The 524,176-nt window shown below is 37.0% G+C and overlaps 32 protein-coding genes, 2 long non-coding RNA genes and 1 pseudogene across 73 annotated transcripts; 18 read left to right on the top strand and 17 right to left on the bottom strand.

Moving 5' to 3' along the window:
* Positions 1-8,311: 8,311 nt before the first annotated feature.
* syt7a (synaptotagmin VIIa) lies at positions 8,312-144,663 on the top strand. 5 transcript variants are annotated; one of them, XM_051883096.1, is made up of 11 exons: positions 8,312-8,523; positions 67,744-67,847; positions 83,945-84,024; positions 86,346-86,480; positions 110,208-110,324; positions 135,619-135,730; positions 137,110-137,377; positions 137,830-137,999; positions 140,066-140,180; positions 140,277-140,476; positions 141,026-144,663. In XM_051883096.1, the coding sequence occupies exons 1-11, from the start codon at positions 8,490-8,492 to the stop codon at positions 141,128-141,130; spliced, it is 1,440 nt and encodes a 479-aa protein (XP_051739056.1). In that variant the 5' UTR covers positions 8,312-8,489; the 3' UTR covers positions 141,131-144,663. The 5 variants fall into 5 exon arrangements, with proteins under 5 accessions (XP_051739056.1, XP_051739055.1, XP_051739054.1 ...); XM_051883095.1 differs by lacking the exons at positions 86,346-86,480; positions 110,208-110,324 and having other exon boundaries at positions 8,314-8,523; XM_051883094.1 differs by lacking the exons at positions 8,312-8,523; positions 67,744-67,847; positions 83,945-84,024; positions 86,346-86,480 and adding exons at positions 92,953-93,086; positions 100,163-100,552.
* A 55-nt stretch (positions 144,664-144,718) lies between these two features.
* On the bottom strand, positions 144,719-153,540 carry LOC127506533 (uncharacterized). Its single transcript, XR_007928007.1, has 3 exons — positions 145,795-153,540; positions 145,404-145,454; positions 144,719-145,061 (listed from the first exon to the last, which is right to left on the bottom strand). It is a non-coding gene; the product is annotated as an uncharacterized LOC127506533 (long non-coding RNA).
* A 1,211-nt stretch (positions 153,541-154,751) lies between these two features.
* Positions 154,752-169,670, top strand: ppp1r32 (protein phosphatase 1, regulatory subunit 32). Of its 3 annotated transcripts, none has more exons than XM_051883103.1 (12): positions 154,752-156,695; positions 163,098-163,221; positions 164,390-164,507; positions 164,645-164,789; positions 164,888-164,951; positions 165,060-165,139; positions 165,306-165,371; positions 165,498-165,584; positions 165,682-165,762; positions 169,037-169,131; positions 169,413-169,514; positions 169,606-169,670. In XM_051883103.1, the coding sequence occupies exons 2-12, from the start codon at positions 163,110-163,112 to the stop codon at positions 169,643-169,645; spliced, it is 990 nt and encodes a 329-aa protein (XP_051739063.1). In that variant the 5' UTR covers positions 154,752-156,695; positions 163,098-163,109; the 3' UTR covers positions 169,646-169,670. The 3 variants fall into 3 exon arrangements, with proteins under 3 accessions (XP_051739063.1, XP_051739065.1, XP_051739064.1); XM_051883104.1 differs by lacking the exon at positions 154,752-156,695 and adding an exon at positions 157,698-162,447; XM_051883105.1 differs by lacking the exon at positions 163,098-163,221 and having other exon boundaries at positions 156,031-156,695.
* Positions 169,671-180,528: 10,858 nt separating this feature from the next.
* On the bottom strand, positions 180,529-183,465 carry LOC127506531 (leucine-rich repeat-containing protein 10B). The gene has a single exon (XM_051883102.1). It carries the CDS (start codon positions 182,875-182,877, stop codon positions 181,657-181,659), a length of 1,221 nt encoding a protein of 406 aa, XP_051739062.1. The 5' UTR covers positions 182,878-183,465; the 3' UTR covers positions 180,529-181,656.
* A 3,685-nt stretch (positions 183,466-187,150) lies between these two features.
* Positions 187,151-199,087, top strand: fads2 (fatty acid desaturase 2). Its single transcript, XM_051883101.1, has 13 exons — positions 187,151-187,313; positions 189,432-189,672; positions 190,294-190,404; positions 192,540-192,737; positions 193,046-193,147; positions 193,879-194,004; positions 194,092-194,152; positions 195,449-195,525; positions 195,635-195,732; positions 196,174-196,270; positions 196,353-196,432; positions 196,515-196,640; positions 198,547-199,087. Exons 2-13 carry the CDS (start codon positions 189,466-189,468, stop codon positions 198,596-198,598), a joined length of 1,335 nt encoding a protein of 444 aa, XP_051739061.1. The 5' UTR covers positions 187,151-187,313; positions 189,432-189,465; the 3' UTR covers positions 198,599-199,087.
* Positions 198,942-245,906, bottom strand: eps8l2 (EPS8 like 2). 4 transcript variants are annotated; one of them, XM_051883098.1, is made up of 21 exons: positions 245,655-245,906; positions 231,729-231,779; positions 230,968-231,014; positions 221,005-221,069; positions 216,535-216,696; positions 215,558-215,707; positions 215,149-215,228; positions 207,587-207,696; positions 207,442-207,506; positions 207,177-207,303; positions 206,929-207,017; positions 206,545-206,619; positions 206,034-206,182; positions 205,090-205,246; positions 204,266-204,300; positions 203,656-203,761; positions 203,186-203,335; positions 203,049-203,097; positions 202,762-202,939; positions 201,381-201,513; positions 198,942-201,273 (listed from the first exon to the last, which is right to left on the bottom strand). In XM_051883098.1, the coding sequence occupies exons 2-21, from the start codon at positions 231,761-231,763 to the stop codon at positions 201,202-201,204; spliced, it is 2,034 nt and encodes a 677-aa protein (XP_051739058.1). In that variant the 5' UTR covers positions 231,764-231,779; positions 245,655-245,906; the 3' UTR covers positions 198,942-201,201. The 4 variants fall into 4 exon arrangements, with proteins under 4 accessions (XP_051739058.1, XP_051739059.1, XP_051739060.1 ...); XM_051883099.1 differs by lacking the exons at positions 230,968-231,014; positions 231,729-231,779; positions 245,655-245,906 and adding exons at positions 221,235-221,311; positions 221,455-221,607; XM_051883100.1 differs by lacking the exons at positions 230,968-231,014; positions 231,729-231,779; positions 245,655-245,906 and adding exons at positions 221,235-221,275; positions 221,455-221,555.
* A 4,486-nt stretch (positions 245,907-250,392) lies between these two features.
* LOC127507714 (serine/threonine-protein kinase pim-1-like) lies at positions 250,393-252,228 on the top strand (annotated as a pseudogene).
* Positions 252,229-254,264: 2,036 nt separating this feature from the next.
* On the bottom strand, positions 254,265-258,187 carry LOC127507615 (transmembrane protein 80-like). Its single transcript, XM_051884863.1, has 6 exons — positions 258,108-258,187; positions 257,746-257,759; positions 256,866-256,959; positions 256,613-256,705; positions 256,336-256,537; positions 254,265-255,414 (listed from the first exon to the last, which is right to left on the bottom strand). The coding sequence occupies exons 1-6, from the start codon at positions 258,124-258,126 to the stop codon at positions 255,402-255,404; spliced, it is 435 nt and encodes a 144-aa protein (XP_051740823.1). The 5' UTR covers positions 258,127-258,187; the 3' UTR covers positions 254,265-255,401.
* A 4,525-nt stretch (positions 258,188-262,712) lies between these two features.
* On the top strand, positions 262,713-295,492 carry myrf (myelin regulatory factor). 4 transcript variants are annotated; one of them, XM_051884634.1, is made up of 27 exons: positions 262,713-263,279; positions 277,058-277,148; positions 277,299-277,574; positions 279,922-279,983; positions 280,308-280,530; positions 281,280-281,380; positions 281,474-281,588; positions 282,637-282,832; positions 282,915-282,991; positions 283,095-283,205; positions 284,221-284,320; positions 285,510-285,710; positions 285,913-286,021; positions 286,155-286,264; positions 286,345-286,505; positions 286,590-286,662; positions 288,007-288,089; positions 288,185-288,253; positions 288,353-288,436; positions 289,045-289,121; positions 289,219-289,332; positions 289,853-290,080; positions 290,662-290,755; positions 290,861-290,923; positions 291,146-291,251; positions 291,357-291,431; positions 291,585-295,492. In XM_051884634.1, the coding sequence occupies exons 1-27, from the start codon at positions 263,231-263,233 to the stop codon at positions 291,666-291,668; spliced, it is 3,132 nt and encodes a 1,043-aa protein (XP_051740594.1). In that variant the 5' UTR covers positions 262,713-263,230; the 3' UTR covers positions 291,669-295,492. The 4 variants fall into 4 exon arrangements, with proteins under 4 accessions (XP_051740594.1, XP_051740592.1, XP_051740595.1 ...); XM_051884632.1 differs by having other exon boundaries at positions 288,341-288,436; XM_051884633.1 differs by having other exon boundaries at positions 262,714-263,279; positions 284,221-284,311; positions 288,341-288,436.
* Positions 295,493-295,572: 80 nt separating this feature from the next.
* Positions 295,573-298,553, top strand: tmem258 (transmembrane protein 258). Its single transcript, XM_051884771.1, has 4 exons — positions 295,573-295,704; positions 296,299-296,408; positions 298,086-298,214; positions 298,396-298,553. Exons 1-3 carry the CDS (start codon positions 295,603-295,605, stop codon positions 298,210-298,212), a joined length of 339 nt encoding a protein of 112 aa, XP_051740731.1. The 5' UTR covers positions 295,573-295,602; the 3' UTR covers positions 298,213-298,214; positions 298,396-298,553.
* Positions 298,554-300,389: 1,836 nt separating this feature from the next.
* tmem138 (transmembrane protein 138) lies at positions 300,390-307,240 on the bottom strand. 2 transcript variants are annotated; one of them, XM_051884768.1, is made up of 6 exons: positions 307,046-307,240; positions 306,360-306,489; positions 303,412-303,808; positions 303,036-303,207; positions 301,482-301,557; positions 300,390-301,205 (listed from the first exon to the last, which is right to left on the bottom strand). In XM_051884768.1, the coding sequence occupies exons 3-6, from the start codon at positions 303,537-303,539 to the stop codon at positions 301,093-301,095; spliced, it is 489 nt and encodes a 162-aa protein (XP_051740728.1). In that variant the 5' UTR covers positions 303,540-303,808; positions 306,360-306,489; positions 307,046-307,240; the 3' UTR covers positions 300,390-301,092. The 2 variants fall into 2 exon arrangements, with proteins under 2 accessions (XP_051740728.1, XP_051740729.1); XM_051884769.1 differs by having other exon boundaries at positions 306,360-306,583; positions 307,046-307,238.
* A 3,496-nt stretch (positions 307,241-310,736) lies between these two features.
* Positions 310,737-312,293, top strand: LOC127507349 (uncharacterized). Its single transcript, XR_007928325.1, has 3 exons — positions 310,737-311,284; positions 311,387-311,860; positions 311,946-312,293. It is a non-coding gene; the product is annotated as an uncharacterized LOC127507349 (long non-coding RNA).
* A 4,085-nt stretch (positions 312,294-316,378) lies between these two features.
* On the top strand, positions 316,379-335,321 carry cracr2b (calcium release activated channel regulator 2B). Of its 5 annotated transcripts, none has more exons than XM_051883971.1 (19): positions 316,448-316,524; positions 319,669-319,745; positions 321,629-321,861; positions 322,014-322,125; positions 322,796-322,934; positions 323,159-323,305; positions 323,806-323,896; positions 326,286-326,381; positions 326,468-326,655; positions 328,083-328,154; positions 328,440-328,494; positions 329,663-329,742; positions 331,504-331,633; positions 331,859-331,985; positions 332,075-332,156; positions 333,146-333,260; positions 334,528-334,635; positions 334,722-334,795; positions 334,951-335,321. In XM_051883971.1, exons 2-19 carry the CDS (start codon positions 319,706-319,708, stop codon positions 335,033-335,035), a joined length of 1,974 nt encoding a protein of 657 aa, XP_051739931.1. In that variant the 5' UTR covers positions 316,448-316,524; positions 319,669-319,705; the 3' UTR covers positions 335,036-335,321. The 5 variants fall into 5 exon arrangements, 4 of the variants coding, with proteins under 4 accessions (XP_051739932.1, XP_051739931.1, XP_051739930.1 ...); XM_051883970.1 differs by having other exon boundaries at positions 334,719-334,795; XM_051883972.1 differs by lacking the exon at positions 319,669-319,745 and having other exon boundaries at positions 316,379-316,524; positions 334,719-334,795.
* Positions 335,322-335,455: 134 nt separating this feature from the next.
* cd151 (CD151 molecule) lies at positions 335,456-345,433 on the top strand. Of its 6 annotated transcripts, none has more exons than XM_051883977.1 (10): positions 335,456-335,635; positions 336,578-336,695; positions 338,728-338,812; positions 339,031-339,222; positions 341,529-341,603; positions 341,938-341,958; positions 342,148-342,252; positions 342,572-342,727; positions 344,940-345,026; positions 345,127-345,433. In XM_051883977.1, exons 3-10 carry the CDS (start codon positions 338,729-338,731, stop codon positions 345,184-345,186), a joined length of 780 nt encoding a protein of 259 aa, XP_051739937.1. In that variant the 5' UTR covers positions 335,456-335,635; positions 336,578-336,695; position 338,728; the 3' UTR covers positions 345,187-345,433. The 6 variants fall into 6 exon arrangements, with proteins under 6 accessions (XP_051739937.1, XP_051739938.1, XP_051739939.1 ...); XM_051883978.1 differs by having other exon boundaries at positions 336,575-336,695; XM_051883979.1 differs by having other exon boundaries at positions 335,456-335,639.
* A 327-nt stretch (positions 345,434-345,760) lies between these two features.
* On the top strand, positions 345,761-351,505 carry gatd1 (glutamine amidotransferase class 1 domain containing 1). Its single transcript, XM_051883982.1, has 7 exons — positions 345,761-346,017; positions 347,077-347,153; positions 347,247-347,352; positions 347,430-347,537; positions 347,624-347,727; positions 347,817-347,910; positions 350,619-351,505. Exons 1-7 carry the CDS (start codon positions 345,969-345,971, stop codon positions 350,735-350,737), a joined length of 657 nt encoding a protein of 218 aa, XP_051739942.1. The 5' UTR covers positions 345,761-345,968; the 3' UTR covers positions 350,738-351,505.
* Positions 351,506-351,543: 38 nt separating this feature from the next.
* On the bottom strand, positions 351,544-357,416 carry chid1 (chitinase domain containing 1). Its single transcript, XM_051883975.1, has 13 exons — positions 357,260-357,416; positions 356,854-356,978; positions 356,588-356,737; positions 356,379-356,511; positions 356,255-356,299; positions 356,066-356,172; positions 355,738-355,799; positions 353,702-353,794; positions 353,525-353,626; positions 353,141-353,293; positions 352,098-352,178; positions 351,858-351,900; positions 351,544-351,765 (listed from the first exon to the last, which is right to left on the bottom strand). Exons 2-13 carry the CDS (start codon positions 356,959-356,961, stop codon positions 351,667-351,669), a joined length of 1,176 nt encoding a protein of 391 aa, XP_051739935.1. The 5' UTR covers positions 356,962-356,978; positions 357,260-357,416; the 3' UTR covers positions 351,544-351,666.
* An 828-nt stretch (positions 357,417-358,244) lies between these two features.
* thoc5 (THO complex 5) lies at positions 358,245-369,575 on the bottom strand. 4 transcript variants are annotated; one of them, XM_051883810.1, is made up of 22 exons: positions 369,410-369,575; positions 368,641-368,738; positions 368,491-368,547; positions 368,308-368,370; positions 366,896-367,039; positions 366,704-366,817; positions 366,433-366,530; positions 365,575-365,721; positions 365,371-365,485; positions 365,119-365,251; positions 364,956-365,033; positions 364,839-364,882; positions 364,659-364,758; positions 363,349-363,457; positions 363,138-363,239; positions 362,451-362,547; positions 362,102-362,213; positions 360,276-360,379; positions 360,070-360,157; positions 359,122-359,237; positions 358,830-359,023; positions 358,245-358,472 (listed from the first exon to the last, which is right to left on the bottom strand). In XM_051883810.1, exons 2-22 carry the CDS (start codon positions 368,734-368,736, stop codon positions 358,409-358,411), a joined length of 2,175 nt encoding a protein of 724 aa, XP_051739770.1. In that variant the 5' UTR covers positions 368,737-368,738; positions 369,410-369,575; the 3' UTR covers positions 358,245-358,408. The 4 variants fall into 4 exon arrangements, with proteins under 4 accessions (XP_051739770.1, XP_051739771.1, XP_051739772.1 ...); XM_051883811.1 differs by having other exon boundaries at positions 368,497-368,547; XM_051883812.1 differs by lacking the exon at positions 368,491-368,547.
* A 253-nt stretch (positions 369,576-369,828) lies between these two features.
* Positions 369,829-373,643, top strand: zgc:158398 (uncharacterized protein LOC568894 homolog). The gene is made up of 7 exons (XM_051883815.1): positions 369,829-369,985; positions 370,495-370,678; positions 370,755-370,989; positions 371,234-371,378; positions 371,461-371,611; positions 372,904-373,038; positions 373,196-373,643. Exons 2-7 carry the CDS (start codon positions 370,520-370,522, stop codon positions 373,214-373,216), a joined length of 846 nt encoding a protein of 281 aa, XP_051739775.1. The 5' UTR covers positions 369,829-369,985; positions 370,495-370,519; the 3' UTR covers positions 373,217-373,643.
* Positions 373,644-374,726: 1,083 nt separating this feature from the next.
* Positions 374,727-391,739, top strand: morc2 (MORC family CW-type zinc finger 2). The gene is made up of 27 exons (XM_051883809.1): positions 374,727-374,923; positions 376,568-376,740; positions 377,581-377,634; positions 378,398-378,432; positions 378,530-378,598; positions 378,687-378,777; positions 378,869-378,977; positions 379,065-379,224; positions 379,321-379,432; positions 380,270-380,395; positions 380,679-380,758; positions 382,797-382,879; positions 383,053-383,138; positions 383,721-383,861; positions 383,959-384,113; positions 385,425-385,553; positions 386,095-386,200; positions 386,289-386,421; positions 386,503-386,589; positions 386,993-387,280; positions 387,383-387,655; positions 387,733-387,793; positions 387,883-388,021; positions 390,189-390,365; positions 390,450-390,543; positions 390,638-390,826; positions 390,952-391,739. Exons 2-27 carry the CDS (start codon positions 376,673-376,675, stop codon positions 391,018-391,020), a joined length of 3,114 nt encoding a protein of 1,037 aa, XP_051739769.1. The 5' UTR covers positions 374,727-374,923; positions 376,568-376,672; the 3' UTR covers positions 391,021-391,739.
* A 131-nt stretch (positions 391,740-391,870) lies between these two features.
* On the bottom strand, positions 391,871-394,527 carry LOC127506993 (G-protein coupled receptor 15-like). Its single transcript, XM_051883814.1, has 2 exons — positions 393,665-394,527; positions 391,871-392,617 (listed from the first exon to the last, which is right to left on the bottom strand). Exons 1-2 carry the CDS (start codon positions 394,525-394,527, stop codon positions 392,539-392,541), a joined length of 942 nt encoding a protein of 313 aa, XP_051739774.1. The 3' UTR covers positions 391,871-392,538.
* Positions 394,528-398,023: 3,496 nt separating this feature from the next.
* On the top strand, positions 398,024-399,208 carry LOC127507712 (melanocortin receptor 4-like). The gene has a single exon (XM_051885011.1). The coding sequence runs from the start codon at positions 398,024-398,026 to the stop codon at positions 398,900-398,902; it is 879 nt and encodes a 292-aa protein (XP_051740971.1). The 3' UTR covers positions 398,903-399,208.
* Positions 399,209-403,367: 4,159 nt separating this feature from the next.
* LOC127507711 (melanocortin receptor 4-like) lies at positions 403,368-404,246 on the bottom strand. Its single transcript, XM_051885010.1, has one exon. The coding sequence runs from the start codon at positions 404,244-404,246 to the stop codon at positions 403,368-403,370; it is 879 nt and encodes a 292-aa protein (XP_051740970.1).
* A 1,455-nt stretch (positions 404,247-405,701) lies between these two features.
* Positions 405,702-406,580, top strand: LOC127507710 (melanocortin receptor 4-like). Its single transcript, XM_051885009.1, has one exon. It carries the CDS (start codon positions 405,702-405,704, stop codon positions 406,578-406,580), a length of 879 nt encoding a protein of 292 aa, XP_051740969.1.
* Positions 406,581-410,543: 3,963 nt separating this feature from the next.
* On the top strand, positions 410,544-411,422 carry LOC127507709 (melanocortin receptor 4-like). Its single transcript, XM_051885008.1, has one exon. The coding sequence runs from the start codon at positions 410,544-410,546 to the stop codon at positions 411,420-411,422; it is 879 nt and encodes a 292-aa protein (XP_051740968.1).
* A 1,636-nt stretch (positions 411,423-413,058) lies between these two features.
* Positions 413,059-414,764, top strand: LOC127507512 (melanocortin receptor 4-like). The gene is made up of 2 exons (XM_051884681.1): positions 413,059-413,959; positions 414,394-414,764. The coding sequence occupies exons 1-2, from the start codon at positions 413,085-413,087 to the stop codon at positions 414,446-414,448; spliced, it is 930 nt and encodes a 309-aa protein (XP_051740641.1). The 5' UTR covers positions 413,059-413,084; the 3' UTR covers positions 414,449-414,764.
* Positions 414,765-418,912: 4,148 nt separating this feature from the next.
* On the bottom strand, positions 418,913-420,537 carry LOC127507468 (beta-2 adrenergic receptor-like). The gene is made up of 2 exons (XM_051884596.1): positions 419,622-420,537; positions 418,913-419,188 (listed from the first exon to the last, which is right to left on the bottom strand). The coding sequence occupies exons 1-2, from the start codon at positions 420,494-420,496 to the stop codon at positions 419,167-419,169; spliced, it is 897 nt and encodes a 298-aa protein (XP_051740556.1). The 5' UTR covers positions 420,497-420,537; the 3' UTR covers positions 418,913-419,166.
* A 3,996-nt stretch (positions 420,538-424,533) lies between these two features.
* LOC127507708 (melanocortin receptor 4-like) lies at positions 424,534-425,412 on the bottom strand. The gene has a single exon (XM_051885007.1). The coding sequence runs from the start codon at positions 425,410-425,412 to the stop codon at positions 424,534-424,536; it is 879 nt and encodes a 292-aa protein (XP_051740967.1).
* Positions 425,413-429,300: 3,888 nt separating this feature from the next.
* Positions 429,301-431,871, bottom strand: LOC127507309 (melanocortin receptor 4-like). The gene is made up of 2 exons (XM_051884299.1): positions 430,216-431,871; positions 429,301-429,776 (listed from the first exon to the last, which is right to left on the bottom strand). Exons 1-2 carry the CDS (start codon positions 431,088-431,090, stop codon positions 429,716-429,718), a joined length of 936 nt encoding a protein of 311 aa, XP_051740259.1. The 5' UTR covers positions 431,091-431,871; the 3' UTR covers positions 429,301-429,715.
* A 2,041-nt stretch (positions 431,872-433,912) lies between these two features.
* prnprs3 (prion protein, related sequence 3) lies at positions 433,913-441,173 on the bottom strand. The gene is made up of 2 exons (XM_051883943.1): positions 441,023-441,173; positions 433,913-437,099 (listed from the first exon to the last, which is right to left on the bottom strand). Exon 2 carries the CDS (start codon positions 437,095-437,097, stop codon positions 435,442-435,444), a length of 1,656 nt encoding a protein of 551 aa, XP_051739903.1. The 5' UTR covers positions 437,098-437,099; positions 441,023-441,173; the 3' UTR covers positions 433,913-435,441.
* A 693-nt stretch (positions 441,174-441,866) lies between these two features.
* Positions 441,867-454,962, bottom strand: incenp (inner centromere protein). Its single transcript, XM_051883942.1, is given in 22 exon segments — positions 441,867-442,475; positions 443,827-443,974; positions 444,257-444,349; positions 444,466-444,546; positions 445,883-445,996; positions 446,794-446,893; positions 446,976-447,036; positions 447,039-447,168; positions 447,421-447,543; positions 447,686-447,809; positions 447,927-448,036; positions 448,453-448,470; positions 449,771-449,908; positions 450,146-450,245; positions 450,338-450,374; positions 450,463-450,595; positions 450,737-450,809; positions 450,937-450,988; positions 451,778-452,379; positions 453,646-453,753; positions 453,901-454,050; positions 454,795-454,962. Coding segments are annotated over 21 exon segments (2,670 nt in total). The 5' UTR covers positions 454,041-454,050; positions 454,795-454,962; the 3' UTR covers positions 441,867-442,290.
* Positions 454,963-455,193: 231 nt separating this feature from the next.
* si:ch211-272n13.3 (ankyrin repeat domain-containing protein 26) lies at positions 455,194-497,903 on the top strand. 10 transcript variants are annotated; one of them, XM_051884513.1, is made up of 46 exons: positions 455,194-455,557; positions 456,013-456,306; positions 458,945-459,059; positions 459,157-459,330; positions 459,620-459,726; positions 460,986-461,123; positions 461,344-461,501; positions 461,634-461,666; positions 462,285-462,321; positions 462,419-462,491; positions 462,596-462,653; positions 463,718-463,920; positions 466,255-466,402; positions 466,504-466,568; positions 466,643-466,699; positions 467,284-467,383; positions 467,638-467,727; positions 468,168-468,217; positions 468,521-468,596; positions 469,608-469,652; positions 471,001-471,300; positions 471,375-471,452; positions 471,546-471,610; positions 472,980-473,750; positions 476,276-476,493; positions 477,443-477,640; positions 478,076-478,106; positions 479,125-479,266; positions 479,366-479,579; positions 479,678-479,861; positions 479,965-480,111; positions 480,832-481,218; positions 482,438-483,019; positions 484,197-484,349; positions 484,578-484,753; positions 486,253-486,346; positions 486,605-486,631; positions 487,007-487,084; positions 487,184-487,318; positions 489,797-489,909; positions 491,122-491,263; positions 491,379-491,669; positions 492,488-492,723; positions 493,849-494,098; positions 496,568-496,613; positions 496,904-497,903. In XM_051884513.1, the coding sequence occupies exons 2-46, from the start codon at positions 456,110-456,112 to the stop codon at positions 497,050-497,052; spliced, it is 7,131 nt and encodes a 2,376-aa protein (XP_051740473.1). In that variant the 5' UTR covers positions 455,194-455,557; positions 456,013-456,109; the 3' UTR covers positions 497,053-497,903. The 10 variants fall into 10 exon arrangements, with proteins under 10 accessions (XP_051740473.1, XP_051740474.1, XP_051740476.1 ...); XM_051884514.1 differs by having other exon boundaries at positions 455,194-455,606; XM_051884516.1 differs by lacking the exon at positions 461,634-461,666.
* A 943-nt stretch (positions 497,904-498,846) lies between these two features.
* On the bottom strand, positions 498,847-505,511 carry ccdc77 (coiled-coil domain containing 77). 3 transcript variants are annotated; one of them, XM_051884114.1, is made up of 12 exons: positions 505,419-505,511; positions 504,805-504,854; positions 503,723-503,900; positions 503,502-503,644; positions 503,325-503,421; positions 503,138-503,219; positions 502,669-502,745; positions 501,018-501,166; positions 500,698-500,941; positions 499,906-500,034; positions 499,440-499,592; positions 498,847-499,256 (listed from the first exon to the last, which is right to left on the bottom strand). In XM_051884114.1, the coding sequence occupies exons 2-12, from the start codon at positions 504,837-504,839 to the stop codon at positions 499,110-499,112; spliced, it is 1,434 nt and encodes a 477-aa protein (XP_051740074.1). In that variant the 5' UTR covers positions 504,840-504,854; positions 505,419-505,511; the 3' UTR covers positions 498,847-499,109. The 3 variants fall into 3 exon arrangements, with proteins under 3 accessions (XP_051740074.1, XP_051740076.1, XP_051740075.1); XM_051884116.1 differs by having other exon boundaries at positions 499,906-500,031; XM_051884115.1 differs by lacking the exon at positions 505,419-505,511 and adding an exon at positions 504,969-504,991.
* A 123-nt stretch (positions 505,512-505,634) lies between these two features.
* hdhd5 (haloacid dehalogenase like hydrolase domain containing 5) lies at positions 505,635-514,101 on the top strand. The gene is made up of 8 exons (XM_051884117.1): positions 505,635-505,878; positions 507,594-507,812; positions 507,944-508,056; positions 508,478-508,571; positions 508,714-508,747; positions 508,822-508,996; positions 509,596-509,784; positions 511,400-514,101. The coding sequence occupies exons 1-8, from the start codon at positions 505,771-505,773 to the stop codon at positions 511,815-511,817; spliced, it is 1,350 nt and encodes a 449-aa protein (XP_051740077.1). The 5' UTR covers positions 505,635-505,770; the 3' UTR covers positions 511,818-514,101.
* Positions 513,952-518,402, bottom strand: LOC127507168 (ras-related protein Rab-19). 4 transcript variants are annotated; one of them, XM_051884121.1, is made up of 5 exons: positions 517,903-518,402; positions 517,427-517,505; positions 516,946-517,089; positions 515,103-515,286; positions 513,952-514,660 (listed from the first exon to the last, which is right to left on the bottom strand). In XM_051884121.1, the coding sequence occupies exons 2-5, from the start codon at positions 517,475-517,477 to the stop codon at positions 514,380-514,382; spliced, it is 660 nt and encodes a 219-aa protein (XP_051740081.1). In that variant the 5' UTR covers positions 517,478-517,505; positions 517,903-518,402; the 3' UTR covers positions 513,952-514,379. The 4 variants fall into 4 exon arrangements, with proteins under 4 accessions (XP_051740081.1, XP_051740079.1, XP_051740078.1 ...); XM_051884119.1 differs by having other exon boundaries at positions 516,946-517,134; positions 517,903-518,401; XM_051884118.1 differs by lacking the exon at positions 517,903-518,402 and having other exon boundaries at positions 516,946-517,134; positions 517,427-517,896.
* Positions 518,403-519,918: 1,516 nt separating this feature from the next.
* Positions 519,919-523,934, bottom strand: ccdc34 (coiled-coil domain containing 34). Its single transcript, XM_051884016.1, has 7 exons — positions 523,840-523,934; positions 522,854-523,121; positions 522,644-522,773; positions 521,519-521,626; positions 521,243-521,401; positions 521,012-521,141; positions 519,919-520,911 (listed from the first exon to the last, which is right to left on the bottom strand). Exons 2-7 carry the CDS (start codon positions 523,111-523,113, stop codon positions 520,709-520,711), a joined length of 990 nt encoding a protein of 329 aa, XP_051739976.1. The 5' UTR covers positions 523,114-523,121; positions 523,840-523,934; the 3' UTR covers positions 519,919-520,708.
* Positions 523,935-524,176: the final 242 nt, after the last annotated feature.

Genomic DNA, 524,176 nt, shown 5'->3' with positions numbered 1-524,176 from the left:
AGTTTGCTTCTCTACTCGCCTAATAGTGGTGGCTGAAAAAAACAGCTTTAATGCGATTTAGCCTATACGAGAATTCGATTTTCCTTTCCGTCTTAGTTTTCAAGGGGAAACCAGAAGGGAAATTTAATCAGACACACACACACAAACCCAAAAAGACAGTCTCTGTGTGTCTATACTATAGTGAAATTCAATGTAATTTAAGAGTTAGGTTTCTTATCGACCGCGGTGAATGAAGCGCCATTGTTTACTACAGATCTCATTCACTGCTGCTCGCTCCGCGGGTCACTATATACGTGACCTCAGAAAGCGAGTCACTGAACATTTACTATAAGTGCACTCTGGGTAAATACAAGAAGGAGAACATCACTGCTAAGTTTAGATGAATGCTTTAGGGTGAGCGGCTTTGATACCAGAGCCTAAAGTATGAAATAATATTACACATCCTGGCCGCGAGTTCGAGCTCTTAAAGGGAACGCGTACCTAAAAATAAAGTTTCTGTCAGTATTATTTTATTTGACTGATGTTGTACTAAACTCGTATGCTGTTATGTGTGAAACGTGAAAAGAAATTGAGCTCTTTGCGTAAATGACTTTTTATCGTATGGCTTGACTAAATTAAAAATATATACAGTTATTATTATGTCCATAGAGTGACCACGATTTTACCTTATTCCTTTAAGTGTCAAGAACGTGAGAGACTGTGAGCTTATATTAAACATAAACATATATTCTCTGATCTATTTTTAGCCCGTCTCACACTCACACACAGGGAGAAAGAGCAGTTAGCGTAAGTGAAGGCAGGAGAGAAGAGAGAGACAGAAGGATGACCATTGAAGCGAATGGAGGATGTGGAAAAAAAGAGAGACAGAGAGACTGGTAATGTGTATATAGGTCACTAAATCAATGGGAATCAGGTTTTCTGAGAGGAGAAGACAGGGATATTTATAGAGAGAGAGAGCTGAAGCAGATGCAACTGTGATGCACTGACTGAATAGATCACTAGAAAAACCAATACATGCACACACATTTTTTGGACCCTTACAGATAGACAGATAGATAGACAGATAGATAGATAGATAGATAGATAGATAGATAGATCAACAGACAGACAGATAGACAGACAGACAGATAGATAGATAGATAGATAGATAGATAGATAGATAGATAGATAGACAGATAGATAGATAGACACGGACAGATAGATAGTCAGATACAGATAGACAGATAGATCGACAGACAGACAGACAGACAGATAGATAGATAGATAGATAGATAGATAGACAGACAGAAAGATAGATAGATAGATAGATAGATGGATAGATAGACAGACAGATAGATAGACAGACAGACAGATAGATAGATAGATAGATAGATAGATAGATAGATAGACAGATAGATAGACAGACAGATAGACAGACAGACAGATAGATAGATAGATAGATAGACAGACAGACAGATAGATAAACAGACAGATAGATAGATAGATAGATAGATAGATAGACAGACATACAGACAGACAGACAGACAGACAGATAGATAGATAGATAGACATACAGACAGACAGACAGATAGATAGATAGATAGATAGATAAACAGACAGATAGATAGACATACAGACAGACAGATAGATAAACAGACAGATAGATAGACAGATAGATAGACAGACAGACAGACAGATAGATAGATAGATAGATAGATAAATAGATAGACATACAGACAGACAGACAGACAGATAGATAGATAGATAGATAGATAGATAGATAGATAGATAGACAGACAGACAGACAGATAGATAGATAGATAGATAGATAGATAGATAGATAGATAGATAGATAGATAGATAGACATACAGACAGACAGATAGATAAACAGACAGATAGATAGACAGATAGACAGACAAACAGACAGACAGACAGATAGATAGATAGATAGATAGATAGATAGATAAAGAGACAGATAGATAGAGAGAGAAAGATAGAGACAAAGCCACCCGACACCTTACAGCAGCTTGTGAGATTACAGTAATGAGGCTCATGCATCATCCTCAGAGTTATTAACAGCTCGCGGAGCATCACATACATGTGAAATTCTGGCATTTCACATTATTCAATAAGGTTATGGGAAATAACGTTAACTCAAATATCACAGCGCAGACAGCTCTGTCAGAGTGTGCAAACACATTCTCACTGTGTGCAATAAACCATTCATCTTCATATGGTGCTGGTTCTGACTTGAAAGTGTGTGTGTGAGTGCTGCATTTATAATTGACCTCATGTAAATGCTGATTGTTGCATGAGATGATCAGAATGAATTGTGGGTAATTACTGGGATGGGGTTTACCATGTCCTTTCTTTTTGGATCAACACACACACTGCTGGAAGATGCTGCGTTGACATTATGAATACATCTACATTACTGTACTTCTTAAATAGCAAACTTTAGTGTAGCGTGTAATGCAAATTATATGACTTCTAGGGGAGTCAACTGCATAAAACATACAGTGAATTGCCTCATGGCAGTCATATTTGTTTAAAACAAAAACAATCATTTTAATTTGTATTATTTTTTTTTGTAAATAATTCAAAATGAATTTCTAAATGTCTCAAAATAAACTCAAAAAAATGTATAAATACTAAATACTAATTCATTAATAGTAATAATACATAATACTAATTTAAAAACATAAATATGTACATTTTAGAAGACACACTGCAGGACTACAGCAAACACTGAACCAGACAATTTAAACGTTGAGCAAGCAATCTTATTGGCTGCAGGATCAGCAGAGGCAAATCAGCTCATGCCGACTCATGAATATGCAAATTAGCCCCGCCTCCATTTAATCACACCAGCTCACTCATCAGCTGAACACCGTTACTGACAATCCTCATTTTGGCTGCGTGAGATTCTCCAGCTTTGTTGTTGTTGAGCAACCGAAGTGTGAGGTGTTAAAGCTCCGCCCTCTTCTGGAAAGGGGGCCGGGAGCAGCAGCTCATTTGCATTTAAAGGGACACACACAAAAACGGCATGTTTTTGCTCACACCCAAATAGAAGCAAATTTCACAAGCTATAATAAATGATCTGTGGGGTATTTTGAGCTGAAACTTCACAGACACATTCTGGAGACACCAGAGACTTATATTACATCTTGTAAAAGGGCATTATAGGTCCCCTTTAAGCCTTGTGTGTGAAACCAGGAGATAATGTTTAAAAAAAACCCTTCAAAACTGTATAGATTTATAATACTGGGTGGGCTATTTTAAAATTGAAGAAGTTTTTCAGCAGGTTACACACACACACACACCTCTACATACACACTCAAGTGACAAGGTCACTGTAAGAGCAACACATGCCATCCGGACACACTTCATTGAGCATCAAGTCATCCTTACGGCAGTTTTATTAAAGACGTAACAGACGACCGTAAAGGTTATATAAGAGCATTATTATCTGTGCTCTGTTCACTGAGGGTCCTGAGGGTAAATTTTCTGGATTTATTCCTCATCCCGTGCAGTTAAATAAATCTCATTTGCTGTTAATGTTTCTAAATCGAAGCTCATGGATCACACGTGAGCCAAACAAAACCGCTTTAATCTGTCTTTCTCACTTCCTCACCTCAATCACTGACCTTTGCTCCGTCTCCCCAGTACATTATCTGTCTCAACAACCACCAAACTGCTGTCTAAATTAACTGAGCCGGTAGGGGGGCAGTTCTCAAAATCATTAGGTTAAAAAAAATGAACTAACCAGTGTTAAAGATGAATGAGTCCCTGCAGGACGTTCCGCTCCTGTGAGAGGAAGCCATCAGGCCTGCGTTATGTGTCAGCGAGGTCTGGAATTGACTAGAAATTCATTTCTACGGCCACTGATGATGTTCTCAGAAGGTCGCCTGCTGTTTTTCTCCACTGCATACTGCATAAATGATCCTCCGCATACTCCACACTGAGAGAAAGACGGAGAGAGAAATCAGTGCCATCTCTATTTCAGAAAGTCACTCGTTTAGAAGGACAGGACTTTCAGTACTAGACAATTAGTGTGATTCTTCACTGGGTGCCATTAATTACACTGCAGCCCTCAAGGTTACGACCAACAAATCTAAGATTTACACGCTCGTGTAGACGCGGCACTATTGACATTTTCTGAAATTGACATTTGAGAATATTTGGGCTGCGTTGGAATAAGCCTCCATGTGAAAATATGAATAAAAATACATGTAACAGTATGTGATAAAAATGAGTGTGATGTGGGACGTGATGGGTCTTTTTTTTTGTCCAAAGGCCTTAATAATAATAAAAAACAAAGATATGACATCCAAAGTATGTAAGGTAGTACAACTAGATCTCTTTTATTGAATCCAAAAGGTTTTAATTATATTTTGCTACATATAAAGGTATTTTAAAGATTTTGAAGTGTCAAAAGGTCATTCGGTTTAACCGTCCAAAGGTCAATACAGCCATTTCATTAGTGATTAAAATATCTTAAAATGTAATAAATGTATATATTTTTTTATTCTGGCATGATTTTATAACATCATATATCAACATAGTGCAAAATGGTATTAAAATTATGTGTAGAAGTCGTTGCTTTGTTATGAGAAAAAATGTCCGGAAAAATGAATTTCATTGATGTCATTCGGAGTAACCAATATAAAGGGACCATTTTGGATCAAGTCATGCGTTCAATATCATGTGACAGGATGTAACATCATTCAGACACCTGCAAAGGACCACATGCTCATGAAGCAAAGTAACTAACTCTCTTTTAACTATTTGAAAAATTCATGTTTTCACTTGTTCATACGCATGTCCTGAAACATCAGGTCATTCGGTACAACTGCTATAAAACATGGAAAATGTTGTAATATTTTAAAAACTTGTGCTAAATATAAAATGTTTGATTGTCCTTTTGTTAGCTAGCTAGATATCAGTCTGTTAGCACTGTTTGAAAATATCGTCATTCGGTATAACCAAAAGTGTCATTCGGTAAAACCGAAATTTTGGTTAAACCGAATGACTTTTTTGGTGACAAATTTTGTCCATCTTGTAAAAAATGACAAAATCAGTGTTAATTGATTATAAAAACCACATAATCTCATTGTTAACACTTAATAAAACTTCAAAATTAATTATATCTCAATTATGTTTTTTTACACTTTTAAAAACCTTATTCGTCAATGACCCAATTACATGCACAATGTTACACTGATTATGTTTAATGATCGTTTAACCAGGAAAACTTCATGTAAACACCTCAGAAACTATTTAAATCTCATATAAGCATTTTTTTTAGAGTGTCAGATTCATTTAATGTGCAGATTAATAAAAAAAATCGTAAATGCATCATGTTGCATAATGTGTAACCCTGCAAGCTCACTAATAGTACAGGAAAACTCATATTACAATGATTTCTGAAGGATCATGTGACACTGAAGACTGGAGTAATGATGCTGAAAATTCAGCTTTGATCACAGGAATAAATTACAGTTTAACATATATGTAAATATAAAGCAGATATTTAAAATTGTAATAATATTTCACAATATTACCATTTTTTCTGTATTTTAATCAAATAAATGCAGCCTTGGTATCAGAAGAGACTTCTTTCTCAAAGTTCAAAGTTTTAAATATGAATATATAAATTTGAATTCCACGGTAGAAAGACCATAATAAATGTTTGGAACAAAATGAGGGTGAGCAAAATGACAATTTTAAATTTTTTTGTGTAAACTATTCCTTTAACTGTAGGCGAGTTCTGCTTGTAATGGCACAATCCAACCGCTAGAAGACGCCACTTTGACGTGCAACTCCTCGGCTGTCTGAGAGGCGTGAATGGCGTGCTCAATGAGTGAACGCGCAGGGGTTTACTGCGGGACAGGACGGTCGCTCACCCGTCTATTCGTTCTTTCATTCTGTTCTTCTTCAAGGGCCCGCTGAGGCCGCTGCCTGTGCGTGCGAACCGGGATGATTAGGTGGAAGCCGCTGGGAACACGGGCTCCTTCCCCATCGGGATAGTAGCCGACCAGCCCTACCTGCGGAGCCTCATCTGCGCCACCGGTGCATAAATTGGATGTTATGCAACAACGGGTTAATAAAGCACAGCTTCAGTTAGTGTTTCACAGATTACTACGGTACCAGGTGCTTGCTCAATACTCAAAGGATAGAAACAGGGTTGCGTTACGCGTTTATCCAAACATCCCAGCGCGAGATAACGCGAATTGATTTAAAACAACGAGTAGGCCCATTTATTTATATTTCAAGTACTATTCCAAATATTACTAACAACATGTATATTCACAGTATAGTTAAAAATAGCGTTTTAACTTGTCATACAGTATGTAGTGAGTCAGATTTGCAACTTTACTAGTATATCCTATCTAAAAATGTTACTAGTAAGAAGTTTAGTCTTGTCTAATAAACAGGTACTGGAAAAACAGATTTAAATAGTAAATAATAAGTACTAGTATAGTTATTAAAACTGGAATAGGTAGGCTACCAATAACAACTGTAATACATACTAGTCGGAAATTAGTATTTGATTGATTTAAACTATAGATTACCAGAGTTTGGTGGCAAAAATCTGCAATTTATTATCAGTGGAATAGTTAGTTGTCACTATAACAGCAAAGAAATACTTGCTCTTATCAATAATACTAGTGACTTAATGATTAGATATTAGAATATGGTATATTGTGTATTGTCAAACTATTTATATTGTTTATATATTTTGCATTTACAAAAAATGTATTGTCTTGCCCCTCAAGGTACATTTTGTAATATATTTTAGCATTTAAATGTTTTTAAAGAAATATATTTTCATATACAACTTATTTGGGTCATTAACAAATAAAGTTTTTAAAAGTGTAATAAAACCTGAGATATAATTCTTTTTGAAGTTTTATTAAGTGTTAACAATGAGATTATGTGGTTTTTATAATCAATTAACACTGATTTTGTCATTTTTTACAAGATGGACAAAATTTGTCACCAAAAAAGTCATTCGGTTTAACCAAAATTTCAGTTTTTACCGAATGACGATATTTTTTAAACAACGCTATCTAGCTAGCAAAAGGACAATCAAACATTTTAGATTTAGCACAAGTTTTTAAAATATTACAACATTTTCCATGTTTTACAGCGGTTGTACCGAATGACCTGATGTTTCGGGACATGCGTATGAACAAGTGAAAATATGAATTTTTCAAATAGTTAAAAGAGAGTTAGTTACTTTGCTTCACAATCATGTGGTCCTTTGCAGGTGTCTGAATGATGTCACATCCTGTCACATGATATTGACAGCATGACTTGATCCAAAATGGTCTTTTTATATTGGTTACTCCAAATGACATCAATGAAATTCATTTTTCCGGACATTCTTTCTCATAACAAAGCAACGACTTCTACACATAATTTTAATACCATTTTGCACTATGTTGATATATGATGTTATAAAATCATGCCAGAGTAAAAAATATATACATTTATTACATTTTAAGATATTTTAATCACTAATGAAATGGCTGTATTGGCCTTTGGACGGTTAAACCGAATAACATCAACATCTTTAAAATACCTTTATATGTAGCAAAATATAATTAAAACCTTTTGGATTCAATAAAAGAGATCTAGTTGTACTAACTTACATACTTTGGATGTCATATCTTTGTTTTTTATTATCATTAAGGCCTTTGGACAAAAAAATTACCCGTCACATCATTGACCCATATACACTCTAAAAAATTATTTTCATGATTTGTTATCATAACATTTTTCTTTAGTCAAATCAACTTAATTAATATAGTTCAAAAAACATAATATCTTGAGTTTCTGTTGATTAAACCAATCGCCTTCGTTGTATGAACTTACATTTTTAATTTCAATGAACTCAAAAATGTAAGGCAACCAGGTAACTTACTTTTTTAAGTTAAGCCAACAATTCTTTTTACAGTGTACCAATGATATTGAAAAATATGTTGTATATTTTGACTTATAATAAAAAGATACTATTGGATTACTTACTAGTATTTAAGTACTGGTGCAATAAAAAATATAGATTATAGTTGGTTTTTAATGAATAAATCTCAAGCCAGCCTGGCACAGACATTTTGCACATGCTCAAACCATTCAGGCTGCGTGATCCGAGCTTGTAAAAACATTTTAAATTGTCAAAGCTTTGATAGATGTTATATATGGAAGCATATAGACACAATAACAGCTATGAAGCATCCTCTACCCCAGCCCACCCCACCCGCGGGGCAATGTCTCAAAGCACGTCACCGTGAGTGTGTGAGGAAGGAGAGAGAGAGAGAGAGAGAGAGAGAGAAAGTAGATGTGTGCAGACAACCTGCTCGCGCGTAATTCTGGGAGGACTCTCCGCCGAGCAACGACACAATAAACACTCACGGAACCGCAAGAGTTTCCCCCGGTGGAGTAACAATAAGCACTTAAATCACGTCACACCATCCAGCCAGGAGTCCATCATCAATCTACAGCCATGTATCTGAACAGGGAGGAGGAGTACAGCAAAGGTGAGTGCTTTTATTTCTGTTGCCATTAAACTTGTAGGAGTATCTTCTCACCTTGGACTGGCGCCTGTGGCGCGGACAGGTCTGGTGGGGTGGCACGAGGGGGTTTTGGGGGTGATGTAGCTGGCACGGTCGCATCGTAAGCACCTGTCACGGGGTCATCACTTCTTTGCCCCCTTGTTTTACATCATTGTCCAGGCGCACACACAAGCGCGCGCGCACACTAATGACTGTTTGACATTGTCGCGCGCTCTCAGGGCATTCGCGTTGACAGCGATTACTGTTGCATGCTGTATTTGATATATAACTTTGATTTGAGGTCCCATGTAGATCTGGTGTTGCATAATGATACGTGCACGCTCTCTTATCGAAGGATCAATCAGAGCTACTTGTTGTGCGCTTCGTCCTTGATAGATCCTCACATGAAGAGACTTGAGGAAGGACAAATGACTAAAACACAAGGTCAAAGCATCTCAAAGCAGGCTAGAAGGTGCCTCGTTATCCGCATCATTACACGCGAATCTTTGTGTTATTGTGAATCTTTTTGATGATTCCGTGGGCGTTTTGCTGGGGTATCGTGGGCTGTTATTTGTGTCAGCTCTCCCACGTGTTTCCGAAGCGTGATTCCCCGTGAATTCACTGGGTGTCCACTACAATTTTCCCCGGTGTCCCTCCCACGGTAAATGAATTCGCTTCGGGGCTCCGGAACGGAGGTGACTGGAATTAAGAGTGGAGGCGCGTTCGGGCTACGCCAGCAACACCTGCTGCTACCGAGAGCCAAAGACGGTGTTTGATATGCGGTAATGGCCGTGAGAAGATAATAACCGTAGCGTGAATTAAACTGTGTGGGTTTGGAAAGGAAAGGTGCTCAAATATCAGGCTAATGTGATGGACAAACCCGCAACTGAAAAGGTGTTTAATTTGATTTTTCCCACAGCACCTTCAAATTTACTTGTATTTCCCACAAACACGAATTTATATAGTTACACTTTATTTAATGAACATCTGTGTTCGTAATAAATCGAACGATGCTTGAACGTTGTTCCCTAAAATAACCAAACAGGATCACACAACATAGGCTACTGTAAAGGGAAATGTTCCATGTTTGCATGCAAGGTTATCATAATTACTGTTATGTAAATCTAATTAAGACATAATTTAGTCAATTTGTCAACAATCCCCATGAGAAGGTTCAGTCAGGTTTTGCTTTTTTTCCTCATCCCAAAAAGGTTAACAGAACATGTACCCACTAGATTCATCTCAGTGATTCGAATCTTTTAGAACTGAATTCAGTCAGTGACCTTTTCTAAGTCGTTACGCCTGTAGGTGGCGACACAACCGTATCTTTTGTCTGTTATGAGCGTCATTTTGAGTCATTCACTTGAGCGAGACAGTCTTGTTGTGTTTTAATTAACTGTGCTTGTTTGCAAATGTTCTCAGGGGCCGTTTACACGGCACCATTTTCAACTAAAAACAAACTTTTTATGTGTTTTGGCCGTTCATTTACATGACAACGGCGTTTTGGGGGCCTGAAAACGCAAACGTTTAAAAACAGGTTTCACCCATTGTTTACAATGCACGTGTCTGCGGCGCGTTACGGCTCCGGCGTGGTTTTGTTCCGTCCTCTACGCGGTGTCAACTCACACCAGAAGCATTTCAGAAGCGAAGCGGCTGGATTCGTGAGACCACTAGATTTGCCTGTCCGACATTTTTCATGTTTTTAATGGCTAAATGGTTATATTTTGTCCGGTTCAATTGTGTTTATTGCTATGCCATACTTTATTTTGCTGTAGCCTACAGACAAAGTTAATATACTTAAAAGTCCAGTTATGGACATCAAGGACAAAAATCTTTCAAGTTTTTCAACTTCGAATCTCTTGTCGTCAATTTCTGGCCTCCTAGTGCTGTGAAATATGAGCGGGAGTCTTCACAGGGTGATTATTTTGACTTTATTTTGTATTTGAGCTGCGCGGCTTGGACGCGGCATCCGTCAAAAATAGACTTGGCTTCTTTAGTGAAGCGGCGTGGCGAGCCGCTTCTGGGCTGCAGCCGTAACGTGCCGCGTCTCGGCGCCAAGTCTAAGTGTAAATAAGGGGTCAAAGTGCAAGTTTTTGAAAATGATACCGTTATTGTCTCCATGTAAACAACAAAAACACGAATTTGTGGAAACGGTGACTTCATGCGCATGCGTTTACAAAGTGACATCGCCAACTACTGGCCTGGCAGCAGAATACAGCGTTTTTAGTCGTTTTTTAGCGGATCCTTGTGAACGGAGATTGTTTTGAAAACGTTGTCATCTGTATGCGAAAAACGCAAAGGAAAAACCTTTCTGTTTTTAGTAAGTCGTTGTCGTGTAAACGTACCCCAAGGCTGTGTGTCCACCTAAGTGTTTTTAGCCAGCTGAAAATGCTAGGTGCTCTGCTGAAAATGCCTAGCTTGAGAGCGCTTCGGCAGCGCAGCGTTTTTTTCAGTTGAGACGCTTTGCTTGCTATGATATGGAATATCCGCGGAAGTGTTTCTAGTGTCTCATTTCACAGATAGTTTGTTTCTGTACTGTTTCTATGTAAAAATGCCAATACAATGTAAAGTATTTGCTCTGGCTCTTGGTGATTGGTCAGTGTTGTATTTGTCCCGCCCCTCCTCCACTGTGATTGGATGGCTGGGTACAAGTGAAAGATGAGCGCTGCGTTTTACTCAAAGTTGAACATTCTTCAACTCTTGGCGACCGGTGTTGTGCCGAATTTCGACTCCCTGCCAAATTATTACCCCCTCGTTGAAGTCGCTACCTGATTGCCTAATCCTAACCCCACCCCTAATCCTAACCCCACCCCTAATCCTAACCCCTCCCCCACACCTAATCCTAAATCTACCAATACAAGGGGGGTCATAATTTGGCGGGGGTCAGAATTCGGCACAACACCGGTAAAAAACGAAAAAGTCGCTCAGTGCCTCGTTACGCTCCTGGCATTTTAAAAATGCTGCGCTCCCATTGAAAACAATTGGAAAAATATGCAAGCCTCGGAAAAAACGCTTTGGTGGACACATGGCCTAAGAAACTCGGTAAACAGTGTCTAGTCATTATAAGGATTTTTCAAAATCACTTGTTTATTTTGTTCAATGTCACGTCCCAGTTTGTTCCGTTTCATTTACAAGAGATGTCTTATTCAGTGCTTCTCTTCAGATTAAAACACTGACTCGTTTACTAAATTCCTTCAGTATGTTCAACCAATGAAATGCTTCTTAAGAAAATGAGCTCGAATGCTGTTGGTTCGTGCTATGGTCAGGAAAGCAGTCACGTGCTTCCTGAAACCACAGCTTCGAATTGACTGAGAACGATTCATTCACTTAAAAGATTCATCAACACTGATTGGCTGCGTCCGAAATCACATACATTCTTGAGTAGGTACTTAATTTGAACAAGTAATTACTTCACAACCGCTAAAAAAGTATGGAATGTAATCTGGATGTACTACATCCGCCATGTTGTCATTATCATGTGACCAACCAGCGTTAGTTTCACTGCCATTCACAAATCCTCTCCTGTGGCCTCATGGGATAGTAAAGTGACCATAATATGCACACTTCAGAATCTCTCTGGAAGTAGTAGGTCATCCGGGTACTATTTTCCTACTCTTTTATGAGTACTGTGAATTCAGACATACTTCTTTTGTCTCATACTGTTTTTGGCCTACTATATAGTACGGAAGTATGCGATTTCGGATGCAGCCATTCTTTCACAAACAAACCACCTTTAGTACACAGTGGATCAGCAGGTGCACTCACTCAGTCGGGATTTACCTTCAGTCAGGTAACCGAAAGCCTTCGCATGTTGTTTGTTGATGGTTTAATTGATTTGGTTGTGATTGATGGAGATAACTGACGAAGTATTTTGCAGGCGATTTTGTGTAGCCGTGCGCTTTAATTCTACACACGTTTCAAAGTGGAACAAGCTTTATTACAGTTGACGTGTTTCTAGGTCATTTTTATGAGTTAGTTGATAAAGAGATGTTTTTGCAAACGTTATCACATGAATGATCACAACTGTGGGTTTATGACCTACTAATTGTGTTCGATTAAAAACGCCAATGAGATAATAAGATATTTGAGATAACTTGTTTAGAAGAACGAATATCACTAGCAGACTGTAAAGAAGTGTAAACACAATCTGGAGCCTCACCCCCTCTCCTACTGTTCCTATAAGACATATTTAACTTTCATGCTTGTTACTCTTCCTTTAATGACTCGTTTTTATGAAATACAGATGATAATGCAAATGTGATTTGATTGGAGCTTTAAACTAAGCAAACCTCTTGTGTGGAGTGCCTGACAGTCATTGATTGCATCTGTAGGGCTTTATCGATACAGTTTAGGGAATGAAGAAACAAAATCAGGTCCATTATTGATTATTGCATCCGTGTGTGTTTCTTCGATTGATGCCATTGATATATGGAGCCACTCACAAGGATGGACCAAATATTAAAGATTGGGTGACTAAATGTAAAAGTTCAAGAATTGGTTTTCATTTATCATGTCCAACTGGCCCCTCATGCTGGATAGGTTTGTGTGTGTGTGATTGTATTGAGTGAAGAAGTGGGCAGATTGCAGATGATAAGTGAGGGAATGGACCAAACGGTGAAAAAAAGTGTATGAGTGTAAATATGGATGTGTCACCGAGGCACAGAAGATGACAGGAGGGGTATAATGTGCTGAAATGATTGACAGTTCATGCATTATTCATGCAATCCTGTTGATCTGAAAAAGAGAGAGCGATGGAGAGACACAGACAAACAGAGAAAGAAATAAAAAGAGACAAACTGTCTGCGCCGCCATAGACTTTTCATGATGAACAGCTGTATTTAAATCTTGCGCGACTGCAGTGTCAAATCAACAGCGTTTGCTCGTTAATTGCCACCAATACAGATGTTAAATCCTTGGACTAAACGTATTTCACTAAACACTGTACAGCTATAGCCAAGACCTCGTTGTGAATGTTATACAATATGTATATGCTCCATATGTAGTTGTATTGTGGATTTTCATTGATTTTGGTTTGAGTCTTTTGGTTTGATTTCAGATGTTTCCAGTAGGTTGCATCAATTAGTTTGCGTTCACATTCAATTCAATGGCAGATTGATCTGGATGCTTACATCTTTGCTTTATGAGCACACATTTTTAATCCAATCAACTGAGCCATAAACATGGAAAAATCCATTTAAAACCCTCCAAAAAGATCTGGCACTAGTGAAACATCTAGTGTAATATAATGAATCTTTTGCAATATAAATGTTGCTTATACAGGGGTTGGACAATGAAACTGAAACACTGGCTAATATAGTGTTGGATGTTTCACGTCTGTGTAACCCCTTACCCAGGTCCTACTCGCCCCGCTCTGCGCAGGCCTCGAACCTTGGTCTCCGGCGTGGAAATCGGACGCTCTAACAGGGAGGCTAAGGGCTGCAACCTCTAGTGTCAGTCGCTAGAGCATCTCTTGAGATCAGAGGAGTGAGGTTTACTTGCACAGCAACTACTAGCTGGCCTCCGTTACACTCACCCCCCTAAACCTCACTCCCATCCGGGTCACGGCACCAATGTAACCCCTCACCCAGGTCCTACTCGCCCTGCTCTGCGCAGGCCTCGAACCTGGGTCTCTGGCGTTGAAGTCGGACTCTCTAACAAGGAGGCTAAAGACTTCAACCTCTAACGTCAATCGCTAGAGCATCTCTTGAGATCAGAGAAGTGAGGTTTACTTGCACAGCAACTACTAGCTGGCCTCCGTTACATCTATATATGTGTGGCCTGGTGGCCAATCTTCACTGATTTTACATTCCTTCAGTTAGAGCAGTGTGAAGGTTGAATTAGCAGAGCAATACATAAAATACTGCAATCCACACAACATAATGGGAGACATATCAGAGTTGAAAAGAGGACACATTGTTGCTGCGCGTCTCGCTGGCTCGTCTGTGACCAGGACAGCAAGTCTTTGTGTATCGAGAGCTATGGTATCCAGGGCAATGTTGGCATACCACCATGTAGGACGAATCACATCCAACAGGAGTAACTGTTGACGCAAGAGGAAGCTGTCTGAAAGGGATGTCCAGGTACTAACCCACATAAAACCACAGCTGCCCAACTCACTGCAGAATTAAATGCGCACCTCGACTCTCCTGTTTCCAACAAAACTGTTCGTCTGGAGCTCCAGAATCAGTATTCATGGTCGGGCTGCTATAGCCAAACCTTTTGTCACTCGTGCCAATGCTAAATATCAGTTTCATTGGTGCCAACAGTGCAAATCTTGGGCTGCGGACAATGTTAAACATGTATTGTTCTCTGATGAGTCCTTCACTGTTTTTCTCACATCCGTGGGAGTTACGGTGTGGAGAAGCTCCAAAGAGGCTCAACACCCGGACTGAATCACAGTGATGGTTTGGGCTGCAATATCATGGCATTCCCTAATGTGCTTGATGGGCATTACTGCCAAGGACTACCAAACCGTTCTGGAGGACCATGTGCACCTAATGGCCTGCACAGTCACCAGATCTGAATATTTCTGAGCCACTTTGGGGTATTTTGGAGAAGCAATTCAGAAAACATTTTCCTCCACCAGCATCACATTGACAATGTCAATTGAGAAACATGCTTTTTGACCGATTACAGGACTAGTTCAGTTCAGAATTAAAATTTCCTGATAATTTACTCACCCCCATGTCATCCAAGATGTTTATGTCTTTCTTTCTTCAGTTGAAAAGAAATGAAGGTTTTTTGAGGAAAACATTCCAGGATTATTCTCCATATAGTGGACTTCACTGGGGTTCAACGGGTTGAAGGTCCAAATGTCAGTTTCAGTGCAGCTTCAAAGAGCTCTACACGATCCCAGACGAGGAATAAGGGTCTTATCTAGAGAAACGATCTGTCATTTTCTAAAAAAAAATAATAAATGATATACTTTTTAACCACAAATGCTCATCTTGCACTGCTCTGTGATGCGCCACGCATTACGTAATCATGTTGGAAAGCTCATGCATGACGTAGACGGAAATGCCGCGGTAGTGCGAGAAACTCCATCTCATTTTTCTCCTCCAACATCAAAATCGTCCGACATCGTTGTTTTACCTTTCTTTGTAAAGGCTGTTTGACTTAGTCTTTGCACGTTTTCTTTGTAAACACTGGATCAGTACTTCCGCCTACGTCACGCGTGACCTTTCCAACATGATTACGTAATGCGTGGCGCATCGCAGAGCAGTGCAAGACGAGCATTTGTGGTTAAAAAGTATATAAATTTAAAGTGTTTTGCTAGATAAGGCCCTTATTCTTCGTCTGGGATCCTGTAGAGCCCTTTGAAGCTGTATTGAAACTGGACCATCAAACCGTTGAACCCCAGTGAAGTCCGCTATATGGAGAAAAATCTTGGAATGTTTTCCTCAAAAACCTTAATTTCTTTTGGACTGAAGAAAGAAAGACATAAACATCTTTGATGACAGGAGGGTGAGTAAATTATCAGGAAATTTGAATTCTGAACTGAACTAATCCTTTAATGGTGTAGTTATAGGATCTACTAGCAGGGGCTGACTGCTGAAGCCTACTCATTTATTCACAACCAACACGTCTTATTATAATATAAATGAGTAAAACTGCCATGTCTACAAATCTGCAAAGACAAATAGTGTCAATCTATTATTGTTTTAATCATTTATGGGACTGCTGAGCTTGGCTTTTTATCTATTCATAGAAAACAATAGACTGCTTAAATGAATTATGAGTTATATGATAATTGATAATTTAACAGTGTTGGGCAACCAGTTGTACGCCAAAGCAAAGCATTCCCAATTGGCTACTGGCAATTAGCTTCATTTTAATTGTGTATGCTCATCAGTCATTTTCACATGTTCAGAAATTGCTATTTGCATACCTTTTGAACTTGTTTTGGGCTGAACGAAAGACACACCCCGTTTAGTTCGATTTGATTTGATCATGGCGTTCAGTTTGTTCACGAACAATATATTTTCATTTAGCGCCTCTTAGAGTCTCATATTCTCCCTGATTCATTCACAAAAGAAGCATATTCGTTTAGTGGGTTTAACCAATGAAATCTGTGCACATTCTGTCGAAATTGCTAGTGCTACAGTTTTTGAAGTCAGGATAAAGTCACAAAGCAGTCACTCACTTTACAAAGGAAGGATGAGTTGAATGACTTAAAAAACTCAAAAACACAGAGTCATTGGAGATCGAAACACCCCTAGATAGTCATAATTATGTCTCAACTCCATCCAAAGAGCTACAGAGCCATTGTTCCCCCATAGATGTATTACTTCCAGCTTCAAGAGCTTTTAAAAACCTTTGAAAAGCCAGGTCGAAGATGGTCACAGAACCCTTTGAGAGTCTCTCCTCTGACCCGTCATTCCGTAGAATATTACTCACAGTACCTGAGCTCGGACGACAAGGGAGAGTAATTGGAAACCAGTACCGAGCTATTATATAGAGGATAAGTGAGAGGGAAGAGCATTGATTTTAAGCTCTGCTGGATCTTACCCTGTTCTTATGAGAAACAGGAAATTGATTGTGAATTTGAGCCTCTTCATCATAACGAATATTAGATGCCAAAATTGTCAGCTAATGAATATGTCCGTGTGCATCAAAGTTAAATGTGGCTGCTCACCATTCTTTAGAAATGATCTGTTGCGTTTTCTGTCACAGGCCGGTCACGCGATTGATTTTATCGGCAAATGGGAGTGTGTACATGACCTTGAATGAAGTGCGAAGGTTCATTTTCATGCATCCTTCAGCAGTAAAATTCAATTATTGTCACAGATGCTCGACACGAACAGAGAGAACTATGTGACCTTATGACTGAGCATGTTATATTTCAGATTTCCAAGTTTTACATTTTTTTTATTCCGGTTGTCGTGATGGCAACAGCATTCGCCATCACAAGTTGTCCATTGAAGGACACTGAGTCCAGAAGTTTTTAATTTGAGAAGTTTAAGTGCAGGTTTAATGGAATAATTGTTCATAATTTGTCCCCTTTAAAATGCCGGAAACCATCGCTATCAGATATGGCAGTCTGATGAGCGATTAAAGGTCTGTCTGTCTTATTGATTAATGCTAATTTCGACCCTGGGGTCGGACTGAATCAAAACAGTGGCCCGAACACTCCCAGTGCACGATGGCAAATATATCTTCCGTGAGAAAACATATCTTCTGAAGCAATATTTATTGTTTCACAAATCAGTGGCACCAGTGGCCATTAATGTAATTTGCAGCAATCTAGATTATGATGTAAGAGTCATCAAAGTGATTAGCAAGCAATGGAAACGAGAGCATGCGAGAGAGAAAGAGAGGTCTGACTTTGCAGAACAACATTGTTGCTTGATATCTATCTTCCACAAAAATATACCACAGAATATAATTGGTAATTGTTTGGTTTCATGGTTACAGGAAGGCACTTAGAATGAAAATTATCATTTAGACTTGCATTATACATGAATACAAAGGTTAGTCTCTCACATTAGTCTCAAGTTAGCAAGTTATATCCAAGTTATTTTACAATTATCTCATATTATGGACATGTGAAGCCTTTAATCCCTGTAATTTTCGCATGATACAGTTGTGCAAGAATACCAAAAGCAAACTGCAGAGGAATTACTGTACATTACCAGAAATTCATCTGCCTTGAACAGTAGTTAATTCGCAAAAAAGGATGATTTTTAGACAATGACATACAAGTGCTTTTTAAATGCTTTTAACAAGAATATGAGCTTCGCATATCTACTTTTAGACCCTCAAAGTGCTTTTCTCTGTGTACTTCAATTTTAAGTGCTTTACTGTAACTGTGACTTGTTTTTTAACTGAGGAAGGAGTCAAAATTATTTTCTGCAGCAATCAACATAAAACCATAAATGCTGTCAATAGATCAGCACTAAAAGCAGTTCTTGTCAAGCTGAATTAAAGGGATAGTTCACCCAAAAATTAAAATTCTGTCATCATTTACTCACCCTCAAGTTGTTCCAAAACTGTATGAATATCTTTCTTCTGCTGAACACAGAAGAAGATATTTTGAAGAATGTCAGTAACCAAACAGGTGATGGGCCCCATACTATGGAAGTCAATGGGAAGGCAACTGTTTGGTTGCCCATATTCTTCAAAATATCTTTTTTTTGTGTGTGTTCAGCAGAAGAAAGAAATTCATACAACAACATGAAAGCTAAACACCCTTTGGTTGGTTTGTGAATAACATCATCTCTGATTGAAAACATCAATCTTGCGTGGAAGGTACAAAGATTTTATTGTATCTCAAATGATGTACGATGCACTTACACTATAAACTCTGCCGTATAGTGTGTAAATTCTTAAATTTGACAATTGACGGAAGTGTTTTTTAAATGAATGCTTCATGCACATTACTCGCACCATTTATACTACAAAATGGTGTAGATTAGTGCAGAAGTATGCAAAATAGTATACACACATCTTTTCTGTTTTGTTTTTTTCACGCCCAATCAAATGGCTTTTATGTGGTCGAAAAACAACTTGGAGAACATCACGTTACAACTTTCCCTGAGCACTGAATCCAAAAAGTCTTATTATGTATGGGTAAATGGCATTTTATTTAGGTAATTTAATTTAATTTATTGGCTTTTATCACTTATCACTTATCAATATGAGGTGTATATTGTAATCGCGTCATTCAGATATGTAAATGCAAATTCTACATTTACATTTATGCATTTTGCTGACGCTTTTATCCAAGGCGACTTACATTGCATTCAAACTTTTATAAGTTCCTACATTCCCTTGGAATCGAACCTTGTTCAGACTGTCAGTCCAAATCTGATTTTTGTGCATATCCGATCAGATTTAGCAAGTGTGAACGGGAAAAAAAACACATGAAATGCGATCCGTTTTGAGCTATGTTCATATGTGGTTTGAAATCTTATTCAAATGGCATTTCTGGAAATCCATTTGCTCTGATCGGATTTTGCGTGGTTTACAGTCACCTACCAATGCAACATCATTGCCATAGAAACCAATGCAGATATTCCGGAAAACAAAAGAGCGACATGGGACACACAAATCGGATCTGAACAGTTGCGATACACAATGTGGACAGTCAAACATTTTAAATCAGATTCCAAGTGGATACACAAATAATCGGATTTGGACTGACAGTGTGAACGTAGTTTATGACCTTGGCGTTTCGAACATCATGTTCTAATGTTTGAGCTTCAGAAAGCTGAAGTAGTTGTGGGGATTTGCTCCTCAATATCACTTGTATTTAGTTTGAAGTCTTATTGCCAGCGTCTGGCCCGTCTTGCTGCCCTGGGTGTGTCCCACTTGTGTTTGGACGAGATGCAGTTGGCAGGATCGAGACAAAACGACTCCTGTGAGTCCACACTAATGCTCGAGTCTGTTTGGATGGGTGTAATTTAAATGGATAGCTGAGAGAGAGAGAGAGAGGGGAAAATGCTTGTGTGATCGTACTCCATTTTCATTAGCAGGAAAACCACCCCGGTAAAATGACATGAAGAATAGGCATTATGAGACGTCTGCTTTGTGATGCTAGCAGCTCTTTGTTTACGTGACCCATGTTGTTCGGCGTAAAGAGCTGGTGGTGAGATCTCGCACATACTACAACGAGAGCTAATTACAGCGATTGTGTGAGGGCACCTGAAATAGAGTCTGTGTGCTCCTCAAATAGCCTCACGTTCAGCTCTGTGGCATTGAATGAGAGGGAGGAGGAGATTTTAGGTCATATTCTTGTCAGAAGTCAGTACTGAAGCATGCAAAATGGAAACCTATAGACAAATGAATGCATCTAATGCATGTGCAATCAGATGATTGTCTTCTGGTCTTTATATAGCTGTTACGATGTAGATGTAATTTCTCCTGTGCAGAGTTATGGAGATGACCCTCTTAATTTTACTTCAGCTCTATAAGCATGGTTTGGGCTGAAATCCTTCATCTGACAAGAGCGAGTGTATTAATTCAGTCTAAAAGAGGGACCGCAGCACTCCAGCAGAGTGGACTTGGGTTTGGTCCAGACTCACTTGTCATTCAGAAAGAGGCGGAAGACGCTTCAGCCACAGTTTCTCTTCTGTTCTGTTCAGTTCCATTCTATTCAATTGTGTTCCATTATGTTCCATCCTGTTATGTTCCATGTTGTTCAGTTCATGTTCCATTCTGTCCTGCACTCGTCTCATCTTGTCTCGTCTCGTCTTCCTTATGTTTCTCGGTTGGTCTCAGTTATAACTTGACATTTTTTTTTACTTCTTTCTTCTCACTTACCTCTCATTTTGTCTCATTTCTTCTCTACTCGCCTCACCTCCCATTTTCTTGTCTCTTCTCATTTTGTTTTTCCTAAGCTATTGTTTGCTTGTTTCTTCTCTGCCTGTCTTTCTTCTCATCTTGTCTCAACACAACTCATTTTCTCTTTTTTTTCTCATCTTGTCTCATCTACTTTACTCCTTTCTTTACATTTCTTTTCTCATTTAGACTTTCCTGAACTATTGGTTGCTTCTTTCTTCTCTGCCTCACCTTTGTTCTTCTTTTCTCATCTTGTCTCCTCTCCTGTTTTCTTATCCTGTCTCCTCTCCTTTTTTCTTTTGTCCTCTGTTCTGTTTTCCCTTCTCCTTTTCTCATTTCATCTCACCTCAATTGTTTGCTCGTTTCTCTGTCATACAACTCACATTCTTGTCTTGTCTCAGCATGGCTCATTTTCTCTTCAGTTTCTTTGTCAAGTCTCCTTTTGTTTTCTCGCCATTTCTTATCATTTCTTTTCTCGCTTTTGTCTTTCCTCAACCATTGTTTGATTGTTTCTTCTCAGCCTCGTCTCATTTTCTCATCTTGTCTCATCTCATCACCATTTTCTCCTATCCTATCCTCTCTTCTTTTCTCTTTTCTGTTCTGTTTCTGTTTCTGACTCTCAGACAATTGAAAGTTTTTGAAGCAGGATTAATATGTCAAAATGTGCATGACAGAATGACGGAGAGAAGGAGAGCAAGCGAAGCCCCCTGGAGTGATACTTCAGTCAAGGTCATGTAGAGGAGAGCGGGCGAATGTGTGTCTGAGCGAGAGCGGACCGTCAGATTGAGCAGGTTTGCAAACTCAGAGGTGAGACAGAGGTGAGAGCAGGTTTACTGATGATGAGAGGAGCACAGGGAGTAACAGAGACATGAAAGGCTTACGTCATGCAGCTACATGTCTCCATATATGTGCCTGTGTGTGTGTGTGTGTGTGTGTGTGTGTGTGTGTGAACGCACAAGACGTGTGCTTTAACGCATGCAGTGTGTTATACAACCATCCCTTGGTTCAATACAAGCAGCATAAAAGAATCTCTTCTCCTCTCCTTGTTTCCTTTTCCTTTCTCATCTCGTCTCGTCTCCTTTTCTTTCCACTCCTTCACTCTAAAAAATCTTGGGTTCTTTTTTCTACCCAAGTCCTGGGTTGCACCTTTTGGGTAATTTTTTTGGGTTATTTTTCCAGTGTTTGGGTAGTTTTTGTGTTACCCAGCTCCTGGGTCAGACGTAACAACCCAGTGTTTGGGTAGTTTTGTGTTACCCAGACCCTGGGTCAGACGTAACAACTCAGTGTTTGGGTAGTTTTTGTGTTACCCAGATCCTGGGTCAGACGTAACAACTCAGTGTTTGGGTAGTTTTTGTGTTACCCAGATCCTGGGTCAGACGTAACAACCCAGTGTTTGGGTAGTTTTTGAGTTACCCAGCTCCTGGGTCAGACGTAACAACCCAGTGTTTGGGTAGTTTTTGAGTTACCCAGCTCCTGGGTCAGACGTAACAACCCAGTGTTTGGGTAGTTTTTGTGTTACCCAGCTCCTGGGTCAGACGTAACAACCCAGTGTTTGGGTAGTTTTTGAGTTACCCAGCTCCTGGGTCAGACGTAACAACCCAGTGTTTGGGTAGTTTTTGTGTTACCCAGACCCTGGGTCAGACGTAACAACCAGTGTTTGGGTAGTTTTTGTGTTACCCAGATCCTGGGTCAGACGTAACAACCCAGTGTTTGGGTAGTTTTTGAGTTACCCAGCTCCTGGGTCAGACGTAACAACCCAGCGTTTGGGTAGTTTTTGTGTTACCCAGATCCTGGGTCAGACGTAACAACCAGTGTTTGGGTAGTTTTTGTGTTACCCAGCTCCTGGGTCAGACGTAACAACCCAGTGTTTGGGTAGTTTTTGTGTTACCCAGACCCTGGGTCAGACGTAACAACCCAGCGTTTGGGTAGTTTTTGTGTTACCCAGATCCTGGGTCAGACGTAACAACCCAGTGTTTGGGTAGTTTTTGTGTTACCCAGATCCTGGGTCAGACGTAACAACCCAGTGTTTGGGTAGTTTTTGTGTTACCCAGACCCTGGGTCAGACGTAACAACCCAGCGTTTGGGTAGTTTTTGTGTTACCCAGATCCTGGGTCAGACGTAACAACCAGTGTTTGGGTAGTTTTTGTGTTACCCAGCTCCTGGGTCAGACGTAACAACCCAGTGTTTGGGTAGTTTTTGTGTTACCCAGACCCTGGGTCAGACGTAACAACCCAGCGTTTGGGTAGTTTTTGTGTTACCCAGATCCTGGGTCAGACGTAACAACCCAGTGTTTGGGTAGTTTTTGTGTTACCCAGATCCTGGGTCAGACGTAACAACCCAGTGTTTGGGTAGTTTTTGTGTTACCCAGACCCTGGGTCAGACGTAACAACCCAGCGTTTGGGTAGTTTTTGTGTTACCCAGATCCTGGGTCAGACGTAACAACCCAGTGTTTGGGTAGTTTTTGTGTTACCCAGCTCCTGGGTCAGACGTAACAACCCAGTGTTTGGGTAGTTTTTGTGTTACCCAGATCCTGGGTCAGACGTAACAACCCAGTGTTTGGGTAGTTTTTGTGTTACCCAGCTCCTGGGTCAGACGTAACAACCCAGTGTTTGGGTAGTTTTTGTGTTACCCAGACCCTGGGTCAGACGTAACAACCCAGCGTTTGGGTAGTTTTTGTGTTACCCAGCTCCTGGGTCAGACGTAACAACTCAGTGTTTGGGTAGTTTTTTGGTTGTTTTTAACCCATTTTTTTCTTCTCATTTTCTTCTCCTGTTTTGGATAACTCCAATTAAGAAAATGGAACTGCGGAAGAATAATGGGAAAAATGGAAGAATAATGGGAAGAGCGTGAAGGGAGACAAAATAATCAGCAAAGATTGAAAACCGGGTAGCGTTTAAAAAGATAACAAAAAACCAAGCACACAGCACAGTGACAACAACTAGATAATGATTGAGGTATGACATCACAAACCCACCACACACCCCACCGCACGTGTGTGTGTGTGTGTGTGTGTGTGTGTGTGTGTGTGTGTGTGTTAAGGCCTGTCATGTTTTGCGCTGTGCTTTTGAGGAGCTGTGAAAGGAAAAACAGGAAAAAATCTTTTAATCACTTGCCTCTCCGGAGAGCAGAGAGCCTCTCCAGAGGGCTGAAGACAGAACGGGAGAGAGCGTGTGTGTGTGACTCACTATTCATGTTTGATATTTTTGTGCTAAGTGGAAAGAGGGAGTGTGTGTGTGTGTTTCACTGAGCGAGAGAAAAGAAGCTGAATGTGTATGAGGTTGTGCTTTCTCTGTAAGTTGATGGAGGCATGCGTGTGTGTATATGTTTATTTATAGGACGTCATATATGTTATGCACAGGCTTTATATATATTGCATCATCCAGCTGTAGCTGCGGTTGAACTGTACAGTGTATCTCTGAATCTCTGAGTGTAGCTGAAGGCTAATGAACCGATAAACAAACACCCTCAACAAAATAATACAGTATTCAGCAATGCACAAAAGCAGCATATAGAATTATAAAGGCAGTAGACATCTATAAGAAATGATGCAGCAAACTGGAAATTCATCAGTTTCATTTGTTTAAACAAAATTGTTAGAAGAGATTTGTGTGTGTGTGTGTGTGTGTGTGTGTGTGTGTGTGTGTGTGTTAAAATCTGGCAATGTGTTGAGATGGACAGATTGTGCTGAACGAGTGCCATGTCTTCAGAGTCTGTTCATTCCTTCATTCCTCCATACATGTCCTTTTATCATTATAACTGGATCTATCTATCTATCTATCTATCGTTCTATCGTTCTATCGTTCTGTCGTTCTATCATTCTATCTATCATTCTCTCTGTCTTCTTGCCTGTCTGTCTGTCTCTCATTCTATCTACCAGTCTATCCGTATATCTGTCTGTCATCTATCCGTCTATCTGTCTATTGTCTATCCGTCTGTCTATCATCTATTCATCTGTATGTCTATCTGTCTATCCGTCTCTCTGTCTATCATCTATCCATCTGTCTGTCTGTCTATCATCAATCCATCTATTGTCAATCCGTCTCTCTGTCTATCATCTATCCATCTGTCTGTCTGTCTATCATCAATCCATCTATCGTCTATCTGTCTCTGTCTATCATCTATCCGTCTATCCGTCTGTCTGTCTAAAATCTATTTGTCTGTCTATCATCTATCTGTCTGTCTATCGTCTGTCTATCATCTATCCGTCTATCCTTGTCTATCGTCTGTCTATCGTCTATCCGTCTATCCGTCTGTCTGTCTATCATCTATCCGTCTGTCTGTCTATCATCTATTTGTCTGTCTACCGTCTATCTGTCTGTCTATCGTCTGTCTATCATCTATCCGTCTATCCGTCTATCGTCTGTCTATCATCTATCCGTCTATCCGTCTGTCTATCGTCTATCTGTCTGTCTATCATCTATCTGTCTATTGTCTATCTGTCTGTCTATCATCTATCTGTCAGTCGTCTATCTGTCTGTCTGTCGTCTATCTGTCTATCCGTCTATCGATCTGTTTATCGTCTATCCATCTGTCTGTCTATCTGTCTATTGTCTATCCATCTATTGATCTGTCTATCATCTATCCGTCTGTCTGTCTATCCATCTATCGATCTGTCTGTCATCTCTCCGTCTATCAGTCGTCTATCTGTCTATCCGTCTATCATATATCCGTCTATCGATCTGTCTATCGTCTATCTATCTGTCTGTCTATCGTCTATCTGTCTATTGTCTATCCGTCTATCGATCTGTCTATCATCTATCCGTCTGTCTGTCTATCCATCTATTGATCTGTCTATCGTCTATCCATCTGTCTGTCTATCCATCTATTGATCTGTCTATCGTCTATCCGTCTGTCTGTCTATCCATCTATCGATCTGTCTATTGTCTATCTGTCTGTCTATCTATCTATATATCTATCCGTCTGTCTATCTGTCTATCTGTTTGTCTCTCTATCTGTCTATCTGTCCATCTACTCACCCATCTGTCTATCGTCTATCTATCTGTCTGTCTATCGTCTATCTGTCTATTGTCTATCCGTCTATCTATCTGTCTATTGTCTATCCGTCTATCGATCTGTCTATCGTCTATCTGTCTATTGTCTATCCGTCTATCGATCTGTCTATCATCTATCCGTCTGTCTGTCTATCCATCTATTGATCTGTCTATCGTCTATCCGTCTGTCTGTCTATCTATCCATCTATCGATCTGTCTATTGTCTATCTGTCTGTCTATCTATCTATATATCTATCCGTCTGTCTATCTGTTTGTCTCTCTATCTGTCTATCTGTCCATCTACTCACCCATCTGTCTATCATGTCTGTCTTGCTTTCTATACATCTGGTAATAAACCAGCCACATAAAGAGCCTGAGACAGCGGGGTGGGATCAAAAGAAAAGCTCACCATTACACTCTTTAAACGACCTGACAGATTCATTTCTCATTGTCCTTTGTACTCGTCCCCAGCGATCACCTGTTAAATGTTTATCAATAAGAATCAATTGAGGGGATGGTTAAATATTCATGGTCTCTATGAATATTCGGAGGCGTCTGATGCATAATGAGCAGCAGGTGGATGATGGAACACAACCAACATTCCGAATTCCATCATGTCTGTTTACTGACTGCTGTCAACTGGCCGTCACTCTCAATTTCCCCTCTGGGTAGCTTGTTATAGTTTGATTTTCTCTGCGACGGCTGCCCTCAATGTCATTCCTTTCAAAAACTGCTACGGCCAAATATTCCAGCTCACGTGTGCTTGGTTCCAACAAGCCTGTCGTTCATACGATCTTGCGTTAAGTAATCTCACCTCTCACTTTCCCCACCGGCCCGCCGTTGGCTCACTCACGAGCCTCATACCTGCAGTTTGCTGGATAATTGCTTTCACAGGAGTCTATTTATAGATCTTCAGACGCAATAATGAGTCCTGACGCTAGAAATATGTTTCGTGAATAGATGCAGTTAGCAAGTGATAATGATTTTCAGCACCCCTGCTGAAAGAATGGGGTTTGCTTATTTGTTTATTTATTTAGTCAATTATTCCTGCTCATTAACAGAAGCAGTCCATCAAAGGGCAAAGTTTCAATGACATCCAGTAATTTGCGCTGGTCTAAGTCTTGGACTTATACTAACACTGATGCAACGTCACAGAAATGTTTACATTTATGCATCTGGCAGATGCTTTTACCAAATGCCATTAAATTGCATTACAGGTTTACATTATATTAGTTCATGGATACAGTTACACTACCATTGTCATTTGTAGAAATGTACTACTTACAGTAAGCCATGATTAAAGGGGTCCTTGATTATGATTTCACTTTTTTAACTTTAGTTAGTGTGTAAAAAGAGTGTCGTAAGCTCAAAGTTCAATGCAAAGGGAGATCTTTTCTTTTACAGAAATCGCTGTTTAAGGACTACAGCAAAGGCTGGTAGGGACTACAACGAGCTTATTCCCGGGTTAGTGACATCACTAACCCTAAAATTTACATAAACCCCGCCCCCGAGAACACACAACAAAGGGGGCGAGGCCATGTTGGGCTGCTTTAGAGAAGAGGAAGAGTTGTTGTAGTAGAGTGTTGTTGCCATGCCGTCATTTTACGCCGGACTGCTTCACAAACGAGGGTCAATTCAACACTGGATTTGAACAAAAGATTAACATGACGGCACATGCTAGTCGATGAGTTGAATCAACTCCACAGCAACTACATAAATTTATCCACTAACCATTTAGAAAAGTCCAGTTTCATTCTAAAAAGTCTTCCTGAGTCTCTCCATCAGTGTCGACTCCGGTTTGAACAATGTAAGGCTGAACACCGTTACTGACAATCCTCATTTTGGCTGCGTGAGATTCTCCAGTTTTGTTGTTGTTGAGCAACCGAAGCGTGAGCTGTTAAAGCTCCGCCCTCTTCTGGAAAGGGGGCCGGGAGCAGCAGCTCATTTGCATTTAAAGGGACACACACAAAAACGGCGTGTTTTTGCTCACACCCAAATAGGGGCAAATTTGACAAGCTATAATAAATGATCTGTGGGGTATTTTGATCTGAAACTTCACAGATACATTCTGGGGACAGCAGAGACTTATATTACATCTTGTAAAAGTGGCATTATAGGTCCACTTTAATATATTATATGTGAGCGAAAGTGTCTGATATTAGTCAGGTTGCTGAGATAAAGTGAACAATGTTCAGCTGGCCATGTGATCTCAAAATGGAGTCTCTCATGAGGCTACCGCTTCATGTAAAATAAACATTTTGTAGGCCTGGAGTCTTTATGTCATGTGAGGTGTATATACTTTTAAACGTTTTTCTGAAGTACTATTCGTTTCTTTACTGGGAAAAACTTTTTGAAGTGCACTTTTAAAAGGTCCAAGCTCAGGCTTTTCCCATAAATCCTTTGGTAAAGCATCCCAGATTAGAGAGATCAAGAAGGATGTCATGAACGTAATGGAAATCTGGTCTGAGAAAACCACCAGGTGCAGTTGAAATGATGTGAGCACTGCCACATGTTGTTTTGTTTTTAAGCGCTGTAGCCTTTATCTGCCATTGTTGTAAATGCAGCTAGTTATTGATTCTGAAGACACACTGACCCTAAAATGGACTCTGTTGCCCCCTGGTGGTCAGAACTAAAAGTATAGGAGGAAGAACAGTGGAGTGATGGTCGGACAGCTGACATGTGAAATGCCATTGTGAAGTGAAACACACGATGCATAACAACACATGCGAACAGACGACATATAAAGAGATTTCACCATCCTGAAAGCACTTGGCGGGAGTGTATGTGTTTGTGCACTGTTTGCACACACACTGCTGTTATCCTCCCTATAATTAAAGTGAAAGATAAATGAACACACACAGATGTGAACACAGATAGGAAAAACCAGAAGAACAGGCACAATATGGTTGAAACAGACCAAATCCAAGAGAGAACACGCATACACATTTGCATGTCAATGTTTGTTCCTTCTCTTGATCCGACACCAGTTGGGCAGCTCTGTTCTCAATCTCCTCTCATCCATGTTTGGCACCAAGGGGGTCTGTAATACCTGGAGGGAGCAATACATTAGCATTCCCATTCATGCAAATGGAAGCTGCTAGGCTGGTACATACTTTAGATCCACAGGAAATTACATCATGACAACACTAATGGCACCACAAAAACGTGCACAGTCATGAACCCTTCACTCTGAGCTGTGACATCAAAGACAGCAAACAGGTGTAAGTCAGATTTGATTTAATTCAGTTCAAATTGGATATTTTATTCATAACTGATTCCTGTTTCCTATCAAATTCAGATTAAATTCACATTCAGCTCAGATTAGATTCTAATTTAATTTATAATCAAATAAAATTCAGTACACATTTGATTCATATTCAATTCAGATTTTTTAATGCAGATTCAATTCAGATTTAATCTGAAATTGTAATTGAATCAAATCTGTACTGCATCTTATTCAAATTTAATTAGCATTAAATTCAGATTTATCTCACATTCAGTTTATATTTAACTCGCATTCAATTCGGATTCATCTCTGCATTATATAGTATTTTAACAGGTGGCTCGATACTGATCTGCTGTAGCAGATGTTATTTTAATGTTATTTTATTCATACATTTCCCGTTCAGCAGGGCACCTCATGTGATGGAAAAGGGGCGGGACACGTGTTCTCAACCAGGTACTCTTCCATGAAGCTCTTGTTGAGATTTCATCAGATAACACACCCTTATTGCTGAGTATATTTGCTTAAGCTATTGTTCTGCACACACTCATGAAGCTGACTACAAAAGGATATTTACTCTTGACCTAGAATTGTCGTCATACTGCACATACATACAGCCACGTGCACGCCTAGGAAAATCAGACAGATCTGATGCTAATGCAAAACATCAGCAATCACGTACAAACTCTCATTATTTCTCTTTTTGTCCTTCGTTGGCCATTAGTCCTCATTCTGTCTTTCAGTAATTACCACTGTGTGTATGTATGTTTGTAAATGGGTCAATGATGTGACGGGTCATTTTTTTTGTCCAAAGGCCTTAATAATAATAATAAACAAAGATATAACATCCAAAGTATGTAAGGTAGTACAACTAGATCTCTTTTATTGAATCCAAAAGGTTTTAATTATATTTTGCTACATATAAAGGTATTTTAAAGATGTCGAAGTGTCAAAAGGTCATTCGGTTTAACCGTCCAAAGGCCAATACAGCAATTTCATTAGTGATTAAAATATCTTAAAATGTAATAAATGTATATATTTTTTATTCTGGCATGATTTTATAACATCATATATCAACATAGTGCAAAATGGTATTAAAATTATGTGTAGAAGTCGTTGCTTTGTTATGAGAAAGAATGTCCGGAAAAATGAATTTCATTGATGTCATTCGGAGTAACCAATATAAAGGGACCATTTTGGATCACGTCATGCTGTCAATATCATGTGACAGGATGTGACATCATTCAGACTTCTGCAAAGGACCACATGATCGTGAAGCAAAGTAACTAACTCTCTTTTAACTATTTGAAAAATTCATGTTTTCACTTGCTCATACGCATGTCCCGAAACATCAGTTCATTCGGTACAACTGCTATAAAACATGGAAAATGTTGTAATATTTAAAAAACTTGTGCTAAATATAAAATGTTTGTCCTTTTGCTAGCTAGCTAGATATCAGCCTGTTAGCATTGTTTGAAAATATCGTCATTTGGTAAAACCAAAATTGTCTTTCGGTAAAACCGAAATTTCGGTTAAACTGAATGACTTTTTGGTGACAAATTTTGTCCATCTTGTAAAAATGACAAAAGCAGTGTTAATTGATTATAAAAACCACATAATCTCATTGTTAACACTTAATAAAACATAATTACATTAATTAATTAAAAAATTAATTATATCTCCATTATATTTTTTTTTACATTTTTATTCATCAATGACCCATATACATATTATTTTACTCTCTCTCTCTCTCTATATATAAATGTATATGTGTGTATATATACACATATGTATATACATATATTACATACATATACACACACACACATTAAATGTGGAATGGAATTAAATGTATCAACACTACAAAACACTATAACATAGCTAAAGCCCAAGTTACAAAGCAAAACAACATGAAATGTCATTTATAACCTATTTTACGTCTGTAATCAGTACTAATAGTGATGCTTGGCTTAGCAAACATTGTAAATGTACTTTCTAGTAGCTTCCTCTTCACACATTTGACTTAGCCATTCTCTCCTGCTTTAAGATTTATCCCTCGCGTCTTAACTCGGCCCGTATGTGTCACTTCTATCCCTGAAGTGCTCCATCCCTCCCGATTTTACTTTCTCTTTCTCTCTCTAAGCGGTTTTATGGCTCCGCATGAGCTGTGGGAAGAGCTTTAGATGTCAGTGAAGCTGTAAACAGCATGTTACGGAGAAACACCACTTCGGGAAGAAAGAAATATGAAGTGGAGTAGCCACCTGATAACTGCTAGCCTTCCAGGGATCATTCCCATCTTAAACTTAGTTAACCTTTGGTACCTTTTCCGTTCAGACCCTCCCTGTTTCTCTCTCACTCTCCACCAGGATTTAGAAAATTTCAGAAGCAGGATCAGATGTGGAGGAACTGATAGGAGCATTGTGAAATGCAAATAATAAAATGGATAGAATAGATAGATGTGATATTACAACGTGTAAATATTTTATGGGTGTGTACAGGTTGTGACGGCATTTGGTTTGACATCACAAGCATGAGCTGTCGTGTTAAAGGTGGACGTCAAAACGAAGTTTAACCCTCTGCTGCTGTTCGTGTGTTAGTCAATTTTTTTTTTTTAATGAACTGATTGTACTATATTTTAGTTTGATAATGTTTATTATTTAATATTTTGTATTCTTAGGGGATTTTATGGTACTTAATTATATTTATGCAGTAGTTATAATCTATTCATTCACTTTATGAGACCTGACAATGAAGTTTTCCAACTTAAACTGTAATAAATCTTGAAATCCGACTAAAGTTTAGTCTATATTAAAGAAGAAATTAAAAAATGAGCATTCAGTAAGATTTTGTTTGGGTGCAGTACCAAACGTTTCCACGAGATGAAATTCATCTCCCATTCGTTTCCAATGCGCTCATTTTTGACTGCGAACAATATACACGTGTGACTATTTTTTTCAGGACCATTTAACCTTTTCAAATCATGTCCGTGACTTTGTTTTCACGTAGCAAGTGCCAAAACCTGCAAGTTTTTTGGTCAAAAATGACCCAACGGCACCACAGGGTTTAGAATAATGTGTATTATTTTATCGTCCGCCAGACAAAAAGCTTAAAGGTCCCATGACATGCTACTTTTTGGATGCTTTTATATAGGCCTAAGTGGTCCCTAGTACTGTATCTGAAGTCTTTTTCCTGAATTTCAGCCTTGGTGCAGAATTTCAGCCACTATGAGACAGTCCCACAATGAGCTTTCCTCAGGACGTGCCGTTTCTGCGTCTGTAGCTTTAAATGCTAATGAGGAGGAGAGAGGCGGGGCAAGGTGGAGGGTGGGTGTGGTCTTAACCAGCTTGCAGCCACGGTACCATGTGCTAATGTTGACAGTGTATGTATCGCAATGGCTCATAGACCCGCAGTCGTTCAAGCGTTTCAGTTCGACCCAGAATCCGATCCGGCTGGAGAAGCACCGGATGAAGAAGTTGCAACTCAGCGGCTACAGCAGGACGTCTCAGAGTGGTTCGTTTAAAATTAATTATCAATAAATTTTAATTTAAAATGTATTATCATGTAGCTAATGCTAGCCTAAACAAACAAGCTTGATAAAAAAAAAATAATAAAACTCATTTTAGAAGACGATTTCAGACGACACTTAGAGGCTTTTGCATCTGAAGTCTTCAATTACATCAAGCTCTGCAATCTGTAAATGTGGATATCGCGTGCACCATAACACCAACAGCAGAACGGTTATCCAAACAAAAAAAAGAAATGTACAATACTCGCATTACAGTGTGTGTATTGACACACATACTTGATGCTATCTACCTTTACATTAGCGACAGTAACTGGGCTGTTAGCGGCAGAGCTAATGTTACAGCTACATTCTAAGGATAACAAGCTAGGTAACCATATACAGTAAAGCAAAAGAATTGTATAGTGTTACTTGACTTACTTGTCCGAGGTTTGTAGCCACGCCAAGAAGAGTTGGTACTGATCCAGACTTTATTTTCAGACGTTCAGAAAGGCCAGCAATGTATTGGCCCAAGTTGAGGAAACAGTCGTCCGTAAAATATTTGGCGCATACATACAAAACTCTGGGAAGTTGTGTCGGCGCATTGTTTTGATGGGCGATTTCAAAACACTGCTTCATGAAGCTTCGAAGCTTTACGAATCTTTTGTTTCGAATCAGTAGTTCAGATCGCATATCAAACTGCCAAAGTCACGTGATTTCAGTAAACGAGGCTTCGTTACGTCATAAGTGTTTCGAGATTTCAATGGTTCACCACTGGGGGGCGTGACTTTGGCAGTTTGATACCACTGATTCGAAACAAAAGATTCGTAAAGCTTCGAAGCTTCATGAAGCAGTGTTTTGAAATCGCCCATCACTAGATATTGTTGAATAAAGTCGTTATTTTGTTTTTTTGGCGCACAAAAAGTATTCTTGCTGCTTTATAACATTAAGGTTGAACCACTGTAGTCACATGAACTGTTTTAAATATGTCTTTAGTAGTTTTCTTGGCATCTGAAAGTGTTAATTATCTTGCTGCGAATGGAGGCCTCACTGAGCCATTGGATTTTATCAAAAATATCTTAATTTGTGTTCTGAAGATGAACGAAGGTCTTACGGGTGTGGAACGACATGAGGGTGAGTAATTATTGAGAGAATTTTCATTTTTGGGTGAACTAACCCTTTAACAAGAGAAATAAAATACCTGTCCTCAACAAAACACATGACTTGTGTTTATATAACAAACATAGGAGGATAAATTATGCACTGAAGATAAATACTAAGTACACCAACTATGAGCAAGAGTAGTTATGCTCGCCTTAGCAAACACCACTAACCATTGGTTCATAAATCGGAAGCTAATATGTTTGAACTCATGACCTTCCAGGGGTTGTGTTCATGAAGACTTGGATTGTCAATGCAGGTAATTACTAGCAGATTCACTGAAGTGTGTTGGGAGCGTGTGAAGTGTGTGTCTGTGTGTGTTTGTGGTTTTGATCTCAAGGGGGTTGTGAACCAGTCAGATCAGTGTCTCAGTGATGATCTCTGCGTGTAGCGTGTCCATGAATTAACACCATCTGTCCTGAAATATTCATGAGGTTTCACTGGTACATATGGATTCATCTGTCTTTGGATGTGATCATTTCTCTCCATTTATCCTGAGGTGTCCTCAAAGGAAAGAAAAATCACTAATGAGATCTCTTTAATGTCTCAATTGAGACAGCAATGCGATTAAATAGACAACAAATGACGAGAATATGCAGGACTTGTAGGTAATTTCTGTAATATTATGTTTAAAACTACCCAAACACAAAGGACTTCTATAGACTTAAAGCGCATATATGGCAAATTACAACGGTTGCTAAGACAGGATTGGTCAATAATGATTTAAGGCGGGGTTTTGGCCCAATTCATCAGAGAATTTCTGCTGGATCATTAAGGACAGATACTTTTTCACCTTTAACATCACACACATGAGAGATTCATGAAAACAAAGATCGAAAGAGATGCTAAAGCTCTACTAATATCACTCACACACACATTTATATCATGATGAGAACATTTCTGCATTTTTACATATTCATTAACATTATTTAGCATGTCTACTGAGCTGTTCTCCTCAAGGGGATTGTTGGCTGCTCTGCTCAGAGTCGGTGATTTCAGCTTTTACTATTCTGGTGGTGACATTTGGTCCCCAAAACCTAGTCAAACCTGACCCAAACAACACAGGTCCATTATGTGACACATGAGCTGTATCATGGCGAGTCCAGACAGCACAAACATCCCTCTTACACAGATAATATTCGCGGTGCAATTATACGCTGTGTGTGTGTGTGCTAACCAGTTATGTAATCTCTGTGTTCATTTTACGTTCTCACAAGTGTAGAACTCACACAGCTTTCTGCTTTCTCCATCTTTCTCATCTTCTGTTGTCTCTCACTCTATAAATACCTAAGCCAAAAACACACTCACTCCATCCCATCTGCACCTACAAGAGCCTTACAAATAATAAATAAAACAAAAAGAGAAGGCAGACAATGCATAGAAACAATTGTGCAAATTAATTATCAGTATCTTTTTATATATTTATCATTTTTAGAACACTAAAGAAATTAGGCAATTAGGCAACAGTGCAAACATGACCACAAAATCTGTGCAAGGTGATAATATAATTTGCATGTATATGTGTATATACATATATGGGTCAGTGGTGTGATGGGTCATTTTTTTTGTTTAAAGACCTTAATAATAATAATAATAAACAAAGATATGACATCCAAAGGTAGTTCAACTAGATCTCTTTTATTGAATCCAAAAGGTTTTAATTATATTTTGCTACATATAAAGGTATTTTAAAGATTTTAAAGTGTCAAAGGATAATTCGGTTTAACCGTCCAAAGGCCAATACAGCCATTTCTTTAGTGATTAAAATATCTTAAAATGTAATAAATGTATATATTTTTTACTCTGGCATAATTTTATAACATCATATATCAACATGGTATTAAAATTATGTGTAGAAGTCGTTGCTTTATTTTGCGAAAGAATGTCCGGAAAAATGAATTTCATTGATGTCATTCGGAGTAACCAATATAAAGGGACCTTTTTGGATCAAGTTATGCGGTCAGTATCATGTGACAGGATGTGACATCATTCAGAGGAACCTGCAAAGCACCACATGGTCATGAAACAAAGTAACTAACTCTCTCCTAACTGTTTGAAAAATATTGTATTTGCTCATACGCATGTCATTAAAATGATGTAATATTTAAAAAACTTGTACTAAATATAAAATGTTTGATTGTCCTTTTGCTAGCTAGCTAGATATCAGCCTGTTAGCATTGTTTGAAAATATCGTCATTCGGTAAAACCGAAATTTTGGTTAAACCGAATGACTTTTTTGGCGACAAATTTTGTCCATCTTGTAAAAATGACAAAAGCAGTGTTAATTGATTATAAAAACCACATAATGTCATTGTTAACACTTAATAAAACTTCAAAATGAATTATATCTCCATTATGTTTTTTTACAGTTTTAAAAACCTTATTTGTCAGTGACCCATATATAATATATATATATATATATATATATATATATATATATATACACACATATTTTTGATGTTTCAAATATTGGCTAAAGTCACTCTGAACACCTTCAGTAACCACAAAGCAACATCCAGTCAACCGTCCACAACACTTTAAGATTGTGAATTTTTGCAGCAATAAGCACCACTCCTATTTTCTTTAGAAAATCTAGTTGAAGCAGAAAATACCGGAATAAAAACCAGTAGTGGGAGGATAGTGAGAACAGATGGATGAATGGACGGATGGATGGAGCAGGGGTCTAACAGGGGTCTGGAAGCGTGGGCCATCCATCCAACTAGCTAGCACTGTTAATGTGAAACCAGCCAATCAGAGCACAGCTAACCTTAAGATTAGCCAATCACAGCTGCCGCCTGGAACGGTGTACAGGCAGAGCAGTTGGTTATAAAATATGCACTGCATGAAATATGAATGTAGCAGATGGAACAGAGAAGAAGAAATATAAATGTTTTGACTAGCGTGTCTATAATACGTGGAGCTTACTGCTGTAATATATGCTTAAAGGTGAAGTGTGTAATTTCTCGGACTTAAAATACTTATTTTCTCCCATTGCAGCTTAATGTGAAGAGACAACTTTAAGTAGTACCTGAGTTCCTGAAGAGTATAAACGCTCTCTAATGGAGTGCAATAGTGTTTGGGGCGATAGTGTTTGTCCAAACAATGGAAGACGAGGACAAAACCTGTTTGGAAACAGTCATTAGTTTTGTTTGCTAAGACGTAACTCGTCCTTCGTCCAATTTTGTGTGATGTATGATAAAACAAGCAAAAGAAATTCTCACATAAAAAAAAAAAGTACATTGTTCAAGTTTATTTATTTGTATAGCGCTTTTCACAATAGATTACTTCAAGGCAGCTTTACAGAAAATGCTTGTTTCAAAGATGAGTGTATCAAATTAATGTCCATGCAGCAGTGATATAGAGCTATATAGTATGTTATGCGTTTAGTTAACATAAAATATTTAGTTAAAGGGAGAATGACCATTCATTTAGTCCATAAACCTAAATTCCAGTATGCAAAAAACATATGTATTTTTCAGTGCCCTTGAGTGAGGATTTTTCCTCTGTTTTCCAGCACTGGTAACAGCCAGCATGTGCTACCAAGCATAACTAACGCATTGCATTGTTGTGTTGTGTGCCAGCCTCTCTCTCTGTTTGAGTTGGACTGGATTCGAGTCCAAGCGTAGCGCAGAACTGGGTTTATTCACGTCTGCTAGTGTGACCTTGTCATCCGATCTGAACACAGGAAGGAGAAATCTCCCATCATATGTGAAGCATCACTCCATCCAGGAATATTCCCAGAGCCACTGCTTAAACTCTGCTGAACCTGTGACGCCACCGGCAGCCAAAGAGCCTCGTTTCTTTCTTCTTTTGTTTCCTTTTCCGTTTGAAGCATCTCTCTTTCTCTGCCCTCCATTCACTGTCTTTTGTCTTCACTTCCTCTTTACATTCCTCTCTGCATCATTCTCGTCTCGCTCTTTATTTCATTACCACTCATAAATCACTTCAGAGTTGTTCAAAACAAATGTAAATTACCCTCATTACCTGACTGAACAATTAGACACAAGCATATGGAGTCATATTAGGATAAACACTCCTTGTTAGAAAGAAAAATCACAAATTAAATCTCTAAAGACCTCCTATTGAAACAGGAAGTTGGGGTGAGACTCTTCCTTTTTTTAGCCAACAGCCTTAAATTTAACATCACAGTTGTTAACCATGATTTCTTGTTTGCTGTTGGTACTAGTTAAATGATATGAGTCGGAGGGACACTCTCATTCTTGACTCATTACCTGACCGAACAATTAGACACATGCATTCATTTTAGGATAAACACTCTTTGTTGGAAAGAAAAATCACAAATGAAATCTCTAAAGACATTATTAACTTTCTTTTGAAACTGTGATCCTTTTTTTCACCAATTTTTGGGTCCTTTAATATCTCAATTGTTTCTCCTAGATAGCAGCAAGATGAAATTGAGATGTTCAAAGTCTCCTGCTGAAAAAAATCTCAAATGTGTCTCCGCTAGAGTTTCAGAAGAGAAACGTTTGTTTCAAATCTGTGGTTCGAAGCGTGTATCAAACTGGCAAAGTCACGTGATTTCAGTAAACTAGGCTTCGTTACGCCATAACTGTTTCGAAACTTCAATGGTTCACCGCTGGGGGGCGATGATCTCTGTAAATCCATGAATCATGTTGCTTCACTACTAACCATTGAACAAGTGTCTATTGGTTTTACCTGATCTTTGATCAGTTTTATACATTTGTAGACATTTTAATTAGACATTAGTATAATTTAAAGGAATAATACTGTTAATATTCTCTTATTGGCCTGTTTAGCTGAGCCATCCATGGAACAAACAAAACAAGCCCTGAAAATTGATAAAAGATTGAACACATTGTACAGACACTTGATATTTAATCTTACTAGATGATTAGTTAATTGCATTTGATAGATTTTACTTTCAATAAAACAAATGCAATGGGTTTGTAAAAGGTGTTTTTATGCATGTTTGGCCTGAATATTTGTTGCATTTACACTGTTCTGACCAGCAGGGGTCACCAACATGTGGCGTTTCGAACGCTTTGAAACAGTGAATCATTTTGTGAAGCAATTGGTTCGAAGCTTTGAAAAGCTTAGTTTCTCCCATCACTACAGGCAGAAGATCGAAACCATAACACGGGAACGAGGATAAAGTGCTCAGAAATGCAGTGTAACACATACAAGACTTCGCAAAGAATGTGTGAAAACACAGGGCTTAAATAGGCAGGCATTAAAGGGGTGGTTGATAATGATTTCACTTTTTTTTTAACTTTAGTTAGTGTGTAATGTTGCTGTTTGAGCATAAACAACATCTGCAAAGTTACGACGCTCAAAGTTAAATGCAAAGGGAGATATTTTCTTTTAAAGAATTCGCTCTTTGAGGACTACAACAAACGGCTGATAGGGACTACAATGAGCTTCTTCTTCTTCAAAATTTACATAAACCCCGTCCCCGAGAACACACAACAAAGGGGGTGAGGCCATGTTGGGCTGCTGTAGAGAAGAGGAAGAGTTGTTGTAGTAGAGTGTTGTTGTCATGCCGTCATTTTACGCCGGACTGCTTCACAAACGAGGGTCAATTCAACGCTGGATTTGCACAAAAGATTAACATGACGGCACATGCTAGTCGATGAGTTGAATCAACTCCACAGCAACTACATAAATTTATCCACTAACCATTCAGAAACGTCCAGTTTCATTCTAAAAGTTGTAACTTCTTCCTGAGTCTCTCCATCAGTGTCGACTCCGGTTTGAACAATGTAAGGCTGAACACCGTTACTGACAATCCTCATTTTGGCTGCGTGAGATTCTCCAGCTTTGTTGTTGTTGAGCAACCGAAGCGCGAGCTGTTAAAGCTCCGCCCTCTTCTGGAAAGGGGGCCGGGAGCAGCAGCTCATTTGCATTTAAAGGGACACACACAAAAACAGCGTGTTTTTGCTCACACCCAAATAGGGGCAAATTTGACAAGCTATAATAAATGATCTGTGGGAGATTTTGAGCTGAAACTTCACAGACACATTCTGGGGACACCAGAGACTTATATTACATCTTATGAAAGGGGCATAATAGGTCCCATTTAACAAGATAATCAGACAGCTGAACGTAATCAAATATATATCTCATCAATTCTTCCGATGTTATACTTCTATATTCTCACTGTATGACAACAATTAGCTCACCTGTGTCAGATTTTTTTTTTCGTAAGGAGTTTTAGGAGAAATACCTGAGACAAATGTAAAAGCCATGTAAGAGCGAAATCTGAGCTGTAACATTTCCCTCTGGGGTTCTTTAATGTGTCTGACAAATAACGTATGTATGTTTATGTAGTTAAAGCACCAGCAGGTTGCGTACGATCAATGCTTCTAGATTATCCACCAATACGACCAACATCTCTTGTTTTTCTCCTGCAGAAACAGGCAGAATGAGGATCTCATTACATTTGTCACTACCTGCATGCAACGCAACAGCTCAACATCCTTGTTTGCGTGTACGTCCTCTGTTCGCCTCTGTTTAGCGCACATAACATTATTTCACTCCCCGTCTGGCAGCAGTCCGTCTCTGCCCCCCGGCCGCGTCTTTCTCCCCAGGCTGTGCCGCCCTGAATACAGGGGAATCTTATCTGATCCAGATAGCAGCCAAACAGCTCTCCGCTGAGCTGCCGTGCCGCACAGATAGCCTTCTCTCTCTCTCTCTTGCTTTCTCTCTGTCGCTAAAAGAGCCCCTCTGAAGTGCTGGAAAGGTCAAGTCACCAACAAATCATTCTCAGCCTCACGTTTAGAGCCATTGTCTCGCTGTGACCAGGGCAAAGCCAGTAAGCTTGAAGGACAAGAGCCTCACAAAGCCGTCCACTCTTTCTCTGTCTGGGCCAAGGAGGTCTGTATTACCTGGAGAGAGCTATTCGTTAGCTACCAGTTGTAGTGCATCACCACCGGAAGTACACAGATGATACATGCATTTAACTAGCCAAACCTTCACACATTGGTTAGGGATAAATAAGTAGAATGTACAATATCAAGTTGAAATCAAGCGGGAATACAGCTAATTGGATTTCTAAAAGCACAATTAGACCGGTCTGTAATATTCTAGTTGGTCAACAGATACTACAAGTGTTTTGAAGCAAAAGAAAAAAACCTGTGGTCATATAATGCATTTCAATCCCTTGCGTTTTTCCTCTACATCCATTCTCTGAAGTCAGTGAATTCACGGCATAAACTTTAGTGTGTAGGCGGCCTCTCTGTCCATGTTTCCCCATGGAAAAACATTTAGGCATTAAAGCAGATTAGCTGTCCAAATTGTGGCTTTGAGGTGTCCAGTAACAGGAAAGGATTTAGCATTTAAAATGAAGTCCCAGTCGCCAAAGTTAACTCGGTTTCTCAAGCTTTGAAGTGGAATATTGCATGAACGTGTGAGGCTACAATGAAAATTGGTGACTTTTTTTTTTAAGCGTAAACAAACACCTTTAAATAATACTTAAAAGGGACAGTTTTAGTATTTTAGTCCATTGAGTCATATGTGAGCAAGTGACCTTTTATGTGTGAACAGTAAATATGATCCTCCCATAAAGCTGTGGATTTTACAGTGGACAGTAAAGCTGTTCTGCAGTTGACGGTCCTTCAAATATAATCTGAAGTGAATGGGTTTTAGGCAGGGTCTTTAAGCTACTCAGCTTGAAGGCTCTGACAAACCCAACATCCATGGATCCTTTGGATGTTTTGAAACCCTTTACTGGTTCATAATCGACCTTCACCTGTGAATTCATCATCATAAATGTTGACAGTAATGGAACATATTGAAGAGCTGCTCCATTTTCCCCAGCCAGGTGTAATTGCAAACAAGAGCCATATGGCCGTGTTTCATATTGATGTTCTAATCAAATGTGTCCTTACATTCTTTAAAAGTCACAAAATGCATCTATAGCCCCTTTCACATAGTAATCCCAGTAAATTACCATAAAATTACCAGAATGACTTTACCGGTAAATACACAAATATGCTGTTCACCAAAGCAACAGTGTTCTGGCTTTTTACCGTTAAGAGACCATTCACACATCCACACCAAAATAAAAGGAGCCGCTCAGATTTCACTCCACTTGTGATGTAGGAAGGGGATTTTATTATAATATTACCGCCCCTCAATCTACACGTTTCCACCCATGGCGCCGCCATTTTGTTTTCACAAGCAAAAATAGAGTACCAGTTCTAACACCATGGCAAAAGTTCAGGCAAAGCATGCTAACTATTTTGTCGTTGGCTGCACAGACGAGCACAGAACACTAAAGAGTCTCGTTAGCTTGGATAGCCTACAAGTTGACCTTGGCAAACTTGATTGCAAAAAAAAAGAGCTTTTCGGTCTGAGTGATATTTTGGAAAAAATATTAGACCATTCACAGCATTTGATAGCAATCATAAACATTAGCCTGGTGCGTATGGCTCTGTTTGGCAAACAGGCACGCTATGTACAGTGGGCGTCCATATGGGTTTTGCACAAAAGATTAACATGACGGCACATGCTAGTGGATGAGTTGAATTAACTCCACAGCAACTACATAAATTTATCCACTGACCATTCAGAAACGTCCAGTTTCATTCTAAAAGTTGTAACTTCTTCCTGAGTCTCTCCATCAGTGTTGACTCCGGTTTGAACAATGTAAGGCTGAACACCGTTACTGACAATCCTCATTTTGGCTGCGTGAGATTCTCCAGCTTTGTTCTTGTTGAGCGACTGAAGCGCGAGCTGTTAAAGCTCCACCCTCTTCTGGAAAGGGGGCCGGGAGCAGCAGCTCATTTGCATTTAAAGTGACACGGCGTGTTTTTGCTCACACCCAAATAGGGGTAAATTTGACAAGCTATAATAAATGATCTGTGGGGTATTTTGAGCTGAAACTTCACAGACACATTCTGGGGACACCAGAGACTTATATTACATCTTGTGAAAAGGGGCATAATAGGTTCCCCTTAATTTTACATTACTGTGGCAGAGAAAAGCTTTGAATAGCATTGAATATTTGAAAAAACAGTTTGGCAATCAGTTTTTTAAATTGTTAATATACGTGTCAGATGGACATTTTTGACTTTGGCATCTAGTAGGGTTAGTTCAACCAAAAATTAAAATTCTGTCATAAATTACTCACCTTCATGTTGTTCCAAACCTGTAAGACTTTCGTTCATCTTCAGAACACAAATTAAGATCTTTTTGATGAAATCTGAGAGCTTTCTGTCCCTCCATTGACTGCTGTCATTGCAACTGTCACTTTGTGGTTTGTTCTTGCGTGTCAAGCAGGTTCAGTTGAGCTTCTGTTTATATTTGCTGATCGATGTTTATTTGTGAATAAAAGCCTAAATTCAATCTGTTTGTCATATAAAGTGATCGAGTCTCTTCAGAAAATTTGGACTAAACTGCTTGATTCATATGGATTAGTTTTACGATCTCTTTATGAACTTTTTGAAGCAACAAAATGGTAGTTGCGTTACTGTCAATGGAGGGACAGAAATCTCTCAGATTGTATTATAAAATCTTCATTTGTGTTCTGAAGATGAACGAAAGTCTTGCAGTTTGTAACGACATGAATGTGAGTCACTGAACAAACTGTACTTCCATTCAGCCTCATTTGCATTGTGACATTAACGCTGTCTCTGAGAGAAACGGAGTTATCTTAATATTCCTGTCATTAACTCTCATCTGTTTAAGCACCATCAACAATCATCTTGTTTTATGAGCACTTGTAGTGTCTTAATGCATTATAAGCACTCTGGATATTCAGAGGGTGTTATTATAATTTGTCTTGTGGCCGGTCAGATGCACAAGAGCCGTAATTATTTTACAAGCTTCACAATCGCCTCCGTACCACTGAAGACCTAGGAAAATGATTTCTTTGCTGCTTTGGAACCATGACGCCTTTGTTTGTCTTTAAACATTTCCCATTATTACCTTCTATGAAGCGAGCCATTTAGACACCCGGAGGAGATGTTTATTGCTCTCTCGTTCAGAGACTTAATGGAGACACGTGTGAGATTACTGAGGGCTTTTCTGGTGGGAGAAAGTTTGGAGAAGCAGCAGATCTAAAACAAACATTTTGTTTCTTTAGAGTAACATGCACCAGTGAATCATGCACAATTAAACCATTAAGAAAGTAAATAGAGTCAGTTTCAAATGCTTGTTTGACTCTAGTGTGCAGTTTCTGCTCCATTTACGACACCAAATGGAATGGGCAAGTAATTATTGTTTCCAAACTCTCTTCCCGTCCTTTCTGCCTTCCATCTTCCATTGTTAGATCAAACATATTGTCCCGCCCAACTCACGCCATCAAGCCCAAAGTTGACATATCGAACTGCACGAATGTTTGCAAAGTGCCTGAGTCACAGTGTCAGGAAATGCATCACCTTGAAGCAAAAAGTCTCCATTTGCTCTCCATTTAATCTCATTGCTGTCTAGGAGAAACAATTGAGATCTCATTTGTGATTTTTCATTCCTGCAGGCGTGTGTGTTTTTAGCAGATAAACCAGAAACTCCAGGTTTTTCCCTCCTTCAGGCAGTCAGCTGAAATGAATCTTGATATGCCTCACTAAGACCTCTGTTCGTAAACATAGTGAGCTCCCTTGCTGTCTATCTACATAGGCAGCTGCCTTCCAAGTGAAGTGGAATGTAACTGTTACTGAGGGAACCTCATAAGTTCGGAATGCTTTACATAGAAAGAAACTCCACACTGACTCCTCACTCACAATTGATTAGAGTTTGATATTTGCATGTTGCTAAGCTAATAACATGGTACCCCAATAAACATATAGAAACATTACATGCATATATTTGGTAAACTTATGGAAGCTTGTTTCCGCCACTGAATAAAAAAATAAAAAAAGTAATCGCGACTTTTTATCTCTCAATTCTGACTTTTTTCTGAGAATTGAGTGATTTAAAGTTGCAATTGTGAGATATAAAGTCAGAATTGTGTTATAAAGTCAGAATTGCGAGATATAAAGTCAGAATTGCGAGATAAAGTCAGAATTGCGAGATATAAAGTCAGAATTGCGAGATATAAAGTTAGAATTGCGAGTTATAAATTCAGAATTGCGAGTTATAAAGTCAGAATTGCGAGATATAAAGTCAGAATTGCAAGATATAAAGTCAGAATTGCGAGATATAAAGTCAGAATTGCGAGATATAAAGTCAGAATTGTGAGATATAAAGTCAGAATTGCGAGATATAAAGTTGGAATTACAAGTTATAAATTCAGAATTGCGAGATATAAAGTCAGAATTGTGAGATATAAAGTCAGAATTGCGAGATATAAAGTCAGAATTGCGAGATATAAAGTTAGAATTGCGAGTTATAAATTCAGAATTGCGAGATATAAAGTCAGAATTGTGAGATATAAAGTCAGAATTGCGAGTTAAGTCAAAATTGTGAGTTAAGTCAAAATTGCGAGATATAAAGTCAGAATTGTGAGTTAAGTCAGAATTGCGAGATATAAATTCAGAATTGCGAGATATAAAATCAGAATTGCAGGATATAAGGTCAGAATTGCAAGATATAAAGTCAGAATTGCAAGTTAAGACTTTTACAGGATTGTGAGTTTATATATTGCAATTCTGACTTTATAACACGCAATTGCAACTTTATATCACGTAATTCTGACTTTATAACACACAATTGCAACTTTATATCAATGCTGACTTTATAACTCGCAATTGCGATTTTATATCACAATCTAAACCTGCTGTCTAGGTAGGGTGCTCATTAGGTTTTGGAACAAAGCAATTCCAGGTGAAGTTTCAGGAGACTTTTAGTTTATGGACTTTTTATGGGCAAACTTTTTCATTGGAGGCACAAACAAAAGTACCTGTTCTGTAGATCAATAAGCGCATTAAAAACCATCAGCCATGTCTCGAACACTCAGTAGATTCTTCAAGGACACTGTTGGGACACTCTGGTGTATTTTAAGAACTGGTTCCTCAAAGAGCCCTTTGCAGTGGAAATGCCTTGAGAAAAGTTTTTTTTGTTTTTTGACAAACACGTCTTAAGAGTCTGAGAGTGTGTTCTTGTTTGTGCAAGTGTGTGAGTGTGTGGTGATCTCTGGACATGAGACCTGCTCAGAATGGAGAGGGGGACGCAGACACACAGTCCACCAATTACTGCCAAATGTCAGGGTTAAAGAAAACCCAGCGCTGGAGAGAGAGAGCCTTCATTTGTTCTGGAGAAAATGTCATACTCTGCCTGCCGGCCCTCAGGCGTGCCCTCAACGAGAAAAAGAGTGAAGGAGAGAACCAGAGGAAGTGTGATAATATCTTGGTCTCATTCAGATTTTTTGGGACAATATCAGCATAAATCCTTAGCATTTCTGAGGACTTTGCATCGATAAGTAACCGTATTATGGAGCCCTGCACATGACGTGTGGACAAAAATATATATATCATGGTCACAAACTAAGAGTTAAACATTATAAATTAAACATTCTCCTGCTTTACTAAATGTTGCGCATGATATACTTCATTCCCTCTTTTTACTAAATAATAATTCAGTAATTTGGCATTCCAATTCCAATTCCCAAAATGGTGTCTGACTGTGTTATTTTAAAGCATGTACACCAATAAATGCTAAGGTTTATGCTGATATTGTCCAAAACATATATTTCCAAACATTTGGAGATCACTGTATCCCCAGGTGTTATAGACCTCCCTGTTTTAGCATAGAAAAAGATAGACAGCCAGACACTAAAAAACTATGAGAAAGAAACACACACACAGGCGACCCAAGATGGAGGATGGTAGTGTCTGCAGACGACCACTTTACGATGTGTTTTATGGACTCCCAGGCCGTCCACAGCTCTGCCCCAGTCGATGCTCTTGTGTCGGGGCCAGAGGTGCATGGATAACAGCTCGCTTCTGGAGCCCGACGTGCAAACTTATAATAAAACATGCTTTACAGGGCGCTTTAATTCAATGAACGGGCTGAGAGAGAGAGAGGAAGAGAAAGAGAGAGAGAGGACACCAGGTGCTCATTTATCTTCAGTAATTTGTTTATGGCAAGTGGAGTCTGGCTGGATTTGAGGGTGGGCCTTGTGAACACACATCGTTGAGTGTGTGTGTGACTGGAGGGAATCTAGGACGTGAACCTGGAAATGTCTCCGTTTTTGGAGCAGATGAGATTGGGCTGCTGTCCCTGCTGGAAAATCCAGCTAAAGCCAGATCAAGGTGGTAGGTGGTTTTACATGGTTTGTAGATGGTCATTAGCTGGTCTAAGCTAATTTAGGCGGTTAAAGGGATAGTTGAGTATATAATTTACTCAACCGTTGAGTCTTTTTTCTGTCATGGAAAACACCAAATGATACGTAGTGCCTCATAAAATTGTCCATATGATTTATGCACTATATTCTGAAATCTAGTGATGGCTTTGAGCGAAATTTGAGTCATTATTTACAGAAAATCTTGCTTGATAGTTTAGGTCAATCTTTGTTTTTGGATGAATTATTTATTTTTATAAGGATTACCAGATGGTGAACTTAGTTTTGACATGGTAGAGCTGGTTAGGGTTGGCAGACCATTAACAGATCAGCTTCCATGTTCAAAAAACCCACTTGAACATCTTAAGCTGGTAATTTATGGGATTCATTCCCATACCCATGGGATTCAAATCATTTAATTTCTTTGCTTTGTGTATGTGACCGCTGTGTCAATATCTTTAGGACATGAGTTTAATTAGTTCTGTATTTGTGCAAATACCTGACCAGCACATAATGAGCTTCTTACTTTTCATTAAATCTCAAATTCCTCAGTTAAACTTTCAGATGAGACCTCAACTTTTTAATTAAATCTGGCACGATTCTGTTGTCTTATTTAGTAAAATAAGGACAATATGGAGAGGGCTGGTTGTGAATGAGATGTTAGCCTAGATAATGATGTCAGAGACCAACTGTTTCCTGTTCTGAGCAGGATGACTACATCTGCCTGTGACTTGACTGAACGTGCGTGTTTTCAGGCGATATTTTCTCAGTTTGGGTTTCACAGCACCACATGAATCCTCTAAAGATAGACTAGAACTTTCTTTCAGAAAATCAGCCCCGTGGGGCGAGTCAAATAGGATATCCAACATGTTTATATCTTAAGGCCATGTCACACCAAGCCTATGTCAAAGGCTGTGACATACCTAAAAACTGTGTTGTCGCCTTGCGTTGGCTACGTTTGGCCCAAAAATCTGTGCTTGAACACACCAAAAGGACTACAGGCAACTGCTAACTACCATGTCCGTTCTGCGCTTGCATATAAGTGTAATGGAGGTCGCCGACCTCAAGAGGCACACTGGCGACTGATGCTAGAGACTGCAGTCTTTAGTGTCCTCCCTGTTAGCGCGCCCACCTCTCATGCCGGTTCAAGTCCCGCTTGGAGTGGGGCAAGTAGGACTGGAGGGGTTACATTGGTGCCGTGTCCCGGATGGGAGTGAGGTTTAGGGGGTGCGTGTAACGGAGGCCAGATAGTAAAAGCTAAGCAGGTAAAGCTCACTCCCCTGGTCTCAAGAGGCGCACTGGCAACTGACGCCAGAGACTGTGGTCTTTAGAGTTCTTGTTAGCACACCTTCACCTTCTTGTTCTTGTGAGGCCCATGCCAAAGATACCAGTTCAAGTCCAGTTCGGAGCAGTGTGAGTAGGATGGGAGTGAGGTTTAGGGGGGTGAGTGTAACGAAGGTCAGCTAGTAAGAGCTGTGTGGGTAAACCTCACTCCCTTGGCCTCAAGAGGCGCACTACCAACTGACGCCAGAGACTGTGGTCTTTAGCTTTCTTGTTAGCGCGCCTGCCTCCCATGCCAGAGACGCCAGTTCAAGTCCTGCTCGGAGCAGGGCGAGTAGGACCGGAGGGATTAAATTGGTGCCGTGACCCGGATGGGAGTGAGGTTTAGGGGGGTGATTGTAATGGACGCCTGCTAGTAAGAGCTGTGCGGGTAAACCTCACTCCCCTGGCCTCAAGAGGCGCACTGGCGACTGATGCTAGAGACTGCGGTCTTTAGTGTCCTTGTTAGCGTGCCTGCCTCTCATGCCGGAGACACCAATTCGAGTCCTGCTTGGAGCGGGGCGAGTTGGACCAGAGGAATTACATTGGTGCCGTGACCTGGATGGGAGTGTAACGGAGGCCAGACAGTAAAAGCTGAGCAGGTAAACCTGGCCTCAAGAGGTGCACTGGCGACTGACGCTAGAGACTGTGGTCTTTTGTGTTCTTGTTCGCTGTCCCATGCCAGAGATGCCAGTTCAAGTCCCGCTCGGAGCAGGGTGAGTAGGACTGGAGAGATTAAATTGGTGCAGTGACCCGGATGGGAGTGAGGTTTTTCAGCTGATTTCGCTGGTGTACCTAGGGTTGATTTTTCCTAAATTTAAATGAACAGATTTCAGACTTCTTTTTCTTTATGAAAGTCATGTTAAAACTGTTTTGGAAATGTTTTAGCATGCCTACATTTATTTTTGCTAGTTTTAAAATGCCTTTTATGGATTTTTTTAGTTTTACCGTTGTCCCAGACCTAGACTTTCAGTCTTAAATTATGAAAATCCATCATAAAAATATTGTCATATTTTTAGTACTTGAAACAAAGAGTGAAATATAAACAAAATATTTTCATATTTTTTGTGTGAATAACAAATATATTTTTTTAATTTTTACACAAATTAAGAGGTCATTGTGGTGTCATTTCCGTTACAACCATAATTTTTTTGTACCTCTAATATATATATTATGCAAAAAACATCAATGTATTATTTGTTTTATTTAGTATACGTAAAACGCCACTGTAGCTATGAGCTTCTTAATCACAAATAAATGGCACTGAAGTGGAAATGCTCATGTTTTAAAATATTTAAAAAAAACAAGTGCTCCTGTGTTGCATGTATATGCATTGTTAGTGAACAAAATAAATGAGAGTGTGCAGTTTAGTTTCTAAAAGTGCCCTTAAGCTGAATAATCATGTGTGTATGTTTTCCTGCTCAACAGATCATTCCTAAATAGCATTACCGGCAGCTTCTTCTTCCCGCTGAACTTCCGTATCTCTCCTTCCATGGTTATCGCTTTTCTCCCTCTGCGCCGTCGTTCCACTCATCCCCACAGGGCAGGAGAGTAGGCCGGCAGTTGTTTATCTGTTGTCCTTCATCTTTATGGCTTTATCAGGGAACAACAGAGTGAGACAGTGAGAGATAGAGAGAGAAATTACAGGAGTAGATTATGGCAAATTGGTAAATGAATAGAGTATTGCGCTGAGAGGAAGAGTGAAGGGACGGATAAAAAGATGGACACAGGGAACGAGCAAACATACGGAGAAATGAATGATACAGAGCAGGGAGAGAGTGAGTCTACAGTAGATGACCATGAGCCGAACCCAAGCGTTTATGAAGATGACAGAAGAGAGGCCGTCTGACCTTTAAGCCTTCATTAATCACAGCGCTAATGGGCAAACTGATTACGAAAGGACCGTTCACACTCGCAGCGATTTACAGAGACAAAATGACCAGAAGTCACCCATTTTCAATGAGAGCTGGACAATTTCAGTGACATAAGCAACACTGGCAATGTGACAAAGATCTGTAAAGTATCTGTCTATCTGTCTTATTCCAGAAAGTCTGCACACATTTTGTTATTGTTGTTATAAACTAGGTTGCATACAGCTGTCTATCCATCATGTTTTTGGTTGGATGATATACTGTAAATTAGGGTGTAGCTGACTACTTAAGAAAAGCCTGACTGTAGTTTGACTGTAGTTTATCCACTTTAAATTATGAGTAGCTTGTGCCGTGACGAGTAGCTTCCCCAACACTGATCAGCAGAAGCACAAAAGCACATAATGAAAGCTTTTCAAAAGAGTGACATAATAGAGAAGATATGACACAGAGAGTTAGCGCCTTTTGTGTGTGATGACGGGTGCGATTGTTTCCATTTAATAGTCTGATCATCTCACGAATGAGTTTTAAGCCTCGGTTGACATTTTCACTGAGTCGTCTGGGAAGTAGAGAGAGAGAGACTGAGGTTTTCAGTTTCTCAGGTCATGCAATATAAATCTCTCTTTAGGCCGAGGCTAAAGCTTTTTTATCTACACCAAAGCACACTGTGTGTATGTGTGAAGCTGTCCGCTCTGTTTGCCTGCTACTGGACATTTGATCCCATATTACTGGATGAGGAAAATGGCAGAAAGAACCACTGACCCACACCCACTTGTGACCCATATACCGCTGTTCTCACACCGACAGATGGAAGAAATGTGTAGAGAGACACTGAGATCATTCGGGTGAGCTGATCTAGGAACGGTTAAAAGGCTTGTATCATAAGGAATCAAATTTTCCTTGATCTTTTGAGAACTCAAAACTTTTTTCCTAGTCCAAAAAGAGACCAACTTATCACACAAACAGCATTTCTGCTGCACAGTAACTCATCTTTTTACAGAATATAAGGTGATTTATCGGTTACGTCGCTCAGTTTTCCTTTGATAACAGTCATAAATTATAGAATAGTTTTCAGGAGTGAGTTATCGAGAATTATTACAAACTTTATCATCATGAAATCTAATTTACACGAGGAGGAGAATCACATTTACATCCAAATGATACTTAATCCACACAAAATGGAATCCAAATACCAAACTGTTGCGATGAACTGCTGAAATCATCTGGATTATCTGAGAAAACAGGAAGTGCCGCTTGTGTGCCTGTCACAGAATAAAAGTCTTTGTAAGTTTCTAGTTATGCTTTGCTCTAAGTTATTTCACAAGCTAAATCAATGTTATTTTACTATTATTTATATACTATTATAGTATTAATATATATTTAACTGGTTTTTATTTTTATATTTTTAGTTTTCATTTCAGTTTTAGTAATTTTTATTAGTATTTTTTTATATTTTTATTTAGCTTTAATTTATTTTTATTTCAGTTTTGATCATTTTAGTACTTCAGCTTTAACTTATTCTATTTCTGTTGATGTCAAATTTTAGCTCAAGTTTTTAAAAGTAAAATTGCATTCATGGAAATGATTAAAATCTTGAAAATTGTGCTTTGCTCTAAATTATTTCATAAGCTAAATCAATGTTATTTTACTATTATTTATTTTTTATATTTTCAGTTTTCATTTCAGTTTTAGTAATTTTTTATGGACTTTTGTCATTTTTATTAGTATTTAAAAAAAATATTTCTAGCTTTAATTTATTTTTTATTTCAGTTTTAATAATTGTAGTACTTCAACTTCAACTTATTTTATTTCTGTTATGTCAATTTTTCACTTAAGTTTTTCTGCTTGTATAATTAATTTCAGAATTATGGTAAAAAAAAATTTGGAAGGCTTGCAAGAAAGAAAGTTACAGCATGTTTTCATAGGACAATGAGATGAAGACGTTACACAGAAACGGTTTCTCTTTTGGATCAAGTCTATTTAATAACTGCCCTGAATGGAGGATGTTTAGCAGGAAGTGGCGGATCTCTTGGTGTGTTTTTGTTATAGTACATCAGCCGTTTCATTTATTGCCGCCCAGCGCTGCTGTAGTTCCATAGTTCCGTGTGCTTCTTCCCGTATCGCTCCCACACACACACACACACACACACACCCGGCATTAAAGCTGTCCATCAAGCGCTGGTACGATCACACATGGGATGTTAGAGTCACGTGACTAGCCGGGGAACAGATTAAATTACCGTATCCATGACAACCAGCCAATAGAACCAAGCAGGCGCATCACGTTCCAGAACGGCCACAAGAGGAAACAAGTTTTAAAGGGCCAAATTAAAAAAATAGAGATATTCAGACCCCTTCTGTTAAAGCAGCCGTCTTGGAATTAATTAATATTCCTGTGAGCCCGCAGCACGGGTCTAATTATTTCATTTAGGTGTTTTAATTTAAGATTATACTCTTTTAATAACCACCACAGTGGTCAGAGATGCGGCGTACGGTTACGTAACTCTCTGGATCTGTCAGTTCTGTCACATGAATTGCGTTTGTTTTTGTCCTGAAGCAAAACTCTGTGGCCGCTCACGGTCCAGTGTTCCGGTTCAGCGATTTGTGCATCAGATGGTCCTATTAAACTTGATAAAAGAGGGACAATGGGCACACGTACACAATGAATGCACGTTGTTGAACAGGTCAAAGCAGTGGCCTATTTGTCTGTTTCTGTTCTTGATGTTGTGCGAAGGTGTCGAAATGCATTAGGGGTGATGTAAATAACATGAATGTTTTCTTTTGCTTGGTAAGCATTATGATTAGTTTAGCTCATACTTAATGTTAGGGATTGAAACAAAACCTGTAAAACTAGTATCGCCAGATCATTTAGATCTGAATACACTACTGTTCAAAAGTTTGGGGTTGGTACGAACAGTTTGCATAAATTTTTCTGAGTTGTGACAACTTTGAGTGAATTTACGTTCTACCAACAAGCTACATTGAGTTAAAGGAACTTAATAATTTGCTGCATAAACACAAATTTTTAAGTTGATTACTCAACAAAAAGTAAGTCACTCCAACTACCAGAGTTGTAGCCCTGAAGCCAATTAATCTTATCTATTTCAGTTCAAATCAACAGCTATCATAGCACATGCTAACATAACTTATTTAACATACATTTAATGAACAAGTAAGATATTTCTTGTCACTGGCATTAGCGCAGTCATTGCTATAGAGTCAATGTAGCGTTTACCTTCAAGTATCTACTCTTCAGGAATGAATTAGTAAATCGTGCGCACGATTTAGCAAATCGAGGGAACGAAATCGTAAATCGTGTGCACAATTTAGCAAATCGAGGGAACGAATTAGTAAATCTGGTGCACGATTTAGCAAATCGAGGGAACAAAATCGTAAATCATGCATACGATTTAGCAAATCGAGGGAACAAAATCGTAAATCGTGCGCACAATTTAGCAAATCGAGGGAACAAAATCATAAATCGTGCGCACGATTTAGCAAATCGAGGGAGCGAAATAGTAATTCGTGCGCATGATTTACGACTACGATCGAGGGAACGTATTAGTAAATCGTGCGCACGATTTAGCAAATCGAGGGAGCGAAATAGTAATTCGTGCGCATGATTTACGATTACGATCGAGGGAACGAATTAGTAAATCGTGTGCACGATTTAGCAAAACTAGGGAACAAAATAGTAAATTGTGCGCATGATTTCCTTTTTTCCCCTGCATGTCATGGGGCTTTGTATAAAATAACACTTAATTTCAACATTTATTCTCCTTATCCAGTCCTAATGCAAAGCATGCTGGGAACTAGAAATTCACTGCCTAATTTCCAAAGTTACCAAGACAATTTCATTATGTTATTCAACTTAATTAAAAAAAAAAAAAGCCAATTAACACAGAAATTTGGGTTTAAATTACAGACAATATTAAGTTGATGTAATGATCAACATTATTGTGTCAACTGAACTCAACAAAATAATATTTTATTAAAACAAAAAATTCAAATTTTTTAACTTGCAACCATGCATTTATTTAAGTTGTGGTAACACGTCCCCTGATTTCTTTTTAGAGTATGCTCATTTATTTGATCAAACATCAGTAATATTGTGAAATATTATTACAATTTAAATTAATAGTTTTCTATTTGATTATAATTAGAATTTTTTTTTTTTTTTTTCCTGTGATGACAAAGCTAAATTTTCAGCAGGTTTTTATTATTATAAATGCTGAAAACAGTTGTGCTGTTTAATATTTTTGTGGAAAAAAAAATTCAGGATTTTTAAAAACTCCATTTCAAAATTTTCAAAAATTATTATAAATGTATTTTACTGTCACTTTTGATCAATTTAATGCGTCTTTGCTGAATATAAGAATTATTTTCTTTAAAAAAAAAAGAAGAAGAAAAAAAAAAAAAAGGCACTAACCCCAAAAGGGGTTTGAAAGGTATGTGTATATTAAAATAAGCAAAAACATTATATATCTGATATCAACCAATGCGCATTTCTAGTGTTATAGACTTAAATCAAATATTGCAGTTTGTAGCTATTAGTTTACTAAGTCATTAGACTTGCTATTTTTGGCTGGTAGACGATAAAATAGGATAAAAATCCAATAATATTGATGGAGGGATGCTTATAAACTCACATTTAGAGACTTGAGCCAGCAAACACCGCCTAGAACCTTTTGCATAGATGAGCACCTCTCACATTTGGAACAAAATGTAGTTTATTATTGTTTTATTTTTGGCCTTTTTATGCTTAAGTGCCACAAGTGCCTCAATAAGTTGGAGCGTGTGCACTAAGCGCTTTGAATATTTAAGAGGAACAAGCAGATTACATAAGAGCGTCAGTGCTAAGTGCTCTGGATGCTTAGCAGAGAGAAGAACATCTCGCAGAAGCAGGATGTTTTCAGCTCAAACTACAGATGGACTGTTTCACCTTCTTACACAGATCTCTCGCTCTCTTTCTCTCTGTAAGTGTAATTTGCTTCATTATCAAATCCTTTAGTCAGATAAAGTGAATCAGCACAGCAAATTGAAATATCATATGACCCACAAATGACAGAGAAAGAGAGAGAGAGGGATGGAGTTTCAACTCTGAAAGAAAGATTTTTAAGTGCTTATATCATACATTTATTTATTATTTTTATATTTTTTATTATTTATATCCACTTACAATGTTTGTTTAATTAGGCTGAAATGTAACAGTTTTTCATGACAATTTTTTGCTATAAGCATTTAGCCATAGCACTTAAACATTCAAGCAAATTGGGCCAATTTAAAAGCCAAAATGTAAAGTTTATAAGATTAATTCTTCCTCTCAAACTTGTGTATTATTTGTTTTCATTGTCTTGTTTTGTCCAGTGAAAAACTTAGTAGGCATTATAAAGGTATATAATGCACAGTATGCATTATAATGTACACAGCTTCTGAGTGTAAGATGCGCTGTACTATACAACGCCTGCTGACGCTGTTATTTCAGTGACACTAATTCAGTTACATGACATAAAACATGATGGTACGCAGCGACACACACATGACCATCAGAGTTCAAAACGACCGCTGTCAGATTTCCTCAACGGCAACATCTGCGCTCACATCAGATCCGCTCACCTCTCGCGCAGGAGTGCGGCGGACACCGTCGGGTCAGAGTCCAGTGACAAACTGCCTTCATGAAGCTGTAACATGTCACCATGGTTTAGAGTCGCCAGCTCGCTGCCTACCCACAATCCCCAGCGGCCATAATACTGATGCCGTTCAAGACTGTACAAAGTAACAAAGTATTTTGGCATTGCACATGCCAATATAACCATAGATATCTATGGGTAAAATATGCATCACGTGACTAAACGTGTCATCGTTTTCACAGTCCAAACTACAATGCGTTTTCAAAGGTATCCACTTAGAAGAGTGTCTTCAAAATGCTCAGTTTCGCAAGAAAAAAATGCTCCTCTGTGAACTATGGAAGCTTGTTTCCGTCACGGAATAAAAAAAAGAAATTCTCAGAATTGCAAGTTATAAAGTCAGAAGTGCGAGTTGTAAAGTCGTAATTGCAAGTTAAAAAGTCGTAATTGCAAGTTATAAACTCACAATTGCAAGAAAAAAGTCAGAATTGAGTGTTTATATCATGCACTTCTGACTTTTTAACTCGCACTTCTGACTTCATAACTCGCAATTCTGACTTTATAACTCACAATTTCGACTTTATAACTTGCAATTCTGACGTTATAACTTGCAATTTCGACTTTATAACTCGCACTTCTGACTTTTTAACTCACACTTTTGACTTTATGACTCACAATTTCGACTTTATAACTTGCAATTCTGACTTTATAACTTGCAATTTCGACTTTATAACTCGCACTTCTGACTTTTTAACTCACACTTTTGACTTTATGACTCGCACTTTTGACTTTTTAACTCGCACTTCTGACTTCATAACTCGCACTTTTGACTTTTTAACTCGCAATTCTGACTTTATAACTCACAATTTCGACTTTATAACTCGCAATTCTGACTTTATAACTTGCAATTTCGACTTTATAACTCGCACTTCTGACTTTTTAACTCACACTTTTGACTTTATGACTCGCACTTTTGACTTTTTAACTCGCAATTCTGACTTCATAACTCGCAATTCTGACTTTATAACTCGCACTTTTGACTTTTTAACTCGCAATTCTGACTTTATAACTCGCAATTTCGACTTTATAACTCGCACTTTTGACTTTTTAACTCGCAATTCTGACTTTATAACTCGCAATTTCGACTTTATAACTCGCACTTCTGACTTTTTAACTCGCAATTCTGACTTTATAACTCGCAAGTTTGACTTTACAACTCGCAATTCTGATTTTACATCACACAATTCTGACTTTATATCTTACAATTCTGACTTTATAACTCACAATTCTGATTTTACATCACACAATTCTGACTTTATATCTTGTAATTCTGACTTTTGAAGATAAAAAGTCAGAATTTTGAGATAAAAAGTCGCAATTATCCTTTTTTTTATTATTCTGTGAGTAAACAAGAGAAAAGAGAAAAAGATACTTTTTAAAAAATGTATCTGGATAAGTGTAGACGTAGCCTTACACTTTCATTGGAGCAAAAATTACTGTGGAGATCACTAAACTCCAGCTTACACGGTGTTTTCAGATCATCAGCGCTTTGGTTGCCAGGTTGGGAAGATTAAGTAAAACACAGCAGAAAATGTATCCATTTAAGAGAAAAGATCTGATCAGGGGATTTAAACTCTTGACATTTGGCAACCAAATGTCAAATGAAACGTTCTCAGGATAAATAACCAGTGGGAAAATATCTCAGACAATTAGGCTTAATTAATCAAGAAAAGCAGAAATCATGATCATGATTAAAATAGGATTTATCTTGGAGCCCTAATTTTGATGTATGAAAACGTACTGAACTTCCTCCCTAGTCTGATAATAAGACATACTGAAACTAAACTGCAATGTAGACTCATTTAAACATCAACAACAGCTATTTTTGACGTGTCCAGTCATGGTGAGGTAATAAGGAGGAAATAGAATAGATATTATTCCTAAAGAGCATAAAAGCAGTATGAAGCTGTTATCAGGAGCTTTAATGCAGAGCGCTGTGAGCTCAAACTATACTGCCAGTAAATCATTAAGAGTCAGTCAGGGGAATAGATGTTTATGTTTGTGTGTGTGTGTGTGTGTGTGTGTGTGTGTGTGTGTGTGTGTGTGCGACTCTAATGCACTTGAGCTCTAATCATCTTCTCATACCTCTGATAAGACTAATACACTCAAGATCTCATGCAGAGGCAGAAACACAAACACACACACACACACACACACACACACACACTGAGAACATTGTGGTGCTCAGAGTTGGATGTTCTCGTTCATGTTTCAACATTTCTGGGAGACATGCAAAGAGTCAATATAAAGAGCTATAAAATGAATGGACAGCAGCTCAGATCATTTCATCTTAGGAGATTTTGAAGACAAATGTTTGAGTTCATATTGAGATTGGGACTTTTTATCTTGGCAATTCTGACCACAGCGTTGGGGAAAAACATTAGCAGGAGACTCCATTTGTTTCATTTCATTGGGTGAGTCTCATGAAAACTGGTCCAGGTCACATTTTATGCCAAAATCAAAAGAAAAATGATAAGGAATTAAATTTTGCTTTAAGAAAATGAAGCCTTTTTAGGACCATTCATGCTTTGCCATTGTTACATTATTCATGATAATGAAATACATTTTCTTCCCAAAATTCTCATTATTTTTTACTTAGTTCTTTCCAGCGATTCATTTTTGAGCTTTTTTTTTTATTTATAATTTAATACAAATATTTTTTATAATTGACTATAATTGACTTTTTATAATTATATATATATTTCTCATTATCCTCATTGGTGATTTATTTTAATCAGCAGAATCTAAAACCTAAAATTATTACTTTAAATTATATTAGTGTTATTTTTACTACTACTACTAATAATATAATAATAATAATAATAATAATAAAACAATAAATATTCATATTAATAATAATACTATTTAAACAATTTACCTAAAATTACTTAAAGTATATTTAATTATTACATTAAATTATCATAATTTACTACTACTACTACTACTACTAATAATAATAATGATATAAAACAATAATTATTCATCTAATAATAATACTATTTAAATTATTGACCTATAAATGACTTAAATAATATGTAATTATTATATATTAAATTAATATTTTATTATTATTATTATTACTACTACTACTATGAATAATAACATTAAAAATGTTGTTTTATATTATTATTATTAGAATGATTCATAAAATAATAATAATAATATAAAACAATAATATTTATTTATTTATAGTAATATGAATTTGGAGGAAATGTGCTCAGTTGTTCTATCTTTAATATCTAAAATATCAGTATTCTTTTTTTCGTTTTTTTTTTTTTTTTTTTTTAGTGAAATATGACCTGGGTATATTTGTGAGATTGTTGCCTAAAAGAAACAATTGTGATATTAAAAAGATCTTGTTTGAGGTGTTTATTTCCCGTGGGTTTTCCTATTACGCTTTTACACTGTGAAGTTCGGCATTTCTTCGAAGAAGCTGTGAGATTTTGGTTATTTGTGGTCTTTAGAGGGTGGAGAGCGTGTTATTGTCTGTGATTGGTGCAGATTCAGTCTGTGAGGTTTCTGTAATATTACAGCTAGACTTCTTCTTAATGTATCACAGATCAGAATCGCACAAAGCGGCCAAAGGGGCAGGCGGTGGCCCTCTGAGAGAAGCGTTATCTTCAGACGGAAAACAATAACCAAACTTCTCCTTATCACCCTCCGTCTGTCTCGTTCTGCTAACTGCACACTATTTAGATGAACAAATACGGGGCTTCAGTTGTGTGTGTGTCCTTCACCGGGGAACATTTCTCTCGTTTAGATTTCATCACCCGTATTCCTCTCCTGGCCGGAGGCGAAGACGTACCTTCATCCTCCCGTTCCTCTCTTCGGTTCCCTGGGGTCAGCAGCGATTACACTGACACACACTCTGATAAAAGACCCAGATAATACTGTGTGTGTGTGTGTGTGTGTGTGTGTGTGTGACACAAACATAATCCACTGCTTATGCCTTTCTCAGATAAAGGTGAAGGTTGAATTTTGACGAAGACCAAGGCCACAGGTTTATAGCCTGACGCCAGACGCCAAACAACACAAAAACTGAATTTGTTCATGAAACCTGTGTTTCTGTAGCTCAACAGGCACCACGTCATGCATTCAATACCCAGGGACACACAATGATTATCTTTTTAAAAAAATATATTTTAGTAATTAAAACATTTTTTTTTAATAAATGAATATGTTTATAATAAATTATTTTTATTTAATCATTTAAAGGGCAGTAGTAAGTACAAAGATGCAATTTAAGTCTTAGGTGTCCCTCTGTGAAGTTTCAGCTTAAAATACCTCACAGATCATTTATAAATCCATGTTGTAAATACCCATTTCTGACACCAGTCAACTCAAGAACAGGCTGTTTTCATGCATGTGCCTTTAAATGCAAATGAGCTGCTGTGCCCCGCCCCCTCTCTACGATCACAGTTCCTGCCTCAATCGGATTCTCTGCCAAATACTAACAAGACATCCGCTTGGATTTGACTATCATCTGTATCGTTAACACTCTCACACATAGCATAGTTCCTCTTTCATCATTAAAGTGTATTATTTCCACGCGTTTTAAAGCTATATCAGTGTAAACTTCTAATGAATCGTTTTCTGAGCGCACTTATCTGAAGCACAGCTGGCTGTCAGACGTCAAGTCTCGTGAGTAACTTCTCTTTCACATTTTTTTGTTGTTTAAACTGTCAAATACACACAAGGTTCTGTCAAAAACACATAAACACAGTCAGTTATGTCTGTGAACGTTACAGAAATCGTATGTGTATATTAGATCTGTGCCGCTTTCCCTTCAAAAATAAAACTAATCCACTGCGTTCAGCGGCTCAGATGTCAGTAAATGAAGACTGTTATGTTCACTCTTACATTCAACAACAAAACATCTCAATTTAACTTACCAGACATTATTGTCGCTACAGCTGCTCGAGCGCGGAGAAAATGGCGGACAGGGTGGAAACCTAAATATGGTAATGCAGGAATGTCAGTCAGCGGCCGTGGGCGGGGTCTGAGCAGTGTGACGCCACAGTGCTCAGAGAATCAAAACAACATGTCTAATGAGACTACTTTTTATTTTTAATATATAATCTTTAATCTTTAGTTTTAATTATTTTTTATTTAGTTAGTTTTTTTTATATTTTATATATTTCTCTCTCTCTCTATATATATTTTATATTATATACTTACATTCATATTTTTGTGAAACATTTTTAATAAAATCAAGTAAATTCTTAATGTGAATGTTTGATCAAACAATAATTTTGTACCTAATTTTAGTTTGGTTAAAATTAATTTGGTTTGGTAATTTGGTTAAAATGGTTTATGTGCAAATCTATTTTCTATTTGTAAATCAATGTGCATTTATTCATGACTATTACAGCCATAAATCATTGAAAATGATTTGCTTTGTCACTGCAGTACGTTTTATTGCTTGACGCTTTACAGAGTCACATCTGCCGTTCTCTGATCCCAGACCTGCTCTTGTGTTGAACACTCGCTCATTTCGGGCTTGAGTACATGTGAATACAGGTTGTTTTCTGGAGTGTTTGTTTATCTGCTGTGGTCCTCATCAGCTGTTTGAGCAGAGGGAACTGTCTGTGTCTCTCTCGGCGCCCAGCGGTGCTCCTATCTGTTGAGTTTACTCAGTGAGCAGCAGGCGGTCGCTCCTGTCAGCAGTCCAGTGTGTCTGTGAGTCTCTGCTGTCTGTGAAACATGTTGCTAGTTTGTCCGAATACACCATTAGTTTTGAATGGCTGTCAGTGGAGAAAGATACTTGTTGTGTCCTCCAGAAAGGGTAGTTATGCTATCTACCAGGCGCTAAAAGGATCATGCTAACTTGCCAAACCTGGTTTGAGTTAAAAGCTCAGGCTATACTTTACGTAAAGCAAATAACTTTTAAATAATAGTATATCAAACAATATGAAACATGCAGTGTTAAATGTTTCAATCAGTAGCATGCTTGGAAATTAATATTATATATAATTATATATATATATATATATATATATATATATATATATAGTCAACAATAATATTAATAATATTATATAATAAATGATATAATATATATAATTATGTAGTAAAATATAAGAAAATAATAATAGTAATACACATTATGTTGTTGTAGGACTCGAAGGAAATGTTAAAAAAAATATAGCTTTAATTATTAAATAAATTATTAAAATTATATATATTTATTTATATATAATATATAATAATAATATATAATATATATTTATTTCAGTCATAGCTGGAAATTAATATTGTTTTGTATTAAATATATTACATTTTAATATTAACAATAATTAATATCATTTAATTATATATAAATATGTATTGTGTTAATAATAATAATAAATTACAAAATAATAATATATAATAAAAAAGTTATATAATATATATATAATAAACAATATTAATAATATTATATATAATTGTATAATAATTTATAATAAAATGTGCGTAAATAATATTTATAATATAATGTATTAAATAAAATAATAGTAATATATAATAAAATTATATATATATATGTAATTGTGTCAATAATAATATTAATATTATACAATATACAATAATATTATACAATATATGATATTATATATAACTGTAATAATATATAAAAAATAATAATAAATAATGTGATAATAAATATATATATATATATATAAAATCAACAACAATATTAATAATATGATGTATTAAATAAAATAATAGTAATATATAATAATATATATATATGTGTGTGTGTGTGTGTGTGTGTAATTGTGTCAATAATAATATTAATAATATACAATAAATTATATATAATTATGTAATAATATATATAAAAAAAGATAATACATATTATGTAATCATGTTGTAGGACATAAGAAAGAAATGTTAAAAAATTATGGTTGATGTCACTTCTGATTAATTTGGCACACTGCAACTGGAACATCAAGTTGAGTGCATTGCATTGTGGGATGTCTTTTTTTGTGCACTGCATTTTAACAAATGTAGCAGATCAACCATATTCCAAGCATGCAGAAAATTCACAGTCTGTGCACCGTAAACTGCATACTGTAAAAGGTGTGCCAGGATGTCATTCCAAACATTCCCCTTTGCAAAATTGATTATTTGGACGAATTTCCCAGTGGTATGTCAAGTGTTGATCTGTTTCAGAAACCGATTTCACTGCAGTTCATAAAGTCATCTGAGGTGTTTAAGTCAGCTGCCGTTTCATAATAGTGTTTTGCACTATTTGTATGTGTGAGAGTGTGTCTGTAAGAAAGAGATAGAGAAGACACAATCCTTTCCCAGAACAGCTTCTTCAATGTCTGATTATAACTGTGCCGAGGGAAACAACGAGAGAGAGAGAGATAAAGAGACATATATACAAATAAATGTCTCCATGTAGATAACAAATATAAACGCAAGTGACATTTATTTTGAAGAAAGATACCTTAAGAAAAAACATTTGACAAGAACATGTTTGTATGCTTTAATACAATAGATGTAGGTGCTGAAAATCATGATTGTTAGTGGAACATGTTCACTGTTAATGTAATGATATACACCTGAGGTTCCTCTGCTAGACACCTGTGTGAACATGAGGAAATAAAGCAAATATATGGAAAATAAAAAATAAATGAATGCATAAATAAATAAAATATTGAACAAATATCCTTTTTATTTGTATTTTAAATATTTTTTTAACATTTTGTTTTTTTAAATATTTTATTTATTCATGTATTCTTTTATTTATTTTATTTTTATTTACCAAAATCTTTTCTATTATTGAGACTATTTATGACAGAAGGGCATTGTTGATGTGGAACAGAAGCTCTTTCTGATGGTTTGGTTTCATTTCACAAGGTTGTGCTGGAACAGCAGATCAAAAGAGCCTGTGTAGTATATGGACACACACACACACACACACACACACACACACACTGACTGACTGCATGAGTGCATCACGTTTTGTCCCTTCAGTTCACAGGAGAGATCAATCTTAAACGTTTATCACTCTTTACTCCCGTCCCTCCCTCCCCTCAACCATCCATCCATCCCTCCATCTCCTCCCTACACCTCCATCAGCAGATGTGTCCATTCATCATATTTTGTCAGGTTCATTCCTGTCTCTCTCTGTCTTGTTCTGTCTGTCTCTCTGTGTGTCTCACATCTGCAGCCCCCAGAATTGATCTGAGCGCATGTTCTACCGAAACTCTACGCTACGGTTTCCTTTGTTATTATGTATGCTACCGCGGAAGCTTCTAACTCATCAAGCTCGATTTCATGTGTCATTGTCTTCTGAAACACAGTCTAGCAATCCTTTAGCAACCTCCCAGAATACCCTACTAACTGCACACTCTAGCAACTGCCAAGCAATGTTCTGAAAATCACTTAGAAAACCACATAACAACTGCATAGCAATGCACTAGCAACCGCGTACTGCAGTAACCACCAAGTAATGTACTGAAAACAACTTAGAATACCATCCCAATGGCATAGCAATGCCTTGACAACTACTCTGAACAGCAAAACTCTGGAAAAAAACTAAGAATATTTTAACTAGCACCCTATAGTGCACCCTTCCTAGAACACCCTAGTTAGTAACTGCATAGCAATGCCCTGGCAACCACATAGAAGATCGTAGCAACTGCATAGCAACACCCTGGCAACCACATAAAACATCCTAGCAATTGCATATAGCAGTATTGTGCATGCAAACACCACTCACAGTTTTTTTTTAAGGCATTTTCCTCAGTAAATGTAGCCTTTATGTTTACAGAATAAATATACAAATCTAGATTTGTTTTGGTTTTGATTCAGTAATTAGGCCTACTATTTATTATTACTATTATTATATAGATGCATTACACTGTTGAAGGAATAATTGAACATTTTAAATAAAGAAATATGAAATAAAAAGGAAAGGATACTTTTATATGAAACTGAAACCGCCAGTAGGTGGCGGCAAGTCTTAATAAGTGAGTCAAAGAATCATTCGTTCACTGATTCGTTCAAACCGTCTGATTCATTCATTAATGAAACACCACTTTGTGATGCAGGGAGAGGCGACAGTTTTGCTTTGTTTGGAACTATTTTCGTTCATGAAATAGAGCAAAAACAGTCAAAATTGACATTATCGATATCAACTTATTGTTCACTGAACTGTTGTGTTAAAATATGCTGTTGTATTAAAATGAAAATATTAAAATTACATTTGCAGTTGTGCTAATATTCGGGAAAACAGCACTTTTGTGTGATATTGCTTAACTATATCATATGATATAAACATAAAACACACAATCTCATAGGGAAATTTATATCTTGAATTTTGTGGGCATTTTTATTAATTTTGGTGGCTTTTTCAAACCCTGCACGACGCTATTTTAAGTTACCGCCAGACTCGTTTTTTCCTTTTTAAGCTTAAAGGTAGGGTAGGGCAATTTTTTTTTAATAAAAACACTTTTTGTTATACTGGTTAAAAATTGTCTTCATATCCTGATGATAACAGAAGTGGTCTAAATATTAAAACATGTACATATATCTTCTGTGGAAGTCTCAGTACCAAAATCGTCATCAGCACGTTCCTCCTGAACCAAAACAAGGAGCTTATGCTGCGTTCACTCCATTAACCATAATTACAAGGTGGCAACCCTTGACATTTTACGTGGAGTGGTTCACGTCCTCAGACTCGGATTTATGCATTTCTATGTCAACACTTTTAATGCTGAAATAAATCTGCGGCAGTCAGGTGGTACAACTAGAGTTCTTTAAGTTGTTTACGTTCATTATTATTGTCATGTTATGTGGTTTGAGATATGAGGTAGTTTAACACCGTCTCTCGTGACGCTTTGCAGACTCTGCTTTGTGCATTTATATGTTTTGAAGGAGGCGTGGCTTTGAGAGCGCTCTGAAGGGAGGGTGGGATCTCATGCTTTCAAAGCTAGCTTGCTATTGCTAGCCTCTCTGAAATTGCCTACCCTACCTTTAATGTAAGGCTATTGACTAGTTAGGCTGGCTCTATGTAGATATTACAATAGTGGTTTAATTTCAAAGTGTGGCTTTGGAGAGCGCTCTGAAGGGAGAGTGAGATCTCATGCTTTCAAAGCTAGCTTGCTATTGCTAGCCTCTCCGAAACTGCCTACCTTTAATGTAAGGCTACTGACTAGTTAGGCTGGCTCAATGTAGATATTACAATAGTGGTTTAATCTGAAAGTGTTTTGAAAGAGGCGTGGCTTTGGAGATGCTCTGAAGGGAGGGTGAGATCTCATGCTTTCAAAGCTAGCTTGCTATTGCTAGCCTCTCTGAAATTGCCTACCCTAACTGTAATGTAGGACTACTCACTAGTTAGGCTGGCTCTATGTAGATATTGCAATAGTGGTTTAATTTCAAAGTGTTTTGAAAGAGGCGTGGCTTTGGAGAGCGCTCTGAAGGGAGGGTGAGATCTCATGCTTTCAAAGCTAGCTTGCTATTGCTAGCCTCTCCGAAATTGCCTACCCTACCTTAAATGTAGGGCTACTGACTAGTTAGGCTGGCTCTATGTAGATATTGTAATAGTGGTTTAATTTGAAAGTGTTTTGAAAGAGGCGTGGCTTTGGAGTGCACTCTGAAGGGAGGGTGAGATCACATGCTTTCAAAGCTAGCTTGCTATTGCTAGCCTCTCTGAAATTGCCTACCCTACCTTTAATGTAGGGCTACTGATTAGTTAGGCTGGCTCTATGTAGATTAGACTGCAATAGTGGTTTAAGTTGACAGCAGTGACAAACAATGTGAAGCTTATTAGGGTAAACACTATCATTACCTGGCTGTCACCAGTGAATGCTGCTCCACTTGATTTGCATGGTGGCTGTGAGGAGGGACGTAGAAGAGGGGGAGGGGCAGCGGCTCATGCACTCTTGCAAAATTAGATCTTAATGCACTTTTTGGCCACAAACTTAATTGAGAATTTTAGATGCCTAAAATATATTAGAGTTTAGTGGCATATCTCTCACTCAAAAAAATGATACGTTGGATTTACTTAATTTTTTTATGTCAACAGGTTCCACGTAATTTGGTTATGTTGCATTTAATTAACATTACTTATTTCAGTTAACTTAAATTTATTACATAAGGTTAACTCAATGCTATTTAGTTGAATCAGATTAACATTCTTAATTTTGTCCAAAACCATTAAGTTTAATTATCCTAAAAATCCAGTTTAATTGGTTAGTTTATTTAGTGGATGCATTCAAGAACAATTTTCACAACTTTTACAAAATCTTTACTCTGTAAAGACTCTTATGGTTAGGTGTCAGCCAAAAGATGGCTTTACTCCATCTATGGCATGCCTAAAAGAGTTGTTTTTATTATTAAAACAACTTTAATTGTTGTTAGCAGGTCCTCAACCCAAGCACATGTTCTACACTTCTCTACAATGGTAACCCCAAAACTATTAACATAACAGAAACTTTTAAATACCAACATAATAGAACAGTAAACATTAAAAAGTCTCTCCATTTTCTCTGTTGCTAACTGCTTAAAATAACACTTTATTTCAACATTTACTCTCCCAGATCAGCCCCTTTGCAAAGCATGATGGGAAGTGAAAGTCCTGTTTGATTAAGTCCTGGTTGAGTTTACTTGATTGAAACATGTTATTTTAAAATGAAAACATCAAGTTAAGTCAAAAAGTAATCGTTTCAAGTCAATTTAACATGAAGCAATTAAATTTGAACCAGAAACCTAATACAATTGTGTTGAATCAAAATAAGTTGTTTAAATAAAGTGAACAGCATCAAAAAAATCATTTTTTGAGTGCTCCCTCTTTCCCTCTCCAAAATGTATTTTCCTCCCCTTTCTGATTTTGTTCTCCAGTCACATTTGCTCCCACCGTGAAAACTATTGATCCATCTTTAGGACTTCAGAGACTTCATAAACTCTTAGCGTTCTCGTCAGAGTAAATGTCAGACTGTTTCCCCTCCACTCAGATATTAACACCGTGTGTGTGTTTCACAGGCTCCTTCTCTTTGAGCGTGCTGCTGGTGTCGTTGGCGGTAACCGTGTGTGGCGTTTGGCTGGTGGCTCTCTGCGGCGTCTGCGGATGGTGTCAACGCAAGCTGGTGAGTTACACACACACACTTACTGGAAAACAACATTTTATGACGATCCTGTACATGCATTTTGTTTGTACAATGGGGCTGCACTCTTGTAATGCACTGACCAAACGTTTGGAAGTAAGTTTGTGTAACTTGAATGTTTCTGGCCTTTCTATTACAGGACAGATTGAATATTTTACTGCTTAAAAGTTGCTCTTTCATAGCCTGGGAGAATTAAAGAGGACCTAGTATGCTTTACATTTTCAGCTTTTCTTTTTAGTGTTTAATGTTGCTGTTTGAGCATCAAAAAGCTCTGCAAAGTTACAAAGCACAAAGTCCCTCCAGCGGGAGTTATTCTCTATATCAGTGTCACTGTTTCTGAACTCTCTGAAACATCAAATCACAAATCACAACACACTGATCCAGCCAACCAATCAGAGCACAATGTGCTTTTCAGAAGGAGGGGCTTCATAGAGACAGGAACTAAACAGAGCGTTACTGACTGACTGGGAAAAGAGGAGCTGCAACATTCAACAGAAGAACGAAACTCATACAGGTTTGGAATGACACGAGGGAGAGTAAAGACAGAATTTTCATTTTTTGGGTGAACTATCCCTTTAAGCTCTCTTGTAAGATGTGAGATTACTGGGTTGTTTTTCCTCAGAAACATCTGAGAACTCTAATGCTTTCCATTAGGTCTCATTGCTGTCTAGGAGAAATGATAAAATTCATGAAATAATAAGGAGCTGGTCTCCATACCGATTAATCAATGTAAAGACTGATTGATTAGGACGGTCCCGCAGCTCATTAGACAGATGGAGTGGAACCGCGCCGCGCGGCTCTTAACCGACTCATTTATTTGGCTCGCATTTGTGGGTCAAAGCTAATTGATTCCCGATATGTGCCATACATGTACGACGGTGTGTGTAAACCACAGAGATTGAGTCAGCCGTCTGCATGTGCTTGTTTTTAATGTGTTTGCATGTGTGTGCATGTGTTGTAGCGTGTGCAAGTTTTTATGAGTTTTTATCATTTGCATTTTAGTTGTTTGTTTATTAGTGGTATCTGTTATAATATCACCCTACCTAAAACACCCTAGTCACTGCATAGCAACACCCTGGCAACCACACAGAACATCCTAGCAAGTGCATAGCAACACCCAGGAAACCACACAGAACATCATACAGTAGCAGCTGCATAGCAACACCCTGGCAACCACCAGAACACACTAGCATTCTGCCAGCGGGTTTTGTGCAGGCAAACACCACTCACATTTTCTAAACGTAAGTTAGCTTATTGTACACTTTAAAAAATGCTGGGTTAAAAACAACCTAAGTTGGGTTGAAAATGGACAAACCAGTGTTTGGGTTGTTTTAACCCAGGGTTAAATGTTTGCCCAACATGCTGGGCAGTTTTATTTAACCCAACTATTGTTTAAAAATTACTATATGGCTGGCTTAAAATGAACCCAAAATAGGTTGGAAATTAAAATCAGACTAGAGGCAATAATAATAATCAATAGGTGAGCATTTATTAATAAGCAATTTAAAAAATGTTTATTGTTTAATTATTAATCATTTAACATATTAATTCATGTTAATTTTCAACATACTTTGGGTTCATTTTAGTCAAGCAATATAGTAATTTTTAAACAATAGTTGAATTAAATAAAACAGCAGGTTGGGCAAACATTCAGCCCAACCGTTGGGTTTAAACAACCCAATTGCTGGCTTCGTCTATTTTCAACCCAATGTGGGTATTTTTAACCCATTTGTATTTTTGACATGTTGGTCCTCCATTTGCTAGTGTTTAATATCACACATACTGTGAGTAGCCAAAAGGGTTTTCTCCAGGCTGAAAACATTGACCTATAATTTCAGCCTCACGACCACTGATCAGACTTTTAAATGGCAGCGCTGATTGGAACAACCTTGAGTGACCTGAATGGTGTTTCAGAGTAAAAGAAACATCTCCCTTTTATTCCACCAGAAGTGAAATACTTAATTGAACATGCCGGAAGATCTCACACGTACACATAAGCGTAAATTCAGTTGGATATCCTCAAGCACAACTGTATGAGATCTTTGACCTTATTCCTCCCAGAAGACTGACCACAGGCAATCACAGCTGGTGTCATGAGGTCATTGAGCTCATATATGCCCTCTGAACCTGTGCGTGCATGTGTGTGTTTTGGTTAGTGAGTATGTGCACATGCATACTAACAAGCATACTAACAAGTGTGTGTTATTGTGTGGGAGTAAGTCTGAGTGTGTGTGTGTGTGTGTGTGCTTGAGGGAGAGAATTTCTGTGTGTTTACTTCGCTATACTTTGGAGACCTTCTTTCGGGGTTGCTCTCAAAGGTAAAAAATGATTCATAAATGAAGTAAATAATAAATTGTTTATTCATTTAAATTCTATGCTTAGCCTGTATGAAGTCTATAATATGTCCTCTCCCTGCTGAAAGAAACATCTTAACTCTTTCCTCTACATTAACAGAATTTCCTGTCATTTTTGAGACAACGCTTCCCCGTCATTGACGGAATTTTCCATCATTTATGAGACAACACTTCCCCGCCATTGATGGAATTTAACGTTTTCCCGCCATTGACGTAATTTTCACAAACGCTTCCCCACCATTGATGGAATTTTCCATCATTTATGAGACAACGCTTACCTCGCCATGATGGGAATTTTCCATCATGTATGAGACAACGCTTCCCCGCCATTACTGAAATTTAAATTTCCCCACCATTGTCAGAATTTTCCATCATTTATGAGATAACGCTTCCTCGCCATTGATGGAATTTAACGTTTTCCCGCCATTGATGGAATTTTCCATCATTTATGAGACAATGCTTCCCCGCCATTGATGGAATTTAACACTTCCCTGCCATTGACGGAATTTTCACAAACACTTCCCCTCATTTATGAGACAATACTTCCCCACCATTGACGAAATTTTCCATCATTTATGAGACAACACTTCCCCACCATTGACGTAATTTTCCGTCATTTATAAGACAACACTTCCCCACCATTTATGAGACAACGCTTCCTCGCCATTGATGGAATTTAACGTTTTCCCGCCATTGATGGAATTTTCCATCATTTATTAGACAATGCTTCTCCGCCATTAATGGAATTTAACGCTTCCCTGCCATTGACGGAATTTTCACAAACACTTCCCCGGCATTGACGTAATTTTCCGTCATTTATGAGACAGCACTTGAACAAGTGCTTTTGTCATTTTTATTACAATTTAGGTTTACTTCATTTTGATTTCTTAGTTTGTTTTAGTTACATTTTAGATTTTATTTAATTCCAGTTATTAATTTTAGTGCTTCAGCTTAAACTTATTTCAGTTAGTTGCCAATGCAATATTTCTAATTTTCATTTAGTTTAGGTTTTTTAAATCTAATATTTATATTTTATTTATTTCAGCTTAAAAAATGTATTAATAGTTTTAGTTTTAGTTAACAACAATAACCCTGGCCAAAATGACAATGCCAAAAAGTCTGTGGGAAGTTCATTAAACAATTAAATAATGGTTCAATTGAAATGCATATGCATAAACCTATATTTTTGTGTTAAGAGTAAAAATAACTGGAAATGTGATTTGGTGTTTGAAGGTTTTGCTTGTGCAAAGGTTATTTGAGGGTGTCGCCATGCAGTTGCTAGGGTAAGAAAAAAAATTAGAGAATTGCCGTTTTTGGGTGTACTATCCTTTTAAGATTGTTTTTAGGTTCCCAACCACTGCTTTTTCCAGTGGAGAGAACAAGCATGTACAGAAATGTGAAAGCTTGGGTTCATCTGTACTGTAGGTCCACTGGGTGGATGAAGTTCCTGGTACGTATGGAGGGATCAGGTTGCGTCTTCTTCATGAAACAGGAAGACATGCAGACTTTCAGAGTGTAATGAGAGTGAGACGTAGATACATCATACTCTCTTCATTCAAGGACAAACGGGACAGAGGCTTTTTTTTTTTTGCGCTCTATATTTTCATATTCTGCTGTCTGTAGTTTTTCGATCTGTTTCAGGCAGGTCTGTTGCTTCATTTTACACCGGCTAGACATTCCCACAGGAGCATTTTATTACTCAAAGGATGCTCTTTAACAGCTGTTTCTACTAAAAATAGTTTAGAAATTCAATAGTTGTCATACATAAAGAGAATAGACGTATACATGTATATAGCATGTTGAGATCATATTGAGTTTCATATTGAGAACTTTGACTTTTGATTGAGGGCTTTGGAATTGGTGATTCTATAAAGTTATAGAATTATAGAATATTATATGCCTTTTATGTAAGTCTGCTGTACTGTTAAAAAAAACTTCCCATTGGTTTACATTATAAACTATTAGAATTTCATCTTTTTATAGCCATATAAATATCAGCAACTGCACCAAATTGCATATTTTTGCTAATTTTGAGCAGGTGTTTTTTGCCTCCTCAAGTATGACTTTCATATTCTCACTATATCATACTATATGAGCCGTATGTATCAAATATGATACTCAACAAAAAGACTTTTTGTATTTTTCAGAATATTTTTGTTTCTATGAACTGTTCTGTTAAATTGTTCTATTTATATGCTGTACTGCAGTGTCATGCAATTATGCAGCAATGAAGGCGTTTGTTAGAGATTTAACCCTTGACCAGCATGTGACCTGCTTTTAGACATCAGCAACACAACCCATTTACTCTTCCTCAAAGACTCGTTAAGAACCTCTATAGACTTACTAATCAGCACTGGCCGTTTAATTAGTACACGTGTGTCTGTTTCAGAGAGCCAGACAGAATCTAAAGACTTTTTTTGAGCTCTGATTTTTGAGCACTTGAAGGCTTGAAATCATCAGTAAGAATGTTAATTAAAATAATCAGCAATAGTTCATTTATTGAGTTGTATAATTTCCAGCCTCTTGTATTTTTTGTGTTGAAAAGAAAAAAGTTATTTTAATGAGCAATTTAAATTGTAAAAAGTAAAACTTTAAAACATTTTTAAATTTTATATATATATATATATATATATATATATATACACTGTAAAAAATGAATGTGATTTTAACAGTGAAATATTGTAAAAACGCTACGGAAAAAAAATGTAAATAGGTTAACAGTAAGTTCCAGTACATGCTGTAAATTTTACAATTTTTAGAAGTAAAAAAGAACAAATCAATGTATAATTTACAGTCAAAAACTGTAAACTGATATTCCCACAATTCCCTGTGTGACACTCCACATTTGAAAGTATTTTGTTTAAAAAAATCATGTTTCTTAATAGTTTTTGTTATCAGTTATGTACATTAGGGTTTTATGTTACATCTTCTGTTGTTTAATGAATGTTTATTGCATTATGTAAGTGTTGTGGGTTACCATGATGGTGTTTTGCGTTTGCGTGAATGACTCTTTGCACCCTCTTTACATTAGTATATACTTCAGCTCGTGGAAAAGCTACTTGTGATGAACTCTGATTCTTCATGTGGCTTTCTCTTTTACCACCTGCATTATTATGGTGGTTGTCAGTAGATGTTAAAAGTACAAAACAGATTTTAGTAGGAGTCTGTATTGTTGGACTTACTTGTTTACATTCAAATTTTCTTGTTTGTAAATTACAGTTTTATACTGTAAAATTGACAGTTTGTTCTGTAAATGTGTTTACAGTTTTTCTGTATTTTTTACAAAATTATTCTGACAACCACAGCTGCCAAAATTATTTTGTAAAAACTACGGAATATTTTTTACAGTGTATATATATTAGCTAATTTACTAGAGGTTCTGACAAAATGTTAATTGCTGTAGTCTATTTAAAAATATTTAATTAATTGGTTTTTGAATGAATGATTCAATGACTCACTCATAAAGACTTCACTTGTTTCATTACTCGCTGAATCAGCGTTTTTTAACGAATCTCTTGAATGAACGATTCAATGACAAATGCGTTTTTTTAAGTCACTTGTCGCCACCTTCTGGTGTAATGATGTAATTTATGCAATCTTTATTTGAAGCGTCAAGTTACTTTCAAAAGGTGATTTACTCTATTTTGATCGCCACCTTAGACATCAGTGTTTATATCTGTACTTAAACTATCCCGGTGATAATCTGAATTATTTTAAGACCGAAATAATGATACTGTGTGGTTGAAAAGACTGTTTGTGAAGCTGTTTCATACCTAAACTTGACAACTGCTCTCTCTGGTTTAGCAGCAGCGTGAAGTTGCGAACACCACCCGGAGCGGATGAGTGAAGTCAATCTGTTTCGCTCTCTTTGTGAGTCAGTTGGACTTCACGGTCCCCCTGCGTCATGACTAGGTGTCGTAGGGTCAAGCAGATTGGTATTAAATCCTTAATGAAGTCTGCTGAGGCTCAAATGCTGTATGGATGTGTGTGTGTGTGTGCAGTGCTGTGATAATTACATCCTGTCTTGGGGTTGAAGAAGACCTCTTGTTCTGTACGCCACTTTTTGATAAAACAGACTCTTCTCCTGGCGCTATTTCTCTAGTAATGAAGAGAAAGAGACGGCTGGTTTTGTGACTGACTGGAAATTATGTAATAAAAATAGAATTTTCCTTTAGAAGTTGAACTGTGTTCCAATTCACATCCAAAATCGCATACTCTATAGTACATACTACATTTGGTTTGAATCATACTTTGCGACCGTTAAAAAAGTGTGTTCTATGTAGTATAAATGCGTGTAGTATGAATGTAATCTGTATGTACTACTTTTGCCATGATGCCATTATCATGTGACCTACAAGCATCAGTTGCGTCGCTTCACTGCCATTCATAAATCCTCTCCCGCGGCCTCATGGGAAAGTGAAGTGTCCATTGAATGTGCACTTCAGAAGTAGTCGGTCATCCAGGTGCTTTTTGCTTGCTGTTTTATGAATACTGTGTATTCTGACAGCTCACATTGCCTACTATATAATATGGAAGTAAGCGTATTCGGATGCAGCGATACTGTCCACCCTAAGTAGTATGCAAGGCTAGATCCAATAGGGTTGAATCAGGTTTTTCTTCTGTGAGAGCCTATAATGTGTGACGTTATTGTTGTCAGACTGCAGATGAAGTGTAGTGAAGTGCACTTCATTTTGCTCTGTGATTGCGAATAAAAAAATGCATTTAAAAACTCGAGTGAGTAATAAGATGAATAGGAATGCTAATGGATCACTTTCTGTTGGTATTATAGTCCTCACTGACCTCAAAAAGTATCATATTTTTTAAAATAGTAAAGAGTATGCATTATTATAATATTTTTTTCTACTGTTTGAAATATCATACTTATAACTTAATGTATATTGTTTCATATATGCATAAGTATCACATAGAAGCTACAGTATGTTTGGATTATGCTAGCTTAGTATATACTGCACTACACTCAGTAAGTATTGTTTGTTTACTGCCTACTAGTTTTCAAAAAATAGTTTTTGAAACAATGCATGTGAATGATAAAGATTTAAAAAGTTAGTATGGAATATTAGCATACTGTCCAGTAGTGCTTAAAAATTGTTTGGGAAACAACAAGTTATGCAACAATAAACATTTCAAACAGTAGTATGCTACATTTTTGTCACATGAACTCATTATGTGCATATTTTATATTGCTATTTTGATTAATCGATGCATCACATGGGAAGTGAAAGGTCAAGTCAGATGCATTGCATTGTGGGATACTGTGTTTCACTTCCGAGTGTTCTGGTTGTGTTTTGTACATTGTGACAAAATGTTTTATGTCAAATTTTCATATAGCATACAGCACACTGTATACTATTGCCACAATAGTATGTAGTAGTTGATTGATAATATGCCCTAGGGTGGCCCTAGGGAGTTCTTCTAATGACGGCGGCTCCGCCTCTCTCCTCACAACACTCGTTAAGGCCTGATTGGTGCTTCGGTCTGATTGGCTGCGGTTTAATCAAGAGCTTCTTCCAGCAATTGATAGTAATTGTGTGTATGAAGTAGGGTGAGTGTTCGTGTGTGTGTGTGTGTGTGTGTGTGTGTGCGCGTGTGCGTTACTAGATGTTTATTATCGAGTGGATTTTTATAATTATCATTTATGTGCTATTAGGTTGACAGAAGGTGACATCAGTTCAAGCGAACACACCAAACTGTGGTTGTTAAATTCTCTCTCTCTCTAATCAAGTACATTAGTGCTCTATTTAAAACAGCATTATACTATTATTAACAGGGAGTGTTCCTCAAACCTCTGGCTTAATGTTATTTAAATGTTGTGTTCATGTTATAACAGTCTAATGATCTTAAAATAATGTTAATGGAACATCCTTATGATGTCATTTGCATTTGATAAACGTTCTCACAATGTTAGGAGAAAATCTTTTTAATCTGAACATCTTTTAAACTAAAGTTTAAGCTGAGCAAGATACAGTAACGCACAGATACCATGTTCACAATAGTTTTGTTGTCACGACTTTATTATATGCATCTCATTATGTTTTAAAGTCGGCATGAAATTGCAATAGTCTTTTCTTTCCTATTGTGGCGTATATCCGAGTGAAACAGCTTTTGGAACAAGAACAAATGTAGGGCGGGGCTTGATTTTGTCCATGGGGAATTGATTGGACACGCCCCTTACTGCTGATTGGCTACAAGTGTGTTTTGGTGCTCGGTCCAATCCACAGTCGCTGCAATATTTTTATATTTCTGTTTTTTATATTTAAAAAATTTTTGTATTATATACTGTATATATTTGTAATATACTGTTTTATTTTTTATTTAATTTATTGTATTTCTTTTTTATAATACATTTTTTTATGCTTTTTTATTTTTATAAAAATATTTTATATATCATATATTTTATAAAAATGTTTTATTGTATATAATTATTTTATTGTTTTATTTTTTAATTAAAAATATTTTATAGCTTAATTTAACTTAATTTTTGTCTTGTTTTACATCTTTTAAAAGCATATTTATTTTAAGCTCAATTGCATTAGATATTAAGGAATTTCAGAGAATTTTTTTAAATATTTTTTTATAATTTTATAAAAGGATTTTTAATATTATTAAATTTACATTTCAGATAAATATCTTAAAATATTAAAATATTCTTAAAATATTTTTTATATAATTTAAAATATTTTTATTACCAATATTGCATTCTTGTTTTAAGCATTAATTAATTTATAATTTTTTTTGCAATATATAAGCAACATGTATGTATTTGAATATTTATCTCACTGTTTTAAGAAATGTCGCTGCAATATTTATATATTTTGTTTTTTGTATTTTACTTTTTTATAAAATTTTTGTATTTTCTTTTTTTCTATAATACACTGTTTTATTTTTTAATTTAATTTTTTAATTTATTGTATTTCTTTTTTTATAATAAATTATTTTTTATGATTTATTTTATTTTTATAAAAATATTTTAAATACCATTATATATTTTTATAAAAATGTTTTATTGTATATAATTTATTTTATTGTTTTATTTTTTAATTAAAAAATTGTATAGCTTAATTTTATTTTTATATTTATTTTTATATTATATATATATATTATACTTTATTTTATTTTTATTAAGTTTTATATATATATATATATATATATATATTTTTTTTTTTTTTATGTTTTATTTTATTTTTGTTTAAAGGAGCAGTAAGCGATTTCTAAGAAATGCTGTTGATATTTGAAATCACCAAAACAAACACACCCCCACCCAAAAAAAAATCACACCCCTATCTTTATAGCTCCGCCCCCAAATTCATGAACACCCTATGCAACAGAGGCACCTCCCCCCTAATAATTGGACACGCCCCTTACCACTGATTGGCTACAAGTGTGTTTTGGTGCTTGGTCCGATCCACTTTTAACAGCATTTCTCAGAAATTGCTTACTGTACCTTTAATTGGTAAACATCTGGGAAATAATTTTTCTGTTACTGATTTTTTGTTTTTTGTTCAGTTTGTGGATTGGAAACACCGAGCGGTGTGTAGAACAATCTCTCCGATAAAGTACTTTGAAATTTGAGAGAGAAAGAGAGAAAAGGGCGCTTTTGAAGCCCAAGCTGGAGAGAGATGAATAAAGTTGGAGAAGACAAAGAAAAGATGAAAAGAAGTTGAGAATATATGAAGATATATGACAGCGCTGCCCTCTTGAGCTTTCCAGCCAAAGATAGAATGAGAGAGAGAGAGAAAAAGAGAGAGGGAGAAAAAGAGAGAGAGACATGTTTGTGTGTGTGGCCACAGTGTGTGTGTTGGGCCGAAGCTCTTTCTGATGTCTTTGCCTGTAGCCATGTGTGTGTAGCAGCGTTTGTACATGTGTGTCTTTGCTCAGAGCGAGTCATGGTACTGAATGCACATTTCTGACTCTCTCCTTCTCGATTCTTGACACACACTCACAACCAATGGCGTCTCTTTTTCCTCACAAACCCCCGGGGATCGCTGTCACTCATTCCCCCCCCGAGCCTCACAGTTGGCGAGCTGTCGCTTCCTCCGCTCGTCTCAATCATCGGCGGCGTCCTCTCCTCCCTCACTTTTCATCCCCACTTCTCTTTCAAACCCCTCCTCCTCCCACACTCTTCCTCTCTCATTTTGTTTCGCTCACATCTCTCTTTCTCTCTGTGAAAATTTCATGATACAGTTGATGACAGATGAGTTTCTTTTGATAGCTTGTTCTTGTCTGTCAAAAACTGCGACTACTTACCCAGAAACTGCAGCCTGTAAGTACTCTGTGTGTGTGTGTGTGTGTGTGTGTGAGAGGGTTTTCAATCTCAAATATTTACAAATCACACATTCTTCTCAGCCGAACGTAGTTGTGCATGCATGTGTGCACAAACGCATGCTTAGCTGCAAGAACATGCTATATATAGTGCAAAAAATCATGTTTTTCAGCTGGAATTTTGTTTTATTTTACATCTTTTAAAAGCATATTTTTTAAAGCTCAATTGCATTAGATATTAAGGAATATTTTTTTATATTTTTAAAGAATTTTTTAATATCATTAATTTTACATTTTGGAGAACTATATGCATCTTAAATTATTTTTATTTTTTATATAATTAAAAAATTTAATTATTTTTATTACCAATACTGCATTCTTGTTTTAAGCATTAATTTTTTTGCAATATATAAGCAAAATGTTTGTATTTGAATATTTAATGAGTCTTTGAGGGCATCTCACTGTTTTAATATGTTGTTTTATGGCTTTATGAATTTCTGTGTCACTTGCTTGGTGTTTCCAGGGTTTTTTTATTTGGTGTATTGATTTCAATGTGGTTTAAATTGCTAATTGAATTCGGTCTCAAGGTGAATTATGTTAACCTTACAGAGAAGTGCCATTGTATTACATGGTATATTGTACCAATTTAGACACTCCAATGATTGTAATACTATTGTATTCTTTCAAAATCCATTGGTATATGCCATGATACATATAAGAGTACCATGATTTTACATCATTTTGATATGGCACTACCACAATACTATTTTGTGAGGCTAAAAGTGGGGAATTTTAGCAGTCTTTAGTGATTTTTGTGTGAGTCAGTGTTTCTTTGTAACATTTCATTGAATATTAATTGGGACATGCTCCTTCTAAGCAATGACATGAGCGTATATGTATGTATTTGCATATGTAATCAGTCTTTGAGGGCATGTAGTTGAACATGCTTTACACTTTCACGGCTAATAACGCCTTTCCAAATGACTCTAAAACATGTCACTGTTTGTCTTATAATGGTCTGTTAAAAGTGTCGCTTTTAATTAGTTTATTGATCCATGTGCTCTAAATTGCTTATTGGATTCTGTTTCAAGGTGAACTAGTACTATGTGGTGTCAAGGTAATTGATAGCATGCTGGTTTTGGACACGGCTATTACTGTATGCTATCATTGTATTCTTTGGTATATAAATATGCTGGAAAATCCAGATAGTTGGTTTTTATTGAGCAAAGACAGACATACTATGAGCTACGAGGTTGTTAATTAGCTTCTGTTGAAGCCATCAGCCCACATTGTGGTGAAAACTACATTACCCATGATGCTATGCAGAAATTCCACCAATCAGAGAGTCGAAAAAAGCAATATGCACCAAAATTGCTCTTAAGCTCCACCCACTCCTATGAAACACGTCAAAAGACGTATAATCGAGTCAGTCTCTCTATTACGCTCTCAAAATACTTCAATATTTGTATATATATATATATATATATATATATATATAGGCTATATTTATAATATTAACATTTTTAAATGGGTAGTTTTATATTTCTCTGTCATTTTTAATTTCATTATGTTGTTCGCAATGCTTCATGGGATTGTAGTTCTTTCCCTCACTAAAGCCGTCAAGTTCACAGTCTTGTGTCTTTTGTATTTTTTGTCAGATTTTCAAATACTTTTTTACTTCAAATCAAAGTTTGTAATGTTGTGATTCAGCTCATAACTTGGTTCATGGCTTATAATGCTTTAATAAAGACTTTTTGTAAATCCCTATGGGAAAAATTAATAGAAAAAATCCTTTTGGAGCCAACACCGCTGGAAATAAGGATTGAAATTTCGCTTGACTTGCATTCCTTCAGCTGTATTTAGCATTACAATATTTTCCATTCATTTTTCTATGAGTATCCTGTCTTCTCCTCCTTATATTGTCTCTGGGGTTAGTCAGTAATAATTAGAATGTGTGTGTATGTGTGTGTGTGTGTGTGCATGTGGGCGTGTGTGTGTGTGCATGTGTGTGTGTGTGTTTCACTGATGTCCCCTCCGGCTGACTGACTCATGTGTGTGTGCTGTGCACATCTGGGTGATTCTTGGACTGTCCTTTTTCGTTTAAATCAGTGTGTCAGACTCTGGAGCCGTGATGATAGTGGACTGAGATGTCTGGAATATGAGCATCCTGCTGCAAAATACCAGCTTTTAATTATAGTTGGCTTTACATTCGCCGGTCAGATGGACTAACTTCTAGTTTTTGCATGGTAGACCAAGCTGATGTAGGTGGTTAGAGCTGGTAAACCACCTTAGACCAGTAACAAACCAGCCGACATGAAGTGGCATTCGCAACCCACACTATAAAATATTTATGTAATTAATAAATATATTTTTAATTATATATATATATATATATATATATATATATATATATAGTTTTATTTTATTTTACTGTATGATAAAATAATTATAAAAATTTAATTATAAAAAATATATAAATTTTTCAACAGTTTGGGGTCGGTATGATTTTTAAAATATCAATGAAAGACATATTTTCTGCTCACCAAGACTGCATTTATTTGATAAAAAATACAGTAAAATTGTGAAATATTATTACAATTTAAAATAACTGTTTTCTGTTTGAATATATGTTAAAGTGTAATTTATTCCTGTGATCAAAGCTGTATTTTCAGCATCATTACTCCAGTCTTCAGTGTCACATGATCCTTCAGAAATCATTCTAATATGATGATTTGATGCTCAAGAAGCATTTAAAAAGTTAAAAAGGACAGCATTTATTTGAAATAGAAATGTTGTGTAACTTTTTTACTGTTCATGTGAAAAATTTAGGATGGGACTTTTATTTGTTTGTTCCAGCAGTTCATGTACCTTTGCATGGGTACATCCAAAAAAAGACCAAACGTTCAGTGAATTCAGATTTTGTCCTTGCTCAGGGAGTTTCCTGTAGCCGCAGCAGCCCTTGGCCAATTGCTGAGCACATTTAGGCAGCGTGTCACAACTCCCGCCCCTTCACTGCACGTTCCTCCTGGCCAGCGCTAATGATACTCTTCACCTCTGACCTTTCTGATCTGCCCCGGCACCTCCAGCCACATCCTCAGAGAACAGCCGGGCAGAACTAGCCCAATGAGAGCCGGCTAGAATGACGGCCATCTCTGAGCCAACAGGCCTCCTCAGATGATGGGCAACAGGATAGCAGGGATGAGATGGGATGAGACAGCGAGCGCTGTGGGACAGATCGTGCTTTGAGGAGTTTTTAACTACGCTAAACCCGTCTACACAGTAACCACACAGATATGTCCTGGTGGATGAGAGGAAAATGATGGATTGCACCTGTGTTTGTTTTTGCTAGCAGTTTTTCAGTGTTGTAACTTTTTAGATTGTAACCTTTTACACCTAAAATAAGTAATTAATTATGTTACATCATTAGGGATGGAAATCATAAGGAATTTGTCATTATTGGTTTCCGATTTCACTAACGATTCCAGTTCCTTAACCCTCTGGTGCTGTCCTCAGATGCTGTCCTTTGTCAGTCAAAAAAGTTTTTTTTTATTATTATTTCAATGAAATGTTTGTACTATATTTTAGTTCGATAATGTTTTTTAATTAGTATTTGTATTTTTAGGGGATTTTATGGTACTAAATTATATTTATGCAGTAGTTATAATCCATTTATTCAGACCTGAAAATGAAATTTCCAACTTAAACTCATAAATCTTGTATGTTTTGGAGCACAGACTGAAGTTTGGTTTTATTTAAAGAAAACATTTGAGAGATTATTTCTGAAAAAGTAAAAAAAAAAAAAAAAAAATGAAGTAGAAATTTTGAAAAAATGAATAGAAGTTTAAGTTTAGTATTATGAAAAATGCATAAACGTACTATATTAAATATATATTTTCCAAAACATGTTTTACTCTAAAACTGTGAGAAAATCAAAGCCATAAATCTAAACAAGTTGTGTCCAAATTTGAGGTTGATATCTCAAAAAATGAGCTTTCAGTAAGATTTTGTTTGGGTGCAGTACCAAACGCTTCCACTAGATGAAATTCGTCTCCCATTCATTTCCAATTGTGTCAAACAATACAAGTGTGACTATTTTTTTCCGGACAATTTAACCTTTTTGAATCATGTCCATGATTTTTGTGTGTGTGTGTGTTCACATGGCAAGAACCAAAACCTTTACCAAGTTTCGTACTATTCGTACCATTTATGAAACAACAACAACATTTTTCGGTCAAAAATGACCGAACAGCACCAGATTTCTTTTTTCAATCAAGAACTATGAAATGGACTTGCATTTAAACAGATATATGGGTTTAGTGTAAAAAAAAAAAAAAAAAAAACTTCTCAAGAACTTAATAGAAATAACACTGAAATAAAATTAAATTAAATATAAATATTAGATGAAAAACTTAAATTTTAAAAACACTTTAAAGGGGACCTATTATGCCCCTTTCACAAGATGTAATATAAGTCTCTGGTGTCCCCAGAATGTGTCTGTGAAGTTTCAGCTCAAAATACCCCACAGATCATTTATTATAGCTTGTCAAATTTGCCCCTATTTGGGTGTGAGCAAAAACACCGTTTTTGTGTGTGTCCCTTTAAATGCAAATGAGCTGCTGCTCCCGACCCCCTTTCCAGAAGAGGGCAGAGCTTTAACAGCTCGCGCTTTGGTTGCTCAACAATAACAAAGCTGGAGAATCTCACGCAGCCAAAATGAGGATTGTCAGTAACGACCACATTTACACTGTAAAGATGGTGTCGTTTATTTATTGTCTTACACAGCCGACAGAAAACAAGAAACATGTTGCCTTGACATCAATAAAGCAACTCTGATGTGGCATTTTATTTACAAAAAACTAAAGTTCTAAAAGTTCTAAATTCTAAATTTAATGAATGCACATTACACACTTGAAAAACAAACGCAGGTATTGCGGTGTAGATTCAACAGTTGATTACATAACCTGCGTTACTTGGTCGGTGTCTCCTTAAATCTAACACTGAGTGTGGGTTGTGTCACAAACCCCTGTAACATGTTGTTCATGGAGCGGAGAGGCGGACAGCGGTGACGTCTATGAAGGGTTTCCACAATGCCACCTACTCCTCAGAAGACACTTTCTGTCACAAGTCTCTCCCACATGCTCTCTCTCTTCCTCTCCGGTGGCCTGTGACGCTGGCGAAAGCTAAATTGGCTGTTTCCATGTAAATATGAGGCTTGTGTGTGGTTTAATTACTATGGAGATGACTTAGGACGGACCATGTGATTTAGGCAATCAGAACGAAGCATCAGGGAGGAGAGCGGGAAGAAAGAGAGAGGCTGGGAGAGGGAAGAAGGAACGCTGGATAAATAGATGTACAGAAGTTGGAGGTGGAGAAGCTTGTGATCAATTAGGAGACTGGGAATAACCTTTTCCTCTCTCTCTCTCTCTGTCTCTGTCTGTCTTTCAGGGGAAGAGGAATAAACCAGGAGTGGAGTCCGTCGGGTCTCCCGATTCAGGAAGAGGAAGAGGAGAGAAAAAAGCCATCAAGTAGGTGCAGGGACATTCATTTAGTTCATTGGGGCTTTTTTTTTTAAGATCGTTGTGTTGGGGCAAAGATTGGCCATATGATATCAGCGCTGCGATCACAGGAAAACTTCTCTGTTTCTCCATAAACAACAAATATGTGTGTTTAAAATCTATGGAAATCATTTTAAAAGTTGTTAAAGCAGTGGCGGTCCTTCAGAGGAAGCAAGAGAGGCTCAAAAATGTGTTTAAAATAAACATAGCAACTAAAATGATAAAATTAACTGTTGTTTTAATTCATTTACTTACTGATAGGCCTCACTTAGATGCATATACAATGTAAAAAATATTATAAAAATATTGTAACAGCATGTTAGCCAATTGACCCCGACTGTTTGTTTATTTATTTATTTTTTTAAGGGAAAAATAAGCTTGAAAAAAGCACTGGGAGTTGATACATTTTGTTTTAATCTTTTACCATATTGAAAAGCACTGGGTTGTTGATTTGAATTATTATAACATGTCATTAATTATCAAAATAATTTTAGGATATCAAGGAAAGATCATTGTGTACAGGAGCATAAATACCAAATTTATATATATATATATATATATATATATATATATATACACACACAAACACAAATAATATATATATATAGTATTATTATTATAAAAATAATAAATAATAGCATATCAGCAAAAATATACATATTATTATTATATACACATAATACTATATATATAATTAAAATAATAAATAATAGCATATCAACAAAAATATAAAATGTTGTTTTAGTAATATTATTGAAATAATTTATATATGTGTATATACATGTGTATATATATATAAATAATATACACAAATAATAATAATATATAATAATATACATATATATATTATTAAAAATAATAAATAATAGCATATCTGCAAAAAAAAAAAATATATATATATATATATATATAATATTGTTGTGTTAATATTATTAAAATAATAAATAATAATATTAAAACAATTTAAAAATGGGAATAATATATATATATATATATATATACAGTATATATGTTTATATATAGTATTATTATTATTAAAAATAATAATACCATGTCAGCAAAAAAATAATGTTTTTTTATTAATATTATTGCAATAATAAATAATAATATTAAAATAATAAAAAAATGGGAATAATATATAAAAAATAATAAATACTACCATGTCAGCAAAACATTATATATAATCAGCAATATACACAAATAATGTTGTTTTATTACATTATTATTATGATTAAAATAATAAATAATAATATTAAAATAATAAAAAAAATACCTACTACAATTTTTTACTGGTTTGTTCAATGTTATTTTATGTATCAGAAAATTCCCACTGCCTAAAAGTCATGATTTCCTTTCCATTTCATTCACCGTGAAGTTTTTCAGTCTAGACTGGCTTTGAATAAAAAAAAAGAAAAGTACACAAATACAAGACCAATTAACTGCACTCATAATGAGCGTGCCGCTCGCATTCATTGGGGAAGCATCCTCTCCGAACGATTCCGGCTCTTTGACTGACGCTGACTCTGAATGCCACGGGTTTCGCTGAAGAGCGTCTGATGGAGGACGCGGGATCTTTGAGCTCAGCGGGACGCTGCGTTTCCATTGTTTTCCTCTTCGTATGATCCCATGCCTTCTTGTTTACCAGACGGTTATTCTCAGAGACGCGCGCCGGTAAAGGTTGTTGTGATGTGTGGCCTGTGTTGTGCCTCGTGACATTGCAGCTGCTGTTTTGGACTAATGAGTTCTCTGGATTTAAAGCTTGCAGGTGCTTGTGGAAATCTGTATTTTTTGCATTTCTTTTCCTGATGCTGTTGTTGAAATAATAACTTAACGTAAATGACCTTTTCCCCCAATACCAGGTTCATCTGACCCTTCTCACCTTTCACCTCTGTTTTCCAAATGCTTCTTTTCTTAGCAAAACATTAATGGTTTGTCACCAAGAAGATTGTGTTTAATAGTGTGTGATGCTTCACTGCTTTCTGTCTCTCTCTTTCTCTCTCTCCCTAACGCTTGTGATCTTTGATAAACTAATGAATGCTCAGGTATAATCTTGCTTATTTCTGCTTTGCTGCCTTATGGATGCATTGGGTCTGTCTTTATTTCCCTGTTTGATCATAAAACCCTTTATGCACCTCTCAGCTTCTTATAAATGGCGAATTCCTCTCCCTCTTCCTCTTTCAACCACCTCCTATCCCGAAGAAGCGGAGATGGCCGGAGATCGCCTGTGTATAGACTGATGGATGAAATGGATGGCTCATGTTCCACTGACGTGTATGTGTGTGTCTCTTCAGTGATTTAGACAGAGACTTTTGGAATAACAATGACAGCAGTTCAGTGCAGCAGCGCTGGAGCTCATACCCGCCCAAGGAGTTTGTACTAAACATTTCTCCTTATGCCCCTTACGGAGATCCACGCCTCTCACTCAAGTGAGTCTCTGTTCAGGCTGGTAAGAGACACCAACCCCTGACCCTCAACTCATACCACACCCAAACCTCCCCGAACCCGAACCCTTACCAACCGCACCCTAGATTTGTGCTGCAGCAGAAAGTCTGGTCCGCTTTCGTTCATTTGCTACTTTTTATTCAGGAAAAGACCGTCTGACTGGCACATGCTGTGAACTGACCAATCGCTGTTTGTTTTGTTGTTGTTGTTTTTGTTTTTTTTTTGCCAAAAAATGATTCTTATGGTCGATAAAATGCAAGTTGCTTTTCATTTTAACATTCAGAACAGAACGAGAAGCAAAACTGAAAGCATAAACTGCATGTTTTCTGACCACATTTGGATCATTTGGGTCTTTATTTCATTAATGATCGTTTCCCCTTTACGGTCCGTCAAAAATTTCTTGCTGATGCAGAAAAACATGCGTATTTTACAACACTAATTCAGCTGTGTAACTAATTTTAGTTACTGCATTTCAGTTCAGTATAATGATGAGTAGGCTGATACAAAACTGTTTAGTTAGCAGTTTTAGAGCTAGTCTATATGTATGTATGTATGAATATATATATATGGGTTGGAAATGGACAAACCCACCACTGGGTTAAATGTTTGACCCAGCCTGCTGGGTATTTTTATATAACTCAACTATTGTTTAAAAATTACTATACTGCTTGCTTAAAGGGGTCATGAACTGTGTTGTTTTATGTTTCCTGGGGTGCACTTATAATGCTAGTATGCTTTTTACATCAAAAATGTAGAAATAAAAGGCAATTTTCCTACCCTGATTTTATCCCTCTGATTTGAACGCTCTCTTTTAAGGGGCGTGTCTGCTGTGAGACTTCAGTGTAAACGCCCACTGCTGTGATTGGCTAACATCTTTCCATTTGAAATAGCCAAGTATTACTCTCTCTTTTAGCACGTTTTTTACTATTACAGCTCTCAAGGTTAACTAATCGTGAAAAGTGCTGCATTACATTTAGATCTATGGCATTATATTGAGATCGTGGCATGAAAGGTTGCAGTGATGAACATTGTAGCCAATCACAGACATGTTGTTGAGCGCATGAAAGCAGTGATCTCGTCATTGCAACTCAATTTCTGTTACTAACAAATGCTTTCATCGCCACTTACAGCGCAAACTCGAATGCAACGAAGAGATTCGTTGAATAAAACGGGAGTTTTGGTGCAAGTCCAGAACTCAGTCACTGATAAACTCGTGCTGTTTGATTGACAGCTCCAGCGATTGTAAAGTGAGCGTTCTTTGATCGCTTTCTATATATAATTTAATCACCATTTAAACAACAGATTATTTTCACTGGTTTGATTTACTGACACATAAACAAAGAACATCTGACTGCACATGAATCATTAATATCAGATCAGGCATTAGAATGAACACAGTTACTTACATGTTGTTGCATTACTGTCGAGTCCATATCATAATCGTCTGTTTGCAAAGCCTGCGCTGAAGTGCGATTGATTTACTAAAGAATCCACAGTGAAATGTACCGAATACAAATAAATAAAACCAAGACATCCACATTGTTGAAAATAAATAACCGTATTCCTAGCATTAGGATCCTTTGAAAGGTAATGTTATTTTAGTCCTGTATCACTGTTCTCTCCTCCTCATCTCACTAACATGCCAGTGGGCGGGGCTAACGTTGCAATGATGAAGTAGGCGTTGATTTCTTCTGCAGAGGCGGGGTTTCACCTATCTATAGGCACATTCCAGGATCAGTCGTTCGCTGGATCTGATGTCAATAAAAGCTTTTATTGGACTAGCAAGGAAGATTTCAGTTCTGAAACGTACAGGATATTTTTATAGTACGATGACCTCTTATATATCAAAAGCTCAAGGAGAAATTGATTTCTCGATTCATGACCCCTTTAAAAAGAACTCAAAATAGGTTATATAGTAATCATAACCATAGCCATATAGTAATTTTTAAACAATAGTTGAGTTAAATGAATCCACCTAGCAGGTTGGGTCAAACCTTTAACCCAACCGCTGGGTCAAAACAACCCAGTCGCTGGGTTTCTCCATTTTTAACCCAACATTTTTTTAAAGTGTATATATTAGGGGTGTATGTATATATGCAGTTTTGGGTGAATGATATCTTATAGATACAGTAAGATGAGCCTTGGATAGAACTAACTCTATATTGCGAATCTTATTTTTATATCGCGATATCTCGATATAATGCTGTATCGTTACACCCCTAATATATATATATATATTACAGTTTGTCAAACAGTTTTAGAAGTTGCATAAAGCAAACCAAACTTCAGATTTTCTGTTAGCATTGGTTGTTTTTTGGTGCAGTATGCGTCAGACGGTTAGTGAGCGGACTGTGGGCTTAGACTAACACAACCCATATTTTACTGTACCCCATCTCACCTGTTACCCAACAACACCCCATTAAACCCGATCCCTGGCAGGGCTGTAATGATGAGGAAGCATCCCATAAGCTAACACCCTTTTCCAAAAGGATATGGCAATGAACTCATAAAGCCAAACTCATAGTATCCTTCATCTGATTGTGATGTGGGCCATAGTATGGGATAGTACAGTACCATTACACCATCCAAAATGACAAGATAAAGCCAAAGTACGATAAAGATGAAGTGTGTAATTTCTGCTCCTAGGGATACGCACAATATATCCATACCATATCAGTTATATATATAATATTATATATCTTTTCCAATTTCTGCCTTTAATGATATTTTTCAGCTTATTTTAAGATTTAAATTACTTTTGCTATCATTTAGCACTAACCTATATTGATTATATTTTTTTATATATGATATATTTTCATGTTTTTTTGCAATTTTTTATTAGTTTTTTTTTTTTATATATTTCTATTTAGCTTTTATTTATTTTTTTAAGTTTTAGTTTTAGCAATTTTATTATTTAAACTGTTTTTCAAGTTTTCCATCTAATGTTTATATTTTAATTCATTTCAGCTTTATTTCAGTTAACAAAAAATGTTTCAATAGTTTCGGCACCAGACTGAATTATAATCTGTTTATTTGAGCAGCCATTCTGTGTGGTGTCGCTTGTGACACAAAAATTGCACACTTCACGTTTAAGCTTGTAATATGAATGAAAGTCATTATGCAGATTTTATTTCTCTTCTTTCAGCTTTGCAGGACTGCAGGGACATTATCAATGTATTGGACAGTTTGCTAATCATAGTAGCAACAGCCTGACATTCAAATCTGTTTTGTTTCGCCCCAAAATTGCAAAATTGGACCCTAAATGTCCCTCACTCCCTACAGCCCTGCTTGTCTCTTCTTAGCATATGACCTTTAACCTTTCACCCCCCCTTCCCCCCATGGGGTGTTACCATGGAGACGGACAACCCTCCTGCTTCAGCTATCCAGCGAACAGCAACAATAACAGTAAAGAAACAAACAAACAAACTAAAATGGTGTCCAACCCTCATTGCCGTAGGCTTCCATTGAGGGTTGACCGTTACAGTCTGATTGTGATGTGGTAACCCCCTTGTTATAAGATGGTGTTGTTATGCCTCTGTGCTTTCACCTTTCTTGGGCTTGTACTCGATGTATCCCTCTAGCCACTCCTGATTCTAACAGCCTCTGTTTCGCAGCGGCATCTGTACGGTAAACCCTCACCGGCCTAATCCAGACAGGTTTCGCTAAAGAGCCCCGATACGCCGGAGAAATGGTTTAAACATGCTTGTCCATCAAAACCAGCGGTGGTCGTACAGAGGGGTTCAGATGGGGTGGCCTGTCTAGAAAATGAAAAATTAAACAAACATGTTAGCCGCGGTGACTCAGGTGATTCAATTTTCCTTTCTCTGGACTGCGAGGCCGCTGGACCTGCTGGATTACAGCGGTGTGGGTGAATGCAGGCCGCTGCACTAAAGCTCTGCTGTTTGAGACGGAAGCCGCAGATTGAAGCAAAACCCACTTGAAACGGCCACTTTGTCAGACTTATAGTCTAGTTTGTCTTTAGTTTGTCACAATATTGTATAGATATTTTAGATGCTTGTATCTTGAGATGCAGAATATATCACATATTGGCTCTAAATATACTGTAGAGAGTTTTTTATTTATTTATTGGTAAATATTGGCTGATCTTGAATATTTAATTGCGCATGCTACTTTTTTTTTTTTACTTTTTTACATTTTGCCACCTTGGAATTATATTTTATAAAAAATGCTGGGTTAAAAACAATCCAAGTTGGGTTAAAAATGGACAAACCCAGCGATTGGGTTGCTTTAACCCAGCGATTGGGTTGTTTTAACCCAGTGGTTGGGTTAAATGTTTGCCCAACCTGCTGGGTAGTTTTATTTAACTCAACTATTGTTTAAAAATTACTGTATTGCTCGCTTAAAATGAACCCAAAATCTTACCCGAATCGAAGCACTGGCCGAGATTAAGCTGTTCTCGGCGGGTGCACGAGCACTGAATGGCCACTGACAGCCTGGAGCTCGCATCTCCGAAAAAGTCTAAACAAATTGTTAAATAGGCGCTATAATTAATTATGAGTCACATATTTCAGTTTTAAACAACTACATTCTCGCCTAAAAAACTCCAGTTTGGGGTAAAAAAAAGTGTAGTATTTATAAAAAATATGGTGGATTTGCTCGACCGCCATGACAGTCGCTTCAAGCAGAGTGATACAAACGGTGAAAAGGTAGGAGTGCTGTTATCACTCAAATATCGCACGGCTCTCAGCCAATCAGATCCGAGAACCAGAAAGAACTGTTGTATATGTATGTTGGAATATGTTGGAAATGAACATTTATTAATATGTAAAAGCCAGCCATATAGTAATTTTTAAACAATAGTTGAGTTAAATAAAACTACCCAGGAACAAGTAATAAATTAATAAGACCAAAGACTGCCAATTTTATGTACCCAAAAAGAATTATATCTCATGTTTAACCACGTTTAGACACAGTGGCAAATCGATGAAGCTGTTCTCGGCGGGTACACGAGCACTGAACGGCCTGCTGTGATTAAATATGAGTCACATATTTGATTAAATATGAGTCACTATGATTAAATATGAGTCACATATTTCAGGTCTAAACAACTACATTCTCGCTTAGAAAAACCTCTTAAGACCACAGTTCGTGGTAAAAAAAGGTGTAGTATTTGTAAAAAAAATACGGTGGATTTGCTCGCTTAAAGCAGACTGATACAAACGGTGAAAAGGCAGGAGTGCTGTTATAACTGATGTATATATACTGTATGTTGGAATATGTTGAAAATTTACATTTATCAGTATGTTTAATAAATGAACATTTATTAATAAGTTTAATGAATAATAATTAAACAATACACATTTATTAAATTGCTTATTTAGGAATGTTTACCTTTTGATTATTATTGTTGTCTCTAGTAGTTATGTGTCTGATTTTTAATTTCCAACCTATTTTGGGTTCATTTTAATCTTGCCATATAGTATTTTTTAATATAATATATAATAATGGTTGGATTGAATAATACTACCCAGGAACAAGTAATAGATTAATAAGAACAAAGGTTGCCCGTTTTATATACTTAAAATGAATTATATCTAATGTTTAACAACTATAAGAGCCAGTGGCAAATCCCCAAAGCACTGGCCGAGATGAAGCTGGGTACACGAGCACTGAACGGCCGCTGATGGCTCGCATTTCCGAAAACATCTAAACAAATTGTAAAATAGGTGCTATAATTAATTATGAGTCAGATATTTCAGTTCTAAACAACTACATTCTCGCCTAAAAAACTCGTGGTAAAAAAAAAGTGTAGTATTTGTAAAAAATATGGTGGATTTGCTCGGCCGCCATGACAGTCGCTTCAGGCGGAGTTTATATATATATATATATTAGTTTTAGTCTGAAATCAGATTCCTCAGCTGGTTTTGTGCCAATCTGCGGCTGTCAGCTTTGTCACTTAAAGCTCTTTTTGCTCTTACCCTGCCGTTTTTTTTATGTTGTTGTTGGTGTTGATGTTGTATTGTGAGTGTTTGAGTGATGCGGCAGTGTTACTTAAATCTGATAACTGCATGATGACTTTCACCAGGTCCACAAACTGGTGACCACGATTATGAAAAACTGATGACAAAAGTAACCCTTTGTCTATATGAAGTCTGCAACATTTATGGGTGTCATTAATGCAAAGCATGTCAAATGTGGTTATTTGAAGCATCGGGGTTGTTGTAAATCCATTTGTGTGGCTCTGCTACGCCCCCTAAAGGAGGAGCTGCACTTGGCACGGCATCTTTAAAAGCCCAGGGTGGCTTGTGTTAGTATGTAGTCATGTAGCTCGCTGTGAGGTCACACGCATGCAGCACTCTCATGGGATAAATTATTGTTATTTATCCAAACCTGTAACCGTTTCTTCTCTCCCAATGTTTGTCCTTTTCCTCCTTTTCCTCTCTTTCTGGCGGACCCCTCAGTGGGGCTGTGTCCGGGGGCCAGAAAGGGGCCATGGGGGGTGGATTGGGGGACGGAGGGGGGCCGTCGTGCAGCGACAGCGTGAGGAGCATGATGACGGGGGGCATTAAAGCCGGCAGGTGGCAGACGGTGCAAAGCCGCCTGCATTCCGGAGACTTCAAGAACGGCAAGTGAGTCGAGCCCGCAGGGGACAAGAAAGAGAGTGTGTGTATGAGATGTTTAAGAAAGTTAAAAATGCCTTTGTGTGGGTCTGCACTTTGCTGAGATTTCAGGCCGCCCTGCAGTCTAATAATAGCAGAATCCGTACGACTGACTCACACACACTTAGAAGCACTTAGAAGCGACGATCACTCATTTCAGTCCATTATAAAACACAACAGCACCCGCAATGACTCAAAAGACGGCGTAATTGGTGATATCATGCACCTGATTCAGCCTGCAAATATGAAATGTGAGGGATAATAAATATAAATGCGAAGCAGAGGGGTCTTGTGTTAGCCTGAAGGGGGTCATTTTGCAATAATACAGACTGGCTGAGTGTACATGATCTGGGTTGTTATATGGCTACTTAACGTACGAACAAATAAACGCACAGGAAATATCGATTTCACTGAGTTTAAAGTTGACATTGAGTCAGAATTTATCTAATGCACTTCTATATTGCAGTCTTATTGTGAACAATTCATCTGTGCATATATTATTTCAAGTAAAAAAAAAGGCCTATATTTCTATTTCAAATAAATGCTGTTCTTTTATCAAAGAAAGTATGTTTCACAGTTTTCACAAAAATATTTAAAGCAGCACAACTGTTTTCAACATTGAATAATCAGAAATGTTTCTTGAGCAGCAAATCATCATATTACAATGATTTCTGAAGGATCATGTGACACTGAAGACTGGAGTAATGATGCTGAAAATTCAGCTTTGATCACAGGAATAAATTACATTTTAACATATATCAAGATAGAAAATGGTTATTTTAAATTGTAATAATATTTCATGATATTACTGTTTTTACTGAAAAACCTTGGTGAGCAGAAGAGACTTCTAGTACTAGTGTACAAGAATGGGGAAGATACTATGAAAATGTTTAGCTTCTTTAGTTCAAATTGTGCAATAGAAAAGAAAAAGTCTTTCAGTCTTGCCCAAACTAAAGTGCAGAATCTCTTTAAAAAAAAAAAAAAAAAGTGATTGGCTCTTTTATCTGAAAAGACTTTCATTCCTGCAGCCGCCATTATGAGCATTTCGATTTTTTCCCCATGTATTTTTTTTTTTTTTTTTAAGTGGTCGATCGCTTTTTTCCTCTGGTGATTTGCACAGTTCACAATCCAATGAGCTCCTGATGGTGTATTTCTCTCTGAAATACAGCCCATTTTGAAGTAAAATTGGTTGCAAACAGCATTTAATGTAGATTTCATTGTATTTTGTGAGAACAAAGAATCTGCATTATGATACAAAAAGCTAACCATTATAAGTATGTTTGCCTTTAGAGGATTAGTTCACTTCAGAATTAAAATTTCCTGATAATTTACTCACCCCGATGTCATCCAAGATGTTTATGTCTTTCTTTCTTCAGTCGAACAGAAATTAAGGATTTTGAGGAAAACATTCCAGGATTTTTCTCCATATAGTGGACTTCACTGGGGTTCAACGGGTTGAAGGTCCAAATGTCAGTGCAGCTTCAAAGAGCTCTACATGATCCCAGACAAGGAATAAGGGTCTTATCTAGAGAAACAATCGGTTATTTTCTAAAAAAAATACAAATTATATACTTTTTAACCACAAATGCTCATCTTGCACCGCTCTGCGATGCGCCACGCATTACGTAATCATGTTGGAAAGGTGACGTAGGCGGAAGTACTGATCCAGTGTTTACAAAGAAAACGTGCAAAGACTAAGTCAAACAGCCTTTACAAAGAAAGGTAAAACAACGATGTCGGACGATTTTGATGTTGGAAGAGAAAAATGAGATGGAGTTTCTCGCCCTACCACGGCATTTCCGTCTACGTCACGCATGAGCTTTCCAACATGATTACGTAATGCGTGGCACATCACAGAGCAGTGCAAGATGAGCATTTGTGGTTAAAAAGTATATCAATTTTGATTTTTTTTTTTAGAAAAAGACAGATTGTTTCTCTAGATAAGACTCTTATTCCTCGTCTGGGATCGTGTAGAGCTCTTTGAAGCTGCACTGAAACTGACATTTGGACCTTCAACCCGTTGGTAACTGTTGAAGTCCACTATATGGAGAAAAATCCTGGAATGTTTTCCTCAAAAACCTTAATTTCTTTTCAACTGAAGAAAGAAAGACATGAACATCTTGGATGACATGGGGGTGAGTAAATTATCAGGAAATTTTAATTCTGAACTGAACTAATCCTTTAAGTATATTTGGCTGCAAAACGTTCCAACTAACCAGAATCAAGTACGCTTAAAAATAAAGGTTCTTTATTAGCTTTGTTGGTTCCATGAAGAATCTTTAATATCCATGGAACCTTTCCATTACACAAGGTCCTTTATAGTAAAAAAAAATTTGGATTATTAAAATGTTCTTCACACTAAGAAAACAAATGGTTCTTTTAAGAATGTTCTATGGCATCGCTGTGAAAACCTCCTTTAGTTTAAGAGTGTGAACAGACTCTAATCACAATCAGACGAGAAAATATGATTTGCTCCGATGACAAACTTCCATAATTTGTCTGATGACTTTCTGAACACCAGAACTGTCTGCACACAGTTAAAGTTTTATAGAAGCCGTTTCATTGACATGAGCGATGGCTGATGGATGTTAAACACGAATTTTCCATATTAATCGCCAGCTAGTGAAACTGTGTAGCACAAAATATTAATGCACTAAATGTCCTATAAATGTGCTTAATATTTCAGTGAATCTGTCAGCAGTGTGAAATGAATCTTGAGAGAGGAAATTTTATTACATTGTTAAGATAAAGTTTAGAGAACCCAAACAGATTAATTTCAATACAGCATGACAAACAAGCTCTATGGCACATACTGTCCCAAATTATGCACTTCATCAAACTTTTATATGTGTCCGTGAAGTCCATGAGACTGTAGCATGTGCCATTTGTCAGTGTAGATTCAGAAGGGCTCTCATTATGACTAGACATAAACTGAATCAAGAAATATTAAAGGTTCTGCACCTTTAAAGTCAAAGTGAAATGCTGCTTGCAGCCAGTTTTGAATTTACAAAAAATGTTTGTTTTTTTATGATTGGAAATGTATTTTCTTGCCCCTTGAAGTACATTTTGTAATATAATTAAGCATTTAAGTGTTTTTAAAGGAATATATTTTATATATTTGAAAAACATTTTACTAAGCTGCGCTGTTTACAACATATATAGCATATATTTAAAATATACTGTGGCCAGAAAAAAATGCCACATGGGTTATTTTATCCATCACGAACTGACTAGATTGTTAAAAACGGACGTAAAAAAACATTTCAGAGACGTACCACCAATGACGTGTGCGAAATAAGGCCAGGAACATGTGATGCGCAAGTAATTTTGGACAGTTTTGATTTCTTTCTGACTATGCACCAAGGGAATGAACAAATGAACAAGACAAGTAATGAATAAGGAACCAAACCTCACAAAAGATCTCCAAAACAAAACCTCGCCAAACCAAAACAAACCCAGAGCTGCTACAACGCTACTGTATCCGTGAGTGTAGACGTTCACACAGCGAGTGCTGCGCACACATACACACAGGGGGCTCGATTTAAGCTTTCTTCACACCCTTAGCTAACACCTCCTCTCCTCCAGCACCTCACATATTCTCTCTCTGTCTCACATCTCTCTTCTCACACTCCATCCATACCACCAGTCCTCGTTCTTCTCTCGTTCTCTCTCTCAACACGCCCTCCGTTTTTCTCCGTCAGTAATTGGATTCTATTTTCAGGCAGCTATATGTGTCTGTCTCTTGTGTTTGTGTCTCACATCCCCTTTTCCCTGTCTCTCTCTTTCTTGCCTACATCTTGTTCTCCACTACGGCTTGTTTTGCCCCCTGGTGTTTGTCCTGCAACTACCTGATGCCCTTTACTAGCTTAACCAGTTGAGCCGGTGCCATTCCAGCTCATTAATTAAATAAAATTTGACCATTTTTTACAATATTAATACATGTTCCTGGTCCTACAGTGCAGGATGAAAGAAAAATATTAATATAAGATAATGAATAAGAAGATAATATTAACTAACAGTCAAATCAGTCATTGTTTTAGGCTATAATGCAGCCTTTCTAGATGTCTTGCTAGAGGTTAATGAGTAATTTAATGCCGGTGAATGTGATAAAGGTTACAGAAATAATAACGAATTAGGATCGATTTGAAAAAGAAGCATAACCATTCGGATGCTCTGAATGGTGAACTTGACCTTCATTCTTCACATCCACGTCAAAAAAGACTCAAAAATTGGAGTATGCTGCCTTCAAGCCATGTGATTTTATTTCTTACATTTGCTTTTTGAAATCTAACTAACTAAAAACTTTTTTTCACTTGGTGTTTCACTCTAAAAAATGCTGGGTTAAAAGCAACCCAAGTTGGGTTGAAAATGGACAAACCCAGTGATCGGGTTGTTTTGACCCAGCAGTTGGGTTAAATGTTTGACCCAACCTGCTGGGCAGTTTTATTTAACCCAACTTTTGTTTAAAAATGACTGTATGGCTAGCTTAAAATGAACTCAACATACGTTGGAAATTAAAAATCAGACACATAATTACTAGAGGCAACAATAATAATCAAAATGTGAACATTTATTAATAAGCAATTTAATATATGTTTATTATTTAATTATTATTTATTAAACTTATTTATAAATGTTAATTTCCAACCTATTTTGGGTTCATTTTAAGCAAGCAATCTAGTAATTTTTCAACAATAGTTGAGTTAGATGAAACTACACAGCAGGTTGGGTCAAACATTTAACCCAACTGCTGGATTTGTCCATATATAACCCAACTTGGGTTATTTTTAACCCAGCATTTTAGTTAAGGTTTAGGTTTGACTGTTTCTATCATTTTCTTCCTGTTGTTTTCTAACTGATAAAACCAAAACATTAACTGTAATCAGTACAGTTTCATCCATGTTACCGCCCAGTATAGCATGTGTACCACCCACCCGGCCACACCTGCAATGTATCCTGATATTTCATCATGGTCATCTGATCACACTAATGAATGCCAACACAATTATCTTTAGCAGTGAGAAGTACTACTATTGTACTTTGTCTTGATTTTACCTTCAAGTTGGTGGCATGTAAAATCAAAATCTTGGCAGAAACAAATTATTGTTTACAGTAAGTTGTACTTGTATATGTTAAATGTACAATTTAGTTGGCAAAGGTCACAGGTTTGTGCATCTATTTCACACCTAACATGCATCCTTTGCTCTTAATTATGATGCAGAACCATTAAAAAGGTCTCCTGTGGTTGCTGGGAAATGAAAAGTGAGAAATGCATCTGTTTTGCACCCAAAATCACTTGCGTGTCACATTGTATTTGAAGGCAGTATCTCCTCATTAAATATACAGTTTCACATAAAAATATGTCACATTACTAAAATAAAATGGGATGCGAATTCCTTTTCATGCTGACTTCAGTATCAGGATGGTTTTCCTCTACTGGAGCAAGTTTGTGTTATGTCCCATAAACTTTTTATTGCATTCAGCTCTAAATCACTCTGAAAAGTTGTTCTTTTTAATGACTTTTTAAAAAATGTTCAATGACAGACACTGTCAGGGGGAAAAAAGTGCAAAATTTGTATCTTTAGGGAAACAGCAGCTTGACACTTGTCACTTATCTACCCTTAAAAGTAACTTAGAATAGCAACATGTACCCTTAAGGTACTACTATGAACCTTTTAGGGCTAAATAAGATGTCCCTTTAAGGCATGGGTGTCCAAACTTGCTTCTGGAGGGCCACGTCCTGCAGAGTTTAGCCCCAGTACACCTGCCTGGAAGTTTCTAGTATGCATAATATACTTTGATTAGCTGGTTCAGGTGTGTTTAATTGGGGCTGGAGCTAAACTCTGCAGGACAGTGGCCCTCGAGGAGCAGGTCTCCTTTAAAGGTGACAAGCTGTTGTACCCTAAAGGTAAAATTCTGCTGGGATTAGACAAGCTAAAACGAGGAAGAATAGCCAGGAAATGTTTACAGGAATCATGTGAGCAGCTCAGGTGAAACTCACTGTGAAGTTTCCGAGGTGAATTTGACACAGTTTTTAGATCAAAGTGAAACAGGGCTAATGAGAGAGAGAGAGGGATATAATTGCGAAAGGGAGGGGAGGAGAGGACAAAAGAATGACGGATGAGCTAGCGTAGTTGGTTGGCTGCTGAAGACACTCAGGGGGCCGTGGCGTTACTTAAAACGAGTGTCGCAAGAAACGACGGGCAAAGTTAAGAGAAGAAAGGGAGGAGAGGCATGTGCGAGGAGTAGACAGAGATGGGGGGCTCTCAACAGACCAAAAAGCAGTCTCCCGCAAGAACCGGTGGCAGCCGACTGACGCCACACACGCCGCGGCACGCACATGCGCACGGCCGTTCAGGGCAGACCCGACACACACCGCGATCCAGTCAGACACGCACGGGAGCGACACGAAAGCAGGCCGTACATGCCTCCCAGACGCACACGCACGCTCGCCGCCGCTCATCGTCGTCTCAAGGCAGTCTCGCTCGGGCCGGAAACGGACACGCGCACCTGCAGGTTCACGCAGACCAGGGCGGCTGTGGTCTCTTCTGCTACCTGTGTTACAGTGGCTACTGCCTCTGTCTGATGCTTCTCTCCTTCTTTCTCCTTCTCCTCCTTTCCCCACCTACATCTCGCACTCCTCCTCCTCCTCCTCCTTCTTCCTCTCCTCTACCGCCTTCTCCATCTGACGATACTATCTTTTCGTTGTCCTTTTCCTCTCTGGCCATTCCATTCTGTCCCCTGAACCTCTCGTCCTTCTCTGTGTCGCCATTCTCACCTCTTCTATCCTCAACCAACTCCCTGACTTTCCTTCATCCGGATTCGGAACTTATTCCCTTCAACTTGTCGTCTCCTCTTTCTCCATGCCCCTCTGCGTCCCCTGATCCTCCTCCGACCCCTTCCAAATCCTCCTCGGATCCTTCTCCTCGACCCCGCCCTTTTGTTCTTGTCCCACCTTCTCTCCTCGTCCTTCCTCGCCCCTCCCTCTGTCGCTCCCGCCCTTCCTCGTCTCGCTCCTTGCCCTCCCTCTTGCTCTGCCCGCACAGTTTGTCTGACCACACCCTCTCCTCGACCGAGACCTTGGACCACATACCCTCCATGGGGGCAACGCCTCGGCCCCGCACGTTGTTGCGTCAGCAGAGCCTCCAGCAACCCTTGATCCAGGCTCCGGCCCCAAATTTGGCCAGCAGGCCACCCATCTCCCAGAGTTTGGGTCAGCTGCACACCCAACCCGGTAGCGGAGGGGGCGGTGGGGCGGGGCCTGGAGGAGGGGGCGGGGCCGGCTCAAGGAACTCCAGGGGCGGCCCGGCAGGGGGCGGAGCTTCACGCTATAGGTCAGGAGGTGCCGGGGGGCGGGCCTCTCATGGGAACCCTGGCAGCGTGGATCACATGATGGGTCAGATAAAGAAACGAGGCCTGGATGTTAAATCCTTCCTGTAAGTCACTTCCTGTCCTGTGCATGCCTTTTTGTCCTGTATTTGCATGTTTTCCTAACTTTATCAGTCTTTTCTAAGTAATTTCCCAATTGTTTAAGTATAGTTCACCCAAAAATGAAAGTTCTGGGATCATTTACTCACCCTCATGTCATTCCAAACGTGTATTTCAGTAGAAAAGAAAAAGAGAAGTTTAGCAGAATGTTCACACTGCTCTTTTCCGTAAAAATCAACACATACTGCTACTACAGCCTGTAAAGCTACAAAAATGACAAAAAATTACTGTTTTGCAAGTCTTTTGAAGCCATATGATAGCTTTATATGAGGAGCAGACCAAAATTTAAGCCGTTATTTGCAATGAATGCTAGCCACAATTTTATCTGTGTTCTTGTATATTTAATTATACCATGGAAAGTCTCATAGATTTCATATCAATACTTGAATTTTTGTCTATTTCTTGTACAAAGACATCATGCGAGTTAGAGTATAGTTAGAATGTAATGGACTACTTTTATGGTGCTTTTTTGTCCTTTTTTAAGCTCAAAAGTGTCCTTCATCATTCATTTTCATTGTAAGGAAAAGAGCAGCGTCACCGTAAGTCACCATTCTCCAAAACATCTTTTTGTATTCCATGAAAATACATTTTTGGGTGAAACAAGAGCATTTAAATCTGTGCATTATTTGAGAAATATCTCAGACTACACCGGGCCAGTCCCCTTTCTCTGAGATGCTTTATTAATACTATCAATACTAGTCCTGCTTTAGTATGTGGTAATAAAAGAGCTTTTAAAACAGTGTAAATGTCCCAGAGTTCAGCTGAAAATGATTTGCGTGCCTTTTCTTGTCTCTGTTCTTGCACCTCTGTCTCTCTTTCTCTTCACCAGTCTGTCTCCAGACCCTGTCAGACAGTTGTTCATTCTGTCACACTATATTTCAGCCCCGCAGCAGGATATTATCCCCCTCCCTCAGCGTTCTGCACTGATCTGCTGTTTTGTGACGTTCTGTTTTATATGGCTGAATATTGCCTTGTGTGCAGTCTGCCTCAGCTGGTTTAAATACGTCACATTTTAGGACCTCAGGGGACCGCTGGAGATATGGTACCAGGACTAATATTATGTATGTATGTCAGCACATATATATATATATATATGTTTGGGCATGTGTTTGCCTGTGTGTGAGTGTGTTCATGAATGTTTAATGGTCTTTCTTTTGCGTTTAAAGGGATAGTTCACCCAAAAATGAAAATTATCCCATCATTTACTCACCCTTAAGCCATCCTAGGTGTATATGACTATCTTCTTTCAGCCGAACACAATTTGTGTTATATTAAATAATATCCTGGCATAGTGCCCGAGCTTTTGAAGCTTTGGAAGGGTGACCTCCGACCCGACGTATGACGTAGGCATAGCGTAAGCCTAGGTGAGAATTGACGAACCCGGAAGAGCAGAGCAAAACAAAACTCCAGTCACGAATTAGAAGTCTAAAACGAGAAGTTTTAAAGACAAATGTTGAAGTATTTTGATATAAAAGAAGAGGAGCAATGTCATATTTCGGGTCAGAGGTCAGAGGTCACCCTTCTGCCGGAACTCGACTCTCTTGTGAACGAGCGTATGGCCGTTACCGGAAGCCAGTGATTATAGTTTATAACGTTTTAAATATGGATGGGTCATTGACGAATAAGGTTTTTAAAAGTGTAAAAAAAACATAATGGAGATATAATTAATTTTGAAGTTTTATTAAGTGTTAACGATGAGATTATGAGGTTTTTATAATCAATTAACACTGCTTTTGTCATTTTTTACAAGATGGACAAAATTTGTCACCAAAATAGTCATTCGGTTTAACCAAAATTTCGGCTTTACTGAATGACACTTTTGGTTATACCGAATGACGATATTTAAAAAAAAATGCTAACAGACTGATATCTAGCTAGCTAGCTAGTTAGCTTGCTATCTAGCTAGCAAAAGAACAATCAAACATTTTATATTTAGGACAAGTTTTTAAAATATTACAACATTTTCCATGTTTTATAGCGGTTGTACCAAATGGCCTGATGTTTCGGGACATGCGCATGAGCAAGTGAAAACATGAATTTATCAAATAGTTAAAAAGGAGTTAGTTACTTTGCTTCACGACCATGTGGTCCTTTGCAGGTGTCTGAATGATGTCACATGTTGATATATGATATAAAATCATGCCAGAATAAAAAATACATACATTTATTACATGTTAAGATATTATAATCACTAATGAAATGGCTGTATTGGCCTTTGAACAGTTTTGAACCTTTTGGCACTTACCTTTATATGTAGCAATTTAATGCATATGTAAATGACATTTGAAAGCTGCAGCGGAGTAAAACATAACTTTAATTTAGTTTTTTTTAGTCTTTTTTCTTACATAAACTATATTATATACTATTGCTTCTAAAGACTTGAAATATTGTGCATGACTACTTTTTTTGTAGCTTTACAGTTCACGCTATGCCTTCATTCTAAGCAAAAGAAGTACCATGATTTATTTCCCCCCAAAATAACTTATTCTGTGTTTCGTGGATTAAAAAAAAAAAGTCATACAGAGGTTGGAACAAAATGAGGGTGAATAAATGATGGCAAAATACATTTTTTGAGGTGAACCATCCCTTTAATATCCCTTTTGTTTTCAAACAGGGTTGTTTATTCATTGGGAAAGTCTGAAACTTAATGCCCTAGAATAGCTGTGACTTATTGAGTGCACAGGACAGCAGACTATCAACTGACCGCAGAGCATAATGACCGCTTGACAGGGGCTACAGTTCTTCAATGGACGCTCTGGCTGGTTAATATAACAGCGTTTAACTCCGTCTCTGTAAATCTCTCCGGCTGCTACTGCGTGACCTGCGAAGGAAGGGAGGGCAGGTCTCCGCTTAAATGACAAACAATTAACGCGACTGAACATCATCTAATTTCCCAAGATTATCCACACGTGCACACACAGCAAATCGGCGTGATTGATGGATTTCATGGTTCTCAAGTGATGTAACATGGTTGAATTTGTAAGCCTGCCTCAGCTGTGTGCAAGCGACGTTTGGCTCTGTTGTGACGTATTTAATTGAATTATAATAGATGCTTTCCTGAATGGGGTCGGTGTGAGAAAAGGCCTGTAATTTTCACATTTAAACACAGTGATTCAGTGATAAATAGCTAGGTGTCTTCTCACTCTGCTAGGTCAACAGCTTGTTATGACAGGTTTGAAAAAGAATTTCTCCTGAAAAGCTGCAGAATAATTTCTACAAATGCCATTATGGCAGTCAAACCTGTGCCACATGATATTCATACAAATTTTCCAGATACACTTCCTGTATTTATTTGATCCATATTCTGCTCTTTATCATTCTCTCAGTTTGAAGGGGTATTTTTGATGTTATTTTATTATTATTTATATACTATTATAGAACTAATACTGTTTTGATTTAGCTTTTATTTTTATATTTTCAGTTTTAATTTTAGTTTAAGTATTAGTAATTTTAGTTTGTTTTAATTTATATTTAATATTATATTTTATATTTATTTAATTTATTTCAGCTTTATTTCAATTACTTTAAATTAACAATTTTTAATAGTTTTGGTTTTAATTAACAACACTTGGAGTACTGCATCCAAAAATGAATAAACTCGTTCCAAACCTGTATGATTTTAATGCTGCTTTTTGGACAAAAAAGTACTATAAAAGTAGTTCAAAAGTAGTTCAGATAGCTTCAGAAGGCTTGTATTATACTACACAAGTGGTATGGAAAATTTTTGTCATTTTTTGCCATTTTTGCATCTTGGCCGCCTCTCAAGACTTTTTTATATGATTTAGATGATTATTTAGAGCTGCACAATTCTGGATAAATTGAGAATCATGATTTTTTTTGTTTCAAATAGAGATCACGATTCTCCTACAATTCTGTACAGATAACTAAAAATAATAACGTGATTTTCTATAGGTTCTGACAAAATATTAATTACTGCAGTCTAATTAAAAATGTTTAATTAATAAGAATGAATTTTTTTTTAAATCTGTTGAATGAATTATTCAATGACTCCACTTGTTTCATTACTGGATGAATCAGTGTCATCTCTTGAATGAACAATTCAATGATAAATACATTTTTAACAGTCACTTGTCGCCACCTAGTGGTGTAACAATGTAATCGATACAGTCGTCAAGCGGCAAGTTACTCTATTTTGATCGCTACGGTAGACATCACTGTTTTTATGCGAAATATAAGCTTTTATCTCAGTATTTCTGTGATTCTTTAAATATTTGTAACAGAAATAATGAGACTGTGTGGTTGAAAAGACCTGTTTAATACCTAAACATGACAACTGCTCTGTCTGGATCAGCGGCAGCGTGAGCACAGATTTGAATGTTCCGGTATGATTTTGTTTAATGGAAGCTCATGAACATTAAGTGGGTGAGTAAATGTTTTTTGTGTGAACTATTCTGTCAAAATCTGTATGTTTGGTTATACATGTTTGTTTCCACGGTTTGTTCTATGTGCATTTGAAAGTGTTTGTACGCAGGCAGGTGTTGAGGTTAAAGTCTTTGCTACAGATTCACGTTAACCCTGAAGCATTGATTTTCTGTCCTCTGAATCATTAATCTCAAAATGGATTGTTACCCCAGGACAGAGAATGAAAAGAAGCAGAACGAAAGTGAGGAAATATGGGGTTTTGTCTGAGGTTCAGAATAGCATACTACCATACTATTGCTGCAGTTTGCTGTGCACAGTATGCACATTTTGTATGCATTTTTTATGCACACTGTATGCATTGAATAACGAATGACCTACTACATTTGTCCTTCCATTTCCAATATTGATAACTGTTAATACAGAACAGTATGCATTGTTAAATGTTTCAAACTGTAGTATACTACATTCTCATCACATGAAAGGACTACATTGCATATGATGTTCAGTGCTCACCCATAAATACACCAGATTATTTCACTTTTTTATTTTATGCCTCAAATTTTGGCAGTTTGATCAAATAATGAGCTAGAGAAAGAGACGAAATAGAGTCAGTAGCCAAAGTTGCGAATTTAACTTATGCGCAAAATTAGAATATTGCATTTAACATTTGCAAATGAAGCACCATTTCCGTCCTATGCGTCCAAAATCGTCACTTCCTGAGAAATTGGCGCAAAAAATGGAAGTTGCTGCAATCCCTGAAGCCACTGTGGCTCTTTTTTCATACATCATAAATGACTTGCAAATCAGAGCGCGCAGACGAAACATGGGGGTGGGTAAAATCCGTTTCAGGGGGGTAAAATCCGCATTTTTGACAGCGTTCCCCTGGTAAAATTCTCTTTCCAGGTGCTAAATATCATGTTATTTGGGGTCGCTTCAACCCGCAGACATGAAAAACAACCTGCGGCAACAGTGTTAAAGTAGCTCAATTTGGCAACACTGGGGAGGGAATTAAACCACATCATCCTGATGACAGATTTTAGCTCAGGCACAGGGTTGCCAGATTTTCACAACAAAACCCGTCCAGTTGCTACTCAAAACTAGCCCAAAACTAGTTCCGGGGGTAAAAGCTGTGTTTTTGGCGGGGTTCCCCATGTAAAATTCGCATTCCAGGGGCTAAATATCATGTTATTTGGGGTAGCTTCAACCCACGGACATAAAAAAACAACCCACGGCAACAGTGTTAAAGTAGCCCAGTTCCGCAATAAAAACCCAGACTTGGCAACACTGGTTAGGGAATTAAACCAATTCATTCTGGTGACAGACTTTGGCTCAGGTACAGGGTTGCCAGGTTTTCACGACAAAACCCGCCCAACTGCTACTCAAAACTAGTCCAAAACTAGCCCATTCGCGTTTCGGGGGGGTAAAATGTGCATATTTGGCAGGGTTCCCCTGGTAAAATTTGCATTCCAGGTGCTAAATATCATGTTATTTGGGGTCGCTTCAACCTGTGGACGTGAAAAACAACCTGCGGCAACAGTGTTAAAGTAGCCCAATTCCCGCGGACTTGGCAACACTGCTCACTCATTTCAGAATAACCAAACCAACGTTTGAGATGCTGTGCGATGCGGTTAGTCCAGTTATCCAATCACGTCCTCTGCTAAGGCAGTCACGTGAGTTTTTGTTGCGCATCAAGGGATTTATTCGGTAAATGTGTTTCCATTGTAATTTATGCGAATGTCTTCTTATCGGATAAAAAATAATGCACAAGATTTTCCTGTGCATTTTTAGAATTTATGCTCATCTTCGCATTTCCATCCAGCATCTATGCCATCCGATATCCTAAAATTTGCATAAAAATAGGTGGATTTAAACATAGCTAATGATATCGCTTTGGGTTCAAGTATAAAGTCAAGTTAAATGCAGTTTGCATACTTCACATTTTGCAAATGGTGTAGATCCTCTGGTAACTTCATACATACAGAATTCACACTGCGAACAATGTGCATACTGCAAAAATAGTATGAAAGTATGCCAATTAGAAAACATCCGTGTTCCGTTTATGCTGGGAAGACTAAATATTTCATCTCCGCTGGTTTAAGGGGGATGTCATTGACACACATACATGGCCTTGGGTCTGACATAGAGACAGAAAAGGAGAACAAGAATGGGAAGGCGAAAGAAAGAGCAAGAGGAAGGGGGAGGTGGGGTGTAATTGAGGGTTGTTGGTGTGTTATCAGTGGTCAGCGACAGTCCTGTTAACATCCCAGAACATTCGCCGTCCGGCTCTCACCGGAAAAGTGCCTCTTTTTATTGCTTTGACAATAATGATTCCTGTCTGTTGTGCGCCCATGAGTATGTGTTGTACGTGTGCGAGTGTGTAGTCGCACCAGCCAGGAGCTATTTTTTGCAGCCATTAAATTCTGAAAGGCAAAAATAGCCGGAGTGTGCCAAAATGGAGGGAAGCCCAGGAGAATATGAAGGAACGGATGGATTTACAGCAGGAGAGAGAGGGGAAAAAAATGGAAGATGGGGAAGTGGAGGGGGGTGGAAGAGTATTAAAACCACTTTAGATACGAGGAGAAGGAAAGGAAGTGGAGAACGAGAGATCATAATGCCATATGACGAGGATAGAATTTAAAGGAATAGTTCACCTGTAAATGAAAATACTGTCGCCGTTTACTCACTTTCATGTCGTTTCTGTGGAAAATAAAAGGATATTTCAAAGAATGTACGCCTTTGGAATGTAAAAAATTTGTCCCAAAATTAATGTAATAAATAAAGTATTTAATTAATCAAAAAATAACATTAAAAATTATTTAAGCATAATTTACAATATGAAAAATGGATATGAATTTTTTGAGATTTGCTAAAGATGACATTTATGATGACAGATGTGTGTATAATATATATAAAATATTATGGAGAAACATTGAACATTTAATTGTGCATAAGTTGTAAAATGTGCAAAATTTGCAATATGTATGTATTTATATATATATATATATGTATTGGTTTATAACTATTTGCGTTTATAAACCTGCAAATTTTCATGTGAACTGTTCCTTTAAGATCAGGAGGGACAGACGAAAGCTTTCAAAAGCTGTTTAAGAGGAGTTTAATAGCAGGATATTAGAGAAAGGTCCAGGCTCAGAGATGAGGGGGATTTGTAAGAAGAGAGAAAAATGAAGAATGTAAGAAAGAGGAGAGGAGATAGAGGCTGAGCAGTGACCCAGAAAGCAGCAGCTCAGTGCTGACACCTCACACACACTGCACTCTCAAATAGAAACAATTAGTCCAGATCTCTCTAACGGGCCTCAATTAAGGCTGAGGAGAGAGAGAGAGGAGGATGAAAACACCAGTGAAAGAGGGAGATGGTGAGACAGGTGCAGTGAGAGGATGTAAACGATGTGTTGAGTGAGGAGGACAGTAAATCGATGTGTGTGTGTGAGAGAATGTGAGTTTGAGTGTTTATGGGTCTGTTTACACCAAGAGTAGCTCTAAATGTGACGGGAATGACTGGAGAATTTGTATTTCAGAAAAATTTTCACACAGAGCGTGACATTTTCTTTGATTCGAATACTTGAATTTGCATTCTTGTGCTTTAATGCAAAGTATAACCAACTTTACATTAAATATCAATAATTAACGCAAACTTGTGATAATGATTTTTCTTTGTTTAACCCTTTTGTGTGTTCGCGTGTCAGTCAAAAATGACAGAATTTTTTTATTTCAATGAATTGATTTTACTATATTTTAGTTCGATAATGTTTTTTAATTAATATTTTGTATTTTTTGTGGATTTGATGGTACCAAATGATATTTATGCAGTAGTTATAATCCATTTATTCACTTTTTGAGCATAGACCTGAAAATTAAATTTCGTTAAAAAAAAAAAAAAACGCGTCCACATGAAAACGCAAAAACATGCTATGAAGCGCTGTCAAGAGTATGCCAAACCAACAGGTGGCAATATAACCCTAACCGTAAAGCCATGCTGGCCAATCAGAAGCCTGGAAAAAAGGTTATTACTAGTTCCCGTTCTGACGTCACAAGCCAAAATCTCTGGTTTCACCATCTACACGACAACACTGCAACCGGAGTTTATAAAAATCTTCACCCTGGCAGGAGTTTTTAAAAAGTTCGGTTTCAGTGACCGGATACTGTGTTTGCGTGTGGACAAAAGGCTGCGGTTTTTGAAAATACCTGTGTTCGTGTGGACAGGGCCTTAGTTTCTTTTAAAGACGCCACTTGGCAGATTATTGCTGACGTGAAAAAAATGTAAAAAAGTGAACATAAATTTTTTTTACATTTTATTGTTGTGAAATTTTTTTCAGTTTATTTCAAAATTTATATATTTTCCAAAACATGTTTTACTCTAAATCTGTGAGAAAATCAAAGCCATAAATCTAAACAAGTTGTGTTTCAAATTTGAGGTTGATATCTCAAAAAATGAGCTTTCAGTAAGATTTAGTTTGGGTGCAGTACCAAACGCTTCCACTAGATGAAATTCGCTTCACATTCGTTTCCAATGCGCTCATATTTCAATACAAGTGTGACAATTTTTTTCAGGACCATTTAACCTTTTCAAATCATGTCAATGATTTGTGTGTGTGTGTGTGTGTGTGTGTGTGTGTGTGTGTTCACATAGCAAGTGCCAAAACTTTTACCAAGTTTCGTACCATTCTGATTTTTCAAAAATGACCCACCAGAGGGTTAATGTGAAATACAACCCATCTGATTTTACTTGTTTTACTTGTTTCGTCTGACAGTAACATCTCTTGTTGTAACACAAAACACAACTAATCTATCAATCACTCATTTCAATGTTAAAAAAACACCTGTAAGACGCGCTGTTTTGTATCGATACTGAAAAGTAGGGAAGAAAAGGCGATCGCAGCTTCCATTTCATGCCGACTTTATTTAACTCTACTTGTATTGATAAGCGCAGTTTGCCATTGAGATACAACCAAAGTTAACATCCAAATAAGTGCATATTCATGAATCAGCTGCTGTAAAACAGAACATGTGCAGTATCTGTGCAGTGCAGACTGAGGAACGGGGCTGATACGCTCAACTCAACTCAACACTAATAAAATCTGCTGCCTAATAACAGTTTCTTGTTCTTGTCTGTTTCCCCTCGCTCTCGACTCTTCCTCTCTGCACTTTACTGCTCTCTCTTTCTGCTCTCTCTTTGTTTTGTGTGTTATTTTCTTGGTGAAGGGAAGGAAAAATGGTGGTTCTCTCTCTCGCGATCGGATTGGCTGAGCAGGACGACTTTGCCAATCTGCCAGACCTACAGGAAGTACCGCCCAGTCAAGAAACCCCCCCTGACAAGAGGTATCTGTCCGAATGTGTGCGCATGTGTGTGTGTGTGGAGAGATGTATTATATGTTTGACCAACCCACAGCAAGCGGTAGAGCACCTGCCAGAGAGCACGGCATTGTGGGTAATACCCAACATAGCGTGTATTTGCCACAGGCTCTGGGGCAGCAGATACAGACACAGCGGTGCGCTGCGCTCTTGTATACTCTCTCTTTCAAGTCATAATGAGATCCAGTCGTTCCTCTCAAGCTCTGTTCCAAAACGCCGTCATGCTATCAACTGCCAACATGAGCGGCCAAATCTCATAAGTGACTTATTTGTAGTGCACTTCATAGGCAGCAACTTCACATGGCAGGTGAATTAGACATGAGAACCGGCTGCAGTAAAGTTTGGCATTAGCATGTTGTTAATCGAATGCTATGATACTCGAAAAACAGAAAATACAAAGCGCAGATTTTTGGGTAAAACATTTTTTTCAGTAGTAGTAAGTGGCGCACAGGAGGTGTGATTCTCATTTCATTACAATAGTTTTATGTTAGCATGTTGCTAAATAATGATAATCATGAGAACTACCGGAGAAACGGCTCTTTGAGTTGATTTTATTATAGCATGACGTTAGCAGTTGCAGTATCAGTGCTAAACGGCACTATTTACAAGAATTGCTGGAATTATGCTACTTTCAATTGAACTGTACAGACAAGTTGTGATTAAAATAGAGCATTTTTAACTATTTACGTTCCAATAGTTGGATTCTAGCATTTGGCTAAATAGCGATGCTCATAAGAACTACAGGAGAAACATCACTTTCAGTGGATATCATTATAGCATGACGTTACCATGTTGTCATGTTTACATTGCGAAACTCTAATGTACTTTGTGATAACATACGAATGAAATTAAAAAAATCTAATTACATTTTAGTAATTTAACAATTCTTTTCAGTATCGATGCTAAACGCCCTATTTGCAAGAATTATACAACTTTCAGTTGATTCTGGAAGAGTTTGATGATAGCATGCTACTAAGCTAACAGCGCTAAGCTAACAATTCTGAATAAAATAGTGTATTTTTAACTGTTTATTTTAACAGTTTGATGTTAGCATATGGCTATAGCGATGCTCATGAGAACTACAGTAGAAACATCTTTCAGTGGATTTCATTATAGCATGACGTTAGAATGTAGTCATGTTTACCTTGCGATACTCTAATGTACGATAACTTTACGATAACTTACGAATGAATAAATTACATTGTAGTATTTTAACAATTCTTTTTCAGTATTGATGCTAAACGCACTATTTACGAGAACTGCAAGAATGACGCAACTTTCAGTTGATTCTGGAAGAGTTTGATGATAGCATGCTACTAAGCTAACAGCGCTAAGCTAACAGTTCTGAATAAAATAGTGTATTTTTAACTGTTTATATTTTAACAGTTTGATGTTAGCATATGGCTATAGCGATGCTCATGAGAACTACAGTAGAAACATCTTTCAGTGGATTTCATTATAGCATTACGTTAGAATGTTGTCATGTTTACCTTGCGATACTCTAATGTACGATAACTTACGAATTAATAAATTACATTGTAGTAGTTTAACAATTCTTTTTCCGTATCGATGCTAAACGCACTATTTACGAGAACTGCAAGAATGACGTTACTTTCAGTTGATTCTGGAAGAGTTTGATGATAGCATGCTACTAAGCTAACAGCGCTAAGCTAACAGTTCTGAATAAAATAGTGTATTTTTAACTGTTTATATTTTAACAGTTTGATGTTAGCATGTGGCTATAGCGATGCTCATGAGAGCTACAGGAGAAACTTCACTTTCAGTCTATTTCATTATAGCATGACGTTAGCATTTTGTCATGTTTACATTGCGATACTCTAACATAAGATAATATTGCGATACTGTACGAATGAATAAAATAGACAATTTTTAATTACATTGTAGTATTTTATCAAGTCTTTTCAGTATTGACGCTAAATGCACTATTTACGAGGACTGCAAGAATGATGCAACTTTCAGTTGATTCTGGAAGAGTTTGATGATAGCATGCTACTAAGCTAATTGCTACTAATTGCGATATTGCTATAAAAATATGTCGCATGTACAAATAATACAATTAAAACAGCCCATCTTTAATTTGATTGAACTATTTATCGATACTTTTTCAGTATTGATGCATAACATGGTACTAAACTAACAACATATTATTTAAATTAGCATAAATATACATAGTACAGGCAAATTTTGTGTAAAAGTGTGTTTTTGATTATTATTATAAATCATTTTTAATAAGTAATCACATATGGTCACAATCCACCATATTCTTTCTTAGCTTGTCACATGGCCTTCTCTGCAAAAGATGCAATGCTTTGTTTGAATTTTGTCAAAACAAGGTTTCTAAAATCTGCGTTATTTTTCACCTGTACCTTGTGGAACAGGAAACACGCCGGATGAATGCTGTCTAGGTAGGCGTCTCGCTAGGTTTTGGAAGAGAGCTTCAGAATGGCTGATACAAAGTAAATTAACAAGCTGTATGTTCGGCTGTATGCCGCTAATAAGTAATGAGCTCATTAATCATGCTAATGTGACTCACCTGAGGCTAACGGGGTGTTTGAAAGCCATTGGTGGCTGTGTGGGCCAGGGCTCAGCCAATGAGGTGTGAGATACTCTGACTTACTTCACGCTGAGACATGAACTGTTGCGATCTTTACCGCACATCTTGTGTTTGCCTTGTTTATTTCTGTTTTTGGCATTTTTATCCCTGTTTGTTCTTCTTTCATCCTCTGACTTTAGCGTCAGATCCTTTTATCCCTGCTCTCCTTGAACACATCTCCCAAGTTCACTCTTTTCCTCTTGTCTTTTATGCTTTTATGTTGTATATTTGTTCTCTCTCACTAGGTGTCTCATTAGCTTTACTTTTCCCGCTCTGGCTGTGTTCGGAATGGAAACTACTGTGCAGTATGCAGTATACACATATAGTATATGCAATATTTTTTATAAAGTTTAACATTAAAAAATTATATATACAATTATATATATAATATTAAAAATTAAATTTTTTATATATATATATATATATTTAAATAGTATATTTTATGTATTTTTATTTGTTATATATATATAACTTTGTATATATGTTAAATATAACATTTTATTAACTTTAAATGTAATGTAATTAATACATTTATTTTTTTATTTAAAATATTTTATTGTATTTTAATGGGAAAAGGTATACACACACACACATATATATGTTTATGTGTATATATACAGTATATATATATATGTATATATATATATATATATATATATACAGTATATATATATATATATATATATATATATATAATTTGTTTATTTGTGCATTATGATTGTAAATGAAAGATTATGTGCATTGCATTGTGGGGATATTGTATTCTGCACATTTTGGCAAATTACTACGTAGGTTTGCATTAGTAAAATTCACAGTATGCATATTGCCGAAATAAGATGAGTAGTATGGTATTTTGAACACAGCCAGCGTGTTGGTTTTCTCGTGTGTGTGTTAAGAGAATTGCTCTGCAAGGGGTTTTTATTATTTAGATTAATGCCTGTCACTTACATAAACATTCATTTATTTAAAAAAAATAAAACATTCCTCTATAGACACACAAGCACACACTCTGCCTACACCTCTCGAGGGAAATCCTCTCTGGCTAACCAGCGATCATCGGTGAATGTTTTTGCGCTGGATAATGGCAGTGAGTCAGAGGCTGAATTAGTTTTTGATCATTTGGAGGGCCGACGAGTGATCGCAGCTAAATTAGAGAACGCAGACGTGAGTGTCTCTCTCTCTGTCTCACAAACAGCCGCTGTATGGTATTAGGTTTATGATTTACTGTGTTTGGTGGCGTGCCAGTGAGAGGGAGAGTATTGACGCCATTGGTCGAGGCTAATTTACAGGCCTCTGACTGAAGTGGCGTAACTCTCCTGAGATTGGAGCTGACACACACTCGGATGCCTCTTTAAACACGAAGGAAAACATTAGGGGTCGCCCTGATCACCATTAATATTATACAGACTAATGCAAGACTTCATTATGATGGAAACACCTGTAGTTCCTGTGCTGCTAGCGCCTCCTCTGTCGAAGTGAAGTATTGTTGCTCTCGATTTGAAAAAGTACAGTACACCACAGTGTTGTTCAGTTTTAGGATTATGAGCAATTTATTACAAAGACATAAAAAATAAGAAACTATATATATTTTTAATAAAGTTTTGAATATAAACAGGATAAACTAAATGCTGGATTTTCAAAAGTATGTGAAGTTCGAAATAAACTTGCACAACGTTCTTGAATGAATAATTTATTAGAAGCACGCCGGTCTGTTATTGTAGGGACATCGACTTTAAATTTTCACGCCCCTGAACATGACACAGAACAAAACGAACTGTGATTGGTTGCGTTACATGTCAGTCAAACATCCTCTTGGGTGGTCCTTGGCCAATGAAAGCTGCGATAGAGTCCAGGCCTTCTGCCATCAGTCTGAAGGTCTGGCTACACGAGATTTAGGCTCTGTTGTGCAATGAATCCTCCGCCATGGTCTTGTTAGTCATCTCGCCACTTACTCTCGTCACGTGATCAGCGAACGGTTTGAACTGGAGGGTCTACATTGGTATGAGAGTGAGGTTTAGGGGGGTGAGTTTAACAGACATAGGCCGGTAAGAGCTGTGCATGTAAACCTCACCTCCCCCCCGATCTCAAGAGGCGCTCTAGCGACTGACGCTAGTTACTACGGTCTTTAGCCTCCTTGTTAGAGCACCCGACTCTCATGCCGGCAAGCCGGGGTTCGAGTCCCGCTTAGAGCGGGCGGTTCGAACAGGAGAGGTTACATTGGTGCCGTGACCCGGATGGGAGTGAGGTTTAGGGGGCTGAATGTAACGGACATAGGCCGGTGAGAGCTGTGCATGTAAACCTCACCTCTCTGATCTAAAGAGGCGCTCTATTGACTGACCCTAGAGAATGCGGTCTTTAGCCTCCTTGTTAGAGCGCCCGACTCCCATGCCGGCAGACCCGGGTTCGAGTGCCGCTTAGAGCGGGCGGTTCGAACAAGAGGGGTTACATTGGTGCCATGACCCGGATGGGAGTGAGGTTTAGGGGGGTGAATGTAACGGACATAGGCCGGTAAGAGCTGTGCGTGTAAACCTCACCCTTATGATCTAAAGAGGCGCTCTATTGACTGACCCTAGAGACTACGGTCTTTAGCCTCCTTGTTAGGGCGCCCAACTCCCATGCCAATGGACCCGGGTTCGAGTCCTGCTTAGAGTGGGCGGTTCAAACAGGAGGGGTTACACCAGTTAAATAATACTTTATTATATAATGCTCATTTTCATTAATAGCTTCTGTATAGCTAACTAGTTGTTTAAAAGAGTAGCTTAACAGTAGTGTAACTACTCTAGTAGCTTGACAAAGTAACGTTACCAACACTGCTATACAGTTCAATACCGTTTGGTGAACTTTCTCTTGAATTTTCACTTGACTCGTTCACTGTTTTTCAGAGGTTCTGGGTGATTTATTTGGTCTTTCTCTCTCTTTTTCGACTCAAACACATTTTTCTTTTCTCTCGTTCCCTGGTTAATTAGGGCTGGAGTAAAACTCAGGGCTCGCCAAACACACACACATGCAATTAACTCAGCCAGGAAGAGCTAGCAGACTAATAAGGAGAAAGCAGAGTGAAAGAGAGAGATTGTGTCTGAATGGCCAAGCCTTCTAGCTGTTGGCACATTCCTCTGGCCCATTTGCCGCTGCTCTGAAGGCTTGTGATTACCCAGAATGCCCAGTGAATGAGAGTCGAACAGGAAGCGCTCAGCACTGGAGAACCAACATCTCTGAGCTTGAATTCTAAAGCAGTGGCAGATATAATGTGGGAAGCAAATGATCTCAAAGACGGAGATAATGTACGCACACACAAACACACACACACACACACACACACACATGAAGTGCTTTGAAGTGCTATCTGATGGTTATATCTCTATGAAGTGCTTAAATCAGCATGAGCAAGATTACAGCTACTGGAACACTGAGACGCTGTAATGAATATGTGAGTGAATCTTATGATGCCCGGGTCATAATTCACCCCAACATCAAAACAACAAAAATAAGAAATCATTATGCCTGTGAATTTAATGCATTGAGTAAAATTAATAAAATGTGTATCTTTTAAAAGTTGAACTTTTTGTCTGTTCAATTATTTTCTTGTCTGCTACAATAATGTCTTAGAATTATCTATTTTTGGTGTCTTTTCACAGAATATATATGCAATTTATTATTAATTAATAATTACATTTTTAAACCAATTGTCAGTCCTAGAAACTATATCTTGCATAAGGAAAATGAAGCATATTTTTAAGACTGTTTATATAAATATTTTTTAAGTATTTATATGAGCATGAAAATATTAAATAATAATAATAAAAATAATATAGTAGCGATTATGATTATTAATATTTTTAAATAAGCATAAATTAAATATAATAAATATATTTTATGATACTATTATTTATATTACTTTTAAATGAATATAAATTAAATTCAGTTCAAAAAACTAGCATCACACATACACGCACACACACACACACTCACACACACGTGTGTGTGTATATATATATATATATATATATATATATACATATACTTACAATTTGTTTATTTGTTAATTTATTCACTTGAACATACATTATATACAAATACTCTTATCTTATATTGTTACAATTGGATTTGCAAATAGTAATTAAATGAATATTATTTATTTAATATAGTAGTTATGATTTTGAATATTTTGTACATTGCAATATGTTACTGAGAAATGGGGTTAACATGCTTAATATTCATGAATATAATATTACAATGCAGAAACTACTAATAGTCTTAAAATAGACTTTATTTTCCTCATGCACACTATAATTTCTTATTTATTTCAGTAGATTGTGGGCTGAGGTGTGACCCGGACGTGTTCCTGACAGGTTTCGTGACATTCACTCATGTGCCGTGTGCAGCGAGAGACAGAGATTCATATCACGTCCCCTTTGTCACGTAAAATCACGTCTCACATGCTAAAACACACACAGCTTTTCTCTGCCATTTTGCTGTTGATTCAAGCGTGCGGCACCTTTATAGGGAGGCTTTGCTGTGGATTGAGACTGAAGCTCCCACTGTGATCATGGCATTTAGATTGAATGGATTTAAAAGCACACACACACAGAGTATAAATGCTGTGAGACTCTGGAGTGTGTTGTGTCAGAGAGAGGATCTTTCTGATGTAAACCCAGCCGTAGGCTCTCTCAGACTCTTTATACACTGTTAGTTTGAGTCCATGAATGAAACTCATTCACATAGTGTGTTGTTCTACTGTATACGCTTGTGACATTTACACTATTCAGAACGGAATAATGCCTAATGCCCTCCTGGAAGAAAAAACTGCATATATATATATATAATTTGCACATTATATATAGGCCTACAGTAGTAAAAAGGGGTTTATTTTTTTATGTTTTTGAAAGGCGTCACCAAAGCTGCATTTGTTTGATCAAAAATACAGTAAAATTGTGAAATATTATTACAATTTAAAATAACTGTTTTCTATTGTAATATATTGTAAAATGCAATTTATTCTTGTTATCAAAGCTGAATTTTCAGCATCATTACTCTAGTCTTCAGTGTCACATGATCCTTCAGAAATCATTCTAATATGATGATTTGATGCTCAAGAAACGTCTGATTATTATCAATATTGAAATTTATGGAAGCTTGTTTCCGCCATGAAATAAACAATAAAAAAGGTAATTGTGAGTTTTTATCTCACAATTCTGACTTTTTTCTCTCACAATTGCGAGTTATAAAGTCAGAATTACGAGTTAAGTGAGAATTACAAGTTACAAAGTCAGAATTACGAGTTATAAAGTCAGAATTGCGAGTTTTAAAGTCAGAATTGCGAGATATAAAGTCAGAATTGCGAGTTTTAAAGTCAGAATTGCGAGTTTTAAAGTCAGAATTGCGAGTTATAAAGTCAGAATTGCGAGTTTTAAAGTCAGAATTGCAAGTTTTAAAGTCAGAATTGCGAGTTATAAAGTCAGAATTGCAAGTTTTAAAGTCAGAATTGCGAGTTATAAAGTCAGAATTGCGAGTTTTAAAGTCAGAATTGCAAGTTTTAAAGTCAGAATTGCGAGTTATAAAGTCAGAATTGCGAGATATAAAGTCAGAATTGCGAGTTTTAAAGTCAGAATTGCGAGTTATAAAGTCAGAATTGCGAGTTATAAAGTCAGAATTGCGAGTTTTAAAGTCAGAATTGCGAGTTTTAAAGTCAGAGTTGCGAGTTTTAAAGTCAGAATTGCGAGTTATAAAGTCAGAATTGCGAGTTTTAAAGTCATAATTGCGAAATATAAAGTCAGAATTGCGAGTTTTAAAGTCATAATTGCGAAATATAAAGTCAGAATTGCGAGTTTTAAAGTCATAATTGCGAGTTTTAAAGTCAGAATTGCGAGTTTTAAAGTCAGAATTGCGAGTTATAAAGTCAGAGTTGCGAGTTTTAAAGTCAGAATTGCGAAATATAAAGTCAGAATTGCGAAATATAAAGTCAGAATTGCGAGTTTTAAAGTCAGAATTGCGAGATATAAACTCGCAATTGCGAGGAAAAAAAAGTCAAAATTGCAACTTTATGTCTTTCAATTCTGACTTTATAACTTGCAATTGTGAGAAGAATGGTAAGAATTGTGAGATAAAAAGTCACAATTACCTTTTTTATGTTTTTTTTATTAGTGGCGGAAACAAGCTTCCATAGAAAAGTTCTGCTGCTTAATGTCCTAGTAAAATATTTTTCTCAGGATTCTTTGATGAATAGAAACATCAAAATAACAGCATTTATTTGTAATAGAATTATTTTGTAACATTATAAATATCTTTACTGTCTCTTTTGATCAATTTAATGCATCCTTTCTGAATAAAAGTATTAATTTATTAAAAAAAAAAAAAAAAAAAAAGCATTCGAAACACATCCGTACACACATACACTTCTGTGCTTCATGTATTTCGTGTTCTCAGTGGGTGAATCTGGATTATGGTATCAGGAGGAATTAAAACCCCAGTGACAAAAGCTTGTTTCTTTATTAACTGTGTTCAATCTTACACAATCGTGGCCTTAAACACACACACACACACTCAGCGTGTGGGTGGCTTGTGTTTAGACACGTCTAGTGTTATGCAGATAACGGGATGCTGTGGATTGTGGCTGTGAATGCGCATATTGTTGAGGGCATACATTTGCATAAAAATGCATATCGTTTGAATGATTATATAATGTAGTTCTTTATGCAATTCTGTCTGAACCTACACACAACACAGTTTAGAAAAAGCTACTTTCGCAGCAATGAAGAGCGGCTTACTGGTTTAAATTTCTGTGTTATAGCAGCATATATATGATTTGTATAGACATTCTTCCCTGAAGCCTGTTTATAAAGTTAGTAAAAGCTTTTTGGACAAAAAGCAGTTTTTCAAGACCATTTTCCACCCACTCTGATCCTTAGAATAAAACTGGCTGTTTTTGCTACTGTACCTTTAAGACGTCTGTGCAGTGTGCACATGATCTCTGTTGTGATTGGTTGACCTCTTCGTGTGTTAAACCTAATACTTATTATTAATATACAGTATATACACTTTTATCATTTTTACTTTAACTATATTTGCTACATATTATTTTATATGAATATTATATAACAAACGATACATGTATGTATGTATGTATATATATATATATATATATATATATATATATATATATATATATATACATACACACACACACATATATATATATATACATACACACACACACACATATATATATATATATATATATATCAGATTTTATTTATATATTATTTCTAATAATGTAATATTGTAACAAATATTATATATGTAACATATATCTAATGCTTATATATTAAATATATAAATATGTATTATAGCAAATAATATTATATAATATATAACAATGTTTATATTAATGTTTTATTATATATTTATATATAAATGTTTAACTAATAATATTATATATATATATATATTCATTAAATATAATAAAATATTAATATAAAATATAAATGATATATTAATAAAATAATAAAAAAATTCAGACTATATATATAATGTTATTAATATATTATTTATATTAATATTATGTTATATATTGATATATACATTTAAAACTGATAATATTATATATATAATATTCTTATGTAATATAATAAAATATTAATATAAATGATATATTAATAAAATAATAAAAATATTCAGACTATATATAATGTTATTAATATATTATTTATATTAATATTATATTATATATTTATATATACATTTGAACTGATTATATATATATATATATAATCATATATATATAAAATATAATAAAATATTAATATAAGTGATATATTAATAAAATAATAAAAATAATCAGACTATATATATATATAATGTTATTAATATATTATTTATATTAATATTCTATTATTTATTTATTTATAACTAATATATATTAATATATATATATATATATTACTATTTGATTATATTTTATAAGAGTATATATATAATAAAATATTATTAATATAAATGATATATTAATAAAATAATAATTATACTATATATTATAATATATAATATTTTATAATATTTTATAAATATATTAGTTCAAATGTATATATAAATATATAATAGAATATTAATATAAATAATATATTAATAACATTTTATATATATAAACTCAATATTTTCATCAATGTTAATTTTCGATTAATCATTATTTCTGTGTGTTATAGAACCTGAATGCAAAACCTTTCCATATAACCGTTATCTCTAGCATCAGCATGATGTATTATCAGTGGGAGTTCAGTAGGAACAACTACTGGTGACAAATAGCTGTCAGCGTGAGCTCTTGAGACGAGCCCCTGCGTCTGTAGAAGTAGCTGTGGGTCAAACTCCTGGAGAATAATGGAGCTGTCCGTGGTGCTGATGCTGTGTTTGTGTGTGTGTCGGCCTTCTAGCACTCCACTCGAGTGGATAATCTTCTGTAATTAGCTGTAGATAAAGAGAGAGCGCAGTGTGTGTTTAAAAGCAGGTGTATTAATGAGAGGGAGAGACGAAAGAGTGCATGAAGCGAAAGGAACAGGGTTTGTTTGGACGCAGCAAGTTTTAACAGCTGACTTTGCAAAAAAGTCTTGTAGCATTTCATGATTCACATGGCCTGCGGTCTTTCTGTCACGCTCTGTCCCTCTCAACCACCACAATGTTATTGTTAGCCTGATGACTTTCCCAGTATTTGCTAATACATTCTAGGGCGGTTTCTTTCTAGTCCAAGTCTCTAGATAGGGTCCTTCATCAGTGTAAGTTTTTTTTAAAATGTTTTAGTCTAAACATTTAGTAACGTCACACCTCAACAAAACACATAATTTGAGGAATCATTCATGTCTGGAGCACAAACTGAAGTTTAATATGTCCTGTTAGGGCTTTGTTTTCATCACTAACCCAAAGTATGACCAATAATAGTGATGCTTATCAGAGCAAACAACTAGTGGTTGGTGTTAAACAGAGCAGCTTTTTAACTTATGCTCATTTCTTTTAAGTGTCTTTGACTGAGATGATGTGTGTATTGTGTATATATTAATGTGTAGGTGTGAATTAAAGGGATAATCTTTACTTGGAATTCAATTTATATAAAATAACATGCTAATATTTGAGTGTATATAGTATGTTTATGTAAATATATGTGTGTAGTGGGAAGAAGTGTAATATATATATATATATATATATATATATATATATATAATATTAAATTAATTTAATATTAAATTGTTTTAATTTAATTGTTTTATATACATTTTAGTCTTGTTTTTAAGTGTTTATTGTCTGTGTAGTAGAAAAGTGTAATCTTAGATCTTATATATATATATATGTGTGTGTGTGTGTGTATATATGTTTTTTAACTGTAGTTTAATATTGAATTTTTTTAATATAATTACTATATTTAACAATTTTATAATTTAATATTGTTTAATATAGTAATTGTGTTGAAAAATAAGCTTGCATTATGAGATATGTTATCAGTTATATAATTTTTCTTTTTTATATATATTAGTTTTTACTTGATTTTTATTTATTACTCCTTTAAAAGAAAAATAAGACCAAAGAACAGATGAGATTTATATTAGAAGATACATTAAAGTAAAAAAAGAAATTAATATTCTGTCATTAATACAAAGTTATGTCATGAAACTCTAGGTGGCACAGGCTAATAATCAACCTGGTTGCGAACACATCATTCTCTATAGGGCACAGCTGATTGGTTCCTGCTGTATAAGTAGCCAATGAGCTCGCTGCTCAACTTTCAAATAGTTGGTCAGCATTTGCTGTAGCAGTTGCAGCGCGCTTTCAGAAACCCTTTACCTTCCCCAGCTCCACCTGTATAGATCTGCTACAGGTAATTCATGTATGATATATTGTACAGCAGCAGCATGTCTTACCTGCTCACAGCATCGTGTTGCTTATGTATTGGCAGTAGCAAGTCCCGAACTTGCTCTGCAGCAGCAGAAATAACAGCAGCAGCAATAATAGCAGCAGCAGCAATAACAGCAGCAGCAGCAATAATAACAGCAGCAGCAATAATAGCAGCAGCAGCAATAACCAACAGCAGCAATAATAGCAGCAGCAGCAATAATAACAGCAGCTATAACAACAGCAGCAGCAATAATAACAGCAGCAGCAGCAATAATAGCAGCAGCAATAACAGCAGCAGCAATAATAACAGCAGCAGCAGCAATAATAGCAGCAGCAATAACAGCAGCAGCAATAATAACAGCAGCAGCAATAACAGCAGCAGCAGCAATAATAGCAGCAGCAGCAATAACCAACAGCAGCAATAATAGCAGCAGCAGCAATAATAACAGCAGCAATAACAACAGCAGCAGCAATAACCAACAGCAGCAATAATAACAGCAGCAGCAATAATAGCAGCAGCAGCAATAATAACAGCAGCAGCAGCAATAACCAACAGCAGCAATAACAGCAGCAGCAGCAATAATAACAGCAGCAGCAGCAATAATAGCAGCAGCAGCAGCAGCAATAACAATAATCAACAGCAGCAGCAATAACCATCAGCAGCAATAATAACAGCAGCAGCAATAATAACAGCAGCAGCAGCAATAACAATAATCAACAGCAGCAGCAATAACCATCAGCAGCAATAATGACAGCAGCAGCAGCAATAACAGCAGCAGCAGCAATAATAGCAGCAGCAGCAATAACCAACAGCAGCAATAATGACAGCAGCAGCAGCAATAATAACAGCAGCAGCAGCAGCAGTGTAGCAGATCTATTTTGCCAAGGCCAAACATATCAACACTGTCATATCCATTACCATGTCAAACACTCAGAGAGTTTTCATGACAGAATTATTATTTTCTTCTGTGGAAATGCAAAGGAGAAGTTCAAAAGTGCAGCTTGGACATTGTGCTAAACATCTCCTTTTCAGTCCACAGCAGACAGAAAGGATGAGAGGATGATTTTTATTTGTGGCTAAACTATTCCTTTAGGGATTTTTTTATGGGAAACTTGGCCTGTCTTGCCCAGGAGCATCAGATTTTAATTGAGCTGTTCTGCTGTGCTCGAGCACATATTAGATCTGTGTGTGTGTGTGTGTGTATTTATAGTGTGGAGAGCTGCTGTCCAAGAAATTACGACACGCTTTGAATGAAGTGAATGAGCTAACAGCAGTGTGTGTGTGTGTGTACTGGACAGGCTTTGACTTTTGTCTGGAAAGGCCCGTTGCGTCTCACACATGCATGAAGTAATGAGTTACTGTGGACGCGCTCATGCCGCTGTGCATCGTGGGTTGGTTATGTAATCATCTCTAGTACGCTGTGTGGATGTGTGTGCATGCGATGGCATGATGTTGTGTTGTGTGTTTCCGACGGGAATCTGTATAGAGGGGAGCGCGGTCTCCCCCTCCAGCCTGGACACGTCGAGGTGCGTGCGTTGGTTCCCGGGGCAGGTAAACGCAGGATAGTATAACAGGTCACGGTGAACCCCAAAGCGGCCCGCCTCCAGCCCGCCTCTGAATGTGCGTGTGTGTTTGTCGTGTTTGTCAATGCGTGTGTGTTAGCGAGGCGCTCACCTGTACCTGTCATATATCCTTCTCCTCGTCTGCTGTTTGTGCACTATATGGTCTCCCGTTTGCTGCCCCTCCATCCCTCACGCACACACTCTCACCACCCCTCGGTTGCCATGCCAACAGCCCACTTTCGAGGTGAGAGCGCTTGGAAGAGCACATTCCAGATGTCAGGGGGGAATTTGGGCTCTGTGCGCCCCCTACTGGTGACGCCACACACCTGCAGGCTGCCGTCTGCATCTCATCAGCGCTGTTAGATACATTAATAATCATATATACATTACTCATAAATATAAAACATCTACTCCATGTGTGGGAGATGTTTATACACCTCAGTTCAAGAGAAATCATCTGTTTCTCTCTGTCTTATTTCTCCTTGGGCTGTCCTACATCCAGTTTACAAACAGAGCTTTAATCAAATACAGCGGTTTGCCATGTTACAGTGTTTTTACCATGGTAAATGAGTGTCGTTAGGTACAACACAAAGCATTAAACCTCCTTATGTGCAGAAAATAGTCAAGTATGCAGATTTGAGTGTTTGGCAAGTGCATCGCTACCTATTTTATTTCTGTAATTTAATGTATTTTCGAGTGAATCAGGATATATAAGCATCAAAAAATGTAGGGAAATTGTTGGGAAATTAGATTATTTTACTAAATAATTTTTTTAATTCATTATTAATTTAGTTATTATATTAATATTTAATTATTATTATTATTTAATATTAATTATTTGAAGTAATATTTATTTTAAAACTTTTTATTTTTTTATTATATTTAATTTTAGCAACTAAAATAATTATATTAGATTATTGCTTTTATAAAATGGCAACCTCAACATGATATTGATAAATAAACATGATAAATATTTTATTTTAATTATTTATTTATTTATTATATTATATTAATATTTAGTTATAAATATTAAATATTTTTTATAAATATTTTATTTTAATTCATTATTGATTTAGTTATTATATTAATATTGTATTATTATTATTATTTAATATTAAATTATTTAAGTAATATTTATTTTAAAACTTTTTATTTAATTTAATTTTAATAACTAAAATAATCATATTAGCTTATTGCTTTTATAAAATGGCAACCTCAACATGATGCAAGATAAGTGTTCAATACTTTTTGTGAATATTTTATTTTAATTAATTAATTAATTATTAATGTAGTTATTGTATTATATTAATCTTTAATCATTATTATTTTATTATTATTTAATATTATTTAAGTAATATTTATTTTAATATAAATATTTAATATGTATTTATTTTAATATACTTTTTGTGAATATTATATAAAATAAATATTTAATTCAGTAGTTAATTTAATTTGTATATAATTTTAATTGCTTAATTTTCAATTATTTAAAGATAAAAGTTTAACTTAAAATATATATTTTATATTTTTTTTAAATAAAATAATTAGTTTTAGCAACTAAAATACACAAATCTACTTATTGCTTTTATAAAATGGCAACAATATCAACATGATATAAGACAAAATTGTTCAATACTTTTAGAAAATATTAGTAAATATTATATAAAAAATACATATTTTATTTCATTTGTGTACATTTTAATTACTTAACATTCAATTATTTTAAAATATATATTTTTAATTTTAGCAACTATAATAAACATATCTGCTTTTTGCTTTCATAAAACGGCAACAATATCAGCATGACAAAAAACAAAAGTGTTCAATAAGTTTACATTTTTTATTATTAAATATTATATAAAATAAATACTTTTAATGAATTGTTTCATTTATTTGGTATACATTTTAATAACTTAATATTCAATTATTTAAAAATAAAATTAAAATATATATTTTTATAAAATATTTAATTTTAGCAACTAAAATAAACATCTGCATATTGCTTTTGTAAAACAGCAACAATATCTACATGATTTAAGGCAAAAGTGTTCAATACTTTCATGTACAGTATTAATAAAAAATGACACCTAACTATTCTATTTTAATATAGTCCATTAGTTCATTAGGTTGTAGCCATTAAAGGCTCATTAAAATAGAATTTAAATAATGTGCTGTCACAGGTGTGCGCATGTATGTTCTGCTATTTCACAACAACTTTAAAGCGGATCCTGTACTGTTAAAAGATTAATGAAGACGATATTTATGTTGACATGTACGATGACAGCTAAAGTTAAACAGGTTACTGAGCCAAACTTTTGAATAACCTGCAGGCGAGTCACACGTCTACAGTGAATGAATTATTCAGGCCTCAGAGAAGCGTCTACATGTCCTTTATCTGCCCTCGATCGATAGCGAAGGACAGACGGGGAGATACAGAAAGAGAGAGAGAGATAGTCATTGTGTTCTTTCTCTTTTCTCTGTCCTCATTTCACCTGTTCCCGCTCACCGCTGAGATCGCCCCGTTCTCATCCAGGGGTTTAACCAGGGGGCTTCGGAAAAGATCATGTAGACTGTTTTCAACATTGATAATAATCAGAAATGTTTCTTGAGCAGCAAATCAGCATATTAGAATGATTTCTGAAGGATCATGTGACACTGAAAACTGGAGTAATGATGCTGAAAATTCAGCTTTGATCACAGGAATAAATTACATTTTACAATATATTACAATAGAAATCAGTTAAATTGTAATAATATTTCACATTTTTAATGTAGTTTTAATCAAATAAATGTAGCTTTGGTGGTTCTTTTAGAGGTTTTACTTTTTTTACAGTTTTAAAACCTCATCTCGTGACACTGTTTTTGACCACAAGTTGCTGTCCGTAGTCAAAAACTTTTTTTAAAACGAGTCATTTAGGCCACTTTTCATGTGTATATCTATAGTAAAGTGATGAATAATGACTTTTAATATTAAAAAAATATATATTTTCATGGTTTGTTATAACATTTTTTCTTTTGTCAAATCAACTTAGATAATTAATGTAGTTCAGATAACATAATATTTTGAGTTTCTGTTGATTAAACCAATCGCCTTCATTGTATTAACTCAAATTTTTAATTTCAATGAACTCAAAATTTTAAGACAACCAGGTAACCAGTTAAACCAACAATTCTTTTTTACAGTGTAGTAATTTGTATGTTTAATTTGTAATATTTAAAGCACTTGTTTTTTACCTTCTGAAAATATGTGCTTTTATAGTCAAACATTTTGTGTTTGAAACTGCTGTTGAAATGTTTCTTATAAGATATGTTGAATTAAAGAGGTCATGTGATGCTAAATTTATTTTATTCATTGGGTGTATTAGAACAGGTTAACATGCTTTAATGTTCAAAAAACACATTATTTTTCAAATACATTATTGCAGCCCCTCTATTCTCAGTCTGTCTGAAACGCGCTGATTTCTACAAAGCCCCTCCTTCTGATAAGCTCAGAGTGCTCTGATTGGCCAGCAGACCCAGTGCATTGTGATTGGCCAAACACCTCAAGCGTGTGTCAGAAATCTAACGCCTCTTACCATAATCACAAGCTTCAGCTTCCAAGGAGTCAGATTCTGAAAATGTGGATGATCGAGCCGATTTAGGCAGGTATAGAGCCGTTAATCTTGTTGACGAATAATTTCCGTCAAAGACATTTTATTCACTGAGACGATAACTAAATAAAAACCAGTTTTGAATGACAAAAACTATGGCTATATATTCAACGAATAAAAACAAGACAAAAATGTTAGGGAGGGATGATTTGGGAAAAGATCCAGTCAGAACCGATGTCCTTCATGGTAGATGCGCACATCTACCTGGCGGGACATAAGTTGCCATACACTTGCTGCATGTCCTATAATATGTTAAAAAATGTAAACGTCTGGGAGAAAGAGAAGAGCAGACATATGGATAAATCTGAAAATGCGTGATGACACGAAGAGAGCTCAATTCAGTCCGGTTTTCTGTGCGCACACAGAAAGCCGCTTCTCAGACAGCGCTCGAGTACTGAATTGAGTTCTCTTTCGCATCTTTTCACGCTTAAATGGACAAAAACAGAAAATGATGTCAAAATATCCATTTTGGCGAGTATTCACATAAACACAGTCGGTTATATCTTAAAGCGTTAGATCACCCAAAAATGAAAATTCTGTCATTAATTACTCACCCTCATGTCGTTCCACATCCGTAAGACCTTTGTTCATCTTCAGAACACAAATTAAGATATTTTTGATAAAATCCGATGGCTCAGTGAGGCCTGCATTGCCAATTAACACTTTCAATGCCCAGAAAGCTACTAAAGACATATTTAAAACAGTTCATGTGACTACAGTGGTTCAACCTTAATGTTATGAAGCGACGAGAATACTTTTTGTGCGCCAAAAAAAAAGCAAAATAACGACTGAATAAAGTTGAATTGTTGAATAAAGTCATTATTTTGGGGTTTTTTGGCGCACAAAAAGTATTCTCGTCGCTTCATAACATTAAGGTTGAACCACTGTAGTCACATGAACTGTTTTAAATATGTCTTTAGTAGCTTTCTGGGCATCTGAAAGTGTTAATTGGCAATGCAGGCCTCACTGAGCCATCGGATTTTATCAAAAATATCTTAATTTGTGTTCTGAAGATGAACGAAGGTCTTACGGATGTAGAACGATATGAGGGTGAGTAATTAATGACAGAATTTTAACTTTTGGGTGAACTAACTCTTTAAATTAAACGTAAACAGTTGGGAGAATATCGGATGTGTATCAGTGTATTGGATCCGTGTATTCGGCCTTAAAGTGACAGCAGCCTAATAAACCTGCTGCTGTCCGTCATTAATGTTAATCAAACAACAAAAGAAAAAGAGAAAATCACTCAGTGTTCTCAACTGAATAACTTTAATAGCTTTAATAAGGATTAATACATATTTAATTTATACAAATAAATGTCTGCTAGAATGCTAGAATGAAGAATGTTGTATGCAAGTTGAATGCATCATTAATTAAAAAGTTTATTTTTGTGAAGTGTTTTTTATTTCATTTTAAGATAAATAAAGACATGTTATATGTCACAGCAGTTAAATCCATGTCTGTATTGCATGTTTAAACCTTAATATCATTCATATTAACAGGTTAATAGATGTTAAAAAATTTGGTAAATTTAGAGAAATGCTTAATTGATGTATTATTTAACTAAACCAGTTAGATTTTAGTCGACTACAATCATATGATATTTAGTCGTCTAGACTAAAACTAAAACAATTCAGATGACTAAAATATGACTAAAATTAAATGGCATTTTAGTCAAAAGACTGACTAAATCTAAATCAAGGAAAAGGAAAACATTAAAAAAGCATCATATGACATTTTTAAGACTTTCTAAAAGGGTTCAAACCTTTAATAGGCTTTCACACCCTGAAATTCGCTCCCTTCTTTCTGTCATTATCATTTCTCCATCTGTTTTTTTCACCGTTCACATCATTTTCATGGCAGCTGAATGTGTGTGGGTTCAATAAGACTGAACTAACAAGGACACTAACCCATTAACAGATTCAGCCAATCAGTGCTGCATTCAATTCACATTTAACCAATTACTGACACCGATCCTGAATATTCATGAGGATGTGTTTCTGAAGATTTGAAAGCCCTGCCTCTCTCCCCTCCCGAGCTAACCTCGTGTCTGTCTGTCTGTCTGTCTGTCTGTCGTGCTTTGCCTGCTCTGTGTGTTCTTGTCTCCTCTACGGCTACGTCTGTGTGTCTTCAACAACACGGCCATGATGTTTCCGCCATCGGCTTTTGAGTGAATTAACCAAGAACTAAAGTGACACCATTGAGAGGATGTTTTCCCGAAACAGATGTGTTGACAGACAGACGCTTCATGGTTTGTGCGTAAACCTCCCGCCCGAGTCAGATCCGTCCTCCCGGACCTCGGCAGCTCTCCTTAGACTGGTGCGGATCCAGCTGGGAATATGATTTATACATATGAAACATGATTGTCCTCGTCTACTCACCCTCGTGTTCTTTTGTGTGGGACACAGAGTTATTTAGCAGAATGTCCAAACTGCTCTTTTCTATACAGTGAAATGCTCCAAAAAAGAAAACACCAAACAACCATTTCAAAGCGGACCTAAACACTAGAGAAATGATGATAATGCCTCAAATCTGCTTTTAAGGTTATACAGTTCAAATCAAGAGGAAAAATGCCTAAACTTTCTATAGCTCAATTTTAATTTAATTTAGCTTTTCTTTAATTTTTCAGGTGCTTTTTATTTATTTATTTATTTATTTATTTATTACTTTTGTCTGTTTAATTGTCTTTGTTCTATGGCTTTTATGGTTTAACTCTATAAGTTACATTTGATCAATATTTGGTCACATGATGGAGCACTGCTGTTTACGGCCTTGTGATGCAGTATTTATTTAATTTTATTTTAATGCTGCACATCTGGCCTACATGCAAAATCATTTTCATTGAATAGCGATTTAAATTTTAGTGTTTTAAGTTATTTTATTTTTGTGGTCCACTTCTGGCTTTATGCGATAAGATTTCAGTGAATAGCAGTTTAAATTTCAGTTTTATTTTATTTTATTTTATTTTATTTTATTTTATTTTATTTTATTTTATTTTATTTTTATGGTCCACTTCTGGCTTTATGCGATAATTTCAGTGAAAAGCAGTTTTAATTTAAGTATTTTATTATTTTATTTTTGTGGTCCACTTCTAGCTTTATGTAATAAAATTTCAGTGAATAGCAGTTTAAATTTCAGTTTTATTTTATTTTATTTTATTTTATTTTATTTTTATGGTCCACTTCTGGCTTTATGCGATAAAAATTCAGTAAATAGCAGTTTAAATTTCAGTATTTTTTTATTTTATTTTATTTTATTTTATTTCATTATTTTATTTTATTTTATTTTTATGGTCCACTTCTGGCTTTATGCGATAATTTCAGTGAAAAGCAGTTTTAATTTAAGTATTTTATTATTTTATTTTTGTGGTCCACTTCTAGCTTTATGTAATAAAATTTCAGTGAATAGCAGTTTAAATTTCAGTTTTGTTTTATTTTATTTTATTTTATTTTATATTTTATTTTATTTTATTTTATTTTATTTTATTTTATTTTATTTTATTTTATTTTATTTTTATGGTCCACTTCTGGCTTTATGCGATAACATTTCAGTGAATAGCAGTTTTAATTTCAGTATTTTATTTTATTTTTGTGGTCCACTTCTGGCTTTATGCGATAATTTCAGTGAAAAGCAGTTTTAATTTAAGTATTTTATTATTTTATTTTTGTGGTCCACTTCTAGCTTTATGTAATAAAATTTCAGTGAATAGCAGTTTAAATTTCAGTTTTATTTTATTTTATTTTATTTTATTTTATTTTTATGGTCCACTTCTGGCTTTATGCGATAAAAATTCAGTAAATAGCAGTTTAAATTTCAGTATTTTTTTATTTTATTTTATTTTATTTTATTTCATTATTTTATTTTATTTTATTTTTGTGGTCCACTTCTAGCTTTATGCGATAAAAATTCAGTAAATAGTAGTTTAAATTTCAGTATTTTATTTTTTTATTTTATTTTATTTTATTTTATTTTATTTTATTTCATTATTTTATTTTATTTTATTTTATTTTTATGGGCCACTTCTGGCTTTATGTGATAACATTTCAGTGAATAGCAGTTTTACTTTCAATATTTTATTTTATTTTTGTGGTCCATTTCTAGCTTTATGCGATAACATTTCAGTGAATAGCAGCTTAAATTTCAGTATTTATTTTATTTTATTTTTATTTTTGTGGTCCACTTCTGGCTTTATGTGATAAAACTTCAGTGAATAGCAGTTCTAATTTCAATATTTTATTCTATTTATTTATTTATTTATTTTTTTATGGCCACTTCTGGCTTGCTTTTATGCGATAAAACCACAGTGATTAGCAGTTTTAATTTCAGTATTTTATTTTATTTCATTTTATTATTTTTTTTAATTTTTTATGGCCACTTCTGGCTTTATGCGATAAAACTTCAGTGAATTTTAATTTCAGTATTTTATTTTATTTTATTTATTTTAATTTTTAATTTTATTTTTAATTTTTAGTGTTTTATATTATTTTATTTTATTTTTATGGTGCATGTCTGGCTGTGTGCAAAAAAATTGTTTATGAATTTTTATTTAAATTTCATTGTTTTATTTTATTTTCCAATTCTGGATTTACATTTTAAATATATTTCAGGTAATAGCGATTTTAAATTTGAGTGTTTTTATTTAATTTTATTATTTGTTGTAATTTTCTGGTGCACTTTTGGCTGCATGTGAAGAATTTCAGCGAATAGTGATTTAAATTTCAGACTTTTCCCTCAAAAAAAAAAAAAAGATATTGTATGATTTCTTCAGAAATCATAGCGCATAAATCATATGCACTACATTTTGGTGTTTTTGTGTCTTTTTTGGAGCTTGACAGCCGTGTGGTCACCATCCACTTTCATTGAATTTACCATTAGATTATCAAATGGATTTGGAACATTTTTCAAAATATCTTCTCTCACGTCCCACAGAAGAAAGAAAGTCCTCCAGGTTTGGAGCGACACGAGGGCGAGTAAACGATGAAACAAAAGCGCATTCAAAGCGAGAAAGCGCATGACATTTCCCTGCCAGTCTAAAGACAGCGTGATCCTCCCGGATGTCTCTCTCTCCTCCTGCTCTCTGTGTTCGACTGTATGTGCCATTTGCTGTGTTCCTTTACACTATTTGTTTACTCCTCCTCTCTCTTTTGTCTTTCCAGCGCTCATTTTCTCTCTTTCTCTTCAAAGCTTCACCTCTCTCCGGAAACAAACCGCTTCCTTCCTGGTCTCTTTGTCTTTCTTTTCCTTCGTTTCTTTTGTGTAGAACTAATCTCGAGCATTTCTGGCTCTGTGTGTGCTTTCGTTTAACTCTCCTTTCTCTCTGACTGACTCCAGGGTTTCTTGTCTTCTCTCGCTCTCTCTCTCCTGCAGCTGTGCTGGTTTGGTTGACGTCTCTCTCATGGTTTTGTTTGACTCTCCAGTCATGCGAATAATCTTCTGCCTTTCCATCACAGAAAAGCGCCTCTTTTCCTCTTAAGCTGTCTTTTGTCTCTCTTTCTCCCTCCAGCTGTTACCGTGTCTCAGTTTCGTCTGTATCCGTGTGCCGCCCTCATCGCTTTTCTATGTTCATCCTGTAGCTGTCTTGTGTGTCTCTCTCAGTGTTTCTGTCTCTCGGTTTGTATCTGAACTGTATCTGATCACTCAGTTTCATTCAGATGTCAGCATTTGTCCTCTTCCACTTCTCTGTCTGTCTCTCTTTTTCTCTCTCTCTCTTTTGGCCCCTGCTCTGGTTTAGTTTTGTCCTGTCAACTAGTTGAGTAGTTAAGTCAAACATTCAAGGAATATTTTAGGGGTTTAGTACATGTTATGCTCGATCGACAGCATTTGTGGCATAATGTTACTTACCACAGAAATAATCATTTTAACTTCAATGTCGTGACCTCATGTTATCTGCCTAGAAACATTTTACTGGATAATTTAATACATGTAAGAGCTTTGACAAAATATGAGCTTGCTTTCTGCTTTTAAACCCTCCATTTTATTTAATTTTATTTTGTTTTATTCTTTATTCTTATTCTTTTTTACATGTTTTTTACATTTATTTTATTTTATTAAATGGACAGATGAGTGAAAAATATTTTCTGTAGCATTAAAACTATTTTATTTTATTTTATTTTATTATTTTTTTTATTTTATTAAATGGACAGATGAGTGAAAAATATTTTCTGTAGCATTAAACCTATTTTATTTTATTTTATTTTATTTTATTATTAATTTAAAAAAAAAAAAAAAACATTTTTTAAATGGACCAATGAGTCAAAAATATTTTCTGTAGCATTACACCTATTTAATTTTATTATTTTATTAATTAAAAAAAAAAACATTTTTTAAATGGACCAATGAGTTATTTTATTTTATTTTATTTTATTTTATTAATTTTATTTTATTTTATTTTATTTTTTTATTTATTTTATTAATTTAAAAAAAAAAAAAACATTTTTTAAATGGACCGATGAGTCAAGAATATTTTCTGTAGCATTACACCTATTTTATTTTATTTTATTTTATTTTATTTTATTTTATTTTATTTTATTTGTTTATTTATTTTATTTATTTTTTTATTATTTTATTAAATGGACAGATGAGTGAAGAATATTTTCTGTAGCATTAAACCTATTTTATTTTATTTTATTTTATTTTATTTTATTTATTAAATGGACAGATGAGTGCAAAATATTTTCTGTAACATTAAACTTATTTTATTGTATTAATTTTATTTTATTTTATTCATTTTATTTTATTTTATTCATTTTATTTTATTTTATTAAATGGACAGATGAGTGCAAAATATTTTCTGTAGCATTAAACCTATTTTATTTATTTTATTTTATTTTACTTTATTACTTTAACTGAGCAATGAGTCACAATTATTTTCTGTTGCAATACAGTTTAATTACAGTTTAATTAATTTTATTAAACGGAGTAATGTGTCAAAATTATTTTCTGTGGCTACAAACATTTTTTTAAGTCAAAATTATTGTCTGTGGTAATGAGCATTATACTACAAATGCCTATAAATCAGCTTTACTTGTACTTAACCCATATTATTCCCATATTAAGTCGATTTTCCAGTCCAGGCCAGCCGCCCAAATCCGACTTCGGACACCAACCCCTGGAAAACGAAACGGACCGCACCGTGGCGTGATGAATTGACAGCTTTATGTGTTTGCTGAGATATTTAATAACCCTGAATATTGGCAGTTTATGGTGTGTTATAAACTGAGGTAACACAATGTTTTTATGTTTTATAACAGGAAATGTGTCAAAGTTTGAACTATGTGCTTTTTCTTTTCTATTTCTCTGTTGTGGCTTTATTTTATTGTGTTCAAGTGATCGAAAGTAAAAATCATTCTCATGCTTGTTATTAATTTGTCTTCTTCATATTCTTGTCCGTTTCTAAAATGTGTGATGAAGCCGGTCAGAATAACACGAGTCGACGCTCATAGAGGTCAAAAGGTCATCTGGGTTTGATTCTGTGGCAAAGAGAAAGAAACGCAGGGCAAGTCACACATGACTGGTATTTTTAGTAACCTGTGTTTCTCTCTGTCTGTCTCTCACCCTGCAGTAGGAATATGGGGAATAAGCCGGCTAACAGTCCTAAGGGTCAGCCGCCAGATGCCGACGGCCATTCTTCAGTGTCTGACCTTGCCAACTCGCTCACTGGAGACATGGTGATGGTAGGACAGTGTGTTTGCATGTAGCATCCTGGTCCTGCATAGTCTGTCTGACTGAATCACATTGCAGCTCGTTCGGCCCCTTTAGACGGGAAGAGGAACGTCTGAACCACATGTAAAGTAACCAGGGGCGTTTTAAAGTGTTGCTCATGAATATTAATTGGTTGGAAACTGATTTGCTAAAAGGCTGACGTTGGTAAATAGGTGCTTTTTAGCCTTCAAATAGCTGCTGAGTGTCTCAAATAAAACTCGTAAAGTGCCCCATCATGTTATTTTAAAGGCTCCTAATTTTGTTTTGGAGTCTCCTACAATAGGTTTACATGCTTTCAATGTCAAAAAACACTTTAATTTTCTCAGAATATACCTTAAACATCACCTCAAAGAGTCTGAAACAGTTCAATCAAGGATCCTGTCTCCTTAAACCCCTCCTCTGCTCTGATTGGTCAGATGGCTCAGTCTGTAGTGATTGGTGTACTCTGCTCAGATTGGTCAGCTACAACTACAGCGTTTGAGGGAGGGGCAAAGTAGATGTTGTTCGCGGGCAGCCAATGAAGACCATAGACTGGCATTATGCAAATTTGTTATACACCTACATTTCAGGCAGTTCAGAATCAGTTCTTTCTTTTAGCGACAGTAACTTTATTTGTCGTGAACTTTGATCTTTAAAACTTTGCAGACCTTTTACATTCACAAACAGCTATATTACACACAACATGAAAGGTAATATTTGAAAAACCATAATGGGGCACTTTAAGGCAAGACACTACAGGCAAAAACATTGTTTTTTAATGCGCTGGTCAATTTTGAGATTTTGGGCTATTTCATAACGTGTTGTTTCAGACCAAAATACACTTTAAGTGTTTATTTTATTGCACTTTATCTATTTGCATCTGTAGATTTCAACTACAATACATATCTTTAAAGGCTGTTTTCTCAAAATACTTCAGAAAAGTCAGAAATCTCCACTTGCACCAAAATTTACGTTTTATTCCTGTCTGTTCTCAAGGTTTGTACTGATATTTGGTCATTCACCTGACATTTTATTCCTAAAACATGTATTTTTGTCTGGCTGTTGACAGTATTTTCTGATTTATGAAGTGATAAAAAGAGAAATCTCCTCTGTAAAAACCTTTAACTGTACTATGTCAACAGAATGAAACAAGAATTTTGAACCTAGCTTTATCCAGTGCTTAGATTTCTGCTGTCTTTAATATCTTAAGACATGCCTCTGTGTGTTTCTTGATCAATAATAACGTCAGGTGTTAAAACACTCCAGATTGCTTTATAGCAGATCTTTGGTTAGGCTGAAGTGTGTGTGCTTTTGTGTTTTTTGTCACAGCGCCGATCTTCACGTTCATCTTTCTCTCTCATGCTCTCTTTAGTTGTCTCCGGGGTCGGAAGACGACGACCACGAAGGTCCAGTGAGCGAGAAACTGGGCCGGATTCAGTTCAGCTTGGGCTACAGCTTCCAAGACACGACTCTGACGGTGAAGATACTCAAAGGTCAAGACCTGCCCGCTAAAGACTTCTCTGGGACCTCCGACCCCTTCGTCAAAATCTACCTGCTGCCCGACAGAAAGCACAAACTCGAGACCAAAGTCAAGAGGAAAAATCTCAACCCTCACTGGAATGAAACCTTCCTTTTTGAAGGTCAGTTGTGGATCACCCATGTTTCCTAACATCTTAGTTATAGATGAAATCTCTTGCTTAATAAAAATATGTCTCACAAAACCTGTGAAGTACATGTCTAGGTCATATTTCATCCCAAAATTAGAAGAAATTTTGAAGAAAAGGTCATGATGGGTTCAATTGTAATCGTTTACTGTAATACTGATGAAAAAACTGTATTTGAACAATTAAAATCTAATGAGAATCAGCATGAGAATAATGAAAATGACAAAAAAAAAGGCTGTAAAAGTAAACCGTCAGGTCTTGTTACAATAATGAGAGGGTTTTTGTTTGTTATTATAATTTTTACATGACAGTAATGAGAATTTGGAGGGAAATATGCTGAATCATCCGGAAAATACTGTCACAGTGAAAAAAATGGTAATGACACTGGTAAATCTGAATCTAATCTTCCCTTCATTACACCTCCTCAGGGTTCCCGTATGAGAAGGTGCGGGAACGAACGTTGTATCTCCAGGTGCTGGATTACGATCGGTTCAGTCGTAACGACCCGATCGGAGAGGTCTCCATCCCTCTGAATAAAGTGGAGCTCGGACAGCTGAAGTCCTTCTGGAAGGATCTTAAACCCTGCAGTGATGGAGCCGTGAGTGAACTTTTCCATACAATGGACAATGTGGACTCTTAAAGGGATAGTTCACCCAAAAAATGAAAATTTGCTGTTCATTTACTCACCCTCCAAGATGTAGGTGACTTTTTCTCTTCAGTAAAACAGTAAAGAAGATTTTTAGCTGAAACTGTGGTCCTCTGTGATTCATATAATGGAAGTTTTCCACCTTTCCAACGTGATTACGTGATGCGTGGTGCATTGCAGAGCAGTGCAAGATGAGCATTTGTGGTTTAAAAGTATATAATTTTAATTTTTTTTTAGAAAATGGCAGATCGTTTCTCTAGATAAGACCCTTATTCCTCGTCCAGAATCGTGTAGAGCCCTTTAAAGCTGCACTGAAACTGACATTTGGACCTTCAACCTGTTGAACCCCAGTGAAGTCCACTATATGGAGAAAAATATAATTTGAATAAAATGAAAACTAAAAGACTTTCAAATCACATGAACCAATATTTTAGTCACAATAGAACATAGATAACATAACAAATGTTTAAACTGAGAAATTTTTACAATTTTATGCACAAAATGAGCTCATTTCAAATTTGATGCCTGCTACAGGTCTCAAAAAAGTTGGGACGGGGGCATGTTTACCATGGTGTAGCATCTCCTCTTCTTTTCAAAACAGTGTGAAGACATCTGGACATCGAGGTTATGAGTTTCTGGAGTTTTGGTATTGATATGATATAGGTTTCCAGGTTTCCAGCTACTGAGGATTTTTCTCTATAGGTGAAAGATCTGGACTGCAGGCAGGCCAATTCAGCACCCGGACTCTTCTGCGACGAAGTCATGCTGTTGTAAAAGCTGCAGTATGTGGTTTTGCATTGTCCTGCTGAAATACACATATGTTGCTCTAAAACCTTTATATACCTTTCAGCATTCATAGTGCCTTCCAAAACATTCAAGCTGCCCATACGGTATGCACTTATGCACCCCCATACCATCAGAGATGCTGGCTTTTGAACTGAACACTGATAACACGCTGGAAGGTCTCCCTCCTCTTTAGCCCAGAGGACACGGCGTCCGTGATTTCCAACAAGAATGTCAAATTCGGACTCGTCTGACCATAGAACACTTTTCCACTTTGAAACAGTCCATTTTAAATGAGCCTTGGCCCACAGGACACGACGGCGCTTCTGGACCATGTTCACATACGCTTCCTTTTTGCACGATCGAGCTTTAGTTGGCATCTGCAGATGGCACGGCGGATTGTGTTTACCGACAGTGGTTTCTGGAAGTATTCCTGGGCCCATTTAGTAATGTCATTGACACAATCATGCCGATGAGTGATGCAGTGTCGTCTGAGGGCCCGAAGACCACGGGCATCCAACAAAGGTCTTCTGCCTTTTCCCTTACGCACAGAGATTTCTCCAGTTTCTCTGAATCTTTTGATGATGTTATGCACTGTAGATGATGAGATTTACAAAGCCTTTGCAATTTGACGTTGAGGAACATTGTTTTTAAAGTATTCCACAATCTTTTTACGCACTCTTTCACAGCTCTGCCTATCTTTACTTCTGAGAGACTCTGCCTCTCTAAGACATCCCTTTTATAGCTAATCATGTTACAGATCTGATTTCAATTAACTTAATTAGTTGCTAGATGTTCTCCCAGCTGAATCTTTTCAAAATGTCTTGCTTTTTGAGCCATTTGTTGCCCCCGTGCCAACTTTTTTGAGACCTGTAGCAGGCATCAAATTTGAAATGAGCTCATTTAGTGGATAAAAGTGTAAAATTTCTCCGTTTAAACATTTGTTATGTTATCTATGTTCTATTGTGAATAAAATGTTGGCTCATGTGATTTGAACGTCTTTTAGTTTTCATTTTATTCAAATTTTAAAAACGTCCCAACATTTCTGGAATTCAGGTTGTATTATGTGTAAAGAAACATCTTTTTTAGTCCATATATTGCACTATATTCCAAGCTTTGTGTGAGTAACAGACTGAACTTTATGGCATTATTTTCTGTAAATCGTCCCGCCGTAACTCTCAAACCTCTTTCAAGCTTGTGTCAAGACATGTGGTCTGTTTGTGTGTGTGTTGTAGGGAAGACGTGGCGATCTGCTGTTGTCTCTGTGTTATAACCCCACTGCCAACACCATCACTGTTAACATCATAAAAGCTCGCAACCTCAAAGCCATGGACATCGGGGGCACCTCAGGTACTCAGGCTCACGTATAATAACAAAAACACTGGTTGAATAGCTGCATGTGTCATTTGCATAACTCACGCCCTCTCGTTCTCTGATTGGCTGTAGACCCCTATGTCAAAGTATGGCTAATGCACAAAGACAAGCGAGTGGAGAAGAAGAAGACAGTGACCATCAAACGCTGCCTGAACCCCGTTTTTAACGAATCCTTTCCTTTTGACGTGCCCGCACATGTTCTCCGAGAGACCACCATCATCATCACCGTCATGGATAAGGATCGACTGAGCCGCAACGATGTCATTGGAAAGGTGACGATATGTGCATGCTGTGTATGCTATTGTATATATATATATAAAAACAGTACTGCGTAAATTACTTACAAATTATAATCCGCTACTGATTTCATATTACATGACATAAAGTGTAGTCATTGATTTTAGGTAATATAATTAGGTTACTTTTAGATTACTTCTGACCTAACTCGTTTATCAGTGATTTGAGATTTATCTATAAAAGCAGTATGCTTTAAAAAAGAAATTTGAAAATATTTTTAAAAATGTGTACAGATAGATAGATAGATAGATAGATAGATAATACATATATTAGGGGTGTAACGGTACACAAACGTGACAGTTCGGTACGTACCTCGAAGTCACGGCACGACAACTGAAGATAGGGTTGTTCAAAAGTACTAAAAGAATCGTTAATGGAATCATTTAGGAATTGGAGTCATTTAGTGGAATTGGAAACGAGTCGTTAAATTCTTTACGATTCCCTACCTGGAATGAGCGCTGCGGGAACCCTGCTGTGTTCTTCAATCTTGTTTACCATCATCTCTTTCTCGTTCTCTCTCTCAGATTTACTTGTCATGGAAGAGCGGTCCTGCTGAGGTCAAACACTGGAAGGACATGTTGAGCCGGCCACGTACAAACGTGGCGCAGTGGCACGCCCTCAAAGCCTGATTCGCCCTCTCCATCTCCCATTTTTCCCTCCGACCCCATTTGACCTTTGACCCGAAACCCCGTCCTTATGCACAAGACTAACTTGCTGCCAGACGGCACAACACGGGTACTTTTAGCCATCCACTCTTGTAACCTTTAACCTTTGAGCTTCTGAATCTCTCCTCCACTTTCGTCTCGATTTACTCTGGTAACATGTAGTATAAAGGCCTGCATATTTACCAGTTGCTAATTACACAAACGGTTCTTTGATATTTTGTGCATTAGCATCCGTTCGGGACTCTGGGATAGTCACGAAATCCAACAAAGCCATTTAAAGATGCTCTGAGAGCGCTTGTGCCGCAACTACACGTTACCAGGATGATGTTTTCTTCCTGTTTTGTTTTTTTTTTTAGCCGTCATTCCCCCGTGTTCCTCAGGCTGGAGAGGTCTGACATCTTTCTGATGTGTGAACGCGTCACCTCGGCCCCGTCCCTCGTCTCATTCAACCAACCCCACGTCTAGACCCGGAGGCTCATGGGAGCTCATTTGGCAGCCTTTAAATTGGCCACTGCTGAAACGGATCAAGTCGCAGGAGCTCTGGGAATTGTATTTTTCCAGGTCGCAGACATCCCGTGCGCGTCCGACGGCCCCGGAGGGCCGCTGTAATTAAAGCCATGAGGGGAAATGCGACGCCCTCTTGCCATTAACAGTCTCATTTTTTTCTCGTCACCATTTATAGTTGTTTTTCTCTAAATCCCTGACCTCTCCAAGCCTTTTCCTCATCTTTCCCACTTGAACTGACTTTCCGTATCTTTGTTCCTTCCATCTCTCTTTCTATCTATCCTCCCTTCTCTCTTTCTTCTTCTTCTTCTTCTTCTTAAGTAAACAGCTCCAATTGGTTCAGCTGAAAGCCGCAGACATTGAAATCTTACGCCATCTGGAGACTTACAGACAGCAAATGGACTCCACCATCCTTGTCTCTTTTGCTTTTTTTCTCTGTGGTTTCTCTTTATCGCTGGCACAATAGTAGTGAAGTCCCTCTTTTTCTCGGGATCCCTTGTTGTCCGTGTGCTGTGAGTGACGTGTCGTAGATCCAACCGAAATATCGTTAAAAACATTAACCACCGGGGCGGAGAAAAGAAAACAACTTCCTCGAAGGATCGTTCCAGGTCTTCTGGGACTTTTGGAAGAAAATCCAAATGGAAGGGGAAAAAAATACACACACATAGAAAAAAACTTGATGTCATCTTTTTTTTTTTCATGAAAAGGACATTTGAAGAAACCAATCAGAATTGTTCTTCCAGATTTTCTGTGAACTATAGAAGCAAAGAGTTTGTTGATTTCGCGCCGGATAGGTCTCGCCACACTTTGCTCTAGTGACGTGTTTCTTTGTGTGTGTGCACTGATAGGGGCTCATCTTTTACAGAAACCCCATCAAAAACCTGCCTTTACCCGCGTATGTGTGCGTATGAGACTGTGTCAGAGGTAGATGGGGATGAATCTCACGGAAACATGTCCTGGTCATGTTTTATCCCAAAATCAAGAGAGAAAAAAAGAAATAATTTTTTGCCAATTAGGACAATTATATATATATATATATATATATTTTTTTTTTTTATTGTGAGATTATATTCATGATAATTAAACATATTTTACCCCCAAATGCTCTTACCATAAATAACTAATACATTTAACTTCATAGATTTTTTTTGTAATACAGCATTTTTTATTTTAAACGTAAATAAGCATAAATTAAAATCTGTACAGCAAATAACTACCATGATGTTTAAATATTTTACAATTAAAATAATATTTTTATTTGGGTTATATACAGTGTATATATATATATATATATATAAGTGCTGTCAAATCAATTAATCACGATTAATCACATCTTACAAGCGATTAATCGCATCAACTATAAAAGATAAAAGTTTGTAAATACACACACACACACATATTTACAAACGGTTGTTAGATGTAATTAATCACAATTAATCGATTTGACATTACTTACACGCGCACACACACTCACATTTACAAACGGTTGTTAGATGCGATTAATCGCTTATGTTAGATGTGATTAATCACGATTAATCGATTTGACAGCACATATAATATATATATATTTGACAACACTAATTAAAAATTTTGTTTTAATTGTAAAATATATAAAATATAATGCTATATTAATTGTAATTTGGGTGGGGTTTTAAGCACATTTTCCCACAATTTTTCATTAATGTAATGCATCAAGGATTTCTTCTGTAATTCTTGTTTCTGTTTTTTTACCTAAAATAATGCATACATTAAAGCTGTGCAATTAATACTACCGCACACAATGCATGAATAATTAAACATTTAAATAATGCATCATTATTTTTTACATTTTGGTACCGAGAATTTGGGGGGCTTTATTTACAGGCTTTATTTTCTTTATGCAAAAAATAATTTCCCATTACTTTCTTTTGATTTTGGGGTGAAATACGACCCAGACGTGTTCTTGACAGGTTTTGTGAGATTCTCCTGTGTGTGTATTACAGCATTAATGTGTATCTTCATTGATGTTAAAAATAATCAAAGTGTGTGAATATGCTGCTCTATTTTCTCATGGCTTCCTTCCGTCTTATTATGAGACTCTTTTTCTCCTCTGAAAAGAGTTGGAGAAATGTGAGCTGCACTTTTTAATGGTGTAACACTGAGAAATATAATAGTAATTGTTAATACAATAATAGATAGTTTTTGTATTTTAAGGGAGGAGCATTTTAAAGAGCAAACGGCACGTTCGGGGAGGCTGGACTGGGCTGGACAGACAATCTTTCTGTTTCTCTCTCTCTCTCTGTCAAATCATTTGTGTTCTGTATATGTGATATGGGTGTGTGTGTTTGTCAAGAGTGTGTCATTTATGCAGGCCGAATGCTTGCGGCATGATGAGGCATGTGTTAGCATGTGGTGTGGCGTTTCCGTGGAGGGTGTCGTTGCCATGGGGTCACTATGGGGACGGAGTGAGTGTGCAGTTCGGTAGAGACGCTCAGCGTGACATCGAGACACAGAAGCAGAGGACGGCGGTCCAATCTCTCTCTCCCGCTCAAGAACAACTAGTTATTCTGGGCAGAGACCTTGAACAGGACAGACTATTTTCCACCTAAAAGACCTGAGCTATAAAAGTTTTTTAGTAACATAAGTAGTGCATAAACAAAATATCTGGCTGCCAAATTTGATGAGTAATCTCATGAGATTAATTAAATGTTTAACATTCGATTCATTTAGCACACTTCATGCATCTGGTTCATTTGACATTTTGGCCTGTGTGATTTCTAAAGACTACTCAGATTAGGAACTAATCTGTTAAATACAAAGTATTTCAAAAATCCGGCGGTGCGCGTACAGTATGCGTGTACTCTTCTGATGACGAAATTTGCGTCACGCGCACTGTACACTGACTCTCGCGTACGCATAAAAAGATAAGTGTACTTTGGGCTTAAGCCACAAAAAAGAGCTTAATTTGGTACTCGCGAGCTGTTTGAGAGGCGGCTTTGGACTTTATACTGACACCTATTAGTGTGGATGTAGCATTACAGAATATTCTATTCACAGGCGTCTTTGTCACCTATTATTAAATTATTCTGCAACCAGAATTGTTAGAGAATATTCAGACGACCTACTTAGCTAAAGCAAGTAGTATTCAGCTGGTCATGTGACCTCAACCTGGCGAATCATGTGTGAGGAGTATTGGAACCGTTTCAGATATTCCAGTATCGATACATATGGAAATATCGATATTTTTACAGCACTAATTCACACTTGCTAAATCTGATCCGATATGCACAAAAAACGGATTTAGACTGACAGTCTGAACGAGGCTTTGGACTTTATACTGACACCTATTGGTGTGGATGTAGCATTACAGATACCATTGTCAGAATATTCTATTCACAGGCGTCTTTGTCACCTATTATTAATTTATTCTGCAACCAAAATTGTTAGAGAATATTCAGACAACCTGCTAAGCTAAAGCAAGTAGTTTTCGGCTGGTCATGTGACCTCAACCTGGCGAATCTCATGTGAGGAGTATTGGAACCGTTTCAGATATTCCAATATCGATACATATCGAAATATTGATATTTTTGACAACACTAGTTCTAACTTACTAAATCTGATCGGATATGCACAAAAAATGGATTTAGACTGACAGTCTGAACGAGGCTTTGGACTTATACTGACACCTACTGGTGTGGATGTAGCATTACAGATACCATTGTCAGAATATTCTATTCACAGGCGTCTTTGTCACCTATTATTAATTTGTTCTGCAACCAAAATTGTTAGAGAATATTCAGACAACCTGCTAAGCTAAAGCAAGTAGTATTCAGATGGTCATGTGACCTCAACCTGGCGAATCTCATGTGAGGAATATTGGAACCGTTTCAGATATTCCAATATCGATACATAACGAAATATCGATATTTTTGACAACACTAATTCACACTTGCTAAATCTGATCGGATATGCACAAAAAACAGATTTAGACTGACAGTCTGAACGAGGCTTTGGACTTATACTGACACTTATTGGTGTGGACGTAGCATTACAGATATCATTGTCAGAATATTCTATTCACAGGTGTCTTTGTCACCTATTATTAATTTGCTCCGCAACCAATTGTTAGAGAATATTCAGACAACCTATTAAGCTAAAGCAAGTAGTTTTCGGCTGGTCATGTGACCTCAACATGGCGAATCTCATGTGAGGAATATTGGAACCATTTCAGATATTCCAGTATCGATACATATCAAAATATTTTTGACAACACTAGTTCTCACTTGCTAAATCTAATCGGATATGCATAAAAATCGGATTTGGACTGACAGTCTGAACGAGGCTTTGGACTTATACTGACACCTACTGGTGTGGATGTAGCATTACAGATACCATTGTCAAAATATTCTATTCACAGGCGTCTTTGTCACCTATTAGTAATTTGTTCTGCAACCAAATTTGTTAGAGAATATTCAGACAACCTGCTAAGCTAAAGCAAGTAGTATTCAGCTGGTCATGTGACCTCAACCTGGCGAATCACGTGTGAGGAGTATTGGAACCATTTCAGATATTCCAGTATCGATACATATGGAAATATCGATATTTTTACAGCACTAATTCACACTTAATAAATCTGATCAGATATGCACAAAAAACGGATTTAGACTGACAGTCTGAACGAGGCTTTGGACTTATACTGACACCTACTGGTGTGGATGTAGCATTACAAATACCATTGTCAAAATATTCTATTCACAGGCGTCTTTGTCACCTATTATTAATTTATTCTTTAGATGTTAGAGTTTTTTATCTGTGTTCAAGTAACACCAGTAAACTCAAGCTGAATAAAAACTCCAGAAGGCCTCGTAATGATTTTCGGCTGTTCGATTCTGCCGTCTTTAATAGACCCGGCCCGTGTGTGTGTCCGTGCTGAGGCAGATCTTTTGCAGATCGGAGGCAACGATGTAGCACATCTTCCAGACTGTATTTAAGGGTCCACAGTACATCTGCTTTCAGCCAGGAGCCATCTCAGATCAGTGGAGCGTTTAATAGAGCACTCTAATGCACCCGATGTAATCAGATAATAGTACAGCTTAAATTGCGTGCGTTTGTGTTCATTCTCCATATCTTACCCTTTAGCGTACACAAACGTTGTGCAAGATTCCACATCTGCTGAGTGTGAGCACATGCATGTGTTTGTTTAAGCAAAATTTGAGTACATTTTCAATGTGTACTGTATGTGTGTGCAGTCACGTGTGAGGTCACCTTATTTTTCGCCTCACCAATCGAAGCTAGTTGTACGTGTGCGTTTGTGCATGTACGCATGTGATGTACACAGCTGCTGACTGGAGAAAATAAATATTGAGTCAGTGAATCAGGGTCAGTGTTCCTGGACAGTTTAACTTCTGTAATGTGTGTCAGATCACAAACCCCATCCAGACACACTCTTTTACAATCATATGTTAACCTAAAGGTGGCATTTAATGTCAACTGTAAGTAAGCTATTGCTGGTTTGACTTCCTGTAGAGTGTAAACATTGTGAGTCTGTTGTTGGAGCAGCCCGACATGTCAACATCTCGCTCAACCAATGGAGTGAGATTGGGCAACTTGTTTTATTAACAATGGAAGAGGGTTCAAACCCTTAACCCTAGCAACGATCCAGAACATCCTAAAAAAATTAGCTATTTTTGCAGTTTTGTTTGGTGCTGCTTGCTGTGCAGAAATGACACACTTCATCGGTTGTAAAAATCATTGTTTGTTTAATAATCCCTGAATAAATGCTGCGGGACAGTTGAGCTTTATTTGGTTTTTATTCTCATGAGACTCAGTCAGCAGTCTGAAGTGTGTGTGATGGTCACTGACCCCTGTGCTGACCAGCACCTTTGGTCTGCACAGTATGTGTGTGTGCACGTGCGTTCACCTGTGTGTGTATTATAGAGCAGTATGATTGTTTTGGCAGTCAGTGTCACTGTGAATTATTTTCCGCTTGGTCCTTTTGGGTTGTTTTTTTAGGAAAACTGGGCTAAAGTTCTCTCGCACACACGCACATAACACACTCGTGCTTGTTTGAAGCATCACAAACACATGCGATTGTTTTTCAGCTCATTAACCAGCAACAATAATTTCAGTTCTTCATTTTACCAAATTACTGATTTAAAAAAACAATTTTTCCACATGCATGAGCACGTCACGCATCTCCCACACACACAGCAGCAGTTTCCGTGTTCGCTCCTACACACAAACATTATCAGAAAGACAAATTCACACGCCGTACATCAGTCACTCCTCCATCCAATTAGCTGCTCTTCAGAGATGAGAGCAAGAAAGAAAAAAATAATAAAAATGAGTTTAGCGGCAGCGGGTGTTTGCAGAGGGTTGCATCATGCAGGTCTCGACTGGAGACACTTACGGTCTGAGGTGTTCGGTTGAGCAGCTGATAAACTGCACATTTTATTGCTTAGCAGCTGCTTGTAGTTCAGTTTTATTTAAGCGTCAACTTCATCTCAAATCAATAAAAATAAACACAAATGAGGCTGTATGTAAGGGTATAGAGCTGTAAAATTAATGTGGACAGCAGGAACTCTTAGGAGAATGTGATGAGAATATTGAGATCTGTGACTTTTGTTAGAAGACTTCAGAGCACAGTTTGAGATGTCACTGAGATACTAAAACGCTAGAGGAGATGCATTCTAATTTGTGATTTGCAGAGTGCAAAATACAAAATGTAGGCTAGATACATGTGTGATTTCTTGGGTTTATTTTTAAGGAGAAAAATCAGCATGAATCTCCATTTAATCTCATTTCTGTCTCTGAGAAATAAGTGAGATAGTAAGGAGATCTAAACTGTAATTTGCCAAGTGCACACTATAAAATGTAAGATAGAAGGAGATACATGTGCAATTATTGGGGTCATTTTCTCAAGAAATAAATCAGCACAAATCTCCATTTAATCTCATTTATGTCTCTGAGAAATAATTGAGATAGTAAGGAGATCGAATCTGTAATTTGCCAAGCACAGACTACAAAATGTAAGCTTGATGAGATGCATGTGCGATTATTTGGGTCTTTTTCTAAGAAGAAAAATCAGCGTGAATCTCTATTTAATCTCATTTCTGTCTCTGAGAAATAATTGAGATAATAAGGAGATATAGTTTGTGATTTGCCAAGCACACACTACAAAATGTACACTGGAGGAGATGCATGTGCGATTACTTGGGTCTTTTTCTAAGTAGAAATATCAGTGCGAATCTCCATTTAATCTCATTTCTGTCTCTGAGAAATAAGTGAGATAGTCAGGAGATCTAATCTGTAATTTGCAGAGCACAGACTACAAAATGTAAGCTTTATGAGACGCATGTGCAATAACTTGGGACTATTTCTAAGGAGAAAAACCAGTGTGAATCTCCATTTAATCTCATTTCTGTCTCTCAGAGAGTAAGGAGATCTAATCTGTAATTTGCCAAGGACAGACTACAAAATGTAAGCTTGATGAGATGCATGTGCGATTTCTTGGGTCTTTTTCTAAAGAGGAAAATCAGCATGAATCTCCATTTAGTCTCATTTATGTCTCTGTGAAATAATTGAAATAATAAGGAAATATAGTTTGTGATTTGCCGAACGTACACTACAAAAGGTACACTAGAGGAGATGCATGTGTGATTACTTTGGTCTTTTTCTAAGGAGAAATCTCCATTTAATCTCATTTCTGTCTCTGAGAAATAAGTGAGTTAGTAAGGAGATCTAATCTGTAATTTGCCGGGCACAGACTACAAAATGTAAGATTGACGAGATGCATGTGTGATTAGTTGTGTCTTTTTCTAAGGGGATAAATCAGCGCAAATCTCCATTTAATCTAATTTCTGTCTCAGAGAAATAATTGAGGTAATAAAGAGATCTAGTTTGTGATTTGGAGAGCAACACTACAGGATGTAAGCTAGTTCCCCTTATATCATTTGTTAAATAATTTGCCACCAGAAGCCCGCTAACAAAGCATCAACAGGCATTTTTGTCTTTTTCTTGTTCTGTGCAAAGCCAGCTGCAATGTAGTTTGTTGACATGAACTTTTTTGCAATTGTAGCTCTGGAGCTACTTTATTAGAGATCTAAATGCCCTCATCTGACCTGTGGACGGGTAACTCTTCTCTCTCTGATGACAGGAAAGCTTTATTAGAGCGGATTTGGTTCTGTGGTGTGTGTGTGATGGTCAATCATAGTGCGTTTGTGACATATTCCAAATTGTGTCTGTCAGTTTCTTTATCTCTCTCTTTATCTGTCTCTCTCACTTCAGCTCTGTCATTCCAGCTCCAGCTCCCCGTTCACTTCTCTTTATTGGTTTGAAGAGCTGTCCGTCAGGAAGCGTGACTCCTCCCTGTCAGGGTTTTAGTGCGACTTCTTCTGAATGACGTTAAAAACGGCGTTACAAGTAATAATTCTTCTTCTCTTTCCGTTTCCGTTCGACTCTCTGTGCGTCTGTATGTGTGTGCGTGCTCTGTGTTTTTCTGTTATTCTTGATGATAAATGTTGATGATATATGGAAGAAGTCTCCTGATTTCATGTTTTGAAAAACTTTTTTGTAAATAACTGAGCAAAAATGGAAGAAAATTATTGTACATGTTTCTGTTTGTCACTTGTACTGAAAACAGATATTCCTGATGAACCGTCTGTTGATGACGAGCCCGATCGCCCTTCTTGAACGAGGGATTTTCACATCTGTCGTATTTTTGCTGAGGCTGAGGGGGAATGAAGGAGCAAGAAAGCAACTGCCAATCATCACACTGCCAAACCCAGCCCATAATTTTACCTACAGTTCCCCCAGACCTAATCAGGAGTGATTTTCCTGTCGTCATTAAAAACCAAAATGCTCCAAAATCACAGCCAATTAGAAGATACTTGATGTTTAATATCAAAACAAGTAGTGTTATTTTGTACCAATGAGATTTCACTGTGGGCGGGGCTAGCCAATGATAATAAATAATAGAAACCAGGCGGCCAACAAAATGTCTTATCACAGGTCACAAACCTCATATTAAAAGAGTGTTCTTGGCTAGATACCATGTCATTTACCACAAAAAAAGATTTCATCCCTCAGTTTGTAAACCCAAACAAAAATGTGTCTTGGCTCAGACAAATTTATGGATTTCTGTCATTGTGAATTTGCAAAGAAGCCAAAGTTATAGTCTGACTCTGTGGTAATCGACAACATGCAGTTTAAATGATCTTTTCATTTTAACACTGGTGAAAATCACCCCAGACAATCACTCGTGGGGAGAAGTTTAAAAATAGCTGTATAACACATATGCGCACATAGTCTGTGTTGAGTTTCATAATGGCTCCATGTTGTTTTAGTTTGATGCGGGTTGCATCTGTTTTCAAATATTAGTGTAGATAGCTCTCAGAACTGCATCAAAACTGCATGACGACGGCCAGCTGAGACAGATACACACTCGCTGCGGTCCGGCATATGCAGAACAAGCACATGCAGCCTGTCTGTGTCCCATATGCTGCTGCCTGGTGTGTTTGGCAGGGCTTAACGATATCATCCACCAGTCTCTCTCTACATGGAAATTTACAGCCAAAACCCTAAAAACCGAAGCCCTCTGGCCAAATTTCTATCAAATCCAAGTCCTGATGAGCTGGCTTGTACAGTACTTGTTAAGGCCAGCATCATCACTATTGCTTAAAAGTTAAGGCTAGTGATTTGAACAAACCTCTAAGCTTTTTTTTTCATGTTAACACATTGTCAAAGTTTATTTATATAGCACATTTCAAATCAAAAGATGTTGACCGAAGTGTTGCACAATTCAGACAAATAAATTGGTGAGAAAGTCGGTGCCGATAGCCTCGTGGGCAGCATCGACATATAGCGTCATTGCTTTTTTTGAGCATCCTGAGTTCGAATCCCAGCTCGTGGACCTGATCCTGTCCCCCTCTCTACCTCTACCACCTCATTTCCTGTTCGCTCTACACTGTCCAAAATGCCAAAAAATGTGACGTGTATGCGATTAAACAAGCTAAAATAGCCCAAAAATTCATGCAGTTGGCATCAGAACTCGCCAGATTGTATGATTTTCGCCATTTGGACAATAAAAAAATGTATGTTTAAACTCTAAATCCTTGAGGACCATATTTCGGCACCAGAATATCATGGAGACATGAGAAATCTGTAAAGTTGTCAGGCCAACACCAATTGCCCAGGCAAGTTTTTCACGAGCAAGAGAAATCGAGTTACAGCATGTTCTGATAATCTACAGGCAATAAAATCTGTTTCTCTCACGCTCAGCACTTTGAGTTTAATCCGCATTGCAGCCTTGAAGCCACTTCAGTGACACAAACACACATTTTAATTATAAAGTTTTACCGCATGTTCATTATGCTACATGGAGGAGTGCTGACCGATGAAAGACGACTCTAGTAATGAAACTTCAATAACACAATATTATTTTGCCCGTCTGGAGGGCTTACGTCCTTCTTGCTCGCTCTCGTTCCCCCTGATACACCTCTCCGGCGAAGAGCGCTCGAAGTCTCAACACACGCTTGATGTGTACAATCTGACTCTATGTATTTATTCATGTATTTTTTTGCCAACTTTGTACAGTGTAAAAAACAACCTATAAATCTATGAAGAATAACGGTACTGTATAGATTTAGCTGCCTGTGAGCGACTCACAGAATAGTGTCGATAGAGGTTAACAACAGCATAGATGCGATCTAAAGCCAGTTAAACATGCTTTCTGTAAATGCCGAGGGATGCCACACGTTTTTATATCCTCGCATTCTTTGCTCGTTGTCATTTGTTTCTTTCAATGTTTTTGTAAATGACTTAGTGGCATCATACGGCATGTGTTGTTTCCTTTCTATTGGTTGTATGTTTGTTCGTTTATTGTTTGTTGATGAACACAGCGAGGTTCAGGCGCCCAGGAGAGTGCTTGGGAACGCAGAGTGGTTGGCGAAGGATTTGCGTCTGTTTTCACAATTCATATGTTAGTATGTCAGAATTCACCTTTCTTATCTAACTCACCTGTTATTGTCTAAGTGTGCAACCTGTGTTAGATGTCTCTCTTCCCTCCCCTTCATTTCCATTTTCGTTCCTATTGTTGCTTGTCTTGAGTGTTTGTTTCTTCATGAGACGCTATGTACGTGTGTGCGATGAAGTGTTGAAGTTGGGCTAGTGTTTCAGACGCCTCGCTCTTCCTAAAGCTCTTCCGTTAATCTCATACTTGTCAAAAAACTTCGAACATTCCATGAACGGTTGGACAGAAAGCCACTGTAGAGTTTTAAAAAATGTACACTCTTATAACAATAAAGGTTTTTATCTGCATCTGTAGTTCCAGAAAGAACCTTGAAACATTTCCATTCCACAAAAGGTTCTTTATATTGAAAAAAAGGTTCTTTGGATTATTAAAATGTTCTTCACACTTGGTTCTTTTAGAACCTGTTCACTGCAAAGGTTCTTTAAGGAACCAAAAATGGTTCTACTATGGCGAAAACCCCCTTTTGGAACCTTTATTTTTAAGAGTGTATCATACGGGTGTACAACACGCACCCTTTACTCCACTTTCCGGAGCTGGTTTGAATGTTTGGGAAATCGTATAGTGGGCAGTAGAGAGTTTATTGTTTTTGGGGGGCCGTGGTTTGAGCTAGAGGCATCCGAGACATTCGTCCAGCAGTGTGACAGTAAAGCGTTCCCAATTTTGAGCCTCTCCTGTTTTTTTGGCCGAGCGGACTGTGATCTTATTGGTTGATTTTTTTTTTGTTTTGTTTTCCTGTCCCACCCAAACCCTTCCACTTGACTGGATGTGAGGGTGGGCGGAGCTAAGGAGCACAGTTCTTACTATGTTCCATAATAAAATAGACTAAATTATTTGTACATCATCTGGCGTGGAGTCTTTATTCGCTGTAATTTCGCTACTTTATCACTCCTTCAAGCTTTTTGCCAAAAATAAAATTGTGAGTGGTTTGCATATTCAACTATTCATTCATAGCTTGGTGGTAAATAATGGGTTTTTGTAATCTTAATAATGTAATTGTCTATAAATAGAAACAACAATGAATCATTTGCAAGTCAGTACGGCTGAATTTACCACCACACAAGGTAATGCATTTGAAATCATTTGTCATGCTCAAGTAATATTGAGATTGAGTGTCTTATTAATTTTAGGATGGCATATTCATTTGCCACAGTTTGATTGCACTCTGAGTGTGTGTCGTATATTTCTGTAATTGTAGTTTTACTAAGAATGGGAATCATTAAAAAAAAAAAGGTTCAGATTCCATTTAACGATTCCGGTTCTTGAAAGGAGCCCCTGGACATTATTCAGAAATGGACTTTCTCTGATACATGGAAGAAACTCGGGTTTGGAACGACATGAGGGTGAGTAAATGACACAATGTTCATTTGGGGTGAACTACCCCTTTAATGGTTCCGTTAATGGACAATGTTTGGAAAACAATTGCATTTACCACCCTCAAAAGCCTGTTGTCAGATAATTTTAAAGGGGTGGTTAATTATGATTTCACTTTTTTAACTTAAGTTAGTGTGTAATGTTGCTGTTTGAGCATAAACAACATCTGCAAAGTTACGACACTCAAAGTTCAATGCAAAGGGAGATATTTTCTTTTAAAGAATTATCTGTTTAAGGACTACAACAAACGGCTGGTAGGGACTACAATGAGCTTCTTCCCGGGGTTAGTGACATCACAAACCCCAAAATTTACATAAACCCCGTCCCCCGAGAACACACAACAAAGGGGGTGAGGCCATGTTGGGCTGCTTTAGAGAAGAGGAAGAGTTGTTGTAGTAGAGTGTTGTTGTCATGCCGTCATTTTACGCTGGACTGCTTCACAAACGAGGGTCAATTCAACGCTGGATTTGCACAAAAGATTAACATGACGGACACATGCTAGTCGATGAGTTGAATCAACTCCACAGCAACTACATAAATTTATACACTAACCGTTCAGAAACGTCCAGTTTCATTCTAAAAGTTGTAACTTCTTCCTGAGTCTCTCCATCAGTGTCGACTCCGGTTTGAACAATGTAAGGCTGAACACCGTTACTGACAATCCTCATTTTGGCTGCGTGAGATTTTCCAGCTTTGTTATTGGTGATCAACCAAAACTTCACAGACACATTCTGGGGACACTAGGGACTTATATTACATCCTGTAAAAGGGGCATTATAGGTCCCATTTAAGATAGTTTCAGAAGAACAATGATAGCATATGCAAAATAAATTGTAAAAAGTGCTTAGACAAATAAAACATTTTACTCATTCACATTTATTGTGTCTAGCAACTTCGCCATGTTTGTAATCTCTCCTAAACCCATACGGATTGGGTTTTGGCACACCAACAGTACACATTTTAGTCTTGTTTATCTGATTCATCCGTTTCAGGTCTTGGAGTCTCTACTAACGTGCTGATGAGTTGATTAGGAAGAGTTCAAAAACGTCTGCTGTTGGTGTGCCTCCAGGAACAAGGCCTCCAAATCCCAAGAACAAGCTCAAACAGCCAACAGAAAATGACACGGCTAATGATCCTATACTGTGTTCACGCTTTTCTAGTCAAACTATCATAATTATATTCCGACATCAGCATGAACACATCATTGGAAGGTTGCTGACAATCCATTAACTGTTGTCGGAAACCAAATACAATGAAACACGTTCCGAATAAGAATCAGTTCTTGGTTGAGTGATGTAAGGTGATGCACAGGCGAACAGTTGGTTGTGTAATTATCAAGCTGAGGCCTGTCAAAACAGCTGAATGATTGTCCGAGTGGGAAAAAACAGCAGAGGAAGAGCAGGCTGCAAGAAGAGGGGAAGGAGAGTCAGAGAAGGGTTTATAAATAGAACGGGAGGCTAAAGTACATCCTGGAGTGAATAAAGAAGCTGCACAGACACAGTGTTCCAGGATCATGCGGACTAGACGCTGAGCTCTCGACTCTCTTGAATCGCAGCACACATCCAAACCCACCCGGCACGGCTGGAGCTCCATTATGACATCACGGCGGACTAATATTAGACACACTCCATCCACACCTTTATCCCACACCTCTCTCATTCCGTCTGTCTCTCCACTTTCCGCTCTGCTGTTTCTAGACTGTTTTCTCTGGTTACGTTCACAAATCAGTGTTGTTTGGAGTGCTAAATATGGTTCGTACAGTTTTATTATGAGAGAGCGATAATCTCATTCTGACATTGTTTTTGTGACAGTTATGCACCCCCACCCCCCAAATACTCATTAGCATAATGCAAATAAATCTGATTTTATCCCTTTGAATTATTAAATACTGTATCATTATTCTCAAGTGAATCTGATTACTATAATAGAGAGATATTTGTATTGCTTACAAGTAAAATAATATTTTTTTGTATTACAGATTGTATTTTTTGTTCGATTTTATTTTTTATTGTTGAAACTTCATTATGTTAAACTCATGACTTTGTTGTCAGCTTATAAGTTCGATAACAGAACTTTCTGGTGTTATGAAAGTCACCATCTTTGAACATAAATATATGTTTTAGTACTTAAGTTATGTGCTTTTGTCAGTTTTTGTTTTTAATGTTTTTATTTAATTTTGTTTTTATTTCAGCTTTAGTTTTCATTTAGTAATTTCATTTCATTTAGTAAACTTGAACTTTATTTCAGTTACTTGCCTAGGCAATATTTTTAAATTTCCTCTTTTATCTTCCTGCTCTCTGTGGCTTCTGAATAAAGGCATCTTTTTGAATGCCACAGCCAAACCTCTCTGTGTTTCTCTCCGTCTTGCTTCCTCTCTCCATCTGTCTTATATTCTGGGAAGGACACAAGCATTATTTGCTCTGACATGATATTTCCTGGAAACAAGGAGTCCAGACACACTGAAAGTACCCACAGCCCCCAGGACAGATGGAAAGAGAGAGATATCTGACAGAGAAAGAAAGGGGGAGACAGGGTGAGAAAATAAAAGAAGCATGAGAAGTGAGTGTGAAAATGTAAAGCAATCGAGAGGAGAGAGGAGGTGCTGAAATACACTCCAGAGATGAAGAGAAAGGACTAAAGAAATGGGTGAGGAATTTTTTTTTTTATTTCAAACAAGGACATAAAATGAGCAGTTGTTGTATATTTTTAAATGTTCAACACTATTTTAAAGGGGTGGTTGATTATGATTTCACTTTTTTAACTTTAGTTAGTGTGTAATGTTTCTGTTTGAGCATAAACAACATTTGCAAAGTTACAACGCTCAAAGTTCAATGCAAAGGGAGATTTCTTTAAGGACTACAACAAATGGCTGGTAGGGACTACAACGAGCTTCTTCTCGGGTTAGTGACATCACTAACCCTAAAATTTACCTAAACCTTGTTGTAGTAGAGTGTTGTTGCCATGCCGTCATTTTACGCCGGGCTGCTTCACAATCGAGGCTCAATTCAACGCTGGATTTGCACAAAAGATTAACATGACGGCACATGCTAGTCGATGAGTTGAATCAACTCCACAGCAACTACATAAATTTATCCACTAACCATTCAGAAACGTCCAGTTTCATTCTAAAAGTTGTAACTTCTTCCTGAGTCTCTCCATCAGTGTCGACTCCGGTTTGAACACCGTTACTGACAATCCTCATTTTGGCTGCGTGAGATTCTCCAGCTTTGTTGTTGTTGAGCAACCAAAGCGTGAGCTGTTAAAGCTCCGCCCTCTTCTGGAAAGGGGGCCGGGAGCAGCAGCTCATTTGCATTTAAAGGGACACACACAAAAACGGCGTGTTTTCGCTCACACCCAAATAGGGGCAAATTTAACAAGCTATAATAAATGATCTGTGGGGTATTTTGAGCTGAAACTTCACAGACACATTCTGGGGACACCAGAGACTTATATTACTTATATTAAATAATATAGGTTATAGGACCTAGCCACTAGGATAGTTCCCCGGGAACTAATTTCTCCCCCGGTCTATATTCCTGGTTGCATTCGCACTGGGAATAGGAACTCAGGATCGCCCGACAGCGGCGTCTTTAAGTGCGGCATTTACAAACGCTAAAAACTGGTGGATGGAGGATGCCGTGATCTGAGCTGTGTTTGTTCTGTGTCGTGGGTTTCGTGATAATGGAGATGGAATGTAAACGCATAATCTACGCGACTGAAAGAGCAAAAAGTGGGGCTAATTTAGTTCCCCCAAAAGGAGTTCCTAGAACTAAAATCGTTTCTGCTGTGCGAACACAGCAAAATCCGGGAACTTCAGCCAATAGTTCTAGGAACTATGAAAAGGTTCCTCTGGTGCGAAAGCATGTATATTGACAACAACATGAAAAATTTTCAAAATGTCTCCTTTTGTGATCCACAAAAGAAAGAAGGTCATTGAGGTGTTGGAACGACATGAGGGTGAGTAAATGATGACACAATTGTCAAATTTGGGTGTAATCTTGTGGTTAAGTACAAATATATCCTCTTAACTAATACAAGGTCATGGAATTGTATACAATACATGCTAATAATTTCATGTCAACTGCTGAAAATGTTAAAAATGTTTAAGAAAGAGCTGTTGCAGGTGAAAAGCATATGAGAGAAAGAGAGAGGCTATAATCCAAGTTTCTGATGCACCCAGTATGATTGATCTACCATGACAGAGCTGCATAAAAACAAAGAACAAAAAAAGTACCCGAAATTAAGAGATCAGAGCACACATTTACTTCTAAAGGTACGAAAATATTACTTTTGAGCCCTGACGATAATTTGTTGCCATCAATTATTTTTTTCATCTTTAAAATGGTGTCATTTCATGCTCAAGGATCGCTCAGAAGGAATATACAGACTTTCTTCTATGCTGATTTTAGGGTGAAATCTGTGGAATGGGTTTTAACATGGTAAAAAAGCATTAAATGGACCTTGGAGTTAAACACAGCATATATTCAGCCAAAATATGAACACGTAAGGGCTGATGGATGTGAAGAATAATCCCAATTCTTTACTGCAGATTCCGGGGTTGCTTTGCAAAAGATGCCGATCACTTTTCCTTGAAGAAGAGCTACGTTTGACCTCATTTGGTGTTGCCGAAGGGATGCAGACAGAGATGTGTTGTTGGAAAGGGCATCTCTCTTCTAGGCCGCCAACTGCGAGATGAGTGGTGTCGGTTTCGGGGTTTTGTGAAAGACGGATCGGTGCCATTAGAGACGTAGCTTCTGGGTAAAAGTTTAGAGTCTACTGTCAGCTGTAATCACAAAACCAAACCTCTGTGGTTGCAGCTGGGAAATGATGAAATTCTGATGCAGTAGCTCTGATCCAAAACCTAGTGAGCTGCCTACATAGGCAGCTTCCTTCTAAGACAGCATCCAACTGGCATGAGTGATCCATTTGGAGCGCTCTACTTAGGCATCAACTCTGTACGTCACAAAATACAGTGCTCCACATGGGAGATTTGACAATTGATTACAGTAGTTTTTGCTAGGATAATGGCGAGTTTAAAAATACTTATAACTCTTTTTTTAATCAATACTATTCAGTATTGAATGCATCCTTGTATTGTCTTCTCCACAAAGGATACATGCAGTGCTGTCTTTGGCTAAAATTAGGCACCTTTGGAAAGGTCTTTGCGCACTTATGACGCCTTAAAATGCTGACTCCGTAGGCAGCTCAGTGGGTTTTGGAACAGAGCGAGCATGTTGGGACTGAGGAAGGAAAATAATCTTGCTGCTCCTGAGGTGCTGTTTTTATATCCCATCATTTTTCTTCTTAGTTGAAAATGTCAAAGATAGATAGTTGCAGTGGTCATTTGTGGCAGATGTCAATCACCCATGCCAGTCTTTACTAAAGAGTTCAGCTAAGCCATGTTAAAGGTAAATGGCTTCTGGGTCAGTGATTGGAACACAACGTTCCTGTCCAGGTCTGAGTGTGACATTCTGTCTGCACTCAACACTTTATCGGATATGACTGACTGATTAGCATGAGGCTGCAAATTCAAAACGCTGGCCTTGTCTGTAAATACAGCTGGGCAGTTGACAAATAACATGTACGGGGACATTTTAAGGTTAAAAGTAATCTGAATGTGTAAGGGAAAGCATATATTTTAGGTTTTATGTTTTGCAATTTTAATCACCTTTTAGCTTTTTGCACTTTCACATTCTTAAAAGTACATATATTTTATTTAGTGTCTAAAAATTATATTAGATCATATTAATTAGTATGCATGCATAATAATTGCACAATAATTAGACAAATGTTGTTTAAAGTCTACATGAAATCAAAATGTACCTCATCTGCTTTTCCTAATACTAGTCATGTTGTTGTTGTGCACTTTGTAATCCTTAATAAAAAAAACTTTTAGGCTGATGTAAATTAGGATGCGCAGGCCACTGGATAATGTTAACCAATAGCCAAGGCTAAAAATATCATTAAAAACCATGCTATGTATTCTAAGTAATATAATGATATATACTTAAAATAATTGTGTATGTAGTTGTAATATTTAATTGTGTAATTGGCTGTATTTGTAAATAAATGTAATTGTGTATTTGACGTCACAAACTATTACGTGAGTTTCACCCACAGCAGAGATTTGAAAGCTTTCACATAGCAGAAATGAACGCGACAACAGCCAAAGCATGTTGCTTACAAGTCTGCATGTTCTGCTGTCTCTGTGTGAATGAATGGCGTTGTTTCGTCTACTACACAAACTCAAACACGTGCAACGCTTGCTGTGTTACATGAACTTCAACTTCAGAGCTTTCTTCACCATTTCATTTGGAAAAACATGACAAACCACCAAAATAACAGTGATAAGCCTATGTGTGAACTGATATTATATTGTAGATCTACTGTTGTGTTGGGTTTTGCTCAGTATGATGTTAAATGGCAGATCCGTGGGCTTGCTGCAGTTTAATATAGTAAGAGACTTTCTTTTTCCCAGAGAAAACCTAAAATACTATGTGGAGGATGCAAGATAATAATTATATGATCACGTGGTGAACCTATGAACCTTGTATTTAAACAACTATCACCTTGTGTTGTTGGCCAGATAAAATGACAAAGAAAAGAAAAACTGACCTAAATTTTGGCTGTATTATTTGTCTCCCCTTCAAAAACTGCTCTTTAGAAAATGTATGTTTACCCCCCCAACTGTTAGATGAAATTTACGCCCATGCTTTCATGTTAAGTTTATATAGATTAGAAGTTTTGCATGGCATTTCATGCCAAGTACCCAACTCTGAGCTTGCAGGAGAAGTCACATTTATCCCTGACAGTCAGCAAATGTTTTCAAAGCTGTTTTTGAGGTGGTTACGCTGGTCACCACCCCGAGGGTGGACAAGTTTGTGGGTCAACTCAGAAATTCACTGCAGTTAAAAGGTGTAGATTAGGGCCAAAGATCACCTCCAGCTGGTAAACACTTACCTTGGCCCTGTAAAAAAGCTCTGTAACTTACCTGAACCGACCTCATCTCACCTGATAAAACCCAGCACTGGCCCCCAATGTAGCTCACCGTTCCATATCCTGTTGCATGCCACAAAGATTAATCCATGTGAGGAGATGACTGCAGAAAGGGGGAGAGTTTTTCGGTCACGGACACATCACAGTGCCGCTTGAGCAACCCCAATGGTGCCGTTATTCGCAAGGGCAGTCATGCCTACATGCGCCGCTCAATAAACGCCGGCTCCCGGGAGAGCGACAGGCCACCCTGCAGGAGCAATATTTTTGCATTCGTTCGCTGAGAGATAGGAGCGACAACGCCCTCTCAGTGAAGGTGAGACAGAATTAATGTGGGAGACAGGTAGACAGCGGGGACGTGCTGATAGCTGCTGTAATGATGGATTTGACTTTATCTTTCCAGAGCGGAGAGTAATGTTAATGCCATGACGTGTTACTGCTGTACTCACGGCGGAGGCCGTGGTGATTATGCAAATAACTTCAGCTGTGACACGGACAAGGCCACACAGACTGTACAGAGTTGTCATGTATGTCTGGGATCTGATAATAATATATAAGCACACTTTCAACAGAGTGAATATTTCATAAAGACATATGTTCATCATGGGACATAGAACACGATAATGTGAAACAAAGGGCGTGAAGTGGCAAGGCTGCAGACGCCGGTTCAATGCTTCATTTGAACAGCACAACAGCGCCACCCTGTGGTCACATACATCCACAGTCACCCAGATCACTTAAAGTGACATCTGTGACGCTGGATAAAATCTGATGATGTTCAACATCTCAGGAAAATTCTCAAGAGGCAAGAAAAAGATTAAAGCAGTTATTAAATATGTTGAGAGTTTTGCTTTTAATTTTTTTCAATTCACAGTAAAGTTTCTGAGATTATCGTTCTTATTAATATTTTTATTAATTTGTGAACTAAGCTCTATCTAACTTCTTTTCTTGAGCATAGTGAATTTAAAATACATTTTTGCACAATTTTTTAGCCATTTAAATTTAATTTATTATGGTTAAATGTCTGTCTGTCAACCTACCTCTATCTGGTAAAGCTTGTTTGCGATATTTATATCGTGACGATCATCAAGTCTGGTATTCAGTCTGAGCCTTTGAGGACATCGATTCGTAGGCCGTGAAAGTGTCCCTTTCCGCTTTCGAGTGTCTCTCTTACCTTCAATCTCCACCAGCTAAAGTTATGTGAATATTATTTAAACTTCTTGTTGTTGAACAGCAGTGCAATAGCCTACTGTAAAGCCGTTACCTCACCTTCCCGCGTCTTGTCACACACGTGTCACGTGACGAGCTCGTCTGCGATTGTCCTGGTAACGGTTACCCGGTAACGAGCGCGAGGATAAAAGAGCAACGGCACGCACAGGTGTATTACTTCGCGGAGGGGCGACAGGTAACGGACGAACCGTTTTTTTTACTAAAACTTAAGTATTATTAAGTTATTTAAATCATGGTAAAACAATAATAATATAAATATGTTGTTGTTTCATGATTCAAAGACCCATTAAGTGCGCATTTAAATGACGCTATTAAGATGAATAGGTAAATAAAAGGTAATGAAATCTTTAGCCTGACATTATACGTTAAATGTTTTATCTGCTGGTTAGTGTTAATGTGACTCCAGTCAGAGACTGTACTGGAAAATGTTTGTTTATATCAAACTGTAATCAAATAAAACATGTCAACAATACAGTGTGTTTGTGCAGTGGTATAGACCTTATTCACGGCAGCGCCATCTTTGATTTTTAACAGGAATGAAAGCGAGGCTGTGAGGGATAGACATCTTTTCAGTGGGTTGTATTTTTATTTGATGTGTTTTTGGGTTGTTCTGCTGACGAAACACTGCAAAAATCTCTGCAAAGAAATTTCATTAGACGTAAAACTCCAGACAGCATGAGCTGTGGAAAATAATAAGTGATCTAGGAGCTTTATACAGCGGATCGTCGGATGCCAGTGAAAACATGGCATGTCTATCCCTCACAGTCTCGCTTTCATACCCGTCATGGCGCTGCTCTGAATAAGGTCTATTGTGTTGGGTTATAGTCACAGTTACAGATGGTTGGACCCTTGGGTGGAGTCAAGCCTTCGCATGGAACGGGCAGACCAGGGGGGCGTCCGACTAACACTGGCCTCGACCAATACTGTACCACCTTCAGACAGTCTTATGGTGATAACACACATACACACAACACAGTAACCTTAGATTCAGTCTAACTTTTCATCAAACTGTACTTTGTGTTTTTATATATGATTATAGACATTGGTCTGTTTAGACTTGCTTCTGAAGCCACATAATATCAGGTCACATTTTTCCAATTTCAGACAATAGACTTTTTCTATGCCACATTTTGAAATATAAACAGCCATCCATCTTTTCTACCACACATTATAATGTTTTGAGTCCTTGTTTTGCTTGAAACATTTAAAACTCTAGATATTATTTTCCTCAGTTTTATGTTGTTTTAGACTTGTATGTTGTTTTTGTGAAATACAAAACGAGAATTTTTGAGGAATTTTTATGCAACTTGTAGATGCAAATTGAAGTTGTAAGCATCAAACCTGGGCCAAGTGAATAATTACAGTAGTCAACATTTGAAGTTGTCCATCAAACTTTGATTAAAGGTTTTGATCCACTTCAAATGTTGACTACTGTATATAAGTGAATATAACGTATGTCATACAGATTATTTTTATGATATGTATAAATATTCTGTAAGATTCTTCAAAATATCTACTTTTGTATTCTACAGAAAAAAATAACAACATACAGGTTTGGAATTACATGAGTGAGAAAATAAAAACAGAATTTTAAATTTTGGGCGACCTAAAGCAAAATGTCTATATTGGTGCATCCTTAGGGTACGTTTAAACGATAACGATGTACTAAAAACTGAGAAGTTTCGTGTTTTTTGCGTACAGACGACAACGTTGTCAAAATAATCCTCGTTCACACGGATCCGCGAAAACAACTAAAAACGTTGTGTTATGCTGCCAGGCCAGTAGTTGGCGATGTCAGTTTGTAAAGAAACACTACACGCATATAGATTGAACATGTAATGCGCATGATTTTTGCGCACCGTTTTCATAAATTAGCATTTTCAGTAATGATTTCCACGTTGAAACCCAATTTCAAAAGTTTGCGCTTTCAGGCCCCCAAAAACACCTTTGCCGTGTAAATGAACGACCAAAACGCATAAAAAGTTTTACGTTTTTTAGTTGAAAATGGTGTTGTGTAAACAGCCCCATAGTTCCACTGTAGATATCATTTAAGATTTATTTGTGCTGTAGAATATAAGATGTCAAATCTGTCGTGAGTCGTGTCCTCTTTCATCCAGGTAAGGAGTTATTCCAGCCAAGTGTAGGCCATCATTTTGGGACAGGTTACTCTGCCAACCACCGTCCTGTTCTGTACTACAGCTCCAACCTGGACCGCTATGATAATCCACAGTTTGGGTATGGCCCAGATTGTGTGTGTGTGTGTGTGTGTGTGTGTGTGTGTGTTCGAAATTGCACATACACTCCAAATCCTTTTTGCACCTCACTAAATCATTTTAGACACATACACTTTTCGCCTTTTTCTTCTCTCTTAGTCTCTCACTGTTGGACAGTTTTGAGTCTCAATCGAAGCGTCATTACCAGCGTCTGGCTCTGCCTGACGGGACGGCGCCTTTGGCCTGCTCGGGGTCCAGACACAGAGAGAGTGGATATTTGCAGCTCCAATCTCAGCCAAGACCCGTGAGAGCCAAAGACACACACATAGAAACGTGGCATCATGCCATGTCACTTCACCCTGGCCTCATTGTTCTTTTACTTTCTCTCTCTCTGTCTCTTAGAGAGCAGCGTCCCGTCAGACTGAATATAAAGGCACTTACATTCCTCACCACCTCAGAGTTTTAGGTAAGTATTGTGGTTTTAAAAATGGGCTTCTTAACTTGGTTCATTGTAGATTCAAAGGTTCTGGATGTTGCATTCTAGGTGTCTCAGATCACTGTGTTTGTGTTTTAGTTGGACCCATAGAAGAGAGTGGATACACTGAGGGAACCAATCTACAGCCAAACACCTTCCTTCCTCAACACATTAACATGGTGTGTATGTGTGTCAGTTCATCGTTCCGTTGGCAAAGTCATTGTCAAGACATTTTTTAGCTGCACACATCCATAAATCTTAATGTTGTATTCATGTCACAATATCAAATCCTTTTTCCATTGTTATACTGACTCTCTGCTCTGATTGGGTGATGATGGTTGTCAGGACGACGCTCGCAGGATACAGGAAAGTGTGACGAGGACTGACTTCCTGCCCGGATCTTTCCTACAGGTGGTCTCTCTGTTTCTCTCATTCTCTGCTGTTACTCTCTCCATCAACACCACCGCATTCATGTGATTTTTATAGAGTGCGTCAGCTGGATGAGGTTTGTATTAAATGTGTGTGTGTGTTTATCAGGGCAGTGAAGCATTACCAAAACTTGCCTCCCGTGCACTTCGAGAAACTGGATTTACAAGAGACACCCAAAGGCCTCTGACTGATTCAGTGAGTATATCTTTAACTCTTTAGATAAACTATACAATTAAGACAACATCAAGTTCTCTGACCAAGTATTAGGGTTTTTCGGATGTTCTGCCCACAGGCCTCTCTGCTGGATGGCTTTAGTGAGGACAGCAGACAGAAGACTAGACCTCCTGTAACTAGATGGTCCATTGGGCCAACGGTAAATAAAACTAATATATTTGACTGTTCAAATAGATTTAAATGAACAACCAATGTATATTTTAATGAAGAACCTTTAAGAGGAATATTTCACTCAAGAAATGTCAATTCTGTCATCATTTACTCACCCTTGTTGTTTCAATCCCATATTACTTTCTTTCAATTTTTTCCTCCTCCGCAGCTTTCAAATCATATCCATATTTGAGTACATTCAAATATACCACATCAGGTCATACAACGTCACCAAACAACTTGTATTATGCAGGGCTCTGGCAGTCATGGGAAACCTGGAAATATCAGGAAATCTCAAAATTGGGATCATGGAAAGTTTTTATAGGCAGTAAACATTTCTAGTTATGTTCATTTTGAATGACTGGAAATGTCATGGTGAAATCATGGAAATTCATTGGTTAAAGGGTTAGTTCACTTAAAAATGAAAATTCTGTCCACACCCGTAAGACCTTCGTTCATCTTCAGAACACAAATTAAGATATTTTTGATAAAAACCGAAGGCTCAGTGAGGCCTCTATTGACAGCAAGATAATTAACAATTTCAGATGCCCAGAAAGCTACTAAAGACATATTTAAAACAGTTCATGTGACTACACTGGCTCAACCTTAATGTTATGAAGCGACGAGAATACTTTTTGTGCGCCAGAAAAACAAAATAACGACTTTATTCAACAATATCTAGTGATGGGCGATTTCAAAACACTGCTTCATGAAGCTTCGAAGCTTTACGAATCTTTTGTTTCGAATCAGTGGTTCGGAGCGTGTATCAGACTGACAAAGTCTGCTTTGTTGCGTCACAAGTGTTTCGAAATTTCAATAGTTCACGTGACTTTGGCAGTTTGATACATGCTCCGAACTACTGATTCGAAACAAAAGATTCGTAAAGCTTCGAAGCTCCAGTGTATTGAAATCGCCCGTCACTAGATATTGTTCAATAAAGTCGCTGTTTTGTTTTTTGTTTTGTTTTACAATAACAATAAGGTTGAACCACTGTAGTCACATGAACTGTTTTAAATACATCTTTAGTAGCTTTCTGGACACTGAAAGTGTTAATTATCTTGCTGGCAATAGAGGCCTCACTGAGCCATCGGATTTTATCAAAAATATCTTAATTTGTGTTTTGAAGGTCTTCCGGGTTTGGAACGACATGAGGGTGTGTAATTAATGACAGAATTTTCATTTTTGGGTGAACTAACCCTTTAAAGGGTGTAAGACTGCTAAGCAGTGTTGGGGGTAACGCGTTACAAGTAACGTGAGTTACATAATCAGATTACTTTTTCAACTAGAAAAGTAACGCATTACTTTTAAATTTACAACAAAATATCTGAGTTACTTTTTTAAATAATGTTGCTTTGTTTTCCCATTTATTGACTGACACCTCTCCTGTCCCCATGTTGAGAGAAAATGGGAGTAAGTGCAGAGGTGTTGTGTGCGCTGTGTGAACATGATAGTTATTCTAGACTAGTTCTAGACTAAACGTGAATATACATTTAAGGCCCATTCACACCAAGAATGATAACTATAAAGACAACTATAACAATAACAGTCTGTTTATTCTAAGCTCACACGCTGCGGTTTCAAAGCGTGTACAACATGCTATGTTTTGAGTGAATAGCTAGTGTAATCGATCTAATCTAACAGTGAATTCAGCTGACGAAGTCAATATAGTGGAATAAAAACAACGCCTAGTCTTTTCACTGCAACTTCAAAGAAAGTAAGACAATGTTGCGCTGAATACCTGAGGTAATTTTATGTTACACTGTTTGCTAGCCTGGAATAATGATCTCATCGTTAATACTTCTCACCATTTATTCCGAGGGTATGAACGATTGTTTTCCATATATCCATTTTCTGGATCAAGTATCCTTGAAAAGGGGGTTTGACTTGTCAAACAGTGGTGGCTTTTTCTGGACCTCGGTGATTAACTTCTCCGCAATGTCGTCCGCCATTTTATATCATAGTTTTAAATGCGCGAGACCTTAAATTTGAATGGATTCTGATTGGCTGTCAGTGTTTTATCGTTCAACAGCTGGAAAAAAAATAATTCAGAAAGTGATCCCAACGATATCGTTCCTCATACCGTTATCATTATAGTTGTTTAGAATGATTTTTAGAACTTTTTCTTTATTGTTATCTTTATAGTTATTGTTCTTGGTGTGAATGGGCCTTTACTCATTTGATTCTTCTCCTGTGTCCTATTCTTCTGTATTTCAAAATGACAGCATAGCTGAAAGGCTTGTTTGTTTGAGCTGTGCCCTCGACTGTACAGGCATGAATTTGCATTCCCTTCAGCCTGAGGCTTATTCATTTCACTTTTGGTCTGAAAGGGCATATACATTTGCCAAAAATATAACTTTTTTGTTTTTATAAAAACAAACAAACAGCCCAGCCCAGATGAGAAAAAGTAATGCAAAAGTAATGTACTGCATTACTTTACATAAAAAGTAACTAAGTAATGCAATTAGTTACTCTTTTAGGGAGTAACGCAATATTGTAATGCATTACTTTTAAAAGTAACTTTCCTCAACACTGATGCAACATCTGGATCAACACGCACATTCACATTCTATAAATCCTAATTATTGTTAATATGTAATTCATTTTTCCAGGAGCTCTTTGCTTCTACCTCCAATTACATTGCTAACAGTGATTGTATGTTAATCGCCTAAATTATTACATTATTAGCTAACTGCAGTCTCCAAATTGTAATGTTGACATGCATTCTCTGTAAAGCTGCTTTGAAACGATATGTATCGTGAAAAGCGCTATACAAATAAATGTGAATTGAATTGAAATGTGAATGCTAAGCATGGTGCAGGAGTCATATGGGCCACTTTTATAATGCTGTTTGTCCTTTTGGGATCTTGACAGCCAGCCTGGACACTGTACCATTATATTAAAGAAGGTGAACATTCTGCATAACATATGAAGAAAGAAAGTCATATAGGTTTGGAATGACATAAGGGTGATGTAATTCTGTAAATGATGTTACGGGATGCACTGTTCCTTTATATTACACTGTCAAAAAAAAAAAGATGTGTTCTCCATAGAAAAGCTATTTGGAAGACAGTCCGTTCTGTGCCAGTTCCGATTTAATGTCACAAAAAGCACTCAAAGATAACACGTCTAACCTCAACAACAGTCATCCACTTGAAAGATGATTGGAAATCTGATATATTTTGGCGTGCTGCTACTGCTGCTGCTGCTGCTTTAAGAGGGATTTCTAGAATGGTTTTGTGTACTGTCTGTTCTGTATTCTACAGGGCTCATCAGGATTCGTCCTGAACGCCCCCAACATCACAAGCCTCTCACATACACCAGCCGACCCGCAACACTTCCTCACACACTACCAAAGCAAGTGAGTCATGTCTGTCTCTGTGTGTGTGCTCCTGGTACTTGACTGGCAAAACTGATTGCTCATTTATTTAAACTGACTGTCAGTGCCCTGTAGACATGGGCAACTACTGCATGACATGGTGAAGTATTCTTTCAAACCAGAGGGTTGCTCTGATTGGTTGCTGGGGGAATGAGTGTGTTGTGATTGGTTGCTTGGGAATGAGTGTGTTCTGACTGGTTGCTGTGGGGATGAGTGCATCCTGGTTGGTTTAAATAAGGTTTTCATCCTTAAAATTGTTGCAGGTTTTGTGACAAATCATCAGTGGAGCAGCAGAGATCAGACTGGGTGAGAGGAGGCATACAGAGACACAGAGAGAGCGGGTACAGTGGACGAGACACGGATAGGTACACACATAAACACATGTACATTTCTCATTCATGTACACCTGAACACTTGTTAATTACATCCTCTGTTTGTTTGTCTCTCTCCACACAGGTTTAATCTTAGTGGATATAATGTGCTGGCTTCACAATAAATATGAAATACTGGTTTATACGAAATACTGTCAATCTTAGCCTGATCATTTCTACTTGACATTTTCAGACAAAATGATAATGCTTATATTTAGAGGTGTTTGCTAGGCATCACTAGAACTATTATAGTATTAATCATACTTGGGGTTAGTGATTTGAACAAACTCTTAACACTAAGGGCCAGATCCAGCGCAAACCCTCTTTTGGCTTTAAAAAAACTACTGTCAAGACACTCAGAGAAAAATTAGCGCTGAAAAGGCGTGGACAGGGTTATTTTTGGGGCTGAACTTATTGCATATGCATTTTTAAGAGTTTCCCTTTCAGACGCAAATATTTATAGGAGCAGAGTATTTAAATGAATCACGCAAGGTGATTTACTAAGGTTTGAGCTAGTCAATTTACTGGTATTTGCGCCATTATTTAACCCCCCCAAAAAAAAGAATGTTTTAAACAAGATGCTAATTTGCGCTGCTTTTGGTAGATTGCATTGGTCACTCCCATCTGCGCTTTTTAGGAATTGCACTCTCATGCTAATTTGTCCTGTTTAGTAAAGTTGGCCCTTAGTATTACATGTAGTGACTGTCAAAACACTGAGGAGATTTTTTCCTTGGAAGACAGTAAAAGCAATGAATAAATCTCACAGACATTGAAAAGGGGCTCCATGTTTGATTGGACCTACAGTCAAAGCAAAATTAATCAGACATTTTTGATATATTTTTACTAGTGGGTGCAGGACACTAGTTCATTTATGTAAGTGAGAATAGCAAAATAAAGTAAACTGTGACATATTATACCCAAAAAATCTTCATACAGTGGACTACCAGTAAAATTGATAAAAAATTTGGGACCAAAAGTTATTCAGACACTTTGACCTGACCATGAGTGTTATCTGACATAATAGACCTTTATCACACTTCCTATTTCCAGTAAGCGAAGCAGTGTATCGCTACTTCCGGTCCCATCGCAACGCAATCAAAACTAATGGCTGAATTCTCTCGTCGGAGTTACTGCAGCGATCCGGCGACACCCTTACCTCAACAAGAATAGAGGAAAGCATTGGTGAGACTGACACAGTGGGATGAAGATCATTCTTTTAAAATAATACACGGCGCACATTCATGTGTAGTAGACCTATGCATTTCCAAACTGAGGACGTTTACATCTCATATCTTCAACCTGCTGAAATGTTCCTATAAATATATTTCTCTTAAATGTACATTCTGAATAATAATTAAATGTATTTCCCAACTAACCTGTCGCAGTCCAGTGCTTGTCTTTTTATTAAGTGTTTTTCTCTTACTGATCGTAATTAATACCTGTTGAATTTACATTTTTAAATGAATCTGACTGATGAGCTCTCTTATGAAAATTAACCATGGTTATATTGTATAAAAAAATGTAGTAACCATGTTTGTTTCGCAGGTTGATTACCATTTGTATTACCACAGTTTTACTACAAATACCATGGTTGATTTGTGGTTACCATGGTTTATAACCAGGTTTTTTTGTTTTACTTGTAGTAAAACCATGGTTAATTTTCGTAAGAGCAGTTTAAAAAGTTGACTAAAAAACTGCCTTAAAGAAATACAATGATGTGTAAAGGGATAGTTCACCCAAAAATGAAAATTTGATGTTTATCTGCTTACCCCCAGGGCATCCAAGGTGTAGGTGACTTTGTTTCTTCAGTAGAACACAAATGATGATTTTTAACTCCAACACGTTGCGTTCTGTCAGTCGGATAATGCTTGTCAATGGGAACTCCATCTATAAGAGTCAAAAAAACATGCACAGACAAATCCAAATTAAACCCTGCGTCTCGTGACGACACATTGATGTCCTAAGACACTAAACGATCGGTTTGTGCGAGAAACCGAACAGTATTTATATCATTTTTCACCTCTAATACACCACTATGTCCAACTGCCTTGAGCATCCGGTTGGTGAGGTCTGAACGCGCTCTGATGACGGAAGTGATCTCTCGCGCTTATACTTCAATGAGTGCGAGACATCACTTCCGTTGTCGGAGCGCGTTCAGACCTCACCAACCGGATGGACATAGTGGTGTATTAGAGGTAAAAAATGATATAAATACTGTTCGGTTTCTCACACAAAACGATAGTTTTGTGTCTTAGGACATCAATGTGTCGTCACGAGCCGCAGGGTTTCATTTGGATTTGTCTGTGCATGTTTTTTTTTTACTCTTATAGATTGTGTTCCCATTGACAAGCATTATACGACTGACAGACCGCAATGGTTGGAGTTAAAAATCATCATTTGTGTTCTACTGAATAAACAAAGTCACCTACACCTTGGATGCCCTGGGGGTAAGCAGATAAACATCAAATTTTCATTTTTGGGTGAACTATCCCTTTAAGTAATCTTAATCAGAAATGCGTTGACAGCGTGATTGCTTTGAATATTAATTATGAATTTTGACAAATGTTGTGAATACATACAGTGAAATTATTGTCAATGAAAAATGACGCAAAATAATGACCAAAATATTTAATTCAAATGAATAATATATATGTTGATTCTGATCTCATTCATCAAGTCTCACACACACTGCAGTGTCGCGATCATTATTTAGACAAGAACTGACACTGTGGTGAAATAATCCTGTATGTTTACGAGCCACGGCTTTCTCAGATAAATTCTGTACACAGCAATCATCAGAATATCTCTTCTCCTGTCTCTGAAAATGTCCAGATTTTGAAATTATCCCATGGTTTAACTCAGTTTAACTCTGAGATCTTGTCATATTTTATTAAACTATAGTGAATAAACTGTATTAATAAATGAAATGTTCAAGGTGTCTGAATAAATTTGGGTTTGACTGTATAAGCAACCACCTAGAACACTAGCAACCGCATAGAAACATTATAAAAACACTCTTAACCCTCAAAAGGGTTAGTTCAGCCAAAAATGAAAATTCTGTCATTAAGTACTCACCCTCATGTCGTTCCACACCCGTAAAATGTTCATCTTCGGAACACAAATTAAGATATTTTTTTGATGAAATCCGAGAGGTATACGACTCGTCCATAGACAGCAATATAATAAACACTTTCAAGGTCCAGAAAGGTACTAAAGACATCATTTAAACAGTCGACGTGACTGCAGTGGTTCAACCTTAATGTTATGAAGCGTCAAGAATACTTTTTGTGCGCGAAAACAAAACGAAACGACTTTATTCAACAATCTCTTGATCTCTTGAAGATGAACGAAGGTCTTACAGGGTGTGGAACGACATGAGGGTGAGTAATTAATGACAGAATTTTCATTTTCGGGTGAACTAACCCTTTAAGAACTGCATATCAACACATTGGCAACCTTTTGCTCAAAATGGTAACATTTTAATTGTATACACACTGTTGTAGAATGCATTGAGCTGTGAATAATTAACATCAGCAATAATTTTGACAGCAAGTCATTTAAAAAGTGATGAGCAACAAAATTATTTCTGTAAGACTGAATGCAAGACCAGGAATGTTTATATCATGTACATAAACCTGGTCAGCAGATTGAGATAGATACACACACATGTATGCACGACTTATGTACACAAGCCCCTAACCCTGCTGAGAAAGGAGTGGCACCAACTGAAAGCTCAGTTGGCTGGCATATGGGCACAGTTATGGTGCCCGCTCAGGTTGCTGTGTGCATGTGTGTAAGCTTCTCTCTCTCTCTCTCATCTCAGGGCCAATGTTCACTCTCCCACGCAGGCAGATCGTTCATTATCCTTAATAATCCTTATGAGAAAGAGAGAATAGGGACTGATTGAATGAAGGAACACTGGTCTTGTGCTTAATGTTAGCATTGAAAAGTCATTGTCTATTAGTGGTTTAACGGTTGCAGTAAATTGAGCAGTTCGAGCATTAGCAGTCAAGCGTCACCATTGTTATTATTGTTCATACTTCAGTTTAGTGACTACTAAATATTAGTATTAAACACTATTTGACATTTGCTACACTATATGGACATAAAGGACACCTCAGATTTGCATGGTAGAATATAAACTGGTTGAAAAAAAGACCAAAATATCATAGACTTCAAGGTGGTCCATTAAGCAACCACACCAGAGCACCTTAGCAATGCAGTAACGACCACATAGCAACCACCCAGAACACTCAGGCAATAAGCGCACACATTTTCTTAAGTAAATCTGAAAATCTAGTTCTCACATTGCAGTTTCCTAGCCTTGCAATTACACTTTTAATGGCTTGCAGTGTAAAACCGACCAACTGGCATATAGAACCTGCAAACATGCCCTACTTAGGAGCAAAATCATACTCGCTCGACCATGATGGCCCCTCCTCTCTTGTGCTGACACGCTGTCACAATGGCTCGGATTACATTTCAGACACCAGATGACTTCTGCTGAGATCTGGCAGTGACAGAGATATTACTGTGAGTGCCTGTAACAAGGGTATGAAGTTTCAAGCGCCGCAGAGGCAGTCCGGTGCTCATTCACGGCTTGCTATGCGGCTGACCTTGAGAGAATGGCGTTAACGTAAACTAGCAGTAAGCCGCTAAATGATTAAGCACAGAGACTATGTTCTCCTCCTCAGGCCTGGACTGTGTCAGAGCGCTCAGCCGCTCCACAGATACTCGATACTTGGCGCCTGAGAATCCAGGGCTAAGAGCTATGCCAAAATCTCTGAGCCAGACTTACAGTATGCCTTTAAAGATGTCGTATAATAAGAAATCAAATCTTTTGAGATGAGAGATTATTAGACATGTTCTGTGCTATTCTTAGTTGTCTCCTTTGTCATTTTTTGTTTTCATATTGTTTTTTTTGTCTGCCAAGCAAATTTGAGGTGTCATTCATGTCTGTAACACAAACGGGACGAGTTGAGGGCCATTCACACCAAGAACGATAACTATAATGATAATGATATAGTACTAAAAATTATTCTAAATATAAAAGGATAGCACTGTCCACACCCACAACTATAACGATATAGAGAAATAATATCGCTGGGATCACTTTCAGAACAATTTTTTTTCCAGCTGTTGAATGATAAAACACTGAGAGCCAATCAGAATCCGCTCTAATTTAAGGGCTCGCGCTTTTAAAATGGCGGACGACATTGCGGAGAAGTTTATCGCTGAGGTACAGAAAAAGCCACCACTGTTTGACAATTCAATCCCCCTTTTCAAGGATACTTTAAAGAAAATGGATATATGAAAAACAATCGGTCATACCCTCGGAATAAATGGTGAGAAGTATTAACGATAAGATCATTTTGACAGTGTAACATAAAATTACCTCAGGTATCCAGCGCTAGTTTCGACAACATCGTCTTGCTTCCTTTGAAGCTGCAGTGAAAAAGACTAGGTGTTGTTTTTATTCCACTATATTGACTTTGTCAGCTAAATTCACTGTTAGATTAGATCGATTACACTAGCTATTCACTCGAAACATAGCATGCTGAGGACATCTACTGGTTAAAGCTGTGTAAATGCAGTATGAACAGTAAAAACATGTTGTACACACTTTGAAACTGCAGCGCATGCGTTTAGAATAAACAGACTGTTATCGTTCGTTGGTGTGGACGCAAATATAGTTATCTTTATAGTTATCTTTCTTGGTTTAAACGAGCCTTAATAATTTTGGTTACGGGTTTGTTCGAATCACTAACCCGAAGTTTGAGCAACTGTAATCTGTTTCAGTCTGACATTGGATCTATTTCCGGGACCAAATGCTCTATCAACTGCCAAAATCAAACAACAAACAGTGCTAAGGTACATTCATTGTGTGCTTTAATACTACTGAAAAATAATGATCCTAACTTTTATCTCCATACTGAAATCTCATACAGTGATTCATCTTTTATGAATCATTAAAATATTGGTGTCTGGGATGCCGTGAGCCTGGGGACTGTAGCGTACAGTGTGAATTTCTTAGATGCTAAGCTTAAATGTGTGATATGAATACAAATGGTTGTTGAAATAGTATTCTCAATTGTTATAAGTAGAGGCTTGTACAAGGAAACAGTATTCCTTACGTCACAACTTAACAAGCGAATAGTCATTCTTGTTTTAGTAAATACCACAAATGGTAAGTTTTAAAGAAAGGCAGAGCCTGTTTACCTTAAAATACAAAACCTGCAACACTTCAGCAACCATCAAACCACTTTTTGATCAATTGTTCAATGTCTTTTATAGCTGAAAGAGATCGCAGATCTACCTGCCAGAGTCAACACAACCCATCCCGTCATATACGCAAATGGCTCAGATGTCTTTGAAACAGCCAAGTTTCACTTTGCAAAGACTTCCTTTATTTTCATCTGCCAGTCTTTTTGCCTTGCTCAAAGTATCTGAGATCTCACAATAAAATACTGTAGGTATTTGCACATTTGCAGATGAATAAAAAAGTTTTTGCGAATTGAAAACTGGCTGTTTTAAAGACACCTGAGCTGTGCACATTTGCGTGATGGGTTGTGTTGATTCTGGAGTGGAGATCTGGGCGGAGACACGCTTTTCTCCACTTCCTGTCACAGGTTGTGCCAAAACACTTGTTTTAGACTCTTCGCAGCAATAATGACAGACTCATAGCATTACGTAAATATTTTAACAGATGGGATTCGACACTCTCAGGGAGAGATGAGAAGTGACAGGAGATGGAGAGAAAATTTAAACAGCACAATGATTGATGAAGGAAGAAAACGGGAAGGAGGAGGAAAGGGCAATAAAAACACTTCTTGACTAGAATAAGAGAGTTGGCAGATGTGAATGGAATAGAAAAGTAGGTACATATAAGACTGATATCGGAGGGAAAGAATGAACAAATGAGGAAAATGCAAATTGGAGGGCAGTGATTTCTACAGATGACCTCTATAATTCAAAAGATTTATTTCTTCATTGTTTCACTTAAGTGTTTTGTAACAAATAGTTTTGAGAAAGTATGACTTTCTTCTGTAGAACACAAAAGGTGAATTAAAGGCAGTTTTGCATGTAAGCTTGTTTCTGCCTCTAAATAAAAAAATAAAAAACAGATTTGAAACTTTTTGCGACTTTTTTCTCACAATTGTGAGATTTAAACTTGCAATTGCGTGTTATAAAGTCAGAATTGGCACACAAAATTATCACGCAATTTTAACTGTAACTCGCAATTCTGACTTTATATCTCGCAATTCTGACTTTATAACTCACAATTCTGACTTTATATCACGCAATTTTAACTATAACTCGCAATTCTGACTTTATATCTCGCAATTCTGACTTTATAACTCACAATTCTGACTTTATATCACGCACTTCTGACTTTATCACGCAATTTTTACTTTATCACGCAATTTTAACTATAACTCGCAATTCTGACTTTATAACTCGCAATTCTGACTTTATAACATGTAATTCTGACTATATCAGGCAATTGTAACTATAACTCGGAATTGAGACTTTATATCATGCAATTCTGACTTTATATCTCGCAATTCTGACTTTATAACACGTAATTCTGACTTTATATCAGGCAATTGTAACTATAACTCGGAATTGCGACTTTATATCATGCAATTGTGACTTTATATCTCGCAATTCTGACTTTATAACTCGCAATTCTGACCTTATATCACGTAATTCTGACTATATCAGGCAATTGTAACTATAACTCGGAATTGCGACTTTATATCACGCAATTCTGACTTTATATCGCGCAATTCTGACTTTAAAACTTGCAATTCTGACTTTATATCAGGCAATTGTAACTATAACTCGCAATTCTGACTTTATATCACGCAATTCTGACTTTATATCACGCAATTCTGACTTTATATCACGTAATTCTGACTATATCAGGCAATTGTAACTATAACTCGGAATTGAGACTTTATATCATGCAATTCTGACTTTATAACTCGCAATTCTGACCTTATATCACGTAATTCTGACTATATCAGGCAATTGTAACTATAACTCGGAATTGAGACTTTATATCATGCAATTCTGACTTTATAACTCGCAATTCTGACCTTATATCACGTAATTCTGACTATATCAGGCAATTGTAACTATAACTCGGAATTGCGACTTTATATCACGCAATTCTGACTTTATATCACGTAATTCTGACTTTATATCACGCAATTCTGACTTTATATCACGTAATTCTGACTTTATATCACACAATTCTGACTTTATATCACGTAATTCTGACTATATCAGGCAATTGTAACTATAACTCGGAATTGAGACTTTATATCACGCAATTCTGACTTTATAACTCGCAATTCTGACCTTATATCACGTAATTCTGACTATATCAGGCAATTGTAACTATAACTCGGAATTGCGACTTTATATCACGCAATTCTGACTTTATATCACGTAATTCTGACTTTATATCACGCAATTCTGACTTTATATCACGTAATTCTGACTTTATGTCACACAATTCTGACTTTATATCACGTAATTCTGACTATATCAGGCAATTGTAACTATAACTCGGAATTGAGACTTTATATCATGCAATTCTGACTTTATAACTCGCAATTCTGACCTTATATCACGTAATTCTGACTATATCAGGCAATTGTAACTATAACTCGGAATTGCGACTTTATATCACGCAATTCTGACTTTATATCACGTAATTCTGACTTTATATCACGCAATTCTGACTTTATATCACGTAATTCTGACTTTATATCACGCAATTCTGACTTTATATCACGTAATTCTGACTATATCAGGCAATTGTAACTATAACTCGGAATTGAGACTATATCATGCAATTCTGACTTTATAACTCGCAATTCTGACCTTATATCACGTAATTCTGACTATATCAGGCAATTGTAACTATAACTCGGAATTGCGACTTTATATCATGCAATTGTGACTATATCTCGCAATTCTGACTTTATAACTCGCAATTCTGACTTTATATCTCGCAATTCTGACTTTATATCAGGCAATTGTAACTATAACTCGCAATTGCGACTTTATATCACGCAATTCTGACTTTATATCACGCAATTCTGACTTTAAAACTTGCAATTCTGACTTTATATCAGGCAATTGTAACTATAACTCGCAATTCTGACTTTATATCACGCAATTCTGACTTTATATCACGCAATTCTGACTTTATATCTCGCAATTCTGACTTTATATCATGCAATTTTAACTATAACTCGCAATTTTGACTTTATAACACGCAATTCTGACTTAATAACATGCAATTCTGACTTAATAACATGCAATTCCGACTTTATAACTCGCAATTGCGAATTTATATCACGCAATTCTGAGGAAAAAAGTCAGAATTGTGAGATAAAAAGTCACAATTATCCTTTTTTTAATTCCGTGGTGGAAACAAGCTTCCATAGTTTTGTGTGGTGAACAGACACAAGTTATTATTCATTGAAAATGTTCTCCAAGATTGCCCATCATAATCAATAAAGCTGTCTACATCTTCTTGCAGTGGATACACAGTCTTTAATTACGGTTGGAGTGATCTACTTTGCTTTGCATTGTGTCACATGGCTCGTCTGCAGTGTTAATTTGGTGTTAAACACTATTTTCATTTTTATACCATCACCCAACCCACAAACCTGCTGGATCTGTTACAGTCTTTGTTCTGGGACCTCATCATTTACACATTAAGCGCTGCTCTCTCTCAGTCTTTCTCCCAAATCACTGACTAACGACCCAGGCCTTTTATGGAGCGCACCCCCACTACTGTTCTCTCCCTGATGTTTCTCTTCTGTCCACACGCCTCCTCTCTAACTTTCGCACATCGAGTCCTTCAAGCAAAAGACGAGAGAGAACATTTACTTCTATTAGTGCTAGCTTGGCTAGCTCTTCCCATCTGTCTCAGATCATGTCAGTGCTGCTCCACAGCCAGACAGCTAGGATTCTTAGTGGAAACTCACTAAATTCAGAAATTTAATTTGCCTTCTAGAAACTTTAGTGTGGGATTTTTCCTGCATGGTCAAGGCTGGGACTTGGAAATATATTTTGAATATTGAAAATATTCTTGTGATGATTTTTTGGGTCATTTTGATTTATTTCTCTGAATCAGTTTCAATGAATCAATTCAAGGGTCTGATTGCATATCTGACAAAATGTTTAGCCACTATGTTTTTTGTGAAAATATATGTAATTAAATATTGTTATTAATCAGTTTCATTTTGCAAAAAGCCTTGTTTAATTTTAACTAGAGTTTTACTTTGTTTTAGTGTTGACATTGAACATTTGAATCTATTTGGGAAAATCAAATATTGTCAAAGATATATATGTATCAAATATTGTCAAACAAAAACAATATACATTATATAGAATCTTATCTGCACCGATATATCGGCCAATAATCGGTATCGGTCAGTAAAAGCAAATTTTCACACTATCGGCTAATTTGTGTAAAGAAAATGCTAAGAAACCAGTTTGATGTTCAATATTAATAGTAATTATATGAATTAATAGCATTCAGAAAGTTAAGAAATATTAATTTAATGTTCAGAATTTAGTTAATGAATGTTAATATTAATTTGAATAATGTTTATGTTTATAACTGATACCAGTTACTCTGAAACAAGTTGATAAAATGGAGAGAATAAAGTTTTTTTTTTTTTTGCATTTCTTTCAAAATATAATAATTAAAAACATAATGATTAATTATTAATTATAATGAAATTATCATTAATTTAAAAGAAGGTATAAAAGACAGAACCCCCAAACTATCAGTATCGTTACTATCAGTATCGTTAGACATCACTCTGAATAATCGGCTATCGGTATCGGTGGAGAAATTTAGTATCGGTGCATCTCTAACATATATATATATATATATATTGAAAAAGTATAGCTATATTGCCCAGTCCTAGTCAGGGCTGACATCAGAGTCCGACTAGACATGAATCATTGAAACATGTTTGGCAAACTCATTGGTTATTTAATAAGAGAATATTTGGTTTCACCAACACACATCGCTGCAATTGCAGCATCAAGTTTCTTATAAACAGTACACTCGTGTCAGGGTAAAGTTCCAGACACACACACACTCACAAACAGAAATATCTGAGTCCTGCTCTTAATTAGAAATACACAGCACACAGTAATGTAGTTTTGACGCAAGTTGTGCAGTTTCACAGGTCTTCACAGTTGATTTTTACAAATCACAAGTCTTAAACCCTGTAATCACTGAAGAGAGTCCTGTGTTTGAGGATTGCAACAATGGTCTGGCCAACAATAATGCCTTCTAATAATAGCAACACTTGCTTATACTTGTGTGGAAAAAACTGTTGCGTATTTGCAAAAGTTAATTCATGGGGTATTAAGTAATGCTATTTTATAACTTAAGCTATATTTGAGAAATTGTGTTATTGATACACTGCCAAATTGAGAGGCTACATTTTCATGTTTCAAGTGCATTAAAAGGATTGTTCACACAAAAATAAAAATGGCATCAGTTACTTACACTCAAAATGTTCCAAACTTTATTTCTTCTGCTGAGCAAAAGTGAAGATATTTTGAAAAATAATGTAGTTTTGGACCCCACTGACTTTCATCGTATGGACAAAAACAGTTCTTCAAAATATCTTCTTTTGTTTTTCACAGAAGAAAGAAAGTCATACAGGTTTTGAATGACACAAGGGTAAGTAAATGATGGCAGATTTTTCATTTTTGGGTGAACTATTCTTCTACTTTCCAAACGATCGGACACCAATTTAATGTTTATGTTATTGTTAGCAGATGCTTTTTATTAGAGCGACTTGCAGTCGCTTTCTTTACCGCATAAAGCATTCTGGGGTTACTTAAGTGCCATTATCAGGGCCCCAATAACTCTTAGTTACTCTCCAGTTCATCCTTGGGATTGAACCTGCAACCCTTGCAGTAATACTTCAGATGAGTAAAGCAGAAGTGTGTAGCATCTGCACCACAGAGTTGCAAACAATAATGAATGTTGGCTGAAGACTGATGGCTGTTGAAACAAACTGCATTTCTGTTTGCAGAAAGTACACACTTCAGACTACCATGACCCATAGAAGAGGTGCGAGCATCAAGGTTCTTCTTGCTCCTCCCCTTCATATTCATAATCCATTTCGGCTCTCTCATACTCTAACTCTGCCCCCTCGTAGCCGTCATACCCCTCCCCCTCGTAGACTAGCTCCTCCCTTTCATACTCCAAGCCGTCATCGTCATACCCAAGCTCCGCCACACTTTGTTTCTCAGACTCCGCCTCTTTGTCATTATTTTGTGTTCCGTCCTCGTCCCCTGTTGATGGACCCGACCCATTTGTTTCTTTCACCTTAGCAGCTGCCAAGTTGAGGGCGGAGCTCATTCGGAGTTTCTTGAGTATTCCGTGAATGACTGGATTAGCTGCTGCTGCCGCAGCGGCCGCCGCCTCCTCTGCTTCCTTCTCTGCACGTTCTTTTGCCTCTTTCCTTCTCTCTCTTGCCTGCAAGACCTCCTCAGCCCCTTCCCCAACAATAAGCACCTCCTCCCCTACACGGGGCGGCTCCTTTACAGGGTTGTGGTCGTAGGAGAAGAGTCGCAGCGCAGGAAGATGATGCAAGTTTGGGAACTCTGATATCCGATTGCGGTCCATGTCCAGAATCTCCAGCTGCTCCATCTTGAGGAGCACTCGCGGAAACTCCTGAAAGCGGTTTCCATACAGCCAGAGTCCTCTCAGGGCCTCCATGCGCCATAGGTCCGAGGGAAGGGTGCGCAGACGGTTGTCCCCGATCTGCAAAGAGCGTAGATTGGGAAGGTCGTACAACTGCTTGGGGAATCGCTGGAAGTAGTTGCTCTCCACCCAGAGGCAACGTAAGCTCTGCAAGTTCCTCACTTCTGGTGGGAGGCTCATAAGCCGGTTGCTTCCCAGGTAAAGACACGTGAGATTGGTCAGCTTGCACACAGTGAGGGGAACATCTTCGAGCTTATTGAAGTCAAGTGCCAGGGTACGCAAACCCTGCAGCCGCGTGATGCCCTTGGGGACGTTGCGGAGACGGTTTCCACAGACGTAGAGCTTCTCCAGGTACTCCAGATCCAGGACTTGACGAGGAAGGTGACGGAACTTGTAGTAGCTCAGGTCCAACACGGGATCTCCGCTCGCCAAGAGCTCGTCGACTCCGAGAGGCAGCTCCTCGTCCTCCACGACCTCCTCTTCCTCTTCCTCTTCCTCCACCTCCTCCTCTCCTTCATCTCCCTTCTCTTTATCCTTCTTCTCCTTTTCCTCTCCTCCTTCGTCCTCGGCCTCTTTTCGGGACGAGTTGCCCATACCCTCAGCCGGCTAGCCCGGCGTTTGTCCGTGTGTGTCGTGAGAGTGTGCTTCAGGACGGGGTAAGAGGGTGAGGCGGTCTGTGGGGCTGGCCCCCCCTCCCCGTGTCAGTTTCACTCAGTAGGATTGACCCGGCAGTGACAGAGCCAGCACAGCGACACATGGTGCTCTGACTACAGGCGGCTTCCCCTCAGTCCCAGTACAACGAGGTCCAACGTCAGCAAACACGGCAGTGATACCAGCTAGGAGCCATTCTGTGTGTTTGCTTTAAATAAAATTCCTCAGAATGTCTTTAGAAAATTATATGCTATAAAACAGATTATGATAATAATAGTAATAGTAATAATAGTAATAGTAGTAGTAATAATAGTAGTAGTAGTAGTTGTAAAAATAAGTATAACTGTAACAGGAATGAAGCTTAATTTTGTCTCTGTAATGTGAACTCAAAGTTTACATATGAGTGTCAAAGTAGCTGCCAACATTTGCATACTAGCTAATTAGTTCCGTTTTCATTGTTAATTGTTTTATTATAATTTATTTATTTTTAAATATATTATTTGTTAAAAGCATTAAATGACTCACATTACAGTCACAAACTTTCAGTTTCAGTCTGTCAGTTCTGATTGTGTGAACGCTGATGCTGAGCGTCTCTCTGCCGACACACACAGCTCTTGTCCCGGCCGCCCGGTCTGTGGATCCCGGTCTCGTACACTCGCTCGCTGTGACCTGGCCGGCGGCAATGTGAACCGAACCGATGATGCCAAACTGTAACTCCGGTTTGCGTGGTCCTAAAATCAGACAAAAATCCTCTGGAGATGTCAGTGTAAAGTTTCCAGAAGCGCTCGACTCGATTTCTGTGTTTCTATCCAACGTTGTCTGATCAAAGCAGTCTTGCGTTTCTCCCTCTCTCTCTCTGTGTGGAGTTTGCGTAAAGCGTTGCCATGAACCGTCTCTCTCTCTCTCTCTCTCTCTCTCCCTTAGCAACCAAAACAGGGACATGCGACTTACACACGATTGTCACGTGGTCCTGGGGGAGCGAGAGGCGGTCAAATTCCTCTATTCCAAGTTCACGTTACGCAATAGAGAAACGTATTTATTAAATATATTTTTTTAAAAACGGTATGAAATATTTATAAAATATACTTATTAATATTAAACATTCGTATATTTATTGTAAAATAAAACGTGATTGTATAAATTATTAAGGGGTTTAAACTAAATAGCCTGCATTAATGTTTAATATATTAATAAATATATTAAAATACATATTTATAAATATGTCACATATGTAAGCATAATGACATTTTTTAAAGAAAAAAATATTTACCACATATATTAAGGAAATATATTAGTATATTAGTATTAGTAAAAAACCTTCATGGAGAGAAAGGAAAACTAGTGGACAAAAAAAAAAACTGTAGACATAAAATACGAAGTAAAATTGTTGGTGTCAGCAAATCAACCGAAACAATTTTCTGTGCTGCTCAGGACATGCATAATTGCATAATATCTTCACAAAAATAAATAAATAAATGTATTTTAAAGGTGGCACAGTGAGGACAGACAGATGAAGGCTGAACAAACTGCTAATTTTAGTGAGATGATTCACTCTCAGCTGTTCTGCTCTGAAATGAACATTCAAAACTATAGGATATTTGTCCACTCCAGAGGTACACTGTTTATATATAGGCTGTTCAAAATTATATATAGGCTACTATATTGTGAACTATTGATCTGTAAAGCATTATATAACGTTGTTATTGGATTATTGATGAAGTTATTATGAAGTCTCACCAAAAGTCCTATTAGTACAGAGTACATTTATAGAGTATAGAGTCTTCAAATTATGATTTGTGATGTTACACATACTGATAAGTGTCTGAATCATTCTCTGCCCTATATAGGTGTTTTTCTGCTGAAGTGTTGATGTAATGCATCAAAGTTCAGCCTTGATGTTCCACGGTGTCAGAGCAGCACAACCCCCTAGTGGCCATTTCGTGTCATAGGCCCTGTGAACCTGAGGGGAAGCGTTGACATCCAGGTATTCATCGGTCAGAAATCTAGAGATCAGTTTTTGTTTATTATGCTTGAAATACTTAAGCTTCATTTGAAGTTTTCTCAATATTAATGCACAACCATATATTTTCAATTCTTCCGTTATGAAATGGTCCGTTTTTTGTCATCATTACAGTCACCATGAAATCAAAATGGACGATTCTTGTTTTTTTTTTTTTTTTTTATAGAGTAATGCAGTATTTATTCTAAATGATTTATCCGTGCACATTATTTTTTTAATTCTTGTGGTCTCATAATAACTTACCCTCCGTCTTTATCTTTTATCTTCTTTGATGAAGTGTTTACCGGCACGAGGGCGGGACAAACTGTCACTCACATGAGATCGACCAATAGCAAACCACAACCATCCAATCAATTCCCGATGGACAAAATCAAGTCCCGCCCTACATTTTTTCTTGTTCGAGAAGCCGTTTCACTCGGATATGCGCCACAATAGGGAAGAAAAGACTATCGCAACTTCCGTTTCATGTCGACTTTAAACACTACTATTTTAATAATCGGTGGGACTTCGCAAGGTTCAGGTTTTTGTTAATTCACTTTATTTACACATTTTTTGATAATACAGGCTTTCTTTAGCGAACAGAGGACAATGTACTGCAAGTTTTGGATAACAGTGAACACGGAGCTGCAAACTAGTTCCTGATTGATCCATCTTTCGAAAGTTGTGTTTTGCTTCCTAGATACTGTGATGTAAACTAAATAAAACTAAAAAAAATGTTTGAAGTGGATAAACACGTAGGGTAATAAAAGTGATCAATAGTCTGCATCTATCTGCCTGTATAACTTTATGAATGCATGAAGGCCAGGGGTGTAGCAACCATTACAGCTGTTTTATGCGTGACTGCGTTTACGACCAATAATGTCTAAACCACTTTTTAGAAATGAGAAAGAAGTCCTCAATCAGTTAGGATTACTAATGGTATGTCACCTATTAATATTCATGAGCCGAATTGATATGGTTTATAATGTGTTCCTGCTCTGACAACTATGATGAAGGCCAAAGATTTTGAAACTTTTCAGGTCAAGATGACATTATGTATTGCCTACAATATGTTTATTGAATGGATTGGGAATGTTATTTGTATGTAAATGTACAGATATACTCTAAATTATTAAATAATTTTTTACAGGTATAGAGAGATATTTTATTTATAATTTAAATACAGCTGAAATTTTTAAGGTCTCCCAAAATTTAGCAAAATAAATTAAAGGGAAAGTAATGGTGCAGCTGCAAAGTGATCTTTTATGGATCCCTTTAAATGAGCATTTATGAGCATCTAATTATCTTATTTTATTTTATTATGAGCTTTATCAGAGATTATATGCTTGACAATGAAGAATCATTTGTAGATGTTAATACAACTTGTGAAATACAAATTAAGGATGGTAAAATGCAGCTGTAATAAACTCAGGTTCAGAATATGTCTGTGGTGTTTTCTTTGCATGGAAAAGTCCAAAGTTCTTTCTTTTTTCATTTGAAATGTTTTAACAGTCAGATCAGTCACCAATCTTTGCCTATATTTATTCAAAGAAACTTAAGTAAAGGAGTCTCAACATGTGAAATGCTGGAACTGTGCTGAATGTGTGTATGAATTCATATTGCAACAACTGAAAAATTACTGTAAAAACATACAGTGGCTATATTTTGCATTAGAGATGGCATTTTGGTGACTGTATATATTATTTTATAGCCTAACTGTATTCATAATCAACTGATATAACCATGAGAATCATGATGCTTTAAATTGAAATTATTTAAAGTTCATCAAAGTTCATTCAAAAAAATAGGCAAAGCGTTATCCATACACAAAGACAAAATCCCATTAGTTGTTTGTTTGTTTTTTTTAAATAGGATATAGCAGAATATAGATTTTCACTAAAAATATATATGAAAATGTATACTTATTTATATACAGTATTTAAGAGTAAAATTCAAGTCCAAATTAGGTCACTGTATTATTAAACATTATTTGATAAGGTATTTAATATTGCACTGAAATTGATAAGGTAGCCTAAGTAACATGTACCGAGTAAACAGGTTTTAATGCAGAACTTTTACACTATATTTCCGTTAAAGTGGCTGGCATTGTTATAGCATGACTGCACTTTGCCGGTTGATGTGGGATTCGAACCTGAGTAACTTTTCTTTATCTCTCTCTTCCTATTGGCCGATCGTTCGCGAGACTGGTGCGGAGTCTCCGCGCTGATTGGCCGGTGGCGCTCGAATGATCTGTTCGGAATTCAGCAGAAGTACAAGTGATGTAGAGTGAGTGTATAAGACAGTATGAGCCTCGCATCCGATTCTCTTTCTCATCACATACAAACTAAATGAGTGTGTGATCAAAGTCCTTGCAGAGAAGGTGAGTAAATTATTGAAGGTTTAAACTCGGTGTACTTTTTTCTTTCTGCTCATGTTCTATAACATAATGGATGCACAAGAATTGACATCATTAGTTCATCAAGTTCATTTTGTTTAATGAAGAGAATGTTCCATGTGATATTTAACAGTTTATTCATTTGAAATGTTCAAGTAGGAAGTTCTGAATAATATAGAGTTGTTTTATGCAGTGCTTTTATTCCTGCTTTGTTTGCATGTCATGCAAAGTGGTGTAAAAAAAAACAAAAAAAAAAAAAACGACGAACGCAAAATAAGGAAGCAATCCAAAATTTTTTGGTACGTGTATTTCAGCACGACCCTTCGGATGTCGTGTGCATAATTTATGAGATTATGTGAGCATTCATCGTCTCATTCCTAAACAAAGGCGAGGATCGTATTTCAGTGCACTATAAAAAGTAAAACGTGTGCAGTTTGGAGATATTTCAACCTGGCCTTACCCTAAAATGACTTTCATTGGTGTAACCTAATGTTGTAGGTTGATTCTGGAATATTAATTCCTACTTTTTGACTTGAACACAATTAATTTAGATGTTACACACATTTTAGTGTTCGGTACGTTACTTTAAAAAGTAACTAATTACTAGCTACTAATTACATCGTCAACAGTGTAATTAGATTACTGTACTAATTACTCTCTTAAAAAAAGTATAGCATTACTTATTGCTAATTACTTACTAAATCCCGTATCTACCTCGACCAGTTGAACAATACAAGGATTCAAATAAATAATATAAAATTGCATACATTATTCTTGAACTGACCAAAGTATTTAAAGGGAGAAGGTTATATTACACGTTAAATTTTGATGTTAAATCCAGTATAGAATTGTTCTATAGTCTATACAGTATTTAATGCAATTACATCAGAAGTAACTGTAATTAAATTACAGAAATATTAAAAGTAATCCATTACTTTACTTTTTTAAGGGAAAAGTAATTAAATTACAGTAATTATTTACATAGTAATGAGTTACACCAGTGTTGGCAAGTCTGCGGTTTTCCCGCGGAATTGGGCTACTTTAACACTATTGCTGTGGGTTGTTTTTCATGTTCGCGGGTTGAAGCTACCTCAAAAAACATGATATTTAGCCACTGGAATGCGAATTTTGCAAAAATACAAATTTTAACCCCCCCCCCCCCTTTAGACTTCAATTTTTTGGGGGATTAGGGATAGTTCACCCAAAAATAAAAATTCTGTCATTAATTTCTCACCCTCATGTCGCTCCACACCCGTAAGACCTTCGTTCATCTTCAGAACACAAATTAAGATATTTTTGATAAAATCCGATGGCTCAGTGAGGCCTCTATTGACAGCAAGATAATTAACACTTTCAGATGCCCAGAAAGCTACTAAAACATATTTAAAACAGTTCATGTGACTACAGTGGTTTGAAGCTTTATGAATCTTTTGTTTCAAATCAGTGGTTCGGAGTGTGTATCAAACTGCCAAAGTCATGTGATTTCAGTAAACGAGGCTTTGTTATGTCATAAGTGTTTCAAAATTTCAGTGGTTCACCACTGGGGGGCGTGACTTTGTCAGTCTGATACACGCTCCGAACCACTGATTCAAAGCAAAAGATTCGTAAAGCTTCGAAGCTTCATGAAGCAGTGTTTTGAAATCGCCCATCACTAGATATTGTTGAATAAAGTCATTATTTTGGGTTTTTTTGATGCACAAAAAGTATTCTCGTCGCTTCATAACATTAAGGTTGAACCACTGTAGTCACATGAACTGTTTTAAATATGTCTTTAGTAGCTTTCTGGACATCTGAAAGTGTTAATTATCTTGCTGTCAATGCAGGCCTCACTGAGCCATCGGATTTAATCAAAAATATCTTAATTTGTGTTCTGAAGATGAACGAAGGTCTTATGGGTGTAAAACGACATGAGGGTGAGTAATTAATGACAGAATTTTCATTTTTGGGTGAACTAACCCTTTAAATTGCGCATAATTACTGGCAGAAATGAAAATTAAATGCCATTGTTGCATGTTTTGTCAAGTCAGTCAAACTGTACTGAAATGTTCAGATTAAACTGTTGTTTTTGGTTAAAGTGTTTAATTGGGATACTTGGTCTTACAGTGCAAAGTAAGCAGCAGTCAGTGTTTGATCAGTGATGGGCGGAGGAGGACAGCAGACGGACCGGATCACCGGGACCAATGGGAGGTTCAGCGCTTACACCTGGGAGGAGGTGCAGAAACACACCAAGTCTGGAGATCAGTGGATTGTGGTTGAAAGGAAGGTTTATAATGTGAGCCAGTGGGTGAAGAAACACCCCGGAGGACTCAGGATCCTCGGCCACCATGCTGGAGAAGATGCGACGGTAAAACATATTTACATTTAACACACATAGAAGAACTTTTATATACACCAGATTACTGAATAGAAGAATTATGCAGACCAGATTATTGCAAAACAGGCTCAAAATCTAGTGAGCAGTCTGTCTAGACAATATTTTGGGCATCATGACCAAAAATGTTATATAATGTATTTTTATAGACTGTATTATTGTAAAACAATGGCTCATAACAATTGAGCTACCTCACTATGCTTAAAATGCTATATAAATTGCTTATTTTGTATGATTTGTAGGCATAATAGTAGTACTATATATGTACTATGTAGCACTATATAGTCTCTTTGTAGGCATCATGCAAAAAATGCTATGTTAATGTAACTATGAATAATGAATCGTGCACATATTAATATGCATGAATATTCAAATTTAACATAAAAATTACAGATTATACTGGATTACTGCAAAACAATGATTCCTTAACTAGACAGAATTTTAAGCATGTGTTTCTAATGCCACATAGTGCTGTCTAGGTAGGAAGTTCATTCAATATTAAAACAATCTTCAAGCGCTTATTTGTATATTTGTATTTGTATAAGCTTCAAATAAAGATTATCAGTGATGAAATTGTTTTGTCTGGTATGATAGGAGGCGTTTACTGCATTTCATCCAGACCTTCAGCTGGTGAGGAAATACATGAAGCCGCTGTTAATCGGGGAGCTTGAGGCGTCTGAACCCAGTCTAGACCGGCAGAAAAATGTGAGTATAAAGACTTAACTAAAGACCCTAACTAACCTACACAGAAAAGATGAATAAAACCTGAGAGGTTTGGGCGTAAAATATTGTTTTTACACCTTAGTCACTTAGAATATGAATTTTCAAAATATATCTGGGTTTTGCATATTCATATTTATGAGTAATTACTAGAAAGACTTAAAAATAAATAAAGTGAAAAAATTTAAAGGGCCAGTCCTTAAAAAAATCAGAGTTAATAATATAGGAATGATCTTCAGGTGTGCCAAATCTAAAGTTGAAAAGTCGAATTGGGATGACAGGAAGTGGAATTTACTGAAATACAGTTCAAAGAATTAACAAATGCATCTGTCTTCCTGTAAGACTTATAAAACCTTGAAACTTGAAGACATTTTTAACACTTTTAAACGAGACTGTCAAACGATCATCTAAGTATGAACTTCCCTTTTCTAAAATTACAGTTTTTGCAGTTAAACAACATATTACTAGTGATTTTCCACATTTGTAAGTCTCCTTAGATAACATCATTTGCTCAGTGTTACAGTAATTTAACTTCCTTTAATTCAAATTCTACATCCTATTTCCAACCTCAATTCAAATTGAATAATTTAATTGCAATTTAAGTCTTTCCCCGCCATTGATGGAATTTTCCGTCATTTATGACACAACGATTCCCCGCCATTGATGGAAATTTCCAGCAATCCATGCTTTCATGTTATACGGTAGGGGGCGCCATTATGCATCTTCCGAAAGAGTACAGAATCTCCAGAATGAAACACAGGCGAAGAAGAAGCAGAAACAAGGGATAGAATGTCACCAAGAATGTTTAAATCCAGAGAAATTAGCAATTTTAACCAACTATCAATGACATCATACCCGCACTACCCTCAAATTCTTATTTTGTAGAAACCATGAAAACACCAAAGACGCTTAAATATATTTTGTTTTATTAGACAGGTGAGCAACCTTTACATTCATCGACAGAAAACTAATATCAATCTAGCTTACTTCAGCATGCAACAAGTGTCTCATAGCAGCCGCCGAGCGAACGCAGAGTAGCACAATAACAACTTTCAACTCTCAGGCATCATTAAGCTATGCCTTTGTTTTGAATAAGTGACCTCTAGTGGCAAAAAATTACATATTGTGCCTTTAAACAGCATTTAAATTAAAACTGCCTAATGTTACCAAATGAAATGTTGACCCAGGACATCCTTACTACACAATGTGTTTGTTTCCAGTAAATGACTATCATTACCTACACATCACAGAATCACTGTCAAACTGAAATTACACTTCCCAGACTCTTAAATAACAGCTAGTTTGACATTAAAGCACAAACAGCAATGCAGCACTTACACTTTGACCACAGACACAGGTCACGTACACCAATTTGGCTGTCACTCCTCTTGTGAGTGATCTGTATGCACAAAGTTATTTTCAACACTAGCTATGCTTCCATCCACCTATTTGCATTTGAATTTTGAAGTATCGCCTAAAAAAGCTGGATGGAAACACCAAGATGCAGATAAATTAAAAAAAAAAAAAAAGCATATGCGCTCATACCCTATCGCTCATAAATTACAATGGAAATACATTTACCAAATAAATTTACTCGATGCACAACAAAAAAACTCATGTGATTTTGCCTCAACAGAGGATGTGATTGGATAACCAGCGGAGCACAGCATCCCAAATATTGGTTTGGTCATTCTGAAATGCTTGAGCCAAAGTCTGTCATCAGAATGATTTGGTTTAATTCCCTCCCAGAAGCGTCTCACACGATTGCGTTCCCAAACACCATTTGCGTTTTGTGTGCACACTCTGACTCACAAGTCATTTATGATGTACAAAAAAAGAGTTTCTTCCCCGATTGCAGCAACTTCCATTTTTATTACAGATATTTTGTGCCCAATTTCCCAGAAAGTGACGATTTTTTTCTCATGGGATGGAAACTGCTTTATTTGCAAATGTTTTGTGCAGTATTCCAATTTTGCGCATAAGTTTGCAGCTTTGGATGGAAACATAGCTAGTGTAAACTACTACATTCACGTCTTAAAAATGTGGGTCATGAAAACATTTAGTCGATTCACAGCCATAGTTGAGTGTGTTTTTGTATTGGTTTCTCTTTTCTCTGTCAGGCTGCTCTTGTGGAGGATTTCCGAGCCCTGCGTGACCGTCTGGAGGCTGAGGGGTGTTTCAAAGCCCAGCCGCTGTTTTTCTTCTTGCATCTGGGTCACATCCTGCTCCTGGAGGCCATCGCCCTGATGATGGTGTGGTACTTGGGAACCGGCTGGATCAACACGGCCATCGTTGCTGTTTTACTGGGTACCGCACAGGTACGACAGACAAGTTTGATATAATTAAGACGGTCATTAAACCATGGTGAAAAAGAAGCAGAGTTGTTTAAAATATGCTACCTTTTGGATGCTGGTGTACTTGACTAGCTTAGCTACCACCAGCTTGTCCATGAGCTTTATATCCCATTTTTCTTGGTAAACAGCATAACAGGGAACAAAAATGAACTATATAAATGCTACGTCCATCTTAAACCTGTGAAGACCAGTGCAGACTGGTTTTAGTTTGTTTTGTTTTTTCAGCTGGGTTGTTCATGTTTTTTTGTTTTTGTTTTTGAATGTGTCTGTAGTCGCAGGCTGGATGGTTACAGCACGACTTTGGTCATCTGTCCGTGTTTAAGACCTCTCGATGGAATCACTTAGTGCACAAATTTGTCATCGGACACCTGAAGGTACCAACATGTTCTTTCATTTATTAATAACCATAAATATGAAACGGTTCTTCCACCAACTATTACAGTTCATTAGGCTTGCTGTAGACTATTTGAATTGAATATACAATTTATTGTCTCATATTTGGGAAATTTGTCTTGCACTCAGTAACACAGCCATCTACAGCAGATACACAAACATATATAACATGTATAAACATATACCACATAATTCAATGATCCATAATGATAATGAATAAATGCTTTAGTACGACTGAAATCATACCAATCTGTTTTTTGAGGTCGCCCTAGCAGATCTAGATTTGCAATTGTAGCTTGGCTTTGTTCAGCATGTATATAGTAGTGGATGATGTCCGGCTTAGGAAAATTGACTGAATTCACAGTCAAAATCCATCCAAGATGGAGGATGAAGTGAGAGAAATGCTTATAAATATTATTATAAGAGCAATATAATTCACTCAATACCTAAATATGCTGATCAGTCTAATTAAAAATAAGCTATTTAACCCTATATTTTTATGTGCTCTGTATTTTTATACTATTTATGCTACTTATTACAGTATCATTAGCTTAGCAACATGTTAACAACAAACTCATCTACCATGTACTTTTGCATGAGAAGTGCTGTTTGCATTACTGTGGAAGTTGCTGTCTATACAACATCCAGATTGGTCACTTATGAAGTTCTGTATTGGCCTGTATACATATGTGATGTTTTTGGCCATTTTTAGGGAGCATCTGCGGGCTGGTGGAACCATCGCCACTTCCAGCATCATGCTAAACCGAACGTGTTCAAAAAGGACCCGGACGTCAACATGCTCAATGCGTTTGTAGTGGGAACTGTGCAGCCTGTGGAGGTACAAACACACTATCCGCATGAAACCTACATGAAGAAGACACTTGATTGGCTCTGATTTTACTCTATCTCTCTGTCTTTACTACAGTATGGCGTTAAAAAGATCAAGCATCTGCCTTACAACCATCAGCACAAGTACTTCTTCTTCAGTAAGTGGGTTTATGGCACAGTGGCTGTCTAAGTCAGAAGCACCTACAGGAATGTGTACAGATTTAGATCGTAAAGGATCGTAATGAGAATCAAATAAGAACCTACTAGATAAACTGACATTTCTACGCTACTTTTTTTTATTCTTAGAGTCCCACTGGATATTGTTGAATATTGCCTAATCTTTATAAACTTGTAAATAATAATGTAAATATTCAGAAACCCTCCACCTTCCCAGCTCCACCTGTATAAATCTGTTAGGATAATTCATGTATGCCATATTGTACAGCAGCAGCATGTCTTACCTGCTCACAGCAGTGTGTTGTGTATGTATTGGCAGTAGCAAGTCCCGACCTTGCTTTGTGGCAGCAACAATAATCAGCAGCAGCAGCAATAACAGCACAATAGCAGCAGCAATAGCAGCAGCAGCAATAACAGCAGCAAAAACAGCAGCAGCAGCAATAACCAACAGCAGCAACAATAACAGCAGCAGCAACAATAACAACAGCAGCAATAACAGCAGCAGCAACAATAACAGCAGCAAAAACAGCAGCAGCAGCAATAACCAACAGCAGCAACAATAACAGCAGCAGCAATAACAGCAGCAGCAACAATAACAGCAGCAGCAACAATAAAAACAGCAGCAGCAATACTCAACAGCAGCAGCAATAAACAACAGCAGCAATAATCAGCAGCATCAGCAGCAATAACAGCAGCAGGAGCAATAACAATAATCAACAGCAGCAACAATAACAGCAGCAGCAATAACAATAATCAACAGAAGCAGCAGCAGCAATAACAATAATCAACAGCAGCAGCAATAATAACAATAATCAACAGCAGCAGCAGCAGCAATAACAATAATCAACAGCAGCAGCAATTATCAACAGTAGCAGCAGCAATAATTAACAGCAGCAGCAGGAATAACAATAATCAACAGCAGCAGCAGCAGCAATAATTAACAGCAGCAGCAATTATTAACAGCAGCAGCAATAATTAGCAGCAGCAATAACAATAATCAACAGCAGCAGCAGCAGCAATAATTAACAGCAGCAGCAGCAATAATTAACAGCAGCAGGAGCAATAATCAACAGAAGCAATAACAATAATCAACAGCAGCAACAATAACCAACAGCAGCAGTGTAGCAGATCTAGCCAAAATCAAACATATCAATATTATCATATCATTACCATATATCCATTATATATATACATCTCAGAGGGTTTGACCATCAACTATGCTTGCCGTGTTCGTTGTGTCTGGATATGTAACGTCTCTCTCTGTCGCTCTTCCTCAGTTGGACCTCCTCTGCTGATTCCAGTTTATTTCCAGTTCCAGATATTTCACAATATGATCTCACATGGTCTTTGGGTGGTAGGTTACCTTGATCACTCTGACTCTTGCTATCTTCTTGCCGCTGTATGTGCTATTACAAGCACTTTCTCTGTCCTTATCTTATCTCCTCTCGTCTTATCTGTTTTAGGACCTTGCGTGGTGTATAAGTTACTACGTTCGATACTTCCTGTGTTACACGCAGTTCTACGGTGTGTTTTGGGCGGTGATTCTGTTTAATTTCGTGAGGTACAAAACATTATTTCATCTACTACTTCTGATTTAAACATGTTTTTTTGCAGATTTTATATTCCAAGTGCATTTTCAATGGACGAGAAGCACACTTACAAATACACACACTTAAAAATATACACTCTTAGTATTACCATGTTTTTTGCACATGTACCATGTAGTACCATGCTTTTTTTTTACTGAACAAAAATGAGGATCTTTAGTGGGTGTTGTATCCTCACAATGCCAAATTTATTTCATAATCAAAACTCAAATAAAAAGATGTATATAAACATTTACATTTCACACAAGGCTGTTTTTATACTGTATCAGCCTTTTGTTTGTACTAAAACACACATACAGCATAGATTGAAAGATCTTCACTGAAGACCCTTGGTTAGGGGGTCAATCGTAAGTCACATGATGTCGGTATGAATGTGTTGTTCCTGTGGGCCGCAGGTTCCTGGAGAGTCACTGGTTTGTGTGGGTGACCCAGATGAGCCACATCCCCATGGACATCGACTATGAGAAACACCAAGACTGGCTTAGTATGCAGGTACATTCTGACCCGTCTCAGCTTCACTGGGTTTATAAACTAGTCAATATAGCATGCCAACTCTTCCATTTCTCTCGTTTAGCTGGTCGCCACCTGTAACATTGAGCAATCCGCCTTCAACGACTGGTTCAGCGGACACCTCAACTTTCAGATCGAGCACCAGTAAGAAAAACCCAAGTTCAGTGCGAAATATGTCTTCAGTGTATCTTCGGCATTTCACAACTGTGGTTTGTTCTTGTTCCAGTCTCTTCCCCACAATGCCTCGGCACAATTACTGGCGCGCCGCCCCACGCGTTCGAGCGTTATGTGACAAATACGGAGTCAAGTACCAAGAGAAGACCTTGTACAGGGCCTTTGCGGACATCATCAGGTATGACGCACACCTGAACATCTCTTGATTTCACCTTCAAAAGAAGCTCTTGCACCGATTCAGGAACTATTCCTATAAAAAGTCGACATTCCCAACCAATTTACCATGATAAATGACGTTTTCTGAGTGAAACGCAACATTCAATGAGAAAAAACGTAGGTTGATACTTGTTTTTATCCATTTGGAAATTGATTTAGATAGTGAAAAGTATATTATTTGATTCCTTTTCATTATTAATAATGTTTAATTATATGCCATGTTTGTACAAACAATGTTTTTCGATGGCACTCCATTGCTATCAGTTGTTTCCCTTATGCTTCAGATCAAGATGCATTTAATTCTTTATATGCATTTGCAAAAGTAGAAGAGAATATGTATACTTTCATAGATATTTTGGAGCACCTAATTTAATTCCTACCCTAATCTTACCACTTCTTAACAGTATAAAACATGTAACAGGCAAATAAAAGTACAGTCACAGGTATGCATTGCAAAATCTGACCAAAAAAAGTATTACAAACAACTCTCAAAATACAATATCTTTATGTGAACGTAAGGTTTTAATAGCTGAAAATGATCCCTCTCCAGGGTTGCCAGGTCTGCGTAGCAAAACTACCCCGATGACCATATCCCGAATATCAAAGCTCAAAATTGTACTTTTTGAATAAGTTGTGACTGTAGTTGTATCTGCCTGTTATATTCTGTGTTTTATATGATTTAGGAGTAGGGGTTGGGTTACGTGTTCAAAAATGTCTAAATAATGTAATCTGTTTAAATTGAAAATCATATCCCAACATAGAGGTCAAAATCTTATATCACAATATGAGTAATTTTATTTCACGATAATGATATATATCACAAAATAGTTATTTTTGCTTAATATAAGGTTTTTAAAATATAAAAATTTTTGATTCACAGAAATTCTTGTCACCAATTTCAATATTTAATATATAAACTAATACTAGCCGACCTAAAAAAAGAAAACTCTCAAGCTTACAGAAGACAAGTACACAGTCAGTGATAAAATAAGAACAAAGAAACTTCAAGCACTAGAAATACCAAATACTAACCTACATAAATTGTATAAAGTAATCAAATGTATAATAAAACTGCATATATTCACTGTGTAAATTAAATTTACATGACATTAATTCTTATTAAAGTGAGACAAAAAGTGATTCCATAAAGAGCAGTCAGAGATTTTGTCTTTTTTGTCATTTGATTAACATTAATGACACAGACAGCAGTAAGTTTATATTAGGCTGCTGTCACTTTAAGACCTGACGCACGGATCCAATATACTGTTCTTTCTCAACTGTTTACGTTCACTTAAGACATAAATGACTGTGTTTACATGCAAACACGTGGTCATTTTGATACATAAGTGTGTGTATTTAACTGTTGAAACCTAATGTAGGTGGCAAAAATAACTAATTTCAGTACTCACACGCTGTGCGCAGTCTCAGACACCGCACACATATAACAAAATGAGTTCTCTTATTGCGTTTCAATGGCTTAAAACCACTTGTTTTTAAATCCCAATGCTCAAAAAACGAATGTGAATGATAAGCTTTCGTGAGGCGCAGTAGGACCACGTCACGTCAGAATAACCGCGATAGAGACGATAGTCCAAAATCTCTGCCAGTTGACAAATTTCTACCGGTTAATCATATCTGCCGGGTATATCGCTCAACATATGTCACAATGGCAAAATTATACCCCAATATAAAATTCCCATGCCCTGTGTATTGACACCAAAGGTTTCTCATTGAAAGAAATGGAGTATCCTGTGACGCCAAGGGGTCCTGACCAAGCGTCCATATGTGATGAGTTGGGAGTGAGAACGTGTTGCATTTTGTTTGCATTTACTGGTTCACCACTAACTGTACTGTTATTCTCCTCTCAGGTCTTTGGAAAAATCTGGAGAACTCTGGCTGGATGCGTACCTCAACAAATAAAAACCTCATTTGAGAAGCAGAGCACTATCCACCAATCAGAGCGAGAATTTCCTAGACTAGACAGCAAGAAGTCTGGCAACTAAACCGCCAGTCAATCAGTTCACTAAAATGACGTTTAGCACTTATTTTCGATATTTGAAGCATAATTGTGGCACTTTGAAATGTGTTTTTAAAGACTGATCAAAGATGTGTGTCTCAGTCCTTATAAAGGATGTATTTGAAGGTACGTGAATGTGCATGAATGTACGTGAAAGTTGTGATTGCTGGATTACAATCGCTGCATTTTAGATTTGCATAGTTGCTTGATGCATAGAATATTTTAAGGGTGATTTTTGAGGCACAGTCTTTTAGTAGTCACTTTATTTCTTAAATTTACAATACAGTGATTTGTTTTTATAAATAACATTTGGACAAACTAGCAGAGGATAATACTAAGAGGTTGTACTTCTGGTCCTACTATTGGTATGCGATTAAACTGATTAAAACTCGTCTGTGTGTTTGAGTTTTTTTAAAGTGTCTCTGTTGTGATTTCAACCACATACTTTAAGATCAAACCAAATTATCCTTCTTTCTAAATGCCCTTTTATACAAATTAAAAACACTTGTTCAGTACACAGTGTTGACAAGAGCAAGAAAAGATGCGCATGAATCCGTCTGATGAATTTACTGTTCTCGCTTCATTCATTCGTCATAACCATCAGCGTCAGAACATGTGTGATGACAGAGTTGAGCACATTATTTACATGTGTAGTGTGACGTTTCTTAACTCATTCATTAACTCAGCCTGTCAAGAACATGTACGGGTCACATTTAACCACAAAACCAACATTGAACTTAAAATTAAATCTGCATTTTGCACTGTTTTTCAATTTACATCAACTTAAAACACATTTTTTAATTACTGTGATGTGAATTTTTTTATTTATTTTTTTTGTGTGTGTGTGTGTTGTACTGCTGATTTATATATTTTTTTATTGCTTTTATATATTTTTTTATGAATTATTGAATGAAAATTACGAGGAAAATGAACATGAAATTACATGAAAATGCAAAATAACCAACAACAACAACAAAAAAGTTAATGGTTCTAATGTGTTTTTTTTTTTTTTTTTTTTTTTACCATAATTACATTTTTCTTAACCAAAAAATAACCAAATAAAAAAATTAATGGTTCTGTTTTTTTTTTCTTCATAATTTAATTTTTCTTTTAATTTTGAGGTCTCTCTAACTGAGAATAAAAATTATGAGGGAAATAATCTAAACTTTGAGAAATTTCTTTGATGAAAATACAGAATGTCATGAAAATGCAAAATAACCAAAAAATTTTCATGTTCGTGGTTTTTTTTTTCATAATTTCCTTTTTTTTTTTTTTGAGAATGAAAATTATGAAGAAAAAACAAATTGAAGTTAAAATGTCATGAAAAAGCAAAATAACCAAAAAAAAAAAGTTATTGTTAAATAGTTACGTTATTGTTGCTAAGGTTTTTTTTTTCATAATTTCATTTTTCTTTTGATTTGAGGTGTGAATAACTAAAAATGTAAAATTATGGGGGGGGGGAATCTGCATTACTTTGTTAAAATAATAAAATTATGAGAAACAAAATTGAGAAATTGAAGTAAAAATGCCATGAAAATGCAGAAAAAAGTTAATGGTTCTAACGTTTTTATTCATAATTCTATTTTTATTTTATTTTGAAGTGTGACTAGAGAATGAAAATTATGAGAAAAAAGTCTGCATTACTTTGAGAAATTGAAGTTAAAATGTCATGAAAATGCATTGAAATGCATGAAAACTAAAAAAAAAAAAGTTAATGTTTCTAATAGGTTTTTTTTTCATAATTTTATTTTTTTAATTTTGAGGTCTGAATATCTGAGAATGAAAACTGTGAGGGAATATATATATATTACTTTGAGAAATTGAAGTTAAAATGTCATGAAAATGCAAAAAAAAAAAAAAAAAAAAAGTTATTGTTCCTAAGGGTTTTTATTTTCATAATTTCATTTTTTGATTTTGAGGTGTGAATAACTGAGAATGAAAATTATGAAAAAATAAAATCTTCATTACTTTGAAGATTTTAAATTGAAGTTAAAATATGAAAATGAAAAATAACTTTTAAAAAAAGTTAACGTTCCTAATGTTTTTTTTTTTTCATAATTTCATTTTTCTTTTGATTTTGAGGTCTGACATTCTGGGAATGAAAATTATGAAGAAAAAAAATCTGCACTACTTTGAGAAATTGAAGTTCAAATGTCATGAAAATGCAGAATAACCCAAAAAACGTCCTAATGTTTTTTTAATGTCATTGTTCTTGTTGTTGAGGTGTGACCTGTACATGTTTTTGTGAGATTCAGCGATACATTGTTTTCATGCAATAAAGAGTCTTATAAGCTTACAAGTGTGTTCCAGCATGAACAAGATAATGCATGCGCATAAATTACGATAAGGTCCGTACATACACTAATAACAAAAAGCACCAACAATAAATATACAATTAAAAAATATATTGAATTAGACGTGTGGTCGACGGTGTGGCAGAATCTACGTCATCTAAGTTCGTTGGTGGGTTCGCTTGACAGTTACTGTTGCCAGTTTGATTGACAGTTCATGGGGCAGATTCAATTTTCTCTTGCTGTTTCCTCATAATTTCCTGCAGTTCGGAATCTCCTCGACTCTTCTGATAGAGAGAGAAAAGGCAAATTAGACAAATCCTATAGTGTATATGTCAGATACTGCACTGTTTATTGGTACTGCATGTATAATATGTGCTGAAGTGTTTCTGACCTCTAGCTGTGCCTTCTGGACGGTGATCTGGCTGTAGACGCGAGAGCCCTCGTCTCCACACACGGCCTTCAGGTGATCTTTATTCAGAGAGAAGAGCTGAGCACCTGTCAGGATTCCCAGGCGATCCACCGTCCTGACAGACACAGAGACAGTCTTATTTCTCAACTTTATCCTTCTTAATGTGATACTTTTTTCAGACCCCATGAAATCAAACTGCCTTCAGTAGTAAAGTATGTCTCTATGGTTTATAAGGCTTAATGAGTTCTCAGTAAAAATACATTAATATATTATTTAAATATATATTTAATATATTTTTCATGGTTTATAAGGGTTCACGATTTCTCAGTAAAAATATTTTGTTTTACTACTTTTTTATAGTTTGGAAGGCTTAATGTGTTCTCAGAAAATTTTTTTTTTATTTATTTATTTTTTTAAATACATAAATGTTTCATAGTTTAGAAGGTTTAATGAGTTCCCAGTAAAAATACATTAATTTATTATTTAAAAAAAATATTTTTTCATAGTTTAGAAGGTTTAATGAGTTATTAGTAAATACATTTTATTTTTATTTAATACATTTTTATAGTTTAGAAGGCTTGATGAGTTATTAATAAATGTATTTTATTTATTTTTTAAATATATTTTTCATAGTTTAGAAGGTTTAATGATTTCCCAGTAAAAATATTTTAATATATTTTTCATCGTTTATAAGGCTTAATGGCTCATCAGTAAAAATAAATTATTTTATTTTAATAGTTTTCATCATTTAGAAAGTTCTCAGTAAAACACATTATATTTTATATTTTATTTTTATTTTATTTTAATAATTATTTTTGATAGTTTGGAAGGCTTAATAAGTTAATAGTACATTTTTCATAGTTTAAAAGGCTTAATGAGTTATTAGTAAAAAAATATTTGTATTATATTTTAATATTTTTTCATAAATTAGTAATAAGTAAATACATTTTATTTTTATTTAATACATTTTTCATAGTTTATAAGGCTTAATGATTTTTCAGTAAAATATTTTATTTTAATAAATGTCTCATAGTTTATAAGGCTTAATGAGTTATTAGTAAAACTCAGTTTTATTTTTATTATATTTTAATAATTATTTTTGATAGTTTAGAAAGCTTAATAAGTTAATAGTTAATACATTTTATTTTTATTTATTTTATTTAACATATTTTTCATGGTTTATAAGGCTTCATGATTTCTCAGTAAAAATATTTTATTTTACTACATTTTTCATAGTTTAGAAGGCTTAATGAGTTCTTAGTAAAAAATTAATTATTATTATTATTTATTTTATTCTTTTTAAATAAATTTTTCATGGTTTATAAGGCTTTATGAGTTCTCAGTAACAATCTGTAAAACTCACGGTTTGGAGAAGCCCTTGGCATTGAGCCAGGTGGTGACCTCCGCTGGGTTGGAGTCAAAGGTCAGCGGGACGGCTGACTGACGCACCACCTTGAAGTTTCTCGTGGGCTGACTGGTCTTATTCCCAGTGATCAACATGAGCAGCTCATCGTTCACTTTATCCATCTGATGAGTGTGACCTGAGAGAGAACGATGATGGAGAAACATTAAATACACCAGATGAATTCTCTTCCAGGGCCGCTAACAGGTCCTGATTATATTTATCTCGTATAGTTTTCTCAGACTCACCGTCTTTGTCACTGCCCATTGAGCCGGAGGGCGACTGTCCTCGGTATGACTGTGAGAGCAGCAAATTGACAAAGTAATGATTACTAAGGACATCTAACGTTCATTTAAATCAAATTTAGTCCATTTGGTTCGTTTACCTGACTGTAAGGGGTTACTGGACTGTAGGGCGGGTCACTCACGACTTGAGGGTCCTCGAGTTTGACCACATCCAGCATATTATAGGGCACGTATCCCGCCTGACCGCTTCTATTCCTCAACTTCCACCACTGCTTGTCATCCTCCAACACCTTAAAACACACTTCAGTTAGTTCTTTCACAATACAACTCAACAGAAATTGTGTTGCATGAGTTTTGTAAGTGGTTTTTGCCATATAGTAAGTGAATAAAAGGAATCTTTTGATGAGAAATGTTTGACTTTCAATAGGTATGTTGGCACAATTTGAGACCTTGAGATCTCATATGAAACTCTAGATGAGACACGTGTGAAATTACTGGAGTGTTTTTCTCAGGAGAAACATCTGAGGAGCAGGAGACTTCAGCAAAATCTCCATTAGAGCTCTGTTTAATCTCATTTCTGTCTTTGAGATGTCATTTGTGTTGTTTTTACCTCCAGAATTTCGTCCTGTAGCACTGACAGCTCATTGGCATTACGTGCCACAAAGTGGTAGCGGATCTTTGCATATTTCCGAGGAGCAGGAGGCGCCGAGAAAGAGCTGAAAAAAATGTGAGCGAAATAAGCTGATGTCAGAAACACGTGTCACACTAATAGGGGCAAGTTGTCACAATGAAAACCTGCTGTTTATTGACAATGAATTTAGAACAACCCCTTTGTTTGATGTTTGAATTACTATCTGAAGTAAAAGAAAAGAAATCTTCCACAACATATGTTTAATGTGGAGTATATGCTATTTAATCACTTTTCAGCTTAATTTCAAGGGTAAAAAAATGGCAGATTTGTGGAATACCAACATTGTTTTGGCCTGAAGAAATTGTAATTGATAAATTGTACAAAATGACAATAAAACATGTGACAACTTGCCCTAATCGGAAATCAAGTTCAACTGTTTAGATTAAATAAACTATCATAGTTGACACTTGTCTGAATGTATGTCAGCTACGGCAAGGACAGAATTCACATAAAATTCTAATTTAATTGTAATTTACTTCAAATCTCAAAGGTACTGAGATATAGATAGACCTCTTGACAACTAACTCACCCGTTTGAAGAGAGTGACGACTGTGATCCAAAGAACTGACATGGAAAAGAGGAAAAGATGGTATCCATTTAATACAGAGAACAGATTTTCACACAGAAAAAGAGTGACGTTGCGTCCGAAATCACATTCGAATTTGAATTTACTTCGCAACCATTAAAGGGGACCTATAATGCCCCTTTTCACAAGATGTAATATCAGTCTCTGGTGTCCCCAGAATGTGTCTGTGAAGTTTCAACTCAAAATACCCCACAGATCATTTATTATAGCGTGTCAAATTTGCCCCTATTTGGGTGTGAGCAAAAACACGGCGTTGAAAAAATATGCAAATGAGCTGCTGCTCCCGGCCCCCTTTCCAGAAGAGGGCGGAGCTTTAACAGCTCGCGTTTCGGTCGCTCAACAACAACAAAGCTGGAGAATCTCACGCAGCCAAAATGAGGATTGTCAGTAACGGTGTTCAGCCTTACATTGTTCAAACCGGAGTCGACACTGATGGAGAGACTCAGGAAGAAGTTACAACTTTTAGGACGTTTCTGAATGGTTAGTGGATAAATTTATGTAGTTGCTGTGGAGTTGATTCAACTCATCCACTAGCATGAGCCGTCATGTTAATCTTTTGTGCAAATCCAGCGTTGAATTGACCCTCGTTTGTGAAGCAGTCCGGCGTAAACAACTCTTCCGGGGACTTTTCGCCTACTGTTTTTCAAATTACTATGTACATTTTTGACATACATACTTTTCACCTACTATATAGTAGGGAAGTATTTGAATTCGGACACAGCGTGTTTAAACACAGCATCATATATTGATTCATCTCTCTCTCTCACCTCTTTTGGCCTGTATTCTGACTGCACTAGAGATTTCGGAACACTAGCGCTCTCCGTCTCCCATGGTGACGTGCGGAAGAATTCCACTGGCGGCTCCCAGCCATTCCGGAACTTTGGGACATACAGAGGAGCGCACTGATCTTTCGGCCAATCAGCTCTAAGACACACAAAGACACGCCCAGAATTAGACAACATAAACATATAGACTACTAGTTGACTGACACTGATCTAGATACTTTAATTTTGATTAATTTAATTTTATTTATTATTAAAATAGGTTCTGAATTTAATTTAAATGAATGAATGAATGAATACATATATACATAAAATGAAACTTTATATATCCTACAATAGATTTACATGTATTCAAGGTCAAAAAACACTTTAATTTTCTTATAATATACATTGTAGCATCACCTCTTTTCTCACAGTGTCTGAAACAGTTCGATAAAGGATTCAGTCTCTTTAAACTCCTCCTTTTCAAGAGCCTACTCTGCTCTGATTGGTCAGAAGGCCTAGTCTGTTGTGATTGGTCTACCACTTAAAGCGCGTGTCGGAAACAGAACGCCCATTACCATAACTTAATTTTAGCTCCAGACGACTCGTTAGGGCAGTTCAGATTAAATTCTCTTCTTATCTGCACTTTGATCTTTAAAACTTTGAAGACCTTTTACATTCACAAACAGCTATACTATACACTACATGAAAGCATAATAGGGGCACTTTAAAAAAAAAACTCTGGTTGAATACTAGTTAAAACCGATAAATGTTTTATTTATCCATTCAAAATCTAATTCTAGGATTTCTACGAGGGGGAACTACCATCATCTGATGCTGATAATCTCAAAATGACCAAAGATTGGCTGATATATCAGCTGGATATATCAGTTTACCACTATCACACACTCCTGTAACACATCTACAGTTGTTGGTTGAATCATCACCTGGGCCTCGTCCAACCGTCTCCCAGCAGCTCAAAGATGGTCATCTCTTTAGGAGTCAGGTGTCCTCTCAGGAAGTCCACTGTGTCCCGCGACAGGTGAGGAGAGATGACCACACGCGGCAGCTCAGGAGTGCCACAACTCTGCAGTATCTGAATTCACACAGGAAAAAACACATTACAGATAGTTCTGATTGGATGAGCTTTTAAGGAGCAATTGCAAAATAACCATTATATTTGCATTCTCTTATTGTACCAAACAGGATGCTTATTTTTTCCTTTGAAGTGAGTCTTCAAAGGAAAAAAATGATATATAAAGTTTATATATAAAGTTATCTTATGTATGTATTCATTCATTCAAAGTGTTTTTATAGGTGTAGCACTAGCATTAAGGTTTTGGTTTATTATGAAGTAAACATAAGCATCCAGTTTTATAATAAAACCAGCAGAAGTTTTTGGCATGTTTTCATTTCGATAGCTAGGAAAACATTTTGTGTATGTGCTCAGTTCCTCACCATTTCCAAAGGTCCAAACAGGAAGTGTACGAGCTCTGAAGCATTGGGGTTCTGAATGTGTTTCTTCAGTTTGGCCTGTAGGGGGCGCACACAGACCGTCGACAGGGTTCATTCACACATTATTGGCCTCTTTTATGACATGGAGCAGAATAAATTTGTGTGCATTTCACTCATAAAACAATTCTTTTAAAAATTGTGAGTACTTGTTTCTTTCTGCACGCTGTAAAAAGTTAAAGCACCTACACGATTTTAATGGACAAATATTCCAGATGATCTTTCAAATGAAACCATAGAAAGACCACACCAAGCAACCACAGAGATTTGCATGAGTTAAAACAGAGTGCATGCTTTTCGTTTAGAAACAAAGAGACAGGCGAAACCCACCAGCAGATTGAAAGAGAGTTTCAGCTTCTGAAGACAGTCGATAAACTCTCCTTCTGACGGAGGCTTAGCTCGTAGAGTTAGCATTCCCTCTGAAACACAAGTAACATGAGAATAATGTTTAGAGAAGCATATAAATGTATTTACACCTTTGCTTTCCTAAGCATAAATTAACCAGCTTAATTTTAGGAATAAACAAATAAGTCATTTACCAGATGTGTTAAACATGACTCATAAAAAAGTATATACACCTGCTGGTCCTCTTTTTTTGTTTTTCTTGCTCCTGTTGCGCTGATTGAGTTGTGTGAAAGCCTCTGCCGCTTTATGAAGACGCGCCACGAAGATCTCGATGTCGTCTAAAGCACAGTTCAGGATTTGCTGAATGACACACAGAGTGAAAACACAAGTTACGTCTGGTCTGATGTAACCACTAATCTGATACACTCAATGGATGAGTGTGTTTTAGATGTGTGTGCGTGCAGATATCCAGTGTTACGCAGTGACACCGGCACTCACCACGTCCTTCTCGATCCGCTGGGCCAGTTTCATATTGGACTCAGGGTCCTGCATCGACAGTTCATCTGAGACAAATACACAGAGTATTTAGCATTAATGCATTTACTGCAACTGTGAGCATACAAACGTATTGTGTCTGAGGCACCTTTCATGTCCGTAGCTGCTACTCGACCTTTGACCCCAGGGCCAGGACTTCTAGTCTCAGAGGCCGGGATGATGGTCTCCCGTTGGCGTTTCATCTTTTCTTGGTTCAACCTGATGGAAGAGAGAGAAAGAGAGAATGCATGTGTTCCAAAACCTAGTGAGCACCCTATGTAGGCAACATTTTAAGGCATTTTAGGAAGTCCGTATGTGAGGGGTTGTTCCAAAAGGTTGCCAGCAAGCTTTAATGATAGCTCATTTTGGCCAAATTATAAACTTTGCTTTCCCAGCATGTATAATCCCTGGTGTAGAATGCCAGAAATTTTAATTATAAATATAATTCATTCAATACTGAAGAGTATCAAAATCGTTTACACTAACTAAAAACTGACTATCAAACACCTAGAAATGCCCTAAAACCACTCAAACACTCCAGCAATCATTTAGAAGTGCCCTAAAACTACCCTTAAACCTCATAGCAACCACCAAGCAATGGCTTAAAACTACCTAAACACACTAGCCTTTAAAGATAGCTCATTCTGACTAAATGATAAACCTTGCCTTCTCAACATGCATAATTTGCAAAGACAATCCCTTAAGGCATTGTCATGACCTCATATGGTGGAGAATGTGGGCAATGTTGATTATAAATATAATTAATTCAATACTGAATAGAATCATTTAAACCTGACTAGCAAACACCTTGAAATGCCTTAAAACCACTCAAACACCCCTTTAGAGTGTCCTAAAACCACCCTAAACCATCCTAGCAACCACCTAGCAATAGCATAAAACTACCTAGACACACTATCCTTTAAAGACAGCTCATTTTTGGTCAAACTATAAGCTTTGCCTTCTCAACACGTATAATTTGTGAAGACAATCCCTTAATGCATTGTGACGAGTTTAGATGGTGGAGAATGCGGGCAATGCTGATTATAAACATAATTCAACTGATACTAAAAAGAATCAAAATGGTTTAACCCAATTAAAAATGTACTTTCGTACTCAATATTTGCGTGTGCCGTGTATTTTTATGCTTACTGCTTTGTTAGCTTAGCAAAATGCTAACTCTAACAAACTAATGAAATCAATTGCAAGTCACATCTCCTGTTGTATTTCAGTTAGGCTGCCTAAGTAGACAGCAAGGCAGCTCACTGGGATCTGGAATGAAGCTAATGTGTGTGTAAAGAGCTGTAAAGTAGAGGATTAACGGTACGCAAACATGATGGTTCGGTACGTATCTCGGTATTGAAGTCACGGTTCACGAAGTCACGGTTAGAAAACTAAACATAAAATTTCTTCTTTTTTCTTTTTTTTTTATTAAACAGTGGTTTATTGAACAAATTGTGTCTCTGTCTTTAAATAAATTTGATTATAATTTACATTTTCTTAAGGATAAAACAAATCTATCTCAGCTAATGCTGTAAACTATATACAGGAAACCTTTTCTTACACATTACTACAATAATAAAGGTTACAGTTAACAACAGAGCTTAAACTATTAAATTCGGTTACTATTTATTTTTAGATATAATAATCAACACTCAAATAATAAAAAAAAAACACGTAAATTACACAGAAGGCAGGTTTTGCATTAACTTCTAAATCTAATTATAAAATTATTTTTCTACTTTATTTTTGAAATATAATCAGTTACTGTCATAACTTGTTTTCATGACAAATTTATTAAAACATAGAGTGCATAAATTTCCCCTCTATAGTTCATTTCTCTAGTGAACTAACATGCTGTGGACATTAAACGACTTGCCTGAGGTAAATGTAATGCTACGTGAGATATTATTCTCAAGCTGTTTTATTGATGTCTTTTTGCAGTTGAAACACTGGTTGAGAGATTACACGTACACATATCTATGCATAGATCATCTGTTGAGACGGGCCAAGATGGCGTCCGATACTGACGGAGTATTTTGTTGTTAGAGTTTTTACTCGTTTTTCACACCCATTGAACAACTTTACAGACTTTTTAACTAATGTACAGCATATAGCATTGAATAACGCAGAAACAAATGTGTAAATTAGCAGTCTTCAACCTTTAGAAATAAGTATTTACAAAGGTCATACCGACGACCAAAAGCTGCGCAGCTGAGAGATAGCTGGAAACTTTTCCCTGTGAGTTGTATGCTGTAATGGCAGAAAGGAAACGAGGAAAAAATACAGAAAAAGGAAAATCTGGTTCAAGGAAAGATCGTTCTGTTGATCACGCTGAAAATCAAAAGATGGAAGTCATGGAGTCGCATCCCTACGCTCGATGCAGTAGTCCAGATCCCACTCCGATCCCGGGTTCGGAGCTATGCACGCCAGATCCAAAAAAAAAGTAAACAAGAGCCAACACTTTCTGAGGTACAGAATAACATCGTGCAAATACTGGCGGAGAAAATGAATCAAAACACCGAATGCCTACACCAAGAGATCAAACAAAACAGAGAATGCATAAACTCTTTAAAGGAGGCTACCGATTTTCTCTTCAAAGAGATGCATGATGTTAAGAAAGACGTTGTAACTCTTAAGAAAGTGAACGAAGAACACCAGAAGAGAATATTAGAGCTGGAAGAAAGAGTAAACGAGGCTGAAAGATACCAAAGAAGATGGAATCTAAGGCTTTATGGTCTGACAGAACAAGAAGGAGAGAATGTCAAACAAAGAGCGATTGACATATGCCGCGCTGTGGTACCGGAGGCTGCAGATAACTTTCCTCGTCACATTGACATTGTGCATCGAGTTGGGAGGAAAACTGCAGAGAAAGTTCGACCGGTCATCCTGAGATTTACAGCGAGATCAACCAAGGAGCTTCTATGGAAAAATTCGAAGAATATCAGAATATCTTCATTCCAGAAAAAGTTAAGGTTTGCAGAGGACCTAACAACAAAAGACAAAGACACTCGCAACAGACTTTGGCCTCAAATTGATGCTGCGCGCAAACAAGGGAAAAAAGCATTTTTCGTTGGTGCTAAAGCTATAATCGACGGCAAAGAAATCCGTGGATAGCCTAATTGATGTTGAGGTCTCAAGTTTCTTGAAGGAAATATCCTTTATATCCTTTCTAGAAAGTTTGAAAGTAAATGCAACATTACACATTTATTTTTGAGTTGATATAACTTGGGCCTTATATATATGCTGAGCATATGTATATATTTTAGGATATAGGGCTGGTATTTTTGTGTTATTTAATTTTTATTTCTTTTACTTACAGTTGAAGAATGTTGTATTTTGGTGTTATGTGACACGCGATTATATAAGTTATTAATGTAAGGTTGTTCTTGGGTGAATGGAAAGCATTTTGTCTTGCTATTAAGCTTATTAAGATAGTATGTCTTTATGTTTATATTTGTTCAATGTTAAGGGCATTCGTGATTTGTTAAAGAGAAAGGCAATTTTTTTATTTCTTAAAAGATTCAAGGCTGACTTTTATTTTTTACAGGAAACTCATGCAGTAACGTCTGACTTTGTTTTTTGGAAAAATCAATGGGGTAGTGATATTTGGTTGGCATATGGGAGTAATAAATCAGCGGGGGTTGCAATTTTGAAAGGCAGTTATAAAAGGAAAATTCTAAAAAGTAAAGCTCACTCTGGTGGAAGGTGGTTGATTTTGGTTGTAGAAAATGAAAATAATGTCTTAATTTTGGGGAACATCTATGGTGACAATCATACCTTACAAAATCGGCTGTTATTGCGAAATTTTAGGGAAGAAATAATGGATTTCTTAAAAATATACTCTAGTGCACAGTTGATTGTAGGTGGTGATTGGAACAACATTAATGACCCTTTTTTGGATTGTTTTCCTCCTCGTATTAGTAGACCATCCCAATACACTGATATATTTAATTTAAATTCCCAATCATATTGTTGTGATGAATGGAGGCACAGAAATCCTGATAAGATAGACTTCACTTGGAGTAATAAAGATAAATCTTTACAATCTAGGATCGACTTTTGGTTAACTTCTGAGGAACTCGGAAATCAAATTCAAAAGATTGACATTGTGCCTTCAGTCTTCAGTGACCATAAAATGATTCATATAGTTATAAACCTTGGAGATACAAGAACTCGAGGATTCAATTTTAACTACTGGAATTTAAATAATTCACTGCTTGAAGATACTCAATTTAAGGATAAAGTTAAAAGTCTGATAAAGAGATGCTACAATAATGCTAAAATATCAGGCTTATTTGGAATAAACTGGGAAATTATGAAATACGAAATTAGAAAATTTGCAATCTCAAGAAGTAAAGAAATAGCCAAAACCAAAAGAAACAGAGAAAATGTTTTAATTCAAAGTATAACCGACATCTATGATAAACAAGTAGAAAGTGAACAAGATAAAAATATTTTAATAAATTTGCAATTGGAATTAGAACAAATCTATGAATATAAAGCTAAGGGTGCGTTCATAAGGTCAAGGAGAAAGTGGTTAGAAAAAGGTGAATCCAATTCTAAATGGAGATTTTTCTACCTTAAAGAAACTTATGATTAATGATTCTCTTACAATGGACCCAAATTTAAAATCTAATTATGTTGCAACATTTTATAAAAATTTATATACACAAAATGATAATATAGGTAATACTGCTCTTTCTCTAGATCCACTTAAGAAAAATGCTAAAATTATAAATCAAGATTCCAAAATTATTTGTGATCAAGACATCACTCTTGAAGAAATTCAAAAATGTATTGAAAAACTAAAAAGTAATAAGGCACCAGGTAATGATGGTCTGACCTGTGAATTTTACCAAGAATTTAAAGAAGATTTCAAAATTTCTTTTATATGTCTTCAAAGAAATATTGGAAAAAGAAGTAATGTTGCCAACTATGTTACAAGGATTAATTACTCTCATTCCTAAGCCGGGTAAAGATTTACTAAATATAGAGAATTGGAGACCTATAACTTTGATCAATAATGACACTAAATTATTTTCACATATTTTTGCAAATCGTAGATTTATAGATTATTATAGATTAATCTTTATAGATTATTATAAAACTGTAAACCACAACTTTATATTTGATGTTCTTGACTTCTTCGGTTTTGGCAACAACTTTACCCGTGCAGTTTGTACATTATAAAATATTTGCAATAGTTCTATTAAACTACCTTTGGGGACCACTCCTAGATTTAATATAGGTAGAGGTGTCAAACAAGGAGACCCATTATCTCCTCTGTTGTTTCTATTGGTCATGTAAGTAATGTATCTTCATATTAAAATTAATCTGTTTCAAGGTATTCAGTTGGCCAATAATGTAATTAAATGTTCCCTAATTAGCAGATGATACGGCAATTTTTCTAAAAGACATAAAAGAATTAAAAGTGGCTCTTGAATGTCTTAATAAGTTCTATTTAGTATCAGGGTTGTCTATAAATATTAAAAAATGTGAATTATTTGCATTAAAAGAAAGACCCTGTAACTCGTCAGAATTATGTGGCATTCCAATTAAAGACCATTTTTCTTATTTAGGAATTAAGATTTGCAAAGACCAAAAAGAAAGAGTAAATCTTAATTATACTCCATTAATTAATCAAATTCAATAGAAATTCAACATTTGGCTAATGAGAGACTTATCTTTAAATGGGAGAGTTTTATTATCAAAATCTGAAGGGTTATAGTTTACATTGCAATAGCCATAGATGCTCCAAAACGTATCATTAATGAGATAAACAAAAATATATATAATTTTATTTGGAAAAATAAACATTATTATTTGAATAAAAAAACACTTTGTAATTCGCTTAACCAAGGTGGGCTTAATGTACTTGATTTTGAAATATCTAATACTATTTTTAAAATTAAATGGATACAAAACTATATTCGCTCCAAAGATAAATTATGGTATTATATCCCTAATATTATTTTTGCAAAAGTGGGTGGTATTGAATTTCTTCTTAATTGTAATTTTAATATTAACAAACTTCCCATAAAACTTTCACATTTTCATAAACAAGCACTGTTATCATGGATGCTTGTATACAAACACAATTTCTCCCCTCACAAATGCTTAATTTGGAATAATAAATACATTACACACCAAAATAAATCTTTATTTTTAGTTAATTGGCTTAAGGAAAATATTTTATTGGTTTCACAACTATTGAATTGTAATGGTCATTTACTTACTTATTCAGAATTTTTAAGAAAATTTTCTTTTTATATACCTGTCAGTGAGTTTATGATGGTAATCAATGCTATTCCCTCAGAACTTATAAATTTACTACAAAATAATATAAATGAAAAACCAAACTTTAACAAAGGTGTACATTTTAAAGACAAAAAATGTAATAATAATTATCTCAGAACAATGTGCCAGATTTCCACGGTTCCGTTAGCTATTGGATTTTGGAGATCACAATTTCAAGATGTCAACTGGAAAGAGACCTTTACAATTTCCAGACGCTTTTGTGTCCAATAAAATTAGGGAGGTATCATTTAAGATTGTTCATCGTATTTATCCTGTAAAACAGGTAATTTCAAAGTTTTGTAAAGATATTGACCTGAAATGTGTTTTTTTCAAAGAGGGAAATGAGAGTATTGTACATTTATTTTATGATTGTATATATACAAAACTATTTTGGTGTGATCTGGCTTTTTTTGTGAAAAATAGTACTAATATTGAATTACAACTTAAAGTAAAAGATGTTTTATTTTTTCATGAGAATCCTGGTGATTTCAAAATTTGGTATATTGTGAATTTACTCATTATATATGGAAAATTCTTTATCCACAAATGTAAATGGGGAGGGAAAAAGCCTAATTTTGCTCATTTTAAAATAGAAGTAGGTCACTACTTGTATACATTAAAAAAACAAGAAAAAACTTTTAAAAAAAATATTTTAAAGCCTTAAATCTATTCTGTGAATAATTTGTAATGTCTATACTTGTTTATACATGTGAATTTGCTACTTTCTCTTCTTTTTTTTGTCATAACATTTAATTTGATGTATATATAATGTAAAATCTTATTGCCCTTGTATGTTTATTGTTCAAAATTGCAAAAAAAAAAAAAAAAAATAGATCATCTGTTCTTCTTCTGCACTTTTTCCTGTTGTGGCGGTTAGCAAACAGCGTTGTATTACCGCATGCGCCCCCTTCTGGATTGGAGTGTGGATCGCCTGTGACTGACTGTATTCGTTGTCCGACTGTATGCACCAAACCGTGACGTCCGTACCATGACGGTTCGGGATGAATACATGTATCGTTACACCCCTACTGTACAGTCTTCTTTCTCTGATGACCCTGCAACTGGTTTTTCATGAAGAAAATCACACTGCTTCCAAAACACGAGTCTGCATGTAACCAAAGCCCAGTGCTGATACTGTAGCACCCACTGTTGTTAATAAATGAACAACTATTACACACAAGATCACAGAAACCTCAAGGTAAATGTGTCTTTACTATCTGCTGATCCTGTTACGTGTTTTTAGGACTTCTCAGTGTCATCAATAGACGTTCATCAGGTAGAACTGTTGTGAAACGGTGTCAATCATTCTGACTAGTAATGAGTTATTTAAAAACCACTCCAGTAGCTTTTGTGTCTATGAGGTCTGGGACTCACTTTAGCGTCTGCGGTCGCATCTTCTTGCCACGTGCGTTGTCTCCCAGAGCGCTATCAATGTCAGCGTGCACCATCTCGGCCTAAAACACAAAAACATACGCAAGCTCTCGATTGTTTATCATTATACCGTGGGGGCGTAAATATCCTTTTACAAGCTTTTTCAAAATGTTCAGGTATTTCTGGGAAAAATGAATGAGATGATGTTTCCACAGTGTGATCATTGTGTCTGTGTGTACATGAGTGTCTTGTTTTGCTGTTACTTGGAGATACATTTCTCAAAATGTCTGCACAGTAATAACAGCACATGATAAACCTAAAATATATCAAATGTCATGCATTTCAATGTACCATGATACTATATTTGTTATGGAAGTATATGTATACAAGTTTGTGTTTGTGTGAACCTCACCTCCACTTCGTCGCAGTAGAAGAAGTGAATGTCTGGTTTGTGTTGTTCGTTGTCCTGACAGATGAGCAGAAGGACGGAAGGGTATCTCGTCTGGTTCAACAGCGTCTGACAGTGATGAACTGTGGCCAGAGGAAAGTTTTCAAGCTCTTCCTGAGAGAAAGAAAGAGAAACAAAGATCAGGAGAATTAGACCTTCAGAACGAACTTCAATTTTATCTAACCCTAAATGGCTTGCAAAAAAAAGATAAAAATATAAAGATAAAATGTAGTTCAAAATGTATATTGTATATTAAATGTAAAATTAAACAAGTATGTTAAATGTACAAAATGTTTATTTTAAATTAATTAAATTATTTTAAATTTAAATTAAAAAAAGCTAATGACCTTTGACTCTAAAAACAATGGTTATAATCACTAATGAGGTCAAAGATCTAGTAATGTTGGCACCTACAGTCACATATTACCAGAATAATGACGTCACAATAAGACTCACTTCACATGATTCACACGGATGAAACGCTCCCTATCCAGTTATTCCAGATCAGATCGGATTACACTTGGCCAATAGGTCAGAGGAGGCTTTGTTCAGAGGACAGGTGTGGAACATGCTTAAATCGGTTCTCATTTCCATGATCTCAAGTGTGTTTGGTTTTAAATTGGTAAAAATTTGCAAGCCCAAAATCATACACAATCTTGAATGAGACAAAATGGACCACAACTGACTGGATTGTGAAAAGGCGGCTTGTTAACATAGGTACAGTACAGTCCTCTATTGGGTAATGTATATTGTATACTGTAATGTATAGTCAATAATTGGGTAATAGATGACGTCAGTGGAAAAGTGCATTATGTATAAAGACTGGAATAACATGCACAGATGAAACTTTAACAATAAGACCAGGAACATGGATTAGGAAAGTAAATACGGTCACTTTTGATTTCTACCTATCTGAACACACAGGGAAAGATCACGCTCACCTTGGTCTCGCAGTCCAGGAGTTTGATGGATTTGTCCGTCACCTGCAGCAGCATTTCCTGTGTCCATATTTTGTCTTTGGAGTCCAGCAGTTTTAACTTCTTAATGGCATCGTCTACTGTAGCGATGGACTCGGTTTTATCCATGATGAACGTAGAGAGATGCTGCAAACATACACATAGTCGAGGGTGTAAGTTCATCGCTAGAATGACGCAACGCAAACAAATGCGATTTGGTTCATCACATCCGATCTGTATGATGGACCGTGGCACTGTTATTTTGCATGTGCATTAAATAAGATTTGTTTAATCAGACCATCTACTAGTGCAGAATAATATAATAGTGCGATAAATAATTATGTCCGCACAATGCCAAGAGTTTCTCATACAATAACTGAGACAGAAGAAAATTTTGGCGAGCCACCTGGGGGAAAATAAGCAACTGTTTTTTAAGCATTTTGTGCATGTAAATGTATAAAATGTGCAAAACCACTGACTGGTTCATTTACTCAATATTCTCTATACAGTAAATGTCACATAAGTGACTATAAGAGGAAACAGAGAGCAAATATTAGTGCATTTCGACAATTAAAAGCAATATGGCACACTTTTAAATGTGTTTTGCATCACAAATGATGCAAAAACTATTTGGCATTTGATTTGACCATTCAGACCAATTGGATAGAGATTTTAAACACTGGATTTCATGTTTTGTTTTGTTTTGTTTTTCCCTCTGCAAACCACAAAAACTAAACAAATTTCCTGCTTTCCATTCAATTCCATTGCTGTTTAGGAGGTATTAAATTGAAATATTAAAGATCTTATTATTGATTTTCAGTAGTAGATAACCAGGTGAATGTCCTGATTGTCTAAAACATACCTACATATTGTCTCTTTCTAAATGTCATTGGGTGTTGCTCTGTGTCGGAATCTTAAAAGAATTAATTGTTATTTTCATAGAGTGAGTAATGTTAGCACACACCTCCCTATAATATTTTTATATCCACTTCAGCACTTTAACCACACCTGTGTGTGTGTGCGTGTGTGTATGCATGCGTGCATGTGTGTGTACGCGTGTGTGTGTTGGTGGGTGTGCATTTACATGTCACAATACTATGTGACAAACAGTGATCCCTACCCATCAAAGAGAAGAAATTATTCAAAGCATCATGCATGATTCACAAGCAGATTAAGTCTTGTCACTAGCTATATAAGGGAAGGAGATTTCAGTATGGCTGCCGTGGATTAACCAGACAATCCAACCACAAACATGTTTGACACATCTGATCAGACTCTACCCGGGGGATGGAAAAACTTTAACAGGATATAGTCCAACCAGCTTTCAACTGCACAAAGGGAAGTTGAATTTACATTTGCTTGCTTTGAGATATTTGCACAGGTATAATCTGTTTACGAGAGGGTAGGTCAGTGTTTTTTATGTTTCATTATTGGTACTTCAGATTCATGATTTGGTTTCTGGGCTTTTTAAAGTGCCAGAACATAGATGGTTTTCTAAAAACAAAACAAACAAACAAACAAACAAACAAAAAAACTCATACACCCTAGCAACCACTTAGAATTGCCCTAAAACCACACAAGCACGCTAGCAACCCCTTAGCAGTGGCTTAAAAAACACCCACCCCAAAACCCTAGTAACTATCTATCAATGCTCTAAGACCACAAACACTCTAGCAACCAGCTATCAATGACTTAAAGCCACTCAAATACCCTAGAACTGCCCTAAAACCACTCAAGGACTCTAGCAAACCCCTTGGAAGTGGCCTAAAAAACACCCCAAAACCCTAGTAACCAGCTATCAATCCCCTAAGACCACACACTCTAGCAACCAACTATCAATTACCTAAAACCACTCAAACACCCTAGCAACCACCTAGAATTGCCCTATAACCCCTCAAGCACTCTAGCAACCGTGTAGCAGTGGCCTAACCACTTAATCACCCTAGCAACCCCATAGCATTGACCTAAAATCACTCAAACACCTTAGCAACCACCTAGAATTGTCGTAAAACCACTCAAGCACCCTAGCAACCCCCTAGCAGTGGCCTAAAACCACTCAAACACCCCGGCCACCACCTAGAATTGCCCTAAAACCACTCAAGCACCCTAGCAACCCCCTAGCAGTGGCCTAAAACCACTCAAGTACCATAGAAACCCCTTAGCAGTGGCCTAAAAGCACTCAAGGACCCTAGCAATCCCATAGTAGTGGCCTAAAACCACTCAAGCACCGTAGCAACCCCCTAACAGTGGCCTTAAGCCACCCAAACACCCCAGCAACGACCTAGAATTGCCCTAAAACCACTCAAGCACACTAGCAACTCCCTAGCAGTGGCCTAAAACCACTCAAACACCCCAGCAACCACCTAGAATTGCCTTTAACCACTCAGGCACCCTAGCAACCAGCTATCAATGACCTCAAACCACTCAAACACCATAGAAAACCCCTAGCAGTGGCCTAAATCCACACAAACACCTTAGCAACCACCTAGAATTGACCTTAAGCCGCTCAAGCACTCTTGCAACCCCCTAGCAGTGACCTAAATACACTCAAACACCCTAACCACCACCTATAATTGCCCTAAAACCACTTAAACACCCTAACAACCAGCTATCAATGACCTCAAACCACTCAAACACCCTAACAACCACCTATAATTGCCCTTAATCCACTCAAACACCCTAGCAACCACCTAGAATTGCCCTAAAATCACTCAAGCACCCTAGCAACCCCCTAGCAGTGGCCTAACACCACTCAAACACCCCAGTAACCACCTAGAATTGCCCTAAAACCACTCAAGCACCCTAGCAACCAGCTATCAATGACCTCAAACCACTCAAACACCCTAGCAACCCCCTAGCAGTGGCCTAAATCCACTCAAACACCATAGCAACCCCCTAGCAATGGCCTAACACCACTCAAACACCCCAGTAACCACCTAGAATTGCCCTAAAACCACTCAAGCACCCTAGCAACCAGCTATCAATGACCTCAAACCACTCAAACACACTAGCAACCACCTAGAATTGCTCTAAAGCCACTCAAGCACTCTTGCAACCCCCTAGCAGTGGCCTAAATACACTCAAACACCCTAGCAACCACCTATAATTGTCCTAAAACCACTCAAACACCCTAACAACCAGCTATCAATTACCTCAAACCACACAAACACCCTAGCAAACCCCTAGCAGTGGCCTAAATCCACTCAAATACCCTAGCAACCCCCTAGCAGTTGCCTAAAGCCACTCAAACACCCTAGCAACCACCTAGAATTGCCCTAAAACCACTCAAGCACCCTAGCAACCCCCTAGCAGTCGCCTAAAGCCACTCAAACACCCTAGCAACCACCTAGAATTCCCCTAAAACCACTCAAGCACCCTAGCAACCCACTAGCAGTGGCCTAAATAAACTCAAATACCCTAACAACCACCTATAATCGCCCTAAAACCACTTAAACACCCTAACAACCGGCTATCAATGACCTCAAACCACTCAAACACCCTAACAACCACCTATAATTGCCCTAAATCCACTCAAACACCCTAGCAACCACCTAGAATTGCCCTAAAATCACTCAAGCATCCTAGCAACCCCCTAGCAGTCGCCTAAAGCCACTCAAACACCCTAGCAACCACCTAGAATTCCCCTAAAACCACTCAAGCACCCTAGCAACCACCTATAATTTCAAGACCTTCAAGATCTTTTTGTTCCTTTAGCCAATTTTTTTAATAATCGTCAATATTTTTTATTAATTAATAAAGCAAAAATAGAATTAATAAAAAAAAAAAGTCAATTTAAGTTTTGTTCCAATTTTTAGAGAAATACTGTGGATCTGCCTTACGTGCCTAAACTCAGATCACAGTGCTTCTGATATAACAAGAGTGTGTAAGCATTCAAGGCCTGATATGACTGCTGCTGGCGTGGACACTTTATCAACATTATGCGTGTATGAGAGCGAGAAAAAGAGATAAGAGAGACAATATAGCCAATAAGTGAAGGGTGAAAGTGAGAAAAATAGACCAAGGAAAATAATGCATCTAGATGAGAACAAAGTTCAACAGAACGTCTCGAGTCAGACCTGAATCAAGGCGTCATTTGATTAGTGTTTGTGGAAATGATGCACTTGCGCATGGCTAAATCAATTGTTCTGATGGGGTTCTTTCAGGTTGCAGGTGCATAAAAGGCATCAGTGCATTTCAACCAATCAAATTCGAGGACAGGAACTAGCCAATGTATAATGCAGATTTCAGATTGCATTATCTCGGTTGACAACTGCTCAGATGGAAGTTAACGCTGCTCTGGCAAATCTGATCAAGTGACCTGATTGCTTTATTACGACATCGAGTCATCAGTTGAATCACGTTAAATATTAAACCAAGCTCTCGGTGGTGAAGTTTAGCTAATCAACAAGCTTGGAGAGAAGAAGCAGAATTAAAAGAGTTTAGCATCTCGCTCACCTGCACATGGTACTGCGACGTCTCTTGCATGATGACATTCGAGTTTGAGTACTTCTTTCGTTGCTCTGAAAGAAATAGAGGCACAAACAATGACATATGAGACACAGGCTTGCTAGAGGAAAAAGACGCTATCTTGAGTTCCTCGTATGTAAAGTAATTTTTTTGACAGATATTCATCATACAATGAATATAAATGCACAAGTTGTATGTGCAGACAAACACACACTAACCTGAATAGTGCCACATTTTGGTGTGAGGACCGTCTAGATCACTTAAGCGAGAAGTTTCATGTACACGAACAGAAAAACTGATGAAACACCAGCGTTTGCATTATAATCGATTCCGTGAAACACCATGACGCATTAATACAATTAGCGATACAATGCTTGTTTATGAGTCAGAATCATATGAGAAATAACTCGTTACAGGAATAAAAATTCACACCCTTACCTTTCAAACCAACAAATCCTGTCTACAAATCTGCGTTAAACATCTCCATTGTGTTAAAAAAATAATAATCTGTTGCCTTCCAGCAGTAACGCTCTGATGGACTGACGGAGAGGAAATGTTCTGACAAGCTGAAATCGTGTTTCACCTGCCTCTTTTATGCGAGGTCAAAGGTCAAACCGTGTAACACATGTAAACCCTTCCTCCTCTCTGACTATGACTTCAATATCATATCACTGTTTGTTTTACAGCAGTCCTATAAATCAGCTCAGCGCTGCATGTTTCACAAAACACTCGGCTTCACATTTGCTTCACAACAGATCAAATTTAAGTGCTCATATGTTGCTCAGGAGACTTTTCATTGCAAACTTTGGTATCTTTTGCACAGTTTGAGACATTCTTGAAATCTTTTCTGACCTCTAGAGGAGAAACGGGTCTTTTTTTGAGACGTCTCTCTTAAGGCTGGAACACACCAAGCCGACGGACCGACGAGCGCCGACGCCGATTCAACATTTCGAATCGGCCGGAAAAAAGCCGACGAGGACCAACTTCAGCCGACGGTGCAGAACACACTGAAAAAACTTAGTCGGCCGACGAACAAAAACTGCCCAACGGCTGACCGTCGGCTTGGTGTGTTCCGGCCTTTAGGCAACACTTGAAGACCACAGTAAATGACATTTAACAGACATGTTAAGTTCAGTTCAAGGTTAAAGCGCATAATCAAAGGCGATTCTCTCTTGAAAACATGTTTTAGTTCAGGACCATGTTTATGGTGTCCTAGTTATAAAGTTCTAGTTCGCCGTAAGAATAATGATAACAAGGTTATGGAGTGTTTAAAATAGTTACATAAACACAGCTATGGACGGGTGGCATGTTGTCATGGTGACTGAATGTTTTTGTGTTTTGTCCCTCCACTGATTGATTGATTCATTCAGATAAGATCAAAAATGTGATACTGGAAATATGAATGAATCACTGCAGCTAATGATGAACTGTAGGGTGAAAAATAATGATGGAATGGTTATGGAATGCCAATAGAGAGTTTATGTACATTATTACCATTATTGGCGCATTTAGACTTTTTTTTAAATTTTATTTTTCTTAATTACTTAATTTAATTGTTATTTATTTATGCTCATTTTTTTTATGAGCTATTTTCCTATTTCTAATGATAATCATTTTCCATTTTATTTTTTATTATTCATTCAAAAATTAAATTAAATTAAATTAAATTAAAGTATTTTAGAAATATTATTATTTGGAATAAAATTTAATGAAATTCATGCACTATATGTACTATGGTTGTATATACTATATACCGTAAATTTATTTATATACACAAATATAAATAATCCTATATACAACCCTAACTTGATTTTTATTTTATTTTATTTTATTTTATTTTATTTTATTTTATTTTATTTTATTTTATTTTATTTTATTTTATTTTATTTTATTTTATTTTATTTTATTTTTAATCTGGGGTTGGTAAAAATTGTTTAATGTTTTTGAAATGTCTCTTCTGCTCACCAAGGCTGCATTTATTTGATCACAAATACAGTAAAAAACAGTGAAATATTTTTACAATTTAAAATAAGTTTTCTATTTTAATATATGTTAAAATGTAATTTATTTCTGCGATCAAATCATCATTATTCCAGTCTTCAGTGTCACATGATCCTTCAGAAATCATTCTAATATGATGATTTGCAGCTCACAAAACATTTATGATTATTATCAAAGTTGAAAACGGTTATGCTGCTTCATATTTTTGTGGAAACTGTGATATATTTTCTTTCCTTGCTGTAATTTACTGTAAACCTTGCTGAAACGGTATACACCGTTCCATATACTATATGATTTGATGTTCACTTTTTCTGCACCAAAATTATATACCATTATTGCACTAATGTACACAGCCAAGCAAAACTAACACATTTTGGCATGCCAATAAACAATGAAACTGAATTGAGAGAGACAGAGATAGTGGGAGAGAGGGTCATCGCCCTCTGGGGTTAAATGATCAGAGCTAATCATTACCTCTAAATGAGCACATGTTCTTATCAGCTGCTTTACGGGATCACATATCAGAGGTACATTCTCCTACAGCCCCTCCTCTGATTATCTCTCTCTCCATCTCTCCAGGAAGTCTTCTTCACACTCTTTCCTCTCTTCCTGTTGGATGGAGAGAGTCCGAACGGTTCGCACCCACGGCATCTTTGTGTAAGTCGAGCTGCGTGCATGTGTTATTCATGTCTGACATTTACTCCAAGCGCTTCGCAGCATGTCGACAGCTCGCAACGAGCGAGATCTAAACGCTGCACGGGACGAACTCCAGCCTCTCACGGCAGAGAGGGATTCTGGGTCCACGATAATTGTTGTGTTAATTTAACACTAGCAATTAAACTCACACCTGTAGTTTACCTAAGACGAACCTCGACTTTTCTGGTAACTGGAGCTCCACCAAAGAAAATCACCAATGTGATCTCTTTAAAGTGGTCCTTGATTATGATTTCACTTTTTTAACTTTGTGTCCCCAGAATGTGTCTGTGAAGTTTCAGCTCAAAATACCCCACAGATCATTTATTATAGCTTGTCAAATTTACCCCTATTTGGGTGTGAGCAAAAACATGCTGTTTTTGTGTGTGTCCCTTTAAATGCAAATGAGCTGCTGCTCCCTGCCCCCTTTCCAGAAAAGGGCGGAGCTTTAACAGCTCGTGCTTCGGTCGCTCAACAGCAACAAAGCTGGAGAATCTCACGCAGCCAAAATGAGGATTGTCAGTAACGGTGTTCAGCCTTACATTGTTCAAACCGGAGTCGACACTGATGGAGAGACTCAGGAAGAAGTTACAACTTTTAGAATGAAACTGGACGTTTCTGAATGGTTAGTGGATAAATTTATGTAGTTGCTGTGGAGTTGATTCAACTCATCGACTAGCATGTGCCGTCATGTTAAACTTTTGTGCAAATCCAGCATTGAATTGACCCTCGTTTGTGAAGCAGTCCGGCGTAAAATGACGGCATGGTAACAACACTCTACTACAACAACTCTTCCTCTTCTCTAAAGCAGCCCAACATGGCCTCACCACCTCTGTTGTGTGTTCTTGGGGGCGGGGTTATGTAAATTTTGGGGTTAGTGATGTCACCAACCCGGGAAGAAGCTCGTTGTAGTCCCTACCAACCTTTGTTGTAGTCTTTAAACAGAATTCTTTAAAAGAAAATATCTCCCTTTGCATTGAACTTTGAGGACCCCTTTAAGGAATTTCAGAAGAAACACCTAAGACAAAGTTACTTGAAAATAAGTTAGAAATCCTGAGCTATATGAAAGAGCAACTTTTGAGCAATATTTTCCTTTTGATCTGGGTCTCTAAACCTTTGACCCTCAAACACAAACATATTTGCGCTCACACACACCGTCAGGCAAACTGTTGTCCTAACGTGACTGCTGGAGGTCTAGTAACGCAATCTGTCTCACCTCTCAGCGTCTCTCACCTCTGCGTCTCTCTTTCACAATATGCACAACTGTCTTTCTCTGTTTGACTTTCTTCTGTGAACAGAAACAACATTGAACTCAATTGAATTTAATTGTATGAACAAATTTAATTTAACTGTGTAACACAAAAGAAAGACATATAGATTTGGAACAACATGATGAGGATATTGTCACTTTTTGTATGAACTATCCCTTTAACAAAACAACAGTCATTTGTTTTATACATTACCATTCAAAAGTTTGGGGCCGGTAAGATTTTAATGTTTTTGAAAGAAGTCTCTTCTGCTCACCAAGGCTGCAATTATTTGACCAAAAATACAGTAAAACAGTGAAATGTAATGTTATTTAAATGTAAAATAACTGTTTTCTAATTGAATATACTTTAAAATGTAATTTATTCCTGGGATCAGGTCATTGACGAATAAGGTTTTTAAAAGAGTAAAAAAACATAATGGAGATATAATTAATTTTGAAGTTTTATTAAGTGTTAACAATGAGATTATGTGGTTTTTATAATCAATTAACACTGCTTTTGTCATTTTTTACAAGATGGACAAAATTTGTCACCAAAAAAGTCATTTGGTTTAACCAAAATTTCGGTTTTACCGAATGACACTTTTGGTTATACCGAATGACGATATTTTCAAACAATGCTAACAGACTGATATCTAGCCAGCTAGCAAAAGGACAATTAAACATTTTATATTTAGCACAAGTTTTTAAAATATTACAAAATTTTCCATGTTTTATAGCAGCTGAATCGAATTACCTGATGTTTCGGGACATGCGTATAAACAAGTGAAAACATTAATTTTTCAAACAGTTAAGAGAGAGTTAGTTACTTTGCTTCACGATCATGTGGTCCTTTGCAGGTGTCTGAATGATGTCACATCCTGTCACATGATACTGACCACATGACTTGATCCAAAATGGTCCCTTTATATCGGTTACTCCGAATGACATCAATGAAATTCATTTTTCCGGACATTCTTTCTCATAACAAAGCAACGACTTCTACACATAATTTTAATACCATTTTGCACTATGTTGATATATGATGATATAAAATCATGCCAGAATAAAAAATATATACATTTATTACATTTTAAGATATTTTAATCACAAATGAAATGGCTGTATTGGCCTTTGGACGGTTAAACCGAATAACATCAACATCTTTAAAATACCTTTATATGTAGCAAAATATAATTAAAACCTTTTGGATTCAATAAAAGAGATCTAGTTGTACTACCTTAACATACTTTGGATGTCATATCTTTGTTTTTTATTATTATTAAGGCCTTTGGACAAAAAAATGACCCGTCACAACATTGACCCGATCAACGCTGAATTTTCAGCATCATTACTAGTTGAATATCCTGTTTCCCTCATAAATACATCAAAGACGTAAGATACTCTAGGTTGCAAATACGATCTCGTGTCGAGCAAACAGGAACCATCCAAATAAACTGTAACCATCAAGACCAAACCTGTCTCACAACCCCTCTGCAGCTCTAAGCATCACCTGTCGTGATGCTGCCTTGCCAATCGGATACGGTGTCCCATCTGGACACAATTCAGGGAACGCCATCTGTTGCACTTGGACAGCAACAACCACACCTACAAACTTCCAAACACACACGATGCAAACTCACCATTATGAGAAAAGTCATGAAAAGTCATTATGATGAAGTCATAATTGTGAGATAAAAAGTCACAATTACCTTTCTTATTTTTTTATTTAGTGGCGGAAACAAGCTTCCATAGTTTATAGCTTAATTAAACGTTTAATAACTGATGAATTTTACACACACTGTAAAATATGATTGTAAATAAAACTAAGATTATTGGATTCTGAGTAAAAACTGTTTCTACACCAATTTTTTTTGTTCAGTGCAGTCAATTAAACTGAACCAACACTGAACTGACTTGAGCTAAATAATGACACTACTACTAAAAAGATAGTGCTGTGTTACAAAATTTCAATATGTGTCATATTTGATGAAGTTTGCATGATTGATTTTGTTATTTTCCTGTTTATTACTGCTTTGAAACAATTTAAAGCGCTGTATAAATTATTTGTCTGGACTTGACTGAGCCAATCAATCCTAACGGACAATGTCTTTCACTCTTTTATCTGATGATGGTGTGATAAGTGTGTGGGGTTTGAAGCGCTCCTATTCATTTGCATTGCCTCTCCGCGAGCACGAATCTGGTGATAGATGGGAGATTTTTTTGCATGTGCTGGTTTGCAGGGGGCTGATGGGAAGGGAAGTTAGACCGAGGACACGACACAATAAAACCAAACCACAGGAACAGATTTAAAAGCACGGATCAGTGCATAGGAGCAAACAGAAATGTGAAACTTTGCAAGAGCATCAGGTTTGTGCGTGTGTGTGTGTGTGTGTGTGTGTGTGTGTGTTTGAGCTCCTTAGGCAGGGCTGTGTCCCATGGGTCATTGCCAGAGTGCAGAACACACAAAAAACATGTTGTGTCTCTTATGTAAGGCTCAGGTGAATAAATGCAGACATCACACAAACACACAGATGAATTGCACAAAGCCTATAAAGAACATGTCCTGGTCATATTTCACCCCAAAATCTAAAGAGAGGCAAAGAAATTATACTTTTCATTAAAAAAAAATTGTTTTTTTTTTTTGTAAGGCCATTAAAATATTCTCACTTTTTATGCTATTTTTTAATTAAAGTCAAAGCAAAAAAAAAAAAAAAAAACAATTCATTACTGTAATGCAAAAATAATTATATTTTTTTACACTGTAAAATATTTAAATTAAATTAAATTAAATTAAATTAAAAACATTCCGTCCTGGCACGATGTATTACTATTACCCCATAGGGAGAAAAAATCTCAAATTTAAGATTTAAGAATGAGAATTATTTAGCAAAACATCCAATTATGTTGCAGTAATTTTTTTTTTTTTTTGCATTATGATAATGAAAATTTTAAAAATGTGAAATTTAATTGTACTTATGTCATGAAAGTAATTTTAAAAATGATAAAATAGTCTTCATTTTCTTTGATCAAAATTTAAATTCTTATTATTTTCTGAAATCTGAACTGGTTCTTCTTGAGATTCTCTCTCTCACACACAGCTTCATCTAGTATTACTGTACAGTAGGTTAACAGCTTCCAAAACTCATCAATCACCTGTTAAAACACTGTCACTGTTTCTCTCTCTCGACCTCGATACAATAAACCGTTAGCCAAAAGTAAGTGTTTGAGCTTCTAAAATGATACGTGTGTCTTTCTGCCCTCTTCTTCATGCTGCCCTTTCTTACTTTCATTCTCGTTTTCTTAAAAGCTCAAAAGCCTCTTTTATGTACATGTCAGACTGGGTTGAGCACACGCCCCCTTTTTCCAGACACACCCGGCTGGGCACAGAGGCAGACTGTGTGTATATTTATGCCGAGACGCACACCCCCGGAGACACACACACACCTAGTTGTCATGACGACAGGTGCACAATAAACACCCTGCTCTATGCGTTCATTTAAAGTTGGCATTATTCAAATTGAACACTCATGTCTTACTAAGAAAGTCCATTTATGTCAATATAAACATAGATATCTTTCTTTATTGGCATTGATGGTTCCATGAAGAACCTTTGACATCCATGGAACCTTCTTATTGGACAAAAGGTTCTTTATAGTGGGAAAAAAGTTCTTTAGATCATTAAAATGTTCTTCACACTAAGATGGTTCTTTTTCAGAATGTTCACTGAAAGGTTCTTTGTGGAACCAAAAATGGTTCTTATATGGAATCACTGCAAAAACACAATTTTGGAACCTTTATTTTTAAGAGAGTAATTAAAGTAAACTATTACTGTATGTCAAACCTTCCATTCTAAAACGTATCTAATTGGTAAAGTCGCATTTGATGTCCTTGTAAATTAAATGACCTACACACACCTGTGATCAAACATCAATCTATATCAACAATAACACCAAAAGTAAAATACACCGGATGCGAGAAGGTAAAGCAAATCATTCCCACTATAAGTGATTTCTTTGTTGCTCATGACCTCAATAGTGTGAGGTCAGTCTGAAATATCCTGGCACACTCATTTGATAGGCAAACGTCTGATTGTTCTGGTTTAGCTGAATCGCAACGAGGCCTGTGAGCGCTGTGAGTGTGCGTGATATGCATGCAAATGTCCTACTGTACGACGCGTAGACTGCCATTTCAAAGGAAACAGGGAAAAGGATGTGATGTCATAGAAGAGGGAAGAGCCATACAAACACACAAGCAATAAACCACATCCGTACACAACTATGGCACAAGTAAACATTTTTGATTTTGCGAAGTAAGGCATGTTTTGTTGATCCAGGAACAACATTCCAATCAGAAAATTTAGTCCTGACCCCTAAAACTAGCTCTACCCATAAGTTATCCCTAAAATCAAAAGGGAAATGATTGTTTGGGTTATTTGGAATGTTGTTCCAGGAACAAAAAAAAGAACATGTTGTACTTGGTGAAATCAACATTCCCCATTCAGGAAATACAAGCAATTGTGTAAATTGTTGCATTGATTTCAGTGCAAAAATTTAAATTCAGAGTGAATTTAAATATAAAAAGGAAAAGTAACACTTAGGGTTGTCAAAAGTACCGACCTCGGTACCAAGTCGGTACTAAAATTTTAAAAATGTGATGATACCAGCATTTCCCCTAGCTTCTTGAGTGCTGTTGAGCAGATTCTTAAACACCTCTGATTGGCCATTGTGTTCACATGCTCAACAGATATGTCTGTGATTGGCTACAATGATCAACACTTCAAAAACATGTTGTAAATAGACATTTTGACACTCTTCAGCAGCGCTTACACAGATACACACAGGCATCTATCAGCGGATCCGTCTATCAGCGGATATATTAGGGATCCGCTGATAGACGAATCCGCTGATAGATGTCTGCTTTCAACACAATGCGCATGAACGCGTGAACGCAACGGCCAATCACAGAAAATATCTGTTGAGCGCGTGAACGCAATGGACTATCAGAGACATATATGTTGAGCACATGAACACAATGGACTATCACAGACATATATGTTGAGCACATGAACACAATGGCCAATCAGAGACATATATGTTGAGCGCGTGAACGCAATGGCCAATCAGAGACATATATGTTGAGCGCGTGAACACAATGGACTATCAGAGACATATATGTTGAGCACGTGAACACAATGGCCAATCACAGACATATATGTTGAGCACGTGAACACAATGGACTATCAGAGACATATATGTTGAGCACGTGAACACAATGGCCAATCACAGACATATATGTTGAGCACGTGAACACAATGGCCAATCAGAGACATATATGTTGAGCACGTGAACGCAATGGCCAATCAGAGACATTTATGTTGAGCACGTGAACACAATGGCCAATCACAGACATATATGTTGAGCGCGTAAACGCAATGGCCAATCACAGACATATATGTTGAGCACGTGAACACAATGGACTATCAGAGACATATATGTTGAGCACGTGAACACAATGGCCAATAACAGACATATATGTTGAGCTCGTGAACACAATGGCCAATCAGAGACATATATGTTGAGCGCGTGAACACAATGGACTATCAGAGACATATATGTTGAGAGCGTGAACACAATGGCCAATCAGAGACATATATGTTGAGCGCATGAACACAATGGCCAATCAGAGACATATATGTTGAGCTCGTGAACACAATGGCCAATCAGAGACATATATGTTGAGCGCGTAAACGCAATGGCCAATCAGAGACATTTATGTTGAGCACGTGAACACAATGGCCAATCAGAGACATATATGTTGAGCGCGTGAACGCAATGGCCAATCAGAGACATATATGTTGAGCGCGTAAACACAATGGCCAATCAGAGACATATATGTTGAGCGCGTGAACGCAATGGACTATCAGAGACATATATGTTGAGCGCATGAACGCAGCTTTCTATTACTGTAAGAAATTGCTCACAGCACAAATAAATGTGACGTTTACTTACCGAACAGGGTCTTGGCACTGATCTTGCTGTCCGATCTGGCCACCCCACTGCAAAGAAGAGCAGATGAGGATGAGGATGGTGGTGGATGATGTCTGCTCTTCATCGCTGTACAGCCTTTAGTTTTGCTTTAAATACTCTAGACGGCACACACTCGTTGCACTGGTCTAAAGTGAATGCTGTGCACAGATTGTGCAAGACTGATTAGCAGGATCTACAGGTTGTGAGAGCATATGCGAGCGAGGGAAGGGGGTTTGAGTGAGACACACAGAGACACAGAGACAGGTTGTTTCCAACAGGGCAGGAAAGGCAAACATTCCCAAACAGTGCTGCTCTGTTAACTTAGACTGTAATATACATACACACACACAATCTCACAAAAAAATCACTAACTACGGGATGTTTGGCTAGGTGTGTGTAGATCCCAAAAAAACATTAGCAAAAGCTGCATTCATTTTACATGCACATAATGCCAGAAACATGTTATTTGAAAGTACACAAATGCAATTAGCCAATGCACTGCAAGCACACTGTCCTGGTGTATGCAACAAGAACATGTCCTCTTATGTTTCATAAAATACCGTAAAAGACACAATTAACTTTAAACTGTTGCTCCTCCATGACTATGCTAATGCCCGATATAGGGTGGAATGCATTGAGTACTTGCATTGCATTATGCATTGCGACAACATATAAAGTTTAGCTTGCATAGTTAGAAGTATCTCCATTCATGCAACTGTGTATGACTCAAGCAAGAGACTTACTTGCTTGATTTTGTTGGGGTCCCCAAAACATTCATGTTCTACGACATCCACCTGTGACAGAGAGCGAGACAGAAGGGTCATTAACACCAAGAAGGAAATGAAACACATGTCACAGCAATTACAGTAAATCCACACATCACTGTATTTTGTACTATAATATCTCCCTAAACTTCCTGCAGGGTGTGTCTGACCGGTATGAATTGTGCAGTAATGCACTAACAACTCTTACTTGGAATAATCTGAGGTTGTTTAAGACCTGCATCATCACTCTGGCCTCTTTAGCTCGTCACAAATTGCCAGCGTCTTAATCTCTCTCTAAACACCATGCTATTTTTGTTTTCCACGCCTCCACCCTTCTCTCTTTCAAAGGCCTTTCCATTGTTTCTTTCTTTCTCTGTCCTGGCCGCTGTGAATAATTCATCTCTGTGTGACTCTTGAAGCACATGACTCCTTTGACGAACCGTAAACGCACCAAACAGAGCATGAAGCGACTGTCTGCATCCTGTCTGCTCATGAATAATCAATACGTCATTATAAACAAATATGTAATTACAAACAAATGTATGTTCAAAAAACATATTATAATCACTCCATGTTGATTTGAAGTTACTTTAAACTATCAAGTTTTCTTAGTTTGAGTAGAACATTATTTAAACGTTAGCATAACGTTTTTCAGCATTTTACAACAGCTTTGAAGTATGTTGGAAATTAACATTTATTAATATGTTTAATAAATGAACATTGATTAATAAGTTTAATGAATAATAATTAAACAATAAACATTTGCTCATTAATAAATTATCACCTTTTGATTATTATCGTTGCCTCTAGTAATCATGTGTCTGATTTTTAATTTCCAACCTATTTTGGGTTCATTTTAAGTCAGCCATATAGTAATTTTTAAACAATAGTTGGGTTAAATAAAACTGCCCAGCACATTGGGCACACATTTAACACAACCGCTGGGTTAAAACAACCCAATCGCTGGGTCAAAACAACCCAACAGCTGAGTTAAAACAACCCAAATGCTGGGATAAAACAACCCAAGCGCTGGGTTAAAACAACCCAGTCGCTGGATCAAAACACCCCAACCTTTGGGATAAAACAACCCAAGCGCTGGGTTAAAACAACCCAACCGCTGAGTTAAAACAACCCAACCGCTGAGTTAAAACAACCCAAATGCTGGGATAAAACAACCCAAGTGCTGGGTTAAAACAACCCAAGTGCTGGGTTAAAACAACCCAACCACTGAGATAAAACAACCCAACCGCTGAGTTAAAACAACCCAAGCGCTGGGTTAAAACAACCCAACCACTAAGTTAAAACAACCCAACTGCTGGGATAAAACAACCCAAGTGCTGGGCTAAAACAATCCACTCGCTGGATTTGTCCATTTTCAACCCAACTTGGGTTGTTTTTAACCCAGCATTTTTTAGAGTGTACCAAGAACATTTTCTCATTTCATTGTGAGAACTTGCATCAAATACTAATAACATCAAAAGGACGTTCCATTAACATTTTAGGAACATTTAAAAACGTATACACAACGTTTATACAACGCCCAAGGTTTTGAAGCATTTCCTGTTACATGAACAGTCATCCTACACTGTAAAAAATTATTTTGAACTTGAAGAATTGTTGGTGTAACTTAAAAAAGTTACCTGGTTGACTTAAAATTTTGAGTTCATTGAAATTAATCATTGAAGTTAATACAATGAAGGCGATTGGTTTAATCAACAGAAACTCAAAATATTATGTTATCTGAACCACATTTTGACAAAGTTGATTTGACAAAAGAAAAAATGTAATAACAAATCATGAAAATATTTTTTTTACAGTGTATATAAAACAAATATTATTAGAGTAAATCATGTTTAATTCCATATCTTTCTTTGTAATAATTTGTGACATTTACAAGCAATTCCTGAGTTTCAAAGTAAATCCTACACAATTTTTTTTTCCAGTGTATGTTGTATTTAGAGTTTATCAAATGCCTCACTAAGCCTGTTTTAACACAGTAACAGGGGTGTGATGAACCGCAGTGTTGTTTTGGTTGTATCTGCTCCGCTGTCCGCTGTCCCGTAAAGATGCTGGACCAGACAACAGCAGGCAGGCAGCCCAGCCTGAAACAAGACCTGCCTCTCCTCGGGACACGGACATTTTTCAAACGCTTAATTAATTACACACTCCGAGGCTTTACACACAAATAAACTCGCTGGCTCTGCACTTAACTGATGAGAGTGCATGTGTGGACTCTGCATCGTGTGTGTGTGTGTTTATAACAAAATGCATTTAAAAATTATAGGGGGAAAAACTTATATACACCCTAAATAAAAGATTTGAAATGTCATTGTATAATTCACACAGTGACATCGATAAATAACAAACATCATCAGCTGAGCAGATGTGGACTATAGACTAAAGGAAACATGGACATGATATGAAAAACACGTACACTCAATCATAACAGTATATGCCGTCATAGGTGTATAACCATAAAATATTAAAGTCACTTTCAGAATCAGATGAGGATCAACATAAAAGGACTTTGAACTCGTGTTTGTGGAATCCACCTGCTTTTAAAATCCTTGAGGAAGGTGTGTCAGAGGTACAGGAGACAGTCTGACTGATGCCAGGAGCTGAACTTACTGAATGAAATGATCATGACTCATTTCAGGAATGTTAAGCCACATTAACTGGCTTCAACATGTCATCTCATTTTATTGCTGTGTTTGCAATGTCATACCATACTACTATTTCTACAGTAGAAATGCCAATTTTCTGCATGCATGATATACCTGGAAGACATTTGCCAAAATGTACAGTACACAACCAGAGCACACTCTCTGAGGTAATGGATCCCACAATGCATTTTCAGTGTAATGAACCCAAAGCAAAATCATCTTGAATTTTCAACGTATCCTCATTTACAGAAAATTAGATTTTATATGCAATGTGACAACAATGCAGCTTTTGTTTGAAATGTTTACTGTGGTACACTGTTTTGCATACTATTTTTAAAAACATCAGACACCATGCAGTACATAATAAAGAAGTACACTAGTATTAGATTCCGAACACAGAACCTGAAGTACAACATTCCAATCATCCAATCAGATTTGAGGGATCGCCATTATTCTGATCAGTGTTCATTTTGATTAGGTTTGTTCAATCAAACATATTGACGTGCTAAATCATAGTCTTAGTTTGTGATGCTGATGCCCCAAGTAAAAAAGCAATATATTTAAAATAGATTTATTTCATACTAATTCAAATATATTAACATATTTACTGACATATCGCTTGAGACTTACTGATATAAAAAATTATAATTAAACTTTATTTGGAGTACTACTTGTGCACAATGCATTAACATTAAGCCTAAAATGTGTTTTAATGTCAATATTGATAAGGATTGTATGAACTTTAAATAATATTAGTCTTTAAATGCAAGATATTTAAAGTATACTTGCAATAGTTCCACTTTAGCACAATCACATATACTTAAGTTTTTCTTTAGTTGGACCTCAGCACTATTTCCACACAATTAAAGTTCATTAAGTACAAAATTAGTTATTCCAATTTAGCAGACTCTAAGTATACCAGTTTAGTATACCTAAAGTACAATTGCAGGGTTTTTTTATTAAGTACATACTGTAAATATGTGACCCTGGACCACAAAACCAGTCATAAGGGTAATTTTTTTGAAATTGAGAATTATACATCATCTGAAAGCTGAATAAATAAGCTTTCCATTGATGTATGGTTTGTTAGGACAATATCTGGCCAATATACAACTATTTGAAAATCTGGAATCTGAAGGTGCAAAAAAATCGAAATATTGAGAAAATCACCTTTAAAGTTGTCCAAATGAAGTCCTTAGCAATGCATATCCACTCACAAAAATACATTTTTGATATATTTACGGTAGGAAGTTCAAAAAATATCTTCATGGAACATGATCTTTACTTAATTTCCTAATGATTTTTGGCTTAAAAGAAAAATCTATCATTTTGACCTATACAATGTATTGTTGCTATTGCTACAAATACACCCGTGCTACTTATGACTGGTTTTGTGGTCCAGGGTCACATATGTAAATGTATTTGTAGTATAAGCATGAAATAAATGTATTTCAAATAGGGGCTCTCTATCAAAATAATTCATTTTGTGTGTGTGCATGCTTAAAATAGTCCCCCAATAAAGGCTAAATCTGACAAAATTCACCTTCTGTGGTCCTCATTTGAAAAAACGATGTATAAAAGTAAGTAATTCCCTGATTTTTCACTAAAAATGCAAAATTGTCTTTTACAGGAACACTGTAAATCAGTGGTTCTCTACTGGTTTGACCATGTGAGATCTGATAATGTCAAGTTTGGTGACAGTAGAGCAATTGTCAAACTGCCACTATGACAATCACAGCTAGTCTTGATTTGATTTGAGGGATAATATTTTCATATTCAATATGTAATGTATTTATGAAATGTAAATATTGCAATACTGTTTACCTGTAAAGTGGGCAATTTGAGTTTCTTTTTATAAAGCTATAAAAGCAAAGCACTTTGAATCTCATATTGCTGCATCTATTTCTGAGCATGCAAACATTGTGACTGGGGGGAATACCCATAATCCCTTGTACTTGAATAATTTAATTTTGTGTTAATCAAAACATAGGGAATTGTGAGGATCTGTACATTTCAAAGCATCTGTAAAACATATAGGGCCAGATTTACTAACAGTTTTCTTTTGGTGTTAAAAAAAACTACTGTCAGGACACGACACGCAGTAAAAAATTAGCGCTGAAAAGGCGTGGACAGGGTTATTTTTGAAGCTGACCTCATTGAATATGCATTTGTAGGAGTTTCCCTTTCAGATGCCAAATTTATGCTTGGAGAGTATTTAAATGAATCACGCAAGGTGATTTACTAAGGTTTGTGCTAGTCAATTCACTGGTATTTGCGCCATTATTTAACGCCCCAAAAAAGCATGTCTTAAACCAGACACTAATTTGCACTGAGATTGTGTTGGTCATTATTGAAATTATCCGGCTGCATCTATGTTCTTTAATTTGCGCGTAGTCAGTAGATCATGCGCAGAACTTTCCATTTAATGTTTTAAGTCACCATTATTGTGATTAGTGTTCCTTTTAAATAGGTTTGTTCAATTAAACATATTCACATGCTAAAATGTTGTGAGTTTGGTGGACTTTCAAACCACGCAACTGTGAGCTTCTTTCCTAAAGTTAGAAAAATAGTTTTTTCAATTCCTTATTAATCCTTCAACAAATACTTAATGTACTTGCTGAGGAAGGTTGATTTAAAAATGTTATTTTGGGTGAACAACCCGTCTAACTTTCAAAAACTACTGAAGTTCAAAATCAAAAATGCTTTGCAGCTGGTTGCTTTATTTAACTTTTTATTTAAGTTGCTTTAGTGTAACTTTTTTTGCAGTGAAGCGATTGAGTTAGTAAGCATAAATAGTTATACATTTAAATCCATATATGATAAAATCAATAAAGGTCTATGGTATGTCCTTATTTAGATAGCTAGTCAAACGTGCATGAGCGTGTGTGCGTGTGTTTGTGAGTGTGTGTAAATGAGTGACTGTGAGACAGATTGCAATGCTCTGGTTTTATTGCAGCACCTCTCAATGACACAGCTGCGCATCCAGAGCTCGTAATCTTTGGTGTATCTCTTATCGTGATGTTTTATTCATTGGCCTTAATTTGGATGATATCTGGTATCACTGGAATTGTTCGGAGAAAACAAAACTGATGCTATGAGCCTAAACGTTTAAAAAGTAACACGAAACTGTCCATTCCTTCAAAAAAAAATCAGAAGACCTGTTGCTTGTCAACATTAAACATTTACTTGAACAGCAATAAAACGAGAAGTGTATGTTACCAGCAAAAGGTTTCGGTAAAGCTCTACACATTTTAGCTTCACTTTCCAGTGCTTTAGTTCCTGGTCAAAACCAAATAAAAGCAAATTACCAGAGTTTGTTTTTACATAATAAACTGCACTGAAATGTCAAACTCGCTGTGATAATCACAAAAAACTTCTGGTCGATATTCAGATATATCTGTGTGTGAAGAGCAGATATAAGCCTCAAACAATCACTCACTCGTCCATCATCCACACAAAAGGCACACTGTCCAAAAAATCGAATACAGTGCAAACAACGGTTTACTTCCAATATATACTTTGATTTATTTTTCAATCATCCTGTGTCAATAAATGCCTGCTACTGTCAATTGTTACTTTATGATTGAAAGCAATGTCCATCATCCGTCCATTACCTGTCCATTCAACTCAAAGAGAAAGAACTAGACAAACAAACATACACAATACAACAGATCACTTAAGCCAGACAACAAACAGCCCGCTTTGGCCAATCAGAGCCTTCGGTATGACACTCATCAGGCCACTTAGAGTCACACAAACAGTATCAGTTGAGTCCCTTTCCAATGATTTGAAAGCTGTTACATCAGTGAAATCCTTAACCTTAAGCAAAGAGAAAAACAAAGGCTGTTCTCAGAGCATAAGCATTTGACTATGTAAAGATTCTATCAGATTCATACAAACACCTAGCGGGTGTTTAAGCTGATACCATCCGGAAGATTTTCACACCTACGTCTGTTGAATAGAATAGTGTGTGATTCAATGCTCAGATTGGTCTGAAACCTTAAAGGTGCAGTAAGCAATTTCTGAGCACCACAACACACTTGTAGCCAATTAGCAATAAGGGGCGTGTCCACTCAATAGGGGGGAGGTGCCTGTCTTGCATAGCGTGTTCGTGAATTTGGGGGCGGAGCTATCAAGATAGGGGTGTGATCTTTTGGGTAGGGGTGTGTTTGTTTTGGTGGTTTCAAATATCAACAGCATTTCTCAGAAATCGCTTACTGCACCTTTAAAGTGCAGAAATGAGGATTGTAAGTAATTGCTGGTAATATTCTAGTAAGAAACCTGTAACTCCTTGGATCGAGTCCCCTCAGGAAAAATCGAGTCCCCCTGGGAATCGGGTCTCCTTTAAAACCCCAAATAATCCCATTGGTTCAATGGACTTTTAATGGTTAGTATTTGTAGCGCCTGATTATAATTCCTGCAAAATCACGTTATTATTTATATCGTTTAAAATGCGTTATAATGACCATTAATGTCTTTTAAATTACATGGTTCATATACTAGTATATAACTGAGATATAGTTTGTGAAATCAAGCATTTCTCATTCTTACTGTTTTTTAGTTAGCTTATGTACTAGCATAGCATACATCTACTTGATTAGCCTGCTAGCTAGCTTATATTATATTAGGTATGTTTTTTGCTTCCAATATAGTTCCCAGTTACATGTTTCAAATGAATGATGTTTATGTGTACTTAGCATGACAATTAATTTATTACAAATTTATTACAGTTTTATTATATACTATACCACATTGCTATTATTGTGTAAAATGAATATTAAATTACTTTTACAGAACATAGTATGTTCTTTTTTTTTTACATTTTTAGGCATGGTTGTGTTTCCAGTTTGTTTTATTATGCAATACATAGGCATTCATTTTATATTTCAAGAATGTTGTTTGTACAATTAATGTAATAAACATCCTAAACAATAGTGAAATAGGTTACAATTTGTCAAGACATCACAATAACAACATTTGATCAGGCATTACCGCCTGGGTCCTAAAGGAGCCCCGATTCCTGGGGAGACTCGATTTCTCATGAAACCGTTAATAGAACATTCGTTCAAAGTCATCTGATCTATAATAATGTTCTCAAAACGTTAGCGCCAAAATATGATCTATACATCATTCATGGAACATTTTTTTAAATGTTCCGAGAAGTAACACTCCCATAATGTTTGCAAAATGAAATGTTCCCTTAACGTTTGCATAACCAATAAAAACCTTTTTTAAACATTTTTAAAAACTAGTAAAATATTATCTATATACTGTTCATAAAATGCTTTTTCTAAACATTTTAGTAGTAACATTTTTAAATATTATTACTTGTTTCAGAATGTTCAGAGAACATTCAAAAGAACAATCCCATAATGGAATGTTGCCTTAATGTTTTCATAACCAAGACAAAACATTTTTAAAACATTTAAAAATCTGGACATTTGAACTTTCAGAGAACATTCAGAAATAACATTTTCACAACTTAATGATGTCAAGTTATAATAATAAATATTTTGAATAACTTAACCCTAAAGATAAAAAAGATAAGAAAAAAGATAACCGTTCTCCAAAAAGATTGTTGTCATTATAAACAATGAAACTGTCTACTTTGCACGCAGTGTGACTAGTCACCACAGGCAAACTTATTTACAGGAAAAGAAAATACCACTTTGACTAAAAACACACCTGCAAGTCACCTGAAAGTCTCAGGAAAAACTGCAGCGGCATTAAAACATCACCTTTCTGACTCGTCCTGCCTTAAAGGAATAGTTCACCCAAAAATGAATATTCTGTCATCTTTTTCTCACCCTCAAGTTGTTCCAAACCTGCAATAATTTCTTTCTTCTGCTGAGCACAAAAGAAGATATTTTGAAGAATGTTGGTAACCAAACAGTTGATGGACCCCATTGACTTCCATTGTAGTTTTTTACTATGGAAGTCAATGGGGCCCATCAAATGTTTGGGTACCGACATTCTTCAAAATATCTTCTTTTATGTTCAACAGGTGAAAGAAACTAAAATCTAGTTCGGGATAACATAAAAAGTACTGACATAACACTACTGGTTATCTTTATTAGGGCTAATGCAATAATGCACAGCACTGGTTGAATATTATGTCATCTGCTCAAAGGCATTTCCCACATCTCATGTTTTCTCAAGGTGAATTTATAAACCAGGTTTATACAGACTCTTTGACTCACGTCCTGTGGTATTTGACACACCTGAGCGAATGAATGGACTGGCATTCTGAGGCCGTTCCAAAATTTCCTCTCACAGCGCCTCTATTTAAGGCCGCGTCACACACCTCCACCACTCCTGAACTTGTTTTTAACCCTAAGCGCTCATTGTTGGTTCCACGCACTCCACCTTTCATTTGGGTTTTGGCTTTGTTTGTCCAGGCTGTTTTGTTTAATGACCACAGTTTGCCTTTGTTGATCTGCATTTCTCCAGATGTACTGTTCTGCGTTTGGGAAATTATTGCTTTTAACTTCAAAACACATTAACATACAGATTATGAGATTGTGTCTAGGTTATTACCAATTGCAGAAGACGGCCGAACAAGTTTCTTAATTGATTTAAGCTTCATATTTTCACATCTCATGAAGTTTTGAGCCAAAACAAGTGACTTAACCGTGTCCATTCAGCAACCCGATCTAACACTAATCTATCACTGCATCAGAGTCCAGTTCCCTGTATCCGCCACACTCCTCAAAACCTGCCAGAAGAAAATTTCATTGATGCGTAGTTGCTCTTTCATAGTTCAAGAGACTTAAATCTTAAGAAATAAAGACTTAAAGAAATAAAATCAGACACAAATGAGTAAATTGTTGTCATAATGAGCTATGATATCACATATGTCTACCAAGACATATGTGAGATCTTAGTTAAATGGGACCTATAACGCCCCTTTCACAAGATGTAATATAAGTCTCTGGTGTCCTCAGAATGTGTCTGTGAAGTTTCAGCTCAAAATACCCCACAGATCATTTATTATAGCTTGTCAAATTCTCCCCTATTTGGGTGTGAGCAAAAACACGCCGTTTTTGTGTGTGTCCCTTTAAATGCAAATGAGCTGCTGCTCCCGGCCCCCTTTCCAGAAGAGGGCGGAGCTTTAACAGCTCGCGCTTCAGTTGCTCAACAACAACAAAGCTGGAGAATCTCACGCAGACAAAATGAGGATTGTCAGTAACGGTGTTCAGCCTTACATTGTTCAAACCGGAGTCGACACTGATGGAGAGACTCAGGAAGAAGTTACAACTTTTAGAATGAAACTGGACGTTTCTGAATGGTTAGTGGATAAATGTATGTAGTTGCTGTGGAGTTGATTCAACTCATCGACTAGCATGTGCCGTCATGTTAATCTTTTGTGCAAATCCAGCGTTGAATTGACCCTCGTTTGTGAAGCAGTCCGGCGTAAAATGATGGCATGGTAACAACACTCTACTACAACAACTCTTCCTCTTCTCTAAAGCAGCCCAACATGGCTTTACCACCTTTGTTGTGTGTTCTCGGGGGCGGGGTTTATGTAAAATTTACCGTTAGTGATGTCACTAACCCGGGAAGAAGCTTGTTGTAGTCCCTACCAGCCGTTTGCTGTAGTCATTAAAAAGCGATTTCCGTAAAGAAAATATCTCCCTTTGCATTGAACTTTGAGCATCTTAAAGAGCAACTGATACAAATCTTAATTCAGGACTTTAAAAGTGACAGCAAAGTGTGTCATCATGGAAAATATCAGCGCTTACAGTCAGTGTGTGTGTGACGTGTCAACGAGCAAAGTCTAGAGTTCTTGAAAAGCCTGTCTTAATAATAAATTAAAGAGGATATTGTCAGCAATTCTTGAATTCACATTGTTCATTTTTAATACTAAAAACACAAAGTCATTTCACAACAGTGATATTTGTATTTGAAAGGTATTTGTACCCAAAAGTCAAATATTCTCCCACTCAGGAGGTGTCATGGTTGACCGGCTGTTCACCACAATGACGTTTCCATGCATGATAAACAAACGTCAGCATTTATAGCCCAAAGGAATCTGTGGGGATTTGGAAACGTGTGCAAAAATCTGGCTCTCGACAGACACACATTCTTTAATAAAAAACAATGTCTGCCAAGAACAACATGACAAGTTTACTCGATTCAGATCTGAATTGAAATACATTTTTAATTCTAATTCAATTCTTGAGGCTATGGTTCCATGAAGACCCTTACAAAAAATAAGTTTATTCAAGTGTATTATTAGTATACTTCTTTTAAACTAAAAGTATACTTTCAGTCTACTTTTTATGTACTTCTCAGAAATATACTTAAAATTACACTTAAGTATACTTGACTTATACTGACAGAAAAGTATATTTGGCCTATACTTGTACTCTTTTGAGCAAATTTAGTATTCTAAGTATACTTGGCTTGCAGTTGTGTTTACTTGTTTGATTGAGTAGTCTATTAAAAAATCACATATGTACTGTCTTATAAACTTACATTGTTTGAAAATATTGATTTATAAAGAAAACAAATATGCTCTTAAGTCTGAGTGTGTGAATGTGAATTTGTGTATGTACATAGGAATTTACTTCAAATATACTTAAAGTACAGTTAAGGTATATTTCAAGTGTAAAAATTAACACCTAAATAGGAATATGTTAGTATACTTAAAGTGCAAAAATAATGCAGTAAACTAGAAGTATTATGTTAAGTTCGCTTAAAGAAAACTTACAAGTACACTTACAGTATAAAACTACTAAACTACTAGTTTATTGAGAGTATACTACTTTAAAGTGTACTTTCATAAACTAAAAAAATGTGCTACAAGTATTTGACTATCAGTATACCTATCACTTGTATAGTTAGTTGTGTGGTTGCAGTACAAACGAAAAATGTAGTTGTATTCTCAAAGTTTAGTACTGTTACACTTAAAGTATACTTAAAAGTATACTTTTATACACTAAAAGTGGGCCAATTTAGTACCAAGTAGTATTGAAATAGTACACTTACAAGTATACTATTAGTACATTGATATAAAGTATAATTAAAATATGAGCATACTTAATAAAATGAACTTATTTTTTGAAAGGGGAACTTTTAAAATCCATGAAAACATGAAAAATGTTCTACAAAATGGTTCTTTTTGGAACTGTTCACTAAACAGTTCTTTGGGGGACCAAAAAAAAGATTCTATGGAATTGCTGTGAAAACAGAATTGAAATAGAATGAAACCGTGGTGCTCAACTGTTTTGGCAGTATTTACTGTAACTAGATCAGGAAATAGGCAAAATTAGTCACAATTAATGATGCAAATATGAGTTTTTTGTTGGATTAAGAAAATTCCTGTTGTATGACTGTGCTGAATTTCTCTGATTTGCAATTCACTAAATTCCTCTTCCTGTCATTCTACTTAAAATCCTGTGGGCAAATTACTGTATTCAATTCAATGCAAATCAATTCAAATTCCTATTTGAGAACTGACAGGCACTTTCTAACTCTAAATTGAGCTTAACCTGATCGACAGCCACTGAAACATGCATGAAGCTGCCAATCAAAACCACACATGCACAAACACTCAGAACTGTCACATCTAAACCTGAGAATATGCTAATGACCACCTCGGTTTCCAAGCAAATGTGCAACAACAAACCACCCACGGTCAGAAAGAGTCACAGCCGTCTTTTGACGAGGAACACGATATGTAATTTAATTTGCTTTCACTTAGGTGACCGAGCAAAAACAATCAGCCTCTGATGGGAGCGTCTTCGCTTCGGCTGCTCTATTGTGCATTGTGCTCATTTTTAGGCATCATCGGTTCATTAGATGGATTCATCAATTAAATGTTTTGGGTGACCTCAGCCAGTCTGATCCCAAGCTATAAACAAAAACATCAAGCATCCATGACAATTAAGCTCACCTTATTGACTTCGGTAAATGATGTAATGCCTCCTCAAACAGATGTGCAAATGGAGATAATGTCTGCGGGACCTTTGCCCTGCAGGGGTGAATTGGCTTTATAATGCCATGAGCAAAACAGCCTGAGCGCCAGCTAAAGGCTTTTATTCCCCGTCTGTAATGATGATGATGGTTTTCTGAGAACGATAAGTGTGTTTGTCTCGTATTGTGATCGTGGGGGAGCAGAAAGACAGACCAGAGTAACAAGAGGGACGTTTGTGTCGCTTGTTTGCCTGTCAGATGGAAAGGTGAAAGTTTGTGATTGATCGAGGACTCTCATTTGGGTCACAATGTCATTGGCGTTGTTTGAAAATGTGGTCACGACTGCCTGGAACTGATCCTGATTCATAAATGTTTTCCAAAGGAATATAAAAGCATTACAACATGTGACATATCTGATTTATCATTCCAAATATTGTCGGTCAGCTGTAGTGAAACAACACCCAACATAAGCTGCAAAACCAGACACATGGTATAATATCACTGATTCTTGAACACTAGAACATTACGCTCTTAAAAATAAAGGTTTGAGGGTTTTCGCAGCAATAGAACCATTTTTGGTTCCCCAAAGAACCTTTCGGTGAACATTCTTAGAACATTTTATCTAAAGAACCTTGAATGAAAAGATTCCATGGATGTTGAAGGTTCTTCATGGAATCATTAATGCCAATGAAGAATCTTTATTTTTTAGAGTGTATCACTCAAAAAACATGATTATTTTATTATTTCGAATCTTGTTCAGAGGTGTTCACAATATGTTTGCGTGCAATAAATGAATGAATTGAGACCACAGGATGGTTTCAGACTGATTTTTAGCTCCATCTATTAAATTGTCACCACAGACAGAGTAAAAAAACTTGTGTAACCATATTTTGGCAGGTAAAATTATGACGGTTTGTCTCATTATTATGTTTGTTCTTCTTGAATCAGTAATGAAAGTTGTTAAAAAGGTCACCAAAATACCCCACAAACCCAATGTCACTTCTTTCAATAGTTCGTCTTCAATAAACCACACCTAGACATTAAATATTAATATGACATCCACTCTATTAATAAAACCAAAATCGATGTTGACAAAGTCTCATTGATGTTTCTTAAACGCATGAATGACCAAAGGCACTCAAAGGACATTTTCACGTATTTGCCTTGCGTTCGTATTTGCACAGAAACGCAAATAAGAGCACTTTACAAGCGCGCGACCCTTATAACGGGAGCGTTCTACAGTACGTCGCGGTATAGCTGCGCTCAAGACGCGTCGCGTCGCGGTCAGTAGTGATAGTGGGTTGATAAAGAAACGCGCTCTTACCCCTCAGCAGAGAGAATCTATGATGCTGTTCTTCAGTTCGCTGATAGTTCCTCCAAAAAACTCCTGAGATAAACTATTCTTCAAGACTCCATCTCAATCCGTTTTCTCACAGAAGTGAACTTTGCTCCAAATACGACGCGATTTGGGTAGCCAAGGCGACCTTGCTGATACAGACAGAAATGTAGAAACAAAATATAAAGGAGAGGACAAAAAGGCTAGAACGATGCAACAGGTGCGCTCGAGCGAGTGACAGATGATTCGCGCTCGTAACTCTACCTGCAGCGCGAGATGGGGGGGCGGAGCCTGCATATGAACGCATGCACTTTTAATGCAGTCTTTCTGGAACATACACATTTTAGTCATGGAGTATTTATAGAGCTTCACCCTGAAGCTTTATAAATATTTTTTTTCTCTCTCTCTCTATTGCACACATTATGAAAGAAATGTTCAAATAAAATTGACTCACTTCTCTAACATAAAATGATGCTTTTTTGGGGAACGCCTGGAGGCAACACTGTGCTAATGGGAAAAAAAAAAAAAAAAAACTTCAAAGGCAGGTTATTTAGTTATGTTTTGCATTGAGATTCAATGACTATCCATTATTTACTGATATCGAAATACTAAAAATGTATTGCAAAGGGCATTAGTGTAACATTAAGTAAAAATTAAAAGGTAAATAATATTTAAAAGTGAACTAAAATGATTTAATATTGATAATACTTAGTATTGAATTAAAAACCAGTGCTGCATCTGTATGCACTATCCATTTCACTGTCACAGTGCATTTTTGCAATGCCTCATAACATACAAGAAAATGTATATGACTCCAAATGTTTTGAAATGTTTTCTGTGTTCATGCAATTTACTAGCAATATCTGACTGAAGATTGTTTTTACACCCCCAAAATTATTATTATTATTATTATTTATTTATTTATTTATTTTTTTACAATGACTACACTGTAAAAAGAATTGTTGGTTTAAAGGGTTAGTTCACCCAAAAATGAAAATTATGTCATTAATTACTCACCCTCATGTCGTTCCACACCCGTAAGACCTTCGTTCATCTTAAGAACACAAGTTAAGATATTTTTGATGAAATCCGATGGCTCAGTGAGGCCTGCACTGACAGCAAGATAATTAACACTTTCAATGACCAGAAAGGTACTAAAGACATATTTAAAACAGTTCATGTGACTACAGTGGTTCAACCTTAATATTATAAAGCGACGGGAATACTTTTTGTGCGGCAAAAAAAAAAAAAGACTTTATTCAACAATATCTAGTGATGTGCGATTTCAAAACACTGCTTCATAAAGCTTCGAAGCTTTTCGAATCTTTTGTTTCGAATCAGTAGTTCGGAGCGTGTATCAAACTGCCAAAGTCATGTGGAATATTGAAGTTTCAAAACACTTGTGATGTAATGAAGCCTCCCTTACTGAAATCACGTGATTTTGGCGCTCCGAACCACTGATTCGAAACAAAAGATTTGTAAAGCCTCGAAGCTTCATGAAGCAGTGTTTTGAAATCGCACATCACTAGATATTGTTGAATAAAGTTGTTATTTTGTTTTTTTTGGCACACAAAAAGTATTCTCGTCGCTTCATAACATTAAGGTTGAACCACTGTAGTCACATGAACTGTTTTAAATACGCCTTTAGTATCTTTCTGGGCATCTGAAAGTGTTAATTATCTTGCTGTCAATGGAGGCCTCGCTGAGCGGATTTTATCAAAAATATCTTAATTTGTGTTCTGAAGATGAACGAAGGTCTTACAGGTGTGGAACGACATGAGGGTGAGTAATTAATGACAGAATTTTCATTTTGGGGTGAACTAACCCCAAAACCCTTAACTTAAAAAAGTAAGTTACCTGGTCGACTTAAAATTTTGAGTTCATTGAAATTAAAAATTTGAGTTAATACAATGAAAGCGATTGTTTAATCAACAAAAACTCAAAATATTATGTTATCTGAACTACATTAATTTTCTAAGTTGATTTGACAAAAGAAAAAATGTTGTGATAACAAATCATGAAAATAATTTTTTACAGTGTACCTGAGCAAGATTTTTATTTTATTGCCATCCTTTATGCATCACGTGTGCTGGCAATGCAAAGGACATGGTTGAAATCGCAAAAAAAAAACCTCTGCATTTATAACAGAACAATAAGGCATCCTGTGATTTTTGTTTAGGAGTGTAAGCAAATTCTTGTTCCTGGTCCAGTTCTGTAACCCTGTATGATCAAGGAGAGGCATCTTCAAAGAACGGAGTGAAAGAAGAGCAACGGGTTGGAACATCGGACAGGTTTGGATGTCGCTGGAGCACGACTCGCCCTACAAACACACTTTTCTCTTCCTGATGAGTGTAAACTCAGAATGGATTTTACTTATGAATGAAAAAAACCTGTATAACTTTCTTCTGTGGAATCAAAGTGGATGGGGACCAGCTGTCAAGCTCTAAAAAGGACACAAATAGTTTTTAATTTAGTCTGTGCCGATAGCCTCGTGGGCAGCACCGACATGTGGCCCTGTTGCGCTTTGGGCAACCCGAGTTCGAGTCCCGGCTTACGGACCTTTCCTGATCCAGTCCCCCTCTCTCTCTCTCCCACTTCGCTTCCTCTCTGCTTACTGTCCTATCAGAAACAAGGCAAAAACGCCAAAAATAAATCTTTAAAAAATAAATAAAAGCATAGTTTATATGACTAATAAATCATCTGAAGTCATATAGACCAAAGATGTTATTTAATAAAATTAAATAAGGCATTAGTTGACAGATGTGGTCACTGTTCACTTTCAGTGTATAGAAAAGAGCAGCTTGGACGTTCCAATTTAAATAACTCCTTTTTTTTTCTAAGGAGGAAAAACAGACATGAAAGTGAGGGAAAATTTATGACAAAATTTAAATGTTTTGCCGAACTATCCCTTCAAGGTGAAAATACACAGAAAGCATTAAACAGAAACACTTGACAAACACACACACACACACACACACACACACACACACACAGAGTGTCCACTGGTATGCAGACAGGTTGCTGAACTGCAGTACATGCACACAGACCAGTGGAGTGATTGATTTTGAGAACCTTGAGTTTGGGTTTATAATTAACAACAGAGGACAGAACTGTGACACAAGAAACACTCACTTTCTCAGGATTACATTGACTGCTGAAAGAAGCAAGTTCTGTTAAACATTATTCATTAAACTGCCTTCTCAAAGGGTGGCAAATTCAGAAGCAAATGACTTTGAGGTTTGGTGAAACTGGGAATTCTAGGAGAGCAGAGAAAGTGATTTGCATGTGGGTTTGAATGTACAGTTTGCAAAAAGAGTTCACTGTAGGGCACTGCCACGAATTCACCCACACAGTAAAATCAATTTTAATATGGTAAAGAAGAGATTTACACCAATAAACCTTTCATGGTGAAACCAAAGACTGCACACGATTAAATCAACATAAATCTGAACATATTACATGTTAAATAGACGCCCTCTACTGGAGAAACTAACAACGTGCCAAAAACACTGCTATAGAAGTTTGGCCACATGTAGAAATGCATGGAAGCTACGCTATAGTAATTTATAGTAAATACTATAGTGTTTTTGAGCCATAGTATAGTAAAGTACTTGAATTAATTTGTTGTGGTAATTCTATAGTTGTTGTTGTGGTGATATAACAACTATAGTTCTACAGCTATAGGGTATATTATACTACAATACATTACAGTTCACTGTAGTAAAAACAGTATTTATTACAGTTTATCAGTTCACTATAGTTAATTCTACAGTATGCTGTAGCATTCATTAACAAAGTGTTGTAAATACTATAATATATAATACACTCTACTATAGTATGGTTCAAAAACACTATAGTATTTACTATAAATTACTATAGTATTTTTTATGTGAGTTGTTCCACTAAATAAAAAATAAAAAGAGGTAATTGCGACTTTTTTCCCCCCTTTTTTTCTCAGAATTGCGAGATTTAAACTCGCAATTGCAAGTTATCAAGTCAGAATTGCGAGATATAGTCACAATTTGATTTTTTTATTGCAATTGCGAGTTTATATCAAGCCATTCTGACTTTATAACTCGCAATTGTAAGTTTAGGCTATATCTCGCAATTGCGAGAAAAAAAGTCAGAATTGTGAGATTAAAAAGTCGCAGTTACCTTTTTTATTTTTATTTTATGGCGGAAACAATCTCCCATAGGAATGTCACTGCATTAGATAACAAGTTACCAAAACGAGTCATATACCTTCATTAGTTTTTTATAGGCTATCAATAATATTTGTTGTAATTTTAAAAATAGGCTACTAACAGCAACAATTCCTATTAATAATAGGCTTAAAAGGTTCCATTCAGCACAAACATATATTTTATTTGTTGTTGTTGACTGATATATTAGGGAAATATCTATTTTACATATTTTAATATATTTCAAAACATCGAAAACACCTGGATAATGCATATTTATGTGCATATATTAAGCATTTATAATATAATATATATAATATTTGCCTTATCTCACTGTAAACCATGTTTTATTTTTAAAATAAAACATGCTGTGTGTGTGTTTGTGGCACATGGTGTCATAGAGCGCGTTCGAATAGAACGCGCGGGGTTTAAAAGGCCGTGACATTCTTACACTCTTTGTGGGTTTGTTTTAGTGGTCGAGTGATTTTTCACAGCGATGGGACAGCGAGTTTGCAAAGTGAGTCCGATGATTGGCGAGGTGTACGATGAACATCCAAGTACACCCCCAAAACCCAGCATCAACATGGCGGTTCAACATCCTCATCCTCGCGATGAGACCCCTGTTGGTGCTGGTGAGGGAAACGGCCAGGAGAGGAGGGTGATTGAGAGAGGAGATGGAGGAGGAGGGGAAGGAGGTGAAGAGGAGGAGGAGAGGGTGATGGAGAGAGGAGGAGGAGGAGGAGGAGAGGAAGGAGGTGAAGAGGAGGAGAGGAGGGAGATGGAGAGAGAAGGAGGAGAGGGAGGTGAGGAGGAGGAGGAGAAGGTGATGGAGAGAGAAGTTGGAAAAAGCGGAGGAGGAGGAGGTGAGGAGGAGGAGAGGAAGGAGTCAGGGAGAGTGCAGGAGAAAAGAAAGAGGAAGAAGAAGTGGTGGAGGAGGCTGACCTCTTTCTTCAGAGCTGCCAAAAAACATCCTCCAGAGAGCAGCTCAGGTCAGGGAGAGGTGAAGCCACAGCAGGATGAGGGAGAGAAGAGGAAGGTAGCATGGGCAGGAAGAAGTAGTGATGGTAAATGACACGACCATCTTATGAGAATATAAATTACTACATCTCTACTTTGACCTTGTAAAAACGTAAACCATCGATGCTATCGCACACAAAATCAAACACACATCAGTAAATATTATACCGAAATCCACATCGATGCCATGATGAGATCTTTATTCCATTACACGTTAAAAACATTACATGTCTATATGTACAAATGTTAAAACTCTAAGATTCAATATGTTCTCTGTTAAATTAGGAAATTTGGAGTAGTTTTGGATTAAATGTTGCATGTCAAAAGACACTCCTCTGACTTCTGTGAAATTTCATGTTATTTTATCGTTTAATAGACTACATCTTCAGCCGCTACAGTGTTGGCGATCAGCTTGGGAAAGGTGGTTTTGGTGTGGTGTATGAAGGGAGACGTTTGGATGATGATCTTAAAGTAAGTAAAAACAAATAACACATCATCAAGCCAGCAAATGTTTGCCCTGTCTTATCGTCATCTTTTTACTCTACGTCCTCTTAGTGTATCTTTTAATTTTTTTCATTAGGTGGCCTTGAAATACGTCACGAAGACCAAGGACACGAAATGTTTATTAATTGTAAGTGCATTACACTAGAAAACATCTCATATTAATAACAAAAACCCACCTCCATCTATTGATGATATAAACTGTTTGTCTTCTAGCCTGATCATCCAAACCCCCTTCCAAAAGAGATCGCCCTCACCATCCTGGCGAATAAAGGTCCAAGTGCGCCAGAGATCATCAGGCTGCTGGACTGGCAGGACCGCCCTGACCACTTTGTAATGGTCCTCGAATGTCCCTCTCCCTGTGAAGATCTTGTTCAGTTCATGAGGCATCACGGTGGGAGACTTGACGAAGAGAAAGCAAGGCAGATCATGCGGCAGGCGGCTCAAGCTGCAAACATGTGCTGCCTTCGTGGAGTACTCCACCGAGATATAAAACTGAACAACCTACTAATTAACAGCGAGACATCCGAAGTCAAGCTTATTGACTTCGGATGTGGGGACATGTTGAGGACTTCGCCATACAGGTCATACTCTGGTATGTGTTGTCACTCAAAGCTGCAGTTTGGTGCTTCATGAGTTACGAGACAAAAATCAGACAAAATATCTTTCCTCCAGGCACAGCAGCGTACTCCCCTCCAGAGTACCATGTAAGGGGGATGTATTATGGCAGGCAGGCGACGGCATGGTCACTAGGGGTTTTAATGTTCGTAATGTTAACTGGACATTACCCTAGTGACTATGACCTGCTGCTCCTGAAAAGGAAGCTCTGGTCCAAACCCGGCCTGTCATCCGGTGAGATCTAGAATGAATCATTCAGAATCATTTAAAACATCTTAACATGATCAAATAGAGCAGATGTAAAGTTTAAGGTAACAATCATACGTCCCTCCTGTCTTCCTGCACAGAATGCTGTCATCTACTCAGGGCTCTCCTGCAGGACAAGCCGAGTCGACGACTTGGACTGGGGCTAATACTGTCCCACAACTGGTTTAAGGTAGTGAACCTAAGATTGGCTAAAAAATCATTTATTATCTCATGGGAAGACATTGCCAAGTCTTATTTCTGTTCTGTTTCAGGTCGCCGCATAAGGCCACTCCAGTTGGCGTCTCTCGTAGCAGCTTGGCGTCTTGCTGGCTGCGATGGAAGACGCTTGCATCCCTCCTCTCGCCTTTGCGTCTTGCGGGGCGAGCAAGCCTCGTGTTGCGTCTTGCGCCTTGGCTTGAGGGAGCAGTATTTGCGTCTGGCGGTACTGCTCCCGGAGGGATGCAATGGGAGACGCTTCCATCCTTCCTCTCGCCTTTGCGTCTTGCGGGGCGAGCAAGCCTCGTGTTGCGTCTTGCGCCTTGGCTTGAGGGAGCAGTATTTGCGTCTGGCGGTACTGCTCCCGGAGGGATGCAATGGGAGACGCTTCCATCCTTCCTCTCGCCTTTGCGTCTTGCGGGGCGAGCAAGCCTCGTGTTGCGTCTTGCGCCTTGGCTTGAGGGAGCAGTATTTGCGTCTGGCGGTACTGCTCCCGGAGGGATGCAATGCGAGACGCTTCCATCCTTCCTCTCGCCTTTGCGTCTTGCGGGGCGAAGCAAGCCTCGTGTTGCGTCTTGCGCCTTGGCTTGAGGGAGCAGTATTTGCGTCTGGCGGTACTGCTCCCGGAGGGATGTGTACAGCCTTCATTTGGTTGTTGTTTTCCCCATCATGGCCACTGTCTGTCTCCACCTCCACAACATCAGAGCTCCCTTCTCGACCACCTTGATGCCACCCACAGGTACTAAAGGAGGTTTCCAGACCATTCTGTCAATGCCTCCTCAATGCCAGTGCTCCCTGCAAGTCCTGACACAGGCACCTCAACAGTGTTGTTGCCTCCACAGATATTCCTGCAAAGTCCCCAGCCAGAGCAAGCACCAAGGCCATTTGGTCCCAGATATTCCAGTCTGTCCACCCTCAGAGATTCCTCCTATGGCCACTCGAAAGGTTTCTGTGATGGCCACCTCATGTCTGCTCCAGTCACTCAAGAGGTTCCTGCCCAGGTTCCTTGTCATGGCTGCTTCAGAGCTCTTTCTCAACCGCCCTGATGCCAGTACTCCCAGTTTTGGCAGCCCAAGTAATTCCTGCCACAGGCACTTCGTGGCAGGTGTTCATGTCATGGCTGCCCGAGATGTCCGGGTATCAGAGCTCCCCATTTCATCCACCCTGGTGTCAGAGCTCTGGGTGTCCATCCAGCCAGTAAAAGCAAACCTGAAATAAAAAAATAAAAAAATCTGAAATTAATGTTTACATTTGATCATTTTGGGGACTCTTTAACCCAAAGAAACTTATGCAGGTAAGTAAAAGTGAGAAACAATAAGAGTGTTTTAACAGAATTGATTTACAGGAAGTGCCTTTGGACTCATTGTGATGAGGATCGTTGAGTAATGGAGGGAACATGATATCAAATAACACCTTGTATCGCTTTAAATCTATTTATAATGTAAAATCTTTAAGACAAAGATGTAAATTATTCCGGATCATTATTGATTTGTCCTGATTATATGTCAACAGCAAGTTTTAAACTTAAATTAAAAATGCAGCATAATTTCTCTAGATAATGTGAAATATAGGGACATTTTAACAAAACGTGAGGTTATTTATAAAATTTTACTGTTGTAATAATTGATTTACTTTTTCTCAGTAATCTGAGACTTTCTGTTTGTCACACCAAAGGAAACAAAGCATACACCATAAACTAAGCATAAGACAAGTTTATGTTTTGATAAGGTCTTCTTTATTTTCTTTTGTCTTTGAAACAAACAAAAAAAGTGGAAAAGACAAAAGTAATTATTCTTAATAATAAACAAATGATTCAAAATGAGTTTATAAAATGTACTTTTTAATAAAAGAGAAACAGGGATCTTACACATTAAAGTGCACTTGCTAACTTTGTCTACTTCAAAAAGAAAATAAATAATATTTTTTGACAAATCTGTTTTTAAATGACGTACACATGGCATGCAAGCTCCAGTCTTATACAGGTAAGCAGGACCTAAAATTAACAATTTTAAAATGAACCAAGCGCCAAATGAGAGTAAAAATTGATGTTAGCGAGTATATGAAACGGTGTCAAGTGCAAGACACGAAGGGAACTCAATTCGTTACTCACACGCTGTGTGGGAAGTTAAGTGTGCTCGTTCTGTGCAAACATCCGAAGTGCGTGCACAGACAGTGCGCAAATACTGAAATGAGCTCTGTTTAATGTCTTCTTGTGCATATTCACACAAAATTATGTCAAAAAATGCCCCTCTCAGCGAGTATCCTAGTAAACACAGTCGGTTATGGCTTGAGTGAACGTAAACAGTGTACAGTATCAGTATATTAGACCTGCGCATTAGGTCTTAAAGTGACGACAGCCTAATATTTCTGCTGCTGACTGTGTTTTTAATGTTAATCAAACAAAAAAGGACAAAGAAAAAAAAAATCACTCACTGCTCTTTGAAACTTTAATAAGGATTAATTTATGTTTAATTAATAAAGTGAAAACTATCTAGTGTTATTTTACATTTGATTACTTTATTTAATGTCTCTACCTGAAAACTACTGTTACTTGTCTTTCATAATGTTTTAAATTTATATTATTTAGGCTAGTAGTTTTATCTGTGGTGAATTTTCACTGGTATCTAAAATTTTGGTGTCATAATCGGCTATTTTTGCAAAAACACTTTAATGGCCAGTAAAAAATATTTATGGCCAGTAAATTTTCTTAAGTCACTGGCCATTGGCAGGTGTGGCAAAAAGTTAGTTTTAGGCCCTGCAAGTAAGTGTTCCAGAAAAAGCTGTTCAATTCTACATCAGGGTATTGTTTAAAAACAAACAGGTTTAATGAAAATACTATATGACAGATTACAAATTGTAATCAAACTTGGATTTACAGATAAGGAAACTGAAGTCCGTTGCATAGCAATTAAAATCTCCGGCAGCCTGTCAGCTGTAGCCACAGAGATGTTGTGAGTCAGGAGTAAGCACTAGAAAAGAGAACAAGACACACAATCAACACCACAGACACTTACTCAATATAAATTTACATCTCATGAGAAACCAGGCTAAAGCAAGCACAAGACATAATGGTTATGATTCACCTCAGTATCAAACCGTGTCTCAGACGTAGAGCTATTAATGGACATGGATAGCAGCTCAGATTTAGTTTTGGAAGAAAGTTTTAATGTTCGTATTGAGATACCTGACTTTTGTGTGCAGACTTTCGGAAACTTTAAGGTAAGCGTGAGATTACGCTGTCTGACTTTAAGGAGCCTAATGTTACTAATGTTGTCCTTCTCTTTTGTTTCCTGTGTTTTTCCCGTGAATGAAACTCTGAGGGCCAGTCTCTGAGGCTGAATTATTAAAGTGTGGTTCATTCAGGAGGCCGTTCACTGTAACTGCAGCTCGGCGTGGGTCGACGGATTTACTTTGCTTTGTCCCCACGCTCATTTTACGATTCTTTTGTTCTGACAATGACGTTACCATCTGGGTTACTGTCAGATAGCCAAGCCATGGACAAAAACATATATATACAACTTACAGGCTCTGTTCTAAAACCTAAAAAGCTGCCTACATAGTTAGAACTAAACAAAATGCTCTACAAAGACATACACAACAACTCACAAATACGCCGTGCTCATCACAGTGCGAATTGTATTGATACGGAAATCATTTAGCTTAATTATAATTAATTATCCATGTGTGTTATATGTTTTTATGTTTATTATGTGTCATTTAGTCTAACAAACAAACTCAACCTAGATCGATTGCGAGTTGAGTGTCCCGTGTTTGGATGACACGGATTTCAAATCCATCTGAGTTATGATGCAGCTTTACTAAGCAAGGGAGCTCAGTAGATTTTGGAACAGAACCCACGAGTCCAAAACTACAAGTATATGAACTCTGACCTGGTGAAGCGTGCCAGCGTCCCAAGCCCCGCGATTCCTGTCAGGCCGTACAAGCAGAGCAAGATGGCGCCAATGATGACATCCGCTCGCAGGACGTACGACTGCCAAATGACAAAATAGAGCGCCAGCAGCACTGTGGCCCCTGTAGCGATCAGATTCGAACCTGTGTAGCCCTCGCTCTCCTGCAGGTTACCCCTGATTCCTGAGGAAGAAGAGAGGCTGACATGAGGACAATGAAAATGTTTTTACAAAACAAAAAGGATCTTGCCAGACTCACCCCAGTACACCCTCAGGACCTCAAAACCGGCCATAAGAAACAGCAGACACACATCTAGAGCGAGCCGCCCAACAGGGTAACTCAACACATGAGCTGCAGGACGAGTTATACAATAAAATGTAAAACTTATGGTTAGTTCAAATCTTAACCGTATGCATGCATGAGCAATAGTACTAGTGATGCTCAACTAAGCAAAAACAACTAAAATCCCCCCAAAAACAGTTTTTAAGTACATTAATAATGAAGTACTCACTCTTGTAGATGATCATGGAGAGGGTGGACAGGAAGTAAAACACACTGAAAGCTGCTGAAAGATACAGCAGGATTTGGAGCAGCACAGATGAGAGCTGGTGTCGATTAAGGCTTAAAACATGCAAAAGTATTCTTACGAATACCTTATGAGTATATGAATATGGTAATTAAACATTAGGCTACTATAAATCTAATTATTAATTATTATGAATTTGAATAGAGTTAGCAAACAGAATGAAGAAATGCAATTCAAATATGAATGTAAGGAAGTAGAATGAATATTAATGGAAATGAAAAGTATTTTTTTATATATATATACCGCTCAAAAGTTTGGGGTCAGTCATTTTTTTTTCTTTTTTGAAAGAAATTATTACTTTTATTCATCAAGGATGTGATAAACTGATAAAAAGTGATAGCAAAAACATTTCTATTTTGAATAAATGCTTTTCTTTTTAACTTTTTATTCATCAAAGAATCCTGAAAAAAGTATCACAGGTTCCAAAAATTTATTAAGGACCACAACTGTTTTCAACATTGATGATAAATCATCATATTAGAATGATTTCTGAAGGATCACGTGACACTGAAGACTGGAGTAATGCTGAAATCACAGGAATCAATTATATTTTAAAGTATATTAAAATAGAAAACCATTATTTTAAACTGTAATAATATTTCACAATATTACTGCGTTTTTGATCAAATATGCATTTATTGATCAAGCAGAGACTTATTTCAAAAACATTAAAAAAAATAGTAATGTTCCCAAACTTTTGACCAGTACTTTGACGGGTATCGTATCTTCCCTCTCTCTTTTCCGTCCATCTATCCATTCATTACGGTTCAGGGTCTGTTATTCCGTGAATATTCACAAAGGATACAACATTGTTTTTGCCTAAAGGGAAAAACACAATTACATTTTAACATCTGAAATAATACAACCTAAAAGAATCCAAATACGCTCACTGCGGACATATCACACGAAATCTGCTGCACGATAGTTTGTAACGCATGACATAGTAAACATTTCTGGCACTTTAATAAAGTTCCATATTAAAAATGTTTAACAGTCCGATTTTCCATACATCACAGGACCTCGACAGACATATAACGCAATTAAACCATATAAAAAACGGTGAAACGTTTTAAACCATTAAAAACATAAAGATTTCATTGTAATATGAGGAAAATTGCGTTTATTTTCGCTTATAAAATCAGTATCTATGGCAACGGCGCGGTTTACCTGCATGTCCAATCGCCATCTTGATTCGCGCCCTCTCCTCCGGTTCGCCCAGACTTTGGCGCCTCCTAGTGAACAGGAGTGACTTCAACGCAGGATATGATTACAGGATTTTATGTTGAGGTTTTTAAAATTAATGCCCAGGCAAATATAAAACAAATTACATATATATTTTACAGAATACCAATGCATTTAAAACATAACTTAAAAAACAAGAACAAGAAAGTTTTAACCAGTGTTTTTAAAAGATTTGATAGGCGCTGCTTTATTTTGTTCTCAGACAATGGCTTTTGTGGTATAAATTTGTTATGGCGATTAAATTTGTCCAGTAACAGTAAAAGTTTCTCTTTCTCTTTTGTACTTTAGATTTACTAATGTTATCTGCCAAAAAGTACACACTTAATGAAAAATTAAAATAATAAAAACCTCTTTTTTAAAAAAAAAAAAAATATTTTTTTCTTTTAATGCCAGAGAGGTCAACACATAGGCTATTTTTCCCCAATAATTTTGTTTATTTGTCGTTTTTTTAATTATATCATAAGACTCACTCTAGGTTGGAGAATATTTTTAATTGTTATTTAACTGTCAGTTACTGTAAAGCAAATACTGTATTAAAGTTTTTCATTTTATACAAAATGTATATTTTACAAAATATTTTTTTACTCTAAAATCAAAACCATGTCTAACCAAATTGTGTTCCAAATTTGAAGCTGATTTCACAAAAATTCCTAAGTTCCTATGAGATCTTGTTTAAGTCTAATATCAAAAACAGCCACCGGGTGTCACCCACATTCCATTGAATTTTGAAACTTCAAAAATTTCTGTCACAATATCACTTCTATCACAAAAAAAGTCGCCAAATATGAAACCTTGAGTCTCAAACTATTCCAACATTGCATTTTGTCAAGATTAGAAAAAGTTTTGATTATAAAATAGTTTGCAATATGAAACATGACAACGCCCACTAGGGGGAGGAGCCCGATAAACGGTTTTAAAGTTCCCTTTTCGAGGTAACACAATGTCTGATTTCAAAACGGTTTTCACAGGATGAAATTTGAGTGTTTTGAATGATACCTAGTTTGTGATGATTACCAAAATATGTAGCCATTAGAAAAAGCGCGCCAAGCATCCCGCTAGCGGGACACTGACAGTTAAGGGGTTAAAAATGTTTTCTTTAATTAATTCAAAGATTTGCAACTGAAGTTATCTGAAAATACATTTTCCTCATCCTGTTCATATAGAAACATTTATTATTAAGGGTTTTATCATAGTGGCCGTTTTGGCCGTTCATTTACACGACAAATGCATTTTGGGGGCCAGAAAATTAAAACTTTTGAAAACGGGTTTCAAAGTGCAAGTTTTTGAAAACGATACAGTTATCGTAAACTACAAAAATGTGAATTTGTGAAAACGGTGACGTCATGCACATGCGTATTATGTGTTTAGTCTGTTTCTTCACAAAGTGACATCGCCATCTACTGGCCTGGCAGCAGAATACAGCGTTTTTAATCATTTTTATGGTTTCTTGTGAACAGGGATCGTTGTCATCTGTACACGAAAAATCGCGAAGGAAAAACTTTTACATTTTTAGTACATCGTTACTGAGCCCCGCACATGACATGCAGGAAAAAAATAGTAGGCTAAATCGTGCACATGATTTAATAATTCGTTCCCTCGATTTACTAAATCATGTGCGTGATTTAGCAAATCGAGGGAATGAAATAGTAATTTGTGTGCACGATTTAGCAAATCGAAGGAACGAATTAGTAAATCGTGCGTACAATTTAGTAAATCGAGGGAACGAAATAGTAAATCGTGCGTACAATTTAATAAATCGTGCGTACGATTTAGTAAATCGAGGAAACGAAATAGTAAATCGTGCATGCAAATTAGCAAATCGAGGGAACAAAATAGTAAATTGTGCACACGATTTAGCAAATCGAGGGAACGAAATAGTAAATCATGTGCACGATTTAGCAAATCAAGGGAACGAAATAGTAAATCGTGCGCACAATTTAGCAAATCGAGGGAACAAATTAGTAAATCGTGCGTACAATTTAGTAAATCGAGGGAACGAAATAGTAAATCGTGCGCGCAATTTAGCAAATCGAGGGAACGAAATACCTGGTCCAGTGTGCACGATTTACTGTTTCGTTCCCTCGATTTGCTAAATCGCGCACATGATTTAGTAAATCGAGGGAACAAATTAGTAAATCATGCGCATGATTTAGCAAATCGAGGGAATAAAACAGTAAATTGTGTGCGCGATTTAGTAAATCGAGGGAGCAAATTAGTAAATCATGCTCATGATTTAGCAAATCGAGGGAACGAAATAGTAAATCGTGCACACTGGACCAGGTATTTCGTTCCCTCGATTTGCTAAATCGCGCGCACGATTTACTATTTCGTTCCCTCGATTTGCTAAATCGTGCGCACGATTTACTATTTCGTTCCCTCGATTTGCTAAATCGTGCGCACGATTTACTATTTCGTTCCCTCGATTTGCTAAATTGTGCGCACGATTTACTATTTCGTTCCCTCGATTTGCTAAATTGTGCACACGATTTACTTTTTTACTTGCATGTCATGTGAGGGCTTCGTACATCGTTGTCGTGTAAATGTACCCTAAATAATTTTTTGATTTCAATATTTTATCTTAAAATATCTGCAAACAGTAACAAACACAAGTACAAATTCACATGCACATTTATGTGAGCACAAACACACAACTACAACACACACGCACTTTGTAATTCACTGGAATGTATGATAAGACACATTAGTCAGTATGTAGTGAAAAAACACACCTGCTGAAAGAGAGAGAGGGGGACATTTTAGCACCACCCCATTTTTTGTGTGTGTGAAATATGATCCAAATTGTTTTTTGGCAGGTTAGGGATGGTAGCCGAAGGGGTTTTATTTTGCTACTAACTTATTTTAACAGCTGGATCACATCAGCTCAGGGCCTAAATCTCAAACCACAGTGTCTGACAGTCATCATTTGGTTATAGATTACTGAATGACATGGTCTCAATGACTCCTAATCAACAATAGCAGTATACAGCCGGAGTAAGACATGCTGTAACTTCACATGCACACACTCGTAAACACACACACACACACACACACACATTCATTGTGGCGGACTAACAGGACAGGGTCACATGTGTGCGGCCACACATATACAGCTACGCTCACATTTAGACGAAGTGCATTAACACAGCCAGATGTTTCTTTGTCTCTGCAGCCTCAAGCTCTCTTTTTCTCGCCTGCGTCCTCCCAAACAATCCACGCAGTGTGTCGTGGGAAGAACGGGCGTGTTGTTCAGGTCAAACAGAGGAAAAAGGAGGGCGAGAGAAAGAGAGAGAGAGAAAGATGCTCCAGCTGTGAGTAAAAACAACAAAACTGCATTTGATTGGGAGGGGGGTGGGATGGACACAGGGTCATTGTTTGTAAAGAGGTCGCGGATAAAGAGACGAGAGAAACAGATCACTCAGCTCATGCAGTGATAAATGATGGCGTTACACCTCATTCATTCACAATCCCTCAAACAACACAACACAACTGATGTGATGCCACAATATTTTTAAGATTAAACCATGAAAAACTAGGCATATATGAGAAGATAAATATGATAATATACGATTACCATATTCATGTGCCATGATATTATCACTATATACTGTTCAAAATAGTAGTTTTTGTTTGTATACTAATAGCTATAGTATTGGATGGTAATATCATGCTAGTTTGATAAATGGACTAGGTACTAAATGATTACCCAAAAAAAAAAAAAAAAAAAATAGTATTCATAAAAGTAGCCTACTTTTGAGTAGTACAGTGTAAACTATAAATATTCTGTACCATAGTATTTATAAAAGTAGCCTAAAAGACAATGTAACCCAGATGAAACACTATAGTAATTTATAGTAAATACTATAGTGTTTTTGAACCATACTATAGTAAAGTACTTTAATTAATTTGTTGTGGTAATTCTATAGTTGCTGTGGTAACATAACAACTAAAGTAATATAAACAAATGACTTTACCCAATACTGTACTAAGTTTTCTACAACTATAGGGTATATTATACTACAATATACACTACAGTTTACTGTAGTAAAAACTAAGGTATACAGTATTTATTACAGTTTATCAGTTCACTATAGGTAATACTGTATGCTGAAGCATTCATTAACAAAGTGTTGTAAATAGTATAATATATACAGTATACTACACTTTACTATAGTATGGTTCAAAAACACTATAGTATTTACTATAGTATTTTTTTTCACCTAAAATCACTCATTTACATATTGTAATCATTGCAAAAACTGTCAGTTATGCCTATGTGCTGCTATTATGTTTGTTTATGTGTCTGCTTAGTTTGTTTATATGTCTCGTTTGTGTTTCTGAGTTGTCTTTTGCAGTACTTAAATCAATTGCAGAGGTTTATTTTAATAGAAAACCTCTTTGTAGTTGGCCTGAAAAGTCACTGTCATACTTAATCAATTAAAACAGCCAAACTGCAATGGAAATCCTTGTTTAAACTAGATTTTTAGTGACATTTGTCTTTTCCTCTCGCGCTCACTCGTGGAGCGCGTGCACAGCGCAAGTAGAGCGAGAGCGCGCAGAGAAGGACGTTGAGCGCGTCTGACTGAAAGTGGCTCGAGCGCTGGTAGGTGCGCGCAAAACCTGTTCACAGGATAATTTTTATCGAATAAAAATATTTTCCAACTTCAGATGACCATTTCTTATTAAATAAATCCGTAATGACACGTCGCAGTAACAAATAAACGAAATCATCGGGGGGGGAACTGGAATATGCCTCCACCTGACATTCAAAGGTAAAATCTCCTCAGAAAAAAAAGGAATTTGTTACTTACGGAAGGAACTGAAACAACTAAACTGTTTTTAAATTGCCTTCATTAATTATCCAGACAAGAAATTTGTATTGAATTCGTTCGAGAAACTCGGTGGCTTGTTGTTATTTAAAGATAATTGTGCGTCAAGTTGCTGAACTTAGGGATGATGAGAGTTTGAAGCGCACGCGACTCCCGCCGCTCCCGCGCGCCGGAGGATCCGTCCGTTCATGTTCATGGAGTTTATAAGCGGGAGCCGCTAGAATGGATGCAGTGATTGATGAAACGGAGGCCTTACAGAGATTCTTCGAAGGTAAGACAGTTCATTGACCTGTTGATGTGACCGTTTAAAAGTATTTCAAAATGGTGTCGCTTGTCAGATCACTGTTTCATCCGTAATACAGTGATGGATCAGATGGTAATACCATGGTACTCTTATTTACACCATTTCCGTACTCATAGGTAACCTATAAACTTAAAGTATGATTTAATATGTCCGAGTCAACCTGACTACATTAGGTTACAACAAATACAAGTCATTTTAAGTGTCAGAACAAGCAATAATAAAGCAAAACATGATTTTTGCCATGTTCAAGAACCTGTTATTGTCTATGTCCAGCAAACCATGAAGGTGTTTTTGTTACCTTGCTTGTAATGAACCTGATTCAGAAAAAAAATCACTCTAGTTAGAGATGATGGTTATTGTTAAATGTTCTACACTGATTTATTTCACAATAACATATTGGGTCACACTTTATAGAGTCCAGTTCTCACTATTAACTATGACTTTTGCCTCAATAAACTCCTAATTTCTGCTTATTAATAGTTAGTAAGGTAGTTGTTAAGTTTAGGTATTGGTAGGATTAAGGGATATAGAATATGGTCATGCAGAATAAGGTATTAATATGTGCTTTATAAGTACTAATAATCAGCCAATATCCTATTAATATGGATGCTAATAAGCAAGTTAATACAGTGAGAAGTGGAGCCTAAACTAAAGTGTTACCATTAAGCATATTTCACTGACAAGTTTTTTGTCATGTTTCAAACATTATTGGCCCGTGATTTAGGATGGTTGAATTTGTCAAGGGACATAAAAAGCCACTGATGAGCCATCCCAGGGAGGAATGTTGAAGGGCAGAAAGGTGGAGAGGATCGAAAAGAGAGATGATGTACGGATGCGGGGAGCGAAGGATGGAATCCAGAGGAGAGAGGAGGAGGGGTTTGAGGAGAAACACTGGGAAGGACAGAGGAATGTGATAAATGGTGTGTTTGTAATGGTTAAGACAGAGACAACGAGAATAAGAGAACTAAAGAGAGAGATGGATTAATGGATAGATAGTTGGGGCTGTTGAGCAAGAAAATAAGATGAAAACAAAAGGATGAATCAGATGTGATTCAATTCAGTTCATTCTTTATTTCAGAGACCCATAGGTCCATATCAAAAAGTAAAAAAGAAAACATACATTTATGAACAACTACAAACTTTCCTCTGATTTGTCCATTGTCCAGTTTATTATGAAGATTTTTGCATTGTTTTCATGACAGTTTAATACATTTTACCCACAATTTTCAAAACGGTAATGCCAAAAAATCTCATTATAGTTAATATAATGTAAAAAATTCAATATTATTTTAATAATATACATCATGTAGTATTTGTATGAATTAAAAAAACATTTTTTATTATTAATATAAAGTAAATTAAATATTATTTATATATATATATATATATATATATATATATATATACATCATGTAGTATTTGTATGAATAAAAAAAAAAACATTTTTATTACAGTATTTTTCTTGTATTATATATATTATTTTAAATTACAGTAACATGAATAATGAAAATACAAAATATATATAGATGCATTGCTTTAATGACAATTTGAGAAAATGTGCAAAGTTGTTATGAAAACGTAAAATCTGTGATGGTCCTAAAACCAAGATCTCATTTACAATTTCACATATAATTTATAACTTTTTCCTTTTCATTTTTGGGTGAAGTTTGTTGGATATGTTTTTGTGTGATTCACCCTTTTAGTGACATCACTGCAAAGTGTTGATTTATTTCCTTCTGCATTTTTTATCATCTTTTTTTCTTCAGAAAGCTTTTAACTTCATTGTCCCCTCAGAGTGGTTATATTAGTTTCTCTGTCATTCTTGACAGATAAAAGCCGTAGTTTTTTATGGTGAGTTCTAAGATGAACTGTTTATTTTGGAGGGATTTTCCAACCATAATTTGTGGCGAATCATTAGGCGTGAGTGCGTGTTCTCAGAGCAGGTGTAACGGTTTGTATATATGACAGTGTTTTACTGTAAACACTGTTGACTTCTTTGGGCTCTGGAGTTCGTGGCCGTCAAGAACTGCTCTTTAACGAGAATTTCACATGTTTACATTCTTCATTTGGGGAGTGAGGCACGATGTGCCTCTGGACCTGACCGAAACGCTGGAGATGTTCTTCTGACAGACTTTTCCACAGAGACACACTAGAAAAATACTCAAAAATAGGGATACAACAGTATTAGTATGCGATGTGAAATATGGAAGAATTGTGGTGTGGACACACTTATGTTTTTTTTCCACAATTTTTGTTCAGGAGTCTGTTTATGGTTTGTGTTTTTGACAACACTCTTGTGAATCAAGCAATAAATTTAACGTAAATGAGATTCTGATTCATATCCATTCAGATTTTGACGTTTTTCTATTATTTGACTGTGTGTATTTGTGCGATTGAATTGATGGCTGATTGCTGTTTTTAATTGTGCTTCACATCCACGATTCCCAATGAATGCCCAGTGTGTTTGTTCTCTGTTTGTTTGTGTTTGTGTGTGTGTTGTGTGCGTATAGTGGGGGGGGGGGGGTCTTAAATGAACATCCATTGTGGAGTACAGCAACACAAAGCACAAAAGAAGAGGCAGATTGAGCTGTTTGTCTGATTTGACCCTCAGCTGTCCAAGAGGAAAATTTTATTGCTCAGAGGTCGCTCTATCAAAGCTCAAACAATGTAATAGAGTTTCACGCAAATATCAAGTTTGTCTTGGATGTTTCGCTGACAATTCCCAGGAAGAAACAGAAATAGGCACATAGTTGTTGGAGGTAACGCATTACAAGTAACACGAATCATGTAATTAGATTACTTTTTAGTAAAATAAACTAGTAAAATAATGCATTACTTTACAACAAAAAATCTGAGTTACTTTTTCAAATAAGTAACGCAAGTTACTTTGTTTTCCCATTTACTAACTGACAGCTCTCTTGTCCCCATGTTGAGAGAAATCGTGAGTAAGTGCAGAGGTGTTGTGTGCGCTGTGTAAACATGATGGTTATTGTAGTTCTGGACTAAATGTGAGCAGCCATTTACTTATCTCATTTACACAAAAACAGTATTCCTCAAAATAAATTTATTCCTGCAATAATTAAATATATTAAATAACACAGAGCTGCGCCCTCTACTGTACAGGTGTAAATTTGCATTTCCTTTTGCATTTGCACTTTTGGTGTGAAAGGCAATATTGTAACACGTTACTTTTAACAGTAACTTTTTCCAACACTGGTTGTTGTACACTGTAAAAAATGCTGTGTTAAAAACAACCCAAGTTGGGTTGAAAATGGACCCAATGAACCCAGTGGTAGGGTGAAATGTTTGCCAAACTATCGTTTAAAAATTACTAAAATAGGTTGGAAATTAAAAATCAGACACATAATTACTAGAGGCAACGATACAAAAGGTAAACGTTTATTAATAAGCAATTTAATAAATGTGTATTGTTTAATTATTGTTCATTAAACTTATTAATAAATGTCAATTTCCAAAATATTTTGGGATCATTTTAAGCAAGCAATACAGTAATTTTTAAACAATTAATAAAACTACCCAGCAGATTGGGCAAACATTTAACCCAGCCGCTGGGTTTGTCCATTTTCAACCCAACTTGGGTTGTTCTTAACCCAGCATTTTTTAGAGTGTACAGTAAAAGGATAACAGCTCAGATCTTTTAGTCTTGGAAGAATTCAATGAGAAATGTTTATATTGAGATCTCTGACTTTTGATTGAGACTTTGGTGTTTTGGCAAATCAGTTTGAGACACTGTTGAGATCTCAGAGGAGACACAAGTGAGATTGCTTTCCACAGAAGAAACATCTGAGAAGCAGGAGACTTCATCAAAATTCTCCATTTAATCTCACTGATGTCTAGTAGAAACAATTTAGGGTTTTTTCAGTTCAAAATAATTCAATTTCCATTCTTCTGAGCTGTCTGATTTTACTTAAATTCATGTAAATATTGTGGAAGATTAATCGCTAGTAATAAATTGTACCACCTCACTTGTCTCAAGCTGGTGAACACATTTGAGAGGAATGGATTGACATTCTCAAAGTAAACAAACAGCCCTGATAAACTTCTTCTGTGTTTTCATTATTCACAAGGATGGATGGTTACTGGCTTCTATTTCTTTGGTTCTGAGAGGCATGGAGAGGATATTTTTCAGATATTTTCCTTAACATAACTAGCACCGAAACCCCTTGTGACATAAGAGCGCTCAGAAAGCGTGTTTAGCCTGATTGAGTGTAGCCATAAGCTGCTTATAGAGGGTACGCATGCCCCCTCTCTCTAATGCACTGGTCCATTCCTGGCATACCTACAAGACTGTTAAAAAACAGAATGAGGTGCAAGTAATGTTTCTTTCTCTCGTGCGTCTCTTTTTCGCTATCGCTGCCTCATTCCGACTCCATTAGTGTGACAGTGTGCAGACAGGGCGAGGGAGAGAGATAACAGACTTAGACGCGCACACAGATGGATGCACACACACACTCATACATGCTGTGGGTGGGGTGAGATAAGGGCAGGCCACAGGTCATACAAACACACACACATGCCAACATGCACAAGAAGAAACATACATGTATCAGTTTTGGTACACCAGCAGCACACATTAAGCACACAGGCACTGTGTTTTACAGAGCTGATTGGTCGAAATGCCAGCGTAGGAGTTGATGTTTTGGACCGTAACCCAACCGTGAGCACCATAACACGAAACTCACCCCTTCGCCACCCAAGCGGATGCCTGCCAGCAAAGTTTTCTACTAAAATTATTTGGGAAATTATGTCAACCTTTTACAGTAATTGGGTTTATCACAGCAAGACTGTAACCATGTCTTGAACATTGGGTGTAAAGGATTAAAAGGGATTTAAGAAGAGATAAGAATGGTAAAAGAAGTCTAATTATAGCCTATATAGTTGTGAAGTAATCCATTTCAACTTTGCAAATAATATTTTATTTAAAAATATGCACACATTCACTCTTGTTTGTATGTCTAATACGTCAAAAAATGTAAAAAAACAAAACATTTCTTGTCTCGTCACATTCAGTTATGTCTGACATCATTTATTTTCAATTCAAAATGGAGAAATTACATTAAAAAAAGTTGAGAAGTTTGCATCACTGTATGTTACTGTGGGTCGTTAAATATATCTATCGTAAAACAGTTATCAAAAATTAAATGTTTAGCTACTTATATCTTACCAAGCATACAATTTTCCACTGTAAAAACTAAAAGCGTCTTCAGTAAACTTTAAGCCGCGCCTTCTTCAATCTGATTGGCCGTCCCTTTGACATTGACGAGTGCTGTTAGACCGCTGAGGCAGACCAGACTAGAAACTTTTTAAACTGTCTGCCATCCTAACAACAAACAGAGCGGTGCGTAATGGAGAGCAGCATTAAGAAATTTCAAATATTAAGGGGGACAATTTGGCCATTTTTATTTCATTCATCCAGTTATTGGGGCTGACCTGTCCCCCTCATTGCCTATGGTGGTTACGGCCCTGTATCACAGTAGAAAATATTAGTGTTTGAACTTCATGGAGTTCTCAGACATGCTTAATTTAAATTCACCATGAAATTACATTTTCTATTTTTTTTTTTTTTTGTCTTTAATCAGAATAACTTCCCCTCCTTCTTGCAGCGACATCTCTTCTCTGATGAAGTGTTTACTGGCACGAGGGCGGGGCAACCTGTCACTCACATGAGATCGACCAATTGCAAACCACAACCATCCAATCAATTCCCCATGAACAAAATCAAGCCCCGCCCTACATTTGTTCTTGTTCAAGAAGCAGTTTCGCTCAGATATATGTCACAAAAGGGAAGAAAAGACTATCGCAACTTCCATTTCATGACGACTTTTAAGTTGAAATGTGTATTTTCTGCGCCACTATCAACGCAAAATGAAATTGCTGAAAAAGTGAATGTTTTACCAATTTGTTAATATTATTTATTTTGATAACATATACAAAATTTCCTGTGTCTGGGATGTTCTTACAACATCAATAATGCACTTGTTGACTTTTGTGAGGAGATTTTGGCAGGTTAGGTCACATTTATCCCGATATCAGAGTCATGGATCACTCTTGTGGGTACAGATGGTTCCTAGGGCTGATGTTTGATGGAGGGAATGGTTTGGCCGTTGCGCGTGGTCTCTCTCATGTAACAGTGTATTGCTGTCACTGGAATGCATTGTGTTTGAGCAGCCAGGCCTGTAACATTCACATGCCAGTTCCATTACAACAAACCAAAAATTACACACTTTCCACATTTCAGGTGACTGTGATCCGTTTCCCACGTCCTTCTTCCTTTTATTGGAACTACAGTCATTTTTAGATTTAGTAATTTTAGTACTTCAACTTCAACATTTCTCAGTTTTTTTAAGTTGAAGTTTTTCATCTAATATTTATATTTCTGTTTGATTTCAGCTTTATTTCAATGAACTAAATGTATTTTTAATAGTTTTTGATTTAGAGTTAGTTAACAAAAACAACACTGCCAGTGCATGTACTCAAAGAAATTGGTGCTTCACAATGTTTTAGTTTTTTTATTGAAATGTAATTTATTAAACAAAAATTGCAAATGTGTATGTTTAACTACAAAATAAATATGAGCAATCAGTCATTAATGATACTTGCATTTCACAAACCTTAAAGGGTTAGTTCACCCAAAAATGAAAATTCTGTCAATAATTACTCACCCTCATGTCGTTCCACACCCGTAAGACCTTCATTCATCTTCAGAACACAAATTAAGATATTTTTGATAAAATCAGATGGCTCAGTGAGGCCTCCATTGACAGCAAGATATTAACACTTTCAGATGTCCAGAAAGCTACTGAAGACATATTTATTAAAAGAATACTTTTTGTGTGCCAAAAAAAACAAAATAACGACTTTTCAACAATATCTAGTGATGGCCGATTTCAAAACACTGCTTCGAAGCTTTACGAATCTTTTGTTTCGAATCAGTGGTTTGGAGCGCCAAAGTCACATAATTTCAGTAAACGAGGCTTTGTTATGTCATAAGTGTTTCGAAATTTCAATGGTACACCACTGGGGGGCGTGACTTTGGCAGTTTGATACACGCTCCGAACCACTGATTCGAAACAAAAGATTTGTAAAGCTTCGAAGCTTCATGAAGCAGTGTTTTGAAATCGCCCATCACTAGATATTGTTGAATAAAGTCGTTATTTTGTTTTTTGCCGCACAAAAAGTATTCTTGTTGCTTTATAATATTAAGGTAGAACCACTGTAGTCACATGAACTGATTTAAATATGTCTTTAGTAGCTTTCTGGGCATCTGAAAGTGTTAATTATCTTGCTGTCAATGGAGGCCTCATTGAGCCATCGGATTTTATCAAAAATATCTTAATTTGTGTTCTGAAGATGAACGAAGATCTTACAGGTGTGGAACGACATGAGGGTGAGTAATTAATGACAGAATTTTCATTTTTGGGTGAACTAAACCTTTAAGCACCTATAACTTGCTTCATTACTGAAAGTAATGAAAGTAACTTGCAGTTTAAGTGAGTCAGATGTTGATTCATTAACCTTTCCTGATTCACTGAGTTAATTCAGTAAAAGATTCACTAGTCTGATTCAAACCAGTAACCCCTGACTTTCCCTGCGTCCCAATATGCATAATTATCCATACTAAATAGTGTGTGAGATTATAAGTGTTTCCCAAAGCATAGTATGTTGAAAAGAGTATGCCAAAAGTCCCCGTAAGGTGTACTATTTTCCAAGTGTGGATCCGTGCACACTAGAACGGCTAATTTTGCACACAACCATTTGCGATTAGGAGGAGGATTCGGCTTAGAACTACAAACACGAATAAAAAAAAAAAAAACTACAAACATGGCGGGTGTGCGTGACCTACGGATAAAAAAAGAAAAAGAGAGGTTTGAGTGACTAATAATCAACATTTAACCTGATAAAAAAATATTTATTTAATGTTATCCGTGTTATATTTCATCTGCAACAACAATGTGGACTTTTATAAAGATCCATTAGGCCATTAACTTTCAAATGCAAACACATGATGAGAATTCTCCGCATGAAAGACCCACAGATCAACTTTTTGAATGAATCATCAAAAGAATCAGTTCATAAGAGTCATTTGCTTGTGAATCAGATTACAATGGTCGTGTTGTTTGTTTTTGTGTGCAGTTCTTGATGACAACTCAATAGAAAAAATATATATATTATCATTATTAAATCCAGACTGGATAAAATCGTATTTCTTTTTCCATAGCACTGGAGATTCAGCAGCAGAAATTCTTCCACTGACACCATGCAGATTTTTCATTTGTTGAAAGTGGAACATTTAAACTCATGTGGCTGATCGGACCACACCAGATAATCTGGCTAGTGACTCGGCATGTTAGTGGGGATTAAACTGGGGCACTGGGGTTAAAATTGTTGACAATGTTGATGCGTGTGGGACTGTTACTGTTACACCCCTCTGAAAATGTATCATTCCTTGAATTCCTTATTGTTACCCGACATGTTTCCTTTCTCTGCTGACAGTATGAAGGCGTTCGCTGCTCTCTAACCACTCTATCATTCTCTCTCTCGTGTTCGTGGACTAAAGGTAAGCTGCTCAGGTCGGCCGGTGCATTCAGTGCTGGTGGGCGACTAGAACTGTGTGTGGTGGCCTGGTACAGCTCTGTCCCATGACTGAGACCTAATCCTGCATTACAACACACACACACACACATTCACGTAACCCTGTACCCGCCAGCTGAGGTCCGAGACGGAAAGGTGTATGTTGTTTGGAAGGATATGAGAGACGTACTGGGTCATATACACGCATCTTCAGTTTTGTAGGTTGTGTCTGTCCTAAAACAAAATGCTGTGGCTTCGAGCAGGTACTGTCTCTCTTTTTCTCTCACACTCAAGTCTTTTCTTATTATTCACATTGCCAGACCTCATGCATTCGTTCAGTAGCCTATATGTGTGTGTGCATGCTTGGTATGAATGTGTGTATTTCAATGCGATATTTTCATATGTTAACCTTAATTATTAAGCTTTAGCATGTAACTCGCCCTGCATTATTTGTACTAAAGACATGAATGATTGCTGTTACTATTCTAAGTGATTTGCGATTTTTTGACTAACGGACTTTGAAGGAGGAAACCAAACCATTTAATATCATAGAGACTTGGGGGTGGGATCCTTTGAGCCAGTAAGAAGCCACCTAGCAACAGCATAGCAACAAGTTAAAAACACTCAGAACCCACTTTAGCATCATGTTGGCGGTTGGCCTACAAATTGACATCATGGTTAAACAACTTGATTGCTGAAACACTCCAGTAAAATGTCCTATAAAAACCTTATTTTTGTTAGATTCTCTTAAAAATAAAGGTTCTTTATTGGCATTAAGAACCTTTATCATCCATGGAACCTTTTTACTGGACAAAAGATTCTTTATAGTGGAAAAAAAGTTCTTTAGATCATTAAAATGTTCTTCACACTAAGTAAAAAAAGTTCTTTTTTAGAATGTTCACTGAACTTCTTCTATGACATCACTGCAAAAACACCCTTTTGGAACCTTTATTTTTAAGAGAGTAGTGACAATATCAGTGTGTGTTTTGTCTGGTACTGATTGCGATTTTACAGTTCTCTCATCACGTCAATAATTGTGTAACTAAGACAAATGTTTTCCTCTCTAACTGTGTGGATACTCAAATGAATGTTGTATTGATCACTGTGATGCTGTGTGTGTTTTTGTCTTTTTAAGGTAGTGTTTACCATTTGATAATATTGTGGACTTCGCTCTATCATACTTTACTCTGGTGTGAATTAGGGCTTAATGATTAACATCCATAAGAAGTCACATACAATGATCGGTTTCACACGGAAACAAATCGGGAGATGTAGAGAAACGGCATATGCCGAGGGAGGTAAAGAGAGATAGAGGGAGAGAGATATAAATGGAGACAGGGAGGAGGGGATGTATGGCATATCGTTGACTGTGATTAATGAGCTCTCAAGGGAGAGTTTCTGATTCGGCCCCTCAGAGATGGCAAATGCTTTAGTTCAGAATCATCATTTCTAAACACAAAATTCTTCTTGATCAGCCAATGATGGAAGGGAAACCAATCTAAAACACTTTCAAAAAGTAAAGTTACAATGTGTTAAAATGATTTTACTATGCAACCCTCAGTCACATATGCGACCAATTTTCACGAGAGGCGACTAAAAAAATGTCTTTTATTAGCCAATGGCTAGTAAATTGTACGATTTCAGTCACCTGTAGTTGAGTTAGAGGCAAAAAAAGTTTAGCGCAGATATAATTTCATTGCCTGCTGAGTTTACGCATCGTCACTTGGCTGAGAGCGCCCTCTGTTGGTTTCTCTCAAACACACGCACTCAATTTTAAAGAAAGCACATGCAGGGCTCGTTGACAGAAATGTCACTGTCCCGATAGGGCCAGTGCTGTGTCGTCATGAAAGTTTATCATTTGCATGCACTTTTAAGCCTTGCCAATTTAAACATTTAAGCGCAAGAAGACGCGAAAGATAACAGAAAGCCGCATCTGACAGCACGCGAATACTGAATTGAGCTTTCTTTCACGTCTTGTGCTTGAACGGACAATTTCACACAAAATTATGTCAAAATGCCAGTTTTGGCGAGTATCCTAGTAAACATAATCGGTTATTTCTAAAGTGAATATAAACAGTTGAGAAAGTAAAGATGTGTAATAGTATATTGGATCAGTGCATTAGCTTCACTTCAGAATTAAAATTTCCTGATAAATTACTCACCCCCATGTCATCCAAGATGTTCATGTCTTTCTTTCTTCTGTCGAAATTTCTGAAATCCGCCGGATTTTTCTCCATATACTGGACTTCAACAGTCCAAATTGCAGTTTCAGTGCAGCTCTACACGATCCCAGACGAGGAATAAGGGTCTTTCTAGTGAAACGATCAGCCATTTTCTAAAAAAAAAAAAAAATTATATACTTTTTAACCACAAATGCTCATCTTGCACTGCTCTGCGATGCGCCACGCATTACGTAATCACGTTGGAAAGGTCACGCGTGACGTAGGCAGAAGTACTGATCCAGTGTTTACAAAGCTAACGTGCAAAGACTAAGTCAAACGACCTTTAGAAAAAAAGGTAAAACAACGATGTCGGACGATTTTGAAGTTGGAGGAGAAATTTTGAGATTTTTTTGAGAGTTTTTTGCCCTACCGCGGTACTTCCGTTGACCTTTCCAACATGATAGATAGATAGATAGATAGATAGATAGATAGATAGAGATTGATTGATTGATTGATTGATTCCTGGTGAGGAATTGGAACTATCCACTTCATAAACTTTTGATTGTGTTCTGTTAGTTGTGTGTTTGTGTTTGAATGGTTATATTTGAATAAACTTTGAATTGTTCAACAACAGCTAAAATTAGTTTAGCTCTGGCATTTTGAGTTGATTTAGTGCTGTTTACATGTTTTGAAACAAACATATGAGTTTAATCTTTCTACACTAATCAAATGTCAACACATATTTAGCAATACTGAGTGGGGAAAAAGTTTGTGAGCTTGTGGTTTTAATTGAATGTGATAAGTAACGGAAAATAATGCCAAGACAACACGTTTTTAGTGATCTTCACAGAGCATGTGTACGCATACAAACGTTTGATATGGCACACAATTCTGAACATCATAAATATCATAAAAACATCCTAAAACATTTCACAAAACAGTACAGAGCGTGCGTTTCTCCTCTGTTTGTTATAATCACCTCCTTCTCTCTTTTTCAACATCGCTCTCTCACTCTTTTCCCCCACTCTCATTCCTGTCAGTCAATCTTGCAGCCGTTATCAGCTCTGGCCTGGCAGATTTACAGCAGGAGGATAGAAACATCTGGATCATATTTAGTAAAATCATCCCTCTCCGTTCCTATTTGCCCTGCTGGCACACTCATAAAGCTGTCCGAGCGGAGACCCCGATCGCAGCGCCTCGAAACATTACGTCAGCGTTGATTTTTCCCTGCAGAGCAGCAGTTTCATTACTCAGTATAATTTTTGATATTACACTTATAAAAAAGTGTTTCGTAAATCACAGTTGAGATTACTCAAGTGGTTTATGGTAAGTGACTGCTTTGGTAATCTCACAACCACAGAAATTATCCATGAGGATTCACAGGTGGATCAGGTGTCAGAACCATCCATGCTGTTCTTGGTCACGAAGAGAACAGCTTTGGGATATTTTGAGAGTCAGGATTGTGTCGTTTTTTTTGTGTGGTGTATTGTTTGGGTCAGGACATCCACTGAGGTGGGATGTGATCCCTCTCAGGCTGAGGGGGCTGATGGACCAGAGAGTTTTCCCAACACTAACACAGGAATTCTTCACATTCCGGCTTCGTTAGTGGTCTAATCTATCAAAGAAAGCGAGAGAGCGAGTGAGATCAGGGGTTTAGTGGGGGTCTCGACTATACCTCCACCTGACCTTGGGCTGATTCCCCTCATTCTCTCCATCCACTTACTTTGTGTAATTCTGTATTTGTTGTTGAAACTTGTACTTCAGTGGCTGAATTTTTCAACATCAAGATCTTAGGTTATAATTTATTTGATTGTATAAGGGAAAGATTATTATGGAAGCTTGTTTCCGCCACTAAATAAAAAAAAAAAAAAAAAGGTAATTCTGACTTTATATCTCAGAATTCTGACTTTAAAACTCGCAATTCTGACTTTATATCTCAGAATTCTGACTTTATATCACGCAATTCTGACTTTATATCTCGCAATTGTGACTTTATTACTCGCACTTCTGACTTTAAAACTCACAATTCTGACTTTAGATCTCGCAATTCTGATTTTAGATCACACAATACATGTTTTTTTTTTTCCCAGTGGACTTGAGAAAAGGAAGTACGACTTTATGTATTTATTTGTTTGTTTGTTTTTTTGTTGTTATTTTAATGTTTGAGTTTTCAAAATTTACATTTTTTTTTTTTACATTTATATTGGCCCAAAGGATAATTAATTAATTTATTTATTTATTTATTTATTTAATGTTATTTGTTTCTTTATTTTACAATAATAATTTTAAAATATATATACATTTTAAAATACAAAATTATTCATATAAAAATTATATGATTTTTTTAAAGTTAAATAACATTCATATGGGTTTCTAATGATGAATATTATAATATTCATTCAATTTAAAAAAAAATTAAGAACATGAACATACTTTTTGATTAAATAACACTGGTAAATTGCATAAAGAGAACATAGAATATGCAAGAAAAGATGCTTTATTTGGCTTAAGTGCGCCGGGTCAGTCAGCCTGGGTGAGAGTGACGTATTGCGGGTGTTGCAAACAGAGTGATTACAGACGGGTCATGTGGTGCAGATTTGGAGAGATTTGGTAAAGAAGTGGAGAAGGGGGTAGAGCAGAGAGGCAAGGATTGGAAAAGAGAGAAAAGCTACTTTAGCTTTTCTTTGAAAGTGACAGACCTTCTTCATGTTCTGTCTATAACCTGCAAGACATTTATGTCTTTACTGACCTCATCTGTGTTCCCCAGTTTGAACATATGTCATTAATCTGCCTATTAAACAAGCAAACAAATGATCAGAAGTGTTGCAAGCCACATGAATCATAATACTGTCTGTCTTTTTTTGTTAAGATGTTGTGAAACTGTTATTTTATCACTGTAGAAATGGTGCGTAGGAACACGATACTCATCCTCCTCTCTCACTCTCTTCTTCTACCTTTTTCTGTCCTTCTCTCCCTCTGTTTCCCTCGTAGGTCATGATATTAACAGCTCTTTGGAGCCAACAAACATTGACACCAGTATCCTGGAGGAATACATCAGCAAAGAGGACGACAGCACTGACATGTAAGAACTCATGTACGCTTGAGTTTCTGTGTGTAATCTGGAGACTGTTTGTACCACTCGGTACACCAAATGTGTTATGATTATGTGCTTATTTTGATAATAATGAGTCATTTTGGCCATCAGCTGGTGATTTGGGTTTTTTTCCTCTAGTTGTTTCACAGAGGTCCACAGCACCCCAGGACCCCAGTATACTTCGCCCCAGGCCGGGGCATCCTCTTCAGGGGGGTTAGGGTGTGGCGTGAGCCCCCCCATCCCCCTGCGCCAGGGCGCCGTCCCGTCTCTGCCCCAGGCCTGCCAGAATCCCTATCCACCTCCACCACCACTGGGCCACCTCAGACACAACTACCCCTGCCTGGGGCAACAGCAGAGCCAAACACCCCAACAGCCACACGTCAAACCGGACCACCGTGGGCAGTACGCACCCGGGTAAGAGAAAGAGAGAGCAGCGAGGAGCAAATATAGCATAAATATGACAAATATTAATTTAACAAAGTGATTTGTATGTAAACATATGATTTTTAGTAAAAAAAACCCCACCCCTAAATCTGCGTAAAACCCAAAGTATACCTAGTTTCTTAAGGCTGAGTAAGACAGACGGAGGAGTGAACTGGGAATAAGCACTGAGACATAAGATGAATGGGTCAGGCCTGATATCCTGTGAGGAATTGTGCAATCAGTAATGGACTTTTATAATGTTGCCCAAAAGGAGGGGCAGGTATGTCATTAGTGAGCTTTTTGATGGGTTTCCAATTAAAACAAGAACTGATTCACTACAGTGGTCCTATGTTTAGTGGTGCATGCAAAGGCATCACTTTTATTTGTTCAACTTCAGCGTGTGCATCGTTCATTTTTTATATATATAATCATTTACACAGTTGCTGTCACAACTTGTTTTCATGACAAATTTATTTAAACATATGTGACCCGTGCTGGCAAAATGAGTCGCAATGAGCAAATTTTCAAAAATGAGTTATTGTTATTCTTACAATCAATATTAAAAAACCATCAAAATGATGTACGATTTGTTTGGAATCTGACAAAAAATGTGACTGAGCTACACCTGTTTAGAGTCGGGAAAGTCAAAAGAGAAAAATTTAGTTAAAGGATTAGTTCACTTTCAAATGAAAATGACCCAAAGCTTTACTCACCCTCAAGCCATCCTAGCTGTATATGACTTTCTTCTTTCTGACGAACACAATCGTAGAAATTTTAATAAATATCCTGAGGCATCCGAGCCTTATAATGGCAGTAAGTGTTACCAAACGAGTATGAGCTGAAGAAAATGTCTCCATCCACATCCATCCATCATAAATATATTCCACGCGGCTCCGGAGGGCCTTCTGAAGCGAAGCGATGCATTTGTGTAAAAAGAAAATATCCATATTTAACAAGTTATGAAGTAAAATATCTAGCTTCCGCCAGACCGCCTTCCGTATTCTTCAAAAAGCTTACGCTGTACGTCCTACGCCTTCCCTATTCAACTTACGGAATTGACGTGACGCCAGTTCCGTTTTTTCTGTAATTTGAATATGACCAATTTTAATACCAATTTTTGTTTACATCAGTATAAGTTTGAAAATCACATTTCATTGGTTTAGAATCATGCCATCAAGAATTCGCTATGAATATTCACAAAGTTGGAATTTTGCGCTTTACAACTATAGCCCCTCCGGTTCGGCTCTAAGCGGGATTCAAACCCGGGTCCGTCTGCATGGGAGTCAGGCACTCTAACAAGGAAGCTAAAGACTGCAGTCTCTAGCATCATTCGCTAGAGCGCCTCTTGAGTTCAGGGGAGTGAGGTTTACACACACAGCTCTTATTAGCCTACGTCTGTTACAACAGGACTCCAACCCCGGCCCGTCCGCATGGGAGTCCGGCACTCTATCAAGAAGGCTAAAGACCGCAGTCTGTCAGGGACACACACAGTTCTTACTAGCCTACATCTGTTACACAACGATACCAAACTTGTGTTGAAGGAAACGCCAGTCATCGAGAAGTGAGCAGAGAAAAACTGCATTTTTCATGGTCAAAAGGTACTCCTCTCAGAAAACGCAGAAATAAAGATACTCTTAGATGTTTTATTGCTATTTGGAGCATTGGGATCGCTAGGCGAGGGCTTAATGAACTCATTTTTGTGAAAACCTCAATTTCGACCAAATTGACATTTTTCACTTGTTTTGTCTGTAGCTCGAAATTAGCCCGTGCGCATTCCAACTCATTCTGCCAGCGTGGGTCATATGTATTAAAAAATTTAAGGCATTACTAACAGGTAAAGTAAATATAATGAATATATAAGCTAATAGAGTGCATAAATTTCCACTCTAGAGTTCATTTCTCTAGTGAACTAACATGCTGTGGACACTAAATGACTTGCCTGAGGTAAATGTGATGCTACGTGAGATATTATTCTCAAGCTGTTTTATTGATGTCTTTCCGCGGTTGAAACACTGGTTGAGAGATTGTAAACATATCTATGCATAGATCGCCTGTTCTTCTTCTGCGCCTTTTCCTGTTGTGGCGGTTAGTAAACAGCATTGCATTACCGTGCGCGCCCCCTTCTGGATTGGAGTGTGGCTCGCCTGTGACTGACTGTATTCGTCGTCTGACTGTATGAACCGAACCGTTACGTCCGTACCGTCACACCCCTAATATCAACACATTAAAAATCACTCAGAATAACTTGCAATCACAAAACCCTGACAATCACTCATGTTGTTTTGTATTTAATGTGTTTAATTTATATAAATTGTATTTAATGTTATTATTTTTGCAGAACGCTACCTGAGTCCCCTCCAGACTCCAGCTCAGAGCCGTATTCACCCCAGCAAGCCAACGGTAAGTTCAATCCACCTGAATGATTTAATGTTAATCGAACCATTTGAGCAGTGTTAAATAATCAAGACTGCAAGTTATTAAAGGTTCAAAAAACATTAACAGAAAGTTGTTTAGTTATTCTTTTAGTTTTAAATATATTGTCGATAAATGTGGACATTAAAACAATTATTTAACACAGCTGACTGCTTGATTTTGGTCATTTTTTTGTGCTTAATAATGAAGTGTACTATTGGCATGGTGCCACGGCTGATGAAGAAGAACTGAAATCTAGAATTTAAGGAAATATAACAAATTTAATGTATGCTTTTAAATATTCCATCCCAGATCCGCACATGCTCAGGACAATGACGCCCGAGAACATGTGTCACATGACCAGTCCTCCACCTCTCCCCACACACCCCCTCTATCCCAGCATGCACCGGGACATGTACCTTAAGCCAGAGCCCATGATCTCGCAGTATCCGATTGGTCCGACCAGCGGCGGGGGCGGAGACATTCAACAGAGTCAGATGCTACATCAGCTCCTGCAACATCCACAAGGACCAGAGTAAGAGAGAGAGAATCAGAGGAACATTTTATCTCTCAGAAATTATTCTTTCATAGCTCAGGGGACTTAAACGAGTATGACCAAAATTATTTACCTGAAGGACCCTCTGAGATTTTAAGAAATGTTAAACTTTTGATGTGATGTTATTCCATGTTATTAAAATTAATAAAAAAACTAATTATATTTAATTTTATTTTATTTCATATTCAACGATACTGTTACAATCACAAAAACCTCATGAACTGAAAAAAAAAAAATGATTTCAATATTGATTTTATGTGTGTTTTTTTAGCATTTTAATTTAGAGTTAGATTATTTTAATATATAATAATAATTAATTAATGTAAATAATTTTAAGTCATCCTGTGGCCCGCTTGGAAGTTTGCTGAAGTTTTGTTTCATTTTATTTTATTTTTATTTTATTTTTTTCACATTCAATGATACTGTTACAATCTCAAAAACCTCAAGAACTGGAAAAAAAAATGATTTTAATATTAATTTTATGTGTTTTTTTTTTAGCATTTTAATTTAGATTTAAATTAATTTAATTCAGTTAGATTATTTAAATATATTAACAATAATTTATTAATTCAAATGCTTTTAAGTCATCCCCATTGAAAGTTTGCTGAGGCCCCTTAGTGAGCCCGGACCCCTGGTTGAGAACCACTTCAGTAGAGGTAGAGATGGACCAGCATTGTCAAAGGTCAAAATTTTCCACATCAACAAATGCATGCTTTGTGTTTCTCCAGTGGGATTCCCGTACATCCGGCAAAGAAGAGAAAACATTCAGACTCTCCCAACAGCACTCTCAACTCCCAGATACTCACGGGTATCATCAAACAAGAGCCAGGTACACACACACACACACACACACACACACGGGTACACAAGCACGATTGCATTTTCAGCGCTATATGATGTATATGCATTCGTGTTTTCACAGGTTTGATGCAGGATGCAGAAAACTCATACCTGGATCCAAACTATCAGTGCATAAAGTGGCAGGCGCACCAGCAGAACAAATGGACTACGTTATACGACTCCAATGGAAAAGAACTGTGGGTGCTGCCCTAATCCTACACACCTCTGCACTTAGATTTATGACAGAGCAATGAGAAATGCATTGAGGGCAAAAGTGTGTGTTTGGGATTTAATGGGGTATAGGGAGGTATCAGGCTGTACTGAAAGAGATAGAAAAGAGAGAGAGATGGATGGTAGCGGCCAGGGAATTCCTATGATGTGAGCAGCATGTAGGAGTGAGAGCAAGAGCAGAGATCTGGCTTACGAGAGAGAGGAATGAGAACGAACAGAGAGAGGATAATTATAATGAAAAAATGGCATGACTTTAGGTTTTGTACCACGATAATTAAAAAAAATAGCTCAGAATTTAGGTTATTCTAAGTACTTTTTATGATAAATATTTTATTGGAAAATATTAATCAAGTTATAAGTTATATATATAGTAATTTAATGTTAATATTATATATTTTATTATTATTATATATTAATATATAATATATATTTAGTAAGTTAATGTTTATATTTATTTTATTTATGTGTATCTGTGGTGAAATGTCTCTTTAACCCAACGGGCCTCTTCGATCAGAACTGACCGAAAAATTTACGTTTTTAATTTTTTTGCTTCATCAGAATGGGATGACACTTGGTGACTTGTGTCGCATTAGCTATGTGAACACACAAATAAATCATGGACATGATTTTGATAAGTTTAAAACTCTATTTAAAAATAAATAAATAATAATAATTTTATTGGAAAAAATAGCTCATCAAAATTGTATAAATATTGCATATTATCATAAAATCCCTTCGAAATTCTAAATAATAATCAAAAAATATTATTGAACAGAAATATATTACATTGATTTTCCTGAAGAAAAAAAAAAGTTACATTTCAAGGCTTCGGTCACTTTTGACCCAAAAATGAAGGGGCTCAGAAAGATAATCAGAAATAGATTTTTGGCCAGTAATCTAAATTAAAAAAATATAATTTATTTCATTCCTTCTGAAGTCCTCTTATGTTAGTAAAGACATTTTACACCCTCTCCATGCTGTTTTCTTTCTCATTCTCTCTTTCTGCCTCTCCAGTCCGATGCCTACCTATAGGGTGGACGCAGATAAGGGTTTCAACTTCTCCTTGGCTGATGATGCATTTGTGTGTCAGAAGAAGAACCACTTCCAGGTGACCGTGTACATCGGAATGCCGGGAGATCCCAAATACGTGAAGACCGGAGAGGGGCTGCAGCCCATCGAATGCTTTTATCTGAAACTCAATGGGGTCAAGGTGAGTCTAACAACTAGTTATAACTACTAATGTCTGTAAACTCTTGCATAATGTAGCATGTTTTTATCTACCTGTCTTCCAGCTGGAAGCAATGAATCAGTCCATTAATGTGGAACAGTCACAGTCTGACCGGAGCAAAAGACCCTTTAAACCAGTGTTGTAAGTCTTTTTTACACCAGTTGTGGGAGTTTCTGTGAAATATCACGTGTTAAGTGTGTGGATTTGTGGCATGTGACGTAAATGTTAACCATTTGTTTTACAGAGTGACGTTGCCGCCAGAGCAGGTTACAAAGGTAACGGTGGGTCGTCTCCACTTCAGCGAGACCACAGCCAATAACATGAGAAAGAAAGGCAAGCCGAACCCCGACCAGAGGTATGAAATATGGCCATGACTAAGAAAACCTAACCAGGTTTATTTACAACATCTATTGTTTATTAGGGGTGTAACGGTACATGTATTCGTCCCGAACCATCACGGTACGGGCGTCACAGTTCAGTGCATACAGTCAGACGACTAATACAGTCAGTCACAGGCGATCCACACTCCAATCCAGAAGGGGGCGCTTGTTTGTAACTGCCACAACAGGAAAAAGAGCAGAAGAAGAGACGATCTATGCACCGACCTAAAACATGAGTTCAGATGTCACGCAAGAGCTTGCTAGTAGCCTAAACGCTGAGTTTCGATAAATTTTAGTGACGTGCTCCACAAACTTCACAGAGAGGAAACCAGGACGGCAGAAAGTGGCATCCTGTTTGTTTTCTTATTTTGTTTTTATTGTGAGTGTAGAGTGTACACAAATAAAAACAGACCCTTTACAGTTTAGAATGATGCCTTATCTGTGTGGATTGGAGTATTTTAAGTTGTTTCCACTGTTATAATGAGACAAAATCATCTGGCATTGTGCCGATTAGTCGTGATTTTGGGGAAGTCTCACTACTATAGTCCAGTGATGAAATATGCGTGTCTTGGAAATGGGAAGCCTCAGGTGCTGCTTCACTTGCCATCTCCTCGTGGAAAGGTGAAGTAGGTTCTTTTTCTCCTTCTCGCTCATCTTTCCGTGATTTCTTGAAAAAGCTTATTATTGAACTTTGTGCATCCGCCATTGTCACCTTATGTTAATGAACTCTCACGTGCAAAGAAAATGACAGTAGGCTACGCACAACACGTTAATCAAACCAATAATGGGGGGGACATGTAAATGTACCGAACTCGTATCGAACTGTGACCCCAAAACCAAGGTACGTACCGAACTGTGACTTTTGTGTACCATTACACCCCTATTGTTTATTAACCACACCTGTGTCTGATTGATTACGTAAGATCAAAATAGCACTCTAAAGCTCTTATGATTTCTCATTTAAAAACATTTAAATTTGTGTTTGTATAGGTACTTCATGCTGGTGGTAGCTCTTCAGGCTCAGTGTCACAGTCAGAGCTTCACAGTGGCGGCTCACGTCTCCGAGAGGATCATCGTCAGGGTAACCGCTGTCAGTCTGGTCGTGTCTGTCTGACCGACCTCCTCCAATCACAGCCTGTTTCTGTGTGTCAATTATCCGCCTCTGACCAATCAATATTACTGTTAAAGCCTGCTGTGCTCAAATGATTCGTTTTTATGCTCTTGACTTTGTTTGCCTCTGTTTTTGATTCCTTGCCACTTTATTTCAATGTTTTTTTGTGTATTCGATTTTTTAATGGCATTGAGTTTTTATTCTTATTGAGAAATAAAATTCAGAAGAAATAATAAATCTTTATTAGGAATGCACTGATACCACTTTTTTCAGAACGAGTACGATACCAGTACTTTGGTTTTTTTTTTGCCGATGCTATACCTGTTTTCAATTTGTAATTTGTTACAAATATTTAGATAAAGCAAAAGAATATGAACCATATTAACTGGCTTAATTTGTTTAATGAACAGATGTCATTTTAATGCGTGTGTGTGTGGGGGCGGGGGGGTTGGGGGGTTCAGTACAAATATCTAAACATTCGTAAATCAAGATACATTTACTTGAGAAGCAAAATGACAAGATAACAAGGCTTGTTTTCTAAAAAATAAAAACATGATCAAATTTATTTTGACACGTTTTTGTGTGTGTCCCTTTAAATGCAAATGAGCTGCTGCTCCCGGCCACTTGCCAGATAAGGGCGGAGCTTTAACAGCTCACGCTTCGGTTGCTCAACAACAACAAAGCTGGAGAATCTCACGCAGCCAAAATGAGGATTGTCAGTAACGGTGTTCAGCCTTACATTGTTCAAACCGGAGTCGACACTGATGGAGAGACTCAGGAAGAAGTTACAACTTTCACATTCTGAGCTTCTCCAGTGATCACATGACATTTTCCTGTAATAATACATAAATCATGTAACAGTGAAAATGCTTTTACTTACATATACGATTTAGTTTAAATCCAAATGATGCGTGTGTTAAGTGAGCAAACAGCAATCAAAAGTGCGTATCGGAGAATTTTAATACTAATATCGGTATCAGTGCATCCCTAATCTTTATTATATGCTAAATATGTATATAATATATAAATATTTTATGTGTAAATTTATTTAAAAATCTGCTGAATTTGCAGTAACACAAGACCTTCCCTTCCCAGCCAATTACATAAATTATTGTTCTATTACTTAGTCCTTTCTATCTTTATTTCTTTCTTTCTCTCTGTCTCTCAGGCATCTAATCCAGGTCAGTTTGAGAGTGACAGTGAAGTGTTGTGGCAGAGAGGGCAGATGCCAGACTCTGTGTATCATCACGGCCGAGTGGGCATCAACACGGACCGGCCGGATGAGGCCCTGGTTGTCCACGGCAATGTGAAGGTCATGGGATCCCTTGTGCATCCTTCCGATATTAGAGCCAAGGAGAATGTGAAGGAGGTACATTCTGATTTGTGTGCATATCTCTCCTTAAACATACACAAGGTCCAAACTTCCCTTACCAATGGTGGGGGAATAGAAAACATTTTTTATTGGCCCTGAAAATATTTCCATCATGTTTTCCTATGATGGAATGATTTAGCTGTTTTTGCTGATATAATTGTGGCAGACAGTGCACAAATATCTCTCACACTTTCTCCAGGTGGACACCACTGATAACCTGAGGCGGATTTCTCAAATGAGGCTGGTGCATTATCAGTATAAGCCTGAGTTTGCAGCCACAGTGGGCATCGACACCACCGCTGAGACCGGTACTGTCCCCACAGATCAATCCAAGGTTTAGGGTTAAGGGATAGAATATACAGCTTATAAAGTATAAAAATCATTATGTCTGCGGAATATCGCCTTAAAACATGGAAACCCAACGTGTGTGTGTGTTATCAGGGGTGATCGCTCAGGAGGTCCAGCAGATTCTACCGGAGGCTGTGAAAGAGGGAGGAGACGTGGTGTGTGCTAACGGAGAGACCATCCCTAATCTACTGGTGGTCAATAAAGTACGAGCGCTCACACGCATTCTTACAGATGCCCACACAGTCTCTCTGCCTCCCTCTCATGTGTGTGCTTGATGCTACAGGATCGGATCTTCATGGAGAACGTGGGAGCGGTGAAGGAGCTCTGCAAACTCACTGATAATCTGGAGACTCGCATTGACGAGCTCGAACGCTGGAGTCGAAAACTAGCCAAACTGCGCCGGCTAGACAGCATGAAGAGCACCGTCAGTGGAGGCACAGTCAGGTGTGTGTTTATGAAGCTGTGCACTCACAGGTGCATCTGTTTGAGTGAATTCAAAGTCTGAAGAAATATGCTCCTTTTTTCTAGCCAATCAGGAAGCTATTTTAGCAGAACAGGAAGTGGCCCACTCAAGAAAAAAACAGCTAAGCCAGGAAGCAAGGTATGATTTATGTCAGCCTACCTCTTTTAAAAATATATACATACACTGTGTTCCAAATTATTATGTAAGTGACATGTCAGTAGGATTTTAGTACAATAAACATTCAGATTTGTATTTGAAGCTGCTGGAGTCACTGGAGTCTCAAAAACCCCTTTATGCAGGCTTAAAGTGGGTTTAGAAATACATTTTCAAACCGTTTGGGATGAATAATAGGATGTATATTCATATAGAATATAGATTGGGATAGAATCATATTGGCTGGGATGGAATTGTATGGAAATGATATGAATCATTGAATGACATGAAATGTGATAGAACCATATGGAATGGAATATAATGGGATAGAATCTTATGGAATGGGATAGAATCGTATGGAATGGAATAGAACCATATGGAATGGGATAGAATTATATGGAATGGGATAAAATCTTATGGAATGGAATAGAATCATATAGGATGGGATAGAATCATATGGAATGGGATAGAATCTTATGGAATGGGATAAAATCTTATGGAATGGAATAGAATCATATAGGATGGGATAGAAGAATCATATGGTATTGAGTAGAATCATATTGGATGAGAGAGATTCCTATGGAATGGAATAGAATCATACTGGATTGGATAAAATCATGTGGATTTGAATACAATCGTATAGAATGGAATAGGATCATAAAATGGAATCGAATCATATTGGATGGGATAGAACCATATGGAATGGGATGGGATAGAATCATATGGTATTGAGTAAAATCATACTGGATGGGAGAGAATCCTATGGAATGGAATAGAATCATACTGGATGGGATAAAATCACATGGATTTGAATACAATCGTATGGAATGGAATAGGATCATAGAATGGTATATAGAATCATGTGGAATGGAATAGAATCTTATGGAATGGAATAGAATCATATGGAATTGAATAGAATCATATAGGATAGGATAGAATCATGTGGAATCCAATAAAATCATATTGGAAGGGATAGAATCATATGGTATTGAGTAGAATCATATTGGATGGGAGAGAATCCAATGGAATGGAACAGAATCATGTTGGATGGGATAGAAATCGTGTGGATTTGAATACAATCATATGGAATGGAGTAGGATCATAGAATGGTATATAGAAGCATATGGAATGGAATAGAATCAAATCAGATGGGATAGGATAGGATAGATTCATAGAATGGGATAGGATACAGTCATAAAGAATTGGATTGCATAGAGTCAATCAGTGGAATGAGATAAGATGGAATGGAATAACATCGGATAGAATGGGATAAGATGAGGTAATGTGAGATGGAATGGGATAGAATGATTATTGAGATGTGTGTTGCAGAGGTCCGTCCCGGAGCAGAGCTGTCTGAGTCACAGATTCATGCAGGGCACCATCCTGGCGCTGGTCATCATAATGGCCTTCAGGTGAGAGAGGAAATCATTCACCCCAAAACATTAGAATGAATATTTTGAGTCTCCGTTTCATGCTCATTATCATCTCTCTCTGACTCGTTCTCTAGTGTCATATCCATGTCCATCCTCTATGTGCTCAATCTTCAACACCATGGAAGCATAAGTGATGTTGAGGGGTATGTACATGTTCAAACACAAGCATCCATTCTTTCTCTTTGTTTCTGTATGTTCTCGTTTGATCTCCTCTTGCTTATTTCTCTCAGTGTCGTTTGTAGCTCTGCATCCCACTGCCTTCTTTTCGTCTCTTGGACGCCCTTCCTCACTACAACCGTCACATTCTGTCCATCCTTCTGTCTGTGGTATGCTGTCCACTTCACTTCTCTCTGTTCCTCTATCACTTCATCTTCCCATCCAGCATGGAAAGATTTCCAGTCCTACATTTCCCAAGAGAACATATTCAGGAAAATTGTATTAATCAGAGGTTGCTCGATCATAGACTACCGCTCAAAAGTTTGGGGTTGGAAAAATTTTTCACCAAGACTGCATTTATTTGATCGAAAATACAGTAATATTGTGAAATATTATTACAATTTTTTGGAATAAAAAAGATAATTGCAACTTTTTATCTCACAATTCTGGCTTTTAACTTGCAATTGCGAGAAAAAAGGCAGAATTGTGAGATAAAAAGTCGCAAGTACCAATTATGCAATTACGCAAGACAATAATTGCCATAAGAGTATAGAGCTATAAAACAAATGTGGATAGCAGCTCAGATGATTTAATATTGGGAAAATTGATGAGAAATGTTTGAGTTCATTTTGAGATCTCTGACTGACAATTCTGAGCAAAGTTTGAGACAGTTATTCTCAGTTTAATATCTTTCTGGGAGAAACAATTGAGATATTAAAAAGGCCTCATGTGATTTATTTTTTCTTTTTGATGGTATAATATCTCTCTGTCTCGACAGGTCTCGTTCTGCTCTGGGTTCGGCTCGAAAGGCTTCTTTGTCGCCTGCCAGAATGACCACATCCACTCTCTCTCCAGGTCCCAGAAAACACACACAAATAATGCAGATGTTGTATTTTTTCTAATATGCATATTTTGATTATTAGTTTTGTAAAAGTTCATTATCTGCTTACAGACTCCACCTCCCCATCGTTGTCCAATCACCCGCCCTGCTGCCCTCCAACACCTGCCACAACCAACCAATCAGCCACTATCAGTCTGTTGCCAGGCAACAACCAATCCACACCAGGTATGACAACAACATCAAAACACTAAGTTTTTGAATATATAACTCGCATATTTATATTTGAATATATAACTTTATATTTATAACTCGCAATTGTGAGTTTATATCTTGCAATTCTGAGGAAAAAGTCAGAATTGCGTGATTTAAAGTCGGAATTGCGAGTTATAAAGTCAGAATTGCGAGATATAAAGTCACAATTTTTATTTTTTTATTTAGTGGCGGAAACAAGCTTCCATATATTATATATAAAGGCTTCAAGTAAAGTGTTACCAATGACACTTTAAACATTAACATGAATTTAAAGTTGATCAACTTTCTTAATAAATGTTTTCTGGTCAAAATAGACTTTCCTGTTTAACAAAAATACATCACATTATAAAGGAAACTCTTTTTCGGGATGAATCAGTTTAATGAATGAATGAATCAGTGAACTGACACATCAATGATAATGAAAGCTCCTCTATACTCCTCTTTTTGTTAGATTAAATACAGTATCATTTCTCTCACTGTATCTCTCTCTCAGACTCCAGCACTGCCGTTCCCACCCAAGCCACTATTAATAAGAAGGCAAAATCTCGGCCGCTGGACAAAGACAGCCGGAACAAGAACCGTCTGAGTCACACGTCGGCTCCTCTGAATCTCAGCAAAGCCAAACGGCCGCCTCAGCCTCCAGAGATGAGCGGAGCAACCAAACGCTTGCCTGGTGGACAACAGCCTCCATCCCGAAGACAGCGCAGTGTCAACACACACGGTGCATACACATAGAACTAAAAATGGTTTACTTTTATTTAGTTTTGAAAATGTTTATTTATAATATATTGAATTATATTAAATTATTTTTCTATTTAATTATATTTATGCTTAAAAATGTTCTGCCTTTGACAGTAGTTGATACATTTATTTGCTCTGCAGTGTCTTAAAGGGGACCTATTTTGCCCTTTTTCAAAGTCTTGATTTTGTTTTTGGGCTCTACTAGAATAAGTTTTCATGTTTGAAAAACACATTTTCCTCATATTCTCCATTGTTGCAGCTCCTCTCTTCCCAGTCTGTCAGTAACGCTCTGTTTAGTTCCTGTCTCTATGAAGCCCCTCCTTCTGAAAAGCACAATGTGCTCTGATTGGTCGGCTGGATCAGTGTGTTGTGATTGGTCAAGCTCTTCGAGCGTGTTTGGGAAATGTCCCGCCCCTTACATAACCGCGAGTTTCAACACACTACTAACTCAACTAGGCCCCGCCCTTTATTCTATGTCTGATTGGGTGGGATTTATCTAAATGAGGAATATTGTGACGTATTCCCACGTTCCTTCGTTTTATTTATATGTTTTATACACAGGTGGAAATCCACTAGCCTGTCTGAGCAAACTTCACATCCTCGAGATGGATCAGGAGATCAGAACACTTGATTGTTCCTCACCTGAGAGCTGCAGGTGTGTGTTTGTGTTCAGATCGCTATAATGGCTCACAAAATGCCGTGTTATCAGCAGCACTGATGTTTTCAGGCCTCTGAGCTGATGTGTTTTATTCATTTGCAGCTTTACTGTGTTTCTAAATGGGGACAGAAACTCATCGATGTCTTACATTACTCTGCACATGATGTGAGTATAAACACATGCAGTTTTTAGCTTTTATTCCAGTAATGTTAAGAGATTTGCTTCATAATGACTCCTCACTGATATGACGTGTTTTAAAGTGGGTCATATTCCAGTGTTTCATCAATTGATGTCCTCAGACACATCCACAGATGACCCTAGAATCACCCCTGATACTAACACACACACGTATCTGACTCACAGAGATCTCTCTTCCTCTCCTTTAAGCTCCCCTGAGGTGGTGTGGGTGTGGCAGTGCGGAGCCACCAGGGGGCGTCTCTGTTCAAATCACCCAGAAGCTTCTTTCTCATTAAAGCGGAGCACTTTTACAACGGTGAGATTATTGGTCCTAGTTTATGTGGAATTGCACCTGCGGTAACTGAGAACGTCACAACTTAAACATGCTTCGGTTGTCACATGCAAACTTCTTTTCTGACAGGGGACCAGCCACCTGTGGTCACTTCCTGTTATGCCTTTTCAAGAGGTCACCTATCATTTCAGAGTGTCACATTCAGTGAGTGGACTTCAGACATAACTGTTCATCTCTCGCTCTTTCAATGTGTCCAAACCAGAAAAAAAAATCTCTCATGCCGTTTCATTGTGCATGCTTAGGATTCTGTGTTTCAGTTTTGTGGGTACGTTAACCATTTAACCTCTCTGTTAACAGAGTCAAAGTGGATGCAGCAGTGAAGGTGACGTTGTGTCCTCCCAGTGCTCTGAGTACAGTTTCCTCATTCAAAGCACATGCTAAAGAGTGTCAAGATTCAGCTTCAGCTTCTCCTGTGTCCACTCATATCGCCTCCCCAGATTCAAAGACTGTTTTATCTGGGCTGGCTGCTAAAGACGTCTTATCTGTGTTTGTTCTGCGCATATTTGTACAAGACGAAAGGAAAATGAGCATATTTCAAAAATAATTTTTCTTCCGAGATCACTTAGCCTTCACCTCAATAGCATATTACTGCTTATATACACACACTTCTTTTGATTTGCCAAAATATAATATAAACAGGTACCAGTGAGCGGCTGTTGGGTGGAGCTCATGTTCTGCAGTCTTTTCTATCTGTCTTTCTGTAAACTCCACTGTTACACCATGAACTGCACTTAAAGTCAACAAGAAACCAAAAACAACCCTATTTAATTTCTTAAAAAGGTCATGTGATGCTATTTTAAAAGTTATATTATTCATTGGGTGTACTAGAATAGATTAACATGCTAAAAAAAACAACATTATTTATCACATACTGTACATTATTGCAGCCCCTCTATTCTTATTTTTTCAAAGCCCTTCCTTCCGAAAAGCCAAGTGCTCTGATTGGCCAGCAGACCCAGTGCTATGTGACTGGACAAAAACCTCAAGTGTGTGTCAGAAATGTAACGCCCCTTACCATAATTGTGAGTTTCAGCTTCCAAGGCTTCTAAAGCAGTTGTACACACAAACAGTTCATTATAATGTCAGTTTTACCGTATCAGTTCGAGCTCGAGTCAGATTCAGAAAATGCAGATGATCGAGCGGATCGACCAACTTTGCAAGCACAACTTGTGATTCAGGAAGCTGTTTTTGAAGGAAACTTCTAGGTTGTACTGCTCAAGAACAGCGTTATAAATAAATCTTAACCACTGATTCCTAATTTCATCCATTTTCGGAAGGCCAAACGAAGGGGTTTTACTTTCAAATTGAAACACGAAGTGACATGACAACAACAGCCTCGCCTTCTTTCTTTGCATATGCCTTTGAGTTAGCTTTATGCTAATGTTTCAAATTGTGACGTAGATGTGTGTGGAAGTATCTGGACTTGGATTGAAGCAGTTTAAGGCCCGTTCACACCAAGAAGAATGATAACTATGAAGATACCGATAAAGATATATTTCCACAAATCGTTGAATAGCACCACAGCTATAACGATATAGACATAGTTGGGGTCACTTTCAGAACTATTTTTTTCCAGCTGTTGAACGATAAAACACTGACAGCCAATCAGAATCCATTCTAATTTAAGCGCTCACGTATTTAAAATGGCGGACGACATTGCGGAGACAATTCAAACCCCCTTTTCAAAGACACTTTAAAGAAAATGGCATTTATTGTCATACCCTCGGAACAAATTGTGATAAGTATTAACGATGCCAGGCTAGCAAACAGTGTAAAATAAAATTACCTCAGATATCCAGCGCTAGTTTCATCTTGCTTCCTTTAAAGTCGCAGTGAAAAAGACTAGGCGTTGTTTTTATTCCACTATATTGACTTCGTCAGCTAAATTCACAGTTAAATTAGAACTATTACACTCGAAACATAGCATGCTGAGGACATCTGCTGGTTAAAGCCGTGTAAATGCAGTATGAACAGCAAAAACATGTTGTACACACTTTGAAACCGCAGCGCGGGAGCTTAGAATAAACAGACCGTTATCGTTCGTTGGTGTGGACGCAAATATAGTTATCTTTCTTGGTGTGAACGGGCCTTAATGTGGGAGACTATGAGCTTTGTAACTTTGCAGATCTTATACATGCTAAAACAGATACATTACAAGCTAAAGGAAAAGTAAAGTATTAAACGCATCATATTACCATGTTTCTGCGCTTACCGTGACATCTCGACAGTTTAATGAATTTGACCTAACCTGCTCTGCGAGATTGTCTTCAAAATCTTGCTTCGCCATGAGTTGAGCTGACGGAGAAAACTGAAGAGTTGACGCAGTGTTTCCCGCCTCTTACAACAATTCATGAAACCGAACTCGCGTTTGCTTTTGCGTTATAATGGATCTGCATGCTCACAAACTCTTATTTTTAAAGTCCTTTTCTTGCTCATTGACCGTTTATACACTGGAAATGGCTTTAACTGCACCAGCTGGCTCATTATTAATGAGAGACAAACTGGATTATTTACCTCACGGTTTGTTAAACTTCCCATGACTGCTGTTGGAGGATTTTAATAAGAATAAACAGGCAGGGTTGCCATGTTTAACAGCCTCATTTCTGCGGTCACGTCCACTGGAGAGATACAGATATAATGTAAGCAGTGTTGAAAGTATCTATATTTAAAAGTTACTGTAGTAAAGATATCAGCTCATATCAAGAAAGAATTAACCATAAATAAAACCAACTACTGGATTTGAGAGTTAGAGTCACTGGATTTCTCTTTAAAACTGGAACAAAAGCAATCGTAAGTCAAACACTGTGGCAAAAACACTGGATCATACACTCATTAACTGTCAGGAAACACTTCAAATTGAGTTTTTACTACGGTACTTAATATTTCCTTTTCCTTTTACACCTTTTTTTAAATGCATTGTTTTAACTTTAGTAGTATGCTGCTATGCATACTATACTTTATATAAGCCTTAACCAATGATTTTGTTCCAAATAGATCTTTTGAACAGTTTATATGCAGTATATTCTTGTATAGTTTTATCTGAACGTTACTTGTCTAAACAGTTGAAGCATCTCGGTGGTTTCTCAGAGAATTTGTCAGACAATGTCCCAAATGTTGAGTATTACTAAACAAAACCCATAGATTCATGGTCATTTAAAAAATAACAACTTTGTAAATTTTAACAACTTCATGGAGTCTTTTTGTCTTTTGTTTGTTTATTATCCTTGTACACATAACATGTTGATGTTATAGATATTGTTTGAATATTTTAAAGCAATAAGTAAAGCCATAAAGTAGTCTTTGTAAAGCTGGTCAATATGTGATTATGATGGTCAAATCATGAAGAGAACCAGGAAAGTGTTGACTGAAAATGTTGTGCACTAAAATTATAATTTCCATAACACCACACTAATGGATGATACTGATTCTGAGTATAAACACAGTTGGGATGATCTTTTGAAATCTAATATATGGTTATTTTTTATATCACATATTCTGTCCTGAGTAAACCAGCCTCTTGTGGAAGCACTTCCAAACTATGCACTGTAAATATTTTTCTAATGTTTTCTGTGACATCTAAAACTGTTTAAATACTCTGTAATATATAAAATGTTTTTGTGAAAATTCAGTTCGGTTTTTATTGTTTGTTATAACTTTCATTATATGTACAACCATATCCTTTATTTCTGTTCTTTTTACTCTTCATTAAATTCGTTTTTATAACATGTAATTTTACTAAATTTATGATTTGTTGGTGCATTGTTAATCATACCATGTTTGATTAAAGGCATTTTTATTTTTTAAACATTTTAAATAACTTGTCTTAAGTGGGGTAAAACATTTCTTGTTCATCAGTGACTAGCGTAAAATTACATAAACTGATTTTACCACCAAAGGACAATATATTTTTCTCAGTTGTCTGTTTTGTTATGTTTGTCTTTATGGCTCAAAGCCCAGTAAGAACTAAAATATTAAAAACTGTTAATTGACTATTGTGTTTATGTCCCAGAACATTTTCTCTTTTCTTTCGCTTTATCTGAGCTTTCTGAAAGCCTGTTGTATATTGATACATAATCATTATTTTTAGTTCAGCTGCATAATTTCAGTCTCACTTTTTTGACATGTATGTGTACTGATGTCATAATACAAATGTATGCGAGCATGATGCATAAATTAAATAAATATTTTTTTTTCTGGATACTAAATTTAAATTCTTCCATGTGTTACAGTCATTATGAAACGACATCTATCTATCTATCTATCTATCTATCTATCTATCTATCTATCTATCTATCGGGAAGGACTTTTATTTTGTATGTCGATGTCAGTCACTCCTCTTCCGGTCACTCTTCACTTACGTGGCTGTTCTTACTGTTCTTCCGGTCGGACAGATTCTGACTTTACCTGTCACACGATGGTAAATTACAAATGATTTAACAGCAAATTATTATATTTCTTAAACCTCCGAGTGTACAGGAATGAACTGAAACTGCAAATAACGTGTCTAGTATTTTCTTTTATCGCTCTTGTCTTGTTAAATTGCAGCAGTTTGGCAGCTTTAGCTTTAGCAGTTAGCCGCAGTCAGGAGTCTGCTGATGTTTTTCACTACAGACACGAATATTAACGTTATACAAAATATCTTATGCATGTTTTAATCATAAGTATGTATGTGTATATGTGTGTAGGCTTTATGTTAACTTGTAATAGATGTTATGCAGAGAGAAGTGTTGCACTATTAATTTAGTGTGTCAGTTTTATTATTGTATTCACATTCATGTATTGTATATACCGACAGTTTTGTCAATTTTGAGTAAATATTGTAGAAAGGAAATCATGTATGCCTTATTTTTTTTTTTTTTAGATATCCATATAACCAGATCAGTTCAGCACTTTTATACACCTGTTCTTTCCAGCTTCTTTGTCATGTTTGTGTTGTTTTTTATTGTTATTTGATTTTATCACGGGATGATGAGCATCTTGAGATGAATTAAATGTGTAATTGTCTGTGCAGGAGTTGGAAGCCATGACGAGATACACCAGCCCGGTGAACCCGGCTGTGTTCCCCCACCTCACCGTAGTGCTGCTGGCCATCGGCATGTTCTTCACAGCCTGGTTCTTCGTGTATCCTTCACTATTCACCCAATCCCATCAGAAATGTATGGAAGCTTGTTTCTGCCACAGAATTTAAAAAATAAATAAGATAATTGTGACTTTTTATCTCGCAATTCTGAGGAAAAAGTCAGATTTGCGAGATGTAAACTCAAAATTGTAAGATATGAACTTGCAATTCTGAGAAGAAAAGTCTGAATTGTGAGATTAAAAACGTAAAATTTAAAGAAAAAAGTATGAATTGTAAGATAAAGTCGCAATTACCTTTTTTCATGATTCAAACAGAATACAGAATTACAAGACTCCACATTTTAAGGAAAAACGGCAAAATTGCAAGATGTAAACTCGTCTCGCAATTGTGAGATATGAACTTCCAATCTGAGAAGAAATGTCAGAATTTTGAGATAAACTTGCAAATGCTAGAAAAAAACTGAATTGTGAGATAAAGTTGTAATTACCTTTTTTTTTGTGACTGAAACACTCAATTGAATTCCACTCAATTTCGAGGAAAAAAGTTAAAATTGTAAGATATAAACTTGCAATTCTAAGAAAAGTCTGATTTGTGGGATTAAAAACTCGCAATTACTAAAAAAAAACAGAATTGTAAGATAGTTGCAATTACCTTTTTTTGTGATTGAAACAGAAAACAGAATTACAAGATGTAAACTCAGAATTTTGAGGAAAAACATCAAATTTGCAAATTCGTCTCACATTTGTGAGAAAAAGACAGATTTGCGAGGTATAAACTCAGAATTGTAAGATATGAACTTCCAATCTGAGAACAAAAGTCAGAATTTTGAGATTAAAAAACTCGCAAATGCTAGAAAAAAACAGAATTGTGAGATAAAGTTGTAATTACCTTTTTTTTTTTTGGTGACTGAAACAAAAAACGGAATTGCACTCAATTTCGAGGAAAAAAGTTAAAATTGTAAGATATAAACTTGAAATTCTAAGAAAAGTCCGAATTTTGGGATTAAAAACTCGCAATTACTAAAAAAAACAAAAAACAGAATTGTAAGATAGTCGCAATTACCTTTTTTTTCCCGTGACTGAAACAAAAAACAGAATTGCAAGATTTAAACTCAGAATTTCGAGGAAATAAGTCAAAATTGTGAGATGTAAACACGTATCGCAGTTGTGAAAAAAAGAGAAAAAGACAGATTCGTGAGATATAAAATCAGAATTGTAAGATATAAACTTTCAATTCTGAGAAGAAAAGTCCAATTTGAGATTTAAAAACTCACAATTGCAAGAAAAAAGACTTGAATTGTCAGGTAAAGTCGCAATTACCTTTTTGTGTTTTGGAAACAAAAAACAGAATTGCAAGATGTAAATTCAGAAGTCAAAATTGGTAAATGTAAATTCGCAATTGTGAGAAATAAAGTCAGAATCGCAAGATATGAACATGTGGTTCTGAGAAGAAAAGTCTGAATTGTGAGAAACTCGCAATTGCTAGAAAAACAATTGTCAGATTAAGTCGTAATTACTTTTTTTCGTGACTCAAACAAAAAAAGAATTGCGATATGTAAACTCACGATTATGAGAAAAGATTACGAATTGTGAGATGAAAAAGTCGCAATTACTTTTTTTTTATTCCATGGCAGAAAAAAAGCTTCCAAAGATAATGTGATTGTAAACTTTAACCTAAAAAGATGCGTTTGTGTATTTGCATCCTTGACACTTTCTCAGATATGAAGTGACGTCCACGAAGTACACGAGAGACGTGTACAAAGAGCTGCTGATTTCTCTGGTGGCGTCGCTCTTCATGGGCTTCGGCGTTCTGTTCCTCTTACTGTGGGTCGGCATTTATGTCTGAAAGTGAGTGTCTGTTTTATTACTGATATACTATTATACTTTTTATTAGTATATTTTGAATTAGGTTTTATTATTTTTTATTTTCATTTTAAATTTAGTTATTGTGTTGTGTGTTTGTCATTCTTTGTCATCTTTACATTCTGAAATCGTTATTTATGACATCTGTTATATCTGTGTTTGTCAGGTTGTGGAAATGACATATACAGGAAAACATTCCAGGTTGATCAGAACGTTTTTTTCTGGGACTTCAAGCTGAATTTTGGATGGAGTTTGCACTGGCATGATGGACGGGATTGTGGATTAATATTTCGCAAATAAAGTTTTTTGTTAGAAAATCAAAAATGATTCTTATTTTCATTTTATGTGTTTTGAAAAACATTTTCTTTTATCATTTACACTGTCAGGAACACAAATGGGTTCATATCCCATTTAGCCAGGTTCACCTTCAATATTCCATGCTTTTTAACCCTAACTGATAAAATATGTAAATTATTAATATTTATTAATGGCAATTATATTCAATATATATATAATCATAACACATTTCTGTCATTATTTCTGAACACAGCATTATGTTATAAAGCTTCACCAGCATTAATCATTGTTTTGCTCACAGACTACATTTCCTAGAATAACAAATCAGTATGTTACTTAAGTTCACACACGATGCGAGAGGTGAGTTGGCTGGCTATTCGAAAACATAGCATGCTATTTGTGTCCTGCGGGCTGTTTGTGGAGCGTAAAACCTCAATCCGAGCTTAATCTGACAGATCAGAATAGAACAGTCTGTCAGCGGTGAGATCGTCGCCCGTCTCGGAGCTAAAGCGACTACTGACATGTGCCGTGACGACTGAAGTGAAGATCTGTGATGAGACTGAAAGCTTATTTCCACCATGGAAGAAAAAACGTTAATGGCGACTTTTTCTCTCGCAATTCTGAGTTTATATCTCAGAAGTCAGAATTTTTCCTCAGAATTGTGAGATAAAAAGTCGCAATTGCCTTTTTTTTAATTTCGTGGCGGGAAAAAACACCCTTTTCACAGACTATGATGACGCATTTTAACGGTCATCAATATCGTAAATCCTGCAAAGTTTTTTATATTTTCATTTTTTGTACATTTTTAACACTATACTTAGTGTTATATTACTGTTGCATCAACTTCCAAAAACAAAAAGTATATTTAGCGAAGTCTCTCATTCACCGCTTTAAAAGTTTACCCAACTATGACGACTTCCGCTTCTGAAACCCGGATGCACGTGAGGGTATGCACGTGACGTCACCGTTGACCGTTATGACTGCAGTTACGCCCACTGAGTGGCAAAAGACTGAGTGGCAGCATTGGTTTTCAGCGTAAATGCCGTGAAAAACACAAAACACATCCAAAACGGGAAAGAGCTTTGCGACTTACTGTACAAATAGCTTTGACACAAAATCTGAGGTATATTTTTAGACTGCTGAAAAAAGAAGCAACAGGTCACTGCAATTCACAGAAACAGCTGGACTCCAGGCGAAGAAACATGTTTTGCAGTTATCATTTTGTGTCAAAATGTTGGATTTTGGGGTAAATTCATACCCTATATATTGTATTGTTATATATTGTGTTGACAACTCATGAATTAAATATTTACCATCTTATATTTTGCATAATTGGGTGTTTTTAAATAAACACTGACAAAAACTATACAAGTTTTAGGGCTGGACGATATGACGAAATATATAACATTGATATAAGTGATCACTCTGATTTAGACCTACCTATATTGTATTTATATAAAGCGTTCACAGGCCGATTTGCTTTATGCATTTCCCCGGCGTCGAAATCAGGCACATATAAATGTCAGGAAAAACGATTCCTGGCTGCATGTCAATATCCATGGATTAGGTTTCTTGACATGTCGTAAGGAACACTTTCGAGCCCAACCTTTAGTGTAATTGTTTTACTTGCGTTTTCGCAGTTTCCCCTATTAAATCCAGTCATGCAGCAGATTCCTTGTGCCACTCAGTCCAGCTCAGGGAACGTGTTCTGGCGGGAAAGTGACGTCTATGCACACCCTCTATAGCGAGGAGAAATTTTGAGACATAAGTCGCAATTACCATCTTTATTTTTTTTCGTGGCAGGAAAAAAACAGAATTCTGACGTGTAGACATGGCTGAAACTTCATTAAAGATGCGAGTCAGTCCAATGGAAAATGTTTATTAGCAGACACAGATTACAGCATAACAAGTGCACTGACGCTCTGCTGTTTACTCACTTTGCGTAGTGTTGGGTGAACAGTGAGGCACTTTGTTGATGCTACGTAGACAATTTACTGAAAACAAGTTTGGAGGATTTTTATGAAAATTTTTACAAAAAAAACTGGTACAGTATACAAAAAACAACTCCAGTATGACGATCCTTCAGACCAAATTCCACTCATCTTTTCAAAGGCAATCTGAAGTGAACGAAACCACTTGTGGTTCGACTGTACAATCAAACGCTGCTCCAGCAGTGATCCAAAACAATATAAAAAGAAAATTTAGTACATGCTACTACAACAAGATGTTGATGCAACAGGTAAGAAGCCATTTATGGAAAGTCACTGTAAAAATTTAGCTTTACACCTGGTGATGACAGTAAGATCATTTGCTATGATACAGACATCTTCAGACATCAGGTTCAGGTGATCTGTGATTTAAAACGCAAAATGAGATCTCCCCATTTGCCCTTGTGCTCCATGGAAGTCATCTTGGCTCCTTTCTACAATTCAGAGGTTTGTTTTAAGGTAGCGAGGCTCTGACTGAGTCCATCCGTTTTGTTTCTTGAAATGCTTTGGTTGAGTTTTTTGATTGTTTCACACAATGTTAACATCCCTTGGGTTCCATTCGTTTTGTTTCTTCAGTCTCACTGTCGCGCTCTAGCGAATGCGTCACGGAGCCACGGGGAATCCTCGTAAAGTCTGGGGTCTCCCAGGTACTCGGTTGTGCGTTTGTAGAAGTAGTAATACAGCACAGCAGCTGAGGAGACACAGGACCATCAGCATGCAAAGGTTAACTTCTGTGATACATTAAAACTGCAAAATATGGATTGGTGATTAACAGCTTGACTGGAAGAAACGCCTCTGATTTGATCACACCTCTACAGCACCTTTTGTGTCATGAGAGAGAGTAAGGTTAGGCCTGTATCTCTAAACGTGTGGAAAGGGATTGAGAGGTTCTTGACGAGATTGACAGTGACCCTCGCCTCGCGTGAAATCCAATTCAAGGTTTGGCTAACGTCTCACGGCGGCTTACCTAGTCTCTGGAACACAAAGAGAACCTGCAGACCGTCCGTCCACACGAAACGATTGGACTCCATCCACCTCAAGTTCTGACGGGAAATCAACAGGATGAAGGAAAATTAGCATTATAGAAATACAAATATGTACAGAATCAATTTTGGACACAATATAATTTTTTAAATTATATAGTATACAATAATAATTTTCTGCAAATTTTCAGCAGATTTTCTTTTAAATTAATTTTTAATTGATATATTATACAAATATAATTATCTGCTGAATGGGTTTAAACATGGGAACATTAACAGAATAAGGAAAACCGGGGTATTTTAGAAATACAAATATGTACAGAATCAATTTTGGACACAATCATTTTTGTTTTCATTTATTTATTTTTTTGGCGTTTTTGCCTTTATTATGATGGGACAGTGATTAGACATGAAGCGAAGTGGGAGAGAGAGGGGGACGGGATCTTGAAAGGACCACAAGCCGGGACTTGAACTCGGGTCGCCCGAAGTGCATTGGCGCTACATGTCGGTGCGCTGCCCATGAGGCCATCGGCACCGACGTTTTCATTTATTTTATCTTTAATTTAAATATTATACAATAATTTTCTGCAATATTTTAGCAGAATGGATTAAAACATGGGAAACTAACAGAATAAAAGAAAATGAAAGTAGTTTAGAAATACAACTATGTACAGAATAAATTTTTGACAATACAAATTTATTTTTTTTACATTTTTAAATTGTTTGATTTTTAATTTATATATTGTACAATAATAATTGTCTGCAAAATTTTCAGTAGAATGAATTTAACATGGGAAATTAACAGAATAAGGAAAATTGGACTATTTTAGAAATACAAATATACAGAATGTTGGACACAATATAAATCATTTTTATTTATTTTTAATTTATATATACAATAATAATGTTATGCAAAATTTGTTTTGTTTATATTTTTACTGATTTTTATTATTATTATTTTTTTTTTTACACATTTTTTATTTATTTTTTAAATATTTTTTGTTTTATTTTTAATTTGTGTATTCTATATATATATTGTGTGTGTGTGTGTGTGGTCCTGGTAAACCCTACATTATGGGGACAAAATGTCCCTACAAAGATGGCAATATCTGGAAAACTTCACTTTATGGGGACATTTTTTGGTCTCCATGAGGAAAACAGCTTATAAATCACACAAACGTTGATGTTTGAAAATGTAAAAATGCAGAAAGTTTTCTGTGATGGATAGGTTTAGGGTTAAAGGTCCTTGCACAATGAGTCCGACATTTTTGCACGTTAAAAAATAAATACGATGTTGTGTCAATCACATGTACACACTGCCTCCGAAATGTTTCTCCGTCATAAAAAATTTGGATCAGGTTAAATTTTCTGTGCTTTTTCACATCTGTAGAAAGCATTTTGAGAGGTGTTTTGACAACTCAGAGCCACCGTACAAAAGTCAATTATGTCTATGGAATGTCCACATAAAAAAACCCTAATTTATATAATATATTTTATATAATTATATATAGTGTGTGTGTGTGTGTGAGAGTACACACCATGACCCAGCAGTGAAAGCAGATGCTGAGCGTCAGGTAGAGAGCAGACAGTATCAGCAGCGCTCTGAATCGCTCCAGTAACAGGGACACCAGCCCCACCTGGAACACGTATGTGTTAAACATCATGAGAAGAATGATGATCACGTTAAACAGGATGCCAATGTCCTGGATTCTGCGGAAAGAAAGAACACAGATAAGAAATATGATGTTATAAATCATTCATACATGTGCTTTTATTCAAAGCAACTTGCATTGCATTTAAGGTTTACACTTTTTTAAAGCATTAAAAAAAGAGTGCTTATTTACTGAATATGATCTGGTTTCAATATTGAGCTAATCAGGTTGATGCTATAAAAAATGTTGCATCCACACTCACATGAACAGCACGAGCTGTATGACCGGGGCGGCCCGCAGCAGTTCACTGAAGGAGTTGACAAACAGGTCAAAGGTCAGCAGTGCCAGCTGGATCAGCAGCACCAGCGAGTAGTTATTGGTTTGGAGCATATCTGTAGCGATCCGGAATATATCAGCACACAGCGCTACCACAACCCTCCGCCATACGAATCTCTTCAGCAGACGTCTGACATGGAGATTATTCCACGCCGATTATATGGAGGAAATTCCATCTCACTTCTGGCTGCTCCATAAAGAACCAAAAGATGACAAGGATAATTCCTGGAGTTGTTCCACAGGCCGTTTAATCCAGGCGTCAGCCATGCTGGATACAGTGATGAGTAAACATTCAGATCCTCAGGTGAGTATTAATGTTCCTCCTGAATGGATTGTGGAGAAGATAAAATCAAAAAAGAAAAATCAGAGGAGAAATCACAATAAAACAACTGAAAAACAAAACCTCTTTTATCTATCTATCTATCTATCTATCTGTCTATCTGTCTGTCTGTCTAACTTACTATCTATCTGTCTATCTATCTGTCTGACTATCTATATATCTGTCTAACTGACTATCTGTCTGTCTGTCTATCTATCTCTATCTATCTGACTATCTGTCTAACTATCTGCTGTCTGTCTGTCTAACTATCTATCTATCTGACTATCTATCTGTCTATCTATGTATATATCTATATATGTCTGTCTATCTATCTGTCTGTCTATCTATCTGTCTGTCTGTCTGTCTATCTCTCTGTCTAACTATCTATCTGAATGTCAATGTATATATCTATATATGTCTGTCTATCTATCTGTCTGTCTGACTGTCTGACTATCTCTGTCTATCTATCTGACTATCTGTCTAACTATCTGCTGTCTGTCTGACTATCTATATATCTGTCTAACTGACTATCTGTCTGTCTGTCTATCTATCTCTATCTATCTATCTGATTATCTGTCTAACTATCTGCTGTCTGTCTGTCTAACTATCTATCTATCTGACTATCTATCTGTCTATCTATGTATATATCTATATGTCTGTCTGTCTATCTATCTGTCTGTCTATCTCTCTAACTATCTATCTGAATGTCAATGTATATCTATATATGTCTGTCTATCTATCTGTCTGTCTGACTATCTCTGTCTATCTATCTGACTATCTGTCTAACTATCTGCTGTCTGTCTGTCTATCTATCTATCTGTCTGACTATCTGTCTGTCTAACTTACTATCTATCTGTCTATCTATCTATCTGACTATCTATATATCTGTCTAACTTACTGTCTATCTATCTGTCTGACTATATATATCTGTCTAACTGACTATCTATCTATCTGTCTGTCTGTCTGTCTGACTATCTATCTCTGTCTATCTATCTGCTGTCTGTCTGTCTAACTATCTATCTGACTATCTATCTATGTATATATCTATATATGTCTGTCTATCTCTCTGTCTGTCTATCTATCTGACTGTCAATGTATATATCTATATATGTCTGTCTATCTATCTGTCTGTCTATATCTGTCTGTCTATCTATCTGTCTGTCTGACTATCTCTGTCTATCTATCTATCTATCTGACTATCTGTCTTACTATCTGCTGTCTGTCTGTCTGTCTATCTAACTATCTATCTATGTATATATCTATATATGTCTGTCTATCTATCTGTCTGTCTGTCTATCTATCTGTCTGTCTGTCTATCTCTCTGTCTGTCTAACTATCAATGTATATATCTATATGTCTGTCTATCTATCTGTCTGACTATCTCTCTATCTGTCTAACTATCTGTCTATGTATATATCTATATATGTCTGTCTGTCTATCTATCTGTCTGTCTATCTCTCTGTCTGTCTAACTATCAATGTATATATCTATGTCTGTCTATCTATCTGTCTGTCTGTCTGTCTAACTATCTATCTATGTATATATCTATATATGTCTGTCTATCTATCAATCTATCTGTCTGTCTGACTATCTATCTATGTATATATCTATATATGTCTGTCTATCTCTCTGTCTGTCTAACTATCTATCTGACTGTCAATGTATATATCTATATATGTCTGTCTATCTATCTGTCTGTCTATATCTGTCTGTCTATCTATCTGTCTGTCTGACTATCGGTCTGTCTATCTGTCTGTCTGACTATCTCTGTCTATCTATCTATCTATCTATCTATCTGACTATCTGTCTTACTATCTGCTGTCTGTCTGTCTGTCTATCTAACTATCTATCTATGTATATATCTATATATGTCTGTCTATCTATCTGTCTGTCTGTCTATCTATCTCTCTGTCTGTCTATCTCTCTCTCTGTCTGTCTATCTCTCTGTCTGTCTAACTATCAATGTATATATCTATATGTCTGTCTATCTATCTGTCTGTCTGACTATCTCTCTATCTGTCTAACTATCTATCTATGTATATATCTATATGTCTGTCTGTCTATCTATCTGTCTGTCTATCTCTCTGTCTGTCTAACTATCAATGTATATATCTATGTCTGTCTATCTATCTGTCTGTCTGTCTGTCTATCTGTCTAACTATCTATCTATGTATATATCTATATATGTCTGTCTATCTATCAATCTATCTGTCTGTCTAACTATCTATCTATGTATATATCTATATATGTCTGTCTATCTCTCTGTCTGTCTAACTATCTGACTGTCAATGTATATATCTATATATGTCTGTCTATCTATCAATCTATCTGTCTGTCTGACTATCTCTGTCTATCTATCTATCTATCTATCTATCTATCTGACTATCTGTCTTACTATCTGCTGTCTGTCTGTCTATCTATCTATCTATCTATGTATGTATGTATGTATGTATATATCTATATATGTCTGTCTATCTATCTATCAATCTATCTGTCTGTCTGTCTATCTAACTATCTATCGGTCTGTCTATCTATCTATCTATCTATCTACTCACCTGTGTAGTAAGCGGAGCTGGACTCCAGCAGAAGTGTCCTGTCACACTGGCCTCGTGCTGGACCGGGCCGTGAGTCAGAGTCCTTCAGCTCGTGTTATCCAAGGTGTTACACAGGAAGAGCAGCAGGTCACTGAGGGGATTACGGGTTAATTTCACTGAGTGCAGGAGGAGATGAGACGCTCTGGGCATCTCTAATCTCCGTCTGATTCAAAACTCCATAGAGACTAAACAAAGAGATTACCGAGACAACAACTTCTCTCAACACTCGTGACGTTCAACGAGAAATATCGACAGTATGTAACAATAAGCATCAGTCCTAATGAATTAATTAGATTGTGCATAATAACACAAGGCACGAGATTAGCTGTTGATTCACTGGATAAATTCACTAAGAAATGAGAAATCTGCCATAGCTCGTGATGGTAAACACATCTCTTATTTCTATCCATATGTCTATCGTGTTAAATGTGTATTTACCAACACATTAACAAAGTACTGACATACTAATAGTAACAACAGATTAAGTTAAATTCTACAATAAGATATAAAATACATGTCAAAACAGTTTTAAGAGCGAGACTACTTAAACCCAAAGTCACGAGCCGCTTGTTTATTCTGATCAACAGATTTAAAAAGCTAAACAGCTAACTGCTAACCAAACGCATATCTCTAAAACTTTTACACACCTTTAAACCCGTGCGAGTCGAAATGAAGGTTTCGTGTCCCGTATTTCGTATCCGTATGAATCATAAAATCATCCGTCTGAATATTAAAATCTTCCTGATTTCCCGTGATTGTAACGGACAGTTACAATCTTGAGCTGAACGCGAGACACAGCAGAGCACGAGCGCTGCCGCGTCTCCCATGGCAACGGCTCGAGGATCCGGTAACCGTAAAGACTGAAATATAGGGGGATGTGTGTGTGTGTGTGTGTGTGTGTGTGTGTATAATATATATATATATACACACGAACTGATTCTTTCAATTAACCTGTTAAATCGGTTAAAATTTTTACGCTTTAGATGTAAAAAATACAGTATACTTTTGATACAGTATATGTTGCAGGTACTGAATCATGTACCATAGTAGTTTTTAGTATTCCTTCTTAGTTAATAGAGATAGTGGTAGCACTTTATTTTGCAGTCCTGTTCCCCATGTAAATACTAAGTACTTATTATAGTAATTACACTTACTGGGTAACAAGGTACTAATCCCGAACCCCTAAACCTAACCTTAACCCATGTAGTTTCCTTATATTACCGAGAACTTTCTTAGGTAAGTACACTGTAAGTGCACGTACTGTAAAATAAAGTGCAGGTATACAGGCCTATATAAATTACTCTTATTATCTGCAGTCAGGGCCTTAGCTAGAGTATCTGGGGCACCGGTACAAGTTGTCGCTGTGGGCCGTCCTTGGTTGAAATCGCGTTACTTGAAAGACGGGGCCCCCTAATCGTCACCACCTTTCTTCCCTCTAGTGGTAAATGTATTGATGTTTTTCTAAGAATTGCTGGGTGTGTTCCAAAAACAAATATTTTCTTCCATTCATCACATTTTTTCTCTGTAGACTGTGCAAAATCAGTGAAACTTCTGCTAACCCACAGCAGGTGCAAGAGCAGCTCAGAAGAAGGGTAAGTCAAACCTATATTCTGTCACAACTTATCCTTATTTGTGTAATAGATTATTATTATATTATTATAATGGTATATTATGCTATAAATATAATGAATAGATATAAAGCAATTAGCAAATCAAGTAGCTTAATGTGTTTTTGATTTTATAAAACAGCAATATGAGTTCAATAAACATTTACCTTTATTTATTAGTAATACTCAGAATTAAATAATTCTTTTGCCAAAGTATATAGCAGATGTAATTAGGCTTTAATGTTACACTTTATATTGTTTCTTGAACTGTTATGCAAAATGTGAATTATTTGATAAATCTGCTTATTGTGTAAAAAATTTTACTGAATGTACTAAATAATGTCATACATTTTAAATGTGGAATTTGTTATTAAAGATGTCTAGTATAAAGTGGGGACCTTTAGAATATTGTCTTTTTTCCCAATTAAATTTCTAATAAGTTATTATTTCCATTATTCAAGATTAGCATCTGTTTAGTGAGAATAATAAATCTCCCCCCGAAGAACTTTTGGTTTAATCCCTGCCTTCCTCATCATGAGATTGTCTCCAGTTTTACACCATCTGCTGGTGTTCATATCACTGAGTAAGGTTTAGTTTCTGTTTAATTATCATTAATGTGGCAAAAGTGATATAAATATAACAATTTTGTGTTTAATCATCTCTTTCTCTTTAACAGCGAGGGCACAAACAACAACTGAAACAGCAACAACACAGGCTATAGGTAAATATAGACATTTGAATATGTTAGATTGAATGGATCTCAACAATATCAGATATATTAGATTTGAACCCGGATGCCGAATCCCTGCCAGAGGATATCAGTCTCCTGTTAACATGACTGAGAAAGCCAGGGAAGAGCAGAAGCAGGAGATGAAGTGATGATAGTAAAAATAGTAGTTTACTGAATAATCTTAATTGCGTATGACTTCGTCCATGTGTTTGTGAGCTCAGAATTCATCTGAATGTCAATGTCTCAATGCTCAGACTTCGTCCGATCAGTACAAATCCAACAAGTGTTATTATATCGCAGCACAAATAATGGAAAATTACTGCTTCAGAACAAAAAAAAACCTTAAAATAGAGACATTCTCTTATCTCTCACTCATGAAGACAAACATCCCTTCAAACCACACAATCATAAGATTAAACAACAATAGCAAGCATTGCAAGCGCAAGGAAAGAAATAAAATAAGTAATATGAAATATAAAAACATAAAATGACATGAATAATAATGGTAATAAAATGATGAAGAAATGATATAAATAATATGAATGTGAATAAAGGATTAAATGACTGATTATAAATGATTATAAAATTTAATCATACAAAAAACAGAGAAAATAACAGAATGTATGGGTTGCTTTTGAGAATCCTTAGATTCTTAGAAAGAAACCAGTTTTTCTTCTAAAAACCTAAAAATGCCAGCTATGTTGTTGAAGTTGAACACTGTTGTAAATGATGGATGACTGAACATACGTAACGCTTTTTATGTACTTTACAGAAAAATTGCAATTTTAACCAAGGCTCCGGGACGTGTGAGGGAGTTGCCTGTCGATGGCGTCATACCCGCGGTTTCCGGTTTTATTTTGTAGAAACCATAGAAACACCAAAGACGCTTTAATATTTACATGTTTTAATAGACAAGGGAACAACTGTTTTGATACATTTATAGACAGAAAACTAATTGTTGTTATATAGCTCAACACGTTTAGTCTTATTGTTTAAATCTAATTTTCTTGATTTTTTTGCGAGTACCACGCTTTACCATGCCTCAGAGAAAAACACTATTTTGTCAAGTAGATAAACTAGCATAATCAGATGCAGCAACAGTAATACAGAATTTTCTCTATCATACAATAAGTTTTAAAATTAATTGCATGCCACTTATCAACACAAGCCATCCAGCATTTAATATGATATTCTTAAATCGATCTAGCTTACTGCAGTGTGCAATAGTATCTCACATCAGCCGCCGAGCGAACGCAGAGAGTATCGTTATAACATCATTTTCAACACACTCAAATGTATCTAATATGATAAACAGAGCTGCGTTACCTCATATGCTTGATCGGAAAAGCGGAAGCGGCGCCGGCGACTGTGGCATAATAAAAGTTCCGCTGCTCGCGAGCCGTGTGTCGCGTTCGTCTCTCATTAGCAATCGCTCCAGCGTCTCGTTCAGGTCCCACAACACTCGGCCCTGCTCTGCTTCATACTACAGTAACATTAATAATCTCATTCATGAACGTGATTTCTGCCCGAGTCCTATCCCAATTCTTTTCCACCGGCTGTGAGGTGAAGACCACCACTGCATCCGAAATCGAACACTTCTCTACTATATAGTATGCGAAAAGTATTCATAGTATTCGAAAAACAGTAGGCGAAAAGTACCCGGATGATTTACTACTTCCGGTGAGATTCTGAAGTGCGCATATGATCAAACGATGGACAATTTACTATCCCATGAGGCCACGGGAGAGGATTTGTGAATGGAGTTGAAGGGATGTAACTGGTAGGTCATGTGACAGTAACAACCTAGCGGATGTAGTACATCCGAATTCATTCATACTATACCCATTCGTACTATATAGAACGTACTTTTTCAACGGTCGTGAAGTATGTAGTACCTACTCAACAGTACATGATTTCGGACACAGCTGTGTGTCCCAGGATTCCGCACTCAAACTTGCCGCCTTTTTTTTTTTTAATAGACGACCTCTAGTGGACGAAAAACTACATACTACACCTTTAAGGGGTAGGTTCAGGGTTAGTACCTTGTTATTACACCCAGTTATTGCAATTATTATAATAAGTACATTGTATCTACATGGGGAACAGGACTGTAAAATAAAGTGCTACCGAAGTGTTTTATAATGTCCTCTTTTTTTTCTTTTTCTTTTTTTTTTTACAAAAAGCATTACAACAATACCTGCACAAACACTAGCCAAACACATGCATTTTAATGTACTTTACAGAAATGTTTAATAATTTAATACTCCTTTTCTTTAACAGCCATTCCAACAACAACTGCATGGACAGGTATTTATTGACTTTTGAATTAATAGTGCATTCACGTCAGAATCACAGTAATGCACTATAAAAACTGCTCACATCTTCATTTGTATTTGCTGTTTATTCTCTCGGCAGCACCAGCAATATTCTACCCATTCGGCTCAGCAGCAGGAGACACAGAACATTTTGAAAATTACGTTGAAAGCTACGATTATGTTGCGTTCTCCACTCCGTTTATGTTTTTTGGCCGTGCATACAACAACACATACGTGAGAATTCAGTTCCATTGCCAGTCTAAATATAAATTCAAATGTTGTGATAAGCCAGCTCATTCTTTACTAGTGGATTTGAACTGATTTGTCTTATTTCAGGTTAATAATAACGGACTCCTTACATTCATCCAACCTTTACCAGAAGCTCACCCTTACCCTTTTCCCACACATGGAGCTGAAGATTACATTGCTGCGCTCTGGACTGAGCTTGATGACATTGGGATGGGTATATACTCGTATCAGCAGTACACAAGTGGAAGTGTGCTCACTCGCGCCACTCAGGATATAAACCTGTATTTCCCTCATATTGGCTTCACTGCTTCTTGGGTCTTTGTTGTAACATGGGACTATGTTCAGACACGGGATATAAATGTATTTAATCTACACTCAGCACCGGTAAATAGTTTTTCTTTATCAGGCACAAGGTCAAAGACTGTGTAGACTATGAATAATGATGTTTTTTTGTTTTTTTTTCAGGCAATCACCTTTCAAGTGGTTTTAATTTCAGGTGGTGGTTTTTCTTTCTTTCTGATGAATTATGGTGACTGTGCTGAGACATACTTTCCAGTGGAGGTAAAACAAACATCGCAGGATTGAAATAATATTTTATACTGGCTCTGTATCTATACATAACATTCATTTTTCATGGTTTTAATAGGCTGGATATGACACAGTAAACTCCACTGACTACTATGTCATTCATTATGGATATGATGGCAACTACATCCCAAACCTCAAGAGCATGAGTAACGTAAATGTTCCGGGTCGTTGGGCCTTTCTTGTGAACAACGGAACAGGAACAGGTAGGACTTTCATCAAAATGATGTGATACTATTATCAGTTTATATATATATATATATACTGTGTGTGTATGTATTGCATGGTCCAATTTCGTGTTTAGTTTTCACCAAATGTGGTGCTGTGCATTATGGCCACACCAGAGAAAAAGCTTTTTCCTGGCAACCCTTCCAAAAATGCCATACTTTCCCCATCTTATTGTAATTGACCCTTCACCGGGGGTTTGATTGACAGGCGAACTAACCAATCATAACGCCAAATCCGCCATTTTGTCCGACAAAGCACTCAGGGGAGTTAGTAGATTAACATCGGTGGACTTGAACTTGAAAAATGGTGTGTACTGACATCTTTCCGCAGTTGAAACAACATTCCTTCTGATGTTCATTCATGTTTATTTGATGCTATAAATTAACTAGTAGGATCGGTTCACGAGCCGCTTGAACTGAGGCGCTACAGTGATTTGTCACGACACATTAAAGAGCCACAAAACTGTATTTTTTGTTAAATTTCTTTAAAAATGACAAAATTTGAAATTTGAGACTTTGTTTCATATCAAAAGTAAGGATGTGTGGTTGTGAGAGCGGCATGGCTTGTCGGACGTAGCAACTGTAACTAAAGGGGACGGGTCTTTGCGAACGGTCAATTGTACTGTCGTGACCTTTAACATTTAAAGGTAATGACAGTACTGCTGATACAAAGACGGTCTTTATGAGTGAGACAGTAGCAAACACTTTTATATTGAAAGGGACTGAAACAAGGTTGTAAACAATAAAACGCAAATTACAAATGCGTTGACTACAGCTGTCATGGGAAATCCCTGTAACCTCAGCAGACATTCAAACTGATTCAAACTGATTATAAATATAAGATTGGCCAGAAGAATATCAGCTAGATGCATGTACTCATTTAGTCAATCTCTCTCTCATTATACTCTAAAGTACATATAATACAATAAGCTTCAATGAAGCGACTCAATGTTCCTTCGTTGCTAGTTCTAACATGACGTTTTAGAATTAGTAATGGAGGCTTGGGCTCAACTGTCAATATGAGGTTTGAATCCATGGCGGAAGGAAGTAGGTTTTAAAAGACACTCTGTTGTTGTTTCTTGTTTATTTACACACTTGCGTATTCCAGAAAGCAGGTTATGTGACATAAGAGTAAGTAATATATAATATGTAATTCATATCTCACACATCGTTGATCTGCATTCAGACATTTTTTTAAGTATGTAAACAGCCATTAAACAAAATAAGAAGAAAGGAGTAGAATGGCGCGCTTTTTCTTAGCGTCCGTTTCCATTGTGACTCGTCGATTCGTCGCTTTGTTCAGAATGTCTTGTGTGTTAACCGTGAACATATTCTGGTTTGGCTGAACTTACTTCTGGACCTTGAGTAAGCAAGGTTTGGGTTAATCAACCAAGAGCTCAGGGTATGTTTGACGGTAAGATAACCTTGCATTCTGGAATACCCTCTGTTGTATAAACGCATTATCACACTCGTATGGTGCTGATATATATTTGTGTGTTTCCTTTTAGAAAATGTCATCGGAGTTCAAATGAAATTGAGTTCATTTTTAGACCTGACACAGAGTGGAAACATTGAGGATGTTTTACAGCAAGTAAGTCACACTTTTCACGCAAAAGTTGTTGTATGGAAGCCCATTTCTGCCTCAGAGTAAAAAAAAAAAATCTTAAAATCTTCTTATCTTATATCTCTGATATCTTTATTTCTTATTTTAAACAGACTTAACCAATAGAGTACAATGGAAATAAAATACGTTTTGATCTGTCTGTCCATCTTTGTTTCAGATAAAACAAGAGCTGGTCAATCATGGAGTGTCAAGTTTCTTTGAGATTAAGTTAAGAAACGTCAAAAAGACACAGCCGTAATACATGGAAGAGATTTAATGGTGTCCTTGAAGATGTAGAAACTGATAAAGAGAGGAATGTTCCTGAGCATATATGCACATGATGAAAAAAAATGACAATGTAAATATGATAAAATTAGATAATGAAATAATTGATTGCATTAATCATATATGTTACAACTTAATTAGGCTTAAATAATAATCATTTATCCTCTATTTTTTCTTTGCCCTATTATGCTTTGTGCTATCAGGTATTTTTAACAAGTTTCAGGGGTTTAAACTTTGAACTGTAGCATGTGAACAATGCAATTAAACCTGTTCTTTGTCTACAACTCCATTTTCCAGAAGCATTATTCATCAATGTCAAAAATACCTGCACGTATTGTTCTCAAGAGCTTGTTTTAGGTTATTGGTGCCTGTGGCTGAGGAAAATTGTCTGTTCCTTAGCTCACCACGAGGGGGAGACAGCAGCAGTGCACTCACTGCACTGCAGTAAATTAAACTGAAATAAATCGGTAAAATTGTTCGGCAATATCAACATTTTACTACAGTTGATAGTGATGTTTTCTTAATATTTCGTTGAAATATTCCGAATTATATTTTTTTTAAGTTACCTCACAAAATAGTTTTAATGGTATTACGTATTCTCAGATTACTCAGAAACTGAAGTAGACACTCCTCTCTCCCCTCATGTTTATTTGGCAGGTAAGCTACATCCACACGAAGCCAGAGCTTTTTTTTTTTCCTCGTCTCAATAAATATCTGCGTACACACGAAACCACTGAAACGACTCAAAACGATGTAGTATACATGCCAGATCAGTATGTGGCGCTGTAATTCTGTAATAGAGATACACTAAAAACAAAGAATAAGACTTGGAGCATGTGCATAAACCTTGCGCGCTGTATACAAACTTTAGTAAAGCTTAGAAATAAAGCTTTATTTTAATAAAGCTTTAGCCTCGGTAGCTTCTGCAGCATGAACACAAGCATGTATTCCGCTATTGTTGTTGTTGTTCAAATGTCATTTATTACTCACTCTCATGTCGTTCTACACCCGTAATTCGTTCATCTTCTGAACACAAATTAATATATTGTTGATTAAATCCGATGGCTCAGTGAGGCCTCCATTGCCAGCAATGTTACTGCACCTCTCAAGATCCATAAAGGTACTAAAAACATATTTGAAACAGTTCATGTGAGTTCAGTGGTTCTATCTTAATATTATAAAGCGACAAGAATACTTTTTTGTGCGCCAAAAAAGCAAAATAACGACTTTTCAACAATATCTATATGGGCCGATTTCAAAACACTGCTTCAGAGCTTTACGAATCGAATCAGTGAATCGGAGCACCAAAGTCACGTGATTTCAGCAGTTTAGCCATTTGACAGGAGATTCGAATCATTAATTCGAAACAAAAGATTCATAAAACTCAGAAGCTTCATGAAGCAGTGTTTTGAAATCGGCCCATAGTGTAACAGTAGTAAACTTTAAGTGCACAACTAGTTCACAACTACGTTTCTCATTTGTACTGCATCTGTACTACAAGTGAACTTATAAGTATACTAGTAGTTTACATTTTTTTTTAGTTTATGAAAGTACACTTTTACGTATTGGCCTACTCTCAGTAAACTACCCTAGTTTAGTAGTTTTATACTGCAAGTATACTTGTAAGTTTTCTTTAAGTAAACATAACATAATACTAATATTTTACTATTTATACAGTCAAACCAAAAATTATTCAGACACTAATATCTAGTGTCTGAATAATTTTTGGTTTGACTGTATAAATATCATTTTTTTATATATATTTTTACTAGTGGGTGCAGGACACTATAGTTCATTTATGTAAGTGAGGATAGCAAAACAAAGTAAACTGTGACATATTATACCCAAAAATTATTCATACAGTGGACTACCAGTAAAATTGATAAAAATTTGGGACCAAAAATTATTCAGACACTTTGACCTGACCATGTTTTGCTTAAGTGTTATCTGACATAATTAAGATTAATTTTTTCTGACACAGTTTCTTCTCATATTTTATTACCATTTTTTTTTTAAATTATAGTGAATAAACTGTAATAATGAATTAAATGTTCAAGGTGTCTGAATAAATTTAGGTTTGACTGTATATTATTTTTGCACTTTAAGTATACTACTATGTTCCTATATAGGTATTAGTTTTATACTTGAAATACCTTTAACTACACTTTAACTGTTTCAGTTTTTAAAACGTTTTATTCTAGCTTCATGCATCCTTTTTTTATCAACACTTGAATGTGGATATAGCACGAAGTACCGCATATATATATATATACTTACTAAATAAATTTTATATATTTACTAAATAAATAAAGCTTTTTGCTTATTAAATGCTGTAAATGTTCTGTTTGGTGGGCGGGACTTAGAGAGTAATGAGGATTTATTATAAGAATTACGGTACTCTGATGCTCTTGATGCTCTACCGCCCCCTGCTGGATGACACTGGCGGTGTTCCACAGTCTGTATAAGACACCTGCCGTTTGCAGGTGACACGCTACACACCCGAGCAACATCGCACCACATGTCTGGTATGTTATGTTTCTTAATTTTATTTATTTGTTTATTTAAGTGACAGATTAATTGATTATATATTCAATTTAATACAGTTCCTTGAGTTTTAAGTTCATTCAGTTTGTCTTAACAAATGAAAAGTTCATTGGCAGTGCTGACATATGGTTTAAATTATGTATGACACCAACATTTGCTGTCTAAAGTGATCGACAACGTCTTGTAAAACTCTACTTATAAAGTCTAAATGATATTATGGATGCCTTTCATCTCATTTACAAAAGTATTACCATGTTTTTGGACATATACCATGCAAATACCCTGTTAAGTAGATTGCAGTGCATTTTAAAGACCATAGTAAATGTAGATGGCATAATCTAACACCATCACTACAATGGTCTCACAACAATACATTTATTTATAAAGCTCAAGTATTTGAGTCCACATTCATTCTGTAGACAATATACTAATTTATAAGATGTTAAATGTTTATGTACTTTATTGTATTGTGCTGAAACTGAATCCTTGCACTTGTTTTCGGGCATGTCTGAGTTATTTCTTCCTGGGTTTGCATTTTCATCATAACAAATTAATGATTTAACTTGCCTTAGAGAACTTGACCTGTTTGTTCTCCATTTTGATTGACTGAAGGATAAAATACTTATTTTGTATTGGCTTTCATTCTATATGATTTCCTCCACAGAGCAAACAAAAATACATGTGTAAACTATGTTTTCTTATCTGAAGTTGACATATGGCTGTCAGACTTTATCTCTCATGTGATTTTCATGTGTAATTGCAAAGCTCGGGAAGTTTATTTGACCTTCAGTGTTGCAATTCCTCTATGGCTTTATTGCAGGTGTAAACATGCCGTGCCCATATATTTTGGTGTATTCGCACATATCTTGAGTCACGAAATCGCCATAATTTTTTTGTATTAATACAGTGGCCCTCTAAGATTTTTATTTAAATCACACTTAAAAATGTCAGAATGTCATTGCATTAGAACAACACAAGCTCCCTTTCCAAGCAAACATTTCATAAATGTGTGGAAAGTGACAAAACGTTTTGTAGCACAGATACAGACACATTTAAAGTCGCCATAAAATCAAAATCGACGTTTATTGGCTTTTTGTATTAATATTTTAGGCTTAGCCTATTGTTATCTTTAAGCTAGTGTGCTCTAGAACAATGACAAAATTTGTATTTAGAAGATATATAAGCATTCAAAACCTAGAGTCTCTCACTTCCGCCAAAACGGATTAACGATTTTGATGACATTATGCTGCACTTCAGCTTCTCATCAAATCTTCTGTCCAATCAAATGCTCTCTAGAATCTAAAGCGTCCCGCCCCCTACATTATATAAATAGACGGTGAATCTGCGGCTTAAATCGGTCATTTGTTCACACATTTACTATTTTCTACATGGTGAATGGCACATAGTGCACTATATAGGGGATAAGGAACGATTCAGACAGTGTAAATATGTTTTCCATTGAGGCGAATTAAGTCTGGTTTTACGTTAGTGTCACGTGAACCGCCGCAGCGTGCGCACAGTCTACTCCAGTCCAGAGACAAGATACACAAAGCGGATAATATGCGCGAGTCGGCGCGGACTATAAAACATATCGGACCCATTTGAATTCTGCACAGAATGCTATATTTTAAAAGCAATATGGAGGAGATTAGGAGCAGAAACTGTTCGAGATTAGACGGAAATTTAAAATTTTCTATGTTTAACGGCTCTGGCTGTGCTGTGATATTGAAACGCTATTGGCTATTTTTAAAAAAAGGGGAGGAGCTGTCCTCGTGTTTCAGTTGAAATTACGTCAACTCATTGAATAATGCTACGCGTTTCAAACATTTTTAAGTATTACTTAAAATTGGGGCCATAAATAAGGTTCAACCTAAATGTTCCTGAAAAAGTTTTATTTAACTGTTGGGGCCCTTATGATTGTGTCCTCTCCTGTTTTAATTATTGCCAGTTTTATATGATCTGTGCATATACGGCTTCGCAGATATCACTGATTCAAATCACTCATCGTCGCTCTGAGCTATTGTTCCAACCACAACCCAATCCATTAATTCATTAGGCAAATATTCCATGTTGCATACGACCTGTGGTCATTTAGTCTGAAGGTATTTCCCCTGCGTCCAGACCTCATCCGCATGGGAATCATAAACTCGTGATTGTGAGTAAGAGCTCTGTCTATGTAAACCGAGCTGAAGTCTTTATTTGCATCTTACTTTGTTTTCACACACTCCCTCTCACAGTCCTGTCACACGACTTCATCCTGTTTTGTGGTGCACATCCTGGAGAGAGAAATGAAATTGTGCCTTGTTTGGAGAGTTACTTGATTTCTACATGAGTAAATGTTTATTGTAATTTGAGAGATGACCATCAGTAGCAGGTGGACGTATTTGTTCATGGCATGAGAGGGAGTGTCCTAAGCCTAAATCTTAATGCCACGTCTGTATATACATGTGAAATTCCCATGTGCTTTGTTGCTGCAATGTTTCCCACCAGCCTGCTGATTATGTAACAGTTGTGGCCTATCATCGAGGCAGGGGGATTAAAAAATTATTTGGCCATTTTGAGATTATTAGCATTTGCAGATGACAGTTTCTTCTTTGATAAACACAAATGTGTCCGTTTTGAAGTCTACCAACATCCAGGTCAATAGATAATGAGTGACAGGATAATATATCAGCCAATATGCTAATTAACTGATTGTCTAACTGATTCTTCTATCTTTTAATTACTGATTCTTGGATTAACATGTTGTGTAAATGTGTTATCAGTGTGTGTGTGTGTGTGTACCTGCATTCCCTGTGGGGACCAAATGTCCCCACAAGGATAGTAATACCAGTAAATTTTGACCTTATGGGGACATTTCTTTGGTCCCCATGAGGAAAACAGCTTATAAATCATACTGTACTGAATGAAGTGTTTTGAAAATCTAAAAAAGCGGAAAGTTTTCTGTGATGGGTAGGGTTAGGTGATAGAATATACAGTTTATACAGTATAAAAATCATTACGTCTTTGAAATTTCCCCATAAAACATGGAAACCACTGTGTGTGTGCGTGTTTCAATCATGACAACTTTTGGAATAGTTTTAGCATGTTATTGAATATGGCAATGTTAATGTATTTGGTCTTAGCGGACTAGATCTGCTGCGCTGCTGCTGCGGAGCAAGTATGGACTTGCTACTGCCAACAGATACACAGAAACGCTGCTGTGAGTATGTAAGAAATGCTGCTGCTGCATAAATAGACATACATAAATCCCGTAGCAGATCTAGGCAGGTGGAGCTGGGGAGGTGGAGGGGTTCAGAGGAACTCTGATAGAGCACTGCAGGACTAGCTTACAGCAAACACTGAACCAGACTATTTAAAAGGATAGTTCTGTCATCATTTACTCACCCTCAAGTTGTTTCAAACCTGTATGAATTTCTTTGGGGTTTCTTTCATACTATGGAAGTCAGTTGGGCCCATTAAATTCATATTTTTCAAAATATCTTCTTTCGTGTTAAGCAAAAGAAAGAAATTCATACAGGTTTGGAACAACTTGAGGGTGAATAAATGACAGAATTTTCATTTTTGGGTGAACTATCCCTTTAAATATTGAGCAAGCAATCTCATTGGCTGCAGGGTCAGCAGAGGCTAATCAGCTTGTGCCATGTGGTAATGATGTGATTGCTTGCAGATTGCATGTAAAGGACTAATCAAGCTCGGCCAGTTTCATGACTGAACTAGATATATGTTATCTTAATAATACGAATACATATTATAATAGTATATAAATAATATTAAAATAACTGATTCTGTTAGCTTTTGGCCTATATCCTGTGAATTTCTCTGAGCTCTTAGAAATGTGGAGCAGGTCACTCAGGCAGGCTGGACATTTACTGAGGGAGGAGTTCTGTTTTCATTAGCTCCCAAACCACAAAACCATTCATGTGATCGCAACTGCTGCATAATATCAGACAAACACAGATGTCATTTAGATATGGCGTGTGCCATACAGTATTGAGCGTCTCAGGTCAGAAAACAGCATGGCACCTGTTTGAAGGACTGTTTAACATCCTGGTTAATATTTATTTGGGGATATGTTAGAATATTTCAGCTGCCTTCAGCATATTCCACTAATAAATCTGACTTTAACTGATTAACTAAGCATTTAACCTCAGACCAAATCGCCGTTTAAAGTGCAATAATAATAATGCAACATTAGCTGAATGCAAGGTTAATGTTCTAACCAGCTGCAAAACAACAAATTTCGAGCACAAACTATGATTTTCCATCCTTATTAAAGATGAAAAGCAATATTTAGAAAATTTTCTTTTATAGTTTTACAGTTTAATAGTTTATATGTCTACTATACAGGTATTTGGAGAAGGATTTTGGACTAATGAGATTTCACTGTGGGCATGACGGAACAAAAATTGAGACTAAGCGATCAACAAAATGTCTTGTTTTATGTTACTCGTCACATTTGTGGCCGATTAGGACAAGAACTACGAGATAAAAAATTTTTCTTATCATTGTTTGACCATGTTAGCAACATTCCTTACAAGCTCCTTATCTTAAAGGGGACCTATAATGCCCTTTTTCAAAGTACTCTTAGTATAGGTTTTCATGCTTAAATGTTCAAAAAACATTGTTTTTCACATATTGGACATTGTTGCAGCACCTCTCTTCCCAGTCTGTCAGTAACGCTCTGTTTAGTTCCTGTCTCTATGAAGCCCCTCCTTCTGAAAAGCACAATGTGCTCTGATTGGTCGGCTGGATCAGTGTGTTGTGATTGGTCAAGTGCTTCAAGCGTGTTTGGGAAATGCCCCGCCCCTTACCAACCGCCAGTTTCAACACACTATTAACTAACTCAACCAGGCCCCACCCCTGTATTCCCCATGGGCGGGGATTATGTAAATGAGGAACATTGTGATGTGTTCATTCCTTGAAGAAAACTCAAGAGGCGTTTCAGGGAGTTCAGAAACAGTGACACTGATATAGAGAATAACTCCCGCTGGAGGGACTTTGTGCTTTGTAACTTTGCAGATCTTTTTAATGCTCAAACAGCAACATTAAACACTAAAGAAAGTTTTCCATCTCTTTCTGCAGTCATGTCCAGCTGGCTGAAGGACGGTGAGGTGTTGGAGGGGACAGGCAGCGGTCATATGTCCCCCAGATCCAGACTGAGGAGCCCCTTGCCTGGTCGAAAGTCAAGGTTACAGTCATCCAGCGAAGCGCCCTCTCCTGGCTCAGACAGGCAGGACAGAATGAGCAAAGCTAAAGAGCTCTTTGAGCTCTGTGATAAAGAGGGGAAGGGATTCATCACGAAGAGAGACATGCAGGTGAGACAGGACAGGGTGGTGGCGTAAATTGACATTATATGATTCCTTTTATAGTCCCAAAGCTGTGCCAAGTTTTAGTAGGGATGTATGATATATAAGTGACCATATTGTTAAAGCTGTTTAATGTGTTTAATCTTGTTTAAATCAACCAGCGGCTACAGCAAGAGCTTCCTCTGTCTCCTGAGCAGCTGGAATCAGTGTTTGAGAGTTTGGACAGAGACAAAAATGGTTACCTTACACCCCTCGAGTTCCACACGGGCCTAGGTTAGTGTATATGTCTATTAAAAGTTTATTTAAAAAAAAAAAAAAAAAAAGTTTTTTTTAAAGTTTTTTTTTTAATTAAAATGTTTTAAAAAATTTAAACGTTTATTAAAACTAATATATATATATATATAGTATTTAAGTTTATTATTTCTATACTATATTATTGTTTCTATACTATTATACTTATTTTAATTAAAATAAAATATTAAATATTTTAATATTTCAACATTTCCAATTTTATTTTCATTTTAAGTTTAAGTTTTAGTTAAACTAATCTTATGTGCTTTTGTCATTTTTATTAGTTATATATATATATATATATATATATATATGTAGCTTTAATTAATTTTCATTTTAGTTTTAGTAATCTATTGTGCTTCAACTTCACTTATTTATTTAAGCTAGTTGTCAAGGCAACATTTTTCAAGTTTTTCATCTAATATTTATAATTTATTTTATTTCAGCTTTTTTCGATTACTAAAAATTTGTATTTAGTTTTAGTTCACAATAAAAATTAAACATGCAACACCGATTTCATGTGTTGAAATGTTTCATTACATATTGCGTACCATTTCACATACTATTTTTAAAAGTAGTATGCAGTATAGTATACTATGTGTAGTATGCATAAAGATATATGCCTTAATTAAAATATCTCTGTCTAAATAAGGAGAGCTTGTTGGTTGCGGGCCGGAGGAGAAAACGAGGAGCGGAGAAGAACAGATAGTCGGAGAGGAGCGAGTAGAGCCGACAGAGATCCGATTCACACACATCCTCATGGAGCTGGGAGCTGATAAACTCTTCAAAGAGTGAGTAAATACACACAGCTGTGGTCACTACCGCGTAACAGATAAGATAACGAGTAAACTATGCTTGTATGTTTGATGTTTAAATCAATACTAGCTTGAAAAAGCTAACATGCTGTTATTGTTAACATTTGGGTTAAGGTTTCTTGGCTTTCAATCCACATCTTCCGAAATTCTGATGTTTAGCTTTTAGTTGTTTTAAATATGATTTGATTTTTTTGTGTTAGTCAGTGGGAGTTGTGTACTCTGTGGAATGAGCTCCAGAGGGACAAACCTGAGCTGCTGGGTGTTTTGGAGGAGGTTCTTTCCTACACTGTCTCTCATCTTCAGGACGCACTCAAAGAAAGAGACAATTTAGAACAGGCATTGCGCAGGTCAGCCCTCATTCAGGTCCTCAGACCCCATTGCTCTTCGGCTGCGTCCGAAATCGCATAATCTCTTGAGTAGGTGCTTATTTTGAATAAGTAATCACTTTGTGACCGCTAAAAATGTATGTTCTATATAGTATGAATGTAATTCAGACGTACTACATCCACCATGTTGTCATTATCATGTGACCTACCAGTGTCAGTTGCGTTGCTTCACTGCCATTCACAAATCCTCTCCCGTGGCCTCATGGGATAGTAAAGTGTCCATCGTATGCACACTTCAGAATCTCGTCTGAAGTATTAGGTCATCCAGGTTCTTTTTGACATACTCTTTTATGAGGACTGTGAATTCAGACATATTTCTTTTGTCACATACTGTTTTTCACCTACTATATAGTAGGGAAGTATGCGATTTCGGATACAGCCTTCCACCTGTTGTAAATGAAACATGTCCATTTTCTGTCTTGAGGTAAAGGAAGTGTTCTGAGTGTTTAAATGTCCTACAGGAGAGAGGAAGATCATGACAGAGTGGTTCGGTCTATGTATGAAGACATGGAGACTCAGTTAAAAGAAGAGAGAGAGAAACGACAAGCTCTGGTAAATACACACACAGTATAAATATGAAGTACAGTTTTAAGCCTGACATACGTTTAGCATGAGAACTGTGGTTATTTTATTTAGAGAACAATAATATTAGAGGAAATATTGCTCATGGTGATTCTGATGATAATAATGGTGATATTGATGATGGTGATTATTATAATTATATTGATTATGATGGAGATAACAATGTTCTTGGTGCTTATGATGTTGGTAATCATGATGTTCATGGTGATTATGATAATAATGGTGATGGTTATTATATTGATATTGATTATGATTGTTATGATGTTGGGAATATTGTTCATGGTGATTATGATAAAAATGGTGATGGTGATTCTTATAATGATATTTATTATGATTGTTATGATGGGCATAATAATATTGTTCATGGTGATTATGATAATAATGGTGATGATGGTGGTATTGATGATGGTGATTATTATAATTATGTTGATTATGATTGTTATGATGGGGATAATAATGTTCATGGTGCTTATGATGTTGGGAATATTGTTCATGGTGATTATGATAATAATGGTGATTCTTATAATGATATTGATTATGATTGTTATGATGGAGATAATATTGTTCATGGTGATTATGATAATAATGGTGATGGTGATTCTTATAATGATATTGATTATGATTGTTATGATGGAGATAATGCTCATAGTGCTTATGATTTTGGTAATCATATTGTTCATGGTGATTAGGGTAATAATTGTAATGGTGATTATTATAATGATATTTATTATGATTGTTATGATGGGCATAATAATATTGTTCATGGTGATTATGATAATAATGGTGATGATGGTGGTATTGATGATGGTGATTATTATAATTATGTTGATTATGATTGTTATGATGGGGATAATAATGTTCATGGTGCTTATGATGTTGGGAATATTGTTCATGGTGATTATGATAATAATGGTGATTCTTATAATGATATTGATTATGATTGTTATGATGGAGATAATATTGTTCATGGTGATTATGATAATAATGGTGATGGTGATTCTTATAATGATATTTATTATGATTGTTATGATGGGCATAATAATATTGTTCATGGTGATTATGATAATAATGGTGATGATGGTGGTATTGATGATGGTGATTATTATAATTATGTTGATTATGATTGTTATGATGGGCATAATAATGTTGTTCATGGTGATTATGATAATAATGGTGATTCTTATAATGATATTTATTATGATTGTTATGATGGAGATAATAATATTGTTCATGGTGATTATGATAATAATGGTGATGGTGATTCTTATAATGATATTGATTATGATTGTTATGATGGAGATAATGCTCATAGTGCTTATGATTTTGGTAATCATATTGTTCATGGTGATTAGGGTAATAATTGTAATGGTGATTATTATAATGATATTTATTATGATTGTTATGATGGGCATAATAATATTGTTCATGGTGATTATGATAATAATGGTGATGATGGTGGTATTGATGATGGTGATTATTATAATTATGTTGATTATGATTGTTATGATGGGGATAATAATGTTCATGGTGCTTATGATGTTGGGAATATTGTTCATGGTGATTATGATAATAATGGTGATGGTGATTCTTATAATGATATTGATTATGATTGTTATGATGGAGATAATATTCATGGTGCTTATGATGTTGGTAATCATATTGTTCATGGTGATTATGATAATAATGGTAATGGTGATTATTATGATATTGATTATGATTGTTATGATGGGGATAATATTGTTCATGGTGATTATGATAATAATGGTGGTATTGATGATGGTGATTTATTAAAATAATGTTGATTATGATTGTAATGATGGGGATCATAATGTTCATGGTGCTTATGATGTTGTAATAATATTGTTCATGGTAATTATGATAGTAATGGTGATGGCAATTATGGTGGTATTAATGATGCAGATTATTATAATAATATTGATGATGGTTTTGTTATGATATTGTTCCTGGTGATTATGATAATGATGGTGATAATAATATTGTTTCTGGTGATTATGATACCAGTGGTGATAATGGTGATTATGAGGTTGATAATCTTATAGTTAGTTCATGGTGATTATGATAGTAATGGTGACTGATGACAGTGATAGTAATATTGATAATTGTGATTATTTATTGTATTGTTCATGGTGATTATTATGATAACATTGATGTGATGGTGATGATTATATTGGTCATGGTGATGGTTATAAAGAAGGTGATGAAGTGATTCTGATGGCAATGTAATAATGATATTCATAAAGGGCAGTAATGATGGTAATAACAATATTGATGATGGTAATATGATTTTGGTGATGTGATGAGGATGATGGTGGTGATGTTGGTCTGTTCTGTGATGAAGGACAGCATGAGGCAGGGAGACAAGAAAGAGCAGTTACTACAGGAACTGAGGACGCGAGAACAAGAGCTTGAGTTCACACTCACCAAACAGAGAGAGGTACAGACTCCTCATTCACTCGCCAACATGTCTGATTTATTAAACCTGCTGGAGGTTTATCTCAACCTACCTGTGTGTGTGTGTAGTTGGAGAGCAGGATCAACACTCTGAGCAGTGATCAGGCTGGCGCTCGTGGGGAGAACCGCCGACTGCACAACGTCAACCAGCAACTGCGGGATCAACTTGACCAGAGCCGAGAGGAGCTTCAGCACGCTCTGAGCCAACTGCAACAACTACAGAACACCATCAAACAACAGCAGAGGGGCAAAGAGAGGTGGCTTTTAATGAGTGTTACTTACTGAAAATGCATTGTTTGTACTCTTAAGGGTTTCTTATTTGCAGTGATGCCATAGAAGAACCATTTTTGGTTCCCCAAAGAATCTTTCAGTGAACATTCTAAAAAGAACTTAGTGTTTTCTTAGTATGAAGAACATTTTAATAATCTAAAGATCCTTTTTCCATTATAAAGAACCTTTTGTGCAATGGAAAGATTCCATGGATGATCATCAATACCAATAAAGAACCTTTTGCTTTAAGAGTGTAATAATAAATATAGCTGTGAGCAGCAATTATCAGGGTTCAAGCGCTTTAAGCCCTTTAAGCACATGCGTAAAAAAGTATAGTTTTAATTAGCAAGCATGTAACCATCTTGATCATAGATGGAATAGGCCATTTACAGCCAATACAGGCAATTTACCATAGGAAATTTATGGTTTATAAAGCTTTTTAACAGTTATCAAGTTTGAGCCTAAAACCTAGGACTAGTTTGCCTAAGTTGGTTTTTGAAATAATCTCCAATATTTAACGAACAATTGGGTGGGCAGTGGCGGTCCTAGAGGCAAAGTTGCTCAGAATGAGGACTTCTACCATGTGAAAAATCCTGCAATACACGACCCTTTGTGCACTTGAAAAACACGAAGGCGCCCCTGGCCTATTTCTTTCGAATTTCTCACAGGCTTCTAGGGTCATGAGTCAAACAGGCCCAGCAAGTTTTGTTCCAATCGGCCTCAGTTTTTTGAGATGCGTCAGTGTCCTCAAAGATAATCATGGCACCTCGGACAAAGACACTGCATGCCAATTTTCAAGACAATCAGACCAACGGTGAAGTAGTTATAACCGTTATCATGTTTTTTCCCTGTTATAGCGCCACCAAGTGGCCAGTTGCTGCATCCTTTTTCACAAGACCACAGATTGAGCACATAGGTGTGCTGAGTTTGGTGAAAATATCTCATTCCTTTCACAAGTTATAGCCATTTTAGTAAAACTGGCTCCACCCATTCATGGTCCCTAAGGGTTTGGCGGCCCTTAGGGACCATGAATCGAAATTTCACTTTTTTTTTTTGATAACTGTTAACAATCAGACTCCAGAGAATCTCACTGCACTGGTTTGGTTCTGATCCGGTCAAAACCTAGGACTAGTTTGCAAAAGTTTGTTTTTCAAAAAAAATCCAAAATACCTGAACATTTCGGAAACATGCATCTTTCCGTCTTGAGCTAAGGATTCCAATGACATATTGGCCTGCCCAATCACTTTTATGGGAGAATACTGATCCTTGGGAAATTTTAACAGTTACAATAGGGTTTCAGCGCTACGCGCTTGAACCCCTAAAAAGTAGTGAGCAAACAAACATAATCTGCTATTTCCTACTGATACACTTGGGTATTTTTCACGTCTCACTGTTTGATTCTCTGTCACTACAGAGAAGTCCTGAAAGTGTCCCGAAACATGCAGAAGGAACGGGAAAGCCTCATGAGACAGCTGGACCTGCTCAGGTAGGACGACCCGACTGACCTGGTCTCCTTTAGTGTGCAGCATGATGAGTTCAAGTGTTCAAGTGTAGGCGTGTACGAATTTTTCTTATCTGAAAGATAAGGCCATAAGAATTGACCAATCAAAACACAAAATGAACAGATGCAGGTTTAGGATGGTTGATCAGTGATTAGTCCATTTCATTGATAGCAACGTTTGTTATCTACATTCTGAGGCTGTAAAAGTCCTGTGAGTAGGAGCTTTATCTTAAAAATGTAACTGTTGTTCTCACTCTCTCTCTTTTTTAGGGACATGAACAAGCGTCTTCGGGATGATAAAGATGCCCATCAGACACAGAAGATGGTTAGTCAAAAACACCCCTTCACGTCCCCCACCCATTACCCACCATGCCGCTGTGTGCACGCCTTCTCGCCGTGGGCGCGTTCTATTTACCCGTATTAACCCTGCCTTATGTCCGTGTAACATTACCCACGGTGCAGCTAAAATGTGAACGGATCCATTCAGCTGGATGTATTTCTCTGGGTTTCCGTGAGCCCATGTTCCCTCAGGAATTCGAAAGCTTCCGGATGACGCCGGCCACACCCTCTTCTGGAATATTCACATTTTCCAGGCGCACCTCTGTTTGTTATTCTCGGGAGAGCCTGTTCCATTCATCAGCCTCTTAGAGGAACAACAACAAATGACTCGAAGGGAACTTTGTATGGATTAATGCGTCACATACGACTCCGAGAAGACCTCTTGTGGAACATTTGAGGATGTGAATATGGAATTTAGCCAATTCTCCAATGAAACGGCTCACATTTGAAGAAAGATTGTTTCTTGTTTGGTCTGTTACAGAAACAAGTGTGATTCCAAAAGAACCTTCCGCATGGTAAATTTCTGCTTCAGAAGAGCCTTAATGCCCCCCTTTTTGTTTTTTACAAAGAAAGTCAAAAAATAGAAAGGGAGCATAAATAACACTTAATTTACCATTTAAATTTCAGGGCCTTGAAACAGGGCACTTTACCTCATTAACTCGTATCGTATTTCATATTTGTCATTTTGTACAGTTTTGTTTGGTAGTTTCTTTTGAAATGAGCAGTTCTGTCCAATGACAGTTTATGTGTTTGGTCTCTGATTGACGCAAAAAGAACAAAATGTAGATTATGTGAAGATTTATTAAGTTGAACAAAATGGATATGTTGTCAATCATCATGACGGTGAACAATAAAAATGTTTATTTGTCTTGATTCTTGTCATTATTCTGGGTGATTTACATTCATACACATACACACGAGTGCTGTCATTTCACAGCCACTGCTGACCAATGTCAAACAATGGACTTAACAGATTTTCTTATTAAAAAAATACTTGAACAAGCACCTTACCTGAACCCATTTTTGCATTAATTACTTTGCTCTGGGAGACTAATATTTTTAGTCGATTTTTCTTACGTCATTCAAAACATTCTACATTCTCAATTTAAAACCCAAGCTAAAATTTTTCTCATATCTCATCAACTGTTCCTCAGACAGCGCAAGTGCAGAACCCTTTGGAGAGGAAGGAATCCATACTGGGCAACTATTTCCCACCAAGGAAATCAGCAAAGAGGTGGGTTACTAACTATCTATGCTATATGAATACACATAACACTCTACTCAAACAATTTAAATATAATGCTATATAATACACCGATCAGGCATAACATGAGTACTGACAGGTGAAGTGAATAACACTGATTATCTCTTCATCACGGCACCTGTTAGTGGGTGGGATATATTAGGCAGCAAGTGAACATTTTGTCCTCAAAGTTGATGTGTTAGAAGCAGGAAAAATGGGCAAGTGTAAGGATTTGAGCGAGTTTGACAAGGGCCAAATTGTGATGGCTAGACGACTGGGTCAGAGCATCTCCAAAACTGCAGCTCTTGTGGGGTGTTCCCGGTCTGCAGTGGTCAGTATCTATCAAAAGTGGTCCAAGGAAGGAACAGTGGTGAACTGGAGACAGGGTCATGGGCGGCCAAGGCTCATTGATGCACGTGGAGAGCAAAGGCTGGTCCGTGTGGTCTGATCCAACAGACGAGCTACTGTAGCTCAAATTGCTCAAGAAGTTAATGCTGGTTCTGATAGAAAGGTGTCAGAATACACAGTGCGTCGCAGTTTGTTGCGTATGGAGCTGCAGAGCCGCAGACCAGTCAGGGTGCCCATGCTGACCCCTGACCACCGCCGAAAGAGCCAACAGTGGGCATGTGAACATCAGAACTGGACCATGGAGCAATGGGAGAAGGTGACCTGGTCTGATGAATCACGTTTTCTTTTACATCACGTTGATGGCCGGGTGCGTGTGCGTCACTTACCTGGGGAACACATGGCACCAGGATGCACTATGGGAAGAAGGCAAGCCGGCGGAGGCAGTGTGATGCTTTGGGCAATGTTCTGCTGGGAAACCTTGGGTTCTGCCATCCATGTGGATGTTACTTTGACACGTACCACCTACCTAAGCATTGTTGCAGACCATGTACACCCTTTCATGGAAACGGTATTCCCTGGTGGCTGTGGCCTCTTTCAGCAGGATAATGCGCCCTGCCACAAAGCAAAAATGGTTTGAGGAGCACAACATCGAGTTTGAGGTGTTGACTTGGCCTCCAAATTCCCCAGATCTCAATCCAATCCAGCATCTGTGGGATGTGCTGAACAAACAAGTCCGATCCGTGGAGGCTCCACCTCACAACTTACAGGACTTAAAGGATCTGCTGCTAACATCTTGGTGCCAGATACCACAGCACACCTTCAGGGGTCTAGTGGAGTCCATGCCTTGACGGGTCAGGGCTGTTTTGGCAGCAAAAGTGGGACCAACACAATATTAGGAAGGTGGTCATAATGTTATGCCTTATTGGTGTATGTGCCATAATTTCAATTGCAAATGTACACTTCATTTGCAATTTTCAGTCACAATCTTTAGTGATTAGTGGGATCAAATTATTATCCATAATTATTTTTCCATATTTGTTTTTCCCAATGCTGCAATCTCTCGTCTATGTAGGCCTCCATTGTCACTGTAGCTTGCATGCGTTCCGGTCTGTTCTGTTTATGCAGGTTTTCTTTGACGAATCAACGCCTCCAGGGCACGGTTGCCACCTTGTGGATAAACTAATTACTGCAACAAAAAAAAAATTAAATGTGCATGTGCGACCTGCCCGTACAAGCACATGCGGTTACAAAAATCCGGAGGTGTGCGTACAGTACGCGCGTACTCTTCTGATGACGAAATTCAAGTCATGTGCACTGTACGCTGATCCTTGTGTATGCGAAAAAATGTAACTATACTTTGGGCTTTAGTCGTATTGAAATAATTTTGATCAATTTTAATTAAAGGCAGCTGATGGAAACCTCATATGACGAAGCAGAGGATTCAGACACCTCGCTAACAGATTCAAGTCCAAAGAGACTCTCTATAGCTGAACAGAGAGAAGACGAAACTACATGCCAATCAGAGAAAACCACGGTACGTATTTGTTTTTGCTGTAAAGAGAGATTTCACAAATGCTTATTTCTGTGTATGTGAGATGAACTTCGGATATTTGCATGATGGCAGATTCTGTACTGCCGCTTCCAAACACAACAAACCATGTTGAGCTTAATTCTTGATCTTATCAGTAAATCAAATATTAATCTGCTTGATGTGGCATTTGACTTTCCAGTAAAACGTTCTTTCTTCTTCCGCCTCCAGAGCGTAACGTGTGATCCTCAGCGTGTGTTTAAGGTGGTGTTTTTAGGAAACTCTGCGGTGGGAAAAAGCTCGTTCATCCATCACTACTGCAGCGGTCACTTCCCCAACAACATGGCCTCAACTGTGGGTGAGACGCTGGATTTATGCCTAATTATGCTCTCACTTAATGTTAATGCCTTTTATGTACTGACAAGTCACGTGATGTTTGATTGACAGGAGTGGATTTTCAGGTTAGGAGCGTGATGCTTGATTCCACACCAGTCGCTCTGCAGCTGTGGGACACCGCAGGACAGGAGAGGTCAAATGTCCCAGAAAGGGCTTTATAGAACCAAATACAATGATTTAAAGAAGCTACAATGCAAAATGAATCTCACTAAAATGTTTCTTGTTAGATTAGGGTTCTAGGCTGAACTTTTACCACGGGTTATTTTTCCATCGCTGGTTAAAGGTGGACATATTGCATTAACGATATATTGGACTGAAATATTTTATATTCTACCAATGATTAAGTTGTCTTAAAGCTTTTGAGCTCCAATGAGTTTCTTTATGAAATATAGTGTGTTTATGATTACTATATAGTATACAACTATATAATATATAATATTAATTCTACTATATAGTATATAATACTATAATACTAAATTTTCAACTTGAAATTGTTTATAACTATGGAAGCCCATTTCCACCAGATAAAAAAAATCATGCTTTTGAAAATCATATTTATGAGATGAAAAAAATCGAAATTATGACACTATTAAGATGAGAAGTCGAAATTATGACAAAAAGTCGGTTATGACAGAAAAAGTAGAAATTATGACATGCTAAATCGAAATTGAGTTAAAAAGTGAAAAGTCAACTTTTTTTATCTCATAATTGTCTTAGCATGTCATAATTTCGATAATTTTGACTTTTTCATCATTACGACAAATTATAAAAAGTCGAAACTCAGTATTCATAACTCATTCATTTATAATTTGTTCAGTAGTTATTTGACTTTTTATGTTGTAATTATGACTTTTTATGTAATAATTAAGCATTATAAAACATTTTTTTTTCTAATGTGGCGGAAATGAACCTCTATTTATATAACGCACAACAGTGACTGTAAAATATGTATTTTAGGTATTAGAGTGGCAATTTAGAGTTTTGACAGTTGGTCTTTAGTCACTGGGCTACTTTTGGGCTGTTTTTGATTGGCCATTGGTCTGGTTTTGTTACGCAGACCTGGCAACCCTGCCTAAAGAACCCTTGAAGAAGCTTTATTTACCTCCATGTCGCCCCCATCAGGTTCCACAGCGTCACGCAGCAGTATTTTCGCAGGGCGGACGGAATCATCGCTATGTATGATGTCACACAAGAGACGTCGTTCACGGCTGTCCGCCATTGGTTGGATCAGGTGCAGGTGAGGCTAGCTTGATTCAAGAATCAGGTGTGTGTGGTTGATCCGTGATCCGTACGAACCAGGCCCACGGCTCGGAACGCATGTGATTCGCGGATTAACTGCATTTAGCCATTATATACAGTGAAAGTGTATTATTTTCACGTGTTTCGTAGTCTTACCAATGTAAAACACTCGAGCGTTTTTAAACAATTCAAATACAAGAAGAGGCAAATTTCGCAATCGCACGTTGTTTTCTGTGCGCACTGAGGCGCCTTTCAGAATGCGCGCGAACACATAAACGAGCTCTGTTTCGCGATTTCTTGAGCTTGAACGGACATATACACACAAAATGATCTCAAAATCCCCGTCTCGACAAGTATTCTTGTATAGTCGGTTATAAAGTTTTAAGTGAACCTATACTGTTGAGATAAAATGAGAAAGAAATCGGATGTGTTTCATAAAATTGGCTCCGTGCATTCGTACATTGGTTCCGTGCATTTAGTGACAGCAGCCTAAAAATAACTGTCATTAATTGTCAAACAACAAAACAACTTTAACAATGATTAATCTATATTTGATTCATACAGTGAACACTATGTGTAATTACAGTTGAATTTATATTATCACATTTCTGTACATGAATACTGTTAAACTTTATTTGTAACTGTTCTATAGTATTTATCTATGTTTTAATTCATGTATTCTTATTTTTACAGTCTGTTCACTTGTCTTTAGTGATGTTTGAACTTTATTAGTTAGGATTTTTTGCTGTGGTATCAGAGTACTTAGTGTTTTTAAGTTAAATGTTAAGCAAAGTTACATTTGTCTTAAACTCCCCCATTTTTATTTTATTTTATTTTTATTTTTATTTTTTTGCTGATCCGAAAAAGGATCGGATCCGTGACTCGAAAACCATAATATGATCCGAACCGTGAGTTTTTTGATCAGTTACATATTTATATATATTATAATATATATACTACTTTGTTCAATATTGAGCATTCACAAATGAGTCAAATAAAAAAAGTGTTTTGAATCTGGGGCAAACCCTCACAGGTGGAGATAAAAATTGCCTGGGCTGGTTGTATAATACAGTACAGCAGCATTTGTATGCAAAAGGTTTGCTTACGCTGCTTTGCATACACGTCAGTGTGTAACTTTGATTGAAGGTTTGTTGTGAAATTAGAAATAGAGTGTATTTTAAATTTGCTGTAATCTGTTTATGTTGACTGTGTATGATTGGTTTATGGGATTAGATAAAGTATCATTCTGTGTGTATGACTGGCAGGAAAAGATGTCTGAGGGGGCGTGTCTGATGTTGCTAGGCAATAAGACAGACCTGGCGAGTGCAGACAGGCGGGAGGTGACTGGAGCACAAGGCCGCAGACTGGCGGAGGTGAAGAATGACCTGCTCATCATCTCTGTCATTTGCCTGAGTCAGTGTTTGTATAAGGATTTTGATGTGGTTTGTGTTGACAGCAGTACCAGGCTGAGTTCTATGAATGCAGTGCTAAGAGTGGACACCAGGTGGAAGAGGCCATGAACCACCTAACCAGGTGTGAAACCGGATTAAAGCATTATTTTAAATTCTGTGGTCACAGGTGACATGTCTTTTTCCACTGCAGTAAATAAAATAAAATTAAATCACTGTGTATTTATTGGCAAAAATAACAAAGCAATAATTTAATTTAATTCTGCCTATGTGTCTCAGGTTACTTGCCTCACAGCAGGACAATCAGTGCGAGTCTGCGCTCCGCCTGGACGCCTCTGCCAACAGAGGGCGCTGCTGCAAATAATCATAGCGTCACTACAGAATACAGCGAAAGCTTGACTCATGAATATTAATTACGTAACTCTACTGGACGCTCACAACGGATTAATATTCATAAGCTACCTCGTGTACCTCTGAATGTGCTAAATTTAAAAAAAAAAAAACATTTTCAGCTAGATATGAAGCAGTCTGTTACACAAAATGATGTGTAGTGCAATGTTAAAACTGTATATGTATGTATTTTTATAATAATTATTAGTATTATTTTGTGGGCTTGGACAATAAATGTGATATTAACATTTTTCATGAAATGTTATGTGTACATTAACAGTTATGTAATTCTATGTAAATACTGTTTATTTTGAGACTGGAGCAACAAATGTCACTTGTCCTACATCGCCCTCTCTCGGCGCTTTGTGGTATTACTGCAGTGCGTATGGCGTGAACTCGCTGCGCGCGCCTTCGCACACAGAAGCCCCCCCCCCCCTGTACGCGCGCGAGGCGAGCAGTGCCCACAACAAGCACGGGCAGAAGGACACGGACACATGGAGTAAAAGTGAACTGTCAAACATAGTTTTAAAAACAAGATCTAAAGCAGGGAGATTGATTTAAAGACGTCCTTCAGGTGGGTGCGTTATTCTAAACACTAATACTTATTTTGAAATCTTTCTTTTGCAGGTCATACATGAGAAGTATTTGTATTATGGCTTGATTTATGAGTTGTTTTTTTTTTCTTTAATACAATTTTAACTAGTATTTTCCTGTTGTTTTCTATTATTTGACATTGTCCTGTTGAAGACTTATGTTTTTCTTTAAAAGCGTCAGAAACTTACAAATAATATGTGTTTTTAAACTTAGGCTAATACACTTAAATGATGCACTTTAAAATTAGATTGTAGTATTTTGACACACCGTCAGTTACAGGTAACAGGATCTGTAACAAATTCCTCAGATTCTTCAAATGGTGAAGTGTGACAGATTTAAAATGAACCAGGAGACATGAACACAATTCATATGAGACACAGATGATGCTTTGAAAAATACATAACTCTAATCTATGCATGTGACCAGACTCTCTAGACACATTTGGCTGACATATGATATTATACTGTGTACAGTCTAAAAAATATTGCGTTGTTTCAACCTACATTTGAGTCAAATATGGACAAACCAAACCATTGGTTTAAATTTTTAGACCCAACGGTGGGGTTTGTCCAAGCGTAGGTTGAAACAACCCAGCATTTTTTAGAGTGTAGTTAAAAGAAAATATTGAAATGTTCAAACATTATTATACTTTTATAGATCAATTTCAAAAGGATCAGAAAAAAACCCTTATAAACTGAACAAAATAATACTGTTTATATATTAAACTTAAATAATGTTTAAATATTATTTGGCTGCTGCCCAAAACAAAGTTATAAAATAGCATATTATATCATACTGTAGGTTTAAGCATGAAATAAATAGCACTTCTGGATCAATTACAAAAGGATCAGCGAAAACACCTCATTAACGGAATAAAATAATACAGTTTAAATATTATTCACTATTTATTCACTGTCAGCAGCGTGTCAGAAAGCAGGCAGGTGTAAAAACAGCCCTCAGTATCAGCTCATGTGAGGACGGCAGTCACAGCCAGTGGCGTCCCAGACTGAAGACGTGTTGGTGTTACTCATATCTGCTGGGTGAGGTTACAGTAGTAAAACTTTCTCCCTCTCTTTGTGAGTCACTCATCCTGCCACTGTAGGAGCTTGAGATCATGATTCTGACTAAAAACTCCTGGACAGAGGCCCATATCCACACCCAGAGTTTCCTCATCTGTTTGAACTTTACTGCACACATTATTTACCCTCTGGCTGTGGATACAGATTTCACAAACTTCAAACTATCAATATTTTGCTACTTAAAGGCACAATATGTAAGATTTTTGGATTGAAATATCCAAAAACCACTAGAACAATGTTATATATTTTTTTGACTCGTGTACTTACATTATCCCAGATGTTTCCAAGAATGTTTAAATCCAGAGAAATAAGCAATTTTAACCAGGACACGGAGCGTGTCTGTGCATCACCTATCAATGACATCATACCTGCATTACCTTCGATTTCTGCTTTTATTTTGTAGAAACCATGGAAACACCAAAGACGCTTTAATATTATGTGTTTAACTAGACAGGTGAGCAACTGTTTAGATACAGTCATAGACAGAAAACTGATGATGCTAGTGCACTGTTAGTCTTATTGTTTAAATCTCATTTTCTTGATTTACTGTGAGTACCATGTTTTACCATGACTAATATCGATCTAGTTTACTGCAGTGTGCCACAAGTGTCTCATAGCAGCTGCCGAGTGAACGCAGAGTAGCACTATAACAACTTTCAACACACAAATGTATCTAATATGATAAACAGTGCTGCGTTACCCCACATACGATTGACCGGAAGAAGCGGAAGCGGTGAATGTGGCATAATAAAAGTCCCTCTGCTCTCGCGCCGTGTGTCGCGCTCGTCTCTCATTAGCAATCGCTCTAGCGGCCTCGTTCTGCTCCAACATCACTCGGTCCTGCTCTGATTCATATTGCAGTAACGTTAATAATCTCATCCATGAACATGATTTCTGCCCGAGTCCCGTCCTGATTCTTTTCCACTGGCTGTAGACGTGAAGACAACATCTCCCATGATTCCGCGAAATCAAGGCATCATCAAGCTACGCCTTTGTTTTGAATAAGCGACCTCTAGTGGTGAAAATTACATATTGTGCCTTTAATCAAAATCCAGGTCATATGAATACACTAATAAAATAAAATAATAATACAATTTTGCATTTAGAAAATATTTTTATATATACACACTACTAGTCAAAAGTTATTTATTAGGTAATTAATAATACTTTTATTCAGCAGGGATGCATTAAATTGATAGTGATTAAAAGAAAAGACAGTAAAGACTTTTATAATGTTACAAATCTTTTTTATTTCAAATAAATGCTGTTATTTTGAGCTTTCTATTCATTAAAGAATCCTAAAAAATGCATCACAGTTTCTACAAAAATATTAAGCAATTTTCAACATTGATAATAATCAGAAATGTTTCTTGAGCAGCAAATCATCATATTAGAATGATTTCTGAAGGATCATGTGACACTGAAGACTGGAGTAATCACAGGATCACAGGAATAAATTACATTTTAACATATATTCACATAGAAAACAGTTATTTTAAATTGTAATAATATTTCACAATTTTTTACTGCATTTGTGATCAAATAAATGCAGCCTTGGTGAGCAGAAGAAACTTCTTTCAAAAACATTAAATAAATCTTACTGTAGTATATATCATTACCACAATGTGTCATTTTTCTTTTCTTTTTGTAAATTGTAGTCAATAAATGAAACTCATTACTGTAATTATGTGCAAGTAATTTTTGCTTCATTTTTATTAATCAAAAGATAATTTCTTGTGTCTTCATATCATTTCGGGATGACCTGAATGTGTTCTTCACCCAATAACAATAATTCACTGAACTTTGCCTCACAAATGTCAGTGCTATCATATAATTTTATGTTCTGTGTAAAGGAAGGGTTAGTCCTGTCCAGTGGTCCTGTAGTAGATAAGACCAGCCTCTCGGGGGATGTTAAGCTGGATTCATGGTTTTTCTCAGACCTGTCAAGTGGATGCCATCTTGAAAGTGTTTGTAAAATCTCTTACTATTTCAGGATGGCAGATGCCGGGGAAAAAAACAATAGCTGTGGGACAATATGCCTCAAATACCTTCTGTTCGTCTTCAATCTTCTCTTTTGGGTGAGTTTGTGCTTTATTTTGATCATTATTAGCCAAAATTCGTCCACCATCCCTGACGGAAAAATGACTAAAACCACCATAAACTGTTTTTTTTTTTTGTTTTTTGTTTTTTTTAGCAGTTGTAGAAGAAATTCATAACTGTTTTGATGCTAATTAAAAAGTAGAAGAAAAAAACATCTGTATGCAAAAAGAGAGACAATTGTACCATGTCCTCCCAGTTGGCAGGTGGCGCTGTGATGGCAGTGGGAATATGGACTCTGGTGGATAAAAGCGACTACATCAGCCTTCTGTCCTCCAGCACCTACATGGTCGCTGCCTTCATCCTGATTGGCGCGGGTGCCGTCGTCATGTTCACTGGGATGCTGGGCTGCTGCGCCACCATCAGGGAACAAAGAGGACTTCTTATAGTGGTGAGAGAGCATCATGGGTAACGCTACCACTGACAGCTGACACATTTGTCCAAAAGTCACCTTCACGATATGAAGGTGCCCTGTGTTGTTTCTTGAGTGTTTTTAAAGTATTGCTTTGTGGTTGCTAGGGTGTTTTCAAGTGTTTCTAGGATGTTCTGGGTTGTTATAAGGTGGTTGCTTGCTGCCAAAACATCCCAACCCCAGGCAAAAGAAAAACCCTGATTACTTATAACAGTGTAGAATGAGTTACGTGTGAAAGTTTCATATTTATAATTAATTTGTTCAGTTAACTAACCCTAAAGGTGCGTCCCAATTTGCACACTTATGCACTGTTCTATGCCGTTTCGTAGTATTAATAGTTTAGTGTTCACACTGAAAATAGAAAAAGTACTCTTTAAATATTCAGATAATGCACTTAACCCTCTGGTGCTCTTCGGTCATTTTTGACTGAATATCTTTAAGTTTTTCCGGTCAAAAATGGTCAAAAAAAATTCTACGATTTTTTTTTTTGTTTTAGATTTTTTTTTTTACCTCATTGGAATGGTATGAAACTTGGTAAAGGTTTTGCCACTTGCTATGTGAACACACAAAAAAATCTTGGACACGATTCGAAAAGGTCAAATGGTCCTGAAAAAAATAGTCACACTTGTATTCAGGGTTGCCAGGTTTTCACAACAAAACCTGCCCAATTGCTACTCAAAACTAGCCCAATTGTGTTTCAGGGTTGGTCCCCCGGTAAAAATCGCGTTTCGTGGGGTAAAATCCACATTTTTGGCAGGGTTCCCCTGGTAAAATTCGCATTCCAGGGGCGCTTCAACCCCCTGACATGAAAAACAACCCGCTGCAACAGTGTTAAAGTAGCCCAATTCTGCGGGAAAACTGCAGACTTGGCAACACTGCTTGTATTGTTCGTGATCAAAAATGAGCGCATTGGAAACGAATGGGAAGCGAGTTTCATCTAGTGGACACGTTTGGTACTGCACCCAAACAAAATCTTACCGAAAGCTCATTTTTTAAAATATCAACATCAAATTAGGAACTTGTTTAGATTTATGGCTTTGATTTTCTCACCATTTTAGAGTAAAACATGTTTTGGAAAATATATAGATTTCACATAAAATTTGAAAATAGTATTTTTGTGCATTTTTCATAATAATAAACATTCAAGATTTACGAGTTCAAGTTTGAAATTTCATTTTCAGGTCTGTGCTCAAAAAGCAGTTAACAGGTAATAATTGGATCATAAATATTCAATAAATATAATTTACTACCATAAAATCCCCTAAAAATACAAAATATTAAATAAAAAACATTATCGAACTAAAATATATCAAAATAGTCATTCACATCATTGAAATTAAAAAATTGGTCATTTTTGACCGACACGCGAGCAGCTAATTAACCAAAAAAAATAAGTGTGGAATGTAAGACACTTCATACACTCAACGGTCGCAGCTTTAATCACGTAGTGGAGGGGCGATGATGTTGGATGACAAAATAAACTTATAAAATTAATACATGGTTGAGTGCATAAGTACATAGTATATAAGTGCATAGTGTGTCATTTAAGTCTAATAGTAGTGTTGCGTTTCTTATGAAACACAACCAACAAAAGCGCATTTTAACATAGGAAAGAAGCAAGTAGCTCATAGGGCTTCACCCTATAAATACTTCTGGAAACTTTTAGCTGAATCATCTCTGTGATAAGATTCAGCACAAAAAACCTCTGCCAGACTTTACTTTGAGTGAAATATTTTGAGTAACGGAGTCATGTAAACACTGGATTATAGTAGGCAGATTTAGACCACGTGGATTCCTGAGGCCAAGAATTATTCTGGAAACATGAAGTCACACTAACGTGACTTATTTGTGCTTTCTAAATTAGTTTGATCGTGCTCTTAGTTGTCTCAAAGCTGTCATCGTATCTGATTTAAATAAAGATGTGTATATCTTTAAGAGGTCAGACTTAGAAACTGAGTCACAGCTGAGGAATGACTGGCAGCAGAGAGAGAGAGAGAGAGAGGGAGTACAGAGGAATGAGAAGGGAGTGAATCCAGAATAGAGGAATGAAATGAGAGTGGTGGGCTGGGGAAGGACAGAAAAAAGAGGGGAAATACAGAACGAATACAGGCTGAGAGAAAAGTAATAGTGCTTGTGACCTTTATCAGCTGTGCAAAATTCCTCAGATGCCATTTGTTCACTTTTTCAACAGCTGATGCACAAATTTAAGTTCTGTCATTATTTACTCATCCTCGAACCTGGTGTCCAAATATGTGTATTATTGAAACCTTTTTTTGTTCCTACAGTTCTTTGTCCTGTTGTTGTTAATCTTCCTTCTGGAGATCACAGCTGGAATTTTGGCCTACGTCTATTATCAGGAGGTAAAGATGAGGAATAAATGCTATATTTATTTTATTTCAATTTGGGTGAAATCTCTCTTATCCTTTTAAACATGTTTATGCACCCTTTTTCTTCATTTTTCAGCAACATCTTTATGTATGCATGCGAATAACGACTTGATAAACATGGCTGTAATATTGCCATGAATATCATAGGAATGAATATGCCATCCAATCTATATACTCCCCAGATCCGCATTAAACCCACATACACATGTTGAGTGTTGTATGTTTGCATGCTCTCCATCCACTTTCCTGCTTTTCCATCTTTATAAAACCCTTTGTCTTCTTCCTCCTTTTCCTCCTCTTCCTCCAGTGTTTTCCTCTCTGCTACCAGGTAAACAATTATTTAGACAAAAAAAAGTTGAGGGTAAATAATGACACAGTTTTCATTTTGGATGATTCCTTTAATATATGGCACTTTACTTTGTATAAATGAAAACAGGCTTTCCCGGCATTTATTTGCTATGTAGAGTATGATATATAGATATAGCTTGTGGTCTGATGGATTTATCTGTGACTGCAGCTGAACGCTGAGCTGAGAGCTGATCTGAAAGAGAGGATGGTGGAAAATTACCAGAAGCCTGGACAAGAGCACATCACTAGAGCCATTGACAAACTCCAGCAAGACGTAAGACAGTCTGTTAAGTATACAATCTTGTAACTTTGTCTTTATCTCAGATTTTACAAAATAAAATTTTGTAATGTTGAAACAAGGCTTGTTGAACCAACATTCAAGGCCTGTGACAAACTTTGCTTTGAAGTTTATAGTCTTACAATATCATGACAATGAAGGCTTTTGAACACAATTTCTCAGTCTGTGAGCATGTGAGTTTATGCATCATAGCATCAGACACCACTAGCCCATGGGAAAACAATCCACCCGTCACAAGAATGAACTCTTTTCTTGTTCCCGTGCCCCCTCCCGCTCTATCTGTTTTACGGTGCAGCTGAAGTGTTGCGGCAGTAACAGCTCAGCGGACTGGAGGGACGGGTCCTGGATACAGACCTTTGCTGACAGACGCCTGGTGCCAGACAGCTGCTGTAAGACCCCCACAGAGCGCTGTGGACTCAGAGACCACCCATCCAACATCTACAGAGTGGAGGTACATTCAGATAAATACAAAGTTCTGTCATGAAACTCTAGATGGTGCAGGCTAAATCTGCTTGCAATCACATCAATCTCTATAGGGTGATTGGTCCCTGCTGTATCTGTAGCCAATGAGCTTGCTGCTTAACCTTCAAATACTGGTCAGCATTTTATGTAGCAATTGCAGCATGCTTTCAGACACCCTTCACCTTCCCCAGCTCCACCTGTCTAGATCTGCTACGGGTAATTCATGTATGCTATATTTTACAGCAGCAGCATGTCTTATTTGCTCACAGCAGTGTCATGTATGTATTGGCAGTAGCACGTTCCGTACTTGCTCTGCAGCAGCAGCAATAATAGCAGCAGAAGCAATAACCAACAGCAGCAGCATCAATAACTAACGCCGGTTTCACACCGCCGGTGTTTTTTTCAGTGTGCATGTTAACCAACGGGTGCATTCACACCGGGAGCAGGAGCGTCGCGTGAGCAGCAGTGAAGCGGGGGTTTCGGCGCCGAGTCTATTTTTGCTGCGCTGCTGACACTCAATTAAAGTGAAAGCACACTTTTGATGGACAAAACAAATATGATTTCACACAAAAAGTGCTCAAAATGCACAGAATAAGCTTGTCTAGTGTATTTTAACAAGATTTTGAGTATGACAGAAAAGAATTTACCCATTTAAACTTGTTTTTAATTATTCAGTTTGGGTGAAAGTATGGTGTATTATAAAAAAAACTAAAGTAAACTAGTATGATATATAAATATGGTATATATAAGCATTCTTTTAGTTATTATTACACAGACAAGTATATAGGCTCTAGCACTACCCAAATCAAACCCGAGTTTGCACTCTTTTTTCGCAGAGTTTGCCGTCTTGTATACATGGACACGTGGCAGATTATGTAAACACAAAGCTTGCCTCATTCGTGTGCAGCAATGGCTGACACAAGGCTTTTATTTATTTATTTATTTTTATTTTTTACGTTTACATGGGGAGGTGTTGTACACCTCCCCATGTTAACAAACTTTCAAAACTATCAAGTTTATAAATGACCAACTTATAAAAACAAATTTATATATGTCTTTGTAAAGAAATGTTTACTTTATATGTAGCTTGGAGCCGCTGCTGTGACGATGTACAAACGCTTTCAGTGTAAATACTTGTGCGTGTCTGCAACTGCAGTGACGATGTAGTTATGTTCAAGTGAAGCTGACGCGCCACTCATGCTTGTGGTGTAAAACCGGCGCAACAGCAGCAGCAGCAATAACATCAGCAGCAATAACAGCAGCTGCAATAACATCAGCAATAACTAACAGCAGCAATAACTGATAGCAGCAGCAGCAGCAATAATCAACAGCAGCAATAACAGCAGCTGCAATAACATCAGCAATAACTAACAGCAGCAATAACTAATAGCAGCAGCAGCAGCAATAATCAACAGCAGCAGCAGAAGCAGCAATAATCAACAGCAGCACAGCAATAACAGCAGCAGCAGCAGCAGCAATAATCAACAGCAGCAGCAATAACAACAGCAGCAATAACAGCAGCAGCAGCAGCAGCAATAATCAACAGCAGCACAGCAATAACAGCAGCAGCATTAACAGCAGCAGCAGCAATAACAGCAGCAGCAGCAGAAGCAGCAATAATCAACAGCAGAAGCAGCAATAACAGCAGCAGAAGCAGCAATAATCAACAGCAGCAGCAATAACAACAACAGCAGCAACAGCAGCAGCAATAACAACAGCAGCAATAACAGCAGCAGCAGCAGCAGCAATAATCAACAGCAGCACAGCAATAACAGCAGCAGCATTAACAGCAGCAGCAGCAATAACAGCAGCAGCAGCAGAAGCAGCAATAATCAACAGCAGAAGCAGCAATAACAGCAGCAGAAGCAGCAATAATCAACAGCAGCAGCAATAACAACAACAGCAGCAGCAGCAGCAGCAATAACAGCAGCAGAAGCAGCAGCAGCAATAATCAACATCAGCAGCAATAACAGCAGCAATAACATCATTACATATTTATATATTATATTTTGTAGCATTATATATGTTTTTACTGTCACTTTTGACCAACTTAATGCATCCTTATTAAATAAGAGTATTTTATTTATTAAATCTTACTTGTTTTTCATTGCAGACTTTGGTATGTTTGCAAATCTGACATTGAGACATTGCTGAGATCTCTCTGTTAAAGAACTATAAACTCGTTATTTTATGTCTCTCAGGGTGGTTGTATATCCAAACTAGAGGAGTTTATTCTTCAACATCTGCTGATTTTGGGCTCAGTGGGTCTTGGGATTGCATTTATTCAGGTGAACAACTCTGATATAAATCTAGAAAATATTTTCACTCCTATTTGTATTTTATGTTATATCAGAGATTTTAACCTTTTACCTTTTCTGTCTGTTCCAGATTGTTGGGATGATTTTTACCTGCTGCCTGTATCGAAGTTTGAAAGAGGAAATATACTGAGAAAGAAGACACTTGATTCCCACCAACACCAAATAAGCCTCCTGCTGTCTGTTACTGTGCTGTTTTATTGTGCTGTGTGTCATGATTATGTCACAATAATGCAAGATGACAGGTCAATATGTCTTGGCTGCAGGACAGTCGTTCTGGAAAGGGAACTTTACATTGTCTTGTTTTAAGCAAAGATTATGGATGCAATGTTTGTTAAAAGTTTGAATTTTGCAGTACAAATAAATAAGTGGAAAAATAAGGATTGTTTTGTTTCTGACAACACATGCTTTCCAACAATGTGCCTTTCATTGATTATTAAACATACTTTCCAGTTACTGAAGTAATTATTGGCACACTATCAGCATTAGGATGGCTTTATTAGAAGATTAATTTTTAAATGACACATGAATTTCTAACATTTGTTCTGTTGTTGTATTGTAATTTATTTGCATCAGTTGGCAGTAATATTCAAGGTGTTTACTGTGTTTGTAGATTTTCTGTAACCAAGGATGATTAATAAAATAATAATGATGTAAAATGTGCATATCACATGTCGGAACTACTTACGCAGTAACTGTTTTACCCGGAACTTTAAAACCAACGGACCCATCAAAACAAGCAGCTGATCAAATGATCTAAGTTTATTTTTTATTGTAAATTCAATGGATTTATTACACTTTAATACATTTATTTAGTAGGTTATTGTTGACGTTAGTATTGCCACTATCGCTCGTTAATGGTCAATCTCTAAAAACAGAGAAAACTGTAAATTACGGCGTTATAAAACATCTATAATGACATCTAAACCTACATGTCTGATAGTGGCCAGTGCTGCATCTGCAGGTAAGACTCAAAACATCACGTCAAATCAACATTAACATGCATATTTTGTGTACAGTTAAAAAAAAAGTCACAAGCGTTTCTCGGGAATATACAATTTACATGTGTATAAATAAATTATATGTCATTTTCTTGTTTGTGTTATTAAATTATTTTAAATGCGTCTTTTATTTTGTCTATTTGTTTTATTTTAATTTGGCTCAGGAAAGATCTAGTCTTTGGGGCATTGTTTATTTCTAATTTTCTATTCTAATTCAATTTAATCAAAAAGCCGTAAAAATCCAGTGGACGATCAGATGGTAATAACATTGAACTTTTCTATTTTTAAATTAAACTTTAACCCTCTGGTGCTGTTCGTGTGTCGGTCAGAAATTATTGATTTTCTTTTTTTCTTTTTTTTAATTTCAATGAAATGATTGTACTATACTTTAGTTCAATAATGTTTTGTATTTTTAGGGGATTTTATAGTACTAAATTATATTTATCCACTAGTTGTAATCCATTTATTCACTTTTTGAGCATGGACCTGAAAATGAATTTTTTTCAAACTTAAACTGTCGTAAATCTTGAATGCTTTGGAGCTTAAGTTTGGTTTCTTTTTAAAGACGACACTTGGCAGATTATTGCTAAAGTGATAAAAGTTTAAAAAGTGAAGTTTTTATTTATTGTTATGAAAAATGCACAAAATACCATTCTTTATATGAAATATATATTTTCCAAAACACGTTTTAATCTAAAATAGTGCGAAAATCAAAGCCATACATCTAAACAAGAGGTGTTCCAAATTTGAGGTTGATATCTCAAAAAATGAGCTTTCAGTAAGATTTTGTTTGGGTGCAGTACCAAATGCTTCCACTAGATGAAATTAGCCTCCCATTCATTTCCAATGCCTTTACCAAGTTTTGTACCATTCTAAAAAAAAAAAAAAAAAGTACCATTTTGTGGTCAAAAATGACCCAACAGCACCAGAGGGTTAAACAGTGATACTTTTGTGCTATTTTGTTAGTGTTTTCTGTTTATTATGCATGTAAAGCATTAAACTGTGTTCTGTTTTCCCTGCAGGAGTTTCAGCTCGATCGTTCCATCAGTGTTTCAATTTGTGCAGCTCAGTGTTTAACTTGCAGACAGCGACACCTGGCGTGAGAAAACACACACTGCATCATCTACAAATCATTGTTTGTTCATCCACACAAGACACAGTTTGCTGGATGTGTCACATTTTTGTCTCACAGGGGAAGACAATCGACTTTGCGGGTGTGGATGACAGCACAGCCCGATGGGTGCAAGAGTTCAGCATCAAACCCTACGCCAGCCCGGCCAAACTGGAGTCTATCGATGGTGTGCAATCTGTCTGCTTTTTTAAAACTGAGTGCATAAGTGCATTTATAATATTTAGGATGTGTGTGATGTTTCAGGTGCTCGCTATCAGGCGCTGTTGATTCCTGACTGTCCGGGAGCCCTGAATGATCTCGCCCACAGCGGGTCCCTCGCACGAATCCTGTCCCACTTCATTTCTCAGCAAAGTGAGGGTCTCTGCATCTCAAATACTCAGAGTTTGATACAAAAAATGTGAGACCTGTTTGTTTAATCCATGTCTGTGTGATGGCAGAGCCCGTGTGTGCTGTGGGACAGGGCGTCGCTGCTCTCTGCTGCGCTACGGAGGAATCAGAGGTGAATAAGAAGTGGATATTCAGTGGCTACAGCATGACCGGGGTGAGTCATAATGTCATGTCAATCAACAAACTATGAATGTATGATGGAATAGCTTATGCAATGTGATTTTTTTTTTTTTTTTTTTACAGCCCTCTGTGTTTGAGCTGGTACGTTCTCCTGAATTTGCCAACCTGCCGCTGATTGTGGAGGATTTTATCAAAGACAGTGGTGGATCTTACACAGGTGAGGTTTCTTTTAAATCTTTTAAAGGGAAAATTCATGTCATTCCAAATCTGTTTGACTTACTTTCACCATAAAAGTCATCCACTCTATTGCTGTTTTTCAAGACTTCTGTGTGAGGAACAGCTCACATTTAAGTTGGTAATTAGGACTGAGTATTGACACAAATCTCACGATTCGATTTCAATTCACAAACTTGCAATTTGATTCGATTCTTATCTTGATTCGATATTGATTCATTTGGATATATATCAAGTACAGTTTATGTCATTTTTTTCCTCAAGGAAAGTATTAGTTCACCAAAACATGAAAATTTTGTCGTTAATTACTCACCCTCGTGTTGTTTCAAGCCCGTAAGACTTTCGTTCGTCTTCAGAACACAAATGAAGATCTTTTTGATCAAATCTGTCCCTCCATTGACAGCCTACCACTTTCAAGCCCCAGAACGGTAGTAAAGATATCATTAAAGTAGCCTAATCCATGTGACTCCAGTGGTTTATCCTCAGTTTTATGAAGCAACGTGAGTGCTTTACTTGTGCAACAAAACCACAACAAAACTAATTTACCACTTTGTTTACAGAATATTAATCTCCAGTGCGCGTTCACGAGAGCACTACGACGCATGCGTGTTGTGTTGACACGAGAACGGACTTTGTTGCATAAACGCATGTCAGAGATTAATATTTTGTAAATAATTTGGTAAATCATGTTTTTTTTTTTTTTTTTACTCCTGTCGCTTCATAAAATTGAGGTTAAGCCACTGGAGTCACATGGATTACTTTAATGATGTTTTTACTACCTTTCTGAGGCTTGAAAGTGTCAGTTGCGTAGACTGTCAGTGGAGGGACATAAATCGCTCAGATTTCATTAAAAAATATCTTCATTTGTGTTCCGAAGATGAACGAAAGTCTTACAGGTGTGGAACAACATGAGGGCGAGTAATAAATGACAGAATTTTCATTTTTGGGTGAACTAACCCTTTAACTAATGCTGTAAACTATACAGGGGAACCTGGTACATTACTGTAATGCTGAAGGTTAAAATTAAAGGGTTAGTTCACCCAAAAATGAAAATAATGTCATTTATTACTCACCCTCATGGCGTTCCACACCCGTAAGACCTTCGTTCATCTTCAGAACACAAATTTAGATATTTTTGATTAAATCCGATGGCTCAATGAGGCCTCCATAGCCAGCAATGACATTTCCTCTCTCAAGATCCATTAATGTACTAAAAACATATTTAAATCAGTTCATGTGAGTACAGTGGTTCAATATTAATATTATAAAGCGACGAGAATATTTTTGGTGCGCCAAAAAAAACAAAATAAGGACTTATAGTGATGGCCGATTTCAAAACACTGCGTCAGGAAGCTTTGGAGCGTTATGAATCAGCGGTTTGGAGCGCCAAAGTCACATGATTTCAGAAGTTTGGCGGTTTGACACGCGATCCGAATCATGATTCGATACGCTGATTCATAACGCTCCGAAGCTTCCTGACGCAGTGTTTTGAAATCGGCCATCACTATATAAGTCGTTATTTTGTTTTTTTTGGCGCACCAAAAATATTCTCGTCGCTTTATAATATTAATATTGAACCACTGTACTCACATGAACTGATTTAAATATGTTTTTAGTACCTTTATGGATCTTGAGAGAGGAAATGTCATTGCTGGCTATGGAGGCCTCACTGAGCCATCGGATTTCAACAAAAATATCTTAATTTGTGTTCCAAAGATTAACGAAGGTGTGGAACGGCATGAGGGTGAGTAATAAATGACAATATTTTCATTTTTGGGTGAGCTAACCCTTTAACAACTGATTTAAATTGTATGCAAACATTTAAATTGCACATAAGTTTGCACATACAATAACTTTATAATAACTTTCTGATTATAGTATTGTTTATCGTTTTTTAAAATATCACTATTTAAACAGTGGCTGCATGCTGTTATAATTTTTCATGACAGATTTTTACATTAAACTTTTACATTAACAGATTTTTACATTATACATTAAATACTGATAAACCAGTTAAGTAAAAAAATATAATGAAGATGTAATGCAGTGCATATGTGCATATGCTCCGAGTTATTTTTTATGGTTTACTAACGAGTTCATGGACATTGAATGGCTTCTTAGGTTAAAGTGACATTAAGTGACATTGTTTACAACCATTTATTTACGTCTTTCCGCGGTTGAAACACTGATTTATTGATTATATGAGACATGATAAATGTAATGAAGTTGTACTGTACCTTTCAACATACCTTCCGATGTTCGTTCATTTTTATTTCGCGCTGCAGTAAAGAGGAAGAGATGATCGGTTCACGTGCCGTTTGAACTGAGGCGCTACAGTGATCCGTCGCGCCATATTAAGAGCGCCAAAACGGTATTTATTGTTCGAATTTTGTAATAAAATTGTAGTAAGTAACAAAGTTTATTGCTATTTATTGGATCGGAGGCACACTACAAATAATGTTTATTGAAGTTTCGTTCAGGCATCAACTGAAAACAGCAGATTAAAGATTTAAGAATCTACATCAAAATGAGAATGATTCAAATCGCAAAATCAATTTCGTCAACCCAGCCCTGTTCCCTCGCAGATGATGACAAAAAGCATTTTTGCGTGACCTCTATACCGTTTTACTACATGCTACTGGTGTTTATGTGAAGAATTGTTTGTAACTAAATGAAATCCTTCCCTCACAGCGAGCATCGAGGACGCCGTTCACGTGGTCCTAGACCGCCATCTTGTGACGGGGCAAAACATACAGTCCACATCAGCGGCTGTCAATAATCTGATTCTTCTGTGTAATACTAGCAGATAAACAAACAAGAGACCACGCAACGAAATGCGAACCAGAAGTGTTATCAGATGTGTTATACTACTGAAAGCACTTGTTGTCCACAAATATACATACATTCTTCACTCCAAATGCATTTCACACTCAAGTTTAGTTTTAAGAAATTATGATCTAAAATTCAATGTAAGTATATTAGGTTCATTTGTTTTTCTATCTACAAAATATGAATGTTTAATTTGAATGCTTGAAAGGAACACGATGATTTTTAGATTTAAACAAGTTCTGTAAATGGATATCAAGCATTACACTGTAATAAAGGCTTTATTTTTAACTAAATTTTAAAAAAATAAATCAGCCTGGAACATTAGTACTAGTACAATGACTAAAAAGCTCCACATTTGAGCTTTTAAATGCACCAGACATCCAATGTTAGTTTAAATGTGATTATTATATTGGTTATTGACAGTGTCAGATGTTGTTGGTAAAGCTTAACTTGTTTTCAACATTCCTTTAAAGTGTAAGATGGAGAGTTTAACACAGGAAATCCTGTGGTTTTTAATATGTATGCAGCTCTGCTGTGATGTTAAGAGGAACTGATCTGTGCTGAAATACTTTTACATCATTTTAATATCCAAAAAATGTTTTGTGCTGCTGTAACAATGTTTTGATTTGCACCACAAAAGGGATCAAATATGTAATGTGCAGTATTACGAACATACAGTATGAAAAAACAAATCTGTACCAATGAATTCATAAAAATTGTATTCCTGAATAAAATAAATTGCATTAAAATGCTGCTTCTCCCTTAAGAATGCACTTGATAACAGACCTAATTAAAAATAACTTTATTGGCATGCTCAGCAACAGATTTGTCATAAATATCATGAAGTGCTTTGATAAATCGCACTTTATTATTTGGAAGTAGACTGAACAGACGTAAGTCAGATCACCGGTCACAAAAGGTCATAGAAATAGTCCAGTCCTTGTCCCAATTCCCACATGGAAATTCCCGTTCCCAGTTCAGCTGCCAAAGCGATACGAAGCTGGAGAAACTAGAGGAGAAAGAGGTCCAGAACTGAATAATACCCACAATTCACTTTGATATTCTGTACTATTATTGCACTATTACTATTATCACAGTTACCTTTAAAGTGGGGTAGTAAACAACATGCTTCACTCCGTTATTCCTGAAACAAAAGAAAGACTTGTTCTGTAATCCTATCTAAATGTTTTATTTTATTGCAACCAAAATGTGAATAAGCATCTTTTGACAATCAAAATTTGATACTTAGCATCTTATTCTTTTTAATCAGATTGCAGTTTACCAGTTTGGGAAAGCTTTGTGTGCTAAATGCATCACAATACATTCCAGTGTTTGTTTAACCTTTTATAATTGAAGAAATGTTCTCCAGTGTTTTCGTCCCACTGCAGTTTGGGTTTCACTTCCTTCAGCAGTTCAATATACCTGCATGAAAATTAAGATTAAATATTAACTTCAATAATTAAGAACTCTCACTGTCATCTTTATAAGAATTTTATTTATATAAATTTAAATTGTACATTTAACAACAGAATGAGAAAACGGAGAAAGAAATATTGACTAATGTAGTAATCACAAAAATTTTTCAGTCTGAAGGAAAACTATATCTTATGGAAGCTTGTTTCTGCCACAGAATTAAAAAAATTAAAAAGGTAATTGTGACTTATTATAAACTCGGAATTGCGAAAAAGTCAGAATTGTGAGATATAAACTCTGAATTGCAAAAAAAGTCAAAATTGCGAGATATAAACTCGGAATTGCGAAAAAGTCAGAATTGCGAGTTATAAACTCTGAATTGCAAAAAAAGTCAAAATTGCGAGATATAAACTCTGAATTGCGAAAAAAGTCAGAATTGTGAGATATAAACTCTGAATTGCAAAAAAAGTCAAAATTGCGAGATATAAACTCGGAATTGCGAAAAAAGTCAGAATTGCAAAAAAGTCAACTGCGAGATATAAATTCGGAATTGCGATTTTTTTCGTACAATTCTGAGTTTATTTCTAAACTAATTTCTCTAATAAAGTCAGAATTGCAAGATATAAACTCACAATTCAAGAACAAAAGTCAGAACTGTGAGATAAAAAATGTTTTGGTAACACAAGCTTCCCTTCAGCCTTAAGGAGAAAAATCACAGTCAGTCAATGATTCTCACGATGAGGAAATATTTTATCAGAGCAGTTTAACATGCATATATGTATAATATTTTGGTTACATAAAAGTGATATTACACTGACTAAAATATATAGCCTATAGACAAACTTTAGACTTTCATCCTAGGAACTTCCTGTTCATTCCAAAATGCTGTGAAAAGTAAATTATTTACCATAAAGTAACATTTTCACCTAAATTCAAAGTGAAAGATTTATCATGATAAATGAAGCGTGTACCTCCCGCCCAGCAGTGGCTCCGCTCCGCCGTGGCTGCTGAAGTCCAGTCCGTACATGTTGATTCCCAGCAGGATCTTGTGTCTCCACTGGGTGTGAGGGGCGAGCTGCAGCACACACTCTCTGACCCAGGGCAGCGGAGAGCTCGGACCCGGCCTGAAACACAGCCCATTTAAAACTCCATGTTAATGCTCACAACTCACAGAAAGCTTCAAAAAATATCATAACAAAAACAGTATTTATATCACCCAAAATTTCTGTCCTCTTTTTTTTTTTTTTGAATTTTATATTTAACATAATAAAATGTTTCTGCATGGTTTTGAGACAGAAATCCAAAAATAGAGTCAAAAATTAAAGGGCATCAAAATCCTTGTTTGTGTGTCTGACCTGCCAGGTCCTGAGTAATCATACGTCATCAGACTGAAGGCGTCCACCACGGGTGCCAGTTTCTCAAAATCCTCCCGCCCGAACATGCCGGGCTGACCCGAGCTGAACGCGACAAACAGATTATACTCCATGCATAATGAGTGCTGGGGTGGAAAGAGAAAAAGACTTGTTATTTACCCCGGTGCGACGGTAGGAGGGATGACCAGCACACAGGTCAACTTCCCAGCATTCAGAGCCTCACACAGGTGTGTGACCAGGTGCACCAGCTCTCTGTGACATAAACACACAATACAGATCCAATATCAGAATAGAATATGCTTATGAAATGATATTATTGCTGTATTAATATGTGACCCTGGACCACATAACCAGTCATAAGGTGAATAAATAATCTTTCCATTGATGTATGGTTTGTTAGGATATGACAATATTTAGCCAATATACAAATATTTGAATATCTGGAATCTGAGGGTGCAAAAAAAAAAAAAATCAAAATATTGAGAAAATCGCCTTTAAAGTTGTCCAAATGAAGTCCTTAGCAATGCATATCCACTCACAAAAATACATTTTTGATATATTTATGGTAGAAAATTTACAAAATATCTTTATGGAATATGATCTTTACTTAATATCCTAATGATTTTTGGCATAAAAGAAAAAGAAAGAAAAATAATATAATTAATTTTGACCTGTTTATGTATGACACATATGCATGACATCATCACATAGACATCCACTGCTTAAAACTCAAGCCAGTTTTAAATACTACAGACTCTAACCCTAAAAGATAACTTGCTATGCATTTTTAGATGAAAAAAAAAAAAAAAAGGATTCATCTTTTTAGATTTAAAGATGTCCCAAAAGTGAGGTTTGATCAGTTTTAGTAAGTTGCTGAAAAGATAATTAATTAAATCATAAAAATGTAAAATGATTTTTTTTTTAAATAAAAGCTAAAAATCTAAATTAAAAAAAACTTCTAATTTTTTAAAAATATTTTATTTGTTCAGCTCAGCTGCATGTCACATGACTATTAACCAACATCAGAGAAATTTGAATGTGTTATTAAATTATTGAAATATGAAATTAAAATCTCACTAAATATTTTAGGTCAAAGGGGTTTGGATGACAAAAAAGCTTGTGAATCCCTGGTATAGATAAACAGAACCAACCACCAGTGTTATTATAGCATTTTTTATATACTATTTTAGTATTTATTAATATTTTGACAGCTTTTATTTTTATATTTTCAGTTTTTGTTTTAATTTTAGTTTGTTTTAGTAATTTTGTTATGGGCATTTGTCATTTTTATTGATTTTTTTCATATTTCTATTTAGCTTTATTTTTTATTTCAGTTTTACTTTTAGTAATTTTAGCACTTAACTTAAGCATTCATTTCAGGCAACATTTCTAATTTTCGTTCAAAGGATTAGTTCACTCCAGAATTAATATTTCCTGATAATTTACTCACCCCCATGTCATCCAAGATGTTTGTGTTTTTCATTCTTCAGTCGAGAAGAAATGAAGGTTTTTGAGGAAAACATTCCAGGATTTTTCTCCATATAGTGGACTTCACTGGGGTTCAACGGGTTGAAGGTCCAAATGTCAGTTTCAGTGCAGCTTCAAAGAGCTCTACACGATCCCAGACGAGGAATAAGAGTCTTATCTAGAGAAACCAGCTGTCATTTTCTAAAAAAAAATAAACAATTATATACTTTTTAACCACAAATGCTCGTTTTGCACTTCTCTGTGATGCGCCACGCATTACATAATCATGTTGGAAAGGTCATGCGTGACGTAGGCAGAAGTACCACGGTAGGGCGAAAAACTCCTCCAACTTCAAAATCGTCTGACATCGTTGTTTTACCCTTTTTTTATAGGGCGTTTGACTTAGTCTTTGCACATTTGCTTTGCAAACACTGGATCAGTACTTCCACCTAAGTCACACGTGACCTTTCCAACATGATTACATAATGCGTGGCGCATCGCAGAGCAGTGCAAGATGAGCATTTGTGGTTAAAAAGTATATACATTTTTTATTTAAGACCCTTATTCCTCGTCTAGAGCTCTTTGAAGCTGCACTGAAACTGACATTTGGACCTTCAATCCGTTGAACCCCAGTGAAGTCCATTATATGGAGAAAAATCCTGGAATGTTTTCCTCAGAAACCTTCATTTCTGTTTTTTTTTGCCTTCCACACACACATTCTTACTCACGTTCTCTTGTTTCCTCCGAGCTGACTCCATAACTCCAGTGTGTAACCATCAAACCCTTCAGCCTGAGGAGCAAAATCACAGTCAGTCAATGATTCTCACGATGAGGAACTATTTTATCAAAACAGTTTAACATGCATTTATATAATATTTTGGTAACATAAAAGTGATATTACCCTGACTAAAATATATAGCCTATACTCAGACTTTAGACTTTTGCCCCTACAAACTTCCTGTTAGACTGATGAAAACCTGAGCACTCTGACTTCCATAAAGTGGAATATGGATCATCTATCATTCAGAAACAGTGTGAACACAGTAAATACAGCACCTTTGCCACTTCCAGCGCCTCTCGACCCAACTCCTCCATCTCATCCTCGCTGTCCAGGACGCTCATGTAGTCCTGATAGGACCATCCGTCAAACAACAGCCGAGGAACTGATAGAGAAACACACACTGAGAACCTGATGCTTTCAGCTAGTGATCATCAAACCCACAATGACTTTAAATCCACACTCACGTATTTTGTTTTTTTTGTTGGCCTTCCTCACGGCTTTGACCCAACCTGTGAAAAGCCACGCGTCATTATTTTTTTAAAACAAAAAAAATGTCCATTTGTCATTTGAAGACAGAAATGCTCAGACCAGGGTCATGGTCATGAAGACCGGTGATGTGGAAGCTCTCTGGTCCCCTTCGTCTCAGCTGAAGCCACACCGGAGACACAGACGTCAGCTTGGGACCAAACAACTTAGCAATGTCATATCCACGGGAGTTCCACTAAGAGATCAGACGGAAAGATGGATGAGTAGACAAACATACAGACAGATAAACTGACAGATGATATGTAACTTACAGGTGTGATGTATCCCAGCACACTGCCTTTAAAGTGTTGTGTAGACACACACCGAGGACAAAACCTCTTCTCCTCTCTCACGATGTCCCTCCACTGAGGGTCCGTCACCACCAGACCCCGATCCTGCACTGGACGATCTGCCACTGTTGTCTTTGGATACACATAAATATAAATTCAGAAGTATTAGCATATTTGAATATGTCCCACAAAAACACTTACACAGATGAGAGTTGTGTAACAGTGGTATCATTTGCAAACTGTCTCACCTCCACCTCCTGGATCTTACTGGCTTTTTTGGCATCTGTCTTTGATAATGTGCCTCTGACAACAGGAAGCAGCAAACAGACGTGCAGAAAAGTCAGATCTGCTCTCATTTCAGCGCCTCTGCTGTCTGAGGAACAGCATATATGGATTATAATGCTGTATATATACACTGTTTATGCTATAAAGATAGTAGACTTGAGTCTTAAGTAAAAGTACTATTATATTATCAAACACTGTACTATGGTGCCACTACATTATCAATGAGAAAATTGTTAAGGGGTGTCTCTGATATCGCTGCAGTTGTGCCTGAAATGCAGCATTAAATGCTCTTCTGTGGCGTTTGAAACACGAGAGGGTCAAAATACAAATCTGTCGATTTCATTTACTGCAGTAAATCCAATCACTCACCGATATGTGTCTAATATGAGTGTTTAATCTGCGACATAAACGTTCATGATCTTCATCAGAGATGATGTGGACATGCAGGTTTGACAGACTGTGTGCATTTGTCACGTGACAGAAAAACCGTTGCGGCCTTCAAAATAAGAGTCTGTAATAAATTATTTACGAACTAATAAGCGCAACAAATAACTAACTTTTTTTAGGTTATGGTACTATGATATGAAATACTACCTTCATTCATCTTCGGAACACAAATTAACATATTTTTGATTAAATCCGATGGCTCAGTGAGGCCGAGAATACTTTTTGTGCGCCAAAAAAAAAAAAAATATATATATATAACGACTTTTCAACAATATAGTGATGGGCCGATTTCAAAACACTGCTTCGGAGCTTTACGAATCGAATCAGTGAATCGGAGTGCCAAAGTCACGTGATTTCAGCAGTTTAGCCGTTTGATAGGAGATCCGAGTCACTGATTCGATTCGTAAAACTATATTGTTGAAAAGTCGTTATTTTAGTTTTTTTGGCGCACAAAAAGTATTCTTGTCGCTTTATAATATTAAGGTAGAACCACTGAGCTCACATGAACTGTTTTAAATATGTTTTTAGTACCTTTATGGATCTTGAGAGAGGAAATGTCATTGCTGTGAATGCAACGGCCTCACTGAGCCATCGGATTTAATCAAAAATATCTTAATTTGTGTTCCGAAGATGAACGAAGGTCTTACGGGTGTGGACCGACACGAGGGTGAGTAATAAATGACATTATTTTCATTTTTCGGTAAACTAACCCTTTAAGATGCGCGTCACAAATATGACCTTAAAATAAAGGTGTTTTGTTTTTCATTTTTCTGTCATGTTTCTGAACCATTTATGTAGAAAGAGGTTTGTTTGTCTGTTTTTTTGTTGTTGTTATTGTATGTTGGGATATTTGAAAATCAATAAAAAAATAGAGAAGGTGGAATCATCAAACAGCCAAGAAAACACATTTTCTTATCAAAATCAATGTTTTATTTTCTAATTCACATTATATGAGCAAACGAGAAACACGGATGAAAAAATAGAGGTAAAAAGTAGAGGACACAGATTGAGAGAAGATTGCAGCCTCTCCTAACAACACTAAAGCAGTCTTGCTCGTCCTGAGATCTGGATTCAGCGGTGACTGAAGAAGCCCTGCGGATGATTGTACTTGAAGGGCTTCAGACGACTCGGACCCCTGAGAGAAACACAAAGATTTTACATGAGCACATGATTTCATCCATCACAAAGATTAGGAATTCTTCACTATATTGGTTAATATTCAAGGTTAAACATCTCAAATGTAATCATGTAATTCTTTCTAAATACGCATAAGCTTTTTCCATCCAAAGATGCGAATTTAACTTGTGCGCAAAACTGGAATATCGCATAAAGACGTTTGCGAATAAAGCACTGTTTCCATCCCATGTGTTCAAGATAACAATAACGTCACTTCTTGGGAAACTTGTGCAAAATATCTGTAATAAAAATGAAAGTTGCTGCAATATAAAAAACAAGAACAAAAAGTGTATTTACAGTAGGCCTAGTTTGTTACCTGGCAGTGCGCAAGCACATCTTCTCTCTGGGAAACTCCTTGGGTCCCTCTGAGCCGTCACACACTTGACTCTCCGTCTCCAGATACACATCCAGACACACACACAGACGCTGGATCTGATTGGTCAGGAGCTGGAGGCCCGGACGCGGCCCCTGCAGCTCGGACCGGAACACGTTCACCTCACTCTCAATCGCCTGCACATGACAACAAAGTCAATTAGAAAAGAGTTTCAGCCGTTTCTCCTTGAATATCTGAACAGATCTACAACACGCTGCAACGGTGACGCTCTTACCCGCAGGTTATCGTCAGAGCGGCCGCTGCGTTCTCCCTTCCAGAGCAGAGAGAGTGAGAAGAGGGGCGAGACCTCTGGGTAACGGGGGTTCAACACCACAGCGGCCATCAGACGTGCTGATAGACAACGAGAGAAGCATTCGAGTCAGTGGTGATGCAGACATTATGTTCAATAACATGATATTATTATTGATAATTATGATATTAATTATTTTTATTAGTTTTTGTTTTTTAAATATTTCTATTTATTTGTAATTTTTCCAGTTTTAGTCATTTTAATACTTTAACTTATAATACTACAAACTTATTTTATTTCATTTATTTGCAACAAAGCAACAGTGTTATTTTGGTATCATTGATAAACTATTATAGTTTTTGCTAATATTTTGAATTAGATTTTATTTTTTATATTTTTCATATATTCTGTTTTCATTTTAATTTTAGTTAGTTTTAGTAATTTTGTTGTGTGTTTTTGTCCAGAAAATGTTTATGTCTAGAAAGTTTTTATTAAGTTTTGCTTTTTAGTTAAGTTATGTTTTTGTTTGTTTGTTTGTTTTTTGTTTTGTTTTTTAAATTATTATTTTTTTTAATGGTTTTGGTTAATGATAACCCTGCAAAGCATTATGTCTTAAAAAAAATGTCATGTAATATTTATATTTGATTTCAGCTTTATTTCATTTAACAAAAGGTATTTTTAATAGTTTTAGTGAACAATGACTCCGCAGCTCTGAAAGATGTTCAAGACTTTGGTTTGAGATACTTGGTAGCAAGTAAATGAGATAACTGAATTCATATTTACCTGCCACCCTAAACGTCACAAAAACTGTGTTTGCCTACTTTACTCGTCAGTCAGATGGTCTCTTCCTGTCTAAGTATGCGAGTTCTGGTCAGAATAAGCTGCAAAGCAAACCGGACATGTCCATAGTGAAAAGTCTGACACAAGTCCCACCTGTTCCTCTCTCCACAACTGCCATAAAGAACAGATCCGTCTCGTGCACCAAACCGGCCTTCAACACGTGCTGTACGAAGCCCAGCTCCTGTTGAACAAGAACAAAAGTGCATTGAGACACTGAATATCACTCTCAAAACACCAAATCTGCACTAATCTCGCTCATGCTGTCAATGTGAGATGCTAAACATCCTGACTAAACATACAGTGAATTCCTGGTGGCTCATCATGGTCCAGCGTGTGAGACCGGAAATCACTTTAGCGGGGAACAGATGCTGGCATTCGCTGGAGACCGGGATGATGCTGTGCTCTGAGACACAACAAACATATCACATTGTTAATTTAACAAACTAAACAGAACAACAGTCAAAAACATCACAGTTCAATTAATATATTTATTGACATTTTTATATATATATATATACACACACACACATACATACACTTCTGGTCAAAAGTTTGGAATAATTAAGATTCTTAAAAGTTTTGAAAGAAGTCTCTTCTGCTCAACAAGGCTGCATTTATTTGATACAAAAATACAGTAGAAAAAGTAATATTGTAAAATGGTTTTACACTTTAAAATAGCTGTTTTCTATGTGAATATATGGTAAAATGTAATTTATTTCTGTGATCAAAGCTGAGGTTTCAGCATCATTACTCCAGTCTTCAGTGTCACATGATCCTTCAGAAATCATTCTAATATGATGATTTGCTGCTCAACAAACATTTATCATCATCAATTAAGGGCTGGGTATTGACACAAATTTTACGATTCTATGCGATTTCAATTCACAAACTTGCGATTCGATTCCGATTGAATTCGATATGGATTATTTTGGATGTATATCAGGTACAGTATATTTTCTCAAGGGAAAAAAAATCTTAACTAATGCTGTAAACTATACATGGGAGTCAGTTGGTACTACATTACTATAATACTGAATGTTAAAATTAACTGATTTGCATACAAACACTCAAAGAAGTTTTTATAATAAAGTTATACAACTAGCTTTATAATTACATAATTATATTTCTACTTCAATTCGTTTTTTTGAAACATTTAAGAGGTGGCTTTCATTCAAATTTGACAGATTTATTCAAACATAAAATATTACATTACATTCTAACATTAAATATTGAAGAACAGTAAAAAAAATATATATATATATATATATATATATGTGTGTGTGTGTGTGTGTGTGTGTGTATGTGTAAGTAATAGTGCATATATTTAGCAAAATGCTCCTCTCTAACGAGTTTACGGTCAGTGAATATGTGTTTTCTGCGGTAAACGTGACGTATTGTTTACAAGCTGTTTTATTGACGAGGTTGAAACACTGATTGAGCGATAACACGAGACATTATACAGATTCGGGAAGTTGTACTCTATCTTTTAACATACCTTCAGATGTTCATTCATGTTTATTTCGCGCTGTAACTCGTATTAAAGCGGAGGAGAGGATCAGTTCACTTCCACTTCTCCTGAACTGAGGCGCTACGGCGATCTGTCACGTCACATTAAAGAGCGCCAAAACGGTATTTATTTTTTGAATTTCGTAATAAAATGGATATAATTTGAAATCTGAAACTTTGTTTCATATCAAAAGTAACAAAGCTTACTGAGATTTATTGGATGGGAGGCGCACTACAATTTTCCATTCATCATCAACTGAGAACAGGATAGACCAATCGATCCTTGGGATTTAAGAATCGATATGAGACTCGATTAAAATCAAGAAATGTATTTATTTTTTTATTTTTTTACCCAGCCCTATTATCAATGTTGAAAACAGTTGTACTGCTTCATATTTTTGTGTAGTGTTTATATAATAATGTATATTTATTGACTGAATATAAATTTTCCTGATTGTATCTAGGTGTTATTCTTATTTCTAAATATGGTCCTGTTGACATTGGCCAGTAAACAACCAGCCTGAATACCGCAACCACATAGCAAACAACACTCAGTAACTGCATAGCAAAACAAGACAAACAATGCAGTGTAAATCTAGCTGTCTTTGGTTGTTTATACCCAGTGAGCTGAACTGTTTGTGTAAGGACAGTCGAGCCTGTAGTCTTCCTCGCAGCAGTTTTATGGTCCTCTCCATGTGACTGGCGCTCAGAGCACTGCCTCTCAGCCCCGACTGAAACACACACTTCATTACAATATTGTCCACTTTACGCTGATGGCAATCATTTAAGATAATATCGATATGGTTGCAGATATATTGTGCGTTCAAGACTCATTTACTAACACAACATAAACATAGTTTAACAATAACACCATAGAAAAATGTACGTTAAATGTGTAAAGTAAAAATATCATAAAAAAAAATAAATAAAAAAAAATGTAACAAACATTTATAAAGCCACAAACACACCTGTGAACCATCAGACGAGAACTGCAGGCCACCCAGTTTCTGCACCCAAACGTACGGATGTCCAAGATCTGACACGTAATCCGCAAATGTAGTGATTCTGCGCAGAAAGTTCATTTCATTTAATTTTATTTACTTATTATTTAATGCCATATCAGAAGCAAAGCCTATTTTAATGGCAAACTCAGAGTAGTATACATTTAAATAATTATAATAACAATAAAACTTTAATAAATAAAAAAAATAAATAAATAAAAAACTTATGAACAAAAAACAAATATTGTTAAATTCTAGCAATTATATGAACTCTTTCAGGTTTATATTTGATAGAAAATCTAGAATTTTCCCAGGAGAAATCTTTTTGTCCATTACTGACATTTCTGAATAAAACGTGGCCTAATATCATTCAGGTAATTTAATTTATGTCAGTATTATTACTCTACGGAGCCCCTAAAATTACAGTGATGGAAGAAAATATGAGATGGGAGGAAAAATTATACTTTAACGCTTTTGAGTTCGATCGTAAACAACTCAAAAGTTTACACAAAGTTTCTTGGGGGAACGCAAGTTTTGAAATATATTTTTTCCTCCCATCTCATATTTTTCTACCACCTTGTCTCTTTAGATGCTCCGTACTATTCAAACTCTGGCGATAATAATATTCATATAAAGTGGAGACGTCTGTCTTACCCGACTTTGTCAAACTGGTAGCGGTTGGAAGGGTTGGGCGTCTCTTTGCCATGATCAGACGCATAAAGACAGTTCAGCAAACTCTCTGTGTTCAGCAGCTCCCTGTGACAGACACGTAACGTAAACGCTGTTAGAAAACAAACAACTACACAAACTGTCCTGACTGTGTACATTTTTGGTTTAGGTTCGATTTTGGTGCTGTAGTACGGACCCGGCGCTGACGGCCCCGGACAGATCCATAGAGGTGGAAACTTTGGTCTTCACAGTCAGAATGTTGAGATTCATGAGATAATAGAAAAACAGATGCAGGACGCTGCCGTCTGGAGAGAGAGATATATAACACAACCCGTAAGTGTTAAAAATGACTAACTATATAATTATAGCTAAAAGTAGAAAATTACATTAAAACTAATTAAGGGGGCAATATATTTAACTACATGTAAAGATCATAGTTTTAACTAATACAATTAAACAAAGCTGTATATATCTGACACAAGAAGAAATTTTAAAGAAATTAATATTTTTATTCAGCAAGGATGCATTAAATTAACCGAAAGATTTCTATTTTAAATAAATACTGTACTTTTGAACTTTCTATTCATTAAAGCATTCTGAAATGGAAAATGTATCAGTTTCCACAAAAGTATGAAGCAGCACAACTGTTTTCTATGGAAGCTTGTTTCCGCCATGAAATAAATTGCGAGTTTATATTTCACAATTCAAAATTTTTCTCAGAATTGCGAGTTTTAAAGTCCGAATTGCGAGATATGAAGTCCGAATTGCGTGACAAAGTCCAAATTGCGAGTTAAAAATTCAGAACTGCGTGACAAAGTCCGAATTGCGAATTATAAATTCCGAACTGCGTGACATAGTCCAAATTGTGAGTTATAAATTCCGAATCGCGTGATATAAAGTCTAAATTGCGAGATATAAAGTCCAAATTGCTTGTTATAAATTCCGAATTGCGAGATATAAAGTCAGAATTGCGAAATATAAAGTCCGAATTGCGTGTTATAAATTCCGAATTGTGTGATATTAAGTTCGAATTGCGAGTCAAAGTCCGAATTGCGAGATATAAAGTCCGAATTGCGAGATATAAAGTCCGAATTGCGAGATATAAAGTCCGAATTGCGAGATATAAAGTCCGAATTGCGAGATATAAAGTCCGAATTGCGTGATATAAAGTCCGAATTGCGTGATATTAAGTCCAAATTGCGAGTCATAAAGTCTGAATTGCGAGATATAAAGTCCATAAATATTACTATATTTACTGTATTCTTTATCAAATAAATGCAGCTTTGGTGAGCAGAAGAGACTTTCAAAAACATTAAAAGATCTTACTAACCCCAAACTTTTGAATGCTACTATATGCTTTGAAGAATGAAAAACAATGATAAACACTAGTATTTAACAAATAACTGGCTACCAAAAAGATTCCATGAACACTGAGTGATGATGTAAATGAATTCAATCAGTTGTTTAAAATGGTGCATCAGTGAACTGTGGGTCAGTTTCACGCACCTTTACACTTGAGGTCCACGCAGAGCGAGAGAGGGTGGCGTCTCAGCATCCCTTTACGCTTGTCATCCAGTTGAGCTCCAACAGTTGGCCGCCGGCGCTTCTGAGCAGGAAATGAGAACATCAGGACACAAACACAAATGACAAGATAATGAACTGAAGAAGATAAAATCAGATTCTGACCGTGTTCTGTTGCTCCTCTTCTGCGTCCGAATCACTTTCGTCATCTGAGACAGAAACAGACATGAAATATAAGACTCCACTGATCATCACACGCACAAATCAAAGACGCACGGGTACCTTGCGAGTCGTCCGGGGGTCTGGACAGAGCTTTGGCCTCATCCACGTCTCCACTGATGCTCACAGACAGATTTTTGTCTGAAACGCACAATTGCATGATCTCATAAACTAGGATTCATCAGAAACAGGAGGTCTTGCAGGAGAATGAAGATGTGCGTCTTACCACAGGCCTGTCCGTACGCGCCCACCTGGACCAACAGCACATATAGAGGGGGCGGCAGGTGACGGGCGACCTCTGCCTGCTTCTGCATGTGCTCAAACGGCATCGACAGATACTCCTGCACTGGGAGAGACGCCTGTGAGAGAGAGAGAGATCCGTCAGTCAGTCTCTTCCTGTCTAAGTGGGCGGTTCTTAGACAGAATAAGATGCAATTTGACTTTTATATACATTAAATATGCAGGACTAAGGTTTCACCTGCATGATGTTCTGCAGTCCAGGTTGTAGGCTGCTCAGATATTCTCTCTTCTGCTCAATGGCTTTCTGAATCTTCTCCTTACTGGCCAGAGATGTCTTATACTGCTCCGCCAACCTGCATTATGGACCACCAAGGATGTTTAACATCGCCTGGTGAAGATTCGAGGAATTTGTGGGTTATGGAGGGTCTCTGATGTGTGTTACCTCTTCCTCTGCTCTAGCTCCCAGTCCAGGCGGGCGAGCGTGAGCTGGTGCTGATCGTCGCGAGTGACGTGAGGGCGTGAGATTTCGGCCGGAGCGTCCTGGAAGAACTCCTCCTCACTGACCAGCTCGATCTCCTCATGCTGAGACCTGAAACACAGAGACGTTAACATCTGATTTAGACAGGTGACATATAATCAGTTCTTACACCTTTAGATTTTCTATGACTTTTTCCAGTTGTTCATGACAAAGATCAGGATACTTAAAAAAAAAAATCTACTAGTAGTAGGGGTGTAATGGTACATGTATCCGTCCCGAACGTCACGGTACAGACGTCACAGTTCGGTGCATACAGTCAGACGACGAATACAGTCAGTCACAGGCGTTTCACACTTCAATCCAGAAGTGGGCGCGTGCGGTAATGCAATGCTGTTTGCTAACCGCAACAACAGGAAAAGGCGCTGAAGGACAGATGATCTAGATATGCGTGTAATCACTCAACCGTGTTTCAACCGCAGAAAGACATCAATAAAACAGCTTGAGAATAATATCTCACATAGCATCACATTTACCTCAGGCAAGTCATTCAGTGTCCACAGCATGTTAGTTCACTAGAGAAATGAAGCATGTCACTAAATATATGCACTATATTAGCTTATATATTCATTATCTTTACTTTACCTGTTAGTATTGTCTTGATTATTTTGACTTTAATATCGAGGTACGTACCAAACCGTCATGTTTTTGTACCGTTACACCTCTACTTTCTAGTATTGTTAGAAGAATGTTTATTCACTCTAGACACTTCCAGGCCTGGAAATACATTGTAAAATTCCCTGACATTCCCTCTCCGACACTCACTTGAACTCCAGACATTTTCCGATCTCTTTCTGCAGGTGCATGACCTCATAGAGCAGGTTCTGCAGCTGCAGGTGGAGAACATCCACTCGCTGCTTCGCCTGCGGACAGAGAGGAATATTGTTGGTTTGAAACAATCATTTATCAAGCATGTTAAACAGAAAACTGGGCTAAAATTATGATCAAAACCATGTGAGATGCTTAAAACAATGCTACTGTTTTAAATGTTTGTTGCAGCATTTTAGACACAGTGCATACTGGAGTATGTGTTTACCTCATGTGTCTGGTCTCGGCCTTTCTTCAGTCGCATGTGTGCCAGGCGGTTGAGTTTCTTCAGGGTAATGAAATGAACGCTGCTCTGTCTGCGTCTCTCCTCGATCTCTGCACTCTAGGATGCATAAAGCAAAAGGTCAGTTCCATTCAATCCCATTGTCCGACTCAAACACATGGCAAACGTGAAACTCACTCCGTCTTTCGCGCCACCGGCTTTCAGCTCCTGGATTTCCGCCATGAGTTTGGCGAGAGCAGCACACGTGTCCTTATACAGCATGTAGTCCTGCTGCGGGTCTCTGCCCTCCAGCTCCACCTCCTCATTATACACACGCACCTCCTGAGGGACACACACACAGAGTGACCAGAAAGCACACACACACACACACACACAGCCCTGCCTACCAGCTGAACATGATCTGTGAGCCAACACTTCCCAATCACTTACTTTACAATGGGATGAAACTACAAAACTGTGAGATATGACCCTCCTCACCCGAAAGTATAACAGAAAAGGTGTTGACAGCAGAGCAAGATCCAAAATTACATGCTAATGGCGGATGAATTGAGAAGGTTTCGTTGGCAGCGATTATAACAACTCTCTGGAATATTTGATTCTTGGTCAATCGCAGTAATTGAATATTTTAATATATAATATTAAAATAATACATAAATTATTATTATAATTTTATACATTTAAAAAAACAATAATAGTAGTAATAATAAAATATTTTAATGTATAATATTAAAATAATACATAAATTATTACAATTTTATACATTTAAAAAAACATAATAATAATAAAATGTGCTAATAATAATAAAATATTTTAATGTATAATATTAAAATACATAATTATTTTATGCATTTAAAAAAAATAATAGTATTATGCTAATAAAAATACTGATAATAATAATAAAATGTATTGTTATAATAAGTATTTTGTTATAATGATGCTAAACTGCATAATTGACTGTTGCAATGAGCTATTTTTAATGTATAACAATAATAATAATAATTATTATTATTACATAAATTATCTAATATTATAAATTTAAAATAATTTTATTTTTATTAATACTAATTATAATAATAATACATGTTTTGTTATAAGTATTTTATTGTTCGTTACTATAACGATGCTATTTGGCAATTGAATTTTTATATTTTAATATTCATTTAAAAGAATAATAATAATTATTATACAAATTATATAAATGAATATAAGAAGTTAAAATATTTATTATAATTATTGCTATTAAGAAATAGATATAATTTATTGCTATTAATAAAAATGTTTGTTGTCATAATATTACTTTTTTACGCTAAAATCTATATAATTGCTATATTAAGTTTCTCATATTTTTAGTTTGGTGGCTAAACATCAGAATGTATCATCACTGAGTTATAACATTAACTTTGTTTGATATTTATCCAGAATATCATTTTTAATCTCCTACTTCATTCTTTGCAATTTGTTAAGTATAATGGCCAAATTACAATATTTGTATCATTCATATTTGTTGCTCGATTTGTGTTCATTTTGGACCCTGCAGCTCAGTCAGAGAAAGAGAAAGAGAGGGAGAGAGAGACAGATCTCATAGGAACCTGATTCTTTGCTGTAAACAGCTTCCTCTGTCCGATAAGACGAGGTCCGGCTGGAGTCGTGACCTACGTACACACGCCACATGAGTCTCACATCAACATATCTGCTCGCCGATGCTCATCTGAACACAACTCATGAAAGAAAGACATCTGAAGCCTAAATGAGTGGAACATGCTGGATTGTACCTTCACCTGCCTCAACCTGACCTTCCTGAACTTGACATGTGAACTGACTGCGCTCAGCTGCACATGAGAGTTATTAGAGAAAGAGAATGATTAGAGGGTTAGTGGACGGCTCTGCTGAAATCATCTCTAAAGCATTTCACAGCCGCTCACCTGATCACTTTCCCCTCGACCGCGCTTGGCCTCTGGAGTTCCTCCTTCACTTCGGATGACCTTCGGCTTTCTCTTCTTCACAGCGTCTGACGACATGACTGAAATATCAAAGAGATCAGAATGAGCACAAACATAAACTTCAATCTCCTGGAATAAAAAATGCTTTAATGTATTACTATTATATTATTTCATAATAAAACAGAGAACATTTTAAAATATTATTAAGGGAAAATTAAGAGTTAATTTCTAAATCACTTATTTTTACACAGATTATTTTTTTGTAATTGTTATTTATATTTAACTGAATCTGCTTCAGTGTTGATATTGTTAACTAGAACTATTAAAATCGTTTTCAGTAAATTAAATTAGAAATGTTTACTAAAACTGGAACAAAAACACATTAAAGCTAAATAGAACTATTTAAAAACTAATAAAAATGGCTAAAGCACATAACAAAATTAGTAAAACTTTAATATTAAAAGTGAACAAAAATAAAATTCAAAATATTATTAAATATTATAAACGAATATAAATAATACTAAAATAACATCTGATTTGAGTAAGACGTCGAATGTGTTTTAATTATTATGTGTTTTATTTATTATGTATCAGTTTAGGAAATTATATTCACATATATTCATAGTTTAGTAAACTGCGCTATCAGGTTAGCTTCTTCATGAAGCAACAGCAGATCAATTAAAACGCTCGAAATGTTTCATGCTGTGTTTAAATAAGACTCGCCGATAAATCTGAAAGCATAAATTCTCACCTTTCAACTGCTTTTATCCAATTTAAGTATCTGAAAATGAATTTAATTATTAAATGGTGTCATTCAAACAGCAAGAGTGAGCAGGCTGGATGCGGGAGGAAACAACGGACAGCACTTCCGCTACTGGATTACATAATAAAAGATCTCCAAAAGGTTCGACCGAAAAATATCTATTCCTCATAAAATGAATGACAGAAACCCAGAACACATTTTACATTTAATTTAAACTGCTGGTTTGCATTTAATTCAGTTAGATTTTATTAATGCTGACTGGCATTTTTACCCTCCTATTACATAACACAAACATAATGCGTTTAATACTATTTTAATTATTTTTAACAACATTATTTAAACTCTGTAGCACAAAACACAGCGTTATCTTGATTTAGTTAAAATCTAACATGTAAGACTTGTAATTTGTGCGTCTTCGCCACTGGACTTTTAATTTGGAATTAAAGCTGTCTTGAAGGAAGCCCACCTGTGAGGAAGTTGCTTGCGTTGCAGTCTATCACTATTTACATTTCAACATTGTCAGTGCAACGTCCCTACGCGCTAATTAAATGAACGTAATTAAAGGTAAGTAGTTGGTAAACTTTATGATATGATCAAATTATGATTATATAATTTGGTTCATGTGTCAATGCAAATATACACTAAAGTTCATACTTTATGCGGGTTAGAAATGGGCTATGTTATCAATAACATACTGACATACTACTCTTAATATGTTTGCTGTATGAAGTACAGTATGCAAGTTTTTCAGTGTACAAACATGAAGGATCCATATAGAACTCAGATGCATACTAACCTACACACTACATGTGCTACATTGTTCAGTATACAACTAAAGCACACTGAATAGGGCTGTATCTCATAACGCAAAGCACTTTAACTTAGTTTAAGTTTTTCATCTGTTTCTATTTTATTTTTTATACTTATTTTATACTTTTAGCTTTAGGCTCTATAAAATGAAATTATACCTATTGTTTTGACTATATATTTTTTGTATTATTTTTTAAAGTACTAAGCTAGTATTCCTTTCTGAATATAGGCGTTAAACATTTTGCATGGTTTAAACCTCACAGGTGGTGTGTTCACTCCTGGTGCATTATGGGTAAGTGGAGGCCTGTGTCTAACCTGAGAGATAGGGTATTTCGACACCCTCCTGTGGTTGTGTTCTTCCTCAGTCTGCTGATCCTCTCCATAACGTTCGTCTGCATTGGACTTTACTCTCAGAATCACGACATCAAGAACCCTGACATAAGTGTAGTGAGTATGATGATGATCACTGCTATAATGTTTGGATTGTGCAGTTGGGTTACTGACTCATATGCTTGATTTCTAGGACTGGAACGGGGTTCTGGGCTCTATTGCGGGTTTTAAGTTCTGCACACATCTGAACGACACGGATGCACAGCTGGAGGAAGACTCCCCCCGAATGGTGGAGCATGCAGATAGGACAAATATTTCCACAAGCACTGCTCATGTGTCCTTACAGGTGCCGCTGGTGTTTATAGGGGACGTCCCAGATGATACTGTCATTAGTGCTACAATGCTGGGCAGCCAGCTGGGCATGAAAGGTTTGTGTGTATGTATTTGCTCAAAAAGTTAATGCTAGTTCTGATAGAAAGGTGTCAGAATACACAGTGCATCACAGTTTGTTGCGTATGGGGCTGCATAGCCGCAGACCAGTCAGGGTGCCCATGCTGACCCCTGTCCACCGCTGTATATATATAATGGAGACATGAAAATGTATTGCATAACAGGAATGAACTAGTTATGTTTTGCTTTCTAATAATGCCAGCATAACCTTTCATATCACAGGGGCTGCGGCGAAAGCATCCGTGAACATATCTCTGCTCCTCCACACGGATATTCCCAACAATCAAACTCCTGCCGGGACGAAGGCCAGACAACCGCTGACCTGTCTTCATTTCACAGCCCTGACCCACGTTCTCCCTCAAACTCCGTGAGAAGCTTATACATAGGCTATATGCAGCCCATTTTTGGAGTGAATAAACATCCTGCAAGCTAATTTACTGATCTTTCAGGTCACCTCCAGAATGCCCAGTTGCGGAGAACGCAGATAAGAACGCTTCACCTGTCAGGACGGTTGCTGTTGAATCATACAAACACAATTCCCCACACTGCTTCAGTCTGGAGTTCAAACCAGATTCACATCTGACAGTCCTGCTCACTAAGGTAGAAAACACAATGCGGTCATTCAGATAGAATCAGCTAAATATTGAATTAACAAACATGTAAATGGCAGAAAAACTGCGAATGATGGGGATTCTTTCTGTGATATTTATATAGCACTTCATGCACTCTTAAAGGATTAGTTCACTTCAGAATTCAAATTTCCTGATAAAGCCCTCATGTCTTTCTTTCTTCAGTCGAAAAGAAATGAAGGTTTTTGAGGAAAACAGTCCAGGATTTTTCTCCATATAATGGACTTCACTGGGGTTCAACGGGTTGAAGGTCCAAATGTCAGTTTCAGTGCAGCTTCAAAGAGCTCTACATGATCCCAGACGAGGAATAAGAGTCTTATCTAGTGAAATGATCGGTCTTTTTCTAAAAAAAAATAAAAATTATACTTTTTATCCACAAATGCTCATCTTGCACTGCTCTGCTCTGCGTCACACATTATGTAATCATGTTGGAAAGGTCACGTGTGATGTAGAGGCGAAAGGGCGGTAGGGCGAAAAACTCCATCTCAATTTTCGCCTCCAACTTCAAAATTGTCCGACATCGTTGTTTTACCTTTTTTTGTAAAGGGCGTTTGACTTAGTCTATGCAGGTTCACTTTGTAAACACTGGGTTGGTACTTCTGGCTACGTCACGCGTGACCTTTCTAATGTGATTATGTAAAGTGTGGCGCAGTGCAAGACTAGCATTTGTGGTTAAAAAGTATATAATTTAAATTTTTTTTAGAAAATGACCGATGGTTTCCCTAGATTAGACTCTTATTCCTCGTCTGGGATCATGTAGAGCTCTTTGAAGCTGCACTGAAACTGACATTCGGACCTTCAACCCGTTGAACCCCAGTGAAGCCCACTATATGGAGAAAAATCCTGGAATGTTTTCCTCAAAACTTTAATCTCTTTTCGACTGAAGAAAGAAAGACATCTTGAATGACATGGGGTTGAGTAAATTATCAGGAAATTTTAATTCTGAAGTGAACGAATCCTTTAAAAACTCACTGAAAGGTTCTTTGGAGAACCAAAAAATGTTTTTTCTTTGGAATTGCTGCAACAACAACAACAAAAAAAACCTTTTGGAACCTTTTATTTTAAAGCGTTCAAACAAAGCAGCTTTTAAACAGGAAAATAACGTAAAATTTGATTTCAACTGTAAAGCAGCTCTACAATAATGTCATTATTCAGCTCAATTTTAGTTCAATGTTATTTCAGTTTCAGTTCAGTAACTGTCAGTGTGTACCATCGTATAAGCAACATCTAGCTAACCTCTCCACTTCTTTATTGCTTGACTAGGATGAAAAAGCCTTGTGTCGGTATCACCTGTTGCTGGTCAGTGTTGCACTGCTGGTTATCTGCGTCCTCATGAGTCTCTGTGGAAGTTTCTCTTCACGTTCACCACATTATTACCAGGGGAATGATCTTCAAAAGGTAGTACCGTGGATTTAGACTGCAGAGCTTACCAATGTCCTCTGGTCCTCTTTCTCTCTAATCTTTAGTCTGATTTGCATTTTTATTTCATGACATGTATTGAGTTGTGTTATACAGTTGGTTTGAAAAGTGTTTAAACATTTTAAATAATTCATAGGAATCGCTGCTGAGCCCATGAAACATCTGCAGAACGCCCACATTTGAGAGTGAACTGACACTACATACTGTCAGAAGACACTTGCTGCAGAAAGAAATGAGCATTTGAGTATTCAACAATTTCCTATTCCCAACATGTTGGTCTTGTACAACTAAGAAATTGCAACCAGTTATGCAGTTTGCTTGCAGTGCCATTCAGAACAGATCTAAATGTGACTTTATTTTATGTTTGGTTGCAACACTATGTGAGTGTTAACTATCACAATCAAAAGAACATGACCTAAGATGTAAGATTATGATATAACTATGCTCCAAGAGTAAGTTTGATGATCGAAAGCTTTGTCGCATTAATGTTAATTTTATTTAAATGCATTAACTGTACATGATTTGTTAATTTTTCTAAAAACAACAATGTATTAAAATATTCCATTGTGCCCTTTTTGCAATGAGCAATGTGATGGTGTCTGAACATTATTCAGTGTTCTGGTCTTTTAATTCAGATACAAAAACACGCACTTACCGTTTGTGGACAACACTTTAGCTAGAAATGGGTGGAATGATCTTGAAGTGCACACTAATTCAACAAAGAAAGCAATACTTGACAACAAAACATCATCTGGAGACATATCACGATTTAGCTAAAAGAGGAATCATGCCAAGTCTGATCATTTGCATTTAAACGTTAAAAACTGTGCCTTTAAATATAATATTATAAGGTTACAGTTACCCATTTTATTCTCTGAAGTTGAAAAAAATATCTAAAAACTAAGTGTTATCATACACAGAATTACACCACCCCCCACTCCATCAACCACAAGTAAATATCTAAGCCCCGCCCCCATAGACACATCAGCCAATCCGAACACGTAAAAGGAAGAGAGCGTTTTCTTACTGGCTAAAAAGTGCGGCCGCTACCCCAACTTTTTTTCTTTCTTTTTTTTTTTGCGGTTTGCAGACTTGCCCTGTCACAGAAACAGGTGTTATTTCGTACCCACTTTTGTAGTAGGCCATTTTATGCGTGGAATACATATTAAAAAGCATACAGCACTTTGAAATCAATGAATTGTATGTTTAAAGAGATCCAACAGCTTGTTTTATGTTCAGTAGAGACGGCAGACATTTTGTCCTCTTCGTCCATTACATACAATTTCATCAACAGCATCACCTTTTTTCAACAGAAACGATTTGCTAAAAAGCCTACACGTTTTACACCTTTAAACAGAAGAATATATGCATTAGTAAAATCAACTTATCTAACAAAACGCGACTGAATTCATGCTAACCCGTGTTTTAATATCACATAAAAGTTGTCGTATCATTATTACCTTTTATATGATTTTAAAAACCAATAGCAGCAGATCAGCTTATCGATTAGTCGTGTTGTGCTTTAGCACGATTCCCTCCCCGCGTTTTTCCACACCACATTCCTTCAAGGACCAGCAAACTTACTTCCTGCTTTAGGATGAACGACGGCGACTTCAACTAATCAGACGCGCCTGATGATGCAGCGGGCAATGTGATTGGCTGAGCTTGGCAAGGAGGGCGGGGCAAGCTGTATCGGCGCTCGTGTGTGTTGTTCGAGGGAAAGCGCTGCTGGAGCGATTCGAGGCCTTGCATCTACTTTCTATGAACGAAAAAGGAATAAACACGTTTTGTTTCGTAGTTTTCCTCATGCAGCAGGCAGAAATCGTTGGATAAAAACAAACGGCGGTCGAGGAATGGTTAAATGGTTTGCATTATTGAAATCACATTTACTGCTTGTGTTACTGTACAAAGGCTGTTGGTTTTGTAAATGTGGACGGTTGTTTTTGGGCAGGCCGTAGTTATTTGACTAATTCTCCTGTGCATGCTTCATTGCATGAGTTAGGAGTTCAATTTGATAGAGTAGATGCTGATTTGGGTGTTTGGCGAATGAAAGTGTTAGCAGTTCCTCAGTCTCTGCTGTTGCATGGATCTCAAGGGCCTTGCAGCATGGGATGGCCTTGCGTGCGTTTCTGTGTAAATTTTATCAGTTCAAGGACAGACTGTAAAAACCCCACTCAAACCAGCTCACCTATGTGGTTTATTATTTAGCCCAGAAAAAAAAAAAAGTGCATTATCATTTTAAAGAGCAAAAGTCTGTAAAGGTTCAAGAAATGCATCATGCATGCCTCCAAAAGGAAATATCAAACGAGTATTTTGGTTAGGCACATAATTTACAGTTCGTATTAATTGGCAAAAAGTGAACTAAAAGTATAAACCTTTTAATATGATGAGATGAAATGGCAAATGCTGTAGTTTTGTACGCTTTTGAGTACTAAGAGTTTTTTCTTTTAAATCTTAGATTATTTTCACAAAAACATACTACTTTACTATTTTTGCAGTATGTGGTATGCATACAAATGCATTTGCCAAAATGCAGTATACAACATACCACTGTGTGGAATCCCACAATGCAATGCACTTGAATACCATATGAATGCATTGGAAATATTGACTCGGGCTGCGTCCGAAATCACATACTCTCTTGAGTAGGTACTTATTTTGAATAAGTTCTTCACGACCACTAAAAAAAAAATAACAACGTACTACATTCGCCATGCTGTCATTACCATGTGATCTACCAGCGTCAGTTGCATCGCTTCACTGGCATTCACAAATCCTCTCCTGTGGCCTCATGGGATAGTAAAGTGTCTATCGAATGCACACTTAAGTATCTCGCCGTAAATAGTTGGCAGTGTTGCCAATTGCTTTCAGCTGAAAGTAGCTAAAACTGGTCGCTAAATGTCGCTAGATGAGGTCATACTGGCGAGTCCACTGATCTATATTAATATAAATATAAATCAGTGGGCGAGTCGCGGAATCTAGAAAAGGTTTGTCCAAGAAGTTGCTAGGCTTTTAAAAAAAGTTTTAAAAGGGGCTGGGAAGTTGTTAAATCTAGCAACAAAATCACTAAATTGGCAGCACTGGTAGTAGGTCATCCGGGTTCTTTTTTGCCTACTCTACTGTGAATTTAGACATACTACTTTTGTCACATACTGTTTTTCGCCTGTTATGTAGTAGACAAGTGTGCGATTTCGGATGCAGCCTCATTATTTGACATCCCAAAGTCAAGAATTTTCAATCTAAAATCCAACATTATTAATTTCCAAAAAATGTCGCTGGACGCGACATAACAGTAACGAAGCATAATGCTGTTTGAAACGTTCATATTGTTGCATGTTGCCCATTGTTCTCACTTACTATTTTAAAAAAGTTTAAATCACATAGATCCTAGTAAACTGTATGTTAATATTCCATTTTGAACATAGTCTTTTCCAATGAGTTTGTCAACAATTCACATTGGATCTATGGATAGTTTGTACTGATGTGTTTGTTTTTGTTTGTTTTCTAGGTGTTGAACAATCACACATGATTCTCATGAAATGGGAAGAATGTAGAGACGAGACGTGAATACAATCAGCTAGTTTTGTTTTTTAATTTGTTTTATTTTGAAACGATGGCCTACACAAATTATAGCTCACTAAACCGAGCTCAGCTCACCTTTGAATATCTGCACACAAACTCGTAAGTATCAATTTGAGTGTATGCCTGTGTTTTTGCGTTAATATAAAAAGCTTATAAGGTAATTAAAAAAAACGATGCAATGGGTTGTGTTGTTGTTTTCCCACATTGGGTTTTGATAAACCATTCCTATAAGAGAAACTTCCTGAAACAAGATACATTACACCACAAGGACTCCGGGAAGGATTTGTGTGATATTCTCGAGATTGCATGCTTCATTTTAAGTGTTTAGATTATGCTGCTGTGGGACTACAGAATAGTATGTGTTACTTGAGTATAAGTTAGTGTAAAAATGTTAATTTATCATCTGATATCAAAGCATATACTACATAAATTAGTGTTTACTCTTACAAATTCTCTTGCAAGCAACAAAACAAAAGATGACATAAAAAATTTTTGCTCTTCGGACTGCTTAAAGCTTGTGCACCCTGACTCAATCAATCAGCCAATCAGATTGTGACTTCATTTTTGTGTGCCGACATGCATTGCATGATCCGTGAACAGTCAGTGGGATCCTGCTTCTACTTTCCGCAAAGCAGTTTGCAACGACAAGAAGACCAGAAGTCATTCATTTTTTAGATGAAATTTACTGTCGAATTGCCAAAGTGATGCGCCCGTTATCAATGGGAGTGTAAACGATGGATGTTTTTGTGAATAGGACACCAAAGAACAATTTTGAATGAGGATGTTGCTTTGTTTAGACATTTATAACAATGTTCTAATAATGTATGAATTATTCTTTTATGTACAACAACTCATTTATCGCCATAAACTACAAAAGTAACAGTGGCCATGAAAAAGGTCATTTCTTTTGCTGCTGATTGATTATTCTGTTGCCAACAGGACAACCCACGAGTTTCTTTTTGGAGCTTTGGCTGAACTCGTGGACAACTCAAGGTAGAAACACAGTTTTTAAATATAAAATATATTAAATATTACTGACACTAAGGTCCTGTTTACACCTGGTATTAAGATGCATTTTGGTCAATCAGATCTCAAGTGGACGACGCTAAATACAGGTGTAAATGTTTTGAGCTTGTCCACTTTTGACCACTTCCAGAGGTAGTCAAAAAGGATTGCTTTCATAGTGGAAACTCTCATATGGTCGAATGTGTTTGAATAGCCACTAAAGACTCTCAGACTACTGACCAAATGCTTAAACATTATGGGAAGCACGCTAGCCAGACGGGATTTAAACTTTGTTGGCTGAAGACCCAAGTTTGGTTTGAAGATGGAAAATGTACCAAGCACAATGTTCTCTCGCCATTCCTGATTTCTAACACGTACTCACTGCATTCAGTGTGGTCTTGTGGCTATCAGAGCAGAAATGAAAGCCGATGCTCTCCGTATGTTTTTCCGTCGTCTCCGGAGTGTTCATATGTAATTTGCTCAAGCTTATTTTATCCATTAGATCGAAAGATCTGAAAAAGACCATACATTTACCCTCCCATAGACCCTCCCCTGGAAGAAATCAGGACAGAAGTGGTTGAAAGTGACAAAGGAGACGGATTTAAACACCAGGTGTAAATGGGAATGTGTATCTCTCTACTTGTGATCCGCTCGACCAAAACGCATCCTAATACCAGGAGTAAACAGGGCTTCTATCATCAAAATGATTTGCACTATTGATGTGAACATCCACTCCATTTCTTGTCTACAGAGATGCAAATGCCACACGGATAGACATCTACACAGGTTGGATACGATGGTTTTAAGTTGTAGAAATACATTTGCAAAAATCTGTATTATAACAAAGATATTATGTTAATATTCATTTGTTACTGCCAATCAGAGAAGAGACCAGATCTGAGAGGCGGGTTTATGCTCTGTTTTCTTGACGATGGCACTGGAATGGACCCCAGTGAGTAAAGCAAAGAAAACCAAACACAAAATGCATGCATTTCCACTCAACGAGGTCTCAGTGATGACAACAGAACTGTTTTGAATAGGTGAAGCCACTCATGTCATCCAGTTCGGCAAATCGAGCAAACGATTCCCAGAGTCTACTCACATCGGCCAGTATGGAAACGGATTAAAGTCGTAAGTATCGTTACGCTTTTCTTGGAAACCGATGAACTGCCATTATCTCGTTATTTAGGTTTTTATACATAAACGTCCTGGTCTCTTTTAGGGGTTCCATGCGTATAGGAAAGGACTTCATTCTTTTCACCAAAAAAGACGACAAGTTAACGTGTTTGTTTTTGTCACGAACATTTCATGAAGAAGAGGGTCTGGATGAGGTAAGAAGTTGATGGCGAAGCATCATACACAAACGCTCATTCTAAACGAAGAGCAAACCTCTAAGTGCTATTGGCCTGTTCTTGTAGGTGATTGTCCCATTACCCAGTTGGGACGTGAAGACCCAGCAACCTCTGACTCAAGACACTGAGAAGTACGCTACTGAGACTGAACTCATCTTTAAGTATTCTCCTTTTAAGAACGAAGAGCAGCTATTTCGGCAGTTCAAGAAGATTGAAGGACCCAGCGGTTGGTTTTTACAGCACTTTGTCTAAAATGAAATCATTGCGGCTAATCACATTGTGTCTGGTGAGGCCGTTAAATCTGAGCATTGTGTGTTCGTAGGTACACTGGTTGTAGTTTATAATTTGAAGTTGATGGATAACCGAGAGCCGGAGTTGGATGTGGAGACGGACCACCAGGACATTATGATGGCCGGGACGCCCGTAGAGGGAGTGTGAGTCCATTCTTCATGAAAAATTATAATAAGCAGGGTTGTCCAGTTTCTGCTGATCTTAGCTACAACTCTAAAAAGGGCTGTGCGAGTAATCGTAATTGAAACGATTATTGTGCCTACGTACCTTCCAGCGAACCTTCCTTTCCTTCACAGCGGTGCGCTTTCGTTCATAGTGTTATTAAAAGCGCATTAAGCCGCAAAAGAGACACTGTTCCCCTGAGCGCACATTTTACAAGATAAGACATTTATCTTAGGCTCTGTTGCACAACAAATCCTCTGCCATGGTCTTGTCAGTCATCTCGCCTTACCCTCGTCACGTGACGAGCTGCTGCAGTTACAATTGAAGCAACCATTATCCAACTAAAGTAAATGTTTTTAAAAAAAAGCAAAACGCCAGTGGAGGTGGTGCCGCGGTGGGCACCGTAATGTAAACGTAGCGGTATGCTAATTTCACCCTCACGCTCCGTCATGGCAATATCGCAAGACAGCTTTTCACATTTTAATATCGCGAGATCTCGTCACACCCCTAGTCTTAAGTAAACGTACGCAGGTGAGAAAGAAAACTTGTGTATAACAGTATATTGGATCCGTGCATTAGCTCTTAAAGTGACAGCAACCAAATAAATCTGCTGTAATTTGTCATTAATGATAAGGATTACTAGAAACTTCCAGACAGGTGTGAGCTAAACTCTACAGAAAGTTGGCCCTCCAGGAGCAGGATTGTCATAACCCACCTAATATTTCTCTTGAGCTGGCATACAGTGTGGGTTTTTATCATGTTAACGTAATGTTGGACGTTTTTTGATGATGCTGAATGTATGTTTGTGTTACAAACAGAAAGCCAGAGAGGAGGTCCTTCCGTGCATATGCTGCTGTCCTGTACATCGACCCCAGAATGAGGATCTTCATTCAGGGTCACAAAGTTCGAACCAAGCGGTTGTCCTGTTGCTTGTATAACCCTAGGTAAACATGAAAAATATCAGCTTTACACAGTCTCAGGGTGTTTTCACATCAAATTGACCTCTTTATGTTGTGAAAAAGTACTAGTTTTATAGCGGAGCGTTCTTGTAACTCCCTCAGAGGCAGTGGCAAAAACAACCCCAAATTCTGTACAGAAGATTTTGATAATAGCGCACTTTTATCTAGGTTAACGTTAGCGCGAACGGCCATGTAAAGTTGCCACTACTTACATATTTCAAATGATAATGCTCATCTTAGCTGTACATTCTGTTCTTTTGACTTCTAGGATGTACAAATACACGTCAACGCGCTTTAAAACCCGTGCGGAGCAGGAGGTCAAAAAGGCAGATCACCTCTCGAAACTTGGTGAGTTCAAAACCAGCCCACATAAACAGGCTCAAAATGGACGAGAATCGCAGGCGTGTGTTAAAGGAAGCTGACTTCGGGCTTTGTGGGTTATGATGGTATTTCCTCTATCTGACCATTTCTGCTTTTACCTTTTACAAATACTGAAATGCAAGTGTTGACATGATGTAGCTGCTTGCTTTAAAAACATACAGGGCTGCAGCCAATGGGCATGTTTGTACTGTAAATGCATCATCTCACCCTTCCCTTGATAAAGATTGTAACAGAGGAGGAAAAAGTTATGGTTTTAGATTAGAGTCTTAGTGAAGTGAGTGAATTAGACATTGTGCTGTACAATCAAATCACTCATGTCTCTTTCCCACTTCTTCTTTTGTCTTTTCTTGTATAATATATATGTAATATTATACAAGAATATATATATTATATATAGCTAAAAAATTTACATACCCCTTGCAGAATAAGCAAAAATGTTAATCATTTTAACAAAATAAGAAGGATCATGAAAATTGCATGTTATTTTTTATTAAGTACTGTCCTGAATAAGCTATTTCACATAACAGATGTTTACATAAAGTCCACAAGACAAAAAAAATATAGCTGAATTTATACAAATGACCCCGTTCAAAAGTTTACATTCCCTTGATTCTTAATACCGTGACGTTACCTGGATGATCTACAGCTGTTTTTTTTGTTTTGTGATGGTTGTTCATGAGTCCCTTGTTTGTGCTGAGCAGTTAAACTGAGCTCTGTTCTTCAGAAAAATCCTCCTGGTCCTGCAAGTTCTTTGATTTTCCAGCATCTTCTGCATATTTGAACCCTTTCCAACAATGACTATATGATTTTGAGATCCATCTTTTCATACTGAGGGACTCAAACACAACTATTAAAAAAAGCTGCAAACATTCATCTTCTTTTGAACAAGAAGATGATGTGCAAGTTTTTCTTATTTTGTTTAAAGATCATATTTTTTTATTTAGTACTGCCTTTCGGAAGCAACAAAAGATACTTACATGTTTCCCAGAAGACAAAAAAAGTACAATTTATCCATTTCACCCCCCAGCTCTTAATGCATCGTGTTTCCTTCTAGAGCATCAGTGAATGTTTGCAGCTTTTGTAATAGTTTTGTTATTTTGTTAAAATAATTAACATTTTTGCATATTATGTGAACTTTTGAGCTCAACTGTATATATAATGACACTGGTCTTCTGTAGAGCTGCTTTAGAGTTGAATTGAGTTCGCTATTTCTAATGAATGAAAACTGTTATTGAACTAAATCAAGCTGAATAATGACACTATTGTCTTTTTAGAGCTTCTTTACAGTTGAAATTGTATTCATTTCATAATTTAAAAAGTTTGCACCATTAACTGTTTTTTAGGCCTGCCCCCCAACTAAAGATTTTTCTAGTCGACTAGTAGTCATTAGCAGTAAATTCATTTAAGCCATTAGTCGACTAATCACAACTCATAGATGTATTTCTCACATCTGTGAGGTCTATACGCTGAGTTTTGGTTTATTTTACAGTTTCGAATGATGTTTTACTCTTATATGTATGACCAAAAATGACAGTATTTTAAGTTGTTTCTGCTGTTATCAGAAAAAATGTAGCAAAGCACGCTAAACTTCAGCTTCCACACTCCGCACAAACACTTGGATATGTGCCTAATAATAGCGCACATTTTTCTAGGTTAACGTTAAAGCCAGCGGCCAAGTAAAGTTGCTACTACTTACATGTTTTAAATGATGATAGGCGAATGGATAATAGGCGAATGTTTGGATTTCCTCCCCGACATACAAGGACCCCCGTTAACGATCTGTCCCTCACGGACTGCGTGACTTCACCACTTCCTGTGGAGTTTTTTTTTTTTTTTCTGCGACTAACCGACTAATAAAATTTTAAAGCCTCGTTTAGTCGACTATTAGGGGGCATCCCTACTGTTATTTTCTTGTTTATTACTGTGAAACTTCTTCATGTATTGTATAAAGTGCTATATAAATAATTGTGACTTGACTTGTGCGTATGTTTGACTTCCTCTCTAGCTGAGGAGAAGGCGCGGGAAGCCGAGAGTAAAGCTCGTGCCCTGGAGTTAAAGCTTGGTGATGACTTATCCAAAGAAGCCAGAGTAAGACCACAACCACCCCAACACAGACCCAGAACAGAACTCTGGACTATTTATCATTTTATTATCTATTTATTAAAGAAATTTGAATTTAGACACTCATAAATTGCACTTATGAGTTTGTTGGATCTGCATGTTTTTAATAGTTGTTTTACGGTCTCTTTATATGATTTCAGGCCTCACTGAGAAAGGCACAAGACTCGGCTGCGGCGTTGCGTGCCGAAGCTACTAGAAAACAAGCCATCCATGCATCCAAACAAAAGTAATACACACACATCCACTCCTACAAATACACTATTTACACTACTTTTTTTTAATTTTCCCCATATTTGACTTTACTGCACAGCAAAATCCCCAGAGTTAAATCAGCTCTGCTCAGATTACATATGGTCCCTCTCTATATAGTGTTAAAGTAACACTGAAGCAGAGTTAAAGTTAATGAGATTAATTAAGTTATGATTGAGCATTAGTGATGAACACCTGCTGTTAACAAGCAGAATTACTGAAGAGAAACACAGTAACTACAAATGACTTCCAGCCACAGCCTTAGATGAAATCAACTGAAGATAAAAGACATTAAATCTCTCAAGATCTGATTAAACAACTTCACAAACAGCATATTATCTCATTAACTTTAACTCTGCTTCAGTGTTATTTTAACTCTATCTAGAGAGGGACCGTATGTTCTCTGAGCAGAGTTGATTTAACTCTGGGGATTTTGCTGTGTGCATAATGACACCCTCATATCCTTGGAAACACACACTTGTTGACTATTGTCAAGATTTATTTGTATAGCGCTCACAATAGTTTCAAAGCAGCATTTTGTCTGTTCTTCCCATTTCAGAGCTTTGAAAGAGCCCAAGGAGCTGAACTTTATATTTGGCGTGAACATCGAGAGACGAGAGCAGGATGGAATGTTTGTCTATAACTGCAGTCGTCTCATTAAGATGTACGAGAAGACGGGACCACAGCTGGAGGGAGGAATGTGAGTGAAAATCACACACAAACTGCATTATAAAAGCTGGTGTGTTAGAATAGCATTAACAGTGTGGATGACCGCTGTCTGTGTGTGTTTGTATCAGGGCCTGTGGAGGTGTTGTAGGAGTGGTGGATGTTCCTTATCTAGTGCTCGAGCCAACACACAACAAACAGGACTTTGCAGACGCTAAAGAGTACAGACACTTACTGAGGGCCATGGGAGAATATCTCGCCCAGTACTGGAAGGACATCGGTATAGGTCAGTCTGTGTGTGTTTGTCTTCTTTTTGTTGATAACATGCGCAGACATATATTAAATATCCATTTAAATTATGGATTTTTAATAGTTAGTTTAAACAACAGTTCATTCTGGTTCTCAAATCTGATTGGCTGATTGGTCTTTCCAGCTATGCGATATTCTACAAGTATCGCTACAGGAACCGTTTCACTGTTTGAACCACTCCGCTTTCAGCATTCTCACAGCGAGTGTCATGGCGCACGAGCAAACCCACCATGTTTTTATGTTGTTTTAGAGTTTTTTTAGGCGAGAATATAGTTGTTTAGACCTCATGTAAACATAGTGCCTATTTGAAAATTTGTTTAGACACTTTCGGAGATGCGAGTTCCAGGCTGTCGGCGATTGTTCAGCACTCATGTACCCGCAGAGAACAGCTTCATCTCGGCCAGTCCTTCGGGAATTTGCCACTGGCTCTTATGTAGATAGTGTCTAAACATGAGGTATTCGTTTTGGGTATATCAAACGGGCAATCTTTGGTCTTATTAATATATTACTTGTTCCAGACCTGATAGATTTGGCTTAAGGGCTATATTAAGTTTCATAACTGTATATTTACATTGAAATTAAATTATGTATTAACTAGAGCGCTGCTTTTGTACGTTTGACTGAACTGTTTGCTTGTTTGTTTACTATTTTACTTCTTTACTGGCTATTTGTTGTTAATTTAAATATTATTGTTAAATGAATAATATTTTATATAAAAAACATGGCATATTTTTTGGTATTGAGAAAGAGTCCGTTAGTGATTTCGACTTCAGTGAAAGTTACATTAATACGCTTTAGATGGCGGTCTTTATGAGTGAGTCAGTCAGTCAGTCGCACTTTTATATTGAAATGGACTGAAACAAGGACATTTTTACTTTAAACAACATCTTATGAGATGCAACTGACAAATGCATTGACTAGCGCTGTTATGGGAATGTCTTAAATGTTAAAAGGACGAAGATATCACTTTCCCCAGCGGACAGTCAAACTTATTTTGTGATTATGAATATAAGATTGACCTGAAGAATATCAACTAGATGCAGATAATGCACTTGCTTAGTCGATCTCTCTCTCATAATAAGAGTTTCAATGAAGTGACTCAACGTTTTAAGGACAATCTGTTGTTGTTTCTTATATATATATGTGTGTATATGTGTGTGTGTGTGTGTGTGTGTATATATATATATATATATATATATATATATATATATATATATATATATATATATATATAACATTTTCCTAATACATTTAACATGAATTAAATATCTCCCATCTCCCTCAACAGCTCAGAAGGGTATAGTGAAATTCTGGGATGAATTTGGTTATTTGTCTGCCAACTGGAACTCTGTACCATCAAACGAAGTTCGGTTTCGCCGACGAAGAGCCATGGAGATACCGGTCACCATCCAGTGTGGTATGAACATAAACTTCCTTTAACATGTCAGAAACACAATTATTTAGAAATATCCTAAATACATATTTTGCTCATACTCAGGGTTGCTGATTTAATGCTAATTCCTAAGCCAAAAAAAGTTTTTAGTAGGTACTTTATTTAAGCAAAATACAAAAATGGTCCAGACTTCAAGAGGAAAACCTTGAACCCCCATACAGTATCTTTTATCAGTCACATGGCCTTCTGCCTTACATATGTATCTAAATGTAAAAAATAATAATAGCCTGATAAAACATCTGATCTTATATTTTAATATATTCAGTTGGGCTCAATCAATGAATTTCTTTACACTTTTATTTTTTTAATTCTCAGAATCACTGATTTGACTCATCTTTGATTACTATTTTGACTGTTTAGGATTTCTTTTTCAAAGTACTACTTCCGCCCAGATGGAAATGTATAACTACTCCAAAAACGTATTGTCTGGACCTGGAACACCATTCTCATTTTCCTCAAAAGACATACAAATATAATTTCTTCCCTTTTTTTTATCTTCCTGTAGATAAGTGTTTGAAATGGCGGACGTTGCCGTTTCAGATGGATGCCGTGGACAAACGGTACCCAGACAGCTGGGTGTGTCTCATGAACCCAGATGGGACCCAGGACAGGTTAGGAAACTAGACACCAGAAGATTTAAGACTGCTTTTTTGTTTTTTGTTTTTCTTATTGTTTTGTTTGCTGTTCTGTTCTGTTTAGGTGTGATGCGCCTGAGCAGAAGCAGAATTTGCCCATCGGTGTTTTGAAAAAAGACATCAAGACGTCAGAGGACAAACAGAAAGATCTGTCAGATAAAATCCGTCAGCAGCAAGAGAAACTGGAGGCTCTGCAGGTCTGTCTGTTATCTCAGCTCTCTTCTGTGCTTTCCTCTGTCTGTTTTGTGTAAAATAATGCTTTATTTCTCCTAATTCAGAAAACCACAACAATAAAATCAGCAACGGATATAAAACGGCTCCCTCTAGATGTCAGTACAAAACCTACAGAAGAGCGCACGCCTCAGGTACAGTATGTGTGTGTGGATGAATTATCTAGGTTAAACATCTAGGATATATTTCACCCCAAAATCAAAAAGATATTTAAAAATCTGCACTATTTTCATCGCAATTAAGCACATTTTCTGGCCAAATGCAGCTGGACATTTTTCATAATACTTTTTTTTTACCATGGTATAAAAATACTTGATTTACTCATTTTAAATTATAGATTTGTGTCTGCATTACAGTATGATAACTGGGAAAATGTGCTTAACTGTCATAAAAATAGTGGTCTTAATTTTCTTTATGCAAAATATTTTTTGTTTTATTTTTTTATTTATTTTTGAGTGGGTAGATCTGACCTGGATATGTTTTTGACAGGTTTCAAGCTATTCATTGTTCCATTTTAATTTTTTTTAACCCTTGTAGCCAACCCGCTCATCTCAGCGAGCAGCACCCCGCCCACGTTCACCACCTCTCCCTGCAGTGGTCAGAAAAGCTGTCAGTCAGCCACAGATATCAAAAACTCCTCCCTCTAAACCAACGCCTCCTTCACGACCTACGCGAACCCCACCGGCTCCTCCCCCTCCACCCAAAGCGAAGCCGGCTTCGGCAGCCAAGGCATCAAAACCCGCCTCCAAACCTGTAGCCCCGCCCCCACCGCCGCCCACAAAGACGCCGGCTCGCAGAACTGCCATGCAGAGCCGCACTGCTACAGTAAGTCGTCTTGCATACATGCTCAAAAACATAAACTCGAACTTAAAATATCTTGACTGTGCTTGAAAAAAATCACAACAAACCGATGTGTTTTTCTGTTAGCCATCGTCCCCCAAGACTGCTAGCAAACAAACTCCAACCAGCAAGAAAGGAAACCTAAAGAAGGGTAGAGTCCAAGAAGAGGAGGATGAGGAGGAAGAAGAAGAAAGTGAAGAGGAGGAGGAAGAGGAAGAAGATGAAGAGGATGAAGAAGACAGCGCATCAGAAGAGGATGAACCTCAACCCAAAAAATCAAAGATGGCGGCGTCTGTTCAGGCTCGAGGGAAAACTGCAGTGGAAAAAAAACCAGCAGCAGTTAAACAGACCAACACTGAGGTACAGTAACACATTCACACTACACTCCCACTTAATTCACACTTATACAGTTTAATTGATCTGAATTTCTCTCTCAGGTTATCACGAATAGCACTAATGAAGATCTGAAGAAAGATGTGACAAAAAATGCACAGAAAGGTATTACATGTATATCATTTCGGATAATAAAGATATGCATGGAGTTGTGTGGTATGATTTAGAGATCTAATAAACTGTGTGTGTTGTAGATAAAGGCATGCAGGTAGAGGCAAAGGTGAACGGCGAGTGGTTCACGGGTCGTGTAACCGCAGTAGAGACGGGAAAGGACAATGTACGCTGGAAAGTCAAGTTCGACTACGTTCCCATGAACACTCCAAGAGACCGCTGGTACATGCACAATCATACACAAATCAATATGTGACACATATACTACACCAAGGTCCTGATTTACTAAACAGGGTAAATTAGCGTGAGGAAGCAATCCCTTAAAAGCTCGGATGGGACTGGAAAGTTCTGCAGGTGATCTCCTGACAATGCGCAAAATAAAGCTGCAGCTTATTTCCATAATGACCAACGGAGTCTGCCAAGAGCAGCAATAAAGTCTTCCTCTGGCGTTCCACATAAACGAGTGGAGAAAATTCTCTCCCTTCTACCACGCGCTCTCTGTTCTCTGCAGTGCCTCCTCCTACAGCCACTATTGCAGTCAACTTGTCAAGCGCAAAATGGGTTAAAGTGATTAAATAAAAATGATCCTAGGTGTATATATGACTATCTTCCTTCAGACTAACACAGTCGGAGATATATTTAAAAATATCCTGGCTCGCTTTATAATGGGAGTGAAGGGGGGGGGTGATTTTGAAGCCCAAAAAATGGATCTATCCATTATAAAATAATCCACAAGGCTCCAGGGGGTTAATAAAGGCCTTCTGAAGCAAAGCGATGGGTTTTTGTAAGAAAAATGTCCATAGTTAAAACGTTATTAACTATAATAACTAGCTTTAGGCAGTTGGCCATATGCATCAGTTTGCAGTGGAAGAGTGACCTCTGACGTGACGTATTGACGAACGCGGAAGTGCAGAGGATAAAGCAAAACAAAACACCGGTCACGAATTAGAAGTCTAAAATGAGAAATTTTAAAGAGAAATGTCGGAGGATTTCAATATAAAAGAAGAGGAGCTTGAGTTTGTTGCCCAGCCCTATTTGTTTGAACGAGAGGCGTCTAAGCTTACGATACTCCTACATCCTGCATCATACATCGCGTCAAGGGGTCGACTTGCGCAGTATGTGTACAGTTGTCTGCCGGAAGCTAGTTATTTTAGTTAATAATATGGATATTTTTCTTACAAAAATGTGCTTTGCATCAGAAGGCCTTTATTAATCCCCTGGAGCCGTATGGATTTTTTTTATGATGGATGGATGCATTTTTATATTCACTACCATTATAAAGCTTGGAAGTGGCAGGATATTTTTAAACATCTCTCCGATTGTGTTCGTCTGAAAGAAGATAGTCATATACACCTAGGATGGCTTGAGGGTGAAACTCTTAAAATTTAGTGTTGTTAAAAATAGCAGTATTTCGATACGTATGGATACTGAAATATCTGAAACTATTCCAATACTAATTTCCCGCTGTATCGATACACTATACCAGCTGCACGTTCTCGCTCTCTCTTCTATTTGACAGCAAATTGACTCACCCGCCTCTTCTCACTCGCTCATCTCATTCGCTCAGTTTGAATAGTGTTGTTACAGGGCCTGAATTTCGGCACCGTGTTGCGCATAATTTTACTTATTCCTGCAGGTTCCGCACTCGCACTGAAAGCGTGCACCAGTTATCTATATAAGTGGTGCGCACATAAAGTCACCTCTCAAACAGCTCGCGAGTACCAAATTGAGTTATTTTCTTGCGCTTAAACGCTCAAATGCACACAAAATTGTCAAAATGCCTATCTTCTGTAGTATACTTTCTGTAGTATTTCTTACTCAAATACTACTATTAGACCCACTTGAAAAACATAAAGCCATGTTTGTTTAATTTGTCACTTTAATCTATTGTATTTATTTGTGCTATTGTTTCCAATTTATTTGTTCTTATTTTATTACTGACTGTTTACTTGTCTTTTTCGTAAATTTTAAGTTTCAAATAAAGCCTCTATTTGCATTGTGAAAGCTGTTGCAACAAAATTACCCAAATTATCAAAAGATTATGAGATAATAATGAAAATAAATATCTGTATGGCAGTTTTCCTGTAGTATCGAAAATGGTAGGAAATTGTGGAATGGAAAGTGCCGAGCCCCCAACACTATTGTGAGCAGATCTAAATGTAATGCCACAATTGACATTAAGTTTTATTAAGTTTTCAAATTTAGTTTAATTGTCCAGGAGCATTTTTTGCCCCTTTGGCATTTGGAAAATGGGGGGGGGGGGGGGGGGGGGGAATTGGCATTTTTATCCCAAACCCCCATTAATTTCCGACTCTGCTTTTGTTTCATCCCGACTTCAAAATTGTAGTTGCTTTTGTACATCAAATGTTTGATTTGTGATTGTTTTCAGGGTGTTTAAGGGCAGCGATGATGTCCGCCTTATGCGTCCAGCCTCTCCAGAGTCACGAAGTCCAGACACCAATCAGGGTCCAGCACGGTCTGTAACTCCGCCCACCGCTGCCGAGCCTGACACGACTCAGAGCGGGCCGAGCAGAGAGACGACAGAAGGCCTTGTGACCATGATGAGGTGTGTTTGTGGTTTGTTTCTGTTAATGATATGTGCATTTTTTGTGTGAATTTCATCCCTACATTCATGGTTTGTTTGGCACAGGACGTTGCTACGGTATTTTTTCCCTCCGGATTTCCGAATCCCTAAAGATTCTGTGAACACTATGAGTGCTGAGGACCTTGTGGCCTTTCCCATCGTGAGTACAGACCAGAGTCGCTGCTACACTGAAGCTTTTTAGAGATATTTATATCAAACCTTACAGGCTTATTTGAGTGTCTTGTGCATTGCAGAAAGAGTATTTCCAGCAGTACGAGGCCGGACTGCAGAGTCTGTGTAATTCCTACCAGACTCGGGCGGAGTCACGGGCACGAGCCGTGGAGGAGAAGAGCAGCGGGGCAGAAGCCAAACTCAGAGAATCTGAAGAGAAACTCCGCAAACTCAGAACCAACATCGTCGCTCTTCTGCAGAAAGTCCAGGAGGTCTGAAACACACACAGTTTCAGTTTACTAAGCTGTTTAAACCACTGTTTAGAATTATCAGTGGGAAAAGAATGTTTGGAAGTTCACATGGATTCATTTGTTTATGTGTGTATTTTGTTCCACAGGACATTGAGATCAGCAGTGATGATGAGCTGGATGCCTACATTGAAGATCTGGTCACAAAGGGAGAGTGAAACCCTGCATCTCCTCTGTATTATCCTCATTCTCACTCCCTACATTTGTGTTTCATGCATACTAAGAGTTTTAGCGGAAGACTGGAGATGATTGCTGGTCGGCCGCATCTTCATCCCTATATACTGTGACAGAACTCTGTAATGCAGCAAGAGCTTCATTGCCAACTTCAACGCAATTTTCGGTTCAAAACGCCACTCAGGCCATCAGCTCAGCCTTGGAGCAGATTGAACTTGTGGGCTGCAGGTGATGAGAGATTCAAATGGTTTCGTAGACCCTGCAATTTAACAACCTTGTTTGGTTTTACTCTACATAGCGGTTTTGAGTTCATGTTGGCTGTTTTTTAGGGTCTCGGTGTTGTAAAGCTTCATTCTCAACCCAATTTTATGGAAGAGTCCTCAGCTGTTCTCACAGCTCGCATTGACTCCTTTCAAAGCCGTTTGACATTTTGAGTTTGAAAATGGGCTTTAACTTGCTGCTTTGTGATCCGTATTGTCTCAAGTTTGAGTTACTTCCTGATTCGTTTTCCGTTTATTTGGATGTGATATTCAGTTCGTGTTGTATTATTTTTAACCTTTCAGTTTCCGTTTTTTGGAATAAACACTGATCTGATGCTGTTAACCCCTTCAGTTACAGTATTTAGTCTTCATCTTTATATCTGAGAATATTTTTTAAAAAGTTTTATTAAAACAGTCCAATAAAGTTTAGGATGTACACATGGTTTTATTGTTTTGTTTGTTTGGAAAAAAACAACTTTATGGTCTTGACTTGTAACTTTAGTTTATTCATTTAATACATTCAATAATTCAGTGAAATGGGGGAAAAAAAAGCATATTAAATACACAGACTTGACTTTAAGTAACTTGCATTTTGCATAGCTGCTAGTAAACATATTGAACATAAATGTTGAAACTTAATGTGATGACCTTTATTACTTGATATTTATAAATGGAGAGAGAAAAAAGTCCTTACATTTGTAAACATTCAAAGAGGTCATTATTCACCGAAATTGTCGTTCTGAATTGAAAAATGAATGTAGATCCGTGGAGGTGTTTTGTTAGGGGTGTGGTTTCAGGAAAATTTAGTTAAATTAGATATGTAATTGTCAACCTTTATATTAAATTCCTATCGATATATTTTTTCTCAATAATTCAAAATGGCGCGCTTGTCTCCAGCAGGCCGCGCACAAGGACTTCTTGACAGGAATGGCGCGAATTTATGAGGTAACGTTTGTAGTGTATCAATAACCTATGAAATGTTAAAATAATATGAGTAATAATATAACTTTAAGGGACAAGTTACCCACAGCTAAGTTTGGAGGGGAGAAAATCCTTGTAAGACATTAAGATATGAGACTTGTCATAACAAAGAGAATATATTGTGAAAATACGTGAAATTTGGCATTATGGATCAAGAAGCCTGTTGGAGTCAAACCTGTTTTATGTTATTATTAGCTGCTCTGTTGCAACGGCTCGGATCATTTCAACGTTTCAGCAGATAATTGAGAGAGTCTTCAGTGTTCATGATTCTCTGGAACTCCGTGTGATGCTGAGAATTCTCTCTCCTCCCTTCTTGGGTTTCACATGGCCAGAGTCCACCCTGTTTCAAAAGACACCCACAAACGCATAAGGTACTAGCATATCAGCTTGATGATTAAAATATTAATAACACTGACAAAGGAAATGTTTAACAGATTAGTTAATGTGTTACGTGCTTTCAGATGTGTAGCCTAAGGTTGATTCATACAGCGGGGTTAAAAAGTCTGAGACCACACTGAAAAACTTCCCCCCCTAATTTCAACCTGATAATAATAAAGATTAAGGATTGTAAAAAAAAAAAAAAAAAAATGTAGGTTGTCTCAGATTTTTGCACCCTACCCAGCCAACACAGAACGTCCCACAATTTGACGCTTTTAAACTTTCTGTAAATGTTAGGAACGTTCTTAAAATGTTTATGGAACGTTAGAACATCGTTCTTGGAACGTCCTTAACACTCAAAAAAAAAGCCTTTTTTTAAGATTTACGAATTTGCAATATAGTAAAATTCCATCAAACTGAACTCAATAATCTTTACATATTATTCATATTATGTAATTAAGAATGTTAAATGATTAAAAAAAAAAAAACAACCTAGAACTTAAAACATTTTGTAACTTAATGGAACAAGAGAATTGACCATAGTTTATGTGATTCATATTCATAAATTTAAACTTTTTTTTTTTAATTATTATTTTATGAATACGAATCAAACTGAAATGGTCAATTCCCTTGTTCCATTAAGATTTATAGGCCTACAAAATTTTATTAAAATCTATTTTTTACTCATTTAAAAGTCTTAATCCATAATATGAATAATATGTAAGGATTATTCAATTCAATTTGAAGGAATTTTACTATACAATTAAAATTCAAAAATCTTTTTTTTTTTTTTTTGAGTGTATGATGTTTTTACATTAACTTCTGATCTGTTGCATATAATGTTACAGGTTACATATAATGTTGGTTAAAAGTTATCAAGCATTTTAGATAGTAGGCTACTTATAGAAGTAGGCCCATTACAGTTGGCATTGCAATATTTTTACAGGTTTGTGTGTGTATCGATTTGAACATTTTACATTCAGTAACACAATTAGACCCAAAAATAAACCTTGTTCTTCTCTTGAATATTTTACTCCACACTGAGTTCCAGACCGCCGCGCGCAAAGCCGGACTACCCCAAATATACAGCGCAGGCGTGCTGAGCGCGTTAAATCGCGCCATGATCGCGAAAAGATTCGTGGCTTCATTCTTGAACCTCAGCCCGGTCTTAGTCACATATTTTACAGAGATGTTCACAAAAGACGGAGCCCACAAGATGAGGAAACAAATGACCACAAAAACGATGATGCGCAGCGACTCTTTCTTGTTCTCCTTGTCGCTGCTGGGCGGCTCTCGGCTGAGCTGATGCCTCGCGATCATGTACAATTTGATGGTCATTAACACTTTGATGGCCACGATCACCTGTAGGACTATGACCCCAAACGCGTTCATTTGCGCGGCAAATGCAACTGGCACGACACTTTGAACAGTAAGAATTGAATATGTATAAGTCCAACAGAGCGCGCAAACGCCAATCACAACCCCGCGCGTGATGTGCCGCTTGTAGAAGAAGGGGTGACACACAGCCAGGTATCTGTCAAACTGCGCAAACACAAATGTCAACACGTTCACCCCTAGAAATGATGGTAAAATGTAATAAGTGCCGTTTCGGGACGGGTAACCCTCCTGGACGTCAAACAGGCCGAGGTAGAAGACAGAGCAGCCGGTTAACGTGTCACTGATGCTGGTGTTTAACATGAAGATGAAGCGGTTCTGGGAGCGCAGGGCTCTGGTGTTCATGATGCCGATGACCACTGACCCTGCCAGGAGAGCCGACCCTGTGGCGAACAGGATATGAAAAATAAATATTAAATAATCTTCAGGACGCGAGAAGTCAACCGAGAGTGGAACGGTTAGGTTAAAGGTGAGCATTGTAATGTGCCGTTAGTTGATGGAGGACACTGGTCCTGATTAAAGAGTGTTTAAGTACATGAGGCTCAATCCCATGAGATTGAAAGACGAATTATTCAGATATTGTCACATGGGAATAGTCTGCACTAGAGATTTTTATTTGCTTGTTGTCAGAGACTCTTGTGCTGTGTTTGATAGGAGAGATTTTGGGCCTGCAAAAAGAGATTAGTGGATCACGCATGATATTTTGATCCATAATAGTAGCCTTTTTCATAAAACGGTCAAAATATGTGATATTTTTAAAAACAACAGTTTGGGCCCCGTAAAATGGCAAACACTTTCACACATAGAGGTCACAGTGGACAGCTAAAAAGCATCTTCTTATGTATGTATGGGTTTTGATGGCATAGTTGGACATCAACCTGTACAGTGGACAGTAGTGCAAAGATGTTGTATGTGGAATTTATTCCCTCCAAACCAAGATGGCCGACGGCCAGTCAGAAATGCCAAGTTGCTCCAGAATATCAATCCTTTCCTTCTATCCTAGGAGACTCTTGCAGGTAAAAAAAAAAAAATGTAGTATCAAGTAACATCTAAGGAGTCATATCATTGTTAAATTTTCCAAGTACTGATTTTAGATTACAATTCATACTATTACTGTGACTGTTGTTCTTGAAAATACTTTATCTGCAGTAACTTTTTGGGCTGTAAATGTGTTATTAAAATGTAATTTGTAATTACATCAAAAATGTAACGTGATTACATAATGTACATTACTTGTAATGCATTAATTTACTCGTTACATCAGAAAGTAATCTGATTACATTATGCATGTTACTTGTAATGCTTTACTTGTAACGTGTTACTTTACTCATTACATCAAAAAGTAATTTGATCACATAATGCACGTTATTTGTAATGTGTTACTTTACTCGTTACATCAAAAAGTACTGATTACGTAATGTGCCTTACTTGTAATGCATTACTTCACTCGTTACATCAAAAAGTAATCTGATTACGTAATTTACGTTACTTGTAATCCATTACTTTACTCATTACATCAAAAAGTAATGTGATCACATAATACACATTACTTGTAATGTGTTACTTTACTCGTTACTTCAAAAAGTAATCTGATCACGTAATGCACGTTACCTGTAATGCGTTACTGTACTTGTTACATCAAAAAGTAATCTGACCACATAATGCATGTTACTTGTATCATTACTTTACAGATTACTTTACTCGTTACATCAAAAAGTAATCTGATCACGTAATACACGTTACCTGTAATGCGTTACTTTACAGATTACTTTACTCGTTACTTTACTCATTACATCAACAATGTACTGATTACATAATGTGCGTTACTTGTAATGCATTACGTTACTCGTTACATCAAAAAGTAATCTGACCACATAATGCATGTTACTTGTATCATTACTTTACAGATTACTTTACTCGTTACATCAAAAAGTAATCTGATCACGTAATACACGTTACCTGTAATGCGTTACTTTACAGATTACTTTACTCGTTACTTTACTCATTACATCAACAATGTACTGATTACATAATGTGCGTTACGTGTAATGCATTACGTTACTCGTTACATCAAAAAGTAATCTGACCACATAATGCATGTTACTTGTATCATTACTTTACAGATTACTTTACTCGTTACATCAAAAAGTAATCTGATCACGTAATACACGTTACCTGTAATGCGTTACTTTACAGATTACTTTACTCGTTACTTTACTCATTACATAAAAAATGTACTGATTACGTAATGTGCGTTACTTGTAATGCTGATTTTAGATTACAATTCATACTATTACTGTGACTGTTGTTCTTGAAAATACTTTATCTGCAGTAACTTTTTGGGCTGTAAATGTGTTATTAAAATGTAATTTGTAATTACATCAAAAATGTAACGTGATTACATAATGTACATTACTTGTAATGCATTAATTTACTCGTTACATCAGAAAGTAATCTGATTACATTATGCATGTTACTTGTAATGCTTTACTTGTAACCTGTTACTTTACTCATTACATCAAAAAGTAATTTGATCACATAATGCACGTTACTTGTAATGTGTTACTTTACTCGTTACATCAAAAAGTACTGATTACGTAATGTGCCTTACTTGTAATGCATTACTTCACTCGTTACATCAAAAAGCAATCTGATTACGTAATGCATGTTACTTGTAATGCTTTACTTGTTACATCAAAAAGTAATGTGATTACGTAATTTACGTTACTTGTAATCCATTACTTTACTCATTACATCAAAAAGTAATGTGATCACATAATACACATTACTTGTAATGTGTTACTTTACTCGTTACTTCAAAAAGTAATCTGATCACGTAATGCACGTTACCTGTAATGCGTTACTGTACTTGTTACATCAAAAAGTAATCTGACCACATAATGCATGTTACTTGTATCATTACTTTACAGATTACTTTACTCGTTACATCAAAAAGTAATCTGATCACGTAATACACGTTACCTGTAATGCGTTACTTTACAGATTACTTTACTCGTTACTTTACTCATTACATCAACAATGTACTGATTACATAATGTGCGTTACTTGTAATGCATTACGTTACTCGTTACATCAAAAAGTAATCTGACCACATAATGCATGTTACTTGTATCATTACTTTACAGATTACTTTACTCGTTACATCAAAAAGTAATCTGATCACGTAATACACGTTACCTGTAATGCGTTACTTTACAGATTACTTTACTCGTTACTTTACTCATTACATCAACAATGTACTGATTACATAATGTGCGTTACTTGTAATGCATTACGTTACTCGTTACATCAAAAAGTAATCTGATTATGTAATGCACGTTACTTGTAATGCGTTACTTGTTATATCAAAAAATAATCTGATCATGTAATGCATGTTACTTGTAATGCCTTACTTTACTCGTTACATCAAAAAGTAATGTGATCACGTAATGTACGGTACTTGTAATGCGTTACTTCACTCGTTACATCAAAAAGTAATGTGATTACGTAATGCACGTTACTTGTAATGCGTTGCTGTACTCCTTACATCAAAAAGTAATGTGATTACGTAATGCACTTTACTTGTAATGCTACTTTACTCGTTACATCAAAAAGTAATTGCTGTGTTATTACTGTATTATGTTTAATACTCTATCTCTTCAGATAAAATCAAAAACGCATACTGTCCACTCAAGTGGACATCTGAAAATCTCTAAATATATTTAAGTCATTTATTTGTTTGATTTTTAACTTTTTTCTATTGCATTTCATTACTCATGGTTATGTGCGCTCATATCTATGTGCAAACAATTAAAAAAACAGGCCTGAAACCTCCAGGAACCTGTGCCACGTGAGTCCCGGTGAGTTCATTTTAAAAACGCCCCGCACTCGCGTCTGAGTTCAGTCGCGCGCTCTCATCGTGAGCGATGTCTGAGCTCCATTACACCTGCGTTCACTGATACTTTGATCACTCATGAATATTTCTCAGAGTAGTGCGGGTCTTGGCACCGTGCTGCCTCTTACTAGTTTCGAGAACGTGCTTTTATTTCTCTTCAGTATAATCCTCGCCACCGCCACTATTTTCTTCAACGTGTCTGTGTTTCTGTCCATCGTGATGAACAGATCCCTGCGCAGCGAGAACCGCTTCATGTACATGCTCAGCACGTGTCTCAGTGACATCTGCTCGGGCGTCTCGTATTATTATGTTGGAGTTCTGGATGTACGTGATTTTTATGACTCTCCGACTCGCACTCTTTACATTGCGCCCACTTTTCTGGGTCTGTCCTATATGGCGATTCTGGCCGCGCAGGCGGACCGTTACCACGCGGTCTCAGCGCCTTTCAAATACTCGCAGCGCATGACCCGAAACAGAACCCTGCTGGTGATTCTGGCCTACTGGATTTATGCTTTTGTGATTGTGGCGGTTAATAATTTGGTGGCTACGGGGGTCTCTAAGACAGTAACGGGCTATGGTGCTTTTGTGGCGAACATATTTTCCGTCATTATCATGATTGGTTTGAACTTCAAGCTGTTTTTCATCGCCAGATTTCAGCTAGAACGCGAACCGCCGAGCGCGGAACGGGACAACAAGCGCGCGTCCATTTACCTCATCATAATAGTGGCCATGTGTTTTCTGATCGCGTGGTTGCCATTGTTTCTTCATGTAATTTTGTGCGCTTTTAGGGGGACCCCGTGTTATCTGTTTAAAAATGATGGCACAGACCCTTTGCGCATTTTGGCACGTCTCAATGCGATCATCACACCCTTATTGTATATCAGGGGCTGTACTGCACTCAGGAGCACCCTGCTAAGTAAAGTCTGGAGAACACAATGCTGCAGGATGAAAGGGTAAATCAAACACACATGCACTTTAGTGTTCTCATGGAGAATGTGGGTCTAGAAAAGTAATGAAAAAAAAGTTTAAGGAACAGTGTTTTACAGTGAACATAGTTATACTCAGCTCAAGATTGTTGAGTGCAATCTCTACGAGTGACTTGAAAAGTCATGGAAATGCAAGAGTAAAAAGGTGTGGTGCTGCAAACCTGCGATCTACAATAAAACCCACGATTGCAGTTCATTTATTTTTTTGATTAAGCTAATCCTCATAGCCATATTTTCTCCCATTATTTTGCTCTTCCCGATTATCAAAGTGAAACTTTTTCATGTTTTCTTTAAATGAAACTGTTGCACTCACATGTTTGGCATATTATGGAAAAAGTTCTCTCATATTTTCTCAGAGTGAACCCACAGAATGTAAAGAAGACTGAAGATAAGATGTTGCAGTGATCTACAGGATGTGGCAAACGCAAACAATATATATTCACTACATATTTGTGAATCTTAAACATAAGAAAAATCTAAAATAAGCTAAAATCAGGAAACTGACCCTTTTTTCCATTTGACATGTCTGTTGTACAATGTCTTGATTTAAATGGTAGCTTTTAATTGGGGCAAATGTATTATTGCTTAGGCTATTTAATTTCACTTTCTTATGAACTAACTTGTTGAAGGCCTATAATAAAGTGCCGAGATGGACATTGTGCTGTATATACAAGCTATAAGAGTGAGGAGAGATTAGCTTTTTCTCTGAATGTATCCAAAAGGCAATGTACTTTTTTATTCACTGTTTTTATTCTAATAGCTTCTGTAAACTAAAGTATGGTAATCATTTTAAAATGTTTTATTATAAATCGCAAATTTATTTAAAAATGTAAAACACTGTATGTGAAATAAAACTGAGAAATCCAAAATGTTAAAAAAAAAATGTTCACAGATGCTTCATCAAAATAGTAAAAAATGCTCTCTTTTTTTATAGAAAAGTATTTATTATAGATGACACTATATGACATCTTGTTCCTGTTCATCCAAAACACTTTCACAAACCTGTTAACCTCCGTTTGCCTCAAATTATCTTTTTTCCGAAATCATAAATAACTCACAAATACAAAAAAATATGCACATAAAATCCTGAAATTAGTGCAATATTTATGCTATAAGTTGCACTTTTTATTTACTGTATGTCTGAATTTGTTCAGCTCTACTCATCATCAAGCGCTGGTTTTGTGTGTTAGTAAAAAGTAAAAACTCAAATATCATGCATTATTTCCTCTAATATCATGAATTATACTTTAAAAATAGTAAGTATTTTGAAACGGAAAAAAATATGCCACCTATACAGTTTTGGTCCCACAGTATAGCTTAATTTAGACATTTCTAAAATGTAAAAAGTTGCATTTTTATATTTTCTGACCACCACATCATTGACCTCTATACTACAGGTGCTGGTCATATAATTAGAATATCATCAAAAAGTTGATTTATTTCACTAATTCCATTCAAAAAGTGAAACTTGTATATTATATTCATTCATTACACACAGACTGATATATTTCAAATGTTTATTTCTTTTAATTTTGATGATTATAACTGACAACTAAGGAAAATCCCAAATTCAGTATCTCAGAAAATTAGAATATTGTGAAAAGGTTCAATATTGAAGACACCTGGTGCCACACTCTAATCAGCTCATTAACTCAAAATACCTGCAAAGGCCTTTAAATGGTGTCTCAGTCTAGTTCTGTAGGCTACACAATCATGGGGAAGACTGCTGACTTGACAGTTGTCCAAAAGACGACCATTGTCACCTTGCACAAGGAGGGCAAGACACAAAAGGTCATTGCAAAAGAGGCTGGCTGTTCACAGAGCTCTGTGTCCAAGCACATTAATAGAGAGGCGAAGGGAAGGAAAAGATGTGGTAGAAAAAAAGTGTACAAGCAATAGGGATAACCGCACCCTGGAGAGGATTGTGAAACAAAACCCATTCAAAAATGTGGGGGAGATTCACAAAGAGTGGACTGCAGCTGGAGTCAGTGCTTCAAGAACCACTACGCACAGACGTATGCAAGACATGGGTTTCAGCTGTCGCATTCCTTGTGTCAAGCCCCTCTTGAACAACAGACAGCGTCAGAAGCGTCTCGCCTGGGCTAAAGACAAAAGGACTGGACTGCTGCTGAGTGGTCCAAAGTTATGTTCTCTGATGAAAGTAAATTTTGCATTTCCTTTGGAAATCAGGGTCCCAGAGTCTGGAGGAAGAGAGGAGAGGCACACAATCGACGTTGCTTGAGGCCCAGTGTGAAGTTTCCACAGTCAGTGATGGTTTGGGGTGCCATGTCATCTGCTGGTGTTGGTCCACTGTGTTTTCTGAGGTCCAAGGTCAACGCAGCCGAATACCAGGAAGTTTTAGAGCACTTCATGCTTCCTGCTGCTGACCAACTTTATGGAGATGTAGATTTCATTTTCCAACAGGACTTGGCACCTGCACAGAGTGCCAAAGCTACCAGTACCTGGTTTAAGGACCATGGTATCCCTGTTCTTAATTGGCCAGCAAACTCGCCTGACCTTAACCCCATAGAAAATCTATGGGGTATTGTGAAGAGGAAGATGCGATATGCCAGACCCAACAATGCAGAAGAGCTGAAGGCCACTATCAGAGCAACCTGGGCTCTTATAACACCTGAGCAGTGCCACAGACTGATCGACTCCATGCCACGCCACATTGCTGCAGTAATTTAGGCAAAAGGAGCCCCAACTAAGTATTGAGTGCTGTACATGCTCATACTTTTCATGTTCATACTTTTCAGTTGGCCAAGATTTCTAAAAATCCTTTCTTTGTATTGGTCTTAAGTAATATTCTAATTTTCTGAGATACTGAATTTGGGATTTTCCTTAGTTGTCAGTTATAATCATCAAAATTAAAAGAAATAAACATTTGAAATATATCAGTCTGTGTGTAATGAATGAATATAATATACAAGTTTCACTTTTTGAATGGAATTAGTGAAATAAATCAACTTTTTGATGATATTCTAATTATATGACCAGCACCTGTAGTATAGAGGTCAATGATGTGGTGGTCAGAAAATATAAAAATGCAACTTTTTACATTTTAGAAATGTCTAAATTAAGCTATACTGTGGGACCAAAACTGTATAGGTGGCATATTTTTTTCCGTTTCAAAATACTTACTATTTTTAAAGTATAATTCATGATATTAGAGGAAATAATGCATGATATTTGAGTTTTTACTTTTTACTAACACACAAAACCAGCGCTTGATGATGAGTAGAGCTGAACAAATTCAGACATACAGTAAATAAAAAGTGCAACTTATAGCCTAAACATTGCACTAATTTCAGGATTTAATGTGCATATTTTTTTGTATTTGTGAGTTATTTATGATTTCGGAAAAAAGATAATTTGAGGCAAACGGAGGTTAACAGGTTTGTGAAAGTGTTTTGGATGAACAGGAACAAGATGTCATATAGTGTCATCTATAATAAATACTTTTCTATAAAAAAAAGAGAGCATTTTTTACTATTTTGATGAAGCATCTGTGAACATTTTTTTTTTTTAACATTTTGGATTTCTCAGTTTTATTTCACATACAGTGTTTTACATTTTTAAATAAATTTGCGATTTATAATAAAACATTTTAAAATGATTACCATACTTTAGTTTACAGAAGCTATTAGAATAAAAACAACAGTGAATAAAAAAGTACATTGCCTTTTGGATACATTCAGAGAAAAAGCTAATCTCTCCTCACTCTTATAGCTTGTATATACAGCACAATGTCCATCTCGGCACTTTATTATAGGCCTTCAACAAGTTAGGTCATAAGAAAGTGAAATTAAATAGCCTAAGCAATAATACATTTGCCCCAATTAAAAGCTACCATTTAAATCAAGACATTGTACAACAGACATGTCAAATGGAAAAAAGGGTCAGTTTCCTGATTTTAGCTTATTTTAGATTTTTCTTATGTTTAAGATTCACAAATATGTAGTGAATATATATTGTTCGCGTTTGCCACATCCTGTAGATCACTGCAACATCTTATCTTCAGTCTTCTTTACATTCTGTGGGTTCACTCTGAGAAAATATGAGAGAACTTTTTCCATAATATGCCAAACATGTGAGTGCAACAGTTTCATTTAAAAGAAAACATGAAAAAGTTTCACTTTGATAATCGGGAAGAGCAAAATAATGGGAGAAAATATGGCTATGAGGATTAGCTTAATCAAAAAATAAATGAACTGCAATCGTGGGTTTTATTGTAGATCGCAGGTTTGCAGCACCACACCTTTATACTCTTGAATTTCCATGACTTTTCAAGTCACTCGTAGAGATTGCACTCAACAATCTTGAGCTGAGTATAACTATGTTCACTGTAAAACACTTTTCCTTAAATTTTTTTTTACATGACTTTTCTAGACCCACATTCTCCATGAGAACACTAAAGTGCATGTGTGTTTGATTTACCCTTTCATCCTGCAGCATTGTGTTCTCCAGACTTTACTTAGCAGGGTGCTCCTGAGTGCAGTACAGCCCCTGATATACAATAAGGGTGTGATGATCGCATTGAGACGTGCCAAAATGCGCAAAGGGTCTGTGCCATCATTTTTAAACAGATAACACGGGGTCCCCCTAAAAGCGCACAAAATTACATGAAGAAACAATGGCAACCACGCGATCAGAAAACACATGGCCACTATTATGATGAGGTAAATGGACGCGCGCTTGTTGTCCCGTTCCGCGCTCGGCGGTTCGCGTTCTAGCTGAAATCTGGCGATGAAAAACAGCTTGAAGTTCAAACCAATCATGATAATGACGGAAAATATGTTCGCCACAAAAGCACCATAGCCCGTTACTGTCTTAGAGACCCCCGTAGCCACCAAATTATTAACGGCCACAATCACAAAAGCATAAATCCAGTAGGCCAGAATCACCAGCAGGGTTCTGTTTCGGGTCATGCGCTGCGAGTATTTGAAAGGCGCTGAGACCGCGTGGTAACGGTCCGCCTGCGCGGCCAGAATCGCCATATAGGACAGACCCAGAAAAGTGGGCGCAATGTAAAGAGTGCGAGTCGGAGAGTCATAAAAATCACGTACATCCAGAACTCCAACATAATAATACGAGACGCCCGAGCAGATGTCACTGAGACACGTGCTGAGCATGTACATGAAGCGGTTCTCGCTGCGCAGGGATCTGTTCATCATGATGGACAGAAACACAGACACGTTGAAGAAAATAGTGGCGGTGGCGAGGATTATACTGAAGAGAAATAAAAGCACGTTCTCGAAACTAGTAAGAGGCAGCACGGTGCCAAGACCCGCACTACTCTGAGAAATATTCATGAGTGATCAAAGTATCAGTGAACGCAGGTGTAATGGAGCTCAGACATCGCTCACGATGAGAGCGCGCGACTGAACTCAGACGCGAGTGCGGGGCGTTTTTAAAATGAACTCACCGGGACTCACGTGGCACAGGTTCCTGGAGGTTTCAGGCCTGTTTTTTTAATTGTTTGCACATAGATATGAGCGCACATAACCATGAGTAATGAAATGCAATAGAAAAAAGTTAAAAATCAAACAAATAAATGACTTAAATATATTTAGAGATTTTCAGATGTCCACTTGAGTGGACAGTATGCGTTTTTGATTTTATCTGAAGAGATAGAGTATTAAACATAATACAGTAATAACACAGCAATTACTTTTTGATGTAACGAGTAAAGTAGCATTACAAGTAAAGTGCATTACGTAATCACATTACTTTTTGATGTAAGGAGTAAAGCAACGCATTACAAGTAACGTGCATTACGTAATCACATTACTTTTTGATGTAACGAGTGAAGTAACGCATTACAAGTAACGTGCATTACCTAATCACATTATTTTTTGATGTAACGAGTAAAGTAAGGCATTACAAGTAACATGCATTACATGATCAGATTATTTTTTGATGTAACAAGTAACGCATTACAAGTAACGTGCATTACATAATCAGATTACTTTTTGATGTAACGAGTAACGTAATGCATTACAAGTAACGCACATTACATAATCAGTACATTTTTGATATAATGAGTAAAGTAACACATTACAAGTAATGTGTATTATGTGATCACATTACTTTTTGGTGTAATGAGTAAAGCATTACAAGCAACGTGCATTACGTAATCAGATTACTTTTTGATGTAACGAGTAAAGTAACACATTACAAGTAACGTGCATTATGTGATCAAATTACTTTTTGATGTAATGAGTAAAGTAACAGGTTACAAGTAAAGCATTACAAGTAACATGCATAATGTAATCAGATTACTTTTCTGATGTAACGAGTAAATTAATGCATTACAAGTAATGTACATTATGTAATCACGTCACGTTTTTGATGTAATTACAAATTACATTTTAATAACACATTTACAGCCCAAAAAGTTACTGCAGATAAAGTATTTTCAAGAACAACAGTCACAGTAATAGTATGAATTGTAATCTAAAATCAGTACTTGGAAAATTTAACAATGATATGACTCCTTAGATGTTACTTGATACTACATTTTTTGATGATATTCTAATTATATGACCAGCACCTGTATTTGATAAACTCGTTGTTATGTATGTGCGCTCAAAAGGCCTGAAAACAGTTTCTAAGAAACTTTCACGTGAATCCCTGACAGTCCTCCTCCTCATTTGAAAAACGCCCCTCGCGCGGGCATCAGTTAAATCCCGCGCTTTTACCACAAGCTGTCATTATCAGCGACGGTTGTGCTTTCTTACATGAACATTTACTGACACTCACTGCTCATGAATATTTCTCAGAGTAGTGCGGGTCTTGGCACCGTGCTGCCTCTTACTAGTTTCGAGAACGTGCTTTTGTTTCTCTTCAACGTAATTCACGCCACCGCCATCATTTTCTTCAACGTGTCCGTGTTTCTGTCCATCATGATGAACAGATCCCTGCGCAGCGAGAACCGCTTCATGTACATGCTCAGCACGTGTCTCAGTGACATCTGCTCGGGCGTCTCGTATTATTATGTTGGAGTTCTGGATGTACGCGATTATTATGACTCTCCGACTCGCACTTTTTACATCGCTCCCGTTTTTCTGGGTCTGTCCTATATGGCGATTCTGGCCGCGCAGGCGGACCGTTACCACGCGGTCTCAGCGCCTTTCAAATACTCGCAGCGCATGACCCGAAACAGAACCCTGCTGGTGATTCTGGCCTACTGGCTTTATGCTTTTTTGATTGTGGCGGTTAATAATTTGGTGACTATGGGGGTCGCTAAGACAGTAACGGGCTATGGTACTTTTGTGGCGAACTTTTTCACCGTCATTATCATGATTGGCTTGAACTTCAAGCTGTTTTTCATCGCCAGATTTCAGCTAGAACGCGAACCGCCGAGCGCGGAACGGGACAACAAGCGCGCGTCCATTTACCTCATCATAATAGTGGCCATGTGTTTTCTGATCGCGTGGTTGCCATTGTTTCTTCATGTAATTGTGTGTACTTTTAGGGGGACCCCATGCTATCCGTTTAAAAATGATGGCACAGACCCTGTGCGCATTTTGGCACGTCTCAATGCGATCATCACACCCTTATTGTATATCAGGGGCTGTACTGCACTCAGGAGCACCCTGCTAAGTAAAGTCTGGAGAACACAATGCTGCAGAATGAAAGGGTAAATCAAACACACATGCACTTTAGTGTTCTCATGGAGAATTTGAAAATCACAATGATTTAGGCCTAGAAATGTCATGGAAAAAAGTTTAAGGAAAAGTGTTTTATAGTGAACATATAGTTATGATCAGCTCTAGATTGTTGAGTGCAATCTCTATAAAATGATAAATGAAATCCTCATGGAGTAATGACGAGTGATTTGAAAAGTCATGGAAATTCAAGAGTATAAAGGTGTGGTGCTGCAAACCTGCGATCTACAATAAAACCCACGATTGCAGTTCATTTATTTTTTGATTAAGCTAATCCTCATAGCCATATTTTCTCCCATTATTTTGCTCTTCCCGATTATCAAAGTAAAACCTTTTCATGTTTTCTTTAAATGAAACTGTTGCACTCACATGTTTGGCATATTATGGAAAAAGCTCTCCTTTATCTCTTCTCAGAGTGAACCCACAGACTGTGGAGAAAACTAAAGAAAGGATGTAGCAGTGATCTTCAAGATAATGTCACAAGCAAAAGGACTTTTACATTTTAAATATTCACTAAACATTTGTAAATCTAAAACACAAATATATACATATAAAGAGAGAGATGTGTACACACACACACACACACACACACATATATATATGCACATAAGAAAAATCTAAAATAAACTAAAGTCAGGCAACTCTTCCTGCCCTTTTTTCCATTTGACATGTCTGTTGTACAATGTCTTGATTGAAATGGTAGCTTTTTTTGGGGGCAAATGTATTATTGCTTAGGCTATTTAATTTCACTTTCTTATGAACTAACTTGTTGAAGGCCTATAATAAAGTGCCGAGATGGACATTGTGTTGTATATACAAGCTATAAGAGTGAGGAGAGATTTGCTTTTTCTCTGAATGTATACAAAAGGCAATGTACTTTTTTATCCACTGTTGTTTTAATTCTATTAGCTTCTAATTAAAGTATGATAATCATTTCAAAATGTTTTATTATGTTAATGTTTTTCAACTGCCTGTGAATACAGAGTATATAAAAGAATGGGCCAAGGATTTTGATAAAGAAATATCTGATGAAACTTGGAATGAAAGTCTTGGGAAGATTCAAGATTGCTCAATAAATTTGTGATAGATGTAAAACAAAAGAAGGTTCCTTGTCACACATGTTTTGGTTTTGTCCTAAATTGTTTAATTTTTGGACTGCTATATTTGACTTCTTCTCAAAAGTTTTCCAAAAGTAGGTTAAACCGGACCATGGAATTGCAATTCTGGGATCTTCAGAGACATTGGAAACTTTTCCAATCTTCCAGCAAAGATCGTTATTGACGGGCATGATTCTTGCTAAAAAAAAATAATACTTTTAAACTGGAAATCTTCAGACCCTCCATGTTTTAAAGTTTGGCTGTGTGAACTGTTTCATGTCATACAACTGGAGGATATACGTTCCATTGAGCTTAAATCTCATCGTCAATTCAAAACCGTGTGGCAGCCCTTCCTGGATTTCCTCAAGGCTGAATAATGTAGCATTATTGCTTTTTTGTTTTTTTTGTTTTTTTTTGTAACAATATGATGAACTGAGCCTGTGGGTATGTCTTGATTATTATTTATTATTTATTTATTTATATATATATATATAAAGTAAAACAATGTATGTAACATAAAAACTGAGAAATCTAAAATGTAAAAAAAGTTCACAGATGCTTCATCAAAATACAAACCCGATTCCAAAAAAGTTGGGACACTGTACAAATTGTGAATAAAAAAGGAATGCAATAACTTACAAATCTCATAAACTTATATTTTATTCACAATGGAATATAAATAACATATCAAATGTTGAAAGTGAGACATTTTGAAATGTCATGCCAAATATTGGCTCATTTTGGATTTCATGAGAGCTACACATTCCAAAAAAGTTGGGACAGGTAGCAATAAGAGGCCGGAAAAGTTAAATGTACATATAAGGAACAGCTGGAGGACCAGTTTGCAACTTATTAGGTCAATTGGCAACATGATTGGGTATAAAAAGAGCCTCTCAGAGTGGCAGTGTCTCTCAGAAGTCAAGATGGGCAGAGGATCACCAATTCCCCCAATGCTGCGGCGAAAAATAGTGAAGCAATATCAGAAAGGAGTTTCTCAGAGAAAAATTGCAAAGAGTTTGAAGTTATCATCATCTACAGTGCATAATATCATCCAAAGATTCAGAGAATCTGGAACAATCTCTGTGCGTAAAGGTCAAGGCCGGAAAACCATACTGGATGCCTGTGATCTTCGGGCCCTTAGACGGCACTGCATCACATACAGGAATACTACTGTAATGGAAATCACAACATGGGCTCAGGAATACTTCCAGAAAACATTGTCGGTGAACACAATCCACCGTGCCATTCGCCGTTGCCGGCTAAAACTCTATAGGTCAAAAAAGAAGCCATATCTAAACATGATCCAGAAGTGCAGGCGTTTTCTCTGGGCCAAGGCTCATTTAAAATGGACTGTGGCAAAGTGGAAAACTGTTCTGTGGTCAGACGAATCAAAATTTGAAGTTCTTTTTGGAAAACTGGGACGCCATGTCATCCGGACTAAAGAGGACAAGGACAACCCAAGTTGTTATCAGCGCTCAGTTCAGAAGCCTGCATCTCTGATGGTATGGGGTTGCATGAGTGCATGAGTGCATGTGGCATGGGCAGCTTACACATCTGGAAAGGCACCATCAATGCTGAAAGGTATATCCAAGTTCTAGAACAACATATGCTCCCATCCAGACGTTGTCTTTTTCAGGGAAGACCTTGCATTTTCCAACATGACAATGCCAGACCAAATACTGCATCAATTACAACATCATGGCTGCGTAGAAGAAGGATCCGGGTACTGAAATGGCCAGCCTGCAGTCCAGATCTTTCACCCATAGAAAACATTTGGCGCATCATAAAGAGGAAGATGCGACAAAGAAGACCTAAGACAGTTGAGCAACTAGAAGACTGTATTAGACAAGAATGGGACAACATTCCTATTCCTAAACTTGAGCAACTTGTCTCCTCAGTCCCCAGACGTTTGCAGACTGTTATAAAAAGAAGAGGGGATGCCACACAGTGGTAAACATGGCCTTGTCCCAACTTTTTTGAGATGTGTTGATGCCATGAAATTTAAAATCAACTTATTTTTCCCTTAAAATGATACATTTTCTCAGTTTAAACATTTGATATGTCATCTATGTTGTATTCTGAATAAAATATTGAAATTTGAAACTTCCACATCATTGCGTTCCTTTTTTATTCACAATTTGTACAGTGTCCCAACTTTTTTGGAATCGGGTTTGTAATAAGTAAATCCTTTTTTTTACAGAAAAGTATTTATTATAGATGACAGTATGACATCTTGTTCCTGTTCATCCAAAACACTTTCACAAACCTGTTAACCTCATTTACCTCAGATTAACTTCTTTCTGAAATCATAAATAACTCACAAATACAAAAATATTCACATAAAATCCTAAAATTAGTGCAATGTTTATAAGTTGCACTTTTTTATTTAATGTATGTCTGAATTTGTTCAGCTCTACTCATTTCCAAAGCGCTGATTTTGTGTGTTAGTAAAAAGTAAAAACTCAAATATCCATTATTTCCTCTAAAATCATGAATTACACTATTTTGAAACGAAAAAAATATGCCACCTATACAGTTTTGGCCCCACAGTATAGCTTAATTTAGACATTTCTAAAATGTAAAAAGTTGCATTTTTATATTTTCTGACCACCACATCATTGACCTCTATAATATTTGATAAACTCGTTGTTATGTATGTGCGCTCAAAAGGCCTGAAAACAGTTTCTAAGAAACTTTCACGTGAATCCCTGACAGTCCTCCTCCTCATTTGAAAAACGCCCCTCACGCGGGCATCAGTTAAATCCCGCGCTTTTACCACAAGCTGTCATTATCAGCGACGGTTGTGCTTTCTTACATGAACATTTACTGACACTCACTGCTCATGAATATTTCTCAGAGTAGTGCGGGTCTTGGCACCGTGCTGCCTCTTACTAGTTTCGAGAACGTGCTTTTGTTTCTCTTCAATGTAATCCTCGCCACCGCCATCATTTTCCTCAACGTGTCCGTGTTTCTGTCCATCGTGATGAACAGATCCCTGCGCAGCGAGAACCGCTTCATGTACATGCTCAGCACGTGTCTCAGTGACATCTGCTCGGGCGTCTCGTATTATTATGTTGGAGTTCTGGATGTACGCGATTATTATGACTCTCCGACTCGCACTTTCTATATCGTTCCCACTTTTCTGGGTCTGTCCTATATGGCGATTCTGGCCGCGCAGGCGGACCGTTACCACGCGGTCTCAGCGCCTTTCAAATACTCGCAGCGCATGACCCGAAACAGAACCCTGCTGGTGATTCTGGCCTACTGGATTTATGCTTTTTTGATTGTGGCGGTTAATAATTTGGTGACTATGGGGGTCGCTAAGATAGTAACGGGCTATGGTACTTTTGTGGCGAACTTTTTCACCGTCATTATCATGATTGGTTTGAACTTCAAGCTGTTTTTCATCGCCAGATTTCAGCTACAGCGCGAACCGCCGAGCGCGGAACGGGACAACAAGCGCGCGTCCATTTACCTCATCATAATAGTGGCCATGTGTTTTCTGATCGCGTGGTTGCCATTGTTTCTTCATGTAATTGTGTGTACTTTTAGGGGGACCCCGTGCTATCCGTTTAAAAATGATGGCACAGACCCTTTGCGCATTTTGGCACGTCTCAATGCGATCATCACACCCTTATTGTATATCAGGGGCTGTACTGCACTCAGGAGCACCCTGCTAAGTAAAGTCTGGAGAACACAATGCTGCAGGATGAAAGGGTAAATCAAACACACATGCACTTTAGTGTTCTCATGGAGAATTTGAAAACCACAATGATTTAGGCCTAGAAATGTCATGGAAAAAAGTTTAAGGAAAAGTGTTTTATAGTGAACATATAGTTATGATCAGCTCTAGATTGTTGAGTGCAATCTCTATAAAATGATAAATGAAATCCTCATTGAGTAATGACGAGTGATTTGAAAAGTCATGGAAATGCAAGAGTAAAAAGGTGTGGTGCTGCAAACCTGCGATCTACAATAAAACCCACGATTGAGGTTCATTTATTTTTTGATTAAGCTATCATTGTCATATTTTCTCCCATTATTTTGCTCTTCTCGATTATCAAAGTAAAACCTTTTCATGTTTTCTTTAAATGAAACTGTTGCACTCACATGTTTGGCATATTATGGAAAAAGTTCTCTCATATTTTCTCAGAGTGAACCCACAGACTGTAAAGAAGACTGAAGATAAGATGTTGCAGTGATCTTCAGGATGTGGCAAACGCAAACAATATATATTCACTACATATTTGTGAATCTTAAACACGCACACACACACACACACACACACACACACAAATCTAAAATAAGCTAAAGTCAGGCAACTCTTCCCCGGCCCCTTCCATTTGACATGTCTGTTGTACAATGTCTTGACTGAAATGGTAGATTTTAATTGGGGCAAATGTATTATTGCTTAGGCTATTTCACTTTCTTATGACCTAACTTGTTGAAGGCCTATAATAAAGTGCCGAGATGGACATTGTGCTGTATATACAAGCTATAAGAGTGAGGAGAGATTTGCTTTTTCTCTGAATGTATCCAAAAGGGCAATGTACTTTTTTATCCACTGTTGTTTTAATTCTATTAGCTTCAATACATTAAAGTATGATAATCATTTAAAAAAATATATTATAAATTGTTTTTTTATTTAAAAATGAAAAACAATGTATGTAACATAAAACTGAGAAATCCAAAATGTAAAAAAAGTTCACAGATGCTTCATCAAAATAATAAAAAATCCCTTTTTACAGAAAAGTATTTATTATAGATGACACTATATGACATCTTGTTCCTGTTCATCCAAAACACTTTCACAAACCTGTTAACCTCATTTGCCTCAAATTAACTTCTTTCCGAAATCATAAATAACTCAAAAATACAAAAATATTCACATAAAATCCTAAAATTAGTGCAATGTTTATAAGTTGCACTTTTTTATTTACTATATGTCTGAATTTGTTCAGCTCTACTCATTTTGTGTGTTGGTAAAAAGTAAAAACTCGAATATCATCCATTATTTCCTCTAAAATCATGAATTACACTATTTTGAAATGAAAAAAAAAAAATGCCACCTATACAGTTTTGGCCCCACAGTATAGCTTCATTTAGACATTTCCAAAATGTAAAAAGTTGCATTTTTATATTTTCTGACCACCACATCATTGACCTCTATAATATTTGATAAACTCGTTGTTATGTATGTGCGCTCAAAAGGCCTGAAAACAGTTTCTAAGAAACTTTCACGTGAATCCCTGACAGTCCTCCTCCTCATTTGAAAAACGCCCCTCACGCGGGCATCAGTTAAATCCCGCGCTTTTACCACAAGCTGTCATTATCAGCGACGGTTGTGCTTTCTTACATGAACATTTACTGACACTCACTGCTCATGAATATTTCTCAGAGTAGTGCGGGTCTTGGCACCGTGCTGCCTCTTACTAGTTTCGAGAACGTGCTTTTGTTTCTCTTCAACGTAATTCACGCCACCGCCATCATTTTCCTCAACGTGTCCGTGTTTCTGTCCATCATGATGAACAGATCCCTGCGCAGCGAGAACCGCTTCATGTACATGCTCAGCACGTGTCTCAGTGACATCTGCTCGGGCGTCTCGTATTATTATGTTGGAGTTCTGGATGTACGCGATTATTATGACTCTCCGACTCGCACTTTCTATATCGTTCCCACTTTTCTGGGTCTGTCCTATATGGCGATTCTGGCCGCGCAGGCGGACCGTTACCACGCGGTCTCAGCGCCTTTCAAATACTCGCAGCGCATGACCCGAAACAGAACCCTGCTGGTGATTCTGGCCTACTGGCTTTATGCTTTTTTGATGGTGGCTGTTAATAATGTGGTGACTATGGGGGTCGCTGAAAAAGTGACGGGCTTTGGTACTTTTGTGGCGAACATTTTCACCGTCATTATCATGATTGGCTTGAACTTCAAGCTGTTTTTCATCGCCAGATTTCAGCTAGAACGCGAACCGCCGAGCGCGGAACGGGACAACAAGCGCGCGTCCATTTACCTCATAATAATAGTAGCCATGTGTTTTCTGATCGCGTGGTTGCCATTGTTTCTTCATTCAACTGTGTGCACTTTTAGGGGGACCCCGTGTTATCTGTTTAAAAATAACGGCACAGACCCTCTGCGCATTTTGTCACGTCTCAATGCGATCATCACACCCTTATTGTATATCAGGGGCTGCACTGCACTCAGGAGCACTATATTAATTAAAGTCTGGAGAACACCATGCTACAGGATGAAAGGGTAAATCTAATATCACACATATGCACAATCACTTTCTCATGGAAATATCGGATTTATAGGCCTGGAAATAAGAAACGTCATGGAAGAGTATTTATCTGATAAATCATAAAATCTGTATCCAGTAATGACAAAAGAGAGGAAAAATAATGGAAATTACAGGGTCAAAAGGTGTGGTGCTGGTCTTTTGTTGGTCCATTAAATCCAGACTAACAAATGTGAGCACAGCAGTTCTGTATGTATAGCAGGCATCTGTCGATTTGGCTGGTAAAGTCTTCTTTTTTATTTAAAATTGAATTTATTTTTGATGAACATGAAAGATAATATCACTCAACCTTATTTCCTGTCATAATCTTGTTTTTTGTGCATTCTACATAAGACTGTTGCACTCACATGATTGGCATATTATGGAAAAAGCTCTTTTTATCTCTTCTCAGAGTGAACCCGCAGACTGTGGAGAAAACTGAAGACCACAAGCAAAATGACTTTTAAAAAGACTTTATTTTTTAAATATTCACTAAACATTTGTAAATCTAAAACACATAAAGCTAACTGTATGAGCAGTTTCATGTCTGTGTCCTTTTCTCTCACTTGTCTGTTTTATCTTAAAATAGTAGCATCATATCAGGGCAAATGTATTATTGCTTAAGCATTTTAATTTTACCTTTTACTAACTAGATCTACTAAGGCAGATCAATTATATAAAGTGCCAAGATAACATTATGTATGTGAAATCTGTTTGTACAAGCTATAAGAGTGATTTGCATCCAGTTTGTATCCAAAGACAATGTCTTTTTTATCCACTGTTTTTATTCTGTTGGCTTGTGTAAATTAAAAGTGATAATCGTTTAGTTGTTTAAAATGTTTATTTTTATTTCAAAATGTAGAAAAAAAGGGTCACAGATGTTTCAAGATCAAAATTGAGCAGTGTTTCAAATCTTTTTCCCTTACAAGTATTTATTTTAGATGGCACTAAATTGTACCCTTCTCAACATCCAAAATATTCCTGTTCCTCCAAAACCTTTCACAAACCTGTTAACCACTCTATATTTGCCTCAGATTATTTACTGCTTTCTGAAATCGCACATTCAGGGGTTGGACAATGAACCTGAAACACCTGGTTTTAGACCACAATAATTTATTAGTATGGTGTAGGGCCGTCTTTTGCAGCCAATACAGCATCATTTCGTCTTAGGGATGACAGATACAAGTCCTTCACAGTGTCCAGAGCGTTTCTAAGCCATTCCTCTTCCAGAACAGAGTGATTATGTGATGCTGGTGGAGGAAAACTTTTTCTGACTCGCTCCTCCAAAATACCCCAAAGTGGCTCAAAAATATTCAAATCTGGTGACTGTGCAGGCCATGGGAGATGTTCATTCTGTCACAAGTCTATTGGTGCATTATCATGCTGATATACACGACACCACCTTCAGGGTAAAATATTTGAGCCATTAGGTGCACATGGTCCTCCAGAATGGTTCGGCAGTATCATCAAGCACAATAGGGAATGCCGATATTGCAGCCCAAACCATCATTGATCCACCGCCGTGCTTCACGGGCAGCAACAGTCGAGTGTTCAGCTTCTTTGGAGCTTCCCCACACCATAACTCCCACGGATGTGGGAAAGACACTGAAGCAGGGCCGTAACCACCATAGATATTGAGGGGAACAAGTCCCCTCCAATAATTAGAAATGGCCAAATTGTCCCCCCCCCCCAATATCAGAAATTCTTGCACTGCTCTGCTGCACTCCCTTACACAACGCTCTGTATTTTATTAGGATGACAAAAAGGTTCTCAAGTTACATTGTTAGTCTGGTCTGCCTCAGCAGTCCAACAGCGCTCAATGTCCAAAATGATTGAGATGACCGATCAAATCAAAGTAGGCGTGGCTTATTGTTCACAGAAGAAGAGTGTGAATTCCAGCGGGAAGTGTAAGATAAAGGAAAGATAAATAGCGAAACATATGTCAAATGTTTTGTGACAGAAATGTTAAATGACCAACAGTTACATTCATTCATTCAAACTTTTTTTTCTCAAATATGGCCATTTTGAATTGAAAATATTTATTTACATGATTCATGTAGTTCCTAACATGACGACACGAAAAGTTTTTGACATATTATGCATAGAAATAAAACTGTATGTGTGCATATTTTAATGCAAATAATGTAAATATTATTTGCAAATAGTTCAAAATGAATATTTCCTCAACTAGATTTTCTCAACCTAGAATTTCCTTCACTGCTCTGTTTCTTTATGATTTTTAATAAATCCCAATGTTCAAGACGGGGTTACGGCCTTACACTGAAGGTGGACTCATCAGAGAACAATACATGTTTCACATTGTCCACAGCCCAAGATTTGCACTGTTGGCACCAATGAAACCAACATTTGGCATTGGCACCAAAAAACCAAAGGTTTAGCTATAGCAGCCCGACCATGAATATTGACTCTGGAGCTCCAGATGAACAGTTTTGGTGGAAACAGGAGAGTCGAGGTGCAAGGTAATTCTGCCGTGAGTTGGCCAGCTGTGGTTTTATGTCTTTTGGACACAATCCAGGTTACCCAGACATCCCTTTCAGACACTTCCTCTTGCCTCGACAGTAACTCTTGTTGGACGTGGTTTATATGTGATGGTATGGATCCTGGATACCATAGCTCTTGATACACCACAAAGACTACGGGACCACAATACGCCTATTTTACATTCATTGCACTGGCTACCGATTCAATATCGTATTGAATTTAAAATTTTGCTGTTTGTCTACAAAGCCCTAAACAATCCCGCTCCTTTCAGAGTTGTTTACTGAGTATAATCCAGTCAGATCACAGACCAGTCATCTACTATGGGTACCCAGATCTAGACTGTGATGCAGGGGGGGCAGAGCCTTTGCAGTAGCTGGCCCCAAAGTTGTTGAACAAATTGCCTTTATCTATCGAAACAGCGCCCACAGTGTCTGAGTTCAAAAGTCTTTTGAAAACCTATTTGTTCTCTTGTGCATTTAACGTCTTGTGAATGTCTATTTTTAATTTTTGGTGATGGACATAGTTAACTTTGTATAGCACTTTGGTCAACCAAGGTTGTTTTAAATGTGCTTTACACCAACACTATATTGGCCAGTGTTTCAGTTTCATTGTCCAACCCCTGTAAAATTAGTGCAATGTTTCCAAGTTGCACTTGTTAGTATAGATTTTAAGTTTACATAAGTACACATGAGTCCTGAGTGGCTTTGTGTGTTGGCATAAAACTCATCAATCAATCTGCTCAAAAGTAGTTCCTGCTTTCAAATTCATGTGTTTTTGTCCACTTAAACTCTATGTGCTCTGGGTCACTATTCATTAGCTCAGCTGCTGCAATTACCATGATCATCATCACAATCATAATCGTAGCAGAAAGAAGTCCCCAATAGTTTCCCTAAGAGATTGTCTGAAATTTAAAAACAGTGCAATGTTATGATCAGTCACTGTGCATTTGCTCAGCCTGGTTAACCATATGATAAAGATGCTTTAATGTCCCTTAATGATCTGTTAAACAAAAGTCACCTTCCCAGGTGTTTATTTATGTCCCAAAACAGCCAGGCGATAATAAATGCTTCTGACAGGATCCCAACTTTGTGTGCGTGTTTTGACACGTTTAATCATCAAATGATCATCCTAACAGCTTCATAGCCACACAGGACTCCAGTGTAGGTGTAATTAGGCTGCCAATTAGTTATCCAATCTCTTATGAATGGGTGAAGGGAAATCAAATGCACTGAATTAGATAGCAAAGTGAAAAACAGGTGGCAGAAAACACCCCCCGCCCACCCCCAAGAGAATAAGAGCACCACTATACGTTAAGCACGGGTGAATGTTTTTTCATGTTTTCATTGGTGTGTCTGGAAAATGTCTAAAACAACAATGGAGATGATTGAATGTTTGTATGTTTAAGAGCTTCTTTTCAAAGCTTTTGTGTGTTTCATATGTGATGTTTGCCATATAAATATCCCAAGGATGCAAATGGGCTGAAAAAAATGGGAGACAGCTGGTGGGCCTTTTTTGTTTGGTTTGAAAAATAAGGTTAAAGTGCCCACTGAAAGCCTTGAAGGCCATTTTAATATAAATTAACCACATACCTCTAATACATTAGCTACAAAAATGCTTAAGTAATATTAAAAATCCAAATATAGTTTCTTAATAATTTAAGCTAACGTTACGTGTCGTGATTGAAGAAAGGGATTTGAAGAACGGGAATATTAGGTTATACTAGCAAACTAATTTTTACTTAACCTTTACTTTAATCATCGATTAATATCACTAATATATTATTTTCATAAAACGTTGAAATAAACTGTCGTGATATAAACATTACCTCAGAAATTTCGCGCTGTTCCTGTCAGTCTCCCGTGCGCGCGCATCCTGCTCAAGACGAGTCAAACGCGCGCTCTGCGGAGCGGAACGGAAGTAGTAAAAAAGGAGATTTTTTTTCTTCTTTTTTTTTCAATAAATTTTCACGTATGGTTGATATTTACACGGAATCATCTTATTAAATGACAAAAAAAAAAAACTTAATTTAACTGGCCATTTGGATATTGATAATATCTAAATTATACAAGTTAATACTGGTCTTTAGTTTGTTAACATTTTCTCTGTAGGAGTTTATGATCATTAAAACATTCACTGATACTAAAAATCACATACACAAAGAAAAAGACCTAGGCAATATCTCTGAATTGTGATTTGGGTTAATTTTTTCCTTTAAAGATGACTGGATTAAACATTGAAACATTCAAGTCAAAATAATACAATGTATGAACCACAAGGCCATGTGGAATTTATTGATAAATTATTCTGATTGCTGTAAGAGTTTAGACAATTACATCTATAGCAAAGATGCATGTAAAATCCTTTTTTATTTCATATTTATCTCATGTATAACATTGCATATTAAAGCCATGTGAAGGGGGCGTAAAAAATACTCAAGGAATATTGATAACGATATTGACAATTTTAAGTTTTCCATACCGCATCCACACCCCTGCCAGCATCAGTGATATTGGTGATATCTTGTGATATTAAAAATATGACTTTATTGTGATTTCAGAAACAAGAAAACAGCCAGAAACAAATGTAAAGTGAGATTTTCAGGAGGCACTTGATCTTTTAAACTCTTTTTCTTTCTTGCCTAAGCTTGACAGATCACATCTTGAAGATGACAGCTTCATTCTTCTTATACTGACAGAGGGTTCACACTGAGAAAAAAAGGTGAAAGAAAGTGCAACAGATATTCATTGTCCTTTTAATGTGACTTAGGCCTGCTTGTATGCCCAACCAGCCCCACCTCTACCAGAAAGGCAAAGGTGTTATGACTCTTTTAACCCTCTTTGTAAATATTATAAACATAATACTTAATATTTAGACTACTTAAAATGGTGGAACCTCTGGAAAATGCAGCCTAGTAGGCTATCTTCTATTGAAGTTAATGTATAAAATAGCTAGGCCTACATACTTTCAATAATAATACAAAAAAAAGATTGGACGTAATTATATTTTTTGTTTTAAATTAAAAAAGAAACTGTTTTTAATATGTGAGCTGATGTATCAGAGATGGTGTGATTCATTACATTTAGATTAGTATTTCACCACTGTGTGCATGAGAGACATATGGAAATTTGGAGAGTTTACCTTTTCCTCTTGCAGCATTTTGTTCTCCAGACTTTACTTAGTAGGGTGCTCCTTAGTGCAGAACAGCCCCTGATATACAATAAGGGAGTCAGAACTGCATTTACCCGTGGCAGAATGCGCAGAGGGTCTGAACCCTCATTTCTGAACGTATAGCACGTGGACCCCGCGAAATTACACGCAATAACATGAAGAAAAATTGGCAACCACGCGATCAAAAAACATACAGCCACTATTATGATGAGGTAAATAGACGCGCTCTTGTTGTCCCTTTCCGCGCTCGGCGGTTCGCGTTCTAGCTGGAATTTGGCGATGAAAAACAGCCTGACGTTCAAACCAATCATAATAATGACGGTGAAAATGTTCGCCACAAAAGTACCAAAGCTCGTCACTTTCTTAGCGACACCCAGAGTCACCAAATTACTAACAGCCACAATCAAAAAAGCATAAATCCAGTAGGCCAGAATCACCAGCAGGGTTCTGTTTCGGGTCATGCGCTGCGAGTATTTGAAAGGCGCTGAGACCGCGTGGTAACGGTCCGCCTGCGCGGCCAGAATCGCCATATAGGACAGACCCAGAAAAGTGGGAACGATATAGAAAGTGCGTGTCGGAGAGTCATAATAATCGCGTACATCCAGAACTCCAGCATAATAATACGAGACGCCCGAGCAGATGTCACTGAGACACGTGCTGAGCATGTACATGAAGCGGTTCTCGCTGCGCAGGGATCTGTTCATCATGATGGACAGAAACACGGACACGTTGAGGAAAATGATGGCGGTGGCGAGGATTACATTGAAGAGAAACAAAAGCACGTTCTCGAAACTAGTAAGAGGCAGCACGGTGCCAAGACCCGCACTACTCTGAGAAATATTCATGAGTGAGAGTATCTGCAAATACAGTTATAGGAGAAAGAACAGAGCCATTGCTGACATGTAGTCTAATGCATGAGGGCGCACATGAGAACATGCTTTTAAAAATGCACGCAGGAACGAAGGTGGTCTCATTAGGGACAGATTGTGATGATCATCAAAACAACATGCTAATGAGATTTTACTTTAAATTGTTAATTGGAGCATAAGAATCAGAGGATGAGAACTTCTTGTAGAATGCTGAATGAACTGCACCTAAATTGCACAGTGGTGATTTTCTCAAATCTAAAACCTTTCAATTTTCTCTGAAAGAGATCAGATGGCCTTGCACAGATGTGTCAAAAATGTGATTCATATACAACATACAGTGTGTTTAGTTGGTGTTGAGCAGCAATACTAAACCTGACGTTGGTAGCAGCAAAAATTCTTGCAAGAGTTTTACATTTGCTACTGCTTTACCTAGAAGTATGTAAAATGTATAGGCCTACACTGTCTTTGCTCAATTCTGCCGTTTTGTTTTGAGCCAGTCATCTGAACCTAAATGCTACTAATCACTCTAGAACTGCATCCCAATTCAGAGGCTGCATCCTTTGAAGGAAGCTGACTTCAAAGGCCACATCTTCGAAGGCCACAAATGACGCATTTTGAGGCCACATTTGAAGGAGCCTTCAAATTGGGACAGCCTTCGTCATACTGCAATTGGCTTTCGAAGGATGCAGCCTCTGAATTGGGACGCAGCTTAGAACAGGCTAGCCAAACAACAGCTACCAGCTAATCAAAGTGCTAAGGATTAGACCACTTTAAAGGTGCACTGGAAAAGGAATGGAACTGAAGTCAGCAGGAGGTTGCTCTAAAGGGGCCGCAAACCTTGCTCTTTGATTTTAGAGGCTGCATCCTTCAAAGGCTGCATTCGAAGGCCGATTGCATCACAGCAAGGCAACGAAGGCTGTACCAACTCAAAGGCTCCTTCAAATGCGGCCTCAAAATGCGTCCTTAATTTCCCAGGGAACGAAAGATACAACAGATGGATCCTTTGAGGCCTAGATTACCCCAGAATTCATTACGAGAAATAAACTCACAATTGCGGGATATAAACTCGCTTTTGCGAGAAATAAAGTCAGAATTGCAAGTTATAAAGTCAAATTCCGAGGAAAAAAATACTTAAGAATTGCCAGTATATAAAGTCAGAATTGCGAGATAGAAGCACAATTCTGAGATATCTTGCAATTCTGAGAAAAAATGGCAGTTTATATACTCTTGGTGCGCGCCTGTGATGTGCTTCATTCGTTGTAAATGAAGAGACGAGAAGCCATCACATCAGACTTTCTCTTAATTTTCTTTTACTACTATCCAGGTAACTACAAAGTAAAATGCACAAAACACACTTTCGGTTTAAGTATGAACACTGTTTAATGTAATACAAACAAGTTGTATGTGTTTTAAGCTGTTATTTTATACTTTAGAAAACGTTGTCGTGAGTTCAGAGCGGTTGAGCACATGATTAGCATGTCACCTTTATTTATATAGCGCTTTTTACAATGTAGATTGTGTCAAAGCAGCTTTACATTGATAACTGGTACATTGTTTGGCTGCACAGCAGCTCTTAAAGAATAGTGTCAATGCAGGCAGATCAAAGCACTGTTGAATATCAAATGTCAAGTCAAATGTCAAGTGTCCCCAACTAAGCAAGCCAGAGGCGACAGCGGCAAGGAACCCAAACTCCATCGGATGCATGTGCTCCGCGATCAGCGCGAAAGCCCGCCATATATGATGAATGTTTAAAATAGAAATATAATTCGAATATATATATATATATATATATATATATATATAATATTGTTTTAGCGTTATGAATTATCTTCATCTTGCATACATGGTTGTTTAATCCGCGGTTATGTCTGTGTTATGCGTTACATTTGACAATATATGTGACGAGTGAATTTCATATTCAATGTAATCATCAGAATGAACTGAGAATATTGTTCGTATTCTAAATGTATTTATTTTGACATAAATGTCATGTTATTTGGATAAAGGTTAAATACTAGTCATGTTATATATAGATATGTTTATTATATACATAATATATAAATTGTTTTGGTGCTTATCTGTATATTCTAGAAATTTAATCTTGTAAAGAATAAGACATTTGAGTGTCATTTAGGCACTAGTAGATTCTGAATATGAAAAATGCTTGTTGTTCATGTTTATATCCAGTCATTGCTGTATAAATAAGTCATACATGTTTTGACCACTGTAATGTGCCAAACTGTTGTAATATGCATTATTGATTCATTCGTTGTAAATTAAGAGACGAGAAGCCATCACATCAGACTTTCTCTTAATTTTCTTTTACTTCTATCCAGGAGTACTACAACAGCTGGTGGGCCTTTTTTATTTGGTTTGAAAAATAAGGTTAAAGTGCCCACTGAAAGCCTTTACGGCCATTTTAATATAAATTAACCATATACCTCAAAGACATTAGGCTATCAACAAAAATGCTTAAATAATGTATTAAAAAAAAAAAAATTCAAATATAGTTTCTTAATCGCTAATTTAAGCTACGTGTTGTGATTCAGGATTTGAAGAACGTGAACATTACTACCAGCTCTCTTCCTTGTTTTTCTTTCAAACTAATTTTGAATCTTTAATCATCGATTAATATCACTAATATATTATTTTCATAAAACGTTTAAACAAATTGTCGCGATATAAACATTGCCTCAGAAATTTCGCGCTGTTCCTGTCAGTCTCCCGCGCGCGCTCTGCAGAGCGGAAGTAGTATAAAGGAGTTTTTTTCCCCTATGAATTTTCACATATGGCTGATATTTCCACGAAATCATCTTATTAAATGACAAGAAAATAATACCTGATTTAACTGGCCATTTGGATATTGATAATATCTAAATTATAAAAGTTAATACTTTAGTTTGTTAACATATTCTCAGTGCCATCTATACACTTGTTAGAGGAAAAAAGATTTGAAACACTGCTCAATTTTGCTCTTAAAACGTCTGTGACCCTTTAGTAGGATCATTAAAACATTCACTGATACTAAAAATCACATAGGCTACACAATGAAAAAGATCTACACACAATACTCTGAACTGTGTTTTGGTTTTTTTTCTTTTTTCTTTAAAGATGAAACATTGAAGTCAAAATAATACAATGTATGAACCACAAGGCCATGTGGAATTTATTGATAAATTATTCTAATAGCAGTAAGAGTTCATATTTTCAGACAATTAAATCTAGCAAAGATGCATGTAAAATAATTTTTTTTATTTCTATCTCATGTAGAATATTACATATTAAAGCCGTGTGAAGGAGGTGTAAAAATACTCAAGGAATAGCCTACTGATAAAGATATTGACAATTTTAAATTTTCCACCGCACCCACACCCCTGCCAGCATCAGTGATATTGGTGATATCTTGTGATATTAAAAATATGACTTTATTGTGATTTCAGAAACAAGAAAACAGCCAGAAGCAAATGTAAAGTGAGATTTTTAGGTGGCACTTGATGTTTTAAACTCTTTTCCTTTCTTGCCTAAGCTAAGATCACATCTTGAAGATGACAGCTTCATTCTTCTTATACTGACAGAGGGTTCACACTGAGAAAAAAAAGTGAAAGAAAGTGCAACAGATATTCATTGTCCTTTTAATGTGACTTAGGCCTGCTTGTATGCCCAACCAGCCCCACCTCTACCAGAAAGGCAAAGGTGTTATGACTCTTTTGCCCCTCTTTGTAAATATTATAAACATAATACTTAATATTTAGACTACTTAAAATTGTGGAACCAAAAAATTCAGCCTAGTAGGCTATCTTCTATTGGAGTTAATGTATAAAATAGCTACATACTTTAAATAATAATACAAAAAAAGATGGGACATAATTATATTTTTGTTTTTGAATTAAAAGAGAAACAATCTTTAATATGTGAGTTGATTAAATAATTAATGTATCAGAGATTGTGTGATTCATTACATTAAGACTAGTTTTCACCACTGTGTGCATGAGAGACGAGGACATTTGGAGAGTTTACCTTTTCCTCTTGCAGCATTTTGTTCTCCAGACTTTACTTAGTAGGGTGCTCCTTAGTGCAGAACAGCCCCTGATATACAATAAGGGAGTCAGAACTGTATTTACCCGTGGCAGAATGCGCAGCGGGTCTGAACCCTCATTTCTGGACGTATAGCACGTGAACCCTGCGAAATTACACGCAATAACATGAAGAAAAATTGGCAACCACGCGATCAAAAAACATACAGCCACTATTACGATGAGGTAAATAGACGCGCGCTTGTTGTCCCGTTCCGCGCTCGGCGGTTCGCGCTGTAGCTGAAATCTGGCGATGAAAAACAGCCTGACGTTCAAAACAATCATGATAATGACAGTGAAAATGTTCGACATAAAAGTAACAAGGCCCATCACTTTCCAAGCGACCCCCGTAGTCACCAAATTATAAACTGCCACAATCAAAAAAGCATAAAGCCAGTAGGCCAGAATCACCAGCAGGGTTCTGTTTCGGGTCATGCGCTGCGAGTATTTGAAAGGCGCTGAGACCGCGTGGTAACGGTCCGCCTGCGCGGCCAGAATCGCCATATAGGACAGACCCAGAAAAGTGGGAACGATATAGAAAGTGCTTGTCGGGGATTCAAAATAATCGCGTACATCCAGAACTCCAGCATAATAATACGAGACGCCCGAGCAGATGTCACTGAGACACGTGCTGAGCATGTACATGAAGCGGTTCTCGCTGCGCAGGGATCTGTTCATCATGATGGACAGAAACACGGACACGTTGAGGAAAATGATGGCGGTGGCGAGGATTACATTGAAGAGAAACAAAAGCACGTTCTCGAAACTAGTAAGAGGCAGCACGGTGCCAAGACCCGCACTACTCTGGGAAATATTCATGAGTGAGAGTATCTGCAAATACAGTTATGGGAGAAAGAACAGAGCCATTGCTGACATGTAGTCTAATGCATGAGGGCGCACATGAGAACATGCTTTTAAAAATCTCACTATAGTCTGGTCTTACTAGGTCTCTCGTGGGATAGATTGTAATGATCATCAAAACAACATGCTAATGAGATTCTATTTTAAAATGTTAATTGGAGCATAAAAATCAGAGGATAACAACTTGTAGAATGCTGAATGAACTGCATCTAAATTGCACAGTGGTGATTTTCTCAAATCTAAAACCTTTCAATTCTCTCTGAAAGAGATCAGATGGCCTTGCACAGATGTCAGGGCTCAACGCTAAGGATTTTTTTCTACTTGCCCCGCCAAAATTTTCACTTGCCCCACAACAAAAAATTAATAAAGTAACAGAAAAGAAAATGGGCCTATAAAATAAGCCAAGTTTCTGTTTTCGTTGTTTTTGATACATGTATCCTTAATAAATAAGGTTATGACACCAAAAGCTACTAGATTAACTCACTTAAATTTTAAATATCGTTAGATAAATAAACAGCAAGTAATAAAATAGTAATAAATAATAAAATTACGAGTGATAGCACAAATGAATACAACAGAACAAACATATAAATGAAATAAACAATGCTTTTCAAGTTTTTCATTTAGTTTTAAACAAGTTATTTTCAGGTACAGAAATAGTAATATCTATATAACTATAGATAAATAATAGAACTATATAACTATAGATTAAACTTTATTAATCAGTCAAGAGCAGTTACAGATGCATAAATAATATTTTGAAATGTTGAAAATATAAAACGTTAAATACTGTTATTTGAAATTATTTTAAAAATGAAAAGACACTTTAAACCTGGAATTAAACCCACCAGTAGGTGGCAGCAAGTCCCTGCTAATAAGCGAGTCATTGAGATTCAACCGATTCATTCAAACAGCTGATTCATTCAGGAAGTGTTGCTCAGAGACGCAAAACAATTCTGTGGACTTTGTTTGGAACTATTTTCGTTGGCGAAATAGAGTGAAACAGGCGATTTGGTGTCTAAAATGTAAGTCACTTGATATTAAGTTCTTTATCTGTTCATTAAACTCTACACTGTATAAAATCAATATCACATTTGTAATTGCTGATATTTGGAGAAAAACGGCGCTGTGTAATACTGGTTAACTATATTAAATTATATAAATACAAAAAATACACTGGGGCAGTGACACAATCGGCTTTCAAAGGATGCAGCCTCTAAATTGGAACACAGCTTAGAACAGGGGTAGCCAAACAGCTAATCAAAATGCTAAGGATTGCTTTAAAGGTGCGTTGGAAAAGGGATGGAACTGAAGTCAGCAGGAGGTTGCTCTAAGGGGGCCGCAAACTTTGCTCTTTGACTTTAGAGGCTGCATCCTTCAGAGGCTGCATTCGAAGGCTGATTTCGTCACAGCGGCGTGACGAAGGCTGTCCCAATTCGAAGGCTCCTTCAAATGCGGCCTCGAAATGGGTCCTTCGTTTTCCGGGCAATGAAGGATACAACAGATGGATCGTTTGTGGCCTAGATTACCCCAGAATTCATTGTGCGACAGTGACGACAGGATTTTTTGAGAGAAATTGCTGGATTACTGTTTTAAATTTCCTAAGTATTGGGTTTCAGCTTACTCAAATATCTATTAAAGCTTGTTTCTGCCACTGAATAAAAAATTAAAAAAGGGAATTGCGACTTTTTATCTCAGAATTCGGACTTTTCTCAGAATTGTGAGATATAAACTCAGAATTGCGAGATATAAAAAGTCGCAATTAACTTTTCTATTTTTTATTCAGAGGAAACAAGCTTACATAAATATCTAACGATAGCAATGTAAAAAAAACTTTAAAGCAGTTCAAATGTTGACATCTCATTAAGATGCGATTTTATATAGTTTATTATGTACATATATGGACCAAGGTGAGCATATTTAGACAGGTTGTGAACCCTGTTTTGTTTTCAGACAGTTTAATATAACTTTCAAAAAAGCCAAGTACAAACATTACTGCCACTCATCAACGGCAGCTGTCATAGTTGCTAGGCGACAAGAACAATCCTCCGTAGGCTAGTCCGTTTGGTCCCACCTTCACAGTCTTTAAAGGCATGGCCTTTGAAGTCTGTGACCTTCGAAGGATGCAGACTCTAATTTGGTTTGTGTTTCCCAACCTTGTTCCTGGAAGCACACCAACACTACACATTCCTAATCAAACACACCTGATTCAGCTCATCAGCTCATTAGTAGAGACTCAAAGACCTAAAATATTTGAGTGAAATAAAAGAGACATCCAAAATGTTCATTGCTGGTGTGCCTCCAGGAACAGGGTTGGGAAACACTGCTATAGGAGCCACTGGATGGAGCGCGTACGATGATTGCATTTGCAGAGATGCTATTTCACCATATGCAGAAACAAACTGCTCTACAATGCATCGTTCTAAAGATTAAAGTGAATTAATCAAGTTGATTATGGGAGTTAAGTTGATTCACTGTGCGCCTACACAGATACTTACGGGAGCATTTGAAAGCAGGCCTCTCTCAGCAGATCCATATCAGCGGATATATTAGGGATCCGCTAATAGATGCCTGCTTTCAAATGCTCCTGTGTAAGCACTCTGTGAATAGAATCAAAGATTTCTATTTACAACATGTTTTTGAAGCATTGATCAATGTAACCAATCACAGACATATCTGTTGAGTGTGTGAACACAATGGCCAATCAGAGGTGTTTAAGAATCCGCTCAACAGCGCTCAAAATGTTATGGGGGAATGCTGGTATCATCACATTTTTAAGATTTCAGTACCAACTTGGTACCGAAGTCTGTACCAATAGCACATATACTGTCTGTAACACTAGTGTATCTTATGAATGGGTGAAGGGAAATCAAATGCACTGAATTAGATAGCAAAGTGAAAAACAGGTGGCAAAAAACACCCCCGCCCACCCCCAAGAGAATAAGAGCATCACTATACGTTAAGCACGGGTGAATGTTTTTTTTTTATGTTTTCATGGATGTGTCTGGAAAATGTCTATAAACAACAATGGAGATGATTGAATGTTTGTATGTTTGCTGACAGCTTAAGTATCTTTTCAAAGCTTTTGTGTGTTTCATATGTGATGTTTGCCATATAAATATCCCAAGGATGCAAATGGGCTGAAAAAAAATGGGAGACAGCTGGTGGGCCTTTTTTGTTTGGTTTGAAAAATAAGGTTAAAGTGCCCACTGAAAGCCTTTAAGGCCATTTTAATATAAATTAACCACATACATCTAAGACATTAGCTACAAAAATGCTTAAATAATATTTAAAAAAAAAAAAATACAAATATAGTTTCTTAATAATTTAAGCTACGTGTCGTGATTCAAGAAAGGGATTTGAAGAACATGAATATTAGGTTCGCTTCGTTCAAACTAATTTTTACTTAACCTTCACTTTAATCATCGATTAATATCACTAATATATTATTTTCATAAAACGTTGAAATAAATTGTCGTGATATAAACATTACCTCAGAAATTTCGCGCTGCTCGAGACGACTCAAACTCTCTGCAGAGCGGAAGTAATAAAAAAGTGGATTTTTTTTCCCCCAATGAATTTTCACATATGGTTGATATTTACGCAGAATCATCTTATTAAATGAGAAGAAAATAATACCTGATTTAACTGGCCATTTGGATATTGATAATATCTAAATTATATACAAGTTAATACTGGTCTTTAGTTTATTAACATTTTCTCTGTAGGAGTCTTTTATGATCATTAAAACATTCACTGATACTAAAAATAACATACACAATGAAAAAGACCTACGCAATACCTCTGAATTGTGTTTTGGGTTAATTTTTCTTTAAACATGAAACATTCAAGTCAAAATAATACAATGTATGAACCACAAGGCCATGTGGAATTTATTGATAAATTATTCTGATAGCAGTAAGAGTTCAGTTTTTTAGACAATTAAATTAGCAAAGATGCATGTAAAATCTTTTTTTTTTCTATCTCATGTAGAATATTACATATTAAAGCCATGTGAAGAAGACAAAAAATACTCAAGGAATATTGTAAAAAAAAAAAAAAAAAAAAAAATTATTGACAAGTTCAAGTTTTCCATAAACTTCCGCACCCACACCCCTGCCAGCATCAGGGATATTTGAGATATCTTGTGATAATAAAAATATGACTTTATTGTGATTTCAGAAACCAGACAGAAACAAATGTAAAGTGAGATTTTCAGGTGGTACTTGATGTTTTAAACTCCTTTCCTTTCTTGCCTAAGCTAAGACCACATCTTGAAGATGACAGCTTCATTCTTCTTCACCGCTGACAGAGGGTTCACACTGAGAAAAAAATGTGGAAGAAAGTGCAACAGATATTCATTGTCCTTTTAATATGTGACTTAGGCCTGCTTGTATGCCCAACCAGCCCCACCTCTACCAGAGAGGCAAAGGTGTTATGACTCTTTTAACCCTCTTTGTAAATATTATAATATTTATACATATTATAAACATAATACTTAATATTTAGACTACTTAAAATGGTGGAACCTCTAGAAAATGCAGCCTAGTAGGCTATCTTCTATTGGAGTTAATGTATAAAATAGCTAGGCCTACATACTTTCAATAATAATACAAAAAAGATTGAACATAATTATATTTTTGTTTTGAATCAAAAAAGAAACAATCTTTAATACGTAAGTTGATGGAGTGATTCATTACATTAAGACTAGTATTTCACCACTGTGTGCATGAGAGACATATGGAAATTTGGAGAGTTTACCTTTTCCTCTTGCAGCATTTTGTTCTCCAGACTTTACTTAGTAGGGTGCTCCTTAGTGCAGAACAGCCCCTGATATACAATAAGGGAGTCAGAACTGCATTTACCCGTGGCAGAATGCGCAGCGGGTCTGAACCCTCATTTCTGAACGTATAGCACGTGGACCCCGCGAAATTACACGCAATAGCATGAAGAAAAATTGGCAACCACGCGATCAAAAAACATACAGCCACTATTATGATGAGGTAAATGGACGCGCGCTTGTTGTCCCGTTCCGCGCTCGGCGGTTCGCGCTGTAGCTGAAATTTGGCGATGAAAAACAGCCTGACGTTCAAAACAATCATGATAATGACGGTGAAAATGTTCGCCACAAAAGTACCAAAGCCCGTCACTTTCTTAGCGACACCCAGAGTTACCAAATTATAAACCGCCACAATCAAAAAAGCATAAAGCCAGTAGGCCAGAATCACCAGCAGGGTTCTGTTTCGGGTCATGCGCTGCGAGTATTTGAAAGGCGCTGAGACCGCGTGGTAACGGTCCGCCTGCGCGGCCAGAATCGCCATATAGGACAGACCCAGAAAAGTGGGAACGATATAGAAAGTGCGTGTCGGAGAGTCATAATAATCGCGTACATCCAGAACTCCAGCATAATAATACGAGACGCCCGAGCAGATGTCACTGAGACACGTGCTGAGCATGTACATGAAGCGGTTCTCGCTGCGCAGGGATCTGTTCATCATGATGGACAGAAACACGGACACGTTGATGAAAATGATGGCGGTGGCGAGGATTACATTGAAGAGAAACAAAAGCACGTTCTCGAAACTAGTAAGAGGCAGCACGGTGCCAAGACCCGCACTACTCTGAGAAATATTCATGAGTGAGAGTATCTGCAAATACAGTTATAGGAGAAAGAACAGAGCCATTGCTGACATGTAGTCTAATGCATGAGGGCGCACATGAGAACATGCTTTTAAAAATGGACGAAGAACGATGGTCGTCTCATTAGGGACAGATTGTGATGATCATCAAAACAACATGCTAATGAGATTTTACTTTAAATTGTTAATTGAGGCATAAGAATCAGAGGATAACAACTTGTAGAATGCTGAATGAACTGCACCTAAATTGCACAGTGGTGATTTTCTCAAATCTAAAACCTTTCAATTCTCTCTGAAAGAGATCAGATGGCCTTGCACAGATGTGTCAAAAATGTGATTCATACACAACATTTATACAGTGTGTTTAGTTGGTGTTGAGCAGCAATACTAAACCTAACGTTGGTAGCAGCAATAATTCTTGCGCGAGTTTTACATTTGCTACTGCTTTCCCTGTAAGTATGCAATTTGAAGTATGCAAAATGTATAGGCCTACACCGTCTTTGCTCAATTCTGCTGTTTTGTTTTGAGCCAGTCATCTGAACCTAAATGCTACTAATCACTCTAGAGCTGCATCCCAATTCAGAGGCTGCATCCTTTGAAGGAAGCTGACTTCAAAACTTTGGACTTCAGAATAAGCTTTGTTAAATGGGATGTCTAGCCTATGGAGGATTGTTCTTATTGCATAGAAACTGTGACAGCTCTCAAAAACATCCTGTCGTCACCGGCGCGCAATGAATTCTGGGGTAGGCAAGGCCGCAAAGAGTCCATCTGTTCTATCCTTCATTGCTCACAAAACGAAGGACGCGTTTTGAGGCCACATTTGAAGGAGCCTTTGAATTGGGACAGCCTTCGTCATGCTGCAGTGACGCAATTGGCTTTCAAAGGATGCAGCCTCTAAATTGGAACACAGCTTAGAACAGGGGTAGCCAAAGCTAATCAAACTGGTAGCTAAAGCTAAATAAACTAGCAGCTAATCAAAATGATAAGGATTACTTTAATGGTGCGTTAGAAAAGGAAAAGGAACTAAAGTCAGCAGGAAGGCCTTCCAGAGGTTGCTCTAAGGTGGCTGCAACACTTGCTCTTTGACTTTAGAGGCTGCATCCTTCGAAGGCTGCATTCGAAGGCTGATTTCGTCACAGCGGTGTGATTAAAGCTGTCACAATTCGAAGCCTCCTTCAAATGCGGCCTCGAAATGCGTCCTTCGTTTCCCGGGCAATGAAGGATACAACAGATGGATCGTTTGCGGCCAAGAATACCCCAGAATTCGTTGCGCGATGGCGATGATGGAATTATTTGATAAATTGCTGGATTACCCTTTTAAATGTAAGTATTAGGTTTCAGCTAGACCGTTAGGTTAAGCTAGACCGTTGGTCCGCTTGGTCCCACCTTCACAATCTTTGAAGGCATGGCCTTTGAAGTCTGTGACCTTCGAAGGATGCAGACTCTAATTTGGCTTGTGTTTCCCAACCTTGTTCCTGGAAGCACACTAACACTACACATTCCTAATCAAACACACCTGATTCAACTCATCAGCTCAGTAGTAGAGACTCAAAGACCTAAAATATTTGGGTCAGATAAAAGAGACATCCAAAATGTTCATTGCTGGTGTGCCTCCAGGAACAGGGTTGGGAAACACTGCTATAGGAGCCACTGGATGGAGCGCGTATGATGATTGCATTTGCAGAGATGCTATTTCACCATATGCAGAAACAAACTGCTCTACAATGCATCGTTCTAAAGATTAAAGTGAATTAATCAAGTTGACTATAGACGGCATGTCCCCATCTATATCCAGTTCGGCACACTACATAAAAATTCAAAATGCACTTTGACCCCTTCTGAGCAATCATCTCAATGGCATCTCGCAGAAGGAAAAGCCTGTCAAGATGTCCCTAAATTGTTTGTCTGATCTCAAATTGCATCATTAACAAAAACATATTGTGATCTATGTCTGTGTATGTGTGAATCTGCCTGATTAACCACAGTAATGATCCCCAAACAGGGGATTTTCATCTCCTGTGATCCTCTGTTGGGCTAATGTCTTCTTCCCAAGGGTTAACTTGTATTCCAAAACACAGAAGTGAAGATAAATGGTTCTGAAAGGTTTTTGCCTTGGCATGTTTTGACACAATTAGTCCTGCATTTGGATTTTGTCACTCAAAATAGACTTATAATCACATAGGGCTCATGGTTTTCCACTTTGGGTACAATTAAGCTGTTAATTAGTTAACCAGTCTCTTTATGGATGGATGCATATGTCAACATGAAGAAATCAGGTACACTTGAGCAGATATCAAGGGGGAAAAACAACAACAAAAGGACTCCTCCAAGAGCAACTATCACAACACACTGAACAACTATAATGGACATTTAATTCTCAACTGATTTTGCTTCAGGGACCAGATTCTACATTGGACATCAAGTGGTGTCTGTAAACAAACCATTAACATGAACTGACACTGAACAAACACTAGGCCAAATTAAAGGTTAAAGCTATGTTTAGCCTCATTCTAAGTGGGTTATGTTTTCTTTTACTTGCAGCATAGTTTTGTTCAGGGTTTCAATGTTGAGAGCTAATAACCAGAGGTCTCCAAACTTGGTCCTGGAGGTGCCACTGTCCTGCAAAGTTTAACTCCAGCCCCAATTAAACACACCTGAACCAGCTAATCAAGGTTTCACTAGGCATACAAGAAACTTGTGTGTTGGAGCTGGTTGGAGCTAAACTCTGCAGGACAGCGGCCCTCCAGGACCGAGTTTCGAGACCTCTGTATTAGACAACTTTTTCTAAAAATATCAAATGGAAAGAGGCAGACACACAATTAAGGTGCATTTAATCACTTTAATCCCAGTGACGGTAACATTATACACATTTTCAACATTCACAACATCTCAAAAGCATAACATTATATATGCAGCTGAGTAACAATAAGGCGTTAAACATTGCCTTCTGCTGGACATCCAGTGGTTGCCACAGTCCCTTTTGATCAGGGGTTCCCATCCATATTCCTGAAGCCACTTTCAACACTGGACATTTTGCATGTCTCCTTAATCAAACACGCCTGATTCAGGTCATGAATCATAGAGGCTCCAAGACCTGAAATGGGTGTCAGACAAAAGAGAGATTCAAGATGTGGGGGGCTCCAGGAACGTGGTTGGGAACCTCTGCTCTAGATACTGTAAATGCAAGTGCCAAGTATATACTTGAATGTTCAGCAGTAATGTTCAGAGAAACAACAGCACCAAGCTACTGATAAAGATCCAACTTTATATATAAAATTCTGTTTTATCTCAGTGAGCAGTGGATATGATCTGCATGAGTGTTTCTGTCATAGTACATATGATATGAATGAAACTGACACGCAGGGGTATTATCGTACATATCTTAAACAGTTATGATTATATAAACATTCACTAAGGAGCCATTCACACAAAGCGTTTTTGCATTCAAAAACATGAGACGCTGGGAAAGTGGAATGAAAGAAACAAAGTCTAGGGATGCATTTTTTTAAAAAAGTTTAACGTCTTTCAGCTTGACACAGTGATCATGTGTTTTTTAACTGCAAAAGATTCAATGGTTAAAGACATTTGTGCAGTGCATGTTTATATAAAAAACAATGGAGTAGAATGCAAAAACATGCTCCGTATGAACGGACCTGGAGAAGTAAAAATAACAAAACCAACAGTGGAGGAATTTACAAAAAACATTTAAATGTTCATGTTAATAATTTAAAATAAATACATACATCAGTAGAAAGTTAATCCCTAAATTAACAGTCTAAACAATCAAAAAGAAACACTACAAAAAATTTTAACTACGCAAGTAGGAGTACCATCATAAGGACAGAACTGGAAGCCACCATTTCATGTCATAAAAATAACCATGGATTGTTGTAATAGCTGTTGCTAGCAGAAAAACAACGAGTCAAATGCCAATGCCGTGCACAATGTTTAAACTGGAGATTATAAAGGGTTCATGCAGTATGCTGTCTTGGAAGAGAAGTTAGTGTTCACCAAACCACATGCAAGAAGGTGGCAGTGATGGAAGGTGAACGGTGTAGAAAAACTACTGTTTGCAAATGTTTTAAACTTTTGAAAACTGCTTTGAAATGTAGGCTCATATCAAATTGTTAGGTGGGTCATGTTGCAATTTAGCGGAGTGACTATACAGGAGTCATTGTGAGAAGTGAAAGTACTTTCTGTCGAATCTTCAAGTTGTCCTTAGAGAATACTTTGCCTAAAGTCTCTAAAACACCCAAGATAAATTCCTCAGATTACATGTGATAGGTGCGAATGCTCCATTTCTCAGTTTGACTCAGTGGCTTCATGAGGTTTATCCTTTTCTAGAATGTCAGTGTAGCAGGGAACTTAAGATAAGAGACAGAATGCTAGTAAAGAGTAGCATGACTCCATGGCCAAGGGATCTAGGTAAATCGTTACTGCTGTTGCTTTTAGCATCCTCACTACTGCGATCCTGCACCTGTTTTTCCGCATGCTGTTCCGCATAGACCATGTACAGCTCGACACAGCGTCGTGCTTTCATTTGCTCAATAAGTGCAGGATAGCCGATCTCCATAACGCTAACAGTGTCGTCGTCCTCATCATTGGCTTCTGCTTCTCTTTCCTGGGTCTGCTTTTGAGGTTGACTGGGTGTTTCGGGTGGATTTGAGGTTGTAAATGAAGAGGCATCTGTACTGGCTCTGTCAGCAGTGCTGTTGTTGCTTGTGGCGTTTTCTTGAGCACCGCTAGGATCATCTACTTCTGCTGCTTGAGCCTCAAAGAGGTCAGTGGATCTCCTTGATCTTCCTTTCGGTTTCTCTCGAAACAAGTCAGTCCTCTTCATACACTTGTCCATGTAGTTATCATAGGACTCCGGTGGAGGATTCTGGAAGATGTCATAAGGGTTAACATTTCCTTTTCCTCCAGAGGTCGATCCTGCATCACCTGGCTTGCCACCTTGGGAGTTTGTGTTCCCATTCACGTTCGTGTTCCCATTCACGTTACTGTCGGGGGGAGTTTGGCCGTAACGTTTGTACATGTAGTTATTGTAGTAGTATTCCTCCTGTGGATTATGGAAATTGAAACGCGGACGAGGGAAACTTCCAAGGCCATATCCTAGAGCCATACCGGCCACCGCCCCAACTCCAGCAGCCATGATTGCCTGCTTGCCAAATCCCCTTGAATTGGTAGAAGGGGCCATACCCATGTTCTGCACTGACTGGGCAAAAGGTGATCTGCCACCTTGCCCATAGCCACCATAATTGCCCCCATAGCCTGGGCTCATGATTTTGTTGTTGGGGTTCCAGTAAGGATACTGTGCCGCTCCTGGATATCCACCTGTTCCTGCACCTGCAACACCTCCACCAAACTGGTTAGGGCTGGAACCACCTCGGACTGGATAACCTGGATAAGAGCCTCCAGCTGGATAGGGGTTTCCTCCGGCTTGTCCAGGATACCTGTTGGGATATGATCCTCCCCCTGGGTAGCCACCTTGTGCTGGGTAACCACTACGCCCTGGATAGTTGCCTTGTGGATAACCACCTTGTGGATAACCACCTTGCGCTGGGTAGCCACCTTGGGCTGGGTAGCCACCTTGGGCTGGGTAGCCAGGTTGGACAGGATTTCCACCTTGGGCTGGGTATCTACCTTGGTTAGGGTATCCTTGACCTGGGTTAGAGCCTGCTGGTGGATATCTGCCCTGGTTAGGGTACCCACCTCCAGTACCGGGATAGGGGGGTGGATTCTGGTTTGGAACTTGAGGTTGGCGAGGATAATTTCCAGGGGCCGAGTGTGTCCCATGTGATGTGCCTTTATTGCTGCTGCTGCCACCTTTGCTTCCTGTGCTGCTGCCACCTTTGCTTCCTGTGCTGCTTCCACCTTTGTTTGAGCTTCCACCAGATTTGCCCCAGCCAAATCCGCCCCCTTTACCACCCCCGCCCCCGCCTCGTTTGGCCAAAACTGACACCACAAGAGCCAGGCAGAGAAACAGTACTGTTAGGCGACCCATGTCTGTGGAAAAAAGAGAGGTAGGTTCAATGAAAAGAGTCAGAGATCATTTGCATTTTTTTTGATCTGTGACTTACATTTACATGTGTCATTTACACACATGACTGATTAAGTTTAATTGTCTGATAATTGAATTAATATTTAAGTTGCACCTGACACATGGTCAATAACAGAAAGGAGAATGTGAACAACAGAAACGAGGTCTTCATTGAACAAACTATACATATTTGCATACATAGTTGTCACAACATTTAGGGGTTAAGCGGATCGTTGTTGATCCGTGATCTGTACAGACCAGGACGCATGGTTCGGCATGCATGTGATTTGCAGATTAATTTCAAATTTAACCGCCATAGACTGAAAGTTTAGAATTTGCACAAGTTTTGTCTTGCTAGTTTACACATTCAATAGATTTTAAAACATTCCAGCACTAGAAGAGGCAAAAGAAAATTTAATTCGGTACTCGCACGCTGTAACAGCACAGACCAGAGGCGCACACACACAGAGAGAGAGGCACGTTTCAGTGCGCAAACTCCGAATTGATTCCTCTATCGCATCTACTTGCACTTAGATGGAAACATACACACAAAATTAGGTCAAAATACCAGTCTTGGCAAGTATTCTCATGAACACGGTCAGTTATGTCCCAAAAGAAAGAGAACAAGAGAAGGATGTGTGTCATTATTTTGGATCCGTGCATTCGGTCTTAAAGTGACAGCAGTCTATAAATACCTGCTGTTGTCTAGTGAAACACCTGAAAACAGTACTGTTTTGTTCTGTATTTGTTGTTACTGACCGAGAAAAAACTTCAGATGATTCAGTGACAGAGTGGTCAGAATGAATCCAAATCGTTTCAGATCGTTATGCAAGCGCGTTTGGCCAATTCACGGAAAAGAAAGAATTGAGCCAAAAGAATAATTAATTCACGAATGATTGGTATCGCTGGATTAGTCGACAGAAACACGGGGCAGAAATACGCACGGAAAACGTTTCTCAGGTCAGTCGGAGGGGCGTGCATGGTATGAACAGTGCGTATATAGCCGTACAGCTGCAGGCGCCACTGCGGCAACGTATCTAACCAAATTCAGCCGCAAATAGGAAAAGAGGAGGGAGGTTGGGGTGCCCTCGGGCCGGATGAAGATGATTGGCGGGCCGTCAGTTGAATAGCCCTGATCTATATCATACTACGGGGCTGTTGGATGATCAAATCTGATTGGTTGACCAATGTTCTAATGTGTGCAATTATTTCCAGGGAAACACACGGCTAAAGTAGATCTAGGCAGGTCTTGACTTGACTTGTTCTAATTTTTTACTGACTGTTCACTTGCCTTTAATAAAGTTTGAACTTTATTAGGCTAGTAGTCTTTGCTGTGGTACTTAAAGTGGGCTTTAAGTATTAAATGGAAAGCAAAGTTACCCCCAAAATATATTTTTCTTGCTGATCCGAAAAATGATCTGATCTGTAACTCAAAAACCATTATACGATCTGAGTTTTGTGATCCATTTAACCCCTAACAACAATGCTTAGGACCTAACTTTACTTATGACAAAAATGCTATAGTGATGAATCTGATTGGGTTAAGTTTTTATTTTGCTTTTAAATGGCATCTCTAATGAGTGTATCTGTGACAACTTGCTGATTTCAAACTGGTTCATACTTGTAAAGAGGATTGACTTGTTCCTACAATGGTTATCAACAGCTTGTAGTACTTGTAAACACACTCACTAAACAGCAAGAAATGTATGCATGTAAGACACTATTTAAAGCTGGATGGCCCACAGTGACAGACAACTATTATGCTTTTACATTTCTTGAAGTAAAGAAAGAATTCAATCATAAAAACTATAAAAAATTATATTTTCCCCATTGAGCTACACAAACCTTTCCTGATTAACACTGAAAATGACATTAAGATACGGACACTTCAGATTTAAGAGTTTAAAAGTGTGTCAACGTAGCTCCATATAAAAGATAAACTGATATATAAAAGATATACTCCATATACTGGGACTGTATCTCAGTAACTATAAGGTTTGGACTCAAATGCTCAATTACACAATTAAGCTTGTTTTCTTTAGCAAAGATTTAGTTTCCAAATTATCTCAAAATAGGATCATTTTTGTATTTTTCAAACAAAAATACCAGCATCATCACATTTTATAATAGTTGTAGGGTAGCAAATCAACACATTAACCACACACACACACACACACATTAAAACAGCGCAGCGTGAATCACATTACTGCTCTGCAGAAGTTCAGCTGTTTTTCCCTTTGCATAAGATAATGAAGATAAAGAGAATGAAATTATACATGTCTTTAGCTTATTATCTTTCATATTAGTAGTAGATTACATGTAAACAGACTGTATTGTTCCTTAGGCTACGACTGCATGCTTAAATAAGCCTATACACATCACGCATACACACCGTTCTAGTTTATGATCGGTAAGATTTGTTTTAAATGTTTTTGAAAGAAGTCTCTTCTGCTCGCCAAGGCTACATTTATTTGATCCAAAATACAGCAAAAACAGTAATATTGTGAAATATTTTTCATTTTAAAATAACTGTTTTCTATATGCTTAGCCTAGCCTATATCTATACGTTTTCAGGATTCTTTGATGAATAGAAAGTTTAAAAGAACAGCATTCATCTGAAATAGAAAACTTTTGTATCATTACAGGCTACTGTTCATAAGTTTCGGGGCAGTAAGTATTTTTGGGGCGGGGTTGGGGGAAAAATTAAAGAATACTTTTATTCAGCAAGGATGCATTAAATTGATCAAGTTACAGCAGACGTTTATAATGTTACAAAACCTATGCTTTCTATTCATCGAAGAATCCTGAAAAAAACTTCTTAATAAGAAATATTTCTTGAGCACCAAATATGCAATCACTGCACACACACACACACACACTCAGACATAATGAAGGATTTGAAGGAAAATGTAGGACCTTAACTGAAGGTTTGAACTGTGTTCTCAGTACAAGGGCATTTTACATAAATGTTAGGGTGGGGCACGTTGTCACTTGTTTTTTTGTTGTTGCTGTTGTTTGTTTATATATATATATATATATACACACACATTTCCTTTTCACATTGTGACAGTTTGGCCCATATAATGACATGAATAGGGTCAACATGAACTGTGTATTATTTTATTTTTTTCAGATCAATAACGGTGGAAATGTTAGGTTTGGATATTTTGTTGTTGTAGTAGTAAAGATGTTATAGTTTGTGTCTGTACACAAATAGTCACTGGAGTAAAAAAAAACGGGACTTGCCATCTATAGTGCTTTGATTTATTTCAACAAATGTATGACGTCACAATTTTAATTATCTAGTTTAACAATCTAAGACAAACCCATCACGCTCTTTTGAGTATCTTAGTACCTGCCTGACGACAGGTCCTTACTGGAATGAACGGGATTGTGTGTCAGGTCTGTGAATCTCTACGGGTGTGTGTGCGTGTGTGTGTCTCTCATTGTTCGGAGGCCATTTCCGACACATATGGCTTTACGTCAGGATGCGCTGTACAAAATCCACCTAAATACTCATATTTGATATATCAGACAATATCAAACTGCATTATCATCTCATATAATATCACAAATAACAACACGCAGTTCATTTTATTTTCCTTTTATGTAACATATTATTTAATTGTTCATGGGTGAGGAATGTATCTAATATAATATGTAAATATTTGTCTATTTGCCAATTTATAATAAATGTAAACAAAACTAGGCCTCTGGTCGCGCTTAAATTCTCAAATGCTTTAAATAGCGGACCTGTACTAGGCGTGTGACCGTCAACTGCACCTGTTATTATAAAGCAAAACGAGCAGCTACAATAAACCAGTGAGCAATTATAACACAACAGCTCTGTTTACTCTAATAATAAAACGTGTTTTAATCGCAAACGTACCTTTGTGTTGATTTCAGCAGAGCGCTGTCCTGGAGGAACGGTCGTTTTCCCTTGGATGCGCGACGCCGTTAGTGACGATGAAACTTTCCACTGCTGTGCGCGCTCACGAGATCAGTAACCGCCGCCATCTGCGCATGCGTATTGGCCGTAATCCTTCCACTGACACAATTTACCAGAACTGTCCTGGGCATTCCGGGCAGACCTTAACTTAATTTTTTTTTTTTTTTTTTTTAATCAACATAACCTTATAAATGTTTAAGAAAACAGCAGAAGTACACATTGTTTTGGGGTCATTCCTACTATGCGGTAGGTTTCCATGTCACCATCACATATTACTAATTTAAGTTCACGCGTTTCTTATAATTACAATTAAATGATCAAAGTTAATTTTAAATCGTTTATCTATTCCAATTTGAGTGACGATTTCATCCATGTATATAAAATAAAAACAGGCCATTTAATATGAAATATTGCAGATGTTTTCATGTTCGTGCTATAATCTCACTCCAAAACAGTTACATAAAATTACAGAAATTTGTATTTCAGTATTTAGGAGAAAGAAAAAAAAAAAAAACACATTAAAAGTTGACTCCCTAATTGTGTAAGATAACAGTCAGACTCAAACTGGCCAATATTATAAATGAAGTTGTGCATGAGTTTGAGAGGAGCACATTTCTGAAAGTCTGGTAACTTTTGTACCAAGAAAAACCCCTCTCATTTTTTTCCTTTGTAACAGGACTTATCAAAGCAGTCATAACAATGCTATGATTACAATTTACAGGTCCATTTTTCCCCCTCAAGTTTTTCCCAATCATAAACTACAATAAATAAGACATTGCAAACATTTAGAAATTATACATTTTATTGACAGTCCATAGTAATCTGACACTCTTCGTGAAGTGAATTTTGTAGGAAAACGCCACCCCCATATTTTCTACATCTACTTTTAACATCACATTTGTAGCAGCTCCTGTGTACACTTCCAAATGTATTACATGTGATACTATACTTAAATACATGGGTGACAACGTAATCCCATTTAAAAACCAAAGCAGGTAAATTAGACCGACCAATCCCAGTCTGCCATCAGTGCCCAAAAAAAAAAAAAAAAAGTTGTCAAACTCCTTGTGTAATCTAAATTACACATTCTACTTTTTTTCCCAGTCTAATCTACTTACATATAGATTTTTTATAGGCTTTATTAAAGTGAGTTCAATGTATAAAAGACAACATATAAAAAAGACGACATAAGTAGAAAAGTTTGCTTCTTAATTGCCCAAATTTCCCAAACGTGGAGGAGAATGCCAGACAGCCGAGCTAGTGCGTTTGAAGAAGCGAGGTTTGGTCCGCCTGAAGATCGCCTCCAGCTTGGGTGGTTCAGGTTTTCCAAAATAGGAATTGAGATCCAGTGGATTATAATATTGCTTCATTATAGACTGTTGCAACTGCATACCTGCACAAAAACAACATATCACATTAGAATAATACAGTAGAATGCTGTAGATACTGCAAAACAAACATGACCTTTGTGTTGGGCTGAGAGTTAGAATGTATGCATGAAAATACTCAACTCAGAATTTAGTCAAAACCAGTTTAAATTATTGTTTGGCGCCCGTTTTTAAATGGAGTCTTACATAACATGAAGTTGTTTTGATGACAGACTTGTGAACAATCTGAAATTCCCAGCAAAAACTTGCAATATATACCATTACTGTGTAATAAATTAACTTTTACCATGGCCTGTCTGAACAGCTGGAGAGACTGCGGTTACGCCCACTGAAGGGCAAAAAAAACCCTGAGTGGCAGCATTGGTTTTCAGAGTAAAAAAAAAAACAAAAAAACCCCACAAAACACCTTAAATTGGAAAGATGCGCAACTGACTGTACAAATAGTTTTGACAAGAAACCTGAGGTATATTTTTTACAGGCTGCCAAAAGCTACAGAGAAGAGAAGCAAATGGATCACTGCAATTCACAGAAACAGCTGGACTCCAGTCAGCGAAATGAGGATTTGCAGTTATTTTATCAATATGTTGAATTTGTGTAAAATCACACCACATACTGTAATTGCTCAATTAAAAAACTCAAATATTTACCATCTTATATTCTGCATCATTTTACAGTTTTGTCAGTGTTTTTATAAAAAAAAAAAAAAAAAAAAAATTATCCAAGTTTTAGGGCTGGATGATATGACGATATATATAACATTGATAGACTTGGACATGTGTTATCTAACATTGATAACATTGAGACTTAGACCTACCTATATTGTATTTATATAAACTTGTCAACATCCATGGATCACACTTGATCTTTGGTAAGTTATAAGGAACACTACCAAGTCCATCTGCTTTGAACTTGAACTGATAATCGTTTGTTTTACTCGCATTTTCCTTATTAAACTCATTCATGCAGCAGGTACTTTTGCCACTCTGTGTCAGAGGAGGGTGTGTTTCAGCAGGAAAATGACTGCTCTATTCTGATTGGCTGGAAGGTGCACATTAACATTCTATATTAACGCACTGTGTGCGAGTGGTGTGTGCTTTAACATCTGCACTGCCAACATCAATAACAGCTTTAACTTGTCAATACTGGCAAGTGACCATGGTATAAGTGGGGTAATCTACAGCTAGCTGTGCTTTAAATGATTTGAATGCACTCCGCTTCACATTGAGTGGTTCTTCATCTCCACATCATGAATATTTTAAATGCACAGCTAACCATGGATTATTACTTATAACTGTATCACAGATGGAAAATTAACTACAAATAAACACTTCCAACAGTTGCCAAAAAGCATCATACCCTCAGCCCAGGATGGGATGGGTTTTCTGGGTGCTGACTCATCATCTGTTGAGTCGTCGCTGTTCTGGTCCATGCCATAATCTTCAGGATTGACCAAAACGGTCACCTTCTGGCCCTTAGGAGTGATCTGGTAGGACTGTGGAGATTGCTGCAAGGTATAAAACAAGGGATAGGGTCAGAAACCAGCTGTTCCAATCACCTGAGATCATTTTATGTTTCTACATGCACAAAAAAAAAAAAAAAAACCCTTGAAAACAAAACCAAACTAGAACTTGGTAACCTAAATAAAATGGAAAAAAAATGTCCAACTGGAATTTAAAGTCTTCATCACTTTTCCTTCTCCAGCAGCTATTCTGTGCTTACTAATATTATCCGACACGTTCCCTCATTTAGCAGGGAAAGAGATGCATAACAGTTGCCATGACCTCACCTCAATGTCAACGGTCACGTTGAGTGCGGCTCCGTGATCTATGGTCTTATTCAGAGCGGCTCCTTTCCCAACTGGAGTTTTCAGAACAGAGTTCTGTGAGATGGAATAACAGCTTTAGTAAAAATATATATTAGTACTAAGTTTAGTAAATACTCAGTACAGCAAAAATGAACAGGCATTGAAAGAACTGGGAAGGAAGAGACATTTACCTCAATATCTACAGTCATGTTCAGAGCTGAACCCTTAGTTATAGTGGAGTTGAGCATACTAGCTGCTTGTGTTTTTGAGACCTGTTAATAATTTAACAAAAACATCTTTAAAATTGTATTCACAGTGTACCAAGAATAAGTTAAAATTAACATTAAAATGTATTAAAGGATTAGTTCACTTTCAAATGAAAATTAGCCCAAGCTTTACTCACCCTCAAGCCATCCTAGGTGTATATGACTTTCTTCTTTCAGATGAACACAATCAGAGAAATATTAATAAATATCTTGAGGCATCCAAGCTTTATAATGTTAGTATGCGTTACCAAACGAGTATGAGCTGAAGAAAGTGTTTCCATCCACATCCATCCATCATAAACATTCCACGCAGGCTCCGGAGGGTTAATAAAGGCCTTCTGAATTGAAGAGATGCGTTTGTGTTTAAAAAAAAAAAAAAAAAAAAAAAAAAAAAAAAAAAAATCCATATTTAACAAGTTATGAAGTAAAATATCCAGCTTCTGCCAGACTGCCTTCCATATTCAAATTACGGAAAAAACGAAACTGGCGTCGCATCAGTTCCGTAAGTTGAATAGGGAAGGCCTAGGACGTAAGCTTTTTGAAGAATACGGAAGGTGGTCTGGCGGAAGCTGGATGTTTTACTTCATAACTTGTTAAATATGGATTTTTTCCACAAATGCATCGCTTCAGAAGGCCTGGATGTGGAAGGAGGCACTTTCTTCAGCTCATACTCATTTGGTAACACATTACTGCCATTAAAAAGCTTGGATGTGTCAGGATATTTATTAATATTTCTCCGATTGTGTTCATCAGAAAGAAGTCAGTCATATACACCTAGGATGGCTTGAGGGTGAGTAAAGCTTGGGCTAATTTTCATTTGAAAGTGAACTAATCCTTTAAAGTTGCAGTAACAGATTTCTGAGAAATGCTGTTGAAAGTGGATCAGACAGAGCACCAAAACACTTGTGGCCAATCAGCAGTAGGGGGCGTGCCCATGCTTTATGGGGGAGGTGTTAGTGAATTAGGGGCAGGGCTATCCTCTTGGGTAGGGTGTGTTTGTTTTGGTGACTTTAAATATCAACAGCATTTCTCAGAAATCAACACAAAAATAAATGTATATTTTGTAATAGCTATTAATAAACAGTTAATTTCAATAAAGTTTAACATTTTAAATTGTTATTGAGAATAATCAATTTAATTATTTCTTTGGGCCCACAAGTCCAGTGTTGTTATCGTTAACTAAAACCATTCAAAATAGTTTTCGGCAATTGAACAAAAACTACTAATTAAAATAAAACTGAATATATAAAAATAAAAGCCAATTCAAGATTAATAAATAATACTAAAATAAAGTTCCACAAGGCTATGACTCTGACAAACATTGATTTTGGCTGTTAAGTACCTGAGCTGTGACTGTATGGGATGCTGAGGCGGAGGCTGCAGCAGCAGCAGCAGCAGCAGCGGCGGCACGTTTCTGTTGGGCTTCCCTCTCCTGTTCGGCCCTCCTCTGCTCCTCCTGTTAAAGGAGCACACAAATTTACTGAGATTATGGGATCGTTATGTAATTTAGGTGCTACACAATTTCACAGTTGAATTGTTCTGTCCTTATTGAAAGCAAAAAAAAAAAAAAAAAAAAAAAAAAAAAAAAAAATCAGTCAAGCAGAACATATCAGATTTAAAATAAAGCTCAGCATAACTTTATATTACACCACTAGCTATGTTTCCATCAAAGTTGTGAATTTAACTTGTGCGCAACATTGGAATATCGCATAAAACATTTGCGAATAAATCACAGTTTCCATCTCGTGTGTTCAAGAGAACAAAATCCTCACTTCCAGGGAAATTGGCACAAAACATCTAATAAATATGGAAGTTGCTACAATCTGGGAAGCCACTGTGGCACAATCGTGCAAGACACTTCTGTGAAGAAATTAAACTAAATCATTTTTGATGACTGATTCAGGCTCAGGCATTTCAGAATGATCAAACCAACAATTGAGATGCCTTGCAATGTGACTGGTCCACTGGTTAGTCCAGTTATCCAATCACATCCTCTGTTGAGGCGAAGTGACGTGAATTGTCGCGCACCGAGGGATTTATTAGTCAAATGTGTTTCCATTGTAGTTTATGCGAATGTCGAATGTCTTATGGGATTTAAAAAAAAAAAAAAAAAGTCCGCCTCAGTTAAGTGCATACTTTTTTTGAACCCTCTTTAACAATTTATGCACATCTTGGCATTTCAATCCAGCGTTTCTTTATGCGATATCCCAAAATGTCCATAAAATGGATGGCATAGTACAATAAAATCCTCACCATCTTCCTCTTCTCCTCCATCTCTCTCCTCTCTTTCTCTCTGGCTGCTCTCTCCAGTTCTTTCTGAAGAGCGATAGCCTTCTCTTTCTCTAGTCTTTCTCTGCAAGACACAAACAGGCATATTTAGCATCTTTGAAAGTCATGCTTTCATTCAAAACACGTGCACGAAAAAAGCAACCAACTTCTCAGCTGCAGCTTGTCTTTCTCGCTCCCGCTCTCTTTCCCGCTCCCGGTCGCGCTCCTCTCTTTCTCCCGCTCTTGTTCTTTCTTCAGTTCCAGGGCGCGTGTGGCCTCTGCCAGTTTGCGGGCCTTCTCTCGCTCCTCTTCAGCCTTGCGCTTGGCCAGCATTTCTTGGTGCCGCCGCTCCTCTTCCTCCTAAAGAAAAAAGGCAAGTACATAAATTAGCTATTGTGGCTACAAATAAAAATAAATTACACTGTTCAAATATTTGGAGTCAGTAACAAATGGACTTTTATTCAGAAAATACGCATTAAATTAATCCAATCTTTAAGCTGTAGTGTATATAAATAAAAAAAAAAAAAAAAATTAATTTAAGGCTGTCCCATCATCACACTTGCAAAACTTCTTTCAACATGGACTCCACTTTGAATGCTGGTGTTGACTTACAACTTGCTGAAGTTTCTTTTGTCTGGCTGCCTCTTCCTGTTTCTTGCGCAGCTCCAGTTCTTCCTGTCGTTTAGTGGCCACTTTCCTCTTGGCTTTCTCCTCTGCCATCCGCTCAACTCGCAGCTGTGAGAGAGAAGAGAAAGAGAGAGAAAAAAAAATAAAAAAAAAAAAAAAAAAAAAAAACCACCAACAACAACAACAACAACACCACCACTTAAATACTCCAACTCAGTGTGGGTTTTTCCTTTCAGGCTTCAGTACCAACCAAGTCATTTTTCTTCTCCAGCTGTGCCATTTTTTCTTCAATCTTCTTTTTCTTTTCCTGCTCTTTCTCCTTTTCACTTTTGACTCGAGCCTCAACAACGCGCTTCAAACGTTCGTCCCGCTTTCTAAAGTGGACAGAATTCACGAATGAGTCCAGATTTGCATTCACACTTAAACCAGATTAATAATTCAATTTAATAAGAGAATAATTGAGTTGAAAGTAGTCCAAAGCACGTTCCCACCTTTTCATTTCTTCCTGTTTCTTTCGTCTCTCCTCCTCAATCTTTTTCTTTCGTTCATTCTCTTGTTCAATCTTCTTGTTCAAGGCATCCCACTTCTGTCGTTCTCGCTCCTGGAGGAAAAGCGTTAATTTATAGTTACCACAATTACAGCAATTAAGTGAATGACAAGGACGATGAAAGCTAAACCAAACATAAGGGCGGCAGCTTTTGCTTTGTGTGAAAAGTGACTATAAACAGATTTCTTGCCAACATCACAGACACACAAATGGGTGAATGTACACTTCCCAAGCCACAAAGACACACATTTATACACCACATGAGTGATGAGGTTAACAAAGTCTGAATGTGATGGTCAGTCCTGTTTCAGTTTAGACACAAAGTGCCTTCACTGCTCAAAGGAAGTATAGTATGAGTTAAGGATTAAGCAACTAAACAAAAGCCCACTCATAATATAAGAAAAAGTGAATCCAAATGGTTGTGACGGACATGGAAGAGACACCGGTTTGAACTCATTGTTTATACTCACCACAGAGCCAGAGCCCAACTGAGGGGGAAAGACAGGAAGTACAATTACTAACTAAAACCACTTCTTGGAGAAGCATTAGCATTGAAATAACCTAATAAATTAGACTACTCTGAAGTACAAAAATTAGGGCCCTATGATTTCCGCAATGTGGAAAACGTGGGCGAAAACGTAAAATCCAGGTATAAAAATAAAATTTACTGTATACCACGGAATTTCAGAATGTGGCAAATTTCGGATGAATAAATCAAAAGTAGGTTCTACACTTTAAAAAAAAAAAAAATAAATAAAAAAAAAAAACGCAATATGGACTAGTGTCTGTGAATTAGAGCTGCACGATTCTGGATAAAAATTTTTTTGTTCAAAATAGATTTTAAACATCACAATTCTCCCTCAATTCTGAAGAGACAACTAAAAATAATTTTTGTAATTTAGGTTCTGACAAATGTTAATTGCTGCAGTTTATTGAAAAATGTTAAATGAATTTTTAAAAAAAATTGCTTTGAATGAATGACTCAATGACTCACTCATGAATACTCGTTTCATTAATGGATGAATCAGCGTTTTTGAACAAACCTCTTGAATGAATGATTCAATGACTCACTCATAAAAGGCTTGTTCGAGATGCTTCGGCGCTGCGCAGACCGATTGGCGAATGACATCAAAGTACCACAAGAGCGATTCAAAAGCATAAGGAATTGTATGCTCTCCAAACGCTCTCGCGGTAGTTTGATGTCATATGCCAATCAGTCTGCGCAATGCCGATGCATCTCGAAGAAGACTAAAGACTTCACTTGTTTCATTACTGGATGAATCAGCATTTTTGAACAACTCTTGAATGAATGATTCAATGACAAATATATTTAACAGTCACTTGTCGCCACCTACTGGTGTTTCGATGTAATCGATACAACCATTATTTGACGCGCCATGCTACTTTCAAATGGCGATTTACTCTATTTTTATAGCTTCTGTAGACTTTTATCCAAACTATAAACATATCCATATCACACAAGAATTGGGATATCTGTAACAGAAATAACGATAGTGTGTGGTTGAAAAGTGTTATTTGTGAAGTGGTTTCATACCTATACATGACAACTGCTCTCTCTGGCTCAGCGATGCATATCTGAATGTTCCGGTTTGATTTTGACAAAGGTTTAATAGACACAGGCAAATCGTTGCCGTTTAGGAATAAGATTGCGTGGGTGTTTGAATCGAGATTGTGATGTTTTAAATTGGAATTTGCGAAAAAATAAACAGGATTTCATAGGGCCTTAAAAACAAGAGCATAGATGAACAGTCTGAAAGGTGTGCCCACCTTGACGTCAGTTTTGCTGGCAGATTGTTTGATGAAGGACTTCATGATATTACTGCGGCCCAGAGATCCAGGTGTCATCATCAGCATCTGGTTCTTCTGCACTGTGTGCACGAACGAGCGCATGTGCGGAGCAACACTCTACATGGACACAACAAATGGACACATAATGGATTGTCTGGACTGAACAAAGACTGGCTAATCCAATCCTCAAGAAGCTGGCCACAAATCATTTCCAAATCCACAAACAACCACAGAGAAACTTAATGTGGACTTCTGCAGAAAGCTTTTCTTTACAAGAGTCAAAGAATGTTTTGGCTTCATGACGGGTTCATTTTGGTGGACTGGTGGCATTGTGGTGGTCAGAGATGCTCATACCGTGAGGCATTTCTTCGGAGGAGAGTGCTTCTTCTTCGGTGTGCCGATTTCCTGGATTGCTGACTCAGCTGCCCGACGCTTGGAGCCTGAACGTGTAGGCCTGATGGAAACCCAAAAAAAAAAAAAACATTAGAAAACCTGGGCATAGATCCACTAAATAAAATTAAGAAATCAAATTAACGTTGTGCTCACCGGCCATCTCCTCTGGACTTTGACCCGCTACCGTCATCTATTACAGGAAGATAAATAAATCAAACCTTACTAGTCATCCCATATCCAACTTCTGTATTTAATCAGCAGATCTGTTAGACTTGTACCTGTTTCTGAAGTACGAGCCATGGATCGTGTGAAGCGACAGTTCTCAACAGTGCTGGGAGATTCAGCAATCTCTTTTGGAAGTTTGTCTTTTACCTCAGATTCCTCTTCTTCAGTCTTCTCTGGTTCAGGTTCCTATGAAATCACACAGCCGTCAGTTATTTACAAATTGCACTACTCAATCATCATAACATGGTTGTGTTTGGTTAAATCGGGTTGTTGTGGTTCTCTTATTAGCAAAGGTATATGAAAAGAACTTTCTGCTGTGGTTCTCACCTCAGATTGGATGATTTCAGGCTCAGGGCTGGTTTCAGTAGCCAGTTCTGCCATCTTTTGTGGTGCATCGACCCTAAACAGAAGCGAGAAACAGTGTTTAAAAGATCTGGACCGATAACCAAAAGGTTGTGGGTTTGAATCCCAGATTAAAACAATACATCAACTATCATAAGCTGAAATTTCAAATCAAAAACACTCACTGTTCCTCTTTGTTCTCCAGGTCCTCAGGTTCAATGTCCATACAAATGTCCTCTGGAAAAAGCAGTGTGGACATAAATGTCATCATTCAGTGAAACTTTAAAACAACAAGCATGACTGTCGATAAATTATATTAAAGGGACAGTTCACCCAAAAATGAAAATGATCCCATTATTTCCTCACTCTCAAGCCACCCTAGGTCTATGTGACTTGCTTCTTTCAGATGAAAGAAATCAGAGTAATATTACAAAATATCTTGGCTCTTCCCAGCTTTATAATGGAAGTGAATGGGGCGCCACATGTTGAAGCCCAAAAAAAGTGCATCCATCATCATAAAAAGTAATCCATACGTCTCCAGGGGGTTAATAAAGACCTTCTGAAGCGAAGCGTTTTTGTAAGAAAAATATCCATATTCTTAAAATGGTGCATTTGTGCGTCTATCCATGATGCATCAGAATAAATAAAGCTTTGAGATTGCGCTATGCCTATGTCATACGCCGGAACACGACTCTCTTGAACGCACGGACGGCCATTACCAGGGAGGAAAGGAAAAAAAAAAAAAAAAAAAAAAAAAAAAAAAAAAAAAGGCACCATTCACTCCCACTATAAAGATTGGAAGAGCCAGGATATTTTAATATAACACCAAATGTGTTTGGCTGAAAGAAAAATATATCATATACACCTAGGGTGGCTTGAAGGTGAGTAAATTATGGGATAATTTTCATTTTTGAGTGAAGCTATCCCTTTAAGGCATTCACACGGACCTCAACTCATTCATTTACAATTAGAGGTGGAGATTTGAAGTGACGCGAGTTCAGTTTCGACTGTAAATGTGAGTCTCACCGCTGACAGAACTGCTGCAGGTCGAGTTGCCCAGTCTGGCTTTCTTCTTCAGGAAAGAGCGCCGGGACGCCCTGCGAACAGCTTCCTGTGTCATGCTATGCCTGAGGCCCACCAGTGAGCGGCGAATCACCAGGGAACGCCGAACCGACGTCCGAGACGGGCCCTGAGGTGTCGTCTGCGACCCGGATGCAGCAATGGGGATTTTATTGGCGGATCGGCCCGGAGACAAACCAGCATTCAGCATCAACTCCGCACTCAGACGCTCCGAAGAGGGAATCTTCACCACAGCTTCAGACACCAGGATCCGATCCTGATTGGAGGCCGAATCCTGCACCTCAACAGGTTCCTCCACTGCTGGAATGTTCTCTGCCACTTCTTCCACCTCCTTGGCTTTGGCGCCACCTTTGTTACGGGTGCTGCGTTTGATGGGTTCGGTTTCAGCCGGAGCGGTGGTTTTGTTGCGACGCGTGCGGCGAGCAGGTTCCTCTATAAGGCTCTCGGAGCTGTCATTCGGGACATGTGGCGTAACAAGCTCAGAGATGGAGTTCAGGGTCATCTGGACCGAGGAGCGACGCAAGTTGCTGCGTTTCCCCTTAGAGAAACTACAGATACACAATGACACATATCATTACAGGAAAAAAGCTGCCAATTTGGATTTATGTATATTAAAAGGAGAGTTAAACAGAGAAGTGTTTTGATAGTGCCAGAGTTTTAAATTAAGGGAATATTTTAGAGCAGAATTAAAACCAGAAACAATTTATATTAACATTCAAGTATTCACCCCCTCCCCCCCCTCCAATTTCATTTATGCATTTGGCAGATGCTTTTATTCAAAAGATTTGCATTCTTTAAGGTATAAATTTGATAGTCACTGGGAATTGAACCCTGGCGCCATGCTGTACTGTTCAAGCTAAAGAAATGCAGGGATGCATGATTAATTGAAATAAAATCAAAAATCGCGATATGGCTTTGTGCAATTGTCAAATAGCAAAAACTGCACAAGGGGATGCTTATAACTTACATTTGGAAAAGCAACATGCACCAATGTAATGAGAATAGCTCAACAAAATAGTAGCTTTAAGGTCTCACTGTGGTTTTCCATCAAACTTTTTTGATGGTTTCACATTTGAAAAAGAAGAAATTAAGACATAATCCCTTGGTTTCACAGACAAGGGTCTAGTCCCAGACTAAAATGCATTTTTGAGCCGTTTTAACTGAAAGCAACTTGTACTGACATATGTCAGTGCCATTGTTTTGTCTCAAGATGCACACCAGTAATGTTTTTTTTCCCTATAAATGGTACTTAAATTTCCTAATTAAACTAAGGCCTAATCCTGGTTTAATCCAAGCCCTGCCTGTGAAACCGGGCAATTAAAATATATATATTGTATTGCATATTCCATAAATATTAGTATTATAATTTTACAGTTGTCCTGTAAAATAATATTAAATACTCTACTTTGCATTGAAATACTACAATAGCAATTTTTATTTTATAGTCAATGGATAAATAATTGCACAAAAGTCTAAATTGTGCAGCTCTACAAACAAGTACCACAAACCTGTTTGTTTTTTTTATTAAATGTATTGCAATTCAACATTTCCCTCCAGGAATGCATCATTTATATCAATAGAGAAATCAAAGAATTTTTTTCAAGACTACAGAAACCCTGTCAAAAACCATCAAGATTTTTTTTTTTTTTTTTTTAGAAATTTACCAAAGTGCATAACTCTAACAAAACTTGAACTATATCTATAGATGCTTCTGTAGACATATAAATATGCATATACATTAAAAAAAAAAAAAAAAAAAAAAAAAAAAAATATATATTAAGACATTAGAAAACCAGCACGGTCAAAACCCTCACCGTCTTTTGCTGCGAGACTCATTGAGCTCCATGGACACCCGTTTCCTGCGGTTTGTCTTTTTCTGTGATGGAGTCTTTGGCATGAGCTCCGGCTCAGTGCTGAAGTCACTGTACAACAAAACATCTTTCTTATTAATATGTCTAATGTCCTGGATGGTAACGGAGTGAATCTCACATTTACAGAATACATGCGTGCAGAACACAACAGTATGAAGCGTATAACACACTCCACCTCTCATTAACGGTGTCGCTCACCTGGAAAACATGCGATACGCTTCCTGCTGGATCTCCTCCAGCCACACCATGTGGACATTATCAATTTCATTGGTAAAATCCTGCAGTTTGCCATTAAAAATCTGCATGAGGGAGCGTGTGGTCTCCGGCAAGGAACTCATGGTGGCTCCCCTGGAAATACATAAGGAAGGTTTTGTTTTTTCTCCAATATTGACTAATAAAGCAGCTTTGTAAAAACTGTAAACAATAGGTCACTTTTGCTGTGCTTGATCAAGCTGTCATATTGCAAATGCATTCATTTACACTACATATACACTACTGTGTTTCACTGAAAATGCAAAAAACATGCATTTGCTTTTCCGTGGCAAATTTGAAACTGACAAAGAGCAAAAGATCCAGACTAATTAATATTCATAAGCAAGTCTGCATAGGTTGACATGAAAACTGCCTAATTTGACATCCGTCATGTTTACAACAGAGAAATTGAGCATTTAAGACAGTTTCCCTCAAGAAAATGGAGTCATTTTACCAACTCATTTGATGCAGGTAACGTTAGTTATTACATACTGCATACCATCTGTGTCTAACACACTTTTATAGTGTAAAAGCATAACATGGTATATTATTATTTCTTCCATTTTGATCAAATTAACAAACTTAAACACAAACTATCTAATTTGGCTTTTAAAAACTAAATCTTTATACCTATCTCAGTCCAAACACACAGATGCAGATGAACATGCTTCCATATGATAAACACCCATAGAGATTATATTTTTGCTGTAACATCTATGTCGCAAGAATAATAAAATTACACAAAATATCGCGTATTTATGTCTGACTACATGAAGAATCGATAGCCAACCTAGCTAACCTAAACAGTTGTATAATAATAAGTTATAAAACGACACTTACCTCTTTAGATGCACGACCGTAAAAACAAAGACTCGACGATCCTTCCTTCTTTTTTGTTTATAAACATTAGACACTAATTCAACATTAGAAGCTAGATTGTCTCTTCAGCAAGGTTAGCTCGACTGCCTCTTGTTTTTCAGGCACCCGCTCAAAACGGTTTAAATAGTTTAAAATTCTGCTCTGGCGAATAATAAGCTACGAACGGCCGATTCTGGGCGGGTCCAAAGATTCCGCGTGTGTAACTGAACAATACGGCTGCCTGTCACGACAAATTGGCCAATCACAATCAAGAAGGTTTCGAGCTGCATTCTCATTGGAGGATACATCCGTCTGTCATTGATTCAAACCGTCCAATTCAGGATGAGAGCGTTGAGGTCCCGCCTCCTTGGTGACTTTCCCGTGTTTGACATTCCGTGTAAAAACAGAGCAAAACATTACGAGTTCCGTGCTTTGATATTATTCGCGTTAATGTTATTAAACATCAAACTTGAACAGGTTTAAAATGCATTTATAACAGTCCTCCAAATTTCTGAACCATTTTTACGCAGCACACCATTTTATAATGAATTATTTGGATTAAATACGGTCTTCACACTGTTACCATGGTAACAGAAGCAGCTAGCTTGCTAGCGTCGTAAACGGCTCATCGTTAGAGCAGACCCGATGTGTCTTACTCGATAGCAAACATCTTTTTGAAACACTTTTCGTGTTGTTTTTCGTTTAAAATATCTGACAGACGCCCTACAATGAATCGACAATGACGGTGAGTTTGTAAGCTCGCCAGGTTGTTTGCTGCAGATTAACGTGTTGAGGTGATTATAAGATTTTCTAAACACATATAAATGTATTACTTTTCTATCTAAACAACCGTGTTTTATTGTCGCATTTGCTTCTAATATGATACTTATCTGGTTTAAAGCTTATTTAAAATAAAACTAATGATTTACCAATAAGTACCATGGTAATACCATGGTTTTTTTTTAAAGTGTCTTGGAGAACCTTGCAAGTACCATTCTATATGAATATGGCAGTCACAAAATACCTTGATATTACCATCTGATACTACCACAGAAGGTTACAGTACATGAACTTTAAAGAGTGTAGCTTTTATTTGTACAGTCTGTTTGAACAAGTATAAAACAGAAGTAGCACAAGGACAGCAGACTGAAGGTGCACGTGACCTCTGTCATTATTAAATAACTCTAATCCTCTTTGCAGGATTTATTTTTAGAGGATGGGCGAGACATGCAAGGTGATCAGTGCCTGAACATCAGGTAAATGACAATCCGCTGATGGAGATGTGCCGTCACAGACCATGAAGAAAATATTCAACTTCAAGAAGAAGAAGGGCTCCCCGAGTCCCTCCGAGACTGCGAGCGTGCTCTCGGCCAGCTATGATGTCAAGGAGAAAGACCTCGGGAAGGTCCACAAGGCTGCGTTCAGCGGAGATGTGGCCAAACTCAGACAGCTGGCCAAAAAGAATGACTTGAACCAACTGGATAAGGAGAACAGGTAATGGCTGATATACTGTAGTGGACAAAGCAAAATGTATTATAGAAAATACAGAGTGATTTTCACAGCTTGTCAGGTATTAACTTTAGATTTAAGATAGAAGGTTTCTGCAGTACTGCCCCAGGTGTCGCCGTCAGGCTTCTTAACTTCTTAAAGGGACAGTTCACCCAGAAATTAAAATTATCCCATTATTTACTCACCCTCAAGCCATCCTAAGTGTATATGAACATCTTCTTTCAGATGAACACAATTGGAGTTATATTAATAAATATCCTGGCTCTTCCAAGCTTTATAATGGTAGTGAATGGGGGGCTCGTGTTTTTGAAGCCCAAATAAATGCATCCATCCATCATAAAAGTAATCCATACGGCTCCAGTGGGTTAATAAAGGCCTTTTGAAGTGAAGCGATGGGGTTTTGTAAGAAAACTATCCATATTTAAAACTTTATAAACTAGAATCACTGGCTTCCGGCAACAGCCATAAGCGTGTTCATGAGAAAGTCGAGTTCCGGTGGAAGAGTGACCTTTGACCTGACATATGACGTAGGTGTAGCATAATGTAGCATAAATGCAGCTTTGGTGAGCAGAAGAGACTTAAAAACATTAAAAAAATCTTACAGACATCAAACTCTATACTAGCAAAAATGTCTCTTTTGAATGAACAAGGTGATTTAAGTGTGAGTTTTGCGATTTAAGCTGCTAGACACCTCTTGTGAAAACCACGTAAATCCCATCGCTTCGCTTCAGAAGGCCTTTATTAACCCACTGGAGTTGTATGGATTGTATTTATGATGGATGGATTCACTTTTTGGAGCTTCAAAATCTCAAACACTATTTAAAGGTGGGGTAAGTCATTTTTCAAAAACACTGTTTGGAAGTTAGCCGACGCCAACAACAAACGTCTAACCACTCAGCATCAGGGGGCGTATGACGGTCGAGGAGAGAGAACGAGCAAGAGGGAGATTTGAAGAAAAACTGCAGAAAGAGAGATGGGACACAATACAAAAGAGCTCAGAAGAATATCACTGGAATGAAGGGTTATGACTGGGCAAGCGCTTTAGGACCCGAAAAGCTTTCCAGCGCTTGAGAGAGCTAAGCAGGAAGCGGGACTAACAACTAACTCTTGTTTGTATTTACTCTTGTGTACTGTACGTTCATTTTTTTGTGCTTCCTTGTTGTTTGTTCATCAACTGCGCTTTATTTTTCATGAAGCATTATTTTGTTGCGCGTCAGCTGTGATAAACAAACATCCACTCGCATTGCGTGTGTAACAGTGGCTAGATAGTGAGAGTTGTGAGGTAATCCACTGCACACTGACGACCGCTAGAGAAAGTGATGTTTGGAGTCATTGTTAGTGCTCTCGCCTACCAGCAGTGATCGGGCTGGGGTTCGAGACCGACTCAGAGCAGGGTGGTTAGGATTGAAAGGTGAGTTTTGGAGGCGGAGCAATGAAGAGAAGGGTGGGTTTGGGTTGATTTCAAATATCAACAATGTCCTCCATTGTTTTTTTTTTTTTTTTTAAATAGCTTACCCCACCTTTAATGCCATTACAAAGCTGTGAAGAGCCAGGATATTATTTAATATATCTCTGATTGTGTTCGTCTAAAAGAAGATAGGCATATACACCTAGGATGGCTTGAGGGTGAGTAAATCATGAGATAATTTTCAGTTCTGGGTGAACTATTTTCTTTGAGATAAAAGGTTTCTGCAATACTGCCCCAGGTGCCGTTTTCATTTTTAACATTTTCACTGGCTCCGCTGTAAAAAATCACCTATTTATATATCTTATCAATGCATTTTTATATTAAATAGAAATATTGTTTTGATTTTTGAAACTGTGAGAATTGATGGGATTGTGAAAAATGGCTTACCAGGAGCCAAATGGGTGTTTCATATCAGAAAGTAGCTAGACCTAGCTAGCCTAAACAGCTGTTTGTTTATCTTCTGTTAAGATGTTTCTTTGCAGTAACATTTACAGTGACTCTGGGAATGTTTATTAAGAAAGTAAATAGGGGCCATTTTGCTTCTGTGTTGACTTCAAATTATTCTTTATCATCTTTTAAATGATTCAAGGCTCTCAAAGTAGCATTTGTTGTTGCATAATGATCTTTGCAGCAGCTTAAATCGCAAAACTCACACTTACTTCACCTTGTTCATTTAAAAGAGACATTTTTGCTAGTACAGAGTTTGATGTCTGTAAGATTTTTTTAATGTTTTTAAGTCTCTTCTGCTCACCAAAGCTGCATTTATTTGACCAAAAATAAACTAATATTCTGAAATATTTTTACAATTCAAAACAACTGTTTTCTATTTGAATCTATTTTAAAATGTATTTTATTCCTGTGATCAAAGCTGAATTTTCAGCATCATTACTCCAGTCTTCAGTGTCACATGATCCTTCAGAAATCATTCTAATATGCTGATTTGCTATTCAGGAAACACTTCTGATTATTATCAACATTGAATACAGTTTTTCTGCTTTATTTTTTTTTTGGAAAATGTGATACATTTTGTACAGGATTCTTTGATGAATGGAAAGTTCAGAAGAACAGCATTTATTTGAAATAGAAATCTTTTGTAACATTATAAATGACTTTACTGTCAAAAAACAAATCTTACTTGGACTTTTTTGCCCACAGAACTGCGCTGCACATCGCTTGTGCCTGTGGACACACAGATGTTGTTCAGTTTTTGGTGGAGAGCAAAGTGAAGCTAAACTTATGTGACAATCAGAATCGCTCCGCCTTAATGAAGGTACACTCAGTTTGTTCTTGTGGAATCATGTGAATCATATGAATATAAATAAATGCTGCTTGTCTTTATGGTCATGCATGTGTCTTTTGGCTTGTAGGCGGTTCAGTGTGAGCAAGACCGCTCTGTGTCTTTGCTCCTGGAACATGAGGCTGACCCCAATCTGGTGGACATCAATGGAAACACGGCACTGCACCTGGCCGCCCGCATCCCAACCCTACCTGTGGCGCTGCAGCTCCTGGAGCACTCAGCCAACATCAATGCACAGAACAAGGTAATCACATTATTAACCACACACACAACAGGTGTCTGATACATAAAGGTGAAGAGTCGAGTGTAATTTATGCGGCACCAGACTGCAGAAAAACTTGCTACTTAGTGTGTACTGCATAGTATACACTATAAATGCCTACTCACAACATTGATTGAGACAGAAGTTAACATCTCAGAGTGTTCAAACAACTTATGGCAGGATGCACCAAAAATGATCATTTTGCACATTGAAAGGTAAGATAGTTAATGCAGTCCACTCTTGAGATGTTTTGTTGTGGTTTGATTGACAGGATGGCAACACTCCACTGATGCTGGCTGTGATGGAAAACCACGCAGACATGACAGAGCTTTTACTGAAAGAGGGAGCAGATGTTAATGTCAAGAACCAGGAGCAACGGTAAGAAGGATGCACTTTTTGGGGCTTTCATGCTTGAATGTTCAAAAAACACATCATTTTTTACATATTCTCCATTGTTGCAGCTCCTCTGTTCCCAGTCTGTCAGTAACGCTCTGTTTAGTTCCTGTCTCTATGAAGCCCCTCCTTCTGAAAAGCACAATGTGCTCTGATTGGTGTCAGCTGGAGCAGTGTGTTGTGATTGGTCAAGCACTTTGAGTGTGTTTGGGAAATGTCCCGTCCCTTTACCATAACTGCGAGTTTCAACACACTACTAACTAACTTAACCAGGCCCCGCCCCTTTATTCTGCATATGCCTTGGGCGGGATTTATTTAAATGAGGAATATTGTGACATGTTTGTTCCTGGAAGAAAACTCAAGACTACAATGAAGGCGTTTCAGGGAGTTCAGAATCAGTGACACTGATATAGAGAATAACTCCCTTTGTGCTTTGTAACTTTGCAGGCCTTTTTCATGATAGGTCCTCTTTAAAGGAGACATCGGATGCCCCTTTGTACAAAATGGAAAATAAGTCTCAGTGTGTATGTGAAGTTTTAGCTCAAAATACCCCACAGATAATTTTTTATAGCATGTTAAATTTGACACTTTTTGGGTGTGAGCAAAAACATGTCGTTTTTATGTGTGTCCCTTTAAATGCAAATTAGCTGCTGCTCCCAGACCCATTTCAAGAAGAGGGCGGAGCTTCAAGAGCTCAAGTGCTCAACCCGCAACAACAAAACAGGACAATATCACGCACTGAAAATGTCAGAAATTAGCAGTGTTCAGCCTTATATGTTCGAACCGGAGTCGGACAATGACGCCTACAGAGCCAGAGAATATATGCTGCATTGAGATAGAACTGGTATAGTTTAATTACAGTTAAAAAGTATGTTGCCAACTTGCTTTTTATCCACTATTAGTACCAGCCTGTTGCAGCGGACCCTCTCCGAATGATGGCCAAAACTTTACTAATGATTTTTATGAAGTTTATTGTACATCACACAAAATTTGAAGCATCTGTTTTTACTCCAGATTATCACAGTAAGAGCTGAATAAAACAGTAGGCTTTTCAGCTTTTCTCAGCTGGCAGACACGCCAAAAGCCTAACTAAATGCAAAAAAATCTAAAAAAGTGAAAATTTCATCCGATGTCCCCTTTTAACATTTAATTTTATTTCATTTAATGTAAATGCTTATTTTTAGTATTTTTAGTTTTAGTTAACTACAACAAAACTGATTCACATTCTGTCTGCCATTGTTAAGGTCTGCATTGATGATAGTGGCGTGCAATGGACAAATCAGCATGGTGCGTTTGCTCCTGCAGTATGATGCTGACATCACGGTGAAAGATGATAAGGGATGGTCTTCTGACGATTATGCCGTCATGAATGGACACCACGCGTAAGGGCTTTCGCACCATTTGACGTTAAATACAAAGTTTGTTCATATGTTGTTTTAACAGTGAATGTTGGTTATTTGTGTTGCTATTATCTAATTTTGATGCATTGTAAAGATTGTTAGGAACAATTGAAAAGGTGATATGTTCACATTGGCAGTGTTTTGTTCATGTAATGGAAATGCACTGCTTTGTTTGAAGCTCATATCAATCGTTCTGTTCCAGATGTTCACATCTTATCATTGAGCATGGGACGAAGAGAAGATCCCTTCAGTCACCTTCCCATTTTACCTCCAGCAAAAAGAAACAGGCGTCCGTGCTCGGCAGCCCAGGTGGTATTGTGGCTGGTTTGCCTTTGGGAGTGCCAGCTCTGGATAAAGATGGTGAGACCATTTGCAAAATGGTTTTTTTAGAGTGTCGTCTGTGCTCATAAATATATACGTCAGTATTCCTGCAGTGTTGAGTGTGGTGATTTGATTGGTTCTGTTTTCCTACTCCACACTCATCTGTTGTAGCAGCAGGAAGCAGCTCTGCAGGAGCAGGGAAAGGTATTGCCAATGTGTGCCAACTGATGTGCTGTAGATCAGACACATCATTCTTTACCATCTCAGAGTTTATATATACACAGTATAAGAGTAGTATGAGTTCATTCAGTGTTGCTGAATGGTAAACCATGGTGTGTCACGTCATAGGAGATATCCTTCTTTGTGTGTTGTACGCTTGCATACTAGGTTAAAGACCTATTTGCACCAAAATCGAAATGAAAAAGTGAGACTTAATGAAAAAATCCAGTCATTAGTGTTCTTTTGTGTACAGTAAAAACCATTTGACAACAACAGATTTCTAGGTGTAGTATATACTGTATATATAATAAATAAAGTCCCACTTTATCAGCAATCCTGTCCTGTCATGCCACTTATTTTGCTCTGCATCTATATAAAATAATAGATTCTAGATGTGTAACTTAAAGGCTTATTGGTCTTAACCCATTGGTCTTATTGAAGTTTTTTGCCAAACAAAGGGGGGAAAATGGACACTCTCTCTAATTGTGAATTGATCTTGAAAAATTGATCTCTAGCTATATTGAAAGAGTATGTTTGTACTAGCTATGGATTATTTATTGGCTAGGGTCTTGCAGGTAATCTCTTTCATATTTCTCTCTTCAGATACAGAGGACAATTCCCACACAGACTCCATTAGCAGGTGAGATGTCATTGATATATCAGACAGGAATGAGTGATGGCAGCAGCTACAAATGATGCAATAAGTTTATCAAGCACTAAAATGTGTTCAATTGCAGGGCATCAAAAAGTGGTGCTGCTGATTCCTGGCCTTCATCAGATGATGATGATGAGTTAGATTTGAGCCCAAAGGTATCTGTTGTGCTGTGCATGAAAACAGTTCTGAATAACGTGATATTGATTGAGAATATTGTAATAATAGGTTAGGTAATATAACACTTTTTTTTTTTTTACAGAAACAGAAAGTAAACTTAAAGAAACTCATAAGCACATCGAAAAGGGAAAAGATAGAAGGTAAGTTTTAATTTTAAATGTTTTTTGAAGTTTGTGAGAACTGTGGTTGTCCTGTAATTTGAAGCCCCTGCCCTGTAGCAAAGTCCCTTTAGGGCAAACAGACCACTTGGCAGCCATCTTGGCATCTTTTTTTAATATATATCTAAGTAATAGGCATGCAAGTACTACGCTTATCCATTTAGAATGCTGAAAGATTGAATTGTTTAAAACTATTGGCTAAACTTGTTTCAGTAACATATTTCAAATCACAATTTAAATCGGACAAAAGTGGTATCATAAATTTTGCTGCTCAAGCTTAACTTTGTCTAAGGCCCTGTTTCCACCTGGTATTAAGGTCACAAAATAGCATTTTGGTCGATTGGACAAGAGAGGCACATACCCTTTTCCACCTGGTATTTTAATCCATCTCTTTTGTCCACTTTCAACCACTGATTTCTTCGAGGGGAGGGTCTATGGGCAGGTAAATGTAAGCGTTTTTTCAGATCTTTCGATCTAATGGACAACATAAGCTCGCGCAATTTACATATGAACGCAACCAGAGACGGTGAAAAAACATATGGAGAGCATCAGCTTTCATTTCTGCTCTGACAGCTGCAAGACCAGCCAAACACGGTGAGTGCGTGTTAGAAATCAGAAATGGTGAGAGAACATTGTATGTTTTTCGTCTTCAAACCAAACTTGGGTCTTCAGCTGACAAAGTTTAAATTCCCGTCTGGCTAGAGCGCTTCCCATAATGTTTACACATTAGGTCAGTAGGCGGTCTTTTGTGGCCGTTCGAACACATTGCGTTTTCGACTACCTCTGGAAGTGGTTGAAAGTGGACAAGCTCAAAATGTTTTAGACCCCGTTTACACCTGTATTTAGTGTCGTCCACTTGTGATCCGATCGACCAAAACACATCTTAATACCAGGTGGAAACAGGGCTAAAACACTGTATTGTTCATGTTGCATTTTAGAAAAATAAGACAAGGTGATGTCTTTATCAAAAAGTAATAGAAAAAGGTGGTATTTCCTATCCTGCAGCCACCATATTAAGCATTGTGATATGCTGTCTCTGTCTGTAGTCATAGCAGATCGGGATGCAGACAAATCCTGGAGCGGGTCAGAGTCAGAACTGGACTGTGAGGATAAGGGTGTAAACCGCCCACCTCTGTCCAGACCACTCCCCTCCAGCAGCACCTCCCTCCAACCCCCTGTAGCAACCCCACCCGCCTCTTTACCCCACCCACCCCAGATGAGCTCCACCCCCTTCAGCAGCACCCATAAGGTAACCCTCACCGTGTCTCTGTGTGGTACATTGATTGACTCTTTCCTTCTTTGTTTTCATTCAACCCATTCCACCCTGCTGTGTCAGGTGGGCAGAGCGAGTTAACAGAGCTGCCCTCTGGTAGTAAACTAGACGTGGAAGGCAACAAAAGTTCAGAGGATGAATCTGAAGAAGATGAAGGTGAGGATGATGATGATGGTGAAGAAGAAGAAGATGAAGAGGAGGAGAGGAAGAAGAAGACGAGGATGATGATGATGACGAAGAAGAAGAAGATGATGATGATGAAGATGAAAATGAGGATGGTGAAGAAGATGATGAAGAGGAAGATGAAGAAGAGGAAGCTGCTGTGGCTTGTGAGACAACAAACATTCCTGGTTTGCCTAAAACCATTGCTCTCGATACAGCAGAACAATCAGGTGAGGCTGATGAGAATATCAAACAACCTGGGTGGGACAAGATGGAGGACTGTGTCTCAGGGGACAATCCTCTGGAGGTAAGGACAGATCAAGAACAAGAGGCACCAGAGAAAATGGACGTGAAAGAAACGATTCCTGAAAAGCCGCTTTTTGGAGGTCCAATTCCAGGGATTCTCGATTTAGATGATGGTTGTCTTGTGTCAGCCGTCAGGGTCGAGGCAAGATTCTCAGATGAGGAGGACAACGAGGGGGCCAATGAGAGTCCAAATCCAACTTCTTTACCAAGTGTGGACAGAACATCACAAAGAAATCCAATGGAGAGCAAGAATGAAAACCATAGTGATGATGATGATGATTGGGAGGATGATGATGATCAAGATGAGGAGCTGTTGAGAATTGAGAAGAACAGTTTAGAAGTGGAGGCCTCTCAAGGGACAACCCTTGTATGTGAAGATGCACAACTTCAAGATCAAACCGATGATATACTACTGAGGCCAACTGAAGGAATAGCTGATCTTGACGCCAGCAGTCTGGATGTTCCCTCAGCATCACCTAAGTCAAAAGCCATAACTACTGCAGATGATGATGAAGATGATTGGGATGATGTTGATGAGGAGGAAGAAGCCCAAACGAAAAAGCCTCTGAACTTATTTCTGAACTTGCTCGGACAGAAGGAACCGGAGAGCCCTGAGGTATCTTGGGAGTCTGGCTCAGACAAAAGTGCTGGAACACCTGAAGAAGATAAAGATGCCAAGGAGATGCCAAGTGGAGAAAAAGACCAACATCAAGAGGCTTTGGTTCAGGATGACAATGGTTCAAAAAGGTCATTGTTAGAACCTATTGAACACCTTTCCCAGAGTCCTTTACATGAAGAACCGGTGCACATGGAACACAGTGATGATGACAGTGAAGCTATACCAGTGTCCATGATTGTTGGTCAAAGTGATGAAGACCAAAGTATAAGTCAAGAGGAAGACAGTCAAGTGAAGCAAATGCAGTATGACTTTGCAAGTGGCTCGGTCAAAGTTTCTGAAATAGATCAGATCTCTGATGTCTCTGACGATGAATCTATGGTGGAAGAAAATGATGGATGTATTGATGATGCAAGTCAACCACATACTCCAAATCTCTCCAACAGTAGCCCAAAACATTCCACCACATCAAGCCCAGCACAATTGGAAAAACCAGTCCTCTCAGGTAGCCCAAATCCTTTAAAAGCAATGAGCCCAGTTCCAACAAGTCCAAAATCCCCAACGAACCCAAGTCCAAGGCAGTCTGCTGGACCTAGCCTTCAACATTCAGCTGCAACTAGTCCACAAAACTCAAGTTTCTCAAGCCGCTCACCAAGTCCCCAACACTGCAGTCCATCAGCCTCAACATTAATCCATTTTATATCGCAGGATTTGGATCAAAAGTCACAGGAAGCAGTTATGAATCCAGAATCTCAACGTTCAAGCCCTAATTCTCATTTTGAGAGTGACCTTTCGGTAGAGTTTGCAGATGAACGATTAACAGAGGTGATTGAACCAGAACCAGCTCTTCAGGAAGAAATCCCCTACACCGTCATAGATGAAGTTGATCTCACTTCTGATGGAGATGATGATAAAGAAGAAGAACTTGAGCAGCAGAACTCTGTTAACGAAGAAAGACATTCAGAGCAAGGATCATTACAGGTACTCTAGACGATACCTGTAGCTTGTGGATAGGAGGTGGCGACTTGTGGTTTGTAGTTGTAGTTTCTAGGTGTGGTAGAGATGGTTAGGAGACACTGAAGATGCAATCCTGACAAAACTGTTCTTGCTCATCCCAATTGTTTTGTGTCTTTTGTTCATTTATGTATCTAATCTCTAAACTTTTTGAGTGCCTTGAGTATAAAATGCTCTGTGTTAATGTTGGCATGCATCTCATCTTCGAACAGGAGGACGCATCCACAGAGGATGAGGAAGAGGAGGATGTAGAAGAGGAGGATGTAGAAGAAGAGGAGGATGAGAGGGAAGAACCGGAGGAAATGTGTGAAAAGTCTAATGTTCCTCAAAATGGTGGCACTAGCGAAGACAAGCGAAGAGGTACATTTTCATAGTTTATGGTTTGAAGGATTTTTGCTTCAATTTTGGCATTTATTTTGTGACCATGAATTACATGTGACTAGATGTGCATGTTTTTCCAGATTTCCTTTCAGAACTGGGGCTCGAAAAAGAAGATGAAAATGACGACTCTCCCTGGGATTCAGAGGTCAGTCGCAAGGCATATTAAACAAAGCAAAGCTGGTGAAATCTCCATTATAGTAATGCATTTTATGCCTACAGCATCACAATCACCCTAAAACAGGGTTTCCCCAACCAGTGCTTAGAAAACCCCTACAGGTTTGTGATGGAACTGCAAGGTTTGTGGAATTGTGATGTTAATGCTGATGTCAAGCTAAATTAAATATAACTTAGTTAAACAAAAAGGATATGAAATTATTAAATTAGTTAAATAAATTGTAGCTATATTTAATGAATAATTATATTATTTAACAATAATATTTAATAAAATTATGACATAATGTAATACAAAATTCACATAAAATTGTTTTAATTATTTAAAAACGTATTTATTGAATAAATTGTAGTTGTATTTAATCACTAATTATGTAATTTAATAATCATATTTAATTAAATTATGAAATTAATGTAATACAAGATACACCTACATTTATTTATTTATTTAAAAAGCATTTATTGAATACATTTGTAGTTATATTTAATTACTAAATATAATTAACAATTATATTTAATTAATTAAATTGGGAATACATTAATTTAAACAATACATATATAGTTGTTTTATTAATGTAAAAATGAAAATGTAATCATTGAGGGGGAAGAAAACATGCTGGGAACCCCTGTCCTAAAGTCATCTGTGACTGCATTTCATTCTGGTATGTTCTCTCTTTTTCCATTAACAGTCTGGTTCTGAGAGCCCACGGAAAAAGCAGGCCAGTGGTCCACACACTCCTGCCAAACCACATAAATCCATGTCCAGTATTTGTGAGGAGAACACTGAAGGTATGCATGGCATTTGCAGTGATTTCTTTTATTTATTTTTTTTACTATAAAAATATGATTGCATTTTAAAGCGTAATACCATAATAGCTTTGTCTGTAGCCTTCTGCAACCATTTCATGCTTAAAAATATGCAGAGAAGATTGACATTTTCCATTGCTTCTGCTTAACAGATGTTTTACATGCTATGCTAAATAATGAAAAGTGTAGGTTATTTGTAGATTTGCATTTCATAATCTCATTGAATTCTTTTGTAGACTTCTTATACGTTCCCTCCTTCGTAAGAGGAGGGAGGGACATTAATTTATTGAGAAGTATAGGCCAGCCAGGAGGCTGCAGGCCGATGGGTAGGCATTCTGATCTGCCTCATGATTTGCTGTTGTCCCGCTGGATTAATCATCTCCCATAATCCCCTGCAGTGTCTCCAGCCGTCACATTAACACCTTGTCCTCGGATCTTGATCTCTTGTCTTATGCGTCTGTTGTCATCTGTGCATTCATGGCATGTGATGAGACTAATATCTGCTTATAGTGGGGAAGGCCCATTATTGTTGCTCATGTTTACAAGATGAGTTCATTAAATTAACATTGTAGCTAAATGGTTTCCTTTTAAGTGTTTGCGTACTTTGCCACCCTCAAACCTCAGTTAACAGGCATCATGGGAGATCTCCATCGCTGCATGTGCATGCCTGCGCACTCGCCGCATGGAGGCTTGAATTTGTCCATTAATATTTGTTTTTTTAGGGGAGTTGATATTTCTGATTTTTTTTTTTTTTTTTTTCTTTCAGTTTTAAGAAATGATGAGGATGATGTAGAAGAGAAGGAAACTGAAATACCAGTAAGCATCATTTTAAAATTGCAGTTATTGAACTTGATTGGTGGAAAAAATGGTGGAAATGCAAAGGATTACAATGCTTTGCTGCAATGTTAATTATATTAATATTGTAATATTATAGTTGTATTAATACTGATACATTAATATTATTATTATTATTATTTGATATAATAATACAATATATTAATATTAATTGTATTTCAATATTAATGTACGCCTGTAGCTCAAATAGTAGATCAGTTTGAGCTACAGGAGTACATTGATAAAAAAAAATAAATGTTACATTTGTTAATCTTTTCTTCACAGCCCCAAGTGATCAAAAGAGAGCCAGTGTCTGTTCTTAGTAAGCTGATGGATTCAAAAGAAGCCAATAAGAAAACAGGTCATCTCTTCAATTTATTTTTTTAACACAACAATTAAACTATTTTGTATGGAAGCTTGTTTGCCCACTGAATAAAAAAATAAAATAGGTAATTGTGACTTTTTATCTCACAATTCTGACTTTTTTTCTCAGAATTGCGTAATATAAAGTCGCATTTGCGAGTTATAAAGTCAGAATTGTAAGATAGAAAAGTCGGAATTGCCAGATAGAAAAGTCTGAATTGCGTGATATAAAGTCGCAATTGCGAATTACAAAGTCAGAATTGTAAGATAGAAAAGTTGGAATTGCCAGATAGAAAAGTCGGAATTGCGTGATATAAAGTCGGAATTGCGTGATATAAAGTCGGAATTGCGAGAAATAAAGTTGGAATTGCGTGATATAAAGTAGGAATTGCGAGATATAAAGTAGGAATTGCAAGATATAAAGTCGGAATTGTGAGATATAATGTCAGAATTGCGAGTTATAAAGTAGGAATTGCATGATATAAATTCGGAATTGCGAGATATAAAGTCGGAATTGTGAGAAATAAAGTTGAAATTGCGTGATATAAAGTAGGAATTGCAAGATATAAATTCGGAATTGCGAGATATGTCGGAATTATGAGTTATAATGTCAGAATTGCGTGATATAAAGTCAAAATTGCGAGTTATAAAGTCAAAATTGCGAGTTATAAAGTCAGAATTGCGAGAAATAAAGTTGGAATTGCGTGATATAAAGTAGGAATTGCGAGATATAAAGTAGGAATTGCAAGATATAAAGTCGGAATTGTGAGATATAATGTCAGAATTGCGAGTTATAAAGTAGGAATTGCATGATATAAATTCGAAATTGCAAGATATAATGTCGGAATTACGAGTTATAAAGTCAGAATTGCGAGATATATTCGCAGATATAAACTCGCAATTGCAAGAAAAAAAGTCAGAATTGCGAGATAAAAAGTCACAATTTCCTTTTAAATTGTTTTATTCCGTGGCGGTTTGGCTTCTTGAATAAAATTCTCTGTTCTTGCAGACCTGATGGAAGAACTTGGTTTGGGAGATGCTGATGATCTCGAAGGTAATCTTGAGGTTTTTGCTTCACTAAAATATTCTTGAATCAATCTTCAAATTTTGCACTGAACGTATGTTTTGTATGTCCTTATGTGTTCATGTTTTTGTCTTATTTTACACAAAAGCAAATCACCAATGCCCTCCAGGTCAGATACTCAAGTGCTTGCGCTCTATGTACCTTCGTTGGACGTTTATAGTTCTGCTGATGCTTGCTAATATCAGAGCCGTGGCCTAGCAGTTAGTGCATATACTGTGGGTGACCGAAGTTTCAGTCCAACTTGCCATTTTCCCATTTCCCCCTGGTCTTTTCTTGACTATCTTCTGTCAAATGGCAAAAATGCTGAAAATAAATACATATTTAACATTTAAAAAATACTTTTTGTGAATCTGCTTATTTTGAAAGATCTTCAGTGAGAATGTCAATGAATAGTCTTCAGCTCCACACTGGCAGTGAAGATAGTCTCTTGGGTTTGTATTAGTGTTGGGCGATATGCTCCATAGTCATATCATCCTATAGTCAGCCTGTGAGATTGTGTTGTTTTTTATCAACACTTGAATGTGGGTAAGTTTCATTAAAAAAAAGCAACATTTTGAGCAAAAAGCTGAGAAAATCACGTTTTTGTCAAAGACTACATCTGGATCAGATTCAGTACGATGATCAAAACATAGATGAAGTAGATCGAGTCCATCAACACCCCAAAAGCTTCACAGTCCTGTAGCTCATCCTGGGTCGACATTTCATTCAGTAACATTGGGAATTTTTTATTTATTTGCTGGTTTATGTTGGTGATCACATTATTTTAAATATGCATATGATTACATATGCTATCGCTTGCTTCCTCTTCGTCTGTGTTTTGATCAGGAGATTCTCTATTCTTTCAGAAGTTGATTAATAGCGCCCCCTACCATATAACAGTGAAAACACGGAAAGCCAGAAAATTCCGTCAATGGCAGGGAAAGAGTTAAAATGTTTTGTTAATGTGCTATGGAAACAAAACAAAATGCTGACGAACAACAATGCCGTTTTCGCCTTGGCTTGACGGTGTCATAAGTGTGGTTATGTGCTGATGTCGTTATGAAATTAGAGAAGGCAAATGAATTGTAGTTCCTAATATTAATTTGATAATAATACTAGCCTAATAATAATACTAGCCTAATAATAATAATAATAATAATAATAGTAGTCTAATAATAACAACAACAATACTACTAATAATAATAATAATTTAATACATTAATGGGAAAATAGCCAATTATCGTCTTGATATCGTCAAAAGCATCAGCCATCGGCGATAACTCTGTCTGTCGGCACAACCCTAGTTTGCTTTTTTGTTTATTTTCACTGCCTCTCATAGATGCTTCAGACTGGGACTCCGCCAGCACCACCAGTAAGGCCAGTAAGAACTTCCCAGTTCATAAGCTGGAGGAGGAACCAGTCTTTGAAAGCCCAGCAGCTTCTGCACTACCCATAACACCCCAGCAGCAGGAAGTGGACACCAGGAAACACGAAGAAGCCAGTCCAGAGAGAAACAAACCCACAACCTCAAGCACACAACCTCTTCCTAGTCCACGATCTCTCAACCCAGACGGCAGCTCAAAGCCACGACCACTGCCACAACTGCGCTTGGACTCGAATCAGAGGCCAGAGAGTGAAGGTGAAACTAGAAATGTTTATGATAATGAAACAGTTTCTAGTGAATGTCTGAGTAATTGATTTATTGATACACAGAATCAGACTGGGATACAGACACCTCCAGTCCAGCCAAGACAACAAATTCACTGCCAAACATCGCTGAGCCCGACGCAGGTAAATCTCTTCAATGTAAAGATGAACATTCGGTGTTCAATACACTTTTCTCTGTTTTATATTGTAAAGTAATGTGTCTGAATTTCTCTGCAGTTCAACCCAAAGCTGAAGATGACGAGAGTGAAAACAGTTCTGACGCAAGTGAAAATGCAGATCAGGTGGGTGGAGTTCATCCAAACTCTATGGAAGACAATTGTAAAGAAACAAATAAAATAAACTGAAAACTTGGTTAATTTTCAAAGTCAAAATGCATTGTCCCTGTCAAATTAAAAAATAAAATGCAAAATGCTTTTACATTTCATTTTCGCTACAATCCCAAGGCAAGTACAGGTGGGCTCACCTACTAATTAACATAGAATTTACATACAGGTTTACTAAAAATGTGAAATAAGAGAAAGACTACAACAAGCTTCTTCCCGGGTTGGTGACGTCACTAACCACAAAATTTACATAAACCCCCAAGAAACACGCAACAAAGGGAGTGAGGCCATGTTGGGCTGCTTTAGAGAAGAGGAAGAGTTGTTGTAGTAGAGTGTTGTTACCATGCCGTCATTTTACGCCGGACTGCTTCACAAACGAGGGTCAATTCAACGCTGGATTTGCACAAAAGATTAACATGACGGCACATGCTAGTGGATGAGTTGAATCAACTCCACAGCAACTACATAAATTTATCCACTAACCATTCAGAAACGTCCAGTTTCATTCTAAAAGTTGTAACTTCTTCCTGAGTCTCTCCATCAGTGTCGACTCCGGTTTGAACAATGTAAGGCTGAACACCGTTACTGACAATCCTCATTTTGGCTGCGTGAGATTCTCCAGCTTTGTTGTTGTTGAGCGACCGAAGCGCTAGCTGTTAAAGCTCCGCCCTCTTCTGGAAAGGGGGCCGGGAGCAGCAGCTCATTTGCATTTAAAGGGACACACACAAAAACGCTGTGTTTTTGCTCACACCCAAATAGGGGCAAATTTAACAAGCTATAATAAATGATCTGTGGGGTATTTTGAGCTGAAACTTCACAGACACATTCTGGGGACACCAGAGACTTTTATTACATCTTGTAAAAGGGGCATAATAGGTCCCATTTAATATTGCATTTTCTTTCATTTAATATTGCATTTTATTTTTTTGTTTGACAGGAATGATGCATTGTCACTATTGTCACAGACACTTTTCAATAATGAAAAGCTTAATCTGGTTTTCATTTTCACCATTTTATTAATTTATTTAAAATGGGGAAACTCTATTTCTTATTCAATTAATTGTTGAAAGTACAGTTTTTTGACTTACTAGGTATAATTGGAAGCTACAGTGATGTGTTTTCTTCATTGGATTTGGTCTTTAATGTCACCATGTGCTTCCTTTGTGCCTTATTTTAGTTAAATGTGGTGTTTGTGACAGTGATACAGTTTTAAATGTTGGCATGAGTCACATGCATGTGTCCTAAGTTTGGTCTGAAGTCCTTGTCAACCAGACTTGTTGGTTTTTCATTGTTAATTCTATTCTTTTGTCCAAATATGCAAATAAAGGCAAAAGAGGCATTGCAAACGTCTTCTTTAAACACAAATAAGCCATCTAACGAACCGTTGAAGCTCCCAACCTCTCCTAGAGAGGACGAACAAGATGAGAAAACTGATGAGATTCCCTGGGAGGAACGCTATGAGAAAATCTGGGTGGAGAATGAAAAAAAGGAGACCAAGTCCCAGTACAAAAATGTGGCCGCTGAACTAAAAGAGAAGTTCGGAGAACTTGAGCACAAGGAACTGGGTGACCTTTTGGAGCAGGAATGGAAAGAAACACAACAGGATAATGAAAAGGAAGAAGAAGAGGTGGAAAAGGAAGCAGATGAGGATGATTCCAGTGAGGAAGAGGGAGAGCCAATAGTGCGGCCCACCGCCCGGGCAAGAAGTGCCATACTTTTGCCCATCCCTGAGCAGAGAGAGTCAGGTCTGGAGGACTCTCAGTCCGAAAGCGTTCACCGCACGGTTAGCGTTGAGGTCAGCGATGCAGAGCTTCCCAATGATCAACACAACCCTCAAATCATCCCAGATGCCCTGGCGGATGAGGCCCAGCAGCCAGAGAACCAAGCGGATGGCACTGATGAAAATGAGGAAGCTAATAGTGGAAGCAAAGAAAACTGTCAACAAGAATCTGAAAGCAATATAGATGAAGAACCTGAAGAACTTCACAGACCTCCATTACTTGCTGAGAATGAGCTGAAAGTCCCACCCAAAATTCTGGAAGTGCCCTTATCTGACTCTGATGAGGTTGATGAGGGCCTGTGGAAGTCCAGACTTGAGGTAGGACCCCGGGAGGAGTCTCTGACAAACTTGTATACCAAATGAAGACTTTCCGTTTGCCTCTGTCTTCTTGTTCTTCATTCATGTAAACTCAAAATATGAAGTCAATGCCGGGGAAAAACTCCAGCTTCATCTAATAATACTGACCAGATGCTGGCCAGCCAAATTACACCACTCTTCCCCATCTCTGGTTATGCTAATCATTAGCTCTGTTCCAAACCTAGTCAGCTGACTACCTAGACAGCATCATAAACATGCTTCTGACAAAAATTATGCTACCTTCAGAGATACCTTGTTTTACCAAAGATTAAGAGCTTATTTTAAAAGCTGAACTCTCATTAACTTGACACTGTATCTGTAAATATGCGATCATGGTGCGATGCATTGCATTTAACGTGATGCATTTAACACATTTACATAGAAAAACTATTAAATATTGTGAATTTGTAAATATTCAAATTTTATACAGTACTTAAATTACCCATAAATTAGTTCAATATAATGAAACCCATTATTTATGTGCTCTCTATGTATTTTTATCTTATTATTGAAGTTTCATGTTGTTAGCTTAGCAACATGTTAAAGCCACAATAAATAAAATTTAAAATATCCAAAAACCACTAGAACAATGTTATATACTTTGTTGACTTGTGTACTTACATTATCCCAGATGTTTCCAAGAATGTTTAAATCTAGAGAAATAAACAATTTTATCCAGGACCGTGCGTCGCCTATCAAAGACATCATACCCGCATTACCCTCGATTTCCACTTTAATATATTATATGTTTTATTAGACAGGAGAGCAACTGTTGGATACATTTATAGGCAGAAAACTAATCATGATATAATGCTAAACACGTTTAGTCTTATTGTTTAAATCTCGTTTTCTTGATTTTTATTAATATGATATTCTAATATTGATCTAGCTTACTGCAGTGTGCAACAAGTGTCTCATAGCAGCCCCCGAGCGAACGCTCAGAGTAACGATATAACATCATTCTCAACACACAAATGTATCTAATATGATAAACAGCGCTGCGTTACGTTACCCCACATACACTTGACTGGAAGAAGCGGCGCCAGCGACTGCGGCATAATAAAAGTCCCTCTGCTCTCGGGTCGTGTGTCGCGTTCATCTCTCTTTAGGAATCGCTCTAGCGGCCTCGTTCCGCTCCAACATTGCTCGGCCCTGCTCTGCTTCGTACTACAGTAACGTTAATAATATCACCCATGAACATGATTTCATGAGTCTCATCAGATTGTTTTACACCGGCTGTGAGGTGGAAATACTCTGTGTCATCAAGCTACATCTTTGTTTTTAATAGGCGACTTCTAGTGGCAAAAAATTACATATTGTGCCTTTAACTCAGTTGTGAAAGTCTCCCATGCGATTTGTATAAGGAGTTGCTGCCTAAATAAAACCTTTCAAATCAGTCATTTGTGAGGTTTCATGACAGTTAGCATGGTGCCTTAGAAGGCAGCCGCCTATGTAGGGAGTAGTCAGCGAGACAGCTCACTAGTTTTTGAAACGGAGCTATTGTCTTGTTGTCAGCGGTTTTTAAACTAGCATTTCCACTCATTCCAGTGTTTTCTTGTCATTTGCATTCTTCATGCATTTTAAGACCCCATTAAATCTGTGTTATTTTAGTATTATTTATATAATGTTATGTTTTTAATTATTATTTTGAATTGGCTTTTATTTTTATATTTTCAGTTTTCCTTTTATTTTATTTTTTTGTTTCAGTTTTAATTATTTTATTATGTGCATTTTTATTAGTTTTTGTTTTTTTTATATTTATAAAAGCCACCTTTTAGTTTACACCACAGCCTGGCAAATCCATGATTTGTTCATAATGTTTATAGTGTTCACATTGTGCAACAATAAATGTTTTAGACAGTAGTATGCTGCTACATTGGCAAATTGATCAATTAATGATTCAGCCGTTAGTACTATGCTAAAAGACATGGGCTACAAAGCTTGATTTCATGGGGTCCATTGTTCCATCTTGTCCTGTATCTGTCTTAACGTTTGTAAGATGTCAGTGTGACCTGACCAGCACTTGTGTTGAATCCAGTCTGTCACTCTATTAAATATTTATCAGTTAATTTTCTGAACTGGTGTCAAATGATTCACTTGAGGCCACACATGGGCGTCAGTTCACACCTCATCTGTCGTGTGTGCCAAGGATGCTTTCCTTCAGCTGTCTGAAGATCTCTCTTCATCTTCCTGAAGATCTGTCATACTAGTGTTAGTGTGTTTTTATGATGTGTCACAACTGATGAGTTTTCAACCACCATTTTTAACCCTCTGTGGTTGGAACTTCTCCGTTGATGTTGGCTTGAAGTGTTTTATGTTGCTAGCGCTTCTTTTTAAATAAGAAAAGAAGACATGCTGTTTTGTGTGGTGTTTTTGCTGTGTTTTGTCTTGTATGTGACTGTATATGAATGTTGCATGATCACTTCAACATTTCCCAGAAGTGGGTTTAAATCTAGAATGTTCTTTCCTTAATATCTTCTGTTTAGGGTGGTAAGGAACGGACTGATGGTATGAGGGGAGAACACCAACCCAGTGCTTTATGGGATACTGGAGGATCCAGAGCTGAACTTGACCAAGGAAAAGGGAAGAAAACTGACACCAACTCTGGGAACCCAAAACCTCAACAGGAAGGGATGGCTGACGGCAGGTGTTTGGAAAGAGAGGGTAGTGTTTCACCAAGACATCTGACAAGAAGTCCAAGAAGGTATATATGTCACATTACTAGAGGGGATTAATTGAGCATATAGTTTTTTCATGCACATTTTTAGAATTTGTGTGCTTTTTGGTGTTTCCATCCAGTGTTTTGTGTTTTTTATGTGATGTCCCTAAATTTGCTTAAAAATATGTTGATGGAAACATAGCTATTGAATAACTTTTATTTTATTTTAATTTTTATTTTTATTTCAATTTTTATTTTAATTTTAATTTTAAAAATAAAAATTAAATAATTTATTTTTATTTTAAAAATTACAATTTTAAATTAAAATTAAAATTATTTATTTTTATTTTTAAAATAAAAATTATTTATTTTAATTTAAAAATTAATTAAAATTAAAATTACAATTAAAATAAAAAAAGTATTTAATTTTTTATTTTTTATTTTTAAATTAGAAATTTAAATAAAAATAAATTATTTTTATTTAAACAATTATTTTATTTTTATTTTATTTTTAATTTTTAAAATAAAAATTAAAATAATTTATTTTTATTTTATTTTAAAAATTAAAATTATTTTTGTTTTTGTTTTGCTCTGGAATTCCTTTTATCCCGTGTGCTTAAGCAGAGTTTCAAACATTGCTGGAAAAAAAATTCCTGAGGACACCTTGAAGTAAAGAGCTTTCAGCAAACAGCCTGATAGACTTTTTGTTTTTCATTCTAGTTCTAAAGAATATGCATGCATTCAAAAACAATAGCCATGGTATACAAGTATTGTGTTATATTTTTAACTTGTCAGTCTGTTATGTTTAATTCTAATGAAAACAGCAAAAAAAGCCATAAGGTTTTTGCTGACGGTCTGATTTTACTTCTGGTATCATCGTTGCTTATTTCTTTTCTGGGTGTTTCCCTGGTGGAGGGTGTGAAGTTGACATTTGTTCTATTATTTTGATTAAATCTTTCATTTCAACATCGTGATGAGATCTGTGCACCTCCAGTACTGACAGGGCACCACCACATGGTGAGGAAGATGAAAAGGAGGAGGAAAAGAAAACTGTAGGTAGCCAAGCGAGAAATCTCTGTGTAGCTCCCCCGCTGCAGGGAAAACCCTCCCGGCCCGCGACACGCCATAACGGAGACCTCGAGTCTGTCTTTGATGATAGTACTTTAAGTGAGCTGTCGGAGGAGGACAGGAGGTATACATGCAGTATTTACATGCTTTTTAATGCAGCTTCATTATAAAATATTGATTTTTATCTGTCGCAATTTTGCAGCAGCAACATTATAAGTATAACTTGGCCTGTACAGAATCTGTGCCCATAGAATTCTACCAAATTTGAAAAATGTTTTAGCTAACAATAAGAATGCAGTGTGCTCAGTTTTATTTAACAGTTGTTTGTTAAACATATTAAATCATTCAGCAGAATTCAGTGTAGAATAAATGAAAACAAATGAAAAGGGTACAGATTCCATTTGGGCCTTGTTATAACATTTTATATTTTACAGAGAATACTGCATTATATCTTCATTTTAGAGCAACAAACTTGCTCTCCGGTAGACTGTTGTTGTCTGATCAAACATAAATGTGTCTAAAATCATGTTTTCTCTTCCGTACCCCTGTGTTCTGACAGGTCTCCGTCTTCAAGGCGTAAGAAAGAGCAGGTGAGTTTCTTTCTTGGTTAGGTAACCTACTGTAGGGCCCTATGATTTCCACAATGCAGAAAACGCTGGTGCAATCGCGGAATCCAGTCATAAAAAGGAATTTACTGTATAACTCGGAATGTCACGGAATTTGTCAAATTTTTGATGAATAAATAAAAAGTAGGTGAGTACACTTAAATCAGATCGCGATATAGACTAGTGTCTGTGAATATTAAACCGCAAAAATACTATTTGACGAGAAAAACTATCGTCAGCTACACGGCAACCCGTCAAAATAAAAGTTCGTCAAAACAAGAAATTGTGACAGAAATATATGACTGTTGTACAGTAGAATTTAGCTACGTCTCAATGTAATAATAATACTAACACTAATAACAATAATAATAATAATAATAAATTTGTTTGTTTGACAAAAGTTTGTTTATCATATGATTTAAAAGATAAATTAATATTTTATGCCTTCATTTGATTGCCAGAAAATTTAACACAGAATTTCTGAAAAAATAAAAACAAAACATTTCATAGAAATTAAGCAATTTTGTTTTTATGATTTAAATTAATTAGACGTGCTTTTCAATTACTAAAATTTAATTAAACCATTAAAATGGAGTCAAAAAAAATTAAAACGGGTAAAAAACCTAATCCAGAAAAATTAAAACGGAAAAAACAGAATTTAGAAGAAAAAAAAAAAACGGAATTTGGGCCCTAGGTAACCCCTGTAGTGTTTGAGTGTTTATGACAGTGGTTAATACTGTAAAATGTTACTCATTATCAGCATGGCTTTAAAGGAAGTTGCAATAGCCTTTCTTCCCTATTGTGGCATTTATCTGAGTGAAACGGCTTTTGTTTTTGATGAAAGATTTCAAGGGCACATGAATTTAAAACAAATATGTGCACGGATAAATAATTTATAATAAATACTGCAATATTCCAATAAACGAAATAAGAATTTTGGTTTCATGGTGACTTTAACATAGGATAATCATTGTTTTATTGACTTTTATTGTCTACTATGCAGAGCACTGGAGAGCTGGAGATGGCGGATGATTTTGAAGATCTGACCCAGTCTTCTGACACAGCCACTGAAGAGCTGGAGACTCCAGTATCTGGATACCGCAACGTATCTCTGCTCTTCAAACAGCTCGACTCTAGCTATCTGGGTGAGTCGGTCTGCTCCAATCAGCTGCAAATACACCGATAATCAGGTGTTCAGCAAATGAAGATGTTTGCGTAAGTCTCCTCTCATGTCCACCCCACAGACTCGGTGAGCGTGGTGAAACTGCAAAACATGTTTCATGAGTATGAGCGCACGATCCAGAGGGAGAGAGACAGACACAGTCGTCTGGCGGATAAAACCTCTCAGCTGGAGCAAGAACGCAACGAGCTCAAGATCCTGCTGGATGAGATCAGAGGCAGCAAGTCCAGCCTAGAACATCTCAAACTGGAGCTGGAAACCGACATGAACAATCTCAAGTGAGCTCATCTCAGTGCATGTGGAAGGAGGTCGGCAGCTCAACAGGGTTTTTAACAATGCCATTGACTCTCTCTTTCTCTCTCTCTTCTCATGAAAGGTTCCTTTTGAGACAGGAACAGGAAAAGCATCAGAGCGCTCTCATGCTGTATAATAAAACCCGTGAGCAGCTACAGAGGAAAGAGGAGCAGCAGCGAGCCGAGGCAGAGGAGCGCCACAAAGCCGAGCTGAAAGTTCGGAGTCTGGAACTGGAGATCAGAGCCCTGAAGAACAGCATCAAACAGGTCAACAGCTGCAGACTGTTAGATTTTACTGCCCCCTGCTGGTAAAACCAGCTAATGACATAGTTCTCTCAGTGTGTTGAACAGTGTGTGTTTGTATGTTTAGCTTGAGGAGGATAGAGATGAGTCTCAACGTCTCCTGTCTCATGAGCGCAGTGCTCGCGCCCTACATGAGGAGTTACTCAACAACCACCTGCGTAAGCAGCAGGACATTGAGGAGGAGAACCTCCGAAACCTCAACAAGAGCAATGAGGTACCGCTGTCACCTCAGATACTACCAGCTTTATGAAATATGCTACTACTGTTAGCAGACACGGGCGACCCGAGCTCGAGTCACAGCTCGCGGACCTTTCCTGATCCCGTCCCCCTCTCTCTCTCCCACTTTGCTTTCTTACTTACTGTCCTATCATAATAAAGGCAAAAACACCAAAAATAAATACTTAAAAAAAAATGCAGTGATGTAATATCTTTACAGTCAAATATGCAGTGACATCATGTGTTTACAATCACATATGCACTGCTGTCGTAGCTTTGCAGCTTTTATCACATCCCATCTAAGAAACCATGAAGAATATGAAAATAACTTATGAATAATAACTAATAAAGAACAAATTACCAATGTAACTAAATCTGAAAACTGTTCATATTTAAATATTAAAATATTTAAATTACAATTCCCCTCTTCCCTTATTTAATAAAATATTTTAAAATCAAATACAGGAACTTCATGATTTAGGTTTACTTCATATAGTCAGCAGATCTGTAACTCAACTGCTCTAATCCTGTTCTCTGACATGTGATTGGTCAGATTTTCAGGCTTTGTCCTAATGACCTGCACTTAGGCATTAACTTACCGTGTTATAGAGCCAATCACTCTAGTGCAATCAAGCCACATACTGTGTCGTTTTTTAAGGACTCTGTTTTAAACAATCCTAAACTGTGTTTGTCTCATGTTTTTTGATGTTGTTCTCAGGCCATGTCCCAGCTAACAGAGGCATCGGACCGTGAGCGAGAATTGATGCAACAAAACCGAACCCTTCAGGATGAGCTGAACGCCGCTCGGGCCGAGCTGGACCGCTCGCAGTGTCACAGCCGGCAGGAAGAGTCTCGTCTCGCAGAGGAGAGAGACGCTCTACGCGAGAGACTGGAGGACACCCGCAGGGACATGAAACTGAGCGAGGAGGCCTTGGCCCAGACCGTGTTCCAGTACAACGGGCAGCTCAGCGCGCTGAAGGCCGAATGCTCCGTGATCACAGCTAAAATGGAGCACGAGAGGCAGGTGAGGCAGCAACTGGAGGCCGAGGCTGAGGCGAGCAGGGCACGACTGCAGGCGGCGCTACAGGAGGCCGAGAGATGTCAGGTCAGACGGTTTCATTGCTCTTTTTTGTGTTGAACCAAAGGAAAAAGGATTTTGGTCTCAATTTGTCCTTTATTATGTTGGCTTGACAAAGCTGATCTACTATTTAAGCTTCTTCTTCTTCTGAGACTAAATTTTAAGCAGTATCTACTCCTAGGGCTTTCAAGCTACAACCACCAAACTCGACTCAGACCTTCAGACTGTTCTGACTCGGTGTGCTGTTTGTTTTCTAACTGGTCCGACTTACAATTTTTGTTAAACGGTCGATCAAAACTGCGAAAAGTCCCATAGACTTTAATTGAGGGGGTCAAAACTTTTGTACAGTAATACTTAAAGAGCATTTAAGCTATCACTAGCAAAGCTTAATGACTATCCAAACACATGCTAAACATGCTAGCAACATGCTAAAACATGCTAGCAAAGTGCTAAAACATGCTAGCATTGTGCTAATTCATGCTTTCAACTTGTTAAAACATGCTAACAACATGTTAAGTCATGCTAGCAACATGCTACTTCATGCTAGCAACATGTTAAAAAATGTTAACATGTCAATTCATGTTAAAACATGCTAGAAATGTGCTAAAACATGTTAACAACATGCTGATTCATGTCAGCAACATGTTAAAACATGTTAGAAAAATGTTAATTCATGTTATCATCGTGTTAAAACATGTTAACACCATGCTAATTCATGCTAACAGCATGCTAAAACACGTTAGCAGCTTCTTAAAACATGTAAGCAACAATAATGGTGGCAACATGTTAATTAATGCTAATAACCAGCTAAAACATGCTAGCAACATTCTGATTCATGTTAGCAACGTGGTAAAACATGTTAGCAACATGCTAGTTCATGTTAGCAATGTGTTAAAACATGTTAGAAACATGCTAATTCATGCTAACAACATGGTAAAACATGCTATCAATGTGTTAATTCATGCTAGCAACATGCAAATTCATGCTAGCAGTGTGATAAAACATGTTAATTCATGCTAACAGTGTGCTAAGACATGTTAATTCATGTTAGGAATGTGTTAAAACATGATAATACATGCTAGCAATGTTTTTCTTTCTTTCTTTCTTTCTTTCTTTTATCTTTCTTTCTTTCCACTTCACTAAATTTAAAGCTTATGAAACTTTCAAACTTTCATATGGCTTTGTCAAGCCAACATCAAAGTTTGTCTACAAATGTTTCAATCTAGTTATTGTTTCAACCTCTCAGGCATCACGCACAGACGCAGAGCGCACACTCCAGCGAGACCGCGAGGAGCATCAGCGTGCCCAGGAAAAGCACATCTTTGAATCCAGCACCCAACGGGACACCATCCAGTCCCTCTCCCAGAAACTCAGCAAGGCCGAGGCACGTGCCAACAGCCTAGAGAACGAGTGTCACCGCAACGCTCTGACCATCGCGGAGAAGGCCGTGCTGTTGGAGACTCTGGCCCGGGAGAAAGACCAGGTCCAGGCCAAACTCAAAGAACTGGAGGCCACGGTACTGAGCGAACGGGAGCAGGCCAGCCGTGCCGGGGCAAAACTGGAAGCCATGCAGGAGCGGCTGGCCCAGACTCAGAGCGAGGGCGCGCTGCTGCGACAGCAGCTAGAGGAGGCGCTCAACAAGGGCTCGGCAAAGGACAAAGCTGTAACAGATGTGCACCAAAACTTTGCCGAAATGCTGAACCAGTTACGTGCAGACGGAGAGGAGAGAGTCCACCTGGTGGAGGAGAGAAGCAATGAGCTGGCGAAGACGAACAGCGAGCTGAGAGAGCAGAACTACAAACTAGAGCAGGAGAAAGCTGAGAGAGAGGTAGAGAGGTTTTTTCTCTATTTTTCTCTATTTCTGCATGCATATATGCAGAAAAAAATCAAGTACATTGAAATAAAACAACTTTATGTTCAGATATTCATTGGTATGAAACTGATGTGGCGTAGTTTAATTTACAATAGCAAAATAATTTTACACATAACTAAATAACTAAAATATACATATACAAATTCAATAATAATTTAATAAATACACTACCATTCAAAAGTTATGCAAAGTATTCAAAATTAATACTTTTATTCGGCAAGGACGCATTAAATTGAAGTGACAGTAAAGACATTTATAATTTTACAAAATATTTCTATTTCAAATAAATGCTGTTCTTTTAAACTTTCTATTCATCAAAGAATCCTGAAAAAAATGCATCAGTTTCCACAAAAAATATTGTGGACATGTTCAAAAATGCTAACATGTTAATTCACGCTAGTAGCATGTTAAAACATGCTGACCAAGTGGTAAAACATGCTAACAGCATGCTAATTCATGCTATCAACGTGTTAAAACATGTTAGCAACATATTTATTTATGCTAAAACATGCTAGCAAAATGTTAATTCATGCTAACAACGTGCTAAAACATGCTAGCAGCATCTTAAAACGTGTTAGCAACATGTTTAATAATGCTAGCAACATGTTAATTAATGCTAACAACGTGTTAAAACATGTTAGCAAAATGTTGATTCATAAAGGATTCTGAAAGATCATGTGACACTGAAGACTGGAATAATGATGCTGAAAATTCAGCTTTGATCACAGGAATAAATTACATTTTAACATATATTCAAGTAGAAAACAGGTATTTTAAATTGTAATAATATTTCACAATATTACTGTTTTTACTGTATTTTCAAATAAATGCAGAAGAAGGTGCTACTGACTCCAAACTTTTGAACATTAGTTTATATAAAAGTATAAAATGAAAATCTACAAGAAGAAACATGAATTTTTTTTTTTTTCAGACAGACAAAGACAATAAAATGGCCAGAATAGCTCTGCAGTGTGACACAACATAAAATGTGTCTTTGGTCAGTTGAATGGCCACTTGAAAAGTAGACAGCAGCTTCTCAACATGGTGCACACATCCGGTGTAGACCCAGTGTAATAAAATGTAAAAGGAAGATGATCCAATGAGAGAATGAAGCTATTGGGTGTTTTTGCAGACCTCTCTCCGACAGCTGCAGCAGGAACTGGCCGACTGTCTGAAGAAGTTGTCCATGTGTGAAGCTTCTCTGGAGGTCAACACGCGGTACAGAAACGATCTCGAGGAAGAGAAGGCACGCACACTCAAGGACATGGACCGACTGAAGGGCAAGGTACCCATTAATCTACTCATACTTCCTGAAAACTGTCCATTCAGCTTGTGGGAAACCATTAAAAGTACAATCTGTATGTAACTGGAGTCTCAGGAACAATATATGTTCATTCATTATTTTCAGCTTGCATATTCGTTAATTAAATATATGACAAGTGTAGGTTCTTATGTAGGCCATTCAATCCTTTTGTTTGATTTGTTTGCTCTCATACTTCCTGTTCAATTCCAGCTGCAGGAGTCTGAAGAAGTGTACGTCCAGGCCGAGAGACGCATCAGCCAGCTGAAGAGCTCTCTGGACGATAAGGAGCGAGAAGCCTGCAGTACCGCTAAGAAACTAGAGGAGGCGCTAGCTGCTTCTACGGGCAAAGAGCAAACCATCAGACAGCTGGAGGAGGCGGTGCAGAGGTACAGTTAATCAGTGTGACCTGAGTCTGCAAAAATTATGAAATTAATATAAACATATATGCATATATATATATATATATATATATATATATATATATATATATATATATATATACTTATTAAATACGAATATCACATAAAAAAGAATATTATATGAATAAAATTACATTCATATTTACATATTTCAATAATCATTTACTGCATAATTTTAAGTTACTATATATGAACATTATATGAAATTAATATAAATGTTATATATATACATATACATGAGTACAATGAGTACATGAGTAACAGTATATTCATATTTACTTATTTAAATAGTAATTTATTGCATAATATTAAGTTATTAAATATGAATATCTTATTGATATATTTATATTAGTTTATATTAGTAATATTTCAGTAGTTGTTTATTGCATAATATTAAGTTATTAAATATGAGTATCATATAAATAAGAATATTATATGAATACATTTACATTCATATTTACATATTTCAGTAATCAGTAATTTATTGCATAATATTAAATTATTAAATATGAATATTATATTGATATATTTATATTAGTTTATATTAGTAACATTTCAGTAGTTGTTTATTGCATAATATTAAGTTATTAAATATGAATAACACATAAATAAGAATATATGAATACATTTACATTCATATTTACTTATTTCATTAATCATTTACTGCACAATTTTAAGTTATATATAAATATTATATGAAATTAATATAAATATTATGATTTTATATATATATATTCATTCATATTTACTTATTTAAATAGCAATTTATTGCATAGTATTAAGTTATTAAATATGAATATTATATTAATATATTTATATTAATTTTAACATATTTCAGTAGTTTATTGCATAATACTTCATTATTAAATATTATATAAATAGAATATATTATATAAATATGAATATTATATGAATATATTCATATTTAAATATTTCAGTAATGTCATTTATAGCATATTATTAAGTTATTGTAATATAAATGCATTCATATGAAGAATTCTGTTCCCCTCATCTTAGATCTATCAACTAAACTATTTAAAGCGACCATCGTCATCAACTGTAATCAGCTACTTAGCTAACCGATCATTAAAGGGATAGTTCACCCAAAAATGAAAATCCTGTCATCATTTACTCACCCTCAAGTTGGTCCAAACCTGTATATATTTATTTCTTGTGCTGAACACAAAAGAAGATATTTTGAAGAATGTCTGTAACCAAACAGTTGATGGACCCCATTGACTTCCATAGTATGGAGAAAAAAACTACTATGGAAGTCAATGGGGACCATCAACTGTTTGGTTACAGACATTCTTCAAAATATCTTCTTTTGTGTTCAGCAGAAGAAATTAATATATACAGGTTTGGACCAACTTGAGGGTGAGTAAATGATGACAGGATTTTCATTTTTGGGTGAACTATCCCTTTAAGGGGTGAAAATAGTTGATGAGATTATGACATCTCTACAGGTTAGAGATCGAGAATGCCAGACTGGAGGCCACGACCAAACAGCAGACCAACCGCATTGAAGCACTACAGAAGGGCGTTCAGGAGGGCGCTGTGGTGAGTTCTTTCAAATATCAATCATTTAGTGCTCAAGGGTCGAGCCGGACCTCTAGTTTGTGAAGTACGAGTGTCCTGACTCAACTGATGATGGTAGATTTAGACATTAATCCTCATTAAACCTCATTTTACCCTCTTAAGTTATCTGAGCTTCACATTTGACTTCAGATGAACTCTGGTTAATGAGGTGACTGTACATGTGAGTCAGTCGGAGAGGAGATTTGATGTAAACTGATGGTATAGTCACTCTTTTCACAGCTCTCAGGCTCATCACCTGGAGAAGGGGTTGGTATCAAACGTCTAGCTGTGATTCTAGCAATTCCCTTTACTGATTGTTTCACTTTACAGCTCTTGTAGACCTCAAATCTTACTGTGATTACATTTGAAATGAACAGGAAACAATAAAGTGTCTGCATACTTTATTGTTCTTCTCTAGTTGGGTTGTTAGCGGGGTATTTTCGCTGTTTTGGTGGTGGTCTTTTTGCAGATTTGATTCGACTTTCATTGGATTGTAAACTTTCTTTCTCCCTTTTACATTTCTGGTTTCTGGGATCTAAAGTGTTCAGATTGAAAGTAGATCTAGATCTGCATGATGAAGTAGTTGAATTTGTAACTAATCAGCTAAATCCTGTTGCGTATTGACCTCTGTGATGTTCTCAGGTCAGGAATCGCTTGGAAGATCTCGTCACAAACCTGCAGAGCAGTAAGATGACTCTAGAAGAGCAGCTCAACCGAGAGGTACACTTCATAACAACCATGTGTCACATTGAGCTTAAGGAGCAAAGCTATAGGAATATATATAGTAATGGCTTGTTTAATTGTGCTCCTCTTCTCCAGGTGCAGAAGCAGAGTATGATATCCCATAATGCCCAGGACTCACAAGCTCTGTGGGAGGAGGAGCTCAAGAGCCGATCACGACTGGGACTCCGCCTCTCTGAGCTAGAGAAAGAGAAAGGAGAACTGACCAATCAGGTGCCAGAAAGACACAATAATGTCGATCTAAAATGTATTTTTTTTATTAAATATACGTCTGCATGTTTACGAGTCGCTAAATGTTTAGTGACTCAATCAAAAAAGCTCAATTAGCACAAGGAAATGGATGATTTACATATAACATATCCTTAAATGTTTGTTTTAATAGTTAGAAATTTATGTATATACATGTATATTAGGGATGTAACGGTACACAAACATGACGGTCCGGTACGTACCTCAGTATTAAAGTCACGGTTCACATTAACTTCTAAATCTAATTATAAAATTATTTTTCAGTTATTTTTCTACTCCAATTAATTTTTGAAATATAATCATTTACACAGTTACTGTCATAACTAGTTTTCATGACAAAAACGTATATTAAATATGACATTACTAACAGGTAAAGTAAATATAATGAATATATATAAGCTAATATAGTGCATACAGGTGCTGGTCATATAATTAGAATATCGTGAAAAAGTTCATTTTTTTATTGTAAATTATTTTAAAAAATGAAACTTTCATATATTCTAGATTCCCTACATGTAAAGTAAAACATTTCAAAAGTTTTTTTTTGTAAATTTGTTGATTAGAGCGTACAGCTAATGAAAGTCCAAAATCCAGTATCTCAAAATATTAGAATATTTACATTTGAGTTTCATTAAATGACCATCCCTACAGTATAAAATCCGGGTATCTTTTGTTTTTTGAAACCACACTAATGGGGAAGACTGCTGACTTGGCAATGGTCCAGGAGACAATCATTGACACCCTCCACAAAGAGAGTAAGTCACAGAAGGTCATTACTGAATGGGGTGGCTGTTTACAGAGTGATGTATCAAAGCATATTAAATGCAAAGTTGACTGGAAGGAAGAAATTGGGTAGGCAAAGGTGCACAAGCAACAGGGATGACCGCAAGCTTGAGAATACTGTCAAGTAAAGCCGATTCAAACACTTGGGAGAGCTTCACAATGAGTAGAATGAAGCCGGAGTCAGTGCATCAAGAGTCACCACACTCAGACATCTTCAGGAAAAGGACTACCAAGCCACTTCTGAACCAGAGACAACGTCAGAAGCATCTTACCTGGGCTAAGGAGAAAAAGAACTGGACAGTGAACAGTGGTCGAAAGTCCTCTTTTCAGATAAAAGTAAATTTTGCATTTCATGTTGAAATCATGGTCCCAGAGTCTGAAGGAAGACTGGAGAGGCACAGAATCCAAGCTGCTTGAAGTCTAGTGTGAAGTTTCTGAAGTCAATAATGATTTGGGGGGGGCGTGACGTCTGCTGGTGTTGGTCCATTGTGTTTTATCAAGTGCAAAGTCAATGCAGCCATCTTCCAGGAGATTTTGAAGCACTTTATGCTTCCATCTGCTGACAAGCTTTATGGAGATGCTGATTTCCTTTTCCAGCAGAACTTTAGCACCTGCCCACAGTGCAAAAACCACTTCCAAGTGGTTTGCTGACCATGATATTACTGTGCTTTATTGGCCAGCCAATATGCCTGACCTGAATCTATGGGATATTTTCAAGAGAAAGATGAGAAACACTTGATCCAACAATATACAGATGATCTGAAGGCTCAATAGTGCCTCAGCAGTGCCACAGGCTGATCACTTCCATGCCACACTTCACTGATGCAGTAATTTGTGCTAGGAGCAAGTCATTTGCTGTAATATGTCCTGCCGATCAAGTATTGAGTGCACAAAAGAACATACTTTAAAGAACTTTAACTTTTCTGTTTTGCAAATCCATTTTTTGATTGATTTTAGGAAATATTCTAATATTTTGAAATACTGGATTTTGGACTTTCATGAGCTGTACGCTCTAATCATCAAAATTTAAAAAAAAAACTTTTGAAATGTTTTACTTTACATGTAGGGAATCTAGAATATATGAAAGTTTCATTTTTAAAAATAATTTATAATAAAAAAATGAACTTTTTGATGATATTCTAATTATATGACCAGCACCTGTATATTTAGTGAACTAACATGCTGTGGACACTAAATGACTTGCCTGAGGTAAATGTGATGCTACGTGAGATATTATTCTCAAGCTGGTTGAGAGATTACATGTAAACATATCTCTGCATAGATCGTCTGTTCTTCTTCTTCTGCACTTTTTCCTGTTGTGGCGGTTAGCAAACAGCGTTGCATTACCGCGCACGCCCCCTTCTGGATTGGAGTGTGGATTGCCTGTGACTGACTGTATGCACCGAACCGTGACAGTCATACTGTGACGTTCGGGACGAATACATGTACTGTTACACCCCTAATATAAATATAAACATATATATATATATATATATATATATATATATATATATACTCATACACACATTACCATTCAAAAGATTGTGGTCAGCAAGATATGCGCTAAAACTGTTTGAAATGTCACGTTGACAACGCAATTAAATACGTCTGTTATTAAGCTTTTAAGGACCAGAGTTTCTAACGCTCTCTGTGTTTCAGATGGAGCTCGAGAAGAAAAAGGCCAAAAAACTCGCCGAGCAGAAGAAATCTGTGGACACCCGTTTGGAGCAGGAGATGAAGCGAAACACGGACCTTCAGAAAGAAATGTACAGGTGACCCTTTAACCTTTAACCCCGACCGCTGCAGCTCTACGCCTGTAGACGTGTTTGAGTACGTAGAGAAGCCGGCTATGCGGATCCTCCTGCTTGCAAATCTGTGAGATAAATGCTTTTTACATGCTAGGACACATCTTATATTTGTTTATTTCTGACTCCAAGCCTGTTTTTTGCTGTTATAGTGCTGTAGAATGACATACGCCATATGTAGCGCTAAAACATCCACACAGTGGCTCCATAGTGATGTCTTTCCAAGTGAAACAGGATATTTGACAGGACAAATAATTCAAGGCTTCATTTTATCTATGGGGAATTGATTAGATGGTGAAACAAGTCTCTATATGGCAGATGGTTGGATGAGATGAGTTAAAGAATAAGTGGATGATGTCGTTATAGGACCAAAATTTATGTTTACTTTAAATATATATCATATTATTTATATGGCCAGACTGACATAAGTACCAGTTTTTATTGGATTATTTATTATTTATTAGGATTATTTATATACTATCATAATATTTATTAATATTTTGTATTTTCTAATATATATTAATGATTAGCTTTTTTATATTTTTAGTTTTTATTTTAAGTTTTTAATTTTTACATTTTTTTGTTTTACTAAATGTATGTGCTTTTGTCATTTTTATCAGTTTTTGTTAAATAAATTAAATATTAAAATATAAAGTAAAATATTTCTATTTAGCTTTGTTTATTTCAGTTTTAGTTTTTCAACTTAAAATTAAATGCATTTTATTATATACTATCATAATATTTATTAATATTTTGTATTTTCTAATATATATTAATGATTAGCTTTTTTATATATTCAGGTTTTTTTTTTTTTTTTTTAATTAAGTTTTTAATTTTTACATTTTAAAACTTTGTTTTACTAAATTTATGATGTGCTTTTGTCATTTTTATCAGTTTTTGTTAAATAAATAAAATATTAAATATTAAAATATAAAGTAAAATATTTTATTTAGCTTTATTATTATTTCAGTTTGTTTTCAACTTAAAATTAAATGTATTTTATATCAGTTAGTTGCCAAGCCAGCATTTCTTAAATTTCTTAAAGTTTTATAAATATAACTTATCTAATGTTAACTCTTTTCTAAATAGTTTTATTTAACAATAACTACATTGATAGAGAATGTCTCAATATTCATTGTGTCTTGTATCTTGTATCTTGTATCGTACTGTATGTGTTAGGTTGAAGACTCTATTGAAGACCGCTAAGAAACAGCTGCGTGAACAGGGCGGTGCACAGCTGGACTCAACTCTGGGCAGCTTCAGAGGAGACATGAGCCACCGACTGGAGGCAGAGAGCTCCTTCAGTAGAATGAAGACACGGGTACAGTCTCAGCTTCAGGCATTTACACACATTTGCAGCCTAAAAGTATGCAGACTTCATCGAGTCTCCTTTTCTGCCTGCCTCCAATTCTGTTGTCACCCCTCCTCTGGCGCAGATGGATGAGCTCCAGTCTCAGTACGAGCGCGAGGCGTCGCGCTGCTCCCGGCTGGAGGAGGTGAACAGACAGCTGAAGGAGAAGCTGGCGTCTGTGAAGGGCCTGAGCCGAAGCCACGAGCAGATGGAGCGCAGCAAGAGGCAGCTGGAGGAGGAAGTGGCCGGTCTGCGCCGGCAGCTGGAGGCCGGTGTGATGGACCAGAGCCAGGCCGAGCAGTACCGCCGGGAGACGGAGGAAAGAGCCCGACAGGAGATCCGACACAAACTAGAGGAGGTCAACCTCTTCCTGCAGGTAAAGACTCAACATGCACCATAATGCATTTAATTTTTTTTTTTTTATTTTATTATTTTTTTTATTATTATATAAAGTTTTAGACTATTTTTCAATCTTCAGACACAGATATAATATTATTTGAATTATTGTTTTTATTATTTATTTATTTGATTATTTATTTTACAATATTATATATTTCTAAAATGTATTTTATAAAGTTAATTAGAATAATTTTATTCATTATAAAGGTTTAGACACTGTATGTTTCACTCCTCAGATGCAGGCAGAATTTTATTATTTAATTATCTTATAATATTATTTCTGAAATATAAAATATTATATATTTTTTTTAAAGATAATTAGAATTAGACAATTAGAATTAATGTATTCTAAAGTTTTTATTTTATTATTTTACTATTTTTTATTTTATTATTTATTTTACAATATTATATATTTCTAAAATGTATTTTGTAAAGTTAATTATAATTTAATTAATCAGAAATAATTTTGTTTGTTATAAAGGGGTAGACATTGTTTCACTCATCAGATGCAGGAAGAATTTTATTATTTATTTATTTGATTATTTATTTTACAATATTATATATTTCTAAAATGTATATTATAAAGTTAATTATAATAATTTTGTTTATTATAAAGGTTTAGACACTATGTTTCACTCCTCAGATGCAGGCAGATATTTATTATTTATTATCATTTAATTATTTTATAATATTATATATTCCTGAAATATAAAATATATCTTTTTTTAAAGATGATTAGAATAATTATTTTTATTTTTAAAGTTTTAGACACTGTTTGTATGTTTCACTTGTCAGACGCAGGCGGCGTCTCAGGAAGCTCTGGAGCAGATGAAAGCTGCGAACGAGGCGAGTCAGCGCTCTCAGCTGGAGCAGCGCATCAAGGATCTGGAGGGGGAACTCGGCCGCTTACGCAGCGTTCAGCAGGACAGTCTGGTTCAGAGAGACTCCAGCCGCAGCGAGCTGGAACGCTACAGACAGCTGTACGGCGAAGAGCTCCGCCTCCGCAAGAGTCTGGCCTCCAAACTGGAGAGGTGAGAGGCATGATGGGAGTCTGTCCTTACAATTATATTTATAAATGTTTGTCTTAACTATAATCACAGCTCAATCACATTGTGAGATTCAAAAATTATATTTAGTTGTATTAACCACAAAAAAAGAATAGAGAGTTTAATGGCAATTAATTATTTCAAAGCATATCAAGGGAGGCACAGAAAATGATGTTAAATTTAGTGTGTAAAATAAAAAATAATAAGTAAACAGTAAAATACAAATAAATAAAAAAAGGAAACAAATGCATAAATAAATATTAATTATTTCAAAGCATATAAAGGGAGGTGCAGAATGATATTTTTACCAAGTACATCTAAAAATAATAAATGCAAATATATATATATATCAAGGGAAGAGCAGAAAATGATGAAAAATTTAACAAGTAAACCTAAAACTAATAAATACAAATAAATCAAAATAATACATTTTAAAAATAGTAAAATATAACAGAAAAATTTAATAAATATTATTTCAAAGCATATCAAGGGAGGCGCAGGAAATTATCAAAAAATAATAAACAGTAGAATACAAATAAATAAGTAAACAAATAAACAAATTCATAAATATTAATTATTTCAATATTATGCATATCAAAGGAGGCGCAGAATGATATTTTTTACCAGGTACAACTAAAAATATTAAATTCAAATATATACTGTATATATAACAATATCAAATCATATCAAAGGAAGAGCAGAAAATAATGAAAAATTTAACGAGTGAAGCAAGAAATAATAAATACAAATAAATTAATTGAATAATAAAAAATTTAAAAATAAAAAATATAATATAAAAATATAAGGAACAAATTAGTAAATATTATTTCAAAGCATATCACGGGAGGCGCAGGATATTATCATACATTTACCAAGTAAAAACTAAAATAAAAACAAATAAATCAATAAAATAAACACAAGAATTAATGAATGACAATAAAATTATTTTTTACCAGCTCTTATTAATTTAATCAGCCCTAGTAATTATTTTAATTATAGAATAGGCAGCTTTTGTCTTTATTTAGTTGATTTATTTATTTCTGTGCTTCATAATTACAGTTTTCTATTATAATGTGCCATTGAATGTCTTTTTGTTAATATAATGTGCAGGTCGAACGAGCGGTTAGCGGAGGCCAACACTAAACTCCTGAGCGAGAGGCAGCGCAGTAAATCTCTGCTCACCAGTAGTATAGTGAACGGCAGTTTGGGAGGCCCCGCTCTGGATGTAGCGTCTCTGGGCTCTGTGGGGGCGTATGGAGCCTCTCTAGGACCCCTGAACAGGAGCCTGGGCCTGGGAACGCCTCTGCTGGGTACGGTAGGAGAATCCCAGAGCAACCGCGTAGAGGCCTACCTGGCAAAGGTGAGCGCTGCGTGAAGTCATTTCATTCTCCGTGAGCAGGTTTCCAAATGCCTCAACATTCAACACTAACCGTGATCTAACACTTCCTGTTAGCTTTAGAAGATCCACCATTTCACCAAATATGTTAGTGTGAAAAATCATCAGGTGGTGGTGATTCTAAAACTAACGAACAATGATATGTTTTCTCCTTCCACTATCTTTCCCTTCATAAACGTACCAAATAACCTCCTCGTCTGCTTTTCCTGTGGCTGCTGTCTGGACTCATGACCTCTTGTGTCTCTGAAATCTTCAGCTTCTAGCTCAAAAGTCTGTTTCTCACCTGTCCTCTCTGCAGCCTGATACCTGAGCAGGTGTGTAGCTGTGTGCAGATCTCTGACTGTCAGAACACACACACACACACACACACACACACACACACACACCTGCTTTAATGTCTCTCTGCGGCTTCACACAGCTGTTTTTGGAAGATGAAACTGAGTCAGAAATCAGGTTGAATTAATTTTGAGCAAGATTTTAGTTTAAGTTTGATGACTGATCTGTGACATTACAGACTTCAGTCACACAAATGAAAAGTCATTTTGAAAACCAAGTCACTGTCTTTGTTCGTAAGCAGTGTGTTTTAGTATTATTCATATTCTATTAGTATTATTAATATTTTGAATTTGGGTTTTATTTTTATATATATTTTTTTATTCATAGTTTTCACATTAATTTTATTTTATTTTTATTTCAATTAAAGAAAATGTTTTAAAATAGTTTTTTAATAGTTATAATAGTGACAATAACCCTATTCAGTGCACTGCATACTGGGTAATATACATTGTATACTATCTACTATTTGTTTTGCAGTGTGCAATATTGAAAATATAGTTTTATGCTATATTGTTTTCAAATGACCTCATTAAATTTAATTCTGCAAATAGCTTAGTAGTTATAAATAGGATTATTTACATTTTAATGATTGCTTTGAGTAAAAATATATCTTTTGACGGTTTGATCAAATAATGATTCGTTCATTTAGCGCACTGGAAATGGGAAGGTAAAGTCAAGCGCGTTGCATTGTGGGAAACAGTATTCTGTGCAGTGTGCTCTGCTTGTATACTTCACATTTTGCTAAATGTAGTAGGTCATCCTGGTGCTTAAAGGATTAGTTCACTTCAGAATAAAAATTTCCTGATAATTTACTCACCCCCATGTCATCCAAGATGTTTCTTTAGTCGAAAAGAAATGAAGGTTTTTGAGGAAAACATTCCAGGATTTTTCTCCATATAGTGGACTTCACTGGGGTTCAACGGGTTGAAGGTCCAAATGTCAGTTTCAAAGAGCTCTACATGATCCCAGACGAGGAATAAGAGTCTAATCTAGTGAAATGATTGGCCATTTTCTAAAATAAAATACAAATGATATACTTTTTAACCGTAAATGCTCGTCTTGCACTGCTCTGTGATGCGCCACGCATTACGTAATCATGTTGGAAAGGTCACGCGGTGACTTAGGTGACTTAGTCTTTGCACGTTCACTTTGTAGACACTGGATCGGTACTTTCACCTATATCATGCGTGACCTTTCCAACGTGATCACGTAATGCGTGACGCATCGCAGAGCAGTGCAAGACGAGCATTTATGGTTAAAAAGTGTATAATGAAAAGTGAAAATGTCCGATGGTTTCTCTAGATTAGATCCTTATTCCTCGTCTGGGATCATGTAGAGCCACTGAAACTGACATTTGGACCTTCAACCCGTTGAACCCCAGTGAAGTCCACTATATGGAGAAAAATCCTGGAATGTTTTCCTCAAAAACCTTCATTTATTTTCGTCTGAAGAAAGAAAGACATGAACATCTTGAATGACGTGGGTGAGTAAATTATCAGTAAATTTTAATTCTGAACTGAACTAATCCTCTAATGGGTACAGAAAATTGACATACTGTGCACAATATTCATACTAATGAAGTACACATTATGTCTGAAATTAATGAATATTTAAATGAGATCTAATGTTTATGATGTGTAACATGTTCTGCTATTCTCAGGTCTGTATTAGCCAAATTTTGATATTATTTGATCCTTTTTGAGACTAATATCCATGTGTGAATGATTCAGTTTAGCATCAGATCTGCTGTTATTGTAATGACGCTGACTGTTACATTCACAACAGTCTTTATTTAATATTCTACTAATCAAATTCATAATAATGTCACTGGCAGGGGTTATATTATGACCTTGTTTGCTCAGACATAAAAAAAAAAATCTGCATATTAGAATGATTTCTGAAGGATCATGTGACACTGAAGACTGGAGTAATGATGCTGAAAATTCAGCTTTGATCACAGGAATAAATTACATGCATTTTTTGCCTAATGTGAACGCTGTGACTTTAAAAACAGCCAGGCTGAGTGCTAGTTTTAGGACATGTGTGTTTGATGAGATGAAGTTAAAGTGTAATCAGGTTTGTCTGTTCCTGTTACAGATGCAGACGGAGCTGGAGAGGAATATATCGAAGGAGCTGGACTACGGTGAGTCATTATTACAGCAAAATATTTTTCTTTAAAGTCGGCATTAAACAGAAGTTGCGATAGTCTTTTATTCCCTATTGTGACGTATATCCGAGCGAAACGCTTCCCAAACAAGAACAAATGTAGGGCGGGGCTTGATTTTATTCATGGGGAATTGATTGGATGGTTGTGGTTTACTATTGGTCGATCTCATGTCATCAGAGAAGAGATGTTGCTGTAAATCTATTCTGTATTCATTTGATGTGGCCTCAAAAGTGACTCAACTCTCCATCTCTTTCTCTCTGTGACAGGAGAGCTGGAAGGAGGTTCTGCCCGTATGTCTCCCGTAGGTTCGGCCTCCGGCTCTCAAAACCTGAACGTGACCCTGGAGCAGAAGGACCCCGTGAGCAGAGCTACTCAACAATATCTGGAGGTGCTCAAGAAGAACTACATGATCTGACACACTGTGAATACAATCAACTCACACCATAAACCCACTCCAGACACAAACTAATGAGGGTGGACAACCACATGCCTCCCTAAAAGGGATAAAACATCAGTTTGTTTACTAAAGCTGGTATTTTGACAGCGGTTATGGTGTTTAACATATTATACGGCTCATCAAAGTACAATATGTTTATTCCTGCTGGTTCCTGCTGGTCGGGAATAATGCAGCCTTGAGATGCGTCATCACTTTTAGAGTAAAAATGAAACTGATGCCATCCGTTTCAGACTTGTGCATTAGTGCTGCAAAAACAACACAACCACCGAAAGGGCCAAAGTTTCAACACTACAATCAGATAGTGAACTTTAATCGAGTGTGAATTGACAACGCACTTTTGTGCCTCAGGAGCGAATGAACCGCGTGTTTAAGTCGTTCTGTCATTGCTGAAGCCATATGGGCGTCACTGAGGTCTTGAGGTACATGTGAAGTGCAGCTTTCAGTGTTGCGTCACTTTTCTTGCTTTCATTGTATGTGGGTTTTAGTTGACTATGTAAATACTTTGGCTGTTTTTGTAGTCAGTGGATATTATAAAAAGTGTTACATTTGTACCGTTAATATTATTGCCAAGTAATGACAATGGTACGTCCTACACTATCGTGCAATATACTCGTTTTAATTTCAGATGACGAAACTCTCAGTTGGAGATGTTTTTTGGGAAATGAATGCTATACTTGAACGAGATGAAACTAGACAATGATCTGGTGAGTTTTCTCGAGTGTGACAGTGTCACCGCTTCGCTGTGCTCAGGATGAATCAATGTATAAGTGAAGATGTTGCATAATGTTAATAAAATATGTGTAATTTTTTTTTGCATTGTGATATTTTCTTGACCATTAAGCACATTTTACCCCAAAACTTCTATTTATTTTATATTTATCAGTACTGTTATATATATATATATATATTTAGTTTATAAATATTACAGTATTTATATATATATATATATAGTTTTATATATATAAATAAATATATTTCTATATTGTTTATATATTTATTTTATATATAAATATATATTACAGTATTTTATGTATGTGTGTGCATATATATATATATATATATATAAATTAATATATAGAAATGTTATATATATAACTATATATATATTTCTATATATTTGTTTATTTTATTAATAAATATAAATATATGTGTATATTTATATATTTATAAATATTATATATATTACAGTATTTTATTTGTATATATATATATATTAAATAAATATATATAAATATATATATATAAAAATATATTTCTATATTTATATATATGTATATATTTATAAATATATCTATAAATATTATATATATTACAGTATTTTATTTGTCTATATATATATTAAATAAATATATATATATATATAAATATATTTATATATATATATATATGTATATATTTATAACTATAATAATATATATACAGTATATATATACATATTACTGTTTTATAAATATATATAAATATATATGTACTTTTTTCATTTATTTTTACACATATATACATACATTTATAAAATGCATATACTGTGTGTAAAAAAAATATTTTTGTAAAATATGACGTGTTTTTGATAGTTTTGATCGGCTTTATCTGTGTTTTAGTTTTCTGTCAACTGAAATATGTACAGTCTCTTCCAAGCATTTCAGTATTGTTTTTGTCTTGAGAATTATGATGTTTAAACGCTATAAAATTATGGGCCTTATGTTGTGTTTGTCATTATCTCGGACCAGTCAAAAACAGTGATCAATGTCATAATCAATACAAAAAAATCAACCTTTATTTATCTAATATAGAAAATGCAACAGCACAAATAAACAGTTATAAGACGTCCAACTTTCTTCTGAATCATTCATCCAGTCTTGTGTCTCAGGAGTTCTTCATACTCCAAATCATAAAACTCAAAGGAATGGATGGAAATTTGGTAAAAGAACATAATGTGAGACCAACAATATGATCCTGAGTGGATAGAGTTCATATTTCCATATGCAAATGCCTATATTAATCCACATGACAAGTCTTCAGCAGAATCTCAGATCGTTCTCCAGTTTGTAGATTTTGGCCTTCAGGTTCTTCAGCTCATCCTGGACCTTTATCGTGCGTCTGTTGCTCTGTCGCACTTCGTGGAGAATCGCCAGGTCTTGATTAGGGCCCACGTTGAGCGTCAACTAATGAAAGAGACAGCCATCAAAATCTGCATAGTTTTAAATAGATTTGCACTATTAATGAAACTATGATTGACTAACTGCATCTGCCAACTTCATATATAATATCAGAGAATTTCATTGTGCGACTATTTTTTAGGAGGCCTATAAACAGTATAGAAGAGACAAATGAGAGAGATGACTGACTTTAAAGAGATGTTTCTCCACATCTTTGACTTTCTGCCGCAGGTGTTTGATATCGGTCTTGAATCCCTCCACCTCCAAGGCCCGTCTCTTCTCCAGAGCTTCATAACGTTGAGTCATCAGCTGCAGACGTTTGGCTATCTTGTCAGAGCGCTCCTGAACACACACACTCAAAATTCAGAAGCTAGTTTGACATTTAGGCCACCTCAACTCTTCAATAAAACATGAAAAAGTTTTATTTTCAAAGGCGCCTCATCCTCATGTCTTTCCAGATATTACTCTTTTTTTTTAATAGAACATAAACTGACTTATTTAGCATGATGTTTAGGAAGCTGTTATGACTTGATGACATTCTGCTAAACATCGTCTTTTGTGCGTCACAGAAGTAAAAACATCCATGCATACATGAGGGTAGGTAAGAAATCATTTCTTTGTTTTCTTCTGGTGAACTAAGAGTTTGTTTACGTACTTTGAAGATCTCTCGGCCCACGTCGCCCTCTTCTCTGATCTGGGACAGGTCCGTCTCCAGATTCACACACTGATCTCGGTACATGTCAGCCAGTTTATGAGCCTGTTTCAGTTCCTCTTGCAAAGCCTGCTGGGATAAAAAAAAAAAGACAAAAGCACTTGTGAGAGCTGGATAAAGACGTGTTTTAACAGATCAAGGAGAAACGGTAAGAGTCTTTAAATATATAACTGTCCTTATTATTTAATAATAGGTAACTAAACTAAATCTAAAACTTAAAAACTACACTGCCTGGCCAAAAAAAAAAAAAGTCGCTGTTTGGATTTTAATAGGCAAATACTTAAGAATCTATGAATGGATCATTATTACAGTGATTATTATGTTTCTAACATGTTTTATGTTTGGCAACGGTTCTTTTAACCCTTAAAGATGGAGTTTGTAGCTTTTCATTTCTTAAACATCCATGTAGGAAGACACATCATGGTCATATTCCATGTGAAAGAATGGTTCAGAGAGCATGAAGAATCATTTTCACACATTAATCGGCACTACTGAGTCCAGACCTTAAATTCACTGAAAGTCTTTGGGATGTGCTGGAGGAGACTTTACAGAGTGCTCACCTCTTGCATTGTCAATACAAGATCTTAACCAAAAATTGAGGCAATTGATGATCTTGTATTGACAATGCAAGAGGTGAGCACTTTGTAAAGTCTCCTCCAGCACATCCCAAAGGAGAAAAATAGGCACCTCAGGCATGATCAAACTCAAAAAAACAAAAAAAAACAGATTTCTGACCCTGATCTCGTCCCGATGTGTCTGGCTGCCCTCATGGTTGGGCTGTGCACTGAACAGCGGCTCCGCTGACGGACGCTGCTCGTGGTAACTGCGGTCCTCACGCAGTCGCTCCTGACAGGAGTCGAGCTCTCGCAGCAGACGGTCCTTCTCCACCATCCAGCCCTTCTCGTGAGCTCGACTCTCGAACTTCAGCTGCAGGAAATCCCTCGTGCTCTCGTACAGCAGATTCTGTGTGCGCTGGAGTCTGAGTGCGCGAGATGAGAGAGTCAGGCTCAGGTTTGATACTCCGTTTGTTGAAACAGAAGGAGGGATGAACTTACTTGTCGGTGAGGGCTGTGATTCTCTCCTGGTCCCGCTGGTGCTGTACCTGTCTCTCCTCCAGGTGAATGCGCCTGTCCTCCAGCAGTGCCTCCACCTGCTCTTTAGCCAGCCGCGTCTGCTCCTCCATCTGAGCCTGCAGCGCCTCCACCTGCACTCATGGAGGAACAACATCCATTCGACACACTGAGCATTTTTTTGAACTATATATGAAACGTCTTTAATTTAATTCTGATTTAATTTAAAGGTGCAGTAAGTGATTTCTGAGAAACGCTGTTGAAAGTGGATCAGACCGAGCAGTACAACAAACTTGTGGCCAATGAGTAGTAGGGGGCGTGTTCACTCATGATGGGGGAGGAGAGAGAGTGAGCCAATCAGCAGTAGGGGGCATGTCTGTCTACCCATGATGGGGGATGAGAAAGAGTGCGTCAATCAGCAGTAGGGGGTGTGTCTGTCTACCCTTGATGGGGGAGGAGAGACAGTGAGCCAATCAGCAGTAGGGGGCGTGTTCACTCATGATGGGGGAGGAGAGAGAGTAAGTCTATCAGCAGTAGGGGGCATGTCTGTCTACCCATGATGGGGGAGGAGAGACAGTGAGCCAATCAGCAGTAGGGGGCGTGTTCACCCATGATGGGGGAGAGAGAGTGAGCCAATCAGCAGTAGGGGGCGTGTCTATCTACCCTTGATGGGGGATGAGAAAGAGTGCGTCAATCAGCAGTAGGGGGTGTGTCTGTCTACCCTTGATGGGGGAGGAGAGACAGTGAGCCAATCAGCAGTAGGGGGCGTGTCTGTCTACCCATGATGGGGGATGAGAAAGATTGAGTCAATCAGCAGTAGGGGGCATGTCTATCTACCCCTGATGGGGGAGGAGAGACAGTGAGCCAATCAGCAGTAGGGGGCGTGTCTATCTACCCATGATGGGGGAGGAGAGACAGTGAGCCAATCAGCAGTAGGGGCGTGTTCACCCATGATGGGGGAGGAGAGAGAGTGAGTCAATCAGCAGTAGGGGGCGTGTCTATCTACCCTTGATGGGGGAGGAGAGACAGTGAGCCAATCAGCAGTAGGGGGCGTGTCTGTCTACCCATGATGGGGGATGAGAAAGAGTGAGTCAATCAGCAGTAGGGGGCGTGTTCACCCATGATGGGGGAGGAAAAAGAGTGAGTCAATCAGCAGTAGGGGGCGTGTCTATCTACCCATGATGGGGGAGGAGAGATAGTGAGCAAGAGGGAGATTTTAAGAAAAACTAAAATAATGACTTTACTCAACAATTTCTTCTCTACCTTGTCGGTCTCCTACACAGTTGACGCAGGGCAGCACTTCCATGTTTACGTCCGAACGCCAGCTCAGTATTGGCTGACGCTGTACATGTGATGCCGACGCAGGAGCCAGCCAATACAGTGTCGGCATTCTGACATAGAACACGGAAGCTCTGCACTGTGTTTACTACATCAACAGTATAGGAGACTGACAGGGTAGAGAGGAAATTGTTGAATAAAAGTATTCTCGTCGCTTCATAACATTAAGGTTGAACCACTGTAGTCACATGGACACATCTTAATTTGTGTTCTGAAGATGAACGAAGGTCTTACGGGTTTGGGACGACATGAGGGTGAGTAATTAATGACATAATTTCATTTTTGCACACACACACACCTGCAGCAGTAACGTCTGGTTGTCTCTCTTGTACTGCTCTGAACTTGTGGCGTCTTCTTTGGATGATTTCTTGTTTCCTGTAATTTGAAAATGCCACATGCTGTTATCCTCAAGATGAGTCCTTAAAGGGATAGTTCACCCAAAAATGAAAATTTCCTCACCCTTTATCATTTCCTCACCCTCAAGTGGGCGCCATTGACTTCCATAGTAATTTTTTTTTCCCCATCAACTGTTTGGTTACCCATATTCTTCAAAATATCTTCTTTTGTGTTCAGCAGAAGAAATTTATTTATTCAGGTTTGGAACAACATGAGGGTGAGTAAATGATGACAGAAGTCTCATTTTTGGGTGAACTATCCCTTTAATCTCAAAATAATATGAAGGCATCAATCCACCCATAAAACTGCTACAATTTAGTTAATATTTTAGCTCTGCAACTTCTACAACTAAACATTTAAAGAAAGCAAACCTTTTGCATATACAGGTCTTGGTTTTGCCGCCTTTGATTCCTCATGTGATCTCAGCTGGATCTTCTTTTGAGGGATTGTGACCTAAATAAAACTGAATTCATGAAAACTTTGCAGACCGAAATAAAGCATAATACTTCACAGATGGACATATAACGTCAAAGTAAGGTTGTTTTATATTCTTTTAACCTTATTCGGAGGCTCGCGATGGAAATACGTGATCTCGCCTGGATCTGGCCCCACCAGCGCTAAAAGATGCTGGATCTTCTTCCGGTCCTCCAGCTCTCTGTGACAGTAAACGCAGCCTTCAGCCTTGTGCTCATCTCAGTGATCATGTTTGTGCTATAATGATATCAGACATCTGACCTGATTTTGAGGCGGTCATTCTCGGCGTACAGTCGCAGCGCCTGCTCTCTCTCCTGGAACAGATACACCTGCATATCACTGAGAGCGTTCTGGAGCTCCGCGATCTCCTCCTCGCGCTGACGGACCTCCCACTGCAACTTATGCTGCACAACAACACACATTACATGGACAAGCATCAAAACAGAGAGAGTAGAAACATGATCCAGGTGAAGAGCGCTGACCTGCTCCTCTGCGGTGCTCCGGTACTTCTCCAGCATCTGCAGCAGGTCATCGTGTTCTCCGTCAAACTGCGCCACCTTCTGCCTGTAGAACTCCAGCAGCTCGCGGGACGGCCGCAGGTACGCCAGACGCTCAGAGATGGAGGGCAGCGGAGATTCGGCCTGCGGCCTGAGCTCTGGACTGATCCAAACACAGAGAGAGGAAGAGGAGCAGCACTTAAAAGTGAGTCATTACGGATTTCAGACATGCTTCATATTTGCATATGGTCAACAATGGTATTAAAATAATATAACGTTTTTGTAAGAAGACTTATTCTCATCAAGCCTGCATTTATTTGATCAAATATACAGGAAAAAATCGTAATATTGTGAAATATTATTACAATTTAAAATAATGGCTTTCTATTTTAATATACTTTAAAATGTAATTTATTCCTGTGATCAATGCTGAATTTACTCCAGTCTTCAATGTCACATGATCCTTCAGAAATCATTCTAATATGATGATTTATTATCAATGTTGAAAACAAATATTTTTTTTATAACGTGATAACTTTTTTCAGGATTCATTGATGAATAAAACGTTAAAAAATATCAGCATTTATTTAAAATAGAAATCTTTTGTAACAATATACACTACCGTTCAAAAGTTTGGGATAAGTAATTTTTTTTCTTTCTTTTTTTTTGGAAGAAATTAATACTTTTATTCAGCAAGGTTGTGTTAAATTGATAAAAAGTGATAGTACAAATTTATATTGTTAAGAAAAGATTTATATTTTGAATAAATGCTGTTCTTTTTAACTTTTTATTCATCAATGAATCCTTAAAAAAGTATCAGGTTCCAAAAAAATATTAAACTGCAAGAATAATGGAAATTTTATAATAATCTCAAAAGAAAAATCTTTACTTGGATTATGATAATGAGAAATTTTCAGGGGTGGGGATGTAAAAATAATGAAAATAGTAATTACTCATGAAAATATATATTTTTTTCAAGTCTTAATGGTCATAAAATTTCATCTAATTAGATTTTTTTTTTTTTTTTTTTGAGGTTCTCAATCAGTGTAAATATAAATGATATTTACCTTTTATGCTCTCTTGTAGGAGGTGAATTCATCATCACAGTGTGTATGGCCTAAAATAATAATAATAAAAAGACTTTAATGTGGTGCACTCAAAACATTAAAATGGAGAGCAAATAAACAAAATTAAATGATTTTATTTACATTTAATTTTAAGGTAATTTTACCTGAATATAATGAGCTGTAAGTGATCAAACTCTACTCTAAAATTAAGGTAAATCAAAAACATCATCCAACAGATCAAGATTCATAAAACATCCCCTAAATAATCGCTCACATATGATCGATATGGCACGTTTATGGTTGTCATGTAAACAGTGACGCTTTGCGGTGGGAAGTTTGAACGAACAAAGCGTTAAACAGGTTTATTTGGACCAAAAAATGAACGATATTATTAAATGATCAACTTTAGTCACTTTATTTATTATTCAGCCTGTCAGATGTGCAGTAAATAGTTATTGTTGTACAATAAAATCAAAATATATAAAATAACGGTTGTTTATGGTCTAACTAGCTGGCTACATCTGCCATTTCTAATATTTACCTCATGCTCACATTATTAAATCATAGTTATAATCATATTCAAGTGTTAAAATACGTGTTTGTGTATTAGTTACCTTCTGTGCGCGTTCACTCACTGCTCGTTTTAAAAACACGCCGGTTACAAACCGGAAGTGTCTGTGTTTAATGGAGCGCGTTCTGAGTCTGCGCAGCAACACTAGCGCACACTGCCGTCAGGCTCCAGCAGCAGCAGGCGCCTGTCATTTCTACACACTTTCCTGCAGACAAACATGCATCGATTTAGATAAGAGCCATACACGGATCCCCTACGTGGCCTTTAGAGCGAGAAAAACATGTTTGGCAGCTGCTGATAGCATGCGAGCTAATGGTTAGCAGCAGTACAGGAGGAGTCATGCTCAGGTTAAAGTAGAAACATAGTCTCGTTTCTGCATTTATTTTTCTTTAGAGATGTTTTCCCGCTTGAATATGTTTAGAATCGGGTGGAGAGGCGTGCAGTTGAGCAGGAAAGTCAATAATGCAGCTGCTTTTGCGCAGACGCAGCGCCGCTACAGCACAGTGAGTCATGCTCATTATTATTATTAGCATTAGTATTATTCAGAATTTAACCCTCATTAATAATTATGGACCAACTAACACCCCAGACAACAACAACAAAACGAGTGGTGTTATGTGTTAAAGGCTTTTGTTGTTGTTGTTGTTGTGAGTTTCTGGTTAGTGTCGGGCTGTGTTTCAAAACGTAGTGAGCTGCCTATCTAGTCAGCATTTTCGGTGCACATATTATAGTGTATATGGTCACACTTTAGTTTTTAATTATTATCTATCTATTAACTACGACTTTTGCCTCAATAAACTTCTAATTACTGCTTAGTAATAGTAAGGTAGTCAACAGCTAATATCAGTAATATGCATTCTAATAAGCAACTAGTTAATAGTAAGAATTGGACCCTAAACTAAGTGTTACCATATAAATATATACAGCCATTTATATTTAGCAAGTGAATGGCACTTTTGCAATTGATCTACATGAACTTTCCCCTGGATTTCTTTACTGTGGGATGTTTTCCCGTAAAAAGCACAGCAAGTGTGAGTGGATGTACTCAAGGTTTCACTTTCCTTTTGCAGGAAATGTGAAAGGGTCAATGACGGGACGGGTCATTTTTTTGTCCTTAGTCCTTAATAATAATAATAATAATAACCAAAGATGTGACATCCAAAGTATGTAAGGTAGTAGAATCTCTTTTATTGAATCCAAAAGGTTTTAATTATATTTAATACCTTTATACATATAAAGGTATTTTAAAGATTTTGAAGTGTCAAAAGGTCATTCGGTTTAACCGTCCAAAGGTCAATACAGCCATTTCATTAGTGATTAAAATATCTTAAAATGTAATAAATGTATATATTTTTTTATTCTGGCATGATTTTATAACATAAATCAACATATATCAAAAAAATGGTATTAAAATTATGTGTAGAAGTTTGTTATGAGAAAGAATGTCCAGAAAAATGAATTTCATTGATGTCATTCGGAGTAACCAATAAAAAGGGACCATTTTGGATCAAGTCATGTGGTCAATATCATGTGACAGGATGTGACATCATTCAAAGTCATGAAGGAAAGTTACTCTCTCTTAACTATTAGAAAAATTCATGTTTTCACTTGCTCATACGCATGTCCCGAAACATCAGGTCATTCGGTACAACCGCTATAAAACATGGAAAAAGTTGTAATATTTTAAAAACTTGTACTAAATATAAAATGTTTGATAGTCCTTTTGCTAGCTAGCTAGATATCAGCCTGTTAGCATTGACAAAATATCGTCATTCGGTAACACCTGAAATTTTGGTTAAACCGAATGACTTTTTTTGGTGACAAATTTTGTCCATCTTGTAAAAAATGACAAAAGCAGTGTTAATTGATTTATAAAAAAAAACACATAATCTCATTGTTAACACTTAATAAAACTTCAAAATGAATTATATCTCCATTATGTTTTTTTTAAAAACACTTTTAAAAACCTTCGTCAATGACCCGAAAACAGTCTCAGGTTGGTATGAAACGACTTGTCATTAGTGGGATGGTGTGACATTATGGTTCAATTTGAGTCTCAATTGGATCTGTAACTTGAAGGTTGTAGGTTCAAATCCCCATTGAGACCTTGATCAAGATCTTTGACCTCAGATTCCTCCAGGAAAACTGAGTGTTATGTGTCACTTGAAAGTGTGTGCTAAATGAGTACTAACAAAGTTGTGATTGTTTTTGTTTTGAGGATGTCTGTGAACAGGACCGCAGCTTGTTTGGGCTTCTGTTTGACATCGATGGAGTGCTGGTACGCGGACGGACGCCCATCCCTGCAGCTAAACAGTGTTTTAGGAACCTGGTGGACAGCGATGGAAAATACAAGGTTCCTGTGGTGTTTGTGACGAACGCCGGGAACTCTCTGCGGCAAACCAAAGCCGAGCAGCTGTCTCACCTTCTGGAGGTTGAGGTGAGACACCTGACCACGAATATTTACACCTTCCAGGCTGCTTCATTTGCACTGTTGGTAGTTTCAACACAACATCTGATATGTTTACAGTGTCCGAGAGTAAGACAGGGCGGTTTGATTTCTCCAAACAGGTGTCACCAGACCAGGTGGTGCTGTCCCACAGTCCTCTGAGGGTTTTCACCCAGTTCCATGACCTGTGCGTGCTGGTGTCCGGACAGGGACCTGTGGTGGAAGTTGCACACAAGTATCCTTTACCTTGATATAAATGACTATAATTATAATATAGTTATAAATAATGAATTATTAATATACAAATAATTTAATAAAAATTATATATGCGTTTCCCGCTGACATGTTGCAAAACTCTTCTTTGGTTTTTAATGCTTTATTTAACATCACACCCGACATGACATAAATTAAATATTCTCAGTCATTCTCAACGTTTTGACGTAACTCCCGGGAAATAACCTGATTCAGTAAGCTGATTTTTGTTGAGTAATCGGCGTACTGGTGTGCATGTAAACATGCTCAATATTTGCACACCTCAGAATGTCTGTCAACCAATCAGATTTGAGCATTCTCCGTAGTATAAATATATATAAAGGTGTGTGTGTGTGTGTAATGGCTTTTATATCTTAATATGTCCTTGACAAAATAAACTCCAGTGTAGGCTTCAAGAACGTTGTGACCATTGACATGCTAAGGGAGGCGTATCCTCTCCTGGACGTGGTGGATCACCATCGCAGACCCAAAGACATGGTGAATAGAAACAATAATATCTGGAGAATTTAGCATTTGTTATTAGCTGTGTTTGTAAGGCAAATGTCATTACAACTAATTGAACAGATTCCTAATCTTACACATTGAGCACTGACTGTATAATGTACTTCATATTCCTCAGATTCCCCCATCGAAAGATTTGCCAACAATAGATGGTAAGTTTCATTTCACTTTCTGTTCTGGGTGAGATCTGTGTCCACTCTCATCTGTTTTTACTGTCACTTTGAAGCTGTCATCCTGTTCGGTGAGCCTGTCAGGTGGGAGACAAACTTACAACTGATTGTTGATGTGCTCTTGACCAATGGGAGGCCAGGAAACCCGGTGACATCACTGCATTACCCACACATCCCTGTGCTGGCCTGTAATATGGATCTGATGTGGATGGCCGAAGCTAAAAACCCTCGGTTAGTGTCAGGAAGATTTTATTCAGCAAGGACGCATTAAATTGATCAAAAGTGACAGAAAAGACATTTATAATGTTACAAAAGATTTCTATTTTAAATAAATGCTGTTCTTTTGAACTTGATTAATAAAATCCCTTTTTTTGGGGGGGGGGGGTTGATTATGATTTAAATTTTTTAACTTTAAGTTAGCGTGTAATGTTGCTGAGTCTCTCCATCAGTGTCGACTCCGGTTTGAACAATGTAAGGCTGAACACCGTTACTGACAATCCTCATTTTAGCTGCGTGAGATTCTCCAGCTTTGTTGTTGTTGAGCAACCGAAGCGCGAGCTGTTAAAGCTCCGCCCTCTTCTGGAAAGGGGTCGGGAGCAGCAGCTCATTTGCATTTAAAGGGACACACACAAAAACGGTGTGTTTTTGCTCACACCCAAATAGGGGCAAATTTGACAAGCTATAATAAATGATCTGTGGGGGATTTTGAGCTGAAACTTCACAGACACATTCTGGAGACACCAGAGACTTATATTACATCTTGTAAAAGGGGCATAATAGGTCATCTTTAAATACAGAATTAACAAGGATTGATGTTCATTTTTTGCTAGATTTGGTCACGGTATGTTCCTCGTGTGCCTGGAGAGCATCTATAAGAAGATAACAGGCTGTGAGCTGAAGTACGAGGCTCTGATTGGGAAGCCCAGCGTTGTGACTTACAACTACGCCGAACTACTTATTAGACAACAGGCCGAGAAACTGGGCTGGACCCGACCCGTCGAGAGACTTTACGCCATTGGGTGAGTCATATTGATTTGCTTTGGGCCAAATTAATATGCATGAGCATGTTTTTGAACATTGCATGGTAAAATTTCTATTTCACAAGGAATACATGTGCTGTAAATAACTTTTAGAAAATCAGGAGTGGAATGAAAATCTACCCAATAATGCGTTTTTCCTTAAAGGATTAGTTCACTTCAGAATTAAAATTTCCTGATAATTTACTCACCCCCATGTCATCCAAGATGTTTATGTCTTTCTTTCTTCAGTCGAAAAGAAATTAAGGTTTTTGAGGAAAACATTTTGTGGACTTTACTGGGGTTCAATGGGTTGAAGGTCCAAATGTCAGTTTCAAAGAGCTCTACATGATCCCAGACGAGGAATAAGAGTCTTATCTAAAGAAACCATTGGTCATTTTCTAAACAAAATAAAAATGTATATACTTTTTAACCACAAATGCTCATCTTGCACTGCTCTGTGATGCGCCACGCATTGCATAATCAAGAAAGGTCACGTGTGACGTAGGCGGAAGTACCGAGCAAGTGTTTAAAAAGCAAAAGTGCAAAGACTAAGTCAAACAGCCTTTCCAAAAAAAGGTAAAACAACAATGTCGGACGAATTTGAAGTTGGAGGAGAAAATGAGATGGAGTTTTTCACCCTACCGCGGTACTTCCACCTACGTCACACGTGACCTTTCCAACGTGATTTATGGTTAAAAAGTATATACATTTTTATTTATTTTTTTAGAAAATGGCCGATTGTTTCTCTAGATAAGACTCTTATTCCTCGTCTGGGATCATGTAGAGCTCTTTGAAGCTGCACTGAAACTGACATTTGGACCTTCAACCCGTTGAACCCCAGTGAAGTCCACTATATAGAGAAAAATCCCTCAAAAACTGAAGAAAGAAAGACATAAACATCTGGGATGACATGGGGGTGAGTAAATTATCAGGAAATTTTAATTCTGAAGTGAACTAATCCTTTAATAAATGGGTACAAGGAGATAAGAGGGAAAAAGTATGCATAATGTGAACATTTTTATTATCTACAGCATATTACAATATAAACACCATGAAGTAAACATCATTTTCCATCCCCAAATTTGATCAAGACAATTTAAGATATTTATGACCTTACATTTCATAAAACTGAATGAAATTTTTAGATTCTTAAAATACCCGTGGGGAAGTTTTTATTTACACACATGCTCCTAAGTACATTTTACAGCTCGCACACATCTAGTTTAGTCAGAAATGCAAGTGAAACGCATTATCACACTTCCTGGCTTAAGTAACGCACATTATAATTTGTAGGGATGCTCCAATATGAAAATTTTGGCCAATACAGATAACCGATACTTCTTTATATATGAAAGCGATACTGATATGGTGGCCGATATATTGTGCATCCCTAATAAATTGAATAGATTATTTAAGCTTATTTAAACTACGAAAGTGATTCAGTCAAGAGCAGTAAGTGATTTTCTCTTTGTCTTTTGTTCTTTGATTAACATTTATGACAGACTGCAGCAGGTTTATTAGGCTGCTGTCACTTTAAGACCTGACGCAGATCTGACACACATCCTATTTTCTTGTAAAGGTCAAAACGTTTGATGCTCATGTATCTCTCTCATAGTGACAACCCCATGGCTGATATTTATGGTGCAAACCTGTACAACCGCTACCTCAAAGCGATGCATCGCAGCCGTGCCCAGGTGCAGGCGCAGGGCGGCTCGGCCAGCCAGGTGACCGCAGACCTGGCGTGTGAAGCGTCCGACGATGCCAAACGTTCAGGACAGGTGATGGTGGGAGGCTCGTTCGAGCACCGTCTGCCTGAAGCCTGCAGCTCCATCCTGGTCTGCACTGGCGTCTACAACCGTGACCAACAGGACTTGCCCGCCGACCCCGAGCAGACGGTCACGGAGCAGCAGATTTTCCACGGTCACCGGGACTTCCGCTTCGACCCCAGCCTCACTCAGCCTTCCTTCATCGTCCATGACGTTCGGGATGGAGTGGAGCTGGTCTTCCAGCTGGAGGGTTGGCCGCTGCAGTAAACCGCCATCTATTATGCCATATCTACTCGCGGTGCGTCAAGACACATCAAAACGGAATAGGTCCTGTTATAATCACTGAAGCTGTCTACACAGGAAGTGTTAGTTGCGCCTTTTAAATTTTTGTCTATTGTGTTTTTTTTTATTTTTAACATGGTTTGGATCTACTTGAGCCATTTTATTTTGCCTGTCCATCTAAAATGATTTTACTTGCAAATATCATGTGTTATTTGTCGGGCTGTAAAATTAATTAATCGCAATTAATCGCATCTAACATAAAAGTTGTTTTTACATGGTATATGTGTGTGTAAATATACTATTATATTTATATATTTTATATATGTGTATGTATACACACACAAGCGCATATATATATATATATATATATATATATATATATATATATATATATATATATACACAAACTTTTATGTTAGATGCGTAATCTAATCATGATTAATCGATTTTACAGCCCTAGTTATTCGATTGCTATGAATTTTATTTGTTAAATACTCAAGCATGTCATTTTTTTGGTGGCTTTCTCTCTAATTTAAATCATGTTTTGCTTATGAACAAATATGGAAGGTCATTATAACATAAATAAGGTAATTGTAAAGGTGTGGCAGTTATCTATTGTCAATAGAGTAGCGATGTATGAAGCACTGCTTGGTTTGTTGTTTTTAACAGAACTTCATTAGCATAAAAGTGTACTTTTATGTAACTGCATAAACTAAAGCTCTTTTCTACTTTAGAGTAAAAAATGGTAATTGCGACTTGAGACTTTGTTACAATGTTACTTTACATCTTACAATGCAACTTTATTTCTTAAAGTGTTAGTTCACCCAAAAATGAAATTTCTATTGTTAATTACTCACCCTCATGTTGTTCCAAACCCGATTCGTTCATCTTCAGAACACAAATTAAGATATTTTTGATGAAATCGGAGAGCTCTGTCCCTCCATTGACGGCTACGCAACTACCACTTTGACGCTTCAAAAAGTTCGTAAAGAGATCGTAATGCATAGAGATCGAATCCATATGGGTCAGGTGGTTTAATCCAAATTTTCTGAAGTGACTCGATCGCTTTATATGATGAACAGAATTAATTTAAGTGTGAACCAAGCAGCGTTCTGTTGGTCAACGCAGCGAATCTGTGTGACCAATTTGAACTTTTTGCGAAATCTGTATTCAGGCAATATTCCTAATCACATATATTCATATTGAAATGACAAAAATTCACAGAAGAACTGTAAATGTGACCGCACGACAATGTGCAACACGAGCAAAGATCGGTGTGATTTGAATTAAATGCAGCAATTGATGTAAGACTGAAGAGTTTGACGTTTACATCTAGACAAGTGCACCACTGAGAAAGGACGTATCCTCAAGCAATTGTCACAAGCTCAAACTGAGTGTTGAAGGAGATTCAGCGTGATACACTCTTAAAAATAAAGGTTCTTTATTGGCATTGATGGTTCCATGGAACCTTTCCACTGTACAAAAGATTCTTTATAGTGGAAAAAGATTATTAAAGTGTTCTTCACACTAAGAAGTTCTTTTTAGAATGTTCACTGAAAGGTTCTTTGGGGAACCAAAAATGGTTCTTCTATGGCATCGCTGTGAAAACCCCATTTGGAACAAGCACAAGGTTAAACGCTTGCAGCAAGGAAAGATGTTCATCTGTGAGCGAAGCCATACTAGTTAATGAAGAAACTACACAATGCCATTGACATTTTTTTCCTCCAATAGGTTGTTTATATGTGTGTTCTCTGAAATGTCTGTTATTAAAGTTCACGTACGCCTCGGTTAGTTTGTTTAAATATGAACTTTTTGGTTCGCTGTAACACACTGTACCTCTTAAGAGCCATTCACACAGGATGTACACTTGCAGTATTTTTCTAACCGTTTTATGTATAAGACTTAGATGTTTTGGGCATCATGTCGTACTGTATTTTCAGATGTGATCAAGTAGTTCAACTTTTACAAATGTGTTTTTCATTTTGTTCAATTGTTCTGTCTAGCAAGCTGCATTATGTCTGTTGTTTGTTTGTTTTAAACATTTTAACACACAAATCACTGAATTCATATCTAGTCCTTTAAATATATTGTTTTGTGTTACGAAAGAACAAAGAAAGCATTTAATGACTTAATGTTTTTAATATTTTATGCATTTTATTGTACTGTACACAATCTACTGCAGAATAAATGTCCCATAAGAGGTAAACTGTAATATTATACTTACATAATGTTTACAAAGTTCATTTATTAAATGCAACATTAAATTTTCTGAGATGTCTGATTTGTTTTTACATCATTTCCACTGTTTTTAGCGTCTTTGTCCATCTATACATATATATATATATATATATACTCTTTAATAAATAATTAGTAATTATATATATATATAAACTCAGGAAAAAGGAAACATCCTTTTTTCAGGATACTGTATTTTAAATATAATTTTGTAAAATACAAACGCTTGCGTGACGTTTCTTTTTTTGATGAGTTTATATAATATTATTATTAAACAATAGAATAAACTAGCCAAACTGTGGAACTTGTCAGTCAGCAGTCACATGACCTCTTCTCCAGGTGTTTTCCTCCATCTATTGGATGAGAATCCGAGTGCAAGTAAACGGTCTGTGAATCTGATTGGTTGTCCTGATGTCCAACCATTCCTCCGTGTCGTACTATGAGTTCCCGGGCCATCAGTTCGAAGGCTTCCTCGATGTTATGATACTGTTTGGCGGAGGTCTCGAGGGCGGCCAGCGCACCGGTCCGCTCCGCTAGTGTACACGCGTCCTCAAACAGCACCTGCCGCTGCGCCTCCAGGTCACACTTATTTCCTGCAGGAGGGAAAATAGATCTTAAATATCCAGTTTATTTGCTGCCTCAAGTAGCTTTCAAAGATTTGATGGAAATAACCCTGACAGTGATTTAATAACAAAGAAGATATCTCTCCTTTTCTCTGATGAAGTTTACTGGTGTGAGGGCGGGGCAAACTGTCATTCACAAGAGATCGACCAATAGCAAACCACAACCATATAATCAATTCCATATGAACAAAATGAAGCCCCGCCCTACATTTGTTCTTGTTTGAGAAGCAGTTTACTCAGATATACGTCACAATAGGGAAGAAAAGACTTCCGTTTCATGCCGACTTCAACCGACATCAGACAACCATGAACGTGAAATATTTATTCTAAACCCACAAGAGTACTTTGAGTTAATATTTTATGTCAAAGGGGTTCAGTTGATGAAAACGTTTGGGAAAATCCCTGCTCTGACCTATCAGAACGAAGACGACATTGGCGGCTCCGTATTGCTCCACTCCTTGTATCCAGTGCGGCAGAGACTCAAAGGTGGGTCGTCGGGTCAGATCGTACGCGATCATGGCACCGTGGGCGCTTCGGTAGTAACTCTGTGTGATGGTGCGGAAACGCTCCTGTCCCGCCGTGTCCCAGACCTGCATCTGAACTCAAGAACACCACACAGATCCACAATCACAAATAAAAAAACACACAAATGACATTTCAGCGTCTCTTAGGGAAGCTTGTTTCTGCCACTGAATAAAAAAATAAAAAAGATTGCGACTTTTTATCTCACAATTCTGACTTTTTTCCCTCACAATTGTGAGTTTACATCTCGGAATTCTGACTTCTTTTCTCACAGTTGCAAGATATAAACACAATTGTAAGAAATAAAGTTGGAATTGTGAGATATAAACTCGCAATTGCAAGAAATAAAGTCAGAATCACGAGATATAAACTCAGAATTGCGACTTTATATCAAGCAATTCTGACTTTATAACACGCAATTGCGACCTTATTTCACGCAGTTCTTTATAACTTGCAATTCTGACTTTATAACTCACAATTGTGAGTTTACATCTCGCAGTTCTGACTTTTTTCTCAGAATTGCGAGATGTAAACTCGCAATTGCAAGTAAAAAAGTCAGAATTGTAAGATAAAAAGTCCCAATTAACTTTTTTATTTTTTATTCAGTGGCGGAAGCAAGCTTCCAAAGTCTCTCCTAGACATGCACAATCTTAAAAATAAATGTTCCAAAATTATTATTATTATTTTATTTTATTTATTTATTTATTTTTTTTGCAGTGATGCCATAGAAGAACCATTTTTGGTTCCACAAAGAAGCGAACAAACTTATAGGGGTTATATGTAAGAATTTTCATGTATTAATCACAATTTTGTTCCCAATGTGTGAACAGCTTGTAACGAAAATTTAAAAACGAGACCTTCCCCGACTTTCTACGTTGCCTATGAAAGCCTGCCGACTGATATTTATTTGAAGGACTCGGGACGTTTTTGCCGGGAAAATCAAAATGACGTGACGTTACGTGCTCCAGTGAGCCTCACTTCCGTTCTATGACACATATGAATGCCTACACAATATTAAGGATAATCCCTAAAGATCTATTCTGTACTGTAATGTCAATGTGTGAAAAGGCATTAATTCAAATTAGTCTCAAAGCCAGATCTATATAGTCTATAGTCTCAAATATACTTTATAATCAAACTATCATAACGGTAATTTTAATTACCTCATTATCTGTCGACATGAATCCAGTGAATTGCAGAGCTTGTTCAAACATATCCACATTACTATGATAAGAATCGCGCAGCACACATTTACATATTCATCTAAACGTCGCTCTCAGCAGCGTGGAAGGCTTCTGGAAGTTCGTTCACACTATATCACCTCAAAGGTATTTCCAACATTTTTTTTTACTTCTAAGCAAAGAACGAAAACAACTTCGCCGTAAGTATATCGCGGCATTCAGTCGCTTGTACGTCACGTGTGCGAGCAATAAGTTGCTGGCTGCAATTCACTTAACGGCCACTGGTGTCGCTAAAAACAAGGGTTTCTGAATTCTGTATAACCCCATGTTTTTCACGTGAAGAACATTTTAGTAATCTAAACAATAAAGAACCTTTTGTGGTATGGAAAGATTCTATGAATGTGTGTGTGTGTGTTTATGTATATATACATATATATATTATATATGATATACAACCTATATGCAGCCTTACTGAGAAGAGTTATTTACTGAATGTAAGTGGGAAATTGGAAAACCTTTATTTAATTGTAAGTCATAAATCAGTTCACACACCTTTACTTTCTTCCCATCGATGTCTATGCTGCGAACGGTGAAGTCCACTCCAATAGTGTTGTGCTGGTTGTCACTGAACACCCCAGACTTGAAGCTGTGGATCACGCAGGTCTTTCCCACGTTGCTGTCGCCGATCAGGATGATCTTGAACAAAAAGTCACAGCGATCTTCATCCTCTTGCCCTGTGGACTGCATTTCTGCAATAAATACTTGCGGATGGTGACCCACAGACCCCGAAACGATTCATTCAGGGTGATAATGTCACAGGTTCAGTGCTATTTTAACCTACGTCTGTCATATATTTTTTTAAGACAGGATTTTTCTTTAAGCTAGCACTTAAGAAACCGCCATACTGCCAAAACAAAGTTAACTCTAGCTACGCTTTGACCTCAAGTCACACAACATTAACTCCTTTTCTCTGCCATGTCCCTTGTTTCTTTGAAACACTGACTCAAATGCAAACAGACACACCCCTGTCTACCTGCGCCTGGAGGTGAGACGTCCAGCCGCCGGCCCACCTGCACCACTGCATCTCTGGGAACTGCTGTTTGTTTTGCAATCTGTTAGGAGAGAAACATGCATACTTCTCGCTTTACATATGAGAAAACCTGTTGTCTTTCTTCTGAACCGTCTTAACCTGACTCTCATGTAAAAACTGACTCACACATATGCGTCTTAGAAAGTGCTAGACAACAAAACAAATGCAAAGCAGCGCTGCTGTCTTGAAAGGTGACCTTTGCTCAGCAGAACAGGATATAAACACATAACTCACTTGCTCTAATGCACACTATCACAGCTCAGATTGGAGAATTGCCTGCCTTATATACATAACAAACAACATGTGGGCCAGTTGCATAAACATAGCCGTTGTGTCTTAAGTACTAGTATGACCAACTAGTGATTAGTCAAGGGGCAATCACTTATTTGAATACAGAAAAAATATTTAGTGGCACTTACAGTATCTCTGGTCCAGTAACATGTGTTTATGAGAATGTGACGGGATGAAATCTACAGAATTGTGAACACATGCACGCACACACCCACTCATAAACGTCATTAGCTGGAAGAACTACAAGGCACCGCTGCGCGCTGGACAATGCACGCATCTGTGCAAGGGCTGCGTTTGGCTCTCGGCCCGGTCCAGGGGTCAGAGGTCTTTGTGTCTGGTCACAAGTTGACTCAGCCAGTTAATGACTCCTCCTGTTCGACTCAGAAAAAGTCTTTTGTTAAATCACACCATGAGTACAAACACTTATTTGTCTTGAAAATCATGCACATCATCAAGTGTAAATTTTCTTTTTTTTTTTATTTTTTTTTTTTTACATTTTTTAAAGCAAAATTTTGCCCATACGAATAAAAGTTTGTGTTCTGAGTGTTTTTTTGTATGTTTCTGTCTACTAAAAAACAGAATTTTAGTAAAAACTGCATTTAAAATGATTAATGTATTTTGTAAATAAAAGTTAAAGGATTAGTTCACTTTAAAATGAAAATTAGCCCAAGCTTTACTCACCCTCAAGACATCCTAGGTGTATATGACTTTCTTCTTTCTGATGAACACAATCTGAGATATATTAATAAATATCCTGACGCATCCAAGCTTTATAATGACAGTAAGCGATACCAACGAGTATGAAGCTCAAGAGAGCACATCCATCCATCATAATCCAGTAATCCATACGACTCCAGGGGGTTAATAAAGGCCTTCTGAAGCGGTGTGTTTGTGTGAGAAAAATATCCATATTTAACAAGTTATGAAGTAAAATATGTAGCTTCCGCCAGACCACTTCTGTATTCAACGTATGAAGAAAGTGTAAATCTCCTGCAGTTCAAAAAGCTTACGCAACATCCTACGCCTTCCCTATTGACCGTTCGCGAAGACCCGCCCCCTTTATTTACTGTTGCTTTGTCCGACAAGCACATCACACCACACATCATGTTCTCACAGTGAAAAATACATCGCAAAGAGCAAAGAGGACACTGACAACGCGTCAACAGACAAGGCAGAGCAGGTTACTTTTGATATGAAACAAAGTCTCAAATTTTGTAATTTTTAAAGAAATTTAAACAATAAATACCGTTTTGTGGCTCTTTAATGTGTCGTGACAGATCGCTGTAGCGCCTCAGTTCAAGAGGCTCGTGAACCGATCATCTCTTCAGACTAGTTTATTTATAACATCAAATAAACATGAATGAACATCAGAAGGAATGTTGTTTTAACCGCGGAAAGAAAAGACTCCCCTGACTGCTTTGTTGGACATAACGGCGGATTCGGCGTTATGGTTGGTTAGATCGCCTGTCAATCAAACTCCTGACGAAGGGTCAATTCAACTTTCTCGTAAGTTGAATACGGAAGGCGGTCTGGCGGAAGCTAGATATTTTACTTCATAACTTGTTAAAGATGGATATTTTTCTTACACAAACACATCACTTCCCTTCAGAAGGCCTTCATTATCCCCCTGGAGCTGTGTGGAGTACGTTTATGATGGATGGATGCACTTTTTTCGCGCTTCAAACAGGTGGTTTCCGTTCACTTCCATTATAAAGCTTGGAAGAGTCAGGATATTATTTAATATATCTCTGATTGTGTTCATCAGAAAGAAGAAAGTCATATACACCTAGGATGGTTTGAGGGTGAGTAAATCTTGGGCTAATTTTCATTTTAAAGTGAACTAATCCTTTAATTTATTTTTTATGATTATTTCCTCATATTTTAAATATTTAAGAATAAAAAAGTAAAAATAACAAATGTAAAAAATTAAGGAATCAATTTATTAATTTAAAAAACAAAAACAAATGGTATTTTCCAAATGGACATATTTGGAAAGTAACATTTGGTTTTTATTTTAATTAATAAAATAATTGATAATTGATTCCTTCATTTTTATTAGTAGATCTACTCCATTTTTTAAGCACAAGTATTCACCGTAGTCATTCAATAAGTATAATAAAAATATGCTATGTATGTAAAAGAAATGTGATTTAAAATAGCTGTTTTAATTAATCAAGGATGCATTAAATTGACAGTAAAGACATAATGTTACAAAAGGTTTCTATTTCTCTTTCTATTCATCAAAGTATCCTAAAAAAAATAATTTTCCCAAAAATAAAACATGAAGCAGCACAACTATTTTCAACATTGATAATAATCAGAAATCTTTCTTGAGCATCAAATCATCATAATAGAATGATTTCTGAAGGATCATGTGACACTGAAGACTGGAGTAATGATGCTGAAAATTCAGCTTTGATTACATTTTACAATATATTCACATAGAAAACATTTGTTTTAAATTGTAAAAATATTCCAGTTTTTTCTGTACTTTTGATCAATTAAATGCAGCCTTGGTGAGCAGAAGAGACTTCTTTCAAAAACATTAAATATATATTACTGACTCAAAACGGTAGTGTATGACAGACGGCTCTTTAAACAGATGGATATGCTGAAATGTTTGGACAGAACCAAATAACTTAAATAATATTGGAAAAATTACTGTATTTCCAAGTATCTTTAATTTGGTCAAGAAAAATCATCTGTATTTCATATTTAGCTAACATTCAACCAGAACTATACAAGTCAAATTCATAATTGACAAATGATCAATCCGTCAAATCCATCACAATGACAGTGAGAAACATCAGGCCTCCTGCTGGATCTTCACTCATGCCAAATGACATCAGTCTTAGATGTTAAACACTTGCTTGACAAAAACGCAGGAAGTCTTCAGAAGAGTTAATACTGGCCTGGGACCAGCAGATGTCAGTGTCACCGTCTCTTACAAGAGAAAGCGACGGTGTCTTTAGGTCTGTATGTGAGACAGGGGGTCGACTGGCTTTTAGGCGGTCCTGGCGTTCTCTTACGTGCCGAACTTTTCCTGGGCGTTCTGTCTTGCTGTGGAACATGAATGGGTTTCCAGGGAATGGGGTTGACGAAGCTCGGAGCTGGATAGTTCACATTGTTATAGTTGCCTGAAAGTGATAACATGAATACTTTAAAGCTTTGCTTTGAATCTCAATCTTGAATATTTGTCAGTGTGGATATTTATGTTGGATATGTACGTTCACTCACCGGCTGAGGATGCTGATGACTGTCGGCTCAGTTTTCCTTTCGTTTTTACATCAGCAAGCCATTCTTTAAAGCTTTCCTCCGCCTTTTCTTTGCGCTCCCTCTCTTCTGCTTCTCTTCTGGCTGCTTCTTCCTTTTAAAGAGATTGTAAATTCTGTCATCATTCACACACCCTCACGAAGTTCAACGGGAATAATGTTTTGCAAAAATCTCTAAGCTGCCTAAACATCACACCTTCTCTTTTAACTTTCTCTCCGTTTCTTCTTGCTTCTTCTTCCGCAGCCACTCCTTATATTTCTCCTGGGCTTTCTTTTCGATCTCAGCACGTCTTTTCTCCTCTTGAAGCTGTTCTTTGCTTTTCTGAAACTCTTTGGACTCTCTCTCTTTCTTTTCCTGAGGACAAAAACAGTAAAAGCACGTGAAGGAGACCGGAAACGTAATATACACAAACTCAAATGAATACTAGCAATAAAGTCTCAATTATTAGTGTTTGTTCTGGGAGTTTCACACCTGTTCTCGTTTCATTTGCAGCCACTCTTGAATTTTGCAATCACAGGCAACTTTCTTCTTCTGTTGCTCTTTCTTCTGCTCTTCCTCTTTTTCCTTCAGCGTGAGCTCCTGAAATATAGACCTTAATGAATGCTTAAGGGACCAGGGTTATTATCATACACTACTACAGTTATGATGAAAACTGTTGATTTAAATACATTTTCACAGACTGAATAATTAACCTCTTAACTGTCACCATCCTGCTGGTGTGACGCTTGGCGCTGTTTTTATTTATTGCCTTTTTTTGCAAAATATATTTCAGTAATCATCATAAATTAGGTATCATTCAAAAGCTTAAAAACTCAGCATTCATCCTATGAAAACTGTTTTGAAATTGGACATTGCTTTACCATGGAAACGTTACTTTAAATCCTTTTAGCGAGCTCCTCCCCGTAGTGGTCGTTGTCATGTTTCATATTACAAAAATAATTTTTTTTAGTCAAAACATATGTAATTTTGACAAAACACATATCGTCAGAAAGGTCTGAATCTCAAGCTTCCATATTTGGTGTCTATTTTGCGATAGAAGTGATATTTGGACAGGGATTTATTAATTTGTTACAGGAGAATGCATCAAAAATATTTCAATGGAATGTGGGTGACACCCGGTGGCTTTTTTTGGTACAACACCTAAACAAAATTTCATGGGAACTTTAATTTTTGTGATAACTTCAAATTTGGAACACAACTTGGTTAGACATATGGCTTTGATTTTATATCAATTTTAGAGTCAAAGTTATTTCGCAAAATATATATTTTATAAAATAAAAACTTTTTAGTACAATACATTTGATTTACAGTAAATTTAAACTTCTATAACTTTTGCAGACTTTCATTTTTTTGAAGTGCTTTCACTTCAGCAACAATCTGCTTTATTTGAAATAGAATCTTATATAACATTATAAATGTCTTTACTGTCTATTTTGATCAAATTAATGCATCCTTGCATATTAATTTCTTCCAAAACACAATCTTTTGAACAGTGGTGTATTTAAAATTAAAATTAAAATGTCCATGTCGCTAAAAAACTACTAAAAACAGTAGTACTAACATAAAATATATGCATAAACCTATAAAAAAATGTACCTCCATAGCTTTCTGTTGTTTTCTGATACGCTCCTCTTTGGCTTTATCCACAATCCATTGCTCCCAGGCGCTCAGTTTGAAGTGCCCGCCGGAAGATCTGTCCTCCAGGCCTGTTGTGTCCACCTCATCCCTGAAAGCATGTCAGATTTGACATGATACTGCTGTGCTGGTTTGTTATACTGACATGTAACTAACTCAACAAACGCTCACCTGGAGGGAGACACTGGTGCGCCATCTTCACTTAACGTGACGGTCATGTTGTGAATGGGCCGAGGCTGATCTGACTCTGGTTCCTCATCTGAAAGCTCAAAGCTGTCATGATAGATGGGTGACAGCAGGGAGGACGTCGAGTCTCCGGTGGACTCCACGCTCCTGCTGCGCTGCAGGACGCTGCCCGGGACGCTGGCTCTGGATTTGAGAGGGGTGGAGGTCAGACTCTTGGAGGAAGAGGATGGATAGGCCGACATCATCAGCAAAGCTGAGGATACAGAGAAAAACATGTTGAACCGTGCAGCCAGGAGATCCCTACAACAAAGTACTGTGGTGGTACTATGCTACAATGATGGTAATATCATAGTACATAGAGATTTATGTATTATTATTGTAGTCTAAGCCAAGGGTTTTCAAACTGGGATTTAATCTGAAAGATTAAAATGAATAAAAACTAAATTAAAATAAATACGATGTATATTAATATAGATTAGATAAGTAAACAACACAAAATTTTATTTAAATAAATAGTACTATCGTGAGTACAGAAAAAACTTAATATAACTTAGCAGATAGTAAATATTTTTCAAATAATACTTCAAACTGGTATAGTATACAAATTAAATTAATATAAATTGGGTCTTTATATATGAAAATACAGCTGCCTGTTAAATTTTGGCATCATATTTCACTCTCTAAAAGATTGACGCTCTAACGTACTTTAAAAAGCATGATACATGCCGAAAACATACTATTATCTCAATACCATGTTCAAAAACAAGGTAAATAGCAGTATTATGTACTTATGTTTTGGACTGCATACATTTATGGTTCATTTTCTTTGCAAGAGCACGTTTCAAAAGCACTAAACTGCCAACTTTCAGTAAACTCAGCTGCTGCAGCCTGTATTTAAATCACAGTTGCACGTTTCGACAATACGCTATTAAATTAGATAAATAAGTGTATAATCACTTGAACTAACTCACCATCTGCTCAGTTTAATCGCGAAATATTTCGTTGGATCGCTTTTGTTTTGCTTGAGGCGCTCGAGCGGCTTCTTCCGTCTAGCCCCGCCTTCTTCGCATTGAACCCGCCCCTTTGACATATCAGTCATTCTTACCGTGAAAACGATTGGTTGGGCAGCTGTAACCAAGCACGCTGATAACGGAAGACTTGTTTCCAAGCAACGAGGTGTCAGCGACAGCGTCACGCAAGACAGGTAGGAAACAAACTTTGGTTGCTGTTCACTTTTTATTGTTTATCGATGTCTTCAGAACAACAACATTAATACATGACAATTTAGAAGAAGAAAAATAATTAAAA

This window comes from Ctenopharyngodon idella, chromosome 24 (genome assembly GCF_019924925.1).
Source record: "Ctenopharyngodon idella isolate HZGC_01 chromosome 24, HZGC01, whole genome shotgun sequence".
Taxonomy (NCBI): Eukaryota; Metazoa; Chordata; class Actinopteri; order Cypriniformes; family Xenocyprididae; genus Ctenopharyngodon; species Ctenopharyngodon idella.
This window is presented reverse-complemented; position numbering and strand designations above follow the sequence as displayed.

What these genes read in the sequence shown, in the direction of transcription:
- syt7a (XM_051883092.1), top strand. Translation starts at nt 99,372, where the DNA reads ATGGGGGGCTCTCAACAGACCAAAAAGCAGTCTCCCGCAAGAACCGGT. An exon ending in CTGGATGTTAAATCCTTCCT is followed by an intron (nt 100,553 to 110,207) that starts GTAAGTCACTTC and finishes TTCTTGGTGAAG; the next exon opens with GGAAGGAAAAATGGTGGTTC. An exon ending in GGACATCGGGGGCACCTCAG is followed by an intron (nt 140,181 to 140,276) that starts GTACTCAGGCTC and finishes GATTGGCTGTAG; the next exon opens with ACCCCTATGTCAAAGTATGG.
- ppp1r32 (XM_051883103.1), top strand. Translation starts at nt 163,110, where the DNA reads ATGGTTGGACCCTTGGGTGGAGTCAAGCCTTCGCATGGAACGGGCAGA. An exon ending in TCACCACCTCAGAGTTTTAG is followed by an intron (nt 164,952 to 165,059) that starts GTAAGTATTGTG and finishes TTTGTGTTTTAG; the next exon opens with TTGGACCCATAGAAGAGAGT. An exon ending in AGTGGACGAGACACGGATAG is followed by an intron (nt 169,515 to 169,605) that starts GTACACACATAA and finishes CTCTCCACACAG; the next exon opens with GTTTAATCTTAGTGGATATA.
- LOC127506531 (XM_051883102.1), bottom strand. Translation starts at nt 182,877, where the DNA reads ATGGGCAACTCGTCCCGAAAAGAGGCCGAGGACGAAGGAGGAGAGGAA.
- fads2 (XM_051883101.1), top strand. Translation starts at nt 189,466, where the DNA reads ATGGGCGGAGGAGGACAGCAGACGGACCGGATCACCGGGACCAATGGG. An exon ending in ATGCTGGAGAAGATGCGACG is followed by an intron (nt 189,673 to 190,293) that starts GTAAAACATATT and finishes CTGGTATGATAG; the next exon opens with GAGGCGTTTACTGCATTTCA. An exon ending in GTCTAGACCGGCAGAAAAAT is followed by an intron (nt 190,405 to 192,539) that starts GTGAGTATAAAG and finishes TTTCTCTGTCAG; the next exon opens with GCTGCTCTTGTGGAGGATTT.
- eps8l2 (XM_051883097.1), bottom strand. Translation starts at nt 231,070, where the DNA reads ATGAAGAGCAGACATCATCCACCACCATCCTCATCCTCATCTGCTCTT. An exon ending in CGTCGCAGTACCATGTGCAG is followed by an intron (nt 216,697 to 221,004) that starts GTGAGCGAGATG and finishes GTATGTTTGCAG; the next exon opens with CATCTCTCTACGTTCATCAT. An exon ending in TCGTCACTCTCTTCAAACGG is followed by an intron (nt 203,762 to 204,265) that starts GTGAGTTAGTTG and finishes CATTTTTTTCAG; the next exon opens with CTCTTTCTCGGCGCCTCCTG.
- LOC127507615 (XM_051884863.1), bottom strand. An exon ending in CTCCATGATCATCTACAAGA is followed by an intron (nt 256,706 to 256,865) that starts GTGAGTACTTCA and finishes CTCGTCCTGCAG; the next exon opens with CTCATGTGTTGAGTTACCCT. An exon ending in GGTCCTGAGGGTGTACTGGG is followed by an intron (nt 256,538 to 256,612) that starts GTGAGTCTGGCA and finishes CTTCTTCCTCAG; the next exon opens with GAATCAGGGGTAACCTGCAG.
- myrf (XM_051884632.1), top strand. Translation starts at nt 263,231, where the DNA reads ATGGATGCAGTGATTGATGAAACGGAGGCCTTACAGAGATTCTTCGAA. An exon ending in ATCTACTGGTGGTCAATAAA is followed by an intron (nt 286,265 to 286,344) that starts GTACGAGCGCTC and finishes TTGATGCTACAG; the next exon opens with GATCGGATCTTCATGGAGAA. An exon ending in GTCATCATAATGGCCTTCAG is followed by an intron (nt 288,090 to 288,184) that starts GTGAGAGAGGAA and finishes CTCGTTCTCTAG; the next exon opens with TGTCATATCCATGTCCATCC.
- tmem258 (XM_051884771.1), top strand. Translation starts at nt 295,603, where the DNA reads ATGTCGATGTCAGTCACTCCTCTTCCGGTCACTCTTCACTTACGTGGC. An exon ending in ACTTTACCTGTCACACGATG is followed by an intron (nt 295,705 to 296,298) that starts GTAAATTACAAA and finishes TTGTCTGTGCAG; the next exon opens with GAGTTGGAAGCCATGACGAG. An exon ending in TTCACAGCCTGGTTCTTCGT is followed by an intron (nt 296,409 to 298,085) that starts GTATCCTTCACT and finishes ACACTTTCTCAG; the next exon opens with ATATGAAGTGACGTCCACGA.
- tmem138 (XM_051884768.1), bottom strand. Translation starts at nt 303,539, where the DNA reads ATGCTCCAAACCAATAACTACTCGCTGGTGCTGCTGATCCAGCTGGCA. An exon ending in ATACAGCTCGTGCTGTTCAT is followed by an intron (nt 303,208 to 303,411) that starts GTGAGTGTGGAT and finishes TTCTTTCCGCAG; the next exon opens with AATCCAGGACATTGGCATCC. An exon ending in CTTTGTGTTCCAGAGACTAG is followed by an intron (nt 301,206 to 301,481) that starts GTAAGCCGCCGT and finishes GTGTCTCCTCAG; the next exon opens with CTGCTGTGCTGTATTACTAC.
- cracr2b (XM_051883970.1), top strand. Translation starts at nt 319,706, where the DNA reads ATGGACTTGCTACTGCCAACAGATACACAGAAACGCTGCT. An exon ending in CAGCAGAGGGGCAAAGAGAG is followed by an intron (nt 326,656 to 328,082) that starts GTGGCTTTTAAT and finishes CTGTCACTACAG; the next exon opens with AGAAGTCCTGAAAGTGTCCC. An exon ending in CCAAGGAAATCAGCAAAGAG is followed by an intron (nt 329,743 to 331,503) that starts GTGGGTTACTAA and finishes TTTTAATTAAAG; the next exon opens with GCAGCTGATGGAAACCTCAT.
- cd151 (XM_051883976.1), top strand. Translation starts at nt 338,729, where the DNA reads ATGGCAGATGCCGGGGAAAAAAACAATAGCTGTGGGACAATATGCCTC. An exon ending in TTGACAAACTCCAGCAAGAC is followed by an intron (nt 342,253 to 342,571) that starts GTAAGACAGTCT and finishes TTTACGGTGCAG; the next exon opens with CTGAAGTGTTGCGGCAGTAA. An exon ending in TTGGGATTGCATTTATTCAG is followed by an intron (nt 345,027 to 345,126) that starts GTGAACAACTCT and finishes TGTCTGTTCCAG; the next exon opens with ATTGTTGGGATGATTTTTAC.
- gatd1 (XM_051883982.1), top strand. Translation starts at nt 345,969, where the DNA reads ATGACATCTAAACCTACATGTCTGATAGTGGCCAGTGCTGCATCTGCA. An exon ending in TGCAGACAGCGACACCTGGC is followed by an intron (nt 347,154 to 347,246) that starts GTGAGAAAACAC and finishes TTTGTCTCACAG; the next exon opens with GGGAAGACAATCGACTTTGC. An exon ending in CAAACTGGAGTCTATCGATG is followed by an intron (nt 347,353 to 347,429) that starts GTGTGCAATCTG and finishes GTGATGTTTCAG; the next exon opens with GTGCTCGCTATCAGGCGCTG.
- chid1 (XM_051883975.1), bottom strand. Translation starts at nt 356,961, where the DNA reads ATGAGAGCAGATCTGACTTTTCTGCACGTCTGTTTGCTGCTTCCTGTT. An exon ending in CTCGGAGGAAACAAGAGAAC is followed by an intron (nt 353,795 to 355,737) that starts GTGAGTAAGAAT and finishes TTTATGTCACAG; the next exon opens with AGAGCTGGTGCACCTGGTCA. An exon ending in TTTACTACCCCACTTTAAAG is followed by an intron (nt 351,766 to 351,857) that starts GTAACTGTGATA and finishes TTTCTCCTCTAG; the next exon opens with TTTCTCCAGCTTCGTATCGC.
- thoc5 (XM_051883810.1), bottom strand. Translation starts at nt 368,736, where the DNA reads ATGTCGTCAGACGCTGTGAAGAAGAGAAAGCCGAAGGTCATCCGAAGT. An exon ending in CAAACAGTTCAGCTCACTGG is followed by an intron (nt 360,380 to 362,101) that starts GTATAAACAACC and finishes GTTGTGTCTCAG; the next exon opens with AGCACAGCATCATCCCGGTC. An exon ending in AGTTGTGGAGAGAGGAACAG is followed by an intron (nt 359,238 to 360,069) that starts GTGGGACTTGTG and finishes GTTGTCTATCAG; the next exon opens with CACGTCTGATGGCCGCTGTG.
- zgc:158398 (XM_051883815.1), top strand. Translation starts at nt 370,520, where the DNA reads ATGGGTAAGTGGAGGCCTGTGTCTAACCTGAGAGATAGGGTATTTCGA. An exon ending in AGAACCCTGACATAAGTGTA is followed by an intron (nt 370,679 to 370,754) that starts GTGAGTATGATG and finishes CTTGATTTCTAG; the next exon opens with GACTGGAACGGGGTTCTGGG. An exon ending in AGGGGAATGATCTTCAAAAG is followed by an intron (nt 373,039 to 373,195) that starts GTAGTACCGTGG and finishes AATAATTCATAG; the next exon opens with GAATCGCTGCTGAGCCCATG.
- morc2 (XM_051883809.1), top strand. Translation starts at nt 376,673, where the DNA reads ATGGCCTACACAAATTATAGCTCACTAAACCGAGCTCAGCTCACCTTT. An exon ending in TGGCACTGGAATGGACCCCA is followed by an intron (nt 378,599 to 378,686) that starts GTGAGTAAAGCA and finishes TGTTTTGAATAG; the next exon opens with GTGAAGCCACTCATGTCATC. An exon ending in TTAAACAGACCAACACTGAG is followed by an intron (nt 387,656 to 387,732) that starts GTACAGTAACAC and finishes TTTCTCTCTCAG; the next exon opens with GTTATCACGAATAGCACTAA.
- LOC127506993 (XM_051883814.1), bottom strand. Translation starts at nt 394,527, where the DNA reads ATGCTCACCTTTAACCTAACCGTTCCACTCTCGGTTGACTTCTCGCGT. An exon ending in ATATTCAAGAGAAGAACAAG is followed by an intron (nt 392,618 to 393,664) that starts GTTTATTTTTGG and finishes CTTTTGAAACAG; the next exon opens with GGTGGACTCTGGCCATGTGA.
- LOC127507712 (XM_051885011.1), top strand. Translation starts at nt 398,024, where the DNA reads ATGAATATTTCTCAGAGTAGTGCGGGTCTTGGCACCGTGCTGCCTCTT.
- LOC127507711 (XM_051885010.1), bottom strand. Translation starts at nt 404,246, where the DNA reads ATGAATATTTCTCAGAGTAGTGCGGGTCTTGGCACCGTGCTGCCTCTT.
- LOC127507710 (XM_051885009.1), top strand. Translation starts at nt 405,702, where the DNA reads ATGAATATTTCTCAGAGTAGTGCGGGTCTTGGCACCGTGCTGCCTCTT.
- LOC127507709 (XM_051885008.1), top strand. Translation starts at nt 410,544, where the DNA reads ATGAATATTTCTCAGAGTAGTGCGGGTCTTGGCACCGTGCTGCCTCTT.
- LOC127507512 (XM_051884681.1), top strand. Translation starts at nt 413,085, where the DNA reads ATGAATATTTCTCAGAGTAGTGCGGGTCTTGGCACCGTGCTGCCTCTT. An exon ending in CCATGCTACAGGATGAAAGG is followed by an intron (nt 413,960 to 414,393) that starts GTAAATCTAATA and finishes ATCTCTTCTCAG; the next exon opens with AGTGAACCCGCAGACTGTGG.
- LOC127507468 (XM_051884596.1), bottom strand. Translation starts at nt 420,496, where the DNA reads ATGAATATTTCTCAGAGTAGTGCGGGTCTTGGCACCGTGCTGCCTCTT. An exon ending in AAATGCTGCAAGAGGAAAAG is followed by an intron (nt 419,189 to 419,621) that starts GTAAACTCTCCA and finishes TTTTTTTCTCAG; the next exon opens with TGTGAACCCTCTGTCAGTAT.
- LOC127507708 (XM_051885007.1), bottom strand. Translation starts at nt 425,412, where the DNA reads ATGAATATTTCCCAGAGTAGTGCGGGTCTTGGCACCGTGCTGCCTCTT.
- LOC127507309 (XM_051884299.1), bottom strand. Translation starts at nt 431,090, where the DNA reads ATGAATATTTCTCAGAGTAGTGCGGGTCTTGGCACCGTGCTGCCTCTT. An exon ending in AAATGCTGCAAGAGGAAAAG is followed by an intron (nt 429,777 to 430,215) that starts GTAAACTCTCCA and finishes TTTTTTTCTCAG; the next exon opens with TGTGAACCCTCTGTCAGCGG.
- prnprs3 (XM_051883943.1), bottom strand. Translation starts at nt 437,097, where the DNA reads ATGGGTCGCCTAACAGTACTGTTTCTCTGCCTGGCTCTTGTGGTGTCA.
- si:ch211-272n13.3 (XM_051884513.1), top strand. Translation starts at nt 456,110, where the DNA reads ATGAAGAAAATATTCAACTTCAAGAAGAAGAAGGGCTCCCCGAGTCCC. An exon ending in ATCGCTCCGCCTTAATGAAG is followed by an intron (nt 459,060 to 459,156) that starts GTACACTCAGTT and finishes TTTGGCTTGTAG; the next exon opens with GCGGTTCAGTGTGAGCAAGA. An exon ending in GTCAAGAACCAGGAGCAACG is followed by an intron (nt 459,727 to 460,985) that starts GTAAGAAGGATG and finishes GCCATTGTTAAG; the next exon opens with GTCTGCATTGATGATAGTGG.
- ccdc77 (XM_051884114.1), bottom strand. Translation starts at nt 504,839, where the DNA reads ATGATGAATTCACCTCCTACAAGAGAGCATAAAAG. An exon ending in AAGACCTGTATATGCAAAAG is followed by an intron (nt 502,746 to 503,137) that starts GTTTGCTTTCTT and finishes TTCAAATTACAG; the next exon opens with GAAACAAGAAATCATCCAAA. An exon ending in TGGGCCGAGAGATCTTCAAA is followed by an intron (nt 499,593 to 499,905) that starts GTACGTAAACAA and finishes GTGTGTGTTCAG; the next exon opens with GAGCGCTCTGACAAGATAGC.
- hdhd5 (XM_051884117.1), top strand. Translation starts at nt 505,771, where the DNA reads ATGTTTTCCCGCTTGAATATGTTTAGAATCGGGTGGAGAGGCGTGCAG. An exon ending in CGCAGCGCCGCTACAGCACA is followed by an intron (nt 505,879 to 507,593) that starts GTGAGTCATGCT and finishes TTTTGTTTTGAG; the next exon opens with GATGTCTGTGAACAGGACCG. An exon ending in GTGGTGGAAGTTGCACACAA is followed by an intron (nt 508,057 to 508,477) that starts GTATCCTTTACC and finishes AATAAACTCCAG; the next exon opens with TGTAGGCTTCAAGAACGTTG.
- LOC127507168 (XM_051884119.1), bottom strand. Translation starts at nt 517,477, where the DNA reads ATGCAGTGGTGCAGGTGGGCCGGCGGCTGGACGTCTCACCTCCAGGCG. An exon ending in CGTCTCACCTCCAGGCGCAG is followed by an intron (nt 517,135 to 517,426) that starts GTAGACAGGGGT and finishes GCAGAAATGCAG; the next exon opens with TCCACAGGGCAAGAGGATGA. An exon ending in TGTCGTCTTCGTTCTGATAG is followed by an intron (nt 514,661 to 515,102) that starts GTCAGAGCAGGG and finishes TCCCTCCTGCAG; the next exon opens with GAAATAAGTGTGACCTGGAG.
- ccdc34 (XM_051884016.1), bottom strand. Translation starts at nt 523,113, where the DNA reads ATGATGTCGGCCTATCCATCCTCTTCCTCCAAGAGTCTGACCTCCACC. An exon ending in GCACCAGTGTCTCCCTCCAG is followed by an intron (nt 522,774 to 522,853) that starts GTGAGCGTTTGT and finishes ACATGCTTTCAG; the next exon opens with GGATGAGGTGGACACAACAG. An exon ending in AGAGAAAGTTAAAAGAGAAG is followed by an intron (nt 521,142 to 521,242) that starts GTGTGATGTTTA and finishes TCTCTTTAAAAG; the next exon opens with GAAGAAGCAGCCAGAAGAGA.